Source organism: Pristiophorus japonicus, chromosome 9 (assembly GCF_044704955.1).
Source record: "Pristiophorus japonicus isolate sPriJap1 chromosome 9, sPriJap1.hap1, whole genome shotgun sequence".
Lineage (NCBI taxonomy): Eukaryota > Metazoa > Chordata > Chondrichthyes > Pristiophoridae > Pristiophorus > Pristiophorus japonicus.
In genome coordinates this window covers 61,202,717-61,779,432 of record NC_091985.1, presented here as the reverse complement: position 1 = coordinate 61,779,432, position 576,716 = coordinate 61,202,717, and the positions used below count along the sequence as shown (strand labels likewise).

Below are 576,716 nucleotides of genomic sequence, written 5' to 3'. Positions count from 1 at the left end.
CATTTGTAAAGATATGGGGGAAGAACAGGCAGGTGTACAGTGATATGATTTGGTGAATGAACCTTTATTTATTGAAAGCACTGGACTGTTGGTTTCACCCTCTTTTCTCTGGCTGCTGGTTGACCTGTCCCATGCCTTGTACTTCCTATGCACCCTACTCAAGATCCGCAAGATCCTACAAATCCCCTGGGAGGGCACTGCGGTGGGAGACCTGAGGGTCACCTGCATAGATGTGCAGGGCCCAGTATAAAAGGCTGCCCACCATGCTTGTGCCTCACTCTGGAGTTACAATAAATGGGACTAAGGTCATAACAGCGCAAGTACAATACTAGACCTCGCGGAGTCATTCATAAGAGTATTAAATACATAACAACAGGCGGCGAGATTACGAACTTTCATGCAAAAATGACTAACGTTGGTGCATGAGAAAAGTTCTCAGTAGGTGAAGATTGGGAAGCCTTTACGGAGTGGCTCAACCAATATTTCGTAGCAAACGACCTGCTAGGTGATGATCTGACCACGCTGGCAGGTAAACGCAGAGCTATTCTGTTGACCAGTTGTGGGCCCGCGGTCTATGGCCTCATCAGGGACTTGCTTGCACCAGAGAAAACAACGACCAAGTCATACGAGGAGCTGAAAGTGCTAATTCGGGACCAACTCAGACCGAAGGAGAGCATCCTCATGGCCAGGCATCGATTTTATACACACCACCGTCCTGAGGTCTAGGAAATTGCGAAGTGCGCTGCCGGCCTCAGGAGGCTGGCAGGACCGTGTGAATTCGACGCATCCCTCGCCGATGCGTTGCGGGACATCTTCATAATTGGCATCGGTCATGGAGCCCTTCTTCACAGACTACTGTCTGCCGAAACCACCGTCACTCTGCAGAAGGCCATCAGCAACAGCCAGGCATTCATGACCTCAAGCTGCAGCTCCAAGCAGATGATGACTCACTCTCAGGACTCAAACCCGGCAAGTATTGTAAATAGAATGGCACCTTTCGCAGGCAGAAATGTTGAACGTGAAAGACCATACAGGCCCCCGAGTCCTTCAACTCGGAGTCCACCGAGGGGTGCAAACGCAAGTCGAGTAGCACCATGCTGACGTTGCGGAGGTAATCACAGGGCTCATCAGTGTCGGTTTAGAGACTATGTGTGCAAAGGCTGCAGCACAAAGGGCCACCTCCAGCGAATGTGCAAAAGAGCTGTGACTCACCACGTGGAAGAGGAGTCAGCAGATGGCTGTGAATCCAGCGAGGATTACGAGGAGATGGATAGAGAGGCAGCTCAGTTCCAGGACGAAGTGTATACCTGCACCACAGATTGTCCTCCAGTGATAATGGAAGTCGAGATGAATGGCATTCCAGTCTTCATGGAAGTGGACATGGGGGCGAGTCAGTCAGTAATGAGCCAGGAAGCCTTTGAGAGACTATGGAACGATCAAGCTGAACGACCCAAACAGGTCCCGGTTCAGGCAAAGCTGCACACCTACACCAAGGAACTTATATCAGTTGTTGGTAGTGCGGATATAAGTGTATCCCATGATGGCACGGTGCACAATTTACCATTGTGAATTGTTTTAGGTGATGGACCAACGCTACTTGGAAGAAGATGGATGGGGAAGACTCATTGGAACTGGGAAGACTTCATCCCTCCAGCGATCGACGTCCCCCGTGCTCAGAAGCAGAGCAAACATAGAAACATAGAAACATAGAAAATAGGTGCAGGAGTAGGCCATTCGGCCCTTCTAGCCTGCACCACCATTCAATGAGTTCATGGCTGAACATTCAACTTCAGTACCCCATTCCTGCTTTCTCGCCATACCCCTTGATCCCCCTAGTAGTAAGGACCTCATCTAACTCCTTTTTGAATATATTTAGTGAATTGGCCTCAACAACTTTCTGTGGTAGAGAATTCCACAGGTTCACCACTCTCTGGGTGAAGAAGTTCCTCCGCATCTCGGTCCTAAATGGCTTACCCCTTATCCTTAGACTGTGATCTCTGGTTCTGGACTTCCCCAACATTGGGAACATTCTTCCTGCATCTAACCTGTCTAACCCCGTCAGAATTTTAAATGTTTCTATGAGGTCCCCTCTCATTCTTCTGAACTCCAGTGAATACAAGCCCAGTTGATCCAGTCTTTCTTGATAGGTCAGTCCTGCCATCCCGGGAATCAGTCTGGTGAACCTTCGCTGCACTCCCTCAATAGCAAGAATGTCCTTCCTCAGGTTAGGAGACCAAAACTGTACACAATACTCCAGGTGTGGCCTCACCAATGCCCTGTACAACTGTAGCAACACCTCCCTGCCCCTGTACTCAAATCCCCTTGCTATGAAGGCCAACCTTCAGTTGGACCAGGCACCGGAGAGCAGATCCGCGCAGCCCCTGAGGCACAGACCACTCATCACGACTGCTTGGCGATGATCTGGCCGAGACAACCCGAACACACCTTCCCGGTTTCAGTGGCAGGACTCCTGGGGAGGAAGATTGGATCCAAGGGCGCCTTCCCAGCTTCGTAGCAGAATCCCTGGGAAAGAAGATCGCGGCAGTCGACATTATGGACAGGGAAAAGATGACGTCCAAACCACGAGGTGCAGCGCTAATGGAGCAACGACACGTGGTTCCACGCAAGGAAGACGATTGGGGTAAAAGTAGTAAGGCCATTTTAAAGGAGGCCAGCAACCTGCCATTTTTGAATCAACTGCTTTAAATTGGTAACCAATGTAAAAGTCCAGTTGTAATGAGCAAAATGTTATTGAGCGATGTCGGGTGCAAACTGCAATCAGCCATTGTAGCGGGCGAACAGCTAACGGTCATATACAGGTCCAGTGGGCTACCCAATGCCGTAGCCTGCGTCCCCGGGACCAGAACGATGTATCATAAAGTGTCCCCACAGCTGACAGAAGCCGCAGAGTAAACGATCCCCGGAGAGCAGAGGCACCGGTAGCGATACCCTGCCTCAGATCGGTGTAACATTGCAGGCACCCGATGGCATGAACCGCCAAGGGCCAGAAACAGTAAACTGCGCCTATGCTCGCAGTCAGCTACCGTCGCCCACCACCCGGGTGGAAAAGGCGCAGCCCACAAACCCACTCACCACCACGGCAATGCCCAAGAGCGAAGGGTCATCCGCAACGGCTCCTCCGAACGGAACCTGGACCAGCCAGGATCCCAAACTAGAGAGTGCTCACAATGGTGCGCTCAAGGAAAGTGAGTCAGCAGTCCCCTGCGAACTGCTAGACAAGACGAGGCAGCCCCACCGTCGCTTAGACGAAATGTTCACTCGCTCAGACCGCTTCCCAGGGAGCAGCACTGTGCAAATGAAAAGGACAGGGAGGTCACAAACACATCAGCTGTCTTTGGGCCTGCCCAACACTGGGAGTAATGGCAAGAGCCCTGAGCTCTGGCAACTCGAGCAAAATGAGCTCACCTCGCCCACGGACCCACTAGCATGGGGCGCTACACCGTCAGCAGATGACCCGGATCTCATCCGGCCGTGCTGGAACTAGACGGCCCTTGTGTACCTGTACTGATATACCTGTACTGATCATGTAAATGTACCACACAAAAAGAAACGCAACTGTAATCCACCCAACAAATGTACCAAGATGTAAATGTAAAACCCATGTGATGAACTTGAATGCAACTTGCATGTAACGGGCCATTAGCCTGATCTCTGTGTCGGGGGGGAGGGGGGAGAATGGAGTAGTCAGGGACTCACAACCAGAAACCAGTGGAACCTCCACTAGCAACAAATCTCACTACCAACCCACCCAAGCTAGAAACGACCCTCCAATGGTCAACCAGGAAGAGCAAAGCCCAGGTCACCGTCAATGTATGAGTCAATTTGCATTAAAGACTTGGGGGGAAGTGATGTCATGTATGTAGACCATGTATACTGACTGTATAGTCACATAAGGTGTGCCACCAGAGGGCACTGTGGTGGGAGACCTGAGGGTCACCTGCATAAGTTTGCAGAGCCCAGTATAAAAGGCTACCCACCATGCTTGTGCCTCACTCTGGAGTTACAATAAATGGGACTAAGGTCACAACAGCTCAAGTACAATACTAGACCTCGTGGAGTCATTCATAAGAGTATTAAAGACATAACATCATCAGCCTGACTGTCGAGGATACATGGTTCTGAATCATGAGTTGGTGAGAGGGGAGCGACCTGTCAAAAGCCCAGCGGGAGATCGAGAGCCAGCGGCAGTTGGTGAGAGGGGAGCGACCTGTCAAAAGCCCAGCGGGAGATCGAGAGCCAGCGGCAGTTGGTGAGAGGGGAGCGACCTGTCAAAAGCCCAGCGGGAGATCGAGAGCCAGCGGCAGTTGGTGAGAGGGGAGCGACCTATCAAAGGCCCAGCGGGAGATCGAGAGCCAGCGGCAGTTGGTGAGAGGGGAGCGACCTATCAAAAGCCCAGCGGGAGATCGAGAGCCAGCAGCAGTTGGTGAGAGGGGAGCGACCTATCAAAAGCCCAGCGGGAGATCGAGAGCCAGCGGCAGTTGGTGAGAGGGGAGCGACCTATCAAAAGCCCAGCGGGAGATCGAGAGCCAGCGGCAGTTGGTGAGAGGGGAGCGACCTGTCAAAAGCCCAGCGGGAGATCAAGAGCCAGCAGCAGTTGGTGAGAGGGGAGCGACCTGTCAAAAGCCCAGCGGGAGATCGAGAGCCAGCGGCAGTTGGTGAGAGGGGAGCGACCTGTCAAAAGCCCAGCGGGAGATCGAGAGCCAGCGGCAGTTGGTGAGAGGGGAGCGACCTATCAAAGGCCCAGCGGGAGATCGAGAGCCAGCGGCAGTTGGTGAGAGGGGAGCGACCTATCAAAAGCCCAGCGGGAGATCGAGAGCCAGCGGCAGTTGGTGAGAGGGGAGCGACCTGTCAAAAGCATACCGGTGCAGCTACAGCGGGAGAGAAAGCAAAATAGAAGTAGAAAGTAATCAAAAAGTGACGTCACAGCCAATGGGGTAAGTGATTGGCTGGTGATTGGTGAGTAGCTTTTCTTTTCTTTTTTATATCAGTAAGTGAACTGCAACATTGTTATTACCAATTTAAGGGTATCTAAGGTTAAGACATGGCAGGAGAGCTCGGCCATGTGATATGCTCCTCCTGTACCATGTGGGAACTCGGGGACACTTCCGGTGTCCCTGGGCGCTACGTGTGTAGGAAGTGTATCCGCCTCGAGCTCTTGACGGTCCGCGTTGCAGAATTGGAGCTGAGGGTGGATTCACTCTGGAGCATCCACGATGCTGAGAATGACGTGAGTATCACGTGTAGTGAGTTAGTCTTACCGCAGGAGAAGGGTCCACAGCCAGATAGGGAATGGAAGACCAGCAGGAAGAGCAGTGCAAGAAAGATAGTGCAGGGGTCCCCTGTGGTCATCCCCCTGCAAAACAGATACACTGCTTTGAGTACTGTTGGGGAGGATGACTCATCAGGGGAGGGCAGCAGCAGCCAAGTTCATGGCACCGTAGGTGGCTCTGCTGCAAAGGAGAGCAGGAAAAAGAGTGGGAGCGCGATAGTGATAGGGGATTCGATGGTGAGGGGAATAGATAGGCGTTTCTGCGGACGCAACCGAGACTCCAGGATGGTATGTTGCCTCCCTGGTGCAAGGGTCAAGGATGTCTCGGAGCGGGTGCAGGACATTCTGAAATGGGAGGGAGAACAGCCAGTTGTCGTGGTGCACATTGGTACCAACGACATAGGTAAAAAAAGGGATGAGGTCCTACGAAAAGAAATTAAGGAGCTAGGAGCTAAATTAAAAAGTAGGACCTCAAAAGTAGTAATCTCGGGATTGCTACCAGTGCCACGTGCTAGTCAGAGTAGGAATCGCAGGATAGCGCAGATGAATACATGGCTTGAGCAGTGGTGCAGCAGGGAGGGATTCAAATTCTTGGGGCATTGGAACCGGTTCTGGGGGAGGTGGGACCAGTACAAACCGGACGGTCTGCACCTGGGCAGGTCCGGAACCAATGTCCTAGGGGGAGTGTTTGCTAGTGCTGTTGGGGAGGAGTTAAACTAATATTGCAGGGGGATGGGAACCTATACAGGGAGACAGAGGGAGACAAAAATGAGGCAAAAGCAAAAGACAGAAAGGAGATGAGGAAAAGTGGAGGGCAGAGAAACCCAAGGCAAAGAACAAAAAGGGCCACTGTACAGCAAAATTCTAAAAGGACAAAGGGTGTTAAAAAAGCAAGCCTGAAGGCTTTGTGTCTTAATGCAAGGAATATCCGCAATAAGGTGGATGAATTAACTGTGCAAATAGATGTTAACAAATATGATGTGATTGGGATTACGGAGACGTGGCTCCAGGATGATCAGGGCTGGGAACTCAACATCCAGGGGTATTCAACATTCAGGAAGGATAGAATAAAAGGAAAAGGAGGTGGGGTAGCATTGCTGGTTAAAGAGGAGATTAATGCAATAGTTAGGAAAGACATTAGCTTGGATGATGTGGAATCTATATGGGTAGAGCTGCAGAACACTAAAGGGCAAAAATCGTTAGTGGGAGTTGTGTACAGACCTCCAAACAGTAGAAGTGATGCTGGGGAGGGCATCAAACAGGAAGTTAGGAGTGCATGCAATAAAGGTGCAGCAGTTATAATGGGTGACTTTAATATGCACATAGATTGGGCTAGCCAAACTGGAAGCAATACGGTGGAGGAGGATTTCCTGGAATGCATAAGGGATGGTTTTCTAGACCAATATGTCGACGAACCAACTAGGGGGGAGGCCATCTTAGACTGGGTGTTGTGTAATGAGAGAGGATTAATTAGCAATCTCATTGTGCGAGGCCCCTTGGGGAAGAGTGACCATAATATGGTGGAATTCTGCATTAGGATGGAGAATGAAACAGTTAATTCAGAGACCATGGTCCAGAACTTAAAGAAGGGTAACTTTGAAGGTATGAGGCATGAATTGGCTAAGATAGATTAGCTATTGATACTTAAGGGGTTGACTGTGGATGGGCAATGGCAGACATTTAGAGACTGCATGGATGAATTACAACAATTGTACATTCCTGTCTGGCGTAAAAATAAAAAAGGGAAGATGGCTCAACCGTGGCTATCTAGGGAAATCAGGGATAGTATTAAAGCCAAGGAAATGGCATACAAATTGGCCAGAAATAGCAGCGAACCTGGGGACTGGGAGAAATTTAGAACTCAGCAGAGGAGGACAAAGGGTTTGATTAGGGCAGGGAAAATGGAGTACGAGAAGAAGCTTGCAGGGAACATTAAGGCGGATTGCAAAAGTTTCTATAGGTTTGTAAAGAGAAAAAGGTTAGTAAAGACAAACGTAGGTCCCCTGCAGTCAGAATCAGGGGAAGTCATAACGGGGAACAAAGAAATGGAAGACCAATTGAACGAGTACTTTGGTTCAGTATTCACTAAGGAGGACACAAACAACCTTCCGGATATAAAAGTGGTCAGAGGGTCTATTAAGGAGAAGGAACTGAGGGAAATCTTTATTAGTCGGGAAATTGTGTTGGGGAAATTGATGGGATTGAAGGCCGATAAATCCCCAGGGCCTGATGGACTGCATCCCAGAGTACTTAAGGAGGTGGCCTTGGAAATAGCGGATGCATTGACAGTCATTTTCCAACATTCCATTGACTCTGGATCAGTTCCTATCGAGTGGAGGGTAGCCAATGTAACCCCACTTTTTAAAAAAGGAGGGAGAGAGAAAGCAGGGAATTATAGACCGGTCAGCCTGACCTCAGTAGTGGGTAAAATGATGGAATCAATTATTAAGGATGTCATAGCAGCGCATTTGGAAAATGGTGACATGATAGGTCCAAGTCAGCATGGATTTGTGAAAGGGAGATCATGCTTGACAAATCTTCTGGAATTTTTTGAGGATGTTTGCAATAAAGTGGACAAAGGAGTACCAGTTGATGTGGTATATTTGGACTTTCAGAAGGCTTTCGACAAGGTCCCACACAGGAGATTAATGTGCAAAGTTAAAGCACATGGGATTGGGGGTAGTGTGCTGACATGGATTGAGAACTGGTTGTCAGACAGGAAGCAAAGAGTAGGAGTAAATGGGTACTTTTCGGAATGGCAGGCAGTGACTAGTGGGGTACCGCAGGGTTCTGTGCTGGGGCCCCAGCTGTTTACATTGTACATTAATGATTTAGACGAGGGGATTAAATGTAGTATCTCCAAATTTGCGGATGACACTAAGTTGGGTGGCAGTGTGAGCTGCGAGGAGGATGCTATGAGGCTACAGAGTGACTTGGATAGGTTAGGTGAGTGGGCAAATGCGTGGCAGATGAAGTATAATGTGGATAAATGTGAGGTTATCCACTTTGGTGGTAAAAACAGAGAGACAGACTATTATCTGAATGGTGACAGATTAGGAAAAGGGAAGGTGCAACGAGACCTGGGTGTCATGGTACATCAGTCATTGAAGGTTGGCATGCAGGTACAGCAGGCGGTTAAGAAAGCAAATGGCATGTTGGCCTTCATAGCGAGGGGATTTGAGTACAGGGGCAGGGAGGTGTTGCTACAGTTGTACAGGGCCTTGGTGAGGCCACACCTGGAGTATTGTGTACAGTTTTGCTCTCCTAACTTGAGGAAGGACATACTTGCTATTGAGGGAGTGCAGCGAAGATTCACCAGACTGATTCCCGGGATGGTGGGACTGACCTATCAAGAAAGACTGGATCAACTGGGCTTGTATTCACTGGAGTTCAGAAGAGTGAGAGGGGACCTCATAGAAACGTTTAAAATTCTGACGGGTTTGGACAGGTTGGATGCAGGAAGAATGTTCCCAATGTTGGGGAAGTCCAGAACCAGGGGTCACAGTCTAAGGATAAGGGGTAAGCCATTTAGGACCGAGATAAGGAGAAACTTCTTCACCCAGAGAATGGTGAACCTGTGGAATTCTCTACCACAGGAAGTAGTTGAGGCCAATTCACTAAATATATTCAAAAGGGAGTTAGATGAAGTCCTTACTACTCGGGGGATCAAGGGGTATGGCGTGAAAGCAGGAAGTGGGTACTGAAGTTTCATGTTCAGCCATGAACTCATTGAATGGCGGTGCAGGCTAGAAGGGTTGAATGGCCTGCTCCTGCACCTATTTTCTATGTTTCTATGTTTCTATGAGGGATGTTTGATAGATTGACACATGATGAAAGCATCTGTGTAGTTTCCTGGCTATCTGGCATCCACATGGTAAGGTGATTGACATCATACACTAGCTGCACATTAGTAGACCGAAAGTCTTTCCTATTCATACAATTGAGTCAGATTTTCAGATGGGACTTCAAGTGCCACATGCATTACATCAATTGGTCTTTGCATCTGTGAGAACCCTGCAGAGCTAAACAGCTCTTGTTGTTTGTCTGTTTCCATTGGAATGGTTATGAGTTGCTCGGTCCTCCTGAATAGGCCATCAGTGTTCTTCATGATGCAATAATGAGCAGCTATTTGATTAATTTGGCAATGATCGCCTGCTGTTGTCTGCAAAGACTCGGATGCAAAAAAAACTCCAGCCAGTGATGACCTTGACTGGTACAGACATTACTGCTTTCCTGGTGGAAGTGGGCTGCAGATCTTCAGCCAGCAGTTGACATATTTCCCCAATAATCTCTGAGGGGAGTACAGCCTTCTGAGGCAGTGCTGGTCAGAAGAATTGATGCATGATCATCTTGTCTGAAGGTCCTGGTGCACACAGAGGGGAAACTGCCTCTAGGATCCTGCAATCTAGCCTCTTCCATGTCCTCGTCCTCTTCTTCATTAAATCTTAAGAATAGAGAGATTCCCATTGGGAAATTCACGTTCCCAATGCAAAGCAGTACATTGAGCAGAGCTGAGCGAAACTAACAGCAAAGGCCCTGTCTGAACCTCCAAATTACTAAAGAGATCGATACGCTGGCAAAGTATCGCCAACCTTTAGTAACAGCACACAAAGTGGTGTCTTAAATGTGATATCCATCTCAGCGATACCTTCCTGCTACTTTGAATGTGACTTATGTGGTGGTATTAATTAATTGGGGTGGGTTTGTGGTGGAAGTGAGGAGAAAAGTATCAGAGGGGCTAGCCACACCCCATTAATTCTATTTACATGATTGAGCATCCAATGGGCCTTAAAGGGGACTGGCACTTTTTTGGAAGGATAATTCAGGTACAGACTTTTGTGTGGTAGATTTGAAGCGGTAAACTCTAAGAATCCATTTTACTCCATTTACCATCTAAATCTGTGCCTAAGTAGGTAGTAATTCAGGGGCAGGTCTCAATACATTACACATTATTCTATATTCCTGATTTTAAAAAGTTATGCTGGTTGTTGGTGCTGCATGTCAAGCATCAAACCTTTATCTTTCACTGCAATATTCTGATCCAAGAATTTCCTATGATATCCGTTATGATGTTTAATAATTCAAAATACCATTGTTTTATCTGATGTAAAAGTTACAAAGATCCATTCAGTTAGCACACAGCCAAAAAAATATTTCCTCAGATAATAACATAAAGGCATCAGGTTCCATCGGCATGTTATATGTAGGTGACAAAGTTAGGAACACACAGTAATTGGTGATATTCTCACCCATCTAGGCACAAAGCTTAACAACTTCTGTGCCTTGATTTCACAAGCATAAAGTAATTAATTCATCCACTCCTTTCCCCTCTGTAACCACCATCTCCACTTCAGAAGCACTGGTGCATAGTTTATAAAGTGGTTGATTAAACAATTAAGGGCTCAATTTTCCTCAATGCCGGTTTTTTGGCATATGCAAGAGTTACGCACGTTTTTTTGGCCGCGACTACTCCAAAAAAATAACTAGCAAATTTCCGCGTTCTACTTTTTCAAACTGGCACCGCACAGCCTGTCCTTTAGCTTCGGGGAGTGGAGCCTAATGTTTGCACCGAAAAAACGATGCCCGAACCCGTTCTGTGTATGCGCGAATAAAAAGGATGTTTTTTTACCTGACTGCTATAGGCGTGCATGCCCAGTACAGCTCCCAGTCTGCATTTGGCCATTTTTAAAGATCCAGTTGTGTGTGCAAACTTTAATTCTCATTGGAAAAATCAGAGCTGCAATACAATATGCAACGAGGCTCAAGGACAAAGAATTTCTCACAGGATGAAGTGGAGCAACTAGTTACTGTAATTGAGGCCAGATGGCACGAGATGGACACCAGCAGAGGTCACATAAAAGTTTCACCAATAGAAATGAAGAAACGATGAAACCAACTTGCAGAAGATTACTGTGCAATGGTGACCACCCCGAGGTCTGGAGGCCAGTGCAAAAAGAAGTGTCAGGACCTTGATCAAGTATTTAGTGAAAGTAATATTTTCATTTATTGGAATTGTAATTGTAAATGTGACCATCTGTATATGTCCCACCCAGCAGAAAGGCACCCTCTCTAAAAAGTTATATTTTCATCTTTGCAGAGGAAGGTGGCACACAACAAAAGGGAAAGAACTCGAACAGGAGAAGGCCCGGCAAACTGCATTCAGCGACACCCTTGGAAGATAGGGTCGCTGTTTGATGAGTCCTGCCTGGAGAAAAGCAACCACCACTGCACAAGCTGGGCCCACACTCGAGGGAGAGGGTAAGGCCTGCAAATTCCACAGTCTGGCTTTGCAAAATGTTAAGTACTGTGCGGGCTAGCCATGCTTCGGTTCCTGGGGATGTCTCCGTTAGCTACGCTTCGGTTGATGCAATGTTCTATCATTTATCATGGTCCTTCAAATGAGCCTGCTGCCTGCGCTGTGTGAGCCTACTCATGCCACCCTGCCCCTCCTCTGCTGCTCACCATTTGTCAGTTCTGTTATATTTTGCAGAACTTGAAGCTAACCCTTATGAGCTGAAACCGATGCAGAAGAAGATTCAGATGTGGACGATCCCACCTTCCAGACCAAGAACATGTTGGTGAGGAGGAGCTGGAGGGGGTTGTGATGGATGAAGCCCCCACTGTTGTACTCACTCTGGAGGAGGTGCAGGTGCCGCCCATTGAGGCACTTTTCCTGAGTGGTACGAGTGTTGGGGGGACATCCCATGATTTCCCACGGTCCAAGGCAGGGGATTTCAGTGGGATGCAACAAGGCACACCCAGCGCCCCACTGTCCGAGGCTGCGGGTCCCAGTGGGATACAGCAAGCCACACCCAGGGTAAGGAGGGGAAGGAGAGCTCGACAGCACTCTCCTGAGGTGCAGGATCTAACAGATGTGATTCAGATGATGGCAATGAGTGCAGAAACCATTGATCTTATGCAATCAATCCTGGACACCATCAGTGGGGTGGGTGATGAGGTATCGGGACTGTCGGGATGAGTAACAACATGCTCACCAGAAATGCGAACACTGTCCGGGAACATGAGGGAGGGAATGTCACAGGTAACTGAGACACTGTCAGGGAACATGAGGGAGAGAATGTCAGAGTGAGCTGCTGCAATAAGGGAACATGCCCAGACCCCACACCCATTGACAGAATCAACTGCCACTCCCACTCCAATCCCCAGACCAGCCTCTGAAGAGGCCCAAGCTGGGCCTTCCACATCTGCACCCCCCCCCCACCCCCCATCAAAAAGTGCACATTGCCCGAGTTGTTCGAAAGAATAAGCTTGGTACCAACCCAAGAAACCTGCGCCACAGCCTGCGGGCAGCGTTAGTGGAGTCTCCAAGACCAAGCGCAGCGGGAGGTCTTAGAATAAAGTGGAGGAGAGATGGGTGCAGCCTTTCTTTGCTGCTCTTTTTGTTGTTATTATTGTTGTTACTGTTGCAACTGTTCTCAAATTAAACGTTTTTTGTAAGTTATGTAAATTTATAAAACAACAGCTAACCCTAGCTGTATAACCACCAACACACGAGAGAATATACAAATCCACGGATGGATATTAACAATCATTCCCCAATCCCATACATGTTCCAACTGGGTTAAGTGTTCGGGGAATTTGGGGATTTCGAGTCCCTTGGGAATGAGGTATTCCTGCAGATTCCCTTTTATCCTCTCCGCGGCATTGAGAACGATCTGTTGTCTTTATATATTGCTATCAGATGTTGATGTCCGATGCTCGTTGGGGATTGTGGGCGGAAACATGCTCGCAGTGTTGGTCGGGCACACAAGGCGTCCGTGGGTATACTGTTTTTTACACGTAGTCACACAGTATTTCCCCTTACCCTGGTAGGCAGCATGAGTTGCCTCATATAGGGCCTGTGTCACTTCCACAGTGCAATTGGAGGTAATATTAAACCCGCATAGTGCCTGAGTACCAGTCCCTACTGGATGTGGACACATCACCGTGTTTCCATACTCCTTGCATCCAGTCTCACACCCCACTTCCCTCAACGATTGTCTGTCCCACCTGTGACAGAGTCTGTGGCTCTCGTATTGGAATGTTCAGCCACCAAAGAACTCACTTCAGGAGTGGGGAATTGGGACATGTGTACATGCATGCAGCACCATCGGAGCAGGCCGAGGAGTAGAAGGAGCAGCGTGGCGGCATGCCACTCCAGGGAGCAGCACGTGCTGGAGCAGGAGGGTGACGGCAGTGAAGAGTGACATCACCAAGATCCAGGTTGGTGATTGGAGCGTGGGCAGGTACTGCAGGAGCAGCGAGGCCGGGGCGAAGGAGTGGCGAGAGATTGTAGAGGGACGTGATCAGGGCCCAGGAGAGGCGAGGGCCCAGGGGCAGCACGGGCCAGCCCACACTGTGATATGTGTTCGCACTAGGTCCGTGCAGCAGAGCTGGTCTCCAGTTGTCTTGGGTAATCCTTGCCACTGGACCAAGATCTAGCTCTGTCGAGCCCATGTGGTGGCTGGTGTGTAACGGCCACCACACGTTTAAAAAAAACCACGCACAGGCATCTTCCACCCTTCAGGATGTAGTTCGGGATCTGGAATTGTAGGTCCTTCATTGAAACACCTGTGAACTTTTTGACATGGAAGCAAGTCATCCTCCATTCGAAGGACTGCCTATGGTGATGATTACATTTATAAGTTTAAAAGTTTGTAAGTGATCTTAAAGTTTGTAAGTTATCTTAACTGAAAACTTTAAAGTTTGATACAGGAATATTTTTTATTAAAGTTAAGTTAAATGCAAACAAGTGTTTGTTAAACTTTTAAATAAAATATATTTTAAATGATAACTGAATCATTTCCATTATTTGTTCCATTAACACAACACAACATTACGGAACAGCTCCAAACAGTAAACATGGTCCATTTGGAATAGTTGCCGCTGAACTTTCAGGCAGCAAAGCGTTCACGGATGAGCTGCTGGCGCAAGGCTCGAGCAATTGTTAAAGGGACATGACGGCCCGCCCTCCTCCGCCGTCATGCTCCGGGTTCAGGTAGTTGCATGGTTTCCTCATCCTCCTCCACCTCCTTATCGTCATCTGCATCTTCCTCCTCATCATCAGCCACTCTCACCTCCGGTGGGTCTTCTACTACCAGCTGCTGCTGCCTCATGATGGCTAAGTTATGCAACATGCAGCACACAACAGTGAACTGACCGACAATCTCAGGGGAGTATTGCAAGTAGCCTTTGGAATGGTCCAGGCATCGGAAACACTGTTTCAAGATGCCAATGGTCCTCTATTATGCTGTGCATTATAATGTGCGACATGTTGTATTCCCAGTCAGCTTCTGGGTTACGCGTAGGGGAGTCATGAGCCAGGTTGTGAGGCTGTACCCTTTATCTCCTAGTAGCCAGCTCTGCCCTTCTGGCTGCTGCTGAAACATGGCAGATATAGCGCTCCCATGTAGGATGAACACATCATGGGTGCTCCCAGGATAACTGACATGATGCGACGCATGTCGTCACACACGAGCTGCACATTAACAGAGTGCAAGCCTTTTCTCTTCCTGTACATCTTGGAATCCTCCAAAGGTGCTCGCAAGGCGATGTGGGTACAATCAATGCAGCCCTGTACCTTTGGGAAGCCAGCAATCCTGGAGAAGCCCACAGCCCTTTCATGCATTGCCTGGGTGATCATGGAGAACTTTATGTAGTCATTCCTCCAGGCATATAGTGTAGCAGTCACCTGCCGAATGCAAATATGTGTTGCATGTTGAGAAATAGCGCACAGATCACCAGTTGTGGCCTGGAGAGATCCAGATGCATAGAATGAAAGTGCAGCTGTAACCTTCACTTCAACTGACAAAGCAGTCCTCCTGACGCTTCTAGGTTGCAGGTCTGTTTTTACCAACTCACAGATCTCAGTTACAACTTCTTTGCGGAAATACAGCCTTCTCACACAATCTGCATCACTCAGATGCAGGTATGTACGCCTGTCTCGATATACCCGACGTGGGTAAGGCCTTCTGCCCATCATCCTACATGCTTTGAGGTTCCTCATGCGATGACATCAAATCAATTGTCTCCTCCACAGCACTATCATGCAGAAGGCTTGCACAAGGTATGGCATTGCCAGTATTGCTCCCATGATTAAAGTTTACCTTTGCAAGAAGCTCAAAACAGCAGGATAAGCTTCTTTGTTGTCTCTCTCCCCAAGGTCGATGCCCTAGTATGGACCACACCCAGGTCTGGGCATGCGCAATAGGCTTGCTTAGATCGGGAAACATCCTCCACCCCCTGCTGCATAGTGTAAGGGTTCTCATCCCTTCAGTTCGGCTTCCACCCCCACCCCCACCCTCACCCCACCCCTGGGCTTCTTTTGAAGCTGAGCCCTGAGCCCCTGTATCCGGATGAGGGATTGATTCTGCTGGCCGATGCTCCAACCCTGGAGCCCGGTTTGGAGACGTTCGGTGGTGGTGTGGCACTTTGAAAAAAATCCAAAATTAAAGAATTGCATTCAACTTCCATTTTCTGCATTTTAAGCTTGAAAAGTTTGAAAAAAATTAAGCTTCATGATGCATATTTAATGTGTTCTTGACTCCCTCCAAAACTTCTCATAAAAACAATGGCATCTTTCTGCGGCAATTTTTTGATGTGCGCTGGTTTTTCTTAAGTGCCCAGAAAGCTTTTTGGGAGTGGTCACATATGCCGTTCTAGGAGAAATGTGAATTGGTCAAACTTGCATAATTGTGTAAAACTGGCGCAGATATCAGGTTACGCAAAGGGGAAACATGGATTTTTAATTTATGCCAAAAAAACGGCGCATGCCAAAAAAATGGCGCAGATAACTGGGGAAAATTGAGCCCTGTGTCTCCTCAGGTCACTGTCAACTCTTGTTCGCAATTATTCACCTCCCAGATTCGAGCTATTCACTACGAGAAAATGAATGGACTTCCTCCTTCCAGTGTTGGAGAATGATTCTATGCTAAAGCCCAGTCGACAGTTCTAAGAAAATGTGACACAGCTGCATTCTTATGATGCAATTATCAGAACTGGCTCTTCCACATCTTAACAATATGATATAGACATTAATTCAATTATCTTTTGAGCTTGGGAAAGTGCCAAAGAAGTGTGCTATTTTTCATTCTACAGTTTCATAAACATCTCTTGCAAGGCTAGTCCATTTAGCTGCAACAGAGTCCAATGAGTTATGTGGATAACACTGTAATTCACTTCTTCTAAATTGCCTTTCATTGCTCAATTGATGGGTAGTTTCCATGTCGCACTTCCAGATCAGTTTAATACAAATTATTTTTAAAGAAATTATTTTTTTTTTAAACTGCAAAGTTGCATGTTACAGGGTATTGACAAAGACAATATTGTTCTAAAAGTATTGTCAATAAAGCAATTGCGGCATCCATTATTATTCTGCATTGCAGAACTCAAGACGTTTTATGCACGTTATCCAATATACATTGGACCAGAATTTTCTGTAGCTGGCAAGCAAATGGTGCCTACCATTCATTGAACTTGCCGTTGCCCAATTAATTTCTATGATCTTTTGTACTAGACGTTGCTATAAGTTAGAGATCCAAATGGCGTGGTGTCTTCTCCAGGGCAACTGAGACCTGTGTGAATAGATAAAGCAACTGTGTGTCTCCTTAACCAATCAAATTGAAGTATTGTTAATGAACAGCCCAGAATCTGAACCAAGAAGTGTAAGTTGGAATAGTAAATTCAATGTCAAATCAAATGCAGAAAGAGAAATAAAGAGAAGGAAAGAAAGATTGGATCAAGAAATAGGGAAAAAGAGGCAGAAATAAAAAGTTTAAAAAAAATGTAATTACTTTAAAAAAAATCTCCAACAATAATTAAAATCTGAAGGTATGAGATTCCACACTTATAATAGTTAATTGTCAGTGTCAGAGAGGTTGGTTGTAATTAAGACTTATTATGACATTTAAAAAAGTACACAGACTGAAATGGACAAGCCCTAACTTGTTGTGGTGAGTTTAGTCTATATCTACCATCCAAGTACAGGAACGTCACACTGTTCAATACATTTGAATAAGGAGCCAGATACCGAGCTACCCTTTTTGCGCAATTCAGATAGCAACTTCCAGAATTTCACATATAACTGCGCCTCTGTGCTCGCCTGAAGTTGCTGTATGATTTGCACGCAAATAACGGTCTGTGGCGTTAGCCTTACCATTATTTTTACAGTAAATTCTGGCCCTTGATGTTGTGTTCATTTATAAAATGCTGCCTTATGTAAAATAAGTACAGGTACAACTTCGGAATTCTTGGGACCGAGTCCATGCCGGTTTTTGAGTTCTCCCAGATTTCAAACAATAAAAACAATAGTCTGAAATCTGGAATCCTCGGTACCGAATCTGTGCCAGATTTAGAGTTTTGATGCATTTCGGACCTCACCGCAGCCCAAATCCGTAGCAGATTTTGGGTTTTGCTGGATTTCGGACCTCGCTGCCCACCGATCCTCCACTCCTCGCCGCGCGCCAAAATGTCCGGTTTTCAGACAATTCCGGCTTTCTGAGTTCCGGATTCAGGACATTGCATCTGTATTATCATAGTTCATTCAGTCTTCTTTAAAATGTATCCTGAGACAGACATGGGATAATCAGTGTTGTGATGTGGCTGTGGAGTCACCTGCCATAAGATGGCAGCAAAGCAACACCAGAGCAAACAGAGAGGCATCATGGAAGGAGTGGGCGTTCAAAATAGGGAGTTTGTTGGCTGAAAGATAATTGTTGTACTTGTGTATAGAAAATGGTAATGAATCATAATTGGGTTCTCTGACAGCAGTTAACTCTAAGCACTAATTCAGTTTGTCATTTTAATTAATTATAATTAGTAGTACACATTCACACACTGTATTTATGGGGAAGAATCATGACATCACTGGATCAGATGGACTACAATGGTCTTTATCAGTCTTGTACATTCCTATCAAAGAAATCTGTGAAAATACAACAAATACATTCAAAGTTCCCCTGTTTGGAATTTTAAACAGAATCAACTACAGCAAACATTTATCTCATGGAAGTCCAGTATAAATCCAACAGATTAGTATTAAGATACCCCAAGAAAACTGCTTCCTCCCTTAAGCAAAACCTTCCCCACATCTAATTGTTCCCATTAAGAATGAACAGTATAGACTGTGCAGGGTGTGAACTGATAGATTGCCCAGCTCCTGTTCTCACCAAATGAACATTCTCATTAACAGGATGCCCTTTATCACCAGGTGGATTTGAAGCTTTACATAGTTGAAAAGCAATACGTTTTCAGTGAATCAATTTGTTTCTACAATATACATAAATCCAAATAGTTGAAAACACTCCAAGAGGCTTATAGAACAATTTTACCTACCCTAAGATACAATAGTACTAGTAACCATTTGGGTTTCCACACATGTTCCTTAATACAGACATCTAAGCATTCACTATTTAAATGTGAGATCAGAAAGAATGCGATTGTGAGAATAAATCCGGTGCAATGTGGTGGTAGCAGATGCTGGGTATGTAAGGGCTGCATGTCTGCTCATGTGCTGCATAATGTGGTAAACAGAGAAACAAAAAATATTTTGGGAGTGGTGGCTTTTTTCAGATCAAAAACAAATCATTTCTGAGCAGACCTGAGTCAATAGTAGTATCATATGATATCTTCAGTTTCCCTACACATTCTTGTATTACAATGTTTCTTTCAAATTAACTCTGTCATGTCCAAATCAATGTGAGCAAAGGCCTTTGCTCCCTGCCCAGTGCCCCATGCCTCTCCAACCCCCCACTACAGGAAACATTGGTACACAAAGGAGAGTCAGTAGTTACTGGCTACAGCCCCAGTTCATCATGAGAAAAGTGTCCAGAGCACGTATCAATTATGCAAATGAGCTGATCTTGCCCATTCGAGCGCGTGTACATGTAGCGCCTGTGGAGCGGTGGAACCAGTAACACAGAGCTCGGGCCACATTATCCATCTCTGAGTGTCAGCAGGCAATTCCATCATTGGAAATATCATAGCAAACTCGATCCTTTTTGCCCTACGTCCATGTGTACTCACTTTCCAAGTAGTGTCACTGGATAGCAATCAAAAGTGAAAAGCCAAGATAACTTTTACCATCCCTAACCCAGACACATTTGGGGGTAATTGTAACTTTTGGTGATGGTGTAAAACGGGTGATATTGGATCGGTCGACCCCGGCCGATTTTCCTTTCCATTGACTTTAATCGTAAATAAAATTGGGCATCGTGCATAATCGGCGACTGATCCGATATCGGTCATTTCACACCATCACCACAAATTACAATTACCTCCATTGAAACCAAATAGGACATCTCAACTGCTGCTTCAATTGAGACCACCTAACTGAGCACAGTCTAGGAATCAAACCAGGGATTATCCTTGTCTATATGGTCCGGTTCCACAACATTGCGTCAATTTTGCCAGTAAGTGGGTGGAGAAGTCTTTAATCTATAATACAATGGTAAATAAATAAGATTGGCAAAATATCCATATTAGGAAAATTTTACAATCAAAGTGATTTTTGCTATTGATGACATGTCAGTTTGGTCATACCTTTTATGCTACATGCATCTAATTGGAAAATGCAAGTGCCCTAAACTAGAAAATTAAATTAGCACTACCCTGTTAGCCTCAAGTTATCAACATTTTACTCAAACTACTAAATTTCAAATCTTAGAATCCTGGTGGGTAACTTTAAAAAAATGTTGTTTTGTATAATATGAAGATTCTTGCTTTTATGTTGCATGTGCATGTAATCTCCAGAAGCAGACAATCTTCCCACATATTAGGTTGGTTCAAATAATCCCATCCATCACCTGGCTTCTAGCCACCCACCATGTTCCAACTTATCCAACCTCACGGATCAAATCCAATACAATAATTGGTTGAATGAGTAAATTACACCAATGTTTGCATATATTGAAGCAATTGTACATTTCTTTAACAAATTGTCATGAAAAATAACATAACGAAGGTTCACTATATTTTTTTCTCAAATGGCAAGTAATCTCAAGCCACAGTGGCTGCAATGTTTCGAATGGAAACTGAAACTCTATTCTGGAATGCCAAAAGAAGTGGAAAAAAAGTCAAGTTCAGTGAATTCCCATGAAAAGGAATTCTGATCTGGAAAGGAGAATGACGAAGAAAATCCTTCTCAGACTATCCACTCATTTCCTGTCTTCTCTTATGTAAAGCACTGGGGAATTAATCTATGTTGGAAGAACAATGAACAATTCAAACCAAAGAATGCAGACTGATATTTTTGGGGAAAAAAACTAATTAACTGTACACAAAAGAATGTCAAAGATTAACAAAAAAAGGGTCACAACAGGAATGTGGGATCAAAATGCCAGGTGTGGTGTTAAATTCTTTCAGACTAGTTCATGACATGACATGAATAAAGCCGGCCATTAAATGTTTAAACAGTTTCACAGTATGCTGTGCAGCCAGGTAAGATAGCAGAAATCTGGTACAAGATGCTAACCCAGTGAGTACTGAACTGCTCTTGCTCCTTGCCAAGCGAGCACATTTCCTACTCTGCAATTTTTGTGAATTTGCAAATGCAGCATTTTAGAAAATATAATTGGAGAAATGTAAGAAACCATTTTTCATTTGCAAAATTCCCCATATCATTTTAAAAACATATAGGAATAGAAACTGGACCTCATTGCACCATTCCATGTGCATAAAATGGGTTGAACAAGGTCCAATTATGCCGACAAACATCCTGTGCCCCAAGGACATCTGGTGTGGCCACCTAAAGCAGGCCTTGGGTCCCTTGCATGTGATAATGGATGGCCTAACAATGATGTTCGAATCCCTCTGGGAATTTGAACTGGTATGCTCAGGTTTTCTACATGTTGATACAGCCTAGCAAGCGGCCACCACTGAAAATGTAAGTTTAATCATCTATTTTTAAATTGATTTGGAGCCAAGAGGGTCCTCACCCCCACCCCACAAGACTTATCTGTGGGCCTCTGCCGACGAGGCAGGTGGTCTAATATTCGATTTTTCAGTCGGTCCAGTTGGCTGTAGAGGCATGCAGGCACCAGTAGCTTGCTGCCATTATTTAGATAAGGACAATTTTTCGCAATCTTTGGGTCTCCGTCCTCAGGCGCAGGGATCATTCACTTATAAATTGGCTTAAATTAATTTTTAGCCCTTCATTTTTGAGGTGGGTTGCAGAAGAGATAAATGAATAGATCTGCTACTGCAGCGCTGATAATGTTAAAAATGAGGAAAATTGAAGTTTCCTTACTCTATCCCTTTTGTGCACAAACACAGATTACGAGGTGGAACGATCAACTGTTCTGTTCTGATATACTCAGTAAATATATGCTTACACAGGATATTCTAGTTTAGCTTGAAATTTTGTTTACACTGGGTTGTTGCCCAAGGACAGATGACTCATGCAGTACAAGGGACAAAATATAATCAACAGCCATCAACATTTTAACAATATAACATTTTGAATTTTTCAGCTTAGTGGCTGGCATTTTATAATATTTAATCTTCTGTTTCTAATTCAGGAATCTGATTGCTAATTGCACAAGAATGTGAAGCAAATCATATATTATTTGTTCTCACTTTAAGGATGTACAGATTACTTCTCCTGACTGACATTTTCTATTTGGAAATGTGGAGCTCAATCGAGTTGGAAATCTCTACGTTATAATGGCAGTAGATACTACAGTGGAAGATTTTTGAGGTTGGCAAATATTATTTGCTTTGAGGTTCCAGGATTGTAAATTAATATAATCTACTTGTTTAGATTTACAGTATTTGCAGCAGCTGACTATGTTAAGATTATCTACAGATAATACTACATAATCAAAGTGAAGCATAAATGGTGCATTTTATACTATCATTATTGCCTTCTGTGTAAAGAAGGATCTGATTTGTTTACAGAAATGCAAACTTTGCTGCTATCAGGTCCGTCAGTTTGGTCCATGACGGTCCATGACGGTCCATGACGGTCCATGTGATCCGTGACGCTCAGTGTGTTGTCTAACTTTATTTAAGCATCCAACAGTTAGCTTTCTTCAGGATGAAGATATTTCTGTTGTTCGCCAAGTGATCTTTCCCAGAAAGTCATTGGAATAAGCTAAATAAATGTGATTTGATTTTGGTAATGCTTACAGTGACATGATTGTCAGCCAGCCTCTGAGAAACTCTAGTTGTATTCCCATTCATAACTTTTCCACAGTTTTAGCAGGTTCAAAAAAAGTATTTTTAGTTTGAGTGGTCCACATCATTGAACATCTGTCATTTAGATACAGGCTCCAATTTCCCTCCCTATGACTGCATCTCAAAAAAATCACAAGTATTGCAAATCAGTCAAATTTGCAAGCAATCCCAGGCAAGGAACGGCAATAGAATTGAAGAAAGCTGATCAGAAATGGCAGAATGATTTAAACAAAATGGCTCTAATTCTACCCAAAACAGCAGGAACCAGGCTGCACCGATTCTCAGATAATAGAGAGAAGATAGTTTATGAGAGTAAACTAGCAAGAAATATAAAAACAGACAGTAAGAGCTTCTACAGGTATACAAAAAGGAAGAGAGTAGCTAAAGTAAACGTTGGTCTCTCAGAGAATGAGACTGGGGAAGTAATAATGGGAAACAGGGAAATGGCATAGACATTGAACAAATATTTTGTATCGATCTTCACAATAGAAGACACTAAAAGCACCCCAATAATCAAGGGGCTATTGGGAGGCGGGAACTTAAAACAATCACTATCATGAGGCAAACTAATGGGATTAAAGGTGAACAGGTCCCCTGGATCTGATGGCCTGCAACCGAGGGTCTTAAAAGAAGTGACTGCAGAGATAGTGGATGCATTGGCTGTAATCTACCAAAATTCCCTGGATTCTGAAGCGGTCCCAGCAGATTGGAAAACTGCAAATATAACACCCATATTTAAGAAAGGAGGGAGACAGAAAGCAGGAAACTATAGACCAGTTAGCCTAATGTCTGGGAAAATGCTGGAGTCCATTATTAAGGAAGTAGTAGGAAATCATAATACAATCAGGCAGAGTCAGCATGGTTTTATGAAAGGGATGTCATGCTTGACAAATTTGCTGCAGTTCTTTGAGGATGTAATGAGCAGGGTGAATAAAGGGGAACCAGTAGATGTCATATATTTGGATTTCCAGAGGCATTCGATAAGGTGCCACATAAAAGGTTACTGCATAAGATAAGAGTTCACAAGGTTGAGGATAATATATTAGCTTGGATAGAGGATTGGTTAACTAACAGAAATCAGAGAGTTGGCATAAATGGGACATTTTCAGATCGGCAAACTGTAACTAATGGGGTGTCACAGGGATCAGTGCTGGGGCCTCAACTATTTACAATCTATATTAATGACTTGGATGAAGGGACCAAGTGTAATGTAACCAAATGTGCTGATGATACGAAAATCGGTGAAGTTGTGTGGAGGATGCAAAGAATCTGCAAAAGGATATAGATAGGCTAAGTGAGTGGGCAAATATTTGGCAGATGGAGTTTAATGTGGGAAAATGTGAGGTTATCCACTTTGGTAGGAAAAATAAAAAAGCAAATTATAATTTAAATGGAGAAAAATTGCAAAGTGCTGCAGTACAGAGAGACCTGGGGGTCCTCGTGCATGAAACACAAAAAGTTAGTATGCAGGTACAAGTAATCAGGAAGGCAAATTATTGCAAGGGGGATAGAGTATAAAAGCAGAGAAGTCCTGCTACAACTATACAGGGTGTTGGTGAGGCCACACCTGGAGTACTGCGTACAGTTTTGGTCTCCGTATTTAAGGACGGATATACTTGCATTGGAGGTCACTCAAAGAAGATTCACTAGGTTGATTCTGGAGATGAGGGGGCTGACTTATGAGGATAGGTTGAGTAGGTTGGGCCTATACTCATTGGAGTTCAGAAGAATGAGGGGTGATCTTATTGAAACTTATAAGATAAATATATTTGCAGAGATAGACAGATTTTTGAGTGATAAGGGAGTAAAGGGTTATGGGGAGTGGGCAGGGAGGTGGACCTGAGTTCATGATCAGATCAGCCATGATCTTATTGAATGGCGGAGCAGGGTCAAGGGGCCAAATGGCCTACTCCTGCTCCTATTTCTTATGTTCTTATGATTTTCGGTCAGCCTTGCAATGACGTCAGGAGGTGATGCCAAGGACGGAGCCGAGTGTGAATGCTTACCAGAGTCCCAGTGAGAAGAAGTGTATTGGCTTCAGTGAAAATTCTGAAATAATTTAAGAAACAATGGTGGGGGGTTGGAAGTGGTGATGGCAAGTTTCTAACCAACATCTTTTGGTGCCCCTATGCTTGGGTGCCTTTCCAATGTTCTTGGAGGCGCCTGAGGTGGCAATCCTTGTTTGGGTCCTCTACCTTGTTTCCATGACTGCCCCTTAAGCAGCATCCCCACCCCCACCCCCCTCCCTCTTGAGGGAGCTTCAGTAATCCTGGGCGTCCTGGGTCACCAAACTCTATTACTCCTTTGTACATTGGAACTGAGCATTCCCCAGGCACATTGGACAGGAAGTTCAGCCCAGTCACTCAGTAACTTCCACAATCTAATATTCACAGTCAGCAACTGTTTTAAGATGAGCTCAAAATGAAACACCGTTTTTATTTCTCTGAATCAAAGGCAAGCTGATCATCTTTACTAATTTTTCCCACTAAAGGAGTTCATATGATTTGGTTTCATTGATGTGAACGTCAAATGTTTTAGTGCGTAAGAGAAACAACAGGTGATATACAAGTAAATGAGGCCAGGGTGTATCAGATGAAGTGCAGACAACTACCGCACTGAAAAAAATGAAATACTCAGAAGTTACAGATCAGAGCCACAGCATTACAAAGCAAATGTTTGAACTAACTTTAATTAGAGTTCTAAGATGTTATGTTACAAGCCTAAGTATGCATATGGACACCATCTGTTCTGCTTTTTCATAAACAATAATAACTATAAAAGAACAGCTTTGTGCTACTCAGACCAGAATGAAGTAGTCTCCAACACCTTAGGGTATATTATCCAATCGGTAACATAAACTTCTGTCTGCAAGCTCTTAAAATTGACATCTGCTGAGAATTTCCTCAGGAGTTCGCCTGATCAGCCACCATAATGTTAGCGGAAAGTCATCAAGTCCGTTTATGTATTGTAGCCACGGTTTCTGATGATCTTCTGCCGAGTTATGCCAGCCGTCAGGAGACCTCCCCCAGTATCTTGTGGGAAAAAAGGCAGCACTGATCCTTTTATGGAAATTCCCGGTAATTGTCTCAAGTGGTATAAACACAAAGACCTATAAATTGGTTGATGCCATGCCCTTTTAACAGGTATAAAATGGGTGCCAAAGCATTCAATACAGCGGGCAATGTGTGCATGTTCTTGCCGTAGGAGTTAGGAGATGAGGAGAAATTCCTTTATGCAGTGAGTTGTTATGGTCTAGACTGCACTGCCATAAACAGTGGTGGAAGCAGATTCAGTTGTAGCCTTCAGAAGGGATTTGGATTTATACTTGAAAAGGAAACATTTGCAGGGCTTTGGGAAAGAGCAGGGAAGTAGGTCTAATTGGATAGCTATGCCAAAGAGATGGCACAGTTACGATGGGCCAAATTGCATCTCTCTGTGCTGTAAGATTCTATGGGCCCGAACTTGGTGGAAGCCAAGGCCCGCCCAAGTGCCACCCAAACGACAGCCGATGGCCGCCGAGAGACCTGGCGGTACTTTGCCAGGAAGATTCCTCTAAAAGTGATGGCAATACCGCCCGGCGGCCAAATAATGGCTTACGCCATCAATCTGGGCGGCAGCGGGCGGGAGCTCTCAATCTCGGTGGCAAATACGATCTTCGCCAAAGTGCCACCGAGGATTGCGTCGGGCCCAGGGAGGAGGAAACACTGAAAAATAAAAATATTCACAATATAAAAACACCATAACACCTTCAGGACACCCCATACAGGTAAAATGCTGAAAGAAATAAAATAAAAAATGATCACTAACCTTTTTTTGCAGGTCTTCTTACTTACCATCGGGGTTAGACCTGCCTCTACGCAGCGGTCCTTCCCCCTGCTGCCTCCGAATCCCGCTCACACCAATATGCCAGCACTGTGGGCAGGAGTCGCCGGTACTCCCCTCCCGCCGGATGTAGACCTGGAGGAATCTGTCACCCAGGGGCGAGCGGCGAAAAAAACTCGGCGGCAGCCGGCGGTAGTGGACGGTAAAGCCACCAAAAAACTTCGGCCCCTAAGATTCTAACATCTGCTTACCGGGCTGGCTACGTTCAGGCAAACATGAACTACATTCAACCTAACCAGCATTCCTTAAAGGGACCGCAAGAGGCTGACACCAAAAAAGTAAGGCGCCGAAATTCAGAAGCGCCCTGTTTGGGGCATTAACTTTTAACTTTTTGAAAAGTTAGCGCCCGGCGAAATGGCTTGCAAAATTGTGGGAAATTGGGCGTTTTTGCCCCAAGAGAGCAGGGGGGCAGTAAATGATGCGTGAATGGCCTCAGTGGAGTGCTGCAGAGGTGCTATTGCATTCAGCATTCAGCCTTCAATCCTTACCTTAAACTCATTCCAGGCCTTAAAGATGAGGTAATTTCAAACTGCTGCTGCTCTTTTTCAGCATCACTGCACTTGAGTCAGACATCTTAGCAACTGAGACACCTTTGTGCGATGGCTGATGCGAATCTTGCTTCAAGGGAAAGGGCCATGCGCTTTAACAATGTGGCATTGGAGACATTGGTGGGGGCAGTGGAGAGAAGGAGGAAGTCACTGTTCCCTCCATCTGTAAGGAGGCCATCGTCACAGGTATTCAGGGCCATGTGGCGAGAAGTGGGTCAAGGAGGTATCAGCCACCACTGTGGTTGACAGAACCCTCACACAGAGCTGTAAGAAATTCAACGACCTCAGTTGGGTGGTGAAGGTGAGTATATATTTCTACCTGAACCTCTGTCTGTGCAAACCACCACTTCGCCACCACTCAACCAACAAGCATCTGCAGCTATTCACACTCACATCTTCATCACACGCCTTCACAGCTCTTCAACCACGACAGGCATATCTTCCAAATACATAGCTGGACTCTTACTCACACAAGTTCCTTTCTTTTGCAGGCCAAGATGGCACATAACATGAGGGAGCAGCAGTGGAGTGGAGGAGAGGAAGCTGAACTGCATGAGCTCACTGACCTTGAGTGCTGTGGCTCATTGCCAGCAGGTTGTGGGCAACAACAGTATCTTTATCCCCCCTCCTTTTCTCATCACACATCACCATCAAAACAGAAGGTTTTATTATGTTCCAGCTCCTGATATTGTCTGCCTTCCTTGCTCCATTTCTGCTCCCCTGCCCTCACCGTAACATGAGTCTTGTGCCATTTATGCTTTCAGATAAGCAGCCACCAAATGTGTAGCCAGCACCTGAGACCGCCAGCAGTCAGAAGGGAGAGGAAGAGGAAGCTGAGAAGGAGGAGGAGCCAAGCACTGCATCATTGCTTTTCTCACCTGCAGGCAGCAGCTCAGATACTGGAACTACGCAGTTGTTAGAGGTTAGGTTAGCAGAGGGGTCTACACTGGGTGATGCGCCAAGGCCTAGCAGGCTGCAGCAAAGGCCAAGGGGAAAGGGAATCTCGGGAGCCATCTCCCCGGAGGGCAAATTTATGCATGAGTTCTGCTACACAGGACTCAGATGAGGACCTCGATGGGGAGGCGTTCACACAAAGGGTGATGGCCATGCACTCTAACATGATGGGTGCAATAGCAAGGGTTCCCGAGAGTCTCTCGGCAGTGGTAAGGAGCATGGAGGAGTCCGCCTTCAGCTTTGCACAGAGCTCTGCGCACACCATGGAGCCCATCATTGCCAGTGTGCAGACAATGATGGACCCCCAGAGAGACCGTGTGTCATGGGTGAAGTAGCAGCCTCCATTGTAGCATAGATGGAAGCAACGCAACATCTTGGCGCTGTAACACAGACAATGGTTGGCGGCATGTAAGCTCAGGCTGCTCTCATGCCCACCAGCCAGTCTGCCTATGTGTTACTGAGCTGCAAAGAGTAATGGCCGACAAAAATTGTTTGTAAAGATGGCGCTTTTAAATAGCGCTCCTCCAGCCGACTCCTGACTGCAACTCGACAGCTGATGCAGTCGTTGTCAGCGACAGGCGGTAAGTGAGGGGACACGGCTGGATTTCACTTTCGGGGTGGTCACAGTGCACTGCGCTGTCGTCATCGTTGCCGGGCGCAGCCGAGGGGGCCGCTACCGGCATGAGTGGGGTGCTACCTCTTAGCGCCTTTGCAAAACCGCTGTGCAATTTTGTGGTGGCCACTGTTCTTACCGCACCCAGGCGGAAACCCATTTGCGCCCGTTAGCGCCCCCCCAGAGGCACTAACAACAGGCACACAGGAGTCCAATTTCAGCCCCTAAATTTAAAAAAAAAGCTTACCTGAATCTGGAGTCAGAAGGAGCAGGAGTGCTCTTTCCAGCCCCCATCATCATTATAGGCAATCCCTCAGAATCGAGGAAGACTTGCTTCCACTCTTAAAATGAGTCCTTAGGTGGCTGAACAGTCCAATACGAGAGCCACAGTCCCTGTCACAGGTGAGACAGATAGTCATTGAGGGAAGGGGTAGGTGGGACTGGTTTGCCGCACGCTCTTTCCGCTGCCTGTGCTTGATTTCTGCATGCTCTCAGTGATGAGACTCGAGGTGCTCAGCGCCCTCCCGGATGCACTTCCTCCACTTAGGGCGGTCTATGGCCAGGGATTCCCAGGTGTCAGTGGGGATGTTGCACTTTATCACGGAGGCTTTGAGGATGTCCTGGTAAAGTTTCCTCTGCCCACCTTTGGCTCGTTTGCTGCGAAGGAGTTACAAGTAGAGTGCTTGCTTTGGGAGTCTCGTGTCTGACATACGACAATGTGGCCTGCCCAGCGGAGCTGATCAAGTGTGGTCAGTGCTTCAATGCTGGGGATGTTGGCCTGGTCGAGGACGCTAATGTTGGTGCGTCTGTCGTCCCAGGGGATTTGTAAGATCTTCCGGAGACATCGTTGGTGGTACTTCTCCAGCGACTTGAGGTGTCTATCGTACATGGTCCATGTCTCTGAGCCATACAGGAGGGCGGGTATTACTATAGCCCTGTAGATCATGAGCTTGGTGGCAGATTTGAGGGCCTGGTCTTTGAACACTCTTTTCCTCAGGCGGCCGAAGGCTGCACTGGCGCACTTAAGGCGATGTTGAATCTCGTCATCGATGTCTGCTCTTGTTGATAAGGGGCTCCTGAGCTATGGGAAATGGTCCACGTTGTCCAAGGCCGTACCGTGGATCTTGATGACTGGGGGGCAGTGCTGTGCGGCGAGGACAGGCTGGTGGAGGACCTTTGTCTTACGAATGTTTAGCGTAAGGCCCATGCTTTCGTATGCCTCAGTAAATACGTCGACTATGTCCTGAAGTTCAGCCTCTGTATGTGCGCAAACGCAGGCGTTGTCGACATACTGTAGCTCGATTACAGAGGTTGGGCTGGTCTTGGACCTGGCCTGGAGACGGCGAAGGTTGAACAGGTTCCCACTGGTTCTGTAGTTTAGTTCCACTTCAGCGGGGAGTTTGTTGACTGTGAGGTGGAAAAAAATAAAAAGGGAAGGTGGCTCAACCGTGGCTATCAAGGGAAATCAGGGATAGTATTAAAGCCAAGGAAGTGGCATACAAATTGGCCAGAAATAGCAGCGAACCCGGGGACTGGGAGAAATTTAGAACTCAGCAGAGGAGGACAAAGGGTTTGATTAGGGCAGGGAAAATGGAGTACGAGAAGAAGCTTGCAGGGAACATTAAGGCGGATTGCAAAAGTTTCTATAGATATGTAAAGAGAAAAAGGTTAGTAGGTCTCCTGCAGTCAGAATCAGGGGAAGTCATAACGGGGAACAAAGAAATGGCAGACCAACTGAACAAGTACTTTGGTTCGGTATTCACTAAGGAGAACACAAACAACCTTCCGGATATAAAAGGGGTCAGAGGGTCTAGTAAGGAGGAGGAACTGAGGGAAATCCTTATTAGTCGGGAAATTGTGTTGGGGAAATTGATGGGATTGAAGGCCGATAAATTCCCAGGGCCTGATGGACTGCATCCCAGAGTACTTAAGGAGGTGGCCTTGGAAATAGCGGATGCATTGACAGTCATTTTCCAACATTCCATTGACTTTAGATCAGTTCCTATCGAGTGGAGGGTAGCCAATGTAACCCCACTTTTTAAAAAAGGAGGGAGAGAGAAAACAGGGAATTATAGACCGGTCAGCCTGACCTCAGTAGTGGGTAAAATGATGGAATCAATTATTAAGGATGTCATAGCAGCGCATTTGGAAAAAGGTGACATGATAGGTCCAAGTCAGCATGGATTTGTGAAAGGGAAATCATGCTTGACAAATCTTCTGGAATTTTTTGAGGATGTTTCCAGTAGAGTGGACAAGGGAGAACCAGTTGATGTGGTATATTTGGACTTTCAGAAGGCTTTCGACAAGGTCCCACACAAGAGATTAATGTGCAAAGTTAAAGCACATGGGATTGGGGGTAGTGTGCTGACATGGATTGAGAACTGGTTGTCAGACAGGAAGCAAAGAGTAGGAGTAAATGGGTACTTTTCAGAATGGCAGGCAGTGACTAGTGGGGTACCGCAAGGTTCTGTGCTGGGGCCCCAGCTGTTGACATTGTACATTAATGATTTAGACGAGGGGATTAAATGTAGTATCTCCAAATTTGCGGATGACACTAAGTTGGGTGGCAGTGTGAGCTGCGAGGAGGATGCTATGAGGCTGCAGAGTGACTTAGATAGGTTAGGTGAGTGGAGTGAGCAAATGCATGGCAGATGAAGTATAATGTGGATAAATGTGAGGTTATCCACTTTGGTGGTAAAAACAGAGAGACAGACTATTATCTGAATGGTGACAGATTAGGAAAAGGGGAGGTGCAACGAGACCTGGGTGTCATGGTACATCAGTCATTGAAGGTTGGCATGCAGGTACAGCAGGCGGTTAAGAAAGCAAATGGCATGTTGGCCTTCATAGCGAGGAGATTTGAGTACAGGGGCAGGGAGGTGTTGCTACAGTTGTATAGGGCCTTGGTGAGACCACACCTGGAGTATTGTGTACAGTTTTGGTCTCCTAACTTGAGGAAGGACATTCTTGCTATTGAGGGAGTGCAGCGAAGATTCACCAGGCTGATTCCTGGGATGGTGGGACTGACCTATCAAGAAAGACTGGATCAACTGGGCTTGTATTCACTGGAGTTCAGAAGAATGAGAGGGGACCTCATAGAAACGTTTAAAATTTTGACAGGTTTAGACAGGTTAGATGCAGGAAGAATGTTCCCAATGTTGGGGAAGTCCAGAACCAGGGGTCACAGTCTAAGGATAAAGGATAAGCCATTTAGGACCGAGATGAGGAGAAACTTCTTCACCCAGAGAGTGGTGAACCTGTGGAATTCTCTACCACAGAAAGTAGTTGAGGCCAATTCACTAAATATATTCAAAAGGGAGTTAGATGAAGTCCTTGCTACTAGGGGGATCAAGGGGTATGGCGAGAAAGCAGGAAGGGGGTACTGAAGTTGCATGTTCAGCCATGAACTCATTGAATGGCGGTGCAGGCTAGAAGGGCTGAATGGCCTACTCCTGCACCTATTTTCTATGTTTCTATGGCAGTGAGGAAGATTGAGAAGAAGGTTGGGGCAATGACGCAGCCCTGTTTGACCCCGGTCCAGATGTGGATTGGGTCTGTAATGGACCCGTTGGTAAGGATCACAGCCTGCATGTCGTTTGCACTGCTGAAGACCATTGCCCGCTCCCAATTAACCCCCCCCGTTCTGATCACCACACCTCCCTCCCGGTCGCCTTGCCCCCTCCCAAGCTTTACTTGAGGGCTGCTGCTGGCAACACAGTAACCTGAATTACAATGCTGATTCACCAGCAAGCTGCCTGGAGATGCCCAGGATGTGTCCACAGCTTGCCAGTCTCATTTAAATGAGGTTCAAGGCTCAATATTGGGTGTGTCAAGGCCTACTGATTCCAGTGCAAGAATCACTCTGTAACAGAGTTCTGTAAACTTGACATGTTTGACATTTTAATAATTTTTTCTTCACACTTATAAATGGCGTCTTTTATTACAACGTGATTTTCCATAGGTTTGTTGGAGTGGATTTTCGGACATAGCAAAGCAGGATGGGGTAAGCCACCACTAAATGAACTTTGTACCAAGAAGCCTATCTGCTGTCCCTGATATGAACTCTGCAGCAACAAGTGACTCCTGGCCAGGTGCAGGCCACTGTTTCATAGAATGCTTTGCAACAGAATAACTAACCACAAAAGAAGATATAGAGGAAGGGCCCCCAAACTCGCGCCATGCTATCAGGTTTCACTAGGATTAAAAAGTTGTATGTAAATGAATTGCGTTGCCATATGGATTGATTAGTTGTATGTAAATAAATTTAAATGATTGTATTCCGCCCCCTGCAAACTGCTTATAACCCCGCGGCACAAGGCACTCGGGGAGAAGGTGTTTGCAGGTCCCGGGACCTCAACTCTTCTCCCAGAGCTCTGTTAGCAATAAAGTTGTCTCTCTTACTTTACTAGAGTCTATGTGAATTTATTTTCATTAACAAATTGGCGTCACGAACAGGATACCGCAGAGCTGGATAGTCGTATGACCCAGTAGAACGGGATAGTAGTCAATTTCTGACCACCCAGAAATTATACTGGGGGAAACGGCTGGCCGGCGAAGTGGTATCAAACGAATAAAATAGATTAAGTGAGGAAAGAGACATAACTTGATAGTATGTGATAAGAGTTAAGAAATTCAGACTGTAGTGGCGTACAACGCAGACTGAAAGTAAAGTAATTAGTGATGCGGGGGTTGATGACTTTAGTCCAATGTTCATAGAAGGTGATATAGAAATTGGTGCGGAAGGGAGCTGATCACTCCAACCAAGAGCCGGACTCCAGTGGTAAGGAAACACATTAATCCTCGCGAGCAAGACAAGAGGTCTCTGCGAGGTGAATCGTGGCCGTGAGTGTTTAAGTTCGGAAATTCCGTAAACTAAAGGGGAATACAGGAACATAGAATAAACATCTTAATGGCAGGTAAGAAAATGGATGTAAAATGTGGACCGCCCAGGTCCCTAATTAACTCTCACATGACCGATCGACAAGTCTTAATGAAAAAAATGCAGAAAGACGGATGGGATGTATCCCAGACATTAGAACAACAACGAAATTGGATGGCAAAACAAAAGAAAGATAAAACCAAAAAGGCCGGATTATTACTAGTACATCAGTTAGCAGGACTAATTGAGCAAGTAAAGGACGTTAGAGAGAAAAGGGAAGAGAAAAGTAAACAATTAAGTCAGGCACAAGGAAAATGTAGGGAATGGGAAAAGAAATGCCTGGCGTTAGAACAACAGATTCAGAACCGTTCCCAATGGGGGGGAGAAACAGCCTCACTGCCCCCTTACGAAGATTACCAAGGTGAGGCAACAGCCCCGGGTCAGGAAGATCTAGAAACCTTCCCGGCGGCGCCAGTCACCAGGGGAGGAACTGCAGCGAAATCCCACTGCAACCTATAAACCATTTACCCCCGGCAAGAGACAGCAGATAATGGCATCCCTGGGTAAATTACAACCCCGGTGTGCGAATACCAAATTTTGGGCAGAGCTGGATACAGTTTGGGTGGGCCACCAACCACACCTCAGAGATATCCACCAACTAGTCCGAGCGGCTTGCCCGGCAGATCGGTGGAGAGTAGTGGCCGGAGGAGCCGCGGTAGCAGCCAATACCGACTTTTCAGGGGGACGTTGGACACACGCAGTACCTTTAACCACCGAAGTAGATGGTCAACAGGCGGCCTTTGGCCCTTTTAAAACCGAGATCCAACGAGTTTTAGGTAATGCCCCTACTAATTGGAGTAAAATTACTACAACCAAACAACAAAAGGGAGAAGGAGCCTCAGAATATGGGGAACGATTATTCCAGATATATCAAGAATGCTCTGGAGAGGGAAACCCGGGCCGCGGCGACCGAGCATTTATCCAGGCATTTAAGGACGGACTATCCGCTGCACACCAGACCATTATAAAATGGGAGTAATTGTAACCCAGGATTATGATGAACTGGTCGAGTGGGCTAGTGGTGTCCAGGGAGGGGGCGATGAAAAATCCCAAACAAAGATAAAACAAGAAAGGGTTTTTGCAGCAGGGACGGGGGGAGATCAGAAAAAGGGGACATGCCATAACTGCGGGAAGGTGGGTCACTTTGCCAAAGAATGTAAGGGGAAACGCATGGAAAAACAATGCACATATTGCGGCAAAAAGGGACAGTTAGATGCGACCTGCTATAGTAAAAGTGGTTATCTTAATAAGGCAAGGACCCTGTCAAAACAGGAATACCAGCAGTAGTAGGAGTACAAAGCCACACTGTGATGCCCGGCGGCCCCTGTACAAAGTAAAAAGGAGGGAAGGACATATGTGTCTGCACTAGTAGGGGGCCGACAGTGTGGGATGCTTGTGGACACTGGAGCCTCAATATCCATTACCAATCTACCCCTTCCCGTAACTGACAAAAAGGCTTTAATAAACGGAATAGATGGACGGCCAACACCGGCCTACCTGAGCACCACCCAAGTGGTGGAAATTGATAATTTATGTATACCCATGAGATTTTACGCATGCAAGAATCGTGATGGAACAATATTGGGGAATGACGTAATGAAGGAATTTCAGGCCCTGATTGATTGTGGCAAGGGGAAATTAACATGGCCAAAGGCAGATGGCAGCAAGGGAGATTTGGGACAGATAGCTCACCATATGCAAAGTTTAGGTGTAGCAACAGCCACAAAAACCAACTGGCATACCGATACTGGAGGATATGGCAGCATTTGTGCCTCTGTGCCCGGGGTTTGGGCACAGACAAAATTGGATACCGGAAAGGTGGACATGGACCCTATTAAGGTCCCTGGACCATCTCATAAACCACACCGGCAATACCCTATAAGACCCAAAGCCAGAACAGCAGTTGTAGAAATAGTAAAGGGACTAGTGGAAAAAGGTTTAAGAGAAACTGTTAGCACCACTAACTCCCCAACATGGCCAGTAGGGAAGTCAGATGGGAGTTATAGACTAACCATTGACTAAACCGCCCTTAATAAGGTCACCCCCAAACTATACCCGATAGTGGCCAGTCCCTCCACAATCCTTAATGGATTATCCCCTGAACATAAAATCTTTACAGTCCTGGACATAGCCAATGGCTTCTGGGCACTTCCCCTCGACCCAGAATCACAAGAGAAATTCACCTTCACGGTGGAGGATAAACAATATACTTGGACCCGATTACCACAAGGGTTCCATAATAGTCCTGCCATATTCCACCGAGTCATGAGCGATATACTAAAACAAATAGAAGTACCGGCAGGAAATAATATTTTACAATATGTCGACGACATATTAATAGCTTCAGAAACCAAGGAGGGACATCAGGCAACCCTATACCTGGTGTTACGAGCTTTGGAGACGGCAGGCCTTAAGGTCAACCCCATGAAAGCCCAGGCAGGAAAAACCCAAGTCCTGTACCTAGGGTACTGCCTTTCAAAGGGGTTGAAAGAAATGCCCTCGGATAGGAAAAAGGCTGTCAAGGACATGCCTAGACCAGTAACGGTAAGGGGGATGAGGAAGGTACTGGGTCTCTTTAATTACAGCCGGAACTTTATCCCCGAGTTTGCAAAGATTGCCGAGCCTATACAAAGACTAGTAAAGGGAGGAAAACCGGCTCTAGACCTTATAGAGTCGGGCCCTGAACAAGAACAGGCGTATAGTAAACTCAAGTCAGAACTAGTCTCCGCACCTGGATTGGGACTGCCTGACATGGGTAAAGATTTCCACATCCACTGTACCAATGAAGATGGTTTTTATACGGCCGTGGTCACCCAAGATCACGGGGATAAAAGGAGACCTATAGCCTATTACTCCACCGCCGAAGGTCCGGTGGTGACCGGATTATCTAGCTGCACTAGACTGAGCAGCTTGGGCAGTAGAAATAAGCGAGCCCGTGGTAATGACCGGAAATATCATTCTCCACACCAAACACACGTTGGTAGAAATGTTAAACACAGGAAAACTGAGAACCGTTTCTAATATGAGACGGGCAAAGTGGGAAGCAGTCCTCTTGCCACCCAACAAAGCAGTAACTATAATTAGAGATGTAGGGGAAAACCCCGCGGAGGGCAGAGTGCAAGAGGAAGAGCCCCACGATTGCGGGGACGTGGATATGGACATGGAAGAGGATAGAATAAAAGACACGCCCCTTCAAACCGCAGAACAAACCTTGTTTGTGGACTGCTCGCGAAAATACATAGAGGGACTACCTCGTACCGGATGGGCCGTAGTTAACCAGGATCTAGAGACAGTCGAATCAGGGTGAATTAATGGGGGGTCATCAGCTCAGGTGGCAGAATTGGTAGCCCTCACCCGGACACTGGAACTATCAGAGGGTAAGATCATTAATATCTATACGGACAGTAGATATGCATTTGGGGTAGTACACGATTATATGACAGCTTGGGGGAAGAGGGGTTTTATCACAACCAGCGGACATCCCATAAAACGGCAGCTGAGAATAGAAGCTCTCTTAGCAGCCAGTAATAAACCAAAACAGATAGCGGTCATTAAAATTAAAGCCCACCAAAGGGAACCGGACCGAACCAGTCCAGATTGGCTGAGTCACCAGGGAAATCAAGCTGTGGACTTAGCTGCACAAGAGGCATTAGAACAAGAGGAGTGTGAGGAAGCCTCAGTCAGCGCCGCTGGGGTCCGAGATGAACAGATAAGTATCGAGAACCTACACCAGGACACTTCTGAGGAAGAAAGGGGTATGTGGACAAAGCAGGGCGCAACGCAAGGAAAGGATAACATTTGGAGACAAAATGACAAGGTAATGGCGCCTGAATGCATACAGAATACCTTATTGGAGTTGCACCATGGCCTGTCCCATTCGGGACGAGAGGCCATGACCGGGAGTCTTGGAAGAGATTGGTGGTGGAAGGGGATGGGGAGAAATATTGCCAAACATTGCCATCGATGCGTTACGTGTGCACAATATAATCCAGGCAGGACCATTAAAATTAAAATAGGACACCAGCCCCGTCCACGGGGGCCATGGGAACATTTACAAATTGATTTCACAGGTCCTTTGCCCAAATCCCATGGAAAAAGATATTGCCTAGTGATTATAGATCAATTTACCCGGTGGGTGGAAGCTTTCCCCACACGTGATTGCATTGCCTCAACAGTGGCAAGGATATTGACCGCGCAGGTGATTCCCCAATGGGGAGTGCCTCTTCGGATAGATTCTGACCAAGGCACCCACTTCACCGGGAAGATTGTAAAAACAGTATGCCAGCTAATGGGCATAAAACAAAAATTCCACATCCCCTACCACCCGCAGAGTTCTGTAATGGTAGAACGCATGAAGCGTACCCTTAAGAACGCCCTGGCCAAGGCCATGCAAACGTCAGGAAGAACGTGGACAGAAGTATTACCTTTTATATTAATGAAGTTAAGAGCCACGGTAAACCGGACAACCGGATTAACCCCTTATGAACAAATGACAGGAAGGGCGATGCAATTACCAGAAAGCATCATAACAGGTGGGGCTGACATAGGCCCATTAAAAGACAAAATTAAACAGTATGTTTTGGAACTAAGCACTCAACTCAAAGGGATGCGTAAATTAGTAAGAAACAATCAGGAAGAGAGAGACGCTCAGAAAGAGCTTGAAAGGCTCCCTGACGTCCCGATGGCGGGACGTCGCGTCATAGTAAAAACATTACCTGAAAAACCAGGGTTTGCACCAAAATGGAATGGCGCATATGAGGTCATAATCAGTGGAGACACCTGTGCCTGTCTGGACATAAGAGGGAAGAGTGTATGGAAACATTGGACCCAGTTGAAATTGTACAAAGAAACTAATGAGTAAACATAAGACATGTGATTCACGATAATGTAACCAGGATACTTGTTTATGCACCCCGAACAGGTGACGACTGCAAGCAAGTCCAAATTACGGCTACTGCTAATGTGTAAATATTGTATTGTTTGAGCGTAACAAACATGTCTAAGATAGCGTATATAATCGCGTTACTCTATGTTGTCACGGTTGTAAAGCTAATAGGATTAGAAGACAACTTGTTTTTCAAGACCCATATACATTTACACGGCAATCGAACCGTGTGTTACCCATTAGCCCAATCAGTAGAGGCCCTGTTCGTGGCCACCCCTGAGTGGACCCCCTGTGACTTCGGCCACGGGTTCCTCGGGGCTCTGTCCGTGGGGGGATCAGCGGGGGTAATCAGTGCCAAAAATAGGAACTATCTTATTTGTGGATTAACCATTTTGGGAAACAGCACATCTAAGGGATTGGATGCCATCAACCGGGAGCTGTCTGAATTAAGATTGTATACGCAGCAGACCCGTTATGCCGTAGATTATCAGTTAGCCCAACGGGGGGAGTATGCACAATAATAGGAGACAAATGTATAACGCATGTTACGGATGAATCATACAATATCACCCAAGCCATTGATGCCATAAGAAAGCAGCTTGACGAGTTCAGACAAGGCCCAAAAAGGGGGAATAGCTGGCTTGACTGGCTATTAGGGGGATCCTGGGGGTCCTATTTAACGCATGGAGTAGTTATTCTTGTTGTAATAATAATTACTTGTTGCTTGATTATCGGATGTTTTAATATCTGCTGTAAAGTCATGATGGCCCGAATAGTGCCAGTTGCCAGCGTGATCACCGGAAAAGAACATCTGATGGGAACACCCGGAGACACCGAGGAAGATGGAGCGGATGACGCAGGCACAGACCACTACCTATGAAGGGTAGGCTAGAGGTACAGGCAAAGCAGGGAAGTAACTTGCCTCGAAGGTAGGCACTGAGCCACCTTCATTGTGGTCATATGGATTTCATGAACATCCTCCAGGACCAACAGGGGGAACTGTTGGAGTGGATTTTCGGACATAGCAAAGCAGGATGGGGTAAGCCACCACTAAATGAACTTTGTACCAAGAAACCTATCTGCTGTCCTTGATATGAACTCTGCAGCAACAAGTGACTCCTGGCCAGGTGCAGGCCACTGTTTCATAGAAAGCTTTGCCACAGAATAACTAATCAAAAAAGAAGATACAGAGGAAGGGCCCCCAAACTCACGCCATGCTATCAGGTTTCACTAGGATTAAAAAGTTGTATGTAAATGAATTGCGTTGCCATATGGATTGATTTAAATGAATTTAAATGATTGTATTCCGCCCCCTGTAAACTGCTTATAACCCCGCGGCACAAGGCACTCGGGGAGAAGGTGTTCGCAGGTTGCGGGACCTCAACTCTTCTCCCAGAGCTCTGTTAGCAATAAAGTTGTCTCTCTTACTTTACTAGAGTCTATGTGAATTTATTTTCATTAACAGGTTTAAAATCAGTCACAGGCTGCAGACATTGAAGGTGTGTATTAAAGCTAGAAGAACCAGTTTGTGGAATGTTGCAGCTCACCACCTATGCCAGATGAAGATAGTGACAGTCATTTGTTTCATCCTGGACCCATTCAGCCACATTTGTCCAGATTTATTTTGAGATTAACAGGAGATGATTTCTTGAGACCCATAACCCAAGGCAGGAGGAGAGGAAATTGGTTCATTCACAGGCCTATTGGTGACTCACCAGTTGGGGAAAAGATCAAATGGATTGCAAAGACAAAAATGGGCAGTCAACCAACTAGATCGGGGGAGGAAGCCTGGCCTAACGAGGAGAAACTCTTTCTTCTTAGCCCAGATCCAGTCACGATCAAAGGCTGACCAGGAAAGGTTAAGCAACGCTACTAATAGGGATAATGTGACATCACTTTAGTACTTTTCTTGATCTTAGGGAAGCTTCTCTAGTTCATTGAATCAATTTGATTACTTCGATTGCACTGTACAATCACTTGCTGTCTGTAAAATAAAGTAACTTAACAATTTGTATCTGGCCACATTGTACTAGAGGGTTTGAACCTGTCTTCAGAAGGATTGGAGAAGTGCACAGGAGGGCATGTGCAAAGAATACAATATCCAGTTCAGATCACAAGGGAGTCCTATTGTTATAACCTTGGGTTACTATTATGTAGGGAGAAAGAGTCAGACTGAATACTGTGAGCTCAAAGTAAAGTGTGACGTTAGTCATTTATTGCAGGTCTCCAGCCTGTGAGCCCTCCTTAAATACCTGTGCTCCCAAGGTATTATGGGATCCCTTGGGACTCCAGGGGATGGGCCCTCTGGTGGCTGTACAGAGTAAATACAAGTATACTATATAACAACAATCCCCCTCCCCCCTCCGCCGCCAAAGTCAATAGTGTAACTATTTACAATGTGAGTCGATCTGGGGCCCTTCTTGCCCTGGTTGATCATCTCGGTGTGAAAGCTGGTGTTGTTGAATCATTTGTTGGGCCCTCGCTGGGCTGCTGTGCAGCTGGCCTTGCAGGGCTGCCTGGTGTGTTGGGTCCTGCTGGGCTGCTGTGGATGATGGGTTCTGCTTCGCGGTCAACCGTGGTGCTGGTTGCCACTGGTGTGTATGTTGGGGTATCAAAAAAGGTAGGGTCCAAGGTGGGTTGCTCAGGATAGTCTGTGAATCTGAGTTTGATTTGGTCCAAGTGTTTCCGGTGAATGAGTCCATTTGAAAGTTTGACCCGAAACACCCTGCTCCCCTCTTTGGCCACGACAGTGCCGGGAAGCCACTTGGGACCTTGTCCATAATTCAATACAAATACAGGATCATTGATTTCAATCTCGCGTGACACCTTTGCGCTATCATGATATGTACTTTGTTGAAGCCGCCTGCTCTCTACCTGTTCATGTAGATCAGGGTGAACGAACGAGAGCCTTATCTTAAGTACTATTTTCATGAGCAGTTCAGCAGGTGGGATCACAGTGAGCAAGTGGGGTCTCGTGTGGTAGCTAAGCAGGACTCGGGATAGGCGAGTCTGCAGTGAGCCTTCAGTTACCCTCTTCAAGCTTTGCTTGATGGTTTGCACTGCTCTCTCAGCCTGACCATTGGACGCTGGTTTAAACGGAGCAGATGTGACATGTTTGATCCCGTTACGGGTCATGAATTCTTTGAACTCAACACTGGTAAAACATGGCCCGTTATCGCTCACAAGGACATCGGGAAGGCCGTGTGTGGCAAACATGGCCCGCAGGTTTTCAGTTGTGGCAGCAGCTGTGCGAGCCGACATTATCTCACATTCAATCCACTTGAAGTAAGCATCTACAACCACAAGGAACATTTTACCCAAGAATGGGCCTGCATAATCGACGTGTACACTAGACCACAGTTAGGAGGGCCAAGACCATAAACTTAGCGTCGCTTCCCTGGGTACATTGCTTAACTGTGAGCATGTATTACATCTGTGAACACAGTACTCTAAGAGCGCATCGATAACAGTCCACCACACGTGGGATCTGGCTATCGCTTTCATCGTTACGATGCCAAGGTGGGTACTGTGGAGGTCATTGATGAAAGTGGCTCTGCCCTTCTTGGGATCCACTACACGATTGTCCCACAGAAGGCAGTCTGCCTGTATAGACATTTAATCTTTGCGCGCTGGAACGGCTTTATCTCTTCCTGCATTTCCACTGGGACACTGGACCAGCTCTCGTGAAGCACACAGCTTTTGACTAGAGATAATAAGGGGTCCTGGCTCATCCAGGTTTTGATCTGCCAGGCAGTGACGGATGATTGCTCCCTCTCAAATGCTTCCATAACCATAGCTAAATCTGTGGGCTGTGCCATTTCCACCCCCGTGGTGGGCAATGGCAGCCTACTGAGAGCATCGACGCAGTTTTCTGTGCCAGGCCTGTGGCGGATGGCGTAGTTGTATGCGGACAATGTGAGTGCCCATCTCTGGATGCGGGCTGATGCGTTTGTATTTATCCCTATTCTTGGAAAACAGGGATATGAGTGGCTTATGGTCAATTTCCAATTCGAATTTTAGCCCAAATAGGTATTGATGCATTTTCTTTACCCAATAGACACACGCTAACGCTTCTTTCTCAATCATGCTGTAGGCTCTCAGCCTGAGACAAACTCCTGGATACATAAGCAACCGGTTGCAGTTTCCCGAAATCATTAGCTTGTTGCAACACAGACCGACGCCATATGACGACGCATCACATGCTAGTACCAAACACTTACGTGGATCATACAACACAAGCAATTTGTTTCAGCATAATAATTTTCTCGCTTTTACAAAGGCATTTTCTTGGCTTTTGCCCCAAACCCATTCATCCCCTTTTCGTAGTAAGACATGCAGTGGTTCTAACAGTGTGCTGAGACCCGGTAAGAAGTTACCAAAGTAGTTCAGGAGTTCCAGAAACGACCGCAGCTCCGTCACATTCTGTGACCTCGGTGCCTTCTCGATTGCCTCCGTCTTCGCGTTGGTGGGCCTGATGCCGTCCGTCGCAATCCTCCTTTCCAAGAACTCCACTTAAGGCCCCAGGAAAATGCACTTCGAGCGTTTTAACCTGAGCCCCACGCGGTTGAGTCGACTAAGAACCTCCTCCAGGTTCTGCAGATGCTCGGCTATGTTCCGACCTGTGACCAAGATGTTGTCCTGAAAGACCACGGTGTGCAGGACCAACTTCAGTAAGCTTTCCATGTTTCTCTGGAATATCGCAGCCGCTGATCGAATTCCAAACGGGCATCTGTTATAAATAAAAAGACCTTTGTGCGTGTTGATGCAGGTAAGGCCCTTCGATGATTCCTCCAGTTCCTGCATCATGTAGGCTGAAGTCAGATCCAGCTTCGTGAACGTCTTTCCTCCTGCCAGCGTTGGAAAGAGGTCGTCGGCCTTTGGTAGTGGGTATTGGTCCTGCAAAGAGAAACGATTGATAGTTACTTGTAATCACCACAGATTCTGACGGTGCCGTCTCCCTTGAGGACAGGAACGATCAGGCTGGCCCACTTGTTGAACTCGATCGGTGAAATGATGCCCTCTCGTTGCAGCCGGTCTAGCTCGATCTACCCTTTTTCTCATCATGTACGGTACTGCTCTCGCCTTTTGATGGATGGGTCACGCCCCCGGAATTAGGTGGATCTTCTTTTTGCTCCTTGGAATTTCCCAATGCCTGGTTCGAACAACGAAGGGAACTTGTTTAAGACCTGGGTGCATGAAGTGTTGTCAGCAAGCGATAGCACTTGGACGTCGTCCTAGTCCCAGCGTATCTTTTCCAGCCAGCTCCTGCCGAGCAGTGCGGGGCCATCGCCCGGTACCACCCAGAGTGGTAGCTTGTGCACCGCTCCATCATAGGAGACCTTTACGGTAGTACTGCCAATTATGGGAATCAGTTCTTTCATGTAAGTTCTTAGTTTCGTACGAATTGGAGTTAAGACTGGCCTTGAGGCCTTGTTGCACCAGTCTTTCGAAAGTCTTTTTGCCCATGATGGATTGGCTCGTGCCCATGTCCAGTCTGATTGACACCGGGAGTCCATTTAGTTCAACATTCAGCATTATCGGGGGACAATTCGTGGTGAATGTGTGCATGCCATAAATCTCTGCCTGCTCGGTCTGAGGCTCTGGTTCGTCGTGATCCTCCGTGGATCTGTCCTCCTCTGCAACATGGTGGTTTGCAGGATTAACAGGATTAGAAGCTCGTCTGCACATACGTTGGAGGTGACCCATTGTTTCACAGCCATTGCAAACATACCCTTTGAATCGGCATGAATGGAAACGATGATCACTCCCGCAGCACCAACAAGGTGTTAATGGCCTTGCATTTATCATCCTTGATGGCGGACATGCAGCTGCATGAATGTGTGACCTGCCCTGTACGTTGCGATTTGAAAACAACATCACTTTGTTCAGAGTACTTATAGCAGCACTTATGTGCTGAGAAATTTGCTCAGTATTGTCACTGGTGGCAATGAACACCTGGGCTATCACTCTGGCCTTACTCAAGGTTGAGGTCTCTTTGGTCAAAAGTTTGCGAAGTATGGTTTCGTGACCCATGCCAAGTACGAAAAAGTCTCTGAGCATGTGCTCCAAATGTTCTTCAAATTCACAATGTCCTGCAAGGCCTCTAAGCTCGGCAACATAACTTGCCACTTCCTGGCCTTCATACATTTTGTAGGTGTAGAACCGGTACCTCACCATCAGGACGCTTTCCTTCGGGTTCAAATGCTCTCGGACCAGTGTGCACAAATCATCGTACGATTTCTCCGCGGGTTTCGCTGGAGTGAGCAGATTCTTTATGAGGCCATACGTTGGTGCCCCACAGACGGTGAGGAGGATCGCCCTTTGTTTGGCAGCATTCCACATAAGAACATAAGAACATAAGAATTAGGAACAGGAGTAGGCCATCTAGCCCCTCGAGCCTGCCCCGCCATTCAACAAGATCATGGCTGATCTGGCCGTGGACTCAGCTCCACTTACCCGCCCGCTCCCCGTAACCCTTAATTCCCTTATTGGTTAAAAATCTATCTATCTGTGACTTGAATACATTCAATGAGCTAGCCTCAACTGTTTCCTTGGGCAAAGAATTCCACAGATTCACAACCTTCTGGGAGAAGAAATTCCTTCTCAACTCGGTTTTAAATTGGCTCCCCCGTATTTTGAGGCTGTGCCCCCGAGTTCTAGTCTCCCCGACCAGTGCAAACAACCTCTCTGCCTCTATCTTGTCTATCCCTTTCATTATTTTAAATGTTTCTATAAGATCACCCCTCATCCTTCTGAACTCCAACGAATAAAGACCCAGTCTACTGAATCTATCATCATAAGGTAACCCCCTCATCTCCGGAATCAGCCTAGTGAATTGTCTCTGTACCCCCTCCAAAGCTAGTATATCCTTCCTTAAGTAAGGTGACAAAAACTGCCACAGTACTCCAGGTGCAGCCTCACCAATATCTTGTACAGTTGCAGCAGGACCTCCCTGCTTTTGTACTCCATCCCTCTCACAATGAAGGCCAACATTCCATTCGCCTTCCTGATTACCTGCTGCACCTGTAAACTAACTTTTTGGGATTCATGCACAAGGACCCCCAGGTCCCTCTGCACCACAGCATGTTGTAATTTCTCTCTATTCAAATAATATTCCCTTTACTGTTTTTTTTCCCCAAGGTGGATGACCTCACACTTTTCGACATTGTATTCCATCTGCCAAACCTTAGCCCATTCACTTAACCTATCTAAATCTCTTTGCAGCCTCTCTGTGTCCTCAACACAACCCATTTTCCCACTAATCTTTGTGTCATCTGCAAATTTTGTTACACTACACTCTGTCCCCTCTTCCAGGTCATCTATGTATATTGTAAACAGTTGTGGTCCCAGCACCGATCTCTGTGGCACACCACTAACCACCGATTTCCAACCCGAAAAGGACTCATTTATCCCGACTCTCTGCTTTCTGTTAGCCAACCAATTCTCGATCCATGCTAATACATTTCCTCTGACTCTGCGTACCTTTATCTTCTGCAGTAACCGTTTGTGTGGCACCTTATCGAATGCCTTTTGGAAATCTAAATATACCACATCCATCAGTACACCTCTATCTACCATGCTCATTATATCCTCAAAGAATTCCAGTAAATTAGTTAAACATGATTTCCCCTTCATGAATCTGCTTGATTGCACTACTCCTATCTAGATGTCCTGCTATTTCTTCCTTAACGATAGCTTCAAGCATTTTCCCCACTACAGATGTTAAACTAACCGGCCTACAGTTACCTGCCTTTTGTCTGCCCCCTTTTTTAAACAGAGGTGTTACATTAGCTGCTTTCCAATCCGCTGGTACCTCCCCAGAGTCCAGAGAATTTTGGTAGATTATAACGAATGCATCTGCTATAACTTCCGCCATCTCTTTTAATACCCTGGGATGCATTTCATCAGGACCAGGGGACTTGTCTACCTTGAGTCCCATTAGCCTGTCCAGAACTACCCCCCCTAGTGGTAGTGATTATCTCAAGGTCCTCCCTTCTCACATTCCTGTGACCATCAATTTTTGGCATGGTTTTTGTGTCTTCCACTGTGAAGACCGAAGCAAAATAATTGTTTAAGGTCTCAGCCATTTCCACATTTCCCATTATTAAATCCCCCTTCTCATCTTCTAAGGGACCAACATTTACTTTAGTCACTCTTTTCTGTTTTATATATCGGTAAAAGCTTGTACTACCTGTTTTTATGTTTTGAGCAAGTTTACTTTCGTAATCTATCTTTCCTTTCTTTATTGCTTTCTTAGTCATTCTTTGCTGTCGTTTAAAATTTTCCCAATCTTCTACTTTCCCACTAACCTTGGCCACCTTATATGCATTGGTTTTTAATTTGATACTCTCCTTTATTTCCTTGGTTATCCACGGCTGGTTATCCCTTCTCTTACCACCCTTCTTTTTCACTGGAATATATTTTTGTTGAGCACTATGAAAGAGCTCCTTAAAAGTCCTCCACTGTTCCTCAATTGTGCAACCGTTTAGTCTGTGTTCCCAGTCTACTTTAGCCAACTCTGCCCTCATCCCACTGTAGTCCCCTTTGTTTAAGCATAGTACGCTCGTTTGAGACACTACTTCCTCACCCTCAATCTATATTACAAATTCAACCATACTGTGATCACTCATTCCGAGAGGATCTTTTACTAGGAGATCGTTTATTATTCCTGTCTCATTACACAGGACCAGATCTAAGATAGCTTGCTCTCTTGTAGGTTCTGTAACATACTGTTCTAAGAAACAATCCCGTATGCATTCTATGAATTCCTCCTCAAGGCTACCCCGTGCGATTTGATTTGACCAATCGATATGTAGGATAAAATCCCCCATGATTACTGCCGTTCCTTTTTCACATGCCTCCATTATTCCCTTGATTATTGTCCGCCCCACCGTGAAGTTATTATTTGGGGGCCTATAAACTATGCCCACCAGTGACTTTTTCCCCTTACTATCTCTAATCTCCACCCACAATGATTCAACATTTTGTTCATTAGAGCCAATATCGTCTCTCACAACTGCCCTGATATCATCCTTTATTCACAGAGCTACCCCACCTCCTTTCCCTTCTTGTCTATCTTTCCGAATTTTCAGATACCCCTGTATGTTTAATTCCCAGTCTTGGCCACCCTGCAACCACATTTCTGTAATGGCCACCAAATCATACCCATTTGTAATGATTTGTGCCGTCAACTCATTTACTTTATTTCGAATGCTGCATGCGTTGAGGTAGAGTGTTTTAATACTAGTTTTTAAACCATGATTTTTAGTTTTGACCCCTCCTGCAGCCCCTTTATATTCATACATATTGTCCCTTCCAATCACCTTGTGGTTTACACTTACCCCAGTGCTACTCTGCTCTGTTGCCTTCTGCCTTTTGCATTCTTTCTTACACTCTTCTCTATCTAGCTCGTTGGCCACGAAGTATTGTTCGAGTCGCTCCACAAAGTTTCCCAATCACCTCCCTCCGAGAATTTCTCCAGGATGCCCACTGTTCTCTGCATCTTTGGGTTCGCTTATCTGTATCTCGTCGCCAGTTGTTATGTATGGAGAAAGAGTCAGACTGAACACTGTGAGCTTAAAGTAGAGTGTGACCCTAGTCTTTTATTGCAGGTCTCCAGAGTGCCTCTCTAACCTGTGAGGCCTCCTTAAATACCTGTGCTCCCAAGGGATTATGGGATCCCTTGGGACTCCAGGGGATGAGCCCTCTGGTGGCTATACAGAGTAAATACAAGTTTACATATATAACAACTATGCTATCAGATAATCAGATACTGAACATTACAGGCACTCTCCTGAATCTAAGATGCTCCAACCAGTTTCGGGAGTGGCTAATATTGATATAACCAAGAGAATATCTAATCCAGACCTGAAAATAAAGAGATAACAATGGTTACTTGACCTGACGGTTATAAATTGGACTCCTTTGATATTAAAAAAAACCCTTTGAAGACTGTCTTTAATAACTCTCACTTGAACATGCAAACCTCTGAGTAAACATCGTGTGAAGGCCCAGGAATGATGTTTCCTATGGTGATGTTTCCCCTTTTAAATTAGACTCCTTTTCAGCTCCCAACAACAGAAGAAACCACATTCTAGGACTATGAGCAAATTTTACCTTGGTTGTAGGTAAATGTGTACAATTGGGAACAACAGTGGTCCCAGCACTGATTCTTGTGGGACCCCACATCCCACCTTCTGCCACCCTGATTAGCTGCCCTTTACCCCTCTTTTCTGTCTTGTAGCCAATTAGCTCTCCATTCTGCTACTTGTCCCCTGATTCCACGTGCTCTGATCTTTGGTACCTTATCAAAGGCCTTTTGGAAGTCTAGATATATTACATCTATTGTATTACCCTTGTCTACTCCCTCTGTTACCGCTTCAAAGAATTCATTGAGGTTGTTCAATCAAGACTTTCCCTTTTGAAATCCATGCTGACTAATCATTATTATATTTTTGGTTTCTAGGTGTTTTTCTATTTTCTCCTTTAGCAGGGATTCCTTTATCTTTCCTACGATAAAGCTGACTAGTCTATAGTTCCATGGACATGTTCTATCTCTGTTCTTAAATCTAGGTATAATGTTAGATATCTATTTGTCCTCTGGCATTACACCTTTTTCCAATGAATTGTTAAATATGTGTAATAGTGTCTCTACTATCTCTTCCCTAGGTTCTTTTAAAATGCGTGGATGTAATCCATCCAGATCGGGGGGTTTATTCTCTTTCAGTTTGATTAGTTTATTTAATATTTCTGCTCTTTTTATTTAAAATGCATTTACAAGTTGTACCTCTCTAGTCCGGGACTCTTCCATCCGGAAACATCCGTGGTTCGGCATTAGAGGCCTGCGGGAGAGGACCGTTTATTTTTTTTTTGAGTTTCGATTGGCTGCAATGGCTGATCAGTCAATGTGTTCAGCAATCGGTTGGGAGAGTCTATCAGTCAGTAAGTGTGTGTGCAGGTGCTGAGGGAGCTGTCCATACTCACACATACAGGAGCCCAGGGGCTGTCCACCAGTACCGGTCGGCAAGACCTCCCGTTGTTCGGGAAATTCTCTGTTCCGGCACCAGACAGGTCCCGAGGGTGCCGGACTGGAGAGGTACAACTATATATCATTTCTAATCCAATCTTCTAATGTCCTGTCCACTTGATCCGTCTCCTTGGTAAATACTGAAGCAAAATAATTATTTAATATTTCTGCCATTTCGCTATTGCTGCCTGTAATTTTATCCTATCCATCTCTTAGTGGTCCTATTCCCATCCCAACTTCCCTTTTTTTATTTATATACCTGTAGAATATTTTACTATTTTGTTTTATGTTCCGTGATAATTTAATTTCCTCCTTGCCTTCATAATTTTTGTTGGCTTCTCTCCTAGGACCTGAAATTCCGTATCACCCTAGTTGGGCAAAATGTTGTAAGTTTAGCACCAGGCGCTAATCAATCTCCAAGCCCACAAAATTGAGTCGCTGTGATCAAAGAATGCGGGGAGCGATAAATCAGGTGCTAATGGCATTGGTGAGTGATGTTAGACTCCAAGCGGTAATGTGTAATCGGGCTGAGCATTGGCAAAGTTGCCTTCCAGCCGTTAAAGGTGAGGGTCACTGGAGTCTACACACCTGCCCCCAATGATTTGGGGAGTGCAGACTGGAGATATGCTGTGAGATAAAATGCAAAGGCCTTTGACGGCCCGCAACATTACGGGGACTAAGCAGCATTTATCTGACTACAAATACATCCTGCGCTCTCTGGCACACATAAATGACCTTTGGAACGGAAGTACTAGACCGCATCCCTTTAAGTAGCGCCCCGCCAGCCGGCTGGCTCACACCTCCGTGTCTTGCGCTGTCAGCACGAGGCGGTAAGGCGGGGGGGCGATACTGAAGTTTGCAGATCGGGCGCCATCGAGCGTTGCACGCTCGCTGACATCACGATCTGCATGGTGAAAGGTGCTGAAGCGTTAACTCTTATCGCCGGTGCTACGGGGCCGGTGAATGTGACGTGCGGCGCAGGATTCACCCCGCTACGGCCCAACTGCCTGAGTGCCCCATTAGCGCCCCCCCCCCCCCAGGGGCTAACGGGAGGCGCGAAGCAGCTGAATTTCTCCCCCTAATCTCTTCATATCCTCCCTTGTCATGCTCTCCCCTGCTGTCCATGTATTTAGTGTATGCCTCTTTCCTTCCCCTCAGTTTTTCCCTTGTGTCTTTATTCATCCATGGTGTCTCATTAGTTTGTTTTGTTTTTTTGCGGAATATATTTTTTCTGGACTATGTTGAACACCGTTTTAAATGTTTCTCATTGCGGTTCTACATCATTGTTTGCCCAAGTTTTATTCTCAGCCCCTCAAAATCAGCTTTTCTCAAATCTATTACCTTGGTCTTGGTCATGCTTATGTCCTTCTCAATTATTATCTTAATTTGTTTGTTATGAAAATTATGCCATACGATACCAACAGGAATGAAGCCACTTGGATAGAGGGATGGCCAAGACACAGAGACCAAAGATTAGGAGTAAATGGATGTTTTCAGATTGGCTGGATGTAAATAGTGGCTTGTCCCAGAGATTTGTGCTGAAAGCTCTTTTGTTTTCTATTTATAGAAATGATTTGGACATAGGCAAAGAAAGAATTAGATAGAATTTTGCTGATGATTCAAAATTAAGGAATATAACAAACTGTGAGGAACAATGCAGGAGATTGCAGGGAGACATAAGTTAGTGTAGTGTCAGAAAGCTATCATATGCAGCGAACTTGGATTTAATATAATTTGGGAAAAAGAATAGTAAAATAATGTACATCTTAACTAGTAAGATCCTTAACAGAGTGGAGTAATAACAAGATCTAGTGGTGCAGATACAAAGGAGATGAAATTGGTCTTGGGCATTTGAACGAAATGGGTGATAGTGATTTAGCAGCTTGTTTTACACCCCGCTCGATTTTTTTCCATATAAGTCGATAGAAAGGAAAATCGAGAAATGGACTGCCGATTCTCTATTAGCTGCTTTGTGCTCCTGCCTAAGATCAATTTTACCCATTAGATTTTTAAAGTATGGGAATGTACATAGAAAATGCCATAAAAAGCAAAATCGAATTCTGGGTTTTATATATGAGGCAGTGAATATAAAAGCAGAGTATTGTTCAATTTGTACAAGATATTGGCTTGGATTTTGCTGCAAGCGGCAATGGAACCGTCATTCACCTCGCGTACAGTTGCCCAGAGACTTTATATGGGCTTGTCAGTGGAGATTTCTCATTTTCTGTCATTTAATTCAATGTGACGTCATGTACAAGAGATTTGTGGCTTCTATGAGTAGGTCAAGCAGTAGGGAGGCTCTCCAACTAATAAGATTGAAGAATCCTCACTGAGACACGCAGGCTGCAAAGCAGGAAGTAAACAGCAAGAAATATAAATAACATTGAATTACTTTAATAGACTGTAAAGATTGGGACATACTTTGGGATTAAGGGAGAGACATAAAAGAGAAAATAGAAAAATTATATAATTTTTTAAAAATCTGCAATATTAATTTTCTTCTGAGAAAAGAGCAGGCATTGACGATGAGATCCAACACTGCCTCCAGTGCACTAGTGCAGCCTTCGGCCGCCTGAGAAAAAGATTAGTGAAGACAAATGTAGGTCCCTTACAGTCAGAATCAGGTGAATTTATAATGGGGAACAAAGAAATGGCAGACCAATTGAACAAATGCTTTGGTTCTGTCTTCACTAAAGAAGACACAAATAATCTTCTGGAAATACTAGGGGACCGAGTGTCTAGTGAGAAGGAGGAACTGAAGTAAATCCTTATTAGTCAGCAAATTGTTAGGAAAATTAATGGGATTGAAGACAGATAAATCCCCAGGGCCTGATAGTCTGCATCCCAGAGTCCTTAAGGAAATGGCCCTAGAAATAGTGGATGCATTGGTGGTCATTTTCCAACATTTTATTGACTCTGGATCAGTTCCTATGGACTGGAGGGTAGCTAATGTAATACCACTTTTTAAAAAAGGAGGGAGAGAGAAAACAGGTAATTATAGACCAGTTAGCCTGACATTGGTGGTGGGGAAAATGTTGGAATCAATTATTAAAGATGTAATAGCAGCACATTTGGAAAACAGTGACAGGATCAGTCCAAGTCAGCATGGATTTATGAAAGGGAAATCATGCTTGACAAATCTTCTAGAATTTTTTGAGGATGTAACTCGTAGAATGGACAAGGGGGAGCCAGTGGATGTGGTGTATTTAGACTTTCAAAAGGCTTTTGACAAGGTCCCACACAAGAGATTGGTGTGCAAAATTAAAGCACATGGTATTGGGGGTAATGTATTGACGTGGATAGAGAACTCGTTGACAGACAGGAAGCAAAGAGTAGGAATAAACAGGTCCTTTTCAGAATGGCAGGCAGTGACTAGTGGGGTACCGCAAGGTTCAGTGCTGGGACCCCAGCTATTTACAATATACATCAATGATTTAGACGAAGGAATTGAATGTAATATCTCCAAGTTTGCAGATGACACTAAGCTGGGTGGCAGTGTGAGCTGTGAGGAGGATGCTAAGAGGCTGCAGGGTGATTTGAACAGGTTAGGTGTGTGGGCAAATACATGGCAGATGAGATATAATGTAGATAAATGTGAGATTATCCACTTTGCTGGTAAAAACAGGAAGGCAGATTATTATCTGAATGGTGACAGATTAGTAAAAGGGGAAGTGCAACGAGACCTGGATGTCATGTTACATCAGTCATTAAAAGTTGGCATACAGGTACAACAGGCGGTGAAGAAAGCAAATAGCATGTTGGTCTTCATAGCGAGAGGATTTGAGTATAGGAGCAGGGCGGTCTTACTGCAGTTGTACAGGGCCTTGGTGAGGCCACACCTTGAATATTGTATACAGTTTCGGTTTCCTAATCTGAGGAAGGACATTCTTGCTATTGAGGGAGTGCAGCAAAGATTCACCAGACTGATGCCTGGGATGGCAGGACTGACATTTGAAGAAAGACTGGATTAACTAGGCTTATATTCAATGGAATTTAGAAGAATGAGAGGGGATCGCATCGAAACATATAAAATTCTGATGGGATTGGACAGGTTAGACGCAGGAAGAATGATCCCGATGTTGGGGAAGTTCAGAACCAGAGGTCACAGTCTAAGGATAAGAGGTAAGCCATTTAGGACCGAGATGAGGAGAAACTTCTTCACTCAGAGAGTTATGAGCATGTGAAATTCTCCAGCACAGAAAGTTGTTGAGGTCAGTTCATTAGATATATTCAAAAGGGAGTTAGATGTGGCCCTTACAGCTGAAGGGTCAAGGGGTATGGAGAGAAAGCAGGAATGGGGTAGTGAAGTGCATGATCAGCCATGATCATATTGAATGGTGGTGCAGGCTTGAAGGTCCGAATGGCCTACTCCTGCACCTATTTTCTATGTGTCTCAGAGTGTTTGAAGACCAGGCCCTCAAAACTGCCACCAAGCTCATGGTCTACAGGGTAGTAATACCCGCGCTCCTGTGTGGATTAGAAACATGGACCATGTACAGTAGACACCTCACGTCGCTGGAGAAATACCATCACCGATGTCTCCATAAGATCCTACAAATCCCCTGGGAGGACAGACGCACCAACGTTAGCGTCCTCGACCAGGCCAACATCCCCAGCATCGAAGCACAGACCGCACTTGATCAGCTCTGCTGGGCAGGCCACATAGCTCGCATGCCAGAGATGAGACTCCCAAAGCAAGTGCTCTACTAGGAACTCCTTCATGGCAAACGAGCCAAAAGTAGGCAGCGGAAATGTTACAAGGACACCCTCAAAGGCTCCCTGATAAAGTGCAACATCCCCACTGACACCTAGGAGACCCTGGCCAAAGACCGCCCTAAGTGGAGAAAGCGCCTCCAGGCGCTGAGCACCTCGACTCTCGTCACCAAGAGTGTGCAGAAATCAAGCGCAGGCAGCGGGAAGAGCATGCAGCAAATCAGTCCCACCCTCCCCTTCCCTCAACGACTATCTGACCCACCTGTGACAGAGACTGTGGTTCTCGTATTGGACTGTACAGCCACCTAAGGACTCATGTTAAGAGTGGAAGCAAGTCTTCCTCAATTCCGAAGGACTGTCTATGATGCTGATGACAGTGATTTCTGTGCAGATTCCAAGGGCAAAGACTGCAACAGCATCCCCTGTGGAGGAGTAGGGTATCGCTGACAGCAACTTCTGGATTTCCGTGTTCAACTACACATGTGCGGATGCCCGATGTTGCTGAAATAATTGTGAGCGCTGACAGCCTCACCATTATTATGTCAACATTTAACAATAGGTTAGAAAGGTGATTGAATAAAAAGGGAACAGAGGATAAATACCAACATGGGCTGATTGGGCCGAATAACCTGTATCCATGTTGTAATTACTATCTAATTATATCTAAAAAATACACTTGCATTAAATCGAAGAAGGCTAATGGCAGTGCATATCCATCCAGTGGCTGACTTTGCAACAGATGTAAAGTAAGCACATTTCATACAGATCCCAGGTATATATGGGCTCAATTTTCCCCAATGCCGTTTTTTGACGTTTTGCAAGAGTTACGCCCGGATTTTTGGCCAAGACTACTCCAAAAAAATAACTCGCAAGTTTCCCCGTTCTATTTTTTTTAATTTGCGCCACACAGCATTACCCAAGATGTTCAAAAGAATAAGCTTGGTACCAACTCGAGAAACGCTGCACCACCGCCTGCAGGCAGGGGTGAAGTCAGCACGACCAAGCGCAGCGGGCGGTCTTAGAATAAGGTGGAGGGGAGATGAGTGCAGCCTTTCTTTGCTGCTGTTGTTGTTCTTGTTGTTATTATTATTGTTGTTACTTTTGTAACTGTTCTCAAATTAAATGTTTTTTGTAAGTTATGTAAAGTTACAAGTTTAAAAGTTTGTAAGTGATCTTAAAGTTTGTAAGTGATCTTAATTGAAAACTTTTAAGTTTGATACAAGAATATTTTTATCAAAGTTAAGTACAAACAAGTGTTTGTAAACTTTTGAATAAAATATATTTTAAATTATAACTGAATCATTTCCAGTATTTGTTCCATTATTAACACAACTTTTTGAACTAAAGAAGAATCATTTCCATTATTTGTTCCATTAACATAACACAACACAACATTACGGAACAGCTCCAAACAGTAAACGTGGTCCATTTGGAATCGTTGCCGCTGAACCTTCAGACAGCCCACTGTCCTCCACCGTCGTGCTCTGGGTTCAGATAGTTGCATGGCTTCCTCGTCCTCCTCCTCCTCCTCGTCAACTGCTTCTTCCCCCTCATCATCAGCCACTCTCACCTCAGGTGGGCCTTCTCAAACCAGCTGCTGCTGCCTCATGATGGCTAAATTATGCAGCATAAAGCACACAACAGTGAACTGACCGACAATCTCAGGGGAGTATTGCAAGTAGCCTCCGGAATGGTCCAGGCATCAGAAACGCTGTTTCAAGATGCCAATGGTCCTCTCTAATAAACAGTGCGTCGCAAGGTGCAACATGTTATATTCCCAGTCAGCTTCCATCCGAGTTACGCGCAGGGGTGTCATGAGCCAGGTGGCGAGGCCATACCCTTTGTCTAACAACAGCCAGCCCTGCCCTTCTGACTGCTGCTAAAACATGGCAGATATAGCGCTCTCGCAGAGGATGAACGCATCATGGGTGCTCCTAGGGTATCTTGCATCAACTGACATGATGCGATGCATGTTGTCACACACGAGCTGCACATTAATGGAGTGGAAGCCTTTTCTGTTCCTGTACATCTCAGAATCCTCCAAAGGTGCTCGCAAGGCGATGTGGGTCCAATCAATGCAGCCCTGTACCTTTGGGAAGCCAGCGATCCTGGAGAAGCCCACAGACCTTTCACGCATTGCCCGGGCGGTCATGGGGACTTTTATCTAGTCATTCCTCCAGGCATATATAACATCAGCCACCTGCTGAATGCAGATATGTGTTGCATGTTGAGAAATGGTGCACACATCCCCAGTTGTGGCCTGGAATGTTCCAGATGCATAGAATGAAAGTGCAGCTGCAACCTTTACTTCAACTGACAAAGTAGTCCTCCTGACGCTTCTAGGTTGCAGGTCTGCTTTTGCTAGCTCATAGGCTAGACTTTCCACTTTTGTTAAGATCACCAAAAAATAGGCGTTATTTCCAGCGTTGGCAGTAAATAAGGATTTTGAGATCGCCGGATTATCACCCATTTTCAAAACCCCAAATTTTCATTTTATAAAATATGCATTACCGCGAGCAATCTGAAATGGGCATTGGGCGGTAATTTTTTTTTGAGTTTGTGCTGTAAAGTGTCGGTGTCCATAGCAACGGCATGGCAACGGTCGTTTCTCATGTTTCAGCAGGTCAGGGGTCACCATTACATGTGCAGAAGAGGAGAGCGAGAGGGAGCAGAGAGGAACTGAAAGCGTGTGTGGGTGTGTTGTGTGCTTGTTTGGCTGTTGTGGGAGGCAGAAGGGAGATTTACCAGCAACAAAAAGACTGTTGAGCACAAAGAACATTGTTGCCACCAAGTTTTTGCTGAAAAAATAATATTTAAAATGGAAGGGATGGAGGAGGCGATGCAGCACACTGTGGAGACTAAGGACGCTGGCGAAAGCAGTGAGGTGGGAGAGGAACAATTGGGAGGACGCAAACGAGTGAGGAGATTCTCCGACGAGGCAAATGTCTCCCTCCTACAGGAGGTGGAGTTACGCTGGAGTGAATTGACCCAGGGAGGATGTGGGAAGCCCACCCCAAAGGTCTATAAGAGGATATGGACTGAGATAGCTGAGGTGGTCTCGTCAGCGACCAACGAGGTGCATGAGGGCAACCGGATCCACCAGAGTAAGTATTATATTTATTTACATGTACTTATATATTTATATAATTTGATTTGTAAGTGCAATGATTGATTAAAATCAATCTTGCACTTATACCGGGAATGTTTTACTCAAAGCCTGCGTTTATGGTGTACGTCTTTAAGTAAAGAATGATAATTATCATCATAATCATGAGTACATCTGTCAGTTATGTGTTGTATCAGTCTCTGTGACAGTACCTAGCAATGATCTCACGCAATGCTCTCATATCTTGACGTGCTGGTGTTACCTTTTACAGAAGAAGTTTTCGAAGAACAGGGCCGAGCAGAGGCGAACGGGTGGTGGGTCACCAGTCACCATCGAGCTCACCCACATCGAGGAGCGGGTGCTGGCACTATTGGGGAGCCACCCCCGGTCGGCCACACATGCAGCTGCAGAACCTGATGAGATGTCACGTGAGTAAATTATACACCATTGTGTGATATAAAGTCAATAGATGCCGCACTCACTCATATCCGACCAATAATATATGATAGATAATTGATAAAAGTGTTAGATAAATAATGATGGCTTCATGAGAATCATTGCAATGCAGAATTTGGTCATGGTCATGAAATGTGATGTCTGTGATGATTTTGATAGCGGTGGTGTTTTTGTCTTGCATATACTGTGTGTACTTGTGAGCCTCGCACCCCCTTCTCCTCTAATATCTTAATTTATGTTTTGTAGCTCAGCCAGCAGCGTGGCCCCATGCAAGACCACAGAGGCCAGAAGCTGGGGGCACGGGGCTGGACTCGCCAGACAATTGGACAACATCTGGTGCTGCGGAGCACGGATTCTCGCCCATGGAGCTGCAGGGTGCCTTCTCCACGGATGAGAGTGCGGACTTCGTGGAGCCTGCATCGCCAAGCTCCATAATGCAGTCGACACCCATGACATCTAGTGCTCCTGCAGCCATTCCCTCCTCCACCGTGGAGGTACCGGGCCCAAGCGCCTTGCCGCAGGCCACCAGATGTGTCTCCAGGACGCGCCGATCACGCGGAGGTTGGTTTAACGCAGCAAGTCTGCTCCACGAGCGGCAGATCTGAGCGGGGACATGGTACACTTGTCCAGGAGGAGTGTTGACATAGGTGGGGGGCATATCCTAACAGCTGGCCAGCATGTCTGCCACCATGAGCGAGTACGTGCTGCGGATATTGTGTTCCTAACACAGATGAGACTGCACACAGGGAGGTTAAAGTAACAGTGACCTCAGTCCTTATTCAGACACTCCAAAGTGAGGAGCAGGCTTATATACAGTGCTCCCAAGGGATGCTGGGATCCCTTGGGACTTCAGGGGATGCACTCGCTGGCTGTGGAACATGGGAGTGCATGCTTTACTGATACACAACATCACTCCCCCGCAAAGTCAAAGTGAAAACTATTTACAAGGTGAGGCGGTCGGGAGCCTTTCTTTCCCTGGTGGACCGCCTCGATACAAATGTCTGCTCTGGTGTGTTGGCTGTTTCCTCGCTCGGCTGGCATGTTGTTGGCCCTGCAGAGCTGCTAGGTGAGCCTTGCCTTGCTGGGCTGTTGGGCATGATGGGTTCGATTTCCTGGTTTGGCGTGGTGTCGTTGATCCTTTGGGTGTGTGTTGTGTGCTCGAAAAAGTTGGTGTCTGCTGTGGGTTGTGCAGGGCAGTCTGTGAACCGCAGCCTCGTTTGGTCCAGGTGCTTTCTGCAAATTTGTACATTGTCTAGTTTGACTATAAACACCTTATTCCCTTCTTTAGCTATCACAGTGCCCATGATCCACTTGGGACCATGTCCATAGTTTAGCACATAAACAGGGTCATTCAGATCAATTTCCCGTGACACAGTGGCGCGACCATTTTGTTGCTGCTGCCTGCTCTCTACCTGATCATGCAGGTTGGGGTGAACCAGCGAGAGTCTGGTTTTAAGTGTCCTTTTGATGAGTAGCTTAGCCGGGGGCACACCTGTGAGCGAGTGGGGTCTTGTGCAGTAGCTGAGCAGTACTCAGGACAGGCGGGTTTGGAGTGAGCCTTCTGTGACTCGTTTAAGGCTCTGTTTGATTGTTTGAACTGCCCGCTTTGCCTGCCTATTGGAGGCTGGTTTAAACGGCGCCAAGGTGACATATTTGATCCCATTGCGGGTCATGAATTCTTTAAATTCGGCACTGGTGAAACATGGCCCGTTGTCACTGACCAGTATGTCAGGCAGGCCATGGGTGGCAAACATGGCCCTCAGGCTTTCAATGGTGGTGGTGGCGGTGCTTCCCGACATTATTTCACATTCAATCCATTTTGAAAAAGCATCTACCACCACCAGGAACATTTTACCGAGAAACGGGCCCGCATAGTCGACATGGATCCTCGACCATGGTCTGGAGGGCCAGGACCACAAACTTAGTGGTGCCTCTCTGGGCGCGTTGCTCAGTTGAGCATACACGCTGCATTGCTGTACCTAGGACTCTAAGTCAGAGTCGATACCGGGCCACCACACGTGGGATCTGGCTATCGCTTTCATCATTACTATTCCCGGGTATGTGCTGTGGAGATCCGAGATGAACGTCTCCCTGCCCTTTTTGGGTAGCACTACGCGGTTACCCCACAATAGGCAGTCTGCCTGAATGGATAGCTCATTCTTTCACTGCTGGAACGGCTTGATTAGCTCTTGCATTTCAACAGGGATGCTCCAGCTCCCTTGCAATACACAGTTTTTTACTAGGGACAGCAAAGGATCTTGGCTGGTCCAAGTCCTAATCTGGCGGGCAGTGACAGGTGATTTATCATTTTCAAACGCTTCCATGACCATCAACAAGTCTGCGGGCTGCGCCACCATCAACAAGTTTGCAGGCTGTGCCATTTCCAACCCAAGTGGTAGGCAATGGTAGCCGACTGAGAGCATCTGCACAGTTCTTGGTACCTGGCCTGTGGTGGATGGTATAGTTATAGGCTGATAGCACGAGTGCCCTCCTTTGTATGCGGGCTGAGGCATTAGTATTTATCCCCTTGTTTTCAGCGAACAGGGATATGAGGGGCTTGTGATCGGTTTCCAGTTCAAATTTGAGGCCAAACAGGTACTGATGCATTTTCTTTACCCCGAACACACACGCGAATGCTTCTTTCTCAATCATGCTGTAGGCCCTCTCGGCCTTAGACAAGCTCCTGGAAGCATAGGCGACAGGTTGCAACTTCCCCGCAATGTTAGCTTGTTGTAATACACACCCAACTCCGTACGACGACGCATCACATACTAGCACAAGTCTTTTACACAGCTTATGCAATACAAGCAGCTTGTTGGAGCATAAAATGTTTCTGGCTTTCTCAAAAGCAATTGCTTGATTTTTTTCCCCCCTACCCAATTCTCACCTTTATGCAATAACACATGTAGGGGCTCAAAGAGGGTGCTTACCCTGGTAGGAAGTTACCAAAATAGTTGAGGAGTCCCAGGAACGACCGCAGCTCCATGAACTTCTGTGGCCTGGGCGCGTTCCTGATAGCCTCTGTCTTGCTGTCTGCCGCGATCTTTCTCCCCAAAAACTCCACTTCTGTTGCCATGAAGACGCATTTCGACCTCTTCAGCCGTAGCCCTACGCGGTCCAGTCGCTGGAGGACCTCCTCCAGGTTTTGTAGGTGCTCGATGGTGTCCCGACCTGTGACCAATATGTCGTCCTGAAAAACCACCGTGCGTGGTACCGACTTGAATAGGCTCTCCATGTTTCTCTGGATGATCGCTGCAGCCGACCGAATTCCAAACGGGCACCTGTTGTAGATGAACAGTCCCTTGTGCGTGTTGATGCAGGTGAGGCCCTTCGAAGACACCTGCAGCTCATACGTCATGTAGGCCGAAGTCAGGTTTTGCCTCCTGCCAGCATCGCAAATAGGTCGTCTGCCTTAGGTAGCGGGTATTGGTGCTGTAGTGTGAAACGATTAATAATTACTTTATAATCGCTGCAAATCACTTTTGAGTACTGGAACAATTGGGCTGGCCCACTCGCTGAATTCCACTGGGGAGATGATACCTTCACGTTGAAGCCTGTCCAGCTCGATTTCCACTCTCTCCCTTATCATGTGAGGTACCGCTCGCACCTTGTGGTGAATGGGTCGTGTCTCTGGGACCAAGTGGATCCACACCTTCTACCCGGAAAAGTTTCCAATGCCAGGCTCAAAAAGGGAAGGAAATTTGTTAAGAACCTGGGTACATGAGGCCTTATCGACATGTGATAGTGCTCGGATGTCATCCCAGTTCTAGCAGATTTTGCCCAGCCAGCTCATTCCGAGCAGTGTGGGGCCATCGCCCGGGACAATCCAGAGTGGCAGTTCATGCACCGTGCCCTCGTAGGTGACCTTGATCATGGCGCTGCCCAGGACAGTGATGAGCTCTTTGGTGTACGTTCTCAGTTTTGTGTGGATAGGGCTCAGGGCTGGTTTGAGTGCCTTGTTGCACCACAGTCTCTCAAACATCTTTTTACTCATGATGGATTGGCTAGCGCCAGTGTCCAGTTCCATGGCTACGGGTAAGTCATTCAATTTTACATTTATCCTTATAGGTGGACATTTCGTCAAAAATGTGTGCATCCCATGTACTTCAGCATCTGCCTTCTCTCTCTGGGGCTCAAAATTGCTTTGATCCACCATGGACCGATCTTCCTCTGCCACATGGTGATTAGCAGGTTTTGCAGAGCTTGCAGCTCATCTGCAAACTCGTTGGAGGTGCCCCACTGTTCCACAGCTCTTGCAAACATATCCTTTGAAGCAGCATGAATAGGCTGAATGGGAGCCTCCACAACGCCAACAAGGTGTGAATTGCTTTGCATCCATCCTTTGTTGCGGACTCTGAGTCATCTCAGTCACCTGAGGCCTGCTGGCAGTTGCAGACTCGTGGTTTCTGCCCTGTGCATTTCTGCTCGCAAACACAGTTCCAGTTATTTTATGACCATTGCTAGCACTTGTGTGCTGAGAGATTTGTTTGGTGTTATCACTGGTGGACATAAACACCTGTGCTATTGCAATGGCTTTACTGATGGGCGTGTCGCTACAGTCAAAAGTTTTCGTAGGATGGTCTCGTGGCCAATGCCCAGTACAAAAAAGTCTCTGAGCAACTGCTCCAGGTAGCCATCAAACTCACATTGTCCTGGAAGTCGCCTTAGCTCGGCGACGTAGCTCGCCACTTCCTGACCTTAAGATCGCTGGCACGTGTAGAACTGATACCTCGCCATCAGCACGCTCTCCCTCAGGTTAAGATGCTCCCGAACCAGTGTTCACAGCTCCTCATACAACTTATCTGTGGGCTTCACCGGAGCCAGAAGATTCTTCATGAGACTGTAGGTCGGAGCCCCGCAGACCATGAGGAGGACCACTCTCTTTGCAGTGCTTCCTTCTTCGTCCAGCTCGTTGGCTACAACGTACTGGTCTAGCCATTGGACATGGGCTTCCCAGCCCTCACCCTCCGAGAACTTCTCCAGGATGCCCACAGTTTGCTGCATCTTTGCATTGGATTCGTATACTCGTCGCCAGTTATTGTGTTCCTAACACAGATGAGACTGCACACAGAGAGGTTAAAGTAACAGTGACCTCAGTCTTTATTAAGACACTTCAGAGTGAGGAACAGGCTTATATACAGTGCTCTCAAGGGATGCTGGGATCCCTTGGGACTACAGGGGATGCACTCCCTGGTGGCCGAACATGGGAGCGCATGCTTTACAGATACACAACATCTGCCATTTGTCATTCTACATCAGCATCCATGTGCCATATTAGGCACATATCCTTACAACAATAGCAGGTGTCAAACAACAGCAATGAGATCTTGACAAACATTTTTACTTGGCGAGGACATCTGTCCATGGTGGGCAAATTCTTTATTCAGACTTGCTCATGGATTTGCAACCCCTGACCTTAACCCCCCTCCCACGCATACTGCTCCTCCTTAATATTGCCTCAGTGCCTGCAGCAAGGCTGCTTGCCGACTGCTGTGTGTGTAAGGGAGACAGTACAGATGGTCTAGCAGGACACACTGGACCAACTCTGGGCCTCAGCATCGGCGGCAGCAGTCTCAGATAGCTTGGGTTTAAACCTCGGCAGATGCAAAGGCAGAGTGGCAGTGGTGGTAGCCGGAATGTTGTCATCTTGAGCAAGGACAGCATCTTCCATTTCCAGCGGTCCACTGTGTTATCTATGCAGACTATAGATATTCTCTCTGTATAGTCACTGTATAATTGCATAAGATGGAGACTTGTTTACTTGATGTACTATCAATAAGATTTTCACTGTGTATAAACTATGTTGGCACCACTAGAGGGTGCAACTGGTGGATACTGGGGTTTCCTGCCTTGGTGGCAGGGGCTGTATAAAAGGGTAGCCACCATGCAGCTGCCTCACTCTGGAGTTACAAATAAAGGACCAAGGTCACTACAGTTTGAGTACAACACATTGCCTAGTGGAGTCATTCATAAGTACATTAGAGACATAACAACTAGCGATGAGTATACGGGCTTTCACGCGATTATGGCTACCTTTGGCATACTAAAAGACTTCGCAGAGGGTGATGATTGGGATGCCTTTGCTGAGAGGCTTGAGCAATATTTCATGGCAAACGACCTGACAGGGGAGACGGACGCAAGGCTATACTTCTGAACAGTTGTGGGCCCGAGTTCTACCACCTCGTCAGGGACTTGCCGGTACCCATGAAGGCCAAGGACAAGACATACGATGAGCTGACTGAACTAATTTGCGACCAAATAAAACCAAAGGAGAGCATCCTCACGGCCAGGCACAGATTCTACACTTGCAGATCTGAGGGCCAGGAGATTGTAAAATATACTGACGACCTCAGGAGACTTGCGGCACCGTGTGATTTTGGCATGCACCTCAACGAAGCATTGCGAGACATTTTCGTTATGGGAATTGGCCACGAGGGCCTCCTTCACAAGCTATTATCTGCCGACACCACAGAAAACCTGCAGAAGGCCATCAGCATCAGTCAGGCGTTCATGACCTCGACCTGCAGCACCAAGCAAATTATTCTTCCTGTGGAATCAAACCCGGCAAGTACTGTACACAGAATAGTGCCTTTCACAGGCAAGACTGTAGAATGTGGCTCTGCCCAGGACAGAGAGCACAGACCTCAGGATTCCAGAACTCAGAGTCCACCAAGGGGTGCTAATCGAGTAGCACCATATTGGCGTTGCGGAGGAAACCATAGGGCTCACCATTGTCGGTTTGCTGAGTACGTCTGCAAAGCCTGTAACATGAAGGGCCACCTCCAGAGTAGGTGTAAAAGAAATACGACTCACCGTCTAGCAGAGGAGTCGGTAGATGACTTTGAATCCAGCGGGGAGTATGATGATTTGGCCAGAGAGGCAGCTCAGCCCCAAGAAGAAGTATATGGAGTATATATCTGCACCACCGATTTTCCTCCAGTGAAGTGGACATGGGAGCGAGCCAATCAGTGATGAGCCATGATGCCTTTGAGAGGCTTTGGAACAAAAAACAACCCGAGCTGGTTCCAGTGCAGGAAAAGTTGCGCACCTACACCAAGGAGCTGATCCCAGTCCTTGGTAGTGCGGATGTAAGTGTAATCCATAATGGCGTGGTGCACAAGTTACCTTTGTGGATTGTTGCAGGTGATGGTCCAACGCTACTCAGAAGAAGGTGGATGGGAAAGATCCAGTGGAAATGGGAAGACCTCTTCACTCCAGCAATCAGAGGCAGAGGAAAACCTCACCTTCGCTTGGGCCAGGCACCAGAGAACAGATCAGCTCAGCACCTGAGGCACAGACTGTCCATCATGACTGCGAGGCAATGATCCGACTGGAACGACCTGAAAGTACCTTCCCGGCTCCAGTGGCAGGACTCCTGGGGAGGAAGATCGAATTCACAGGCACTCTTCCAGCTTTTGTGGCAGAATCATGGGAGAGGAGGATCAAGGCAGTCGACCTCGAGGACAGAGGCAAGATGGCGTCCCTGCTGCAGCAAGGTACAGCGTGGCTGGAAAAAAAAATGGCCGCGGCCATACCACGAGATGCAACGCTGAGGGACCAACATGTGGTGTCTAACAAAGGATTTGACTGGGGTAAAGCCAGCAGGGTTCTCTTAAAGGAGACCTGCAACCAACTGAACTTAAAGAGACATTGTATGCATGGCAATCAATGTAATGAATCGATTAAGATTGTGAACAAAATGTTGTTGCGAGATGTCGGTACTATTCCTAATGTAAAGAACAAAATGTTGTTGCGAGATGTCGGGAATAGATGTCCCCAAAAGTAGCAAATGAGCGAATTCAGGAGAGTAAAGGCGCTGATCCTGATGCCATGCCCCAGGTGTCCCCACAAGTTATAGGCCAGCGACCTCAGGAGGGTGAAGGCACTGATCCTGATACCCTGCCCCAGGTCGATCCCACGCTGCAGGTACCCGATGGCACTAATCGCCACGGACCCAGAAACGAAAATGGCGCCCACACATGCAGTCGGCCGCCGTTGCCCACCACCCGGGTGGAGACGGTGCAGCCCCCAGACCCAGTCACTACCTCGGCCGTGTCCGGGAGTGAAAGGTCAGAACCAACGAGTTCCCCAAATGGGACCTGGAACAGCCAGGTTCCCAACACCGTTAGAGAGCAGGCAGACGATTCGGCAGCCCTCAAAAAGAGGACAGGGAGGCCACACACATCTGTGGCTCTGCCCACCACTAGGCAACAGCAAAGGCCCTGAGTCCTGGCTAGGTGAGCGAACCAAGCCCACCCCGCTAGCAAGGGGCGTAGCGCCGCCATCAGATGACTAGGACCCCATCCGGTTGCTCTGGAACTAGCGTCCTCGCATACCTGTACTGCTACCTCAGTACTGACCATGACTGAACCATGAATGCAATCTACCCAATCCTGGCGCACGACCATAAAACGCAACGAATGTAAGTCACTGAACCAAGGTGTAACAATACAAACTGTACTTTCTTTCTACTTGCACTGTGTCTGATCCTGTATGTTAATGTAATGGGCCAGCTGCATGATCTCGCTGTGGGTGGGGGGTGTGGGGGCGGGGGGAAGTGGATGTATGTAGCCATGGACACACACATGGATCACACCCAGAACCCATTGGAACTTCCACTGCATCATCGAACCATCCAAACTGGTATCCACTACCCAACGTTGTGGCAAAACAACTTGGGGGTTAACATGGAGCGAGCCAAGCCAAAGCACAGCCAAGGTGCAAGGGCTATAGGTCTGTTGAGAGCTAAGCCAGAGCACATAGTGCCAAGGTAATTGGCACAAAGGACTTGGGGGAAAGTGATGTTATATATGCAGACAATATTATTACTCTCTGTGTAGTCACTGTATAGTTGCATAAGATGGAGACTTGTTTACCTGATGTACTATCAATAAGGTTTACACTGTGTATATACTATGCTGGCACCACTAGAGGGTGCAACTGGTGGAGACCAGAGTTTCCTGCCCTGGTGGCAGGGGCTGTATAAAAGGGTAGCCACCATGCGGCTGCTCACTTTGGAGTTACGAATAAAGGATCAAGGTCACTACAGCTTGAGCACAACACATTGCCTCGTGGAGTCATTCATAAGTACATTACAGACATAACACACTGCCACTCCCCCGGGGCGGAGCCTCAGCATCCGGAGCAATGGCTGGGATTTCGTCAACAGAGGCGAGTTCGATGTGGGCGGCATTGGTGCAGTGTTGGAGACCCACTCCGAACTGCAGTTTGCCCTCTCCCTTCAATCTTCCGTGGCTGGAGCTTATTAAACCCGCCTTGCGGGTTTCCAGGCCAATTTACTGGAAGTGGGTCTGATGACGTCATCTGAAGACGTGTCATCAGCCGGTTTCCTTAAAGGGACCATTCCCAACTTTTTTTTACACTTGTTCTGTCAGTCTTTTGCAGCATTGAGTTACAGCAAACACTGACAAACACTGCACAAAGGTGCACAGCTGCACCCAGGCTCTCCCATGACTCCCTCCAGATGCTTATGGAGGGAGTCACAGCAAGCAGGAAGGTTCTCTTCCATTCCAATGGACGGAAGAGATCTCCCCAGGAGATCAATGCAGCCTGGTTGCACATTACAAATGAGGGTACGGTCGGGACGTTGTTTGGAGGAGCTGGCTGCAGTGGCACAAACCTTTCAATGATCTCAGTGGATCACAAAACATTACTGCAAAGCCACACTCAACCTCATCCTGCTGTGTCACTCATCATATCCCCATCACTCTACCTTCCCGACCCTACTCCTGCACATCCTTACTTACACCAACTTACCTTGCACCTCCACCCATCCCTCTCTCTCTTTCTCTCTATCTACATTATCAATTCCCCATTTCACTAGCCACCCCTCACACTCACCCTCATCCTTGTCCAATCATACCAACTAACAACACGCAAGGATCTTTGGTCCTTTAATGTTCAAGTATAGTTAATGTTGATGTGTTGTCAAACATTGAAATCTTTACTTTCAGGACTTTGCATTCTTGGACAGATTTGTGAGCACCTTTGGAGGTGGCTTAGTGAGTTGTAGTGAATGGTGAGACATAAAGGTGCCCTGCAATGGTGTTGAGTATGAAAGGAATGGGTTGGACATTGCAGGGATGCTTTATGGGACTGGTAGGGGGTGGTGCCAACCTGGTGCTTCATGTTGCAGTCAGGGTGTACAGCGTGAAGTGAAGTAAATGTGATCATGGTGAGTCCATCACTGGCCTCCCTGGCAGCAACGTGGTCGAGTGCTGATGCCATGCGTCCTGTGCAACATCAGGAGATTGAGGAGAATGTTGGTGTGTTGTTGGTAGTGAAGCTGGTGTGTTTAATGATGTTGGTGTTGGGGCTGATCGTGGTGGGATTCTAAGGACCAAGGTGAGATTTTTTAAGGGCACTGATGCTGCTGGAATAGATGGCAGATGAGGTTGAGATGGCTGAAGTGCTCTGTCAATGGTGAGAGAGGTTGCTCCAAGGAGGTGACAGTGAATAGAGAGTTCACTGCAAACACTTCCAAAGTGCATACGGCTCAAAAATCTCTTTCAAAACCTTAACGCTTGAGCTTCTGACATTGGAAAGTGAACAGTTGTGAAATGGTAGCTTTTATACCATTTCTGCAACTGTCAACTAGCAAAAGCAATGGAGAATCACTGAGAACCCGACTTCACTTACCTGATGTGAAACCCGAGGGACGGCAAGCCATCAAAAGTTTGGTACAATTGTAAGTGCCTGCTTTTAAGCCTTTTAACAAGCATTTAAGTTCCTTTTAATGATGTTAATTATCTGTACCGCCGCTTGCTGTCGGGTCTGCTATTCAAACGCCGACCTGACAGCTGAGAAACTGACACAGAGGCGGGTTCAGAACGGGATCCTGACTCGCTGTCAATCAAAGCCATTTCAACAGCGGGCCCGTCTCCAAATCCACACTCGTGGGGCTGGGAAGATTCCGGCCAATATGTGGGAGCACAGATTTCTAGCCAACTTCGGCTCTGTCACTTCCCTGTTGGACTGTGGGGAACACAGAGATGATGGCAGCAGTCAGTGTTTGCATGGCATCATTCTGAGACTGACTCAGAGTAGACTGAGTCTGAAATGCAGCAGTCTGAGAGTTGATCCCAGCAATCAGTGACTGCATCACATCACAAAGACCTTGCGTGGCTTGGGCTTATGATATGATAGCTGCTGCCACATCAACTATGGCACACGCCATCACCTCTGGGACTCCACTGTGGCTCGTTGAGTCCACCTCCCTCTGTAAGTGAGCAAGGAAGGGCTCGTTAGACTGCTGAGAGGCAACGAGCAATGCTTCAGGCCGCCTTCCCCAACCTCAGAGCAAGTGCATCCATGCTCTGTGGGACCTTTTCCAATGCACCTGTTAGTTTGTGGTGCATTTGCATGGACTCTCTGGATATAGCCTCCAAGTCCAGGTCCACATCTCACTGTCTCTGAGCAGGATTCATGGACTGACTCACCCTCCGGGGAGCTGGCCCCTGAGCTTCCCCTCTTGTTGGGCATTGCTGGGGCCAGGAGCCTCAGGATCCTCAAAACCCAGGAATACTGGCTCTTCCACTGAGGTGGTGTCTCCATTCGGTGCAACTAATGGAGGGTCTCACTCTATCCCCACACTTTCGTCACCTTCCTCCTCTTCTCCCCCGTCGTTCGATGTGGAGGGCTCACGGGCAGGCGGCCACACTTCTGGCTCATCATCTGTAAGCACAAAGCAACAGAACTGTGGTTAGCAGCAGGGGAGGGGGCAGGACGGGGCATTGGACATTTATATGTAAAGGGTGTAAGGCATGTGGTATCAAGGGTAAAGGGTCTCCCAGAAAACACAAAGGCCATTAACATACCGCCACTGCCCACAGGGGGCCCGGCTTCACTGACCGCAACCGTGCCAACTGGTAGGTCCATGAGGGTGGACACTCGCTCCTCCATCGCCATGAGCTTCTAAATGTCAGACTCCCCTCCTCTGGTGCGCTGCTGCTCTCGCCTGTTGTGTGCCAATTTCGGCTGCAACAACAAACTGAAGAAGGTGTGAGTGAGTCTGCAGCTCATCGTGTGCCCTTCAATAGTTGAATAGCCGCTACTGTCTGGAAGTGTGTATATCTCCATTTCAACCTGTGTGGCTGCGCAGAGTGGATATGTGTACGATGTGATTAGGGGACAAACCGCTAATATTAAGGATGAGGCTGAAGTTTTGTGACATATCAACAGTGAACCAATAGTGCTAGGAGGGCTCAGGCTGAGTAGGGATCAAGAAGGTGAGCGATGCTTGGATGGCTGCTGAGCCGAGACTGAACTTTTATGGTGGCTTCAGCAACGAAGACCGTGACCTGGTACACATAGAGAAGGAGCAGGTATTGCAAAAACTTTACATTGTGTGTGACAATGAGATTCACATGATCGCATTGCAACATGAATAGAAAGGCTACTCATCTTCCTGACTCTAGTGAGGTCATTGAACTTCTTGCGACTTTGTGTCGCAGTTCTCGCCATTGTGTTTCTTGCAGAAACGTGCTGGGCCACCTCCCTCCAAAGCCTTCTAAAGACTCTAGGCACTGGCCTCCTTCCACCTGGAGGTTGCAGCACGTTCCACCGCCTCGCCACAGCCTCGATGAAGGCGTCAACGGCCGTGAGCGAGAAGCGGTGAGCATGCTGGCGACCTTCTTGCTCCTCCATTTTCCCGCACTGAGCAGAGTGAAAAGATGAAACTGCGCATGCGCATGCTTATCTTGCCATGCCTTTAAGATTCGTCTGTCCTGAGGATCTCTAGCGGCCTTCGGAGGATGTGCATTGCTTTTCAAATTTATCACTGAGATTTTCCGTTCCACCACCCTGGGAGAATTGTGCAATGACTGATTTAGCGCTCCCTTTTCCTCTTGGTGCGATTACACCGAATTTCACAGTAGGCGGCGCAAACTTTTCGAGGGCGTTACAGTTGCTGCCCCAACAGGATTAACACCTCAAAATGTCAAGGATGTCTCAGAGCGGCTGCAGGACATTCTGGAGAGGGAGGGTGAACAGCCAGTTGTCGTGGTGCATATAGGTACCAACGATATAGGTAAAAAACGGGATGAGGTCCTACAAGCTGAATTTAGGGAGCTACGAGTTAAATTAAAAAGCAGGACCTCAAAGGTAGTAATCTCAGGATTGCTACCAGTGCCACATGCTAGTCAGAGTAGGAATTGCCGGATAGCTAAGATGAATATGTGGCTTCAGGAGTGGTGCAGGAGGAATTCAAACTCCTGGGACATTGGAACTGGTTCTGGGGGAGGTGGGACCAGTACAAACGGGACAGTCTGCACCTGGGCAGGACCAGAACCAATGTCCATGGGGAAGTATTTGCTAGTGCTGTTGGGAAGGAGTTAAACTAATATGGCAAGGGGATGGGAACCTATGCAGGGAGACAGAGGGAAGTAAAATGGGGGCAGAAGCAAAAGATAGAAAGAAGAAAAGTAAAAGTAGAGGGCAGAAAAACCCAAGGCAAAAATCAAAAAGGGCCACATTACAGCAAAAGTCTAAAGGGACAAAATGTGTTAAAAAGACAAGCCTGAAGGCTCTGTGCCTCAATGCGAGGAGTATTTGTAATAAGGTGGATGAACTAACTGCGCAGGCAGCTTTTAACGAATATGATATAATTGGGATTACGGAGACATGACTCCAGGGTGACCAAGGCTGGAAACTCAACATCCAGGGGTATTCAACATTCAGGAAGGATAGACAGAAAGGAAAAGGAGGTGGGGTAGCATTGCTGGTTAGAGAAGAAATTAACGCAATAGTAAGGAAGGACATTAGCTTAGATGATGTCGAATCTGTATGGGTAGAGCTGCAGAATACCAAAGGGCAAAAAACATTAGTGGGAGTTGTGTACAGACCACCAAACAGTAGTAGTGAGGTTGGGGACAGCATCAAACAAAGGTACAGCAGTTATCATGGGCGACTTTAATCGACATATAGATTGAGCTAACCAAACTGGTAGCAATGCGGTGGAGGAGGATTTTCTGGAGTGTATTAGGGATGGTTTTCTAGACCAATATGTCGAAAAACCAACTAGAGGGCTGGCCATCCTAGACTGGGTGATTGTAATGAGAAAGGACTAATTAGCAATCTTGGTGATGTGTAACGAGAAAGGACTAATTAGCAATCTTGGGGAAGAGTGACCATAATACGGTAGAATTCTTTATTAAGATGGAGAGTGACATAGTTAATTCAGAGACTAGGGTGCTGAACTTAAGGAAAGGTTACTTTGATGGTATGAGACGTGAATTGGCTAGAATAGACTGGCAAATGATACTTAAAGGGTTGACGGTGGATAGGCAATGGCAAACATTTAAAGATCACATGGATGAAATTCAACAATTGTACATCCCTATCTGGAGTAAAAATAAAATGGGGAAGGTGGCTCAACTGTGGCTAACAAGGGAAATTAGGAATAGAGTTAAATCTAAGGACGAGGCATATAAATTGGCCAGAAAAAGCAGTAAACCTGAGGGCTAGGAGAAATTTAGAATTCAGCAGAGGAGGACAAAGGGTTTAATTAGGAGGTGGATAATAGAGTATGAGAGGAAGCTTGCCGGGAACATAAAAACTGACTGCAAAAGCTTCTATAGATATGTGAAGAGAAAAAGATTAGTGAAGACAAACATAGGTCCCTTGCAGTCAGAATCAGATAAATTTATAATGGGGAACAAAGAAATGGCAGACCAATTGAACAAATACTTTGGTTCTGTCTTCACGAAGGAAGACACAAATAACCTTCCGGAAATAATAGAGGACCGAGGGTCTAGCGAGAAGGAGGAACTGAAGGAAATCCTTATTAGTCAGGAAATTGTGTTAGAGAAATTGATGGGATTGAAGGCCGATAAATCCCCAGGGCCTGATAGGCAGCATCCCAGAATACTTAAGGATGTGGCCTTAGAAATAGTAGATGCATTGGTGATCATTTTCCAACAGTCTATCGATTCTGGATCAGTTCCTATGGACTGGAAGGTAGCTAATGTAACACCACTTTTTAAAAAATGAGGGAGAGATAAAATGGGGAATTATAGATTGGTTAGCCTGACATCAGTAGTGGGGAAAATGTTGGAATCAATTATTAAAGATGAAATAGCAGCACATTTGGAAAGTACTGACAGGATCGGTCCAAGTCAGCATGGATTTCATGCTTGACAAATCTTCTAGAATTTTTTGAGGATGTAACTAGTAGAGTGGATAAGGGAGAACCAGTGGATGTGATGTATTTGGACTTTCACAAGGCTTTTGACAAGGTCCCACACAAGAGATTGGTGTGCAAAATTAAAGCACATGGTATTGGGGGTAATGTATTGACGTGGATAGAGAACGGGTTGGCAGACAGGAAGCAGAGAGTCGGGATAAACGGGTCCTTTTCAGAATGGCAGGCAGTGACTAGTGGGGTGCCGCAGGGCTCAGTGCTGGGACCCCAGCTTTTTTACAATATACATCAATGATTTAGATGAAGGAATTGAGAGTAATATCTCCAAGTTTGCAGATGACACTAAGCTGGGTGGCGGTGTGAGCTGTGAGGAGAATGCTAAGGGGCTGCAGGGTGACTTGGACAGGTTAGGTGAGTGGGCAAATGCATGGCAGATGCAGTATAATGTGGATAGATGTGAGGTTATTCACTTTGGTGGCAAAAACATGAAGGCAGAATATTATCTGAATGGCGGCAGATTAGGAAAAGGGGAGGTGCAATGAGACCATGGTGCATCAGTCATTGAAGGTTGGCATGCAGGTGCAGCAGGCGGTGAAAAAGGAAAATGGTATGTTGGCCTTCATAGCGAGGGGATTTGAGAATAGGAGCATGGAGGTCTTGTTGCAGCTGTACAGGGCCTTGGTGAGGCCTCACCTCGAATATTGTGTTCAGTTTTGGTCTCCTAATCTGAGGAAGGACGTTCTTGCTATTGAGGGAGTGCAGCGAAGGTTCAGCAGACTGATTCCTGGGATGGCAGGACTGACATATGAGGAGAGACTGGATCGACTGGACCTGCATTCACTGGAGTTTAGAAGAATGAGAGGGGATCTCATAGAAACATATAAAATTCTGACAGGACTGTACAGATTAGATACAGGAAGAATGTTCCCGATGTTGGGGAAATCCAGAACCAGGGGACACAGTCTAAGGATAAGGGTAAGCCATTTAGGACCGAGATGAGGAGAAAGTTTTTCACCCAGAGAGTTGTTAACCTGTGGAATTCTTTTCCGCAGAAAGTCGTTGATGCCAGTTCGTTAGAGATATTCAAGAGGGAGTTGGATATGGCCCTTACAGCTAAAGGGATCAAGGTGTACAGAGAGAAAGCAGAAAAGGTATACTGAGGTGAATGATCAGCCATGATCTTATTGAATGGTGGTGCAGGCTCGAAGGGCCGAATGGCCTACTCCTGCACCTATTTTCTATGTTTCTATGTTTCCAAATGGACGATACCTAATATCCAGCTCTATGGATTGAGAAAAGACTACTCAGCCCATCAAAATTCATCCTGCCACAGAACATATATAATGGACTCCACAGCACAGGCTAGAAAATCCTGCACTGGCCACTTGGTGGCTGATCTAGGGTGGGGTAGAACTCCAGCCCATTCCATGAATGAGCCCTTGTTCCCTTCCCAAGTCCCAGATTGGGGTATTAATGTATAGTACCGCATTTATGGCACACCTTGGACACCTGCTCCAGTGAGGTAGAAAAGGATTTCATTGGAGCACCTTGCCACAGTGTAAGTGGATCGACTCTGCAACCAAAGATTTGTTTATTAAATTTGAATTTTCTGTAAGAAACCCAACTATTAAAATGCAAAAGCAAAATACTGCGGACGCTGGAATCTGAAATAAAAACAGAGAATGCTGGAAATCTCAGCGGGTCAGGCAGCATCTGTGGAAAGAAACAGAGTTAACGTTTCTGGTCATCGACCTGAAATGTTAACTTTGTTTCTCTCCACAGATGCTGCCTGACCTGCTGCGATTTCCAGCATTTTCTGTTTTTATTTTAAAATGTCCATGTCCCCACATGTACCAGGATCAGGTCCTGGCATACATGCATGCCTGCTTCATGCAGGACACAATCTGTTGTGGATAACTGAAGCAGAACTGTAGGGAATTTTGACAGATGGGCCATTTCACCTGCCTTGTCTGTTTCCGTGACGTCCACATGGAGGTGGTGAGTACAAGATATGTCCTGCTCTACATCCGCCAGAATTTAAAAATACACAAAGGAAGTGATAGAGATCCAGAATAGTTGGGTCACGCTCCAGATTCCTCCCTCCTGTCACAGATTATTATGATTATTTTAGTCCAGAACAGATACATGTTGGTCCTGACAGAGTTAATCTCCTGACGGAATGTTCCGTATTAAGTAGGGCAGAGGGATTATGTTTTGGATTGCAAAGAGCTAGCACACATGATGGGCTGAATTAATTTCTTGCTATGCTATAAACTTCAATCGTTCTAAGTACTTCCTCCTGATCCCAAAAGATAATCGAGTAAAATTCCAGAATAACTATCCATCCCCAAATCTTTGCTAATTAATTCAATATTGAAGGGAACATTTTTAGCTGTGTCCAGATGTTCAGCTCATCAGTAGGTACATGGTTGAGCTTTGAACAGAGAAATACAGCTCGTAGATCAACTGTTCCAGCACGACCTGACCTTATGAGCAGGAACGGAATGCCGCTGGTTACTTGATGATCAGCTTGATAAAATGCAACATCCCCACCGACACCTGGGAGTCCCTGGCCAAAGACTGCCCTAAGTGAAGGAACATCCAGGAGAGCGCTGAGCACGTCGAGTCTCGTCACCGAGAGCATGCAGAAATCAAGCGCAGGCTGTGGAAGGAGCATGCAGCAAACCAGTCTTCCCACCACCCTTTCCTTCAATGACTGTCTGTCCCACCTGTGACAGAGACTGTAATTCCCGTTGCCACCGAAGAACTCACTTTTAGAGTAGAAGCAAGTCTTCCTCGATTTCAAGGGACTGCCTATGATGATGATGATGAGCAGCTAATTTCCACTATCTTCTGGTGGGGGCCAAGGGCGAGAGTGTGAGGCAGGGTCCCCTCCGTTATGGCAAATAATCGAAGTTCCACTGTAACCTTAATTACACTTCATTTTCAACAAGACAAAGTAGGTCAAGCATTCTTTTCTTCATATTCTGTAAAAGTAGAGATAGTACCTCACCAGCTAATACCCTTCACATCTGAAAATCCAATCGGTGATCTAGAAAGTCAATGATCACCCGGTGAGCATCAAAACATTCTTACTGTATTTTGCTTAAGATTTCAGATTATGTTTTGTGGAGTTGCTCCCCAACCTGACAAAGTGTGAACAGTACACAATGACAATTGAAGAAATGTTTATTGTGTGTTGAATCTTCAGAGGGATAAATCAAAAGCACTCCATTCCTTGTAATGCAGTGTGTTTTCCATCAAGCACATATTCAGCTTCAAGTGTGAAATTTGGCACAACACGTAGACCTAGGGCAAGACTTCACTTTTTCTTGGCAACACTTGAGTCATTGCTGGAGTTGATTGTTTTTTCAAACTGCCTGCAAGATTAGACAAAATATAACATGTTCAAATGTAAGTATAATAATCTCATCACATGTCTCTGTGCTATTAACCTTCAGACAGATGATCAGTTGTTAACTCTGATCTCAACCAGTTTTGTTTCTCTTCGTCTTATGCTCTGTGATGCTGAAAATAAAACAATTACAGTAAAAAAATGACTCAAATGTCAGTAGCTTATTATAATATTAAATATCAATTGCTAAAACAAAGACTAAAACACATTTTGATTTGAAAATTATAAACAATTTAAACATCATACTTTTTTCATGTTATTGGTCCAATTTTCCCATTCTCTCTTTTATCATGTTCTCTATCTGTCCTAGTTTTTTTTAACCTTAATTTTGCTTTTTTTGTACCAAATATAACCTGCTCCACCTCTCAATTCCTCCCTGAAACAAATCAGTTTAACAACTTCTCCTTACCTGTTTTTTCTTTTGTTCAACCTCATGCCATTAATTCTGGCGGTAGCCATTCATTGGCTCTTCGGGTTGTTTGTCCAGCCAATTATAAGCCTATACTTGGAAAATTGGCATGTTGCAGGTCAATCTTTGACTTGTTGGTAAAGGTTGTTAAATGATGAACTCACCTGTATTTCCGAGTTCAGGTCATTGCAATAGGCACATTTCACCAGCACAGAAACACTACTGTGTCTGTAAGCAAGAGAGGAAAGGAAATCATTGCTGCAGGCCTATGAGCTCTCCAGCTAGTCAAAAAGGAGGAAAAAATAAAGCTACCTGGACTTTGCTGCCATCTCCTTCTTAGATCCTCTGATTTGAGATGGCTGGGTACAAGCAGTAAGACCCAATATCTCTGGATGTCAAGCAGAAACACAGAAAAATGAGGTGGGAGGCGTTGTGGTCACTCCCACACATTCCTATATATTTTCAATTCCCTGGGAGTGAGCAAGCTTAATGTTGTCAAGGCACTAAGCCATTAATGATCAATTTGTCATCTTTTTTATGGGGCTACATACACCCTGGCCATCAGATATAGAGGAGACTTTGGACATCTGTTTGAGAGATTTTCATTTTCCTCTGAAGTTGATACGGAGATATTAAAGTCAGCTATTAATTACCATGGAAAAGGTAAGAGAAACTGTTGCATCTCCGCATATCTGCAAGGTTCCTGGTGCTGGTGACTCTCTAGTTGATTTGTACAAGAGCTGGCTTTTCTAACTCAATAATAGGCTCTTTCCCTCAACATATCCTTTAGCCATAGAGATCAAAAGCAGAATCAACACCATTTGTAAGTAAGGCATGGATAGTATAAAAGGAAGGGAAAATTGTGATCTATTTTTGTCTCTTCTCAAAGTTGAAAAAAATGATATATGGACCTGTTGTAAATAGAATGCAAAATACTTTTTAATTCACATATATCTGGAACAGTTCGGCAAAAATGTACATCAATAGGAACACTGAAACATTTCCTCTGATTTAAATAGTGTAACATCAGCCTACCTTAAGGCATTGATTGTATAACTACGTTTCTGCAGACATTAAGAGTCACTTAATCAATGTGTGATGTCACTGGAGCTTCAGGCTTGATGCCAAGTCTCTGGAATTATCAAGATAGAAACATAGAAACATAGAAAATAGGTGCAGGAGTAGGCCATTCGGCCTTTCGAGCCTGCACCGCCATTCAATGAGTTCATGGCTGAACATGCAACTTCAGTACCCCATTCCTGCTTTCTCGCCATACCCCTTGATCCTCCTAGTAGTAAGGACTTCATCTAACTCCTTTTTGAATATATTTAGTGAATTGGCCTCAACAACTTTCTGTGGTAGAGAATTCCACAGGTTCACCACTCTCTGGGTGAAGAAATTCCTCCTCATCTCGGTCCTAAATGGCTTACCCCTTATCCTTAGACTGTGTCCCCTGGTTCTGGACTTCCCCAACATTGGGAACATTCTTCCTGCATCTAACCTGTCTAACCCCGTCAGAATTTTAAACGTTTCTATGAGGTCCCCTCTCATTCTTCTGAACTCCAGTGAATACAAGCCCAGTTGATCCAGTCTTTCTTGATAGGTCAGTCCAGCCATCCCAGGAATCAGTCTGGTGAACATTCGCTGCACTCCCTCAATAGCAAGAATGTCCTTCCTCAGGTTAGGAGACCAAAACTGTACACAATACTCCAGGTGTGGCCTCACCAAGGCCCTGTACAACTGTAGCAACACCTCCCTGCCCCTGTACTCAAATCCCCTCGCTATGAAGGCCAACATGCCATTTGCTTTCTTAACCGCCTGCTGTACCTGCATGCCAACCTTCAATGATTGATGTACCATGACACCCAGATCTCGTTGCACCTCCCCTTTTCCTAATCTGTCACCATTCAGATAATAGTCTGTCTCTCTGTTTTTACCACCAAAGTAGATAACCTCACATTTATCCACATTATACTTCATCTGCCATGCATTTGCCCACTCACCTAACCTATCCAATTCGTTCTGCAGCCTCATAGCATCCTCCTTGCAGCTCACACTGCCACCCAACTTAGTGTCATCCGCAAATTTGGAGATACTACATTTAATCCCCTCGTCTAAATCATTAATGTACAGTGTAAACAGCTGGGGCCCCAGCACAGAACCTTGCGGTACCCCACTAGTCACTGCCTGCCATTCTGAAAAGTCCCCATTTACTCCTACTCTTTGCTTCCTGTCTGACAACCAGTTCTCAATCCACGTCAGCACACTACCCCCAATCCCATGTACTTTAACTTTGCACATTAATCTCTTGTGTGGGATCTTGTCGAAAGCCTTCTGAAAGTCCAAATATACCACATCAACTTGTTCTCCCTTGTCCACTCTACTGGAAACATCCTCAAAAAATTCCAGAAGATTTGTCAAGCATGATTTCCCTTTCACAAATCCATGCTGACTTGGACCTATCATGTCACCTCTTTCCAAATGTGCTGCTATGACATCCTTAATAATTGATTCCATCATTTTACCCACTACCGATGTCAGGCTGTTATCTCTCTCCCTCCTTTTTTAAAAAGTGGGGTTACATTGGCTACCCTCCACTCCATAGGAACTGATCCAGAGTCAATGAAATGTTGGAAAATGACTGTCAATGCATCCACTATTTCCAAGGCCACCTCCTTAAGTACTCTGGGATGCAGTCCATCAGGCCCTGGGGATTTATCGGCCTTCAATCCCATCAATTTCCCCAACACAATTTCCCGATTAATAAGGATTTCCCTCAGTTCCTCCTCCTTACTAGACCTTCCGACCCCTTTTATATCCGGAAGGTTGTTTGTGTCCTCCTTAGTGAATACTGAACCAAAGTACTTGTTCAATTGGTCCGCCATTTCTTTGTTCCACGTTATGACTTCCCCTGATTCTGACTGCAGGGGACCTACGTTTGTCTTTACTAACCTTTTTCTCTTTACATACCTATAGAAACTTTTGCAATCCGCCTTAATGTTCCCTGCAAGCTTCTTCTCGTACTCCATTTTCCCTGCCCTAATCAAAGCCTGTGTCCTTCTCTGCTGAGTTCTAAATTTCTCCCAGTCTCCAGGTTCGCTGCTATTTCTGGCCAATTTGTATGCCACTTCCTTGGCTTTAATACTATCCCTGATTTCCCTCGATAGCCACGGTTGAGCCACCTTCCCTTTTTTATTTTTACGCCAGACAGGAATGTACAATTGTTGTAGTTCATCCATGCGGTCTCTAAATGTCTGCCATTGCCCATCCACAGTCAACCCCTTAAGTATCATTCGCCAATCTATCCTAGCCAATTCACGCCTCATACCTTCAAAGTTAGCCTTCTTTAAGTTCTGCACCATGGTCTCTGAATTAACGGTTTCATTCTCCATCCTAATGCAGAATTCCACCATATTATGGTCACTCTTCCCCAAGGGGCCTCGCACAACGAGATTGCTAATTAATCCTCTCTCATTACACAACACCCAGTCTACGATGGCCTCCCCCCTAGTTGGTTCCTCGACATATTGGTCTAAAAAACCATCCCTTATGCACTCCAGGAAATCCTCCTCCACCGTATTGCTTCCAGTTTGGTTAACCCAATCTATGTGCATATTAAAGTCACTCATTATAACTGCTGCACCTTTATTGCATGCACTCCTAATTTCATGTTTCATGCCCTCCCCAACATCACTACTACTGTTTGGAGGTCTGTACACAACTCCCACTAACGTTTTTTGCCCTTTGGTGTTCTGCAGCTCTACCCATATAGATTCCACATCATCCAAGCTAATGTCCTTCCGAACTATTGCCTTAATTTCCTCCTTAACCAGCAATGCTACCCCACCTCCTTTTCCTTTTATTCTATCTTTCCTGAATGTTGAATACCCCTGGATGTTGAGTTCCCAGCCCTGATCATCCTGGAGCCACGTCTTTGTAATCCCAATCACATCATATTTGTTAACATCTATTTGCACAGTTAATTCATCCACCTTATTGCGGATACTCCTTGCATTAAGACACAAAGCCTTCAGGCTTGTTTTTTTAACACCCTTTGTCCTTTTAGAATTTTGCTGTACAATGGCCCTTTTTGTTCTTTGCCTTGGGTTTCTCTGCCCTCCACTTTTCCTTATCTCCTTTCTGTCTTTTGCTTTTGCCTGATTGACCAACAATCAAATTTGGAACAAGAAATCTCAATTTTTTGCATGTTAAAGCTTCAGGAGCATTGGAGATGGAAAGGCAATCCAAAGGCTTCTACTTTCTTCCTTCAGAGCCCTTCACAGGCTTCTGAGACTTTCTGCATGTTTTGATGTGTTTCCCTATAGTTTTTGTGGCTTCTGGTGTTTTCAGCCTGCCTCTAATCTTTGTTCTGTTTAGTTTCACGCTGGCAGAGTTTCCTAGGCATGAAAAAAAATTCCATCTGCTCTCCTTTCCCCCTGTGTGATTTGTGCTTCTTTCAGTTTGGCTGGTGCAAAATCTTCGGGTAAGATCTGTTTCCTGTATTGTTTGTTTGAATCATCCTTGCACAGATTTACTGCTGTCGAATGGATTATGGTGCAATGAAACTGGGAAAGTAAAAAAACATGCAACTAGAAATGCAGATCACGATTGAACTATGGCTTTAATGCCTCTGCTATTCCTATCACAGCAACTGTCAACATTTTTGCCTGTAGTGCAGCTCCAAGCTTCAATTGCACACATTGTAGAGCAGACAAAATACCTGCATGAACACACAATACATACTAAATTATATTGTTGAAATACATGTTAATATATAATAAATTCATCACTTGTCTGAGCTTCAAAACATTTGATTGTTAAATTGAAGCTGCAATGTTTGAAATTGAGACAAGATTAAATTTAGAATTTAAAATATTAATACTATTAATATTAATATCTCAAAAAAAATCCACATTACTTTCACAAAATCAGCATCCACGCCAGATGGATTGGAAAATCGGTCACTCAAACTCGCACATCTAATTTGTGATGCACCCAATTTTCCAAGTTGCAATTTTGACCAGATAAATCGGATTGCACTAAAGTCATGCATAGCCTCATTTCAATCGAATATTTATTATTAAATGAGGTTGGACTGATTTTCCCGAGTTCAACTGAGGTTCCATTTCCAGGTTGCACGACTGCTAAATGGGACTGGAATGCTTTGGAGGTCTCCTTAAAGCAAGGTAATTGTCGTTTCAAGTGCTTAGTTTAGGTTTTTGGCAGTGACAATTGTTCTACCTTTGCACTGAATACCTTGCACATTTTAATTTCCTTCTATATTTCTGCCATTTTTCTGAAGCCTTCTCTTCTACGCAACAGGATTCTTCCAGGCCACTGTATGGAACATATGCCAGATAATTTAGTGTGCAATTCATATCCGTATAAAGCAAGTAACTAGAATCATGTTTGCCAGTGAAAACACCAATTATCACTTTCCCAGTGGAATGGAGTCATCAGTTCAGAGAACAGAGAATCTTTACCGCCAGACAGGGTTGCTGAAAAGCCAAGACATTACAGATTAAACATTGTGGTCTGCAAGGTTCCACATACCAAACTGAATGCATAAAAGGAAAGGGGTACAATTCCATAAATCTTCAGGTGATTTCATACAACAGGACCATGATTTCATAAGTTAATTTATATTTCTCAATGGGCATTGTATGAAACAGTCCATGTTGCTTGCATTATTTGAAGTCCTGAGAGAATAAACAGATGGCTATTGAGAGACCAGGACTACTTTTTGCAGCCATGGCTGATGACTCCATTAGGCAGCAACATAACACATATACAATGCCACTGCCTGAAGTGGTATGGACCACAATATAGGAATGTTAAAGCATAAGATGCATTGCTTGGACTACTCTGGCAATCTAGCCAAAATCTCCAAAATCATCACTGCTGTACCCTGCACAATTTTGCCATCCAAAGAGGAGTGAGCAGTGAACAAGATGACAAAGAATCAGGTGGGGTTGCAGTCCATAGAACGAAGCTGAAGAAGAGGAAAAAGATTTACAATGAGCTCAAACCTTCAAATGGAGGTAAGATCATAAGACATTTCAGAGCCCAGTTTCCTTACTTGTTATATTACCTGAATCTGGAATACTGCGTGCAGTTTTGGTTTCCATATTTACGAAAGGAGGTAGTTCAGAGAAGGTTCACTAGGTTGATTCCGGAGATGAGGGGGTTGACTTGTGAGGAAAGGTTGAGTAGGTTGGGCTTCTACTCATTGGAATTCAGAAGATCGAGAGGTGATCTTATCGAAATGTATAAGATTATGAGGGGGCTTGACAAGGGGGATGCAGAGAGAATGTTTCCACTGATGGGGGAGACTAGAACTAGAGGGCACGATCTTAGAATAAGGGGCCATCCATTTAAAACAGAGGAGAAATTTCTTCTCTCAGGGGGTTGTAAATCTGTGGAATTTGCTGCCTCAGAGAACTGTGGAAGCTGGGACATTGAATAAATTTAAAACAGAAATAGTTTCTTAACCGATAAGGGAATAAGGGGTTATGGGGATTGGGCAGGGAAGTGAAGCCGAGCCCATGATCGGATCAGCCATGAATTTATTGAATGGCGGAGCAGGCTCAAGGGGCTGTATGGCCTACTCCTGCTCCTATTTCTTATGTTCTTATAAAAGGATGGGGAGCCACGCCGCCATCTCCCTGCCACCCAATGCCACTTCCATTACTTCCTACCCGATATTACATTGGGCATACAATACGTTCAATGAAATTTGAGCAGGCCTATTATAATAGGAAGCAAATGACAGGATGGCATATTTCCTTCATTTGCTCTTTAGCAATGCTGGGTGCAAGGAATGCTAGTGCAGTGTCCAACGCCGCAATGGGCTGCAGGTTTTATTTAAACATTAACGGGTTGCTTTGAAAATGAAATCAATCACAGAACAATTGATTGCCTTAGTCAAAGCAGCAATTTTAAGGGGCCGAATTGCTCTGCGGTCCGTCCGGGGGGCGGTAACCTTCCGGCCCTGGGGTGGAAGTCGCCCGATGTGGAATTGCCCTTTGCGCCCCTCCACCGAGGCAGAGCGCTGTCTCAGGTGCTCCACCTCGTTGGGCGAGGGCGGGTGGGGGTGGGGGGCGCGCCCGAGGCATCAGCATTGGGCTGAGGTCAGTGCGGAGCTTAACAGATCAGCGCTACGTGGCTGCTTTGCGTTTTGCTGATGCGCCACATCACCCCTCCCCTTCACTTAAAGGGGAGGGCCGCTGCAGACTCTGCCACCAGGGACAATCTTGACAGGGCCAGTGACCCAGCACACAAAGAAGAGTGCCAAGCTGCATGATGGTGGCCTGGTCAAGACAAGGGCCGCCATTGTCGGGCCGACGGAAAAGTCGTCCGACAAAATAAATGGCGGCCTGAGGCACGCGCGGCCTCCTCATTAATAGGTGCCCCGGGTGGATGTCAGCACCTCACATAGCGGGCGCAGACATCGGCCCACGCTGGCCTCGCAGACCACGGGGCAATTTCCCCCACGGGACACAAGAGGGGTCGGCGCACATGGTGATGACGTCATCACCTGTTGTGCGCCGGCTCGGGGTACTCGCCGCAGGGCACAGTGAAACTCCAAATCACTCCCAAAATCTCAGAGGAAATTCCACCCAAGGCGCCACCGCCGCCCATCGCTGGACGAAAAGGCAATTGTGCCCCATTAGCACCTACCGGCAGCACTAATGGGGTGCAAAAAAGGGGCAATTTCAGCCCCTAAAAGTCTTACCAAAACTTACCAAAAAAAAGTCTTCATCTTAAACCAGCACTGCTGCACCTGCAATTGCTTCCCTTGTACCTAAGGGGCACCCCAGCAGTCCTGTAAATTAATCCAATGCCTGCTCGCTGTAGGTAAATTATCCTGATCCCAGGAAATAGGCAAAGATAGTGGCGTAAGCAAGTGGAAGTCCTGTTCTGATGAAGATGCATGCCATTGAGGGTGAGGAGAAAAATTGGCCCATGAGTGCGTCATGCAACTACTTGGCAAGTGTAGCCCCAGGGGAAAAGATTAAGGAAGTGAGTTGGGAAGGATATTAACAAATGGAGAGCAAAGTCTCTAAGCAATCAATTATATTCAGTTGGAAAATTAACCAATTCATTTTATTTACTTATTGCAAATGTACAGTTCCCTTGTGGGAAAAAGGATTTTAAACATTAGAACATGGCATATACAGGAAGAGATCCAATCTGATTACAGTACAGGAAATATTAAGGTAGATGTTTTAAATTTGCATTTCCTGCAGGAGGTTTTGCACTAGCAGCACAAGTTCTACCATCAATTTATTCAATCAGGAATTTTTTTGAATTGTCACATAGATCTGAAGGATAAAGAAAGTACTGCTCAAAAACTGTTGGTAAAATAATTATTTGTATACAGTTTTTATTGCCTCATCAGGCAATAAATAACTACTGCAAAAATAGAGAGCAAAATCTCATAACTCATTTTTGAGTGGGATAACATTTATATTTCACTTTAAAAGTTTTATTTATACCATACATTTAATCGAAGGAATAGAGCCTGTGCCCTGACTCCGAAGGAAACAATAGAGCGAGGCACTGAGGCTGACACTAACAACCTCCATCTGCAGTGGAAAGCTCAAAATCCTCAACCAAAATAACCCACCGCACACAAACTCCAGAAATTCCATCAGGCAAGTGCTAGCTTCATAAGGATATTTTCAAACACAAATCCTGGCCCGGGCAGCGGTTCTGTAGACCACCCAAACTATGATCGGCTTTAAAGAATCCCACATAGACACAGCAATGCGGCTGCTTGGCCTAGACCCAGCAGGATAAGAAATCTCCTCCTCATTTGCAGGGTAGCTCAGATTGCATTTCAAGCAAGAAATGCAGGAAGGTACATTCCTCAACTCCGGTACAACGCACCACTCCTCCACAAAAATGTGGATAAAGAATCTGGGGGATATCTGTCAAGCAGAAAAAAGAATGGACTGACTGTACCTGGAACCAGGAGGTATGTCCTTCCCTCATGCAGTCACACCCTCTAATCTGTATTCCACTCCAACCTGAGAAATGGTGTAAAAATTGCTGTACAACTCAATAACAAAACAAAAAAAAATGGCAAGTATTTAACATTTTATTTTTGCACACAGACCTGCATTTTGAGTTCTTATTCTTACACCAATATACCGATAAAGGTTTTTTAAAAAATGCATATGATAGAACCGCAAAAAGTACATGTTCAAAATATTTAGTGACTTTCACTGTTATTTTACTCAGCTGAACTCATTGAACAGATTACACTCGAAAACCTTGTACTTAGTTACAGTTATGTGAGTAACACATGACTCTCTTAAATAATTAATCATGTAAATCATTGCATAGAGAACCAGGAAAAATATTCTATCATACAAAACAATTACACCACTTATTAACTTATGGAATATTGAATTCAGAACGACATTAAACAAAACCCTCTTCTTCTTCTTCTTAGGCAGTCCCTCGGAGTTGAGGATGACTTGCTTCCACTCAAAAAATGAGTTCTCTGGTGCCACGTGCTAGTCAGAGTAGGAATCGCAGGATAGCTCAGATGCATACGTGGCTTGAGGAATGGTGCAGAAGGGAGGGATTCAAATTCCTGGGGCATTGGAACCGGTTCTGGGGGAGGTGGGACCAGTACAAACCGGACGGTCTGCACCTGGGCAGGACCGGAACCAATATCCTAGGGAGAGTGTTTGCTAGTGCTGTTGGGGAGGGGTTAAACTAATATGGGAGGGGGATGGGAACCTATGCAGGGAGACAGAGGGAAGTAGAATGGTGGCAGAAGCAAAAGATAGAAAGAAGAAAAGTAAAAGTGGAGGGCAGAGAAACCCAAAGCAAAAATCAAAAAGGGCCACATTACAGCAAATTTCTAAAGGGGCAAAGTGTGTTCAAAAGACAAGCCTGAAGGCTCTGTGCCTCAATGCGAGGAGTATTCATAATAAGGTGGACGAATTAACTGCACAGGCAGCAATTAATGAATATGATATAATTGGCATCACGGAGACATGGCTCCAGGGTGACCAAGGCTGGGAACTCAACATCCAGGGATATTCAACATTCAAGAAGGATAGACAGAAAGGAAAAGGAGGTGGGGTAACGTTACTGGTTAAAGGGGAAATTAACGCAATAGTAAGGAAGGACATTAGCTTGGATGATGTGAAATCTGTATGGGTGGAGCTGCGGAATACCAAAGGGCAGAAAACGCTAGTGAGAGTTGTGTACAGACCACCAAACAGTAGTAGTGAGGTTGGGGACAGCATCAAACAAGGAATTAGGGATGCGTGCAATAAAGGTACACCAGTTATCATGGGCGACTTTAATCTACATATAGATTGAGCTAACCAAACTGGTAGCAATATGGTGGAGGAGGATTTCCTGGAGTGTATTAAGGATGGTTTTCAAGACCAATATGTCGAGGAACCAACTAGACGGGTGGCCATCCTAGACTGGCTGATGTGTCATGAGAAAGGACCAATTAGCAATCTTGTTGTGCAAAACCCCGTGGGGAAGAGTGACCATAATATGGTAGAATTCTTTATTAAGATGGAGAGTGACACAGTTAATTCAGAGACTAGGGTCCTGAACTTAAGAAAAGGTAACTTCGATGGTATGAGACGGAAATTGGCTAGAACAGACTGGCAAATGATACTTAAAGGGTTGACGATGGATAGGCAATAGCAAACATTTAAAGAGCACATGGATGAACTTCAACACTTGTACATCCCTGTCTGGAGTAAAAATAAAACGGGGAAGGTGGCTCAACCGTGACTAACAAGGGAAATTAAGGATAGTGTTAAATCCAAGGAAGAGGCATATAAATTGGCCAGAAAAAGCAGCAAACCTGAGGACTGGGAGAAATTTAGAATTCAGCAGAGGAGGACAAAGGGTTTAATTAGGAGGGGGAAAATAGAGTATGAGAGTAAGCTTGCTGGGAACATAAAAACTGACTGCAAAAGCTTCTATAGATGTGTGAAGAGAAAAAGATTAGTGAAGACAAACATAGGTCCCTTGCAGTCAGATTCAGGTGAATTTATAATGAGGAACAAAGAAATGGCAGACCAGTTGAACAAATACTTTGGTTCTGTCTTCACGAAGGAAGACACAAATAATCTTCTGGAAATACTTGGGGACCGAGAGTCTAGTGGGAAGGAGGAACTGAAGGAAATTATTATTAGGCGGGAAATTGTGTTAGGGAAATTGATGGGATTGAAGGCCAATAAATCCTCAGGGCCTGATAGGCTACATCCCAGAGTACTTAAGGAAATGGCCCTAGAAATAGTGGATGCATTGGTGATCATTTTCCAACAATCTATCGACCCTGGATCAGTTCCTATGGACTGGAGGGTAGTTATTGTAACACCACTTTTTAAAAAAGGAGGGAGAGAGAAAACGGGTAATTATAGACCAGTTAGCCTGACATCAGTAGTGGGGAAAATGTTGGAATCAATTATTAAAGATGAAATAGTGGCGCATTTGGAAAGCAGTGACAGGATCAGTCCAAGTCAGTATGGATTTATGAAAGGGAAATCATGCTTGACAAATCTTCTGGAATTTTTGAGGATGTAACTAGTAGAGTGGACAAGGGAGAACCAGTGGATGTGGCGTATTTGGACTTTCAAAAGGCTTTTGACAAGGTCCCACACAAGAGATTAGTGTGCAAAATCAAAGCACATGGTATTGGGAGTAATGTACTGACATGGATAGAGAACTGGTTGGCAAACAGGAAGCAGAGAGTCGGGATAAACGGGTCCTTTTCAGAATGGCAGGCAGTGACTAGTGGGGTGCCGCAGGGCTCAGTGCCGGAACCCCAGCTATTTACAATATCCATTAATGATTTAGATGAAGGAATTGAGTGTAATATCTCCAAGTTTGCAAATGACACTAAGCTGGTGGCGGTGTGAGCTGTGAGGAGGATTCTAAGAGGCTGCAGGGTGACTTGGACAGGTTAGGTGAGTGGGCAAATGCATGGCAGATGCAGTATAATGTGGATAAATGTGAGGTTATCCATTTTGGGGGCAAAAACACGAAGGCAGAATATTATCTGAATGGCGGCAGATTAGGAAAAGGGGAGGTGCAACGAGACCTAGGTGTCATGGTACATCAGTCATTGAAAGTTGGCATGCAGGTACAGCAGACGATGAAGAAGGCAAATGGTATGTTGGCCTTCATAGCTAGGGGATTTGAGTATAAGTGCAGGGTGGTCTTACTGCAGTTGTACAGGGCCTTGGTGAGGCCTCACCTGGAATATTGTGTTCAGTTTTGGTCTCCTAATCTGAGGAAGGACGTCCTTGCTATTGAGGGACTGCGGCAAATGTTCACCAGACTGATTCCCGGGATGGCATATGAGGAGAGACTGGATCGACTGGGTCTGTATTCACTAGAGTTTAGAAGGGTGAGAAGGGATCTCATAGAAACATACAAAATTCTGATGGGACTGGACAGGTTCGATGCAGGAAGAATGTTCCCGATGTTGGGGAAGTCCAGAACCAGAGGACACAGTCTTAGGATAAGTGGTAAGCCATTTAGGACTCAGAGAGTTGTTAACCTGTGGAATTCGCTACCGCAGAGAGTTGTTGATGACAGTTAATTAGATATATTCAAGAGAGAGTTAGATATGGCCCTTATGGCTAAAGGGATCAAGGGGTATCGAGAGAAAGCAGGAAAGGGGTAATGATCAGCCATGATCTTATTGAATGGTGGTGCAGGCTCGAAGGGCTGAATTGCCTACTTCAGCACTATTTTCTATGTTTTTATGTTTCTATGAAGAGTCCAATGCGGGACCTACAGTCTCTGTCACAGGTGGAGCAGACGATGGTTGAAGGAACAAATGGGTGGGGTGCCTGGGTTGCCACACGCTCCTTCCGCTTGGCTTTAGCTTGCTCTCGGCGAAGTGACTCAAAGTGTTCAGTGCCTTCCCGGATGCTTTTCCTGCATTTTGGGTGGGCCAGTGATTCTCAGGTGTCGACGGGGATGTTGCACTTTTTCAAGGAAGCTTTGAGGGTGTCCTTGAAGCGTTTCCTCTGCCCACCTGGGGCTCGCTTGGCGTGTCGGAACTATGAGCAGAGCGCTTGTTTTGGGAGCCTCATGTCAGGCATGCGGACGATGTGGCCTGTCCAGCAGAGCTAATTGAGCGTGGTCAATACTTCGAATCTGGGGAGGTTGGCCTGAGTGAGAACACTGATGTCGTCACCTATCCTGCCAATGGACTTGCAGGATCTTGCGGAGGTAGCGTTGGTGGTACATCTCCAGTGTTTTGAGGTGCCTGCTGTACATAGTCCATGTCTCTGAGCATATAGGAGGACGGGTAGCACTACTGCTATATAGATCATGAGCTTGGTGCCGAGTTTGAGGTCCTGGTCTTCAAACACTCTCTTCCTCAAGCGACCGAAGGCGGTGTGGGCCTCGTCATCGATGTCTGCCCTTGTTGACAGTAGGTTCCCAACGTATGGAAAATGATCCACGTTGTCAAATGTCTCGTCGTGGATTTTGATAACCAGGGGGCAGTGCAGTGTGGTGGGGGCAGGTTGGCAGAGGACCTTTGTCTTCCGGATGTTTAGTGTATGGCCCATGCTCTCGTATGCCTCGGTGAAGGTGTTGACGATGGCTTGGAGTTCAGCCTCCGAGTGTGCGCAGATGCAAGCATCGTCTGCGTACTGTAATTCGCTGACGGAGGATGGGACGACCTTGGATCTGGCCTGGAGGCGGCGGATGTTGAACAAATTCCTATTTATCCTGTAATTTAGCCCCACTCCAGTGGGGAGCTTGCGGAGGGTGAGATGGAGCATTGCAGCAAGGAAGATCGAGACGAGCACTGGTGCAATAACACAGTCTTGCTTGACCCCGGTCCGAACATGGAATGGGTCTGTGGTGGATTCGTTGGTCAGGATCATGGCTTGCACGTCATGCAGGCAGAGGATGATACCAAACTTTTGAGGGCAGCCGAATCTGAGGAGGACGCTCCATAATCCCTCATGGTTGACAGTATCGAATTCATTTGTGAGCTCAAAGAAGGCCATGTACAAGGATTGGTGCTGTTCCCTGTATTTCTCTTGTTCTGCTGCGTGGTGAAGATCATTTCCATTGTACCCCTGAGTGGGCGGAATCTGGATTGCAACCTTGGAAGGAGCTCTTCAGCCACAGGGCGAAGATGATTGAGGAGGATTTGTGCGATGACTTTCCCGGTGGTCGACAGCAGGGAGATTCCTCTGTAGTTACCGCAGTCGGACTTGTCACCTTTCTTGAAGATGGTCACAATTACAGCATTTGAGATCTCCTGGCATAATCTCATCCTTCCAGATAAGAGAGATGAGGTCATGAATCCGTGCTGGTAGTGCTTCTCTGCCATATTTAAGTGCTTCGGGGGGGATTTCATTTGCTCCTGATGCCTTGTTGTTCTTCAGTTGCCGGGTGGCCTTTTCAACCTTATACCGGGCAGGGGGTTGTGCTAAGATGGTGGTGGGTGGCATGCTGTGGGATGGAGTTGAGGACACTCACATTGAAGACAGAGTCTCAGTTAAGGAGATCCTCGAAGTGCTCCTTCCAGTGGGCACTGACTGCTTCTCTGTTCCTGTTGAGCACCTCTCCGTTCTTGGACAGCAGTGGGGTAGGGCCTTGGGTGCTTGGCCCGTAGGTTGCCTTGACCGCACGAAAGAATCCTCGCATATCATGGTAGTCGACTAGCTGCTGGATTTCTTGAGCTTTCTCCACCCACCATCTGTTCTTTCGGTCGCAGATTTTCTGTTGGACCTCAGCCTTCAGGAGTCTGTACAGTTGCTTTCTTGCCCTCGAGTTGTGATGCTGATTCCAGTCTAAGAATGTCTTGCGCTTGGTCATTCGCGTCGAAGCAGTCTCTTGGTGTTTCCTGGTCAAGTGACTGAGCGTCTCTTCACAGGTGCTAATTATGGAAGCCTCGACGGCAGGCGCTGTGGGCACTCTGCGTCTCTGGGTCACTGGGAGTCATTAGGTTGGTAGCGAGGCGCTGGCTGAATAAGGCTTTCTTAGCAGGATCTTTGAGTGCTACGCTGTTGATTTTACTGCGGCATTGTTTCGGTTGCTGTCGCTGTTTTGGGGCAATATTGATGATGATGACAGAGTGAATTAGGCGGTGGTCCATCCAGCAGTCATCAGCTCCTGTCATGGCGTGGATGATGCGCACGTCTTTGCAGTCCCTCGCTTGGACGATGATGTAGTCTAGCAGATGCCAATGCTTAGAGCGAGGGTGTTGCCATGAGGCTTTATATTTGTCCTTCTGATGGAACAAGGTATTGGTTATGATGAGGCCGTGTTCTGAGCATTTTGTCAGGAGGAGGGTACCATTGAAGTTGGTTTTCCCTACCCCCTCTCTGCCGATCACACCTCCCAAGAGGTCAGTGTCCTTTCCAACTCTGGCATTGAAGTCGTCAAGGAAGATCAGCTTGTCGCTCGTTGGGACTCGGGACAGGGATTGTTCGAGGCTGGAGTAGAATTCCTCTTTGGTCTCGTCTGTAGCTTCCAATGTTGGGGTGTACACGCTGAGTGACATTAAACAAAACCCTCTAAAACTGAAGAAAATAGCTAGCTAGATTTTATCAGAAGTGATATGAAAAATGCCTACTTCCACAGCATACACACTATAATATGCAATGAGCCACGATATATAAAGCTGTCAATGAGTTTTGCTTTCCTACTATTATACAGTGAGCACAGATAGAGTGGGCCATATGTTAGTGAAAAATTTAATTTATGTGAATAATACTATACTTATGATAAAAAAAGTGCTAATGGACTATTCATCGGTGTTTTGCGCTGCTCTGAAGATTACTGCTATCCAAGAATGGGTATACCACTAATTTACAAAAGTTAACAGAAAAAATAATATTGCTTTTGGGCTGAAGTTTGTGAATTTAGCAAAAATAATCTTATGCCATAAGTAAGTAATGCACCAGTGCCCAAAACAAACATAAAACATATATCACTGCAAGGGGTATAATTTACCAAGCAGCCAGCCATTACACATGTCCCCTCAAATGTCCTACTTAGGGATGACTGAAAAAGAATGCAGAAATCACAGTACAAAAATTGGTACTTACATTTATAATGCTGTTTAAGCCATCCATATCACTGCGACATTTGGTGAATTACTTTCCTGTTTCTGAAAACAATTTAATTAAAAGAAAGAAATCTACAGGTACTCACTTTTTAAAGTTTTGTTTTTGAAAGAAAGAACTTCATTGTTAGGAGAACAATTTCCATGTAAAATATTCTCCCAGATGTTCTTCTTTAGGCAGGGGAATCATGAAATATTTTTCCTACCTGTTAGGAAAAATCTTTGCTTTTCTCCTCATCAGTAGCCTTCTGGAAACCCGCCATAACAGATTTCTCCAAGCCTTTGCCAAGTATTAGCTAATACTCGGCAAAAATTTGGAAAAAAAATGCAAGGTTCATTCCTCATTGGTCTTTACTTGACTGGAAATAGAGTCCTCCTTTCTACGGAGCAGGCATACTGAAGGGAATCCCCTGCCTGATGTCATTTCAGCAAAACCGCACCATAGCTACTGCCCGAAATAGATATTTGCAGAGCTCCAAAGATTACGGTAAAATTGTGAAACCTAGGTGAATGACTAGGTCCTACAGTGCAGTAAGACACCAAGATTGAAAAGAGCACAGAAGACAAAAGATAGCAAGAAGTAGTGAGTAGCTGACCTCCCTGACTGCTTACTCAGGCTGAGTTGGGTAGTACATGGTCAGTGTTCTGTTCAAATCTGAGGTGATCTTCCTACCCCATATCTGATCTGGGTTGCTACCTGCCCCCACCCTTCAATTCCACCATTAGAGTTTGGTCTTTCAGACATTATGCCTCTGTCCTTTAGAACTCTTCCGAAACCATTTTATTTTGCCAAAACTCTCCCTGCTTATGTAAGCTTTTTGAAAAAAACAGGGTCCGGAAATCAATCACTCTTCCAGCGCACTCCCACTGTAAGTCTAACGGGAATGTGGTGGAAGGACAAGAAATTAGTCTGGAACTTGGCGTGTTTGGGTTTGGCCTTCTCTGCCAGTTTCTGCGGAGCCTTACTTGAGGTGGAGTCTCCGCCCACTCCAAACACACCTACCCATGTTGGGGGGTCAGTAGGAACGGACTTCCAGACTGGGAGGTTCCTCATCCATGGTCAGCCCAATGAAGACAGATGTATTGACTTGTCAGCTTGTATATATGGTGCCCACCCTGAAGGTCTAAGCCTGAGTTACAGTCAGAATTTCCAAAGTACTGTAAGGTCCCCTTATAAAGAGAGCTGATGGAGTACAATGGTCATGTTCTCGGGCATGGGAAAGTACTTCCCTGGAACAGGCAGCCATTACCACATTGTGTGGTCTCCCCCCACTGGCAGGTGTCTAAAATGCAACCCTACTGGCACAGACATGCACCGGGATTATTAAAATTACAGAACCTACCCCTAATTCCATATACTCTGGCAAGTAGTGCCAGAGGTTCCCAGCAAGTGCATCCCAGCACTGATGCTAGGATGTTGCCCAATGGCTTTCGGGGCAGTTGTCTTTTCAAACTTCCTGTTGGTCTTCTCTCCAAATGTTTTTATTTCATACGCTATGTTCATTTATCGCCTTATAAACCAATCTACAATACATATACCTTGCATTTCTACAGCAGTATTAACATTGAAAAACGTCCAAGGCGCTTCACAGGGGCATAATTGAAAAAGTTATTTTACATGAGGAGCGCTAATTAAATGCAAGCTGCTGTCATTTAAACATTTATATGACTTATTTCACATCCAAAACATTACCCACTTAAAAGGTCACAAAATAAATATGCATGGCAAAAGCCAGTCAGAAAAACTCTACAGTCCCCTTTTGTGGAATCCAATTGTTTTTAAATATAGCCCAAGCATAGGCTGTTGTCTGGTAGGGAGAATATTATGGACATCTGTGGTGCTCTCTATAGCAATGAGGCCAGAAAGTTCAGTGGAGCTGGTTTGGCTGGAAAGAATATGTCGTCCAGATGGGCCCCCTAACCCATGGTGGTTGGGGAGGTCTACCTGCTTTAACTAGTCATACCTCCACTGACCATAAAGCAGGCCCCTCTGGAGCACAGGAATTCCCGATGTATTAAATCCCCTTTCCTGGTTCTGCTCCTTCATCTTATGACAATTATTTTGTTAGGAGTGGGTGGAGGTTCTGCCCCACCAGGCCACATGGATAATTGGGTGTAAAGCCAGGACATGGCATAACTAAGTGCTAGCCCATTTTCTTGCCAAAGTGACAGTGGGAGTCCACAAGAACAGGCATGGACTTTTGGGACCTGGGGGGTAGAAATTCGGTTGTGCCTCAGTTGGGACGGTAACCCAGGCGGAGCGGTAATTTTAGCACCTCGAAAACGTTTGTGCCTCCCGGCGAGAAATGTATCGGATTAAGCGAAGAGATGAAGTTGGTGCTAAATCAGCTGTTACACACCAGTCCTGGGGGGGGGGGGGGGGGCGGTAACAAAAGTTTGGTCGTTAAATTTTGCGCATGCACCGCACTCCGACTCAGATCCCAGGAAAAGCTAAGTCTTAAAGGCATGGCATAGTAATGTATCCATTAAAGTTTTCAAAATCATTTGTTTTCAAACTGTATTGTTATGTCTGTCTGTCGCTGAAAACTCGGAGGCTCACGCACCGTGCTGTGTGTAATCATTGCACTGACTGTGACCTCCGAGAGAAGCGTTTCTTCATCCCTTTAAGTAGCCACTAGTTAACGATTCTGCAAACCTGTACCGACTGTTTTTCCAAACGTTGTTATTGGCGGGTACTAAATGAGACGCACGCACCTAATTTACCGACCGGGGCACAAGCGTTGGGCATTGCACCAGGACTGACATCATAATCAGAGTGATTGTCAGCAGCTAGGCGCTAGTGGTTTGAGCTCCCGCTAAACCGCTAACGAATTTTCCGGCGGGACGCTAAAAACTGCGTGCCCAGTCGCTAAATTCTAATGCTCGCATTACCACCCCTCTGGGCACTAACTGAGGCCAAAGACACCCGAAAGTCCAGCCCTAGGTCTTTAAAGATGTTTTATTTGCCCTCTGCTGAAGTGTTATTGAACAACCCCAGCCACAAGCAATTTGCTTCAGCTGTTCCTTCATTTCTTTGAAGTTAGCTCTTTTAAAATTCAATGTCTGACTGCATGTCTGCAGCCTGTCTGCATAATTGACTATACCAATGTATTCAATGAGAGATTACTGTCTATCCCTATGTTCAGAAGTTAAATCAAAATCAGAGTTGTTAGGTGGCTGGAGCAGCTTAAGTGGAATATTAATGTATGGAGACTGACAAAGACAGTAGAATGGACACATTTTGTTTTTCTGAGTGAGGAACCATGAATGGTGGATAGTTATAAGACAGTAATACAGAGAATTAATACCCAACTTAGGGTGTAACAGATTACTTCAAAGGTCAGACAGTACATGAAAAAATTGGGAGGAGGCTGATAGGGCAGTAAATCGGCAGGTTAGATATATCCTGCTGTTTGTGCATAGCAAATAACCGCACAATTTTATATGAACATATGAAAATAATGGACAGTAAAAAAAATATTGAGCCTGTCATATAGATGCCAGTGTCATAGTTACACTGGAAAAGATTTGTTGGAGGGAGAGCTAGTTTTGGATGTACAGATCTTCAGTACTACAGTGGGATGTTGTCAGGGCCTAGATCCTTTCTGTGCAATGTGCGCTCAACCATTTCTTAATGTCGGATGGTGCAAACAGAATTGGCTAGATATCGTGTTCTATGATGTTGGGGACTTCTGGAGGAGGCCAACAGCATCACCCACTTGGCATTTGTTGCTGATGATTAGGGTCAAAATAGGGTTGCTGCAGATTCAGATTCTCAGGATGCCATTTTAAAGTCCGTTGGTCTGTGATCAACTTGTCCATTTTTACTTAAGTCAACTTTCAATTTTTGATGTTTTCGACTGAATTCCATGCTGTTTACATTCAGAAATGTAAACTCGCAATCGGTGTCTTCGACCAAGTCTGTTGCCTCGGCACAGGTTTTAACAATTTCCTCTGCTTTGTGGGAGAAGTGTAACAACATAGAGTAAAGGATGATGGAAATGCTGAATAGTCAGTCGAGAGTTCCAGTCCTTCTCTCAGTTCACCCTGCGGAACTGCTGTAATTTGCAACGCTCCAATTTCTATTTCGCATTTTAAGATCGTGTTTGTAACTCCCACATTTGAGCTTTTCACTGAACATCTCATCAGCTCTAAGACAGCCCATTCCTACAGAAACTTTAAATGCTTCTGAACAAGCTTCTCCCATTGCTTTCATCTCTGACTGTTCAGTAACTGCTCCTCTTGCATCTGGGGTGATGGGGTACTGTCTCTGAAGAGGGGGATTCCCTTCCTCCAGGAGCACCTCAACCTTCATTTGTCCAGCAGACCCTGTGTTAATTACCCGCTGCCCTTCCACACATGCCTCGATAAGGCTATGGCCACCCCTATCCTGAAGTAAGAATCCGAAAGAAACGACATGTGTAGTTGAGGCGCGGCATCCCTATAGGAATCCTCCCTCACCTGCGGAATCTACCCCCGATCTCAGCAACTGAACCGAGGTATCATTCCTGTCTGTGACTCGAGCTTCTCTTTCCTGATTCTTCAACTTTTCTTTTAATTTTTCTAATTCTTTAGCCAGTCTATCCCTGTCCTCTATCAACTGATGGGTCAGGATCCAGGCACCACCTGGTCCTGCTCCTCTTATGCAACTCCTCGTGGGATTCATCCACTCAGGCCCTATTGCCTTCCATTGCTGTAACCCCTGTCTCACTTCCATGACTGAAATTCCTGCAGCTCTCTGATACAAGCTTTTTACCCTTTCCAACCATTTATCAAAACTATCGCCCCGCCCCAGGCATCTACTTTCAGAACCACTGAAGGGGGTAGGAAAGTCAAAATGATTTCTCTGTGTATCATCCCTGTAATGACTGATATCAATCCAATTACTTCACAAACTATTAAACAACTGGAATATACGTTCCCCCGCTTCCCTAGGTCCTTCCCCTGGTAATAAGGCAAGGCGCTTTGATTGCAGCTATTATTCTACCAAGTGGGGACCTGGAAGTTGTTTCAAAACCTATTACCTTTCCTCGGTGATACCCTAAAGCTCGCAGAATTGTGTGAACCCTCTGTTTTTCCAATATGTCCCCAGACTGCCACCATCCCAGAATATTACACCACCATTGGGCAAACTTATTAACATCCTGAAATGGTGCAGGTCCCACTTCACCAAGGATAGCTCTCATGTCCTGTAACTTCACCCCTCCTCGCTCATACCAGGAATCCCCAAAACCACTTAAGGTAGTGTTCCCTTCACGAGCTCCACAGGGAGCAGAGGAATTATGATACTGCTCACGCGTCATCCACCTGAACGTGCTTCCCCCACTCTCTGCATTACCGGAAGGTCATGTGTAATGTTGTGGAGTGTGAAGCGTCTGAGGAACAGAAGAAGCAACTAACTGCTCCACCTCCGTACCTAACGTTGCCACGCAAACCACATGGGTTCGAGGCTCCGAAGTCAGAGAAGACAAAGGAGTTGCGGATGAGAATGGTGGGCATTCTCCCTGTTGTGTATGCATGCCTGTTTACTGTGTGATGTCTGTAACACTGTTATGCAACACTAAATGTACCCTTACACTGTACACACCTTGCCTGTACACCAGAGGGTGCTGCTGCTGGAGACCTAAGGGTTATAACTTAGTATAAAAAGGAACACAGAGCTTGTTGTCGGCACTCAGGAGCTGCAAATAAAGGACTACAGGTCTACACAGTTTAAGTATCATACCCTGCCTCATGGAGTCATTACTAAAGGTGCCTACATACGCTACAACTGGCGACAGGGATACGAGGTCACGAATCACAAGCTCAGCATGTCGAATCTCAGCATCTTTCAGCAATTTACCGATGGGGAAGATTGGGACGCTTTTGTAGAAAGATTGGAACACTTAAGGAGACTGGCTGCACCGTGCGACTTTGGCGACCACCTAAATGAAGCACTAAGGGACTCCAAACCAACGAGAGCAGTGCACCGCATTGATACTTCTAAGGGCAGAAACACTGCCCCGAGTCCCGCAACCCTGAGTCCGCCACATGGGGCAAACCGGCTAGCCCCGTGCTGGCACTGTGGAGGAAACCACAGGATCCACCAGTGCCGCTACAAAGACTATGCATGCAAAGAGAAAAGACACCTTCAAAGGATGTGCAGAAAAAGCTTTACTCACCGTGTCTCTGATGAGTTGGATGATCACCGGGGCTCCGACACAGAGGAAGGTGAAGTTGCTCAACCCCTGGAAGAAGAGTATGGAACTCATACCTGCTCCACCGAAAGTTCTCCGTGGGCGATGAAAGTAGACGTCGACGGAGTCCCAGTTTCTATGGAGCGCGACACAGGGGCGAGCCAGTCTGTGATGAGCCAAGCGACCTTTGAAGAACTTTGGATGAATCCCGCCAATCAACCACAACGGCAGCCTGTCCAAGCGAAGCTGCTCCCAGGCCTCCGGGCTCCGGCAATCAACCTCGAACATGGATCCATCGCACCATCCAGAGACCCACTGTCCAGCTTGACTGCCCATAACTCCCCGGCAAAATCTCCGCGACCGAGGATCCAAACTCCACTTTCCGGGCCGGGGCAGCACTCCAAGAGGTGAACATCAACGAAAGAAATGGATTCCCAACATCCAGGATCGAACCTGTGGAAGAAAAGAACACCACAACCTACCTGCAGCAAGACCAGAAAATGGCTGCAGCACCACAAGTAGCAGATCCTGTAATCAAAATGGCCTCTGCCGTGCCACGAGTGAACATGGAGGAGCATCATGTGACATCGAGCGGCCAATCGGATTTTAAGACTCCCTTAAAGGAGAACGGTAACCAAAAAAATTTAAAGGGAAGTTTCAACTATTTGAGTACACGGACTTTAAAGCTAAAGATGCAATTAAAGGGTGCAAGTATGAAAATGTATGCAATGTAACCATGAATTGTGATGCTGGTTTAACTAATGTGACTAATGCGATGAATGCAGGTGTCAGTAAGGTTAAGAACAAGTTTATTATGTTTAACAATAATGATAAAGAATGTGAAATGCCTAATGTAACCATGTCTGTTGAAACCAGGACACCCAAAAGTAATGCAAATACTAGAATGTATAATGCAGGCTCGAATATGTGTGATCAGAGCCAAGGTGTCATATATACCGGTAGGACACTGCCAAAGGACATTGGGTCCTACAGGGACCATGCTGATGCCAATGGAATCCCCCTGTGGGAGACCCCCAGGTCCTGCAGGCTGTCTGACCATGTAGCCTGGACCTTTGGAACGAATGTGATGCCCCTTGCAGGAAACACACACAGGCAGTGGGAGCAGACCCACTACAGGGACAGTGGTCAAAGGGCAGCCCAGCCATCACCAATGGCAACCTGCACCAGACCAGCCCTACAACCCCTGGCCACCAGGGCCAACACCAGGAGCATGAGGCCAATACCCTCCAGCTTCCCTGGCAAACCCTGGGATGACCTGACCCTCATCCCAATTGGTGGACAAAGAGCCCACCCAGTCTTGTGGCCCTGCCCACCACCCCACAACAGTGACACCCACTTGGTTTGTGTGTGAGGGAGGGGAAACGTACGAGGCCAGCCTCAAGCACAGGGGTCACACCTGGTAACCACACAACCCTCACCACAATCTCCCATAGCCCACCACTGATCACCTCCCCTGGGCATGACAATAAGGATATGAAAAATGCTTAGGGGGGGAAGTGTTGTTGTGTATGCATGCCTGTTTACTGTGTGATGTCTGTAACACTGTTATGCAACACTGAATGTACCCTTACACTGTACACACCTTGCCTGTACACCAGAGGGTGCTGCTGCTGGAGACCTAAGGATTACCTGCACACTGCAGGTAACCCAGTATAAAAAGGAACACACAGCTTGTTGTCTGCACTCAGGAGCTGCAAATAAAGGACTACAGGTCTACACAATTTAAGTATCATATCCTGCCTCGTGGAATCATTACTAAAGGTGCCTACACACGCTACACTCCCTGTCCCTTAATCCCCTTTTCAACTCTCATACCTGGGGAATCCTCCGCATACCACCCGGCTTTATCAATTGCTGAGCAACCTAATACTACCATCTGCTGCAGCTTAGATATTCCTTTCTCTGGATCTTGATTGCAGTTCTGTTCATCAGCAAGATGCTGATCCAACGTCAGAACAGTCCTGGTTGCCCAGAATGCCTGAAATCACCAATTCTCTACTTCTTTACTGTTATGTATGCATGCCAATGATGTAATGATGTACTGTAACACTAGTCCTGAATGTACCTTCAGCCTGTATATACCTTACCTGTACACCAGAGGGTGCTGCTGCTGGAGATCTAAGGGTCACCTGTACACTGCTTAGCAGTTGTGAGCCCACTATCCATGGCCTCGTCGGGGACCGTGTGATTTAGGCGACCACCTCACCGAAGCACTAAGGGACATATTTGTTATCGGAATCGGCCACGAGGGCCTTCTACACAAACTGCTCTCTGCGGACAGTATAAAAGGGAGCTCACCTCTTGGTATCCTCACTCTAGGAACTGCAATAAAGGACTAGTGCCATACCCCTGCCTCGTGGAGTCATTTACAGAATGCCTACATCCACAATAACTGACGACTAGGTCACGAATCCCACGGACAACATGTCTAATCTCAGCAACTTCCAACAATTCACTGATGGGAAAGATTGGGACGCCTTTGTGGAAAGGTTAGAACACTTCTTCATTGCCAACGACCTGGATGGGGACTCACCGGCCACACTGACGAACAAGCGCAGGGCCATCCTGCTTAGCAGTTGTGAGCCCACTATCCATGGCCTCGTCGGGAACCTGCTAACCCCAGCGAAGACAACAACCAAGAGCTATGGGGAACTCATAACCCTAATACAAGAGCAACTGAAACCCAAAGAGAGCATCCGCACAGCCAGGCACCGGTTTTACACTCACCGGTGATCCAAAGGCCAAGAAATTGCTACGTATGCTGCAGATTTAAGAAGGTTGGCTGCACCGTGTGATTTAGGCGACCACCTCACCGAAGCACTAAGGGACATATTTGTTATCGGAATCGGCCACGAGGGCCTTCTACACAAACTGCTCTCTGCGGACATCACAGTTACCCTGCAGAAGGCAATTAAAGTGAGCCAGGCCTACATGATTTCGGTCGGCAACTCCAAACGAATGATGACCCACACCCAGGACTCTAAACCGACGAACGCAATGAACAGAATGGCGACTTTCAAAGAAATGCTGCCCCGAGCCCCTGAGTCCGCCACATGGGGCCAACTGGCTAGCCCCATGCTGGCGCTGTGGAGGAAACCACACGGCCCACCAGTGCCGCTACAAAGACTATACCTGCAAAGGCTGCAACGCAAAAGGTCACCTTCAGAGAATGTGCAGAAAAAGCTTTACTTACCGCGTTGTTGAAGAGTTGGCTGATCACCTGGGCTCCGACACAGATGAAGACTAAGCTGCTCAACGCCTGGAAGAAAAGTATGGAATTTATACCTGCTCCACCGAGAGTTCCCTGTGGAAGATGGAAGTGGACATCAACAGAGTTTCAATTTCGATGGAGATCGACACAGGGGCGAGCCAGTCTTTGATGAGCCAGATGACCTTTGAAAAACTTTGGATCAATCCCGCCGAACGACCAAAACTGTCTCCTATCCAGGCAAAGCTGCTCACCTACACCAAAGGCACCATCCCAGTCGTTGGCAGCGTGGACGTCCAGGTCTCCCAGGGCAGCGTGACGAAGAAGCTCCCCCTGTGGATTGTTGCCGGCGATGGTCCAACGCTGCTGGGAAGAAGCAGGTCCAAATTGATCGAAGCAACGACAGCCTCTGGGCCCGAGTGATCGACATCCCATGCAGCCCCGAACTTGGATCCATCGCTGCACCTAGAAATCCTACTGTCCAGCTCGACTGCGCGGTGACGACTGCACAACATCGTGGCGAGATCACCCAAACCGAACGTCCAGGCGTCACCTTCCAGGCCATGGCAGGACTCCGAGGGAAGAAGATCGACAAAAAAGGTGGATTCCCGACGTCTGTGGCCGAACCTGAGAGTCGAAGAACACAGAATCAAAATGGCCGTGACCAGACCACGAGGTGCAGCGTTGGAGGAGCGACACGTGGCACCGAGCGACGAACCGGATTGGAAGGCCCCCTTAAAGGAGAACGGTAACCCAAAGAAATTAAAGGGACAGTTTCACTCTAGGCATAGCGATGCCAAGGACTTTAAAGTTAAAAGTGCAGTAAGCGAATGCAGGTATGCAAATGTAACATTGAATTGTGATGCCAGAGTAACTGATGAAAAAAATGTAATGAATGCTTGTGAAAGTGATGTTAGCAACAAGTTTGTACTGTTAAATGATGATGATAGAAATTTTAATATGACACATGTAATCCTGTATGGAGACACCGATACACAAGAAAGTGTTGTAAGTGCTAAAAGTAATAATGTAAAAAGAGATAACAGTGTAGAATCAACTATTTGTGATTGGAGCCAAGGTGTCATGTATGCAGAAAGTAGACTGTTAAAGGACACCGGGTTCTACAGGTGCAATGTAAATGCCAGAGGAAACCCCCGTGGGAGACCCCCAGGTCCAGCGGGCTACCTGACCATGTAGCCTGGGTTTTTGGGACAAATGTGATGCCCCAGGAAGGTCTCACACACACCCAGTGGGAGCAGACCCACTGCAGGGACAGCAGGCACAGCCACCACCACTGGCAACCTGCCCCAGATCGGCCCTACACTCCCTGGCCACCAGGGCCAGCACCGGGAGCGAGAGGCCAGTACCCTCCAGCTTTCCTGGCGGACCCCGGGATGACCAGACTTCCACCACCAGTGGAGGACAAGGCCCACACAGTCCTGTGGCCCTGCCCACCACCAAACACCACCACTTACCCAGTCTATAGTGTATGTACCTTACCCATTGCATTGTCTCCACCACTGAGGAATCCTCCAACAGAGACACCCGCATGGTCTGTGTGTGAGGGGGGTGGGGGGGGGGGGAATGTATGAGGCCAGCCTCAAGAACAGGGATCACACCTGGCACCCTCACAACCCTCACCACAACCTCCCACAGCTCACTACTGATCACCTCCCCAGGTCATAGCAATAAGGACTTGGAAAAGGCTTAGGGGGGAGTGTTGTTATGTATGCATGCCAATGATGTAATGATGTATTGTAATACTAGACCTGAATGTACCTTCACCCTGTATATACTTTACCTGTACACCAGAGGGTGCTGCTGCTGGAGACCTAAGGATCACCTGTACATTGCAAGTAACCCAGTATAAAAGGGAGCTCACCTCTTAGTGTCCTCACTCTAGGAGCAGCAATAAAGGACTACAGTCTGTACAATTCAAGTGCCACACCCCTGCCTCGTTGAGTCATTTACAGAGTGCCTACATACACAATATTTACTCAACGTTACAATGTTAGCTGCTCTCTGAGTTCTGAGACTTCCCTATCTCAAGCCTCAGCCTCTTCTCCTAACTTTTGAAACCCCAGCATTAGACACTGCAACACTAATGCTTTTCTCTTTTTATCATTTTTTAACCTAAACACTTTAATCTTTTTTAACTGGACACTTTCCACTAAGGACTGCCGTGTCTCTCTCCATCCTCCTGTCATTGTTTCCTGCCTTATCCCATAAGGTCCCCCTTTCGACTCAATCCATTCATTAAGAAATGACCCGACCTCATCTGGAATATTCCCTGATCCTCCGATTACTAACTGGAGATCCCTTTAAGTCACGACAACAAAGTCACTAATGCTCATCCCTCGAACTGATATGTCGGAAACACTTCTTCGAACAACTCAGCCAACGAACTTTTGAAAATCACATCAGGGTCACCAATATGTTGTACTGTCTTGCTCGTTTCGCTCTGTTGCTATAAATGTTGAATTACACAAACACACAGTTGTAGTAAATGCAGGATCAGGGCTTTTATTCAGACATTCATACTATACCAACCAAGTATGAAAGTTACTGAGACACGTCACAAAGGCAGCTCTTCCAATTTCCATGGCTGCTTGTGACACACACCTTCCGAGATTCCAGTGTCTAGTGTCTAGTGTCAAACTCTCATCTTTATACCGAAAAAGCCTTTGCACTCTTATTTCTTTGCATAGTACATTTAGATAATTAACATGCAGACGTTGTAGAATCAAATGGCATTGTCCTGAAATCACGGCTCACTGCTTTCTGAATTGTTTAACATACAGACGATGTCATCAAATTATTATTCACATAGTAACAAGGTACACTCAAATACAGACAATGTCATGAATTACTAAACACAACTCAGATTATTATTCGCATAGTAAGTAACAAGTTACACTCAAACACGCAACATACAGACAAATAACCAGCCACTTATTATCCTGAAGTCAAGTCTCAGTGCCATAAATCGATTCCCACCATGAAGTACTGTAAACACACAGGTGATCAGATAGACACATTTGATTGGCTACATGGCTCCATCGTCTACCAGCCTGGTTTGATCGAAACATCCTGTTTTTAATTCAAACTTCAATCTTCAACTTTGAACCCTTTTGATTTCTCCAGACTGCGCCGAAGCAAAGAGTTTCAGAAATGCAGGCTTGTGCTCCCACACACTCCTCCCCTTTCTTTACTCCACCATTGGTGACCATGACTTCAGTCATTTAGGCCCATGATCTGGCATTCCTTCCATAATCCTTCTGCAATCCACCTCCCTTGCCTCCTTAAAGCTCACCTCTTTGATCAAGTTATTGGTCATCCCTCCTGATAAGTCCTTATTTGGCTCAGAGTCCATTAAGCACCTTTGGACATTTTTTGCATTACAGACATTGTATAATGCAAGTTGTTGTATGTCTGGTGCTAGTTGGGTGTTGCCTCAAAGGTAGTAATCTCCGGATTACTCTTGGTGCCACGAGCGAGTGAGTACAGAAATAGGAGGAAAGAGCAGATGAATGCGTGGCTGAAGAGATGGTGCAGGAGGGAGGGCTTTAGTTTCGTGAGGCATTGGGACCACTTCTGGGGGAAGTGTGACCTGTACAAGCCGGACGGGTTGCACCTGGGAGGGGTTGCTAGTGTTGTTGGGGAGGGTTTAAACTAGCTTGGCAGGGGGATGGGAACCTGAGAATAGATTCAGTAGGGAGAGGAATAAAGCTGGAATTAGAAAGCAAAAATGTAGAAAGTGAGTTTGAAGGACAGAGGAAACAAGCAGGAAAAAAGGGTAAAAAATACAAATTTAAAAGCTCTTTATCTAAATGCACGTAACAAAATAGATGAGTTGACGGCACAAATAGATACAAATGGGTATGGCCATTACAGAGACGTGTTTGCAAGGTGACCAGGTCTGGGTACTAAATATTCAGGGGTATTTGACAATTCGGAAGGACAGACAAAAAGGAAAAGGAGGTGGGGTAGCACTGTTAATAAAGGATGGGATCAGTGCGTTAGTGAGAAACGATATTGCCTCAGAGGATCAAGAGGTTGAATCAGTTTGGGTGGAGATAAGGAATAATAAAGGGAAAAAGTCCATAGGCCTCCTGGCAGTAGCTACATGGTTGGACTGAGTATAAATCAAGAAATTATGGAGGCTTGTAAAAAAGGATCGGCAATAGTCATGGGTGATTTTAAACTTCATATTGATTGGACAAAGCAAATTGACCAAGGTAGCCTTGAGGAGGAGTTCATAGAGTGTATTCAGGATAGTTTCCTTGAACAGTACGTTGTGGAACCAACCAGGAAGCAGGCTATCTTAGATCTAGTACTGTGTAATGAGGCAGGATTAATAAATGATCTCATAGTAAAAGATCCTCGAGAAATGAGTGACCATAATATGGTTGAATTTCAAATTCAATTGGAGGGAGAGAAAGGTGGTTCTCAAACCAGTGTCCTAAGCTTAAATAAAGGGGACTACAGAGGTATGAGGGCAGAGTTGGCTAAAGTAGACTGGGAAAATAGACTAAAGTATGGGACGGTTGATGAGCAGTGGCAGACATTTAAGGAAATATTTCATAACTCGCAACAAAAATATATCCCAATGAGAAGGAAAGACTGTAAGAGAAGGGATAACCATCCGTGGCTAACTAAGGAAGTAAAATATGGTATCAAATTGAAAACAAGGGCATATGATGTGGCCAAGACAAGTGGGAGGCCAGAGGATTGAGAAATTTTTAAAAGCCAGCAAAGAACGACTAAAAATATGATTAAAAGAGGGAAGATAGATTATGAAAGTAAACTAGCACGAAATATAAAAACAGATAGTAACAGTTTCTACAGGTACATAAAAGGGAAAAGAATGGCTAAAGTAAATGTTGGTGTCCTAGAGGATGAGACTGGGGAATTAGTAATAGAGAACAGGGAAATGGCAGAGACGTTGAACAAATATTTTGTATTGGTCTTCATGGTAGAAGACACTAAAAACATCCCAATAGTGGATAATCAAGAGGCTATAGGGAGGGAGGAACTTAATACTATCACTAATGAAGTAGTACTAGGTAAAATAATGGGACTAAAGGCAGACAAGTCCGCTGGACCTGATGGCTTACATCCTAGGGTCTTAAGAGAAGTGGCTGCAGAGATAGTGGATGCATTGGTTGTAATCTACCAAAATTCCCTGGATTCTGGGGCGGTCCCAGCGGATTGGAAAACCACAAATGTAACGGCCCTATTTAAAAAAGGAGGCAGACAAAAAGCAGGAAATTATAGACCAGTTAGCCTAACATCTGTCGTTGGGAAAATGCTGGAGTCCATTATTAAGGAAGCAGTAGCGGGACATTTGGAAAAAGCATGATTCAATCAAGCAGAATCAGCATAGTTTTATGAAAGGGAAATCATGTTTGACAAATTTGCTGGAGTTCTTTGAGGATATAATGAGCAGGGTGGATAAGGGGAAACCAGTGGATGTGGTGTGTTTGGATTTCCAGAAGGCATTCGATAAGGTGGCACATAAGAGGTTACTGCACAAGATTAAAGCTCACTGGGTTGGGGGTAATATATTAGCATGGGTAGAGGATTGGCTTATTAACAGAAAACAGAGAGTCATTTTCCGGTTGCCAAACAGTGACTAGTGGGGTGCCGCAGGGATCAGTGCTGGGTCCTCAACTATTTACAACCTATATTAATGACTTGGATGAAGCGACCAAGTGTAATGTAACCAAGTTTGCTGATGATACAGAGATGGGTGGGAAAGCAAATTGTGAGGAGGACACAAAAAATCTAAAAGGGATATAGACAGGCTAAGCGAGTGGGCAAAAATTTAGCAGATGGAGTATAATGTGGGAAAATGTGAGGTTATCTACTTTGGCAGAAAAAAATAGAAAAGCAAATTATAATTTAAATGGAGAAAAATTGCAAAGTGCTACTATATAGAGAGACCTAGGGGTCCTTGTGCAGGTACAACAAGTAACCAGGAAGGCAAATGGAATGTTGGCCTTTATTGCAAGGGGGATAGAGTATAAAAGCAGAGAAGTCCTGCTAGAACTGTACAGGGTAGTGGTGAGGCCACATCTGGAGTACTGCGTACAGTTTTGGTCACCGTATTTAAGGAAGGATATACTTGCATTGGAGGCTGTTCTGAGAAGGTTCACTAGGTTGATTCTGGAGATGAGGGGTTTGACTTATGATAGGTTGAGTAGTTTGGGCCTATACACATTGGAGTTCAGAAGAATGAGAGACGATCTTATTGAAACTTATAAAATAATGAGGGGGCTCGACAAGGTGGATGCAGATAGGATATTTCCACTCATAGGGGAAACTAAAACTAGTGGACTATGGGCTAGACTTTCCACTTTTGTGCAGATCGCCCAAAAATGGGTGTTATTTCCTGCATTGGCAGTAAATATGGGTTTTGAGATCGGCGGATTGTCGCCCATTTTCAAAATTCCAACTTTCCATTTTATAAAATGGACTTTACCGCGAGCGATCTGAAATTTTTTTTTCTGCCATAAAGTGTCGGCATCCATAACAACGGCATGGCAACGGTCGTTTTCCGCGTTTCAGGAGGTCAGGGGTCATCATTACATGCGCAGAAGAGGAGCGAGAGAGGGAGCAGAGAGGAATTGAAAGCGTGTATGGGTGTGTTGTGTGCTTGTTTGGCTGTTGTGGGAGGTAGGAGGGAGATTTGCCAGCAGCAAAAAGACTGTTGAGCACAAAGAACGTTGTTCTCACCGAGTTTTTGGTGAAAAAAAAATTAAAATGGAAGGGATGGAGGCGGCGACACGGCACGCTGTGGAGACTGAGGATACTGGCGAAAGCAGTGAGGTGGGAGAGGAACAATTGGGAGGACGCAAATGAGCGAGGAGATTCTCCGATGAGGCAAATGCCTCCCTCATGCAGGAGGTGGAGTCACGCTAGGGTCAATTGACCCAGGGTGGGCGTGGGAAGCCCACCCCAAAGGTTTACCAGAAGATATGGGCCGACATATCCGAGGTGGTCTCATCGGCAACCAACGAGGTGCGTGAGGGCAACCAGTGCCGCAAGCGCTGGATCGATCTTGTCGGATCCGCCAGAATAAGCATTACATTTCTTTACATCTACTTATATATTTACATAATTTGAATTGTAAATGTAATGATTGATTAAAATCAGATGTGATGTCTTGCACTTATACCGGGAATGTTTTACTCAAAGCCTCCGTTTACGGTGTACGTCTTTAGATAAAGAATGATAGTTATCATCATAATCATGATTACATCTGTCGGTTATGTATTGTATCAGTCTCTGTGACAGTACCTAGCAATGATCTCACGCAATGATCTCATACCATGTCGTGCTGGTGTTACCTTTTACAGAAGAAGCTTTTGAAGAATAGGGCCGAGCAGAGGCGAACGTGGCTGGTCACCAGTCATCATCGAGCTCACCAACATCGAGGAACGGGTGCTGGCACTATTGGGGAGCCACCCCCGGTCGGCCACGCATGCAGCTGCAGAACCTGATGAGATGCCACGTGAGTAAAGTATACACCATTGTGTGATATAAAGTCAATAGATGCCACACTCACTCATATCCGACCAATAATATATGATAGATGATTGATGAAAGTGTTATGTAAATAATGATGGCCTCATGAGAATCATTGCAATGCAGAATTTGGTCATGGTCATGAAATGTGATGTCTGTGATGATTTTGATAGCGGTGGTGCTTTTGTCGTGCATAAGCTGTGTGTAGCGTTGGAATCACCTTGTGACCCTAGCACCCCCTTCTTCTCTAATAACCTAATTTATGTTTTGTAGCTCAGCCAGCAGCGCGGCCCCATGTGACACCACCGAGTCCTGAAGCTGGGGGTGCGGGGCCGGACTCACCAGACGATCGTGCATCTGGTGCTGAGGAGCCCCGATTCTTGCCCGTGAAGCTGCTGGGTGCCTTCTCCACGGATGAGAGTGCAGACTTCGAGGAGCCTGCATCGCCAAGCTCCATAATGCAGTCAACATCCATGACATCTAGTGCTCCTGCGGCCATTCCATCCTCCACCGTGGAGGTACCGGGCCCAAGCACCTTGCTGCAGGCCACCAGATGTGTCTCCAGGATGGCGCCGACCACGCGGAGGTTGGTTCGATGCAGCAGGAGCACTCGGCAGATCTGAGTGGGGACATGGTATATTTGTCCAGCAGGAGTGTTGACATAGGTCAGCAGATCCTACAGACAATGTGGGGCATATCCCACCAGCTGGCCAGCATGTCCGCCACCATAAGCAAGTACATGCCGCGGATGACGGAGGCTCTGGAGGTGATAGCCAGGAACACTGGTGGCAGAGGCCTTCCAGGCAGCTTGGAGTCAGGGGAAGGGGAAGGGGTAGAGGTGGGGAGGAGAAGCGGGGGGAAAGGAAAGTGAGGTGCATGGCTGCAGGTGTTGTCTTGGTCACAGAATTTTTATGTTGTTGCTGCTATTTTGTTGTGATGTTTGGGGGAGGCGGGTACCTTGTTTTTTTTCATTTTTGTTCTATGTTTATGAAGTGTTGTTGGAAATGTTAAACATTTAATGAATGATATAAATGTTATATATTTGTTGTGGGGTGGGGTGGAGTGTTTTTTACAGTTATAATTATGATTTTATATAAATGTTCTCATTAAATGTTTTTTATTTAACATAACCTTGTTGCGCATTGTCTCAGATAGCTGCACCGATACACACTGGTGATTCCTTAACATGAAAGGGGAAATTCAACGTCACTTGAATCAACTTAAACTTTAACTGTCACAAAGGTAATGCACACTATTCATGTATGAGCTGCAAACACAGCAGTGTTGCAGCTTTGTAAATACGACCAACGTTATTTCAAGCAAAGCACTCAGTTATGATCTGCTGATGTAAGAGTCTTGCAGCTATGTAGCCACCACGGGCCCTTTCCTGCGGTCAAGAGGGGGGTGGGGGCATGGTTTCATCATCAGCCTAATTGTCTGGCCCGAGGTCTGCATCCACCTCCTCGTCCTCCACTTCCTCTCTCTCCTGAGGTGAACTGGCAGTCCCTTCTGGCAATTCTTGTCCCCTTCTCATCGCCGAGAGCATGCAAAAATCAAGCACAAGCAGCGGAAAGAGCGTGCGGCAAACCAGTCCCACCCATCATTTCCCTCAATGACTATCTGTCCCACCTGTGATAGGGACTGTGGTTCTCATATTGGACTGTTCAGCCACCTAAGGACTTATTTTTAGTGTGGATGCAAGTCTTCCTCGATTCCGAGGGACTGCCTTAGATGATGATGATCTTGTCCCCTCCTGATAGCCAAGTTGTGCAGCATGCAGCACACCACCATGAATTAAGCTACCTGCTCAGGGTAGTATTGCAACTCACCTCCTGAGTGGTCCAGGCATCTAAAGCGCTGCTTAAGCACGCCAGTGGTATTCTCGACGATATTGCGCGTGGTTCTGTGACTCTGGTATCGTTTCTCGGCTTCTGTGTGAGTGTTACGCAGGTGGGTCATCAGTTAGGTGACGAGGCCATATCCTTTGTCACCAAGCATCCAGTATTGACCTTGTGGCTGACTGGTAAACATGTGAGATACAGCGTTCTCACACAGGATGTGAGCATCATGGATGCTGCCCGGAAATTTTGCATTCACTGTCATTATAATTTGCTGATGGTTGACAGTGAGTTGCACATTCAAGGAATGGAATCCCTTTCGGTTCCAAAAAACCTCCGCATCCTGAAAAGATGCCCGCATGGCGATGTGCATACAGACTATTGCTCCCTGCATCTTGGGGAAGTTTGCATTTCTGGAGAATCCTAGAGCCCTCTCAGTCTGAGCCTCCCTGGTCATAGGGAAGCTGATAAAGTCCATCTTGCATGCGTAAAGGACTTCAGTGACCTGTTAAATATAGCAATGTGTGACATGCTGAGATACAGCGCAAATGTCGCCAGCTGAGGCCTGAAAGGAACCCAATGCGTAGAAGGCAAGGACCGCATTGACCTTGACCTCGATGGACAGTGGTGCTGGCAGGCTGCAGATCTCTCCTGATGAGCTGCCATATCTCACTGACAACCCCTTTCCGGAAGCGCAGTCTCCTAAGGCGTGTGTTATCGGACAAGTTCAGATAAGACCGCTTCTCCCTATAAGTGCGTGGGGTGTAAGGTCTCGTCTTCCTCAGCAGTCTGCCACCTCTTTGATTGGGCACATAATGCTGTTGAATATACCTTCTGCCATCTCTAGTCTGCAACATGTGCATAGTCATCAAGACAGGCTGAGAGATTACAGGCCCCATTACAATAAAGTATTATACCTATTCTTCACAAACTAAAACACCTACAATAAATTCCAAACGTCCACAGTATGATAAGATGTTTGTTCAGATGTTCAAATCACCTTAAAAGACATCTAGAGAACATCAAAGCTCCCCAGAAGTGAAGCAGCCTTTTATATGAACCGTTCTCTGATTTACAAAATGGCGTCTATACCGCTGGGTCCAGTTCAGGTAAGAGCAACTTTTTCTCAACGGGTATTTTGGCGAGCGATATTTTCGGCGATATGTGGGTGAGGTGCCGAAAGTAACGCACAGCGATATTATGGCCGTTAGTTTCACCCATTCTGATCTTCGCGGCAAAAAAAGTGGGCGGGCGGTATTATTATTTCTCGGTGTTAACTACATGCCGAAAGTAATGCTGGCCGATAAGTGAGCGATACATGGGCGTTAGTTTCCATTTTGTTGCTAAATGGGCGATATCTGGGTGTTATACCTCATCTCAGCGTTAAAATGGACATTAAGTGGGCGGTATCGATGCAAAAAAAGTGGAAAGTCTAGCCCATAGTCTTAGAATAAGGGACCGCCCATTTAAAACTGAGATGAGGAAAATTTCTTCTCTCAGAGGGTTGTAAATCTGTGGAATTCTCTGCACCATAGAGCTGTGGAGGCTGGGTCATTGAATATATTTAAGGCGGAGATAGAATGATTTTTGAGCGATAAGGGAGTAAAGGGTTATAGGGAGCGGGCAAGGAACTGGAACTGTCCATGATCAGATCAGCCATGATCTTATTGAATGGCAGAGTAGGCTCGAAGGGCCAAATAGCCTACTCCTGCTCCTATTTCTTATGTTCTTATGCCTGTATAGTTGATGCTGAATTCTCCTGGCTTCCATCCTTTCCTCCTCCAAATCCTTATTATCCTTCTTCTCAAAGTACAGGAACAATGGATTTCCAAAGAGAAATCTGTTATTTAATATGTACAACTCCCTTTAACTTCTCTTCAACTTTCACAACTTACAATTAAATGCTCAGATACTGTAGCTTCTAAGTATTGTAAGTGATTTTCAGCCAAGCCAGGTGGCAGAAGTATACTCCTTTGTCACCTTTCAACTTCCAGATTGCTTCCTGTCTGTAGGGAACCACACAGCCTCAGCATAATCAATTTAAATGAATCTCAGCCAAGACAATTGCAGAATTACACTCCTTTGTCACGACTCATCTTCCATATTGCTTCCCGTCTTTGGGACACCAGACAAGCTAGTGCCATCACATTATAACAGCTGTTATTTTCTGTGGTAATCTGCGGGCAGAAATGGAGAAATGCTCCAGGGAGAACTTTGCCACAATCTTCCTCTTTCATCTATACATAGGAGATGACTCAGGGTCATAGCAAGGTCACAGGAGGGAAATCACAACAGCCATTTTAGGGGCTGAATTTCAGTGGAAGGCCTTTCCACCCCATTTTATTTACCAGCATGCTTTTACACTGCCCAAATATAGACTGTTTTTCTGAGGAAAATCCGGACCTTTAAAGTCTCCTCTTTATCATGGGGCACCTTCTATTGTGTACTGTGGCACGCCCTCCATGCTAATGGCACAGACTAGGGACAGATCAAGCAGCCCAGAATTGGGCATCCATGAGGCACTCAGCACTTGATAATATGGATTACCTGTGCCTGATGCATATCAGAACTATAGACACTAAGCAGTGCATTTTCGGCCTCATTATCAGACCATTGGCTCCAAAGTGATTGTTTAGTTAATTCTGAAGACAAATTTTGACTATTGTGTGGTTTACCAGACACTGTTCGAGTGAAAGAAATCTGGAAAATTAAGCTTAATGTGTGCGCAAAAAAAAGTAAGTCAATATTAGTTTTGTCAGTTTAAAGATCAGGGGCTAGAACCTCCTCTTTTGTACTTATCGCCTTTGGCGTTATTTCCGGCGTGGGCGTTAAAAAAGGGTTTTCAGATCGCCGGTTTCTCGGCCATTCTCAAAACACCTAGATAACATTTTTGAAAATGGGCGTTACCGCGAGCGATATCAAATGGGTGGTAGCGTTAAATTTTTCTGACCTTCTGCCATAAAGTGTGGCCGTCCTTAGCAAAGGCATGGCAACGCTCGATTCCCGTGATTCAGGTCAAGCGTCATCATTACATGTGCAGAAGAGGAGACAGAGAGAGAGCTCAGAGGCACTGAAAGCGTGTGTGGTTGTGGTGTGTGCTTGTTTGGCTGTTGTGGGAGGAATGATGGAGATTCACCAGCAGCAAAAAGCCTACTAAGCACCAAGAACATAGTTGGCACCAAGTTTTTGTCCAACAAATAAGATATAACATGGAAGGGATGGAGGAGGCCCTGGAGCTGGTAGCCAGGAACACTGGTGGCAGAGGGCTCCCACTGGTCCCGGAATGCCGCACTGCACCTCAAGGTGCCACACCCCCATTGCCAACCACACATGAGAGCCAGCAGCAACATCTTGCTTATGGCTCGGAGCACGCTCCCACCTTGGGACTGTCCTCTCCCGCTCTCCCGTATCCGTTCAAGCAGCGATTCAGCCGTCATCCCCCCCTCCCCCAATGAAGCATCACCTGAGGACCTCCTCGGCCAGGCGGCTTGGCATCAGGAGGGTGAGGGGAAGGGCTAGAAGTGGGGAGGAGAAGCGGGTGGGGGAGGGGGGAAGGGAAGGGTTGGTTTGTACAGAAATACTGATGATTTCAGACTAATGTTCGATTTAAATGTTTTTTATTTAACAAAACCTTGTAGCACATTGGCTCAGATGGCTGCACCATTACAAGCTGGTGATTCCTTATCATAAGGGTATAATCACACTTAACTTCAATCAACTTAAACTTTAACTGTCACCAAGGTGATGCCCACCATTAATGTATTACCTGCATACCCAGCAGCGTGCCAGCCTTGTAAATAACACCAATGTTCTTTCAGACAAAACAATCATTGATGAGCTCCTGACGTAAGGCTCTTGCAGCTATCATGCCACCATGGGCCCTTTCTTGCGGTCTACAGGGGGGAAGGTGCATGGCTTCAGTGTCAGCCTGATTGTCTGGGCCAATGTCAGCGTCCGCCTCCTCGTCCTCCTCTTCCTCTCTCTGGTGAGGTGGACTGTCAGACTCTTCAGGCAATTTTTGTCCCCCCCTGATAGCCAAGTTGTGTAGCATGCAGCATACCACCATAAATTGAGCTACCTGCTCAGGGGTGGTATTGGAGCTCGCCTCCTGAGTGGTCCAGGCATCTAAAGCACAGCTTAAGCACTTCAATGGTTTTCTCCATGATATTGTGAGTTGCTCTGTGGCTCTCATTGTATCGCCTCTTGGCCTCGCTATGGGTGTCATGCAGGGGGGGTCATCAGCCAGGTGGCGAGGCCATATCCTTTGTCTCCAAGCATCCAGCATTGACCCTGTGGCTCATTGTTAAACAAGTCAGATACAGTGCTCTCACGCAGGATGTGCACATCATGGATGCTGCCCAGAAATTGAGCATTCACTGCCAGTATAATTTGCTGGTGGTCAACAACCAGCTGGACATTCAGGAAGTGGAATCCCTTGCGGTTCCTGAAAACCCTCAGCATCCTGAAAAGGTGCCCGCATCGCGATATGCGTGCAGTCTATTGCTCCTCTCACTCTGTGCCTCCCTGGTCATGGGGAAGCTGATCAAGTCCCTCCTGTGTGTGTTCAGGGCTTCAGTGACCTGTCTAATGCAGCGATGTGTGGCATGCTGAGAAAGTCCGCAAATGTCGCCAGCTGTGACCTGAAAAGAACCCGAAGCGTAGAACGACAGTGCCGCAGTGACTTTGACCTCGATGGACAGTGCAGTTCTGATGGTGCTGGCAGGCTGCAGATCTACCCTTATCAGCTGGCATACCTCAGTGATAACCTCTTTATGGAAGCGCAGTCTCCGAAGGCAGGTGGTGTTGGGCAAGTCGAGATAAGAATGCTTCTCCTTGTACTTGCGGGGGGGGGGGGGGGGGTACAACGTCTGGTCCTCCTCATCAGTTTGTCACTTCGTACATTGGGCCCATAATGCAGTGGAGCGTTCCTTCAGCGATGTAAGTCTGCTGCATGTGTTTGGTCACCAAGAGAGGGTGAGAAAGGAGAGGCCCCATTGCAGTAGCTCTCTGTTTTCCACCGATTGCTCACAAACAAGGAATGTCCCGATGAACACACCTCTTCAATTCCAATCAGTCACAGTGTGGTCAAGATGTTTTTAGAGATGTTCACTTCAACTCCAACGACCTGCAGAGTACATCCGAACTCCACCGAGGTTGAAGCACAGCAGCTTTTTAAAGGACGCGACATGTGATCTACAACATGGCGTCCATAACGCTGTGATTCGTTCCGGCTAGTTCCACTTTCTGTGGGCGGTTTTTTGGGCGAGCGATATTGTGGGCGATATGTGTGCGAGGTGGTGAAATTGAAGATGGGTGATCTCCATGGCCGCTAGTTTGGGTAAATATGCTCTTTACGACAAAAATTAGTGGGTGGGCGTTAATATTGAATCTCAGCGTTAATTCTGTGTGGAAAGTAACGCTGGGCGATATTATGGGCGTTGAATTCACCCATTCTGCTGATTCCGCCCAAAAAAGTGGGCGGGCAGTAATATTTTTTCTCGGTGTTAAGCACATGGGGAAGGTAACGCTCGGCGATAAGTTTCTGAAAAATGCCCGCCAGTTTCCATTCTGTGCCAAAATGGGTGATATATGGCCGTTATATGTCATTTCAGCGGTAAAATGGACATTAAGTGGACATTAAGCAGGCAAAAAAAGTGGATGTTCTAGCCCAAGAAATGTTAAATGTATCAGCTGCCATAATATACTCGTGCTATTTAAAAAAAATAAATTCTCAGTAATAAAGACCATTTGTTCATTTGGTTTGCTTTTATATACACAAAATGCCAAAAAATTTTATTAAGTACAGTGTAACTCTTACTTTATCTAAATTAAACATTTCATCAAGGTTCGTTTGGTTGCACACCTTGAATGTGTGGATTTTCCCTTCGTTGATCATTGATAAGTCTGCCTAAAGCTGTCATCGGTCAACTGTGCTTTTATGCATCTATTAGAAATGTTAATTCTTTCAACGTGTGTTGAAGCTAGAGTTATTGCACAACGAGTTGTTACTGAGTTTCAGATTTTAAAGATGCAATGACAGAATTCTCACTGCAGCATTTTAACACAGGTGTCAACTTCCTTGGAGCACCAGAAGATGATGATTTAGACTATGAGGCTGGAATAATCAACCTCATCATTATCATAGGCAGTCTCTCGGAATCGAGGAAGACTTGCTTCCACTCTAAAAGTGAGTCTCGTTACCGAGAGCATGCAGAAATCAAGCACAGACAGCGGAAGGCGCGTGCGGCAAACCAGGCTCCCCACTCACCCTTTCCTTCAACGACTGTCTGTCCCACCCATGTCCCACCTGTCCCTCGATTTCGAGGGACTACCTCTGATGACGATGATGATCTTGAATATTATCTAAACAGATTTCCTGCACAGTTTGAGCCTTGTTCAGGGAGTAGATGAAGGAGGCCTGGAGAATCGTGCAAGCATATAGCCTTTAAAGGACTGCTCCTCAAAACTAAAGCGTTGTGGCCACTTAAAGGTATGTAGCCATATATCGTAATATAAACCATTGTAGCCTTTTTAAAGGCTCAAAGATGCATCAATTTATGCTGTATGTGGGGAAAAAGTGATGGCTGAGAATGAAAGTATACTAAATCTAATGTGGAGACATGAATGGTATTTGTGGACAAGTGGTAGAGCAGTGCTGTTCCAGCTCCTGTTTTGCAGATGCCACATGAAGCAGATTCAAGGATGGTTGTCCTGTTTAGAACTTCAGGGCACCGTCTCCTGAGGATGCTCGGAGGCAACACCCAATTCAATCTGTCTATAGTAATGAACTTGGCTTCACATCATCATAGGCTGTCTATCGAAATCGAGGACAACTTTCTTCCATTCTAAAAGTGAGTTCCTAGTTGACTGAACAGTCCAGTACAGGAATTACAGTCTCTGTCTCAGGTGGGACAGTCGTTGCAGGAATGGGTGGGTGAGGAGTCTGGTTTTCCGCACGCTCCTTCCGCTGCCTGCACTTGTTTTCTGCATGCTCTCGGCGACAAGACTCGAGCTGCTCAGCACCCTCCCGGATGCTCTTCCTCCACTTCGGGTGGTCTTTGGCCAGGTACTCCCAGGTGTCGGTGGGGATGTTGCACTTTATCAAGGAGACTTTGAGGGTGTCCTTAAACGTTTCCTCTGCCCACCTGTGGCTCGCTTGCCATGTAGGAGTTCCGAGTAGAGCGCTTGCTTTGGGAGTCTTGTGTCAGGCATGCGAACAATGTGGCCCGCCCAATGGAGCTGGTCGAGTGTGGTCTGTGCTTCGATGCTGGGGATGTTGGCCTGATCGAGAACACTAACGTTGGTGCGTCTGTCTTCCCAGGGGATTTGCAGGATCTTGCAGAGACATCGTTGGTGGTATTTCTCTAGCGATTTGAGGTGTCTACTGTATATGGTCCACATCTCTGAGCCATACAGGAGGGCGGGTATCACTACAGCCCTGTAAACCATTAGCTTGGTGCCAGATTTGAGGTCCTGCTCTTCAAACACTCTCTTCCTCAGGTGACCGAAGGCTGCGCTGGCACACTGGAGGCGGTGTTGAACCTCGTCGATGATGTATGCCCTTGCTGATAATAGGCTCCCGAGGTATGGAAAGTGGTCTACATTGTCCAAGGCCGCGCAGTGGAGCTTGATGACGGGGGGGGGGGCAGTGCTATGTGGTGGGGTCAGTTTGGTGGAGGACCTTTGTCTGACGGATGTTTACTGTAAGGCCCAATGCTTTCGTACGCCTCAGTGAAGATGTTGATGATGACTTGGAGTTCACCCTCTGAATGTGCGCAGATGCAAGCGTCATCCGCGTACTGTAGCTCGATGACGCAGGATGAGACGGTCTTGGATCTGGCCTGGAGACGACGGAGGTTGAACAGGTTCCCACTGGTTCTGTAGTTTAGTTCCACTCCAGCGGGGAGCTTATTGAATGTGAGGTGGAGCATTGCAGCGAGGAAGATCGAGAAGAGGGTTGGCGCGATGACGCAGCCCTGCTTGACCCCGGTCCGGACGTGGATTGGATCTGTGGTGGATCCGTTGGTCAGGATCACGGCTTGCATGTCATCGTGGAGCAGGCGGAGGATGGTGACAAACTTTTGGGGGCAGCCGAAACAGAGAGGACTCTCCATAGTCCCTCATGGTTAACAGTGTCAAAGGACTTTGTAAGGTCAAAGAAGACCATGTACAAGGATTGGTGTTGTTCCCTGCATTTCTCTTGCAGTTGTCACGCCATAAAGATCATGTCCGTTGTACTCCGTAGTGGACAGAATCCACACAGTGACCCCGGGAGGAGCTCCTCAGCCACAGGGAGAAGACGGTTGAGGAGGATTCTAGCGCTGACCTTCCCAGTGGCTAATAACAGGGAGATTCCTCTGTAGTTGATGCAGGAGAAGACAGCTCACTTTAGGGAATCCAGCAAGGTAAGAGTACTGGTATGGGGTAAAAGAAATGATTGACAAAATCCAAGGGATGCTACATACATGTAGGGGTGAAAACTCCTGTTTGGTGGCTGGAAAAGTAGAGGTGCTGCTCATGAGGTGAATGTGAAGAAAGTTGTCCTGTTTGGCACTGAAGGGCATGCCTGGCAGGAGGTGGTGGTTGGGGCCTGTACCTGGGAACAGTTGCAGAGGAAGATGACACACCAAATGGAAGCCGCCAAGTTAACTACCATTTATCAAGTAGATGACACAAATATGCTGATTACAAAGTGCTGCCTACCAATCTATTTCACATTTACTGCTAGCCCATGCCAAGCCCTCACACAACCATACAGCTCTTTCACTGCTTATCATGAATCTTCATACTTCAGCAGGATGTACCTTCAAGCTGAAACTTACTCGTGATACCCTTGGCACACTGATATCTTCAGGGGACTTCACACATAAAATCATTTTAACACATTGCAGGAAGATGCATGGTTACTTAATGAATCACAAGACAGATAAAGGGAATTCAATAAATGTGGTACATATGAATTTTCAGAAGGCATTCAATAAGACGCCTCACAAGAGGCTTGTTACAAAACTCAGGCATATAAAAATTCAGGTACGAGAGGAAAGAACATAAGAACATAAGAATTAGGAACAGGAGTAGGCCATCTAGCCCCTCGAGCCTGCCCCGCCATTCAATAAGATCATGGCTGATCTGGTCGTGGACTCAGCTCCACTTACCCGCCCTCTCCCCTTAAGCCTTAATTCCCTTATTGATTAAAAATCGATCTATCTTTGACTTGAAAACATTCAATGAGCTAGCCTCAACTGCTTCCTTGGGCAGAGAATTCCACAGATTCACAACCCTCTGGCAGAAGAAATTTTTTCTCAACTCGGTTTTAAATTGGCTCCTCCGTATTTTGAGGCTGTGCCCCCTAGTTCTAGTCTCCCCCACCAATGGAAACAACCTCTCTGCCTCTATCTTGTCTATCCCTTTCATGATTTTAAATGTTTCTATAAGATCACCCCTCATCCTTCTGAACTCCAAGGAGTAAAGACCCAGTCTACTCAATCTATCATCATAAGATAACCCCCTCATTTCTGGAATCAGCCTAGTGAATCGTCTCTGTGCCCCTTCCAAAGCTAGTATATCCTTCCTTAAGTAAGGTGACCAAAACTGCACGCAGTACTCCAGGTGCGGCCTTACCAATACCTTATACAGTTGCAGCAAGACCTCCCTGCTTTTGTATTCCATCCCTTTCGCAATGAAGGCCAATATTCCATTTGCCTTCCTGATTACCTGCTGCACCTGCAAACTAACCTTTTGGGATTCATACACAAGGACGGGTCCCGAGGCGCGTTCGTGAGGTCGCGGATCTGGTTCCTGCGGGATCTGGACCGCGGCTCCCCCTTCTTCTACTCGCTGGAAAAAAGGCAGAGTGTCCGTAAGCAGCTCTTGACGCTGCTGGCCGACGACGGCTCTCTCGTCTCGGATCCGGAGGGCGTCAACAACAGGGCCCGTGAATATTACGGGGCTCTGTTCTCTCCGGATCCATCCAGCGAGGAAGCGCGTAGAGTTTTGTGGGAGGACCTGCCGAAGGTCAGCCCAGAGGGCGCCGAAAATCTGGAAGCTCCGCTAAGCCTGGCGGAGCTGACCGGTGCCCTCGACCGGCTCTCGAGGGGAAAATCCCCGGGGCTGGACGGGCTGACCGTGGAGTTCCACAGGGCGTTCTGGGACGTCCTGGGGGGCGACTACGCGCGGGTCCTGGGGGAAAGTCTGGCGACCGGGGAGATGCCCCTCTCTTGGCGCAGGGCAGTCATCGTCCTGCTGCCTAAGAAGGGCGATCTCCGCCTCCTTAAGAACTGGCACCCGGTCTCCCTCCTCAGCACGGACTACAAAATCTTCGCCAGGGCGATGTCTGCTCACCTTGGTGCCGTGCTGGACCACATGATCCACCCCGACCAGTCCTACACGGTCCCGGGCCGGACAATGCACGATAACATCCATCTGGTCCGGGACCTCATCCATTGCTCCCAGGAGGCTGGTCTGTCAGTCGCCTTCCTATCCCTCGACCAAGAGAAGGCGTTCGACAGGGTGGATCACGACTATCTGCTCGGAACTCTGCGCGCTTTCGGGTTCGGGACGCATTTCGTCGCCCGGATCCGACTTTTGTACGCCGCCGCGGAGTGTCTGATTAAGGTTAACGGGTTCTTGATGGCGCCCCTTCGCTTTAGGAGAGGGGTGCGCCAGGGATGCCCCATGTCCGGCCAGTTATACGCCGTTTGCGTGGAGCCTTTCCTGCGCCTCTTGCGGACGAGGTTGACGGGACTGGCTCTGCAAGGGCCGGGCGTGGAGGTCATCCTCTCGGCTTACGCCGATGACGTGCTCCTCGTGGTAGAGGATCCCGCTGACCTGCGGAGGATGCGTGAGTGCCAGGAGATTTACTGGCCGCGTCCTCCGCCAGGATCAACTGGGAGAAATGTTCCGGACTCCTGGTGGGTCAGTGGCGGGTGGACTCCCTGCCGGAGGAGCTCAGGCCTTTTGCCTGGAGCACGACCCATCTCCTCTATCTGGGAGTCTACCTTAGCCCCGACGAGCGAGCCTGGCCGGCGAACTGGCAGGAGCTGGAGGCCAAGGTCGCCGCTCGCCTAGGGCGCTGGACAGGACTGCTCCGAGTGCTGTCCTACAGGGGTCGAGCGCTAGTCATAAACCAGCTGGTGGCCGCAATGCTGTGGTACCGGCTGGTCACTTTGACCCCTCCCCCTGCGTTTGTCGCCAAGATACAGAAGAAGCTGGTGGACTTCTTCTGGAACAACAGGAAGCACTGGGTCTCTGCTGCGGTCTTGTGTCTCCCGCTTGAGGAGGGCGGTCAGTCGTTGGTGTGCGTCAGCGCCCAGCTCGCGACTTTCCGTCTTCAGACCCTGCAGAGATACCTTTACGTCGAGCCCCCCCCTACGTGGTGTGCTCTGGCGAGGTATTTCTTCCGCCAGCAGCGCGACCTCAATTATGACACGCAGCTCCTGTTTGTGAACTTGGGGGGTGTCAGGACCGCCCTCCGGGAGCTGCCTGTCTTTTACAGGGAACTCATCAGGGTCTGGAACAAAGTCTCCACCAAGCGCAGCTCTCCGCCGGCTGGAGTGGCGGCCGTCCTGCAGGAGCCGCTGCTCGGGAATCCGTACCTCCACGACCGAGGTTTTATGTGGCGGTCGGAAGAGAGGGCTGTGGCTGGTGAGGTGACCAGGGTCAGGGACCTGCTCGATGGCGGAGGAGCGGGCTGGATGGCGCCAGACACGCTGGCGCGGCGCCTAAATTCTGCCAACGTCCGCCACGCGGCCGATGCCATCGAGTCGCTAAAAACAGCTCTGGGCCCTGACTCCGTTAGGTGCATCGAGGAGGCTCAAGCACGTGGGGAGATCCCGTCCGAACTGACCCCCGTCCGGACGGAATTCCTCATCAGCGCCAAACCCCGGAACCTCCCTCGGGGGCCGGCACCTCACAACTTGAGCCGCCTCGGGGAAATCCCCTCCATGCCTTTCAGTTCCGCGCGGAAGGGTTTCCTGTACGGGCTGCTCCTGCACACTCTCAACTTTGCCATCCTCGCCGGCCGTCCGGACACGCCATGGCGTACCATCTTGCCGTCCGGAGGAGGCGGGGGTCCCCGATGGAGGGCACTCTACGCAGGGGTCCTCCCACTATTCATCGGGGACTTGGCCTGGAGGGTGGTGCACGGAGCAGTGCCGTGCAATAAATTTTTAAGCCGGTTCACGGACTCCCAGGCCGCCTGCAATTTCTGCGGTCTGGAGGAGTCCGTGTTCCATGTTTTTATTGAGTGCACAAGGTTGCAGCCCCTGTTCCATTATTTGAAGGGGCTGCTCCTGAAATTCTGGCTGCACTTCAGTCCCACTCTCCTGATCTTTGGGCACCCTGTGCGGAGGGGAGCGGGTAGGTCCGAAGGCCTCCTCGTAGGACTGCTCCTGGGCACGGCCAAGGGTGCCATCAGCCGGTCCAGGCAGCGGGCGGTCGAGGGGGTCGTTCAACCTGACTGCCTGCCTCTCTTCCGCTCTTACATCCGGTCCAGGGTGTCCTTGGAGATGGAGCACGCGATGTCCACCGGTACGCTCGCGGCCTTCCGCGAGAGGTGGGCACCGGAGGGACTGGAGTGCATCATCACGCCCGGCAACCAAATTTTAATTTGATTTTACGTTTTAAAGTTTAATTTGTTTTAATTGCCGGTGCTTTTAGTGTCCCCTTCCCTTTTATAGGGGGCACCGGAAAATTTTTTGATTTTAGCGCCCCAAAAAAAAAAGAAAAAAAAGGGGCCTTGTAAATGTCTGCTGTGTCATCCAGGGCGGGTGGCACGGTTTAATGTTTTATGTTTTACAGATAAACTCTAAAAGAGTTTCATACACAAGGACCCCCAGGTCCCTTTGCACCACAGCATGTTGTAATTTCTCCCCATTCAAATAATATTCCCTTTTACTGTTTTTTTTTCCCAAGGTGAATGACCTCACACTTTCCGACATTGTATTCCATCTGCCAAACCTTAGCCCATTCGCTTAACCTATCCAAATCTCCTTGCAGTCTCTCTGAGTCCTCTACACAACCCGCTTTCCCACTAATCTTAGTGTCATCTGCAAATTTTGTTGCACTACACTCTGTCCCCTCTTCTAGGTCATCTATGTATATTGTAAACATTTGTGGTCCCAGCACTGATCCCTGTGGCACACCACTAACCACTGATTTCCAACCGGAAAAGGACCCATTTATCCCAACTCTCTGCTTTCTGTTCGCCAGCCAATTCTCTATCCATGCTAATACATTTCCTCTGACTCCGCGTACCTTTATCTTCTGTAGTAACCTTTTGTGTGGCACCTTATCGAATGTCTTTTGGAAATCTAAATACACCACATCCATCGGTACACCTCTATCCACCATGCTCGTTATATCCTCAAAGAATTCCAGTAAATTAGTTAAACATGATTTCCCTTTCATGAATCCATGTTGCGTCTGCTTGATTGCACTATTCCTATCCAGATGTCCTGCTATTTCTTCCTTAATGATAGCTTCAAGCATTTTCCCCACTACAGATGTTAAACTAACCGGCCTATAGTTACCTGCCTTTTGCCTGCCCCCTTTTTTAAACAGAGGCGTTACATTAGCTGCTCTCCAATCCGCTGGTACCTCCCCAGAGTCCAGAGAATTTTGGTAGATTATAACGAATGCATCTGCTATAACTTCAGCCATCTCTTTTAATACCCTGGGATGTATTTCATCAGGACCAGGGGACTTGTCTACCTTCAGTCCCATTAGCCTGTCCAGCACTACTCCCCTAGTGATAGTGATTGTCTCAAGGTCCTCCCTTCCCACATTCCTGTGGCCTGCAAATTTTTGCATTGTTTTTGTGTCTTCCTCTGTGAAGACGGAAGCAAAATAATTGTTTAAGGTCTCAGCCATTTCCACATTTCCCTTCCCTTATTAAATCTCCCTTCTCATCTTCTAAGGGACCAACATTTACTTTAGTCACTCTCTTCCGTTTTATATATCGGTAAAAGCTTTTACTATCTGTTTTTATGTTTTGCGCCAGTTTACTTTCGTAATCTATCTTTCCTTTCTTTATTGCTTTCTTAGTCATTCTTTGCTGTCGTTTAAAATTTTCCCAATCTTCTAGTTTCCCACTAACCTTGGCCACCTTATATGCATTGGTTTTTAATTTGATACTCTCCTTTATTTCCTTGGTTATCCACGGCTGGTTATCATTTCTCTTGCCGCCCTTCTTTTTCACTGGAATAATTTTTTTTTGCGCACTATGAAAGAGCTCCTTAAAAGTCCTCCACTGTTCCTCAATTGTGCCACCGTTTAGTTCTTGTTTCCAGTCTACTTTAGCCAACTCTGCCCTCATCCCACTGTAGTCCCCTTTGTTTAAGCATAGTACCCTCGTTTCTGATACAACTTCCTCAACCTCAATCTGTATTACAAATTCAACCATATTGTGATCACTCATTCCGAGAGGATCTTTTACGAGGAGATTGTTTATTTTTCCTGTCTCATTACGCAGGACCAGATCCAAGATGGCTTGTTCCCTTGTCGGCTCTGTTACATACTGTTCTAAGAAACAGTCCCGTATGCATTCTATGAATTCCTCCTCTAGGCTACCCCCTGCGATTTGATTTGACCAATCGATATGTAGGTTAAAATCCACCATGATTACTGCCATTCCTTTTTCACATGCCTCCATTATTCCCTTGATTATTGCCCGCCCCACCGTGAAGTTATTATTTGGGGGCCTATAAACTACGCCGACCAGTGACTTTTTCCCCTTACTATCTCTAATCTCCACCCACAATGATTCAACATTTTGTTCATTGGAGCCAATATCATCCCTCACAACTGCCCTGAAATCATCCTTTATTAACAGAGCTACCCCACCTCCTTTCCCTTCTTGCCTATCTTTCTGAATCGTCAGATACCCCTGTATGTTTAATTCCCAGTCTTGGCCACCTTGCAACCATGTTTCTGTAATGGCCATCAAATCATACCCATTTGTAATGATTTGTGCTGTCAACTCATTTACTTTATTTTGAATGCTGCGTGCATTTAGGTAGAGTGTTTTCATCCTAGTTTTTAAACCATGATTTTTAGTTTTTACCCCTCCTGCAGCCCTTTTATATTCAGTGGCCCTTTTTGTTTCTTGCCTTTGGTTTCTCTGCCCTCCATTTTTACTCATCTCTTTTCTGTTTTTTGTTTTTGTCTCCTTTTTGTTTCCCTCTGTCTCCCTGCATTGGTTCCCATCCCCCTGCCATATTAGTTTAACTCCTCACCAACAGCACTAGCAAACACTTCCCCTAGGACATTGGTTCAGTTTCTGCCCAAGTGCAGACCGTCCAGTTTGTACTGGTCCCACCTCCCCCAGAACCTGTTCCAATGCCCCACGAATTTGAATCCCTCCCTGCTGCACCACTGCTTAAGCCACGTATTCATCTGTGCTATCCTGCGATTCCTACTCTGTCTAGCACGTGGCACTGGTAACAACCCCGAGATTATTACTTTTGAGGTCCTACTTTTTAATTTAACTCCGAGCTCCTTAAATTCGTCTCGTAGGATCTCATCCCTTTTTTTTTACCTATGTCGTTGGTACCAATGTGCACCATGACAACTGGCTGTTCTCCCTCCCTTTTTAGAATGTCCTGCACTCGCACGGAGACATCCTTAACCCTTGCACCAGGGAGGCAACCTACCATCCTGGAGTCTCGATTGCAGCCGCAGAAACGCCTATCTATTCCCCTTATGATTGAATCCCCTATCACTATCGCTCTCCCACTCTTTTTCATGCCCTCCTGTACAACAGAGCCAGCCACGGTGCCATGAACTTGGCTGCTGCTGCTCTCCCCTGATGAGTCATCTCCCTCAACAGCACTCAAAGCAGTGTATCTGTTTTGCAGGAGGATGACCAGGTGGGACCCTTGCACTACTTTCTTTGTACTACTCTTCCTGCTGGTCTTCCATTCCCTAGCTGGCTGTGGATCCTTCTCATGCGGTAAGACCAACTCACTAAACATGCCACTTATGTCATTCTCAGCATCGTGGATGCTCCAGAGTGAATCCACTCTCAGTTCCAATTCCGCAACGCGGTACGTCAGGAGATGGAGGCGGATACACTTCTCACACACTGGAAGCGTCCCTGAGTTCCCACATGGCACAGGAGGAGCATATCACGTGACCGAGCTCTCCTGCCATGCTTTAACCCTTGGATACCCTTAAATTGGTAATAACAATGTTACAGTTCACTTACTGATATAAAAAAGAAAAAGAAAAGCTACTCACCAATCACCTGCCAATCACTTACCCTATTGGCTGTGACGTCACCTTTTGATTCCTTTCTACTTCTATTTTGCTTTCTCTCCCACTGTAGCTGCACAAGCACGCCTTTTATAGGCCGCTCCCGCCTCTCACCAACTGCCGCTGGCTCTCGATCTCCCGCTGGGCCTTTTATAGGCCGCTCCCGCCTCTCACCAACTGCCGTTGGCTCTCGAGCTGCCGCTGGGCCTTTTATAGGCCGCTCCCGCCTCTCACCAACTGCCGCTGGCTCTCGATCACCCGCTGGGCCTTTTATAGGCCGCTCCCGCCTCTCACCAACTGCCGCTCAGCGATCTCACTCTCCGCCCCCCACCCCCCAACAGCGATCTCACTGGTAGCGATCTGAAAGGTAGCAGCATGGCTAGAAAGTTGGTTTATGGACAGAAAGGTCAATAACATTTAGGGTCTATAAACAGAGGCAGAAAGTACCAGTTTAAAGAGGTAATAACAAATCTGTATAAGGTAATGGTTAGAGAACTGTTACGACATCAACAACTTGTATTTATATAGCACCTTTAATATAGTGAAACGTCCTAAGGTGCTTCACAGGAGTATTATGAGATTTTTTTTTAAAATTGTGCGCAGTTTTGGTCACTCGATTATAGAAAGTCAATGGGAACATACTGTAAAGTCATGACCCTGCAGTACAGACTTACACGAGGCACATGCTGAAGTCAAGCTCACTTTGGACCTGCACCTTTATTTCACAGCTCTTGAGTGCCACACTTGCCTGAGATTGCCTTTATATACCTGTGTGGAACAGGTATGCAGTGTCTCCTGCAAGTGCACCCCTGGTGGTAAAGTATGCTTGTGGTTACAGGTCGTATCTAGTTACAGTCATGTATAGCATGGTAAGATACAGTTATATACAGTAGTGTGAGATACATGGCATCACCCTCCCCCAAGGTCTTATTGTCTTTATAGATTCAGTCTCTCAGGTGGTCTACGCTCTCGCGTGGAGCGTCTTAGTTGTGGTTCAGTTGTTTGCCTTGGTGCCTGTTCTTCTTTCGGTGTGATTGCTGGTATCTCGCCTGGGCTGTCTGTTTCGTTCAGTATGATTGCTGGTATCTCGCCTGGGCTGTCTGTTGAGACTGCCCTTTCCTCAGGTTGTTCCCTCTGTCTGGCCACCAGGTGTGGTGTGAGTTCCACATAGTAGTCTGCCTCTGGTTCTGCAGTGTTGTTGGTGAATCTACTTTTTACTTGGTCTACATGCCTCCGGCATGTTTGGCCATTGTCCGTTTGTACAACCAGTAGCCTGTTTCCTTCCTTGCCTGTTACTGTCCCTGCAAGCCATTTGGGACCCCGGCCATAGTTTAGCACAAACACTTTGTCCCCTATCTCATTCCACCTCCCCCTCGAATTTCGGTCATGGTACTCAGTTAGCTTCCGGCACTTTGCCTCAACAATTTCATACATGTCTGGGAGGATTAACAAGAGCCTAGTCTTTAAGGTCCGTTTCATCAATAGTTGCGCGGGGGGATCCCAGACAATGAATGCGGACGAGATCTGTATGCCAGTAGCAGTCGCGACAGGCGGCTCTGCAGCGTGGGACCTTGGATTTTTAGCATGCCTTGTTTAATGATATGCACTGCTCGCTCCGCCTGGCCATTGGAGGCCGGCTTGAATGGTGCCGTCTTAACGTGATTTATGCCGTGATCAACGATAAAATTTTGAAATTCTGCGCTGGTGAAGTACAGACCATCATCACTGACCAATATGTCAGGAATTCCGTGCGTTTCAAACATGGTTCTAAGGCTCTCCACAGTGGTGGAGGTGGTGCTCGAGTTTAAAATGGTACACTCGATCCATTTTGAAAATGTATCGACGACTACGAGGAACATTTTGCCCATGAATGGGCCCGCATAGTCTATATGCACCCGCGACCACGGTTTGGTGGGCCAGGGCCAGGGGCTTACGGGGGCCTCCCTGGGGGCATTACTGAGTTGGGCACAAATAGTGCACTGCCGGACGCAGAGCTCCAAGTCCGCGTCAATGCCAGGCCACCAGACTTGGGATCTGGCTATGGCCTTCATAAGGACGATCCCCGGGTGCTCGCGGTGGAGCTCCCGGACAAACGCCTCTCTGCCTCGCAAGGGCATAACTACTCGGCTGCCCCACATCAGGCAGTCTGCCTGTAGTGACAGCTCATGCATGCGCCTATGGAAGGGTTTGATCTCCTCGGGGAAGGCATCGCGAGCCTCTGCCCAGTCACCAGTTAAAACACATCTTTTGACTAAGGATAACATGGGGTCGCTGGTCGTCCAGGCTCTGATTTGGCGAGCCGTCATGGGCGAACCTGTGGACTCAAAGGCATTGATTGCCATGACCATCTCACAGTCCTGTTCATCGGACCCTTCCATGGTCGCCAGGGGTAGCCTGCTAAGCACGTCGGCACAGTTGTCTGTGCCTGGTCTGTGCCTTATTGTGTAGTCGTAAGACGCCAGCATGAGTGCCCACCGCTGAATGCGCGCCGAGGCATTGGCATTTATTGCCTTACACTCGGATAGCAGGGACGTGAGGGGTTTGTGGTCGGTTTCTAATGCGAACTTGGCCCCGAAAAGGTATTGGTGCATCTTTTTGACACTGTGCACGCATGCAAGCACCTCCTTCTCAACCATACTGTACCCGCGCTCCGCCCGCGAAAGTGACCTGGAGGCATAAGCAATGGGTTGTAATTTACCCGCATCATTTACATGCTGTAAAACGCACCCGACCCCGTTCGCTGATGCATCACATGTAAGAACTAGCTTTTTACCTGGGTTAAAAAAGGCTAAAACACTGTTGGAACATAGAAGGTTGTGAGCCTTATTGAAGGCGCGTTCTTGGGCGTCCCCCCAAAACCAATCGCACCCCTTTCTGAGTAGCACGTGGAGAGGCTCCAGCAGTGTGCTCAAATTCTGCATAAAGTTCCCAAAGTAATTGAGTAGCCCGAGAAAGGCGAGCAGTTCTGAGACATTCCGGGGCCTGGGTGCCAGGCGAATCCCTTCGGTTTTGGATTCTGTTGGGCGGATTCCATCAGCGGCAATCCTTCTGCCCAAAAATTCAACCTCGGGCGCAAGAAACAGGCACTTGGATTTCTTAACTCTTAGGCCTACCTGATCCAATCGACTTAATACTTCCTCCAAATTGCGGAGATGGGAGTCAGTGTCCCTGCCCGTGATGTGTATGTCATCTTGAAACACAACCGTCCCCGGGATGGACTTGAGCAGGCTCTCCATGTTGCGCTGGAATATAGCAGCTGCCGACCTGATGCCGAATGGGCATCGATTGTACATAAAAAGGCCTCGATGTGTGTTGATGGTGGCGAGTAGCTTAGACTCTTCGGTCAGTTCTTGCGTCATATACGCAGATGTGAGATCTAGTTTTGAGAAAAGTTTTCCTCCAGCCAACGTGGCAAATAGGTCCTCCGCCCTGGGCAGCGGGTATTGGTCCTGTAGGGAGACTCTGTTTATGGTAGATTTGTAATCCCCACAGATTCGTACGGATCCATCAGGCTTCATGACGGGGACGATGGGACTTGCCCAGTCGCTAAATTCCACGGGTGAGATAATGCCTTCCCGCAGAAGCCGGTCCAGTTCGTGTTCAATCTTTTCCCTCATCACATAAGGCACAGCTCTAGCCTTGTGATGGACCGGTCTGGCATCCTGTGTGATGTAGATTTTAACTTTAGCCCCTTTGAAGGTGCCCACACCTGGCTGAAAGAGATGTTCAAAATGACTTCGAACTGTTGAGCAGGAGGTCCGTTCCTCTGACGACATGGCGCGAACATCATCCCATTTACAATTTAGTTTTGCCAGCCAGCTTCTCCCCAACAGTGCTGTGAGATCTCTGGGGACAATCCACAGGGGAAGTCGGTTCACCGTCCCTTTGTGTGTGACTGAGAGCATGGCGCTGCCAAGGACTGGGACGATTTCTTTGGTATAGGTCCTTAGTTTGTAGTTTGGTGTTGATCCTTGTGAGTTTTGGTCTATTGCTTTTGTGCGGCCACAGCTGTTCAAATTGTTCCATGTTGACGGGTATTCCGTTGAGTAGGGCCCTCATCATTATTGTAGGTGTCTTGTTGTAAGAACAGTGGACATTGATCGTGTTGAGCCGCTGTATCTCGGCGTCCCGGGCACTGTCCCCACCATCTTCTGGTCCGCTTTCCGACCCTTCTGATTCGTATACCAGCCGAGCTGCTGTTTTTATGCACATGCGAGCCAGATGCCCTGGATAGTTGCCGTTTCTGAAAACAGCATGCTGAAACCGACACTCTCTTGTTGAGTGCCTTCCCCACATCTCCAGCACAGACCACTTCCATTGTTTCCGAAGGATGAGCTGCATCTGGCTGATCTCTCTTGAGCTTTTCTCAGTCTGCAGTTGATTGCTCGCATTGTTGGTTGATGAGGTGTGAACGGCCGTTCATGTGGCCCTTGATGGCTTTTGGCGCCACTGCCTGCTGTTGAAGGCCTGCTCTCCTGCCTTTGTCTGTGTGTGGGGGTAGCGGCTTGTTTCACGCTGTGAACCCCTTGTTCCGATGTTTTGTTAGTTGTCGTACCCGCAGTATAGATCGACCTCGTTTCTTCTTCTCCGGCCAAGAATATCTGTGCGACCAGTGCTGCTGCCTCTCGAGTCAAGTTCTTGGTCTCTATAAGCTTTCGGAATATGCCTCCGTGGCCTATTCCTTCAATAAAAAAGTCTCTCAGTACTTCTTTCCTTAGTTCATCAGAGAACTCACATAAACTAGCCAGCCTCTGAAGTTCCGCCACAAAATCGGGTATGCTCTGGCCCACACAGCGTCTGTAGTTGTAGAACCTGTGTCTGGCCATGTGTAGGCTGCTCGCTGGCTTCAGGTGGTCTCTTACCAGTGTGCTCAACTCCTCAAACGACTTGCTTGCTGGTTTCTCGGGTGCCAGCAGGTCCTTCATTAAGGCGTATGTTTTCGAGCCACAGCTGGTCAAGAGATGGGCTCTTCTCTTGTCTGCCTTATCGTCGCCCAGCCAGTCTTTGGTCACAAAGCTTTGCTGGAACCTTTCTATAAAGTCCTCCCAATTGTCTCCAGCATTGTATTTCTCATCTGAGCCGTTGGTAGCCATTCTGTGGATTCTGTGATCCCGTAACTCGTCGCCACTGTAAAGTCATGACCATGCCATACAGACTTACAAGAGGCACATGCTGAAGTCAAGGTCACTTTGGACCTGCACCTTTATTTCACAGCTCTCGAGCACCACACTTGCCTGAGACCTGCCTTTATATACCTGTGAGGAACAGGTATGCAGTATCTCCTGCAAGTGCACCCCTGGTGGTAAAGTATGCTTGTGGTTACAGGTCATATCTAATTACAGTCATGTATAGCATGGTAAGATACAGTTATATACAGTCGTGTGAGATACATGACACATACATCTTAGATTCACCAGGATGATATCAGGGATGAGAAGCTATAGTTATAATGAATGGCATAAAATAATGACCCAGATTATCCTGGGGACTTCGCAACTATGTTGCAGGGACCCATGAGTGATGCAAAGGAATGTGGAAATTATGGAGTAAGTGATTTACACCAGTAAATATGCCATTTCATATTTTCCTCACCCATGCCAAAAACAGTTAGAAGGGAATTATCTATGCCATGCGTCCAGAACCCACTCAATTTATGAGACTGTTTTTAGAATTTAAATGGCACCTTCTCTGGTTACTCACAGTGCTCAACCTCATTAAAGCCGCTAACACAACAAACATATATGTTCGAAAATTCTAATTTGATTATTAATCATTATTGTTTCAATCAGTGAGAAGTAAATTGATGTACATATATTTGAAAAAATGTTCAAACCATCTACTCATAAAAATGGAAGCATGTCATTATGTAAATTTTTGTTCTGCACACATCTTTGCGATCTTTAGTTTCATTCAAACAGAACTTTTCAATATTATAAATTAAACATTAGCTTGCTTAGCTCATTTTATGTCCTTATAGTCCAGAAAAACATCAATAATGATGTTATTTATTCCTAAATTATTCATCATTTATAATGTAGTGATTTGGATTCTGATCAAACAGTACTTGATGGACTGATTTGAGTTACAACTTGCAGTAATAAAGAAAGCTCTGCAGAATAATAAGTTTTGTATCCTTTAGAAGTCATCATATGCACTAAAGAGAAAATGAACAAGGGAGTTAACAGTAGTATATGCACATTGTTAATGCCTATGTTCTAAATGATTTGCTTGATTTTGTCACTGATGGCAAAAAAAAACATTGTCCATCATCTACATGAATGCAAAACAATAATTTGACAGCTATTCTTGGTTTAGAACATAAGAAATAGAAACAGGAGTAGGCCATATGGCCATTGAGCCTGCTCTGCCATTCAATAGGATCATGGCTGAACTTCGACATCAACTTCACTTTCCCACCCTATCCTCATATCCCTCGATTCCCTTAGTGCCCAAAAATGTATCAATCTCAGTTGTAATATGCTCATCAACTCACCATCCACAGCCCTCTGGGTTAGAGAATTCCAAAGATTCACAACCCTTTGAGTGAACAATGTCTCCTCATCTCAGTCCTATTATCCCCAGTTCTAGACTCTTCAGTCAGGGGAAACAACCTCTCAACATCTACCCTGTCAATCCCCCTCAGAATGATCATCATAGGCAGTCCCTTGGAATCGAGGAAGACTTGCTTTCACTCTTTAAATGAGTCCTTAGGTGGTTGAACAGTCCAATACGAGAGCCACAATCCCTGTCACAGGTGGGACAGATAGTCGTTGAGGGTAAGGGAGGGTGGGACAGGTTTGCCACACGCTCTTTCCGCTGCCTGCGCTTGATTTCTGCATTCTCTCGGCGACGAGACTCGAGGTGCTCAGCGCCCTCCCGGATGCACTTCCTAAACACAGGGCGGTCTTTGGCCAGGGACTCCCAGGTGTCGGTGGGAATGTTGCACTTTATTAGGGAGGCTTTGAGGGTGTCCTTGTAACATTTCCTCTGCCCATCTTTGGCTTGTTTGCCGTGAAGGAGTTCCGAGACTCAAAATGATGTTTCAATGAGATCGCACCTCATTCTTCTAAATTCCAGAGCTTTTATTTTAGTTTTAAAACAACGTGGCTTGGTGCAAATAATTTACCTGGTATGAGGCAGAAGAAAGATACTCACTGAAAACTATTGATTTAGCTTTTAAGAACGAAACTATTTGCTTCTTGCTGAAAAAATACAGCGACCAGGTTTACAACAATCTGGCTCACTATATGTATTTATTTTCATTTTTAAAATATCATAATTGGTGACATAAGGAAATATCTTAAGAACAGCATTACTTTTAAAACATGTTTAAGAAGTTTAACTTAAAAAGGCACCGTAAACATTTATATCTGAAAAAAATCAATTTTCTTGCAGAAAAAAGTGGCATCAAACGAAGGAAAAACGACGACTCCCAGTAGGCATTTGGCCGACGCAGTCCGCCCAGATGCGCATGCGTAGTAATTGGTCAGGGTGTACGGCGGCTGCCGAGGGGAACGGCGGGGCACGGAGCGCGTTTTTAACTCGCGTTTCGAAGGGGGAGGGAAGCGGGGGAAAAAGCGTGTGTGACTGATTGACGAACATCAGGCAGCAAATGAAGCTGAAACGGTGCGGGTTCCCCCGAGTGTGAAGCCTGAGCGCCGCGTCCGGGAACAGGAGGAGGAATTTAAAGAAGAAGAAGAAGAAGAAGAAAAAATAAGAAATAAACAAACCAAAAGACGGACGGACACAGGGCAATAGCAGGACGCAGATCCGAGACGCGCAGGACCGCTGCCCTCCCCGAGTCGCGAGATGGACGGTTTCGCCGGCAGTTTGGGTGAGTTATTTGAAAAAAACAGCACGCGAGGGAATGTCTGAGCTAAAGAGTGTCCGGGGGATCGAGAAACCACAACAAGCAACCCAGGGGCTGTGCTGGGAGGAGGACAGGCGCACGGGGGGAAGCCGGCACGGGCTCCTCCTGCTAACTTTGTGTTCGGTGTGGGTATATACAGCTGCTGGAGGAGGTGACACTTGGCGCTGGGTTTACATGGGGAGGGGGGGAGGGAAATGCCAGTATATATTGTGGCGAAGCTGGTCTCGGTGCAAAAGGTGTCGCTTCGGGATTACGCGCTGGTGGTTGATATACGGCCGCATTAGGTTTTGTGGATTGCGGCAGCGCCGGAGCCCAGAGCCATGTCGGAGCTGAACGCAGGGATTCAACGTAGCCATTGAGGGGGACAGCGGACCCCGGGTCCTAGCGCACGCTTAGTGGCAGTTCACTCGGGCGCTCCGACGCAAAGCAGGGCATTTAATCACCCCCCCTCAAAATCACTTTGTTTCACTGCCTTCCCTTCGCCTGAAAGGCTTTATTGCAGTTCCACAGGTGCACTCATTCTTGGCAAACCGGCCCTTATCAGCCAGTGGCTCAGTAGGTAATACTGTCGCCTCTGAGTCAGAAGGTTGTGGGTACAAGTCCCACTCCAGTGCACAAAAATCTAGGCTGACCCTCCGGTCCAGTACTGAAGGAGCGCTGCACTGTTGGAGGTACCGTCTTTCGGATGAGATGTTAAACCGACGAGGCCATGTCAGCGCTCTCGGGTGGACTTGAACGATAACAAGACACTATTTCGAAGAAGAGCAGGGGTGTTATCCCCGGTGTCCTGACCAATATTTATCCCCTCAAAATAACAAAAACAGATTATCTGGTCATTATCACATCGCTGTTTGTGGGAGCTTTCTGTGTGCAAATTGGCTGCTGCGTTTCCTACTTTGCAAAAGTGACCACTTCAAAAAGTACTTCATTGGCTGTAAAGTGCTTTGGGACATCCAGTAATTGTGAAAGGCGCTATATAAATGCAAGTCTTTTGTTGTGTGCGCCTTACTGGTGGATGTCAGTGGACTATTTTTGACTTCAGGGAGTGACCTATCCAAGCCTGGTCCTGTTGCTTGCCTCGGGTCCACAGAGGTGCACTGCCAGCAAAGGGTCTGGAACAGGAACCCTGGATGATTATTTTTCTTTTCCCTAAGTGGAGTGGTGCTGAGGCCAGTTACAGAGCCCATGCTGACACCCTGGCTGAAATCAGCTAGCTCACTGCAGACCAGGAATTTGATCTGGGCCCTTCCTGATCTATGTGACTCTAGCATTCTTTTGGATGAACTAGCTGAGCTGTGGAGGGAAATATAACATTACGTTTCTAGTCCGATCATAATATTACAACAGCTGTGGCAATAACAAATTATTCAGCCTGCTTCTGTCAAGGTCTACACCTTCTTAAGGCTAATCTTTTCCCCAGAGCCCATAATAATACATTTCTAACCAAACAGTGGTGCAACAGAAGTAGCAAATTGTGTACATTATTCTTTGTCTCCACAACCTGAGCAGGATTGGGAGCTAAATATTCCAGGCTATAGGTTCTTTAGAAAGGACAAGGATGTTGGGAAAGGAGGGGTGAGTGGCAATATTGATAAAAGACACAATTACCGCAGAAGGAAAAAGGCACTCCAGTAAGGGTGATCGATCAGTGGTAACATAATGGTTAGTTTATTAAGGAACAGCAAATAATGCAAAATTCTGGTAGGGCTTGTCTACACACCTCCCAATAGCAATACAGTGGGTGGATGTACAAATACAGAGATCAGGGAAACTTGTAGCAAAAACAGTGTGTTTATAAAGGGAACATTTAATTTTAACGTAGACTGGGAGAAGTAGAACAGTTCAAATAGTAAAGACAATGAATTTCTAGATTGTATTCTGGACAGATTTCTAGAGCAATACATTTTAGAACAGATCTGTGAATAGGCCATACTGGATTTAGTGATGAGGAACAAACCAGATTTAGTTAACAATCTGATGGTAACAAAGTATCTTGCAAACAGTAACCATAATGATTGAATTTGATATTAGGTTTGAGAGGGACAAGGGAGAGTCACATTTAAGTAAAGCAAACTTTGAATGGACAAAAAATGAATTGACCACAGTAAACTGGGCTGAACTGTAAATGGGTAAATCTACAGACAAACAGTGGGGAGTAGTCAAATAAGCATCTCGTATGATACAAAGCCAGTATATACCCCACAAAGGCACCGGCACCACTTGTGTACTTAAGCAACCAATGAGGTAAGGGACAGTATTAAGCTAAAAGAAGAGGCTTACACAAATGCAAGGAAAAGTAGAAGTCCAGCAGATCAAAAGAGCAATAAAAAAAATAAGGTACAAAAAGGAAAATGAAAGAAAACTTGGAAAGGATATAAAAGCTAACAGCAAAAGTATTTATAAAAAGATATATGGAGAAAGGAGAGTGACCTGGACAACATTCAGGCTTGGGCTGATGAGTGGCAAGTAACATTCATGCCAGGCAATGACCATCTCCAACAAAAGAGAGTCTAACCACCTCCCCATGACATTCAATGGCAGTACCATCATTGAATCTCCCACCATCAACATCCTGGGGGTCCTCATTGACCAGAAACTTAACTGGACCAGCCACACAAATACTGTGGTTACAAGAGCTGGGTATTCTGTGGTCAAAAGCTGGGTATTCTGTGGCGGTGACTCACCACCTGACTTCCCAAAGCCTCTCCACCATCTACAAAGCACAAGTCAGGAGTGTGATGGAATACTTTCCACTTGCCTGGATGAATGCAGCTTCAACAACACTCAAGAAGCTCGACGCCATCCAGGACAAAGCAGCCCGCTTGATTGGCACCCCATCCACCACCTCAAACATTCACTCCCTCCACCACCAGCGCACCATGGCTGCAGTGTGTATCATCTACAAGATGGACTGCAGCAACTCGCCAAGGCTTCTTTGACAGCACCTCCCAAACCTGAGAGGAGCCTCAGCCTTTGCCTTTATTCAACAGGGATGAAGTTTTTGCTGCCTGAGGGAAAAGCATGCAGGATGGATGAGCAGGCTGACCATGGTGCAGGAGGCCATTCAAGTGGGGGGAGTGAAAGGGAATGCAGTTGTGGTAGGGGACAGTATAGTCAGAGGGATAGATACTGTTCTCTGCAGCCGCGACTGGGATTTTCGAAGATTGGGTTACCTGCCAGGGTTAAAGACATCTCTTTGCAGCTGGAGAAGAACTTGGAGTGGGAAGGGCAGGATCCAGTTGTCGTGGTCCACATAGAAACCAATGACATGGGTAGAACTAGGATTGAGGTTCTGCTGAAAGAGTTTGAGGAGTTGGGTCCAAATTAAAAAGCAGAACCTCCAAAGATAATAATCTCTGGATTGTTACCTGAGCTACACGCCAATTGGTACAGAGATGAACAGATTAGAAAGTTAAATGCATGGCTTGGTGTGGGACACAGGGTTTTGCTTCAGGGAGCACTGGCACTAGTAATGGGGAAAAAGAGAGCTGTTCCACTTGAACCGAGCTTGAACCAGTGGGGTGGGAGGATTCAGGAAAGAGTAAATTTAAAAGCAGCAAGAGAAATGTCAAGGCTCCAGAGCAGAGCAGAGTTTTGGGTAAAAATAAGCAGAGTGGGTCAGGAAGGGACAGAGAGAGTAACAAGGGCAATAGGGCATTACTGACTAAGGTGACATCAGAGAAAAATAGAAAAAAGTCAAAGCTAAAGGCACTATATCTGAATGCGCGAAGCATTCACAACAAAATAGATGAATTAATAGCACAGATAGAAATGAATAGGTTTGATCTAATAGCCATTTCGGAGACGTGGTTGCAAAGTGAACCAAATATTCCAGGATACTTAACTTTTCGAAGAGATAGGCAAAATGGAAAAGGAGGAGGGGTAGCCCTGATAAAGAATGGGATAAAGACAGTAGAGAGAAAGGATCTTAGCTCATAAAATCAAGAAGTAGAATCTGTTTGGGTGGAGCTAAGAAACAGCAAGGGGCAGAAAACATTGGTGGGAGTTGTTTATAGGCCCTCAAACAGTAGTGGTAATGTAGGGCACAGTATAAATCAGGAAGTTAGAGGTGCATGTAACAATGGTAATACAGTAATCTACATATAATCTGGGAAAACCAAATTTGCAGTGATAGTGTGGAGGACAAATTCATGAAATGTATACAAGATGGTTTTCTAGATCACTATGTTGAGGAACCAACTAGAGAACAGGTTGTTTAGAATGAGAAAGTGTTAATTAATAACCTTATAGTAAAGGGGCCCTTAGGAAAGAATTACTATAATACGATAGAATTTTACATTAAGTTTGAAAGTAATTTAGTTAAATCCGAAACTAGGGTCTTAAATCTAAACAAAGGAAACTACGTAGGAATGAGGGAAGAATGAGGTAGATTGAGATTAAAAGGTATGATGGTAGACAAGCAATGGCTTGCATTTACAGATTTAATACATAATTTACAACAAACCTACATTCCTTTAAGGCACGAAAACCCCACAGGAAAAGTGGTCCAATGTGGCTAAAGAGAAGTTAAAGATAGTATTAGATCAAAGGAAGAGGCTTATATTGTTGCCAAAAAGAGCAGTAAGCCTGAGGATTGGGAAGATTTTGGAATTCAGCAGAGGAGGATCAAGAAATTGATAAAGAAAGGGAAAATAGAATATGAGAGTAAACTAGCGAGAGACATAAAACCAGACTGTAAAAGCTTCTGTAGGTATGTAAAAAGGAAAAGATTAGCAAAAGTAAATGTGGGTCCCTTACAGGCTGAGACAGGAGAAATTATAATGGGGAATAAGGAAATGGCAGAGAAATTAAGCAAATACTTTGTGTCTGTCTTCACAGAAGAAGATACGGAAAACCTCCTGGAAATAGTGGAGTACCAAGGGTTTAGTGCTAATGAGGAATTGAAAGAAATTAGTATTAGTAAAATAATAGCACTGGAAAAATTAATGCGACTGAAAGCCGATAAATCCCCTGGACCAGATGGTCTACATCCTAGGGTTTTGAAAGAGGTGGTTATAGAGATAGTGGATGCATTGGTTGTCATCTTCCAAAATTCTATAGATTCTAGAACGGTTTCCGCAGATTGGAAGGTAGCTAATGTAACCCCGCTATTTAAAAAAGGAGGGAGAGAAAACGGGTAACTACAGATCAGTTAGCTTGACATCAGTAGCAGGGAAAATACTAGAATATATTATTAAGGACGTGATAACAGGGCACTTAAAAAAAATAATAATAGAATTGGGCAGAGACAACCTTGGAACAGGGAAATCATGTTTGACAAATCTGTTAAGAGTTTTTTAAGTTGTATCTTGCACAATAAATAAGGGGGGACCAGTGGATGTGGTGTATTTGGATTTTTAGAAGGCATTCAATAAGTGCCACACAAGAGGTTATTGAACAAGATTAGGGCTCATAGGATTGGGGGTAATATACTAACATAGAGGACTCTAGTGACGACTTTCCCAGGGAGAATCCTCTGTAGTTGCCGCAGTCGGACTTGTCCCCTTTTTTAAAGATGGTCACGACCACTCTCAGATCTCCCGGCATGCTCTCCTCCCTCCTTCCATATGAGGTCATGTACTCGCGCCAACGGTGCCTCTCCGCCAGTGGGAACCCGTTCAACCTTTGCCGTCTCGAGGCCAGGTCCAAGACCACCCCAACCTCTGTCGTTTAGCTACATAGGCCGAACTCCAGAACATAGTCGATGTATTTACTGGGGCGTACGACAGCATGGGCCTTACGCTAAACATCTGTAAGACAAAGGTCCTCCAACAGCCTGTCCTTGCCGCACAGCACTGACCCCAGTCATCAAGATCCACGTCGCGGCCCTGGACAACGTGGACCATTTCCCATACCTCGGGAGCCTCTTATCAACAAGAGCAGACGTTGATGACGAGATTCAACACCACCTCCAGTGCGCCAGTGCAGCCTTTGGCTGCCTGAGGAAAAGTGTTTGAAGACCAGGCCCTCAAAACTGCCACCAAGCTTATGGTCTACGGGGCTGTAGTAATACCTCCTGTATGGCTCAGAGACATGGACCATGTACAGTAGACACCCAAGTCGCTGGAGAAATACCACCAACGATGTCTTCGCAGGATCCTACAAATCCCCTGGGAGAACAGACGCACCAACATTAGCGTCCTCGACCAGGCAAACATCCCCAGCATTGAAGCACTGACCACACTTGATCAGCTCCGCTGGGCAGGCCACATTGTTCGCATGCCAGACACGAGACACTCAAAGCAAGTGCTCTACTTGGAACTCCTTCACGGCAAGCGAGCCAAAGGTAGGTAGAGGAAATGTTACAAGGACACCCTCAAAGCCTCCCTGATAAAGTGCAACATCCCTATTGACACCTGGGAGTCCCTGGCCAAAGACCGCCCTAAGTGGAGGAAGTGCATCCGGGAGGGCGCTGAGCACCTCGAGTCTCACCGCCGAGAGCATGCGCAGACAGCGGAAAGAGTGCGGCAAACCTGTCCCACCCGCCCTTTCCCTCAACGGCTATCTGTCCCACCTGTGACAGGGACTGTGGTTCCCGTATTGGACTGTTCAGCCACCTAAGGACTCATTTTAGAGTGGAAGCAAGTCTTCCTCTATTCCGAGGGACTGCCTATGATGATGATGACTAGCATGGATTGAGGATTGGTTAACGGAGGGAAAACAGAGAGTAGGAATAAACTGATCATTTTCGGGTTGGCACGCTGTAACTAGTGGGGTGCCGCAAAGATCTGTACTGGGGCCCCAGCTATTCACAATCTATATCAATGATTTGGATGAGGGGACCAAATGTAATATATATAAGTTTGCTGATGATACAAACCTAGGTCAGAATGTAAGTTGTGAGGAGGGTGCAAATAGGCTTCAAGGGGATATAGACCGGCTAAGTGAGTGGACAAGAACATGGCAAATGGAATATAATGTGGAGAAATTTGAAGTTATCCACTTTGGTAGGAAAAATAGAAAAGCAGAGTATTTTTTAAATGGTGCGAGATTGGGAAATGTTGGTGTTCAGAGGGACCTGGGTGTCCTTTACACGAATCACTGAAAGTTAACATGCAGGTACAGCAAGCAATTAAGAAAGCAAATGATATGTTGGCCTTTATAACAAGAGGATTTGAGAATGAGTAAAGACATCTTGCTGCAATTATATAGGGCCCTGGTGAGACCACATCTAGAGCATTGTGTGCAGTTTTGGTTTCCTTGCCTAAGGAAGGATATACTTGCCATAGAGGGAGTGCAACAAAGGTTCACCAGACTGATTCCTGGGATGGGAGGATTGTCCTATGAAGAGCGATTGAGTAGACTAGGCCTATATTCTCTAGAGTTTAGAAGAATGAGAGGTGATCTCATTGAAACATACAACATTCTTACAGGGCTTGACAGGGTAGATGCAAGGAGGATCTTTCCCTGGCTGAGGAGTCTAGAACCAAGGGTCACAGGAGTCGGCCATTTAGGACTGAGATGAGGAGAAACTTCTTCATTCAGAGAGTGGTGAATCTTTGGAATTCTCTACCCCAGAGGGCTGTGGAGGCTCAGTCTTTGAGCATATTAAAGAAAGAGATTGATAGATTTTTGGATATTAAAGGATATGGAGATAGTGGAGTTGAGGTAGAAGATCTCCCATGATCTCATTGAATGGCGGAGCAGACTTGAGCGGCCGTATTTTCATCTAGCTTGGCTCTAAGCTCTGGAATTCCTTTCCTAAACCTTACAACCTCTCTGCCTCCCTCCTTTTAAAATGCTTCTTAAAACCTACCTCTTTGACCAAGGTTTTTGTCATCAATCGTGATATCTTCTGTGGCTCGGTGTCAAAAATATTTTTATTGATAATCTTGTTAAGTGCTTTGGTACATTTTGTTACGTTAAAGGCTCTGTAGAAAAGCAAGTTGTTGGTGGAATGTGACATGTTCACGGGGATCTATGGGCAAAATATGGAAGATGCAGTTCAATGTAGGGAAGTGGGAAGTTATCCACTTTGGTTCTGAGAAAGACATATTTGGAATATTTGGAATATTTTTGTAATGGTGAGAAGCTAGGAGCTGTGGAACAGCAAAGAGATTTAGGTGTTCATGTACACAAATCACTAAATACGAGTGCACAGTTACAAAAAGTAATCAAAAAGGCTAATGGAATGTTTGCCTTTATCTCAAGGGAATTGGAATTCAAAAGTGAGGAAGTGATGCTTCAGTCGTACAGAGTCTTGGTCAAACCACATCTGGAGTACTGTGTTCAGTTTTGGGCACTGAATCTCAGGAAAGCTATATTGGCCTTGGAAGGGGTACAGTGCTGATTCACCAGAATAATACCACGGCTTAAAGGATTAAATTATGAGGTCAGGTTGCATGAATTTGGCTTGTATTCTGAGAGTTTGAGGTTGAGGAGTATCTAATTGAGGTGTTTAAAATGATAAAGCGATTCGATAGGGTAGAAACAGAGAAATTATTTCCTCTGGCAGTCCAGAATAAGAGGAGGAGGCAGGGGGGAGATAGACAAGGTCACAAACTGATAACATTGATTTAAAGTAATTTCTTTCTGAATTTATATCTTCTTCATCTAGCCTTTCCCTTTGTCTCATCCCTCGCTCCAACTATTTAATCTAATGAAATACTGCAACAACAGTAGTTTAAGAAGTTCCTTTTGTCATTTAAGCGAATTTATGTCTTAATATATGTTTGTACTGGTACTGTTTTTTGGTATGGTGAGAGGGGACAACATGGAGTAAAGCTGCAGCTTCAGACAGCTCTTGTACTAATAAACTGTATTTTTGATTAAATCATAATACATAAACAGTAATGAATTATTTGTAACCTTTGTAATTCAGCTGTTATTGAAGTGTGCATTTTCTCAAACTTGGGCTGCTCGTCCCTCTTCCGCATAATGAAATAATAACATTGCAACATCATCATCATCATCATCATAGGCAGTCCCTCAGAATCGAGGAAGGCTTACTTCCATTCTAAAAATGAGTTCTTAGGTGACTGTACAGTCCGATACGAGAACCACAGTCCCTGTCACAGGTGGGATAGACAATTGTTGAGAGAAAGGGTGGGTGGGACTGGTTTGCCGCACACTCTGCTGCCTGTGCTTGGTTTCTGCATGCTCTTGGCGATGAGACTCGAGATACTCAGAACCCTCCCGGATGCACTTCCTCCACTTGGGGCAGTCTTTGGCCAGGGACTCCCAGGTGTCGGTGGGAATGTTGCATTTTATCAAGGAGGCTTTGAGGGTGTCCTTGAAACGCTTCCTCTGCCCATCTTTGGCTCGTTTGCCGTGAAGAAGTTCCGAGTAGAGTGCTTGCTTTGGGCAATGATAGTAACAAATCATTCACAAATTCTTATGTCATTTTCTACAGTGGTGCTGCCAGTACTGTCATTTTGATGTGTTCTAAATGGACAGTGCAGTTGTACTAACTGCTGCCATTCCTCCATTATTTTCCTGTCCTCCCCAACTAGTGCAAATATATTTCTAATCAAGACAATGTTATGACAGCAACAGTAACAATTATTTATAATGCTTGTTATTTAAATGATGCTATGCCTTAATCATACTGTTGGAACTGCTATAATTTTATTTTCCTGAATGACACCTTCTGAAAATCGGGTCTTCCAGTTGTCCTCTCCCAACACACCAATCATTTATATTTCTGATGAACTGTAATGTTGTATCTGCCGCAGAAGTTTGTAAACGTTTCTCTTAACTTTTGTTTGTTGTTTCAAATTTGATATTGATAGTTTTTCTTGAAGCAATGTGAATGCCTCTGTGTAGCTGTACAGTCTGCTTGCATTGCTCTTGATTTAGTCAAAATAGGCCTCCATGCTTTAAATATAATAGTGCACTGCTCACTAAATTCTAGTTGTTAAAATTTCAAATGAAAGAAAAGCTAATGGGTTAGTCGGTTCTTTTCAATCACTGAAAATCTAAGTTAATTCAGTGGGCCACCTGACTTTTTTTTAAGATGGTTTTGCATTTCTTGCAATTACACTGCAACCAAGATTTGCATCCTCGAAAAAGTGAAAAGATGGAAATTTGATAGTTATACTACACATTTTGCATCATTATTATGTGAAAAATGATAAGATATACATTAACTGCACATGAAACAGGGTTTAGGCAAGATATAACCAGATCATTCCATAATAAAACCTTATAGAAAGTTGAATTTTCTTAATATTTAGTAATATATTGAATTTAAGTCTGAGTTAAAGTTATAAAATAAAGCGGTTATTATTGGAAGAAATAATTGCACAGAATTTCTATCACAGGTTTGTCAGAGTAACTTCAGTACTGCTTTTGATTGTCATTAGGATTGTTTTAATTTTATTGAGTGTGGGGTATGTATTATGTATGGGTGGTGGTAAGGAGCAACGAGGCTACTAATTTAATGTTGGAGTTCAGATGACCTCTAATGCTCTTGAGCTTTGGTTTTCTGATTTATGATGTCACTTAAAACCAGAGAGTAAATTACAGAGCCAATAAATGTTGTCTGGGAGTATGTCGCAAGGCAGTAACACATTCAGAGGGCTCGGGAGACACCATAGTTGCAAAAACAAAGATTTTACAGTCATCTGAGCCCAGTTAGTGTGCTACAGTTTTGAATTTACTTAATTTAAAAAAAAAAGTCAAGTATGCAGCACAGCATTTTTTGGAGCGAACTTGTTTTAGATCCAGAGTTTGAGTTTGTATGTTCACTAACTGCCAACATTATAGCTACATTTTATTTTAGTATGGCTCCACATCAGTTTTTAGCTGCTTTATCTCTTGCTAGTCTAACCAAAAGCTACAATCTCTTACTTTTGATAACTGCGTCCTTGCTTCTTCATTTATTGACATTCTTGGCTTCAGTATTGTCTTTGACTTCAAGTGAAAAACTCATGGCCTTCATTGCTAAAGCTCCTGCCAAAAAAACAGAATTCCTCTTTTGTAGCACACCTTTTCTTCCTCCTCAGCAACTTCTAACTTCTAATACACATGAATACTGCTCTCGTATCTGGGGAGATTCTTGTAGCATACCATTTGTCCTCCTGGGCCGGCTACAGATGAAAGCTTGTCATCTGATTTGACAGTCTCTCTGTTACAATTGCACTTGTCTTTCCCTATTTTATTAATGCTACAATGGTCTGTGCTCATTTAGACATTCCTGTCCTCCTTCAATTGGATAAATACTTGAAGGGGACAAAATTGCACGGCTCTGGAGAAAGAGCAGGGGAGTGGGACTAATCGGATAGCTCTTTCAAAAAGCACGATAGGCCAAATAGCCGCCTCCTGTGCTGTAAGATTCTCTGATTCACAGTTCCAAATTCCCTGTTCTACATGCTTTTTTTCTTTCTTACATCCCCACTGTGTTGAACTATTGCCTCGTCAGTCTCCTACTGCATGTTGAACCTCCCTTATGCGGAATCCTCGGGACCGGCCCGTTCTGGATAAGGGATATTTCCAGACGAGGAGTGGTTATGTTAAATTGGATGGTACAGGTACTGAGCAAGGGGATATCGGGGCTGGGTGGCTTGGGGCTGGGAGTGCGGCAGAGAGATCAGGGGTGGGGGGGGTGGGGGTGGATCGCGGGGTCAGGCCAGCGATTGCGGGAGTCGGCAGCGAGGAAAAACTTCAATTTGTTCATGTTGGAGTTCTACGCATGCGCCACCCGGTGGCCGGGAATAGTTCTGGATAAGGGAGTTCTGGATAAGGGAGGTTCAACCTGTATAACTAACCTTGCCTTCCTCAGCCTTTCTTCCTATGATATTCAGCCTGTTGAAACCTAAATTTGGTGTCATTTAATTTATCCCTGATTTATCTAGTTAACTCTTATATTCAATTTTTGTGGTATCCTGGTTTAACTGATACTATTATACTTTAACCTGGAGTATAATAGCTTCAAGTATATAACCTATTAAAGTATTTAATAGGTTATATACTTTAACCTATTATACTCCAGGTTAAAGTATAATAGTATCAGTTAAAATGAAGTAAAGATCCTTTAAAAAATATTTTTGGTTTCTTTTCCTGTCCTTTTTACTTGGGGGCTGTTCAGATTTTACAGAAAAATGCTGCACAGTTTTTACAGTGAAAGACGCATCTGTATACACTACAGATTCTGCTGCTGACACAGAAGTTGACTAGATGTGAGCATGTTTTGGAGATAGGGCTAAACTTTATACACCTAAAACCATGCGCTGTGCTCTTGTCTAGTGAGGTCCTGCATATAGAAAGAAAAAGACTTTGATTTATATCGTGTCTTTCACAACTTCGGGACATCCCAAGGGGCTTTACGTATCCATGTGTCATAATTTCTGCCCTAATATGTAGTATAATACATAGACTTCTGTGTGTTTTTAAAATATAGAGTCATATATTAAGATGGTCAGATAAAGTCTTTTGGCTGCAACTGCACAGCTGGAGGAGGAGACCAATTGTATATGTTAAACTTGAGTTTATGTTGTGCACGGCATCGACTGGAGTCTGGGAATTTTTGTTTTGTGGAGGTGGTTAGTAGGGTGGACTGTGACAGGCAGCAGGCTCTTGCAGTCAATGTTGCAATTTGAATTGCAGCAACATCACATGCATTGCTGCATATTGCAGTGAACATATCTGGTACATATTGTAATTCATAACAATATATAATCTAAATGACAGAGATTCAGTTGATTTTATCAACCACAAGAACACAGGCCTTGATGAGGGATAATCTTCACACAAAAGGATTAATGATTTCTGATGCCATTACTGCAAGCTTAATAAAGAAACGGGGGGCCAGAAATGACAGCTTCTATATTTTCCTTTCTTTTGATATTTAAAAAAACCTATATAAACACATTGAGAACTGTTTAATTATAGGACTTTGTACTTTCGATCAATGTATTTCAATAATTATTTTGGATGCAGTATGGTTGATGTACAATGTCAGTTAAAATGTTTAATTGTGATCAGTTCAGTAACGAGAATAGGTAATGGTTCGCAGTGTGATGTAATAAATGAGGGAGTGAGAGAAAGACCTGGTAACTCTCAAATGTTTTATGGCTGGACTCAGCTGCGGTTATACTTAAGCTATCAGCCATTATGTATTCTATTTATAATACCTCTACGTGCCCATCTGAATACATTTATAATGTATATTCAGGGCACTCTAAATCTTATACATGATTTGTGAATACAAAAACCCTTTTATAGACAGTGTGGTGCTCCAAACAGCAGACTGTAGAAATGCATCACAACATAATGCTCTGTTCATCATATATGCATTGACACAAAGAAAAATAATGTAATTTAATGGAAATTTTCTGTTGGTGGTGATGTGTGTTAATTCACCCTATTCCAGTCACAATGTAAATGCTCTGGACAGCCAACCTGAGTATACGGGCTTTTAACTGCTTAATTATTTTTTGTTAAGGGCCAGGGAGCAATTATTAGGCTCTTCTGACAGAACCTGTAGTCCAAGAAAACTATTGAACGACTTTGGGATGCTGCTTTGTCACTGTAATATTGTTTAAATGGATGTTTTAATGTTTTTTGCCACTTGTATCTAAAGGTAGATGACCTGCGTGAATATGTAAGAATTGGATGAATTGTCTTAAGAATGTTAAGTCATTAACAACAACCAGTGGAGTGCTCCAGTAGTCAGTGTAAGGCCGCTACTGGACCTAATTTACTTTAATGACTTGGAATCATTAGCTTTGCAGATGATAGCAGATAGCATTTGATATGGGCAAATATAAAGTACTGCACATATGAAAAAAAAAATGGCAACATATGTGTTCCATAAATTGTTCGGGGTGAAATAGAGAGCAATGTAGGCTATTTAGCGACCTTGATGCTCAATCAATTATGTCCAATGACTGTGACAGTCAACAAAGTTACTAGACTGCTGAGCTATATAGCCCAAATATTGGGCACAAGCTGGAGGAAATTGTGGTTAAATTGTATATTGTAAGACCACAGCTGAGGTTAATGAGACACAAGGGAGACATTCATGCTTTGGAGGCGGTGCAGAGAACAGCCACAAGAATGGTCATTTGAATCAGAGAACTGGGTTATGAGGAAAAACAAGAGAAAATTGGGCTTTTCAGTTTTGGAAGGAGTTGTCTCAGGTGACATTATAATAAATTGTATGGAAAAGGCAAAAAGGAGGAAAAGATTAAATGAGTGAAAAGTAAATAATTTTCAGAATTATGTCAGGTAGTTCTTCACACAATGAGTGATCAACATGTGGAATGGACTTTCAGGTAATGTAGTGGAGATCCTAACCCTGGCATCATCAAAGAAATGGTTCCATGCTCTTTCGGGGGGGAAGGGTAAGTCAAGACTGGCTGAATGGCTTACCTCAACTGTGACTATCTTGAAAGTTAGGGAATGCTTTTATTAATATTTGTGACTCAACAAAAAGGAAATATGTCATAACTAGGTGTATAATTCAATATATATTTTGTTGCAATAGATTATCCAAAAATATTGTGAAATGATACTGCCTATTCTGTGAGTTTCTATGTCACTACTTAAATATCACAATATTGAGGACTGGGTAGCTAACACACCTCAAGCATCATAAGAACGTAAGAAATAGGAACAGGAGTAGGCCATACAGCCCCCTGAACCTGCTCCGCCATTCAATAAGATCATGAACTCAGTTCCACTTCCCTGCCCGCTCTCCATAAGCCCTTATCCCCTTATCGTTTAAGAAACTGTCTATTTCTGCCTTAAATTTATTCAATGATCCAGCTTCCACAGCTCGCTGAGGCAACGAATTCCACAGATTTACAACACACACAGAAGAAATTTCTACTCATCTTTGTTTTAAATGGGCGGCCCCTTATTCTAAGATCATGCCCTCTAGTTGTAGTCTCCCCCATCGGTGGAAACATCTTCTCTGCATCCACCTTATCAAGCCCTCTCATAATCTTATACGTTTCTATAAAATCACCTCTCCTTCTTCTGAGCTCCAATGAGTAGAGGCCCAACCTATTCAACCTTTCCTCATAAGTCAACCCCCTCGTCTCCGGAATCAACCTAGTGAACCTTCTCTGAACTGCCTCCAAAGGAAGTATATCCTTTTGTAAAAATAGAAACCAAAACTGCACGCAGTATTCAAGGTGTGGCCTCACCAATACCCTGTATAGCTGTAGCAAGACTTCCCTGCTTTTATATTCCATCCCCTTTGCAATAAAGGCCATTGCAATCATGGTTTGAATCCAACCTAGACTGAAAATTTCTTCTTACTCTGCTGGTTGTAAATGTCCTTTTTATAAATTAATTTTTTAAATCTAATCCAAGCTCTAATAAGTCAAGATCTATTGTACAAAATTCTGTATAATGTATCTGAGAGTAATGTCGCTCAAACATTAAGGATGGTTAGTGTGGAGAAATAGAAAATTTCATACTGGTCCAGGAGGTGGTGGTGGTCTGATGTTGAGATTAAAGGGAGAGAAAAGTCTAATGGGACTACTTTTGGGTCCTAAGTGCTATTCCCTTTTTATAGAAGGCAATAACTGTCTTAGCAGAATTTACTTGGACTTTTTAAGAAAAAAATCTTTTACCATTATGGCCACCCCCCACCCTCGCCTCTTAGTAGGCTTTGACTTTCTGCAAGGCTGATCCTATTCTGTCCATTATAGGGGCAATTCTGGAGCACCGCACCATTGCAAGCAGCAGAACCTGTGACTTCAAATTGATCTGTGGCTAGCTCCAGAGCAGTCTGATCCAAAGACACTACGGGCAGGCTTGGAATGCAATTTCTCAACCTACACCATGAATGCTCCAGTGTAGCTCTCTGACCTCTGACTGACTGGTTTGAAGTTGCGGCTATTGCTCTATGTAGTACAGCTGCTTTGTTTTTTTTTAAAAAGACTGGCTGAATGGCTTACCTCAACTATAACTATCTTGAAAGTAAGGGAATGCTTTTATTGTCCATCCCTATTGTCCTTTAGAAGATGGTGGTTAGCTGCCTTCTTGAACTGCTGCAGTCCGTGTGGTGAAGATACTCCCACCATGCTGTTAGGAAGGGAGTTCCAGGATTTTGACTCAGCGACGATGAAGGAATGGCGACATAATTCCAAGTTAGGATGGCGTGTGACTTGGAGAGGAACGTGGAGGTGGTGGTGTTCCCATGTGTCTGATGCCCTTGTCCTTCCAGGTGGTAGAGGTCGCGGGTTTGGGAGGTGTTGTCAAAGAAGCCTTGGTGAGTTGCTGCAGTGCATCTTGTAGATGATACACACTGCAGACATGATGTGCCAGTGATGGAGCGAGTGAATGTTTAAGGTGGTGAATGGGGTGCCAATCAAGCAGGCTGCTTTGTCCTGGATGGTGTTGAACTTCTTGAGTGTTGTTGGAGCTGCACTCATCCAGGCAAGTGGAGGGTATTCCATCACACTCCTGACTTGTACCTTGTAGATGGTGGAAAGGCTTTGGGGAGTCGGGAGGTGAGACACCCGCCACAGAATATCCAGAGGCTGACTTGCTCTTGTTGCCACAGTATTTATGTGGCTGGTCCAGCTAAGTTTCTGGTCAATGATGACTCCCAGGATGTTGATGATGGGGGATTTGGTCATAGTAATGCTGTTCAATGCCAAAGGGCGGTGGTTAGACTCTTGTTGGAGATGGTCATTGCCTGGCACTTGTGTGGCACAAAAGTTACTTGCCAGTTATCAGCCCAAGCCTGAATGTCGTCCAGGTCTTGCTGCATGTGGGCATGGACTGCTTCATTATTTGAGGAGTTGCGAATGGAATTGAACACTGTGCAGTCATCAGTGAACATCCCCATTTCTGACCTTGTGATGGTGGGAGATCATTGATGAAGCAGCTGAAGATGGTTGGGACACTGCCATGAGGAACTCTTGCAATGATGTGCTGGGCTGTGATGATTGACCTCTAACCGCCACAACCATCTTCCTTTGTGCTAGATATGACTCTAGTCTATGGAGAGTTTTTCCCCTGATTCCCATTGACTTCAGTTTTATCAGGGCTCCTTGGCACTACACTCGGTCAAATGCTGCCTTGATGTCCAGGGCAATCACACTCTCTCTGGAATTCAGCTCTTTTGCCCATGTTTGGGCCAAGGCTGTAATGAGGTCTGGAGCCGAGTGATCCTGGCAGAACCCAAACTGGGCATCGGTGAGCAGGTTATTGGTGAGTAAGTGCCGCTTGATAGCATTGTTGATGACACCTTCCATCACTTTGCTGATGATTGAGAGTAGACTGATGGGCCGGTAATTGGCCAGATTGGATTTGTCCTGCTTTTTGTGGACAGGCCATACCCCCCTGGGCAGTTTTCCACATTGTCTGATAGATGCCAGTTTTGTAGCTGTACTGGAACAGCTTGGCTAGAGGCGTGGCTCGTTCTGGAACAGAAGTCTTCAGCACAACTGCCAGAATGTTGCCGGGGCCCATTGCTTTTGTTGTATCCCGTGCGCTCAGCCTTTTTTTGAAATCACGTGGAGTGAATCGAATTGGCTGAAGACTGGCTTCTATGATGGTGGGAACTTCAGGAAGGGGCCGATATAGATTATTCACTCCGCACTTCTGGCAGAAGATGGTTGTAAATGCTTCAGCCTTGTCTTAAGCACTCGTGTGCTGGGCTCCGCCATCATTGAGGATAGGGATATTCATGGAGGCTCCTCCTCCCATTAGTTGTTTAATGGTCCACCACCATTCATGACTGGATGTGGCAGGACTGCAGAGCTTTAATCTGATCCATTGATTGTGGGATCACTTAGCCTTGTCTGTAGCATGCTGCTTCTGCTTTTTAGCATGCATGTTAGTCCTGTGTTGCAACTTGCCCAGGTTGGCACCTCATTTTTAGGTACGCCTGGTGCTGCTCCTGGCATGCTCTTCTACACTCCTCATGGATGCCCAGTTTTGAGCTGCTAGATCTGTTCTGAATCTATCCCATTTAGCATGGTGGTAGTGCCACGCAACACGATGGATGGTGTCCTCAGTGTGAAGACGGGTCTTCGGCTCCACAATAACTGTGCGGTAGTCACTGTTACCAATGCTGTCATGGACAGATAGATTGGTGAGGACGAGGTCAAGTAGGTTATTCCCCCGTGTTGATTCTCTCACCACCTGCTGCAGACCCAATCTGGCAGCTGTGTCCTTCAGGACTCGGCCAGCTTGGTCAGTAGTGGTGCTACCGAGCCACTCTTAATGGACATTGAAGTTCATCATCCAGAGTACACTCTGTGCCCTTGCTACTTTGTGCTTCTTCCAAGTGGTGTACAACATGGAGGAGTACTGATTCATCAGCTGTGGGAGCACTGGAGGTGGTAATCAGCAGGTTTCCTTGCCCATGCTTGACTTGAAGCCATGAAACTTCATGGAGTCCGGAGTCAATGTTGAGAACTCCCAAGGCCACTCCCTCCCGACTGTATACCACTGTGTCGCTACCCCTGGTGGGTCTGTCCTGCCGGTGGGACAGGACATACCCAGGGATGGTGATGATGGAGTCTGGGACATTGGCTGAAGGATATCATTTTGTGAGTACTGTATGGCTATGTCCGGCTGTTGCTTGACTAGGCTGTGGGACAGCTCTCCCAAAATCCCCAAAGGTTGGTGAGACGGACTTTGCAGAGTCGACTGGGCCGGGTGTCCGTAGCTGATGCCGAGGTCGATGCTGGGTGGTCCGTTAGGTTTTTTTTATTATCGTTTTTCGTAGCGGTTGTGTACAACTGAGTGGCTTGCTAGGCCATTTCAGAGGGCAGTTAAGAGTCAACCACCTTGCTGTGGGTCTGGAGTCACATATTGGACAGACTGGTAAGGACGGCAGATTTCCTTTCCTAAAGGACATTAGTGAACCAGGGTTACAAAGGGACATTCTCTCAATTTATTCCATCGTAGCAGGATAACCTACTTCCTACTCGAGAGCTTCAATGACAGTAATGAAATTGATTTTTTTTTTTAAAAGAAGGGATTCCTGATTAGATAGTTTATTTTATTTTACAAAAAGGGGATATTACATTGAACCAGAATTATCCTCAACTTTCCTTCTTCGAAACATAGAAACATAAAAAATAGGTGCAGGAGCAGGTAATTCGGCCCTTTGAGCCGGCACCTCCATTCAATAAGATCATGGCTGATCATTCACCTCAGTACCCCTTTCCTGCTTTCTCTCCATACCCCTTGATCCCTTTAGCCATAAGGGCCGTAACTAACTCTCTTGAATATGTCCAATGAACTGACATCAATAATTCTCTGCGGCAGGGAATTCCACAGGTTAACAACTCTCTGGGTGAAGAAGTTTCTCCTCATCTCAGGCCTAAATGGCTTACCCCTTATCATTAGACTGTGTCCCTTGGTTCTGGACTTCCCCAACATTGGGAACATTCTTCCTGCATCTAACCTGTCCAGTCCAGTCAGAATTTTATATGTTTCTATGAGATCCCCTCTCATTCTTTTAAACTCCAGTGAATACAGACCCAGTCGATCCAGTCTCTCCTCATATGTCAGTCCTGCCATCCTGGGAATCAGTCTGGTGAACCTTCGCTGCACTCCCTCAATAGCAAGAATGTCCTTCCTCAGATTAGGAGACCAAAACTGAACACAATATTCCAGCTGAGGCCTCACCAAGACCCTGTACAACTGCAGTAAGACCTCCCTGCTCCTATACTCCAATCCCCTAGCTATGAAGGCCAACATACCATTTGCCTTCTTTATCGCCTGCTGTACCTGCATGCCAACTTAGGCATGTTGGGGTGCAGTAGCTGCAGAACTGTACTCGACATCTGGTCTTAACCTGGCACCAGCACTTAATGGTAACATTAAATGCAAAAAGTAGAACACTTCTCCCATCTGCAGCTTTTGATTCTCAATGAGCATGAACATTTACAGCATCAATGGTCTCATCTGCTGTCATCACAACAAAAAAAAACAAATTATAGACACTCAAGGTTATTATGACACATTTTGAGTTATACTAGATAGCTGTCAGTAAGTTTGCAGAGATGTCAACCTTTAGGCAGCAGATAAACAATTTGATGTCTGAGCCCTGAAATTTGATTAAAGCCTAATACAGCAGCCGTTACAATATAAATCATACATCTCTGCAAAATTTTAGAACTTGGAAACCTACGAACAATGACGGATGGGAAACGACCATCTGGTCCATCCAGCCTGTCCCACACACTTGCGATACCTTGTGTGTCAAAACATATACATGTTCCCTCTAAGCTGCACAGCCGCGCAGCTGTCTGCTGGTCCTGCACAGTCCAGGACAGGCTTTCCAATTCGAAACTTTGAATGGGCCGCACACCCAAATTTAAAATTTTAGGGAAACATTGTTCCCAACTCCACCCATAAGCATACGATCTGCTGGGAGAGGGGAAAAATTAGATTAATAACCCTGACTAATTTGAGGAGGGGGGGGGGGGGAGGGGATTGAATTTGGTGAATGCAACTTTGACCCTTCCCCCTCATTTGTCATTGCCACCCCCCCCCCCCCCCCCCTGCCCCACACACCCCAGTGTTGATCGAAGCTAGTCCAGGAGATCACCCTGGCCCTGATAATTCTATGCAGTATCTACCTCTTGGAAGATACCTAAATTAGATCTCACCTCAACCGTCTAAATTCAAGTTTATGCAACCTGTCCTAATTTAATTTTAAAAATCCCGGTATCATCCTGGTGAATTTGTGCTGTACCTCCTTAAAGGCCAATATATTCTTCCTGGTGTCCAAAATTGTGAATGCAGCAATCCAGATGGGGTTTGACCATGGCGCTATACAACTGAATTATTACTTCCTCATTTTTGTATGCCAGTTCCCTTGAGAGAAAGATCAGCATTCCATTAGTCTTTTTGATTTAGTTTTATATCTGTCTACTAGCTTTTAATGATTTGTGTACTTGGACTCATAAGTCCCTTTGTTCCACTACAGATCCTAATTTTTTACTATTTAGAAAATACTCTGATTTATCTTCCAAATGGGATGATGTCACACTTGCCCGCATTGAACTCAATTTCCCATAGTTTTACGCGCTTATGTAATCTGTCTTGTCCTCTTGCAACTTCCTACTCCTATCTGCACTATTTACTGCCCCCTCATGTCATCAGCGAACTTGGAGATATAAATCTCTCTCCCTTCCAAGTCATTAGTAAATAGGGGAAAAGTTGACGCCTCAGAATCGATCCCTGGGGAATACCACGTGTCTTATCCCACCAATCAGCGTACGTGTACTTTATCCTCACTCTCTGTCTCCTACCTCCCAAGTCAAAAGGCTACCTCCGATTTCATGCACTCTCATTTTTGATAATCTCTTGTGTGGAACCTTATTAAATGCATTCTGGAAGTCCATATAGATAACATCATTAGACACTCCATTATCAGTGGACCTTATCAGTGTCCTCCTTGGAAATTTCAATAGATTAGTCAGATATGAGTTACCCTTAACAAGCCCGCTGGCTCTCTCTGATCAGCTCATATTTGTTCAAGTGCTCAGTCACTATCCCGAATGACCGATTCTTCTAGTAGCTTCCCCACAACTGTTGTTAAATAGCTAACTATGCATACAGTACAATAGGTAAATCATTGACTATATATGGGAAGACCTGAATGGAATAGACAGCTGCAGGAGGTGGAAAATGGGAGCACATGATGAAGTTTTGTGGCATCTCTAGTCAGCTGGTTATAATTGCTAATGAGCAATGACTGGAAGTATGACCAAGAGCCAGAAGAGGTCTTCTTATTGGATGTTTAGCAAGTGTGTAATGGAGAATGAAGCTTAATAAAAGAAGTCCTTAAAATTCATTTTTTTCTTTTCCCAATTGAAAACGGTCTACAAATATTATAAATAGACTGTGCCTCGGCCAACCATGTGATCTGATAAATCTGTCCACAAGCTGACCGGTCAGCTTCACTTGTGGACAGATTTATCATATCACATGCTTGGCCAGGGCATGGTCTATTTATAACACTTGTAGTGTGTTTTTAATTTCTTTGGGATCGGTGGTGGGTTGTGGGTAGGGGGGAATGGGTAGGAAATTCAGCTTTTTTTGTCGCTCAAGAAAATCTGGTGAAATGTTCTTGTGCTGCGCTAAATGTGGAGCTGAAATTTTAGTTCCATTGGTACTTTGTCATGCAAATGTTTTTTTTCAAAAACAAACGTGGTAGCCTTTTGTTTGTGAAGGAATAGTGATTGGTTGAGCTTCACGAGGATCTCCCTTAGGCCTTACTGTTCATTCTTCACTTCATAATTGATCTTGGTTGAATTATGTAACAAGTCTGAATTTGCTGATGCAAAATTTTACAGAGACAAATAGTGTTGCAGAGGCACATTTGGAAGGATCCAGAGAAACTTGGCACTAAGGCAGCTGATTGACAAATGACCTTTAATGCTGGTAAATACTAAGGTATTGCACTTTGGCATGCAGCACAAGTTGGGGCAGATGGTCTCATTTAAGAGCAGTGCAGTATTAAATATGACTACACATAAGAGATCAAATCTACTTAAAAGTGAGAGGTAAAAAAAAAATACATTTATGGTGTGTGGATCAGTAAATGAAACTGTCGCTAGTGCATTGGTTTTCGCAGTCATCAAATTTCAGTCCATTCAGGGCTGAACGAGCCATGTGCTTTGAACACTGTGTGTTGTGAATTCTGTGTTCTATGTTTTTTGTGTGTTTCCTGACTTGCTGGCATATTTTTTTATCGCTATATACTAATAAACATTGCTTAAATCATAGCATCGTTTTCCCTGTCTTTCAGAAATTATTACAGTGGATCCTCAGAATATATCAACATTTGCAGGATTCCCAGACACACACAAGTTTGAAAAGCACTGCTTTGTGGTCACATTAGTTAATGGGAATAGATGTTCAGCAAATGCTTTTTGTGCTCTGCCTAGAATGACTACATTTCAAGTAAAGATGTATGTGATTGAAGTTACACAGCGACCAATTTTAGTCTCCTTCCCTCCTCTGCTGCTTAAGTTATGAAGACGGAGTTGGTCCATTTACTGCAGGTAGCAGTTGGTACTTTGGATTGATTGGGGAGCTGAACCAGAGCTTCCTAACCTTGGAAGAACACACTTGACTTGTTGAAGATTCCAGCTTCTGTTGTGAATGGAGCCATTCTGGGATAGAGGCAGCCTGCCCGTTGAACTTGTCACCAGAACGGCTGGGGTTGGGGGGGTGGGAGGTGGCGGTGGCAGGGGGTGAATGTAGTCAAAAAGATAGAGTAACTCATGTTTAAACTGTACAGTACTCTGGTCAATAATATCTTGGCTAGAAAATCAACAATTTATATCTTTATTTAATCCTGGGAAATCACAAGATAGATATAGATGAAGACCACTATTTAGCCCACCCCAGTTTATCTGTGCAAAAAGCAGCTATAATTCCTTCTCCACCCTCTCCAGAATTCAGCTGTTTCTTGGTCACGTCCGTTCAAGGTTGAAAGGTTTCTCTCGTCTTTCATCATAACTGGGCCCTTGTGGCTCTGTAGTCCTTCGCCTCCAGGGCTTGAATGCCTGCTTGTGTGTTGGTGACCAGAATAGGACACACTGTGATCTAACGGAACGTTGTACAATTTGAGCTCAGCTTCCTCCCACTTGTGATCATCCCTTTTGGATACCTGTAAGCCAGAGATTGGGGGAGTCCTTTGAAAAGAAAGTACAGTACTTACTTAGGAATTGCCTATCCGATTTCAATATTAAAATCTCCTAAATTATATCCCATGGAAATACTTATCTCTCTGATTTCTCTACAAATTGCATCCTCAATTTCCTTTCCATTGTGCACTGTTTAGTAATGTGACCAGTTTCTTGCTATTTCTCAGCTCAATATCCGTTTACACCACTTCTTTAATTTCTGTGATATTGTCTTTAATAGGGCTATCTTCCTTTCCTTCCTTCCCTATCCTGATCCAGGTATAACCATGTTTTAGTCACTGCTATTATGTTATGATTTTTCTATCTTAATCAATGATTCTAGTTTCCCATGTTTGTTCCTTCTACTCTTGTATATTAATATACATAGATTTTTAGGTTTGGAGATTTTTTTTTACTTAGAGGATCCCATGTGCTAACAATCCTTTAACAGAAAAAGCAGTGGAAAATAACTTTTAAAAGGAAGTAGATAAATATTTGTAAAACATACATTTGAAAGGGTGGAGGAATAGGCCTAAGTGGATTGGTCTTTCAGAGAGCTGGCACATGCATGATGAGCCAAATGGCTTCCTTGTGTGCTGTAAAATTCTATGCTTCTTCCAGTATCAACTCTCCCACTACCATTGCACTCCTCCACATACCACATTCCCCTCCGGGAGGAGATTTATGTGAAGAAACTCCGTGAAGGGGCTGTGATTGCTCTTCCCCCAAGTCCTTGGATCAAGTATTCAGCACTGAAAGTTTATTTGCCAAGGAACTGCCCTCAGCACTCTTGGACTTCCTTCCTACTCCTCCTCCTAACCTAACAGATGATCACCCACTTCTGATCTTTATCCTCTTATTGCTGTGTCTACCTCTGAAGTGGCCACTTTTTAGAACTGGTGTTCCAGAAAGTGTTTCCTGTGTAATGGAATGTCTTGCTGTTCCTCAAGCTGTGTTTGAATCTGTGCAGTTGGGGACACCTTCTACAAGTGTGTTTACCTGGGTGCTCAAAGCATTCATGAATTTCAACATCAGCAAAATTTGCACACAATGAGTTGTAAATCTCTTGCCATTGTCAACCATACATATTTATCAAGAATAAGACGTGTGTAATGTACTTAATTTATATGTCTTGATTAATATTTTCATAATAAATCTTTGCAACAGACATTTCAGATTCCCTTTTTGAAAAATTCATCATGTCCTTGCTGTGCATGAGTGGATGCTGATAAATGAAATGGAGAATATAACCAGAAAGATTAGGAGTGTTATAAAATTAGCATTCAGTATTATCGTTGACATCAACTCTTTTTAGTGCATTGTTTTGGTACCATATTAATTTCAGAAGTGCATGGATGCAGAGAAGTACAGAAATAAAATTCTGAGAAAAGCACCTTCCTTGGAACATGATGACATTTATCTAGAAAAACATGATTACATAGAGCTTCATTTGAAAGGGCAGGGGAAATAGCTATAAAACAAATCTGGGAGGGGAAGTTTAGATGACGCTCAATCTCTTTGTTATTTGTACCAGAAGATTGAAATCACGCCGAGATGTTCTAGTTTTTATAATGTATTCTCGATGTTATAGGTGGATTTAATTCACAAATACAAATGAATCGACCTTTCCAGCTCTGCAATCTGGAGAAAACCTACAACCCCTGTCCCCAATCACAGCATTAAACTGCTTTTTAAATGATTCCATGTTTTTTTCCTCCACTACTTTAATCCAGAAGACCATTCCACATGTTATTCGATTTTTGTCTGAAGAACTTCCTGTTCTCAGTTTCAAGTTAGCCCTTTCCCAGTTTGAACCTGTGCTTGTCAGCATTACTGTTACAATTTAATTAGTAGTATTCCAGCTTTAACCTTTTTCTGTGCTGTTTACTATCTTTAATGCAGCAGTCTCTTATTTGCTGAAAAGTCTGACAAACCCACATTTCTACAGTATTTCCTCACAATCATAACCTGCTGCTGGCTCTAATGCCAGAAATCGGTTTCATGGCTTTTTTCTGCACCAGCAATTCACTTTTATGGCAACCACTGTGCTTCGTAATACTGATGCATGCTGACAATTCATACTGAAGAGTTGATATTGATCTCATCTTGAGATAATGGAAAATTGTGCAGCCATATATTTATATTATAAGTATTTAATTTAAGGGCATGGATTAAAAAGAAAGTAAAATTCTCAGAACTACATTTTAACCTTTAGCATTTTAAGGCAGTTTAAAAAAAATTGTACAGAGATGCAAAGCCAGTTGGATAGATGAGACTGAAAAAGACTAAGGTGTTCGAATTCTGAGTGGAACGTTGGGATGGAAATTATTGTTTGCGTCATTAATTAATCTAGAGGTCATCTGCAGGGAAGGATTATAATGGTGTGAGAAAGGAGGCTGCTATTCTTGGTCTTCCTTATCTGTCAAATGAACAGAAAAATAAATTACATCATTACTTATGAGTTTGTTTCTATAAATATAATAACTTCCATAGTTTTTTTTAAATAGTTTTTGTAGCAAATAGGTGTCAGCTTTCATTTAAAATCCAAGTTCTTTAAGTGAAAGGGTGAATACCTTTTAGTTGCTTATCAATGAGCTTTGTTTTTATAAATGTCTTTGCAGTTGGAACCTAACACTGTCTCTGATACTAGCTTTTTCACTGTCACACCATCCCTCTCCCTTCAAACTCTTTCCCCCACCCTGTGTTGTTTGTATTACAGTAAGTGTGAAGCATAAATTGCTGGGCTCTGATTTTAGTGGCAGAACATCAACATTCCCAGTACCTGTACCATTTTCTTTCCTCTTTCTGTGTCTCTTTTCAGTAGCAAAGACATTTTGTTGTGTATATTGCAACTTTTTATAACATCTTGATACCTGACACATTTCAACAATTGGGGAGGAAGATGTAATTTTGAATTTAGTCTTAATAGCTGAATGCATTATTTAAAAACAATACAGTTGTGCCATACTCTTGGTTCTCATTTCTTTCTTTTTATTAACTTAATATAATTTCTTCAAGATTATTGCTTCTTTCCAAAGAGCAGGCACTTCCATTTGTCATAATGTTGCAACATGTTTTAGACAGTGGGATAGACTTTATTGCTGAATATGTTGAACATTACTGTTGTAATAAAAATGTATTTGCAATATTTAGTAGATAAACTGAGCAGCCTGTTCGTTTTACAACTGTGATGACATGAGTTTTTTTTAAACTGTAGAAGATTGCTGATCACATTAATGAGAAATTATGCTATTTTAATAGTTTAATTGCTATTTTGTAAGAATTCCTGTTCTGTGTTTGTAAATACTCCTATTTGCTGATAATTACATCAACTGAATAGTATAATTTATTTTTCTCATTACAGTTGCTGTCATTCATCAGCCAATTTATTGGGTACAATTGCTGGCAATTTTCAATTTGTTAATGTTTTTCCTGCTGTGGTTATTCCCCTACAAGTGCAACTGTTGATCAAATAATATCTTGCAGTAACACTAGATGGCAGTGCCATAGGACATTTTTGGTTTGATCCACAAATAACTAAACAAAAATCTAACCACACAAATTAATTCCTCTTTTTGACATGCTGTTTGGTTGGCACTAAAGAATGATGCAATTTAGATGCACTTTACCTTTCGCCAAATCTTCTAAATGAAATATATTTTTGCTGATCTCTGCATAGTATGAAGGCTATTAAAGCCTATCGATTTGAGAAAAATTAATTAGTGCAATTTGATTATCTGTTGAATAATGTAAGCTAGTTCAGTGCCATGATACAGTCAGCTTAAACCTCAGACCACCAAATTTCCCATTTGACGACCTGCTGATAAAAGGAGCTTTGTCTGAAAAATTGTCATGTGGAGGCTAGGAACTTTCATGCAGGTAGGACAAATGATGAGATGCTTTTATACTTGATGGATTTTTTGATTCTGTTTCAGGAGCTGTCATACTCCATTGTATAGTACAGTGAAAATACAAAAGAATATATTTAAGTCCAGATTTTCCAGTGAATATTGTCTGATTTTTTGGAAGATATTCAGACAGATTGGGCATGAAATTAAGTGGGGATTTCTCATGCCAGCTGTGTGCTCTTTTTAAACCCTTCTAAATCTTGCAGTATAATTTCTGATGGACAGCAGAAGGGCCTATCGTACATTGGACTGGTATATTTCAATAAAGCGGGAATGATGTGGTAATATTGACATTCTATTTTCTGTCATTACTTTGTTTGACTTGTGTTCTGCGCCAATCATGCCCATATGAAATGGGCATCCAGCAAATGATACAGAAAAGGCAGAGTGGATTTAAAGGGCAATGAAGGATTCATGGCTTATGTCTTGGTCAATTTTGGTCATTTTGTTTTGTATTTTTTCCACTGCTGACAACTGTTTTACCATCCACCTTTGTATGTGTGCTGTAGAGCTTCCAAATCCTGTAATGCTCCCAATTCTAAAGTGGGCATATTAGGTTAGGTTTTCCATCAGCAGTGCACCTATATCTTTTTTTTTTGAAGGATGGAGAAGAAGTTGAGGTGCATACAGGCCATGGTGCCGGTCGATCTGCAGTTGACCCAGTAACAAGTACTTATGGAACTTCATAAAGGAAACCATCAATGACTAATGTCACATTTTTCAACCTAACCTTCAGCAATACACTACTGCTCACCCCCATATAGGCAGACCCCACCAAGAGGTGCTTGTAATGCCTGGCGCTCTCCCTCGGCCTCAATATTGTAATTAAACTTCCTCCAGAAACTTCAGTAGGACTAGCACTTGTATGATGGAAGGCCCATCCGCCACACTTCTGGCAGGGATTGCTTCCTGTCGGAAAATTTGAGCTATAGACTCAAAAATGTCTGCAGTATTTACAGCTGGCATTATTGTTTATTTTTCCAGTATGTAGGGGCATGACTGCAAGAAATTCTGGAATTCAAGAAATTTTCTAGCATTTTTGTAGAGTTGGACGGCTGTCAAGTTTCTGCTCGTGATTTTATGAGCAGCACAAAAATCCGTTCTGTTTCATTGTTGCTATAAACGAGAAGTTTGATCAGCTTAGAGCTTATGGCTGTGTCCAAACTCTTATCAAAAATAGTCTTACACTTCAAGATTTTTAAAAAAACTGAGTCTCCTCCCTAATACAGTACACTTCTCAAACTTTACTAAAATTTGTTTAGGTAATTTTTTTGGCTGTATGGTACAAAGATATATTACTTCTGCTTTAAAGTGAAGAGCGAAGAAGAAAAAGACTGGATGGCACTGATTGTATCAATGGCCTTTTTTCTGGGCTATGGTTCTGAATTGAATGCACATGATGCAATGAAAATCACTCTCTGTCAGTCATAAAGGTCTGAGTAAAATCTTGTTCCCAGTGGGTCCAAATGCATAATGTAGAGTTTCACATAATTTGACATGAAACTGGCAGTTACATTGAGAAACAAATTGATGTTTTTTTTTTCATTCATGGGATGTGGGCATTGCTAGTAAGGCCAGCATTTATTGCCAATCCCTAATTGCCCTTGAGAAGGTGGTGGTGCGCTGCTTTTCTGAACTGCTGCTGTCCTTCTGGTAAAGGTACTGCCACAGTGCTGTTGGGAAGGGAGTTCCCAGATTTTGACCCAGCAGTGAAGTGATGAAGGGACGGCGATATAAAGGTTGAGTGTCCGAAATTCAGAAAGTTCCGGAATCTGGACACTGGGCCGATCCGTGATGGGGTCATCCGGAATCCGTAAAATGTTCTGAAATCCAGACCTCCTCCCCTGCTGGGTCGCCGGACTCGCCTCTCCCGCTGGAGGAAGTGAATGTTTACGGTGGTGGTTGAGGTTCCAATCAAGCGTGGTGTGGTGAAATAGAGAGCACTACTCAGGCCCCACACTAAACATGGCAAAAAATTCACGGAATATGCAACGTAGGTGCTAGACAATTCCTGATGCGGAGCAGTTCTCACCTTCATTATCCTCTGTCTCCTTTTGGTTAATGAGGCCTATGACGAGCATATACAGGAGATTAAATATTAAGTAGATGAATCTGAAGAAGCAGAATGGGATAATTGCTGAACCCATGGTGGGATGTCAGCGGTAGATTACTTTCGTCAAAGGAGACGAATAATATTGTGGCCTGAAGGGAACTCCAATGATTGGGATTCTTTGACTTCACATCACTGTTCCTGAAAAAGAAGATGCACTGTTAATGTAATTTGAGTTCACCTCTGAGATTACTCGAGGGGGAAGAGCTAGTAAGTAGAAAAATACAATATATTTGAAAAGGTTGAAGGTGCTAGGGCAACTGCCATTCAATTGCCAAGGAATTGGTTATAATTGCACTATTCTACATAGATGTTTCTTCAATATTTTGCTGTTCCCTCAAGCTGGCACCTGTCTTGGGCTGAACCAGACTGTTCGCAAACTTGGTGTCTTATTTGATGCCAAGATGAGCTTCCAACCACGTATCCGCACCACCACAAAGACTGCCTATTTCCACCTCCACACCATCGCCCGACTCTCCTCCTGCCTCAACTCATCTGCTGCTGAAACACTCATCCATGCTTTTGTTAACTCTAGACTTGACTATTCCAATGCAAGCAATGTTAATGTTCTCGTTCAGGCCAACATCCCCAGCATTGAAGCACTGATCACACTCGATCAGCTATCCCGGACGGGACACATCATTCGCATGCCTGACACGAGACTCCCAAAACAAGTGCTCTACTTGGAGCTCTGTGACACGGCAAGCGATCCCCAGGTGGGCAAAGGAAACGCTTCAAGGACACCTTCAAATGTAACATCCCCGCCGAAATCTGGGAATCCCTGGCCCAAGACCGCCCAAAGTGGAGGAAAAGCATTCGGGAAGCTGCTGAACACCTCGAGTCTCTTCGCCGAGAGCAAGCTGAAGCCAAACGTCGACAGCAGAAGGAGCGCACGGCAACCCAGGCCCCCCACCCACCCCACCCACCAGTTCCTTCAACCACCGTCTGCCCCACCTGTGACAGAAACTGTAGGTCCCGCATTGGAGTCTTCAGTCACCTGAGAACTCATTTTTAGTGTAGAAGGAAGTCATCCTCGACTCACAGGGAATGCCTATGATGATGACTCCTGGCCAGCCTCCCACGTTCTACCCTCTGTAAACTTGAGGCCTTCCAAAACCCGTGTCCTAACTTGTACCAAGTCCCGTTCACCCATCACCCTTGTGCTTGCTGGCCTAAATTGGCTCCCGGTTATGCAATGCCTTGATTTAAAAATTCTTGTACTTGTTTTCAAATCTCTCCATAGCCGCGCCCTTTTCTATCTCTATCCTCCTCCAGCCCAAGATATCTGCGTTCGTCCAATTCTGCCATCTTGAGCATCCCGATTTTAATTACTTCACCATTGGTGGCTGTGCCTTCAGCTGTCAAGGCCCTAAGCTCTGGAATTCCCTCCCTAAACCTTCCACCTCTCTATTCTACTCTTTCCATTAAGACACTCCTTAAAACTTACCTCCATCTGCCCTAATATTTCCTTACGTGGCTCAGTATCTCATTTTGTTTGATAACACTCCTGTGAAACGTCTTGGGACATTTTACGATGTTAAAGGCACTATATAAATACAAGTTGTTGTTAAACCTGCCCATTGTTTTACCAGGATTGTTATGTGGGTATCTCTCCTCAAGTTGCTGGAGAAATATCACCAACGATGTCTCCACAAGATCCTACAAATCCCCTGGGAGAACAGGCGCACCAACATCAGCGTCCTCATTCAGGCTAACATCCCCAGCATTGAAGCACTGACTACACTCGGTCAGCTCCGCTGAACAGGCCACGTAGTCTGCATGCCAGATACGAGACTCCCAAAGCAAGTGCTCTACTCGGAGCTCCTTCACAGCAACCGAGCCAAAGGTGGGCAGCGGAAACGCTGCATACCCTCGAAGCCTCCGCACAGACACCTGGGAGCCCCTGGCCCAAGACCACCCTAAGTGGAGGAAGTGCATCCGAGAGGGCGCTGAGCACCTCGAGTCTCAATGCCGAGAGCATGCAGAAATCAAGCGCGGACAGCAGAAAGAGCGTGCGGCAAACCAGTCCCACCCACCCCTTCCCTCAATGACTATCTTTCCCACCTGTGACAGAGTCTGTGGCTTTTGTATTGGACTGTTCAGCCATCAAAGAACTCACTTCAGGAGTGGACGCAAGTCTTCCTCCATTCCGAGGGACTGCCTATGACGATGACATTAATGGGACACGAGACTGAGCAGGTGGGAGGGAGTGGGCGATTGAGGTAATGATCTTGAGGAACTAGGCTGTGGGAAAGTGTTATGGATCCTCCTGTCCCTGGGGAAGGAGAGAGGAGATTGACTATTCAAAGCAAAACCCAGAAAATTCTGTGAAGAGAGAGGCAGAAGGTCAAGTGCTGTTACAGTTGCTGACTAGTATCATTGATGCCAGCTATTAAACCAACTCTCTCTGCCTAGTTTCATACCTAAAGAATGTCTGCTTAAGGGGAGGAAACAGAAGGTATCAAGGAACAATAGAACTTACTGCAGCATACGTCAGCTTATTCAGGACAGCAGGGGAGAAAATTTGAAAGAGAACAAAAATAAAACCTTTCCAGGGCACTGTGCTTATGAAATGAAGGCACAACTGTGATCACTGCAAGCATTCATTTGTGAATCAAAATTCTAATAATTTTGTTTGTAAACACCATTTTTATGTAAATTCAATACCTGTATTGCGTTCAGTAAAAATAGTAGGTAGTTTCAAAATGAAGAATTGGTTACTGATCGTATATAAAATGTAACTTTTATACAATCTTTAGATAAAATATAAAGATAACGGCTCCAAATGATGTGAATCACCACAGTGAAATTCAAGTGATTTAGAGGTATCATTTTACCCAGAGTTGAGATTACTGCCTTGTAATCACTCCCAGGTATTTATTACCAGCACTGGGTGGATATAAACTGTCAGGAATCTCTGTGCAGTTGATGGGCGATGACTTCCCTTAACAACTGTGATGTAATGAATGCAAGTTGATTGAGTGCTAATCAGTTAATAATCAGTTGTCAATTATCAGAAAATAAACACTTTTTTGGTAAATTTTTGACTTTGTGTCAGTTACCTTGGGTAACTTTACATTTTTCAAAATCGCACCCAATTTCTATTCACAGCCACAAATGAAACCTCGAAGGCTGGCATGCAGAAAATGCAGTTATACTCTGCCAGCACAAAGTTATACTTTCAAGTTTTCTTTAATTTGGAAATGTGTACAACTTGATGCAGAATAAAAATGACTGTACAGTTATGGAAGTTTCAATTTCCCCATTTAATGTGCTATGGAACACCCCCAATGAAAAGGGAGGCCTCATTCTATTCTTGAGTCAGCTGTAAGAAAATCCAAATATGTTGGTGCAATGCTGGGTGACTTGGGAGCAGCCGGAAGACCTTCCTGCTCTGTGGTAATGAATAGCTGAGCCAATCATTATTGACAGAATCAGCTTCCACCACCGACTGGTTTGGACGTCACCAAGGTCCAGGTCGCTGATTGGAGCGTGGACAGGTACAGCAGGAGCGGCAAGTGATCGTGGAGCAACGTGATCGGGGCCCAGGAGAGGCGTGAATTCGGGATCCAGAAGAGGGCCCAGGGGCAGCATGGGCCAGCCCACACTGATATGTGTGCGCACTAGGTCCATGTAGCAGAGCTGGTCTCCAGTTGTCTTGTTTAATCCTTGCCACTGGACCAAGACCTAGCTCTGTCAAGCCCATGTGGTGGCTGGTGTGCAACAGCCACCACATGTTTAAAAAAAAATCCAGGCTCTGGCATCTTCCACCCTTCAAGATTTAGTTTGGGACCTGGAATATTAGGTCCTTCATTGAAACACCTGTGAACTCATCCCTTTTTGGCGTGGAAGCGAGTCAAACTCGATACAAGGGACTGCATATGATGATGATGGGTGACTTAGGTACTCCAATTTTACCTCCCTTTCCTCCATTCACTACACTCCCACAACCTTGGCATAGTGCCCTGCATAGATCTTTGCTAATAGGAATTAATTTAGCTGTGGTATCTTTAGAATCTTTCCTTACTTTCACCAAATCATCGATATTGGCTGTCTTCATTTGTTGTGATGATTCTTTTGAGTGGCAAGTGCCACAACTAAATAGTCCTTTGTTATCTTTCCTTTTGGAGAAATCAGCAAATACCATTTAGGAATATTTGTCCTTTTTGGATTGGGAAGGAACTCGCCAAACAAGTCCACCCCTAAGAATTACTATTGATTAGTGATGATGAACCCTGTTGCGATGTCTTTGAACTTGGCATGTATGGCAAGACTTTACATATGTCATGACATCTGCAAATTTTGACACCACTCCCTATGGACCCCTACAGTAATCAGAGGTGGTTCTAGAATGGAACCCTGAGGGACATTACTACCCATGCTCTGGTGTCAGTTGTGGCTCAGTTGGTCACGCACTCCCTTCTGAGTCAGAAGGTTGTGGCAATTAAATCATTTTTATCAATTTTTTTTCTGTGCAGCACATGGCTATGCCTGCATTTTTAGTCTTAATGAGTTTACCATGCTGTTCTTGCATGTTTTTTTCTGTTAATTAAGTGGAGAAAAATCTGATGGTCACTGGTGTCCAGTTATGGATGGGTGCCTGAGCTTATGATTCTGTTTAAGACTAATTTAGTCTCCATACAGATGACTGCTTCAGAAGATGCACCATTTAATTTGCAGAGCCACCTTGGTGTCCATATACACAAATCCTTAAAGGTGACAGGGCAAGTGGTTAAAAAGCATATGGGTTACTTGGATTTATAAATAGGGGAATAGAATATAAAAGCAGAGAGATGAGGCTAGAACATTATAAATCACTGGTTAGGCCACAGTTGGAGTATTGTGGATAAGAGCCAGCACAGGCACAATGGGCCGAATAGCCTTCTATACTGTAAGTATCCATGATTCTATGAAGTGAAATTAAATGAAACTATCAATCCATATAAATCTAATGGATGCATTTTAAAGTTGGAAAACTGAATATTGTGTTGTGTACCAAAGGGGCTAGTGCTGGACTTGGAATAATAATAAGGTTAATAAATGCAACATATGTCCTGGATCTCTTCAAGAAGCAACTTAATGCATTGTAAATATAAATCAGAATTTTGTAGACATCGGGGATCTTGTCTGGTGTTACTTATTAGTGGGACCATAAGTCCTCTCAGGCCTCACTGGCTCCTAGCCACTCAATTCCGCATCCCTAGCTAAAAGGGAACATTGCTTGCTCCCTACCTACCAGCATTATGGGATCACCTCCACCACATGGACTGCAGCCGTTCAAGGAGGCAGCTCGGCACCACCTTCTCAAAAGCATCTAGGAATGCACAATAAATGCCAGCGACATCCATATCCAAGGATTTGTCACTGCAGATCTTGGAACTCTCATGGAGTGAGGAGATACTTCCCCGAAGAACTGTGGTTATGTCTGCTCCTTTTAGAAAAACTGCAAATGTAACGCCCCTATTTATTTAAAAAAAAAATGAGGCAGACCAAAAGCAGGAAACTATAGACCAGTTAGCCTAACATCTGTGGTTGGGAAAATGTTGGAGTCCATTATTAAAGAAGCAGTAGCAGGACATTTGGAAAAGCAAAATTCGGCCAGGGAGAGTCAGCAGGGATTTATGATGGGCAAGTCATGTTTGACAAATTTGCTGGAATTCTTTAAGGATGTAACGAGTATGATGGATAAAGGGGAACCAGTGGATGTGGTGTATTTGGATTTCTAGAAGGCATTTGACAACGTGCCACATAAAAGGTTACTGCACAAGATAAAAGTTCATGGGGTTGGGGGTACATTAGCATGGATAGAGGATTGGCTAACAAACAGAAAACAGAGAGTCGGGATAAATGGTTAATTCTCGGCCTGGCAATCGGTAACTAGTGGGGTGCCGCAGGGATCAGTGCTGGAACCCCAACTATTTGCAATCTATATAAAGGAACTGAGTGTAGAAGGAACTGAGTGTAACGTAGCCAAGTTTTCTGACGATCCAAAGATGGGAGGAAAAGCAATGTGTGAGGAGGACACACAAAATCTGCAAAAGGACATAGACAGGCTAAGTGAGTGGGCAAAAATTTGGCAGATGGAGTATAATGTTGCAAAGTGTGAGGTCATGCACTTTGGCAGAAAAAAATCAAATAGCAAGTTATTGGGTCCAAGTTTCCACATGATTTGCGCCTGATTTTTAGGAGCAACTGGTGGAGAACGGACTATCTTAGAAATCGCAATTCTCCACATTTTTTTTTCTGCAGTTCTAGTCAGGTAAAACAGTTCTACTTTGGAACAGAATTTTTTCTTCAAAAGGGGGCATGTACGGCCACTGATGCCTGATTTCAAAGTTTCCACAGTGAAAACGTACTCCAAACTAAAGTAGAATGGAGCCAGTGAAGATTTTTGTAGAACTGAAAAAACCTGTTCTACACATTAAAAAATCAGGCGCAGGTTACAAATTAGGCGTCCAGAACGAGGTGGGGGGGAAAGGGAACTCATTAAATTCTACAATAAATCCTTATTTATACTTCTACAAATATTATACAAATAAATCCAACCTGAATAAACATTTATAAGCCAAGAAAAGATTAAATAAACCATCTTCCTACCTGTGTGAAAGTGCTTCAGCCAGGGAGAATTCTGCAGCCGTTCGTGCTGCTGAGCGGGAGGGGGGGGGGGGGGAAGAGAAAGCCATTTGTGCCGCTGAGGGAGAGGGGGGGAGGGAGAGAGGGGGAGGGAGGGAGGGGGAAGGGGGTGGGAGGGAGAGAGAGAGGGAGGGGGGGGGGTCGGTCGGATCGGATCCAGTCCGGGAGCGGGAGTCGGGTCCAGTGGCCGGGGGGGGGGGGGGGGGGGGGCGGGAGCGCGGGTTGGGTCCAGTCGGGGTGGGGGGGGGTGCGGGGAGCGGGTCTCGGGTCGGGGCGGAGGGGGGAAGCGGATGTCGGGTCTGGTCGGCGGGGGCGGGGGGGGGGGAAGCGGGTGTCGGGTCTGGTCCGGAGGCAGTGGGGGGGAGCGGGTGTCGGGTCTGATCGGAGCGGGTGTCGGGTCTGGTCCGGAGGCAGGGAGGAGCGGGTGTTGGGTCTGGTCGGGGGCGGGGAGCAGGAGCTGGCCGTGGGAGAAGCCTTATTCACGCAGCCCCAGTGAGGCCATTCAGCCAGGGCTAGGGGCTGCGTGCTTTGGGCCCCTCCCACACAGTTCGGCGCCTGGAGCTACTGCACTTGCGTGCCCACTGTAGCGCGCATGTGCAGAGGTCCCGACACTGTTTTCAGCGCAGGGACCTGGCTCCGCTCCCCCACAGCTCGTGCTGGCTGCGCCGAGGGCCTCGGAGGGGCGCCCGTTTTTTTTCTTGTGGAAACTTGGGCCCATTATTTAAATGGAGAAAGATTGCAAAGTGCTGCAGTACAGTGGGACCTGGGGGTACTTGTGCAAGGTTAGTATGCAGGTACAGCAAGTGATCAGGAAGGCCAATGGAATCTTGGCCTTTATTACAAAGGGGACGGAGTATAAAAGCAGGGAAGTCTTGCTACAGTTGTACAGTGTATTGGTGAGGCCACACCTGGAATACTGTTTGTAGTTTTGGTTTCCATATTTATGAAAGGATATACTTGCTTTGGAGGCAGTTCAGAGAAGGTTCACAAGGTTGATTCCAGAGATGAGGGGGTTGTCTTATGAGGAAAGGTTGAATAGGTTGGGCCTCTACTCATTGGAAGTCAGAAGAATGCGAGGTGATCTTACTGAAACATATAAGATCATGAGGGGGTTTGACAAGGTGGATGCAGAGAGGATGTTTCCACTGATGGGAGAAGACTAGAACTAGCGGGCAAAATCTTTGAATAAGGGGTCGCCTATTTAAAACTGAGATGAGGAGAAATTTCTTTGAGGATTGTAAATCTGTGGAATTTGCTGCCGCAGAGAGCTGTGGAAGCTGGGACATTGATTACATTTAAGACAGAAACGATAAGGGAATAAGGGGTTGGGGGAGCGGGCAGGGAACTGCACCTGAGTCCATGATCGTATTAAATGGTGGAGCAGGCTCAAGGAGCCACATGGCCTACTCCTGCTCCTATTTCTTATGTTCTTATTTTACAGCTTGTATATTTTGTAGCATCTTGCAATGTGACCTATTGAAATTCATTTCATCTGTTTAGGTCAGTGTTTTACCATTTGACAAGTTTCATGCGCTGTTGTGGATAAACCATGTGTTCTAATTCAAATGTCTCCAGATACTTCTTGTTGCAAAGTTAGTTCCATATACAAGCACAAATGTCTGAGAGCTAAAGCTTGACCTTGACCTTATGCAAAGTTTGTTTGATGGTGCTCCTGTGAAGCACCTTGGGATATTTTAGTGTGTTAAATGTGCTATGTAAATGCAAGTTGTTGTGCAATGGATAAAGAGCTTTTGTATGAACAGTGAACCATTTTACCATTGAAGCATCCATTGGAAATAACAATTTAATTCACTGCAACTGACAGAAAATGCCGCAAACTATTTAACTTGAACTAAAACTAATAATTCATGATTATTGAGAACTAAGATTAAACAGAAGCAAGAACAATAATAACCTACAGTATTTTTACTTGCAATATCTATTCCAAAACAGAAGTATTGAAATCCTATCCATTCTCTTTTAAAAATTCTTAGTGACAGATTTATCAAATAAGTCCGCTTTTCCCAAAGACTGCCTCTCAGACTTCCTGAATTAATTTTCACCATTGGAACAAAGCACAATTACAGTAATGATTGAGAGTCTCCTCCTGCCATCCCTCTGCTTTGTTGTGGCATATTTTTAAAAAGCAATGGATCGTAAGTATTGGTAGTGACAGCCCAGTGATCATTAGTTAATTATTTCTATTACTTGGGTGGGCTTTGAGTTTTAATACTTGCTAAGTTCAACAGAAACAGAGTCGAGTTGTCCGTCCTTTTGAAACATACATAGAAACGTAGAAAATAGGTGCAGGAGCAGGCCATTCGGCCCTTTGAGCCTGCACCGCCATTCAATATGATCACGGTTGATCATTCAACCTCAGTACCCACCCTAGCCTTCTCTCCATACCCTCTGATCCCTTTAGTCGTAAGGGCCACATCGAACTCCCTTTTGAATATGTCCAACGAACTGGACTCAACAACTTTCTGTGGCAGAGAATTCCACAGGTTCACAACTCTCTGGGTGAAAAGGTTTCTCCTCATCTCGATCCTATATGGCTTATCCCTTATCCTTAGACTGTGTCCCCTGGTTCTGGACTTCCCCAACATCGGGAACATTCTTCCTGCATCTAACCTGTCCAGTCCTGTCAGAATTTTATACATTTCTATGAGATCCCCTCTCATTCTTCTAAATTCCAGTGAGTATAAGCCTAACCGATCCAGTGTTTCCTCATATGTCAGTCCTGCCATCCTGGGAATCAGTCTGGTGAATCTTTGCTGCACTCCCTCAATAGCAAGCCTGTCCTTCCTCAGATTAGGAGACCAAAACTGCACACAGTACTCGAGGTGTAGTCTCACCAAGGCCCTGCACAACTGCAGTAAGACCTCCCTGCTTCTATACTTAAATCCCCTTGCTATGAAGGCTAGCATGCCATTTGCTTTCTTTACTGCCTGCTGTACCTGCATGCCTACCTTCAATGACTGATGTACCATGACACCCAGGTCTCGTTGCACCTCCCATTTTACTAATCTGTCACCATTCAGATAAGCTGTCTTCCTGTTTTTGCCACCAAAGTGGATAACCTCACAATTTATCCACATTATACTGCATCTGCCATGCATTTGCCCATTCACTTAACCTGTCCAAGTCCCCCTGCAGCCTCCTAGCATCCTCCTCGCTGCTTGCACTGCCACCCAGCTTAGTGTCATCTGCAAACTTGAAGATATTACATTCAATTCCTTCGTCTAAATCATTAATGTATATTGTGAATAGCTGGGGTCCCAGCACTGAATCCTGCGGCACCCCACTAGTCATTGCCTGCCATTCTGAAAAGGACCCGTTTATTCCCACTCTTTGCTTCCTGTCTGCCAACCATTTCTCTATCCACATCAGCACATTACCCCCACTACCATGTGCCTTAATTTTGCACACTAATCTCTTGTATGCGACCTTGTCAAAAGCCTTTTGAAAGTCCAAATACACCACATCTACTGGTTCTCCCTTATCCACTCTTCTAGTTACATCCTCAAAAAAACTCTCGAAGATTTGTCAAGCATGATTTCCCTTTCATAAATCCATGCTGACTTGGACTGATCCTGTCAATGCACTGCTGTTACATCTTTAATAATTGACTCCAGTAGTTTCCCCACCACCGATGTCACGCTAACCGGTCTATAATTCCCTGTTTTCTCTCTCCCTCTTTTAAAAAGTGGGATTACATTAGCTACCCTCCAATCCATAGGAACTGATCGAGAGTCAATGGAATGTTGGAAAATAACCCCCAATGCATCTACTATTTCTAGGGCCACTTCCTTAAGTACTCTGGGATGCAGACTATCGGGCCCTGGGGATTTATCGGCCTTCAGTCCCTTCAATTTCCCTGACACCATTTCCTGACTAATAAGGATTTCCCTCAGTTTCCCCTGCTCGCTAGACCCTCGGTCCCCTAGTATTTTAGGGAGGTTATTCGTGTCTTCCTTATGAATACAGAACCAAAGTATTTGTTCAATTGGTCTGCCATTTCCTTGTTCCCCATTATGAATTCACCTGATTCTGACTGCAAGGGACCTACATTAGTCTTCACTAATCTTTTTCTCTTCACATATCTATAGAAGCTTTTGCAGTCAGTTTTTATGTTCCCTGCAAGCTTACTCTCATACTCTATTTTTTCCCCTCCTAATTAAACCCTTAGTCCTCCTCTGCTGAATTCTAAATTTCTCCCAGTCCTCAGGTTTGCTGCTTTTTCTGGCCAATTTATATGCCTCTTCCTTGGATTTAACACTTTCCCTAATTTCCCACGGTTGAGCCACCTTCCCTTTTTTATTTTTACGCCACACAGGGATGTACAATTGTAGTTCATCCATGTGATCTTTAAATGTTTGCCATTGCCTATCCACTGCCAACATGTACCTACACACTAAAAAAAGATGTCGATTCGCTCCTAAAAAAACAATTAAAATTTTGTGCACAGCTACACATTCTTGTAAAAATATGTAATACCTGTACAGAGATTCTTATGCAAGAAGTACTCTAGGATTTTCTCTCAGTATTCCAGAGATGACTGACTAGATATTCCTTCCATATAATTTGAGAAACTAATCCGCATTCTCACCATTTAAAAAAAAAAAAAATTCCTTGGATATGGACATCGCTGGCATTTATTGCCCATTCCTAGATGCCTTGAGAAGGTGGTGTTGCATAAGAACATAAGAAATAGAAGCAGCAGTCGGCCATTTGGCTCCTTGAGCCTGCTCCGCCATTTGATATCATGGCTGATCGAATCATGGACTCAGTTCCAGTTCCCTGCCCGCTCCCCATAACCCTTTACTCCCTTATCACTTAAAAATCTGTCTATTTCTGCCTTAAATATATTCAATGACCCAGCCTCCACAGCTCTCTGGGGCAGAGATTTCCACAGATTTACAACCCTCTGAGAGAATAGATTCCTCCTCATCCCAGTTTTAAATGGGCAGCCCCTTATTCTATGCCCCCTCGTTTTAGTTTCCCCAATGAGTGGAAATATCCTCTCTGTACCCACCTTGTCAAGCCCCCTCATTATCTTATATGTTTCGATAAGATCACCCCTCATTCTTCTGAACTCCAAGGAGTACAGGCTCAACCTATCTTCATATGTACTCCCTCATCTCTGGAATTAACCTAGTGAACTTTCTCTGAACAGCCTCCAATGCAAGTATATCCTTAAATACAGAGACCAAAACTCTATGCAGCACAGGTACTCTAGTGTGGCCTCACCAATACCCTGTACAGTTGTAGCAGGACTTCTCTGCTTTTATACTTTATCCCCCTTGCAATAAAGGCCAACATTCCATTTGCCTTCCTGATTACTTGCTGTACCTGCATACTAACTTTTTGTGTTTCATGCACAAGGACCCCCAGCACACAAGGACCCCCAGATCCCTCTGTACTGCAGCACTTTGCAATTTTTCTCCAGTTAAATTATAAATTTTATTTTCTTTTTTTTTCTGCCAAAGTGGATAACCTCACATTTTTACACATTATACTCAATCGGACAAATGTTGGCCCACTCACTTAGCCTGTCTATACCACTTTGCAGATTTCTTGTGTCCTCTTCATAATTTGCTCTCGTACCCACCTTTGTATCATCAGCAAACTTGGCTACATTACACTCGGTCCCTTCATCCAAGTCATTAATATAGATTTTAAATAGTTAAGGCCCCAGCACTGATCCCTGCGGCACCCCACTATTTACTGTTTGCCAACCAGAAAATTACCCATTTATCCCGACTCTGTTTTTTGTTAGTTAGCCAATCCTCTATCCATGCTAATATATTACCCCCCCCAACCCCGTGAGCTTTTATCTTGAACAGTAACCTTTTATGTGCCACTTTATCAAATGCCTTCTGGAAATCCAAATATGCCACATCCACTGGTTCTCCCTTATCCACGCTGCATGTTACATCCTCAAAGAACTCCCAGCAAATTTGTCAACATGATTTCCCTTTTCAGAAAACCATGTTGACTCTGCTTAATTGAATCATGCTTTTCTAAATGTCCTGCTACTGCTTCCTTAAAATGGACTCTAGAATTTTCCCAACGACAGATGTTCGGCTAACTGGTTTACAGTTTCCTGCTTTCTGTCTGCCTCCTTTTTTAAATAGGGGCGTTACATTTGCGGTTTTCCAATCCCCTGGGACCTCCCCAGAATCCAGGGAATTTTGGTAGTTTTTAACCAATGCATCCACTATCTCTGCAGCCACTTATTTTAAGACGCTAGGATGCAAGCCATCAGGTCCAGGGTTGAGCTGCCTCCTTGAACCACTGCTGTCCATGTGGTGGAGATGATCCCACAGTGCTGGTAGGTAAGGAGCAATGTTCCCTTTAAGCTTAAAGGGGCCGTGCACCCAAAAAATATTAACGGGAACATTGGGGAGTTCCAGGATTTTGATCGAGTGACTGGGAAGACCGATTATATGTCCAAATCAGAATGGTGTGTAACTTACAAAGGAACTTGGAGGTGATGGTGTTCCCATGCACTTGCTGTCGATGTCCCTCTAGGTGATGGAGGTAGTGGGCTTGGGAAGTTCTGCCGAGGATGCCTTGGCATGTTGTTGCAGTGCATCCTGTAGATTGTAGACACTGCAACCCTGGTCCACTGATAGTGGAGGGAGTGGATCTTTTAAACCAGTGGATAGAATGCCGATCAAGTGGATTGCTTTATCCTAGATAGTGTCTAGCTTCTTGGGTGTTGTTGGAGCTGCATCCAAGGAAGTGGAAAGTGCTCCATCACACTCCTGACTTGTGCCTTGTATGTGGTAGAGAGGCTTGGGGGAATCAGGAGGTGAGCCAGGCACCACAGAAACCCAGCCTCTGACCACCTCTACTAGCCATGGCATTTATGTGGCTGGTCCAGTTTAGTTTCTGGTCAGTGGTGATCACCAGGATTTTGTTGGTGGGGGTCTTGGCAATGGTAATACCATGGGGAGGTGGTTATGGTCAGTCTTGTTGGAGATGGTTGTTGTTTGTGGATGTTGTCCAGGTTTTGATGTGTGCAACCATGTGTATACATATTAGAAATCCAACCATAGTGGTCTGCAACTAAGTTGATGTTTATATCAAAGCTACCACCAAGATATCTTGTTCAGGAATTCCATTCACTAGATTGCATTGATGAGTGCCTTTTGTCATTTTTATCAGATGTATTGGTTGAAGCATAGCAGCTTATTACTGTTGTGTGTGCTCTTGAATCATAAACAGTCTGTCATTGATTTTCATTTCTGAAGAACACTGACGACGATTCAGGTACAGGTTTTATCCATTGTCATAGTTATTTTGTTTTCGGAAAAAATAGTTTATTCAATCTGTATTAGTCTGACCTCCTCCAATCCATTTTGATCCCCTTGTTGTATATGGGGGTCTTGCATTATTGCATAAACATATGTAGCCCACTTGCCCGTTTTTAAGATGTGTATCTGGCTCCCAGGTTCACAAGGTTGCCCATGCCCATAGTAAAGTATTTTATGTTCTAATAACCTTCTGTGAAAATATTTATTTCAACTTCCTCCTTCGTTCTCCTGGTGATGATCCTGAGTCCATACTCCCTTGTTACCAATGTGTGAAGCAGCGGAAACCATTTTTCATAATTCCTTCTCTTAAAACTTTCCATAATTCTGATTTAGATTTCTCGCCCCTTTATCTTTCACTGTTGCAATGAAAAAAAAATCTAATAACAACTAACCTGTCATTGATGGCATAATTATAGTGACTCTTTATTGTACCTTTCTGTTGCTCTAATATCTTTACTACAATGCGACTCCTAAACCTCCTAAACACTAACTATGGACTAGGCAATGTCTTGTAAAAATTCAGTATCTCTCCCCTTACTTCATATTCAATATTGTGTATAACATCCAGAATCCCATTTGCCACCTTATGGCCTTTTCCATCCGCACTTTTCATCTTTAAAGATCTGTGTATATGCACCTCTAGATATTTCTTCCTCCAATATTAGGAGAGTATTGCCATTTAGGATGTGCATAGATTCATTCTACTTTTTGCCAAAATATGCTGCAACATACTCCTTTGCATTGAACTGCATCTGCCTCCTTCGTCTATCTGTCTCCGTTCTTCTGCACTGTCCCATTACTGGAGATAAGTATTCAAAAGGATACTGAATTCAGAAGTTAACTGGGAGGTGCAACCAGACCTGGGTCTCATGGTACATCAGTCATTGAAAGTTGGCCTGCAGGTACAGTAGGCGGCGAAGAAGGCAAATGGCATGTTGGCCTTCATAGCGAGAGGATTTGAGTATAGGAGCAGGGATGTCTAACTGCAGTTGTACAGGGCCTTGGTGAGACCACACCTTGAATATTGTATACAGTTTTGGTCTCCTAATCTGAGGAAGGACATTCTTGCTATTGAGGGAGTGCAGCGAAGGTTCACAAGAGTGATTCCTGCGATGGCAGGACTGACATATGAAAGACTGGATTGACTAGGCTTATATTCACTGGAATTTAGAAGAATGAGAGGGGATCTCATAGAAACATAAAATTCTGACGGGATTGGGCAGGTTAGATGCAGGAAGAATGTTCCCGATGTTGAAGTCCAGAACCAGGAGTCACAGTCTAAGGATAAGGGGTAAGCCATTTAGGACTGAGATAAGGAGAATTGTGAGCATGTGGAATACTCTACCACAGAAAGTTGTTGAGGCCAGTTCGTTCGATATATTCAAAAGGGAATTGGATGTGGCCCTTACAGTTAAAGGGATCAAGGGGTACGTGTTGAAATCTCGACCTCCGATAAACAACTCTGACACCTTCAGCTCTGGCGGAAGTTTCTTTAATTTACTTGCTAGCAAGGGAAAGGTCACACTCAGTCAATAGCTAAGTGAACACCTCCGCAATGGTACAATTTCACGAGATATTTATACAGTAAAACCCAAGTTATGGCCTCTCCCTGTGTATTGGCTCTGTCTCGCAGTCAGTGAATACAGATAAAGAGTTAATTACTAAATCCTTGTCCTGACATGGTTTCCAGATATTTCCTTTTGTCAGGGTTATTAGTTGGCCAGCCGGCCATTACTCAATGAGAGTGTGGTAATGAGCTATTACCTGCCTTGCATTGTGTCAGGATGGTCCAGTTTCCTGGTCAGTTATCTTTTTGCATCAAATGGATGAGGTCTCTACAAGAGATAATGGCTGGTGGTTTGAGTACTTTGAAAAGGGTGGGGTGGAGTGGAACTGGTGTCGTATAGACAATAGGGGAGCACCATGGGTGGTACTTGTCTTCAGCAGGACTTGTCTCCTAGCTGTCTGGTGGCTATCAGCCATTTCAAGCCAGGTTTAGCTGTTTATACAAGCCGACTGCTTTATGCAGAAATTTCTGGAAGGACCAGGATTCCATTTTGTTATATATTGCAAAGGGCACAAAAATACCGTGTGGTATCAGCTTAGATAAAAATATATTTCCACATTCCCCCATTTTTTCCTTCACAAGGACAACTTAACCCATTCTGATCTTGTACAGTCTCTCTATTTCCATTTCCACACAAGAGCCTTCAGTCGTTGTTGCTACCATAACTCTAGCCGTGGTCTCGGTAGGTAACACGGTTTTTCCCACCCTGGCACAGCAACACTTAACCAAGACAAATAATAGATATAGGGCGAAGACTATCAGCAGGAATATGATCAAACCCTGTACCACAGATCTCCCTAGGGATCCCAACCATCCCGATGCCCAACACCACAAGGTGATACCGTCCTGGCCAACTGTGTGTTTATACTCTCTTACCTTTTTCCTAATGTATTCAGCTGGACTGCCGATTTCTTCTGATTTATCTGGGATATACGTACAGCATTCGCCACCTATTAATGCGCATGTCCCTCCTTCCTTGGCTAGGAGATAATCTAAGGCCATACGATTTTGAAGAGCCACTGTTCGAATAGCTACCATTTCATCATTCATCCCTTTGAAGGCTTGGGAAGTTGCGTTGGCTACTGATTCGACTAAGTTAGCCAGTTCCCGTAACTGCCATTCAGTTGATGCTATTCCATAGGGTGGCACCATTACCTTGAATATTCCATTTAGCCATGTCAAATCCCGTTTAAATCTATGACTTCCATAGGCATCCCTTAGAGTCTTTATTGATCTGATAAAGAGTACCACATATCCTAAGTAACAGGACCCTGGTAACCATGGGTAGGCTTTATGGCCACAAATAAAGTAGGTGCAATTATAGGACATCAGCTCCTGGTCCTTTCGTGCCATCCTACTCGAGTGGACTCATCTTCCCACCCTTCACCTGGGGCTTTGTTATGGACCATTGTCCAGCTATCTTTCTCCCATCAGTGGGATTAGTTATGGCTTGCCATTTAGTCATTTGGGAACACTTGCTGCGTCCCATTTCTGGTCCTTTAGTCTCATTACTCACCAAGCACATTATACCTTCAGGATTTCCTATTCTGGGAGTAATGCTTAGGAAGGGAGGCTGAAGGTTATTATTATAATTGGGCTGGTACCATCCCTGGAAGGCTGTAAGTTTATACCCTGCTGACCTCCATTCTGTTTGCTCCTTCGTTTCTGACACCTTGGTTACGTTTGTCTTATTTTGCACTATCAACCATTCTACCATTTCTGATTCGTTAAAGGGGACAGATCCCAGGGGAATACTCCCTTCGGAGTGGACAGGTACATGGGAACATATCCAACAACTCGACAAGTTTCTTTCTTGAGCATACTTATGACTCAGTGCCATAAATACGTTTACTTGCAGTTCCCTTCGGTGGCGTGTCTGTACCCCTGGTATAATCAATAATGCAAAGTAAAACCCTGTCAAGCCCCAGCACCATCAGTCCCCATAGTCCATACAGTTCCTTAGTCAGTCTTCCTTTTTCTGTTCCTCTGGTTCCTTCTTCCCTTCCTCCTGATCGGGTGCTCTTTTGCAATGGGATGGATCCATGTTGGTCTTTCCTTTACCTTGATTGCAGTATTAGTCGCCAGCAAGACCTGGTATGGTCCTTCAAATCTTGGCTGTAGACTGCTTTTTCTTTTAAAGATTTTGATGTAAACGAATTCCCCAGGCTCCAGGTTATGACATTTCCCTTCCGCTGGCTTGACTTGAGCTTCCTTTACCTGTGAATAAAAGCTGGAAATACATTTGGTTAGTGCAATACAATAATTCAACATATTTTCCTCCATTTTGTGGATGTCCATTTGTTTTGCAGTAAATGGTGCTGTAAAAGGTAGTCGTTGGGGACATCCCATAACTATCTCATGCGGTGACAGGCATGTTGTTCTGTTCGTTGCAGATCGCATTACCATCAAAGCTAAGGGCAGCAGTTCTGTCCATTTCAGTCCAGTGTCATTGCATAATTTTGCCAGCTTATTTTTAAGCATTCCATTATATCTGTCAACAAGTCCAGCTGATTATGGATGATAACTGCAATGAAAACGTTGATTAATCTGTAAAGCTTTACACATTTCTCTTATAACAGTTCCCGTGAAATGTGACCCATTATCACTAGAAAGCTTAGCAGGGATTCCGAAGCGCGGTCCGATTTCTTTTAACAAACATTTAGCAACAGTAGTGGCATCGGCCTTTTTACATGGAAAGGCTTCAATCCATCTAGAGAACACATCTACAATAACCAATACATACTTGAATCCCATACACATAGGTAATTCAATAAAATCCATTTGTAAATGTACAAAAGGCCCCACTGGATTTGGGTGGGAGGCAGATTCTACTTTTTCCGTCTTACCCGGATTCATTGTCTGACAGGTAACACAATTTTCACAGATTTGTTTTGCAATTGCCGAAATACCTGGTGCATACCAAGTTGCCAAAATATAATCTGCCTTCTTCCCCCCCCCCCCCCCCCCCCCCTTTGCCTGCATGTGTGAATGTATGAACACATCGGGCAATCCATGGAAGTAAGGATTTGGGCGCCACCACGCTGCCGTCGTGGTGAACCCATACTCCTTCTGGATTTTTATAACATTGATCCTTCGTCCAGGTCACCACCTCCTCCATACTGGCCTGTGTCTGAAAGGCCAACATGTCATTAATAGTGGGTGGCGGGTCTGAGCAATTATTTTTCCTTCGTGGGAACAATGACACCTACATCCCCACTTTTGACAGAGCTGCTGACTTAGCTGCATTATCAGCTCTGGCGTTCCCAAGTGCCACCTCATTTGACTGGCCTGTATGTGCTTGGCATTTGATAATGGCAAGTTTCAAGGGGCATTGAATGGCTCACAGGAGATTTTCCACTTCTGCATTTTTGATAGTGGTCCCTGAAGAAGTCAGGTACCCGCGAATCTTCCAAATTTGTCCATAGTCATGCGTTACCCCAAAAGCATACCTGGAGTCACTGTAGATATTAACTGTTTGTCCTTCAGCTAGAATACAGGCTCGAGTTAACGCAAACAATTCGGCTTGTTGGGCTGAAAAGGAGTCTGGAAGAGAGGCTGTTTCGACAACATTAAACTGGGTTACAATTGCATAAGCTGCTCTAGGTTGGCCCCTATCATTTCGTAAGGCTGATCCGTCAACATAGTACACTAGATCAGGGTTACACATTGGTACATCTGTTAGATTGATACGTGGTTTAGTCACTAATTCGGTTACCATTTCACATGAATGGGGTTCGCCATCTTCTTCCGTGGGGAATAGAGTGGCTGGATTTAAGGTAGTACATCTTTTAATAAGGTTCGGATTTGATAACAGTTCAACTTCATATTTAGTGGTTTTTGCGATGGTTAGATGTTGGGTGGCACATTTAGTAGGTAAAATCTTGACCGAGTGTGGGATGTATAGAATGGTCTGATGATTTAGAGTTATTATCTGAGCCTGTTGTAAAGCATAATAAGCTGCTGCCAACGAAGGAAGACATTCTGGTCGTCCGCGTGCCACTGGGTCTAGTTGGGTCCTGAAATATGCTACCGGTTGCTGCCTGTCCCCATGTAACTGAGTCAAAACAGATTGTGCAAAACCCAACTTGTGATGAACAAATAAGTTGAATGGCTTAGTGTAATCTGGTAATCCCAAGGCTGGTGCTGAAGTGAGGGACTGCTTCAGATTCTGGAAAGCATTCCGGGATACTTCATTCCAAATCCTTCTTTAAGCATTGTGAGAATATAGTAGATTCATTCACAGCTCGTAGGTCTTGAACAAACCTCCATTTGTCACTATTGGGCTTCTGAACCGGAAGAATTGGTGTGTTACACGGACTTCGCATTTATGCTTAGTGATTCACAGATCACAGAATGCAAAGCATTTGTTTCACAATTTTATTAAAAGGCTTCCAAACCCAAGATTTTTCCAATACACCCAAAATGTTGATCAAGGAGATCACCTGAAATATCTCAAAATCCCAATTCAACTATTGTACTGCCACTCTTTATCCAAAAAACAAATCCTCTTACTGAGCTAGAAGCTTTCGCGTCAAGATTTTATACCAAGGACAATGGGAGCGTGCTCCCCCAGCCTGCACCTCGAGAGACCCACAAAGGCTTTTTTTTTTTAAAAAGGCATTACAACTTCCCTTCCCCGTTCTTTATCTCACTCCTAAACTAAATTTATGTCTTTCAACCCAATGTAATCAATGATTGCGTGTCTTCTTTCGACAAGTAAGTGAGCGTGTCAAATAAATTCTCTTTTTTTTAACCGGGACCATGTCTCAACAAACCTATCCTTTGTGCATTTCCTAGCTCTGTAACTTCTCATCCGAATAAATCCACACCTGCGTTTCTAACTTAAAATGTCTTAAACTTCCCACATACAGGACAACACTATGAAGGGTTTAAAAAAAAAACTTCACTCTGTTTGAAAAAGTGGGTGGAGCTAAAACAAACAGGCAGTTGCACCATCTTTCCAAACAGGTTTCCAGACACGAGAGAAAAAAAACACAGAAGCATTCTCATTCAAAGACAGACATTCACAAAAGTGTCTCTTCATTCAATAAAGCTTTTTTTCTGTTGGCCAGCTTTATTTTTTTTTGAATCCGTAAGTCACTATCAGGTTCTCCTTTTTTTTAACATAATGATTTACTTCCTCTGTTAATTTTACATGGGCTTGAAGAATTGGAACCCAGGCCTTTTCTATGACTTTCCTTTTTTTTTACCTCTTCTACCTGGATCTCTGTTTATAAGACACTCCTCTAGACATGTTGTTCTCTCGAAATTAAATGAACCATCGGGTGGAAATGGCCTGTTTTCACCCTTAGTCACTTTACCCATTTTTTTTTGTGGTCAATTGAAGACTGACCACAATTCTGGAGCATGACATAGGCTGGTGCGCCCTTTTATGGTGGTTTAACTCTGGATGATTAAGATTTTCCACAGTTTCTGATCTCTCAATCCTTTCGGCCAACTTCCTGGCCGTTACGTGGCCTGAAAAGGCTCTTAATTCGGGCTCAGTCTGGGTGTGTGAGAGTTGTTGGCACGAACCAAACGTAGTTGATCAATCAGTCACTGTTTCTTCTCTTAATCAATCCTTGTTTTCCCAAATCACAATTTTCCCTAGTGACTCTTCCCGTTTCTCTAATTGCAATGTTGCTCAAAGGTATTGAACACAACAGTATAACAAGGACAACTAGGACAAACAACATTCACGCGAGTATACAAATCATAACCTTAAACTCTAAACAAATAATCAATTCTCAGTCTGCGTTGTACGCCACTACAGACCGAGTCCTTAACTTATCCTAATGAAACTTATAAAACATAAAACTTATGGTCCCATTACCTTAACTCTTATCACATAAGACCCTTCGATCGATTAGCGCTTTTTTTTCCTACTCATCACATAAGAACCGTTTTCCTAATTAACTCATCACATAAGAACCTTCGCTCGATTAGTGCTTTTTTCCCCTAATCTTATCACATAAGAACCTTGGATTGACTAGCGCTGTTTTTTTACCTTACCTACTGAAACCTTCCCCAGGTTGTTTCAAGATATTTCCAGAACCAGATCTCTTCTGCCTGCGGGCTGAGAAAGAAATGATCATAAAAAATAATTTTAGCTTTTAAATGTCGAGTCTCGTAGATTGCAGTACCCGTGGACAACAGATTACATATGCGATTCCACAGTGAAGAAACCTCTTGTGAGCAAAAGGCTCACCTTGTTTTGGCCACTGAAGCCTTTCACTGGAGAGGCACTATGCCTGTATCCGTTTTACTCACAGGGCAGAATGTATGCATCTCGGTGGAACCTCCAAAAAGTAACTGTCGAAATCTCGACCTCCGATAAACAACTAAGACACCTTCAGCTCCGGCGGAAGTTTCTTTAATTTACTTGCTAGCAAGGGAAAGGTCACACTCAGTCAATGGCTAAGTGAACACCTCCGCAATGGTACAATTTCACGAGATATTTATACAGTAAAACCCAAGTTATGGCCTCTTCCTGTGTATTGGCTTTGTCTCGCAGTCAGTGAATACAGATAAAGAGTTAATTACTACATCCTTGTCCTGACATGGTTTCCAGATATTTCCTTTTGTCAGGGTTATTAGTTGGCCAGCCGGCCATTACTCGATGAGAGTGTGGTAATGAGCTATTACCTGCCTTGCATTGTGTCAGAATGGTCCAGTTTCCTGGTCAGTTATCTTTTTGCATCAAATGGATGAGGTCTCTACAAGAGATAATGGCTGGTGGTTTGAGTACTTTGAAAAGGGTGGGGTGGAGTGGAACTGGTGTCGTATAGATAATAGGGGAGCACCATGGGTGGTACTTGTCTCCAGCAGGACTTGTCTCCTAGCTGTCTGGTGGCTATCAGCCATTTCAAGCCAGGTTTAGCTGTAGCAAGCCGACTGCTTTATGCAGAAATTTTTGGAAGGACCAGGACTCCATTTTGTTATATATTGCAAAGGGCACAAAAATACCGTGTGGTATCAGCTTAGATAAAAATACATTTCCACATTTGGAGAGAAAGCAGGAATGGGGTACTAAAGTTCCATGATCAACCATGATTAGACTGAATGGTGGTGCAGGCTCAAAGGGCCGAATGGCCTACTCTTGCACCTATTTTCTATGTTTTCCCCCAACTTGAATATTGTCAGCAAACTTCAATACTATCCTCTTGTATCTATGTCCAAAACATTTATCAGAATAGGTCCCATGACATCCCTGAAACATGCCACTGTCCACATCCTGCCAATTCAAAAAAAAAATCATCCATTTACTGTTCTTTGCTTTCTATCCTCTATCCATGCAGCTAAATTCCCTTCAATATTGGACTTTCATTTTTGAATGGCACCTTTTATAAAAAGCTTTCTGAAAATTCAGATACAAAACATCCAATGCATTCCCTTTATCATGTGATTTTTCTCAAAAATCCAATTAAATTAGCCAAGCACGACTTGCGTATACAAATCTATGCTGACAGTTCCTGATTAACCCACGCCCTTCTAAGTGTTCACTAATTTCATCTTGTATTGTCAACCATGGAATTTTACCCAGAACCAAGGTAACAATTATTAATCTTTGTTTTCTTTCCTTTCTTGAATAGTGATGTAACATTTCCCACATTTCAGTCCTTTGGCACAATTCTTGTTCTCAAGAGAATTTTAGAAAATGACGGTTAGTGCCTCTGCTCTGTCCTCCCCAACCTTCCTCCGTATTCTCGGAGGAATACTACCTGGGCCTGGTGACAGTGATTTTTAGTCCAGTTAACTTTTGAATTCAGTATCCTTTTGAATACTTATCTCCAGTAATGACTGCCTGCAACCTACCGTTCTACTTTCACACCTTTTTTTAAAAAAGAATTGATGCGAAGTACTTAAACATCTCTACTATTTTCTCTCAAATACGGTATGGCTCCTCCATCTCCAAGTTGTCCCTCATCCCATCTTTGACTATAGTTTTACTTCTTATGTGCTTATAAAGTCCTTTGTATTTCACTTATGTTTGCCACTTCTTTCACACACCCATCCTAAACTTCCTACACCTTTTTATAATTCTCATATTTTCTTTTGTATTATCCCTCCTATATTTATCACATCCTTCTCTTTAAATCTCATTTTTGGTGTAATCTATTTAACTATGGAACCCCTGCCTTTGTTGTTGAAAGTTAATATGCAGGTACACCAAGCAATTAGGAAAGCAAATGGTATACTGGCCTTTATTATGAGTATAAGAGTAAAAACGTCTTACTGCAATTGTACAGGGCCTTGGTGAGACCACACCTGGAGTATTGTGTACAGTTTTGGTCTCCTTACCTAATGAAGGATATACTTGCCATAGAGGGAGTGCAATGAAGGTTCGCCAGTCTGATTCCTGGAATTGGGGGGTGGGGGGATTGTCCCATGAGGAGAGATTGAGTAGACTAGGCCTATATTCTCTCGAGAATAAAAGGTGATCTCATTGAAATATACAAAATTCTTACAGGGTAGATGCAGGAAGGATGTTTTCCCTGGCTAGGGAGTCTAGAACCAGGGGCCACAGTCTCCGATTAACGGATCGGCCCTTTTGGACTGAGATGAGGAGAAATTTCTTCACTCATAGGGTGGTGAATCTTTGGAATTCTTTACCCCAGTGGGCTGTGGAAGCTTAGTCATTGAGTATATTCGAGACAGAGATCGATAGATTTTTGGATATTAAGGGAATCCAGGGATAATAGGATCGTGCAGGAAAGTGGAATTAAGGTAGATGATCAGCCATGATCTTATTGAATGGTGGAGCAGGCTTGAAGGGCCGAATGGCTTACTCCTGTTCCTATTTGTTATGTTCTATATTATTATGTTCATTTGCAGCCAGAATATCCAGTTGATATTCTATTACAAGCCGTACGAGCTACTTTAATCTCGATGCTTCATATAACGTGCAAACACCCAAATCTCTCTGAACACCAACATTTAATAGTTTTTGACCATTTAAAAAAGATTCTGTTTTTCTATTCTTCCTAGCAAAGTGAATAACCTCACATTCCTCCAACTTATACACCATCTGCCACCTTATTTCCTGCTCACTTAACCAGTCTATATCCCTTTGCAGGCTCTTTGTGTCCTCCTCACAGCTTACTTTCCCACCTAGCTTTGTATTGTCAGCAAATTTGGATACATTGCACTTGGTCCGTTTATCTAAGTCATTAATATAGATTGTAAATTGTTGAAGCCCATGTACTAATCCTTGCGGCACCCCACTACCTCACACCAATCCTCCTCTTCCGTTTACCTGGCCTAAAGAAGCTAATAAAATGCCTCAATTTCTGTCTTAATAATGAAATGTATTCATGTAAACTGCCATATAATCCATAATGATGTCAGCCGTGGCCGTAGAACTCTTGTCTGAGCCAGCAAGTTGTGGGGCCACTCCAGAAAGCACAAATTTTAGGCCGACACTCCTGTGCGGTACTGAAGAATTGTCGGAGGAGTCGTCTTTTGGATAAGACATTAAACCGAGTCCCCATCTGCCTCCTCTGGTGGACGAAAAAGATCCATGGCACTATTTCAAAGAAGAGCAGGGTAAAGTTCTCCCTGGTGTCCTGGATAATATTTATTCTTTAACCAACACCTTTTATAAAACAAAAGCATTATCTTGTCGTTATCATGATCGTTTCTTTTTCTATTCTTTCTTTCATAAAGGGGATTCCTGTACACTTGCTGAGGCCTCTATCTTCATATATATTTTTGCTTTAAATATTGGTCCAAGGCAGTCTGGGAGAAGACATTTGTGACTTTGCATAAAAAGGAACTTCTCCATGATGTATATGAAGAGGTTGCTTCACAGCTGTCTCCATTCATAGGGCCCAAGTTTCCGCCCTCTGGAAAAACGGCGCATCTCGATAAGGTGCGCTGACTTTCTGGAAAAAAAAAGGGCGCCAAAAACTGACCTTGTGATTCTCCGGTCTCCTCAGGATGTCTTTGTGCTCGACGTGATGCAGCGCACGGGGTCGGGGGCGGAGCCAGATCCCGGCGCTGAAAACAGTGCCGGGACCTCTGCACATGCGCGCTAGAGTGTGTGCACATGTGCAGTAGATCCAGGCCCCCGAGGGGCCCGAAGCACGCCGCCCCTAGCCCTGGCGGATGGGCTCACTGGGGCGGCGAAGATTGGACTCTGGCTTTCCTCCTCTTCAGTTTCAGCTTCCCTCCCCCCGCCCCCCCAGTTTAGGTCCCGCTCTGGCTCTCTCTCTGCCCTCCCCCTCCCCCCCCTCTCCGCCCTCCCCCTCCCCCTCTCCTCTCTCTTCCCCTCCCCCTCTCCTCTCTCTCTCCCCCTCCCCCTCTCCTCTCTCTCTTCCCCTCCCCCTCTCCTCTCTCTCTTCCCCTCCCCCTCTCCTCTCTCTCTTCCCCTCCCCCTCTCCCCCTCTCCTCTCTCTCTTCCCCTCCCCCTCTGCTCTCTCTTCCCCTCCCCCTCTGCTCTCTCTTTCCCTCCCCCTCTGCTCTCTCTTCCCCTCCCCCTCTCCCCTCTCTCTTCCCCTCCCCCTCTCCCCTCTCTCTTCCCCTCCACCCGCTCCTCCCTCTCTTCTTTCTCTCCCCCCCCCCCCCCCCCCTCGCTGTCAGAGAGAGAGAGAGCGCACTGGGGGCTCTGTCCCAGCATGCTGTTGGAGGGCTCCCAGTGCTGCAGTCGGTGAGTAGAAACTTAGTTTAAAAATTTTTTTTTTTGTTGATTTACTGAATATATTATTAAATATATGAAAATTCGGATCCTACCACTGAGAAAGGTCCCTAAGATTAATTTAACTGCTTAGTGGCTGTTGCATCCACACAAAAATACAGGAACCTAATTTCATTAACTTTTTTAGAATTGTAACAATTTGGATGAATGCATTTTCTGTTAAGTGGTCAGTAAAATATGCATTTAAAAGAATGCCACATTATATCTAAAATTTGTTTACCAACTGCAGAGTTGTAGAATTAAGTAGCTTAATTGATCTGCGAGCATTTACAAAGTAGTTTTCCATCCATCTAGAAAGCATCAGAGTAGCGTATGAGCATGTTTATTTTTGTATTATTGATGAAATGTCAAGAAAGTTCAGTCTTGGAAAGAGCACTTTCTCTAGTTTTTTAAAAATGTGATAAAACTGAAGTTCAGTACATTGAGGTTATTGATAAAATGCTAAAGCCCAGCACTTTTAGGGCAGCTTGTCCTGCTTGCAGCAATAGTTTTAAATGCCGTTCTGTTTAATTGGACTGCTATGCCAATGGTGCAAATGTCCATATGTATTCTGTACCATTATGGTCAATCGAGGTGCAGCACTCCCTCAGCACCGCACTAGAGTGTCAGCCTAGATTTATGTGCTCAAGTTCCTGGAGTGGGACTTGAACCCACAACAGAGGCGAGTGTGCTACCCACTGAGCCACGGCTGAATAGTAAAAGAAGTGTGCCCAAAAATGATAGACTGGAGAAAAAAATACATAGATTTCTAAAGGTGAGAGTGCAGGTAGACATAGCTACAAACAGGTCAAATGGGATTCTGAGGTTTATATACAAGCACATTGAATGCAAAAAGAAAAAGTTTTGTTGAATTTGCACGACATTGGTTAGACCACAATCCAAGTATTGAATGCGGGATGTGGACACACACATGCTATTATAGGAACAATGGAAAAGATGCAAAGAAGACTCACTAAATTAATACCAAGAATGACAATGATTTGGCAGCACATGAGGTGGGAATTTAGGGTTTGGTGGGGGGCCTTGGAGGTAATGGTGCAGTGGACAAAAGTGGAGGGGCGGGGTACATGGGTTCAAAGAGATGCCCCTTGCGCTACTTAAATAGCCTGAGAGTCTTGTCCAGTTTTCCCATAACCTAGAAACATCATCCACACCTAGAAACCCGTCCCAAATTCTGAGATTTAAAAAAATTCATTTATGTGATGTGGACGTCGCAGCCAGTCCAGTATTTATTGCCCATCCCTAATTACCCTTGAGAAGGTGGTGGTGGTGAACCGCTGCAGTCCGTGTGGTGAAGGTACTCCCACAGTGCTGTTAGGGAGGGAGTTCCAGGATTTTGCCGCAGCAACAATGAATGAAAGGCAATATACTTCCAAGTCAGGATGTTGTGTATCTTGGAGGGGAACTTGCTGGTGATGGTGTTCTCATGTGCCTACTGCTCTTGTGTTTCGAGATGGTAAAGATAGTGGGTTTGGGAGATGCTGGCAAAGAAGCCTTGGCGAGGTGCTGCAGTGCATCTTGTAGATGGTACACACTGCAGCCATGGTGCGATGGTGGTGGAGGGAGTGAATGTTTAAGATGGTGGATGGGGTGCCAATCAAGCAGCCTGCTTTGTCCTGGATGGCATTGAGCTTCTTGAGTGTTGTTGGAGCTGCACTCATCCAGGCAAGTGGAGAGTATTCCATCACACTCCTGACTTGTGCCTTGGCCTTGTAGAGGATGGAAAGACTTTGGGGAGTCGGGAGGTGAGACACTTGCCACAAAACACCCAGCCTCTGACCTGCTCTTGTTGCCACCATATCTATCTGGCTGGTCCAGTTAAGTTTCTGTTCAATGGTGACCCCCAGGATGTTGATGGTAGGTGATTCAGCGATGGTAATGCCGTTGAATGTCATGGGGCGGTGGTTAGACTCTCTCTTGTTGGAGATAGTCATTGCCTGGCACTTGTGTGGCATGAATCAGCCCAAGCCTGAATGTTGTCCAGGTCTTGTTGCATGCAGGCATGGAATGCTACATTATCTGAGGAGTTGTGAATGGCACTAGACATCAGCGAAAATCCCCACTTCTGGCCTTATGATGAAGCAGCTGAAGATGGTTGGGCCTAGGGCACTGCCCTTAGCGACTCCTGCAGCAATGTTCTGGGGCTGTGATGATTGACCTCCAACCACCACAACCATCTTCCTTTGTGCAAGGTATGACTCCAACCAGTGGAGAGTTTTCCCCTGATTTCCATTGACGTCAGTTTTATTAGGGCTCCTCGATGCCATACTTGGTCAAATGCTGCCTTGATGTCAAGGTCAGACACTCCTCACCTCTGGAATTCAGCTCTTTGTTGATGTTTGGACCAAGGCTGTAATGATCTCTGGAGCCAAGTGGTCCTAGTAGAACCCAAACTGGGCATCGGTGAGCAGGTTATTGGTGAGTAAGTGCTGCTTGATAGCACTGTCGACGACACCGTCCATCACTTTGCTGATGATTGTGAGTAGACTGATGGGCTGGTAATTGTCCAGATTGGATTTGTCATGCTTTTTGTGGACAGGGCATACCTGGGCAGTTTTTCACATTGTTGAATAGATGCCAGTGTTGTAGCTGTACGGGAACATCTTGGCTAGACTCAGCTAGTTTTGGAACACAAGTCTTCAGCACGACAGCCAGGATGTTGTCTGGACCCATAGTCTTTGCTGTATCTACTGCGCTCAGCTGTTTGTTGAATCCTGTGGAGTGAATCAAATTAGCTGAAGACTGGCTTCTGTGATGGTGGGCACCTCGGGAGGAGGCTGATATGGATCATCCACTTGGCACTTCTGGCTGAACATGGTTGCAAACGCATCAGCCTTGTCTTTGGCACTCATGTGCTGGACTCCACCATCATTGAGGAGGGGGATATTCATAGAACCTCCTCTTCCCATTAGTTTTATTGTCCACCACCATTCACGACTGGATGTGGCAGGACAGCATAGCTTTGATCTGATCTGTTGATTGTGGGATTGCTTAGTCCTGTCAAAAGCATGCTGTTTTTGCTTTTTAGCATGCATGTAGTCCTATGTTGCAGCTTCCCCAGGTTGGCACCTCATTTTTAGGTATGCCTGGTGCTGCTCCTGGCATCCTCTTCTACACTCCTTATTGAACCAGAGTTAGTCCCCTGCCTTGATGATAACAATAGATTGAGGGATATGCTGAGCCATGAGGTTACAGATTATGTTGGAATACAATTCTGCTGCTGCTGATGGCCCACAGTGCCTAATGAATGCCCAGTCTTGAGCTGCTAGATCTATTCTAAATCTATCCAATTTAGCATAGTGATAGTGCCACACAACACAATGGAGGGTGTCCTCAGTGTGAAGACGGGACTTCATCTCCACAAGGACTATGGGGTGGTCACTGCTACCAATGCTGTAATGTACAGATGCATCTGCGGCAGGTAGATTGGTGAGGACGAGGTCAAGTAGGTTTTTCCCTCTTGCTTCTCGCGTCACCTGTTGCAGGCCCAGTCTGGCGGCTATGTCCTTCAGGACTTGGTCAGCTTGGTCTGTAGTGGTGCTGCCGAGCCACTCTTGGTGATGGACATTGAAGTTCCCCACCTAGAGTACATTCTGTGTCCTTGCTACTCTCAGTGCTTCTTCCAAGTGGTGTTCAACATGGAGGAGTACTGATTCATCAGCTGCGGGAGCGTGGGAGGTGGTAATCAGCAGGAGGTTTCCTTGCCCCTGCTTGACCTGAAGCCATGAGACTTCATGGTGTCCAGAGATTCCCACCCTATATGTATGCCTATTTTTGTTTTACTTTCCTCCATATTATTACCCTCACCATTGTCTTTTTCACCACCAGCCTAATTCAGAAGAATGAGAAATTATCTTATTGAAACATATAAGGTAATGAGGGGGCTCGACAAGGTGGATGCAGAGAGGATATTTCCGCTCCGGGGGTCGGAGGTGGGGGGGAAACTAAAACTAGGGGACATAGTCTCAGAATAAGGGGCTACCCATTTACAACTGAGACAAGGAGGAATTTCTTCTGAGGTTTGTAAATCTGTGGAATTCTCTGCCCGAGAGAGCTGTGGAGGCTGGGTCATTGAATATATTTAAGGTGGAGATAGTCAGATTTTTGAGTGATAAGGGAATAAAGGGTTATGGGGAGGGGACGGTGAACTGGAGCTGAGTCCATGATCAGATCAGCCATGATCTTATTAAATGGCGGAGCAGGCTCGAGGGCCAAATGGCCTACTCCTGCTCCTATTTCTTATGTTCTTCCTTCCTACTCACCTGAATCATTGCGTCAATCTATTGTGCATTTAGCACTAAATTGCCTGGAACTTTTTTTTCTGTTCCCTAACTTTTAACTGTGTTCTATCAATCAACTCGCAATCCCACTTTACCATCCACTCGCCGTCACCAGCCTTTTTCCCACTCGCTACAATCAACCTCTCTGCCACTGCATTCTTTCCTCCTGCTTCTCCCTAACGTTTTATATCTCATCACTGAATCCAAACTCTGCACCTTCCCCTTCCACATATGACACATCCAACATCAGATAACCAACTCCAAATTACCCATCCCGTTGAAAATTAATCTTCCACCTAAACACTAGCCCCCAGCTTCCTGCTTAATGACACAGCCAATGTCAGACACTCATGAACATAAACCAAATCTGCTGAACCATGCAAACTGATAGTTGCATAATTATAAAATTGTTTAAATATTTTATATACAAAATGGGTATTATGAATTATATTTACTATGCTGATGTTCCATGAACTAATTGAATTGTGGAACAGGCTCGAGGGACTGAATGGCTTACTCATGACATATGTGTTATACATCTTTCACCTCATGGAATTTGGGTTTAAATCCACTCCAGACTGATGGAATAAATGTTTCCCCAAAGCTTCTGGCTGTATTTGGTATATGTGACGTGAGTTTAGACAGTTTAATTCAATTCCCACTGACCCCAGTTTGGCTTTAAACTGGCAAACTCACTTACAAGACTACAGGATGACTGATGGGGGCGAGGCATATTGGTCGTGCAGTGCAGTAGCAGCTTTATTATGCATTTAACTATTTTATGCCTCATCTAGGAGAACGATATGCTGACATTGAGTCACTTGTGAAAGTTCTCGAGCACAGAAAAACCATAACTTAAGTGGATTTACTGAACTGTTTTCCACAAACGTACATTGTGTTCCTCAGAATAGAGATGGATATTATGATTTTATGTAATTTTTGAATATAAACAGAAACATGAGCCTGGACAATGAGAGTCAGTAAACTATTTGAGTGTGCGCACTACTGAAGCAAATCTAAATCCTTTCTTCACCAACATTCAGAAACAAATGCACCTGTAGTTTCAACTGGGAGTCACTAAGTAGTGAACAGGAACCCAAGCTGATTTTTCTAGTCCTTAGCCCAGGGGCATTGAGGACTGCCATACTGCTTTGCTGTTTGGAATCAGCAAATTCAGTGCGTACTAAAAGTTGAACCTGGGATTTTCCTGGTCTGCACATCTTAGTCTTGTATTGGGCATTGCATTTATCCATTAAAGTATTGGGGAGACGTAAATGATTATGTTTATTCTGAAATTTACCATACAGTAACATTGTTCGAGTCATGTGTACTGTGTAATGCTATGCGTTTAAACTTTGAACTCAGTGCAGTCTCCTTATCTGCAATTGCGTTTTCTATTTTTAAAGTTCAATATGAAAACGTCCCTCTTCACCAAATATCACATTGCAAACTCCGTCTGTTATAGAGATGATCTTAAATCTTCATAGAGGAGATCAAATTCCACAACCACATGCTTTGTATACCGTGGTGTTGACCTTCAATCCATGCTGCCACGTTTATACTCTGTGATGGGAGTGGGAAAGAGAACAGACTGTAAAAAAAAAAAGCCGAAACACATTTTGATCTCTGGCAAAAAAAAGCACACTTATAGAAGATGAGAAATTTGTGTAATGGAGTCATGAAAGTAGCGGGCTGTTTTAAACATGTCAACAAAGTGGGTGCTATTTTATTAATCTATTACAGCTGATTAAATTGTACTTGACAAACTGTCTTCATGACAAGACCTGACCCTACTGTCAGCCAGAAATGCTGGTTGCTCAGCTGCAAAATTAGCTGTTCCAGTACCAACTGACCTGGCTGGTATGAGCTTGTCCTGTTGGAGCACAGAACGTGGTGACTTTCAATGTTATAACTGTTGCCGGCATGATCAGTTGGTGTTGGAACAGCTGATCTGCGAGCATTTCTGTCTGACGGCAGGTGGTTGGGTTCTGCCTGAAAGGGTCAGCTTGAGTTTTGCCTGAACGCAGTTTTGGGTGTTACATCTTGTATTGGAAATAACCATCAACTGCCACAAAAGTGGGAATTCTGTGAAAACCCCATTAGCCACAGTCAGAAATGTTGGTCTTTATGCATGAATTAGATTTATTTGGGTTTTTTGGTTGCAAAATTGGGGTGAGGGTGAGGGTGAAGGATGTCTTATAACTTGGTTGCCTTATGTGCAGCGTTATAGGAGAAATGTTTAAACTACATCTTCAAATAGAAAATGAAATTGTGAATGCAATGGCTTTAAAATCTCATAATCCTGATTTGAATGTACGTTAACTCTAATGTAATATGAAAATAAATGGTTATCATTTCCATTTATTTATCACTAAGTATACTTTGTAATCTGGACATAGAGCCCTGCATGGTTCGCATATTGGTGGGTCTTCAGCAACTGGAGGTGAAATAGCAACCACAGAAAACTTAGTGCAAAAGCTATTGAAGAGAAGAAGGTCACATTTGACAATAAGAGGGGCTTTCATCTGAATATATGGTTGGCTGACGTTTGTAGCACCATACACTAGTCCATAGTGTCTAATATATTTCAAGCGTGCATATAGTATGTGACCTCTGTTCAACGTCTCATCTGAAAGCCAGCACCTCTGACAGTGCAGCACTCCCTCAGTACTGCACTGTGTCAGCTTAGATCTTGTGCTTAAGTCTCTGGAGTGGGAGGTGCAGATGCAAATTTAAAAAAAAAACCTTAACATGATTCTTAAGTTTTAGCTTTGTAACTTGAAATTAAATTAGTGGTAAAGTTAACTACTTCATGATTTACTCTGTTAAACTTGAACTCCAACTCGTGTCCCTTGTTCACAATTTGTTTTATGAAAATGTAAACAATAAGGGGCTGAAATTGATGACCTTACTGCCCACTGCCACCAACATTCCTCTGGTCAAACTGCCCAATGCCACTTTCATCGTGGCCTGGAGCGGGCCGGAGGGGAGAGCCGCAAGGAAGCGCCCACCGCCAGCGGATGGCCGATGCGCGTAAGTACACTCCCGCCCGCCGAGATGCCATATTCATGCGGGCGGGAGTCGGTGGCAGGACGGCGGTGGACCGCTGAGAGCAGGCAGCTCTGTCTTCAATGATAAGTTTTTTAAAAAAATTAGTGAAGTTTATTTAAATTATTTCTTTACAGGTACTTACCTGGATAGGGTCCCCTGAACGTCATCAGATGTTAATTTTTGTTTTTGATTCTTTTTATTTTTAGTTCTTTGACCCTCCCTGGGCCCGACTCCATCCTTGGCGGTACTTGGGCAACAGGCACCCTTGTCGCCGAGAATGAGAGCTCCCGCCGGCTGCTGCCCAGATTGGCAGCATACATCACAGATTTGCCGCCCGCCGATCTTCGAGGGACTTGGGTGATGATAACCCCGCCCAAAGAACCGCCTGGGACCTTAGCAGCCATCGGTGGTCCTTTGGGCGGGCGGAAGCCTTCATCAATTTCAGCCCCTATGAGTTTAAATGAAAGATTGGCACAAACACAGATGTCTAATGTCAAATAAAGCAGTTCATGCAGTCTTTATTTAATAAACGAACTGAGACAAGCAGATGGGGCATGATACCTGACAATGTGACTGGTGCTCGTCTGATGGTTCAACATGTTTATCCGGTGGGTTGTTGAGCCACACAGATCAGCAAGGTCCCAGATTTGATGCTCAATCTGTGCTGAACTTGCTGATCTTGCCTGGGGCAGCAGTAGAGGTATTACAATTGGCCTAGTGCAGCAGGGATAGGAATGCTAACTGCCACTATCCGTCCAAGTCTGGATGTGATCCGGATCCAGCTGTAGTTGTAAATTTAGCTGAATATTATAGAATAATCAGCAAGCAGCTGCATAGAAGGAAAGTCATTGATGAAGCAACTAGACATCGTTGGACCAAGGACACTGTTCCGAGGAACTCTGGAAATGTTGTGCAATGATTGGCCTCCAATAACTGGTCACTTTCCTATGTGTCAGTTATGCTTCACTAGAGTTTGCTCAGAAAACTGCTTGAAATGATTGACAGCAAAAGGGGTGAAACCTTGTAACATGTTACTCAGATTGGTCAGAAGCTTCTCTTTGAAGTTAAGGTATAAAATAGGGGGACCGAAAATGCCCACCGCCCAAAACGAGTTGCACCTACCGGTCTTGTTCGGTCCACCCCAATGCATGGGATGGACAATGCGGAGAAATTAGAAAGGGGCAATTTCGGTCCCAGGGTGTTTTGCATTCCTCCAGTCACTAAAAAAAGAAAGACTTGCATTTATATAGCATCTTTCATGATCATCGGACATCTCAAAGCACTTTACAGCCAATTAAGTACATTTGGAGTGTAGTCACTGTTGTAATGTGAGAAACGCGGCAACCAATTTGCGCACAGCAAGCTCCTACAAACAGCAATGTGATGATGACTAGATAATCTGTTTTTGTTATGTTGATTGAGGAATAAATATTGGCCAGGACACCAGAGATAACCGCTCTTCTTCGAAATAGTGCCATGGGATCTTTTACGAGCAGACAGGTCCTCAGTTTAACATCTCACCCGAAAGACGGCACCTCTGAGCACTGCACTGGAGGGTCAGCCTAGATTTATGTGCTCAAGTCCCTGGAGTGGAACTTGAACCCACAACCTTATGACTCGGAGGAGAGTGTGTTACTCACTGAGCCACAGCTGACACAACTAGTATAGACGCACAGCAGCTTTGCTTTGTATTTCCTAGATTATTTTAGCTTCTCTTTGTAGTTGGAAGATTCCCTTTGATGTCTTCTGCAGTAATCTTTACCTAGCAGATGTAGAAAATACCTTTACAAGTACCAAGTATCTTCACGAAAGAGAATTAAAGGTTATAGAAGTCATATTGTACAGCTGCATCAGCCAGTTATAGGCAGAGATCCTGTGTGTCACTTAACTGTACAAGTGTCTAAGAGCCGGTAAGGTGAGAGCTAAGTCAGTTATGATATTGTCGTTTTGTGTGAAGGTGGGCTTAACTGGAACCGATGATCCAAGTGTAACAGACACCAAAGGGTCTCATCGACTCAACACTTTAGAAGCTAACGCTTGCATTCCAGAGAATGAAGGAAGTCAGCTCAATTTATATTTATATAGCGCCTTTAACAAGGCGCTTCACAGGAGTTTTATCAGAAAAAAACCAAAATTTGATACCGAGCCATATGAGGAGATGTTCGGGCAGATGACCAAAAGCTTGGTTGAAAGGATAGGTTTTAAGTAGAGTCTTAAAGGAGGATAGAGAAGTAGAGAGGTGGAGAGATTTAAGGAAGGAGTTCTAGAGCTTAGAACCTAGGCAGCCAATAGTGGAGCATTTAAAATCAGGAATGTTCAAAAGTCCAGAATAGGTGGAGTGCACAGATATAGGGGGATTATAGGGCTGGAGGAAGATTAGAGATAGGGAGGGGCGAGGCCGTGGAGGGATTTGAAAACGGGGATGAGAATTTTTTTAATTGAGGTGTTGCTTAACTGGGAGCCAATGTAGGTTAGCAAGCACAGGGGATATGGGTGAGTGGGACTTGGTGTGAGTTAGCACCCAGGCGGCAGAGTCTTGGATGATCTCCGCTTTATGGAAGGTAGAACTAGGAAGGCTGACCAGGAATACATTGAAACAGTTAAGTCTAGAGGTGATAAAGGCATGGATGAGGGTTTCAGACAGGCGATATTACGTAGGTGGAAATGGACAGTCTTAGGAGGTGGGAAGCTCAATTCTTGATCAAGTATGACACCAAGGTTGCGAACAGACTTGCTCAGCCTTACAGTTTCCGGGGAGAGAGATCGAATCAGTGGAAAGGGAATGCAGTTCACGGCATGAACCGAAGACGATGACTTTGGTCTTCCTGATATTTAATTGGAGGAAATTTCTATTCATCCAGTGCTGGATGTCAGACAAGCATTCTGATAGTACCACACGGACTGCAGTGGTTCAAGAAGGTGGCTCACCACCACCGTCTCAAGGGCAATTAGGGATGGGTAATAAATGCTGGCCTTGCCAGCAATGCCCTCATCCCATGAATGAATTTAAAAAAGGTATAGAGATGGTGTACGTTTCAAGAGAGGTAGAGGAGAAGTGGAGCTGGATATCATTAGTCTTCATGTGAAAACTCATGTTGTGTTGCCGGATGATGTCACCGAGGGGCAGCGTATAGATGAGAAATAGGAGGGGGCCAAGGTTGATCCTTGGGGGACATCAGAGGTGAGGATCGGGATGAGAAGCTATTGCAGGTGATTCTATGGTTACGGTTGGAGAGATGGGAATTAAACCAGGCGAGTGTAGTCCCATCCAGCTTGACGACGGTGGAGAGGTGGTGGAGCAGAACTTTGTGGTCAACCACTCTTTCTTCCACTGCCCAACTATATTTAGTTTTTAATGAGGATTAATTATTTTCCTGGAGTATTGTGTACAGTTTTGGTCTCCTAACTTGAGGAAGGACATTCTTGTTATTGAGGGAGTGCAGCGAAGATTCACCAGACTGATTCCCGGGATGGCGGGACTGACACATCAAGAAAGACTGGATCAACTGGGCTTGTATTCACTGGAGTTCAGAAGAATGAGAGGGGACCTCATGGAAACGTTTAAAATTCTGACGGGTTTAGACAGGTTAGATGCAGGAAGAATGTTCCCAATGTTGGGGAAGTCCAGAACCAGGGGTCACAGTCTTAGGATAAGGGGTAAGCCATTTAGGACCGAGATGAGGAGAAACTTCTTCACCCAGAGAGTGGTGAACCTGTGGAATTCTCTACCACAGAAAGTAGTTGAGGCCAATTCACTAAATATATTCAAAAGGGAGTTGGATGAAGTCCTTACTACTCGGGGGATCAAGGGTTATGGCGAGAAAGCGTGAAGGGGGTACTGAAGTTTCATGTTCAGCCATGAACTCATTGAATGGCGGTGCAGGCTAGAAGGGCTGAATGGCCTGCTGCTGCACCTATTTTCTATGTTTCTATATGTAGCAACAGATATTAATTGTGTGGTATGCTAAATTAGATTGAGGTGTACCCTGCACAGTGAATGCCTTAGGCTGCATAAACATGTTTATCTTTATATTGAGTAGCTTCATGAAGCACATGATGATGATGCCTAGCAACCATAAATATTAAGTCTGCACATGGCAATATAACATTTTCCTCAGTAGTACCTGAGCTGCATGTCTGAGTTTGACGTAGTGAGTATTTTGTAACCTGATAAATCACTTGAAGGGAAAAAACACCAAGGTGATCCTTTATCACAGCATAGGAGCTGTTGGAATGTGTTGCTACATTGAGCTCTTGTGTTGCAATACAGTATCGCCTTGTTTTCTTTTCATACAGATTACCAGGTTACCAGGGGCCCGAAATTGATGAAGTACCGTCACTGCCCGCTTCTTGGCGGTATACCGGCGGTACGAGGTTTTTTTACCGCCCACATATTGCTAAGATCAAGGACCACTAATTTGGTAACTTTTTTTTTGGATGGTAGCGGGAGTGGTATGTAGCGGGCGGTGGCCGGCATTGTAGTCGATCGGGATAGACCTTTTTCTCGATTGTGAAAAGAAAGGACTTCTGCGCATGCACGATTTAATTTTTTTTTCCCGTGATTTTTTTATAGCTATCCGTCTCTATTCTGAGGACTCCCAACAATTAGATTCATGCCAGTTTTCCATGTTCAACATTGGGGTGAAGAACAAGAGCCCAACAGTCAGCAAAATGACTGCAGCAACAGAGTAAAAATAACGTGAAGGAAAAATGATCAGTGTGGAATCATTTTGTAAATTCAACATAGTGACAGGGGGAGTGGGGAGTGCAGGGTGGGGGGAAGGTTGTGGAGGGAGTTGTTTAATCATCGATTTGAGTGAAAGGGCCTTAAATGATCAACTTTAAACTGGATAAAACAAAATAGAAAAAAAATTCCAGTTTCTGAGGACGCTAGATACTAATCTTAAGCAGCGTTTCATCAAATGCTTCCGTTTCCAAAATGGTGTCCATACCGTTCGTGTAAGATCAGGTAAGACCTGCTTTTTCAGGGCAGGTATTTGGGTCCGGCGGTAAATGGATCTTAATTATGAAATTACCATTTTGGGCGGTATTTGGGCCTTAAACGATGGGCGGGCAGTATCGAATACCTCTGGCGGTAAATGACTGATTAATTTTCCGCCCGCAGTATTGTGGGTGGTATCTAGGCGTTAAATTATTTTTTTTGATGATATTCGCATTTATGGGTGGTAATATGATGAATTTCAGGCCCCAAACCTTTTAGTTGAAGTACCCCTTTTCAAATCGATTAGTAATTACAGACCCCAAAGGATCCATTTTCAAATTGATTAGTAATCACGGCTCTCCCCGCCCCATCTAAATTATAATAATGTACAATACATCTAATATGAAAGTGCTGCATTTAAAGAGTGTTTCATTAATGCTTTTAGGAAAATAGGATTACTGCCCACCTACTGCCCAGGAATGGGAATTTGATTAAAAAAAATCAATTACTGCCCACCTATCACCCACGTTCCCTCCAGCGGGAAATTCATCAGATATTTACCGCTGGCAGTAGTCGATACTGCCCGCCCATCGAAGAAGGCCAAAAAATGCAAATTTGATCACTAAGATCCATTTACTGCCCGCCCTAAGTACCAGCTTTGTCTGCCCACTGTATGGTACCCTCATGATTGTTACCCTTCATTTTCTAAAAGTTAGACACAGTACAAGAGTGGTTAAATTCAATAAAAAGATTGATATAAAATTGTAAAACATTCAAAACATTTAAAACTTGGAAAACTTTCAGAACTTTCAAAAATGTCAACAGTTTAAAACAAATTATTTTTAACAATTTACAATGAACACTAATAAATTTTAAATCAAACAACAATATATAAAACAATGAATCAGCACCACCGTGAGTGGCTGCACGGTTGTGCCCACCCACTAAGGCTAAGGCACGCTGCTCCAAGTCACTTATCTCCAGCATCTTTGGTGGGCCTCCTCCCGTGCGTCGCTGCTCGGAGGTGTTGGTGTTCGCATGCGCGCACACATAACCCCCCCCACACACACACACACACACACACACACATCCCCCCACACACTCGCGCACACTCCATCCCTTGTCCCCACTGCGGACTTGGCCTCCCCAATTTCCTTCCAGATCCGCTGGTACTGGACCGGGGATGGCTTCCCACGACCATCCCTGGTAAGGTCCCGATACTTTGCCTCCACCGCAGAGACAAGTGTGTCCAGCTCCGCGTCCGTCAATCATGGTGCCCTCAGCCTCTGCCTATCTTTGACTCTTTTCAGGGTCGTCTTCTCACTCATGATTTTATTTAAGATCATTAATAAATCTTACACAATTAATAATTTTTTTCTGACTTTCCTGCTTTGTCCTTTGTCTTTGGTACTTTCTATTTTCTTTCTCTCTCTCTCTCTCTCTCTCTCTCTCTCTCCCCCGCATATGTGCGGATGACCCCCAATCGCGCATGCGCAGAACTCGGCCTCCGATCTTTGCCAAGTCTAATGGCTTGCACCCCACTCTCGCTGTCACCCGCTACATTTCCATGAAATTCGCGCGAGAGGATCGCAGCAGCAGCGGGTTGTAAGAAATGAAGAGCCGTCTGAATACCACCGAGAATCGGGCGGTAGTGGGACATGATCAGTTTTGGGCCCCAGATATTTACTTACAGATATCAGTGAGATGGGTGTGCTTGCTTCTCACTGCAGAGTTTGTCTATCCTTGGTGTGATGTTTGACAATTTATTTAAAGATGTGCCTGCTGTTCACTTTCCTACTTGTTCGATTAATTTTAAGTACCGTCCTAAATACTACTGCTCAGCTCATCTACTAATTTTAATTACAAACCTTTAACAAAAAAAAATATATAACTTGACATTAGCAAAAGCCTCAATTTTAATTCAATGCTAAAGAAGTAAAATTAAAAAAGCTCTCAAGCAAAAAAAACCCTCCCAAACATACAGCAGCTTGAGTGATTGGGATTGTCTGCCTTACACCCGCCCGTTAACATCCACATCAAACAAACTTGTTTTTTTAACAGTCAAAACTTTCTAAGCAGGCCAGGAACAGCCCTTGCATTCCTAGCTCTGTCAGCCTGCTGTCTCCAACGGTGATGGGTGATGTGTAATGAGAAGGGACTAATTAGCAATCTTGTTGTGCGAGGCTCCTTAGGGAAGAGTGACCATAATATGGTAGAATTTTTTATTAAGATGGAGAGTGACACAGTTAATTTGGAAACTAGGGTCCTGAACTTAAGGAAAGGTAACTTCGACCATATGAGGCGTGAATTGGCTAGAATCGACTAGCCAAAGGATGCTTAAAGGGTTGACGGTGGATAAGCAATGGCAAACATTTAAAGATCACATGGATGAACTTCAGCAATTGTACATCCCTGTCTGGAGTAAAAATAAAATGGGGAAGGTGGCTCAACCGTGGCTAACAAGGGAAATTAAGGATAGTGTTAAAACCAAGGAAGAGGCATATAAATTGGCGAGAAAAAGCAACAAACCTGACGACTGGGAGAAATTTAGAATTCAGCAGAGGAGGACTAAGGGTTTAATTAAGAGGGGGAAAATAGAGTACGAGAGGAAGCTTGCAGGGAACATAAAAACTGACTGCAAAAGCTTCTATAGATATGAAGAGAAAAAGATTAGTGAAGACAAACATAGGTCCCTTGCAGTCGGATTCAGGTAAATTTATAATGGGGAACAAAGAAATGGCAGACCAATTGAACAAATACTTTGGTTCTGTCTTCACGGGGGAAGACACAAATAACCTTCTGAATGTACTAGGGGACAGTGGGCCTAGTGAGGAGGAGGAACTGAAGGATATCCTTTTTAGGCGGGAAATTGTGTTAGGGAAATTGATGGGATTGAAGGCCGATAAATCCCCGGGGCCTGATAGTCTGCATCCCAGAGTAATTAAGGAAGTGGCCCTAGAAATAGTGGATGCATTGGTGATCATTTTCCAACAGTCTATCGACTCTGGATCAGTTCCTATGAACTGGAGGGTAGCAAATGTAACACCACTTTTTAAAAAAGGAGGGAGAGAGAAAATGGGTAATTATGGACCGGTTAGCCTGACCTCAGTAGTGGGGAAAATGTTGGAATCAATCATTAAGGATGAAACAGTGCATTTGGAAAGCAGCGACAGGATCGGTCCAAGTCAGCATGGAATTATGAAAGGGAAATCATGCTTGACGAATCTTCTGGAATTTTTTGAGGATGTAACTAGTAGAGTGGACAAGGGAGAACCAGTGGATATGGTGTATTTGGACTGTCAAAAGGCTTTTGACAAGGTCCCGCACAAGAGATTGGTGTGCAAAATCAAAGCGCATGGTATTGGGGGTAATGTACTGACATGGATAGAGAACTGGTTGGCAGAGAGTCGGGATAAACGGGTCCTTTTCAGAATGGCAGGCAGTGACTAATGGAGTGGCGCAGGGCTCAGTGCTGGGATCCCAGCTCTTTACAATATACATTAACGATTTAGATGAAGGAATTGAGCGTAATATCTCCAAGTTTGCAGATGACACTAAGCTGGGTGGCGGTGTGAGCTGTGAGGAGGATGCTAAGAGGCTGCAGGGTGACTAGGACAGGTTAGGTGAGTGGACAAATGCATGGCAGATGCAGTATAATGTGGATAAATGTGAGGTTATCCATTTTGGGGGCAAAAACACGAAGGCAGAATATTATCTGATTGGCGGCAGATTAGGAAAATGGGAGGTGCAACGAGACCTAGGTGTCATGGTTCATCAGTCATTGAAAGTTGGCATGCAGGTACAGCAGGCGGTCAAGAAGGCAAATGGTATGTTGGCCTTCATAGCTAGGGGATTTGAGTATAGGAGCAGGGAGGTTTTACTGCAGTTGTACAGGGCCTTAGTGAGGCCTCACCTGGAATATTGTGCTTGGTCTCCTAATCTGAGGAAGGACATTCTTGCTATTGAGGGAGTGCAGCGAAGGTTCACCAGATTGATTCCAGGGATGGCTGGACTGTCATATGAGGAGAGACTGGATCAACTGGGCCTTTATTCACTGGAGTTTAGAAGGCTGAGAGGAGATCTCATAGAAACTTATAAGATTCTGACGGGACTGGACAGGTTAGATGCGGGAAGAATGTTCCCGATGTTGGGGAAGTCCAGAACCGGGGACATAGTCTTAGGATAATGGGTAGGCCATTTAGGACTGAGGTGAGGAGAAACTTCTTCACTCAGAGTTGTTAACCTGTGGAATTCCCTGCCGCAGAGAGTTGTTGATGCCAGTTCATTGGATATATTCTAGAGGGAGTGTTATATGGCCCTTACGGTTCAGGGGATCAAGGGGTATGGAGAGAAAGCAGGAAGGGGGTACTGAGGTGAATGATCAGCCATGATCTTATTGAATGGTGGTGTAGGATCAAACGGCCGAATTGCCTAGTCCTGCACTTATTTTCTATGTTTCTATGTGACGTGCGAACCCGAACTCACCTCTCCCTTCCCCCTAACAAAAACAACAGCCGGGCAAGCTGACCGGCCCTGGGTCTCCAACAGTCCCGCTCCCTCTACTGCGCAACTTTTCCAGCACATAAATCAGTATTGCCGTGGTAATGGGATTTCAGCTCGATTCAGCCCAGTGGCGGTATCAACTCGCCAACATTAATAACCCAAGATTATCCCGAGCAACTGGTTCAGGAGAAGTTTGGGCAATGAATAAAAACGCTCCAGCGGATCGCATGGAGCATGCAGGAGACCTGAACGATGGCGGCTCGCCCTTGGTTGAACTTTAAAACTTAGCGACTCCCAACTAAATGTTTCCATTTTTCAGTTACACGTTGCTGTATAAGCAGCCAGCCAACCTCCGCTCACCTCCCACAGACACCAATGAGGTTATTGGAAGGACCCTGAACATGAACACTCTGATCCCGCCTCCTCTCTGGTTCATTTTTACGGTCTGCAATTTTTCAGAGATCTTTTCCAACGGAATAATTCGTCAATGTTTCGCGGACCCCTGAGCACCTCTCCCTGGACTTCAGTTTGAGAACCACTGTTTTATCCCTATCATCTCTATTTCCCTTTAATATGCATCACAAATTTTTACCATGCTACACACACCACCTGCATAATGCTAATGTATAGAATCAACTTTCCAAGAAATGGACTAAATTGTGCAAGACATGTTTGAGTTCGTGAGCATAAGGTAATAGGAGTCTCTGTGTTCTTCTGACATTTATAAATCTCTCAAACTTTACTTTTGTAGCTTCAGCTCACAAGAATAACTTGAATGAATTAGCAGATGATAGTTCCCTGCCAACCATATATTTTTTATATGGAAAGCACATTTCCTGTGCAGTTGATCATGGTAAATCATAGAATGCTCTGTTTTATAAAAAATAGGGGTGTTTATGCCTTTGTAGGTGCTAACATCAGGCTTACAGATGTACAATATATTAAATCAAATTTTGTTTTTATTAAATGGTATTTTGGAATTTTCATGACTCATTGGGAATTGAATTCCACAGTTTTTTCAATTATTCTGCAAAAGAGTGGTCATGCATTCCTTCACCTATGTATTTACCTTTTATTCCATACCAGTTTTAAAGTTGAGAATATACAGGATGCTGGAGTTAATTTAACATTTGGTTTAACTACACTTCACTTGGATCAGGGCCTTGGGATGGTCCTGGGCTTTAATAGTATTGTGAGCAACCACGTGATTTGGTACAATTGAGAATGCTCTTGGGCTTAGTAGCGCTGAAGGATAGTTCTGGGCTTTGGCAGAACTGAGAACATAGGAACAGGAACAGGAATAAGCCATTCAGCACTTGAGCCTGATCCGCCATTCAATTAGATCACAGCTGATCTGTATCTTAACTCCATCTACCCGCCTTGGTTCGTAACCCTTAGGGGCTGAAATTGCCCTCTGCCTAAAATGGGGCGCACCTGCCGATTTTTAAGTGAACCTTCTGCCCAATGCATGGGGCGGACAATCTGGGGAAATTCAGCTCTCTGGTTTTTTTTGCAGTGGGGTGGGTCGGAATGGCCGTCATCAGAGGGGTGGAAGTGCAGATGGGTCAGAGCTGCTATCGCTCCGAGTCATCAGCGCCGCGCTGATGACATTGCGTACCTCATAACATCCCTTCAGTTAAAGGGGAGGGCCACTGCGAACTCTGCGGCCACTTTGGTGGCAAACACTGGGCCACCAGGGAGGGTTTCGGCCGGGCCAGTGGCCTGGTACCAGAGGGGGGGGGGGGGAGGGTGCCAGGCAGCCCGACCAAACCCGTGGCCGCCATTATCGGGCCGACCTGACAGTCGGCCGACAATTAAAATAAAATGGCGACCGCAGCAGTGCGCTCTCCCCTTTAAGCACCAAGCCACAAGATGGTTCCCGCCAGGAAAAGCTGTCAGTGGCACCGACCGGCAGCCAATCCAATCCCGCGAGCAATTTCACACGCGGGGCGAAAAGGGGGTCGCCACCGGTCGGTAAGCGGTTGACGGGGTGGCTGCACGGGCGCAGCGGAGACATTGTCCGCCGGGAAGATCCACGAGGGCAATTTTCAAAATGGCGGCCCCTCCGTGCCGACCGAGCGGTGAGTGCTCACCGACCCATGGCCGCCTGAAAGCGGTGCCCACAGCTCTTATTGAAGGGGCAATTTTGTTCCCTTAATATCTTTACCTCACAAAAATCTATCAATCTCAGTTTTGGAATTTTCAATTGGCCTAGCCTCAACAGCTTTTTGGGGGGATTTCCAAATTTCCACGAACCTTTGTGTGAAGAAGTGCTTTAGGGATCCTGATGTTTGGCAGCATTGTGGAGCCTGCTGGGTTTGAAAGCATGTGGTTTGCTTTGGTCTGGCATCATTGTGGGTTTTGGCAAAACTGTGGAGGGAAAATTGAAGAGGGTGCAGAAATATGGGATTTTGCTCATTGCTAGTATCTACCAATTGTGGTGGTGGGCATGGAGGGTATAGAACTGGGGGTGTGGAGAAATTCTTAGTTCTGGTGGTTTTCTCTTGTCTAATTTCTTTCATGCATCTTTCTCTTGTCTGTTGTAAAAAGCATCTCAGCCATCTGACAATCTCCTGTTTTATTGCTTTGTAACTTTGAGAAATTTATGCAAACATTCGATTTAGTGTATCTCTATCTTTCTTTTTTTCTGTGTCGCAGGTATCAGTAATGAACATTTAATTTTCTAACTATCTACAGAACACATACGATAATTTGAGGCTTTGTTTGCTTTCAAAATTCAAAATATTTGTGTTTGTAAACAGAATAACTCCGTATAATGAGGAAAGACTGTGCATTCATATCTCGTGCACACACCATTCAGTAACTAAAATGTTTATATTTTCTAATTCGCGAAATGCAGTTAATAATTTCAAAATTCATCTCGTATTTTTAATGATGAGCAAAGACATTTTCTCTGTCGGTCTATCTGGTTCTTTCTCATCTTCTCCCCCCCCCGTTTCCATTTCCCTGTCTGTCTTGCTCTCCCTTTGTCACTTCTAGAAGTTTATAAAATGTTAGTGGATCTACCATGGTGTTGTACGTGGTATGTCAAAAAATGTGGATTCTTTCTCCCCTGTCTTTGTTGTCTTTGTGTTGCTGTTTCTTTCTGTTTCATCTTCTAACAATTCACACATTCCTCGTTTCTCTCGTGTTTAATTTCTTTAACGCTTCTTTTCAATGTCTGATGTAAAGATCATCTCAGCCATCTAACAATAGGTAATTCCACTGATTCTTTCATGCTCATTTATTTTCCTTTCTCATTCCATTGCATCAACCCTCACTACTTCTGCAATCACTTTCAACCCTATACTGTACTTGTGTTTATGATCTCCTCTTCCACTTTTGTGTGCAGACCTCTTCAATCTTGCTTTCAGTCACTTAATCTAATCCCCCTTTCATTATTTCTCAATCTCCATCCACTTTCTTTGTGAAGCATTTTGGGGCATTTTATTATTTTAAAGGTGCTATTTAAGCATAACTTGTGATCCTGTGACTGATACCTTGAAGATTGAAGAATTGCAAAGCATTCAAAATGGTACATTCTCCTTGAGTCAATGCATTCTAAAATGTGTCATGTGATGTTGAAGGTGTTAAGTGATCATAGAATAGTACAGCACAGAAGGAGGCCATTCGGCCCATCGAGTCTGCACCGGCTCTTTCAAAGACCAATCCAGTTAATCCCACCCCGCCCCCTGGCTCTTTACCCATATCCCTGCAATTATTTCTCCTTCAAGTATTTCAAGTACTATTGAATTTGTATCCACGACCCTAACACACAGTGCATTCCAAATCCTGACCACTCGTTGTGTAAAAATATTTTGCCTCATGTCGTCTCTTGTTCTTTTGCCAATCACTTTAAATCTGTGCTCTGATTATCTGATTATCAAGCCTTCAGCCATTGGAAACAGTTTGTCTTTATTTACTTTTATCTGAACCCTTCATGATTTTAAATATCTCTATCAAATCTCCTCCTTGGCCTTAAGGCCGGTTACCACCACAAATCGGCGGCCATGCTGCGGAGTGGAGTGGCCGCCAACTTTTCGTGGAATGGCCATTGATAGCCCAATTGTCCATCCGAGGTTTCCCGGTGGTGCCCCGATTTCCCCCCCCCCCCCAGCTCCGCTGCTGCCGATCCATGTTAAGTGCATCACCTACCCCTCCCGACGGCGAAATTCCCCTCTGAAAATCTTCGGCCCGCTGGGCAGTGCTGAAACATGTTTTTTTTTCCCGGTGGTCCAGTGAGGCTGTAGCCTAAAAGTGGAGGATGCACTGCCGCCATGTTGTTTTTTTTTGTTGGCTGACTGCCATGTCGGCCCGACAACTATGCCCTCGGGTTTGGCTTGGGTGCCAAGTTGCTGGCCCAGCCGAAACCCTCCCTGGTGGCCCAGTGGGCCGAAGTTTTAAAATCGCGAAGGCTCTCCTCTTTAAGTGAAGGGGAGAGCCGTGGTGACGTCATCGCAGTGGTCACTCTGCCCCCCCCCCCCCCCCCCCCCAACTTCCACAAAGAGCGGAATTTTGCTTGAGGTGACCTCAACCACAGCTGCGGTTAAAACCAGTGAAACGGGATGCAATTTCTATCCCTAGGATTCTATTTATAAAGCCCAGGATCCCATATGCTTTATTAACTGCTTTGTTAACCTTTTCTACCACCTTCAAAGATTTGTACACAAACATCCTTGTGTTTCTTGGTTCCTGCACCTCCTTTAAAATTGTACCATTTAGCTTGTATTGTCTCTCCTCATTATATTGAACAGTTAATGGTTTTTACCTTGGATGCAGTTGATTAACACATTCCCAGCCTGTGGAGTTAACACAAATAGCTGCAGAAATAATGAAATATAGAACTATTTATGTACAAATCCATTTGAATCTGGATATTTTTGCTTGGCACAAGATGCATTCTCCAAGTTACAACTTCCATTTGGGAGTGTTGGCATTTGCAGAATAATTTATCCACATTGCACTACACCCAGTTAATTTTCCAATTTGCAATAAATTTTAAATAACTGCTTGTGAAAATTACCATGTTACATACAAAGTCAAAAATGTCTTCGTAGCAAAATAAGATTTGATTTTCAGGTCGGGCATGCTTCATCAATTTGCGTAATTATCATGTAATTGATCATAAGTAGGGCAAGATCCTCTGTAAGAGACAAAAACAAAAAATGCTGGAAACACTCAGCAAGCCAGGCAGCATCCATGGAGAGAGCAACAGACCCTTCGTCACAGACCTGAAACGTTAACTCTGTTTCTCTCTGCCTGGATTGCTTAGTGTTTCCAGCATTTTCTGCTTTTGTTTGGATTCCAGCATTTGCAATATTTTACTACTGCCCCGTGTAAGAGTTCTCTGGTGACCTCCTCCAGTGGAATTTGAGTGCGTGTAATTTCTAAGCCCTTTTCCAGTTCAGATCTGTTCCCTTGGGCCCAAGTTTCCACATGGCGCGCCTGATTTTTAGGAGCAACTGGTGGAGAACGGACTATTTTAGAAATCGCAATTCTCCACATTTTTTTTTCTGCAATTCTAGTCAGGTAGAAGAGTTCTAGTTTAGAACAGAATTTTTTCTTCAAAAGGGGGTGTGTCCGGCCACTGACGCCTGATTTGAAAGTTTCCACAGTGAAAATGTACTCCAAACTAAAGTAGAATGGCGCCAGTGAAGATTTTTGTAGAACTGAAAAAACCTGTTCTACACATTAAAAAATCAGGCGCTGGTTACAAATTAGGCGCCCAGAACGAGGTGGGGGGGAAGGGAACTCATTAAATTCGATAATAAATCCTTATTTATACTTCTACAAATATTATACAAATAAATCCAACCTGAATAAACATTTATAAGCCAAGAAAAGATTAAATAAACCATCTTCCTACCTGTGTGAAAGTGCTTCAGCCAGGGAGAATTCTGCAGCTATTCGTGCTGCTGAGCAAGAGAGGGAGGGAAGAGAGGGGGGGGGGGTCGGGGAACAGGCGGGGGGGGGGGTCGGGGAACAGGAACGGGGGGGAGCGGGTGTCGGGGGGGAGCGGGTGTTGGGTCGGGGCAGGTGTCGGTCGCGGCGGGGGGGGGGGAGCGGGTGTCGGGGGGGGGGGGGGAGTGGGAGCGGGTGTCGGGTCGGGGGGGGGAGCGGGTGTCGGGTCGGGGGGGAGCGGGTCTCGGGGCGGGGGGTGGGGGGGGAGAGCGGGTCTCGGGCGGGGGGGGGGAGAGCGGGTGTCGGGTCGGGGGGGGGGAGCGGGTGTCGGGTCGGGACGGGGGGTGGGGAGCGGGTGTCGGGTCTGGTCAGGCGGGGAGCAGGAGCTGGCCGTGGGAGGAGCCTCATTCACGCAGCCCCAGTGAGGCCATTGGGCCAGGGCTGGGGGCTGCGTGCTTCGGGCCCCTCCCACACAGTTCGGCGCCTGGAGCTACTGCACTTGCGTGCCGACTGTAGCGTGCATGTGCAGAGGCCCCGGCACTGTTTTCAGCGCAGGGACCTGGCTCCGCCCCCCCCACAGCTCGTGCCGGCTGCACCGAGTGCCACAGGACCTGTAAGTAGGTGGAGAATACCAAGGATTTTTTTAGGCGCTGTTTTAGGCGTGAAAAACGGGCGCCCAGCTCGGAGGGGCGCCCGTTTTTTTTCTTGTGGAAATTTGGGCCCATTATATTGGGTGCTATCTTGTGCAAGTGAAGGAGTTTTGATATCTTGTAATTTGAAGGAACATTGATATATGCGCTGAAAGCTGCTGTCCATCCTAAATGTCATTAAGTGACCCTGGATCTTGCAAGCATGCTGTGTTCCAGTGTTCTTTTTATGTCTGAAGCCCTTTGGAAGTATTGGTTACAGTTGTAATATGTTCCCATGGGTCTATACAGTCAACAGAGCTGTGTGAGGGCTTGGCATAGGCTGGCAATAAAATGCAAAAAGTTGTCCAGTTACACTCTGCATGCATTTTATGAGCCATGTACCCGGTAAATGATACAATTGGCAATTACCTTAACAACTTCCTTAAGATATGCCATCTTTTTCCTTGTCTTTCTCCAAGTTTAGTGGGTAGTGAGTGCAAACAGTGTTGAGACTTGCTTCTATCTCCTGCTAGTCATGTTTTCTTTCAATCTTCTGGGGAAGGTGTCCTGGAATGGCTAGCAGGGCAAGCCACCTCATGCAGCAACACCACCTTCACTGTTCTGGCAATTATGTGAATGGTTTCAGTGCTGTGTCACTTGATCACATGCTCACACACTCTGTTTATTGACTCTACATTTATAGTGCCAGCTATCTTTTTGCCTCAGTCTTTGGATAGACCAGAAGAAATTTGCCCCGACATAAATTGTGGCCAATTCTCTTATATTTTGCAAGTAACGTTCATCATGATGATCTCTAACATGATTTTTCATATCCCATCTCTCCAGGTGAGCATCTGGCACCAGCCCGAGCCTCAACTTCCACCTTTATCATAATTAGACTGACCTGGATGTTTTGGTGGGTCAGCCCATCTCCAGTTGAACAATTACAAAATTTGCAGTGGCCACGTCCCACCTGGTCCACACACTGACCAGAAAATTGACTCTGATACCATCTAAGTGTGCTTACACTAAAAGCATAACATAAAATAGCAATTTGCTTAAAAGGATAAACCCGCTGTCTCTTACCAAACTCTTCATTGTTAAAATGACAAAGTGATTGCTGCTAAACAGATATTCTCTGTTGTATTTCCAGTCTGTCGTCCTTATTACTATGATCAACTGCTGATAGAATATTAATGCACCTTTCCACACTTTGGGCCCAAATTTGGCTCACCCGTTTTTTCGGCGCACTCACGTGAGACATGCCAACTTTCTAGGATAAAAACGGCGGCAAAAAGTTGTCCCCGGATTCTAGTCGCTCTGTGGCCTCTCCCGTGGCGTGGCAATTTAATTAGGGGGCGGAGCTAGGGTCCTGCACTTAAGAGTGCCGACAGCTCAACGCATGCACACTGGAGGTTTTGCGTAAGCGCAGTAGCTCCTCTGCAGCGTGGGACCCGATGTCCCACCTGTATCCCAGGCCGAGTGGCCTCACGACGCGCGCCGGGCTGCTGCACGTCATAGAGAGAGTTCCGCACCTATCCCTGGCCAAGTGTCCTCCCGCACCGGCCGGCCTGCTGACTTCCCGGCTGAGTTAGGAAGGTAGGACTTAAGTTTTATTTTTTATTTATTATTGATGGTTGTGCTTTGTTTCGTGAGAAGAGACTTGATGGTGGGAGGGAGTGATAACTGTGTAGTTAGTAATTTTAATGAGCTTACTCAAGACTTTCCTTAACCCTGTTGATGAAAATACTTTCCTACATAAGAACATAAGAATTATGAGCAGGAGGTACTTCTATTTTTTTATTTGGATATTTTGAAAAAATTATGTAAATATGTTTTGTCTCTACTACTTTTATTTTTGTAGTTTAAGCTTCCATGAATGCTTCTGTTGTACAGTAAATTAACTTTGCAAAGTTTGTCATTTGTCCTGTATAGCTGTTTGATCCTATTCACATTCTTTAGTCAAGTCATTAAGTACCTATCTGCGCTGATTTCTTAACTCTCCAAGAGTTTTCTGTGCTGCCACGAGTGGCCACATACGCCAGCCTAAGTTAGGTTGGAGCAACTGTTAGCGCTGCAAAGCGGCTTAAATGGCCAAAATGAGCGTAGGTGGCTGGTAACGCCCCCTTTTGAATAAAACAAAATGAAACTAAAAAAAATCCTAACTAACTCACGTTTTAATATACTCCAGAAAAATCAAGTTGCTCCAAAAAAAACGGAGCAACTCCTGGACAAATTTGGGCCCAATATGTGAATTTTTCTTTTTAGTTATATAAAAACATAAGCATTTTAAAGAATGGGAAGGGTAATTAGGCAAAACAATCCCCTTTTTGATTTGATTTTGAAACCTAATGTACCTTTTCGCCAGATTCCTCTTTCCCTTCTTGCTCAAGTTATGAATCTAATTACTATTTAATTCATTTACATTGTTTTGCATTATTTTCCTAAATTTGGAAAGTATATTTGGAAAATAAGAAGCTTTTTTTCTGTAAATTTAAACCTGTTCTTCTTCCCTTCTTCTTCTTTGTAATTTTATGCACTTTTCTGTTTATGTTCCTCTTGTCTGCTGCTGCATTCCAACATCATTTTTTATTTACTGAAGCAATTCAATTGGTCACATCTGGATTCACAATTTGTCACATGAGGCTAACCTGTTGGACAACGGTATTCTAGTGCATGATTCATTGAAGATCTATGATCAGTGTCATGAGGCTATTGCAAAAGCAGAGTGTTTAGATGTATTGTTAGGATAATTAAATATTAAACAAGAAGTACCATCCTTTCCTTATATAGCGCCTCGGTCAGGCCACTTCTAAAATACTGTTTTGGTCTCTTTACATGATGGAGCTATTGAGGCCCTAGAAAAGGTTCATAATCGGACCTCCTAGATTGATGCCTAGCTTAAGTGCTTTTTGTTATCAGGACAGGCTTAGAGAGTTGGGGCCTTTTACTTTGATAAAGCATAGACTTTGAGTAGATATTGAGGTCTTCAAATAATGAAAGGGTTAGAAGATTCTGTCCATGTGGACAAATAATTTAACCTCTGGAATAAATTGCTGACATATGCAGTGAGTATAAATTTGCTGCAAGCATTCAAAAGGGAGCTGGACGAGTTCTTGCGAGTGGGAAACATCCCTACGTGTGGAAGGTTAGGTAGGCCATTGGGGACTAGTGTCGCCAGTCTTCGTGAACTCCTGGAACTTGCTTGATCGCCTTTGGGGTTGGACCAGATCTCTTTCGTAAGTTCATAATAACTTTTTAATTCTTGCTACTTTAATTAATGTTGACTGCTGAAATGGTGGCAGTTCTGTCCGCACTATTCTAATTAGCTGGCTTCATGGTTCCAGTTTGTGATGCTAAGCGTAAGTTGTCTTATGTGGAAATAGTTACAGGAGTCATTAACTTCAATTTTTAGTAATTAAGAGCACATTCTTTAACAGACATTAATTCACTATAATAGCTACTACAACTTGAACTGCAAATCTGTCCAGTGTAGAATGTGAAATAGAATAACATTTACAGCATGTGTATCACTAATATTTGAGTTAATTGAAATAAAAAATCTTACTGGATTTGGAATGAATGTTGCTTGGCAAAAAATGGTTTGTCAGGGGAACAAAGGTATGGTGTTAAGGCTTTTTATTATCTGTCAGCAAGAATGCTACAGCAGGAGAAGCTCATAAAAGTCATTGTAATTCACATTGAATGGTTCCTTTACTGTAGTGAAAGTATTTCTCATGCATTCTTGCATGTTCTCTCTTTGTAATATACATATTTTGTTTTTTTAATAGGGAATCAATAAGGTGGCTGGGAAAACTAAAAGCCACAGTCATGAATGAAGGTATGCTAACCTTGATATGAAGAATAACTTCTTACTGAGCTTTGCCTGATTTCTGGAATATACTGCCACCTAGTGCAATAATTACATTTGTTTCTAATTCAAGAGAGAATGGTGAGATGTGGTTTTTGATGTGAAATAGTTTGAAAATGGTTGAATAGTGGAACCTGGATGAGTTGTGTCGTTTTTTTTTTAATGTAAACAGTTTATTCATTTAACATCATCATCATAGGCAGTCCCTCGAATCGAGGATGACTTGCTTCCACGTCAAAAATTTCACAAGTGTTTCAATGAAGGACCTAAAATTCAAGGACCGAACTAAATCTTGAAGGGTGGAAGATGCCTGTGCTTGGATTTTTTTTTTTAAACGTGGGGTGACCGTTGCACACCAGCCACCACACGGGCTTGACAGAGCTAGGTCTTGGCCCAGTAGCAAGGATTAACCAAGACGACTGGAGGTCAGCTCTGCTGCATGGACCTAGTGCGCACACGTATCGCAGTGTGGGCTGGCCCGTGCTGCCTCTGGGCCCTCGCCTCTTCTGGGCTCTGAACTCTCGTCTCTCCTGGGCACCGATCATGTCCCTCTACAATCTCTCGCCGCTCCTTCGCCCCGCCCTCCCCGCTCCTGCAGTACCTGCCCACGCTCTAATCACCAAACCGGAAATTCCTCAGATACACTCGCGCTTTGCCACTGAAACTTTGTGAGTGTAAACCCCATTTGTGTATAACTGGGGTTCCTGCCCCACTTCTGGCAAAATAATGTCGGCAAATGTGGAGCAGATCTGAAGAATTTCCCAGTCAGTGAGTTTGAATGATCGGTACAGACTTTATATAAAATCCCAAAAGTGAAAGGGAGCACAAGTAATAAGTATCCTGGGTAACCAGCTGTATTTACACTAACACTAATTATGCAAAAATACTGTTTCTCAAAGAAATGGCATGCACAGGACATGAATCTCTGCGGGAGGGCTCACCAAAAAAGTTTGCGAATCTCTGACTTACAGTATGCAAGTAGAATTGGATCTTGTTTCGGCTACAATTGCAACTGGAAAACTCTTTCTAGCCCTACAAATTCCAAGTTGAAATTGTGAGATCTTGTGCTTTTTTCTTCTATTATGTCGAAAAAGGCTTTGGGGATTACAATAATTGATGGATGTGCTATCTGGAGCTCCAGTGGAACTGTCCAAAGTTCTTGAATATGTTATTTCCTCCCAATTTTATGTTCATTTCCCACATGTCTGAATCTCTCCAGTGAGGTTTTCACCGCTGGCCCATCTCTGAAATTTGGCAAGAACCAAATTCACAAATGACATCCCTGTGACAGTAACTGGGAGGCGATGACGACGACAGCAACAACAACCATCACCCCACGCTTCACAGGAGCATTATCAAACAAAATTTGACACCAAGCCACATAAGGAGATATTGGGGCAGCTTAGCCAATGAGTTAGGTTTTAAGGAAGAATGAGAGGCGGAGAGGTTTAGGAAGGGAATTCCAGAGCTTAGGGCCTTGGCAGCTGAAGGCATGACCACCATGGTGGAACAATTAAAATTGGGGGATGCTCAAGAGGCCAGAATTGGAGGAGTGCAGATATCGTGGAAGATTGTAGGGCCAGAGGAGATTAGAGATTGTGAGGGCCGAGGCCATAGAGAGATTTGAAATCAAGGATGAGAATTGTAAAATGGATGTGTTTCTTAACCGAGAGTCAGTATAGGTGAGCGGGCACAGTAAGCTCTTCCTCTCTGCAGCTTTTGACTCATTTGATCAAACCATCCTCTGATGCCTCTATTCCATTATTCTGGTCAGTGGGACTGCGCTTGTGTGTGTTGGCTATTACTTATCAACCATAGCCAGGTTAGCTCCAGTATTGGCTACTATTTCTGTCCCTGAATTGTTTACACCGGAATTTACCCAGGATCTATACATTGCTCCCTCCTCTTCCTCATCTACATCCTATCCCTTGGTGACATCATCTACAGACATGGGGACAGCTTCCAAATATATGCTGACAACACCCAGCTCTATCTCTCCACCTGATCTATATTGGGTGCTGGTTCCCCAGTGCCTCAAATTTAAAATTCTCGCCCTTGTGTTCAAACTCCTTCATGGCCTCTCTCTCTAACCCCCTTTCTGGCCTCTGGTGAATCAATGCCTCCCCCTCTACACCATTGGCAGCTGTGCCTTATGGACCATCTCGCTCCCCTTGCCCTTCCGCACCTCCCTATCCTCCTTTAAAACCATGCTTAAAACCCACCTCTTTGAGCAAGCTTTTGATCACTCCTGGTACTAACTCCTTTTTTGGCTTGGCACCATTATTTGTCAGGTTATGTTTTTGTGAAGCACCTTGGGATTTTTTTTTAATCTTAAAAGTGCTGTGTAAGTGCAAGTTGTATTTGTTGAGGATATGGGGGTGGTAGAATAGTAAACAAGAACTTTTCTAAATTCAAGTCTAGTGAGGTTAATGCATTTGTTTTTAGTAAAGATTAAATAATTTAAAAATGTGTAGGTTATCGGCAAGTTTTGCATATCTTTAGAAATGAAACATTCCCTCTGTTACGTTCCGTGACAACTTAGATATTCTTTCCCTGCCTAAATGTAATTGGGTTTGAAAGCGAAGCTCTGAAGCTGTATCTTGTAATTCACTAATGCAGGAAAATATGTGTGGTTGATCAAGTTTATAAAATTCTAAGTTACATAAACACTGAAAGCCGAGACATGCTGTTTTGGGCACATTGCTACACCAAGGTGAACATTCTTAATCACAGTAACTCATTTTGAGCCCTATGGGATGCTACGGCTTTAATTTTCTGTTTTATGCTTCATTCACTTCATACAATTTTCCAAGAGTCCAAAGAAAATAATTTCTCTCTTTCCTGCCAAGTACAATGCATTTTTTCAAATTGGGTGGGGAGAACAAGGCTGGAGAAATTGTTGCAGTAGTGCAAATAAAGCTATTCTAATCATGTCGTGGAACAAAATCATTTTTTAACCATTTGCTTAACTGTTAAATAATACTACTTCTAAAAGCTCAGAAATATTGATCTTTCAAATGTAAATCTTTACATTTGGACTTGCATGCCAGGTAAGTATACTGATGATGGCAAATGGATTCTAATTCATTCTAGATTCTAAGTAATATGCTGCCATGATTGTTGGGTTGGCTTCAGAATTTTGAATCAGACTGAACGAATTTTAACTTTTTTTGAATTGTGCTGGGATGGCGGATTGACTAACTTTCATGACTGTTGCAGTAATATTCGAAAGCCAAATCTAGCTATTCCCTCGTAGCTGCTCCAAGAAATATTAGACATGGAGTTGATATTTTGGGCTTAGTTATTTCAGTTTTATTCTACAGATAGATAAAATATTGACCTCTGGGTGGGTGGAGCTGGTGGGAAGAGAAACTGAAGAAATTAAAGCAAATACCTTTACTAAAAATGGAAAATATGTGATGAGGGTAAAGGGATTATTCAATCAGATCAGTTTACAATTAACAAGGGCTAGATAGTAGTCAACAAGGAGGTTTGGCTGTACTAAATGGTATATACCTCAATGCAAGGAGTATAGCGAATAAGGTAGATGAGCTGAGAGCACAGGTAGACACATGGGAGTACGATATTATAGCTATTACAGAGACATGGTTAAAAGAGAGGCAGGTATGGCAACTCAACATTCCTGGTTACAGAATTTTCAGACGGGATAGAGGGGAGGGTAAAAAGGGAGGAGTGGGGGGGTGGTTGCGGTATTGATTAAAGAATCTATTACAGCTGTGCGGAGGGATGTTAGAGGGATCATCAAACTAGGCCATATGGGTTGAACTGAAAAATAAAAAAGGGCGATCACACTGCTGGGAGTGTACTATAGACCCCCAAACAGTGAGAGGGAGACAGAAGAGCAAATATGTAGGCAAATTTCTGAGAAGTGCAAAAACTATCGGGCAGCAATGGTGGGGGATTTCAACTATCCTAATATTAACTGGGATAAAATTAGTGTGAAGGGTATAGAGGGTGCAGAATTCCTAAAATGCATTTAGGAGAACTTTTTTAGTCAGTATGTAGCAAGCCCACCATGAGAGGGGGCGGTTCTGGATTTAGTTTTAAGGAATGAAGCTGGGCAGGTGGAAGGGGTATCAGTGGGAGAGCATTTAGGTGCTAGTGACCATAATTTAGTTAAATTTAAGGTAGTTATGGAAAAGGACAAGGATAGACCAGGAATAAAAGTTCTAAATTGGGGAAAAGCCAACTTTGCTAAGCTGAGAGGTGATTTAGCCATACTGGACTGAAAACAGCTACTTGAAGGTAAATCAGTGTCAGAGCAGGAAGAGATCTGAAGGGTTCCGACCTTAAAGAAAAAGGGTGGGAATAACAAATCTCTAGCCCCCTGGATGTCTAGGAACCTACAGGATAGGATAAAGAAAAAAAGGAAAGCTTATGACAGATACCGAGGGCTAAATTCTGCAGAATCTCTGGAGGAGTATAGAAAGTGCAGGGGTGAAATTAAAAAGGATATTAGGAAAGCAAAGAGAGAGCATGAAAAATTCTTGGCAAGTAAAATCAAGGAAAACCCACAGATACTTTATAAATATATTAAGAGCAAGAGGATAACTAAAGAAAGGATAGGGTCTATTAGAGACCATGAGAGTAATCTGTGTGTGGAGGCAGGAGATGTGGGTATGGTTCTTAATTAATACTTTGCATCTGTTTTCACAAAGGAGAGGGGCGATGCAGACACTGCTATCTGGGAGAGGAGGAGTGTGAAATGTTAGATGAAATAAACATAGTGAGAGGAGGTATTAAGGGATTTAGCAGCTTTGAAAGTGGATAAGTCCTCAGGCCCAGATGAAATGTATCCGACCCGTGCTCCCGGACCCAACCTGACCTCCTGACCTCCTTCCCCCCCCCCACCCCCCGATCCGACCCGAACCGACCTGACCTCCCACCCCCGACCGGACCCAACCTGTGCTCCCGACCGCCCCCCTGGACCCGACCCGACACCGACCCCGACCCGCGCTTCCCCCCCGGACCCGACCTGACCTCCCTCCGCCGCCCCAACCCAACTCGCACTCCCCCCGACCGGACCGAAGCTCGCGACCCAGGTCCCGACCCGACGTCACCTACAAATCCGGTGCTGGGGACGGGCCCTGCCTGAAGTCTTGGGCCCGGCCGGGCCCGGCCCGTTCAGTCTCCCCCCGCCCCCCGCCCTTCTCCTCCTTTCCCTCCTCCCCCCCCCTTCTCCTCCTTTCCCCCCTCCTTTCTCCTCTTCTCCTCTTCCCCCCCCCCTTCTCCTCTCCCCCCCCCCCCTTCTCCGCTCCCCCCCCTTCTCCTCCTTTCCCCCCTCCTTTCTCCTCTTCTCCTCTCCCCCCCCCTTCTCCTCTCCACCCCCCTTCTCCTCTCCACCCCCCTTCTCCTCTCCACCCCCCTTCTCCTCTCCGCCCCCCTTCTCCTCTCCGCCCCCCTTCTCCTCTTCCTCCGCCCCCCTTCTCCTCTTCCTCCCCCCCCTTCTCCTCTTCCTCCCCCCCCTTCTCCTCTTCCTCCGCCCCCCTTCTCCTCTTCCTCCGCCCCCCTTCTCCGCTTCCTCCGCCCCCTTCTCCGCTTCCTCCGCCCCCCTTCTCCTCTTCCTCCGCCCCCCCTTCTCCTCTTCCTCCGCCCCCCTTCTCCGCTTCCTCCGCCCCCCTTCTCCTCTTCCTCCCCCCCTTCTCCTCTTCCTCCGCCCCCCTTCTCCTCTTCCTCCGCCCCCCCTTCTCCTCTTCCTCCCCCCCTTCTCCTCTTCCTCCGCCCCCCCTTCTCCTCTTCCTCCCCCCCTTCTCCTCTTCCTCCGCCCCCCCTTCTCCTCTTCCTCCGCCCCCCTTCTCCTCTTCCTCCGCCCCCCCTTCCTGTCCTCGCTCCCTCCCTTCCTCCCTTCCTCTCTCCCTCCCCTCCCCTCACTGTCAGAAACACAGACACTGACAGACAGAGAGTGAGAGACACACACAGAGAGATAGAGACACTGACGGAGACACACTGGGGGGGCTCCCGGTGCTGCAGTCGGTAAGTAGAAAATGTTTTATTTATTGATTTTTAAAAAAAGCTTTTATTCTTATTAATTTTTTTTTGATTGATTTATTGATGTATTTCATTTATTATTGATGATGGCTCTGTATTTGTAAAACTGAAGTGTTTAATGTTTGTAAATTACCCTTTAAACCCCCCCCCCACTCCATTCCCGACACCTGATTTGTAACCTGCGCCTGATTTTCTAAGTGTAGACAAGGTTTTTCTGAGCGTACAAAAATCTACACTTACTCCATTCTAAGTTAGTTTGGAGTAAGTTTTCACTGCCGAAACTTTCAAAACGGGCATAAGTGGCCGGACTCGCCCCCTTTTGGAAAAAAAAAATCTGTTCCAAACTGAAACTGTTCTAACTGACTAGAACTGGAGCAAACTAAAATGCCGAGAATGCAATTTCTAAGATACTCCATTCTAAACCAGTTGCTCCAAAAAAACGGGAGCAACTCAGGCCGAAACTTGGCCCCATCTATTGACAAAGTAAACGAGTTATGCTTGCTAGCTCAACGGGGGAAAAAAAGCTCATAAGGAAAATTTTATTGATGAGGGATGAGGCAATTAAATTATCCTTATAGGGAGTTGTATTGTAACTTTTAAATAATGATGTAATGCAGAATTGTGTGGATTGTCACATAGAGGGAGTCAGATAAATGTATAAAAACTGTTTATTTGTACTACGTTTTTTGGATTCATAAAAGCCCAAGGTACTGAGCTCAGAGCTAGATCACATTTATAACCCTCACCAATCAGCGTTGGGTGTGGTTTTAAGTGCTACCTTTTAAGTGTATGTTTAAATACTATTGCATGTGTTGAATGCTGAAGAAATCTATGACAAGTGATTTTCAATTGTTTAAGAAACTTATTGATTTGAGGAGTAATATAAATAAGAACCCTTCCTCTAAAATTCCAATCACCAATCTGTGCCGTCCTTTCTCTAACTCAAATGCAAATAGACCAGCGTACAATAATCATTTACACTTGGTTTTCTAATTGAGATTCAGTCACTTTAGGAGGCATGCATTCTGCATGGGTTGTTCCTTTTAACTAAAAGATAGCTTTTTTTGGATCTTGACTGTTTACAGTATACAGTACCCCCATGGTTGATGTTGGCGTGCATTACTGGACTAACAAAATTTGGTTAAATATCCTTTTTGTGCATGACGAGTACAACAGACATTAGCAATGTTAGATTACCTATGTATCCACACAGACAGGATTTCTTGTAGCTGTTTGAAATATAGAAGCTAATATAAAAAACAAGAGATGTAAATTTTGAACATACATTGAAAATTAAAACTAATTTAAATATCTCGTTTGTTTTTACTGCATTGATTTCTAATTTAGTGAAGAAGAATGAGCTGTTTCTAGTTTCAGAATGTATATTCTGTGAGATCAGCTTACAGTTTGTATCTTGGGACTTCTATCCTTGCCAGATTATTAGTATAAAAACTATTTTAAGTGTTGATGACTGACAACATTTGTAAATTGTTAGAGCTGGTGTTTACTGTGTGTATGTGTGTGTGTGTGTGTGTGTGTGTGTTAGCAGCTTGTGTTTGGGCATGATAAGCTCTGTCTATTTGCACTGGTGTGGCTGCATAGATGTGTAAAGAACAGTGTAGAATATTATGGTTCCCAGGCAAAAGCCAGCAATATGCCAATGAAAGCCACCAGCCTGACTCTCAAAACCTTTCTTTGACTGATGCAGAGTAAAAGACAATCAAGCTTTTGAAATTGCTGACACGGTTCAGTATTAAGGAGATGGAAGGGCGGCTGCATAGATCTTTAAAAATGAGCTGACGAGGTAGAATTTTGATTGTACATGTTTTTAAGCTTGTCTTTCAATTGAGTGCCTCAAAGGCAATTGGCAGTTTCATTTTTTCCCTTTTTAAATACGAGGATTGTTCAAAAGCTGTTGGGGTGGGAGAAGGAAAGGGAGAAAAGTAGAGGAAGAAACATGGCAAGTTTGAATTTTCATGCCTTGCTTCAGAAAGTGTTTCTTTTCAAAGAAGTTATTGCTATTGATTTTTTAGGTGTTTGATCTTAAAATTATAGGTATCAAATAATGTACAAAATTGTGCTATAGAAAATTTAGATCCAGGATTGTTGGTGGAGAAATAGCTGAGGATAAAGCTGAAAGAGACCTTGGGGTTTGAGTAGACTAAACATGTCCAACCTATACAAAGCAGCAATCAGCAGAGTCAAAATGATGTTGAACTACATAGCTAAACTGTAGATTATAAATGAGTGAATGTAATGATCAACCATTATAGTTCTGTGATTAGATCGCACCTTGAATACTGTGCCCATTTCTGGGCAACGGAAAGATTAAGAGGGACGTTCCAAGTGCTGGAAGTAGTACAGAGAAGAGCCAGGAGGTGGGTAGCTATCCAACTTCTGGACTTGCATCTCATGAACAAAATGTGTTCAGGGGGCCTATCAATTCGATGAATTAATAAAAGAAAATATTGTGTATTAACCACAAAACAATGAATTGCTTAGCAGCCTGACCAACCATGCACATTTTAAAACTTCTATTTAAAAACTTATAACAAAACTACAAGGGCTGAAAATCCACCCACCCTAATTAAAAATGTAAGTATAAAAAGTTGGACAATTTTTAATTCTTATTACCTACAGCTTATGAGACAAGTCATACAGTCAAATTACAATGCTGAATCAATCCTAACTAAACAGACCTGATTTCTTTGCCACCTGTTCAATTATAAAGGATGTAAATAAACTTATTAGGAGAAAAATGAGGCTCTTTACACTTTGTAGGTACTAGCTAATGATATTGTGACAGTAGAAATGCAATTAAATATTTAGTGTGAAGAGTTCATTCATTGTCTCCAAGTAGATAAGTGAGCAGATTAGGTGGTTAAGGAAGTGTGGTGCAATGTACAAGGGTTTGCTCATTATTTCATTGAGTTGTATGGTAGTCAGTGGCGCTTAATTATCTGAGCAATGAATGAACTATTGCCTCCTGCCAGCCAGTTGTGCTAGCCTCTCCAAGGTAAGTGAATGTCCTGCCCATGAGGATGGGGTTGTCTTCATATACTGTCATGGGGCAGCCAATTCAGTTTGCAGTAAAGACAGAACTTGCATTTATGTTGTACTTGTCATAACCTCAGGATGTCTCAAAATTCTTCAGTCATTGAAGTACTTTTGAAGTGTAGTCACTGTTGTAATGTAGAGAAACATAGCAGCCAATTTGTGCACAACAAGGTCCCACAAACAGCAATGAAATAAATTACCAGAATATCTGTATTATTGATGTTTTTTGAGTGATAAATATTGGTCAGGATACAAAGAGACTGCCCCTTCGAATAATGCCATGGGACCACCTGAGGGCATAAAGGACCTCCATTTAATGTCTCATTCGAAGGACGACCCCTTTGAAAATATGGCACTCACTTGGCACTGCACTGAAGTGACAGCCTAGATTAGGTTCCCAAATCCCTGGAGTGGGGCTTGAACACATAATTCAGAAAGCCAGAGTGGTTACTACACTGTCCCTAACTGCTTAAAATCATTTTTACTGCCTGCTCTAATTGTATAAGAATTACCTAAAAAGCCTCACTTTAGTCACTGCAAAGCTACATATTGGGATCAGGGCCCAGGGAAGGTGCAGCACAGACCAACAGCGAGGCCATGAGGCCCACAATGCGTCCTATGTAGGAGTATATGTGTGTACTAGGCCCGTGCTTTGTCTGGCCCGTATGGTGGCTGGTGTGCAACGGCCACCCCACATTAAAAGAATTAACGCACAGGAATCTTCCAACCTTTAAAATGAGGTTCGGGACCTGGAACATCAGGTCCCTCATGGAAACACCTACGAACTCATTTTTTGGTGTGGATGCAGGTCATCCACGACCCCAAGGGACTGCCTAATACTAATACTATAGCTTGCTTGGCAATCCCTGACCTAAAAGATGCATGAAGGTTTCAATTCATGAGTGACTGCTAATGCAAAGCTGCCACATGGAGCAGTCGTTGCAAATTAGTAAAACATTATTGTATAGAATTACCTGAAGCTTCTGGTTGATTTGTTGTGATAGCTGGTATTATGACCAGTACTCAAGACCCCTACTAAATTTGTAGTAATTGTGTGGAAAGAAAGACTTGCATTTATATAGCATTTTTCACAACTTCAGGATGTCTCAAAGCGCTTTACAGCCAATGAAGCACTTTTGAAGTGTAGCCACTGTAGTAATGTGAGAAACAAGGGAGCCAATTTGCGCACAGCAAGCTCCTACAAACAGCAGTGTGATAATGACCAGTTAATCTGTTTTTGTTATGTTGATGGAGGGATAAGTATTGGCCAGGACACTGGGGATAACTCCCCTGCTCTTCTTTGAAATAGTGCCATGCGATATTTTACGTCCACCTGAGAGAGCATTTGTCTCATCCGACCATGCAGCCCTCTCAGCACTGTCAGCCTAGATTTTTGTGCTCAAGTCCCTGAAGTGGGGCTTGAACCCACAACCTTCTGACGCCGAGCCGAGTGTGCTACCACTGGTGCAGAGGTTAGATTATTGGTAGAGTTTTTCTTGTTCTTTGATGTGCATTTTGTGCATGCTCTAATCCAATCCACCTATCCCCACAGGCCCTGCAGAATTTTAGTTTTGAAGAGGAGGAGGAGGAAGTTCATGCTAAGTGGCTTGTTTCTGTTTAGTTTGGGTCAAAATGTACAGTTGCAATGGTGCAGGTCCTGGGTTTTATATGATGCAGGTCGAAGAGATGACATACCTATGTACACTTAATGACACTTTCATGTGCATGCTGAGCCTGTGATTTCCCTACAACTTGTTGTGTCAAGGTATATTCCTGCAATATGTGAGGAGGTATATCATTCAAAGAATGAAAAAGAGATTTCCTCATTGGAAAGGTATCTTTCCTCCATTAGTCAAATAGAGCTGGGGTTTATTGGATTCTTGGATAATAGAATGGATAAAAATGTAACTAATTTAGCATCAATAATTTGAATGGATAAGAAATCCTTCAGTATTGTCGAAGATTTGCATGCTTTGGTTCATATGATCTCTGATATAAGATGCCCTATCCAGAACTTGTGTATCAACAAAAAATTGTTGCTTCTAAGCTGGCATTTTTGTAAGGGTTTTCATAGACCAAACGGTTTAGTTCTACAAGTTTTTCAGTTCATCTGCAGTTGGTGAGAGATTAAAAAATCCAGTTTAAGAGTTGATGATTACACCTACGGGCATGTGAAATGATAGCAATTGTCCCACTAATACAGTGGCCCTGACTGAAGGTTGTGATTGTGCTGGTTGGGTTACTGAGGGGCTAGAGAAAATTGGGAGGTTGGAAATGAATATAAATTTAGAACTCTTTTTTTTTTTTCATGTCCACAAAGGGGTAATGTGGAGCATACTTCATCAAAGCCAATTGGTAATTAAGACAAGATAAATTAATGAAGGATCCCGCCCAAAATGCTGGCCTGTCTTTTCTCAAATTAGATGATCATGTGTACTCTGATGTTTCCTGTTTTTAATCCAGATTTCCAGCATTTGTGGTTTTCTTTTTATCTTTGCTAATACAGACAAAAGGTAAAAGCTCTTAATTTTACGGAATCTCATGGCTGTAATAGTGGCCCGAGTTTGAACTGGTCATTAGAACAGCGCACCTCCGAGCTTGCACCTATTATTTAGAATTAAAAATGCGCCTAAAAAGTACCTCGCTATTCTGTAGTGTCTGCAGGCCTCCATTCCAGTCGGCGCAGCGCAGCTTGAGCTGCGGGGGGCGGAGCTATCGACGTGCTGTGTCTGCATAGCTGGCATGGGGATGGGGCTCGGGCCCAGCGTGTCTCAGTGCCGACAGCATTGCGCATGAGCAATGGCACAGAAACATTGGCTGGGTGAGCACTTTCTAGCCCCTGGCCAAATGGCCGAAGAAATGCTGCTGCATGCTTTAGTGAGCTTTGTTGCTGGGTGATCGATTTCCCGCCCCTAGCCCCTGGCCGAACGGCCGAAGATATGCTGCTGCGATCTTTAGTGAGCTTTGCTGCTGGGTGAACGATTTCCTGTCCCTGGCCGAAAGAATAGGCGCTGCGTGCTACAGTAGGTCAGGTAGGGGCTTTTATTTTTTTATTTATTGATTTATTGATTGATTGATTTATCATTTATTAATGATGGTTCTTTATTTTTAAAAGTGAAGGTGTTTAGTGCTCTCTCTTATCCCCCCCTCCCCCCAGGCTAGCTGCGCTGATTTCTTAATTCTACACTAGGTTTTTTCCTGGCGTACAAAAGTGGACACTTACTCCGTTCTAATTTAGTTTGGAGTAACTTTTCGCAGTTCAAACTTGCAAAACAGGCGTAAGTGGCTGGACACACCCCCTTTTGGAAAAAAAAGAACTAAAACGAAACTAAACTCACTAGAACTGGAGCAAACTAAATGTGGAGAATTGCAATTTCTAGGATATTCAAAAAAAACTAGTTGCTCCAAAAAAATAGGACCCTATAGAAATTTGTTTTTTTTTCACAGAAGCTTAGCAGCTATCTCCTTGTGAAAGTTTTTCTTCAATTTGCGTTAAAATTAAATGTATTTATCATTTTTCTTTTAAAATACTTTCATTTTTATTAAAGTGTATTATAGTGGCTATTTAAAAAGATGTTTTCCTTTTAACGTGCACATTCCATTGATTTGGTTCAGGTTTGTGGGCATTATATTACAGAAAGATTCAAAATTATTGCACAATACAGTGTGAAAATTCAATGTGAAAAATCCAGGTCATCTTAGTCGGGTCAGGGAGACAAAACTGTCTTCTCTCTCAAAGTTGAAATTTAAAAACATAGAAACTGATGTAGAATTTTTAAAAATTCACTTGAGAGCATGAGACCTGATAAATGTTAAGAATATTCATTTCAATTTTATGCGTTACTTTGTACAGAAACATTTCAGGAGAAGAACCCTCGTTTTCATTTACTCCTTTGTTCATGTGCTGATGGGGCCGAGGGGGAAGCACTCCTTCTCCTGGCCCACAAGCAGGGCCTGGAAAAAGCGCATGGCAGCTACATCCGGCAGTTCCTGCCTCTCTTTAGCTGCCTGCCGCTGATGGTCTCTCGCAGGTCAGGGCCATAAAAGGAGGTGAGCGGTGGCCATGGGCAGTGTGGCGGCATACCACTTCAAGGTACAGCGCGAGCTGGTGCAGGAGGACGACGGCAACAAAGAGGGATGTCACCATAATCCAGGTCGGTGATTGGAGCTTGGGCAGGAGCGGTGCGGTCGGGGCAAAGGAGCGGCGAGAGATTGCAGAGGAATGTGATTGGGACCCGGGAGAGGCGTGAGTTCGGGGCCAGAAGAGGTGAGGGCCCAGGGGCAGCACGGGCCAGTTCACACTGCAATATGTGTGCGCACTAGGTCCGTGCAGCAGAGCTGGTCTCCAGTCATCTTGGGTAATCCTTGCCACTGGACCAAGACCTAGTTCTGTCAAGCCCGTGTGGTGGCTGTTGTGCAACGACCACCACACTTTTTAAAAAAAATCCATGCACAGGCATCTTCCACCCTTCAATATGTAGTTCTGGATCTGGAATATTCGGTCCTTCATTGAAACACCTGTGAACTCATCCCTTTTTGGCGTGGAAGCAAAGTCATCCTCGTTTCAAGGGACTGCCTATGATGATGATGACCAATTATATGAATTGTTGCCTTTTTCTGAAATCTTATCCCTGTATTTCTTACATTACAACAGTGACTACACTTCTAAATTATTTCATTGGCTGTAAAGCACTTTGGGGCATCCTGAGACCGTGAAATGCCATATATAAATGCAAGCCTTTCTTTTCATGTGGGGTATCTAGGGTTTGAATCACTGAAACTTCTTTAGTGGAAGTAATTAGAACCTGAGTGACTTTAGTGTCTAATAAATCGAGACTTTGGACAAGTTGTTTATTTATTTGTGGTGTTAGGTTACAGTAAGATATGTTCTCATTAAGTTTTCTGAAATTACAATGATCCCTCTTAAATGATTAAGTAGATGTTTTTATCCAGCAGTAATAAAGTTAACCATACACAGCAGAAGACAGAATCTTGAGCCAACAGCAACTCCAGATGACGTTGCAGTGCTTTGTGCAAATATACTATTTCCTGTTACAGGAGATAATATTACAGCCTGACACACTGTAGTTCTATGTATCAGTTCAAAACAGGATTCCATGTGACCTGTTTAGCAAAACCTTTTTTAGGATTTGTGATATATAAATGAGAGAATTTTTGGTGCCAGTGAAAGAGAAGTATTAACCTATGAATGCTGAATTTTATAGATTGTACAAGATACCTAATTGAAATAGATGGGGAATTTGGTGCTAAAGCTACCTTTTATAGTCAGTTTTGTCATTGGATATTTAAGTAGTATAAAGTAGAATCAAGGCTCCTAGAATTACATTGGGCTTGAAGTATTTAAGACCGTGATAGCATATCAAAGAAGAATAAACTGCTTGAAAATTTAATTTTTAAACATAGTTGTAGCATTTAATGGTCTCTCTCTCTCTCTCTCTCTCTCTCTCTCTATATTTAAAAAAAAGTCAACTTGTCTTTCTGCAACCTTCAACATGTTGAGTTTAGTTTGCGATAGGGTTGTATTGTCGGTGCATGCTGCTTCTAGAACCATTTGCTAACTTTTTCCTTCATTTGATCCTTTAAATTCATATGTAAGTATTACACATTCAGCAGCCTATCCTTATGAGCTTCTCAATCACTTCTGCACATTCATTAATGGAAATACACGCAACATTTTGCGGGGGGGAAACTCAACTGTCTCCAGTTGCAAGTGCGTATTTATCTCTAAAGGTGATTAGTAGTTATTTTTTTCTTGATGTTGATTGACTAAAGGGTAATGTTAGTGTAATCTGAATAAACATGGCCAAAGTAGCTTGGGTTTGCTTAATATTAATTCTTACAATCCCATTAACTTCAGTTTTACAATAAACTATACTACTGTGATTTCCAGACATTTTTCAACCTCCTTCCCCTAGCCCCTATCCATATGTTTGCACTTGGAAATTCAAGGGAATGATTCTTGTAGTTTGGAAATTTTTTTGAGTAGATTTTCAACTTGCCATCTAAGCATTGTGGATTATCTGTCCATTATAGAAACTGCCTGATTTTCATTTCTATTAAATCAATAAATGGTCATAAAGATTGGGCGGTTCCAATAACTAGCTGATCAGCAACACCAGTTTTATGACTGAGTGGTAAGATGAAAAGCTAACTTGATATTTTAAGCATTTAAAGATTCGTTGTGTTAATGGCTAGCATGTTTTAAATAATTAAAAAAAATGTCTCCCTGGTTATTTCCTGCTGATTAAATTTAGAGCCAAGTGTGCTTTTCTACTTGTAATTCATCATCATCATCATAGGCGGCCCCTCAAATGACGATGTCTTGCTTCCGCATGAGTTCACAGATGATTTAATGTAAGACCCAATTTTCCAGTCCTGAACTCCAATTGATGGGGTGGAAGATGCCTGTATGTGGATTTTTTTAACGTGTGGTGACCATTGCACATCAGCCACTACACGGGCTTGACAGAGCTAGGCCTTTATCCAGTGGCAAAGTTAACCAAGATGACTGGAAACCTGCTCTGCTGCACCAACCTAGTGTGCACACATATCGCAGTGCTGCCCCTGGGCCCTCTGTTCTTCTGGGCCCCGAACCCTTATTCGCCGCACCTCTGCCACGATCTCTCGCCGCTCCTCCGCCACAAACATTCGTCGCACCTCCGGCATGATCTCTGTAGGTTCAGGTGAAGAAAGGTGAACTAGTCTATGTGCGCATTTTTGAACGAATCACCCAAACGCATTGACTTATTCCATGGGCATGGATTCCCTTAGAAACCTTAACCAATTCAACAACTGCTTCAAATACACGAGTCAGTTGGCTACCTATTTATTGTCCTAATATATCTCTATCTCAGTCTCAGACCATTCTCGACTGTGCATTGTCCAGACAGTGCATGTGAGCAAAATTGCAGAGATCGCAAATGATTTTTTTCTCATAGACCTGTCCAATGCGATATGATTGAAACTCCCTAAATTATTTGCATACAGTTTATTTCCAGGAGTGGGGACTATGGGCCCAAATTTCCCCAGGAGTTGCTGTTTTTTTTGGAGCAACTAGATTTTTTTTGGAGTAACTTAAAAATCGCAATTCTCCTCATTTATTCTGCTCCAGTGTAAGTGAGTTAGTTAGGTTTTTTTTTTAAGTTTAGTTTTTTTTCCAAAAGGAGGATTACCAGCCACTTACGCCTGTTTTGGCCATTTAAGCAAGTTTAGCCAACTAAAAGTTACTCTAAACTAACTTAGGCCAGCGTAAGTGGGCACTCTTGTACGTTCAGAAAAACCTTGCGGTGACTTAAGAAATCAGCGCAGGCAGCCAGAGATGGGGGGGGGGATGGGAAAGGGACCTTCACGACAACATTAAAGAAGCATAAATACATTTAAAGCACCAATCACTAAACAAAGCAGTACATTTGCACCAAGCACAAAAAGTAATAAGCAATTAATTTGCAAATTTAAAAATAGAAGGAACCCTGCACCTAAAGCACCAAGACCAAAGTAATAATCAATCAATCAATCAGTAAATAACAAATAAAAAAATAGAAGTACTACCTTAGGGAATGCAGCGGGCCGCCGATGAGGGAGCCCATTCGGTCAGGGCAAGGGATGGCGTGCTTCGGGACCCTCCCACACAGCCTGCAGCACGTACTCATAGATTTGGCCTGCCAGCAGCTACTGACCATGCGCACAGACTCTAGCGCGAATGTGCAGAGGTCCCGGCACTGTTTTCAGCGCCGGGTCCTGATCTGCCCCCAATCCACTGGGCCACGCTACGCCACCACCGAGGAGAGGCTGGGGAGTGGCCAGAATTGGGAGGAAGATTTTCGGCACGCTTGGAGACGGACAAAAGCAGTGCACCTCGGGGGAGGGCACCAGAAAAAGGGGTTGGGGAAATTTGAGCCCTATAGTTATCTCTTTCATGGCTTTATATGAATCCAGGTCACTGAAAGCAAGTAAACATGTAAAGCAAGTAGGACATGGGACTTTTAGCCTCTCCTCCTCCTCCTCCTCCTCCTCATTCTCTCTCTCATTCTCTCTCTCGCCTTCTCTCTCTCCTCCTCTCATTCTCTCTCCTCCTCTCATTCCTCCTCTCATTCTCTCTCCTCCTCTCATTCTCTCTCCTCCTCTCATTCTCTCTCTCTCCTCCTCTCATTCTCTCTCTCTCCTCCTCTCATTCTCTCTCTCTCCTCCTCTCATTCTCTCTCGCTCGCTCGCTCTCTCGCTCGCTCTCTCTCGTTCTCTTGCTCTCTCGCTCTCTCTCTCTCTCTCTCTCTCTCAACCTCCTCTCATTATCGCTCTCTCTCTCTCTCTCTCTCTCGCGCTCTCTTCCCCCCCCCCTCCCCCCCCCCGCTCTCCCTTCCTCCCCGCCCCCCCCCGCTCTCCCTTCCTCCCCCCCCCCCCGCTCTCCCTTCCTCCCCCCCCCCCCGCTCTCCCTTCCTCCCCCCCCCCCCGCTCTCCCTTCCTCCCCACCCCTCGCTCTCTCTCCCCCCCTCGCTCTCTCTCCCCCCCTCGCTCTCTCTCCCCCCCTCGCTCTCTCTCCCCCCTCGCTCTCTCTCCCCCCCTCGCTCTCTCTCCCCCCCTCGCTCTCTCTCCCCCCCCTCGCTCTCTCTCCCCCCCTCGCTCTCTCTCCCCCCCTCGCTCTCTCTCCCCTGCTCTCCCCCCCCCCTGCTCTCTTCCCCCCCCCCCCCTGCTCTCTTCCCCCCACCCCCCCCCCCTGCTCTCTTTTCCCCCCCCCCCCCCCGGCTCTCTCCCCCCCCCCGCGCTCTCCCCCCCCCCGCGCTCTTCCCCCCCCCCGCGCTCTTCCCCCCCCCGCGCTCTTCCCCCCCCCGCGCTCTTCCCCCCCCCGCGCTCTTCCCCCCCGCGCTCTTCCCCCCCCGCGCTCTTCCCCCCCCGCGCTCTTCCCCCCCCGCGCTCTTCCCCCCCCGCGCTCTTCCCCCCCCCGCGCTCTTCCCCCCCCCGCGCTCTTCCCCCCCCCGCGCTCTTCCCCCCCCGCGCTCTTCCCCCCCCGCGCTCTTCCCCCCCGCGCTCTTCCCCCCCGCGCTCTTCCCCCCCCGCGCTCTTCCCCCCCCGCGCTCTTCCCCCCCCGCGCTCTTCCCCCCCCGCGCTCTCCCCCCCCCCGCGCTCTCCCCCCCCGCGCTCTTCCCCCCCCCCGCGCTCTCCCCCCCCCGCGCTCTCCCCCCCCCGCGCTCTCTCTTTCCCCCCCGCTCTCTCTTTCCCCCCCCGCTCTCTCTTTCCCCCCCCGCTCTCTCTTTCCCCCCCCGCTCTCTCTTTCCCCCCCCGCTCTCTCTTTCCCCCCCCGCTCTCTCTTTCCCCCCCCGCTCTCTCTTTCCCCCCCCGCTCTCTCTTTCCCCCCCCGCTCTCTCTTTCCCCCCCCGCTCTCTCTTTCCCCCCCCGCTCTCTCTTTCCCCCCCCGCTCTCTCTTTCCCCCCCCGCTCTCTCTTTCCCCCCCCGCTCTCTCTTTCCCCCCCCGCTCTCTCTTTCCCCCCCCGCTCTCTCTTTCCCCCCCCGCTCTCTCTTTCCCCCCCCGCTCTCTCTTTCCCCCCCCGCTCTCTCTTTCCCCCCCCGCTCTCTCTTTCCCCCCCCGCTCTCTCTTTCCCCCCCCGCTCTCTCTTTCCCCCCCCGCTCTCTCTTTCCCCCCCCGCTCTCTCTTTCCCCCCCCGCTCTCTCTTTCCCCCCCCGCTCTCTCTTTCCCCCCCCGCTCTCTCTTTCCCCCCCCGCTCTCTCTTTCCCCCCCCGCTCTCTCTTTCCCCCCCCGCTCTCTCTTTCCCCCCCCGCTCTCTCTTTCCCCCCCCGCTCTCTCTTTCCCCCCCCGCTCTCTCTTTCCCCCCCCGCTCTCTCTTTCCCCCCCCGCTCTCTCTTTCCCCCCCCGCTCTCTCTTTCCCCCCCCGCTCTCTCTTTCCCCCCCCGCTCTCTCTTTCCCCCCCCGCTCTCTCTTTCCCCCCCCGCTCTCTCTTTCCCCCCCCGCTCTCTCTTTCCCCCCCCGCTCTCTCTTTCCCCCCCCGCTCTCTCTTTCCCCCCCCGCTCTCTCTTTCCCCCCCCGCTCTCTCTTTCCCCCCCCGCTCTCTCTTTCCCCCCCCGCTCTCTCTTTCCCCCCCCGCTCTCTCTTTCCCCCCCCGCTCTCTCTTTCCCCCCCCGCTCTCTCTTTCCCCCCCCGCTCTCTCTTTCCCCCCCCGCTCTCTCTTTCCCCCCCCGCTCTCTCTTTCCCCCCCCGCTCTCTCTTTCCCCCCCCGCTCTCTCTTTCCCCCCCCGCTCTCTCTTTCCCCCCCCGCTCTCTCTTTCCCCCCCCGCTCTCTCTTTCCCCCCCGCTCTCTCTTTCCCCCCCCGCTCTCTCTTTCCCCCCCCGCTCTCTCTTTCCCCCCCCGCTCTCTCTTTCCCCCCCGCTCTCTCTTTCCCCCCCCGCTCTCTCTTTCCCCCCCCGCTCTCTCTTTCCCCCCCCGCTCTCTCTTTCCCCCCCCGCTCTCTCTTTCCCCCCCCGCTCTCTCTTTCCCCCCCCGCTCTCTCTTTCCCCCCCCGCTCTCTCTTTCCCCCCCCGCTCTCTCTTTCCCCCCCCGCTCTCTCTTTCCCCCCCCGCTCTCTCTTTCCCCCCCCGCTCTCTCTTTCCCCCCCCGCTCTCTCTTTCCCCCCCCGCTCTCTCTTTCCCCCCCGCTCTCTCTTTCCCCCCCCGCTCTCTCTTTCCCCCCCCGCTCTCTCTTTCCCCCCCCGCTCTCTCTTTCCCCCCCCGCTCTCTCTTTCCCCCCCGGCTCTCTCTTTCCCCCCCCGCTCTCTCTTTCCCCCCCCGCTCTCTCTTTCCCCCCCCGCTCTCTCTTTCCCCCCCCGCTCTCTCTTTCCCCCCCCGCTCTCTCTTTCCCCCCCCGCTCTCTCTTTCCCCCCCCGCTCTCTCTTTCCCCCCCCGCTCTCTCTTTCCCCCCCCGCTCTCTCTTTCCCCCCCGCTCTCTCTTTCCCCCCCCGCTCTCTCTTTCCCCCCCCGCTCTCTCTTTCCCCCCCCGCTCTCTCTTTCCCCCCCCGCTCTCTCTTTCCCCCCCCGCTCTCTCTTTCCCCCCCCGCTCTCTCTTTCCCCCCCGCTCTCTCTTTCCCCCCCGCTCTCTCTTTCCCCCCCCGCTCTCTCTTTCCCCCCCCGCTCTCTCTTTCCCCCCCGCTCTCTCTTTCCCCCCCGCTCTCTCTTTCCCCCCCCGCTCTCTCTTTCCCCCCCCGCTCTCTCTTTCCCCCCCCGCTCTCTCTTTCCCCCCCCGCTCTCTCTTTCCCCCCCCGCTCTCTCTTTCCCCCCCCGCTCTCTCTTTCCCCCCCCGCTCTCTCTTTCCCCCCCCGCTCTCTCTTTCCCCCCCCGCTCTCTCTTTCCCCCCCCGCTCTCTCTTTCCCCCCCCGCTCTCTCTTTCCCCCCCGCTCTCTCTTTCCCCCCCCGCTCTCTCTTTCCCCCCCCGCTCTCTCTTTCCCCCCCGCTCTCTCTTTCCCCCCCCGCTCTCTCTTTCCCCCCCCGCTCTCTCTTTCCCCCCCCGCTCTCTCTTTCCCCCCCCGCTCTCTCTTTCCCCCCCCGCTCTCTCTTTCCCCCCCCGCTCTCTCTTTCCCCCCCCGCTCTCTCTTTCCCCCCCCGCTCTCTCTTTCCCCCCCCGCTCTCTCTTTCCCCCCCCGCTCTCTCTTTCCCCCCCCGCTCTCTCTTTCCCCCCCCGCTCTCTCTTTCCCCCCCCGCTCTCTCTTTCCCCCCCCGCCCTCTCTTTCCCCCCCCGCCCTCTCTTTCCCCCCCCGCCCTCTCTTTCCCCCCCCGCCCTCTCTTTCCCCCCCCGCCCTCTCTTTCCCCCCCCGCCCTCTCTTTCCCCCCCCGCCCTCTCTTTCCCCCCCCGCCCTCTCTTTCCCCCCCCGCTCTCTCTTTCCCCCCCCGCTCTCTCTTTCCCCCCCCACCCTTCTCTCTCTCTTTCCCCCCCCACCCTTCTCTCTCTCTCTTTCCCCCCCCACCCTTCTCTCTCTCTCTTTCTCCCGCACCCCTCTCTCTCTCTCTTTCTCCCGCACCCCTCTCTCTCTCTCTTCCACCCTTCTCTCTCTCTCTCTCCCGCCCCACCCTTCTCTCTCTCTCTCTCTCTCTCTCTCTCTTTTTCTCTCCCCCACCCAGACAGTTAATGCCATGTAAAAAGCGGTTGTAAATGGTTGGACGAGTTTGTTGTGCGCAGAATACACTCGCAGAAATATTCAGTGTGAATACGTGAATAATTACCTCACGTATATACAGACTGAATCAGATTTCTACCATATGTCTAAAAGTTTATAAGATGCCTAAGTTAGCTTGCCTGCTCCAACCAGTTCAAAGTATTTTAATAGTTATATTGAAACCAATCAACATGTAATTACAATGCAGTTAAAGGTGTTAATTCCTCCTAGTCAGACTCATCAAAGATGAGGCCAGGCACAGATGTTATACCTGTTGCAATATCTAATTTAATACTAAGAATATCATCGTAAGGTTGGGGATTTAATACGCACTTGGCTAAGGATTCCTTAGCAATCGTTTCAGACATAAATGCATTTGAAGCATATTGCAGTATCTTGACTGTAGCTGAATACTCTTGATAGTATAGAAAAGTTCTGTTTAATGTTATAAATTACTGTATAGCTTAGAAATCTTAGGTTTACAGCTTGTATTGGACTTTGCAGTCCAGTCTATTTAACCTCCTCTTGGAGCTTGCATTGAGTTGCCACCTGTGGCCGCTATCTTTGCTCTTCAGTCGCCATCATCTTGTCCTAACTTAGTAAATGTTGAATCTTTGCATTTCCCTGTATTGCTATACTTTGCATATGTTTACATGATGTGCTCAGAGACATGAGAAACTAAATAAAATGGTGATAGACTCACAAGTTTACTTCTATAAGGTTAGAAATAGAATTTCTACGGGGGTTCTCCCTATCTCCTGCCGTAGCTTCCGCAGAAACCCTGGAGAAATGTCATAAGCCTCCGGGGTTACGGTGGTAGATCTGTGGACACTTTATCCCTTGATCTCCCTTAATCTTGCATCTTTCACTCACTGCAGTTCCTCAGCTTAAAATCCCTGTGGTAGAAATAGGTTTTCGAACGCATAACCAACAGCACCGTAACCAAGAGGCTCAAGTCTCACCCGAAATTGGGCCTTGGGCCTCATTGCAATAATTTAGACGAGCTGCCAGCACCTATCATTGCCAGCGCATCATTTTTGAGCCTCGCTGGCAGCAACTGTTGGGTAATTTCCAGAGGAGTGGTAGAGCTCCTGCTCCTCTTGGCTCCACATAAAAATTAAATCAAGTATCCTTAGCTCTGCATGCAAGTAATATTCTGAAATTAAAATTGTGTGTAAGTTTTTGCGAAAACCCTGCAGCAGATATAAAAATTATTTTCCTGTTATATTATCTTCTGTATACTCTTATGGTACATAATACTACATTCAGTTAGCTGTACATCTAGCACATGGGTGTGCCTTCTTTACATTGTCCAAATCTCAAGTTGTCTGTTGTCGGTTGACTTTGTGTCATATACTTTGTGGTCGTTCACTTTGGTGGATTATGTTGGCACAGAACTCTGTTTACTCTGTCTCTCATCAATTTTGGCTCACGTGTCTGGAAGGGAATGTCTATACAGCCCATCTATGAGAGTTTGTGGCTGTGTTTGAACAAAGTAGCTCTTCAAAGAGTTGGAGTTTCCGTCTGAAACTTGGCAAATTCAAAGCAGTTATTGGCAGTGTTACGATGGACCAATTAATCTTTGGTTTCCTTTCCAAAAACTTTGAGGAAAAATTGAAGGAAAAGCAAAAAGCTCTTAAAGGAGCCACAAAGCACCCAGTGCACAGTGAGGTACTGTGAAGTCAGGGCTTCTTAAAAATTTACTGTATGCCATGCAGCTAGCCATTTGGGATATTTTGTGTAACTAGGTGGTAGTTCAGTTCGTTCAATGCGTGTATTTGATATCTTGCACAGCTCTGCAGGCTGACTTGTATTGAGCAATGTGATGACATCTGTCAACTTCCAATCTCCTCATATACTTGCTGGGAACAACTAAGTTGTGGCCTTAAACACCTATAAATCCTAGTATTGTTATAAAGTAACTACCATAGCATTGCCGTTATCCACTCAAGATGACCGTTCTCATTTTTCAACTTAGAACAGAAGTTATTTTTTTTTTTTAAAGTGTACGATACAATGTATAAAAAATGGATCAAAAATCAGTCATGCTGAACAGAAATAAAATGATGTGTTAAAAGTATTGGGAGGCCTGTAATGAAACTACATTTAACAGCTGGGGCAGGTTTAGGAGCCTAAATGAGAAGGAATAAACTGAGGTTATTGAGACAAGACACTGTCTAAATGTATGCTATTCAAACTGAATATTGTAACTGAATATCCGTCAAAACGTGATTTGCTAATTTGTACCAAACTTGGTTATAAATTCACTGACTTTGCGACCAGGGTTTTGGCGATATTTCATCCTCCGTGGCGCAAAAATGGTTAGCGGGAACTCCAGTGACCTTTTGTGGCGACGCTTTCCACGTACCGTCGGGGAGAGGAGTGCTGCCGTGCAACACTCTAAATAGGAAATTTGCCGCTCTCCGCACCCATAATCTGCGCCCAGAATACCGACATGGAAAAACCTGTGTTGCACCCCTGCCAGCAGCGGTAAGTATGAAAACCTGCAAAAAAATGTAAGTTAAAGTTTTTATTTTTTAATTATTCTTCAGCGATTTTGTAGGCAAAGATTTTGTGAATTTTTTTCCCCCCAATTTTTGTTGTTTTTCAACCCACCCAAGGCGCCTCTTGCAGCACTATTGGCCTCGTGCAATGTCGATTTTTACCGCTGCGCAACTGAAAGGCTGAAAATCAAGCTTACTAACGGTAGCGAAGCGAAAATGGTAATTTTGGCATAAAAATACCGTTTTCGTTAAAAAATTAATTTCTAGCCCGATGGCCCCAATTTTCCCCAAGCAAAAATAATGGCGTACACTTACCTGTACGTACGTTTCTCTGAGGACTGTCTGCGCTGGAGAAAAAAAATCCCTAGTTTCCGGCAGAGTAAATCTCCATGTCCCGCTGGCGCTACCCAAGTCGACCTCAGAGGGCGGTGCTAAGAGTGTCTGCCTAAAACGCACTGGGCATACGCAGAAGAAGAAAAAAATCACTGTGCGCATGCGTAAAAAAAAACTCTGCGCCTGGGATAGCAGCAGGCCGCGTGCGTGGAGGATCCTCGGCCGGGGATAGCAGCGGGTCGAGCCGACTGTGTGGAGAATTTGGAGAAGGCTGCCCTTGGTGTTTTTGGTGAGAAGACTCCTGTTAATCTGGTGATTTTGCCTGCCGCTTTAATTTCGAAGGCTTCCCCAGACTTCAGGATTATCTTTGAAAATTTTGGGCCACTTGGAACTTTGATGGAAAAGGCGAGTGTTGGAGTTATGTTTAATTTGCCTGCTTGCAGTTCTCTCAACGAAGGAGGAGCATTAATGGTAAGTTTTCTTTTATCTGATTTATTTTTAAAGTTCCATAAAGTTGATTTAAAATAGCCAGGGAGGCCCATCGGCCGGGGATAGGAGCGGGCCAGCGCAGATTTCTTGAATTGTAGGCAAGGCTTTTTCCTACAGTGTTGCTTGTGTTTGTCCGCGGATTTTAAAAAAAATCCTTACTGAATAAAGTTGGGCTTATGTCAAAAAAGGGCACGTGAGCTGCTTTTCAATGTACACCAGCACCAGAATAAGAACATAAGAATTAGGAACAAGAGTAGGCCATCTAGCCCCTCGAGCCTGCTCCGCCATTCAATAAGATCATGGCTGATCTGGCTGTGGACTCGGCTCCACTTACCTGCCCTCTCCCCGTAACCCTTAATTCCCTTATTGTTTAAAAATCTATCTATCTGTGACTTGAATACATTCAATGAACTAGCCTCAACTACTTCCTTGGGCAGAGAATTCCACAGATTCACAACCCTCTGGGAGAAGAAATTCCTTCTCAATGTATTGCGGCAAACATTCTGGCGCTGGTAGTAGACGTCGGCGCCCCAACATTGTGGAATCTTTAAACTAATCTTCAGCACCAGACAAATCGGCGCCCGATGCTGGGCAAAATTGAGGCCGATGTATGTAGTTAGTGTTTTTAAGCATTGTATGCAGTGTGAGATGCCTTGATGAGGTCAGGTGGGCCACGCAAGAGACTAAGGTTAGCCCGGCTTACTGCTGGGTCCCGTTACCATGGCATGGAGAAGATGACCAGCATGGTTCACATGTTTTTGCAGATTAACAGCCAGTTGTCTTGTTGGTTGATTGGCATATGAATATAAACAGTACCAGGTGAAACTACAAGTGTCAAAAGCCTTATTTATTTATCCTGAGTGTTAAATTCAATTTTTTTCAGATATGTGCAGAATTATAGCAATAAAGCAATTTTGGGGGATGTTCTTCAATATTTTACTATTATGTGAACAAAAGTGTGTAGTGAACCTTTTCAGATTGTCATTTCCATTCCATAAATTTTAAATAATTGAGTGGAGAGTTGAGAATTGCCACCTATTCAAGCATCTGTATTTCAGATTAATAGTGCTCACTTCTAAGTCTCCGTGTATATTCTGTTCTGTAACCCCGAAGAGAAATCCACTTGGCAGAATATTATTAACCTGCCAGCCCTGTAAAGACGAAAAACTTTAAACATCTCCACTCAGGGATATAACACAACCAAGTAATTGGAAACATTTGAAAGTTTAAAATATACTGTAGAAGTGGTGTTTTATACAATAGAATGGCTGCATGGAGAATCTTTCAGTGTGAACATTTGTAAATTTATAGGACAGTACAGTCAGATTGTAATAGAGTTTAAGAACATTTATGAGAGTGGGCAAGTTAATGGTTTTGAAAGCCTTGTGTGCAGTCAAGCCGCCTTGATGGCAAAATAAATCTGCAGAGCAAGAGAATTTAGTGCAAAATCGGTAGTTGTTTTATAGATATAGGTGGACAGTTTTACATGAGAGCTGCCAGTCCCCAAAATATAATGTTCCTGTTATTTTCTATTTAAATGTCTCAATGTCCTTACTGTAGGTGATGGGGCATTAGACGGTGGCAAATTCAAAGTGGCTTGGTGTTTGGAAAGAAATTGCACAATATTGAGTTTTCTTTCAGATTACCTTTTTATGTCCAAATTGTACACCACACAGACTTTAATATAATTTTATGGATATGCCTGTTTTTAAAAAAAAAAAGTTTTTCTTTGTTGCCTCTAGACTCAATTATTCCAATGCTCTCCTGTAGCCTCTCACCTCCCACCCTCCATTAACTTGAGCTTATCCAAAACTCTACTGCTCATATAGAACTCACACCAAGTCCCGTTTACCCATCGCCTATGCTTGCGAGACCTACGTTGGCTCACAGTCCATCAATTCCTCAAATTTAAAATTTTCATCCTTGTGTTAAATCCCTCCATGGTTAGTCCCTCCTTATCCTTAACCTCTTTCAGCGTGCAACCCTCGAAGAACTCTGCATTCCTCCAATTCTAGCTTCTTGTCTATCCCCAACTTCCTTCGCTCCACCATTAACAGACATACCTTCAGCTGTCTAGGCTCTAAGCTCTTGAATTTCCTCTCTGCCTCTCTACCCTCTTGCTCCTCCTTTAAGACGCTCCTTAAAACCTATCCATGACCAAGCTTTTGGTCACCTGTCCTAATGCCTCCTTTGGATCGTATTAATTGTTTTCTCTGATTACGCTCCCGCGAAGCACTTTACGACATTTTACAATATTAAAGGTGCTAAATAAATACAAGTTGTTCAAATTAAGAATGTTGATGAAACTATATGTAGAGCTGCCATGAATGACTTACTGAACTTATCCATGTGAGGAAGCTAAATTAACTTGTGAAGATTTGCCATAGTACAAAATGTAAGAAGTATGCAATCAGATATTTTTTTGGTCTGGCAAGCTTTTTCATTCCACAGACCATGCGTGAGTTCAGGGCCCAGGAGCAGCATGGACCAGCCCACACTGTAATATGTGCGCGCACTAGGTCCATGCAGCAGAGCTGGCCTCCAATCGTCTTGGTTAATCCTTGCCACTGCACCAAGACCTAGCTCTGTCAAGCACGTGTGGTGGCTGGTGTGCAACAGCCACCACACGTTTTTAAAAAAAAAAGATCCACGCGCAGGCATCTTCCACATGTAGTTCGGGACCTGGAATATTAGGTCCTTCATTGAAACACCTGTGAACTCATCCCATTTTGGCATGGAAGCAAGTCATCCTTGATACAAGGGACCGCCTATGATGATGATGAATGCATCATGGACTCAGTTAACCTCAGTTAACCTTCTGAGGGAAAGTGAAACGTTTCTTCAATTTCCAGAGTTAATTGTGAAACTCCAGGATATCCGTTTGTGTTTATACATCATTACTCAACCCCCTGCTTTCCATCTAAGGTATTTCCTCGATACCAGTAATGCAGTAACTATGGTGTATTTATTTATTTTTGTTCATGCCCATATGCATCCCTCTAACCTTCAATTCCATTCCTAATCCGATATTTATCTAACTCATATTTTTGAAGAAGTTGATACACTAGAAGCAGTTAATGTAGAGTGTATTGTTGGTTGGCCAACTATAGATCAACTGTGGTGTTGCAGAAGTACTATTCTTAAGTTTGTAGGTGATGAAAACCTGCATGAATTTGTGACTTGTGTACGATAGTCATTAGCCTTGTGTACTTTAGCTTCAACAATAAATTATTTAAGTTCCTCTGAATATGTACTGCCTGTGGTTCATACTCTTCCCCATATCAGATGCTTCAGAGAGAGAGGGAAAGGGAAAACTGAAGGATCAGTCATCTCAGGCTGCTATTTTGCATCTCTTGGTAGCTAGCTCTAGAATTACATTGACAGAGGCTTTGAAGTAGTTGAGAACTTAGGGGGAGATAAAGAAAATACATTACCAAAAACATATGTATAATGAAGTTTATGTGGCTCATTACTCTGGGTGTGGGATTATTAATCACTCCCATCCCTGTTAGAAGAGATTCACCTTGACGGAACATTCATCGTTGGGTGGAAACTGGCTATCATCGAGAGAGTGACAGAAAAGTTGTCTTTGCCATCACAATGATGTATAGCCATCTGAAGAACTAAGTGCTGGCTATATGGAACATTCTTCTTCTCTGTTCCAGGAGTGGTGTTGAATATTTCCACATGTAGCATAAGAACATAAGAATATAAGAATTAGGAACAGGAGTAGGTCATGCGGCCCCTCGAGCCTGCTCCGCCATTCAATAAGATCATGGTTGACGCGTGGCTTGGGTATAAACTGAGATTCCAGGATTTCTAACTGTTTAGGGATCACACTCTATGATTCCATCTTTCTGTGAAAACTGAATTCCTGAACAATAGCCCAGATTTTGCGGTCAGCGACAAATGAACGGGGCTCACCATTCATTTGCCCACAGAATTGCTGTGAACTTTTATACTATGATTTGCATTTATCAGGCAGTCAAAGCAGCACGGCACCCTCTATGGGGGATCTAGGACCTGTGTGAACAGGGAAAGTGACAAGGTGCCACCTTAACCAAACAGATTGATGAATCCTTATTGAGGCATACAGGGGGAAAAATTGGCCGCCTTTGCGCCTCCCGTTAGGGCCTCCAGGGGATGATAACGGGGCGCTACCGGCTCTGCGACCTAGCACCACAATCTACTGGAGATTGTGATGTCATCCGGCAGTGTAGTGCCTCAAATGTGAACTTTGCTTCCGCCTCCTGCAGCATCGCTAGGCATCAACACCGGCAGCTGCAGGAGGCATTGTAAGGAAGGCTGGTAGCTTGGGGTGCAATATTTAAAAGTAATGCCGTCTGGGTAAGCAAAAAGTTTGTTTTGACCCCTTGGGTAATTTAAAAAAAAATCATTTTGCTGTGCTGCAATTGTACAGCCCTGCACTATTATAGAGGTTGGGGCTGACCATCGCAGATCGTGGCTGTCATCGGCAAGGTAGGACATCGTTTCAATGTAAACGTTGGTCCCTTAGAAGATGAGAAGGGGGATTTAATAATGGGAAATGTGGAAATGGCTGAGACCTTAAACAATAATTTTTCTTCGGTCTTCATAGTGGAAGACACAAAAACCATGCTAAAAATTGCTGGTCATGGGAATGTGGGAAGGGAGAACCTTGAGACAATCACTATCACTAGGGGGGTTAGTGCTGGACAGGCTAATGGGACTCAAGGTAGACAAGTCCCCTGGTCCTAATGAAATGCATCCCAGGGTATTAAAAGAGATGGCGGAAGTTATAACAGATGCATTCGTTATAATCTACCAAAATTCTCTGGACTCTGGGGAGGTACCATCGGATTGGAAAGCAGCTAATGTAATGCCTCTGTTTAAAAAAAAGGGGGCAGACAAAAGGCAGGTAACTATAGGCCGGTTAATTTAACATCTGTAGTGGGGAAAATGCTTGAAGCTATCATTAAGGAAGAAATAGCGGGACATCTAGATAGGAATAGTGCAATCAAGCAGACGTGGAGTCATGAAGGGGAAATCATGTTTAACTAATTTACTGGAATTCTTTGAGGATATAACGAGCATGGTGGATAGGGGTGTACCGATGGATTGATGTGTTTAGATTTCCAAAAGACATTCGATGAGGTGCCACCTAAAAGGTTACTGCAGAAGATAAAGCTACGCGGAGTCAGAGGAAATGTATTAGCATGGATCGAGAATTGGCTGGCTAACAGAAAGCAGAGAGTCGGGATAAATGGGTCCTTTTCGAGTTGGAAATCGGTGGTTAGTAGTGTGCGACAGGGATCAGTGCTGGGACCACAACTGATTACAATATACATAGATGACCTGGAAGAGGGGACAGAGTGTAGTGTAACAAAATTTGCAGATGACACAAAGATTAGTGGGAAAGCGGGTTGTGTAGAGGACACAGAGAGGCTGCAAAGAGATTTAGATAGGTTAAGCGAATGGGCTCAGGTTTGGCAGATGGAATACAATGTCGGAAAATGTGAGGTCATCCACCTTGGGGGGGGGGGGAAACAGTAAAAGGGAATATTATTTGAATGGGGAGAAATTACAACATGCTGCGGTGCAGAGGGACCTGGGGGTCCTTGAGCATGAAACTCTTTTGAGTCCTGAATCCCAAAAAGTTAGTTTGCAGGTGCAGCAGGTAATCAGGAAGGCGAATGGAATGTTGGCCTTCATTGCGAGAGGGATGGAGTACAAAAGCAGGGAGAGGTCCAGCTGCAACTGTACAGGGTATTGGTGAAGCTGCACCTGGAGTACTGCGTGCAGTTTTGGTCACCTTACTTAAGGAAGGATATACTAGCCTTGGAGGGGGTGCAGAGACAATTCACTAGGCTGATTCCAGAGATGAGGGGGTTACCTTATGATGATAGATTGAGTAGACTGGGTCTTTACTCGTTGAAGTTCAGAAGGATGAGGGATCTTATAGAAACATTTAAAATAATGAAAGGGATAGACAAGATCGAGGCAGAGAGGTTGTTTCCACTGGTCGGGGAGACTAGAACTAGGGGGCACAGCCTCAAAATACGGGGGAGTCAATTTAAAACCGAGTTGAGAAGGAATTTCTTCTCCCAGAGGGTTGCGAATCTGTGGAATTCTCTGCCCAAGGAAGCAGTTGAGGCTGGCTCATTGAATGTATTCAAATCACAGATAGATAGATTTTTAACCAATAAGGGAATTAAGGATTATGGTAAGTGGAGCTGAGTCCACGGCCAGATCAGCCATGATCTTGTTGAATGGCGAAGCAGGCTCGAGGGGCTAGATGGCCTACTCCTGTTCCTACTTCTAATGTTCTTATTATAATGCAGAGCCTGCAGCAATGGCCCTTCCATTTAAGGAGCCTTGGATCCTGGCAGTGCTGCACTGGACATTGTGCAGCACTGCACCGCTACCGCCCCTCTTGCCGGCTTTAGCGCTCCAAGGGAAGTGGTAGTGCTTGATTTAGTGCTCCACTTCCTTCCTGGAGCGCTAAACGGGAAGTTTGCGTCGGCTTCACTTGCGTACCATCCGACAATACTTTTGGGCTACCGCAAAAATTATCACCTCAAATGGGGCGCAATGCAATTTCTAGCCCACAGAGTCTAAACCAGGAAGTGTAAATTAGAATATTTAATTCGGTGTAAAATCATGTACAGAAAGCTAAATAAAGAGAGGGAAAGAAAGATGGGATTAACAGAGAAAGCTAAGAGACAAAGAAAAAGCCATTAAAACTTTTTTTTAAAACTCCAACAATAATTAAAACTTGAAAAAATAAGACTCTATACTTGTAAAAGTGAATTTTCACAGCCAGGGAGGTTGTTTAGTCGTAATTAAAACTTATCATGCTGTTAAAAATTTATTTGTACTTGAATGGACAAGCTCTAACCTTTTCTGGCATGTTTAGTGGGTATCTAGTGGCTAAGTACCACAACTTCATGCCCTTAATGTGATTATGAAAGCTGAATCTCTTGGTGAGGTATCGGTGTAGCGAAGCTTGTAGCTAGCAGAGCAGGGCAAATCAGACAGCAACTTCTTGATTTCTGAGTTAACTGTGCATGTACGGCTGCTGGAAGTTGCTGTCCGATTTGTTCGTTAATAACGGTGAGCGCTGATAGCCTCACCATTATTCTTACTGCAAATTCCAGGCCTATATGATGTACAGTATTCATTATTAACCATTTCTGTGGGCAGTGTCAATAACCAACCCTGTCCTCACAGCAGAAGGAATGTTTAAGGAAGTGGAATTTGGAAAGGGGTGACAAAAGTTTCTGAAAACGAGGTTAGTGTTTTTATAAGAAAAGGAACTGCTGTACTTCTTTTGGTAAAGCTTCTGATTATTACAATGGCATACAAATTAAAGCTAAAAGCTTTAGTTTGCTAACCACTATAGTTTATTTAAGCAAACTTTGCTAGAGATTCTGAATGAAATTTAATCCCTCAAATACAAAATAGGCTATTCATTTTAAACATAGTAATTGTTATAAGTAAACATTGATTTTATTTTGCTTTGTGCTTTAAGAACTAGCACCTGACCCAGTGCAGATCACTGCAGTACTGTGTCTGATAAGACTGCAGCCACTGCTTTACAGTATGTAATATATTCATTTACTGTAAGTGGTTGTGGTACTGCCATCTCTTGCCAGCAGTGGCCTTTAGTATAAATCAATTTGATTGGCTCCTGCTGTAACAAAGGTTAAGTCTATCTGTAATTTTGAATACAGGAAACTTTGTTTGCCAAAGTCCTAATTGCATGACGTAGCCCAGTCAGGTTCCAGTTGCCACACCTCTGTTAGCCTACTTTTCACTCATTCATTTTAACCTTTGTTCCTTTTCTGTGCAACTCGTCCCAGTTACTCAACTGTCAAATGTTTCAGGGAGACTCTACCTTTATAATTGCTAAACAGTGAACTGGAGTTGAATAAACATAGGCAGCTGTTGTAAACGGCCAGAAGTTTCATTGGATTTTTTTCTTTGAAATTAGATAGTTTAAAAAAAAATCTGATTCAATGGCTACGCAGCTATATTTTCCCTCCAGCAATTGTGGTAAGGATATGTTTTATTTAATCTATTTGGAACCATTTTCAACTGAGTATCATGGTTGCGTCCGGTAGAGGGGTTGGGAGGAAGAGCTTTCTTATCTCAAAACCAATGGAAAATAGGGTAATGTAGCTTGTCGGTGTAATCTGGAAACCTGCATGTATGTTCTCTTGCAAATAAATTTGTCTGTGGCAAGTTTAGTCAGATTATTCATCCCTAATGATTGTGCATTGTAAGCAGATCCTCTAACCTCAGCTGAAGCCTGCTTGAAATGTTAGGCATTCTACTGAAGTGCACGTTTCCAATTAAAAATAAATCCTGTAGACAACTAGGGAAGTTTATTTATTCCACCTATTTTCTATCGTTTCCAAGTGTAGGAGTGTGCCTGAAGCCCAGCTTACTGCACTGTTGTACAAAATTAACAAAACAAGTGTTTTGTACTTACCCGGGCACTCATGGCAGTTTGTGAGAGGATTATTGTCCAACACAAACTTTAGCAGCTGGTGTAGTGAAAAAGCCTCTGTTAAAATAGCAATTTGATTATCAAAACATAACATCTGATGGCAACAGAATTTTTAATTGATGAAAAGTAGACAGCAGCTTAGAGCTTGTACACAAAAGTATTCGAATTGTTTTACGCTGTAGTACAACTTTGAACTCTACTGCCTCCATCTGAACTATGTAGTCTATGGATTAGGAAATCACTCTTGGATTTCATAGATGGTGAGATTTTTTAAAATATAATTTTTTAGGTAATAGCGCAAATTTCATGAGTTCATTATAATAATGTAGAGTGTCTCGTGCTCAGGGAAATCATGGCTCCAATTTTTTTTCAAAATCAAAATGTAACTTTTGTTTTTCCGAGGTAACTTCCTCCTTTTAATTTCTTTTTTACACTGTATGAAACTTGGTGATATTCTTTCGCTAATAGAAATAATTGTGCTAATTTGTAACTTATATACTGTACTCTAAATCCTTGTTGCTCAAATGTCCATAGTATTGCTGAGTTACTAAGTTTCTGTGCCTAAGAACTTTTAGAACATTGCATTATGAGGGTGTTGATAGGTTTGTTAATTGTAGTCAGCTCTAGCCACAAGCCTTTAAGCTCCACAAATCATCTGTGTTTGGAAGATGGTTTCAGTTTCCAAAAATAAAACGTGGACAGGATATCTTGCATAGGCTACTTGTCACATTTGATGAAGCCTTTTATGTACTCCATAGAAATTTCTATACAAGCGTGATTGAGTCTTTGTTGAAAAGAGTCGAAAACTAAGTCAGAGATACCATAAAGCAAAACTTAACCAAAAATCATTTTTCAGGAACAGTAAAGCATAATGTACAAGCTTCAAGATGGGAGTTGTGACTTTCCAAACACATTTGGACTGAAATTAAAGGATATTTCTAGGTGAATTAGTTTAAGTAGTGAACTATTGAATTGAAACTTGAAAGGTGCAATTTCATTTTAAGAGATTAGATTACTATATCTGAGCATAGATGTATTCTAAGGAGACCAGAGCATTTTATGTGGTTCCACTAGTAATGAGGGTGTTGTCAGACAGAAAGAACTGTTATCCAAAAGGCTGTCTTTAATTTCTCACTATAGCTATTTTTAATGCTTTTCTTACCTTTGTCGGTTCAATATACTGGCATTAAAGCACCTGAAGGTCATTGAATTTTGCATTATGGGACCTGCAATACCATCAGTTTATTATTTCATATATGAATTAATTACAAGAAAACCTTCTGTATTGTTGGAAAGGCAGTAGTCTTTGAGATGGAGTGGTCTCACTATAGGGAATGATGTTGGCTGGCTCTGTTGTTCAGATTATTCATTTTTAACCTTCAGGTAATAATGTTTAAAAAGGGGAAGATCTGAGATGACATAGAAGTGTGACATTATACTAGAGAGATGGAAAAGTAAATGGAGTTGAAGTTTATCCTCCAGTTCAGATTATAAAAGACACAGTAAAATAATATTGGAAAAACTGTTTATTAACTAAAGCAAGTAATTTTGGTACAAATAGAAAGAAAATACAACTGCAAATGCTAGAAAATCTGAAATGAAAACAGAAGTGCAGGAAATGTGGCAACCGGAACTGTACACCAGTATGGTCTAATCAAGGTTTGATACAAGTTTAGCCTAATTTCTTTACTTTTCAATTCGATCCTTCTAGAAATAAATCCTAGTGCTTGTTTTTTTTTTGGAGGCCTTATTTACCTGGTAGGTTAACCTGATGGGTGACGAGCATCTTAAAGGAGGAGAGCAAGGCGAAGAGGTTTAGGGAGGGAATTCCAGAGATAAGGGCCTAGGCAGCTGAAGGTACGGCCCAGACCACTTGCATTCCCTTTCATGTCCTCTGGATGTTCAAAGTATTTCACAACCAATTAATTTACATTTAAAGTGCATTAACTGCAGCCAACAAAGCTCGGAGCAAAGCCTCACTAAAAGCAAATTAATGACCAATTAATCCGGTTTTGGCAGTGTTGGTTGAGGGGTGAAAGTTGGCCAAGATACTGAGAGCTCCTTGCTTTCTTCAATTGGTATTAATGTTTCACCTGAATGACGGCAGATCCGACAGCGCAGCAATATTGCATGGAAGTGCCAGCTGAATTATAATGTCAAATCCTTGACTTGGGCTTGAACCCATAATCATCTGACTCGTCAGTGATATCAACTGAGCCAAGTGAGTCTCTGAGCAGTACTATAAGCTACAGTAAGCTGGAAATCTGAGAAAATATGTAAAATAGCAATCAACAGCTTTTACATAGCAATTGAGACATAACTGAGACATAACTAGCAAAGTTCACTAGTCTGATCCTAGCACCAACCCAAATGTAAAAGGAAACTAACACTAAAATAAGTAGAATGCCTTTGTCACTCAATTAAAGGATTAACTGCATACTCTCTTGCAATCTAATTAATTATAAGAAATAAGCATTCCAATCAAATTCTGTATTGTTAATTCTGAATTTAAAAAAAATGAGAATTTCAGGATGCTTTTACATTTAGTGAATGGGAATGTCTTAAAGTAACTGCACTTCAACACACGAGAGGTGGAAAAAGCTTCACATGACAAGATCTAGAATGAAATGTGGAAGCAATTTTTCACAAAAAGAGTAGTAGAAATTTGGAAAACTCTTCCTAAAAGGTTGTGGACGATGGTACATCATCATCATAGGCACTCCCTCGGATTCGAGGAAGACTTGCTTCCACTACTAAAGTGGGTTCTTTGGTGGCTGAACAGTTCAATACGAGAGCCACAGACCCTGTCACAAGTGGGACAGATATTTGTCGGGGGAAGGCGGGGGTGGGACTGATTTGCCGCCCGCTCCTTCCGCTGCCTGTGCCTGACCTTCACGCTCGCAGCGTTAAGATTCAAAGAGCTCAGTGCCCACCCGGATGCACTTTCTCCACCTAGGGCGGTCTTCGGCCAGAGTCTCCCAGGCGTCAGTGGGGATGTTGCACTTCACCAGGGAGGCTTTGAGGGTATCCTTTTAACTTTCCGCTGCCCACCTTTGGCTCGGTTGCTATGAAGGAGCTCCGCGTAGAGCAAATTGAGTGGGGAATCTCTTGTCTGGCATGCAAACTAAGTGGCCTGCCCAGCAAAGCTGATTGAGTGTGGTTCGTGCTTCAATGCTGGGGATGCTAACCTGGGTGAGGACACTGATGTTGGTGCATCTGTCCTCCCAGGGGATTTGCAGGATCTTGCAGAGACATTGTTGGTGATATATCTCCAGCAACTTGACGATGGTACAATTGAAGCTATCAAGATTGAGATAGATAGAACTTTGTTAGGTAAGGGTATCTATCAAAGGATGCCAAAAGCGGGTAATTGGAATTGAGGTGCAGATCAGACATGATCTAAATGAATGCCGGAGCAAACTTGAGGGGCTGAATGGCCGACTCCTGTTCCTGTGTTCCTCAGATGTGCTGCTGCAAAATGAACCCAAAGTGAATACACATCTGACCCTTCTCCACTTGCAAGTACCAAAATCTTCGAGTAGCAAACATTGAGTATTGGCCGCACAGCCATAGAATCGCCACTGTGCTTGTTGCAGTTTATTTCAATTAAAAATCAAGGACATTTTGGAGTAAGTTCGCAATGATGAGATTGTTGTGCAAAATGGAGACATTTATGCCGTAAGTTGCTGATCTTGCTATAGTAGTAAATTGTCGTTATAGTGTTGACATATCTGGTTTTAGCTGGGAAGCACCAGTAAACAGTTGTTAACAACAACAACTTTCATTTATATAGTGTCTTTAACATAGTAAAACATCCTAAGGCAGTTCATGAGCATTGTCAAACCGAGCCGCATGAGATATTACGACAGGTGACCAATAGCTTGGTCAAAGAGGTAAGTTTTAAGGAGGATCTTAAAGGAGGAGAGAGAGGTGCAGAGGTTGTAGGGAATTCCAGAGAATAGGGCCCTAGCCAGCTGAAAGCATGGTCGTCAATGGTGGAGCGATTAAATTCGGGGGTGCTCAAGAGACCAGAATGGGAGGAGTGCAGAGATCTCAAAGGGTTGTAGGGCTGGAGAGGATTACAGACATAGAGAGGGGTGAGGTCATAGAGGGATTTGAAAACAGCATAAAAAATAGGAGCAGGAGTAGGCCATTTGGCCCCTCGAGCCTGTTCCGCCATTCAATAAGATCATGGCTGATCTGATCTTGGCCTCAACTCCACTTCCCCGCCCGTTCCCCATAACCCTTATCTCCCTTATTGTTCAAAAATCTAACTCCACCGTAAATATATTCAATGACCCAGCCTCCACAGCTTTCTGGGGTAGAGAATTCCAAAGATTCACGACCCTCTGAGAGAAGAAATTTCTCCTCATTTCCGTTTTAAATGGGTGATTCCTTATTCTGAAACTATGCTCCCGAGTTCTAGATTCCCCCAAGATGGGAAACATTCTGCATCGACCCTGTCAAGCCCCCTCAGAATCTTATACGTTTCAATAAGATCACCTCTCATTCTTCTAAAGTCCAATGAGTATCAGCCCACCTGCTCAATCTTTCTTCATAAGACAACCCCTTCATCTCAGGAATCAACCTCGTGAACCTTCTCTAAACTGCCTCCAATGCAAGGAAATGTGAATTTTAAAATTGAGGCGTTGCTGGATCAGAAGCCAATGTAATTCAGCAAGCACAGGGGTGATAAATGAATGGGACTTGGTGTGAGTTAGGATACAGGCAGAGTTTTGGATGAGCTCAAGTTTATGGAGGGTGGAAGATGGGAGGCTGGCAAGGATGGCTTTGGAATAGTCAAGTCTAGATGTAACAAAGGCATGGGATGAGTATTTCAGCAGTACATGAGCTGAGGCAAGGGCAGAGTTGTAAGTCGGCAGTCTTGTTGATGGCGTGGATCTGTGGTCAGAATCTCATCTCTGGGTCATATATGACACCCAAGATTCTGAGCAGTCTGGTTCAGCTTCAGACAGCTGTCTGGGAGAGGGATGGAGTTTGTGGCAGGGACCGAAGACAATGTCAGTCTTCCCAATTTTTAAGTTGGAGGAAATTTCTGGAGATCCAGTACTGGATGTCTGACGAGCAATGTGACAAATTTGAGACAATGGAGGGATCGATAGAGGTGACAGTGAGGTAGTGCTGGGTGTCGTCATCGTGCATGTGGAACCTGACCTTGCGTTTTCGGATGATGTCGCTGAGGGTCAGCATGTAGATGAGAAATAGGAGAGGGCCAAGTATAGATCTTTGGGGGACTCGAGAGGTAATGTTGCGGGAGCGGCGAGAGAATCCATTGCAGGTGATTCTCTGGATGGATAAGAATGGAACCAGGCAAGTGTAGTCCCACCCAACCCAGCTGGATGATGGAGGAGAGGCGTTGGAGGAGGATGGTGTGGTCAGCGGTGTCAGAGGCTGCAGACAGTTCAAAAAACGCAAGGAGGGATAGTTTACCATAGTCACAGTCACATAGGATGTCACTTGTGACTTTGAGGGCTGTTTCAGTACTGTGGCAGAGGTGGAAACCTGATTGGAGGGATGGTGTTCTGGGAAAGATGGGCACGGATTTGGGAGGAGGCAATGCTTTCAAGGACTTTGGGGAGAAAAGGGAGGTTGGTGATGAAGTAGTATTTTGCAAGAACAGAGGGGTCAAGGGTGTTTTTTTGAGGAGAAGGGTGATGATGACAGATTTGAAGGGTGGGGGAGGGGGGAACACTAATTGAGGATAGAGAACCATTAACAATATCGGCTAACATGGGGGCCAGGAATGAAAGTTGGGTGGTCGTCAATTTGGTTGGAATAGGGTCGAGGGAGCAGGATGTGGGTCTCATGGACAAGATGAGCTTGTGGAGGGGGGAGGCAGGAAAGCTTGGAGGAAGTTTGGCACAGGGAAGGGAGGGGAAGCGACAGGCAGCTGAACGAATGGTCTCAATCATTGAACATTATTGAATACATTCTTAATCAAAGTAAGGCAGTGTTCTATATACTGCAACTGTGTGAGTTGCTTGTACAGGTAGAGCTTCCTAAATCCAAAAACTTAATCCTAAATCTTAAAAACTGGAATGTATCAAAAAACGGACATTGTCTAGATCGCACGAGTCGACCTCCGGAATTCGGAAATCTGTTCCAAAAACGGACTTTTTTTTTAACGCCGCCTCTCTGCATAATCAGATCACACCGGGCGGGCGATCCCTCTCTGTATAATCAGCTCACACCGGGCGATGCAGTCCCTCTCTGTATAATCAGCCCACACCGGACGATCCCTCTCTGCATAATCAGCCCACACCGGGCGATGCAGTCCCTCTCTGTATAATCAGCCCACACCGGGCGATGCAGTCCCTCTCTGTATCATCAGCCCACACTGGACGGACGATCCCTCTCTGTATAATCAGCCCACACCGGACGATCCCTCTCTGCATAATCAGCCCACACCGGGCGATGCAGTCCCTCTCTGTATAATCAGCCCACACCGGGCGGGCGATCCCTCTCTGTATAATCAGCCCACACCGGATGATCCCTCTCTGTATAATCAGCCCACACCGGGCGGGCGATCCCTCTCTGTATAATCAGCCCACACCGGGCGGGCGATCCCACTCTGTATAATCAGCCCACACCAGACAATCCTTCTCTGTATAATCAGCCCACACCGGACGATCCCTCTCTGTATAATCAGCCCACACCGGACGATCCCTCTCTGTATAATCAGCCCACACCGGACGATCCCTCTCTGTATAATCAGCCCACACCGGACGATCCCTCTCTGTATAATCAGCCCACACCGGGCGATCCCTCTCTGTATAATCAGCCCACACCGGGCGATCCCTCTCTGTATAATCAGCCCACACCGGACGATCCCTCTCTGTATAATCAGCCCACACCGGACGATCCCTCTCTGTATAATCAGCCCACACCGCGGAACGATCCCTCTCTGTATAATCAGCCCACACCGGGCGATCCCTCTCTGTATAATCAGCCCACACCGGGCGATCCCTCTCTGTATAATCAGCCCACACCGGACGATCCCTCTCTGTATAATCAGCCCACACCGGACGATCCCTCTCTGTATAATCAGCCCACACCGGGGAGCGATCCCTCTCTGTATAATCAGCCCACACCGGGCGGGTGATCCCTCTCTGTATAATCAGCCCACACCGGACGATCCTTCTCTGTATAATCAGCCCACACCGGACGATCCCTCTCTATAATCAGCCCACATCAATATAGCCAAATTCCTCTTGATCAAATTAAACTCACTTCAACTCAACTAGAACTCTTACATAACACTGTACAATTACTGTCGCCATTTCCCCCCACCACCCCAAATCTTTTCCTATCCTCCTGAAAAGAAAGAACGACTTGCATTTATATTGTGGCTTTCATGATTTAAAGACGTCCAAAAGTGCTGATCTTTTCTGAGGCTTGGTTCCAGAGGTGTTGAGGAGCTGGTTATTGGCCAGAAACCCGCGATACTGTCACTTGAAGTGAGACGGTAGTCCATCTATTTGTAACCTAATCTAGAGGTGTTTCAGCTTGTCAGTCGCCTACACAAAACTCGGTCCAGGGGTTTCCGGATTCGGGACTTCGGATTTTGTCTCTGAAATCCAGAAATACCCGAAACTTGGCCCAGCGGTTTCTGGATTCGGGACTTCTGTTCCGTAATCCGGAAAAAATAGAATGCTCCTCGGTCCTGAGCTTTCCGGACTGCGGAGGTTGTATCTGTATGTCAATTGTAGATTATAGTTTGATCGACATGTAGAATACAGTATTAAGTTTACTTACCGGATGTGAAGTTGAACTATAAATATTGTGGGATCATTCAAAATGCATGAGCAACTGACAAAATGGGGTAAAACTCCTTTGTGAGATATGAGAATGTTTTAGACAATTTCTGTGTAAATCCTGTATCCTGGCAGTGGTTCAGGAATCTAGTTTCTTGGTTTAAACTGTTGCATCATACAGATAGATTGATGCTACGGTGTTTACCATTTAAAAGATGGTTTCTGTGGCCAGGTCTTTGGGCCCAAGTTTCAGGCCGCGCCTAGAACGGCGCAGGCCCGACCTGGACGCCCGTTTTTCGCACCACAAAGTGCGCCTAAAAAAAACTTGCCTATTCTCCGGCTCCCTGCAGGCCCTCTGGAGCTGGGCGAGGTGCAGCACGAGCTGTGGGGGGCGGAGCCAGGTACCTGCGCTGAAAACAGTGCCAGGACCTCTGCACAGGTGCGCCTACAGTGGGCGCGCATGTGCAGTAGCTCCAGGCGCCCAAAACTGTGTGGGAGGGGCCTGAAGAACGCAGTCCCTAGCCCTGACCGAATGGCCTCACGGGCTGCGTCGACAAGGCTGCCTCCCACGCCCAGCTCCTGCTTCCTCCGTACCGGGATCCGACCCGACTTAACTCCTGCTCCCGACCCCCCGCTCCAGATCTTCGCTCCCGACTTCCCCCCCGACCAACCTCCGCTCCCGACCGTGCCCCCTCCCCCTCGACTGACCGACCCCCACCCCGCCCCCCCCGACCCCGATCTCTGCTCCCGACTTTCCCCCCGACCGACCTCCGCTCCCGACCCCGCGCCCCACGACCGACCTCCGCTCCCGACCCCCCCCCCCCACGACCGACCTGTGCCCCCGACCGCCCCCCCGACCGTCCGACCTCCGCTCCCGACCTCCCCCTGACCGACCAACACCCAAACCCACGCTCCTCCCAGACCCGACACCACCAACCTGTCAATCCAGTAAGTCTAAGCTCGAAGTCTTGGGCCCAGCCTGTTTAGCCTCCCTCTTCTCTCTTTCCCCCCACCTCCCTTCTCTTCCCCCCCCTCCCTTCTCTTCCCCCCCCTCCCTTCTCTTCCCCCCCCTCCCTTCTCTTCCCCCCCCTCCCTCTCTTCCCCCCCCCCTCCCTTCTCTTCCCCCCCCCTCCCTTCTCTTCCCCCCCCCTCCCTTCTCTTCCCCCCCCTCCCTTCTCTTCCCCCCACTCCCTTCTCTTCCCCCCACTCCCTTCTCTTCCACCCCTCCCTTCTCTTCCCCCCCCCCTTCTCTTCCCGCCCTTCTCTTCCCCCCCTCCCTTCTCTTCCCTCCCCTCCCTTCTCTTCCCGCCTCCTTCTCTTCCCCCCCTCCCTTCTCTTCCCCCCCCTCCCTTCTCTTCCCCCCCTCCCTTCTCTTCCCCCCCCTCCCTTCTCTTCCCCCCCCTCCCTTCTCTTCCCCCCCCTCCCTTCTCTTCCCCCCCCTCCCTTCTCTTCCCCCCCCTCCCTTCTCTTCCCCCCCCTCCCTTCTCTTCCCCCCCTCCCTTCTCTTCCCCCCCCTCCCTTCTCTTCCCCCCCTCCCTTCTCTTCCCCCCCCTCCCTTCTCTTCCCCCCCTCCCTTCTCTTCCCCCCCTCCCTTCTCTTCCCCCCTCCCTTCTCTTCCCCCCCCTCCCTTCTCTTCCCCCCCTCCCTTCTCTTCCCCCCCCTCCCTTCTCTTCCCCCCCTCCCTTCTCTTCCCCCCCCTCCCTTCTCTTCCCCCCCCTCCCTTCTCTTCCCCCCCTCCCTTCTCTTCCCCCCCCTCCCTTCTCTTCCCCCCCCTCCCTTCTCTTCCCCCCCCCTCCCTTCTCTTCCCCCCCCCTCCCTTCTCTTCCCCCCCCTCCCTTCTCTTCCCCCCCTCCCTTCTCTTCCCCCCCCTCCCTTCTCTTCCCCCCCCTCCCTTCTCTTCCCCCCCCTCCCTTTTCTTCCCCCCCTTCCTTCTCTTCCCTCCCTCCCTTCTCTTCCCTCCCTCCCTCATCTCTCCCTCCCTCCCTCATCTCTCCCTCCCTCCCTCATCTCTCCCTCCCTCCCTTCTCTCTCTCCCCCCTCTCCCCTTCTCTTCCTTTTCTCCCCCCCCTCCCCTCTCTCCCTTCTCTTTCCTCCCCCCTCCCCCTCCCCCCGCAACCCCTTCCCCCACCCTCTCCACCCCCTCCTCTCCACCCCCTCCTCTCCACACCCCCCCCTCCTCGCTGTCAGAAACACAGACACTGACAGACAGAGGTAGAGACACTGACAGAGCAGAGACATAGGGGGGGTGGTGGCGGCGGCGTCCCAGCACGCTGTTGGAGGGCTCCCGGTGCTGCAGTCAGTAAGTAGAAAATGTTTTATTTATTGATTTTTTAAAAAAAATTATTTTTTATTAATTTTTTTTGATTGATTTATTGGTTGATTTATTGTAGTTATCATTTATTATTGATGATGGTTCTTTTTGTAAAACTGAAGTGTTTAATGTTTGTAAACTTCCCTTTAAACCCCCCCCCCCCCCATTCCCTACGCCTGATTTGTAACCTACGCCTGATTTTCTAAGTGTAGACAAGGTTTTTCTGAGCGTACAAAAATCTACACTTACTCCATTCTAAGTTAGTTTGGAGTAAGTTTTCACTGCCTAAACTTTCAAAACGGGCGTAAGTGGCCGGACGCGCCCCCTTTTAAAAAAAAAAAATCTGTTCCAAACTGAAACTGTTCTAACTGACTAGAACTGGAGCAAACTAAATGCCGAGAATTGCAGTTTCTAAGATACTCCATTCTAAACCAGTTGCTCCAAAAAAGCAGGAGCAACTCGGGCCGAAACTTGGCCCCTTTGTAGTGTGATAGTAAAACAGCAGAGGGTGCTGCAATATCTCAATCCTGAATTATTTCTGAAAAAAACAATTCTCTTTTTGTACTTTTGTGAACAAATTGATTGGCATATTTTATTTTGGTTCTAGGTTCAGAGCAGAATTCATAATTGTGTATGATGTGAAAGTGTGTATATATGCACGTTTTCAGATATATATATTTCCTGACCATCACTGAAACTGTTGGAAGTACTGTATCCTTGCTGATCGACCCCTGGAACTTTTGAAGGATGGTAATACTCAGTTGGAAATCATTCCTTTGCTCCATGTAATACAAGCCAAAGCAGCCATTTTAAACCGATTAGCCTGCGCCCCGGGCTCTCCCCAGAGACCAAAATGAGGGCCTGATTCACCTCGGTGAAAGTGAAATGTGTGCCTGAATTGTTCAGAACCCCCGTGCTTGAATAGTGTTCCCCTGTTTTAAAAAAAAAAATCTGTGGGCACCACCTCGATCTTCCAGCCCCTGCCCAAGATTGAAATGCAATCCTGACCTGCTGTGACCCCTTAACCCACTGGGACTGAAACCTGCCCCCGGGCAGTTCCCCCACCTTTCCCCCCTCGTGAATTAACTTGTGCTTCCTACGATATGAATTTATTGATCCAGTGATGGCCCATCTTCTATTAATCTATTTATTCTCTGGTTTCTGCTCGATTGTGCTGTAATGTTGATTGGTATCCTTTTGTTGTCAGCAAATCATAATGTTTGTGGTTTTGGTGTGTTCAGTTTTGCTATGGTAATTGTACGACATCCTAAACAATTATAATGCATTTTCTTCTCATTTAAATTTACTAGTTTATTTTTTTTTAAATCATCTTCAGTTTTGTGATGATTTATAACTGAGCAATAATTTGTAACTGAGCAATGATTAGAAAATACTGCATTTTGGGTTATGTATGCATATTGTGTTACTGAACTATACAGCAGATGTTGAACAGGGACGCTCTAGTAAATCAGTTGAGCTACATTTAGATTCTCAAACTTCATTCCATATTAGGCTATAAGTGTATTTTATTTTATTGTTCAATTTTGAGATTCCTGGTGATTATTTGTGAAACATGTTCCAGATGATGAATAAGGATTTTGAATACCGATTGTTATTATAACTGTTCATGAGTACATAATGTTCAAAGTCTTAATTGTCAAAGTTAGAATGATATATTATCAAAAGAACTATTAATCTTACAAAAGAAAAATTTGTTGTTCAAGGAAAGAGTCTGGTAGCAGTTATAGTAGTGTATATACTCAGTGAAGGCTGGACATATTGTTGGATTGGGTCTCCAGTTACATCCATAGTTACTTTGGTGCAGATTAGTATGTAGGTGCTTGTTGAATTGGAGACTTGGGTTTCTTTATTCGTCAACAATATTGTTACAGATCTTTTTTAGCTGGTACAAAGATGCAATATCAAAAATTGCAGTTAAGCCAATATATTTAAAAAAAACAATACTCTTAATTCATGCTCTCAAAGTACTCCCACAAATGGACAGAACTGTAACTATTATTACTTCACCTTAGTATTACAGTCAATTGTTAATTTGAAGTTGCTTTGCTTAAAAAAAATCAATTATCCAATAGTTTGAATTATGCAATATTAATGAAAAGGCACAGCAAAACACTACAAGAACACTGAATCATTTTAATATATCAAAGCACATTGAAATGCATATGCTCCTGTCCATCACTAGGATTGCTTGGTTCCACCTCAGCGACGTTGCCTGTCACTGTCTTTACCTCAGCACCTCTGGTGCTGAAACCATGTTTTAGTCATTTTCAAACTCAATGGCCTAAAAATTCACCCCCTGCTCGTCCTTTTCTGGACGCATTCGAGTTTCTAAGCCGATTACTCCAATCCTCCCTTTGTAAACTTCAACTTGCCCAAAGCTCCAATGCTGTGTCCAGTCCGGCACTAATCATTCATCCATTGACCCTGTCCTTGCTGATCGACATTGGTGCTCTTTTTAGCATGTGTTAAATCTAAAATCCTTGTCCTTGTCCATCAAACTCACCAGACTTGGCCCATTCTATTACTGCAAGCCCGTCTAACCCTATAAATCCTCTTGAACACTCTACTCTTCCGATTCTGGCCTTCTATTCATCCCTCCCTCCCTTTACCTGACCATTGGTGGTATAGCCTTCAATTGCATTATTTCTGCTCTTTGGAGCTCCCTCTCTAGACCTCTCCACTTCTCCACCTCTCTACCTCTCTACCCAGCTTTAAAAATGTTCTTGATACCAATCAGTTCCGACAAGCTTTCCACCCCATTTTCTAATCTCTGTCTTTGTTCAACATTCATTCATAAGCATCAACTGTGTCGGAATGTTTTTATTCATTAAAGGCACCATATAAATTTGAGTTGTTCATTGAAACTTGAGTCCTATACAAGCTACACAACACAAAGTTCAGTTATTTCTCTAAATATTCAGTGATTATTCCAAGAACAAATTCGTCCATAAAGTTTGCTAATAAACCATGCTTAAAAAATACACGGTTTAGCTTTTTTCCCCACTTGAGAATGTTTTGTTGACACGGCTAGCATTCTTCTTGGGTGCCTCTTGTAAGAAACAACTGTTTCATCAGCATTAAGGATATCTTTGGGATTTTAACAAGATGAAAGTTAAGGGATTTCATCATGCACCCAGTTATCAATGTTTTCTTTGGAAATGCCAGTTGCCCTTATGTGGACCTGAACTTGAGTGTGTGGTGGTTTTTGAAGCAGCTGATCCACGAATTAGGAAAAGTGTCAGTTCCAAATTATTTGATGAATTAATTTGCTTTTTCTGGTAAGAGGAGGTCAGACCGTCCAGTTTTTTTGCAGTAGTCATGCTGGAACACTTAACAGAAAGGACCATGTAAAGGTTGTCATCTTCCTGTCCCAACGGAAGGAGGATGATGGCCCAATGTGCGACAGTGGAGAGGTTATTCAAACCATGGAGCATCTTGTGAACCTTGCTCATTAAGCATCTATTCACTCCATATCACCAGAGTCCATAGAGTAGATGACAAACTTGGATATCGATATTTCAAGCTGTCATACAAAAGAAGAATTCAAATTATCAAATCATTTGAATTGAGGAGTTTAAGTTGAAAGGAGTAGACTGTATGTAGCACAAAATGTGGACAAAACCCTTCTAAAGAACAAAATCTGTAACCTGATCACACTACTGTGCTTTACAGAAATGCCAGCAAAAAAAAATGACCAAGTGTACTTGCATAAAAAATTTCACACTTAAAACCGCAGTGAAAAAAAAGTGATATTTGTTAAACTTGTAAATATTGAACAAATTAGTATACTGTATTCACTACTCACGAGGTAGTCTCCTCTGCATTGGGGAGACCAAACGCAGATTGAGTAATCGCTTTGCTGAACACGTCCATCCAATCCACAAGTGTGACCCTGAGCTTCTGGTCATTTCCCATTTTAATTCTCTATCCGACTCCCATTCTGACCGTGGCCTCCTACATGGTACTAATGAAGCTCAACAGAAGCTCGATGAATAGCACCTCATCTTTTAATTAGGCAGTTTACAATCCTCCCAGACTCGCCATCGAGTTTAACAAATTCAGATCATAACCACTTCTCCCATTTTTTTCAGACATCAGGTGCTGGTAATGACTCTGTTCCCATTTACAGCTTCTCTAGACCCATCTTTTGTTTCTTTAATGTCCCATTATCATTCCCTATTGCCTTGCACCATCATCTCTTTTGTCATTTAATCATTTAATGCCTTCCACCCTATCACAAACCTTACCTTGTATTCATTCCTTCCCTCCTTCCTTTCACTGTCTCTGTCAAATCTAAGAAAAGTGTAGGGAGCAGCACCAACCTCTGTACATGGCCGCCTTTGACCTCACAAAGGTCTTTGACTCTGTTGACCGTGAGGGATTGAGTGTCCTTCTCAAATTCGGATGCCCTCAAAAATTTGTCACCATCCTCCGCCTGCTTCACGATGACATGCAGGCCGTGATCCTGACCAACAGATCCATCACAGACCCAATACATGTGCAGAATGGTATCAAGCAAGGCTGTGTCATCGCATCAACGCTCTTCTTAATCTTCCTCGCTGCAATGCTCCATCTCACCTTAAACAAGCTCCCTGCTGGAGTGGAGCTGAACTAAAGGACAGACTAGAAATTGTTCAACCTCTGTCGCCTCCAGTCCAGATCCAAGGTCGTTCCAACCTCTGTCATTAAATTACAGTATGCAGACGACGCTTGTATTTGTGCACACTTGGAGGTTGAAATCCAATCCATCGTTGACACCTTCAATGAAGCATATGAGATTCTGGGCCTTGCATTAAATATCCGTAAGACAAAGGTTCTCCACCAACCTGCCCCCACCATATACAGTACTACCCCCCAACTATCAAGATCCATGATGAGACCTTGGACAATGTGGCCCACTTTCCATACCTTGGGAGCCGACAGTCAACAAGGACAGACATCGATGACGAAGTCCAACACCGCCTTCAGTGTGCCAACAGCATCCCAACTCTCTGATTTCTGTTAGTTAGCCAATCCTCTAGCCATGCTAATATATTACCCCCAACCCCGTGAGCTCTTCTCTTGTGCAGTAATCTTTTATTGGCACCTTATCGAATGCCTTCTGGAAATCCAAATACACTACACCTACTGGTTGCCCCTTATCCACCCCGCTCGTTACATCCTCAAACAACTCCAGCAAATTTGTCAAATATGATTTCAATTTCATAAAACCATGTTGACTCTGCTTGACTATATTATGCTTTCCCAAATGTCCTACTGCTTCCTTAATAATGGACTCCAGCAATTTCCCAATGACCGATGTTAGACTAACTGGTCTAGAGTTTCCTCTTTTCGGTCTCCCTCCTTTTTTTAAAATAGAGGCGTTACATTTGTGGTTTTCCAATCCGCTGGGACCTCTCCAGAATCCAAGGAATTTTGGTAGATTACAACCAATGCATCCACTATCTCCTCAGCCACTTCTTTTAATTCCCTAGGATGCAGGCCATCATGTCCAGGGGATTTGAGGGCCGATAAATCTCCAGGGCCTGATGGTCTGCATCCCAGAGTACTTAAGGAGGTGGCCTTGGAAATAGCGGATGCATTGACAGTCATTTTCCAACATTCCATAGACTCTGGATCAGTTCCTATCGAGTGGAGGGTAGCCAATGTAACCCCACTTTTTTAAAAAAAAAGGAGGGAGAGAGAAAACAGGGAATTATAGACCGGTCAGCCTGACATCGGTGGGTAAAATGATGGAATCAATTATTAAAGATGTCATAGCAGCGCATTTGGAAAGCGGTGACATGATAGGTCCAAGTCAGCATGGATTTGTGAAAGGGAAATCATGCTTGACAAATCTTCTGGAATTTTTTGAGGATGTTTCCAGTAGGGAGAACCAGTTGATGTGGTATATTTGGACTTTCAGAAGGCTTTCGACAAGGTCCCACACAAGAGATTAATGTGCAAAGTTAAAGCACATGGGATTGGGGGTAGTGTGCTGACGTGGATTGAGAATTGGTTGTCAGATAGGAAGCAAAGAGTAGGAGTAAATGGGTATTTTTCAGAATGGCAGGCAGTGACTAGTGGGGTACCGCAAGGTTCTGTGCTGGGGCCCCAGCTGTTTACATTGTACATTAATGATTTAGATGAGGGGATTAAATGTAGTATCTATAAATTTGCGGATGACACTAAGTTGGGTGGCAGTGTGAGCTGCGAGGAGGATGCTATGAGGCTGCAGAGTGACTTGGATAGGTTAGGTGAGTGGGAAAATGCATGGCAGATGAATGATAATGTGGATAAATGTGAGGTTATCCACTTTGGTGGTAAAAACAGAGACAGACTCATACCTGAATGGTGACAGATTAGGAAAAGGGGAGGTGCAACGAGACCTGGGTGTCATGGTACATTAGTCATTGAAGGTTGGCATGCAGGTACAGCAGGCGGTTAAGAAAGCAAATGGCATGTTGGCCTTCATAGCGAGGGGATTTGAGTACAGGGGCAGGGAGGTGTTATTACAGTTGTACAGGACCTTGGTGAGGCCTGGAGTATTGTGTACAGTTTTGGTCTCCTAACTTGAGGAAGGACATTCTTGCTATTGAGGGAGTGCAGCGAAGGTTCACCAGACTGATTCCCGGGAAGGCGGGACTGACACATCAAGAAAGACTGGATCAACTGGGCTTGTATTCACTGGAGTTCAGAAGAATGAGAGGGGATCTCATAGAAACGTTTAAAATTCTGACGGGTTTAGACAGGTTAGATGCAGGAAGAATGTTCCCAATGTTGGGGAAGTCCAGAACCAGGGGTCACAGTCTAAGGATAAGGGGTAAGCCATTTAGGACCGAGATGAGAAGAAACTTCTTTACCCAGAGAGTGGTGAACCTGTGGAATTCTCTATCACAGAAAGCAGTTGAGGCCAATTCACTAAATATATTCAAAAAGGAGTTAGATGTAGTCCTTACTACTAGGGGGAATCAAAGGGTATGGCGAGAAAGCAGGAATGGGGTACTGAAGTTGCATGTTCAGCCATGAACTCATTGAATGGCGGTGCAGGCTCGAAGGACCAAACAGCCTACTCCTGCACCTATTTTCTATGTTTCTATGATTTGTCCACCTTTAGTCCCATTATTTTACCGAGTACTTTTTCTATAGTGATAGTGGTTGTTTTAAGTTTTCCCCCTCCCTATAACCCCTTGATTATCTATTATTGGAATGTTTTAGTGTCTTCTACCGTGAAGACCGATACAAAATAATCTTCAAAGTCGCTGCCATTTCCCTGTTCCCCATTATTAATTCCCCAGTCTCATCCTCTAAGGGACCAATGTTTACTTTAGCTATTCTCTTACTTTTTATGTACCAGTAGAAGCTGTTTTTATATTTCTTGCTACTTTACTCTCACAATCCATCATCATCATCATTTTTTTTATAGTCATCCTTTGCTGGTTTTTTAGAAATTTCCCAATCCTCTGACCTCCCACTAATCTTGGCAACATTGTATGACATTGTTTTCAATCTTATACCATCCTTTACTTCCCTAGTTAGCCACAAATGGTTCTCCCTTCTCTTAAAGCCTTTCCTTCTCACTGGAATATATTTTTGTTGAGAGTTACAAAATATCTCCTTAAATGTCTGCCGCTGCTTATCGAGCATCATACACTTTAATCTATGTTCCCAGTCCACTTTAGCCAACTCTGCCTTCATACCTTTGTAATCGCCTTTATTTATTTAAGATCAGGAGACTGGTTTGAGACCCAAATTTCTCACCCTCCAACTGAATTTGAAATTCTACCATGCCATGATCACTCTTTCCTAGAGGATCCTTTAATATGAGATCATTTATTAATCTTGTCTCATTACACAGTACCAGCTTTAAGATAGCCTGCTCCCTGGTTGGTTCCACAATGTAATGTTCAAGGAAACCATCCCGGATACACACCAGTGTTCTCACTCAGGTCAACATCCCCAGCATCGAAGCATTGACTTCGCTCGACCAGCTCCAATGGATGGACCACATTGTCCGCATGCCCGACACTAGATTCCAGAAACAAGTGCTCTACTCCAAGCTCCAACATGGCAAGCGAGTCCCAGGAGGGCAGAGAAAACCCTTCAAGGACACCCTCAAATCCTCCTCGAAAAAGTGTAACATCCCCATCGACACTTGGGAATCCCTGGCCCAAGACATCTCAAAGTGGAGGAGAAGCATCTGAAATGACGCAGAACACTTCGAGTCTCTTCGCTGGGAGCATGCGGAAACTAAGTACATACATCTGAAGGAGCGTACGACAAATCAAGCGCCCACCCTCCCGTCCCTTAAAGCACTACCTGCCCCACTGTGACAGAGACTGTAGATCCCGCATTGGTCTCGTCAGTCACCTTCGAACTCATTAGTGTGGAAGCAAATCATCCTCGACTCCGCGGGACTGCCTAAGAGAAGAAGAGACTTGCTGAAAACCTGTTACACCTCTAATTTTTGTCCGTTCTGATGAAAGGCCAACGACCTGAAACATCTATCTATCCAACCATCCTTCCATCCAGGAGGGACCTGTTCAGTTGGGACGGTCTCCACTTGAGTGTCCTGGTGAATCGAATAGATAGGGCTTTAACCTAAAAAGTGAGAGGGGTAGGGGGCATGTGAGGGGAAATTTGGTAATCTAAAATGAAAAGTCAAGGCAATGGAGCAGTGTAGTGAATTGGGTAAAGATAAGCAGTGCGTGACAGGAAAGGACAGAGATTTTAAAGGTAATAGTGCATCAGCGAATAAGGTGAAAGCAGGGAATAATGGTAAAAAGTTAAAACTAAAGTCTCTTTACCTGAATGTAGGAAGCATCCGTAATAAGATAGAATAAGTAGTGGTACAAATAGAGATAAATGGATACAATCTAATAGCCATCACAGAGATGTAGTTGCAAAGTGACCATGGTTGGGAACTAAATATTCCAGGGTACTTGACGTTTAGAGAAGACAGGCAGAGTGGAAAAGGGGGTGGTGGGTAGCCTTGAATAATAAAGGATGACGTGAGGACAGTAGGGAGAAATGATCTTGGCTCGGAAGATCAGTAAGTAAAATCGGTGTGGGAGGCGATAAGAAATAAAAAGGGGCAGAAAACACTGGTGGGAGTAGTTTCGAGGCCCCCATAAAAGTAGCTAAACCATTGGACAGAGTATTAATCAGAAAATAATAGGCATTTCTAACAAAGGTAATGCAATAATCGCGGAGTTCTTTAATCTTCATATCGATCGGGCAAATCAGATCAGCAAGGATAGTCTGGAGGTCAAGTTCATGGAATGCATTCGAGACAGTTTCCTAGAATAATGTGTTATGGAACCAACCAGTGAACAGGCTATTGTTGATCTTGTTTTGTGTAATGAGACACAGTTAACTAGTTATCTTAAAGGATTGTTTGGGAAAGAATGATCATAATATATCGAGTTTCACTTTGAGTGTGATATTCTGAAGTTCAAAACGTGTCTTAAACTTACACAAAGTCAATTACATAGGTACGAGGGACGAGCTGGCTAAGGTAGATTGGGAAATTAGATTAAAAGGTATGATGGTAGACAAACAGTGGCAAACACTTAAATATTCCAAAATTATCAACGAATATACATTTCATTGAGAAATAAAAGCTCCATGGGAAAAGGAATCCATCCGTGACTAACTAAAGAAGTTAAGGACAGTACTGGATTAGAAGAAATATAAAAACTGATTGTAACAACATTTACAAGTATGTAAATAGAGTTACAAAAGCAAGCATTGGTTCCTTAGAGGCTGAGATAGGAGAAATTATATTGGAGAACAGGGAAATGGCAGAGACTTTGAACCAATATTTTGTATCTGTCTTCACAGTAGAAGACACAAAAAGTATACCAAAAATAGTGGGAACCAAGGGGCTAATGAGAGTGAGAAACTTAAAGTAATTAATATCAGTACTTCAGAAATTAACAGGACGAAACGCTGACAAATCCTCTGGACCTGATGGCCTACATCCTAGGGTTCCAAAAGAGGTGGCTGCAGAGATAGTGGATTCTGGGGAGGTCCCAGCAGATTGGAAAACTGCAAATGTAACACCCCTATTTTTAAAAAAAAGGAGGCAGAAAAAAGCAGGAAACTATAGACCAGTTAGCCTAACATCTGTGGTTGGGAAAATGTTGGAGTCCATTATTAAAGAAGCAGTAAATGAGTTGACGGCACAAATCATTACAAATGGGTATAATTTGGTGGCCATTACAGAAACATGGTTGCAGGGTGGCCAAGACTGGGAATTAAACATACAGGGGTATCTGACGATTCGGAAAGATAGACTCGAAGGGAAAGGAGGTGGGGTAGCTCTGTTAATAAAGGATGATATCAGGGCAGTTGTGAGAGACGATATTGGCTCTAATGAACAAAATGTTGAATCATTGTGGGTGGAGATTAGAGATAGTAAGGGGAAAAAGTCACTGGTGGGCGTAGTTTATAGGCCCCCAAATAATAACTTCACGGTGGGGCGGACAATAATTAAGGGAATAATGGAGGCATGTGAAAAAGGAACGGCAGTAGTCATGGGGGATTTTAACCTACATATCGATTGGTCAACTCAAATCGCACGGGGTAGCCTGGAGGAGGAATTCATAGAATGCATACGGGATTGTTTCTTAGAACAGTATGTTACAGAACCTACAAGGGAGCAAGCTATCTTAGATCTGGTCCTGTGTAATGAGACAGGAAAAATAAACGATCTCCTAGTAAACGATCCTCTCGGAATGAGTGATCACAGTATGGTTGAATTTGTAATACAGATTGAGGGTGAGGAAGTTGTGTCAGAAACGAGCGTACTATGCTTAAACAAAGGGGACGACAGTGAGATGAGGGCAGAGTTGGTTAAAGTAGACTGGAAACACAGACTAAACGGTGGCACAATTGAGGAACAGTGGAGGACTTTTAAGGAGCTCTTTCATAGTGCGCAACAAAAATATATTCCAGTGAAAAAGAAGGGTGGTAAGAGAAGGGATAACCAGCCGTGGATAACCAAGGAAATAAAGGAGAGTATCAAATCAAAGACCAATGCGTATAAGGTGGCCAAGGTTAGTGGGAAACTAGAAGATTGGGAAAATTTTAAACAACAGCAAAGAATGACTAAAAAAGCAATAAAGAAAGGAAAGATAGATTACGAAGGTAAACTTGCGCAAAACATAAAAAACAGATAGTAAAAGCTTTTACAGATATATAAAACGGAAAAGAGTGACTAAAGTAAATGTTGGTCCCTTAGAAGATGAGAAGGGGGATTTAATAATGGGAAATGTGGAAATGGCTGAGACTTTAAACAATTATTTTGCTTCGGTCTTCACAGTGGAAGACACAAAAACCATGCCAAAAATTGCTGGTCATCGGAATGTGGGAAGGGAGGACCTTGAGACAATCACTATCACTAACGGGGTAGTGCTGGACAGGCTAATGGGACTCGAGGTAGACAAGTCCCCTGGTCCTGATGAAATGCATCCCAGGGTATTAAAAGAAATGGCGGAAGTTATAGCAGATGCATTCGTTATATTCTACCAAAATGATCTGGACTCTGGGGAGGTACCAGCGGATTGGAAAGCAACTAATGTAACGCCTCTGTTTAAAAAAGGGGGCAGACAAAAGGCAGGTTAGTTTAACATCTGTAGTGGGGAAAATGCTTGAAACTATGATTAAGGAAGAAATAGCGGGACATCTAGATAGGAATAGTGCAATCAAGCAGACGCAGCATGGATTCATGAAGGGGAAATCATGTTTAACTAATTTACTGGAATTCTTTGAGGATATAACGAGCATAGTGGATAGAGGTGTACCGATGGATGTGGTGTATTTAGATTTCCAAAAGGCATTCGATAAGGTGCCACACAAAAGGTTACTGCAGAAGATAGAGGTACGCGGAGTCAGATGAAATGTATTAGCATGGATAGAGAATTGGCTGGTGAACAGAAAGCAGAGAGTCGGGATAAATGGGTTCTTTTCGGGTTGGAAATCGGTGGTTAGTAGTGTGCCACAGGGATCGGTGCTGGGACCACAACTGTTTACAATATACATAGATGACCTGGAAGAGGGGACAGTGTGTAGTGTAACAAAATTTGCAGATGACACAAAGATTAGTGGGAAAGCGGTTGTGTAGAGGACACACAGAGGCTGCAAAGAGATTTAGATTGGTTAAGCGAATGGGCTAAGGTTTGGCAGATGGAATACAATGTCTGAAAGTGTGAGGTCATCCACCGTGGGAAAAAAAACAGTAAAAGGGAATATTATTTGAATGGGGAGAAATTACAACATGCTGAGGTGCAGAGGGACCTGGGGGTCCTTGTGCATGAATCCCAAAAAGTTAGTTTGCAGGTGCAGCAGGTAATCAGGAAGGCGAATGGAATGTTGGCCTTCATTGCGAGAGGGATGGAGTACAAATGCAGGGAGGTCCTGCTGCAACTGTATCGGGTATTGGTAAGACCGCACCTGGAGTACTGCGTGCGGTTTTGGTCACCTTACTTAAGGAAGGATATACTGGCTTTGGAGGGGGTACAGAGACGATTCACTCGGCTGATTCCGGAGATGAAGGGGTTCCCTTATGATGATAGATTGAGTAGACTGGATCTTTACTCGTTGGAGTTCAGAAGGATGAGGGGTGATCTTATCGAAACATTTAAAATAATGAAAGGGATAGATAAGATAGAGGCGGAGAGGTTGTTTCCACTGTTCGGGGAGACTAGAACTAGGGGGCACAGCCTCAACATACGGGGGAGCCAATTTAAAACCGAGTTGAGAAGGAATTTCTTCTCCTAGAGGGTTGTGAATCTGTGGAATTCTCTGCCCAGGGAAGCAGATGAGGCTAGCTCATTGAATGTATTCAAGTCACAGATAGATAGATTTTTAACCAATAAGGGAATTAAGGGTTATGGGGAGCGGGCGGGTAAGTGGAGCTGAGTCCACGGCCAGATCAGCCATGATCTTATTGAATGGTGGAGCAGACTCGAGGGGTTAGATGGCCTACTCCAGTTCCTAATTCTTATGTTCTTATGTTCTTATGTTCTTATGTTCAGTAGCAGGACATTTGGATAAGCAAAATTTGGTCAGGCAGAGTCAGCACAGATTTAGAAACATAGAAACATAGAAAATAGGTGCAGGAGTAGGCCATTCAGCCCTTCGAGCCTGCACTGTCATTCAATAAGATCATGGCTGACCATTCCCTCAGTACCCCTTTCCTGCTTTCTCACCATACCCCTTGATCCCTTCGCCGTAAGGGCCATATCTAACTCCCTCTTGAATATATCCAATCAACTGGCATCAACAAGTCTCTGCGGCAGGGAATTCCACAGGTTAACAACTCTGAGTGAAGAAGTTTCTCCTTATCGCAGCCCTAAATGGCCTACCCCTTATCCTAAGACTATGTCCCCTGGTTCTGGACTTCCCCAACATCGGGAACATTCTTCCCGCATCTAACCTGTCCAGTCCCATCAGAATCTTATACGTTTCTGAGATCCCCTCTCATCCTTCTAAACTCCAGTGAATAAGGGCCCAGTTGATCCAGCCTCTCCTCATATGACAGTCCAGCCATCCCTGGAATTAGTCTGGTGAACCTTCGCTGCACTCCCTCAATAGCAAGAACATCCTTCCTCAGATTAGGAGACCAAAACTGAACACAATATTCCAGGTGAGGCCTCACTAAGGCCTTGTACAACTGTAGTAAGACCTCTCTGCTCCTATACTCAAATCCCCTCGCTCTGAAGGCCAACATACCATTTGCCGCCTTTACCGCCTGCTGTACCTGCATGCCAACCTTCAATGACTGATGAACCATGACACCCAGGTCTCGTTGCACCTCCCCTTTTCCTAATCTGCCATTCAGATAATATTCTGCCTTCGTGTTTTTGCCCCCAAAATGGATAACCTCACATGCCATGCATTTGCCCACTCACCTAACCTGTCCAAGTCACCTTGCAGCCTCTTAGCGTCCCCCTCACAGCTCACACCGCCACCCAGTTTAGTGTCATCTGCAAACTTGGAGATATTACACTCAAATTCCTTCATCCAAATCATTAATGTGTATTGTAAAGAGCCGGGATCCCTGTGGCACTACACTAGTCTGCCATTCTGAAAAGGACCCTTTTATCCCGACTCTCTGCTTCCTGTCTGCCAACCAGTTCTCTATCCATATCAGTACATTACCTCCATTTTTTAAGGAGAAGTCATGTTTGACAAATTTGCTGGAGTTCTTTGAGGATATAACGAACAGGATGGATAAAGGGGGAACCAGTGGATGTGGTGTATTTGGACTTCCAGAAGGCACTTGACAAGGTGCCACATAAAAGGTTCCTGCACAAGATAAAAGTTCACTGGGTTGGGGGTAATATATTAGGATGAAAGAGGATTGGCTAACGAACAGAAAACAGAGAGTTGGGATAAATGGTTCATTCTCTGGTTGGTAACCAGTAACTAGTGGGGTGCCGCAGGGATCAGTGCTGGGACACCAACTATTTACAATCTATATTAACGACTTGGAAGAAGGGACCGAGTGTAATATAGCCAAGTTTGCTGACGATACAAAGATGGGAGGAAAAGCAATGTGTGAGGAGGACACACAATCTGCAAAAGGACATAGACAGGCGAAGTGAGTGGGCAAAAATTTGGCAGATTGAATATAATGTTGGAAAATGTGAGGTCATGCACTTTGGCAAAAGAAATCAAAGAGCAAGTTTTTATTTAAATGGCGAAAGATTGCAAAGTGCCGCAGTACAGCGGGACCTGGGGGTACTTGTGCATGAAACACAAAAGGATAGTATGCAGATACACTAAATGATCAGGAACGCCAATGGTATCTTGGCCTTTATTGCAAAGGGGATGGAGTATAAAAGCAGGGAAGTCTTGCTGCAGTTGTACAGGGTATTGGTGGGGCCACACCTGGAATACTGCGTGCAGTTTTGGTTTCCATATTTACGAAAGGATATACTTGCTTTGGAGACAGTTCAGAGAAGGTTCACTCGGTTGATTCTGGGAATGAGGCGGTTGATTTATGAGGAATGGTTGAGTAGGTTGGGCCTCTACTCATTGGAATTCAGAAGAATGAGAGGTGATCTTATCGAAACGTATAAGATTATGAGGGGGCTTGACAAGGTGGATGCAGAGAGGATGTTTCCACTGATGGGGGAGACTAGAACTAGAGGGCACAATCTTAGAATAAAGGGCCGCCTATTTAAAACAGAGATGAGGAGAAATTTCTTCTCAGAGGGTTGTAAATCTGTGGAATTTGCTGCCTCAGAGAGCTGTGGAAGCTGGGACATAGAATAAATTTAAGACAGAAATAGACAGTTTCTTAAACGATAAGGGGATAAGTGGTTATGGGGAGCGGGCGGGGAAGCGGAGTTGAGTCCATGATCAGATCAGCCATGATCTTATTGAATGGTGGAGCAGGCTCGAGGGGCCGTATGGCTTACTCCTGTTCCTATTTCTTATGTTATGTTCTTATGTGTGGTCCTAGATTCTTGAACAGTCCCCATGGATTGGAAGGTAGCAAATGTAACTCTGCTATTCAAGAAAGGAGGGAGAGAGGAAACAGGAATGTAACTAGCAGGCTAGATAAAAGGGAATCAGTGGATGTAGTATATTTGTCACAAAAAAGGTTGTTACGTAAGCTAAGAGCTCATGGGGTTGGGGATATTGTATTAGCATGAATAAAGGATTGGTTAACGGACCGAAAACAGAGAGTCGCGATAAACTGGTCATTTTCAGATTTGCAGGCTGTAACTCGTTGGATGCCGCAAGAATCAAGCTTGGGCCAAAGCTATTTACAATCTCTATCAATGATGTAGATGAAGGGACCAAGTGCAGTGTATCCAAGTTTGTTGACGATACAAAGTTAGGTGGAAAGTAAGCTGTGAGCAGGACACAAAGAACCTGCAAGACAGGTTAAGTGAGCAGACAATAAGGTGACAGATGGAGTATAATGTGGGGAAATGTGAGTTTATTCACTTTGATAGGAAGAATAGGAAAATAAAATATTTAAATGGTGGGAAACGATTAAATGTTAGTGTCAGAAAGATTTGGGTATTCTCGTGCAAGAAACACCGGGAGTTAGCATGCAGCTACAGCAAGCAATTAGGAAGAGAAATATCATGTTGGCCTTTATAGCAAGGGGTTTGGAGTTGAAACACCTGTGAACTCATCTTTTTTTGGCGTGGAAGCAAGTCATCCTCGTTTCGAGGGACTGCCTATGATGATGATGATGATGAAGGAGATCTTGCTCCAATTGTACAGGGCTTTGGTGTGACCACAGCTGAAGTACAATGTGCAGTTTTAGTCTGTTATCCAAGGGAAGAATATACTTGCCTTAGAGGCGTTGCAATGAAAGTTCACACATTGATTCCTGCGATGAGAGGGTTGTTTTATGAGAGATTGTGTCGAATGTGCCTATACTCTCTGGAGTTTAGAAGAATGAGAGGTGATCTCATTGAAACCTCTCATATTCTCATGGTGATTGACAGGATAGATATTAGCAGATTCTTTCCCCTTGCTGGAGAGTCTAGAACTAGGGGGCAGGTTAAGGGGTCAGCCTTTTAAGACCGAGATGAGGAGGAATTTCTTCACTCAGGGTTGTGAATCTTTAGAATTCTCTGCCCCAAACAGCTGTGGATGCTGAGTCTCTGAATATATTCAATGCTGAGATAGATAGATTTCTGAACTTTAGAGGAATCCAGGGATATGGAGATCGGGCAGGAAAGTGGAGTTGAGTTAGAAGATCAGCCATGATCTTATTGAATGAAGGAGCAGACTCGAGAGGCCGTATGGCCCTACCCCTACCCTGCTCCTGTTTCTTATGTTCTTGTGTTCTTTTTAGCTCAAGAGGGTGAAAAAATATAAAACATCCAGATTTAGGGTAAATGTATCAGGTCACTCTCATCTGGTGCATGTTACTTCATAATGCAACAAAGGACAATTACAAAACATTATAATGTTGGATTAAAAGTTGTATATTTTATTAAATGTACTGAGGGATTGAAAACTATAGTACAACTGGTAAAAAATAAATGTATTTCCCTCAAAGCAATACAATCCTCTGGCTTCCTCTTCCAATAAGGATTCTTCCAATGCTAGGAATCTAGACCATCTATAACCAAAAGATGCTGTAACTTTTTCACCAATTTTCTCCTTTCCCCTTCTGAAGGTGTTGACTCCTTGTAGAATCATTGTGCCATGAGCAGAGATCATCCTCTGGTACTTTGTTTAACTGTCCGTTATTCATCCATGAGGCTAAGGCAAGTTTGGAAGGCAATTGGACTAAAGGAAAATAACAGTTGAGTCCATTTCTGTAATTGCCTGATTTCCACAATGGAGAGCAATTTAGGCAGCGTTTGAATTCCCAGGATGCACTGACAGAAGCTGGGCATGCTCATTAGGAATTTTAAGATGTGAATTGACCAGTGTAAAGTGACAGTTGGCGAGAATGAATTGTGTTCTAGTTTGTAGCTATAAAATCGAGAACTGCTTGGTATATAAATACTAAATGTCATTACACTCCAGAAAGTGTGGGTTATCTCTCCCATCCCCATATCCTCACGTGATATCATGTCTGTCAAAATCTGTATATTTATAGGCTATTGGTACAGGTGCCGCGTCCAAAATCCGGAATCTGGACTCCGGACCAATTGGTGGCCGACTCGTCCGGAATCCGTAAAATGTTCCGGAATCTGGACCCTGCCGACCTTGAGGTGCCGCCGCTGCCTGACCTCGGGCCTCATCTCGCCGTTGCTGCCCTACCTCTGGCCTCGCCACACCACCCCTTGTCGCCACTGCCTGACCTCGGGCCGCGCCTCGCCGCCGCCCGACCTCTGGCCTCGCCGCACCACCCCTCGCCGCCACCGCCCGACCTCTGGCCTCGCCGCACCACCCCTTGTCGCCACTGCCTGACCTCGGGCCGCGCCTCGCCGCCGCCCGACCTCTGGCCTCGCCGCCGCCGCCCGACCTCTGGCCTCGCCGCACCACCCCTCGCCGCCGCCGCCCGACCTCTGGCCTCGCCGCACCACCCCTTGTCGCCGCTGCCTGACCTCTGGCCTCGCCGCACCACCCCTTGTCGCCACCGCCTGACCTCGGGCCGCGCCTCGCCGCCACCGCCCGACCTTTGGCCTCGCCGCACCACCCCTCGCCGCCGCCGCCCGACCTCTGGCCTCGCCGCACCACCACTTGTCGCCACTGCCTGACCTCGGGCCGCGCCTCGCCGCCGCCGCCCGACCTCTGGCCTCGCCGCACCACCCCTCGCCGCCGCCGCCCGACCTCTGGCCTCGCCGCACCACCCCTTGTCGCCACCGCCTGACCTCGGGCCGCGCCTCGCCGCCGCCGCCCGACCTCTGGCCTCGCCGCCGCCGCCCGACCTCTGGCCTCGCCGCCGCCGCCCGACCTCTGGCCTCGCTGCCGCCGCCCGACCTCTGGCCTCGCTGCCGCCGCCCGACCTCTGGCCTCGCCGCCGCCGCCCGACCTCTGGCCTCGCCGCCGCCGCCCGACCTCTGGCCTCGCCGCCGCCGCCGCCGCCCGACCTCTGGCCTTCATCGCCGGCCCGCCCGAACACCACCTCTGCGGCAGGGCTCCGCCCGATGACGTCATCACCCGAAGTGACCCGAACAGCTGTTCGGCGAGCATCCCCCCCCCCTTCTGATGTTCCGAAATCCGGAAATACCCGAACCTGGGCTCGGGTGTTTCCAGATTTGTGACAGTAGAAAGACGTTCCAAAGTCCGGCAAAACGCAAAATTCGGAACGACCTCGATCCCAAGGATTTCCAGATTCAGGACGCTGCAGCTCTACAGGCCTATTGCTGTGTGACTATAGTTCAAGGCCTATAGCGTTCTCTAGTTTCAGCATCCTGGATTCTATGAAAAGTGTATCTTTTGCAATCTGATATTCTAGCTTCACACTGCTATCTTTATTGGAATTGTAATAATGGAACAAACTGCATTGTGGTCATTATGAAATGCGGAGTCAATCCTAATAATTACAGTAATATTCCAAATACATTTATGTGACCAGGAACATTTTCTTGCTACACCTTGACTGGCTTTTGAATAGTCATAGTCATTACAGCACAGATTACAGCCATTTGGCCCATTGAGTCCATGTCGGCTCTCTGCAGAGCAATCCAGTCAGCCACTATTCCTTCGTGCCTATCCAATTTCCTTTTGAAATCATTGATCGTCTCCGCTTCCACCACCCCTGTAGGCAGCGAGTTCCAGGTCATTACCACTCGCTGTGCAAAAAGGTTCTTCCTCACATTCCCCTCTGTATTTCTTGCCCAAAATCTTACATCTGTGTCCCCTAGTCCTTGCACCATCAGTTAATGGGAACAGCTTTTCTTTGTCTGCTTTATCTAAACCTGTCATAATCTTGTATACCTCTATCAAATTTCCCCTCAACCTCCTTTGCTCCAAGGAGAACAACCCTAGCTTCTCCAACCTAACCTTGTAGCTAAAGTCCCTCATCCCTGGAATCATTCTGTTAAATCTCCTCTGCACCCTCTCGAGGACCTTCACATCTTTCCTAAAGTGCGGTGGCCAGAACTGGACACAATACCCCAGTTGTGGCCTAACAAAAGCTTTATATAGGTTCAGCATAACTTCCCTGCTTTTGTACTCAATACTTCTATTTATGAAGCCCAGGATCCCTTATGCTTTGCTAACCTCTCAATATCCTGCCATCTTACTTACTTGACTTCAGTCTGTCGAGGATGTTTTCTGTTCGACGTTTATTTTGTAGGACACATTTTAGAGTTCTGTCTTTTACTTGGGAATATAGACAACAGCAAACATAGGGTGGTAACATTCAAGGCAATGTGTCTGTGTGCCTGCAGGCATATATAATCATTTGCATCTATTTTGAGTAGTTATTGAAAAGGGTGGAAAACAAGAATATTTCCATATGTTCTTTGCAGAAGTGACACACCCATGTACTTTTAATTTGTTTTCTGTTGTGGCTTTCTCCAACTAGAGGACACAAAATGAATTTGCCTTTTAAATTGGTAGTTTTTTATTTGAAAGTGCTGCTTGTACATTCATGCTCCAAACATGAGGGACCCACACATGGAAATTTGTGGTGCTGTTCTTGGCAGTGTCCCGCTAAAGGAAAATGTTACGGTGACACAAACCATTTTGACTGAATGACTTCAATATATTTCCCAGCCTAACCATAAAAATAACCTGGATGCTGATGCTGCCGAGCACTGTGGCTTTCATTAATACGTGGATAAAATAATTCTGTATTTCAAATTAGTTCAAATAGAAGCTTGTTTTCAAGACATTGTGCTTGTCTGGAAGATTTCAGCAGGTACTCTGATTCTGTGATGTATTTCAGAATTCTGACATTGGCACAACACCACTGTCCGGTGTGGAACTCTGGTGGCCTTGAAACACAATGGCCCGAAAATTGTGGTTGGAGGTTTCTTGTGGGTGGAAGCCTCCAACTAAAATATTATTTCCGCAAGTATCTGGTGGTCCCGGAGGAACGTAGACTTGCGGTCCGAGGCCTAGATGCGCAGTCCAGTATATGGGCTCACGCATCCCAGGAGTGTGCGTGCAACTTGGGATCACGTGGGCCTGGACCACCAATCACAATGTAATATTCTCATTGATAATAAGGGGAGCTCTGTTTGTACAAGCTCCCATTACTACCAATGTGAATATCCCCCAAAACACAGAAACACAACACAACACAATAAATAAAAAACACACGTTACATATTTAAAATTAATTGAAATTACATTTTATTAAATGTTTTGGAAAAATAAATATTTTTTTGAAATTTTTAAAAATTATGTTTTAATAGGGTTAAAAATAAACTTGCCTTAATGGACAGGGTTTTTAATCTAAACATTAGTGAAAAAATTTAAGAGTTTGAAGGACATTCGCTGGACAAGAGTTGGGCAAATAGCCCAAATCTTTGCCCCGCAAATGTCCTTCTCCCGGGGATGCGTGTACTCTGTCAAATGACACTTTGACAGATCGCAAAAGCCAGTTTTCGGCACATGCACATCGCACACCAAGAACCAGCATTTGCGAGGCCTCTTCGGGTGCGTGCGCACGTCGTGTGCACCTGGAGAGGCCGCAATGTTTGGGCCATCGTGTTGTAAGGAACAAATGTAAATGTAGCTCAACTACAGTTATTTTGGCAGGTTTACATCATTGCACTTTAGCAAATACCAGAAGGAAGTTTAGAAAAGCAAATCAAAACACAACATCTGACAAATCTGTCAGCAGCTTGAGGCAGATTTAATGCTGAAACTTGGCTTACAAGAGCGAAATTTGATGTAAACTATGCTGTTGCATTGAACAGCAGACACCTGAAAATTTCCGCATTTAGATGGACATATTTAAATATGTGCTGAATTTTCTGTCTGCACAAAAAATAGCGCAAAAACAATGTGAAGAATATACCTAAAATGTTTAAGCTATAGGTAAGGAAGTATTTAAGCTTACAAGTTAATAGAACAATGTTGCTATTGTAAAGTTACAAACTTCTCTGATAATTTCTCATTTTATTCAGGCGTTACCCTGTAAATGCTTCACATGGCGGCAGATAATTCCTTTTTGATTGTGTTTTGCTTCTGACCATCTGGTTGATTGGATAATTTAGATTTGCGTTTATCCTCCCAGGGGATCTGCAGGATCTTGTGGAGACATTGTTAGTGGTATTTCTCCAGTGATTTGAGGTGTCTGCTGTATATGGTCCATGTCTCTGAGCCATACAGGAGGGCGGGTATCACTACAGCCCTGTAGACCATAAGCTTGGTGCCAAATTTGAAGGTCTGATCTTCGAAAACTCTTCAGTGTTCTTGGTCAGGCCAACATCCCCAGCATCGAAGCACTGACCACACTCTACCAGCTCCGTTGGGCAGTCCGCATGCCCGACACAAGACTCACAAAGCAAGCGCTCTACTTGGAACTCCTACACGGCAAGTGAGCCCCAGGTGGGCAGAAGAAACATTTTGAGGATACCCTCAAAGCCTCCTTGATAAAGTGCAACATCCCCACCGAAACCGGGGAATCCTTGGCTAAAGGCTGCCCTAAGTGGAGGAAGAGCATAGAAATTTACAGCGCAGAAGGAGGCCATTCTGGCCCATCGTGTCAGCGCTGGCCGGCAAAGAGCCACACGGCCCTTGGTCAGCAGCCCTAAAGGTCACACACAAACCTATGAACAATGACGGAAAGGCAAAGAGCACCCAGCCCAACCAATCCACCTCACCACAACTGGCGACACCCCTTATACTAAACATTTTACACTCCACCCTAACCAGATAAAAACCCAGGCCAATTTAGGTAGAGAAAATCTGGGAAAATTCTTCTCCGACCCATCCAGGCGATCAAAACTAGTCCAGGAGATCACCCTGGCTGTATTCTATTCCCTGCAGTACTTACCATTATATCTGCTCCGTCCAACAAAAGGTCATTCAGTCTAATCCCAATTACCAGCTCTAGGTCCGTAACTCTGCAGGTTACTGCACTTGAAGTGCCCATCCAACCATCTCTTAAAAGTGATGAGGGTTTCTGCATCCACCACTCTTCCAGGCAGCGAGTTCCAGATCCGCACAACCCTCTGCGTAAAGAAGCCTCCCCTCAAATCCCCTCTAAGCCTTCCACCAACCATCTTAAAACTATGCCCCCTCGTAATAGACTCCTCCACCAATGGAAATAGACCCTTACTATCCACTATGTCCAGGTCCCTCAATATTTCGTCCACCTCTCAACCCCCTCTGTTCCAATGAGAACAAACCCAGCCTATCCAATCTGTCCTCATAACCAAGATTCTCCATTCCTGGCAGCATCCTAGTAAATCTCCTCTACACCCTCTCGAGTGCTATCACGTCCTTCCTATAATACGGCGATACTCCAGCTGTGGCCTAACCAAAGTACTATACAATTTAGGCATAACCTCCCTGCTCTTATATTCTATGCCTCGGCCAATAAAGGCAAGCATTCCGTATGCCTCTTAATCACTTTATCTACCTGGCCTGCTACTTTCAGAGATCTGTGAACAAGCACTCCAAGGTCCCTTTGTTCATCTATACTATTAAGTGGCTGATTGCTTAATGTGTATACCCTTTCCTTATTAGCCCTCCCAAAGTGTATCACCTCACACTTCTCTCAATTAAATTCCATTTGCCACTGCTTTGCCCACCTGACCAGTAGATTGATATCCTCCTGCAGTCCATGACTTTCCTCTTCATTATCAACCACACAGCCAATTTTAGTGTCGTCTGCAAGCTTCTTAATCATACTCCCTATATTCAAATCTAAATCGTTGATATATACCACAAAAATCAAGGGTTCCAGGACCCCACTGGAAACATCCTTCCAGTAACAAAAACATCCATCAATCATTACCCTTTGCTTCCTACCTCCAAGCCAATTTTGGATCCAACTTGACACTTTGCTTTGTATCCCATGGGCTTTAACCTTCATGACCAGTCTACCATGTGGGAACTTATCAAAAGCTTTGCTAAAGCCCATATATACTACATCGTACGCACGACTCTCATCGATCCTCTTGGTTACCTCCTCAAAAAATTCAATCCGGTTAGTCAAACACGATCTTCCCTTAACAAATCCGTGCTGACTGTCCCTAATTAACACTTGCCTTTCCAAATGCAGATTTATCCTGTCTTTCAGGATTTTTTCCAATAATTTTCCCACCACTGAGGTTAGGCTGACAGGCCTGTAATCACTCGGCCTATCCCTTTCTCCCTTCTTAAACAAGGGTACTACATTAGCAGTCCTCCAATCCTCCGGCACCATGCCCAGATACAAAGAGGACTGGAAAATGATGGTCAAGGCCTCTGCTATTTCCTCTCTTATTTCACTCAACAGCCTGGGATGCATTTCATCCAGGCCTGGGGACTTATCTTATTTCAAAGCTGCTAAACCCCTTAATACTTCCTTTCTCACTATATTTATTTCATCTAGAAGATCACACTCCTCCTCGATAGCAGTATTTGCATTGCCCCTTTCCTTTGTGAAAACAGATGCAAAGTATTCGCCTCCACACAAAGATTACCCTCGTGGTCTCTAATAGGCCCTACCCTTTCTTTAGTTACCCTCTTACTCTTAATATATTTATCGAACATCTTAGGATTTTCCTTAATTTTACAGGCCAAGAATTTCTCGTGCTCTCCTGAGCATTCCTAATATCCTTTTTAATTTTGCCTCTTAACTTTCTATATTTCTCAAGATTCTATAGTATTTAGCTGCTGATATATGACATAAGCGTCCCTTTTTTCTTAATCCTCCCCTGTAAGTCCCTAGACATCCAGGGGGCTCTAGAATTATTTTTCCCAGCATTTTTCTTTAAGGGCACATGTTTGGCCTGAGCCTTCAGGATCTCCTCCTTAAATGCCTCCCACTATTCCGACCCTGATTTACCCACAAGTAGCTGTTTCCAGTCCACCATGGCCAAATGGTGGTTGAGGAGGTCCGTTGGTGAGGCCTATAAAAGGCACAGCAGGGAGTCCGGAGCCCAGCGTCGGCGGCAGTTGGGAGCAGCGTCGAGGAGGTCCGTTGGTGAGGCCTATAAAAAGCACAGCAGGGAGTCCGGGGCCCAGCGTCGGCGGCAGTCGGGAGCAGCGTCGAGGTCCGTTGGTGCGGCCTATAAAAGGCACAGCAGGAAGTCCGGGGCCCAGCGTCGGCGGCAGTCGGGAGCAGCGTCGAGGAGGTCCGTTGGTGAGGCCGATAAAAGGCACAGCAGGGAGTCCGGGGCCCAGCGTCGGCGGCAGTCGGGAGTTCGTTGGTGAGGCGTACTTGTGCAGCTACAGGGAGAAGGCAAAAAAGAAGTAGAATGAAACAGAAAGGTGACGTCACAGCCAAGGGAGTAAGTGATTGGCTGGATTGGTGAGTAGTTTTTCTTTTTTCTCTCCTATAACAGTAAGTAACTTGTTAACATTGTTGTTGCCAATTTAAGTGTATCTAAGGGTTAAGTCATGGCAGGAGAGCTCGGTCATGTGATATGCTCCTCCTGTTTTATGTGGGAACTCGGGGACACTTCCGGTGTCCCTGACGACTACGTGTGCGGGAAGTGTTTCCGCCTCCAGCTCCTGACGGTCCGCGTTGCGGAATTGGAGCTGAGGGTGGATTCACTCTGGAGCATCCACGATGCTGAGAATGACGTGAGTAGCACATGTAGCGAGCTGGTCTTACCACAGGTGAAGGGTCCATAAGGAATGGAAGACCAGCAGGAAAAGCAGTGCAAGGAAGGTAGTGCAGGGTTCCCCTGCGGTCATCCCCCTGCAAAACAGATACACCGTTTTGAATACTATTGAGGGGGATGACTCATCAGGGCAGGGCAGGAGCAGCCAAGTTCATGGCACCGTGGCTGGCTCTGCTGCACAGGAGGGCAGGAAAAAGAGTGGGAGAGCGATAGTGATTGGGGATTCGATTGTAAGGGGAATAGATAGGCGTTTCTGCGGCCGCAACCGAGACTCCAGGATGATATGTTGCCTCCCTGGTGCAAGGGTCAAGGATGTCTCCGAGCTGGTGCAGGACATTCTAAAAAGGAAGGGAGAACAGCCAGTTGTCGTGGTGCACATTGGTACCAACGACATAGGTAAAAAAAGGGATGAGGTCCTACGAGACGAATTTTAGAAATTAAAAAGTAGGACCTCAAAAGTAGTAATCTCGGGATTGCTACCAGTGCCACGTGCTAGTCAGAGTAGGAATCGCAGGATAGCGCAGATGAATACGTGGCTTGAGCAGTGGTGCAGCAGGGAGGGATTCAAATTTCTGGGGCATTGGAACATGTTCTGGGGGAGGTGAGACCAGTACAAACTGGACGAACTGCACCTGGGCAGGACCGGAACCAATGTCCTAGGGGGAGTGTTTGCTAGTGCTGTTGGGGAGGAGTTAAACTAATATCTAATATGGCAGGGGGATGGGAACCAATGCAGGGGGACAGAGGGAAACAAAAAGGAGACAAAAACAAAAGACAGAAAGGAGATGAGTAAAAGTGGAGGGCAAAGAAACCCAAGGCAAAAAACAAAAAGGGCCACTGGATATAAAGGGGCTGCAAGAGGGGTCAAAACTAAAAATCATGGTTTAAAAACTAGGATTAAAACACTCTACCTAAACGCACGCAGCATTCGAAATAAAGTAAATGAGTTGACGGCACAAATCATTACAAATTAGTATGATTTGGTGGCCATTACAGAAACATGGTTGCAGGGTGGCCAAGACTGGGAATTAAACATACAGGGGTATCTGACGATTCCGAAAGATAGACAAGAAGGGAAAGGAGGTGGGGTAGCTCTATTAATAAAGGATGATATCAGGGCAGTTGTGAGAGACGATATTGGCTCCAATAAACAAAATGTTGAATCATTGTGGGTGGAGATTAGAGATAGTAAGGGGAAAAAGTCACTGGTGGGCGTAGTTTATAGGCCCCCAAATAATAACTTCACGGTGGGGCTGGGCAATAATCAAGGGAATAATGGAGGCATGTGAAAAAGGAATGGCAGTATTCATGGGGGATTTTAACCTACATATCGATTGGTCAACTCAAATCGCACGGGGTAGCCTGGAGGAGGAATTCATAGAATGCATACGGGATTGTTTCTTAGAACAGTATGTTACAGAACCTACAAGGGAGCAAGCTATCTTAGATCTGGTCCTGTGTAATGAGACAGGAAAAATAAACGATCTCCTAGTAAACGATCCTCTCGGAATGAGTGTTCACAGTATGGTTGAATTTGTAATACAGATTGAGGGTGAGGAAGTTGTGTCAGAAACGAGCGTACTATGCTTAAACAAAGGGGACTACAGTGGGATGAGGGCAGAGTTGGCTAAAGTAGACTGGAAACACAGACTAAACGGTGGCACAATTGAGGAACAGTGGAGGACTTTTAAGGAGCTCTTTCATAGTGCGCAACAAAAATATATTCCAGTGAAAGAGAAGGGATAACCAGCCGTGGATAACCAAGGAAATAAAGGAGAGTATCAAATCAAAGACCAATGCGTATAAGGTGGCCAAGGTTAGTGGGAAACTAGAAGATTGGGAAAATTTTAAACAACAGCAAAGAATGACTAAAAAAGCAATAAAGAAAGGAAAGATAGATTACGAAGATAAACTTGCGCAAAACATAAAAACAGATAGTAAAAGCTTTTACAGATATATAAAACGGAAAAGAGTGACTAAAGTAAATGTTGGTCCCTTAGAAGATGAGAAGGGGGATTTAATAATGGGAAATGTGGAAATGGCTGAGACTTTAAACAATTATTTTGCTTCGGTCTTCACAGTGGAAGACACAAAAACCATGCCAAAAATTGCTGGTCACAGGAATGTGGGAAGGGAGGACCTTGAGACAATCACTATCACTAGGGGGGTAGTGCTGGACAGGCTAATGGGACTCAAGGTAGACAAGTCCCCTGGTCCTGATGAAATGCATCCCAGGGTATTAAAAGAGATGGCGGAAGTTATAGCAGATGCATTCGTTATAATCTACCAAAATTCTCTGGACTCTGGGGAGGTACCAGAGGATTGGAAAGCAGCTAATGTAATGCCTCTGTTTAAAAAAGGGGGCAGACAAAAGGTAGGTAACTATAGGCCGGTTAGTTTAACATCTGTAGTGGGGAAAATGCTTGAAACTATGATTAAGGAAGAAATAGCGGGACATCTAGATAGGAATAGTGCAATCAAGCAGACGCAGCATGGATTCATGAAGGGGAAATCATGTTTAACTAATTTACTGGAATTCTTTGAGGATATAACGAGCATGGTGGATAGAGGTGTACCGATGGATGTGGTGTATTTAGATTTCCAAAAGGCATTCGATAAGGTGCCACACAAAAGGTTACTGCAGAAGATAGAGGTACGCAGAGTCAGATGAAATGTATTAGCATGGATAGCGAATTGGCTGGCGAACAGAAAGCAGAGAGTCGGGATAAATGGGTCCTTTTCGGGTTGGAAATCGGTGGTTAGTGATGTGCCCGAGTTTTGCCTCAGCGGTGACCTGCAGGTAAGATCGAAAAAAACGCCCATGAAAAGCAGCTGGAACAGGGTGGCAGGTAAGTACTCCTGCAAAGAAAGGTAAGTTAAAGGTTTTTTATATTTATTTTTAAATTCTTTCACGACGATTAAATTAAAAAGGATCTTGAGAATGTTGTCCAAATTTTTATTTTTTGTTTCATTGAAAAAATATTTTGAGTTTTCCCCTCTCCCTAGGCCCGACCGCAGCCTCGGTCTAAATTTGAGTACTTACCGCCCATTTTGCCAAGGATGGCGTTTCAACGGCGAGAATCTGTGTGTACAATCCATTTTCTCGCCGGGCGATATTTTCTCCTTTTTTATGGAATTATTCGCCAGTGTTATTTGAAGAATCTTAGCGGTCTTTTTGGGCGGCAATCCGGCGGTGGGGTGCTCGTCTAGCACAAAGTGTGCAATAGCTCTTGGATTCAAACATGTGACCATATGGATGTGAAATTAATATTTTAATCACTACACTATATTGAAGCTGATTTCTATCCGATACTACATTCATTTTGTCTGAAATGGCTTTTGTGAAGCTCTTGTGATTTATTTTCTGCCGCTTACTTGGACTTGAACCATTTGGAAACTATTAGGATTATGATGTCTTTAGGTTAAAGGCTCAAAGGAGGAAGTCTTTGACAGTGAACACTTTCACACATTGCAACAGGAGCTGCAACAGCATTCCAGAAAATTTTAAAAATAGATTGTTTATTTTTCTATTTTACATACAGAGACAGTGTTGCGCCCATACTTGTAAGTACTATATTGCCTTAAACTACAAGCAAAACCATTGTCTTAAACATACTGGGCAATGCTTTGATGGCTTCAAGTTTTAATTTTAATAACATCAATAAGATAGAGAGGAACATCAGGAGGAAGATGGCGTATGATCCGCAGTTTCCTCACGCCCCAATTGTTTATTCTGCTTTCTGCTTGTTTTACTCCGAATTTTACGTTCCAACATATTCGAATGCAGGAAATTTTGGCATAAGTTACCATCAACAAGATCTGTATAAAAAAAAATGAGTGTAAATTTCAGCATCAGTGTATGCGATCCTGGAAATTCCAAGTGAGACAGACAAAGACATCACTAATGGCTTGTTACTTTGTTGGGACTATTATCAAAACATTCATGTAAGGAGTACACTATAATTACTTGCACTGCACAAGCGATCTCTGAATGTAGTCTGCATGCTTCAAATATGAAGAGTAAGCTGCTGCTTAGTTTTACATATGACTACAAGCAAAATGAAACAGCATTGTGGATATCTTTGCTCAATGGTATAAAAAACCCAGAAGGCCTTGCTTACTTGCAACCAATAAATAAAGTTCCAGTTGACGATCGATGTACATGACCTCCATAGATGCAAAAAAATCTGCCAGATGAACACGTCCCAGAATCTCAAAACCTTGTGCTTCATCAATACGTGCCCCTTATCACCTTGAGATTTCAAATAAGTGTTTCACACAATGACTAACTTTTGTGTAGGTACATATATAATATAGTAATGTTTTGTGCAGGAGAAGACCATTTAATCCATCTGGCTTCCCCTCCCATCAGCTTCTTCATCGTGATTCTGGAAGCAAATGCTCTATGTCCTCTTTCATAGAAACATAGAAAATAGTGCAGGAGTAGGCCCACCAATTCAATAAGATCATGGCTGATCATTCACCTCAGTACCCCTTTCTGGCTTTCTCTCCATACCACTTGATTCCCTTAGCTGTAAGAGCCATATCCAACTACCTGAATATATCCAATGAACTGGCATCAACAACTCTCTGCGGTAGAGAATTCCACAGGTTAACAACTCTGAGTGAAGAAGTTTCTCCTCATCTCAGTCCTAAATGGCTTACCCCTTATCCTTAGACTGTGTTCCCTGGTTCTGGACTTCCCCAACATCGGGAACATTGGGGTCAAGTTTCAGCCTGAGTTTCTCCAATTATTTTTGAGCAACTAGTTTAAAATGGAGTATCATAAGAATTGCAATTCTCAGCATTTAGTTTGCTTCAGTTCTAGTCAGTTAGAACAGTTTCATTTTGGAACAGATTTTTTTCAAAAGTGGGCGTGTCCGGCCACTTACACATGTTTTGCAAGTTTAGGCAGTAAAAACTTACTCCAGACTAACTTAGAATGGAGTAAGTGTAGGTTTTTGTACACTCAGAAAAACCTTGCCTACACTTTAGAAGTCAGGCACAGGTTACAAATCAGGCGTAGGGAACGGGAGGGGGGAAGGGAAGTAATTAAATTCTACAAGCATTCAACAGTCTCACTTATACAAATAAAGAGCCACCCTGAATAAAAAAATTATAAATAAAGCAAATAAAAAATATTGAATATTCCTACCTGTGTGAAGCAGCAGCAGCCTTCGAGCTGCGGTGCTTCAGGCAGGCCTTTGTAGGAGACAGGGGCGGTGTCAGTGGCTCGATGGCAGGCGAAGAGACAGCAAGCAACCTTCGAGCTGCGGAGGAGGCTGAGGCCATTCGGCCAGGGGACAGGGGAGGGATACGGTTGGGGCCACACACACAGGCAACACAGCAGCCTCCACAGCTGTGAATTTATTTTTATAGGCTGCAGGCCGTTCGGCCAGGAGACAGGGTAGGCGTGCAAAGCACCGGGAGGGAGAGCCAGCCAGCCAGTTTAAAAGTTACATTTGTAATTCAAGTATGGGTGCTGCATTATCAACACCACGGATTATGCAATGGTTCGGCAGCAATTCACTGCATAGGAGAGAATTGATTAGAGCTCACTGCACCAGGAATGTCATAGCCCGTAGGCTGATGGGCAGGAGACCTTACGCACGTCGGCAATATCGAGCCAGGCGCTCGTACTTGGACATGAGCGAGGCTGATTGTGTCAAACGGCTGCGTTTCCGCAGATAAGTTGTCGTTGAGATCTGTGATATGCTGAGAGCAGATTTGCAGCCCAGAAGCAGGACGCCAATTGCCTTGTCTGTTGAAGTGAAGGTAACAGCTGCACTTGCCTTCTATGCCTCGGGATCGTTTCAGGCTACAACTGTGCGCCATCTCTCAACGTGCAATACATGCCTGCGTTTACCAGGTCATGGCTGCACTGTATGCACGGAGGAATGACTTCATCAAGTTCCTAATGACCGCACAAGCAATCCATGACAGGGCTGTGGGCTTCTTCAGGTTTGCTGGCTTCCCAAAGCTATAGGGCTGCACGGATTGTACCCACATTGCCTTGCGAGCACCTGTGGAGGATTCCGAGCAGTACAGGAATAGAAAAGGTTTCCACTCCATCAATGTGCAGCTCGTGTGTGACGACAAGCAGCGCATCATGTCAGTAGATGCGAGATACCCTGGCAGCACTCATGATGCGTTCATCCTACGCGACAGCGTTATATCTGACATGTTTGAGCAGCCGCCAGAAGGGCAGAGCTGGCTACTGGGAGACAAAGGGTACGGCCTGACCACCTGGCTCATGATGCCCCTACGTGTGACACAGACGGAAGCTGACTGTCAATACAAAATGGCGCACATTGCGACGCGCAGCATCATTGAGGGGACCATTGGCATATTGAAACAGCGTTTCCGATGCCTGGACCATTCCGGAGGCCACTTGCTGTACTCTCCTCAGACTGTCGGTCACTTCACTGTTGTGTGCTGCATGCTGCATAACTTAGCCATCATGAGGCAGCAGGAGCTGGTCGTGGAACCACGTGAGGGACCAGTGCCTGATGATAGTAATTTGAAAGAGCAGAATGAGGATGATGACGATCAGGAAAGCATGCAAGTGCCTGATGCCGGTGCACGAGGTCGGAGGAGGGCGATCCATCGTGCTTCTTTAACGATTGATCAAGCCCTGCGTCAGCAGCTCATCCGTGAACGCTTCAATTACTGATGCCTGAGGGCTCTGCGACCATGGACATGTTTATTTTTTGGAGTTGTTCCTATGTTGTGTTGTGTTAATAGAACATGATTCAGTTTTAATGAAAAAATATTTTATTGAATAGTTAATGTCACTGTACTAAAATATTTGTTGTATCAGACTTTACTTTTTAATATGACTCTTGCAGATCACTTAAAAACTCTAAGATCACTTATAAGTTGTAAAGTTACAAAACTTACAAAACAAATTCAATTTGAAAAACGCTACTACAGCTACATCAAGAACAAAAGCAACAAAGAAAGGCTGCAACCATCTCTCATCCACATCTCAGTGAATGTTCACTTCTTCATGTGGGTGTCATTTGATTAACGGGGCGGTGTGCCGTTATTGCAACAGCTATCTTCATGAGGGCCTGTGCCGTCACTTGCATGCCTTCCCTGACGGCCTATGCCGTCGACCATTCCCTCCCTAATTTCCCGTGTCATTACTGCTATTTCTCCCGTCAGTACCGTCACCTCTTCACCCAGCGCACTGACGCTACCGATGAGTGATCGGGTAAGCTCATTGGTCTCCATACCCAATGCCACAACCTGAGCCGCATCTGTTGCACATGATTAATAAAGTGAACAGTTAATAGATAAGTTTAGGAGTTGTGGAGCAACCCTCACTCCCCTTGTGGGTAGCAGTCCAACAGTAGTTTATCACTAGCACAGCAGTACACCTGTGATTTCTTACACACTTGATTTCTGAACACATTTTTAAATAACTGTACTTATCACAGTTTGTGGTTCTAAACCTATTACTGTTTAATATGTTTGTTAACTTGCATTTCACCAGAGGGAGACTTCAAACTATTTTGTTAACTCTGAAATTGGTAATAATATCAGCAGTGACTTGGTCAAACCTTTATCTAAATCTTGCACATCAGTGGAACTTGGCTGTAGTCTGGTAAACTTTCCAAATCGGCACCTAATTACTATATTCCATAGAGATTTGGGTGGCATCTTCCCAACTGTCCAGAGATTTCTGAAGAATAAGAGCGAATTATGCTTAATTACAGATATGTTAGGAATTTGTATTTGTATGTTTGAGTATTATTGGATTATTTATATAGTATGTGTGGGTGTCCATATTTGCCTGATGTGTTACATGAGGTATTTTGGAAGACATGAGTTGTCAATTGAATGAAGCAATGTAAGTAACTTACACTGTGTAACATGTTTCAAATGTCTGCTTTGAGCTAATTTCTTGCAAAAGCTAAGGTTGCCATGAAAACAGCTGTGGTGGGTTGTTGAATCTTATATAAATGATGTATAGTAACTTCTTTAAATGTTTGTGTAGAATTGTCCAAGCATTATTGCCCTGACCTAACATCTTTCTCCAGTTTCTCTCCGATCTCCCCCCATGACCTTTCTGAGCTAACCCTGTCCATGAGACCCACTTCCTGCTCCCTTGATCCTATTCCCACCAAACTGCTGACCATACAACTTCCTTTTCTGGCTCCCATGTTAGCTGACATTGTTAACAATTCTCTTTCCTCGGGTACTATTTCCCTCTCCGTCAAATCTGCCGTCATCATCCCTCTTCTCAAAAAACCAACCCTTGACCCCTCCGTCCTTGCAAACTACCGCCCCATTTCCATACTCCCTTTCCTCTCCAAAGTGCTTGAACGTGTTGTTGCCTCCCAAATCCGTGCCATCTTTCCCGCAATTCCATGTTTGAGTCCTTCCAATCCAGTTTCCGCGCCTGCCATAGTACTGAAACGGCTCTCCACAAAGTCACAAATGACACAATTTGTGATTGTGACAAAAACAAACTATCCCTCCTCGTCCTTCTTGACTTGCCTGCAGCCTTTGACATGGTTGACCACTTTATCCTCTAACGCCTCTCTACCTTCATCCAGCTGATGGGACTCCACTTGCCTGGTTCCATTCTCATCTATCTAATTGTAGCCGGAGAATGACCTGCAACGGCTTCTTTTCCCACCACCGCATTGTTACCTCTGGTGTCCCCCAAGGATCTTTCCTTGGCCCCCTCCTATTTCTCATCTACATGTTGCCCTCTTGGTGACATCATGCGAAAACACAGCATTAGTTTCCCCATATACGCTGATCACACCCAGCTCTACCTCACGACCACTTCTCTCGATTCCTCCACGGTCTCTAAATTGTCCGACTGCTTGTCCGACATCCAGTTCTGGATGAGCAGAAATTTTCTCCAATTGAATATTGGGAAGACCGAAGCCATTGTTTTCGGTCTCCGCCACAAACTCTGTTCCCAAGCCACTGACTCCATCGCACTCCCCAACTTCTGTTTGAGGCTGATACGAATAACCTCCCGAAAATACTAGGGGATCGAGGGTCTAGCGAGAAGGGGGAACGGAGGGAAATCCTTATCAGTCAGGAAATGGTGTTTGGGAAATTGAAAGGACTGAAGGCCGATAAAATCCCCAGGGCCTGATAGTCTGCATCCCAGAGTACTTAAGGAAGTGGCCCTTGCAATAGTAGATGCATTGGTCATTTTCCAACATTCCATGGACTCTGGATCAGTTCCTATGGATTGGAGGGTAGCTAATGTAACACCACTTTTTAAAAAAAGGAGGGAGAGAAAACAGGGAATTATAGACTGGTTAGCCTGACATCGGTGGTGCGGAAAATGCTGGAATCAATTATTAAAGATGTAATAGCAGCGCATCTGGAAAGCAGTGACAGGATCGGTCCAAGTCAGCATGGATTTATAAAAGGGAAAATCATGCTTGACAAATCTTCGAGTTTTTTGAGGATGTAACTAGTAGAGTGGATCAGGGAGAACCAGTGGATGTGGTGTATTTGGACTTTCAAAAGGTTTTTGACAAGGTCCCACACAAGAGATTAGTGTACAAAATTAAGACATTGGGGGTAATGTATTGACGTGGATAGAGAACTGGTTGGCAGACAAGAAGCAAAAAGTAGGAATAAACTGGTCTTTTTCAGAATGGCAGGCAGTGACTAGTGGGGTGCCGCAGGGTTCAGTGCTGGGACCCCAGCTATTTACAATATACATTAATGATTTAGACGAAGGAATTGAATGAAATATTTCCAAGACTGCAGATGACAATAAGCTGGATGACAGTGCGAGCTGCGAGGAGGATGCTAAGAGGCTGCAGGGGGACTTGGACAGGTTAGGTGAATGGGCAACTGCATGGCAGGTGCAGTATAATGTGGATAAATGTGAGATTATCCACTTTGGTGGCAAAAACAGGAAGGCAGATTATTATCTGAATGGTGACATTATCTGAATGGTGACAGATTAGTAAAATGGGAGGTGCAAAGAGTCCTGGGTGTCATGGCATATCAGTCATTGAAGGTAGGCATGCAGGTATAGCAGGCAGTAAAGAAAGCAAATGGCATGCTGGCCGCCTTAGCGAGGGGATTTGAGTATAGGAGCAGGGAAACCTTACTGTAGTTGTACAGGGCCTTGGTGAGACTGCACCTTGAGTATTGTGTGCAGTTTTGATCTCCTAATCTGAGGAAGAACATGCTTGCTATTGAGGGAATGCAGCGAAGGTTTACCAGACTGATTCCTGGGATGGCGGGACTGACATATGAGGAAAGACTAGATCGGCTAGGCTTATACTCACTGGAATTTTGAAGCATGAGAGGGGATCTCATAGAAACTTATAAACTTCTGATGGGACTGGACAGGTTAGATGTAGGTAGAATGTTCCCGATGTTGGGGAAGTCCAGAACCAGGGATCACAGTCTAAAGATAAGGGGTAAGCCATATAGGACCGAGATGAGGAGAAAGTTTTTCACCCAGAGAGTTGTGAACCTGTGGAATTCTCTACCATAAAGTTGTTGATGCCAGCTTGTTGGACATATTCAATAGGGAGTTAGATGTGGCCCTTACGTCGAAAGGGATCAGGGGGTATGGAGAGAAGGCAGGGTACTGAGGTTGCATGATCAGCCATGATCATATTGAATGGCGGTGCAGGCTCGAAGGGCCGAATGGCCTACTCCTGCACCTATTTTCTATGTTTCTATGAACCACACTGTTTGCAACCTTGGTGTCATATTTGACCCTGAAATTAGCTTTTGACTACTTATCCATAGCATAACTAAGACCGCCTATTTCCACCTCCATAACATTGCCTGTTTCCGCCCTGTCCTAAGCTCACCCGCTGCTGAAGCCCTCATCCATGCCTTTGTTACCTCTAATATTGACTCTTACAACGTACTCCTGCCTGACCTCCTATATTCTACCCTACGTAAACTAGAGGAGATCCAAAACTCAGCTGCCTGTGCCCTAACTCTCTCCAAGTCCCGCTCACCCATCACCCCTGTGCTCGTTGACCTACATTGGCTTCTGGTTAAGTAATGCCTCAATTTCAAACTTCTCAGCCTTATTTTCAAATCTTTCCATGGCCTCACCCCTCCCTATCTCTAATCTCCTCCACCCCCCCTTCACCCCGAGATGTCGGCGCTCCTCTGATTCTGCCCTGATTATAATCGCTCAACCATTGGTGACCGTGCCTTCTGTTGCCTAGGCCCCAGGCTCTGGAACTCCCTGCCTAAACCTCTCCGCCTCTCTACCTCTCTTTACTCCTTCAAGACGCACCTTAAAACATACCTCTGTGACGAAATTTTTGGTCACCTGCGTTAATTTCTATTTAAGCGGCTCAGTGTCAAATTTTTAATTTCCTATGAAGCACGTTGAGATGTTTCTCTAAAGGTGCTGTATAAATACAAGTTGTTGTTGCTAAAATCACAACTGTGGAGGCTGAAAGATCTCAGAACTCAGTGATGTGTTGGAACTGGAAATAAAAGTAGCACATATCACATCAGATATACTCTTCTCCTCAACTTTTAATGAGATGAAAAACACCTGAGCAGTATTCACATATAAATGTTGCCAGCAAATATCAGTTTCTTCTAACTTTGCATATCTTTCATTTTAATTATATACACATTATTGAAAGCTGGGAAATGTTATGCTCATGGTAAAGCAAATGTTTTGCCCGAGGGGAGTTATAGTTATAGTACAATCCAATCTGTACTTGTGGACTGCTGTTTTTGATTGATTTAGGAAATAGTCCATTCCTTCTGTTGACATTATCAGTTCACTTGTTAGTTTATGCTGTGAAACACAAAGATGTGTATTGTCTGGAGCTAAATCATAAGATATGGGCCACAATATATAAATTATAATATTTTAAAAAATATCAGCTTAAAGGAAGAGATAAATAACCAAACTGGGCTCGAACTCAACTTGGGGATAAGAGTGATCTTAAATGGAGTGCTTCGAAACAGAGTGTTCAACTTAGGAATTTCGAGAGAGTGGGCATTTGGAGCAGAGTGGGGGAAGAAAGTGCTACTTTTTGTCTCCAATACTTGGAGTGTGGGAGTTTGTGGAGAGCATCGCAATCCCCGACAACCACGTCTGCAGTAGGTGTCTGCATCTCGAGGAACTTCAGCTCAGGTTGTTAAGTTGGAGTCTGAGGTGCAGGCACTGGGGCATCAGGGAGGGGGAGCGTTATCTGTACCTTTGATCCAGGAGGCAGTCACACCTCTTAGGTTAGGTAGTGGTACAGGTCTGCTTAAGTGGTCAGGGATAAGAGGGTGTGACAGCAACTCAGGTAGGTATGGGGACCCTTGGTGCAGTGCTGGTGGGAGCCTCAGCATTTGCCCTGTCCAATAGGTATGAGGTTCTTGCTGCCCTAATTTTGTTTGTTAACCTCTTGTGTGATACCTTATCAAATGCCTTCTGAAAATCCAAATGCACCACATCCACTAGTTCTCTCTTTGATGAAGTGCAACATCCCCACCAGCACCTGGGAATCTCTGGCCCAAGGCCACCCAAAGTGAAAGAAGAGCATCTGGGAGGGCGCTGAGCACCTTGAGTCTCGTTGCCGAGATCATGCAGAAATCAAGCGCAGACATCCAGAAGGAGTGTGCGGCAAACCTGGCTTCCCACCCACCCTTTCCTTCAACCACTGTCTGCCCCACCTTTTAGAGACTCTAATTCCTGCATTGGACTGTACAGCCACCATAGAACTCACTTTTGCAGTGGAAGCAGGTCTTCCTCGATTTCGAGGGACTGCCTATGATGATGATCTATTCTGCTAGTTACAACCTGAAAAAACTCTTAACAGATTTGTCAAACATGATTTCTCTTTCATAAATCTGTGTTGACTGCCCAATCCTCACATCCTTAATAATAGATCCTAGCATTTTCCCTGCTACTGATGTCAGACTAACTGGTCTGTAGTTCCCCGTTTTCTCTCTCCCTTCTTTCTTAAATAGCTGAGTTACATTTGCTAAAAAAAAACAACTACATAACCTCGCAGTTCTGGTATCATTCTTGTAACTCTCTTTTGCATCTCTCCATTGCCTCTATATCCTTTTTATAATACGGCAACCGGAACTGTACACATTACTCCAAGTGTGATGTAACCAAGGTTCGATAATAGCTATCCATTCTGCTACTTGTTCCCTGATTCTGCATGCTATGGCCTTATTCGTTAGTCTATTATGTGGTACCTTATCAAAGGGCTTTTGGGAAATCTAGATGTATTACATCTACTGCATTTCCCTTGTCTACTCTCTCCATTATCTCTTCAAAGAGTTCAATGAGGTTGGTCAATTCTATCTCTCTAGAAATGAACCCTAGTGCTTGGTTTGCCATTTTTATGGCCTTACTAACCTGCATCAATACTTTGTGATTTGTGTATTTACACTCCCAGATCCTTTTGCTGCTCTACCCCATTTAGATTCTTATTTCCCAAGTAATATGTGCCCTCCTTATTTTCTTGCCACAATGTAATACCTCGCACTTTTCTATGTTGAAGTTTATTTGCCATTTATATGCCCATTTTGTAAGTTTATTAACATCTGTTTGTAATTTGTTGCTGTCCACCTCAGTATTGACTCTTTCTTTCCCCCCACCCCCCTCCAAATTTGGTGTCGTCCGCATTAGGCTATTATGCGGCACCTTATCGAAAGCCTTTCTGGAAATCTAGATGTATTACATCTACTGCATTGCCCTTGTCTATTCTCTCCGTTACCTCTTCAAAGAATTCAGTGAGGTTGGTCAATCAAGACTTTCCCTTTTGAAATCCATGCTGACTAATTATATTTTTGGTTTCTAAGGGGGTGAAATTCCCCTGTGGGGCGGTAACCATCTGGGGCCTGGATTTTCAGGGTCTGGTGCAGAGGTCCCGACACTGAATTGGGCTTATCAACCTACAAAGAAAGTGGAGGGCAATCTCGCACGTTCCACTTCCTTTGGGGGCAGTTACTGGGGCGCTGAGGGAAGCGCTACACGAATGCTCTGTGTAACGCTGATGCGTTTCGACGCCCCTCCCCTTCGTTTAAAGAACAGAGCCGCTGCGCATTCTGCAAGGCCTCTGATGGCATCCACTAGGCCAGCAGGGCAGTGTGGGACCAGGCACGATGACGGCCCAGACCACGCTAGGGCTGCCATTGTAGAGCCGACCCAAAAATTAGCAGTCAAAAAAAATGGGGCACTGGCGCCCTCCCATTTAAGGAGCGCCCGAGAGCGGATGTTGGCTAGCTTTGCGACCTGCGAAGCTTGCGTTGACATCTGCTCGCGGCCCGTAGGGCAATTTCTCCCGTGGGGCGTTCAGGGGTCAGCCGAGGGCGCTAACTGTGCCTCCGCAAACTTCCGGGCAACTTCCCAGGAGGCGATAGCACGCGCCTCCCCCGGGAGAAAAGAATTTTCCGGAGATGCTGACTGGCTTTAAAAAGGGTCAATTTCGTCCCCTAAATGTTTTTCAGTGTTCTGCTTTAGTAGAGATTTGTCTAATGTTAAACTCACTGGTATATAGTTCCCTGGACATGTTCTATCTCCTTCTTAAATATAGGTGTAACTTTAGCTATCTGCCTTTTTCAAATGAATTCTTAAATATGTGTAATAGTGCCTCTGCTATCTCTTTTCTTTTAAAATGCGCGGATGCAATCCATCCAGACCAGGTTTCATTAGTTTATTTAATATTTCTTCACACTTTTAAAATTTAAAATGTGGTTATAATATTTCTGATCTCATCTTCCGATGACATGTCCACCTGATCCATCTCCCTGGTAAATACCCAAGTAAAATAATGATTTTTCTTAGTGACCAGCTACTTAATTTGTCTTAGACAGAAATTCATACAATCCAATGTATTTTAATATTTCATGCATTGATGCAGTTTTCAATTAAAAAAAAATGTTGGGCAGTAGTTGCAGAACTTTTTACAAGAGTCTTGCTTCTCTTTTTTTTTGCTTGGATCCTACTTATTTCTCTCGATGCCTGCAAGACTCTTGTATAAGCACTCTGCCTGGCTTCTTCCCAAAGTAGACACATCAAAATACTGTTTAGATTACATATGGAGTCACGTTTGCTCAGGCATGGTTTGCTGATGTGGAAGTTGACCCCTGTGCCCCTAGTTTTCATCTTCACTAGAATTTAGTGTCTGTTCCCTTCTAAATGTGGGATTTAACATGAATAATCATTTAGTCATACAACCTTTACAGTGCTTAATAAATGCACAGTGATTATATGGCAATATGCAGTAAGTAGAGAATCTGCAGGAAGTATTGTCTAGAGGTGCAGTATAAATTTTGAAATGAAGTACTTTTTCAGTTAAAGTATGTGAACATTGTGAGCTACTTAGTTGGTGAGTAATTATCTTCAAAAAGCAAGTGACAAGTCCTGAAAAAGACATGGTGTGTTGTCCTCTTCATAAAACCCTAAAGAAGCACAGGTTATTGCAAATTAGTTTAACTTTTAAATTAGGAATCCTTATTAATGGCCGGCATTAGGCCCTTGAAGCTTTGCTGCTTTGGCCAGATTTAAATCTGTGTTGACGTTATCCAGATGTGTTCTGCTGCACCAAATGTGCACATGCTCATTGAGACACCACATAATATCCAAATTGGGGGCCTCTCCATAATGTGATTGGAGCAATTCATCAGTGCAGCAATCACTAAATCCCCAGGTGGAGCTGCTGCTTTCAGTGAGAATAGAGGGCGAAGAATGGGTGAACATTTTGCTACTTGGTGGCTGAACCCTTAATATAGGGCCACCCTTAATTGTTGCCACTTTTTGTTTTACAACTTTAAATGGCCAGGTCCACCAAGGAGGCTGAAGATCCTCAGTGGCCACATGGCAAAAAAAATGTAGCAATATTTTGGCAGCCAGCAGTGCTTCACAGGCTCCCAATTCTGTGGCAAGTGCATTAGCTGCTAAGTTTCCGGGTGCCACTAAAATATTTATATCCAATTCTAACTGCTACATCTTTCATATCATCTAGCTGTGTAATTATATTTATATATTGTGCAGATAAACCCCACTCCCTCTGGTTTAGCTATATTGGGGACAGTCTTTAGTTTTAGGAGCACTGGGAGGTGGTTCTTTCCCCTGGCAGGAGGCATTGTTGTCTTTCGCAGAACCGAGTTGGGGACTCTGCAGTTTGGCAGCACCCTGGTGAGGCTCCTACAATTTAGCAGCAGACATGGTGGTAGATTTCTAGTGTCTGTCCTTAGTGAGAAACCTATGAGCTTGACAGCACTGGGGGAGGTCCCAATTAATCCCACTCCCCTGCTCTTTCCCCATAGCCCTGCAAATGTTTTCCCTTCAAGTATTATATCCAATTCTCTTCTGAATGTTACTATTGAATCTGCTTCTACCACCCTTTCAGACAGTGCCTTGGCTTGCTGCTACATTATCCACAAATGAAAGTTGCATCCTTGTCCTCAGTCTATATTTATTCCTGTGACCGACATTCCCATTCCTAATCAATTCCTTTTGCCGTTAAACCACATTTCCTGGAAATCTGTTTCACATATCCATGAAGTTAAAAAGCTTGCTTAAATCTATGCCTGCCAGCATTGAAAAAAAATCATGTCCCCACTTGCTCTTACTTTCTCAAATGAAAACTGATCCAGCTCTGCAAATGTCGTCTCATTATGTGCAGCTCAGAGTCATATAACGTCCTTATTGGTCCTTTGCAATCCATATAATGTTGTTTTCTTAGGGTGCATTGCACTAAACATTTTTGCAAAACGGTTTTGCTTTGCATCAGTGTAGTGTAAATCGGGTATTAATGCCTGAATGAACTGCAAAGCGACGCAAGACCTCTTCGGGGTATCTTCATTCCGCTTCACTCCAGTGTTAGATTGGGCACTGGCTCTAGGGACTCTGGCTGCATTTATAATATGGCTGCAGCATTGATGTAGTGTAAATGCATCCTTAAAGAATTTGGCTGTCTGCTGTCTCACTTGCCTCTTATGTTATTTTTTGTTTATTCGTTCATGGGATGTGAGCGTCGCTGCAAGGCTAGCATTTATTGCCCATCCCTAATTGCCCTCAAGAAGATGGTGGTGAACCGCCTTCTTGAACTGCTGCAGTTCATGTGGTGAAGGTACTCCCACAGTGCTATTAGAGAGAGTTACAGGATTTTTGGTCCAGCAACAATGAAGGAACAGCGATATACTTCCAAGTAAGGATGGTGTGTGCCTTGGAGTGGAACTTGGAGGTGGTGGTGTTCCCATGCGCCTGCTGCCTTTGTCCTTCTAGGTGATAGAATTCACGGGTTTGAGAGGTGCTGCTAAAGAATCCTTGGCGAGTTGATGCAGTGCACTGGTGGTGGAGGGAGTGAATGTTTAAGGTGGTGGATGGGGGTGGCAATCGAGCGGGCTACTTTGTTCTTGATGGTGTCGAGCTTCTTGAGTGTTGTTGGAGCTGCACTCATCCAGGCAAGTGGAGAGTATTCCATCACACTTCGACTTGTGCCTTGTAGATGGTGGAAAGGCTTTGGGGAGTCAGGAGGTGAGACACTTACCGCAAAATATCCAGCCTCCGACCTGCTCTTGTTGCCATAGTATTTATGTGGCTGGTTAGTTAAGTTTCTGCTCAATGGTGACCCCCCATTTATAGATTATAAATCTGTAGTCCTTTGCTGCGCTCTCTGTCGTGTTTTTGTTAATCCAGAGACTCCTGTACCTATGTGAAGCTAGTCTGATCTACTGTATTGTTGATGGTAAAGTCATTGAATGTCAAGGGGTGGTGTTTAGACACTCGCTTGTTGGAGATTGCCATTGCCTGGCACTTGTGTGGCGCGAATGTTACTTGCCACTTAGCCCAAGCCTGAATGTCGTCCAGGTCTTGCTGCATGTGGGCGTGGAGTTGCGAATGGCACTGAACACTCTGCAGTCATCAGCGAACATCCCCACCTCTGACCTTATGATGGAGGGAAGCTCATTGATGAAGCAGCTGAAGATGGTTGGGCTTTAAACTGGCTTTCAAAAGTTATATTTTTATCCGCTATCTTATTTTTATTTATTGCTGCTTCACATTTTACTTTTCTATTTTCTTCTTAATGTTATGTTTGTCTTGCCTTCATTGTATATCAGAATTATAAATCTGTAGTCCCTTGCTGCTCTCTCTTGTGTTTTTGTTAATCCAGAGTCTCCTGTATCTATGTGAAGCTAGTCTGATCTACTGTATTGTTTTGCCTTGCTGAAACTGATTGGACAGTCTATTACTTTTCAGCAATAACCATCCACAGTAGATTTTAGGATGATTGCAAAACAAAATTAACAAAGCAAGATTGAAATTGCATCTAAATCTTAGACCTCCAATTCCTAATTTCCCCAAATCGAAAGGTTTCATTTGGACCTGGTGTGTTGATAGTCTTCATTTCGCACCTATTTGTCTTGGATATTTTCCTGAAAATATGTTTCCCTTGCAAGCCTGAGTGTTGCATTGTGTACATGGAACTTATCTAACATGGCAACATGTTAATGTGGAACTGTTCTCGTATGCATGCAATTTTAATGAATCCTACCAGAATTGAACTTCGTCATCCTGGTATACAACTTGTCAGTATTTTTGGTATATGGGGGAGAAGTGAAGAAGACCACTTAAGTATTTATACATGCCTGTTGAGCGGCTGAAACTTCTGAGCAAGTTAGCTGGAGAAAAATGGGAAAGGGTAGAGGATTTTTTTGTTGTTAAAAGCCATTGGTAAGATGAGCAATCATATTCGAGGTATTGGTTTGTGCTCCTTTTGAAGTCTTAGACAGTATGCATCTTGGATAATGTTTTAGTATTGTATTTTTCAATGCACTGCAATAAATAAAAATGCGCCTGACTTTTGGAGGCATGTGCGCTGCCATGAGAATTTTGTGTTGGACTTCACTTACTTTCTGTTTTGCTAAAGGTTTAATAATTGAGTGGCAGTTTCCTAGGTTCGAAAGGATCTGTAAATCAGATCAAATTAGCTAGTTGCCTGAGTCCAGAAAGAATTTGAGAAAGTGAGGATGGAATTATATCCAAATCTTGAACCTCCAGTATTTGCAGGGACCAGGAAGAAGTGCTTTGGATCAAGTTCAAAATCAATTTTTGCGGTCTCCAGCCCACGGACATAAGGATCCAATCTACACTCTTTGATTTCGATATTGTACCACAAGGCACATGAAAACGAGCAAAGTACAGAATTAATTATTTGTCTTTTGCTAAGACAAATGTTAATTTGGATTTAAAATACATTTTAAACCAATGCACCAAAGACCATCTCCTTTGCATCCAAGATTCTTAGCATAGGTTGTATCCAAATACCTAATACAGGAAAATTGTCTGTTTTTCTAATCAGTTCTACCCCTGAAAATGCTTTATATACTGTAGGTCTGAATCTGTGGATGTTGAAAAACACTTACTTCTGTAAATCAACTACTTGACCTGATTAGTAACCATTAGAATTTAAAGCAGAGAGTGGTTTGAAATGAAAATTTCTTTTTTTTAAAACTTGTAGGCCTAAATCAGGTGTTTAAAACTGCGTGTACAGTAATTGTCTTTTTCTGGAGATTTGTGCCTTGAATTTTAGTTACTGAGATCAACAAATTATCTTTAATACAAACTGGTAGTTATGCATCAAACTTAAATAGTGCAGAATGTAATTAAACAATTCAGTTTGCCTAAGCTAAGCTGCTGGACCATTTAGATCACAGTTTTCATTTTCCCTTCATGTTCTTTAATGAAGAGAAGGAGCCAAGTACCAGGCAACCTTAATCCTGTGATGTTGAAGATGTTTGTTCACATTGAAACGGAGGGACAATCTTGTTGGTATTATTGCATCATTTATATGGGCAATACCTACTAAATTATCCCTATATATTAGAACATTACTATGTATCTTTCTTATGTCTGAAATTATGACACAAAAATCTTTAAAGAAAATACATGTTGTATAAGCTGGGTATAAAGATCCATTTGTAAACACTGCTGTCATAGTTGTCCTAATTTGGCCATTTCTATGTGGAAAGAGATCATTTGTATTTGTGTAGGACCTTTCATGTCCTCAGGATATCCCAAAATGCTTCACAACCAATGAATTACTTTTGGAGTACAGTTACTGATGTTATGTAGGCATATATGGCAACTAATTTGTGCATAGAAAGATTAAAATCAAAGTAAAGATAAATGACCAGTTAATCTGCTTTGACTTAGTTGAGGGATAAATTGTTCGTTAGAAAAGTGGGAGAACTCTCTGCTTTTCTACTAATAGTGCCATGGGATCTTTGACTTCCACCTGAACAGGCAAACAAGACTTCAGTTTTACATCTGATCCAAAAGATGGCATTCATCACATTTAAATAACTCACAGTACTGCACTGAAGTGTCAGCATAGATTGTGTGCTCAAGTCCCAGAGTGGAGCTTGAACCACTGTGCAACTATCTGGCAGATTTAAAATTGGGTAGCTTTTGTTATTTGATCTCCACTGATCAGTTGGTCAAATCTTATTGAACACAGAACTCTCATTAAAATGAAGAATGTTCATGGTTGCCAAGTTGTGCAGCATATCGAATACCAAAGAAGGGTATGTGACTTGGATTGGGGACCTAAGGAGGACATGAAAAGCTAATAGAAATTGTTTCCACAATTAGAATATATAATAATGCTCTTTTTAAAAACATTAATATTAACTTATCTTTAAAAAAAAATCTCATTCAAACTGATTTTAAAATAATGTATTGCATATGTCTAGCTTCCAAAGCACAGTTGCTATATTGTGCCATTTCCAAAATATAGTAAGATTGAAAGTGCTGAAGCTTGACTTGTCTGTACCTAGCCTGTTGTTCCAAGCATCTTCCGACCAGTATATTCAGCTGAAAATTGATCAGCTGCTTACAGCTTTCTTAAACTGTTTCATTCCTGGGATGAGGGGATTGTCCGATGAGGAGAGATTGAGTAGACGAGGCCTATATTCTCTAGAGTGTAGAAGAATGAGAGGTGATCTCATTGAAACAAACAACATTCTTACAGGGCTTGACCGGGTAGATGCAGGGAGGATGTTTCGCCTGGCTGTGGAGTATAGAACCAGGGGTCACAGTCTCAGAATAAGGAGTCGGCCATTTAACATAGAAACATAGAAAATGGGTGCAGGAGTAGGCCATTCGGCCCTTCGAGCCTGCACCACCATTCAGTAAGATCATGGCTGATTATTCACCTCAGTACCCCTTTCCTGCTTTCTCTCCATACCCCTTGATCCCTTTAGCCGTAAGGGCCATAGGCCATATCTAACTCCCTCTTGAATATATACAATGAACTAGCATCAACAACTGTCTGCGGTAGGGAATTCCACAGGCTAACAACACTCTGAGTGAAGAAGTTTCTCCTTATCTCAGTCCTAAATGGCTTACCCCTTATCCTTAGACTATGTCCCCTGGTTCTGGACTTCCCCAACATCGGGAACGTTCTTCCCGCATATAACCTGTCCAGTCCCATCAGAATCTTATACGTTTCTGAGATCCCCTCTCATCCTTCTAAACTCCAGTGAATAAAGGCCCAGTTGATCCAGTCTCTCCTCATCTGTCAGTCCTGCCATCCTGGGAATCAGTCTGGTGAACCTTCACTGCACTCCCTCAATAGCAAGAACGTCCTTCCTTAGATTAGGAGACCAAAACTGAACACACTATTCCAGGTGAGGCCTCACTAAGGCCCTGTACAACTGCAGTAAGACTTCCCTGCTCCTATACTCAAATCCCCTAGCCAACATACCATTTGCCGCCTTCACCGCCTGCTGTACCTGCATGCCAACTTTCAATGACTGATGTATCATGACTGAGATGAGAAATTTCTTCACTGAATCTTTGGAATTCTCTACCCGAGAGAACTGTGGATGTTGAGTCTCTGAATATATTCAAGGCTGAGATAAATAGATTTTTGAATATTAAGGGAATCAAGGAATATGGGGATAGTGCAGGAAAGTGGAGTTGAGGTAGATGATCAGCCAGGCTCGAGGGGCCGAATGGCTTACTCCCACTCCTAGTTCTTATGTTCTTATGTGTAAAGTCATGAATTTTATATTTATATTGTACAATTTCCATCCACAATTGTGCGTTTTAAACAAAAAAAATTGGCTTGTATGTTCTTTCCATTGGAAATTAGTACTTCCAATTAGCTATCTTCTGATCTAACATGAAAGCCAGCCATATGGTTTTTTAATTTTATTGGATGTTTGAGGGAAATATGAAAATGTAATTGGTGGTTGTTGTAAGAGACAGGCCATCTTATTGTGGAATATTCCCGTATCGTGAAACTGTTGGATTTAAATGCCAGAACACTATATAATCGAAGGCAATTGTACTGCACACTTATCCTAAAACATATAGCAGAAACTGTGTGTAGCAACATTATATTTGTCGGGAGTCATAGAGTGATGTACTATGCATCATATACTTAAGTTAGATTCTGGGAGGCAGACCATTTTTACACCCTGTACACAAGCTGCATCAGGTGTTCCCTGGTTAGGTATTACTGAGCTGTCCGAATGGCTCAAGAAGTTCATCCAGTAAGTAGCTAAGCCATACAGACCAGGAGGATCCCATATTTGATTCACGGTGAATTAGCTGATCTCGGCTATTGTGGTTGATACTCTAAAGTTAGCCTCAGTTCCACACTCCTCCTCTTGGTTTAAGAACCGGGGAATGCAGGGCGGCAGGGCAATTGCTAGGATTTCCTAATTGCGAGCCAATAACCTTCGCTGGAAGTGCACATGTACATCAGATGAGGACCGGATTGGATTCAGTTTCGATGCCCTCTTCCTCATGCTCGCAGAGGCTGCTGAAACTAATTTTCACAAATGGGTACTGGTCACTTGGGGCAAGGTATCAGAGGGGTTCCCATGGAACCATACAACAGCTTGCATTTGTATAGCACCAATAGCATAGAAAGTCATCCCAAGGTGCTTCAGAGGTGTGAAGGAAAACAAAATGGATGGCGAGTCAAAGAAGGAGAAATGGAGGGGTTGACAAAAACTTAACCAATGATGGGAGTTTCAAGATTGATCTTGAGAGGAAAGTGAAGAGGTCTAAGCGACTGAAGACATGGAAAAGAGGTTAGAGATAGGGAGTAGCAAGGACATGAAGGGATTTAAATAAAAGGATGAGAACTCAAAATTTGAAGTGTTGGTGATGGTTATAAGGCTGAAGATTTTCACAGAAATCAGATGGAGTAAGGCCATAGAGGGATTTGAAGATGAAGAGCTTTAGGGACCAGGAACCAATGTTACAGCAAAATTCTAAAGGGGCAAGGTGTGCCTCAATGCGAGGAGTATTCGGAATAAGGTGGACGAATTAACTGCGCAGATAGCAGTTAATCGATACGATGTAATTGGCATCACACAGACATGGCTCCAGGGTGACCAAGGCTGGGAACTCAACATCCAGGGGTATTCAACATTTAGGAAGGATAGACAGAAAGGAAAAGGAGGCGGGGTTACATTGCTGGTCAAAGAAGAAATTAATACCATACTGGTAGCAATGCGGTAGAGGAGGATTTCCTGGAGTGTATTAGGGAATTGACCAATATGTGGAGGAAACGACTAGAGAGCTGGCCATCCTAGACTGGGTGATGTGTAATGAGAAGGGACTAATTAGCAATCTTGTGCGAGGCCCCTTGGGGAAGAGTGACCATAATATGGTAGAATTCTTTATTAAGATGGAGAGTGACACAGTTAATTCTGAAACTAGGGTCCTAAACTTAAGGAAAGCTAACTTCGAAGGCATGAGACGTGAATTGGCTAGAATAGACCGGCAAATGATACTTAAAGGGTTGATGGTGGATAGGCAATGGCAAACATTTATAGATCACATGGATGAACTTCAACAGTTGTACATCCCTGCCTGGAGTAAAAATAAAACGGGGAAGGTGGTTCAACCGTGACTAACAAGGGAAATTAAGGATAGTGTTAGATCCAAGGAAGAGCCATATAAATTAGCCAGAAAAAGTAGCAAACCTGAAGACTGGGAGAAATTTAGAATTCAGCAGAGGAGGACAACGGGTTTAATTAGGAGGGGGAAAATAGATTGAGAGAGGAAGCTTGCCAGGAACATAAAAACTGACTGCTAAAACTTCTATGGATATGTGAAGAGAAAAAGATTGGTGAAAACAAACGTAGGTCCCTTGCAGTCAGACTCAGGTGAATTTATAATGGGGAACAAAGAAATGGCAGACCAATTGAACAAATACTTTGGTTCTGTCTTCATGAAGGAAGACACAAATGACCTTCTGGATGTACTAGGGGACTGAGGGTCTAGTGAGAAGGAGGAACTGAAGGATATCCTTATTAGGCGGGAAATTGTGTTGGGGAAATTGATGGGATTGAAGGCTGATAAATTCCCAGGGCCTGATAGTCTGCATCCCAGAGTACTTAAGGAGGTGGCCCTAGAAATAGTGGATGCATTGGTAATCATTTTCCAACAGTCTATCGACTCTGGATCAGTTTCTATGGACTGGAGGGTAGCTAATGTAACGCCACTTTTTAAAAAAGGAGGGAGAGAGAAAACGGGTAATTATAGACTGGTTAGCCTGACATCAGTAGTGGGGAAAATGTTGGAATCTATTATTAAGGATGAAATAGCAGCGCATTTGGAACGCGGTGACAGGATCGGTCCAAGTCAGCATGGATTTATGAAAGGGAAATCATGCTTGACCAATTTTCTGGAATTTTTTGAGGATGTAACTAGTAGAGTGGACAAGGGAGAACCAGTGGATGTGGTGTATTTGGACTTTCAAAAGGCCTTTGACAAGGTACCACATAAGAGATCGGTGTACAAGATCAAGGCACATGGTATGAGGGGTAATGTACTGACGTGGATAGAGCAGGAAGCACAGAGTCGGGATAAATGGGTCCTTTTCAGAATGGGAGGCAGTAACTAGTGGAGTAGGGCTCCGTGCTGGGACCCCAGTTCTTCACAATATACATTAATGATTTGGATGAAGGAATTGAGCGTAATATCTCTCAAGTTTGCAGATGACACTAAACTGGGTGGCGGTGTGAGCTGTGAGGAGGATGCTAAGAGGCTGCAGGGTGACTTGGACAGGTTAGGAGAATGGGCAAATGCATGGCAGATGCAGTATAATGTGGATAAATGTGAGGTTATCCATTTTGGTGGCAAAAACATGAAGGCAGAATATTATCTGAATGGCAGCAGATTAGGCAAAGGGGAGGTGCAACGAGACCTGGGTGTCATGGTTCATCAGTCATTGAAAGTTGGCATGCAGGTACATCAGGCGGTGAAGAAGGCAAATGGCATGTTGGCCTTCATAGCTAGGTGATTTGAGTATTGGAGCAGGGAGGTTTTACTGCAGTTGTACAGGGCCTTGGTGAGGTCTCACCTGGAATAGTGTGTTCAGTTTTGGTCTCCTAATCTGAGGAAGGATGCTTTTGCTATTGAGGGAGTGCAGCGAAGGTTCACCAGACTGATTCCAGGGATGGCTGGACTGACATATGAGGAGAGACTGGATCAACTGGGCCTTTATACATTGGAGTTTAGAAGGATGAGAGGGGATCGCATAGAAACGTATAAGATTCTGACGGGACGGGACAGGTTAGATGCGGGAAGAAAGTTTCCGATGTTGGGGAAGTCCAGAACCAGGGGACACAGTCTTGGGATAAGGGGTAGGCCATTTAGGACTGAGATAAGGAGAAACTTCTTCACTGAGAGTTGTTAACCTGTGGAATTCCCTGTCGCAGAGATTCGTTGATGCCAGTTCATTGGATATATTCAAGAGGGAGTTAGATGTAGCCCTTATTGCTAAAGGGATCAAGGGGTATGGAGAGAAAGTGGGAAAGGGGTACTGAGGTGAATGATCAGCTGTGATCATATTGAATGGTGGTGCAGGCTCGAAGGGCTGAATGGCCTACTCTTGCACCTATTTTCTATGTTTCTATGTAAGTCAGCAAGGATAGCGATGCTGGGCAAGATGGATTTTGGCGGTTGTGCTTTGGATTAGTTGGAGTTTATGGAGGGTATAGGTTGGGAGGCCTGTGAGGAGAGCTGTTAAAAGATTTAGGTCAGCCTCTTAATCTCTTGGATACAGCACTGTTCGTCACTTCCATAAGTAGTTTGATCATCTTGCATTCAGGAGTGCGCCCGTACTGCCCAATATCTTATGCAATGTTGTAAGCCATTAAGCTAACAATAGGATGATTTTGTGATCTGAACCGGGTATTATCTTTGGAATTTTTATCAAGATGATGATGATGATGATTGATCACTTTGTTTAATTCCTAAGATAGTAGACTGAAATGTCCTTTTAATAAATCAAAGTCTCACACCAAAAGGAATGTTCATTATACAGAGGAAGTTCCTGAGTTTATTTAATAAGATAAACATACAACTCCTAATCCAACATCAAATACTTTTGTATTAATCCTTTTTGCATTATGAGATAGATGTTACTCATTTGTTTCAATTCTTGCTCTCTGCAAAGCTAACTGATTTTAGCTAGGGTGACAGAGGACATACTACATACAGTCAGTCTCTGCTGTCTAGTTAGAGGTGACAATTGACCAGGATGTAAGCTCCTTTCTGCAATCACTCTTGCTTTAGCTGCCAACTTTTCAACCCATGTATTAGGTTATTGGCAATTCACAAGAAGAATTTGCTTTTTTTCTTTTAGAGTGGAGATTGTCAGCATTAAACTTACAGATCAACTGAAAGATGGAAATCATTTTCAACAACAGCGACCACCGTCTCTGCCACCACCACCACCATCGGCCACTGCCGCCACCAGGATTTTGGCAGCTAAAGGCACAGCCACCAATGGTTGAGCGATTTAAATCGGGAATGAGGCCATAATTAGAGGAGCGCAGATATCATGGAGGGTTGTGGGGCTGAAGGAGATTAGAGATATGGAGGGATTTCAAAACAAGGTGAATTTTTAAATTGAGGCAATGCTTATCCGGGAGTCAATGTCGGTCAGTGAGCACAGGGGTTATAGGTGAACGGGACTTGGTGCGAGTTAGGACACGTGTAGCAGATTTTGGATGATCTCAAGTTTACGTGTTCAGTGCTGGTTGCACAAAAACTTCAGGCAGAAAAGTTTTAGGATGAACTAATGTTTTCTGAGAGTTGCAAATAAATACACATTTATTCATTTTGTGTATGCATCTAAATAGGTTAGTTATAACATTGCTAAAATGTAGCTTTTAAAGATGAAAGAAATCCTCAGAACAACATTCTGGGGTTACCCAGTTGTTGCCTTTTTTTCCCCCTAAAACTGGTTGCTGACATGTTTTGGAGATGAGAATGCCCTCTGCTGTAAATGCACTAGCTTTCTTTAATTGAACATTCCTGCTAAGATTTGGAAATAAAATGGGGAGTGCGTTTCAAGGGTGATAAGATTTACTTAATTAAAAAAAACACTGAGGCTCCCATATTGAGGACAGTATTACAGTCTATATGATGTGTGGTACAGACTGTTGGTCTGTGTGTGTAAAATGCAGCACAGATTGTTTTGTAACCTTGAATTAATAAGTGTTTTAGTTCTACTAAGAGGAAAAGAATAACAAAATGATGGAGTGGGACCATTCAACAATTGACAACTCATGCTACACAGGGTGTCGGTAAAATTATGGAAATTCTTATTAAAGATAAGATCATTGAGCATCTGGATAGAAATTAAATCATAAAAGATAGCCAATATGGATTCATGAAAGGAAAGTCTTGCCAATCTAATTTATTGGTTTTCTTGAGGGTGTGACAAAATAGCTCGATAGGGATAATGCAGTGGATGTGGTGTACTTGGATTTCAGTAAGTTCCTCTGTAAAGGTTGGTACTGAAGAAAGGGAGATTAAATGGAAATATTTTACAATTGATGCGTAATTGGATGAGCAGTGGAGCCAGAGGGTGGTGTTATGGGGATTATCATCAGCCTAGAAGAATATTACTGGGGAGGTCCCACAGGGGTCTATTTTGGGAACGCTTTTATTTAATATCTTAAATTATCTGTAGCTAGGAGTCATGAGCACAATGGCCAAATTTGCAGATGCTACTAAACTCCAAAGCTGAAATGGATAAGCAACAGTATTTTTGAATATACTTGGGAATTCGGCAGATAGATGGCAGATAAAATTCAATGCAGCGTAATGCAGTAGAGTAATGCAAAGTGCTTCATATGGGGACAAACAGAAGGTGCTATTACTTGAATGGAAAGAAAATAATGTGAAAATTAAAGTGATCTGGGGAGAGGTCCTGGTTGACAATAACTTGAAGCTATCATAACAATGCTCAATGGCAGTGAGTAAAGCAAGTCAGATGTTGGGATGTATTAAAAAGTCAATATTGAATTGAAATATTGGTGCAACCGCACTTGGAATACTGTCTACAGTTTTAGCCACCTCAGTACAAAAAGGATATTGAAGCTATTGAAAGGGTTCAGATGAGAGCAACCAGATTGCTTGAGGGGATGGAGGGATTGGATTATTAGAAGTGATTTATATAAATTGGGTATGTTCTCACTGGAAAACAGAAGGTTGAGAGATGATGCAATTGCTACCTTCAGGATTGTAATAACAATCTCTTTCACTTTGTCCAGAACCAAAGGACACGGCCTGTGCTTGATTGGTGGTGAATTCAAATCTAATGTGTGGAAACATTCTTTCAGTGAATGAGTGGTCAATGTATAAAATATGCACCTCCGGGAGATGGTGGAAACAAATGATATTGATTCATTCAAATGCAAATTAGATAGATTTCTTTCAGAAAATAATATTTTTGGAGTTCTTACATAATTTGAGACAAGACATATGGTAAATGCAGCGAGCTTGGGAGGTTAGGCTATTTTGGACCTATTGCTCGCAAAGCTTTCCACCACGGGTTTTCATTGACTCGCGTCTTAGTCAACAACTCCATTACCGTTGTAACATGTGCCCACCTGGATGATAGAAGACGAACTAGATCGACCGTGGTCATTTTTAGTCTAGCAATTCCTATGATTCTATGTAAAGTGGTGTGTTTATTACAACCAGGAACAATTTCTAGCTTCGTCTTTTATAGTTTTAAAAACAAAAGAGCCAATTTTAACCCTCGCTAATCAGTAGAAAGCAGGCGATCAGGTAGTTAAAATGGCCCATGGAACTTGCCCACTGAGGCTCCGCTATCTTCCTAGGTATTCTGATTTTAATCTCTTATAGCAGGTGAATAGGACGCCTCTCGGAAGCCAACAGGGTTTTTCTTTCAATATGCAGGTCTGGCTTTGTTTACAACATTGGGGCCTGACTATAATTTTAATTGGGGGCCTTTGCAGGAAAGCCATTGTGGCTTCCCTGCTAGGCCAACCTAGAGGAGCTGAGGCCACTAGAGACCCTGAAAGATAAGTGGTTTACCTTTTTTCGCCTTTCCTTGTGAGCAGGAATGTTCCTCTGCCCCCCCAGATCACGAGGTCGTCCCCCGAAAACTGCTCTCCGTGACTTATCTTAGTGCTAGGGAATGTTCCTCCAGTCTCCATGGTGGCTGCTTGGCACCTGACATTGTGCTGTTGCCCACTTGTTAGAAACTGCTTCAGCCCGTTTGGTTTACTACCTGTCGGAATGAGACTTGACAGTTTAAATTGTTCCCTTTCTGGGCCAGAGTTTTGAATGGCATTGCAGGAACATAAATCTCGTCATTAAAAAGAAAGTACGTGCTCTGTTAACTTTGTGGTGCGTTTAATTCGCAGTTAATGTGCAAATGCAGCAATTTCTTGAAACTCATGCAGAGATTAAGGGCGAGCTGACATTTTCGCGAGGCTAAAGGTGGAGCAGCACAAATCGTCCAGCAACTTGTGGTGATTCACAGGTTATCTCTTCCTCGCCACAAATTGCTGGATTATTTACATGTTAATAACGACGTGCACATTAAACTCGCCGTTATTTTGGCAGCAAAATCTAGGCCAATGTTTGGATGTGACCTTTCATCAAAACAAAACTTTTTTTTTGTGATATGATCATCCCTACTGAAGTTACTTTAAAAAAAAATTGTTTATTTAAAATGGTTAAATCAACATGCCCTCAAATTCAGGTAATCTGCTGCCTGATGCTTGCCTGTCATGGGGTCTGCAACAGCAAAAAATCTGATAGTCAGCCAGTTTTGTCTTGAGTGCAGGATGCACTATCAATTGATATTATTGTTGATATATTTTGTAAAAAGCTTCAAATCACAATTAACATGATTTATTTGGAGTTAGATTCCCAGTAAAAAGAACTGGACGATTTAAAGTTTATGAAAGTCTCTACAACTATTTTTTGTTTTCCTATTTAAAATATTTGTAACTGTTCCAAGAAAAAATAATTTTGGCTTGACAGGCAGAGTTACACAAGACTCCAAAAATGTCAAAGGGGCATGCCCCCAGAACCTGCAGAAAAGTAAATCTCATGCCGTCAGCAATTGCAACCCCCTAAATCAGCCACTGCTGGAAACCACGCTTTTGTATCCTTAAGGTTTTTCCTTTTTGAAATAAAAGTAATTGGATATAACTGCGGTTTGTAATGCAAGCCTGTGCTCCACTGCAATTTTGTGTCATAAATCTCAAATTCAGGGCTTTTTTTTTTTAAGCGGTTGGTTTGTTTTGAAGCTGTTGCACAGCTTTTATTAGTTCTCTAGGATAATATGCATGAAGTTATATATGGATGTCCGATGAGGACATGATCAGGCTCAGCTTTGCTGCCTCCTGCAGTCGAATATTATACAGGGGGTCACCATCCAGGTTCAACATAGAAAATAATAATTTGGGTGAGGTGCCAAGGGGTGCCTTGCAGCTATGGAACCATGTCTAGGAATTGAGTTGGAAGTTCTTTTGCATATTAGGCCAGCTCTTGAGAGAGTAGCCTAAGAGAGCCACTCTTCAAAACTTACTGTAGTCTCCTTGTGCGCTGGCAGCAAATGGAACATGCGTCCACAGACTGGCTGTGATATTTTGGCTAGTGTGCATGCATGTAATATTGGACATCACAACTTCAATAAGGAGATTATGCATGATGACATTATGACTCAACACCATGATATTACCACTGAAATGTACTGCCCCAGCAGCATATCTCTTTGACTGATTGCATCGTGTATGCTTAGACCTTCTGAGATTGCTGAATTAGTACCAGTTGAATTAATGAGCAGTTTTTATGAAGAGGTCATAGTCCCATGGAACTGGATCCAAACTGTCGAAACACAGCTTAGAATCATTAGTTATCTAGGGACTTTCAGTCCATGCACTTGGGTTGAGTTTAACCCCAGGTTCCAGGGTGAAACAGGGTTCTAGTGTGCTTGCATGTCTCAATAAAGTTACATTTTATCTGCATTGTTTCAGATGTTAACAAACAAAATGTTCGTCTTATTCAAAGTTCATTTTAATAACTGGCTTTAGGCTAATATGCCCACTTTAAAAAAAAATTACTCTTTCCCCCCCCCCCCCCCCCCATTTAATTTGTTTCCTACCCCACACACAATTCTCTGATCAAAGGAGCAGTAATTCTTCATTCTCCCTGCCTCACCTTTACAAAGCAAGAGCTCCATGTGCAGTGGCTCTATGTTCTGTCTCTCAGTAGCACATCTCTTAATGAGCACCACTTTCCAGCAAATGTTTAAGAATTCAGTTCTAACATGTTTCTGAATGTTCTTTTGAAATGAGTAATTAAACCTTTCAGAGAGAAATTATGGCCTTGGAACCAAAAATGTAACTTAAAAAAAAAATCAAAGGACGCTATGAATTGAAATGTTTTATGGTTCTGTACATTTTTCATTGTACTTGAGGAAAAATGTAGAGATTCTATAGTTATTTACAGAAAAGATATGTCCATTTTAGAAGCAGAGTGTTTTCAGAGCTCCAACAATTAAATGAACCTATTAGTTATTTTTGTTCTTTTCTCTTAGTTTTGATTTTTAACTCAACGTGGCTGAGGAAATACAGCTAAGAGTTAATTTCCGACGCTTACATAGTTCCTCTCTCTCTAATAGTTCCTAAAGGTCTAACACATTAAGTAATTCTTTGCCCAGATTGTTCGGCAATAGCTTTGGAATTGCCTTGACATTTCCCTAACTGAAGGCACACTCAGTTGGCTTGGGAGGCTGCTACTAAAAGAATGAACACATGTTGCATTCATTAGATCTCCTTTGGCCCATGCAGTTTGTTCTGAAGATAAAATCCTCTCGTACTGAGAAAGTTGTGGAGTGTTTGCAATTCCAAGTGGATTGTCCCAGAGGAACGCTGGCGTAGCAGAGGATTGTTGTATTTAGCTAGGGCAGAAATGCTCCGAAGTAGTTCGAAGCTTGTGACTGAAGCTCCCAGGTAGCAAGTGCTGTTGTTTGTGTTTGGGACTTTCTTGTCGTCGGGGCCTCGCCACTCCGCAGAGTGCCCAGGACGCTGTCTGATCCCCTCCCCCTTGCTCTTCAGTGCTTGGTGTGCTCAGACAGGCAGAAGGAGCTGGTGGGTGTCTTGTGGAGTTTTTATTTGTGCCAACACAGAAGTGCTTTGTCACCAGCCATCTGGACTGGGAGGATTTCCTTAGAATTTAAAGTATGCTGGAGCTGTACTTGTTGTGAAATCATTGGAAAGGAGGAGAAAAACAGACCAAACTGGTTTGCTCTTTATAGGAAGGCAAGCATGGAAGACGATTTGCCCAATGTACCCTCAGTGTATGATGCCTCAACATTGCTCAACTTTTGCACTGGTAATTCATCAATTATTTAACAAACTCAAGTTCTTGTACGTTCTCAAATAAATCTGCTTGATTAATTTTAGGCACTGTTGTCTTTTGTCTTCAAAATAACATTGTGCTTAGTGTATTATGCAATTTAGAAAGGGAAAGTAAGACATTAATTGGTTTACAGTATTACTTAGACTGTTGTATTATTTCATTTAAGAAGCTGGGGACAGAAATAGAAAAGAAAATTGAAATCTAGTGATGAGGGAATGTCTAATTTATCATTACTGTTTTTAATGTTAAACCTGTGTGAATTTATCCAGAGTTCTCACTTGCTTTTGTTAACTTTTTAAAAAGTTCCTCTCTCCCCTCCTTCCCCCCAAAATACTTGATAAATCCAGGTACCTATACTTGATTTAAAACTTGGGCTTTTTTTCTGCTGGTTGCGTATAAATAGCATTTAATTAAATATGAATACTCACCATTTTATCCTAATCGCAATCGGTTTCTTAAATCTGCAGTGCAAGTATTTCTATATATTATGGTTTTCAAATTTGTTTGAGTAAATGGACTAAATCATATAGCCAATAGGATTTAGGGAATCTTGAAATTCAAAGTTTTTGAAAAGGAAACTTTAAAAAAAAATTATAGTCATGTTTTTAAAACTAATTCTTACCTGAAAGTAATTTGTTTTATTGAGAACAGGGAATGCTGTATTTTTTTGCCATCCATAATAATCACAATTTGGGGAAATGGCATAGATACTTAATGTTGGAATGCCGTTGTGTGGACCTCAAACAAACAACAATCATGTTGTAAAACGGCTAAGGGTATGCATTTATTTCCCTCTTACCTGCTCAATTTAATTTGAAGGTTGAATTCAAATGTGTCTGTTGGATGCTTTTTTTTAAAAAAAGTTGCAGAAAAATCCTTGCATGTCTCCAGGAGTATTGCTGCTATTCCAAGGTGAGCAGCTATTGCTGGTTCGTAACTGTCATACTATTATTCTGATTCTTGAGGTGCTGCCCAGGTGTGTAATGACACTGTTTGGGAATTCACTACTTCCTAATTATACCTCGATGTGTCTATTGAGGAGTTTGCTATATTAATTGAGTCAAAGCAGAGTGTTAAAGCAATCATTGGCCTGGTTTTAAAATTACAGGCCTTGGACTATATTGCCAATTGCCATTAAATTGTGTTTTCTTTAAGTATATAAAAGCAGATATCAAAAAGAAAAAATGGAAATACTGGAAATCTAAAATAGAAATAGCAAATGCTGGAAATACACAAAAAGATGCGTCTATTTGTACTACCTGTAACGGAATTGCAGCTAGTTCTCTGATTGGCTCTCCATTATCACATGACCTATTGCTGATTGGTCCCCTTGGAGGATAAGCCACACTCTGAAGTTTCTCTGGAATGTGTAACTGGAACCTCCCAGCCTAACTTTGCACATTGTAACATGATCGATTTTGACCAGAAGTCATAAAGGACACATCCCTCCCTCAGCCAAAGTGCCTTACCCCAGCGCAAGTGCATCCCTCCCCAGCTGAAGTCCCTTAACCCCAGCGCAAGTGCATCCCTCCCCCACCAAAGTGTAATACCCCAGAACAAGTGCATGACCGCATCACCCCCCCCAACCATAGATGGGGCATTGTGTACAGATTGTTAGCAGGTTTATTGGGTATGAAGTGAATACTGACAGTCGTGACTTCTGGATTTCATCCGCTCCAACGATGTCCCTTGCTGTAAGAATGTGATCCATCTTCACTGAGTTTCCCCCTCTCCCCTCCTAATTCCCCCCACCCGGGTCTCTCTTTCCCCCGCCCCTCGCCAACCTCTCTCTCTCTCTCTCTCTCTCTCTCTCTCTCTCTCTCTCTCTCTCTCTCTCTCTCTCTCTCTCTCTCTCTCCCTCTCCCTCTCTCTCTCCCTCCCCCCCTCCCCCCCCAGTGTCTCTTTTTTTTTTTCCCCCCATCTCTCTTGTCCCCTCAACCCCCCCCACCAAAAGACTCTCTACCCCTCCCTCCCCCCCCACCCCCCCCACCCCCACCCAGAGTCTATCTATGTCTCTCTCTACTCTCTCCCACTCTCTCTCTCCCTCTCTCTGTCTGTCTCACTCTCTCTTTCTCTCTCTCTCTCTCTCTCTCTCTCTCTCTCTCTCTCTCTCTCTCTCTCTCTCTCTCCCCTTTTCCACCCCCCTCTGTCTCATTCTCTTCGTCCCCCCCCCCAGTCTCTCTTCCCCCCCCCCCAGTCTCTCTTCCCCCCCCCCAGTCTCTCTTCCCCCCCCCCCACAGTCTCTCTTCCCCCCCCCCAGTCTCTCTTTCCCCCCCCCCAGTCTCTCTTTCCCCCCCCCCAGTCTCTCTTCCCCCCCCCCAGTCTCTCTTCCCCCCCCCCCAGTCTCTCTTTCACCCCCCCCAGTCTCTCTTCCCCCCCCAGTCTCTCTTTCCCCCCCCCCAGTCTCTTCCCCCCCCCCAGTCTCTCTCTTCCCCCCCCCCCAGTCTCTCTCTTCCCCCCCCCCCCAGTCTCTCTCTTCCCCCCCCCCCCAGTCTCTCTCTTCCCCCCCCCCAGTCTCTCTCTTCCCCCCCCCCCCAGTCTCTCTCTTCCCCCCCCCAGTCTCTCTCTTCCCCCCCCCCCCAGTCTCTCTCTTCCCCCCCCCCCCAGTCTCTCTCTTCCCCCCCCCCCAGTCTCTCTCTTCCCCCCCCCCCCCGTCTCTCTCTTCCCCACACCCCCAGTCTCTCTCTTCTTCCCCCCCAGTCTCTCTCTTCCCCCCCCCAGTCTCTCTCTTTCCCCCCCCCCCACGTCCCTACTCTCTCTCTCTCTTCCCCCACTCTCTCTTTCCTCCCACCCCCCTGTCTCTCTTTCCTCCCCCCCCTCTCTTCCCCCACTCTCTCTTTCCTCCCACCCCCTCCGTCTCTCTCTTTCCTCCCCCCCCCCCCCCCCATCTCTCTTTTCCCCCCCACCACACACTCTCTTCTTGGATTGAGATTTGCACCATTAGCAGGATGCAGAGAATTTAGTTTAACCTAAAATTTACATTCTGATGATACTGGAGATTTTAACCAATCCCAGTATTGATCTTGATTCTACAGTGACTTAATGTCCTGCTGCCTTTCTTGATGTGTTGAATAATTTTTGATACAAATGATCAAGAAAGAAAACAGCATTTCTATTGTAATTTTCACATCCTCACAATGTCCAAAGTACTTTATATCAAATGAAGATGGCTTAATGTCTCAGTGGAAGGTGGCATCACCGACACCACAGCAGTCCAATACCACACTGAAGTGTGAACCCAGATTTTGTGCTCAGATGCATAGAGAGGGGCTTGAACTCACCGGCTTCTGACTCAGATGAGATTGCTGCTTCTGAGCCAAGCTCCTCCAGGCGTTGCATTAAGTAGTAAGGTCTACATGGCTTGTAGTCAAGGTTGGATAAAGGTAACATGTGAGATGCTATTTCTGTCTGATAAAATGTTGAAAGTTAACCTACTTATCACGATAACAGCAAATTGCATTTATATAGCACCTTTAGCGCAGAAAAATGTCCCAAGGTGCTTCAATTGCACTGTATCATTAATTGTTTGTGCGTTTTGAACCTGTGAATACAGATTTCATGAGTGTATGCATATTCTTGTAGCGAGAATTTACACAGGATCTAAAGGCTCATGAATTTGGGGTAGTTATAGTAATATTTGAAATTTATTACAAGATTTTGGTCGAAAGACCCCACACCAATAAAATATTTGGAAATAAAAAATTAAAACACTTTTTGGTAATCTAAACTCTCACTCTCAATTTGTGCCCTCAAAAATTTGTGTAATAGGATTGGGAGGTGACTGGTTCTGTTATATTAGCTTTCACGAGCACCAGAGCTCAAACTGGCACACTATGGGGGAAAAAAGGTTTGGAAATATTTTAATTTGGTAATTGTAAACCCTGCCTAGTATTGAAATACATACATGTAAATCTGCAAGCAGCTATAATTTTGTTCAGTTCCCTAAAGCAAACTGGCAAGGTTATTCTCTTTCACAGGTATGTAACTAAACATAGAAAATAGGTGCAGGAGCAGGCCATTCAGCCCTTCTAGCCTGCACCGCCATTCAATGAGTTCATGGCTGAACATGAAACTTCAGTACCCCCTTCCTGCTTTCTCACCATACCAAAGTTGTGGGATAACTTGATTATAATGACATTGAAGAAAAGAATATATCATGTTCCCATACAAAGCTGTTGTGTTTGTATATCAGCGGCTTTAATCACACCAGGACATATTCTGACTTGATCCACACTTGATGGGCTAGATAACCTGTTTCTTTGCTGTAATATTCTATTTATTTCAATTTGTGTGTTTTTTTTTAAATTTTGTTTAAAAACAAAATTTTATGCGTGCATGAAGTTTATTACTAAAACGAGGCCTCCAGGTTCCTGCTGAATGTTTCACAGGTTTTTTAAAAGTAGCATTATATTAATCTTTTACATCCATCGAGAACAGACAGACTGGTGGGTGGGGAGAAGTGCATTGGAGTATACTTGAAAAGATCTTTTAAGTGGGTAGGTAGGAAGGATCCTGATTAAGAAGAATGGTTGGTGCAATAGAGAAGGACAACACTTGACATGCAAACACTTCTTTGCCTCAGGCAGACATCTTATAATGTAGTACAGTCATGTTTGTGGTATACCCTGTATTGGCGTACAGAATCAGCTTTCAGCTAAAATGACTGCACTGTCCCTTGTACATTATGTATGTTGCAATACATGTAAACAGTCAGTTAATTTGCAAAGTGAGGTATTTTGCCTGAAGTGTTGACTATATGGGCATTTGGACTACATATTTCAAGGTTCAAAATATTTTTGAAAACCTCATCGTCTATAGTGAATGTCTGATTAAGGGCAGAAAAAGTGCTATACATGTTCACATTTAGTACAGTATATGGGCATCTGCCCTGAGATGTTGGCTTACATTATGTGATCAAGGCCTGGCATGCTTAAGGTGAGGTAGAGGTAAATTAAAGTATTATGGTCAATTATAAACACACCAGAGTTACAACAACATCATATCCAATTAACTGTGTATGGGGATAATAAGACTCTTGGTGTAATGCAGAGGAGAATACAGCTGTCGTTACACTGTTCCTTCTCCCACTTAATTATCTGTTAAAAGTAATTTTTGATAAAGGTAATAACTTTCTAACAGCTAAACACTTTATCTGCTTGTCTTGATTTTATCACAGATTATTGCTTTGTCAGAAACATGGCAGATAAAATTTAATAATGCAGAGAAGTGTGAAGTGATGCATTTTGGAAGGAAGAATAAGGCATTATAAACTAAATGGTACAATTTTAAGAGAAGTGCAGGAAAAGAGAGACTTGAAGCTGGCAGGACAAATTGAGATGTTGGTTGAGGGATAAATATTAGCCAAGACACTGGGGATAACTCCCCTGCTCATCTTCGAAATAGTGCCATGGGATCATTTATGTCCACCTGAGAGGGCAAATGGGGCCTCTGTTTAATGCCTCATCCGAAAGAAGGCACCTCCGACAGTGCATCACTCCCTCAGTCTCTGGAGTCGAGACTTGAACCCATGACCTTCTGACTCAGAAGCGAGAGTGCTACCACTAAGAGAGTTTTGATGAGTTAGATTGGCTGGGAACACACCTCACCATCTAATTGTACCAAATAGAAAGAGTCACTTGCATTACATATAAGCTGGGACCACTCCAGCTCGGAGCCATGCGATGTAGCACTTGTCTCACTGGACAGTTGGCCATGGATTCAGTATTCCACCATCCGCTGCTCTCCCAATATTCCAGTTTATAATGTTAGTGGCTGAAAACTTGGGGGAGCCACAGATCGGGCATACTAACTTCCAGGTTTCACTTGCTGATCTGCCCTCCTTATTGAGCGAGGCCCTGCAATAAGAAGCTAACTGGTAAAACTTATCTCACTGCATCTGCTTTAATGCTTGCAAAGCTTGTAATTATCTATCCAATTGTGGGAAGGGTTGTCACACATCAGGGTACCCAACAGCTTTAAGAGGCTTGACCTCCAAAATCAAAACTAAGTAATAGTTACAAATTGTTTGCATAAGTAGCTAAAACATAAATGATGAGAGTGGGTGCACATTACTTAAGAATTAAAAGAATAAAATTGATCCATGCTAACCTTTCTCTTAGTTAATGGGGGAGTCGAGAACAAGAGGGTATGACCTTAAAGTTAGAGTTCTGCCGTTCAGGGGTGAAGTCAGGACGGGCTTCTTCACACAAAGGGTAGAGGAAATCTGGAACTCCCCCCAAAAAAGCTGTTGAGGCTGGGGGTCAATTGAAAATATCAAACCTGAGATTGATAGATTTTTGTTGTGTAAGGGTATTAAGGGATATGGAACCAAGGCGGGTAGATGGAGTTGAGATACAGATCAGTCAAAATTTAATTGAATGGCGGAACTCTGTATCCCAGAGTACTTAAGGAAGTGGCTTTGGAAATAGCGGATGCATTGACAGTCATTTTCCAACATTCCATAGACTGGATCAATTCCTATGGACTGGAGGGTAGCCAATGTAACACCACTTTTTTAAAAAAGGAGGGAGAGAGAAAGCAGGGAATTATAGACCGGTCAGCCTGACATCAGTAGTGGGGAAATTGATGGAATCAGTTATTAAGGATGTCATAGCAGCGCATTTGGAAAGAGGTGACATGATAGGTCCAAGTCAGCATGGATTTGTGAAAGGGAAATCATGTTTGACAAATCTTCTGGAATTTTTTGAGGATGTTTCCAGTAGAGTGGACAAGGGAGAACCAGTTGATGTGGTGTATTTGGCCTTTCAGAAAGCTTTTGACAAAGTCCCACACTAGTTAAAGCACATGGGATTGGGGGTAGTGTGCTGACGTGGATTGAAAACTAGTTGTCAGACAGGAAGCAAAGAGTAGGAGTAAATGGGTACTTTTCAGAATGGCAGGCAGTGACTAGTGGGGTACCGCAAGGTTCTGTGCTGGGGTCCCAGCTGTTTACATTGTACATTAATGATTTAGACGAGGGGATTAAATGTAGTATCTCCAAATTTGCGGATGACACTAAGTTGGGTGGCAGTGTGAGCTGCGAGGAGGATGCTATGAGGCTGCAGAGTGACTTGGATAGGTTAGGTGAGTGGGCAAATGCATGGCAGATGAAGTATAATGTGGATAAATGTGAGGTTGTCCACTTTGGTGGTAAAAACAGAGAGACAGACTATTATCTGAATGGTGACAGATTAGGAAAAAGGGAGGTGCAACGAGACCTGGGTGTCATGGTACATCAGTCATTGAAGGTTGGCATGCAGGTACAGCAGGCGGTTAAGAAAGCAAATGGCATGTTGGCCTTCATAGCGAGGGGATTTGAGTACAAGGGCAGAGAGGTGTTACTACAGTTGTACAGGGCCTTGGTGAGGCCACACCTGGAGTATTGTGTACAGTTTTGGTTTCCTAACTTGAGGAAGGACATTCTTGCTATTGAGGGAGTGCAGCGAAGGTTCACCAGACTGGTTTCCGGGATGGCGGGACTGACATATCAAGAAAGACTGGATCAACTGGGCTTGTATTCACTGGAGTTCAGAAGAATGAGAGGAGACCTCATAGAAACATTTAAAATTCTGACGGGTTTAGACAGGTTAGATGCAGGAAGAATGTTCCCAATGTTGGGGAAATCCAGAACCAGGGGTCACAGTCTAAGGATAAGGGGTAAGCCATTTAGGACCGAGATGAGGAGAAACTTCTTCACCCAGAGAGTGGTGAACCTGTGGAATTCTCTACCACAGAAAGTTGTTGAGGCCAATTCACTAAATATATTCAAAAAGGAGTTAGATGTAGTCCTTACTACAAGGGGGATCAAGGGATATGGCGAGAAAGCAGGAATGGGGTATTGAAGTTGCAGGTTCAGCCATGAACTCATTGAATGGCGGTGCAGGCTCGAAGGGCCGAATGGCCTACTCCTGCACCTATTTTCTATGTTTCTATGTAGAAGGCTGTGTAAAAAAACATATAGGATATTTGGCTTTATAAATAGAGGCATAGAGTACAAAAGTAAGGCAGTTATGCTAAACCTTTATAAAAATCTGGTTGAGCCTTAGCTGGAGTATTATGTCCAATTCTAAGGACCATGCTTTAAGAAGGAAGTCAAGGCCTTGGAGAGGGTGCAGCGGAGATTCATTAGAATGGTAGCAGGGATTCAGTTATGTGGAGAGAAGCTGGGGTTGTTCTCCTTAGAAGAGATAAGAACATAAGAAATAGGAATAGGCCATTTGGCCCCACGAGCCTGTTCCACCATTCAATAAGAGCATGGCTGATCTGCTTTTGGCCTCAACTCCACTTCCCTGTCCGCTCCCCATAACCCTTGACTCCCTTATTGTTCAAAAATCTGTCCATCTCCACCTTAAATATATTCAATGGATCAGCCTCCACAGATCTCTGGGGTAGAGCCAAAGATTCACGACCCTCTGAGAGAAGAAATTCCTCCTCATTTTCATTTTAAATGGGCGATCACTTATTTTGAAACTATGCCCCCTGGTTCTAGATTCCCCCACGAGGGGAAGCATCCTCTCTGCATCTACCCTGTCAAGCCCCCTCAGAATCTTATATGTTTCAATAAGATCACCTCTCATTCTTATAAATTCCAATGCATATAGGACCAACCTGCTCAAACTTTCTTCATAAGTCAATCCCTTCATCTCAGGAATCAACCTTGTGAACCTTCTCCGAACAGCCTCCAATTCAAGTATATCCCTCCTTAAATAAGGAGACCAAAACTGTACGCAGTACTCCAATGCCCTGTGCAGTTGTAGCAGGACTTCCCTACTTTTATACTCCATCCCCCTTGCAATAAAGGCCAACATTCCATTTGCCTTACTAATTACATGCTGTACCTACATACTAACTTTTTGTGTTTCATGTACAAGGACCCCCAAATCTCTCTCCACACAGCATTTTGTAATCTCTCCCCATTTAAATAGTAATTAGATTTTTTATTTTTCCTACCCAAGTGGCTAACCTCACATTTTCCCACATTATACTTAATTTGCCAAATTTTTGCCCACTCATTTAGCCTATCTATATCCCTTTGCAGAATCTTTGCGTCCTCCTCTCGACTTGCTTTCCCACCTATCTTTGTATCATCAGCAAATTTGGCTACATTATACTTGGTCCCTTCATCCAAGTCATTAATATAGATTGTAAATAGTTGAGGCCCAGTACTGATCCCTGTGGCACCCCACTAGTTACAATTTGCCAACCTGAAAATGACCCATTTATCCTGACTCTCTGTTTTCTGTTAGTTGGCCAATCTTCTATTCATGCTAATAATATATTACCCCCAGCCCCTTGAGCTCCTATCTTGTGCAGTAACCTTCTATGTAGCACTTTATCGAATGCCTTTCTGGAAATCCAAATACACCACATCTACTGGTTCCCCTTTATCCCCAGCCTGCTTGTTACATTCTCAAAGAACTCCAGCAAATTTGTCAGACATGATTTCCCTTTCATAAAACCATGCTGACTTTGCTTGGCTGTATTATGATTTTCTAAACGTCCTGCCAATACTTCCTGAATAATGGATTCCAGCATTTTCCCAATGACAGTTGTTAGGCTAACTGGTCTATAGTTTCCTCCTTTCTGTTTCCTTCCTTTCTTAAATAGGGGCGTTACATTTGCGGTTTTCCAATCCGCTGGGACCTCTCCAGAATCCAGGGAATTTTGGTAGATTGCAACCAATGCATCCACTATCTCTGCAGCCACTTCTTTTAAGACCCTAGGATGCAGGTCATCAGGTCCAGGGGATTTGTCCACCTTCATCCCATTAGTTTGCCCAGTACTTTTTCCTTAGTGATGGTGATTGTTTTAAGTTGCCTCCTCCCAATAGCCTTTGATTATCAATTATTGGGATGCTTTTAGTGTCTTCTATCGTGAAGACCAATGCAAAATATTTATTCAAAGTCTCTGTCATTTCGCTGTTTCCCATTATTAATTCCCCAGTCTCATCCTCTTAAGGGACTAACATTTACTTTTGCTACTCTCTCATTTTATATATCTGTGGAAGCTCGTATTGTGTTTTTATATTTCTGGCTACTTTACTCTCAAACTATCTTCTCTTTTTTCTGATTTCCAAAAATTTCCCAATCCTCTGACCTTCCGCTATTCTTTACAACATTGTATGCCTTTGTTTTCAAAATGATACCATCCTTTACTTACTTAGTTAGCCACGGATGGTGCATCCTTCTCTTAAGGGTCTTTCTTTCTCACTGGAATATACCTTTGCTGAGAGTTATGAAATATCTCCTTAAATGTTTGCCACTGCTTATCTACCATTTAATCTATTTCCCAGTCCACTTAGCCAACTCTGCCTTCACACCTTTGTAGTTGCCTTTATTTAAGTTCAGAACACTAGTTTGAGATCTGGCTTTCTCACCCTCAAACTGAATTTCAAATTCTACAATGCTGTGATCACTCTTCCTAAGAGAATTCTTTATTATGAGATCATTAATTAATCCAGTCTCATTACACATTACTAGATCTAAAATTGTCTGCTCCCTGGTTTGTTCCACAATGTATTGTTCTAAGAAACCATCCCAAATACACTCCATGAACTCTTCCTCAAGGTTACCTTTGCCAATTTGATTTGTTCAATCAATATGAAGATTAAAATTGCCCATGATTATTTCCGTACCATTCTTATGGCATTATTTCTTCATTTGTCCATTATTTCTTGATTTATACCCTGTCCTACAGTGTAGCTCCTGTTAGGGGGCCTATAGACTACTCCCACCAGTAACTTCTTTCCCTTATTATTTCTTATCTCCACCCAAACTTATTCTACATCTTGATCTTCTGAACCAATATCATTTCTCACTACAGCACTGAATCTCATCCTTTATTAACAGAGCCTTTCTGCCTATCCTTCCGAAATGGCAAATACCCTCTGAATATTCAGTTCTCAGCCTTGGTTACCTTGCAATCACATCTCTGTAATGCTATCAGATCATTTATTTCTATTTGTGCCGTCAACTCATCTATCTTGTTACGGGTGCTGCGTGCATTCAGATAAAGAGCTTTTAATTTTGTCTTTTTACCATTTTCCCCTACTCTGACCCCACTTTCTGATGCACTCTTATGTTTATACACACTGTCCCTTCCTGTCACACTCTGGATATCATTACCCCTATCGCTACCCTGCACTATTACCTTCTCCTTTCTCTTTGACTTTTTAAATTTCCGCTCACATGATCCCTCCACCCCACTATTTAGTTTAAAGCCCTATCTACAGCCCAAGTTATTTGATTCGCTAGGACACTGGTCCCAGCCTGGTTCAAATGTAGCCCACCCTGACTGAACAGCTCCCTCTTTCCCCAGTACTGGTGCTAGTGCTCCATGAATCGAAACCCATTTCTCCCACACCAATCTTTGAGTCATGCGTTTATCTCTCTGATCTTATTTACCCTATGCAAATTTGCTCATGGCTCAGGTAGTAATCCAGAGATTATTTCCTTTGTGGTTCTGCTTTTTAATTTAGCCCCTAGCTGCTCCTACTCCCTCAGCAGAGCCTCCTACCTATATCGTTGGTACCTACATGGACCATGACAACTGGATCTTTCTCCTCCTTTTCCAAGTTCCTCTCCAGCCCAGAGGAGATGTCTTTAACCCTGGCACCTACAGGCAACACAGCCTTCGGGACTTGCACTCTCGGCTGCAGAGAATAGTATCTATCCCCTAACTATACTGTCCCCTACCACTACCACATTTATTTTTACTCCCCCAACTTGAATGACCCCTGTACCACGATGCTATGGTCAGTTTGCTCATCCTCCCTGCAGTCCCTGCTCTCGTCCACCCAGAAGGTTAAGGAGAGATTTAATATGGGGTTTTGATTGAATAAATAGGGATAAACTATTTCCACTGGCAGGGGGATCGGTAACGAGAGGGCACAGATTTAAGGTAATCGACAAAAGAACCAGAGTGGAGATTTATTTTCATGTAGTGAGTTCTTATGATCAGGAATGCACTGGCTGAAAGGGTGGTGGAAGCAGATTAAATACTAACTTTCAAAAGGGAATTGGATAAATATTTGAGGGTGAAAAAAAAAAGGACTGTGGGGGAAAAAGCAGGGGAGTGGGACTAATTGGATAATGCTTTCAAGGAGTTGGCACCAGGTACAATAGGCCGAATAGCCTCCTTTTGTGCTGTATGATTCTATAATTGTCACAATATTGATTTTGGTGAAAATGGCTGTTGATATTCATTTTGCTAGCAGAGCATTAAGCATTTCTTTCAAAAATTCTCCCCTGCTGGGATGGGTACTTCTGCTGCTCTCACTCGAGTTATCGTGTTGGTCCCAGAGCAATGCTCTTCAGAAAATGTATAAAGGAGCCTTTTATTAGTACAGTACAAAGTTTTCAAAATCTGCCAGGTACCCTCCTCTTTGTACAATGAATCTATTTGAAGTACAACATAGAATCTTAGAAAATTATGACACAGACGGAGGCCATTCGGCCCATCATGTCTCTGCCAGTACATATCCCAGTTGGATAATTTTAATATACTGTTTCTTTTAGTCTAATGTGAAATGAGATACGTTATCGCTTGCTATTCAGTTGCATAATTTACTTTGAATTCTGGATGAAAAGGAAAATTAGCAGAGAGTCATAATGTTCTTCTGTGATAATCACACTGGATTCGTGAAAATTTCAACCTTATACGAAACCTGTGGTGAAAATTTATGTTTTTGTGATTTAAGGCTATTAATTCTTAATGATTGTAACATTAACCTTCTGACTGTTGCTAACAAGATTACTTATCCAGGTACTGCCTGATTGTATGCAATTCTGTGTGCTTGATGTGACCATGCCAATCTTCAAAATCTGGACTTTTAATGGCTGCAAGATTGACCTTCAACTTGAATTTCAACCAGTGATCATTTTTTTAAAATGTTGCTCCCTTCTCAACAAAGAATGTTGAAAGCAAGGAAAAGAATTTCAGGTGGATGACAGTTTTCAAACATAAATAGAAGAGTTAAAATAGAATTTTAGTAAAACTGTAAAATTAAAGCTAACCTAAAAAAGGACACCCCAGGGAAGGATCAGTTTAAACATGAAAAAGGGACAAGAGGGTGTGCACATTTGTTTTAGTAGTTTATGTCCAATGGCAACATATATTTGTATAGCACATCTCATGTAAGTGACCGTCTCAGAACACATAACAAAGGAAAAAGAATATATCATGCAAGGGTGAGAGAAATTGGGGCAGGGGGACTGAAACACAATTGAAGAGATAAGATTAGGATGAGTGGGTTAGGGAGAACATTTCAAAGAGATGGGATTAATAAGGTAAAAGCCATACCTGATCTAGTAACTTAAGGCAATATTAATATTTCAGATTGTGAGCTGAAAAACTGGTCAGCTCGGGGAAATAGAGATTTACTGAACTTGTAAACAGTTTAAGGATTAATAGTGTTTGTGCGTTGGTCTGCCTAATGTGTTTCAGAAGGAAGAATCTTTATTGTATTTTAATGGACATGATTTGTAAGTAGAGTATTTCGTTTCCTTACCTTTTTAAATTTGCTCCTGGGATATGGATTTCGCTGGCAAGGCTAGCATTTATTGCCCATCCCGAATTACCCTCACTCCGTAGTGGTGAGCCATCGCTTTGAACCGCTGCAATCCATGTGGTGCTGTTAGGGAGAGAGTTCCAGGATTTTGACCTAGTGACAATGAAGGAACATCAATATATTTCCAAGTCAGGATGGCATGTGACTTGGAGGGGAACTTGCAGGTGATGGTGTTTCCATGCGCCTACTGCCCTTATCCTTCTAGCTAAGGTTGCGAGTTTGGGAGATGCTGCCGAAGAAGCCTTGCAAGTTGCTGCAGTGCATCCTGTAGATGGTGCACACTGCAGCCATCGTGTGCCGGTGATGGAGGGAGTGAATGTTTAAGGTGGTGGATGGGGTGCCAATCAAGCGGGCTGCTATGTTCTGGATAATGTAGAGCTTCTTGAGTGCTGTTGGAGCTGCACTCATCCAGGCAACTGGAGAATATTACATCACACTCCTGGTGGAGATGGTGGAAAGGCTTTGGTGAGTCATGAGGAGTGACACTTGCTGCAGAATACCCAGCCTCTGAACTGCTCATAGCCACAGTTATGTGGCTGGTCCAGTTAAGTTTCTGGTCAATGGTGACCCCCCCCCAGGATGTTGATGGTGGGGGATTCGGCGGTGGTAATGTCATTGAATGTCGCGGGGAGGTGGTTAGACATTCGCTTGTGGAGATAGCCATTGCCTGGCACTTGTGTGGCGCAAATGTTACTTGCCACTTATCAGCCCAAGCCTGAATGTCATCTAGGTCTTAATGAATACAGGCATGGACTGCTTCATTATCTGAGGAGATGCGAATGAAACTGAACACTATGCAGTCATCAGCCAACAATCCCCACTTCTGACCTTATGATGGAGGGAAGGTCATTGATGAAGCAGCAGTTGGGCCTACGACACTGCCCTGAGGAACACCTGCAGCAATATTCTGGGGCTGAGATGATTGACCTCCCAACAACTACAACCATATTCCTTTGTGCAAGGTATGACTCCAGCCAGTGGAGAGTGTTTCCCCCTAATTCCCATAGACATCAATTTTACTGGAGCTCCTTGATGCCACACTCAGTCAGATGCTGCTTTGATACTTCCACCTCACCTCTGGAATTTAGCTCTTTTGTCCAAGACTGTAATGAGTTCTGGAGTCTGGCGGAACCCAACCTGAGCATCGGTGAGCAGGTTATTGGTAAGTGCTGCTTGATAGCACTGTCGACGACACTTTCCATCACTTTGCTAATGATTGAGAGTAGACTTTGGGGGGTGGTAATTGGCCGGATGGGATTTGTCCTTTTTGTGGACGGGACATACCTCTGCAGTTTGTCACATTGTTGGGTAAATACCAGTGTTGTAGCTGTACTGGAACAGCTTGGCTAGGGACGCAGCTAGTTCTGGAGCACAAGTCTTCAGCACGGCAGCCGGGATGTTGTTGGGGCCCATAGCCTTTGCTGTAGCCAGTGCGCTCAGCCGTTTCTTGATATTACATCGTTTGTCAGTAACTCCTCCAAACCCATTTCTCTGACGAGGACAACAGTAAGCCTGGTTTTAAACAAAGCTACTACAAAATCCATGTAAATAGCTAACTAAATTCTTAGCTTTGTGATTATTGTGTCTTTCCTCAGAGTACAGAATTGGATAGAGATGTTGTGCACAGAATTTAGCAAAATCAGATCTGAACAGCAAGCATTGGCATACAAGCTTCAAACTTGCAAAAATCCGTCCAGTACCTTTTAGAAACTAAGCACCTGCACTGCATTATTGCTCTACAAATAATAAGGCATATTTACATTGAAAAATTAACATCAATTACAGGTGTGCAGTATTTCTGCCATTGTCGGCACTCTGACATGGAGTATGACATGTCAGTCCTGCACTCTCCCAGGACTTGAACAATCACATAGAAGCGTCTGTACATCAAGTTGTGAGTGTGTGATGCATTTTATACATTTCCTTAAACTAGTGTACTAAATCATCATTTAAAACAATGCTTCAGGACAATAAGATCTACAGTATTATAACTTGTGGATGTTAAAAAAGAAAAGACCTGAATTACTGAGTGCAACGTGCCAGGCAGTGAACAGCAGCTGAAATCCTCTAAGCATAGCATGAACTTTTTCACGCTTTGTAAGTGATCAGTTCGTTATGCTGTAGAGGATATCACTTCTTGTCTGAAAAATAAAAGGGAGAAGCAATTCAATTCATTTTAAATCATTGCCAATAAACAGTTGATTAAGATGAAGTTTAATCAGCTTTAAATGTGCAGGTTTTTTTTTGCCTTGTTTAGTGAAAATTTTTCAGTTACTAGTTGAAACTTGTAGCTAATTTAGAATCCTTTCATTTATTATATGCAGCAGTTCTGTAATAGGCTGTTGAATACTTCCCATTTCTTCATTTCAAGAGTATACTACAGGTTGAATCTCCCTTATCCAGAACTCCCTTAACCGGAACCGCCCCTTGTTCAGAACCATTCCCGGCCACCGGGTGGCACATGCGCAGAACTGAGACATGAACAAATTGAAGTCCTTCCTCGCTGTCGACTCCCGCAATCGCTGGCCTGACCCCGCGATCCACCGCCCCGCCCCCCCCCCCCAATGATATCTCTGCTGCAATCCCAGCCCCATGCCAGCCAGCCCCGATATCCCCTTGCTCAGTACCTGTACCATCCAATTTAATGTGACCACTCCTCGTCCAGAAAAATCCCTTATCCAGAACAGGCCAAGTCCTGAGGGTTCCGGATAAGGGAGGTTCAACCTGTAGTATCAACATTGTTTTTGCCAAATTTTGTTACAAGGGAAGTGTGATCATTAAGTTGCTACATACTAGTATATTAGCAACCAGGTAATGCTGTACATTTCAGGACTGGCGTCAATCAGATCACTTTTGTCTCCAATGGTAAAAGGATATCATTAAATGAATTTGCATCTTCGCAGAAAAATCGTTACTAAAAACATAAATTTGCTTTAGTGATGCCGTTTATTATTGGCCAGTATTGCTGTTTGTTTTCAATTTTTATTTTATAATTTAAACATTTTTGCAAATGCACCATCCATCAACCAAACATTAGGATCAAGAACATTTTGGAGTTCTTAACATTATAATTGGTTATCTGGAAAACTTAAAGCTTGCAACAACCCTCTGGTGAATGCACTAGTGGGATTGAGGAACAAGTGGCAACATTGAACACAAGTCTCACTGAATCAAGAATCCATAAGATCAACTCTTCCTCTGACTGTCAGTACCCTAAGCAGCCCTCCAAATTTGTCTATAATTAGTAATATTGCATGAAAAGATCTAACTCTCTGAAAGGAGCAGAAATGGGCCAACGTGTACTTGCAAGATACCGTTTCAGTGTTATTGTATCCATTCCACTGTGCAGGTGCCTTTCCATCTTTTTTGAGTCTCAGTATAATTCATTTAGCAAGAAAGGTAATGTCAATGGGCTTTGTCCTCACACTAAGGTGTTGCTGTATAGAATTGATAGCATGCAGTTGGAACAAAATGTTGGATCATCCACTCCATTATGTCTTCACATAGCAATAAGGCACCACTCCCAAAACCAGCACCATTTGTGTATTCAGCCAGTATAGAAAGTTCCCTTTCTTTGTTGGCATATTAAAAGGGCAGTTTTGTAGTGCCTTGTGTTAGAGCTAACATGCAGCTCAAATTGGCCGGTTGCAGTGTATTAACTGTACTTGATGCAGTTTCTACCTAGTAACTCACTACCACTTAGCCCTTGTATATAATGTATTCATCATTTCTCAGTAATTGACAGAAGAAAGGAAAATGTATGATTTGATGCCATATTAATTTGTGTCATCGTTACTGTGATCTTTATCACCCTCATCAATATCCAAACTTAAAAAAAACTATACACTGGTTGCTGCCAACACACACTGCCTAAACACACTGTTTTGCATAATATGGTTGGAGTTATAAAGCACCATTCAGTGCTGAAAAATATATTAACGATCCTATTTTCTTGTGTACTTCAGTTGTCACTATGATAGATAGCAGGTGGAAGAAGTGACCTTGTATAGTGCAACACAAACATTGAGGTGATTTCCGTTAGATTAGAAATTGACTTAACTTTTCAGGTGTTTTTGTAAAGCTTTTTTAAAATTTTGATTTCTATTAACAGTACCTCATGATTTTGAATGCAGTTAACGACTATGGCTATAATGGCTTGGCTAATTCATGCCATCTTGAGCATCTTCTTCAGCATGTCTTACAAGAGTAGAGGCAAAAGGAGTTGCCTACAGAATATGTCTATTTTATAATAAATGACAAATAACTGGCAGTTAATACTAATTTAAATTTTGAGTTTTGCTGACAACCATAAACTGCTCGAGTATTCCTTTTGGAATTCAATTCACCAAAACTACTGTTAAAATACTGTGTCGGAGCTTCCTGTGACACAGTAAATCTTGGGCCAGAAATTGTTGAAATGGCAGGTTTGGAAGCAAACAGCATTATTTTATGCTCATCATTGACATGGCACTATATTTATGCTGCAAATTGTTGGAATGTCGATCCGATAGTGGTGTAGCAATGTTGGTATCCCATCTGGAACCTCATGAACATCGTGCCCAATGGCTTATCTCCTTGACCAAGAAAAGAAAAGGGTAGACAAAGAAACAGTGTGAAAGACAGAGAAGGAAATGGGGTGAATTAGTCGAATGAAATATAGATGAAAAGAAGAATAAACAGAGTAGATTAAGAGAGAGAAAACAAAAGACAGAAAAGAAAAATAAGAAAAAAAATTAAGAGAATAAGCAGAAGACAACATTGTTAGCCAGTTCTGTTTGGGAATTGATGTATTGGTTCTTGAGAAGTTAATGAATGAATGGGAAGGTAGGTGTGTGAAATGTACAAACAGTCTTTTATCGAATCAGCAGCCCATCCAGCAGGACCAGTGGAACTGGATCCAGTGAGTATGCCATTGTACTGCTTTCATAGGAACATAGTATTTGCGAGACAAAAGAGACCAAGGTCCATCTAATTTGCCTTCTGCCATTCTGGTAGTCGCATGATACAATGATAGTAGAGTTGTTGACTGATCATAGCAATCAATCTTTTATTAATTAGTCCACAACAGAACCAGAAATGACTGGGTGGGTGAAGTTTCGGGCCACGCCTAGAACGGCGCAGCCCCGCGAGCCACGCTTGATGTCCGTGCTCAAAACCGCGCCTAAAACTTACCTTGGTATTCTCCCTGCTGCTGGAACATTCCAGGCCCTCGGCGCAGCGCAGCATAAACTGTGGGGGGCGGAGCCAGGTCCTGGCGCTGAAAAAAGTGCCGGGACTTCTGCACATGCGCGCTAGAGTGTGCGCGCATGTGCAGTAGCTCCAGGCGTCCGAGGCTGTGGGAGGGGCCAGAAGCACGCCGAATGGGCTCACTGGGGTGGCGAAGATCGGACTGGACCTCCCTCCTCTTCAGCTCCTGCTCCGGCTAACACCACTCCCCCACGCCCCCAGCTCCCGCTCCCGGTCCGGCTCTCTCCTGCACACACCGCCCATCCAGCTCCAGCTCCCGCTCCGCTCCGGCTCCCCCCCCTCCCTTCAGGTCCAGTCTGGTCAGCTCCCTCCCCCCACCCCCCCACGTCTTCAGCGGGGCCCGCCCACCCGGTATCTTGCTCTGGGCGGGCCCCGTCCACAGCAGTCTTCGGCCCGGCCCGTTCAGCCTCACCCCCTGCCCGCCCCCCCCTCCCTCCCTCTCCTTTCCCCCCCCCCGCCCTCCCTCTCCTTTCCCTCCCTCTCCTTTCCCCCCTTCCCGTCCCCCCCTCCCCCCTTCCGTCCCCCCTCTCCTCCCTTTCCCCTCCTTTCCCCTCCTCCCCTCCTCCCCTCCTTTCCCCTCCTCCCCTCCTCCTCCCCCCTCCTCCTCCCCCCCCTTCTCCCCCCTTCCTCTTCCCCGCCCCAACTCTTCCCACCCCCCTCCCTCTCTTCCCACCCCCCTCCCTCTCTTCCCACCCCCCTCCCTCTCTTCCCACCCCCCTCCCTCTCTTCCCACCCCCCTCCCTCTCTTCCCACCCCCCTCCCTCTCTTCCCACCCCCCTCCCTCTCTTCCCACCCCCCTCCCTCTCTTCCCACCCCCCTCCCTCTCTTCCCACCCCCCTCCCTCTCTTCCCACCCCCCTCCCTCTCTTCCCACCCCCCTCCCTCTCTTCCCACCCCCCTCCCTCTCTTTCCACCCCCCTCCCTCTCTTTCTCTCCACCCCCCATCCCTCCCTCTCTTTACCCCCCCGCTCCCTTTCTTTCTTCCCTCCCCTCCCTTTCTTTCTTCCCTCCCCTCCCATCCCTCTCCTCTCCCCCTCCTCCCTCTCCTCTCCCCCTCCTCCCTCTCCTCTCCCCCTCCTCCCTCTCCTCTCCCCCTCCTCCCTCTCCTCTCCCCCTCCTCCCTCTCCTCTCCCCCTCCTCCCTCTCCTCTCCCCCTCCTCCCTCTCCTCTCCCCTCCTCCCTCTCCTCTCCCCCTCCTCCCTCTCCTCTCCCCCTCCTCCCTCTCCTCTCCCCCTCCTCCCTCTCTTCTCCCCCTCCTCCCTCTCTTCTCCCCCTCCTCCCTCTCTTCTCCCCCTCCTCCCTCTCTTCTCCCCCTCCTCCCTCTCTTCTCCCCCTCCTCCCTCTCTTCTCCCCCTCCTCCCTCTCTTCTCCCCCTCCTCCCTCTCTTCTCCCCCTCCTCCCTCTCCTCCTTCCCCCTCCTCTCCCTTCCCCCCACCCCCCTCCACCCCTCGCTATCAGAAACACAGTGACACTGACAGACAGAGAGACAGACACAGACAGAGAGAGACACACACTGGGGGGGCCCCGTCCCAGCAAACTGTTGGAGGGCTCCCGGTGCTGCAGTCGGCGAGTAGAAATTTAATTTTTTATTTATTGATTTTTTTTTTAATTAAAATTTTTTTTGGTTGATTTATTGATTTATTTATCATGGATGATGGCTCTTTATTTGTAAAAGTGAAGTGTTTAATGTTTGTAAACCTCCCATCTCTCTTCCTTACGCCTGATTTCTAAGTGTAGGCAAGGTTTTCCTGAGCGTACAAAAATATACACTTACTCCATTCTAAGTTAGTTTGGAGTAAGTTTTCGCTGCCTAAACTTGCAAAACAGGCGTAAGTGACTGGATACGCCCCCTTTTGGAAAAAAAAATCTGTTCTAAAATGAAACTGTTCTAACTCACTAGAACTGGAGCAAACTAAATGCCGAGAATTGCAATTTCTAAGATGCTCCATTCTAAACTAGTTGCTCCAAAAAAATAGGAGCAACTCAGGCCGAAACTTGACCCCAACATGAGGAAAAAAACAATGGTGGGGAGCTTTGGGAGCAAAGTTACCATTTTCCTCACAAGTATGCTACACTTACCACATGTTCTGTTTAAAATTACTCATATACTGTATCCCACAATGTTATTTTCTAAAAGAAATCGATCTGATTTTTGTTTGAAGGAGTGACTCTTTACTGTGTTGCGTCCTGAAAAAAGTTGCTTTCCGATACTAACATGATTGGTATAAAAAGACTACCAAGACAGAAAAAAAGATTACAAAACCTCTAGGAACAATTCACTACTTGCTGGAGTGAGATTCGCCCTACTAACCTCCACACTCAACGGATCATCTCTGCCATTTCCGCCACCTTCAACGTGATCCCAACACCAAACACATCTTCCCCTCCCCTCCCCTTTCAGCATTCCGAAGGAGCCGCCCCTTCACGACACTCTGGTCCACTTCTCAATCACCCCAACAGCCCTACCCCTCCCCACGGCATCTTCTCGTGCAAAAGCAGGAGATGCAACCCCTGCCCTTTAACCTCCTCCCTTCCTACCATCCAGGGCCCCAAACACGCCTCCCAGGTGAAACAGCAATTTACTTGTACTCCTTGCAATTTAGTATACTGTGTTCGCTGCTCATGATGTGGTCTCCTCTACATTGGGGAGACCAAACGCAGATTGGATGACCGCTGTGCGGAAAACCTCCGATCAGTCTGTAAGGGTGCCCCTGAGTTTCCGGTCGCCTGTTACTTTAATTCTCCACTCCACTCCCACACTGATCTCTCCGTCCGTGGCCTCCTGCACTGTTCCAACGAAACTCAACTGAAGATCAAGGAACAGCACCTCATCTTTCGATTAGGTACTTTACAGTCTTCTGGACTCAACATTGAGTTCAACAATTTCAGACCGGAACTTCTGCCCCTATTTTTTCACGCGGCAGCTATTTATGATTCTGCCATCCCCATTTGCCTTCCATCCCATCACAGACCATCCCTTTTGTTCTTTCCTCCCCACCCCCTTTTTCCTGTCTCTGCACCTGTTTAAAATCTGTTACATCTCTAACTTTTCCAGCTCTGGCGAAGGGTCTCAGACCTGAAATGTTAACTATTTCCCGCCACGGATGCTGCCTGGCCTGCTGAGTGTTTCCAGCATTTTCTGTTTTTGTTTCGGATTGCAGCATCCGTAGTATTTTGCCATTGTTTATTTGTCCCTTTTTAGGCCTCCAAGGTTGAGTGTCATGTCAGAACTGTCAATCACGTCATTAACAGGACATTAATTACCAGCCCTAGATGACTGCAGCGTGAATAATTTGACTCAGCAATTTCACGATCGTTATTGAGTTCAGTGGGGAGCCTCATAGTGAGAAGGGACTTTTATTGGCTTTGGTGAGGCTAACAGCGGAGTGGTGCAAATTGTCCAGCAATTGTGGAGAATCTGAACTCATGCCCTATGTAAATTTCTGGAATTTTTAACAAATAAATAATGGTGAGCACCATTAATGAGTCATTGTAATGAGCGACTTCCCAACAATTTCTGGCCCATTGTATTATAGTACAATTATAGTTCAATGTTAGTGTATTTCTGTTCCTGATTTCCTGATGCCTTTTTCTGAGCTTTTTAAATTGGCTACTGTGGACAGCCCCTAGATCTGGTTCTCGGGCTCACAGGTTGTTTACCTTTCTTGCAGAGGAGTGTAACACAAGTCCTGAATAACAACTGTTTACTTCTAGTAATCAGTCCAACATCTTAAAATATTTCACAGATTTTTACAGCACAGAAGGAGGCCATTTGACCAATAAATCAATAAATCAACCAATAAATCAATCAAAAAAATAATAAAAAATCACAATAAATAAAAAATTATTTCTACTCAGCTACTGCAACACCGGGGAAAAGAGGGTGGGGAGAAGGGGAGAGAAGAACAACGGGGGGAAGGGTAGGGAGGAGGGAGAAGAACAATGGCGGGGGAGAGGGAGAAGAATTGGATGGGGGAGGGCGGAGTGAGAAGACGACGAAGCCGGGTCCCGCCGAGGACTTCGGGCAGAGCCTGCACGCAGCAGATGCTGACGCTTCGGGCGGGCCCCGCCCCCAGCGAGAGGCCGTGGGCCCCGCCGACACCACCGCCAGGCTCCCAGGAGGACTTCGGACAGGGCCGCCCCCAGCGAGAGGCCGGGCGAGCAGGCTCTGCCACCACGGTAAGATGTGTCAGGCCACTTGGCCCGGGATGGGGCAATGCCCCTTCAGCCTGGGATAGGGCCGTCGCCCCGGAGACAGGATGAGCTGGGAGGGCCGGGAGCTACTGCACACGTGCGCAGCTGCCGGCACTGTTTTTGGCGCAGGGCTGTAGCTCTGCCCCCAGCAGCTCCTGCTACACCGCGCCAAGGTGGAAATGGGCCTACAGCTATCGGGAGAATTGCAAGGTTAATATTTGGCGCAATTTTTGTTCTATAAATTAGGCGGACCTCTCCGATGTGCGCCGTTCTAGCGGGCGTCCGAAACTTGAGCCCCATGATGCAGTGCATTGGTGTGCCACTATCAGAGTTGAAATAGTGGCCATGCTTCTCCAAAGGTGAATGAGAATTCTTCCCCAAACCCTTTCACTAAGTTACTCTGCCGCAAGGGGATGTGCACAAGAGTAACTAAGTCTGACGTAATTCTGATTTAATAGCTGAATGCCCCTCTGCTAGCAACATATTTAATTATTGTCTATCTTAATAAAAGACTGCTGCTAAATCTGCTGTCAAAAACCTGTAAAAGGATTCTGGTTGGTAATATTTGTTTCAACTCGTATTTTGAGAAAATCAATACCTCAGTTCTTAAATAAATCCTTTCTTAGTGTGTGATGTGGAAAGAATGACATTCTAATCCTTAGATAGAACCCAGATGGTTAGTAATACTTTGCTTTTGTCGAAAAAGAATTTTAAAACATTCTGAGAGCATTGGAGCACTCAAAATACAGGTTTCAGTCAGAATTATGCCTGTACTTATTAAGTGCTGTGTTTGTACAGCATAACACTGATGGTACTGCAGTGTTGTCGATTATTGTTTAACTGGACATGAAATAAGCTTATGAGCATTGTTAAGTAGCTTAATACTTACTAATACGAAGGAGCATAAACCAGTTTGTGCAACTGTCCAGATCTGAAACTTTACCAGGAAGATGGGATATCCTGAGACAGTCTGTTTAATGTACAGTGCAGCAGAGCTTACTGATTTGACACCAGAATCCGTTCTACTGGTACTGTAAAATTGCTCCTGATCTGAAACTGAACATTTTAATAAGAAACTACGGAGTAGAGTTTCCGCTTTGCACGCAGTCGGGAAATTGGATGCAAATTGCAGTGGTTAGGTTACGGTTCACGTTTCCACAAAGTTAATATGCATAATCTCAAACATAAAATCTTCCATGACCCAGCACAATTGGTCAGTATAATAGAACATAATCATTTATTTATTTTTCTTGCGATAAAAAATATTCCATGATGAATTAAGAATAGTGATCTGGTGCAGTTTTATTAATACAACTGAAACAGGGTTTATCACAAAAAATAAGCATTTTTAATCAGTGTCTAGTCTTCTCCCTGTAAGTAACCTGGATTTAAATCAGTAAAAGTGATATACAAAAAATATACTGAACCATAAATACTTTAAAACATACCTACCAGTGCATGTACGCCTTAGAAAATGAGCTCAATTTGAAGACCCTCCTTGAACGGGCGCAATTGGCAGAAACTTACCACCATCATTATTTTGATGTGGAGGCCGGTCCTATTTTGTAGGTGAGGCTGGCTTCGGCGCAATGATTTTTAAACCAGCGTTAAAGGTCACGGAAACTTTATTTACGTTTGAGGAAACTTACGCTTTGAGTTTCCACAATCTTTTGCATTGGCCTGACCGATTGTGCCCGGATTGCACTGATAAAACTAGCGCAAACTCTTAGCCTAGGAGGGTAGAGGGAGTAATCCACTTCATAGATGTTGATGTTTTCTTTTTCAGTTTGATATGGTCAGCATTCCAAAGATATTTTGGACTCCATAAACTGAGAGCTCCCAATCATCATAGCATAAAATATCCTTGTGCTCGCTGTCCAACATTGGCTTCTAGTCCGACAACAGCTCGATTTTATAAAATCCTCATTCTTGTATTCCGATTACTCCAGGACCTCGCCTTTCCCTATCACTGTAACTTCCTCCAGTCCTACAACCCTTCAAGATCACTGTGCTCCTCCAATTCTGGCCTCTTGCGCATTCCTGATTTTTATCGCTCCGCTATTGGCAGCTGTGCCTTCAGCTGCCTAGGCCCTAAACCTCTCAGCCTCTCTAACTCTTCTTTAAGACGCTCCTTAAAACCTACCTTTTTGACCAAGGTTTTGATCACCCGTCCCAATACCTCCTTGAGTAGCTTAGCGTTAAATTTAGCTTGATGACATTCCTGTGAAGCACCTTGTTTTACCAAGTTGTTGTTGATCATGGTGAGGAAGGAGAACCTACTCTGCAGATCCATTCTGTGGATGTGGGAGGTGATTAAAGATCAGATTTATTTATTGATTTTTGGCTTAATCCTGCATGTTCCATTGCATATTTCACATGTGAATTTTTCCCTGTCCTAAGTCAATTGAGAAATGTTCACTTTAAATTTCCTTTAATGTTTTTTTTTTAGCCGTTTCTATTTATGTAGTGCAGTACAAAGTACATTAATGAATATCTGCTGACCATATGTTATTTGCCATTATATGCTTTTGGAGCCAGGACATTGAGCTGAAAAATGGGCAAAAGATTGGTGTACACAGCTTCCCGTCAATATCAAGCTGTCAAAAAGCGGCCTCTTGCCTCCAAAAATAAAAAGTGGGTATACCCACCACTACTCCCATTGAACTAGAGATAGAGGCAATTTATTTTATATCACATTAACCGGGTAGGTGTAGCATGCACTTTACCTACCTGAAAGAATCGGGAATTTGCTCCTTAAAGGCAGCTTGCCAATCTAAGAGCGGGAAATTGAGCGGGGCGCCATATTTTGAAAGGCTTGCAGCAAATCTTTAAAGAGAAGGGGCAATAGGAAATTCAACGGAGGAGTTCCTAGCAAAAGGCAGAATTTTTGAAACATCTACAGCAGCAAGGTTAAACATGGTAGCCTTTAAGGCTGTTCTTATGTTCTTATAAGGCTCAAAATCCACAAGCAACTCCAGTAAAAATGTGTGCCAAACTAGCTTCCAGTTGTCCCTGATTGCCGCTAAGGCTCCCTTTAATGTGTTCTCAAAATGGCTGCCTTCTGACTTCTACGGCCTATGTTTGATGGGTGGGATCAATAATTCATGATAGCAATGCAGACAGACAAAACTTAGAATCCTTAAACTACAGCTGTACCAAAGTTTTGTGCCCGTATCCTATCCCGCACCAAGCCCCATGCACCCATCACCTCTGTGCTCGTTGACCTACATTGAATCTCGGTCTCCCTATACCTCTTTAAAAAAAAAAGTAGAGGAAATAGAATCTCTGTCTATTTAAAGATATTTGAATTTTTAAAAAGGTGACTGACTATTTTAGGTCATTCGCAGCTGGAATTTCAAGACAGAAAGGTCCTCGTGCCCTGGTGTCCTCTGGGAACATGTCTCATTTAAGATTGCCTTTGTTTCCAGTAGCTATGTCCAATAGTCATGATTGAAGCACTAATAGCCAATTTCCATCACACACAAGTCCTATTCCACAATTCAATAATAACCATGTTCAAAGTTAATTGAAAGTTAGGTTCTGGAATTCCCTTGCCTTTCCAGCTCCCGCTACTCCTTTAAGAACCTCCTTAAAACCTCTGACAAAGCTGTGGGTCACCCTGTTTAAATCTCCTCCTAAACTCAGTTTTAACTTTTAATCTGATTATGCTTCTGCAAAAGCACCTAGGGATTGCTACGTTTGTTACAGTTTTTCCTGTTGAAGTGTTTGATAAACAGAAGCCTGCTTCTTTGCTTCTGTGATCTGGTAACTTGAATTTAGGGTAAGTTTTCTATTAGAGAAACTGCATCTTCAACACAGAAAAGTCACCAAAATACATATTAACACATACAGTTCATTTGTGCTTTGTTGTAGTAAACCTTTTCACACTGTGTAACATACATTTTCTGTAAGCAGCTGAAGTGTCAATAACTGCTGTTAAGTGTACAATTTTTGTATTTTGTTCAGGAAGAGCAAATGGATATTGTGTGATGGATATTGTGTGATAGATACTTTCCTCCTCCATATAACGTTTTGTTTTAAAATGCAGAATAACTATTTCAATTAACTTTGACCATGGTTAATATTGAATTGTGGAATATAACTTGTGTGTGATGGAAACTGGCTATTAGTGCTTCAATCACAACTATTGGACATAGTTACTGGAAACAAAGACAATCTTAAATGAGTCCATTGACTAGACATGTTCCCAGAGGACACCAGGGCACCAGGACCTCTTTGTCTTGAAATTCCAGCTGCGAATTATCTAAAATACAGTCACCTTTTTAAAAATTAAAATGTCTTTAAATAGACAGATTCTTTTTCCTCTACTTTTTTTTAATGTTCTTGTACCAATTGATTTTGTGAAAATAGAGTTGACCACAATCTGTCACTGGTGTACAGCTGTGTAAATAAAGCCCAGCCCAGCCAAAGACATTCCATTCATAGCAGGATAAAACGGTCACTTACAATCCAGAATGTGGATGTTTTCCAACCCGTTCATGTATACTGGGGTTTTCTTCCATTGTGAAATTACAGTTTAGTAAACTGAACTGTTGAGATTGTGAAAAAGTGGCAGAACTGATTTACTAATGGCATAGATTTCTAATCTTTTATTTTGACAGATTAATTTATGAATGGATTTTTATGGGTTACTGAGCTCTGTTTAAAATGGGCTTCTCAGCAGGGGATGTTTGCAATCCTGTTAGCTTCTGCTTTACTGTGATAACACACGAATGCACTGTTCATTTGTTAGAAAAAAATTGCCCTGATCATGGACAAATTTCTTGTGCTCTTCTGATGATCTGAGAAAAAAATATACTGACCTGGAGAATTATCTCTCCAAAGGGACTAATGGAAAATGTTGGAATTACTATTCTAGTGCACAGGTATGGGAGTAAGTTTCTGCCTATCAAGAGGAGGAATGTTGCACTCGGACATAGAATACTTTTCTACTTTGTCAGTCAAGTCCATGATGACTAAAGTGATGGAAGATGAGGACAGTTCCATCTCTTTCCCTATTACAAATGGTGTGAAGCAAGGATGTATCATTCAGGACTGATGGGCAGCTCTTCAGCTTTGGAAGACTACAAGCTAAAACAAAGATGCTGGAAGAACTCAATTGTCAGCTCCTACTTCCTGATGGCAGTGCTGCTATGGCCAACTCCCAGGATCATATGTAAAGAATCATGAACCACCTTGCAACAGCTTGCCTGCAATTTGGTATGACTATTGGCCTTAAAAAGAAGGTGGTACTCTTTAACCGATACACCTAACTGGGTAGCACCCTATCTAGTGAAGTCTTATCAATACAGAGGCATCTTAAAGAATCGCCAAAGCGAGGTTAGCTTTTTGCAAACTCTTGACACCTCTGAGACAAACAAAGCATCACCCTGCAGACCAAGCTCAAAATCTACATGGCTGCTTTTCTGACGACACTGCTTAATGCCTGTGAAGCTTTAACAACATATTCACGCCACATTAAGAAACTGAATCACTTTCACCGAAGGTGCCAGATACAACTAATGAAGATCAGATGGCAAGACAAGATCCCTGACACCAAAGTTCTTTTTTTAAAAAAAGTTGAACTGGCAAGCATGGATGCTCTGATCATGAAGACATGAATATAATAGTCAAATCATGTGGTGCAAACGTCTGATGAAGGAATCCTGAAGATTACCTTTTATTGACAAATGGGAAGTGATTTTTTTTTGGTGGTCTATAAAAGACATATAAGGACTGCTTAAAAGTGACTCAACCTGTGCAAAATAAGAAAGCATGGCGAAAAACCATCTATGAAGGCACCTCCTACTATGAGGCCTGTCTCATTACTTTAAACTAAAAGGAGGGGTGATGGGTCAGGTGAGGGGAAATTTTGAAATCTAAATAGAAAAGTCAAGGCTATGGAACAGTGTAGCGATGTGGGTAAAAGTGAGCAGAGTGTGGCAGGAAGGGATAGAGGTAATGCATCAGCGAATAAGGTTCCCAGCAAAAGCAGGGAATAATGGTTAAAAAGTTAAAATTAAAGGCTCTTTATCTGAATGCACAGAGCATTTGTGATAAGATAGACAAATTAGTGGTACAGTAAAGAAAATGGATTTGATCTAATAGCCATTACAGAGATGTGGTTGCAAGTTAATCAAGGCTGGGACCTAAATATTCCAGGGTACTTGACATTTTGAAAAGACAGGTAGAATAGAAAAGGAGGGGTGGGGTAGGCCTGATGATAAACAATGACAAGGGCAGTAGTGAGAAAGGATCTTGGTTCAGAAGATCAGGTAGTAGAATCAGTCTGGGTGGAGATAAGAAATAATATGGGATAGAAAACAGTGGTGGGAGTAGTTTATAGGCCCCCAAATAGTAGCTATACCATTGGACAGAGTATTAATCAATAAATAATAGGAGCTTGTAACAAAAGTAATGCAATAATCGTGGGGGACTTTACTCTTATAGGGCCCAAGTTTCCACATGATTTGTGCCTGATTTTTAGGAGCAACTGGTGGAGAATGGACTATCTTAGAAATCGCAATTCTCCACATTTTTTTTTCTGCAGTTCTAGTCAGTTAGAACAGTTCCACTTTGGAACAGAATTTTTTCTTCAAAAGGGGGCGTGTCCGGCCACTGACGCCTGATTTCAAAGTTTCCACAGTGAAAACGTACTCCAAACTAACTTAGAATGGAGCAAGTGAAGATTTTTGTCGAACTGAAAAAACCTGTTCTACACATTAAAAAATCAGGCGCAGGTTACAAATTAGACGTGGGGGGGAGGGGGGAGGGAAGAGAAGTCATTAAATTCTACAATAAATCCTTAGTTATACTTATACAAATATTATACAAATAAATCCAACCTGAATAAAAATTTATAAGCAAAGAAAAGATTAAATAAACCATATTCATACCGTGTGAAAGTTCTTCAGGCAGGCCTTTAGGAAGCGGTTTGCCGTCGGGACCGAAGGCTGAACGGGCCCGGCCTGAGATTTCGGGCAGGACCCGTTCCCAGCACCAGAGGTAGATGGCGTTGGGTCGGGTCGGGGAGAGAGGTTTGGTTCGGGTCGGCGGGGGGGGAAAGGGAGAGAGAGGGAGGTCAGGTCGGGGAGCGGGGGGGGGGAGGTCAGGTCGGATCCAGTCCGGGGGTGGGGGCGGGAGTAGAGTCGGGTGGGAGCGGCAGACGCACACGAGTCGGGTCGAGTCGGGTCCGGTCGGGGAGGGTGGAGCAGGAGCGGCAGACGGGTCGGGTCCGGGGGGGAGGGGAAGCAGGAGCGGCAGCGGCAGACGGGTCGGGTCCGGAGGGGGGAAGCAGGAGCGGCAGCGACAGGCGGGTCGGGTCCGGTCCAGTGGGGGGGGGAAGCAGGAGCGGCAGCGACAGGCGGGTCGGGTCCGGTCCAGTGGGGGGGGGAAGCAGGAGCGGCAGCGACAGGCGGGTCCGGTCCGGTCCGGAGGGGGTAGATGGGGGGGAAAGCAGGAGCAGGAGCGGCAGACGGGTCGGGTCGGGTCCGGGGGTGGGGGGGGGGGGGGGGGGGGGGAAGCAGGAGCGGGAGTCGGCAGGAAGCAGGAGCTGGGCGTGGGAGGAGCCTTATTCACGCAGCCCCAGTGAGGCCATTCGGCCAGGGCTAGGGGCTGCGTGCTTCGGGCCCCTCCCACACAGTTTCAGGCGCCTGGAGCTACTGCACTTGCGTGCCCACTGTAGTGCACATGTGCAGAGGTCCCAGCACTGTTTTCAGCGCAGGGACCTGGCTCCACCCCCCTACAGCTCCTGCTGCGCCGCGCCGAGGGCCAGAGGACCTGCAGGGAGGTGGAGAATACGGAAGGTTTTTTTAGGCGCACTTTGTGGCGCAAAAAACGGGCGCCCATTGAGTGGGCAAGTCAAATTGGCAAACTTAGTCTGGAGGACAAGTTCATGGAATGCATTCAAGAGTTTCCTGGAACAATATGTCAAGGAACCAACCAGGGAACAGGTTATTTTACAGCTAGTATTGTGTAATGAGACAGGGTCAATTAGTAATCTTATAATAAAGGATCCTCTGGGGAAGAGTGATCATAATATAATACAATTTCACATCGAGTTTGAGAATGAAATACTTCAGTCAGAAACTAGAGTCTTAAACTTAAATAAAACCATTTACATAGATTTGAAGGGCAAGTTGGCTAAGGCAGATTGGGGAATTAGATTAAAAGGTATGACGGTAGATAAGCAGTGAGTTCTTCTATGAACTGGGAAGGTGGGAAGTTCTATGCAGGAGAATTACTTTTAAGGTAACTTTTGGAGAAGTCATATCACTGCTTTTAATATTTTTGATTAAAGATTTATTAACTATTAATAGGATTAACCAGAGTGCCACATTTTAGCGTGAAATGACAGATTTGTTTTACGGGAACATGCCATCAGACTTTACCAGAAATTCACCACCAATTTTAGACCACCAACATTTGGATTTTCCCTCCAGGTTTTCGAGTACTTATGTTTTTTCTTCCTCTGATAACAATGAAGGAATGTTGGCACACCTACAGCCTAAGTTGCAAAGCCTGTGTAACTATTAGTTTTCTCATGTCAGAGGCTTAGAAATAAGAGTTATTACTTTCTTGGGGCTGTCTGCTTCTGCTGCTTTTCTAGGTTAACACATATGAAGGTTGTATACAGTACATATTAGATACAGAGTAAAGGTCCCTCGATGTGTTTCAGCCCCAACCAAACAGTAATGATACGATGATTTTGTGTGTTTCTCACAGCATCTTTCCTTCCAACGTTTAGTGCTGCATTATGGCAGTTTTGTGATAACAGGAACCTGGTTGAGACTACCTAAACTCATTTCATAGAGGGCAATTTACTAATCTGCTATTTCACCTAGTTGATCAACCAGTCTAGAATTTATCGGGTTTTTTTTTGGTAAAAGTAGCTGAAAAGGGAATATATTACAGGTTTGAGTGTCCGAAATCCCGAGTTCCGAAATTCGGAATGTTCCAGAATCTGGACACCGGGACGATCCGTGGCGGGGTCGCCCGGAATCCAGAAATTCGGACCCGTCGCCTCAGGCCGCCGCCGCCCTCACCCCCCCCTGCCTCGGGCCGCCACCCCTCCCCGGCCCTCCAAGACATTCCAAAATCTTAGAAATACCCAAAATCCGGAACGGCGTCAGTTCCCGAGGTTTCCGGATTGTACTGTATAATCTCTACTTTTTACTCGATATATTTACATATTGCTGGATATAGTACTGATATCTTTACTGTAGAGTTCTACAGTAATACAGTCTTTGTAATTGCTTCTGTATTTTCTCCTTTTTGTATGTACATTTCCAAAACAGTTACTTAAAATGTAAAAAATTAAAAGATGGGGAGAAACTCCCTGCAGTTTGGCAAAACATACCAACCTGATAGTGTGGTACCCTCTAAACTTTGGCCAATTATTTAACTTCTGTGAGGTGAGGTAAGCTGCATATACAACAAAGCTGGAAAGATCAAGGGATCAAGGCATTTAAAATTAGACAACGCAGAAATATTTTAGCAAATAAGCATTGGAACAATCACTCATTTGGAATTTTATCATATTTTTTGTTTTGAAAATTGCTTATATCCACTGCTGCTGCTGCCACACCATGGGCCCAAATTTTGCCAGGAGTTGCTCCGTTTTTTTTTGAGCAACTTGATTTTTCTGGAGTATTTTAAAAATCCCCATAGTGCACATTTAATTTGTGCCAGTGTAAGTGAGTTAGTTAGGATTTTTTTAGTTTCGTTTTTTTTCCACCTGCACCCGTTTTGGCCATTTAAGCCAGTTTGGACAGCTAATAGTTGCTCCAAACTAACTTAGGCCAGTGTATGGTGGTCACTTGTGGCCGCACAGAAAACCCTTGCGGAGAGTTAAGAAATCAATGCAGGTAAGTACTTTTAAAGCACCAAGCACTAAACAAAGCACAAAAATAAGCATTCAACAACAAATAAAAAATATAAGGAAGCTGAGAGGACCTGCAACTAGCACCAAGACTTACAAAGCACTAAACAAAGCACAAAAAGTAATAAGCAATTAATTAACAAATAAAAAATAGAAGAAAACCAGCACCTAAAGCACCAAGACCAAAGCAATCAATCAATCACTCAATCAATCAATCAATCAATAACAAGTTAAAAAAAATAGAAGTCCTAGCAAAACACGGCCCGGGAAGGCAGCGGGCCGCTGATGAGGGGGTCCATTCGGCCAGGGATAGGGGCGGCACGCTTCGGCCCCTCTCTCACAGCTTGTAGCGCACACTCACAGATTCTGGGGCCGATGAGCTACTGCGCATGCACGCACACTCTAGCGCACATGTGCAGAGGTCCCAGCACTGTTTTCAGCGCCAGGACCTGGCTCCGCTCCCGAATCCAGTTGCCACACTGCGCCACCATCGAGGAGAGGCTGGGGAGCGGCCAAACTCGACCCGAAGATTTTTGGCGCTCTTGGAGTTCTATAAAAGCGGCGCACCTCTGGTGAGTGCGCCAGAAATTTGTACTGGCCAAATTTGGGCCCCATGTAACTTTTTCTGACTTCAGCGAATCTGATCTGTTCCTTTTCAGCCAACACAACTAAGCTCATATTTTGACTGTAACCTGTAATATGTACAATGCGTTAACTCAGGGCAGCTCTATGAAACAATGTTCCATTTACTTCGATTTATGAATTTTGACCAATAATCCAACAATTATCGGTAAGTATGGAAAGATAACTCCTCTTTTGTCTTGTAGGACAATAAATTACTGGCTGTGTACAGTATAACGTGTGGCCGTGACAGCACCTTTCCCCATAATTATTGATTACTATCTGCCTGCATACAAAATGCCATTTTCCTACATTCAAAGCCACTCCACTTTTTTTAAACATTGGGATTTAAAAATATATTTTGGCAGCTAAATTGCTCAGGCCAGAGAGATATAGTTAATTGTTGTTCAAGGCCAATTTATGCAGCGTTTTCATTGTTTTATTGGTCTTTTCCAAGCACTGGCATCCTTTTAGTATGCATGAACTATGTATGTTTCGAGACTGTTGAGGAAGTGAAGTTAAATTATTTTGTCACATTGAAATACCTGTAATAACCTCAATTTTAAGCTTTTAAACAAAATTGTGTTCATACTTATCAATTTTAGTATTTCAGTACTCCTTATTGAAGTTCTTCAAATCGCATTTTAATTTAATCTGGCCCCAAAATCCATCTTAATTTGAAAACCCTATTTGTTAATTACTCTGTTAACTATGTGTTATCAAAAATGGTAAGTTGTTCCAACATTTTAATATATTGCACCGGAAGATGATACTGATAACGTTTCCGCTGCCCACCTTTGGCTCGTTTACCATGAAGGAGCTCCGCATAAAGCATTTGCTTAGGGAGTCTCGTATCTGCATGCGAATTATGTGGTCTGCCCAGCGAAGCTGATCGAGTGTGGTCAGTGCTTTAATACTGGTGATGTTAGCCTGGACGAGGACACTGTCCTCCCAGGGGATTTGCAGGATCTTGCGGAGACATCTGTGATATATCTCCAGCGACTTGAGGTGCCTTCTATACATCGTCCATGCCTCAGATCCATACAGGAGGGCGGGTTATAAGGACACCCTTAAAGCCTCCCTGGTAAAGTGCGACATCACCATTGACACCTGGGAGACCCTGGCCGAAGACCGCCCAAGGTGGAGAAAGTGCATCCGGGAGGGCGTTGAGCTCTTCGAATCTCAATGCAAAGAGCGTGTAAAGGTCAAGCGCAGGCAGCGGAAGGAGCGTGCGGCAAACCAGCCCCACCTTCCCCTTCCCTCGACGAATGTTGTCCCACCTGTAACAGGGTTTGTGGCTCTTGTATCGGACTGTTCAGCCATCAAAGAACTCAATTTTGGAGTGGAAGCAAGTCCTCCTCAATTCCGAGAGACTGCCGATGATGATGGTACTGATAGAATAATGTGGCGAGGCTCATTATATACAGTGGAGCTCAATTAATGTTATCACAAAGTGCCACATAATAGGCTTGGCAGCAGAGTTGAAGCCCATGGAATAAAAGGGACAGTGGCAGCATGGATATGAAATTGGTACGTGGCAGGAAACAGAAATGGTTGTTTTTCAGACTGGAGGAAAGTATACAGTAGTGTTCCCTAGGTGTCGGTACTCAGACCACTGCTTTTTTTGATGTATATTAATGACTTGGACTTGGCAGGGCACAATTTCAAAATTTGCAGATGACACAAAACTTGGAAGTATAGTGATAGACTTCAAGAAGACCTACATCGGCTGGTGAAATGGGCGGACATGTGGCAGATGAAATTTAACGCAGAAGAGGGTGCATGAACAGAGAGACCTGGTGGGTATATGTGCACAAATTGTTGAAGGTGGCAGGGCAGGTTGAGAAAGCAGTTAAAGCATACGGGATCGTGGGCTTCATAAATAGAAGCATAGAGTACAAAAGCAAGGAAATTATGATGATCCTTTATAAACCACCGGTTCGGACTCAACTGGAGTATTGTGTCCTATTCTGGGCACCACACTTTAGGAAGGATGTGAAGACCTTACAGTGGGTGCAGAAAGGATTTACAAGAATGGTTCCAGGAATGAGAGACTTCAGTTACATGGATAGACTCGAGAAGCTGGGTTTGTTCTCCTTGGAGCAGAGAAGGTTGAGAGGTGATTTGATAGAGGCATTCAAAATCATGATGTGTTTAGACAGAGTAGATAGAGAGAAACTATTCCCATTGGTGGAAGGGTGAAGACTCAGAGGACACAGATTTAAGGTAATTGGCAAAAGTACCAAAGGCGACAAGAGGGTAAACATTGTTATGCAGCGAGTGGTTAGGAACTGGAATGTACTGCCTGAGAGGGTGGAGGCCGATTCAATCGTGTCTTTCAAAAGGGAAAATTGGATTAAGTACCCGAAGAAAAAACAATTGCAGTGCTACGGGGAAAGGGCACGGGAATGGGACTAGCTGAAGTGCACTTGCAGAGAACTGGCATGGGCTCACCGGGCCAAATGGCCTCCTTCTGTGCTGTAACCATTCTATGATTCTATGACACTCACTGTACTGACCCAATAGACTGTTTTGTAATCTGTGACTTCCTATCTAATTGTTGCTGTATGTTAATCGCACATTTCTTGCAATATGCAGGCCAATGATTGTCTAATCCGCAGTCTATTGTCGGGCTTTTGGTTCCTGCCATTACTTCTCTCAAATTATAATCAACTTACCCACACTGTAATTTTTGGCAGAAAAGACACAATAGGGACATAAAAAGACAAACATATTGAGGTTATAGCCGGCATTAAGGGACAGAGATTGACTGATATTGAGATTACAGACAGAAAGAGATGAGGGGAAAAAAGATGCAGAGATTGGGTGACTGTTGGGTGGATGTAGGTACACAAACAAATACTGGGAGAACAGAAAAACAGTAATTGGGTCAGTAAAAGTTGAAATCGAAATTTGAAGTAGAAAGAGAGAGATTTGGAAATAGAGAGACTGATTGAAGACAAAGAGACAAAGATTTAGGGACTGAGATGGAGATTGGGAAGACGTGGCTAGAGAGATAGATACACCCAAGGAGAAAAAGAGATGACTGCATATGAAAAGGCATTCAGAAGACAAACACAATAAGAAATTGTAGTGAAAGACAGACAAATCAACAGACAAAGGTCAAGCCACAAACAGAAAAGCTACAGGGAACACGTCAGAAAAATTAGGGACACATAAACATCCAGAAAGTATGGATGGAGACATCTCTGGCTAATGTAGATAGATTATTCTAGCACAATAACACAAGAATCTATAGACACTCAGACAAAGATCAAGCCATAGTAGAAAATTGCTTCCCAAATTGCTCTAAGTTTTGCTATTTAACTATAAATGATTGTATAAAATTAAAGTATTATACAAAATAGGGACAGAATGTATAACGTGGGATATTTGTATCAGCTCAGGTCAAGCTTTAGCCCTGTTGTGCTGCCCTCTGCTAATACCCAGTCTAAATGCACATGAATAATCATCACTTGGGTGCGCACCACCCAGCAGTACCACATCCATGAAGCTGTACCCCAGCAAGAGTGAAAGGATTGAAGAAAATTGTTAAATAAGTAAACTTGATAACTCATCTTCGATTATGAATAAACAAAAGTTATCAATTAGATTTGCCTTTAGGAAAGTTTGTGCAGACCAATACACTCCCTCTCTTTGATACTGTGTTCCACTCTCTTTTGCGGCTGTTCCCTGGCTCTTAATAGGAACTTTGTAACTGCACTCCTGTGAGCAATGCAACAGGAGATTAGCTGGTGTGTGTGAGTGAGAAAGAGAGAGATATTAATCTCTCTCAAATCCGTAGTTAAGGCATTTTGTTACAGCAGTTTAGTCCTTTTCTGCTGAATACTGTCTGGGAACCTTGAGACACAGATTGCACTCTTGAGAATGATGCATATAACTTAACTTGTATTACTGTGTTTCTTGTCTTTTTGGTATTCTGTGTATTTTTTTTCTCAAAGTATCGTCCCCATCCAATATTCTCTTGCAGAATTAGTTAATGTGTTCACATAGTGAAGTACACACTCATCATTGGTTTACACAATTGCAATGTGCAAGATTTGTTCCTATTGATTTTTCAATATGATAACTGTTTACTGTTCTATAATTAATCTGCTGAAATGTTTTTAACAGTAAAATTATTTGAGTGTTAGTGTAAAAGTCTAAACAAAATGTGCTATTTACTGTCCAAGTCAATCAATAGCGTCTAGCGTTTAGTCACCTGTCAGTGTTGAGTTAGCAGGTGTAGCAGTGGCGTACCAGTGGCTCAAGTTAGGGAGCCAAGATTCTCACTCCTGATTGCTATCCAATGACCTATGTGAAAAATGTATCCATAGCTGAGAACAAGAATGGGCTTAGCTGTGAAGTTACAAGACAATTATGGTTTATTTTTTATTCATTCTTGGGATGTGGGCACTGCTGGCAAGGCCAGCATTTATTGCCCTTGCCAAGGTGGTGAGCCACCTTCTTGAACCGCTGCAGTCCTTGTGGTGAAACTACTCTCTCAGTGCTGTCAGGGAGTGAGTTCTAGGATTTTGACCCAGTGACAATGAAGAATGGTGTGTGACTTGGAGTTGGTGGTGTTCCCATGTGTCAGCTGCCCTTGATGAGGAAGGCCATTAGGCCCGTCTTAGTTTAGAACATAAATAGGAGCAGGGGTAGGCCATACGGCCCCTCGAGCCTGCTCCACTTTGTCCTTACCGAATTACCCTAAAGTCCTCCATTGCAGCATCCAATTGGTCCTTAAATTATTCCAAGTTTTTCACTTCCACTGGTCGAGGAGTGCATTCCATGTATTGATCACTTTTTCTGTGAAGAACTGCATCCTAACATCAGTTCCCTCTTTCTGTTGGATAGCTTGCTGACAAGTGAATTATCAACAACAATAACTTGTATTTATCTGGGTCTTTAACATAGGAAAAGGTGCCAAAGTGCTTCACAGGAGCATAATCAGACAACAATTTATACCGATCCAAAGAAAGAGATATTAGGATGAGTGACCTAAAAGTTTGGTTAAAGAGGTAGGTTTTAACAAGCGCCTTTAAAGGAGGCGGTGGAGAGGTGGAGAGGTTTAGGGAGGGAATTCCAGAGTTTATGCCCTATAAAGCTGAAAGCATGGTGGGGTGAAGTGAGTGGGGGGTTTGTAATGCCAGAGTTGGAGGAGTTCTTGTAGGGTTAGAAAAGATTACAGAGATACAGAAGGATGGAGGGATTTGAATGCAAGTATAATATTTTCTTTTAAAATTACTGGCATAGGAATTAAATGTAAAATATGGAGGGTTATTATTGATTTCTTGCTGTCAGCATAGAAACTAAAACGTCACAAAAATTAATATTTTGAAAGATGCTCTGTGAATGTGCAGCAACAAAGATGCTTTTTTTGTACAGGCCTTTTGTGGTGACCTGTAATGTGTGCCTCAATATGGTGGTTTAGCTCTCTAAATTGTTTGTCTAGAAATTGATGTTTATGTAACTAGGATGAAACTTAAGAGGGGTAGAGTACAATACAGTACACATTTTAATCTTTGGAATGTTAGATGACATTCATCTATTGGGCCTTTGTCTTAATACACTCTAAATTGTCTAGGCTTTCCATCTTAAATTTCTCATCATGTTTTACCATTCTAACTAAAAACTATTCAGAATGAAATGAGCACAAAATTAGTATTGCTGCTGATGTAATGAAATAACAGAGTAAAATAGCTGTTTTTTAAATAAAAATCTGTCTTGGCACTCAGCTCATTGCAACAGTGGTCCATGGTTTAATTCCAGTATTTTCACGAGGTCAGTTTGCTATAAAATGCATTTTAATAGGTGGTTGGAAGTGGATAATTTTACTTGGACTCTAGGAGGGTGTATTGCATTTCTGCTTTGTGTAGAAATGTCTGTTTACAGGAATCTTAGTCTGGGTTCAAGTGTTTTGAATTAACTGCTTGGAGGAGGAATGTGGGTATTTAATTCCATGCAGTAAACTGCCTTGAACAGAGCCTGCTCTTATTTACTTTCTGAGACATGGTGTTGAAAACCTGATAAAAGTGCATACAGTACAGTACCATGTTCAGAAATATGTGCTTAAAAAAATGTATTGTACGAAACATTGGGCATGTGCACACCCACCAAGGTACTATATCAGATTACACAAATTAAATTTCTACATCCATGTGATCACTGTTTAATATAGTAGTTTAGAACTACTTGGTCTCTCATGTTTCAGTTATTGGAATCCTTCTTGGATTGGGGGAGGGGGGCTGACACTTTACATTCAGTTGACCATGTTTAACTAAATGATGTAACTCGGTATAAACTTGACCCTTTTTTAGTGCTGGACATATCCCAAAGTGAATTCGTCAGCGAAGGGTTAGAACCATAAAATATAGAAATGGGCTCAAAATTGAGACCTGCACAGAATAGTAAATACTCTAAATAATTACTTTTTTCAAGTATTCACCAAGAAAGGCATGAGCAACATGCACTTCCCTGAATAAACAGTCAAGATTAGTGAATTTAAAGTTAATGGAATAGAAGTTCTGGACAGGTTAAAAGGGCTCAAAATAAATAAATCCATGGGAATAGTTGGTATTTATCCCAGAATGCTGAGCGACACTAGGGAGGAAATTTGTGATGCATTGACTAGCATGAGGGAGTCACCAGACACTGCAGAAGTACCTGCAGCAGATTGCAAACTGTTTAATATGGTGATCCATATTCAGAAAAGGTGACTTCAGTTCAGTGTAAAATAATAACATTAATTATCAGGAGGAAACCTGATTATTTGACAATAATAACTGCTTCCTATATCAGCATAATTCTAGTCTGGAAAGAAAAGAAACATGCCTTTAGTTCCAGGAAATATAGTGAGGCAAATAATTGAAGTGACAGTCGGAGAACAATTGAGAAATAATGATTACAATATAGTTAAGTTCAGTGTCAAAACAGAATAAGATAATGAAGAGTTAAAGGGTGCTGGACTGAAAAGGAATATTTATGTTAAATGAAACGGATCGAGCACAAATTAACTGGGCAGAAAAGTTAGCAAACCGACTGACAGATCAACAGTGGAAAATCTTCAAATATGAGAATGTTAGAGTACAAAATAAGTATATTTCTATTTGTTGAGAAGACATCTATCCAAGAATCCACTTCTGTGGGTAAATTGGGAGATTAAATCTAAACTGAAATTTAATATGGGCACATGATATAGAGCAAACAAAACTAAAGATAATCATGAGAAATATAGAAATAGAAAGTGTAAAGTTTTTTTCTGAAGAAGTGACTGGATAGATGAAGGGAATTCAGTAGATGTCGAGATGGACTTTCAGAAGGTGTTCAATAAGATGCCTCAAGAGGCTTGGTGGACAAATTCAGGCATATGATACAAGAAATGTAGCAGCATGAATAGAAAGTTGGTTGATAGATAGACATGGTTTAGATGGAGATAAGGATTAATTCTGTGCCCACAATGTTCTCGATCTATTTAGATTATTTGGACTTTGGGTATTTGCTGGCGACATGAAAGTATGAGCTTTGGCAAACAGTGAGATGGGGTATAAAAGACTTGAAGACAGAGTAAGGCTAGGAGAATGGGCAGACAATTGGCAGATGCAATATGGATAAGTTAATGCATTTTGGAAGAAAAAACAAGGGATGAAAGTACACACTCAATGGAAAGCCACTGAATGTGTGGATGGAGGGTGATCCAAGGGTTCAAATACATAATACCCTGAAAGTGCAAGTGCCATTTATAAAACCATTTAGTGCCTTTAATGTAGTGAAACATCCAAGGCGCTTTACAGGAGCGTTATCAAACAAAACTTGATATCGAGCCACAAAGAGATATTAGGACAGGCGAACAAAAGCTTGGTCAAAGAGATAGATTATAAGGAGCATCTTAAGGGAGGAAAAAGTGGTAGAGAGGCGAGGGTCTTGGGGAGAGAATTCCAAAGCTTAGGGCCCAGGTAACTGAATGCAAGGCTGCCAATGCTGGAGTGATAAAATCAGGTATGCACAAGAGGCCAGAATTGGAGGAATGTAGAAATCTCAGAGGGTTATAAGACTGGAGGAGGTTACAGAGATGGGGAGGGGCAAGGCAATGGAGGAATTTAAAAACCAGGATAAAAGTGTTTTTAAACAAGGATGAGAATGTTTTTAAACTCTTTGCCGGACTGGGAACCAGTGTAGGTCTGTGAGCCCAGGGGTGATGGGTGAATTGGACTTGGTGCAAGTTAGGATATGGGCAGCAGAGTTTAAGATGAGTTCAAATTTATGGAGGGTGGAGGTCGGTTGGGAAGCATTGAAATAGTCAAGTCTAGAGGTAACAAAGACATGGATGAGGGTTTCACTAGCAGATGAGCTGAGGCAGGGGCAGAGATGGGCGATGTTATGGAGTTGGAAGTCGGCGGTCTCGGTGATGGAGCGGATAAGTGGGTGAAAGCTCATCTCGGGGCCAAATAGAATGCCAAGGTTGTAAACAGTGTGGTTCAGCCTCAGACAGTAGGGATCAGGGAGAGAGATGGAATTAGTGTCCAGGAAATGGAGTTGGTAGTAACTTTGGCCTTCCCAATATTAACTTGGAGAACATTTCTGCTCATTCAGTACTGGATGTCAGACAAGCAATGTGGCAAATTGGAGACAGTGGAGGGGTCGAGAGAGGTAGTGGTGAGGTACAGCTGGGGTCATCAGCGTACATGTGAAACCTGATGTGTTTTTGGATGGTGTTGCATGTAGATGAAAAATGGGGGGGGCAGGGAGGGGGAGAAGGATAGATCCTTGGGGAACACCAGAGTTAATGGAGTGGGAAGAGAAGACATTGTAGGTGATTCTCTGACAATCTGAGGTTGTCAAAGGCTGTATATAAATGCAAATGTAAAGCACTTTATCATTTTTGTTTACCTCTTTTGTAGGAGGGGAATGGAAAAATTTAAAAGTTTCTTACTGTTTCATGAGAACAAGGAAATATATTTGGCTCAACAAATGTTCTTTTATTGATAAGTTCACCTATCCATATAATACTCTATCCAGAAGTGCATCTTTTTGTCTTTGAAATAACTTGCACTATTTCCTTCCATGACATCCCTTGGTAACTTATTCCATATGTCTAAAACCCTTTCTGAGAAATAATCTGACCACAGTCTCTTTTTTAAAAATTATAGCTCCAAGTTTTGAAACTCTTTCAGTTTGTCTATCTGGATCAATGAATTTTATATTTTTCAGAACTTCAGTTGGCTCATCTGGAAGCCTGTTTTCTAATAAGTCCAACTTTCTTAACCTTCCTTCATTACTTAGTGGACATTCATTTTTGAACTATTTTTATGCAGTTCATTTTAGTAAATTTTCATAAGATTTTTAGCTCAAAGAAAACCACTTTCTTAAACTCAATCTACAAAATAATTTTTCTCTTTTTTTTTAGATGATAGCATCTCTGGTGCAAGCACATCTGATGTCCAAGATCGGCTTTCATCCCTTGAGTTAAGGGTCCAACAGCAGGAGGATGAGATTACAGTGCTGAAAGCAGCCTTGGCTGATGTACTGAGACGCTTAGCCCTCTCTGAAGATCAGACTGCCTCCATGAGGAAAACATCACCTGGTAAAGGTGAGGCTCATTCTAGAACGAATGAACACACACACACACACACACACACACACACACACAACTTGAAATGCTGGAGCTGCAGATAATAGCAAAAGAAAATGATAATTTTTATATTGATTTAGCAGTGTCAAAAAAAGTTAGTTTAAAACTGTTTTATAGCACTGGACATTGTTTTTTCTTAGAATGCTGACTTGAGATTTTCTGCATATTTTTATCCCAAAATGTTGGTTGCATATATTTCTGTGACCTGAAAAGTGTATCCACAATGAAGTATTCATTTACTGCACACAGATGTTTGACTCCTCTCCAGACAACGCCACAGTTTAGCCTTTAATCAAAAGTTTCTTAGGATTATAATGTGAAAATGTTAGTGTTTTTCTTTTCACTATAATGGCATCATTTTATACTGATCTTTTTTTAACAAGACTAATTAAATGGGCTTTAAATTTACTGTCCTTATGTTAATTCTGAATAACAAGAAAAATCTGTAAAAACTGCAGTGTGGCTGGTGTGCAACAGCCACCACACATTAAAAAATCCACACTTCAGCATGCAGTTCGAGACCTGGAATGTTAGATACGTCATTGCAACACCTGTGAACTCATCCCTTTTTGGTGTGGAAGCAAGTCATCCTCGAGATGAGGAACCGCCTAAGAAGAAGAAAGCAAAAGCAGAAACTGCTGACCAGGCACAGCAGGTTAATCAGCATATGACAAAGGGCCTATTTTGTCTTTTTACAGGTGCTGACAAATCTGTTGTGTATTTCCAACATTTTGTTGATTGTAAATGCATTTTTTTGGAGAGTTTAATTCCGAAACAAGATAATAATACTTAAGTTGCATTCTTCTTTGTAGTTGAAGTAACCATTTCTATACCTTTTCTAACAGAAGGTGAATTAATATTTGATGACCTGAATAAGATACTTGCAAAGTAACTCCTGTTACAACATACTGAATGATACTTAAGATACGTTAAATTGGTTGCTTTCTCCACAGTTAATGTCAACCAAACTTCTTGCATTGTTTCCAATTTTTGGAATGGATTCAGTCGAGAAATGTAGGAAGGAGATGTAGGAGGCTTTGCTTAAAAAAAATCAGATTCCAATCTAGCACAAACATTGTCCTACAAGAAAATATTTAGTTTATTCTGTGCTGTTAGGTCATTTAACTACCCACAGATTGCTATTTTACATACATGGAATAATGGTCAATTGTGGTGCAGGGTGGTTTTTTTTGCCGAATTTATTTGAAGGCTTACAGTTTCATTTAGAATCATTTGCCGGTGCGATAGTCATCAGTGAGAGTGTAGAGTGTATTCCAGGCATTAGACAACAGCATTGGGCAAACATAGAAACATAGAAAATAGATGCAGGAGTAGGCTATTCGACCCTTCGAGCCTTCACCACCATTCGATAAGATCATGGCTGACCATTCTCTCAGTACCCCTTTCCTGCTTTCTCTCCATTGCCCTTGATCCCCTTAGCTGGAAGGGCCATATCTAACTCCCTCTTGAATATATCCAATGAACTGGCATCAACAACTCTCTTCGGCAGGGAATTCCACAGGTTAACAACTCTCTGAATGAAGAAGTTTCTCCTCATCTCAGTCCTAAATGACCTACCCCTTATCCTAAGACTGTCCCCTGGTTCTGGACTTCCCCAACATCGGGAACAATCTACCCGCATCTAACCTGTCCTGCCCTGTTAGAATCTTGTATGTTTCTATGAGATCCCCTCTCGTCCTTCTAAACTCCAAAGTATAAAGGCCCAGTTGATCCAGTCCCTCCTCATATGTCAGTCCAGCCATCCCGGGAATCAGTCTGGTGAACCTTCGCTGCACTCCCTCAATAGCAAGAACACCCTTCCTCAGATTAGGAGACCAAAACTGAACACAATGTTCCAGGTGAAACCTCACCAAGGCCCTGTACAACTGCAGTAATACCTCCCTGCTCCTATACTCAAATCCCCTAGCTATGAAGGTCAATATACCATTTGCCTTCTTTACCACCTGCTGTACCTATATGCCAACTTTCAATGACTGATGAACCATTGCACCTTCCCTTTTCTTAATCTGCCACCGTTCAGATAATATTCTGTGTTTGCATTTTTGCCCCCAAAGTGGATAACCTCACATTTATCCACATTATACTGCATCTGCCATGCATTTGCCTATCCACCTAACCTAAGTCACCCTGCAGCCTCTTAACGTCCCCCTCACAGCTCACACCGCCACCCAGTTTAGTGTCATCTGCAAACTTGGAGATATTACGCTCAATTCCTTCATCTAAATCATTGATGTATATTGTAAATAGCTGGGGTCCCAGCACTGAGCCCTGCAGCACTCCACTAGTCACTGCCTGCCATTCTGAAAAGGACCCGTTTATCCCGACTCTGTGCTTCCTGTCTGCCAACCAGTTCTCTATCCACGTCAGTATATTACCCCCAATACCATGTGCTTTGATTTTGCACACCAATCTCTTGTGTGGGACCTTGTCAAAAGCCTTTTGAAAGTCCAAACGCACCACATCCACTGGTTCTCCCTTGTCCACTCTACTAGTTACATCCTCAAAAAATTCCAGAAGATTTGTCAAGCATGATTTCCCCTTCATAAATCCATGCTGACTTGGACCGATCCTGTCACTGCTTTCCAAATGCGCTGCTATTTCATCCTTAATAATTGATTCCAACATTTTCCCCACCACTGATGTCCGGCTAACCGATCTATAATTACCCGCTTTCTCTCTCCCTCCCTTTTTAAAAAGTGGTGTTACATTAGCTACCCTCCAGTTCATAGGAACTGATCCAGAGTCAATAGACTGTTGGAAAATGATTGCCAATGCATCCACTATTTCTAGGGCCACCTCCTTAAGTACTCTGGGATGCAGACAATAAGTCCCTGGGAATTTATCGGCCTTCAATCCCATCAATTTCCCTAACACAATTTCCCGCCTAATAAGGGTATCCTTCAGTTCCTCCTTCTCACTAGATCCTCGGTCCCCTAGTACTTCCGGAAGGTTATTTGTGTCTTCCTTCGTGAAGACAAAACTAAAGTATTTGTTCAATTGGTCTGCCATTTCTTTGTTCCCCATTATAAATTCACCATATAACTCTCAGCACTCAGGTATTCCCTCTCAAGAAATATTGTATTGGAACTCACTGCCTGTGTTCACTGAGGCAAAGTTATAAAGATCAGGTTTATCCTCATGGGGTGAGAGATGGCAAAATCTCAGGTATGTTTGCTTTTCGGAAACTTTGTTTAGCTACATTGAGAAGATCAAATACGTTTTCCCCATATGATTACATTTATCTTAGGGGCGAAGTAATGCAATGGGGCAGAATTTCCGATGTTCTGGGCCCGTACGAAGTTTCTACGGACCTGGGAAGGCATCGGAAAAGCCGGTTTTCAGCGCACAATGCGCATGCGCTGAAAACTGGCTTTTCCAATCTGTCAAGCTGGAGCTTGAGCTTGACAGATCGTAGTCAGATCGGGAGCGAGGACATTTGTACAGGCAGGATTGGGCTATTTAACCATATCTTGTTGGCAAATGTCCTCAAAAATCTTGCGCCTGACAAAGCAGAAGCATAGCCTACTTTTACAGGCGCAAGTGTTTTAAAACACACACAGAATTGTAAAATAAAATTAAAAACACATAGTTTATTGCTTAAAAACACTCCCCACTATGGTAAGTTTATTTTTAACCATAATTAAAAAAACTTTTTTAAAAATCTGGAAAATACTTTATTTTTATAAGACATAGGCCCAAGTTTCAACCGACCCGTAGAACGGCACACCTCCGAGAGGTCCGCCGACTTTCTGGAATGAAAAGCGCGCCTAATATTTACCTCTGTATTCTCCACCATGATCGGGCCTGCTTTGGACGCGGCGCAGCACAGCAGAAGCAGCGGGGGGGGGCGGAGCTACAGCCCTGCGCCGAAAAGAGTGCCGGCAGTTGCGTGCATGCACAGTGGAGTCTGCGAGCGTGCACAGTAGCTCCTGGCCCTCCCAGCACGTCCTGTCTCCAGGCGACCCTATCCCTGGCCGAAGGGACGACGCGATGTTCGCAGCCCCTATCCCGGGCCGAGTGGCCTGCCGCAGAGGCCGGCCGCTGCCTTCCCACGCTCCCTGAACAGTTCCCATGGCGACATGGCAGTATGGAGTGTGTACAAGGGGAGATTTAGGCAACTTTGTTTGCAGTGCTAAGGAAATAATGTTGGCAGTCTATATAATATACTCCAGTACATAAACTTAATTACTTTGAGCATGCATATTTGACATATTTACCTAGCACTCTTTTTAGGAGGCAGAAGCCTTTGTTCTTGGATTAGCAGCCCTGCCAGAACTTACCCCTTTGATGTCTATGTATCTCAAATAGTATCAGCATTTTACATGATGACTAAGTATGCTGCAGTAGGTGAGGTAGGAACTTTTAATTTTTAGTTTTTTATTTATTGATTTATTTATTGATTTTATTTATCATTTATTATTGATGGTTCTTTATTTTTAAAAGTGAAGTGTTTAATGCTTTGGAAAGTCTTCTAACTTCCCTCCCCCCACCACCCCCCCCACATCTCTGGCTACCTGCGCCTGATTTCTAAAGTGTCCACAAGGTTTTTCATAACGTACAAAAGTGGACACTTACTCTGGCCAAATTAGTTTGGAACAACTATTTGCTTAAATGGCCAAAACAGGCGTAAGTGGCTGGGAACGCCCCCTTTTGGAAAAAAAAACGAAACTTAAAAAAAAACCTAACTAACTCACTTACACTGGCGCAAATAAAATGGCCAGAATTGCCATTAAAAGGTACTCCAGAAAAATCAAGTTGCTCCAAAAAAACGGAGCAACTCCTGGGGAAATTTGGGCCCATAATAACTTTAACTTCAATTAATATTTTGTGTGATTGCTTTTGTTCTCATTAATAGCACTGAGAACTCGTAGTTACGTGAGTCTCAGTGCTATTAATGGAAATCTATGAAATACTTACCTGATTGGCTGAGCAGTCACACTTGATTGCATCTTCTGCATCGGAACCCTCTGCACGGGAGCGCGCTTATCAGCGCGGGAGGAGAAATCAGAGCACCTTCTAGACCACCAGGTAAATTCGTAAAAAATATCCAGCGAGGAGGCAATTGCCAGCGGGAAGACTCCCAGAGGAATTTCTGGGCCATTATTTCTTCTAACTGGAATTAATTTTAACTACTCAGGATTGCAGCAGACACTGTCACGTACCATTTAAAAGGCACCCCATTATTTTTAATGTATTGTGTTAATGTTATGTTTACGGTGCCACCTACTGGTACATTGCCGTTACAATCTGAAGAACACTCACGGGTGATTTTAACCCTGTCTGCCCGACAGAAACCTAGGCAGGTGGGCATTTAAAATCACCTTTGGGATTTACTCGCCGAGCTCCTACTGTCTTCCCTTGGGCTCCGAACTTAACCTGTTGTCTGAACAGCTGAGAGGGGCATGAACTGGAAGCCAGTGGAGTGGTCCTTTAAATATGAAGATCGAGTTCCGATGAAGTCACTGGGGCCTGACTGCTGTTTAACCAGAGGCATGCTGGGTAGCTGTTATGACTTTCTTGCCAGACCAAACCAGTGGGAACAGGGGCCAAGGCCAGAAGAGGCCCTAAAAGTAAGCAGTTTTCCTGTTTTAACCTTTCTTTGTAAAGCAAGAAGGAGCAGAAATGCTCTTCCAGGTCCCACAAGAAAGTGTAAGCTTTTCCTTCCTTGGATTTCCCTCCCTCCGCTGACCATGCACCTCTCCCAAACCCCCTCCTAAACACTTGCCTCAGTGCCAGGGATTGTTCTCTCAATCCCCGGCTGCAGCTTCCTGCTGCTTGACATTCTACTCCCGCCAGTATGCAAGCTGCTGTTTCCCGCCAGTTTCGGCCAGGAGACTGATGGGGCCTATGCAGCTGAGGCCTGGATGTTAAAATCTCAGGCACCTCATGCTGCCAAGGTCAAGGCAGTTTGCTGCCCATCTCGGCCCTCGGCCATAAGCTGCCGCCCAGAGTTAAAATCGGGGCTAATGTTTTTAATATATAATCGAGTGCAAAAATCTCTATTTAAAGCAAATGTTACCGACAGAGCTGAGGGGAAGCAAAATGGTCATTGTATTGAAGGCTGACAGTGGCCATGTTTCCACTCTTGTTTCTACAACCATCTGTGATAGTAACAGCAGATAGTTTGTATCTAAAATTCATATTCTGGATATGAACTTAAAGATATCACATTGTATACTTTTATTTTTTGTGTTCTTCTCCTTTGCAACAAAACAAAAAGTAAAAGTTAAAGAAATTTAATTTTGGAAATGTAATTCAATCAAGTATGAGGAATCACATAGTTTAAGCAATTAGTTATGTATTTTTCATTATTCTACCACTAAAAACAGTAGACACTTTTGGAACTGTTACCAATTGATGCCAATATAATATATTTTTAATGGGCTGAGATAATCCTCCCTGGTCTGACTAAATTAAATCTGCTTTCAATCCTCAAGGTTCTCATGCCTCATCGAGTTTCAGAAGAATTTGGCTCTCCTCTAACACAAACAAAGCTCCTACATGAATTTACAATTTCTACAGTTGGCTTATTGTTGCATTTATTTTTTTTGCTTGTGTTAAGGTTTGCAGCATGTAGTGAACAAATTAACCTACGGCCACTAAACAGCTGGGTGTAGTAACTTAACTCAAGATTGGCTCAAGGGGTCTAATGCTAAAGCAACGCTAGAAAGAGATTCCCATGTCACTGATAGCTCAGCAGGTTTCATGCCTGCCTGCTCTTGTGTATGGTCCTCACTTTAGATTTCAAATCTAAGTTTTACTAACTTCTTAAAACAATTCATCCCAGTAATGAATTCCCTTTGCAGTTCATGAATTCCCCTTGAGTAGTTATCATCAATGAATGAACAAGAGTCTGGATTCAGAAGCCATATTCCCCAACTAAATTCAGAATAAACTTGCAGGAATTGTGAGTAATTAAATTAAGATGGCCTTTATTGGAATCTTTCTTCCATTCTTTCTTTCCCCCCTTCTACAGTCACTTTGTTCTAAGTGACATTCTATATAATAGTCTAACCAGGGGTATTTCAGGAAAATACAAATGGGATGGACTGTTCAAATAAAAATTCAAATGACACCCTACTTCATTCGGAGAACCTCAATAACCCATCGTCTGTAAATGGTGCTCCTGGACCTTAGTTACCAACCCCCTGCAAGTTGCATTGCTAAAACCTGTTCACAATAATAACTCACTGTGGCACACAACGTTTTGTCTCTGGGACAATTTTGATGGAACAGTCTCATCAATATCACTGTATTCGAGGAATTTGACAATGGGATTGGGTAAAAGCCTATTATAATTCATGTAAAAGAAGCGCCGTTAATTTCTTGCACTCTCTTTATCCATACTTCATAAAATGGGGAGAGCTGCAATTTTTATGCTTTTTGAACACTTTTTAAGGAAATGCATTTTAATAGCCTGAATTAAAAGACTTTCATAAATAACATATATCAAGAGTGAGGCAGTAAAATGTCCAATATTCTATGCTGTGAAGTTTTCTTGATGTATTTTGTTGATTCCAACAGTATATTTGTTGATTATTAATATTTAAAGATTTCTGTCAGTGTAGTTAGAAATATTTTAATATATAACATAAGCAAATGCTGTTCAAGGGGGTTCTATTAAAAAGCTACTGTGCTTACTTCAACCATACATATATTAAAAATGGAATAATACAGAAAAGAGTAGCATGGGGAAAATTACTATTTTTGTGTTTTTTTGGGGGGGGGGGGGGGTGGGGGAACGCATTTTATTAAATCATCAAGTTTAATTATTTGAATACTGCTTCTGGATCCATTTATCTATACACCAGTATATAGGATCATTGAAAGTTACAACATAGACACTGGCCATTTGGCCAGTTAAGTTTGTGCAGACGTTTATCTTCACATGAGCCACCTAGTCTAATTGCAGTCTCCGGCTCTCTCCCTACACAGTTTAATAATCCTTTTTCAAGCAACCATCTGATTAAAAAAATATATTTTTTGGCCTCTTCAATAAGTTTGCCATGGAGGATTCTATATTCTATCCACCATATACCATATGTACAATTGTTTTTCTAACTTTCCCTTTTATTCTTTTTTTAATCTTACATTTATGCCCTCTTGTTACTGTTTCACTTACAAGTGGAAGCAATCGATCACTTACCAGTACCATAATCTTTCATAAACTTGAAAACCTTAATCGGGTCACTGTTGCAACTTCTCAGCTATTGTTATAAAAGCCCCAATTTATCCAGACTTTTTTCATAACTGTGATCCCTTATCCCTGGTAGCATCCCAATTAATCTATATTGCACATTTTCAATTGCTTTTATATCCTTTCTATAATGAGATGGCCAAAACTGTACACAATTCTCCAAGTGCAGCCTCATAAAAGTCAGTACAAGTTTAAGATTACCACCTTGTTTTTGTAGTCTTTATGTCTAGATACAACACTAAGGATTTATGGCCTCAAATGCTTGAGCATGCCCCTTTTTAAATGACTTCTGTATCTGCACACACACAGATCCCTCTGCTCTTCTACTCTTTGAAATCTCTATCTAATGTTTATTTCCTTTGCCTATTTTTACTTTTGATCCTTAATATTCTTCTCATTGGCATTTTTCCCAGAGTGCTTTTTTTTTAAGGTTTTTAAAAAAAAAATATGTAGGTAGTCTGTGATTTCTATCAAGTCTGCCTTCTGAGAGTTATCATTCTCAAAATGGCCGTCTGACATGCCAGTACACCTCAATTGCTTCCCTGCCAAATTAAATCATGGAAGTGATTGCAAGGCAAATTGACACATCATTATATAGCCATTTCAGCACAATAATCCAGAGTACCTAATGGTAGTTGCCAATGTAAGCTCATGCCTACCAGTTTGGTGCTTTAAAAAACATTTTATTTTGAAGTTCAACAAACTTTTAAAAATTTGTCACTTTTAATATGCAGTATGGAACATTCCTGTATTTGCTGTAAAGTGATACCAATACCTGTGGTTAAAACATCAATTTTGCTGCAGCATTTTAATACTAACACGCAGACCTTCACAGTGCCATGAGAGTAGTGAGTGAATATTACTGTTGCCAGATAATGTCATTTACGCAAGACTGCTGGCCACAGTACTGGACTCCAAGGATAATAGTCAAAATGTTGTCTTGAGACCATTTTTCACCCAGATTTGTTGAAATTTCTAACCCAGATGTCTAGTACATTATTCATGACAATTTATAGTTTGGCTCATAATTATAATTTATATTAAACTCAAAAACGAATAAAAAAAATAACTACTTTGTCCCCACTATACTTTTTACACTGGGGCTTTTTAGCTCTCAGAAAAAAAAAACATTGTATAATTCGGGAGATCATGTTTCACTTAAAATAAGCAATTTATAAATATTGCCAATATAAAGGGAAACCAGAATTTTGGAGGCATCTAGCCCTTCGTTATGGGGAGAACTTAGATCTGCTGCAAATTCAGAAGAAAAACGCTCCTGAAAAGAATGCCATAATATTTCTAGTAGCATTCACATCAACCAACAATGACTCATTGCTTTGATTTGCCCCATCTTTAGCAGACCTAGCAATTTTAGTTTCTTAATCCAAAGGCCCACCTATTTTTTCCAGTATTATCTGTTTTTATTCTTTGTCCTATTTTCTATAGCTCATAGCTCACTTGTTCCCTCCTCTGCTTTCCACTTACCCCCCTCCCCTCATTTCTTCTCCCCCTCTCTCTCTCTTCCTCGCTCGCTCTCTCTTCCTCGCTCTCCCTCTCTTCCTCGCTCTCTCTCTCTTCCTCGCTCTCTCTCTCTTCCTCGCTCTCTCTCTCTTCCTCGCGCTCTCTCTCTTCCTCGCTCTCTCTCTCTTCCTCGCTCTCTCTCTCTTCCTCGCTCTCTCTCTCTTCCTCGCGCTCTCTCTCTCTTCCTCGCTCTCTCTCGCTCTCTTCCTCGCTCTCTCTCGCTCTCTTCCTCGCTCTCTCTCGCTCTCTTCCTCGCTCTCTCTCGCTCTCGCTCCCTCTCTACCTCGCTCTCTCTCCCTGTCGCCCTGTCTTCCCCCACCCGCCTCCCCTCCCCCCCGGTCTCTTCCTCCCCCCCCCCCCCCGGTCTCTTCCTCCCGCCCCCCCCCCCCCAGCCTCTTCCTCCTCCCCCCCCCGCCTCTTCCTCCTCCCCCCCCCGCCTCTTCCTCCACCCCCCCCCCCCGCCTCTTCCTCCACCCCCCGCCTCTTCCTCCACCCCCCCCCCCCGCCTCTTCCTCCACCCCCCCCTGCCTCTTCCTCCACCCCCCCCCGCCTCTTCCTCCACCCCCCGCCTCTTCCTCCACCCCCCCCCCCCCCCGCCTCTTCCTCCACCCCCCGCCTCTTCCTCCACCCCCCGCCTCTTCCTCCACCCCCCCCCCCGCCTCTTCCTCCACCCCCCCCTGCCTCTTCCTCCACCCCCCCCGCCTCTTCCTCCACCCCCCCGCCTCTTCCTCCACCCCCCCCCCCCGCCTCTTCCTCCACCCCACCGCCTCTTCCTCCACCCCCCCCGCCTCTTCCTCCACCCCCCCCGCCTCTTCCTCCACCCCCCCGCCTCTTCCTCCACCCCCCCGCCTCTTCCTCCACCCCCCCGCCTCTTCCTCCACCCCCCGCCTCTTCCTCCACCCCCCCCCCCCCCCGCCTCTTCCTCCACCCCCCCGCCTCTTCCTCCACCCCCCCCCCCGCCTCTTCCTCCACCCCCCCCCCCCGCCTCTTCCTCCACCCCCCCCTGCCTCTTCCTCCACCCCCCCGCCTCTTCCTCCACCCCCCCCGCCTCTTCCTCCCCCCCCGCCTCTTCCTCCACCCCCCCGCCTCTTCCTCCACCCCCCCCGCCTCTTCCTCCACCCCCCCCCGCCTCTTCCTCCACCCCCCCCCCGCCTCTTCCTCCACCCCCCTGCCTCTTCCTCCACCCCCCCGCCTCTTCCTCCACCTCCCCCGCCTCTTCCTCCACCCCCCCGCCTCTTCCTCCACCCCCCCGCCTCTTCCTCCACCCCCCCTGCCTCTTCCTCCACCCCCCCCGCCTCTTCCTCCACCCCCCCCGCCTCTTCCTCCATCCCCCCGCCTCTTCCTCCACCCCCCCCGCCTCTTCCTCCACCCCCCCCGCCTCTTCCTCCACCCCCCCCGCCTCTTCCTCCACCCCCCCCGCCTCTTCCTCCACCCCCCCGCCTCTTCCTCCACCCCCCCCCGCCTCTTCCTCCACCCCCCCCGCCTCTTCCTCCACCCCCCCCGCCTCTTCCTCCACCCCCCCCGCCTCTTCCTCCACCCCCCCCCGCCTCTTCCTCCACCCCCCCCCCCCGCCTCTTCCTCCACCCCCCCCGCCTCTTCCTCCACCCCCCCGCCTCTTCCTCCACCCCCCCGCCTCTTCCTCCCCCCCCCGCCTCTTCCTCACCCCCCCGCCTCTTCCTCCACCCCCCCGCCTCTTCCTCCACCCCCCCCGCCTCTTCCTCCCCCCCCGCCTCTTCCTCCACCCCCCCGCCTCTTCCTCCACCCCCCCCGCCTCTTCCTCCACCCCCCCGCCTCTTCCTCCACCCCCCCGCCTCTTCCTCCACCCCCCGCCTCTTCCTCCCCGCCCCCCGCCTCTTCCTCCCGCCTCTTCCTCCCCGCCCTCCCGCCTCTTCCTCCCCACCCCCCGCCTCTTCCTCCCCGCCTCTTCCTCCCCGTCCCCCGCCTCTTCCTCCCCGCCTCTTCCTCCCCGCCCCACGCCTCTTCCTCCCCGCCCCCCGCCTCTTCCTCCCCGCCTCTTCCTCCCCGCCCCCCGCCTCTTCCTCCCCGCCTCTTCCTCCCCGCCCCCCGCCTCTTCCTCCCCGCCCCCCGCCTCTTCCTCCCCGCCTCTTCCTCCTGCCCCCCGCCTCTTCCTCCCCGCCTCTTCCTCCCCGCCTCTTCCTCCCCGCCCCACGCCTCTTCCTCCCCGCCCCCCGCCTCTTCCTCCCCGCCTCTTCCTCCCCGCCCCCCGCCTCTTCCTCCCCGCCCCCGCCTCTTCCTCCCCGCCCCCCGCCTCTTCCTCCCCGCCCCCGCCTCTTCCTCCCCGCCTCTTCCTCCCCGCCCCCCGCCTCTTCCTCCCCGCCTCTTCCTCCCCGCCCCCCGCCTCTTCCTCCCCGCCTCTTCCTCCCCGCCCCCGCCTCTTCCTCCCCGCCCCCCGCCTCTTCCTCCCCGCCCCCCGCCTCTTCCTCCCCGCCCCCGCCTCTTCCTCTTCTCCCCCCACCCCCCCCCGCCTCTTCCTCCCCGCCCCCCGCCTCTTCCTCTTCTCCCCCACCCCCCCCCCCCCGCCTCTTCCTCTCCACCCCCCGGCAGCCTCTTCCTCTTCTTCCCTCCCCCCCGTCCCCCCACCTCTTCCTCTTCTCCCCCGACCCCCCGCCTCTTCCTCTTCTCTCCCCCCCCACGCCTCTTTCTCTTCTCCCCCCCCCGCCTCTTTCTCTTCCCCCCCCCCCCCCCCCCCGTGTCTTCAAACAACAAAAACTTGTATTTATATAGCGCCTTTAACATAGTAAAACACCCCAAGGCGTTTCACGGGTTTGTTATAAGACAAAAATTTGACACTGAGCCACTTAAGGAGAAATTAGGCCAGTATACCAAAAGGTTGGTCAAAGAGGTAGGTTTTAAGCAGTGTCTTAAAGAAGGAAAGAGAGGCAGAGAAGTTTAGGGAGGCAATTCCAGAGCTCAGGGCCTAAGCAACTGAATGCATGCCCACCAATAGTTGAGCGATTATAATCAGGATGCTCAAGGGGGCAGAATTAGAGGAGCACAGATATCTCGGAGTGGCGGCGGGAGGGGGGTGTGGTGCTGGAGGAGATTACAGAGATAGAAAGAAGCCAGACAACGCTGGGATTTAAAAACACTGATGAGAATTTTGAAATTGATGTGTTGCTTAACCGAGAGCCAGTGCAGGTCAGCGAGCACAGGGGTGATGGGTGAAAGAGACTTGATGTAAGTTAGGATACGGGCAGCCAATTTTTGGATGACCTCAAGTTATGTAGGTTGGAATGTGGGAGGCCAGCCAGGAGTGCATTGGAATAGTCAAATCTAGAGGTAACAAAGACATGGAAGAGGGTTTCAGCCGCAGATGAACTGAGGCAGGGGCGGAGATGGGCGATGTTGGAGGTGGAAATAGGCAGTCTTAGTTATGCCGCGGATGTGTGGCCAGAAGCTCATTTCAGGGTCAAATATGATACCAGGGTTGCTGACAGTATGATTCAGACTCAGACAGATGTTAAGGAGAGGGATGGAGTCAGTGGCTAGGGAACGGAGGGGACTGAAAATAACAGCTTCGGTCTTCCCAATATTTAATTGGAAAAAATATCTACTCATCCAGTACTGGATGCCGGACAAGCAGTCTGACAATTTAGAGACCGTGGAGAGGTCGAGAGAAGTGGTCGTGAGGTAGAGCTGGGTGTCGTCGGCGTACATGTGGAAACTGATGTCATGTTTTTGATGTTGCTAAGAGGCAGCATGTTGATAAGAAATAGGAGGGGCAAGGATGCAGCAGCGGGAAGCGAAGCCATTGCAGGTGATTCTCTAGTTACGATTAGATAGATAAGAGTGGAACCAGGTGAGTGCAGTCCCACCCAGCTGGACAACAGTGGAGAGATGTTGGAGGAGGATGGAGTGGTCAAGCCTGTCGAAGGCTGCAGTAGTCGAAAAGGACTAGGCGAGATAGTTTACCTTTGTCGCAGTTTGTTGTGACTTTGATGACAGTCGTTTCGGTACTGTGGCAGGGGCGCAAACCTGATTGGAGGGATTCGGACATGGAGTTGCCGGAAAGATGGGCACGGATTTGGGAGGCGACGACACGTTCAAGGTCTTTGGACAGGAAAGGAGGTTGGAGATGGGGCGGTAGTTTACAAGGACGGTAAAGGTCAAGAGTTGTTTTTTTTTAAGGAGAGGAGTGATGACGGTAGTTTGAAGGAGAGGGGAACGGTACCTGAGAGAACAGTTAACAATGTCAGCTACCATGGAAGCCAGAAAAGGAAGTTGGGTGGTTCGCAATTTGGTGAGAGTAGGGTCGAGGTGGCAGGAAGTGGGTCTCATGGACAAGGTGATCTCGGAGAGGTCATGAGGGCAGATTGGAGAGAAATTGGAGAAAGATGCGAGATGAGGGCTAGGGCACTGGGGGGAACCTTAGCAGAAGATTGCCCCAGTGGGCTAAGGGAAGGAAAGGAAGGCAGAGGCAGCTGATCAGATGTTCTCAATCTTGGAGGAAAAGACGTCCATGAGCTCCTCACATTTGTTGGAGGAGTCATGGGAGAGGGGTTTAAGAAGATAGTTTATCTCTCTTACATACTCTCCTCCCCCCCTTTCTCCCCCTCGCGTCCCCCTTTCTCCCCCTCGCGTCCCCCTTTCTCCCCCTCGCCTCCCCGTTTCTCCCCCTCGCCTCCCCCTCGCCTCCCCCTTTCTCCCCCTCGCCTCCCCCTTTCTCCCCCTCGCCTCCCCCGTTCTCCCCCTCGCCTCCCCCGTTCTCCCCCTCGCCTCCTCCGTTCTCCCCCTCGCCTCCCCCTTTCTCCCCCTTTCTCCCCCTCGCCTCCCCCTTTCTCCCCCTCGTCTCCCCCTCGCCTCCCCCTTTCTCCCCCTCGCCTCCCCCTTTCTCCCCCTCGCCTCCCCCTTTCTCCCCCTCGCCTCCCCCTTTCTCCCCCTCGCCGCCCCCTTTCTCCCCCTCGCCTCCCCCTTTCTCCCCCTCGCCCCCCCCTCTCCTCCCCCTTTCTCCCCCTTTCCTCCCCCTGTCTCCCCCTTTCTCCCCCTCGCCTCCCCCTTTCTCCCCCTCGTCTCCTCGCCTCCCCCTTTCTCCCCCTCGCCTCCCCCTTTCTCCCCCTCGCCTCCCCCTTTCTCCCCCTCGCCTCCCCCTTTCTCCCCCTCGCCTCCCCCTTTCTCCCCCTCGCCTCCCCCGTTCTCCCCCTCGCCTCCTCCGTTCTCCCCCTCGCCTCCCCCTTTCTCCCCCTTTCTCCCCCTCGCCTCCCCCTTTCTCCCCCTCGCCTCCCCCTTTCTCCCCCTCGCCGCCCCCTTTCTCCCCCTCGCCTCCCCCTTTCTCCCCCTCGCCTCCCCCTCTCCTCCCCCTTTCTCCCCCTTTCCTCCCCCTCGCCTCCCCCTTTCTCCCCCTCGCCTCCCCCTTTCTCCCCCTCGTCTCCCCCTTTCTCCCCCTCGCCTCCCCCTTTCTCCCCCTCGCCTCCCCCTTTCTCCCCCTCGCCTCCCCCTTTCTCCCCCTCGCCGCCCCCTTTCTCCCCCTCGCCTCCCCCTTTCTCCCCCTCGCCTCCCCCTCTCCTCCCCCTTTCTCCCCCTTTCCTCCCCCTGTCTCCCCCTTTCCTCCCCCTCGCCTCCCCCTTTCTCCCCCTTTCTCCCCCTCGCCTCCCCCTTTCTCCCCCTCGCCTCCCCCTTTCTCCCCCTCGCCTCCCCCTTTCTCCCCCTCGCCTCCCCCTTTCTCCCCCTCGCCTCCCCCTTTCTCCCCCTCGCCTCCTCCCCCTTTCTCCCCCTCGCCTCCCCCTTTCTCCCCCTCGCCTCCCCCTTTCTCCCCCTCGCCTCCCCCTTTCTCCCCCTCGCCTCCCCTTTTCTCCCCCTCGCCTCCCCCTTTCTCCCCTTTCCTCCCCCTGTCTCCCCCTCGCCTCCCCCTTTCTCCCCCTCGCCTCCCCCTTTCTCCCCCTCGCCTCCCCCTTTCTCCCCCTCGCCTCCCCCTTTCTCCCCCTCGCCTCACCTCTCTCTGTCTTTCCCCCCCTCTCTCCTCTGACACTGCACTGTTTAAACCAAAGGAATGTGATAAAGCAACAAAATGGGAGAGAAAATAGACTAAGTAGAAAAGAGAATGATTTCAATGGAGTTGGAGTGAAGGTGATCAAAAAAAAAAATTCAATTTTCTGGGCTGGTGGAATGGAATGAAGAAAGCGGGAAAATAAAACAAAAATTCAAGAAGGCTAATACAAAAGCTGTATTCTCAGCTCAGGGCTTATTTTTGTTGGACATTTCTTCTCCCTGTTCGAATTGCATCCTGATTTTAAGATTTGCTACTAGAGAGAAGAATTTTCAAATGCATCATATTTGAATTTTGGCTGTCTGTTCAGAAATGTCCAATTTAAATTAACTTTTTTTCTGTGTGTAGCACTAGCTAAATGTAAAGAAAATGTGTCCATACTTTAAAATGTTAATAGTGTTTTATGGTAGTTGTACTTTTAGTTTTATAAACATCTGATTGATGGGAGCAATTGGTGAAAGAAAGTGCCTGTCCTAAAAATGGCACACATGATTTGATTTCAAAACCACCTCCATTCCTATAAATGTTGAAATATTTGATAAAGCTTTAAAAATTGTAGACTTTATAATTCACTGGAACTTTTCATGTTATGTCTAGCAACTGTTGGTTTAGCAAGAGCGATTCCATTTTGTTGGGCATAGGTACCAGATCTGGGACAGATGGGAGCTATTCAGTAAGGATGGGCTACATCTGAACAGGCAGGATATTAATGAACTGGCAAATCAGTTAAATAGGGAAGTGACGAGGTTGTTATACTAGTAAAAGGGCGGGCAGGGAAAACAAAAACAACCAGTTAGTAACTGGATTAAACCAGTTAAACCGCCTTAAAAAATTCAGCTAGGTTAGTTAGACATAACTTGCCCTTTGCAAATCCATACTAGCTGTCTCTAATTAGTTCATAAACTCTTTATTGTGAAAGCTTTTATCTACTTTGCATTTTAATAATTCTATGTAAATCCAGAGAAAAGAACATTGGGCTTCAATATTTTGCACAGATTTCAACATTTCGGTAAAAAGTTAAGTTTTTCAACCATTATTCCAACATCCACTTCATCTCGGAAGTCCATTTGAATCCAATGAACCAGAATGTCAATGTTTTTTTTTCCTGAGCCCCTTAGAACATAAGAACATAAGAATTAGGAACAGGAGTAGGCCATCTAGCCCCTCAAACCTGCTCCGCCATTCAACAAGATCATGGCAGATCTGGCCGTGGACTCAGCTCCACTTACCCGCCTGCTCCCCGTAACCCTTAATTCCCTTATTGGTTAAAAATCTATCTATCTGTGATTTGAATACATTCAATGAGCTAGCCTCAACTGCTTCCTTGGGCAGAGAATTGCCTTGCTTAACCTTCTTTCAGCCTACACATTTGGCCTCAGTATTTATCATTCCAATTTAAAATAAAGATTCCCATTTAACCATTGCAGTCACAATTCTCTCACAATTATCAGGATGGTGATGGAATCCAGAACAGAATTCACTTATGTTTTTGCTTCTTTGAACTTTGACAACTTGGCTTGTATCTTGGTCACCAGATACTGAAGTTTATTTTACTTTTAACTTTGAAACTGATTGCTGTCTTTTGCTAAAAGATAAAGCTAAGTGCTTGTTTGCCTGATGTTTCTCAGGTGATTTGCAGTATTAGTTGACATGGTATGGCTTGTTGGTTTGTATGAAAAATATAAACCATTTGGAACAAAGGTTTTCTAATTGATCTGTGTCATTTCATCTAGCTGGTCTTAACTTGCCAAACTTTGGCAACATGTAATTTGTCGTTTTTCGTTCAGATATTTCATAGTAGATTTTCTACATTTTATTTTCTGTATTGGGCATGTTTGCTGGAAGCAGTAAGAAGTATCAAGTAATTTTGTTTATTCTGATTAATTTTTAAATGGAGAACTGATATTAGAAATAAAAAAATTGAAAGAAAGCTTTAGTTTTAAAGGGCCCAAGTTTCGGCTCGAGTTGCTCCTATTTGTTTCAGTTCTAGTTCTAGTGAGTTAGTTTAGTTTAGTTTCAGTTCAGTTTTTTTTTTCAAAAGGGGTTGTTACCAGCCACTTACGCCTGTTTTGCAAGTTTAGGCAGCAAAAAGTTACTCCAAACTAACTTAGAACATAGTAAGTGTCGATTTTTGGACGCTCAGAAAAATCTTGCCTACAGTTTAGAAATTAGGCGCAGGTAGCGAGAGATAGGGAAGTGAAGTTCGGGGATTTTACAAAGCATTAAACACTTCACTTTTACCAATAAAGAGCCATCACTTTTACCAATAATAAATGATAAATAAATCAATAAATAAAAAATTTAATTTTCCTACCTCACCATCGAAGCAGTGGCAGCAGGCATTGAGCTGCGATCTTTCGGCCGTTTGGCTAGGGGATAGAGGCGGCCTGCAAAACACCAGGAGGGAGGGAGGGAGAGCCAGCCAGCACGCACCTTTGAAAGTTTAAGCTTTACTTCAAGTATGGGTGCTGCATTATCAACGCCACGGATTATGCAATGGTTCTCCATCAATTCGCTACATAGGAGAGAATTGATTAGAGCTCACCACACCAGGAACGTCATAGTCCGTAGGCTGATGGGCAGGAGGCCTTACCCACCTCTGCGTTCATACCTGGACATGAGTGAGGCTGATTGTGTCAAAAGGCTGCGTTTCCGCAGAGAAGTTGTCATTGAGATCCGTGATAAGCTGAGAGCAGATTTACAGCCGAGAAGTAGAACGCCGACTACCTTGTCTGTTGAAGTGAAGGTTACAGCTGCAGTTTCCTTCTATGCCTCGAGATCGTTTCAAACTACAACTGGAGATGTGTGTGCCATCTCTCAATGTGCAATACATGCCTACGTTCACCAGGTCACATGGCTGCACTGTATGCATGGAGGAATGACTTCATCAAGTTCCCGATGACCGGCCAAGCAATGCATGACAGGACTCTGGGAAACCAGCAATCTTTGAGAACCCCAAAGGTACAGGGCTACATTGATTGTATCCACATCGCCTTGCGAGCACCTGTGGAGGATGCCGAGCAGTTCAGAAATAGAAAAGGTTTCCACTCCATTAATGTGCAGCTCGTGTGTGACAACATGCAGCGCATCATGTCAGTCAATGCAAGATACCCTGGCAGCACCCACGATGCGTTCATCCTATACGACAGCGTTATATCTGACAATTTTGAGGAGCAGCCGCCAGAAGGGCCGAGCTGGCTACTGGGAGACAAAGGGTACGGCTTCGCCACCTGGCTCATGACGCCTCTACGAGTAACACGGTCGGAAGCTGACTATCAATACATCATGGCGCACATTGCGATGCTCAGCATCATAGAGAGGACCATTGGCATCTGGAAACAGTGTTTCTGTTGCCTGGACCATTCCGAAGGCCACTTGAAATACTCCCGAGATTGTCGGTCACTTCACTGTTGTGTGCTGCATGCTGCATAACTTAGCCATCGTGAGGCAGCAGGAGCTGGTAGTGGAAGATGATCCATATGAGGTGAGAGTGCCTGATGAAAGTAATTTGGAAGAGCAGGATGAGGATAATGACGGTGATCAGGAAAGCATGCAAGTGCCTGATGCCGGAGCACGACGTCGGAGGAGGGCAGTCCATCGTGCTCCTTTAACAATTGCTTGAGCCCTGCGCCAGCAGCTCAACCGTGAACGCTTCAATTACTGATGCCTGAGGACTCAGTGACAACTGTTCTGCATGGACATGTTTATTCTTTGGAGTTATTCCTATGTTGTGTTAATGGAACATGATTCAGTTTTAATGTAAATATATTTTATTGAAAAGTTCACAATGTACTGCACGTTAGTGTAAAAAAATAATTGTCGTATCAAACTTTACTTTAATATGACTCTTTAAGATCACTTAAAACCTTTAAGATCACTTATAAACTTGTAAAGTTATTGAAATTACAAAACAATTTCAATGTGAAAAATCTTATACTCTAAGATCACAAACTTTAAGATCACTTTTTAGGTGCGAAATTAAATAACTTACAAAATGTGAGAACGTTTACACTCTCAAATCATGTAAAAACCCTAAGATCACAAGTTGTAAAGTTTCAAAACTTATAAAACAATTTCAATTTGAAAAAAGTTATTACAGTTACATCAAGAACAAGAACAAAAGCAGCAAAGAAAGGCTGCAACCATCTCTCATCCACATCTCGGTGAATGTTCACTTCTTCATGGGGGTGTCATTTGATTTGCTCTTATTGCAGCAATTACCTCCATGAGGGCCTGTGCTGTCACTTGCACTCCCTCTGACATTCCCTCCCTCATTTTCCGTGTCATTACTGCTATTTCTCCCGTTAGTACCGTTGCCTCTTCACCCACCGCACTGATGCTGCCAACGAGTGATCGGGTAAGGTCCTTAGTCTCCACACGCAATGCCACAACCTGAGCCACATCTGTTGCACGCTGCATCTCAGGAGAGCGTGTTTCGATTCTCCTTCTCCTCGGCCTGGGTCTGCCTCACGGCACCACTCTAGCGGGAGGCGCAGACTGGGACGGTGGAGCCTGGGTCTTGCAGGCGGCACCACTCTAGTGGGAGGAGCAGGCTGGGATGGTGGGGCCCTGGGTGTTGCAGGCGGCACCACTCCAGTGGGAGGAGCAGGCTGGGACGTTGGGGCACTCGGTGTTGCAGGCGGCACCACTCCAGTGGGAGGCGCATGCGGGGACGGTGGAGCACTGGGTGTTGCAGGCGGCACCACTCCAGTGGGAGGAGCAGGCTGGGACGGTGGAGCACTGGGTGTTGCAGACGGCACCACTCCAGTGGGAGGAGCAGGCTGGGACGGTGGGGCACTCGGTGTTGCAGGCGGCACCACTCCAGTGGGAGGCGCATGCGGGGACGGTGGAGCACTGGGTGTTGCAGACAGCACCACTCCAGTGGGAGGAGCAGGCTGGGACGGTGGGGCACTCGGTGTTGCAGGCGGCACCACTCCAGTGGGAGGCGCATGCAGGGACGGTGGAGCATTGGGTGTTGCAGACGGCACCACTCCAGTGGGAGGAGCAGGCTGGGATGGTGGGGCACTCGGTGTTGCAGGCGGCACCACTCCAGTGGGAGGCGCACTCTGGGACAGTGGGGCCCTGGGTGTAAAATGCTGCATTACACCAACACCACCACCACCACTGGGACCCGCAACCTTGGAATCTGTGAAACCATGGAATGTTGGACCAGAACCTATGCAAGTGTTTGAAATATTAAGTTCAAAAGTCTCCCCTGAAGACATTTCAGTCAACCCCTGCCCCCACCCTTGGTCTGGATCATCTGCATCTGGTTCTTCTTCTGTATCTTCAGGATTGGCATCATCTTCTGCAAAATATAACCGAACAGTCAAATGGTTAGCAGCACAGGAGGGGGCAGGATGGGTGTCATGGGTAATCTCACACATAGCAGGCGAGCCAGCAGGTTGATGTGAAGGGCCACGATGCATTTTCAGGACTTACCCTCTCCATCGCATGTGGGTCCAGCTTGTGCTGTACTGATTGCTTTTCTCCATGTACGACTCATCAAAGCAGCGACCCTCTGTTCCAAGGGTGTCAGTGGATGCAGATTTGGCGGGCCACGTCCTGTTTGAGTTCTTTCCCTTTTGTTGTGGGACAATTTCTTCTGCAAAGATTAAAATATAACTTTTTACAGAGTGCGTCTTTCTGCAGGGTGGGACATATACAGATGGTCACATTTACAATTGAGATTCTGTTGAAAAATGAAAATAATACTTGCACTAACTACTTGACCAAGGTCGTGCCATTTCTTTTTACGCTGGCTTCCAGATCTCCTGGTATACACCACTATGCAGTAATCTTCTGCAACTAGGTTGCAGCGTTTCTTCATTATTTTGGAAAAGTGCCACCTCTCTTGCTGGTATCCAGCTCCTGCTATCTCTGCTTAATCACATTAACTAGTGCTTACACTTCCTCATGCAAGAAATTCTTCGTTCTTCGTGGGCTTTGTTCCATTGCTGTATTGAATTGACACTAATTTTTCAAAACACACGGTCCTTATTTTGCATGCACCTATGCAGCACTCTTGGAAGTTTAGCAGCAACAAACAGCACTCACTGATTTCAGCAGCTGATTTATTCCACAGTACTGCTAACAGCACTCATTGAGGCACAAAAAATCACTCTGCTCCACACGCCCAAAAAATCAATTTTCTGCATGTCCCTTTAAAGATGGCCGCTTGCCAATGTCTGTGTGCCATTGCGCATGCGCGCACGCTCCAACGCGCATACGCAACGCTGCTGGCACTCAAACTGTCGCTGGGCCCTAGCCCCGCCCCCCTGCTGGCAGTGCTTGCTCAGAACAGCGTTTGCTCCGCCCCCAGCAGCTCTTGCTGCGCCGCGCTGAGCTGGAAACGGGCCTACAGATATCGGAGAATCGCGATATAAGTTTTAGCCGCTTTTTGAGTTCTAAAAAATAGGCGGGCCTCTCGGAGGTGTGCCGTTCTAGCGGATATCGGAAACTTGGGCCCAAAAAAAGCATCTTTTTAAAAGAAACTCAAAGAACATGCTGAAAAGTGCCTACAACTAAACACGGCCTGCAAAAAGATGTGCCATGAATTTCTCTGCACACAATATACCCTGCAAGTAATCTCACACTGAAGGTTACCTGGAATAAACATTTAAAACTCCTAACTGCCTGAAGAGACCACAGAATTCAGAAACATGGTAAACGTGAAAAAGAGGATATTAAGAAATTGATCGTTGACCTATCTATGTGGAAACACTTTGCCAAAGGTGTGAAAATCAGACTTAATGCCTGCACTGTCAATGGAGTGAATAAGCAATCAAAACTATCAGACAAGACACACAAACATTGGACACTGACCACCTCCCACCAAACTGAAGTAAAAATCGGATAACAAGATCTTGTACCCCTCTTCAATCGCTGAGGTTAAAATTCACAGTGAAACCAATCCCCATCCCTTTCAAAGAAAACAAATGCACCCCAGTGGCCGCCTCCTCCCCTTCTCTCTCTCTCTCTATCCCTGCTTCTCGCCTTCCCCCTCATCCCTCTGATATCTTCTCCTTCTCCCTTCCTCGCCTGTCCTTTTCCTTTTATTTCTCCCTCTTCCTTCTCCCCATCCTCTCAATTCCTCCCCCTTTCTCTTTCCTCTTCTATCCTCCCTTTCTTCTCTCTTCTCTGGCCTCAAACTCTCCTTCCCTTCTGACTCCATTTCCTCCTTCCGCCTTCCATCTGCTTCCTCTCCCCTTGCCCCATCTTTTGGTTCCATTATGTTCCCCACCCTCTAGCCATGCTTGACCTGGAATGTTCCCTTGGTCTTGACTCGGTCTATAACGCCATAAACACTACAAGGCATTTTGGTAAAAAAACAAAATTGAAATCATAAAAATAAAAGAAAATTTAGGGAATAAGAGTAATAATTAAGAGTGAGAAGAGATGACTGAGCAAGAATAGCTGAAGTGTTTTAAATTTATTATGTAATTTTTAAAAAAATCTTATAATTTGGTGTCAGACTTGGCTCAGTGGTAGCATTCTCGCCTCTGAATCAGAAGGTTGTGAGTTTAAGCCCCACTCCAAAGACAGAAGCACATAATCTAGGCTAATATTCAGTGTAATACTGAATTAGTGCTGCTCTGTTAAAGATCTTTCGGGTGAGACATTAAACTAAACCCTATCTGTCCTCTCTGAGCCGTAAATAATCCCAATTCAAAGAGAGCAGAAGAGTTTTCTGGATTGGACAACATTGATTTCAAATCCAATACCACTGAAACAGATTATCTGATCATTTATTTAATTGCTGTTTAAGGGATCTCGCTGGGTTCAAATTGGCTGCCTCGTTTTTCTACATTACAGCAGTACTTCATTGGGTGTGAAGCGCTTTGTGACATCATGAGGTCTTCAAAGGCACAATAAATGCAAGTTACCTGTATTTAGTTTTTTTTAATAGAATACTGAAGTTATTCCTGATGTTTGATGCAGTACGAAGCTATACAGTCCCAAAGGTCTTGTTAGGTTCCCAGTCTACTTCTCACATTTCTAGTGCAATAAACAATTATTAATTATAATATTCTAATAATTAAGCAATGTAAATAACACTAGGGCCCCAAGTTTCCACATGATTTGCTCCTGATTTTTAGGAGCAACTGGTGTAGAACGGAGTATCTTAGAAATCGGAATTCTCGTCATTTAGTTTGCTCCAGTTCTAGTCAGTTAGGACAGTTTCACTTCGGAACAGAAGTTTTTTTTCAAAAGGGGGCGTGTCCGGCCACTTACGCCTGATTTCAAAGTTTCGTGAGCGAAAACCTACTCCAAACTAACTTAGAATGGAGTAAGTGAAGATTTTTGTATGCTCGAAAAAAACCTTGTCTACACTTTAGAAAATCAGGCGTAGGTTACAAATCAGGTGTAGGGAATGGTGGGGGGGGGGGTTTAAAGGGAAGTTTACAAATATTCAACACTTCAGTTTTACAAATAAAGAGCCATCATCAATAATAAATGATAAATACATCAATAAATCAACCAATAATCAATCAAAAAAAATTAATAAATTTTTTTTAAAAATCAATAAATAAAACATTTTCTACTTACCGACTGCAGCACCGGGAGCCCTCCAACAGCGTGCTGGGATGCCCCCGCCCCCCCCCCCCCCCAGTGTGTCTCTGTCAGTGTCTCTATCTCTCTGTCTATCTGTGTGTGTCTCTCATTCTCTGTCTGTCAGTGTCTGTGTTTCTGACAGCGAGAGGAGGGGGGTAGGGGGGTAGAGGGGGAGAGGGGGAGCAGAGGGAGGAAAGGGAGAGGGATGGGGGAGAAGGGGTAAAAGGGGGGAGGGGTGAGAAAGGAGATGGGGGTGTGGAGGAGATTTGGGGGGGGGAAGGAGATTTGGGGGGGTGGGAAGGAGATTGGGGGTGGGGGCGGGGAAGGAGATTGGGGAGGGAGGCTGAACGGGCCGGGCCCGAGACTTCGGTCAGGGCCCGTTCCCCAGCACCAGATTTACAGGTAGGTGACGTTGGGTCGGGTCGGGGGGAACGCAGGTCGGGGGGGTGGTGGGAGGGAGGTCGTTTCGGTTCGGGTCGGTGGGAGGGAGGGAGAGGGAGGTCAGGTCGGGGGGAGGGAGGTCAGGTCAGATCCAGTCCGGGGGGGGGGAGCGGGAGTCGGGTCGGGGTCCGGTCCGGAGGTGGGGGGGGAGAGCGGGAGTCCGGTCGGTGTCGGGTCCGGTCCGGGGGCGCTGGGGAGTGGGAGTCGGGTCCGGGGGCGGGGGAGAAGCGGGAGTCAGGTCGGTGTCTGGTCCGGGGCGGGGGTGGGGGGGGGAGCGGGAGTCGGTGTCGGGTCCGGTCCGGAGGCGGGAAGCGGGAGTCGAGTCAGGTCGGGAGGAAGCAGGAGCTGGCCGTGGGAGGAGCCTTATGCACACAGCCCCAGTGAGCCCATTCGGCCAGGGCTAGGGGCTGCGTGCTTCGGGCCCCTCCCACACAGTTTTGGGCGCCTGGAGCTACTGCACTTGCGCGCCCACTGTAGCGCGCATGTGCAGAGGTCCCGGCACTGTTTTCAGCGCAGGGATCTGGCTCCGCCCCCTACAGCTCCTGCTGCTCTGCGTCGAGGGCCAGAGGACCTGCAGGAGGTGGAGAATCTGGAGGATTTTTTTAGGCGCACTTTGTGGCGCGAAAAACGGGCGTCCAGGTCGGGACTGCGCCGTTCTAGGCGCGGCTCGAAACTTGGGCCCTATGTAAGTAGGAAACTGATGCTAAAAAATGAAGTATTAGGTCATTTGGATTGTCACTTTGAATTAAGAGTAGTACACTGTATATTGTGTTAGCTGAACGCAACTGGGCAGTAATTGGGTGCTGTAGTTGGCCTCAGTATCCCTGCATTTGGGAAAAGAAAAAAAATCAAGAATCCTGCTCTTCATTACTATCCATTCAAACTGCATATGTGTGCACATTGAGTGAGGTCAGGATCAGGTTCATTTGTGGTCTACCCATAGTCAAATAACCTGCCAACAGTCACATTTGAAAAATGACTGTGAGTAATTATTTTTTCATAGAATTATACTCCAGCATAAATCAGCACCTTCAAGAGAGGATGGGAGAAAATTAGAGAAATGCATCCCGATTTTTGTTTAATTTTTCAAATTGAGAATATAAGCACACTTGTTTGCAGCAAACTCTTTCAAATGTAAGCATGTAAAAACAGGTCAAAATTGGCACAAGTAGGTCAATCTTCTAAGTATGGGCTTTCAATTGGCTGGAAATCTGGAATTTAAAGATATTAGAAGACTATTTTTTAAAATTATTCCTACATCTCCAAAATGAAAAGTAAGAAATAACAGCACTGGTAAATAGAAGGTTTTAAACTCATTTTTTCTTAGCTGGAAATGGTGTCCAGTCTGGAAAAATAGGATAGTTGCATTAAGAAAGAAAGAAAGACTTGCATTTATATAGCACCTTTCATAACTTCACAACATCCCAAAACACTTTACAGCCAATAAAGATTTTATTTTTGAAATGTAGGAGTTACCAAAAATGAGAAGAATAAATATGGGAGGGAAAGGGTTAACAGTACAAGCATAGGTTTGATTTTTTAAAATTATGTATAATGTTTTAGTATTTTATAGTTTATGGTTAATGTTACAGTGCCGAAGCTGTTCTGTAACAGCATCATTTTCAGCATGTCATTACATGAGCTGAAAACTGACTATCTGATCAGCCGAGGGAGATGGTGGTTGGGGCTGCGGGGCTGTCTTAGGTTAGGTTTTGCACCTACTGCACCTTGGCACCTCAGCATTGGAACTACATACATTTCTGTTGCAGTATTTGCATAACCTATAACTAGAATATGGAACTGTGCCGGTTTTTAATTTGTATATTATATTACACTGCACAGAGCTGACTTTCAGAGTATCATTATTGCTGTTATTTTCATTCAAACCTGATCTCACATTTACTGACATTGAATTCCATCTGCTACTTTTTAGCTCAGTTTCCTATCTTATTGATATCCTTTTACAGGTTTGTTTGGTCTTGTAAAAGAATTCACTATACTTCCTATTTTTGGTATCCTCTGCAAGGTTCAACTCTACTCCCTCTGTGCCAATATGCATCATCATCATAGGCAGTCCCTCGAAGTGAGGATGACTTGCTTCCACGCCAAAAAGGGATGAGTTCACAGGTGTTTCAATGAAGGACCTAATATTCCAGATCCCGAACTACATCGTGAAGGGTGGAAGATGCCTGTGCTTAGATTTTTTTAAAGTGTGGCAGCTGTTGCATACCAGCCACCACGCGGGCTTGATAGAGCTAGGTCTTGATCCGGTGGCAAGGATTACCCAAGACTAACTGGAGACCGGCTCTGCTGCACAGACCGAGTGCGCACACATACCACAGTGTGGGCTGGCCCGTGCTGCCTCTGGGCCCTCGCCTCTTCTGAGCCCCAAACTTACACCTCTCCTGGGCCCTGGTCACTTCCCTCTACGGACTCTTGCTGCTCCTTCGCCCCTCCTGCAGTACCTGCCCGCACTGCAATCAGCTGTCGCCATCCTGCAGCAGCACGCGCTGCTCCCTGCAGTGGTGTGCCATTGCACGCTGCTCCCTCCAATGGCCCCTATGTGCAAATCACTGGTATACACACTGAATAGAAGTGGCCCCAGAACTGAATACTGAAGGATACCACTATTCATTTATAACCACTCTGAAAACTTTGTCCTACGCTGTTTTCTCCCTTCGAACAAATTTAAACTTTAGTTTTCTATTCCTCTCCAATTCCATACCCCATATGAGGCTTTCCTCAAGTCCACGTACACTACATCCACTGCACTTCTTCCATCTACCATGTCTGTCACTTTCTCAAAGAATTTTGAGGTTTGTCGAGCATGATTCATGTCCTGGCGGCTTCTAACTATTTTCTCTTTATCTAGATAATTGGTCATTTTATCCTTGATTAAAGACTAAAATTTTTCCTACTCCACTTGTTAAACGAACTCGCCTGTAGTTACACACATTGGCTGGCTGTTTCCCTTTTTATATGCTGTATAAATAAATAAAAAATAAAACTGCAAATGCTGGAAATACACAGGGGGTCAGTCGGTCAGCATTTCTAAAGAGAAAAACAGGTTAATGTTTTGGGTTTAACCTTCTGTCAAGAGTTGCAGCAGATATAGAGTTATATCCAAAATGTTACCTTGACTTTTCTCTGAAGGAACCTGCTGTTAATTTCTAATATTTTTAAACATCTCTAGGATCACCGTTTATTTATATTATATCTATATTGTTTTGAGAAAGAGAATATGAAGTTACTTCATCTTTTCTGTACAGATCTTGTTAGATCATGCAACACATGAAACCAAGAGCCCAGGCAACTCGCTCTCGGGCCTCTGCAGTGTTGGTCTTCATTTGACCCGCAGGGTTGCTTATGAAAGTGGCCTAGTGGGAGAAAAGTGAAAAACAGACTAGATCTGGTGCTCAGGCATCAGATTTGCATCTCTCCATGACTTTATTAAAAAAAAAAGTATTTTTGCAGTAAGCATTTACTTCACAAATCAAGCATTGCACATATTTGGGTCTCTAAATTCCCAGGCACCAAGCTATCATCACCCTTTAATTTGGAAGTTCATAGATCGTGAGGGTCTATGGAGCATCCTCCTCCAATTCGGATGCCCCCAAAAGTTCGGCAATATCCTCCGCCTGCTCCACGACGACATGCAGGCCATGATCCTTACCAACGGATCCATTACAGACCCAGCCTACTTCCGGACTGGGGTCAAACAGGGCTGCGTCATTGCCCCAACCCCCTCTTCTCAATCTTCCTCGCTGCCATGCTTCACCTCACAGTCAACAAGCTCCCCGCTGGAGTGGAACTAAACTACAGAACCAGTGGGAACCTGTTCAACCTTCGCCGTCTCCAGGCCAGGTCCAAGACCACCCCAACCTCTGTCGTCGAGCTACAGTACACGGACGACGCCTGCGACTGCACACACACAGGCTGAAGTTCAGGACATAGTCGACGTATTTACTGAGGCGTACGAAAGCATGAGCCTTACGCTAAGCATCCGTAAGACAAACGTCATCCACCAGCCTGTCGTCGCCGCACAGCACTGCCCCCCCAGTCATCAAGATCCACGGCGCCGCCCTGGACAACGTGGACCATTTCCCATACCTCGGAAGCCTCTTATCAGCAAGAGCAGACGTTGATGACGAGATTCAACACCGCCTCCAGTGCAGCCCTCAGCTGCCTGAGGAAAAGAGTGTTCGAAGACCAGGCCTTCAAATCTGCCATCAAGCTCATGGTCTACAGGGCTGTAGTAATACCCACCCTCCTGTATGGCTCAGAAACATGACCATGTACGGTAGACAGACATCTCAAGTCACTAGAGAAATACCACCAACGATGTCTCCGCAAGATCCTACAAATCCCCTGGGAGGACAAATGCACCAACATTAGCGTACTCGACCAGGCCAACATCCCCAGCATTGAAGCACTGACCACACTTGATCAGCTTCATTGGGCAGGCCACATTGTCCACATGCCAGACACGAGACTCCCAAAGCAAGCACTCTACTCAGAACTCCTTCATGGTAAACGAGCCAAAGGTGGGCAGCGGAAACATTACAAGGACACCCTCAAAGCCTCCCTGATAAAGTGTACCATCCCTACTGATACCTGGGAGTCCTTGGCCCAAAGACCACCCTAAGTGGAGGAAGTGCATCCGGGAGGGCGCTGAGCACCTTGAGTCTCATCGCCGAGAGCATGCAGAAATCAAGCGCAGGCAGCGGAAAGATCGTGCGTCAAACCTGTCCCGTCCTCCCTTACTCTCAACGACTATCTGTCTCACCTGTGACAGGGACTGTGGTTCTCATATTGGACTGTTAAGCCACCAAGGACTCATATTTTAAGAGTGGAAGCAAGTCTTCCTCGATTCCAAGCGATTGCCTATTATGATCATCATGTTTAGTCTGTTAGACGGCATGAACAGAGGCTGTCCATTTTCTTTTCCTCCTGTTGACTGATCACCAAAGAGCTTTGGTGGAATTCTTGGAGAACACCTTGGTGTGGAGTATCTTCTCATCCTACCGAACGAAAGCTACTTGAGGATAATTATAGAGCATAGAATGGATGGATGGAATTTTTGTTGAAATTTAAAGATACGGTTCTTGTTTACATCACCAAAAATCTTTATTTTCTGTAAGTATGAACCTTTTCACTTTTAATGGCATGTTCTGAGCCTCTGCTGGCTTTCATTTAAATTGTTCCCTGATTTTTTTTGCATCTCGGCTTCACTCTACAGCTTTACTTGCCAACACAGTTGAGATGGGGAACTTGGTATGTGGGAAATTGAATCAAGTCCTTCCTCTTCATAGTGTGGAACATTAATACATCAATACCTTGTGCTTCCTAATATTCTGTACAAGTAATTAAAAACTTTAGAAAGTGGAATTACAACAGAACTTAACAATTAAAGCTATATTAGTGTCTAAGAGCTTGAAGTCACAAAAGCATTCAATGGTTTGTTTGTGAAGTAAGCATTCTTACTGCTATGCTACTTTGGGGGAAGAAATAAAACTGTTGTGTATTGTGGTCTTATTTGCTTTCTGTTTGTTTGAAGTACTTTAAATTGATTCATTTTCAGATTTAAAATGTTTTGTGTTTTGAGATCAGAATATTTAATATTTGTTGCGTTATAATAAATGTTCATGTTGATCAATCTCTTTATGCAGCTAGCCAATAAAGTGATCTAACCTTCCACGAATACTTCTGTATATTTTCTGACCGTGATTTGTTTTAGGGTATAGTAGTAGCAATTCTAACCCTACCTCCCCCAGGACACTTACCCACCGACTTCCTGCTCTCTTCCAGCAGGCTTCGATTTTAACCTCTTCTGAGCAGCAGAGAAGGACATATGGCAGAAACTGGTGGGGTCCTTCTTTAAATATGCAGATCAGGATCCGATGACAACATCATCATTACTGCGGCAAATGCTGGAAATCTGAAATAAAAACGGAAAATGCTAGAAACACCCAGCAGGTCAGGCAGTATCTGTGGAGAGGCAAACAGAGTTAAAATTTCTGGTCAGTGACCTATCATCAGATCTCTCTCCATAAATGCTGCCTAACCTGCTGAGTATTTCCAGCATTTTCTGTTTTTATTTCATCAATGCTGCGCCCCTATTGTCGACCTGCTTTTATCTTGTCCTGGACCACTAGAGCCGACTCCACTTTGCCAGTTTTTCGTGCTTCTAATTCTACCTACCTAATTACCCCCCCGCCCCCCCCCCCCTCCATTCACACAGTCTCTGTCTTATAAATGTCTTTCATTTCTTTGATTTCTTTCATTATTCCTCCTGTTTAACGATTTCTTGTGTTCCACATAAGAACTTTGCAGTTCATTATATTTCCAGTATATGTGTGTGTGTGAGTGTTTGCTTCCACTTCTCCTCTGTTCTTTTTAACATCTGTTCAACTGTAATATCCTTTGCCATCTCCAGGCTATAGATCCATGGCCGTCCCACCCTCTGTCCAAACTACAGTACACAGGTGATGCTTGCGTCTGCGCACATTCAAAGGCCGAACTCTAAGCCATTGTCAACAACTTCGCCGAGGCGTACAAAAGCATGGGCCTTACGCTAAACATCCGTAAGACAAATGTCCTCCACCAACCTGACCCTGCCACACAGCACTGTCCCCCGCTCATCAAAATCCACGCCACGGCCTGGGACAATGTGGTACATTTTCCATACCTCGGGAGCCTACTATCAGCAAGGGCAGACATCAATGACAAGGTCCAACACTGCCTCCAGTGTGCCAGCGCAGCCTTCGGTCGCCTGAGGAAGAGTGTGTTTGAAGACCAGGACCTCAAATCTGGTACGAAGTTTATGGTCTACAGGGCAGTAGTGATATCCGCCCTCCAATATGTCTCTGAGACGTGGACCATATTCAGCAGAGCACGGGAGAAGTACCACCAACGCTGCCTCCGCAAGATCCTGCAAATCCCCTGGGAGGATAGACGCACCAACGTCCGTGTTCTCGCTCAGGCCAACATCCCCAGTATCGAAGCACTGACCAAGCTCGACCAGCTCCGTTGGGCAGGCCACATCGTCTGCATGCCCAACACGAGACTTCCTAAGCAAGCGCTCTACTCGGAATTCCTACACGGCAAGCGAGCCCCAGGTGGGCAGAGGAAACGTTTCAAAGACACCCTCAAAACCTCCTTGATAAAGTGCAACATCCCCACCGGCACCTGGGAATCTCTGGCTCAAGACCGCCCAAAATGGAAGAAGAGCATCTGGGTGGGCGCTGAGCATCTTGAGTCTCGTCGCCGAGAGCATGCAGAAAACAAGTGCGGGCAGCAGAAGGAGCATGCGGCAAACCTGTCCCACCCACCCTTTCCTTCAACCACGAATCTGCCCCACCTGTAACCGAGACTGTAATTCCCGCATTGGACTGTACAGCTACCCGAGAACTCATTCTAGAGTGGAAGCAAATCTTACTCGATTTCAAGGGACTGCCTATGATGATAATATTTCCAGTGTGTGTTTACTTCCATTTCTCCTCTGTCTTTATCATCTGTACTATCCTCCAGTTTTGAGGAAGCATCCACATCTAAAATATTAACTCATGGGTTTTCTCCAAAGATGCTTCCTGACCTACTTAATGTTTTCCAGCATTTTCTGTGTTTTTTGTAACTAATAGTTTATGGCCTATATGCTATTTAAAAGTAAAAGTTGAAAATGTGATTATAATGCATGGATGTTTCAGCAAATGCTACAGTAAAGCTCCATTTGTTTTAGCATGTAAAATTTACAGTTTAAGGATTAATGCTAACAAAACACAAGTTAACCCTTAACCTGCAGAACAAACAGGAACTGCATGCAGTTTTGTAAGATAGGCTGTAAAATGATAATCTTGTCTCATTTGATTTCAGGACAGCCAGCCTTGCGTGAAGCTTATTCCCTGTCGTGTATAACCAATGGGAGTCCGATGACCAGGAAACCAATGCATAGCTCAGCGCTGTCCGTTGCCAGGAAGGAAACACTCTCTTCTGCTGCTAAAAGGTACAAACATTTTTTTAATATAAGAGGAAGTTTCAAAAAGAAGTGCTCATAGAAATCTGTAATTTTTGTTTTGGGATTTTTAAGATATAGGGCTCCACATTGTTGAAGAATAACATTTTTGCACTTGAATTTATTCATTAACATGTGTTTTACACTGTAGACGAGCCTTGTGTTTGGTTTACAGAGATATTAATATTGGTGAAAATGTTGTTGGGGAGGGCATGCATCTGGACTAGATACAAATATATAATGTATGCTAGATGGTAACAACCATACAATGGCCCCAAGTTTCCACATGATTTGCTCCTGATTTTTAGGAGCAACTGGTGGAGAACGGAGTATCTTAGAAATTGCAATTCTCCACATTTATGTTTTCTGCAGTTCTAGTCATGTAGAACAGTTTCACTTTGGAACAGAATTTTTTTTTCAAAAGGGGGCATGTCCGGCCACTGACGCCTGATTTGAAAGTTTCCACAGTGAAAACGTACTCCAAACTAACTTAGAATGGAGCAAGTGAAGATTTTTGTGAAGGTTTCTGAAAAAACCTTGTCTACACATTAAAAAATCAGGCGCAGGTTACAAATTAGACATCCGGAACGAGGTTGGGGGGCGGGGTGGGGGGAGGGAAGTCATTACATTCTACAATAAATCCTTAGTTATACTTATACAAATATTATACAAATAATTCCAACCTGAATAAAAATTTATAAGCAAAGAAAAGATTAAATAAACCATGTTCCTACCTGTGTGAAAGTGCTTCAGGCAGGGAGAAGGCTGCAGGAAGCCTCACAAGTTGAGGCAGCCGTTCCCGACGGCGGGGGGGGTGGGGGGGTGGGGAGGCAGTGAGGGCCCGACCGACGGCAGCTGGGGGGAGGCAGTGAGAAGGCTGCAGGAAGCCTCAGAAGTTGAGGCAGCCATTCCCGACGGCAGAGGGGGTCGGGCCCGTCGGGAAACGGCTGCCTCAACTTCTGAGGCTTCCTGCAGCCTCCTCACTGCTGCAAGAAGCCTCAGTGCTGATCATGGAAGGGCAATGTGGTTTTATTAAAAAATGTTAAAAATTAAACAGCTACAAAGAACTACAAAAATGGCCGAATGCCAATGTTTCCTTCACAAGGCGCGTGCACCAACGCTCCAACGCGCACGCGCAGGGTTGCCGGCACGAAAAAAACTCATTTAAATGGTAGCCGCCCCCTCCTACTTAAAATCGGCGCGAGTGGTAGGCTCCGCCCCCTGGGCGCCGCGCCAAGCTGACATCGAGCTGCAAAGCGCTCGAGAATAGCGCGTTTTATTTCAGGCTCCGTTTTCGGCGCGAAAAACGGGTGCCCAGCTCAGAGGGGCGCCTGTTTTGCCGCGTGTGGAAACTTGGGGCCCTTGTACTAAAAGGTAGACAAGCTTCCATTGGTAGGGATGCATGAGTTTCATCTTAAGTTCTTGCACTGGATAACCTTATTTGCAAATAATGCCTCATTATAATCTTTAAATTGATGTCCCGCCCCCTGGCAGCGGGTTGGCTGCCCGCCTCCGTTAAAACTGGAAGTAGGTGGGTTCAGGTCGGGATTCCGATTTTTAAAAATGTGCCTATCCCCACTCTCCCAACCCATCCTTTTTTAGGTTAAAATTCCCCCCTTTAAAACCATCCAACTTTCCAAAACCTTCTAGTTTGGATGTCAAAACTATGATCTTTATTGCGCTTATTTCCCAAAATAAAATCTTTTTTTCTGCCTATTTTGCTTTTATACCAACCAAGGTGATTCATTTTATTACATAGTTTCACATATAGGTGTCATTCATTTTAAACAGACATAAGACAGGGACTTGGCACCAGATATTAATTAGTCGATAAAGACCAGGGGCTAGAGTCTCCGCAAAGCCCGCCAGCGCCCGATTGCCGCTCCAAAAAAACCTCTACGGCTAGGAAGATTATCGCCAGCGAAAACTTTCCGAAAATTTTTTTTAAATCCACGCAGTGAAAAATTTCAGCTGGATTGGGTGGCGCCTGAAGAAAATGGCCGATAAATTTAAAAAATCTATTAAAAAATTTACCCCGAGGCTGCGGGTTAGGCCTAACACGAGAAAAAGAATAAAAATATTTTTTTTTCAATCATAACTAAAAAAAATCCAAAAACATTCCCAACACACTTTTAAATTAAATCACCCCACTCACTTATCTTTTTCTTGCAGACCTACTTACCTACCGCCCAGCTCCTTTGATCCTCGGCGTTTAAAACAATTTTTTTTAATACTTACCTACGGATCCCCGCTCAGCCAAAGATCGTGCCAGGGCGATCTGTGGACTTTGCATGCTGGCGGTCTGCTCCCCAGCGGTACTTCGAAACCGCCGGCATGCCTCAGCTGGGGAATTTTTCGCCAACCCGGTTCTCACCCAAAATGGCCAATACCGCCGAGAAACCGGGCGGTGAACCACTGCAAATTCTCGCTCCAGATATTTTTATTAACTGCCCTTTTTCCAGCCTTAATGACAGCAAGGTTGATTCAACCTTTCCCAAGAGTATAGTGAGGTTTCTCACTGTGCTGTATAAACCTATCTTTGCAGCATCAGCTGGCGATTCCATCCACTCCAACCCACAAATGTTCCTTGCAATGTATTATGTCTGCAATGAAGTTTGTTACTGGTTGTACATCATGTGTAGATTGCCTATTGAGGATTTGTCACTCATAGGGCCCAAGTTTCCACAGGATAAAAAACGGGCGCCCCTCCGAGCTGGGCGCCCGTTTTTCGCGCCTAAAACGGCGCCAGAAAAAAAACGTGCTATTCTCGAGCGCTTTGCAGCTCCTTGTCTGTTTGGCGCGGCGCCCAGGGGGCGGAGCCTACACTCGCACCGATTTTGTAAGTGGGAGGGGGCGGGTACTATTTAAATTAGTTTTTTTCCTGCCGGCAACGCTGCGCATGCGCGTTGGAGCGTTCGCGCACGCACAGTGTGAAAAAAACATTGGCACTCAGCCATTTTTGTAGTTCTTTGTAGCTGTTTAATTTTTGAACATTTTTTAATAAAAGCACATTGCCATCAGCACATCAGCACTGAGGCTACCCTTCTCACTGTCTCCTTCCCCTCCCCACCCTCCACGGCAACAAACCGCTGTCTCCTTCCCCTCCCTCCCCTCCGCGGCGGCAGCAAACCGCTGTCTCCTTCCCCTCCCGCCCCTCCACGGCAACAAACCGCTGTCTCCTTCCCCTCCCTCCCCTCCACGGCAACAAACGGCGGTTTCCTCCCGCGGGAACGAACGATGGCTGAAGCCCTTTCACACAGGTAGGAAGATGGTTTATTTAATCTTTTCTTTGCTTATAAATGTTTATTCAGGTTGGATTTATTTGTATAATATTTGTAGAAGTATAAATAAGGATTGATTGTAGAATTTAATGACTTCCCTTCCCCCCCCCCCCCCAACCTCGTTCTGGACGCCTAATTTGTAACCTGCGCCTGATTTTTTAATGTGTAGAACAGGTTTTTTCAGTTCTACAAAAATATTCACTTGCTCCGTTCTACTTTAGTTTGGAGTACGTTTTCACTGTGGAAACTTTGAAATCAGGCATCAGTGGCCGGACACGCCCCCTTTTGAAGAAAAAATTCTGTTCCAAAATAGAACTGTTCTACCTGACTAGAACTGCAGAAAAAAAATGTGGAGAATTGCGATTTCTAAGATAGTCCGTTCTCCACCAGTTGCTCCTAAAAATCAGACGCAAATCATGTGGAAATTTGGGCCCATAGTATCTACCAATTGATTTTTAAAATGCTGCCTAGTCCTGTTTTATACAGAGCCAATCTAACCATCTACTTCGATGTTAAAGTATTGATGATAAAAAAAAGACTGAAGACCAGATAAAAAGGCCTTTCTAGGGCCTCTTCTGAGTGTTCTTTATGTACACGGACTGTGTGACCTGTCTGGGCTTACCCAGCACTAGCTACTAATTAGAAACAGCTGCCTGCTACACCAATCATTTGTTGACTCCTTTTTTCAGTCTTTACTCAGTCACCCCGAATTCCAGTAGTTGCCTTTTTGATATTCCCAGAATAGTGTAAAAGACTGCTTATGGGTCATTTTTTCTATAGTGCCATCTGTCTCTTCTCCCCATAGTCCAAGACATAGAAACATAGAAACATAGAAAATAGGTGCAGGAGTAGGCCATTCAGCCCTTCTAGCCTGCACCGCCATTCAATGAGTTCATGGCTGAACATGCACTTCAGTGCTCCCTTCCTGCTTTCTCGCCATACCCCTTGATCCACCGAGTAGTAAGGACTTCATCTAACTCCCTTTTGAATATATTTAGTGAATTGGTCTCAACTACTTTCTGTGGTAGAGAATTCTACAGGTTCACCACTCTCTGGGTGAAGAAGTTTCTCCTCATCTCGGTCCTAAATGGCTTACCCCTTATCCTTAGACTGTGACCCCTGGTTCTGGACTTCCTCAACATTAGGAACATTCTTCCTGCATCCAACCTGTCTAAACCCGTCAGAATTTTAAACGTTTCTATGAGATCCCCTCTCATTCTTCTGAACTCCAGTGAATACAAGCCCAGTTGATCCAGTCTTTCTTGATAGGTCAGTCCCACCATCCCGGGAATCAGTCTGGTGAATCTTCGCTGCACTCCCTCAATAGCAAGAATGTCCTTCCTCAAGTTAGGAGACCAAAACTGTACACAATACTCCAGGTGTGGCCTCACCAAGGCCCTGTACAACTGTAGCAACACCTCCCTGCCCCTGTACTCAAATCCCCTCGCTATGAAGGCCAACATGCCATTTGCTTTCTTAACCACCTGCTGTACCTGCATGCCAACCTTCAATGACTGATGTACCATGACACCCAGGTCTCGTTGCACCTCCCCTTTTCCGAATCTGTCACCATTCAGATAATAGTCTGTCTCTCTGTTTTTACCACCAAAGTGGATAGCCTCACATTTATCCACATTATACTTCATCTGCCATGCATTTGCCCACTCACCTAACCTATCCAAGTCACTCTGCAGCCTCATAGCATCATCCTCGCAGCTCACACTGCCACCCAACTTAGTGTCATCCGCAAATTTGGAGATACTACATTTAATCCCCTCGTCTAAATCATTAATGTACAATGTAAACAGCTGGGGCCCCAGCACAGAACCTTGCGGTACCCCACTAGTCACTGCTTGCCATTCTGAAAAGTACCCATTTACTCCTACTCTTTGCTTCCTGTCTGACAACCAGTTCTCAATCCACGTCAGCACACTACCCCCAATCCCATGCGCTTTAACTTTGCACATTAATCTCTTGTGTGGGACCTTGTCGAAAGCCTTCTGAAAGTCCAAATATACCACATCAACTGGTTCTCCCTTGTCCACTTTACTGGAAACATCCTCAAAAAATTCCAGAACGTTTGTCAATCATGATTTCCCTTTCACAAATCCATGCTGACTTGGACCTATCATGTCACCATTTTCCAAATGCACTGCTATGACATCCTTAATAATTGATTCCATCATTTTACCCACTACTGAGGTCAGGCTGTATCCAGGTTGAACTTGACATCCAGCAGGACAATAGGTACTTAAAAGAAACAATATTTGGGACAGACTCATCTTCCAATCGATATCTTCAAGCTCCCCTCTAGCACCATGCAAAGCAATAATACATACGTGGGGATACACACCACCATAATCCCAGTAATTAGCCCATTGTTCAAAATTTTGAGTGGAGCATACTAGGTCCTAATGAGTCCACCAACAAAACAATATTATTTGCAACAAAGCAGCAGCACAATCCTTCCAGACGTGCCTTGAACAAGCAATTAAGCTCATTTGGCATAGTTTATCACGGTCCCTCTAACAGGTTAATGCCAATGCTCACTGTCCATGCTCATGTGAAGAACATCCATGCTTTGTACGTGAAGAAGAAAAAACTGGTAATGGCAATAAAAAGTGTCAGCATGAACTTAGAAAATGTGTACTACTGTGTACACCTTTTGGCCTATGAATATCAGTGCTTCAGTATAGTTTCTATATTTCTGTGGAATGATTTCAATAACAAGAGGCCATTCCAGCACTTCTGGAAGGATTGTGTTGCTGCTATGTTGCAAATAATCATCCTGTAAATTACCATTTCCACATATACAGACAATATTTGAAATCTGCAGGCCATGGTGATAATTTAATACTCTGCTACACTTATGTATTTCATGAATTGGGAAATCTCTTGGTCATACTATACAAAGCAAGAGTAACTCTCAGGTCCCTTTTTATCGGTTTGTGTATTTTTTATTCATTTATTTAGAATGTCTATGCTAATAGTCTCTAAGTGTATTCCATAGGCTGGAAGCAGGCTATATTATGCCATAATTAATAATTGTTTGGAATAAAGACAGTATGAGGGCATTTTTAATGAATATGGTTAAACAGTGCAAGAGTTTGGGGCGGAGCTCCCATTTCTCCGTCAATTGAAGTCAGTTTAACTTTCTTTGAACCCATGTTATGTCTTAAGTAACATGATTTAACATGAATTGAAATATGATCTGGTTAGCATGTGAATGGAGAGCTGCACAATGATCCAAATAAGTCATTGGATTGTGATTAAGCAATCACTGGTGTTAATACCGTTCATATTTTTAAAGTTACACATTTTAGGGATTTGGATAATGTACGTAATCCAGTCGAGCTTGCCCTTATGATGTATGATGTCAATTAAACCTATTAATTGTCTCCTGTGTACTCATTATCCTACATGCCCATATTTTCAAGACAATTTGCCTTCGAGGATTAGGCTGATGTAAAAAAAAATGATCCAGATATACTGAAAGTAATCATGTTCTGATGTTAAATTCAATCAAATTGCTTTTCCAGCTGTTAACGAAGAGAGCCACACTGCAATGTTTACTCTCCCCAATAGGATATTTATTCTGTTGAGGTTTTCAGCATTTGGTGGTTTATTTAACTTAAATGAACAGAATCAAAACAAACACTTTTAATTGTCTGGAGACTCTTGGGAAATGAGTTTTAGTATAATTCTTAGGAAAGCAAACAATCAGACTAATTTGTAACTTTGATTAGTTGGTAGATGCTATGAAAAATTAAAAATGAAATCCAATTCTTTTGATTGACATTCGTAAACTCTTTCTAATCCACTTACTCAAGCTTCCTTTTTGTTTGATTTCATTTAACGTGCCTGAAGTAAAACAAGGAGGTTAGTTGTTTTTTTTTAATGTTGAAATCTGGATGAGGTACCATTTAAGAAAGGATATAGAGCCGAGAATTCCGGCCTCGCCGGGTCCATACAAAGTGCGCACGAACCCGGCAAGGCCTCACAAAAGCCAGTTTTCGGGGTGCGATGCGCATGTGCCAAAAACCAGCTTTTCCGATCTGTCAAGATTTCTAAAGACTGATCCTCTGCATCCCTGGGAGAAGGACATCCGTGTGGGAGGGATTGAACTATTTGCCCAACCTTTAAACTTTTACGCCTGGTAAAAGCAGGTGCATAGTTTACTTTTACCAGCATAAGTTTTAAAACATATAAAAATTAACTTTAAACACATTTTTATGTTGAAAACCTTGTCCATTAAGGTAAGTATATTTGTAACACTATTAAAACACTTTTTAAAAAAATTCCAAAACAATTTTTTTTTCTAAAACATTTAATTACATTTAATTTCAATTAATTTTAAATATGTAAGGTGTTTTATTTATTTATTATGCTGTGTTTCGATGTTTTAGGGGGTTATTCTCATTGATAGTAATGGGAACTCATACAAACGGAGTTCCCTTTTTATCAATGAGAATACTGCAAAGTGATTGGTGGTCCAGGCCCATGTGACTCCAGCATGTACAAACGTAACCTGAAATCATCTCCCCATGAGCTGCGAGCGAATTTAGGCCTCCAACCGGGATCCTATGTTCCTCCGGGACCACCATGTACTTTCGTAGACTTTTTTCGGGTCGGAGGCATTCGTACGAAGGAAGCCTCAGACCACAATTTTCCACTCGGTGTCCTTTGTATTTAGATTGGCTTTACAACTTGACAGATCATGATTATACATTGTGGTGTTTGCATAAATTCTACTTTTGAGAGAAGAATCCATATATTTTGATGTCTCAAGCACAGAATATCCATTAGAACTTTTAGAATACTAAAACTCTAGTAGTTTATTTCCAGAATGGCTTTTTCTTGAGTTTCTACTTGTGTTACTTTCTAAAAGAGAATTAAATATACATGCACAACCACAGAATGACTTCTTTTTTAATTCACAGTTATGGTCTGAAAGAGCAAAAAAAGTAAGTTGTGTTTTGTGTCTTTTCATTTGGGAAAATTGGCTTGATATCAATGGGATAAAAAAAATAATAGAATTGCATTATGTGTCTGTGTGGCGGTGAGGTTACATTACGATTTAATTTTCAATTCCTTAATTTCAGAACAATATACTTAACCCTTTGAGTACTGAATATAATCTGTAGTTTCAACTTACTGTCTTTTTAAAAAAAAAACTTAACTGTAGAATAATTTCCTATAATTTTATAACTATTACCTAGAACTTGAGTAATGTGAAAACCGATAACTTATCCTGTGTAAATTGAACTATTATAATCTGGCTAAGTTGAAAAGTGACATTCCGTTCCCAAAGGGTTTAAATTACCAGTGTAACTGGTTTTATAAATTGCAAAGACATTGCTGCATGCCAGTGCATGTTAATAATTACTTTTTGAGCTGATAGTGACTTCACATGCAACCAAATTGAAAGCTAGAATTTCTGTTCTGTAATTTATTTTTCCCTTCATAGAATCTCTTCATGCTGTGCATTTTGACTGAAGATCTGTTCCCAAGCCCCCATCAGTATTGCTGTATAGTCAGCAGCTAGGACATGCAGAAATGATGCACAGTGACTTCCCTCTGATTTCCCCCTCCCCTGGTGACAAAAGTCTGAGTTATGCTCAAGATCTCGAAGTGGGTGAGATCAGAAACTCACTTGCAACCCATATTTTTCAGCGAAGATGTATCTTCAGATAGTTCTGCATTGTGAATGTTTTACCAATCTTTCATTTATAAAATAATTTGTTAGTGTTACGCCTGAAATGTAACACATTAAATGCAATTATAGATTTCACCCAGAGTTAAAGATTACATTTAGAAAGAAATCATTGTCCTTAGAATTTGTCTCTTTTTAATAAACTAATTTGAAGAAGTATATTTTCTGCAGTAAAAATGCAGCAATGGATCGGTTCTGGAATTTTTACCATGGGTCTCAAATCAGCTTGGACCTGATGCACTATACATTCGTTACTACTTAGTTTTGTTTTTGATTTGGGCTCTGACAAGAGATTTCTTTCGTTTTGGGTTTGCAAAATTTCAAAACTCTTACTTTGAAGCTCCTGTTCTGGCATACTTTTACTTCTCCTGGCCCAGAATGTACCTCCCTTGAGTGTAATTTAGATTCCCTGTTGCCTCCCTCTTCCCCCAGTATTCCAGCCCACTGGCCAATATTTTGGCCTGAAATTGTGGCCAAAACAGCTGAAGCTTTGAAGTTTTTTAAAATCCCGTCTTTGTTGGAACTCCCACATCCTTCCCTTGTCATTTTATTAACAACAGTTTCTCAGCAGGAAGCTGAAGATTTGAATTTCATGAAACGTTAGCTGGAAAATGAAAAACAAGTTTATCTTCGGAATATCAAACATATTCTCTTTAATATATTGTTAATAGCATTTCATTACCTCTAACTGTGTTTGTGTAGTGGTATGTAATCATGTGAAACATTACAATCCACTGTATAAATAACTAGTGCATTTAAGTTTACAAATCTGAGTGTAAGAATTCAGATTTTATCCTTGAAAAGGTATCTTTTATATTACTTGCTTTTGCTTTGTTTCTGACAAAGCATCCTTCATCAGAAGAAAAGTACTTTTTAAACTTAAAATGAAAAATTAATCTGACCTGCCAGAATCCTGCAATAGTTTAACTGCTAATACATGTTTACATCATTTTGCTTTTAGTGCATTTGTGCTAACCAATCAATATGATTTTTCTTCGTACTTTTGTCATCTGATGCATTTTTCCAGCAATCCGGAGAAAAATGAAAAACCCCAGGAAAAAGAGACAGATGGCGAGACTCAATCTAATCATCAAACTCATCAAAATCAAGCACAAACTTCTCAATCCTCACAATCTCCCCAATCGCAAAGACACACTCAAGAGAACAAGAACCCTGCTTCAGCCAAAAGGTTTCCAGGATACAGTAATACAAAGTGCAATAGGGTTGTAACGATATGAGAATTATCATTAGTAATACAAAATCATATAGAAATTAAAATTATTTAATTTTGTTGAAGGAAATTTATTTTTTTGTTTTTAAGAACTAAGCCCAGTGATGAAGTTGCAGTATTCCTTCTGTTGCAGTTCTTCCTCTTTACTGTAACTGTTTCTCAGCTATTTATTATAGTTGTGGTTAGAACTCCGTCAGATCACCTGAGTTTTAATACGAATTCACTTTTTATGCTATGCGTTGTGGGTAATGTAATTGAAGGCTGCTAGTATCTGTTTAAATATAGAAAATAGGTGCAGGAGCAGGCCATTCGGCCCTTCGAGCCTGCACCAACATTCAATATGATCATGGTTGATCATGCAACTTCAGTACCCCATTCCTGCTTTCTCTCCATACCCCATGATCCCTTTAGCCGTAAGGGCCACATCTAACTCCCTTTTGAATATATCTAACGAACTGGCCTCAACTACTTTCTGTGATAGAGAATTCCACAGGTTCACATGAGTGAAGAAGTTTCTCCTTATCTCGGTCCTAAATGGCTTGCCTCTTATCCTTAGACTGTGTTCCCTGGTTCTGGACTTCCCCAACATCTGGAACATTCTTCCTGCATCTAACCTGTCCAATCCCGTCAGAATTTTATATGTTTCTATGAGATCCCCTCCCACTCTTCTAAATTCCAGTGAATATAAGCCGAGTCGATCCAGTCTTTCTTCATATGTCAGTCCTGCCATCCCAGGAATCAGTCTGGTGAACCTTCGCTGCACTCCTTCAATAGCAAGAATATCCTTCCTCAGATTAGGAGACCAAAACTGTACACAATATTCAAGGTGTGGTCTCACCAAGGCCCTGTACAACTGCAGTAAGACCTCCTTGCTCCTATACTCAAATCCTCTCGCTATGAAGGCCAACATGCCATTTGCCGCCTTCCCCCTCCCTCAAAATGCAATACAGGTTGAACCTCCCTTATTTGGAACCCTTGGGACCTGGCCTGTTCTGGATAAGGGATTTTTCTGGATGGTACAGGTACTGAGCAAGGGGATATCGGGCTGGCTGGCTTGGGGCTAGGAGTGCGATAGAGAGATCATTGGGTGGGGGGGGAGATCATTGGGTGGGGGGCGGTGGATCGCAGGGTCAGGCCAGCGATTGCGGGAGTTGGCAGCGAGGAAGGACTTCAATTTGTTCACGTTGGAGTTCTGCGCATGTGCCACCCAGTGGCCGGGAATGGTTCTGAACAAGGGGTGGTTCTGGATAAGGGAGTTCTGGATAAAGGAAGTTCAACCTGTACTAAAAAATGATTAATTTGAGTCATTTGATGGGGAGAAGCTTTGTACAGCAATTGAGATTCCAGATAACTTTCCTACAGTTCATATTGGGAGCAAAGAAGTCTTGCTAACTCAGGTTGTTTAAATATGGTTACATTCACCCTTACAATTTAGTGCTGATGTGAAGAAATCTGAGCTTCACACTGATTCCAAAGTGGGAGTGTAAATCCAGATTCGGGGACCCACCTGAATCTGGAGAAAAATGAAGCAAGACTCCTCAGATAGTGTCCATTTGACACTACATGGTGTGTAAATCCAGTGCGGTATTAAAGCTGGTGTACACAGCTGGACCCCTAGGCACTTGTAAGCCCACCTAACATCAGTTGAAATGTTTGGAGAGCACAGATTTCCCCGCCCCTTCCCACTTTCTAAATATTCAGTTTCTTAATTGTTGGGAGAGAGCTCTGCTGATGCCTGTATCCAGGCATGGGCACAGATCTGTCCCAGGCAAGATTAATACAGTTCAAACCAGATAAGAGCCAGGGATGTGAGCGTAGTTCTGTCTGGAACCTCAACTGCAGCTACTGGATCCAGACCAGTAGCTATGGTGTCAGTGCACCCTAAGTGAGGACACAATGCTGTAACAAGAGGAATAAGGCACACCTGAAAAATACACATACCATAATGAAATGAAGAATAAGGTAAGGAAGACTTGATCACTGGGTTAGTTCCTCCTTCCATTTAAATGTTAAAATAATCTTATCATCACATCTTAACATTTCACATAATGGATCAAAATTCCTTTAAAAGAGTTGCAGGATTATCTGTACATTCTTGCATGACAGTGATTACTTTCTCATTTAATCTTGAGAGACTTGCTAAAGGTTGCAGTTTAGGTTGGTGGATTTATTTGTGCACTTAAGGTATTTGGAAAACTGAACCATTTGAAATAACTCTCTGCCGGTTGGAATTCAGTTTGAGATGAGAGATTAGAATTCATACAGTGATAAGAAGTGGGGTCATGCCTACAGTTGTCTGCATGGTGAGTTTCTGAATTCAGCTTTACCATCCATCATGGGAATTTACAGCTGGTGCCAAACTCTTGCACGCAGGAACAGAAAGTTGGGAGGAGAGTCAGTTGCACCATTCAAGCTATTCATTATAGCTGGCTTTGGAGCAGCTTTGCCAGAAGTCCAGGGTTAAGTTGTCTCTGCTTTTTCAGATGGGGACTGGCAAGTTGCTGGGAGACTAAAGAGAGAAAATTAATCAGGATGGCGGGTACAGAAATAATGTTTAGAATCTGTTATATTTTTCAAGTGCAAGTAAAACACATACATTTAAATTCACGATCACAATGTACATTTATGTACATAGATTCACATTAGTACATACAATGTCCACAATGGGGCATTTTATTATAGGGGGAGAGGAAAAAGTAAAACCACAACTAATTTCATGTGGCACCTTTCTGCAAAGCTGAAGAAGTCCAATTGGGCTGTTCCTTTTCCTGGTTGACCACAAATGCAGGGCGGTAAGAAGTATTGCAGTGCTGTAAGCATTTGTTAACAAAGAACTGAACATCTTTTAATAGTGCATAGTCATAGTACTCCTCGTCTTTATATGAAGTATATTCTGTTTGACCGAGTTGATTAGAATTAGCAGCCTTTTGTTATTGATTGGTCATTTAATACAACATAATTATTGTGCCTGATTATCGTTACAACCCTACGTTCTTAAATTCTTTACTGTACCAAACTACTAAGAACTGACTTTAGCCCAGTGGTCTGGATCATCACCTAACAATATAGTTTTAACAAACATGATTTGGAAGAAAAAAGCGTGCCCTCTGTAACCTTGGGTTGCAGATACTATTCGGTTGAAAAGAGTTAGAAATCAAAATCTGCTGTAGGTTCAACATAAATTAATTTCCATTATTTGAAAACTAGGTCAATTTAGCAAATAAGATATGAATGAGTTTTTCAAATTGATAACTGTTGTATAAAATAATTGTTTTAAAATGCTGAAGGCTTTTAGCATAGAAATTATATTCTATAATATCAGACAAATGTTAATTTATTTGTATTGCATTTGTCTGCTATTTTAAACAGAAATAAATAGGCTAACTTTCCATTAGAATAGCAGAGTGAGGGATTTCATACTATGTTTGCACAATAATACCATGCAGCATAGTTTCCAGACTTTCATGTCAATTTTTTTTTTTTTGCATTGAATCATGTTTTTTAGTAACTCATATTTTCAGCAATACAGGTTGGACCTACCTTATCCAGCACCACCCCTCGTCCGGCATGATTCCGGTGGTCAGATCGCATGCGCAGAACGCGACCAACCTCCACCCCGACTTTGGGCCCGCGCCGACACCCACTGGGGCTGCGCCAACACTCGGCCTGCTGCGGGCCCACCAACACTTCCTTCGCGGCCCGCTGATGTTTCCTTCGCGGCCCGCTAAGGGCCCGCCGACACTTTGGGCCCACCCGGGGCGCCAACCTCCTTCCCCCCCCCCCCCCCCCTTGACCTCGGGCCGCCGACCTCCCCTCATCCGGCAAAATTCCTTATTCGACACAGGCCAGGTCCCGAGGGTGCCGAATAAGGGAGGTTCAACCTGTACTAGTTTATGCTCTGTACTGAGGGTTAGTAGTTGTAAAAATGAAAATAATTGTCATCCTCAGTTAGATTAGTAGGATTATCCAGTCTATGACTATCTGCTCATGCCTCCTTTTTTCCTCCCAACCAAAGACTGTCAAAACTGTTAAAAATTCTTAAACTAAAGGACCCCAAAATGCCAATTGTCCATTAAGGCTAGGATTTAAACTTGAGTCTCATAGTCAAGACTTTGGCATTGTAGTTACTAGATCTCCCTGAATATTTTTTTATGAGGATATACAGTTAATATATATTGAGATTAAAATCTTAACTGTATAAAATAATCTATAGTGGTTGTATAATCGTTAAGAGTTGATCCAAACTATTGGCAGTTTTTAAGTTCTTGTTGGACATTAACATACTACTCAGGGCCTTGTTTGCATACAGTGTGCATGAAACCCTGAATTTACCTTTGCTGGGCTTCAACTCTAAAGCAGACTATGCATGTTGCTGCAATTTTCAAACTGGTAATTTGCTGCTCTTTGCCATAACTTTCAAATATGTGCTTATAAATTGTCGAGCACAATCCAGGTTATGCATTCCATGCACCTTTTATATTTTTTGACTTGTTTAACTTGCATGACTCTACCTTTTTTTACAGTATCTTTGTGACCTTAACAAAAACAGAAACATGGGGAGGGGAGCTTTCTTTTCACTACTCCAGTGTTCAGTTATCTTCATAATAATGCTATTAGAATGGTTGAGTGCAAGGTAAAGTCACAGCAGGAAGTGCAACCAATCTAAATTGAGTCCATTTACCAAGTTGGGCCTACATACCTTTTATTCACTACAAAGCTAATGCCAACTTTTATTGTGAAAAGAGAGAAACTGGAATCAAAATCCAGTATAAGAAACTATTCAAGGTTATTGTACAAGAGAAGTGACATTGATATCAAGAGGAAATATTTATTCTAATGATTCTCCTTAAAAGATTATTTCTTGATACATCAACTGCATTATCTATAGACCTATTTTTTTCCTCTTTAAATCAAGTGGTATAATTCAATATTATGAAAAAAAGAAAATCAAATTATAGTACCTAACTCTAATTCTAAAGAGATGTGTTTTAAATATTTTGCAAGACCTTCCGTGCATATTATAAGTTTATTTGGTGCAACTAGTGGTACAGGTAATGTAGCACACTTCTGATTTATCAAGTTGCTTTAAGAGACTTCAAATTACAAGAGGGATTCAGACGATCAGACACCACTTTAACAGCCATATTGCTCAGGTATAAACTAAAATCTTCAAAAATATAATGACCTGTAATTTGCGGTCAGCAGTGAAGCAAAGGCGCTCACCACTGGCCTCGAAGAAAGCTGATGACGATCTCTGTGGCGAGATCTTGGCATGCAATTGATTGTAGCACTATGTAATGGGAATCCCCTTCAGAGCTACAGTGACATCAACAAGCTGACTAAGAAGCCAATTGTGTTGAAGAATTCTCAAGACAGTAAAGCAGGAAATAAAAAGCACTGATTATCTGAACTTTTAAAAAATGTTAGAGAGCAAAATAAAGATTGGGACAGACACATGAGGTTAAGGTAGAAGCTGAAATATCATTAAAAAATAAAAAACATTTTTAAATATTTTTAATATCTAGTAATTTTTATCATAACGGAGAAGTTTGACATTCCACCAATATAAAATTAGTTTTTCAGGGCCAAAACGGTTGTTTCAGTCAATACGCTGTTAAAACCCCAGTTACACCAATTCCAACAAGGCTTAATATTTAATGGGGTATTTAACAGTGATAGCGCAGAAAAGCTCAAGTTTTCGTCAGTTCCACGGATTTCACGGATTGCCTGCTATTGTCCGGGGAGGGGAGGGGAGGCTAGGTGGGTTGGCGTTCCACAGTGCCGCCTGTGTTGGAGCAGTGAATGACTGATCGCAACTTCAGGATTTCCACATTTGGATGCGCATGGGTTAAATCCAGAAGTTGTGATCCGTTTCAGAGGTGTAATGGCGACATACGCTGACAGTTCACTATCATTGTGCAAAATCTGGGCCAATAGCTTATTATAGTGTTAATTAGAAGTTTAGGATAACAATCAAACCTTTTTCTCGACTCTGTCTTCAATGGATCACCAAAACAAGTAAGTTCACCTAAAAAATCTTTATCGAAAGTGATGATCTCAACTCAGCACCGTTGCAAATAAACATTGACTGTCCTTTGTGTTAGTATCATTTCATTCAATTTACAGCTTAACTGAAACAAAAACAGATTTTAGTGGCTTGTTTATAAATCCAGTTAGAAGTTTCCTTCAGAATTCCCTCTATTTAAAAGTCTGACAATTCTACTTCCTTTTCAGATTTCCCCATTCCTCATTATATAGTAAAAATAAATTAATGCTAAATATTACAATGATAGGAGTTGTATGGCATTAGCTTTCTACTGTAGTGTTCAAAAGTGTTGTCTTCAGAGGTTACATAAAATACCACATGTAATGGATGAATGGAACCTTACCATACTCTTATTAAAGTTTCTAAATCTTGTGTAAATTATTTCTATCACTTAAGTGTGGTCTATAATGCTTGAAACTGTACATCTTTAGGTTTCAATTAATTTTTATTCAGTTCATAAACTTTATAATTTATCCTGTCTTGGTTACTACTTGTTGCAGCATTACTGTTGTGACTTGCACTGCTTTTTTTGGCACTTAACTCAAAATGAGATGCTAGATTAATCTAACTTTTCCCTTTGTCTAGCTTTGAAGATTTGCTTCCACTGCTTCCCTTCTGGTGCTTGGTATTTCAATTACTTATTTGAAGGATAATGTAATCTTTCTTCACACATTCTGATAACAATCTCATTTTGCTTTTTACAGTGTAAAACGGGGTTCAACAATTGAAAGGTCACAGAGCAGCAGCTGGGAAGGTTCAGATGAGAATCGTAACAAAATGTTGAGAGCACATTCAGCGTCTAAGTTATTATCAAAACACAGAAGTACAGATAAGTAAGCACTAAATTTTGTGTAAAAATGATGTTTTTGGCATTTAGTTAATAAGGAATTGGAAATGTAAAATCTGTATTTTAGAAAGTTTTGCGATATGGCGGGGTGAGACGAGACGCAGGATGTGTAGGCTACTGTCAAATGTAAGAAGGTTGGATGAAAAAAGCCATTCAGTCAGTCATCCAGGATCACTTTGAAAACCAATCTGATCACTCACTTTATAAAAAAAAATTTCTTACTCTACTTAATCTCTGTTAAATTGGGGTTTGATCCATATCCTTTTTGAACGTATCAGTGGTGTCGGTAATTATTGAACTAGGTGGCTATCTTTTCAATAGTTTGACCTTGTGTGCGTAAATTTTCCTTTCCTGTTTGCGTCTTCATTTAAATTTTTTTTCCATTATTGAAAAAAGAAAGGTTGGCGGGGAGAGGTGTTTGCATTATTGTGCAAAGTAATTCAACAACAACAAGTTATATTTATATGGTGCCTTTAACACAGTAAAACATCCCAGGGCATTTAACAGGAGTATTATCAAACAAAATTTGACATCGAGCCACATAAGGAGATATTGGGGCAGTTGAGGTAGGTTTTAAGGAGTGTCTTAAAGGAGGAAAGAGGTAAATTCCCAGTCATCGATTAAATTGCTTAAAAAAAACTAATGATGTGTATATACCAGTCAAATGTCCTTGATTGTACAGTATTGTGAGGGGAATAGATAGGCGTTTCTGCGGCCGCAACCGAGACTCCAGGATGGTATGTTGCCTCCCTGGTGCAAGGGTCAAGGATGTCTCGGAGCGGGTGCAGGACATTCTGAAATGGGAGGGAGAACAGCCAGTTGTCGTGGTGCACATTGGTACCAACGACATAGGCAAAAAAAGGGATGAGGTCCTACGAAACGAATTTAAGGAGCTAGGAGCTAAATTAAAAAGTAGGACCTCAAAAGTAGTAATCTCGGGATTGCTACCAGTGCCACGTGATAGTCAGAGTAGGAATCGCAGGATAGCGCAGATGAATACGTGGCTTGAGCAGTGGTGCAACAGGGAGGGATTCAAATTCCTGGGGCATTGGGACCGGTTCTGGGGGAGGTGGGACCAGTACAAACCGGACGGTCTGCACCTGGGCAGGACTGGAACCAATGTCCTAGGGGGAGTGTTTGCTAGTGCTGTTGGGGAGGATTTAAACTAATATGGCAGGGGGATGGGAACCAATGCAGGGAGACAGAGGGAAACAAAAAGGAGCCAAAAGCAAAAGACAGAAAGGAGATGAGGAAAAGTGGAGGGCAGAGAAACCCAAGGCAAAGAACAAAAAGGGCCACTGTACAGCAAAATTCTAAAAGGACAAAGGGTGTTAATAAAACAAGCCTGAAGGCTTTGTGTCTTAATGCAAGGAGTATCCGCAATAAGGTGGATGAATTAATTGTGCAAATAGATGTTAACAAATATGATGTGATTGGGATTACGGAGACGTGGCTCCAGGATGATCAGGGCTGGGAACTCAACATTCAGGGGTATTCAACATTCAGGAAGGATAGAATAAAAGGAAAAGGAGGTGGGGTAGCATTGCTGGTTAAAGAGGAGATTAATGCAATAGTTAGGAAAGACATTAGCTTGGATGATGTGGAATCTATATGGGTAGAGCTGCAGAACACCAAAGGGCAAAAAACGTTAGTAGGAGTTGTGTACAGACCTCCAAACAGTAATAGGGATGTTGGGGAGGGCATCAAACAGGAAATTAGGGGTGCATGCAATAAAGGTGCAGCAGTTATAATGGGTGACTTTAATATGCACATAGATTGGGCTAGCCAAACTGGAAGCAATACGGTGGAGGAGGATTTCCTGGAGTGCATAAGGGATGGTTTTCTAGACCAATATGTTGAGGAACCAACTAGGGGGGAGGCCATCTTAGACTGGGTGTTGTGTAATGAGAGAGGATTAATTAGCAATCTCATTGTGCGAGGCCCCTTGGGGAAGAGTGACCATAATATGGTGGAATTCTGCATTAGGATGGAGAATGAAACAGTAATTTCAGAGACCATGGTCCAGAACTTAAAGAAGGGTAACTTTGAAGGTATGAGGCGTGAATTGGCTAGGATAGATTGGCGAATGATACTTAGGGGGTTGACTGTGGATGGGCAATGGCAGACATTTAGAGACCGCATGGATGAAGTACAACAATTGTACATTCCTGTCTGGCGTAAAAATAAAAAGGGGAAGGTGGCTCAACCGTGGCTATCTAGGGAAATCAGGGATAGTATTAAAGCCAAGGAAGTGGCATACAAATTGGCCAGAAATAGCAGCGAACCTGGGGACTGGGAGAAATTTAGAACTCAGCAGAGGAGGACAAAGGGTTTGATTAGGACAGGGAAAATGGAGTACGAGAAGAAGCTTGCAGGGAACATTAAGGCGGATTGCAAAAGTTTCTATAGGTATGTAAAGAGAAAAAGGTTGGTGAAGACAAACGTAGGTCCCCTGCAGTCAGAATCAGGGGAAGTCATAACGGGGAGCAAAGAAATGGCGGATCAATTGAACAAGTACTTTGGTTCGGTATTCACTAAGGAGGATACAAACAACCTTCCGGATATAAAAGGGGTCAGAGGGTCTAGTAAAGAAGAGGAACTGAGGGAAATCTTTATTAGTCGGGAAATTGTGTTGGGGAAATTGATGGGATTGAAGGCCGATAAATCCCCAGGGCCTGATGGACTGCATCCTAGAGTACTTAAGGAGGTGGCCTTGGAAATAGCGGATGCATTGACAGTCATTTTCCAACATTCCATTGACTCTGGATCAGTTCCTATGGAGTGGAGGGTAGCCAATGTAACCCCACTTTTTAAAAAAGGAGGGAGAGAGAAAACAGGGAATTATAGACCGGTCAGCCTGACCTCAGTAGTGGGTAAAGTGATGGAATCAATTATTAAGGATGTCATAGCAGTGCATCTGGAAAATGGTGACATGATAGGTCCAAGTCAGCATGGATTTGTGAAAGGGAAATCATGCTTGACAAATCTTCTGGAATTTTTTGAGGATGTTTCCAGTAAAGTGGACAAGGGAGAACCAGTTGATGTGGTATATTTGGACTTTCAGAAGGCTTTCGACAAGGTCCCACACAAGAGATTAATGTGCAAAGTTAAAGCACATGGGATTGGGGGTAGTGTGCTGACGTGGATTGAGAACTGGTTGTCAGACAGGAAGCAAAGAGTAGGAGTAAACGGGTACTTTTCAGAATGGCAGGCAGTGACTAGTGGGGTGCCGCAAGGTTCTGTGCTGGGGCCCCAGCTGTTTACATTGTACATTAATGATTTAGACGAGGGGATTAAATGCAGTATCTCCAAATTTGCGGATGATACTAAGTTGGGTGGCAGTGTGAGCTGCGAGGAGGATGCTATTAGGCTGCAGAGTGACTTGGATAGGTTAGGTGAGTGGGCAAATGCATGGCAGATGAAGTATAATGTGGATAAATGTGAGGTTATCCACTTTGGTGGTAAAAACAGAGAGACAGACTATTATCTGAATGGTGACAGATTAGGAAAAGGGAAGGTGCAACGAGACCTGGGTGTCATGGTACATCAGTCATTGAAGGTTGGCATGCAGGTACAGCAGGCGGTTAAGAAAGCAAATGGCATGTTGGCCTTCATAGCGAGGGGATTTGAATACAGGGGCAGGGAGGTGTTGCTACAGTTGTACAGGGCCTTGGTGAGGCCACACCTGGAGTATTGTGTACAGTTTTGGTCTCCTAACTTGAGGAAGGACATTCTTGCTATTGAGGGAGTGCAGCGAAGGTTCACCAGACTGATTCCCGGGATGGCGGGACTGACCTATCAAGAAAGATTGGATCAATTGGGATTGTATTCACTGGAGTTCAGAAGAATGAGAGGGGACCTCATAGAAACGTTTAAAATTCTGACGGGTTTAGACAGGTTAGATGCAGAATGAATGTTCCCAATGTTGGGGAAGTCCAGAACCAGGGGTCACAGTCTGAGGATAAGGGGTAAGCCATTTAGGACCGAGATGAGGAGAAACTTCTTCACCCAGAGAGTGGTGAACCTGTGGAATTCTCTACCACAGAAAGTAGTTGAGGCCAATTCACTAAATATATTCAAAAGGGAGTTAGATGAAGTCCTTACTACTCGGGGGATCAAGGGTTATGGCGAGAAAGCAGGAAGGGGGTACTGAAGTTTCATGTTCAGCCATGAACTCATTGAATGGCGGTGCAGGCTAGAAGGGCTGAATGGCCTGCTCCTGCACCTATTTTCTATGTTTCTATGTTTCTAAATACTGCAACTGCTACATGTACTATTTTCAACTTGTTCCTTTAGTCAGATACATTTCCTCTTTTGTTTCTTGCTAGAAAATGAGAGGAAAAGGCATTGAATAGCCAGACAAATTTGGCAGACAAGCAGGCTTTCAAAAGAGAGAGATGGGAAGGAAGAAATATATTAATGCCAGTTTTGTACTGCACTGTAGTGGCTTTATGCTCCCAGTGATCTAAGTCGGGAACCACAATTTAATTTACTCCTCCCATTGTTGTGAAGTTGGGGCATACTCAATGTTGCTATAATTTTACATTGACGCCCTGGATCTGTGCCTTACAGCACCACAGCCAGGTGGGATGAGACTAACAACTTGTCAGGCCTGACATGAGAATACAGATTCTTATAAAGAAATTGGCAGTTTAGTTGCACTAACATCTTGTTGATGTTTAGTTGACACCAGTCCTATCAGTGAGTGTCAGTCACACCTGCTATATACTGCATATAAATGTGAAACAGATGTTATGGAATTACTGTGTCACATGGTTAGCTGCCAGTTTACTAACCAGTTATTTCATAAAGCTGTAACCTGTAAACTTAGATCTGCAAACATGAACTTTTCAGGCTATATTTGAAATAAATTATTTTTGTTCAAAAATGAACTCTTGCAGGCAACTTTGTTGCAGTGCAAATTCACTGTTGAAAAGCTGGTACAGATATTATGATGAACAGTTTGGGGCGGGAGTTGAAGGAAAATAAAGCTGTTGCCAAATTTAGACTGATAACTACTAATTTAGACAAGTTGCAAAGACTAGAACTCCATTTTATTCCTTCTCTTTAAAAGTTCTCAGTGGATACATTCACAGTTCAAAGTGAAGTTCAAGTAATTACTACTTTTTAACCGTTTCCTTGTGGGCCAGGAGGAGCAGGAATGGCTCCCTTCAGTCGCCTAAAATATTGCTCTCACCCACCAGACTTCATGTCATCCTCGCCAGTTTCAGATGGGAGGCAGTCTTGAAAAATTTAAATGAGTCCTGGGTGTTAAAACAGCTTCACAGTGACGCCGTCATTACCGCTTCCCTTCTGTCCTGCATGCTGCATCCTCCCCTCTGGTTAAAATCAGGGCTATTGTTTCTGGTAGCTGTATTCTTACTAATGGGGGGAGAAGGTGTATATGGTCCAGTGAGTGAATAATTGCATCAATTACCAGCAAAAGTAGTTTGAACCACTCAATCTGTTAGTAGCCTCTCATGATAATGGGGAATGTGGATGGGCCTCTGGAGGTGATGGTGAAACCCATGTGTTCCATAGAATCGTAGAAATTTACAGCATAGAAGGAGGCCATTTGTCCCACCGTGCCTGTGCTGGCCGACAAAGAGCTATCCAGCCTAATCCCACTTTCCAGCTCTTGGTCCGTAGCCTTGTAGGTTATGTCACTTCAAGTGCATATCACGTACTTTTGTGGTGAGGCAGTGAATTCCAGATCTCCACCACCCTCTGGGTGAAAAAAATTCCCCTCTGCAAAGGGGAATAGGTCCTTCCGATCCGTTCTATCTAGGCCCCTCATAATTTTATACACCTCAATTAGGTCTCCACTCAGCCTCCTTTGTTCCAAAGAAAACAACCCCAGCCTATCCAATTTTTCCTCATAGCTAAAATTCTCCAGTCCAGGCAACATTCTCGTAAATCTCCTCTGTACCCTCTCCAGTGCAATCACATATTTCTTGTAATGTGGTGACCAGAACTGTACACAGTACTCTAGCTGTGGTCTAACTAGTGTTTTATACAGTTAAGCATAACCTACCTGCTCTTATATTCTATGTCTCGGCTAATAAAGGCAAGTATCCCATATGACTTCTTAACCACCTTATCTGGCCTGCTACCTTCAGGGATCTGTGGACATGCACTCCAAGGTCCCTCTGTTCCTCTACACTTCTCAATGTCCTACCATTTAATGTGTATTCCTTGTTGGCCCTCCCCAAATGCATTACCTCACACTTCTCTTGATTGAATTCCATTTGCCACTGTTCTGCCCTCCTGAACAGTCCATTGATATCTTCCTGCAGTCTACAGCTTCTTCATTGTCAACCACACAGCCTATTTTAGTATCATCTGCAAACTTCTTAATTATACCCACTAGTCCAAATTATTGTTATATACCACAAAAAGCAAGGGACTGAGCCCTGCGGAACCCCACTGGAAACAGCCTTCCACTCACAAAAACACCTGTCGATCATTACCCTTTGCTTAGGATGGTTAGAGCTTCTCCAGAGGCAACTGCGCTGTCTGATTTTCCTTGTGTTTACATTTGCTACAAAGTTTACCAAAAGATGTTACTAGTTTTTATAATGAAACCTTTTGCCTTTTATTATGTAAAATAAGTTCAACTATCAAATGAAAATGGAAAACTGCTTGTGCAGAATATGTTTTCATTTGCAATCTTCATCCAGTTTCTTGTGGCGATAGCAATAGAAACATAGAAAATAGGTGCCGAGTAGGCCATTCGGCCCTTCGAACCTGCACCACCATTCAGTAAGATCATGGCTGATCATTCCCTCAGTACCCCTTTCCTACTTTCTCTCCATACCCCTCCAGAATAATGTCATTATTCTTAAAAGCTGCTTGTGATTCATATCTGTACCAAGCTTCCAACCAGCTAAATTTAAAAAAAATCAGAAGTCAATATTAATCAGCAATAATTTATTGCATACAGGATTTCAATAGCCATCATTGTTCATTATTAAGTTTCATCTAGTGACATCATGGCAATTGTATCTTTCATTGTTTATTGCATGTTTAATCTTTCATGTGTAGAATATCTAAAACAAAATCTCTTTCCTAAAGCTGTGCAGATAACCATTTTCTAACATGCTAGCCAACATATTTCTATCCTTGACCTTGATTTCAGATTGCAGGCAATCTTTTTTTGTACTTCTCTTTATCGTGCTTAGATGCGCATCATCACGATAATCTGTTGCATGTACCATTCTGAATCGGTCTGCCTATAATAATATAGTATTGTGAAGGTAACCATTACTTAAAGCTGACCTTGAATTCTGGAATTTGAGAGGATTGTTCTTTTACTTCATAGTCACTGTTCATAACCAATACATCAAGAAAGATCAACTTCTGTTTGAATTTAGTCAAAATCCACATATTTCAGCTGAAGTCTGAAGTTTCACAGATTTTCTTGTAAGCAGCAGTCTCATGGACTCGCAAGTCACTTGTGGGGCATACATCTCGCTGTCTTGCGCCATGATGTCAAGTATACAGCTTTTCCATAATTATTTGCTGATAAGAAATTATGTGACTGATACATGTATGTTCTTCGCCATCATTTGATTAGTAGGCTAATGCTGGATCTATAATGTTTGTACTGATTTTATAGTGATGCAAGTAGACATTAGTGAGCATTTGTACTTTATGCTTTTACCAGTTGCAGGAAGGGATCAAGATCATGGGTCAATCTTAATATTTTTGTTCTCTTGCTGTTTGTGTATTAATATTGGATTCCTGCTATTTACAAGCAGTTAGTCAGGATTGGGCTCTGAGCATTCCTTTTTCCTTTGGTTACTTTTGTGTGCACTTGAACATGCTTACCAAAAGTGTGTGTAATGTGCTGGGTTTGGTGGCACACCTGTTGCATTTATACTGCAGTCTATTTACAGTATTGCATAAATTGACAGCTTCACTCAAAAGCCATAATGGCTGATGTGGGAAATAGAAAATGTCATCTCAGTCCAGCAAGAGATACATCTTTGGAAGGAGTATATGGAACTCTATTCTGCATCAGGTTTTGCAGTACCTGCGTTGACAGTGCTTGGTGCTCACAATGGGTGTCAAAAGTGAAATTGAATTTCTCAGCACTGTTGATTTTACCTTGATGAGAACATAAGATCCTCCAATTCCTCCCACCTCATATACATGTAGATCTGTGCTTGATGTGGTGTGCATAGTATATTGCCCCATATAAACGGACTGTAGTTGTTGAATATTTTGCTGAAGGCTAACACTTTTGCATTTCATATTCAATTTCTGTAAAATAATTTCAGTTTCAATGCCAGATGTTTTTTTGTGACTTTCAGCCAGTGTTCAGTGGGTAGCACTCTCCCCTCGTGAGTCAGAAGGTTGTGGGTTCACGTCTCACTCCAGAGACTTGTGCAGAAAAATCTGGGCTGACACTCCAGTGCTGCACTGTCTGATGTGCTGTCTTTCAGATGAGGCGTTAACCCAAGTCTGCTTTCTCGAGTGGACATAAAAGATCCCATGGCACTATTTAGAAGAGGGGTAGGGGAGTTACCCCGGTGTCCTGGCTAATATTTATTCCTCAATCAACATCACTGAAACAGATTATCTGGTCATGATCACATTGCTGTTTGTGGCAGCTTGCTGTGTGCAAATTGGCTGCCACAAGAGTGACTACACTTCAAAAAGTACTTAATTGGCTATAAAACACTTTGTAACATTTGGTGGTTGGGAAAGGTGCTATATAAATGCAAGTCTTTTCTCTGAAACTGAACAATATAATGTGGGCAGAATTAAATGTGCAAGGGGGAATGAGGAGGCCTTGGTTTTCCTTCTATAGGTCCCAAGTTTCCACATGATTTGCTCCTGATTTTTAGGAGCAATTGGTGGAGAACGGAGTATCTTAGAAATCGGAATTCTCCACATTTAAGTTTTCTGCAGTTCTAGTCAGGTAGAACGGTTTCACTTTTGAACAGAATTTTTTTTTCAAAAGGGGGCGTGTCCGGCCACTGACGCCTGATTTGAAAGTTTCCACAGTGAAAACGTACTCCAAACTAACTTAGAATGGAGCAAGTGAAGATTTTTGTAGGCCTGAAAAAACCTTGTCTACACATTAAAAAATCAGGCGCAGGTTACAAATTAGGCATCCAGAACGAGGGGGGAGCGAAGGGAAGTCATTACATTCTACAATAAATCCTTAGTTATACTTATACAAATATTATACAAATAATTCCAACCGGAATAAAAATTTATAAGCAAAGAAAAGATTAAATAAACCATGATCCTACCTGTGTGAAAGTGCTTCAGGCAGGCCTTTCAGGCAGGGAGAAGGCTGCAGGAAGCCTCACTATTTGAGGCAGCCGTTCCCGACGGCAGTGGGGAGGGAGGCAGTGAGGGCCCAACCGACGGCAGCGGGGGGGAGGCAGTGAGGGCCCGACCGACGGCAGCGGGGGGGGAGGCAGTGAGGGCCCGACCGACGGCAGCGGGGGGGAGGCAGTGAGGGCCCGACTGCCGGCAGTGGGGGGGAGGCAGTGAGGGCCCAACCGACGACAGCGGGGGGGAGGCAGTGAGGGCCCGACTGCCGGCAGTGGGGGGGAGGCAGTGAGGGCCCGACCGACGGCAGCGGGGGGGAGGCAGTGAGAGCCCGAGCGACGGCAGCGGGGGGGGAGGCAGGGAGAAGGCTGCAGGAAGCCTCAGAAGTTGAGGCAGCCATTCCCGACGGCGGAGGGGGGGGAGGCCCCCTGTCGTCGGTCGGGCCCGTTGGGAAACGGCTGCCTCAACTTCTGAGGCTTCCTGCAGCCTTCTCCCTGCTGCAAGAAGCCTCAGTGCTGATCATGGAAGGGCAATGTGGTTTTATTAAAAAATGTTAAAAATTGAACAGCTACAAAGAACTACAAAAATGGCCGAGTGCCAATGTTTCCTTCACACTGCGCGTGCGCGAATGCTCCAACGCGCACGCGCAGGGTTGCCGGCACGAAAAAAACTAATTTAAATGGTACCCGCCCCCTCCTACTTACAAAATCGGCGCGAGTGGTAGGCTCCGCCCCCTGGACGCCGCGCCGCGCCGACATCGAGCTGCAAAGCGCTCGAGAATAGCGCTTTTTTTTTTCAGGCGCCGTTTTCGGCGCGAAAAACGGGTGCCCAGCTCAGAGGGGTGCCTGTTTTGCCGCGTGTGGAAACTTGGGGCCATAAAACCTACAATACCCTGTCAAAGCATCTCCTACCTTTTAAATGATTGCAGAGTTTTTGCCTCCACTAGCCTACCCAGAAGACTATTTCTCATATTGATAACTCCTTGTAAGGAAGTAATGACTCCTTACTCCAACCCTGACCGTACCTTTCACCAGTTTATACTGCAGTTGAGGTTTAACTTGAAATAGTGTTCCAGATTAACTTTTTTCTATATTACATCTCCATAAGGTCGCCACTCATTTAATCCTTCCAAGGCTGAGTTTTTCTAACCCTTCCTAATAGCTCAGTTCTTTGACATTGGGAATCATGTATGATCTATGTTTAATAAAAAATATTAGTCTTTAGCTTGAATTTTTGTTTGAAAATTCGATTTGTCTAATAGCTGGTTAGTTGAATTTCACTTAAATCCTTTATTCCTTTTTTTTGCCAGATCTAAGGAACCAGCTATCAGTCAAGGTAAAAAAAAATGTTTCTTTTAAACTTAACTAATGCTTGCAACTTTCCGGAGTGTGGTGTACAGACAGATTTCCTGATTTTTAAACTTAAAAATAATTTAATTGTTTTTTCTTGAGTAATTTATAATGCATTATATTCATTTAAACACATAATAAAAAATTTGAAAATAAATTCAAAAGTGAAATTCATAGTGAGTTTTAATACAATATTGTGCTAAAATGTGAGTGAAGACACAAGGATCGGACTGTTGAAAAGAGAGCTCAAAGCAGAGATGCACATTTTAGGTTTCATGAAATTCTGTTTATTTGAATCCATTGCTGTTCATCAGGTATGTAAATTTCAATGTTTTGGAGACCTTTTTACCTTGATATAGTTATAAAATAACTGCTTAAGTGAGGTTTGTCCTGTACTATTCAATAAAATGACCAATATATTCAATAAGTATGTATATTGCTCATTCTGGAATATTACAATGAGTTTAAAGGTGAACAATATTCTGCAGTATCACGTGATGAAGCCAGGTATTGCTTTCTTCTGTTTTTAAAGTCAGTTGGCAAAATAATTTGATAAATCAGGAAGGACTTAATAGTAATAAATGCCGTGGGTCAGATGGTATATATCCTAGAATGTTAAAGGAAATTTATGGAGCTGTGGCTTAATGGCAGGGAAGAATCGGTGAGCACTGATGATGTTGCTTAGGACTGGATGCAGACTATTTAAAAAGGGCATCAAAAATAACTCAACAATGACAGGGCCATTAGCTAATCATCAATAACAAGAAAGGAAGGGGTAGAAGCTTTGTAACGATACTTTTATAAAAAGCAGCCAGTATGTACTTAGAAGGGAGGATCCTACCTGAAAAACCTCCTGGACACCTTTGATGATAAAGTGGAGAGTGACACCATCCAAATACAGTTGTTACTTTTATGAAAACTTTTGTGAAAGTTCCACATGAAAGACTGCTGCTTAAACTAAAAGCTTCTGGAATTCGGGTTCAAAAATAGGATTGGATATAAAATAGGAAACTGAATACTTGTGAGATATATAGTATCAGACTGGGGAGTTATTAAGTGAAGTCCCATAGGGCTTGGACTCCATTTGTTTCAAATACATGAATATCTGACACATTTACACTGAGTGGGGAAAAAAGAGAAACAAATGTACTTAAGAACTTAGATTGCTTATGCAATTAGATAAATAGTAAATTAAATTTAGCACTGATACTGCACATAGGTTGAAATATGTATATAAGTATGCAATTAATTAAATTGATTTAGTACAGGAGGATTTAGAAATTGATCTGGGTAGCAATAATTGGCACTTTCTATAACCAGATTGGTAAAATAAAAGTTTACAGAAGTCAAGCTGAAGCTTTACAATCTACTGATTGAATCACACAAATACTACATTTTTTATTAGTTGCCACACCGCAAAAAATATATATGTTCACTGGAAAGAGCAACAAGAATCATTTCAAATCTAAAACGAATAAGTGATCAGGAAATATTAGAAAAGTATCTGCTTTACATTCTACAATGAAGGCGGCTAAGATGGGACCTCATCAAGGTATATAAAGTATTAAATGGTATAAATAAGGTAAATAAATCCAGGATGTTATTTCGGGGCAAGGTAGGATCCAAGAATATAAATTGAAATGGTTGAAAAATTAATTCAGAAGATATTAGGAAGAACATCTTTACTCAAGTCATAATTTTTGGAAAAATCTGTTTCATCAGGTTTAACAAAGCTCAAAATGCAGTTAGACACTATGATGGGAAAGTACTTGAATTTGAGCTTAATGCGATAAATAGGCTTTTCTCATATCTGATTTTTCTTATTAACTAATAAACGGATTGAACATGCTGTCATTTCATTCATCATTTTATTTTTAAATTTAATTTGATTTTTCATTTTTCAGTTTGACGGTAGGTAGTGATTTTGCTTACATTATGATTTGTTTTAAGTTTTTTTATCTCTGTCTTATGGTCAGCCCAAAGTTCACGCCGTGGAGCGTACAGCCAAGGTAAGTACCAGCCAAACAGCATCCAATGAGCTGCTTTCTGACTTTAGCTTCCACAGTCTACTTTTGTGTTCTGGTTTGCTGGGACCACCCAATTCATTCTAAAGCATTCACTGTATAGGAATTAAACAACCAGTTCACTGTTCCATGGGATGATCATTCTCACATGTACATATATATATACTTTAAAAAAAATTGGACAAATTATCACCTAAAAGTCCAGATACCATGTGTAGAATTAAAGGGTATTGTATTAAAATTCAGGAATTAATGCTACAAAGGAAAAAGAAGTAATATCGGGGTCTTTTTTTCTAAAATTGGGTCTTCTGTACCTGGAATGAAAAACACCCCATGAACTCTGTCATATTTGCCTAACTAATAAAATTCTGTAAGGTATTTAGGTATATTTTGTTGACTTTGAGATTCATATTGGAGGTGCCTTTTTTGAGCTTGTTTAGTGCTTCAATGTTTAGTTCGGTGTTGTCTAAATTTAGATGAAGTTAGCACCACTTAAATCTCAGTGCTTCTAACCATTTTAGACTTTTGACACACATTTTATTGAGTAGCCTCTTTTGTTTAATAACATCAATTAAAAAACCGCAGGAATTACCATAAAAAACAACACAGAACAGTAACTGTAAAATGCATCTCTTCAAAAGAAACAAGCTCTCTTCATTTTAGAGGCAAAGAGGCAAGATTCAGCTGCATGGATTTTTAAGAGTTATGCATCAATAATTTAAACATTTTTTGAACCTGTGCATCCATAAATCTGTAACACTGCAGACTGCTAGTGCAATTTGAGGATATGGGTAATTAGTAGTATACTAGCTCACTCACTAGGGTGAGAGATATTTTTGATTCCCTAGGCTCTAATAATTGTTGATCTATAATACAACAGAAGTAACAAGCAAATGGATTAATCTCTTATATTTGGAAGAACGGTGTTGGGTGCGAGTAGCCTGGAAAATTAAAAATATAAGTGCAAAAATATTGACAGTTAACTTGATACACACAAACTTGCAATCACTTCACAACATTTCATCTTGAGTGCACTTTTGTTATTGCTGGTGTTATACAATGTGTGATACCAGAAAATACCATAACTCCCAAGTACTGGGTTACAGTTTGTGTTTTGGCGATCTACGGAACTGGAATAAGAATTGGAGTTGTTTGAAGTGGATCAGATATTTTTCTTAGTGTATTTTGGACGGTGGCCATAACATTCTTACTCCTGTCTTAGCTGAGCTGCTTATCAGATGTTTGTGTAAAGGTCACACCAGCTATGAGCGTCTGTTCTATGGACCCTGGTTTGCGCACTTGATAAGGAATAGCTGTTTGGAGTTAATTTGCGTTTTAATGGGGCAACTCCATTGCTGTAGTTAGTTTAACCTTTTTGCCAAATTTTGCAGCATGGTTCTTGTTTTTATTTTATATTTTGGCAGAGCCAACATGTCTTCACGTAAAGAACTTGAAGAACTTTATGAAAATAGAAAGTAGTGTTTGTTTCTCTTTTTTGCTCCCTTTTGTTCTTGTCTTAAACTTAAGAAAATGACTGAAGTGTCCCATTTTAAATACAATCAGTGTAAAGGGGAATGGGCATTGTATAATGCAGATATGAAGTTTAAGGGGAAAGGCAGAGAAGATGATGCTCATCAGTTTAACCTTTCTTTCCTTTCCATTTTATTTGAATTTCTTCCCCTTGTTAGGGCCCCACCCTCAAGCCATATCACAGTTCCCAACTGAAAGATAGGGCGCAGGCATCGTCTCGACCAGTGGTGCTCTTTAGGTGTACATGACAGCAGTATGAACTATCTGCCCTCTGATTTAATGCATATAAATGCTTGATTTTCCCCTCTGTCAGAAAGAGCCTTCCCCTGACGATGTGTTTAGTTACTTGTCATGTTGGAATTATAGTTGAGAACACATATCCTACTCTTGTGTAATGCAGGTGTGAGTATATGAATACACTTGCTCACCTATGTTTGTGCCTTCATGGAGCTACAAGAGCAAAGCCATCAACAATTTGAATCTGCATTTAATAAACTTGATAAAAATACCTTTTGAATTATCACTAATTTTGTGTATGGCACATACCTGTCAGGATTTTTTTAGTAATGCTTCATGTCAACATTTATAATGGGAATTACTATGTAAACGATTACTTGTCATGGTGTAATTACAAGCTATTACATGATGCTGTTTCATGAGTCTTCACCTCCAGCCATTATTTTCATTTTCAACCCATTTTACCCCTCTCTACAGCAAAGCTTGTAAGTTTTATTTTTAATGTTATCTTTTTAATTTCAATTTTATCTATCCTGGACTGCTCTGTTTCATCCAGCCCCCACTGCCCCCTCTTCATTTTTGCTGCCACTCCGGCCCTAGCCTGCTTCAGTCGGGTGTCCTGCTGCTCTTTAGAAACATTGAACATAGAAACATAGAAAATAATTGCAGGAGCAGGCCATTCGGCCCTTCGAGCCTATGCCACCATTCAATATGATCATGGCTGATCATGCACTTCAGTACTCCATTTCTGCTTTCTCTCCATACCCCTTGATCCCTTTAGCTGTAAGAGCCACATCTAACTCCCTTTTGAATATATCCGACGAACTGGCCTCAACAACTTTCTGTTGTAGAGAATTTCACATGCTCACAACTCTCTGAATGAAGAAGTTTCTCCTCATCTCGGTCCTAAATGGCTTACCCCTTATCCTTAGACTGTGACTCCTGGTTCTGGATTTCCCCAACATCTGGAACATTCTTCCAGCATCTAACCTGTCCAATCCCGTCAGAATTTTATATGTTTCTAGAATGAGATCCCCTCTCATTCTTCTAAATTCCAGTGAATCCAGTCGATCCAGTCTTTCTTCATATGTCAGTCCTGTCATCCCAGGCATCAGTCTGGTGAACCTTCGTTGCACTCCCTCAATAGCAAGAATGTCCTTCCTCAGATTAGGAGACCAAAACTGTACTCAATATTCAAGGTGTGGCCTCACCAAGGCCCTGTACAACTGTAGTAAGACCTCCCTGCTCCTCTACTCAAATCCTCTCGCTATGAAGGCCAACATGTCATTTGCCTTCTTCACTGCCTGCTGTACCTGTATGCCAACTTTCAATGACTGATGTACCATGACACCCAGGTCTCGTTGCACCTCCCCTTTTACTAATCTGTCACCATTCAGATAATCTGCCTTCCTATTTTTACCACCAAAGTGGATAACCACATATTTATCTACATTATATCGCATCTGCCATGCATTTGCCCACGCACCTAACCTGTCCAAGTCACCCTGCAGCCTCTTAGCATCCTCCTCACAGCTCACACTGCCACCCAGCTTAGTGTCATCTGCAAACTTGGAGATATTACATTCAATTCCTTCGTCTAAATCATTAATGTATATTGTAAATAGCTGGGGTCCTAGCACTGAACCTTGCGGTACCCCACTAGTCACTGCCTGCCATTCTGAAAAGGACCTGTTTATTCCTACTCTTTGCTTCCTGTCTGCCAACCAGTTCTCTATCCACGTCAATACATTACCCCCAATACCATGTGCACACTAATCTCTTGTGTGGGACCTTGTCAAAAGCCTTTTGAAAGTCTAAATACACCACATCCACTGGTTCTCCCTTGTCCACTCTACTAGTTACATTCTCAAAAATTCTAGAAGATTTGTGGTCCCTCCGGGTCTCCTGCAGTTTTTGTGCTTCCGAAAGCAATGTTGTCACTTTGTTTACAGCGGTTTTGTGCTCTGCTGTAAGTGGACAAGAATGCTGTAAAATAGACAGAGTGACTCCAATAAATGAAGTATCAAAACAACCTTACAATAGGGAATCTAGTGTATACAGGGTTACATTTTTATTTCAACCCATAGAGTGGCCCAAATTAGATGTAGCACCTCATTTTGCACTCTCTTTTTGATACATGGGCATAGAAATTTAATTGTGCCCGAAAACAGACAGCAGGGGGGTTGGTATATGCCTGCTCACATGGGCGAAGGGTACACGGAAAATTTGCATTGGGATCTCATTACTTATGTGTCAGGCGTGCAACTATCGCTATTCGTGCTGCTTATTGGTTGCGCGTCTGTTTGGGGAGCCGGGAAATAAAGGAAGTACCAGCTCAGAAACCGGCACTCTGTGGAAACAATTCGCAGGCTTCATTGAGAAAATCCATTTGAGGTTGGGGCAGTACTGAGACCTGAGTTGGGCAGAGGGCTAAGAGAAGTGAAGTGTGGGACGAGGACGCAGTGCTGAGCAAATGCCTCAATTTTGTTTACAAAATACAATTTTGCAAGGTCTGGGATTGTAGCAATGAGGATTGATTGAATGTGTAAAACTGTATATTCGCTATCTAACTTGTAAAGTTAATCTAAAATAGTGGTTCACCATTTACAAATCACTTTAAATTATTCTTGGTGAGAATTTTGATGAACCGGTGTAAAGCACTTGGTTGAAGAGGACTACATGTAATATGAGCATTGCCAAATATCCAGGAATCTTACCCTTTGCTTTGTAGATTATCCAAAAGCTTAGAGCAAATTTAAAGCATTTAGGATACAAACATTTTTGAACACTTTTTTTTCTAATTCAAAATGTAAAGACAAAGAATTCCCCACGGCAGGGTGTTGCTAGATCATTGCAGCAGGATATCATTTTTCAGTAAGTTCCTTCCTGTTTCCTCTCGTCCCAGGTCTGGTTTTGTTTAGATGATTTCAGCAAGTTTTGAACCAGATTGTATCACTGCTAGTGGACCAACAAGTTTTTCAAAGATTAATTAATCCCCCAAGTGCTGAATTTCCTCAAGATATGCACCCACACGCACCCTGCACGCCCGCGCGCACACACACACCCCGCGCACCACACCACACACCCACACACTTAATAAAGCAGCTAATTAAGGATGCTAATAATCTGTGCGTGCCTCATTATATATCTCTTGCATGTCCAATGGCGTAAGCAGCTTTGATTGCAGTAGAAAGCCTTGGTCCCTGGCAGCCATCCATTTAATTTTTCTGACTTTTCTAATAATCGTGGTACTGTGCATTGGTATAACATGAATCAAGGAAATTGCCACGGTAGTACTGCTGGCTCTGTTCCTTTGGTTACAGATCAGCTGTATATTCATAGAGTGGGACTTCTTTCTGCTCATGAGGGAACAGCATTGGCGGTAGAGCCCTGTATGGCCACATGAATGCCAACAATAATGTCTATGCTTTTAGGAAATCCAGCCAGATGATAGAAGTGCAGGATTCTCTCGTTTGTCTCATTTTGCTCAGTTATCCATGCAGACATAAACCTCAGAAACTATGTACTACAGGTTGAAAGATTGGCAAATAGCTCCTATTTCTTGAAAGGACTCTGGCACAAACGTCTAAAGCAGTTGTCACCTTGACGACTACTGACAAGAGCCGTCCTTGTCTTGAAATTGTTTTCTAGGCCTAACTGCATAAGTGCACACAGTTTTATGATCTCCTTTAGGAATCATGAGCCTTAATTTTAGCCCCTCTCCCAACAAGGAAACTTGGATCCCAGCATCCATTCCTGACCACGATAGCCTACCCTATCCCTCCACCACTGACCTGACTGCCGGAGACAATTCCCACAGGTCCCCGGCTGTGGCTTCTTGCCCCGCAAATGCAACTTCCGCTCAATGGCCTGATGTTATTGATGCCAGGTGAAGGCAGGAGTGAGGCTCGGTCTATTTGAATGAGGCCAAGAAGTTAAAATGGCTCAGGCCTCACTTTGATGAGGCAAGGCAAGCTTGACGCTCACAATGTCGCCTCACATTAAAATCCGGGCTATAATGTCTGCCTGCAAGTGTTTTTAGGCATGTTTAGGTATGATTATCAAGCACTGTAAACACAGATGGGCCATAAGGATGAGCCCTAATTGAGTGTTTAAATGCAAATATACTTGATAAAATGATGTCCAGTGTTTGTTTAGGCTTCAACTCTCAATCCCCTTTTATTTCACTAGAATGGCTTCCATACCAGCAATGTTTGTGGTTTCCGAAATCCGCTTAGTGCTGAACTGTGGTAGTTTTATGTTGTGCATTTTTATTTATTAGGCACAGATAATGTCTGTTCTAACATTGGTACAAATGCCTTTGGACTTTGAAGTAATCTCTGGAGATATTTAGTGTGACAGGACCTTTTATGGGATGCTTCAAAGTCCAACTTTCAAGGTGCTTCTCTTTATGAAAAGAAAATCTCTGCAGGTGTGCTTCGAACATTCTCTTTTATTAGCAAGTTACTTGTATAATTGAGAATTTTTGTCCAGCAGAAATCTCCACTTACTTGCACAAAACATTTTTATGGTTGATATGTCCATATCTGAAGTTAAAAGTGCAGATTCAAAACTATTATTACAGAATAGGACTGATGTTAGACTCAAAGCAACATTGCACTAGTGCAGGGATGTCTCAACCTGCAAATGCATAGTGCTGATCCAAGTTTTAGAAGAACGCAATGTCCAGTGTCACCTGACAATATATGCATTATATCTAACTACAGGAATATGATCTACTAGTCAGAAGGCTCAAACTTGAGTTCCCCTGATGGTTCAGTGGATAAATGTACTATGTGGTGCAGTACTGAGCCATACAGACTAGAAAGTTTCCTGATATAGTTCTTATTTTGTGCTGAATTAATGGACCTCAGCCAGTGCTGAATTAGTTGATCTCAGCTAGTGGGTAGGTAAGGGTAGGGCAATTGCCCTTGGTGTTACAAGGTTAGTGAGGGAAAATTAGCTGTGCTGTGTTGAAAAGTGCATAAGTGGGGGTGCAGGGTTGCTGAGTGGCGCAGTGGGTTAAGTACTGGTCTTCCATCTGCAAGGACACCCTCAAAGCCTCCCTGATGAAGTGCGACATCACCACTGACACCTGGGAGTCCCTGGCCAAAGACTGCCCTAGGTGGAGAAAGTGCATCCGGGATGGCGTTGATCTCTTCGAATCTCAACGCCACGAGCGTGAAGAGGTCAGGCGCAGGCAGCAGAAGGAGCAATGTGGTAAATCAGTCCCACCCTCCCCCCCCCCCCCACCCCCTTCCCCCGACGAATATCTGTCCCACCTGTGACGGTCTATGGCTCTTGTATTGGATTGTTCAGCCATCAAAGAACTCACTTTAGGAATGGAAGCAAGTCTTCCTCGATTCTGAGGGATTGCATATGATGATGGCTCTTCCATCTGCAGGACCTGCATTCAAATTGGACCCAGGGTGATTGGATGCAAATCTCCTTTGCTGGTTGTAAAGATCCAGAGGCGGAGGAATTTTCAACTGTCAGTCACCCCATTTATGAAATGTGCGGCAGTTGAAAATAAAAGGGGAATAGCAGCCGCCCCTTCAGCCCCAACGCCGGCCTGATGCAATTTTCAGGCTGGCCTGTAAATGGGTATCCAATACTCTCACCCGAAACAAACGGGAAGCTATTTACATGTGCAAATAGGGGTCCTATGCAAGTTGTAGTATCCTGTTTGCAGTTTTCAAGTACAAATGCCAGAGCGTAAAGGGCAATCCAAAAACAATCAAACAACTGGGAGAATTTTTGGGGCCAGGAGAAGATGGAATGCTCTTCCTGGCCCGACGAAAAACTGCGATGTGCTGCCATCTGCTAGGCAGGCCAGGCCTCCCCCTGCTACGACTGACTGCCAACTCTGATTGCTTATAGTCATCAGACTTTCTGCCTGGGTTGTTAATAGTTTGTTTTGTATGATGTAATGTAGTCATTTTTTTACTTTATTTTCTGGCAGGTGCCATGTCAATAGAATTTTAAATTTGAAGCACATAGTTTGGCCTGAATTCAATATCGATTTACATCAGCACTTCACGGTTGATTTTGGCACATTGCAATGAGGCGTGCGATAACAATTCATGACATTTTAAATAATTAGTAATGTATTGGACGAGATAATGGTTGTGTTGGTGGTTTTCCAGTTATTCTAGATCATTCTTGCTTCTAGCCTTCCTAAGATTCCAACCTTTACCTGTAATAGAATTAGTTTGATATCTACTAGTTTTGTACAAGTTAATTAGCACGGTTACTAATGGCAATGTTTGAAATAGGCGGCACTAAGTTTGTTGCCCTGTTTCTTTATATAATTTCTATGTGACAATCTAACTTGCTGTTAAAGTAGTGATTCAACAATATTGCATTCAAAAAATGTGATGAAATGCTGTAAAATGATTTGTGGAGTACACATGCACACCCTTTGGATACAAGGGAGTTCTTATCCACTGAACTGTAAAGGAAATACCTTTCATACAACACTGAAATTAGTTATCCGCATCCCAAACCAGTTCAGCATCCAGAACACATTAAAACTCGAGCTGTTTTTAAAAATGAATTTGCATTGATTCCAAATAGTTTAGAATTTTAAACATTTTTTCTTCCGTCAAAGAGAATTGTTTTTATTTTAAATCAACAATATGAATTTAATTAATGTTCAAATTTGACAGTTCACAATTCAGTAAGGAAATTCTCCTAATTTGTTTTGATCAAATTCAGCTAATATTGATATTTTCTAAACTTTTCCCATACAATTCGATATGATATACCAAATTTCCATTTGTCTTCTATAAACAGTACTCATTTATTCCCCTCCAATTCTCTCTTCAACCTCTGTTTGGATGCTACATTTTACAAATGTTCTAAACCTATTAAATGCAAGGTTTCCCAATGAATGCATTGGAAGAAAAAGATTAGCAGGTTTAGGGCAGGGTGGAGGCATCTTTTTTCTGACTGCGTTTCCCTCATTTCACTTCCTAATTTGCATGGTGCTTGCCTAATTTAATGTTGGCATAAATAACCAAATAGCTTGGCTGATTACTTGCAGGGGCGTGAAATGGAGACCTCCTTGGGTCATGACATGTTAAAGGGTAGGTTTATGTAATCCAAATTAAATTAATAAATATGGAACAAAGTTTGAAAGCCTTAATTTAGCTCAAAACAGCAGGGTTGTCATTCTTTTTATGTTTTTGAGGAGTTATTCTGTTTATAAAGTATAGAGATGGATTTCTGTGACGGTATATTTCTAATTCAGTTAGTGATTAATGATATGGGCTTGCTGCCAGTGCAAAGGGAAGATGGTATAGTCAGAACAGGCCCTGTGCATAGACCAAAATCAAAGAGCAAATACATGTGCTTAATAGCTCTTTTTTGGTATCTTTATGTTCCTTATTACACTCCTATTTCTTATCTACATGCTGCCCCTCATCCAAACACACGACATCAGATTCCACATTTACGCTGAGGACACGCAGCTCTTACTTCATCACTACTTCTCTCGATCCTTCCACTGCTATGTTTTCAGACTATGCTAGTCCAACATTCAGTTCTAGATGAGCTGAAATTTTGTCCATTTAAAAATTGGGAAGACGAAAGCCATTGTCTTCAACCCCACCACAAGCTCTGTGCCCTAGCCACGAATCCATGCCCCTCCCTGTCCACTGTCTCAGGCTGAACAAGACTGTTCGCAATCTCGGCGTCCAACTTGATCTTGAGATGAGCTTCCGACCCAATATCCTCTTCATCACAAAGACAGCCTACTGCCACCTCAGTACCAATACCTGTCTCCATATGCTAATCTGCAGCAAGTCCCATTCACTCATCATCCCTGTGTTCGCTGACATACATTGGCTCTCGGTCCACCAACATGTCGATTTTTAAAATTCTCATCCTCATGTTCAAATCCCTCCATATCTTCATCCTTCCCTATCTCTGTAACCTGCTCCAACACTACAACCATTTGAGAACTCTGCATTCCTCCAACTGTGGCCTCTTGTACATCACCCACTTCCATCTCCCAACCATTCATGCCATGCCTTCAGCCCTAAGCTCTGGACTTCCCTTTTTGCATTAGTGATCTATTCCCTGCATTTAGCTAGTCTGTATGCGATGTAAATGTGATTTTGGCATATATTCTATTTTACACATCTTGCCCATTTTAAATCAATAGCCCAGAAATTTCTGTGTGTATGCTTAACCCATTCATATAATATTACTTTGTTCACTAATTCAGTGGAGTTATTACCCATTTTTTTGTGCCTAGTTTTAGAGCTTAAGGATTAGGGTAGTACTCCTGAAATAACCTGAGGGGATTGCAGCTTTAATTTTCAAAAGAAGAAATTAGGTAGGTAACCAGAAAGGCATCTGTGACGTTGCCAGAAATCAAGCTATAGAAGATCATACTCTGGTATAAATTAATGTTACAGTTTCTCACTTGTATGTTAATAGCTCAAAGTCATTTGCTTTAGAGAAAGCACTTCAAGGTTTCAATCTAAACAAAATGACCAACTTATGTGATCTATAGTTTAACACACAGTTCAATTTTTTCAAATGTCATGACCCAAGACTTAGCTTTGTTGAAATAAAAAAGTTAAGCGCCTAACTGCTTTTTTTCCTTAAAGAATAGCCACATACTATGCATTGCTTGTCGCATGAAAAATTGTCTTGTCCAATTACAAAGTAATTAAATAGTTTTAAAGCTAACTAGAGTTTGTTTTTATTTTGAACAGAGGGAGATATGATCAAGATGTTCATGCGTGGACGTCCGATCACAATGTACATTCCTTCTGATGTAACAAATTATGACGAGATCAAGTCAGAACTGCCTTCTGAGAAGCTGAAGCTGGAGTGGGTGTATCCTTGCTCATTTGAAAATCATTTTTGAAGTAAATGAATGTGGAGGATTCATAATGGGTACCTGATAGATATGTCATTGTGTATCCTTGTATGCCAGACTAGAAATTTAGTTACCTGTTTGGGGGTATAAATTGGTGTCATATTCATAAATCATTGTGGTGGTACCTTAGCTTACTCAAGGAAGTAAAGTCACCTGTTCAAGACCTTATTCTGTTCTTCTGTTTAATATGGACTCTCCAGTGCTGCCGGGCTTTCTTCTACTTTCAGGCGCCTGCTCTCTATTAGGCCCCCAGTCCCCACTTCCTCAGTTGTGCACAGCCATTGCAGCACATGGAATAGTCAGTATGCATTAAAATCAATTCTCCACTCTGGGCAATTGTTATAGCTGATGAGATATCTTACACATATATTTTTTTCCAGTTTTTTAGCTGCAAACTTGGGGTTACGAGGGGTTGCTCATCTTTTATCTGGATACACTTATACGTCTGAATTGAGGATGTTCTTTAAAGAGCATACCAAACTGTGCAACATGAATAATGAACGCACTCGTATTTTATGGTGTGGGGTCTGCCTATTGGATAAATATTACATCCTGGCTGCTACATTTTCTGGTTTTGTACCATTGGCATAATAAATAAATAAATTTATATGATGCAATGCCACTGCCTTTGCTTTTACTGGTAGCTGTGGGATTGTCAAGTTTACTTTTCTGCAGTTTGTGAATGACTTACTAACAACAACTTGCACTTATATAGTGTCTTTAATATATATATCAAGTCCCAAGGTTCTTCACAAATAAAGATAAATAAGGGAAACTAACCCAAGAAGGAAGAGATTAGGAAGGGTGACCAAAGTCTGTGGCAAAAAGATGGGTCTTGAGAAGGTTTATAAAAGTGAGAGGAAAATAGGACAGGTTAAGAGATTTGGGAACAGGATTCCAGGGAGAAGGGCAGAGGCAGCTGAGGGCTCTGCTACCAATGCTATGACAAAGGATGGATGAAGCCCACAAGACTGGAGTTAGAGGAATGGAGCGTGTGGGATGGGATATTAGGCTGGAGGATATGGCAGCGATTGGATGGAAGAAAGCACTGGAGGAATTTGCAATTGAGAATTGAAGATTTTGCATTTAATATGTTGGGGGACAGAAAGCTAATGTTGGCCAGCAAGTCTGGTGGTAATATGTTTATGCCTTTGTTAAAAGTTTTCCTGTATTACTGGCAACAATAATTTTTAGCATTTATTGCTGTTTTGACCGTCAAAGTTTCTTTTACTGAAAATGAGTTATTACTTTTATAATTTTTTAAAAACTGAAATATATGAAAATATGGAATATACATGGGGAACTGAATTTTGTGTTATCAGGCAGACCTGAATAAATATCTTCAGCCCGGGGCTCGAGATCTATTATGCTCTCACTGATTATTAATGACACTCATGTTAACTGCTCTAATATGGATGTCCTGAGCTATTTCCCTGCATACTACTTGGTAATAAATAAATCTCCACCACAGGCAAACTGAAAACACTGCAAAATTATAGAGCATTATTACATGCTCCAACGACCTACAAACAGAGCAATGGTCTGCAACACACATCAGCAGTGCATGGTAGTAAAATTCTAATTATGGAAATCTTGGTACATTTTTAAGCGTAAAACATATTCACCACTGCAATGCCACTCCCTATTTTATTTCCAACCCATGGTCATTCTATAAATATAGTCACAAGAATGTTTAATAATAGTCAATTATTCAGAAAACATCTTCCTTGTCTCAAAAAATGTCTACAACTAGTCTTGTAGAAAATAACCCTTCTCATAAGATAACAATGCTGCCACCAAATATCCTTTTGAGGAAAATAAGGTTTTAAAAGCTACATTTTAGCAGTTAATATGCTGTGTATAACTTCTTTGGGGACAAACATTAAATAAAAGCACCTGTAACTGACTTGTAGAAACTATCGGTCAATCTTAATGTTTTCCTGGCAAAGCTTTAAGCGCACCAAAGACTAGGAGAAAGTAACAACTGATTGGTTCTGACAGGCTCCAATCCTGCCCTACGATTGGTTTCATTAGTTCTGACAGCCACTATTTCCAGCATCCAGCTGATTTAATGGTTGATGCTGGCAAACTCCAATCCCAGTGATAAAAGCTATTTTTTCTTATGAACCCTAACAAGCTGACACAGCAATTTAAAATGCTGATGGTTGTCATGTGCAAAATTATTACATTCTTATTACAGGTAATGCAATGAAATATATTATTTTCTGAATTCGTCTTTATCCTTTCAAATCTTTTTCTCTTCCCTCCTGAAGATATTAATTTCTTACTGAGATATGGTTTCACCCTTTCATGCCTTCAAAAATATGCATTATTCATGTACGAGACTTCACAATGAGTGGCTTCAGCTATTAAACTTCAGGAAGCATTTCAGTTGAAACCAATCTTTACCTCGCCTAATGTACTCACAAGCTCACTCTCTTCCAGGAAGATTTGCTGGATGTGGTTAGGAGGAGGAATCCTTGCTGATTTTTCTCTCCCTGACCTGCAGCTACTAAGGCCATTGTCTAGATTTGAATCAGGCTGTGAATCAGAATGGCACCTTCCAGGTCTGTATGACTCGGCTATTCACTGGATAAACTTGCAGAGCCATTAGGCATGAAATAAAATGTGCAAGGAATATATTTTAGTTGAATATGTCCTTGACTAACAGAAAATAGATATGGCTATCGAGGAAGGGACTGTCGTTCCAATATCTACCTCCTCCCAACTGGAGAAATTGTCTATTTCATAGCATCTGTTGTGGTGCTGTACAATGTTGAGGAGAGGACTCAAAGGCACTATCTGGGGCACACAGATTGTGTTAAATGGTAAGCATTTTCAGATTTTAATTGTTGGAGATTTTTTTTTAATTAAAATTCAAAAAATTTATTTTTTAGCTTTTACTTTGTCCACTTTTATCTCTCTTAATTCTATCATTCTTTCCCTTTTTGTTTTGCTTTCAATACATGATTTTACATTGAATTAAGTATTCTAACATGCACTACTTGGTTAAGACTCAGCATTGCTTCACTTATAATTGTTCAATCTGATTGGTAGAAGAGACACACTATTGCTTGCCCCGTTCACACAGGTCAGAGATTCCCTGTAGAGGACGCCGTGCTGTTGGTTGATGATCTGATAACCACAAATTGCAGTGTAAAAGTCTATGGGCATGTCATCATCATCATCATAGGCAGTCCCTCGAAATCGTGGAAGACTTGCTTCCACTCCTGAAGTGAGTTCTTTGGTGGCTGAACAGTCCAATGCGAGAGCCACAGACTCTGTCACAGGTGGGACAGATGGTTGTTGAGTGGGGTACGTGGGACTGGTTTGCCGCACGCTCTTTCCGCTGTCTGCGCTTGATTTCTGCGTGCTCTTGGCGTTGAGACTCGAGGTACTCAGCGCCCTCTTGGATGCACTTCCCCCACTTAGGGCGGTCTTGGACCAGGGACTCCCAGGTGTCAGTGGGAATGTCGCACTTTATCAAGGAGGCTCTGAGGGTGTCCTTGTAGCGTTTCCGCTGCCCACCCTTTGGCTCGTTTGCCGTGAAGGAGCTCCAAGTAGAGCACTTGCTTTGGGAGTCTCGTGTCTGGCATGCGAACGATGTGACCTGCCCAGCGGAGCTGATCGACTGTGGTCAGTGCTTCAATGCTGGGGATGTTAGCCTGGACCGAGGACGCTGATGTTGTTGCGCCTGTCCTCCCAGGGGATTTGCAGGATCTTGCGGAGACATCGTTGGTGATATTTCTCCAGTAACTTGAGGTATCTGCTGTACATGATCCATGTCTCTGAGCCATAAAGGAGGGTAAGTATTACTACATAAGCATATGTGTAAGCATAATGAATGGCGAGCACCACTCATTCATTGCTGACCCCAAAGTCCAGGCCATTCTTTATTTGGTAGATTATTTTTGTATGGTATTTATCATTTAGTTATTAAAAACTCCATAAAATAAATGCAAATCCTCCCATACAGTATTGAATAGTGGGAGAAGAACAATTGTTATGCATCATGGAGTTGCACTTCCAGTCATTTGCACATCTTCCAACTGATTGTAGCTTTCAGTAGAGTTCTGATTTTTTTTTAATATAATGTATATGAATATATATCTTTTAAAAAATCTTGTGCATGTATGCACTTCCTGTCTGCAGAACCTGAGTTAGTGTCGTCTCATTTTGTCACACTTTCTGTGTCAACCATTTCCCATTATAAATTACTATGTCCACATTTATAATGGGTTGTGACTTTGTAAACTTTTCATTCTGATTGTGCAGTCTGGCCACCATTTTCCCATAAATTGCTAAGTATTTTCAGCAGCTATTTTTTCCTCTCATTCGGTTAGGAAACAATGCTACTAAGTTAAATTCCAGCCCGCCCACAGCAGAATGAAACCTGGCTAATTTAAATCTCACCAGACGCCTTTTCGCCTGTTCTATTCAGGAAGCGGCAGAAAATTGCATGGTTTGAAGGCTGTGCCCCAACACTAGATATGTGGCATAATCAGTTGCCAGGGCTGTCCCACGGATCAGCGGTAATAGAGGCCTAAGCTTTCCTTGTGCACCTGGACAACATCGGGATCTGACGTTTATGTGTCGGCCTTGGGCGGGTGTCCTTACCAATTGCTCAATTGAGAAGGTTACAATTCCAACTGGTCAGCTTCCACTGGCTCCAGGGTAGATAAGTAATCTGGGCAATTTTAACTGCCCACCTACCCAGTTTCTGCTTGACAGGGAGGGTTAAAATCACCCCCACAGTATATCTTTCCTCATTTAATTTGTCTTTGCAAATAAAAACAAATAAGTATGTCTGTGATAGTATATATAATCATCATCATTCTTTCCGTACATGGTTTCTATGGGCCCAAGTTTCCGATATCCACTAGAATGGCGCATCTCCGAGAAGCCCGCCTATTTTGTAGAATCAAAAGCGCGCCAAAAACTTACCTTGCGATTCTCCGAGTGCAGCAGGCCTGTTCAGCAGTCAGTGCGACGCAGCACGGGGGGGGTGGGTGGGGGTGGAGGCGGAGCTACAGCCACAGCCCTGGGCCAGAAAGAGTGCTGGCAGCTGCGCGCGTGCACAGTAGTTCCTGGCCCCCAGATTCTGTGTGCGTGTGCTGCTGGCTGTGTGGAAGGGCCCGCAGCACGCAGTCCCTAACCCTGGCCGAATGGGCTCCTGGAGCAGGCAGAGTGCTGATTTCCAGCCTGCAGCACGCAGCCCCTAGCCCTGGCCGGGCTCCTGATGCTCCCGAATGGGTAGATGAGGTAGGAACATTTTATTTTTTATTGATTGATTTATTGAATGATTTTAAAAAAAAATTATTTATTTTTTATTTATTGATTTATTTATCATTTATTATTGATGATGGTTCTTTATTTTTTAAAGTGAAGTGTTTAATGCTTTGGAAAATTCCCTAACTTCCCTCTAACTTCCCTTCTCTGCCGCCCCCCCCCCCCCCCACCATCTCTGGCTACTTGCGCCTAAATCTAAAGTGTACGCAAGGTTTTTCTGAGCAAGGTTTTTCTGAGCGTACAAAAGCCAATACTTATTCTGTTCTAAGTTAGTTTGGAGTAACTTTTCGGTGCCTAAACTTGCAAAACAGGCATAAGTGGCTGGTAATGCCCCCTTTTGGGGAAAAAAAAACTGAACTAAAACGAAAGTAAACTAACTCACTAGAACTGGAGCAAACTAAATGCCGAGAATTGCGATTTCTAAGATACTCCAAACTAAACTAGTTGCTCCAAAAAAATAGGAGCAACTCCACCCGAAACTTGGGTCCTATGAGCTCAAGTTTCGGCTCGAGTTGCTCCTATTTTTTTTGGAGCAATTAGTTTAGAATGGAGTATCTCAGAAATTGCAATTCTCGGCATTTAGTTTGCTCCAGTTCTCGTGAATTAGAATAGTTTCGTTTTAGAACAGTTTTTTTTCCAAAAAGAGGCGTTACTAGCCACTTATGCCTGTTTTGCAAGTTTAGGTAGCGAAAACTTACTCCAAACTAACTTTGAATGGAGTAAGTGTAGATTTTTGTACGCTCAGAAAACTTTGCCTATACTTAGTAATCAGGCGTAAGGAACGAGAGATATTGTGGGGGGGGGGCGTGGGGGGATGGTGGGAGGGAAGTTTACAAGCATTTAAACACTTCACTTTTCAAATAAAGAGCCATCCATCATCAATAGTAAATGATAAATAAATCAATAAATCAATCAAAAAAATAAAAAAATGTTAAAAAAATTTAAAAATCAAACAAAATTAAAATAAAAAATAATAAAATCAATCAATAAATAAAAAATTAAGTTTCTACTCATCTATTGCAGCACCGGGGGCCCTCCAACAGCGTGCTGAGATGGGGCCCCCCCCAGGAGATGCCAGTTAGATGGGCCCCGCCACCGACCAGCACTTCGGGTGGGCCTCGCCACCGACGCCGAAGCCACTTCGGGCGGGGCCCACACCCAGCAGATGATCACCACCCAGAACATTGGACGAGCCCCGTCGCCGCCCAGGACTTCGGGCAGGGCCCTCCGCCAGTGAGATGGGCAGGCAGACCCCGCTGCTGACGAGGAGTTCGGGCGGGGCCTGCCCCCAGGAGATGCCGGGCGGGTGCCGCAGAAGAGGTTAAGGGCTGTTAGGCCACTCGGCCCGAGATAGGGGCGACGTCCCTCCGGCTAGGGATAGGGTCGTCGCCCGGAGACACGACGCGCTGGGAGGGCCAGGAGCTACTGTGCATGTGTGCGCACGCGCGCAGCTGCCGGCACTGTTTTTGGTGCAGGCCTGTAGCTCTGCCCCCAGCAGCTCCTGCTGCGCTGCGCCGAGCTGAAAACGGGCCGACAGATATTGGAGAATCACGAGGTAAGTATTCGGCGCAATTTCTGTTCTACAAATTAGGCAGGCCTCTCCGATGTGCGCCATTCTAGCGGGGGTCCGAAACTTGAGCCCTCAGTGTGTGCATATATGTATGTGTATGTGTGTCTGAGTGAGAGCTTGAGAAAATGCCCCACACAAGTTGACACAAGTTCATGTGCTTCATGAAGTTCATACTTGGGCAAATCTAAAATAATGGCACCATTCTTTTAGGTGTTATGTAATAGACAAATTGAAGCATGATTCCAGCTGATAAGTTAGTGCTCCACAACAGCAAGACATTTAATTTTGATTCAATCACACATGAGTGCTTCTAAAAATGAGTTCCTGTGAAAAGCTTCAAATTTTTTGCCATTTTAGTAAACATTTAACATCACTCTTAATCGCATGCATTTGCACAGTGGGTGCTATTGGTTCATCATGCTAGTTTTTCTTGTGGCAACTACAAACAAATTAATTTTTTAGCTGATCTGTGGAGCAGTGATTTTGCAGTGATGTTCTGCAACAACAGTCTAAAAGGGGAAGGTAATTCTGGGGAGGGAGTGTACTTTAAGTACAAAGAAAAAACATCTTAATAATTTACCTTGTAAGTAACGGGTTCATCTTAATATAGTTTTCACACTTTGGGGAGACCAGACATTTCAGGCCTATAGACTCATCAGGAAGTTGCTCAACTGGCAGTGAGAGGATATGCTTTCCAGCCAGCGCAAACATTTTTAAGCATAGACTCCTTCCGATCTGGTACAGCAGAGAAAAGGATTTTGCTCAGTGTGGTGAGAACAATAAAAGCAAGGAGTGACATCACAGGATTGCAGGTAGATGATTGGTGGGGTGAGTATTAGTGTTTTATTTTCTCTAACGTAATTAGATAAACAAATTAATATAACTATTGATAATTGTGTGAATAAAGACTTTAACTAAGAGAGTGAGAAAAGCAGCCGGAGATAAAGGTAGGCCCGACTTTTAAGACTCTTAGGGGCAAAAATTCGGTAACACCCCATTTTGTTTTTCTCCAACTGGGGTCCGCAGAGATGTTCCGGGGGTCACGTTCCAATTATTCATTAGAGAAGATCTCTGAAATATTGCAGATTGTAAAAATCAACCAGTGAGGATTGAGAATAGAGTTCCTTCCAATGAACTCATTGGTGTCTGTGGGAGGGGAACGGAGGTTGGCTGGTTGGTGATGTGGTGAAGGGCGACCAGAAAAATAGAAAAGTTCCGTCGGGAGTTGATAAGTTTTAATACTCCACCAAGGGCGAATCACCATCGTTCACCAAGAGTCTCCTGCTGACTTCGTGCCGGAAGGTTTTTATTGGCGCAAATTTTTCCCAAACCAATTGCATGGAATAATCTTGGATCATGAATGTCAGTGAGTTGAAGCTGTTGCTGGGCTGGATCGAGTCAAAATCCTGTTACCACTGCAGCACTGATTTACGTGCCGGAAAGTTGTGGAAAAGCTGCGCAGTGGAGGGAGCGGGACTGTTGGAGACCCGGGACCGGTCAGCTTGCCCCGGGTCTTCAACAGTTTTTTTTAGGGGGAGGGGTGGGGTGAGTTCGGGTTCGCACGTCACTGGCTGGAGACAGCAGGGTGTAGACTGACTGAGAGCCGAGAATGCAAGGAATGTTCCTGACCCGCTGACAATACCCTGACCACAAAAAGAACCGGTTTGTTTGATTTGGGTGACAGCAGACACGTGTGAAAAGGACGATTCCAATCACTCAAACAGCTGTATGTTTTGGGAGTTTTTTCATCCCGAGATCTTTTTAATTTCACTTCTTTAGCATTGAATTAACATTGAAGCCTTTGTTCATTTTAAATTTTTTTTTTTTTAAAAAGGTCTATAATTAAAATTCGTAGATGCGCAGTAGTTTTTAGGATGGCATTTAAAATTAATGTAACAAGTAGGAAGGCGAACAGCTTTAAATAAATTGCCAAACATCACACTAAGGATAGACAGACTCTGCAGTGAGAAACAGCCACTCCCATCTCACTAATATCTAAGTAAATACCTGTTTTCTTAAAAGCATTAATAAAACACTCTTTACATGCAGCACTTTCGTATTATAATTTAGATGCGAGGTCCGTGATTACTAATCTATTTGAAAAGGGGTTCCTGGGGGTCCGTGGTTACTAAACGATTTTAAAAGGGGTCCTTCTACCAAAAAAGTTTTAGAACCACTAATTTAAGCCATTCAATGATACATTCATATAGTACCGATACATCAGGGATTAGCTGATCTTTTCTAATCTTAAATGAACATGTCTCAAAACGTGCTGACTTCTATTTTTCACTTATTGCAAAGTTATTTTGCAGGTACCGTGTAAAGTCCTTTGGAATGCCCATGCTGAGCACTGTGCATGTAGCTCCAATTGGCAACTGGTGGTAGCAAGAATGCTGTTGCTGAAAGTGTGCACCAAATGAATGTGAGATTGTAGAAAAACAGTCCACATAGCAGAACATTACAGCTAGAAACACTGGGGTCAAGTTTCGGCCTGAGTTGTCCCTATTTTTTGGGAACAACTGGTTTAGAATGGAGTATCTTAGAAATTGCAATTCTCGGCATTTAGTTTGCTCCAGTTCTAGTCAGTTAGAACAGTTTCATTTTGGAACAGATTTTTTCAAAAGAGGGCGTGTCCGGCCACTTACGCCTGTTTTGAAAGTTTAGGCAGTGAAAACTTACTCCAAACTAACTTAGAATGGAGTAAGTCTAGATTTTTGTACGCTCAGAAAAACCTTGCCTACACTTTAGAAATCAGGCGTAAGGAACGGGGTGAGGGGAGAGGGGGGAAGGGAAGTAATTAAATTCTACAAGCATTCAACAGTCTCACTTATACAAATAAAGAGCCATCCTGAATAAAAAATTATAAACAAAGCAAATACAAAATATTGAATATTCCGACCTGTGTAAAGCAGCAGCAGCCTTCGAGCTGCGGTGCTTCAGGCAGGCCTTCCATGTAGGAGACAGGGGCGGCGTCAGTGACTCGCCGGCAGCCCAACAACAACGGCAGCAAGCAGCCTTCGAACTTCGGTGCTTCAGGCAGGCCTTCCTTCCATGTAGGAGATGGGCAGCGTCAGTGGCTCGACAGCAGCCGAAGACACAGCAATCAGCCTTCGAGCTGCGAGGGTAACAGGCCATTCGGCCACGGGATAGAGTCGGCGGCAGTGGCTGACGGCGGCCGAAGACACAGCAAGCAGCCTTTGAGCTGCGAGGGAGGCTGAGGCCATTCCGCCAGGGACAGGGAGAGGCAGCCAGATAGCTAGTTTGAAACTTAAATTTGTAATTGCAGAATGGATGCTGCATTGTCAACACCACGGATTATGCAATGATTCGGCAGCAATTCACTGCATAGGAGAGAATTGATTCGAGCTCACCGCACCAGGAACGTCATAGCCCGTAGGCTGATGGGCAGGAGACCTTACCCACGTCGGCAATATCGAGCCAGGCGCACGTACCTGGACATGAGCGAGGCTGATTGTGTCAAAAGGCTGCATTTCCACAGAGAAGTAGTCGTTGAGATCTGTGATCTGCTGAGAGCAGATTTGCAGCCCAGACACAGAACTCCAACTGTTGAAGTGAAGGTAACAGCTGCACTTGCCTTCTATGCCTCGGGATCGTTTCAGGCTACAACTGGAGATGTGTGCGCCGTCTCTCAACGTGCAATACATGCCTGCGTTTACCAGGTCATGGCTGCACTGTATGCGCGGAGGAATGACTTCATCTGTGGGCTTCTTCAGGATTGCTGGCTTCCCAAAGGTACAGGGCTGCGTGGATTGTACCCACATAGCCTTGCGAGCACCTGCGGAGGATTCCGAGCAGTACAGGAATAGAAAAGGTTTCCACTCCATCAATGTGCAGCTCGTGTGTGACGACAAGCAGCGCATCATGTCAGTCGATGCGAGATACCCTGGCAGCACCCATGATGCATTCCTCCTACGCGACATCGTTATATCTGACATGTTTGAACAGCAGTCAGAAGGGCAGAGCTGGCTACTGGGAGACAAAGGGTACGGCCTGATCACCTGGCTCATGACGTGACACGGACGAAAGCTGACCGTCAACACAACATGGCGCACATTGCAACGCGCAGCATCATTGAGAGGACCATTGGCATATTGAAACATATGCCTGGACCATTCCGGAGGCCACTTGCAATACTCCCCTCAGACTGTCAGTCACTTCACTGTTGTGTGCTGCATGCTGCATAACTTAGCCATCGTGAGGCAGCAGGAGCTGGTAGTGGAACCAGAAGACCCACGTGAGGGTCCAGTGCCTGATAGTATTTTGGAAGAGCAGGATGAGGATGATGACGACGATCAGGAAAGCATGCAAGTGCCTGATGCCGGAGCACGAGGTCGGAGGAGGGCGATCCATCGTGCTCCTTTAACGATTGCTCAAGCCCTGCGTCAGCAGCTCATCCGTGAACGCTTCAATTACTGATGCCTGAGGGCTCTGCGACCACTGTTGCGCATGGACATGTTTATTCTTTGGAGTTGTTCCTACATTGTGTTGTGTTAATGGAAGATGATTCAGTTTTAATTAAAAAATATTTTATTGAAAAGTTAACGTCACGAATAAAATATTTGTTGCATCAAACTTTACTTTGTAATATGGCTCTTGAAGATCACTTAAAAACTTGTAAAGGTACAAAACAATTTCAATGTGAAAAATCTTACACTCAAGATCACTTAAACTTCAGGATCACTTTTTTGGTGCAAAATTAAATAAGATACAAAATGAGAGAGCATTTACACTATAAGATCACTTAAAACCCTAAGATCACTTCTAAGTTGTAAAGTTACAAAACTTACAAAACAATTTCAATTTGAAAAACGCAACTACAGCTACATCAAGAACAAGAACAAAAGCAGCAAAGAAAGGCTGCAACCATCTCTCATCCACATCTCAGTGAAGGTTCACTTCATGGGGGTGTCATTTGATTGGCGGGGATGTGTGCCCTTATTGCAGCAGCTATCTCCATGAGGGCCTGTGCCGTCGCTTGCACTCCCTCGGACATTCCCTCCCTAAGTTCCCGTGTCATTACTGTTATTTCTCCTGTCAGGACCGTCACCTCTTCACCCACTGCACTGATGCTACCGATGAGTGATCGGCTAAGCTCATTGGTCTCCATACCCAATGCCACAACCTGAGCCGCATCTGTTGCACGTTGCATCTCAGGAGAGCATGTCTCCAATAATCTTCTCCTCTGCCTGGGTCTGCCTCGCGGCACCACTGCACTGGGAGGCACGGGCTGGGACGGTGGGACGCTCTGTGTTCCAGATGGCAGCACTAGAGAGAGAGGTGCGGGCTGGGATGGTGGGGCACTCGGTGTTCCAGACAGCAGCACTTGAGTACGAGCCGTGGGCTGGGATGGTGGGTGAATGGGTGTAAACTGCTCCATGATATCACCAGCACCACTGGGACCCGCAACGTCTGAATCAAAACCATGGAAGGTGGAACCAGAACCTATGCGAGTGGGAGGCACAGGCTCGAACGGTGGTGCACTGGCTGTAAACTGCTGCATTACACCAGCAGCGTCACTGGGACGCGCAACATCAGAATCAAAACCATGGAAGGTGGAACCAGAACCTATGCAAGGGGTTGAAACTCTGATGCCCCTTAATGGGAGCTCATAAACATTAATTTGGAAGCTCTCCCCTGTAGACATTTCAGTCATCGGCGCCATCATCCAGTCTGGATCGTCTGCATCTGGTTCTTGTTCTGTAACTTCAGGGTTGACAGCATCATCATGTTCTGCAAAATACATCAGAACAGTCAAATGTCAAATGAGGGGCAGGATGGGTGGCATGAGTACTCTCACACATAGCAGGCCAGGCAGCAGGTTGATTTGAAGGGCCACGATGCATTTTCAGGACTTGCCCTCTTCCTCGCGTGCGGGCCCAGCTTGTGCTGTACTGATTGCTTTTCTCCATGTACGACTCATCATAGCAGCTATCCTCTGTTCCAAGGGTGTCAGCTGATGCAGATTGGGTGTGCCTCCTCCTGTTGGAGTTGCTTCCCTTTTGTTGTGGGCCAATTTCTTCTGCAAAGAGTAAAATCTAACTTTTTACAGAGTGTGTCTTTCTGCAGGGTGCGACATACAGATAGGCACGTTACAATTACGATTACACTAAAAAATGAAAATATTACTTACACTAACTACTTGACCAAGGCCGTGCCATTTCTTTTTACACTGACTTCCAGATCTCATGGTATGCACCACTGCGCAGTAATCTTCTGCAACTTGGTTCCAGCGTTTCTTCATTTCTTTAGGTGGCACTTTTATGCGACCTCTGTTGCTGGTGTTCAGCTCCTGCCATCTCTGCTCAATGACGTTGACTAATATCTCCACTTTCTCATGCAAGAAATTCTTTGTTCTTGGTGGACTTTGTTGCATTGCTGTATTGAATTGACACTCTTATTTTTCAAAACACACAAGTCCTTATTTTGCATGCACCTTCAGCACCTGTTCTGGAAATTTAGCAGTGAAAAGCAGCACTCACTGATTTCAGCAGGTGATTTCTTCAACAGTGCTGTTAAAAGCACTCCTTCAGACACCAAAAAAAATCACCAATATTCAATCCCAAGCCTTTCCAGAGGTCCACGAGACAAATCAGCACTTTTCTTTAAGTTCCTTTAAAAATGGCCGAGTGCCAATGTTTATGGGCTACTGCGTGGGCTCCAACGCGCACGTGCAGGGCTGTCGGCACGACGTTCTCTCATTTGACTTGGCCCCGCTCCCCTGGATTTGCACGCCGTGCCGAGCTCTGAGGGACCTGCAGGGAGCCCGAGAATTATGAGGTACATTTTTGTCGTGCTTTTAGGCGCAAAAAACGGGTGTCCATGTCGGGGCTGCGCCGTTCTAGGCACAGCCCGAAACTTGACCCCACTGTTGCTGTTGAATCACAATGATCCTCTCACTGCGATTGACTTGCAAGTAAATTAGTATTTTCCAACGGATCAGCACAAACCTGTGAAATGGTTTTGGTTCCAACTGAAATGGAGCTTTGCTTCAGGCATTTTGTTTTATTGACTTCGATACATTCAGGATCGTCAGTTTCTCCTCGAAATAAGATTTCAGCTGGAGCCAAAATTCGCAATTGCATCCACCTAGAAAAGACTAAACCTCTGCATATTATATGATATGTATGCAGAATATGTTAAAATATTTAACACTGTTTTTACCAATTTGTTGCAGCCTTGCAGTTCATCCAGACAAAATCAAGATTGCTACAGGACAGATAGCTGGAGTAGATAAAGATGGAAGAGTAAGTACTGGTATACTTGAAAAATATATTGTGCAGAATGTGGTACAGTCAAACTGCTAGGCATCACCAGAATTTCCATGACCTGCTCGGTTTTAAAGGATAACCTCCATTATCTGCCATAATGGAGATGATCCTCTGGTGGATAATCGAGTCCTCACATTGTGGTTTTGCATATATGGTTTAGCCTTACTCTGGCACAGGCATGAAAACAAGTACAATACAATGGCAAATTGAATTTAACCTTTCTTGAACTGTAAGGTTTTCTTGGACTTAAATTAATTTATGTCAGAAAGGAGGAGGCTGGTGGAGCTGTTCAGTGAGGCATTGTCATTCTCAAAGCTTTGTCCATGAATATTCTGAACAATTGTGAAAAAGGGTAATTGTATAGTGAAGAAATCGCTGAAGAACTTACTGCTGAAGAAACCCTCCTCTTCCCCATTTGTTCAGTTTCTGCATACAAATAAGAATTGTGATTATCCTGTGGGGAGCAGGAAGGATTGGAATAAAAGTAGTCCTCCAGCTGGGTCCGTGCACTAGGTCCGTGCAGCAGAGCTGGTTTCCAGTCATCTTGGTTAATCCTTGCCACTGGACCAAGACCTAGCTCTGTCAAGCCTGTGTGGTGGCTGGTGTGCAGTGGCCACCACATGTTTAAAAAAAAATCCATGCACAGGCATCTTCCATCCTTCAACATGTAGTTCGGGACCTGGATTATTAGGTCCTTCATTAAAACACCTGTGGGACTCATCCCTTTTTGGCGCGGAAGCAAGTCATCCTCGCTTCGAAGGACTGCATAAGAGAAGTATCCATTAATTATTGTGTTCCCTCCCCACTGTTCTATTGTAAATAATCTAGGAATGTAATAATTCTCCCTGCTCAACATTGCCACCTATGCCCTTACTCCAGCCCCTCCAACACTGAAACTCTTATCCATACTTTAGTCAATTGGTTCTGATTTCCTCCTTTCTGGCCTCACATTTTGCTACAAACTCCAACATGTGCAAAACGCAGCATTCCTTATGCTGTCTCACTCGCCCATTATCCCTGTCCTCACTAACCTATACTACCTGTCTGTCTCCCACCATTTAAAATGTAATCTCCTCACACTTGCTTTCAAATCGCTCCATGCAATGACCCACTCTAACTCTACAAACTCCTCCAGCCCCATATTCCCAGTGTGTAAATTAGTTTGAAATTATTTCTGCCTATGCTGAAATACTGAACTGTCTAATTGATTTGTCTTTCAAATATAATCTTCTTATGTGCATGTAACTCTCTGAAAAAGAACTGCAGTTCTCTGTTTAATAAGGTTTCTAATGTTGCCCATTCTTTTGATCATGAATCTCATTTTCTTAAGTTACATTTTCTTGCTAATTTTCTTCTCTCAATCGCAACTCCTCTCCTACTGCTCCCGTCAGAGTCTCATGCCTTCCCCTCCCAATCTTCTATGATTCATGTTTGAAACTTGATTGTGAGTGTTGGTGTGCTGTTCAATTGCAGTGGGCATGCAGCTGCCAAGCTTGATTGTATTCTTGCTTGTGTGCACTTCCAGCAGTGTTGCTGCAGAGCAGTTGGGAGCAGGAATCCTCCCTAACTCAAAGATTTTGAAGTTAATTGTAGTGCCCCTTAGCTGTCATGCCCAAGATCAGCTAACTCAGCACAGATTTGGTATCACGCTGGGATCATCTTGGTTTATGATTCAGCTACTCACTGGATAAACTTGCTGAGCTATTAGGGCAGCGATGTGATATTTTAAAATGAAGGTTAAAAACAAAATGACTTACCTTTTCAAGAGATCATGAGTACAGGATATATTTCATGAAGCCATTATACATTTTGCTTAAACAGCTTAGTAGTAAAATGTCATTTGATTGTGAAAATGTATTTCCATTAAATAAGCAATGGCTCATATAAAGCTCTTGGTCAAAACACAAGCTTTGTAATTATTTCAATTCAGCCCCTGCAGCCTCATGTGCGAGTGTGGGATTCGGTTAGCCTAGCAACACTACAGATAATTGGCCTTGGAACTTTTGAACGAGGAGTTGGTTCATTGGCCTTCTCAAAAGCTGTAAGTATGAAAGCAATATTGCACTTAATTTATTGCAGTATCCTTGATATTTGTAATACCAGTGCCAATTGCTTCTGGGGTTGAACTGCTTTTGCTTTGAATATTTGCTGATTGGAAAAGAAAACTTGACAGTGCACTCAGTTTCTCCCATGAACCCCAACTCAAACTTCAAAAGCTTGTGCTGGGTAATTTATTGTTACAGAAACTGTCACTTCATATAGTACTGATGAATGCACATACCTTTGCCTGTGTTTGAAGGTATTAATTACTTTGACTCTGAAATTATGTAACACAGAAAGTTTGAAACCATGCATTCTGCTAGTGATTCATTCTTACCAATGTTTGTTCTGCATATCCAGACATGTACAGTAAAAGTTGTAAGTTGAAAACTGATCCAATTTTTTTAGTTCACCCAGACTGTTGCTAACTTGTTTATGCTGTATAGCCAGATTGGAAAATTCCTCCATACATTCATAGACAGAAATTCCCTCAGTACTGCACTGGAGTGTCAGCTTAGATTTTGTGCACAAATCTCTGGAGTGGGACTTGAATCCACAACCTTCTGACTCAGACGTGAGAGTGCTACCCGTTGAGCCTCGGCTGACACCGCATGTAGTCAGAAGGGAGATTGCCAAAAAATTCCCATAGTGATTCAGTGGGCACTGAGCCATACAGAGCAGGAAGATCCAGGCTTTCGATTCCGATCTTGGGAATAGAGGTACCAAAATCGGCTCTTGGGTTAGTGAAGGGAAAAATCAGCCAAGGTTCTTCCTCCTGATAGTGACCCAATGACTCCTGCTGAATATTCACACACTTGTGATGTCAAATATCCTGACAGCAAATTTAAATTAAATAAAATTGGGTAAGCTAAATCAGAGGGTTTTGAAATTGACAATAAGAAATATTGTAGCCGTGTAATTTACAGGCATACAAAATGGTTAATTCCGTTTCATCGCTGATTGTTGTGTATTTTGCAAATGATCCAGAAATTCTACAAACCATGCACTACAATTGGAAAATTATATGAAAAACTGGTCTCCAAAGAGTTAAAGGAGGTCTAACGGCGCCATCTAAATAGGCCCTGTGAGAATTGATTGGCAGTAACATCACTTGGCACTAAGAAGTAGTAAACTATTGTGATTTGAATTTCCACATTGCATTTCCTCATAACAACAATAACTTGCATTTATATAGCATCTTTAACCTAGTTAAACTTCCCATGGTGCTTCACAGGAGCGTATTCAAACAAAATTTGTTACCGAGCCACATAAGGGGATATTAGGATGAGTGACCAAAAGCTTGATCAAAGACCAAAAGGCTGGTTGTGTATGTTTGTGAACAATGGAATATGTGACTTAAAGGTGAAATACAACACAATGTAGCACTAATTTCATATTTGAATGAGCTGGATGTTAAGACCAGTAATATCAAACCTGTTACTCTGTACTGAATGTATCTGTATATTCAATTTGTCTTTTATTGTTACAAGCTTTTGTAAGTATAAAGTTAAATGTATTCATGTCTTTTTCGTTAAACACCTTAGGATTCAGGTACGCATTTATGTGTAGTGGATGACTCCAATGAGCACATGCTAACTGTATGGGAGTGGCAGAAAAAATCCAAAATTGCTGAAATAAAGGTATGTGTGCTAGCTACACAGAAATAAACATACTTCAGCTTGCTTGTTTTACAGTGCAAATCACAAAAGTTGCCAATTTAAGTGAATGAAATATTCACATAGTTGCAGTTTAATATATCTGTGAAAGTTCAGGAAACTAGTGCTGAAATACTGCATAATACAGAAAAGAATTAAAAGTGGAAGTACCTTCAAGATCCAAAAGTTGCAAAATTTGTACTCTGTCCTACTTCACAGAATGTGCTAATCAGTAACTGTCTAGGCTGTTGGACTAGAGAACCACTACAGTGGTAAAGTTTTGAAAACTGTGCTCATGCTATTTTATCTCCAATTTAAGAAACAGAAGAATCTTGCAACTCGTAACTGAATTGTGTAAATCCACACGGCGGCCACAGGACATAACTGTTCACAAACTAAATTGAGCAGCTCTTTCAAAAAGCCGGCACGATGGCTGAATGGCTTCCTTCTGTGCTGTAAGATTCTATGATTCTATGACACAAAATTCTGAGTCTCAGTGAGAATTGGAAATGGAAAAATTCACTGATACAATAAGGCATGCTCTGAGGTGGGGCAAGATAGAGCTTCCATTTCCTAGAACTTGACATTCTTCACCTTCAGTTTAAAAAAAAAAAATAAACCGTTGTAAATAATGCTCATTATTTCTCCTGTTGTACAATATGTTGTTGAGAAGAGTTAAAACAAGAAGTAAAACAATACCTGCTGTGGAGAAGTATTTTCAAATTAATATGGTCCCCATTGTGTAATCAGTGAGGAAAAATTGGAACTTTAGAAATTATATGCTTAGAGGATACTTGCAGCAAGTACTACTTTAGGTGGCTGATACTGTGTTGAATAGGAACTGACTTTCAGCATCAGGAAAGATGTTGATCTGCAATCAACACCATAGCTCACCAAAAATGTATCCTTTTTAACTGGGAGACATCAGGTTGATTTTTACTCTTTTTAAAAAAAAAAGGACAGAATATTTGTCACAATTATTTTGAAAATTAGAACTTGTAAGGGAGCACTAGATTTTTTTTTTTCCCCACATAAGACACTGTTTATGCGACTAAGAAGAGAAAGTACATTTTATTTTTATTTGCCAATCCATATGGTTAATGCAATGCTTTTGTGTTTTTTTTGGACAGAGTACCAATGAGTCAGTGCTTGCTGCTGATTTTCACCCTACAGACCCCAACACAATTGTAACTTGTGGCAAATCACATGTTTTTTTCTGGACATGGAATGGAAACTCACTTGCCAGAAAACAGGGAATTTTTGGGGTAAGTTTTGATATGATCAAACTAAGCACCAATAGAATACTGTGTTCCATGCTATCTTATTTCGAAGTTTAGAAACACACTAATCCTGCAAGTGAAAACATAATTGTGTAAATCCCCCAACAGGGGCCACAGGACATAACTGTTCACAAACTGACACAAATTCAGAATTTTGGTGAGGATGGGAAATAGATTGATTCACATTGATATAATAAGGTATGCTCTTCTGAGGTGGAGTGAAGTAGGGGAGGGCCCTCCGTGTAGCTGGAGTCCTTGCTGTTCACGGTACGTGGAAAAAGCTATTCCATTTCCTAGAACTTGACATCCTTCACCTTCAATTTAAAAAAGCCGAAATAAACCGCTGTAAATAAGTTATTATTCCTCTGCTATACAATAAATTGTTAAGAAGAGTTAAAACTTGAATCAGCAACCCTTCGGAATTTGGATGTAATTTTCCCATCACAGTTTGACTGGATATGTCAATTTTCAGAAACTGGGCTTCTGATTGACTGAAAAACTTAATCTGCAACTGATTTTTAGCCACTGAAAACCCTTTGGGGAAATAAGTTGATATTTGATAACTTGATCAAGATAACTTGAATTAACCTCCAAAATGACAATGGGAGCAAAAAGGCAGAATATGAGGGGTTAAAGCTTTTAATATAAAAATAGGACAGAGAATGTTGAAAGCAGCATAGGAGGGAAATGGGACAATAGACAAGCACACAGGTAAAGTGATGAGATCTTTTGTTTTGTTTTTAATGGTCAGGCCAGGAAGACAGAAGTTTCCTTGTTTAGTAAATCTCAATCACTGAATATTATAAAGCAAGATTAGAAAAATGTACAAAATGCAAAAAGTTCTTTATTACACTTTAAGAAGAATTATTTTTACAAACTCAAAATGCTACAATAATCTTGAACATATTCAACTCTAGTTTAACCACTTTCCCAACATCAGACAAACACATTCTGTTATGGGTATCCAAAATATTTAAAGCCAGTCTTGAGTTTCAAAATAAAATTCTGAAAACACCCATTCTAGGCACCAAAGTTTCATGCAATGTTATTATTAAAAGCTGGTTGTCCTTGCACTCATTGAAGTAATTAACCTCGACACAGTCTGTTAGGATTCAAACACAAGGGACTAGACTTTCCACTTCACATCGACCATATAATGCCCATATATCGCCCAAAACCAATCTCTATCACTCATTTTGAACAAAAAGTGGAAATTAGGCCAGAAAGATCGCTGGAAAAATAAGCCCCCAAGTTTCGGCTCACTTCACCAAGCTGATCGCCCGCACATCGCCTATCCCAACTTTCGGCACTTCGCCGGGCTGAGCGCTCACCGAGAAAATCGCTGGATAATAGTTGCTTTTCCCGGGCTTTGCTGAAGGAAATGGGCACTATGGACCATTTTGAAGATGGAAGGAAAGGTGGAGACAGCTAAAAAATCATGTTTGGATAGTTGAGTTATTTAAGGATCCTGTATAGATAGATCTACTCAGATTATTAATTATATTTAATTTTACTAATAGTAGCCTAGTGAATTAGACATTTTTTAGTGAAAAGTGCATTTATACCAAGTGAAAATAATTATTGAAAGTGATGGGGCCTTATTGTTAGACTGGGGCTGGAATAGAGAGCGTAGATTGGTATACAGTGTTAGGCTGGGGCTTCTATAGAGAGAGTAGTTTAATAGATTGACATTCTTTAGTGAAAAGTTCATTTATAGCAAGTGAAAATAATTATTGCTAGTGATGGAGCTTATGCTTTCTGCACCATTACTCGTAACTGCTCACAAGCTGGTTTCTGAAAGGATCAATCGAAGAGGTGGCAGAGAAATGCGTAAACAGAGTCAGAGGAGGCGAGCGTACAGCCAACGAAGGTACAAAGAAACGCAATCTTACCTCAACTTGTCTGAAAACGCGTGTCTTAGGAGGCTGTGCTTCTGCAAGGAGGTTATCGATGAGATTTGCCAGCTCATCAAGGGGAATCTTCAGCCTTCCAGCACTATTAGAACCACCGCACTGTCCATTGAGGTGAAAGTTACTGCAGCACTAGCCTTCTATCCTTCGGGATCTTTTCAAGCTTCAGCTGGCGACATCTGTCATATCTCTCAGCACGCCACACACTGCTGTATTCGGCAGGTGACTAAAGCCCTTTACGCTCGCAGGATGGACTTTATAAGCTTCCCTATGACTAGAGAGGCACAGACCGCGAGGGTTTATTGGTTTGTCCAGAAAAGCAGACTTCCCCAAGGTGCAGAGAGCAATAGACTTGCACGCACATTGCCCTGAAAGCCCCCTTAAAGAACGCGGAGGTGTTTCATAACAGAAAGGGATTCCACTCCCTAAATGTGCAGCTTGTTGTCGACCACAAACAAATAATCATGATAGTAAATGCTACATTTCCTGGCAGCATCGAATGTTGCGCACATCCTGCGTGAGGGTGCTATGCCTGACCTGTTTCTCAATCAGCCAGAAGGTCACGGTTGGATGCTGGGGGATAAGGGATATGGACTTGCCAGTTGGCTGATGACCCCACTGCGTAATCCCATCACTGAAGCAGAGAAATGTTCCAATGAAAGCCACATAGCGACACGCAACATCGTCGAAAAGACAATTGGAGTCCTAAAGCAGCGCTTCAGATGTCTGGACCATTCTGGTGGCAGCCTACAGTACCACCCTGACCGGATCGGTGAGTTTACTGTGGTGTGTTGCTTGCTGCATAACCTAGCTGGTTACCTAGTAGAGGATGTGAATCCGAGAGGGCGCTGAGCACCTCGAGTCTCAACGCCGAGAGCTTACAGAAATCGCGCAGACAGCGGAAAGAGCGTGCGGCAAACCAGTCCCACCCACCCCTTCCCTCAATGACTGTCTGTCCCACCTGTGACAGAGTCTGCAGCTCTCGTATTGGACTGTTCAGCTACCAAATAACTCACTTCAGGAGTGGAAGAAAGTCTTCCTCGATTCCGAGGGACTGCCTATGATGAGGAGAGGACAACTAATGCCAGATGGGGCTGCAGTCCACCTCCAGAAGAAGGGGAGACGGAAGAGCCAGCCGGCACGGAAGAAGAGGCTGGTGAGGACCTAGCGGGGGACAATCAGCCTGGCGATCTAGCCCGGGTACCACCAGCCCCCCATCCCCCCGAAGACCAGTACCGAATGGCAATTACGCTGCTGCTAAGCTGTTGCGTCAGCAGCTCATTTATGAACGCTTTTCATGATCTTTCATTGTGGATAGTCACATTTACATTTACTGTTAAGCAAAAGTTGCAGTTGCGTAGAGTTACGTTTCTGCCTTGCCTGCAGTGGCCTGGCATTTTCATTGATGCTTAAATTAAGTAAACTTTTGTTGCAATAATACAATGCTCAACTAATGCAGAACAATTGTTAAAATGTTATGCTCAACGTAACTATGAGAAACAATTGTTAAACTCAATAAAAAAATGTATTTAACAGAACGAATTATTAAAAATATTTTATCAACACCCTCCCCATCCCCCCCACCCGCCCCCCCCCCCCAACCCCAAACAACAATGAACACACAAACTTTAAAAAAAAAAATGAACAATTATTATGAAAAAACAACCCCCCTCCCTAACGGCGGCCACATTTCCCTTCAGGTCCTTTCCCACCCCGTGCTTTAACACCACCCGCCCGTTTTGGTCCCCGCAGACTGAGACGAAGCTGGCGTGCAGTGGGCAACGACAAGACTTCCTGCCGTGGTGGTGGTGTGGGACTGGAAAACAAAGCATGGCGATGTTTGTCTTCCTAGTCAGGAGGAACTGTATCCTCCGTACACGCTTGTGTGCTTGGGGTTGCACTGGGACCCAACACGATACCTTGGGGTGCAGCCAGCAATTCATGCCGAAGGACATTGGTTGTGGCGGTCTGCTCTCTGATCCCCTCCAAGGTCTGTCGTGCTAACTCAGTTTGCATGACAGACCAGTTGGAGAAGTTCGTGGAGAACTGATGGAACCCCTGAATAAGCTTGCGACCTATCCTGACCATCTCCCTGCACTCGGTCTGCCCTTCCGAGATAAGCGATTGCTCACCTCGCTGACCCGGCCTCCGTGGGGTCGGCGTGTGCAGTATGTCGCGCCTTGGCATCGCCAGCTGCACACCGCTTGGTCCCGTTGCCTCATCACTCTCAATTGAGATGACCGCAGGCTCATCCCCGCCACCCCGCCCCCCCCCCCCCCCCCCCCCCGCACACATCAACAGCCGTTTCGTGCAGCTCTTCTTCCTCCTCCTGCTCCTCCTCCTCGAGGCGACAAAAGAGATTGGGTTCCTCCAGCTCCAGCTCCTTTAGTTCCTCCTGCTCCACTGATGGAGAAGGCAAAGGTCCTGGTGCCGGTGCCAACTGCACCCGTACCAGTGTATCAGGTTTACCTTAAAAATACATGTTCTAATAAGCTGTGTAAATATGTCATCATAACGGTGAACATTACTAAGAGTCATTACATAGCAATACTTTTCACTACCCCAGAAAGCTGTAGCTGCTGCAATCCCTGCTCCTTATGCCCTGCTTCTTACGCATGCATGAAATGACATGACATCATTAGTACATCATAAGCACATTACAAGTATATTGCATTTTGCATTATAATTACACGACAATAGATCAGTTACATACTTACGTTTTTAACACTGTTTTTAATCCAGTTCGACAAATTGCAAAGTACTCACGAGACGCATGGCTGGGTGCGGCCAGACCACGGGTGGTGGCCGAACGGCTATCACGGCCAACCAGTGCAATCGCACGCTCTTCGATTTCAGATAATGGCTGCGGCTGAACAATGCTGCCCCCCCCGTCCACCGTTGCTCGGCATGATTGATAGATATCTTCTCCTGCAAACGAGAACATGGCATGGCATGAGCTTAATGGACTAGGTAGTATCTTGAGGTCACAACAGTTTAAAATGCTGCTGGTTCAGATCACTGTCTGGATCGTAACATGGTTTACGTAACACATTTAAGAATGACAAACTTAAATTCAATGCAGGAGATTCATTGTTATAATAAAAATTTGCATACATGCATCAGTAAAATATTAAATATAAAATTTGAAATAGAAAATGCAACTTGCTGTTAACATGGTTTCATTAATACAATAAAGAATGTCCAACTTGAATTAAATGCAAGACATTCATTGCTCTAATAAAAATTTCCATGCAAAAGTAGAACATTACATATAAATTATAAAATATTAAGTGCAAATTACTGTTAACGTGGTTTAACTAATACATTGAAGAATTAGATTCAATGCAGGAGATTAATATTTCTAATAAAAATTTGCATGCATCAGTAAAATATAAAATGCAACTTAGTCTTGCTGCAGCCACCAAGCTCTTCCAGCACTGGTCAGCCCCCCTCGCCTCATGGGATGCAGACAAAACCACAGCTGCAATCTCCGCCCAAATTTTTCGGTAGACACTGGGTGGCGGTTTCCCATGCACACCCCATGTCAAATTGGCCCACCTGGCATGCACCTCGTCAATCAGGGCCTCGTTTTCCTCATCACTAAAGGGTTTAGCCCTTTTCCTCATTCAGTCTCCGAAGTCATTTTCAAAATGGATATACAATTATTTAGATTTAAATTTGATTTTTCAATTGGAATCGCTGCAAATATATAGAGTCTAACCTTCCTGCTTCCTCCTCTATCAATCTCCTCCCTCTCTCTCTCTCTCTCTCTCTCTCTCTACCCCTCCCTCTACTTCTGAGCATGTGCGATGACCCCTGACCTCCCGAAACGCGGTAAAACCAGTCGGCCGGGGGGGGAGGGGGGAAATCTCTCATACGCAGAAGGCCGTTGCTAGGGAAGCGTTTGACTTCCTCGTTCGGTGGGTGAACGCGACATCGCCGAAAAATCAGATTGCCCATTCCACATTGCCGGCCTACGGCCAAATGGAAAACCACAAAATAAAATGGGCCATGTAACAGTGATCAGTAAGGCTGAGACATCCTACATCACTGGAACAAGGCCCATTTTTTGGGGCAATGACAAGGGAGAGTCAAGCCTGAAGTCAGCCCTCTACTCGCTCTCGCGAACAAAGAATATACAGGATTTTTATACAGTTACTCAGCCTATCACGGCCAGACATTCAATATATGTGACGTACATACATTGGTTCAAATGGTCAAAAGTCCTTGTCACTCAAAGCAAAGATGATTTCTATCCCGCCTATTCCTGGTACTTTTCCATTTTACGGTGTCTCAAGATCTTATCACTTATGTGCCTGACTCCAATTTGACCTTTGCTTGTGCTGGGTACTGTTTTCGCTGATGTGTCGGTTTGCGTCATACCATCCCCCATTTATATCTCCTGTTAGGACATGATAAACTGAAAGGCAACCTTCAAACAAAGTACAGATGTACAGTTCTCAACTTAATCCTTGTCTTTACTTGTTTAGTTAGTAATGGCTGCCCTGGTTTCTGCATGTACACACTTTAACCCTCTATCCATGTCTGATTATATGTCCAGTGTGACCTATTGTCCCACTTCACTCATCAAGGCAGTATTGGCAAAAAACTGTTTAAAGAGAAAATGAATACAACACTGGTCTAGCCATTAGCCTTTCATTTGCCAGGATACTTCTAAAACTATCAATATGCTCAAACACTCCCTTGCCTCCACTTTTTATGCTCTTATCCCCAGCAAAACCCTTACGTTCGCCACCCTAGTTATTCCCTATGGTACGGCCACCATTCAGTCCAAATGGCACAGACTTGACTGTATCTGGCTGGGCAACATCAAGTACAATGGGCCTTGTTGTCCTATGCCAAAACTACTCAGTACTCCAGGATTATCCTGGAGAACAAAGGTAGCCCCCTGCGTCTTTTCTCCACCACAAACCATGTCCTTACACCCCTCTCCCTGGTCCCCTCTACCCTATTGCTCAATAACTAGTATGAGGAGCTCACGGACTTCTTTGTCACTAATATCAAGATCATCTGTTAGCTGTCTCTTGCCGCATTCTCCCCTTCCCGTTACTTACCAAGCTAAGCCTTCCCCAAGGCTCTTCCTAACCTAGCACTGAACTCTCATCTTTAGTTTTTCTCCAATCTCCTCTCATGCCCTCTCTGAGCTCATCTTGTCAATGAACCCCACCTCACACTCCCTTGACTCCATTCTCACTAATCTGCTGACCATCCAACTTCCCTTCCTGCTCGCTGACATTGTAAATATTTCTCTCACCTCAGGTACTGTCTCTCTGCCTTTCAAAACCAACATCATCACCCTCTTGAAAACAAAACACCCTCAACCTCTATCCTTCCAAACGACTGCCCAATATCTGACCTTTTCCTGTTCAAAGTCTGCCTCCTAAATCCGTGCCCATCTCTCCAATTCCGGCAACGACATGAAGGGCTGAATGGCCTCCTGTGCTGTAAATTTCTATGATTATATGTATCCATCCCTCCTACAGCATTGAAACAACCCTGACCAAAGTCACAAATTACATCTTCTGTGACTGACCATGGTGCTCTCTCCCTCTTCGTCCTTCTCTAGAAAACTTCTCAACCTCTCAGCAGTCTTTGAGATGGTCAAGCACACCATCCTCCTCCAATGAATTTCTTTCATTGTCCAGCTCAGTGGTATTCACCTCACATGGTTTCACTCTTGCCTATCTAATCATAGCCAAAGCATCTCCATAAATGGCTTCTCATCATTACCTCTGTAATCGCCTGGTTCATTCTTGTCTAGCGAGTCATAGCCGGAGAATCACCTACAATGGCTTCTCTTCCCGCTCCCGTACCATTACCTCTGGTGTCCCCCAAGGATCTATCTTTGGCCCCCTCCTATTTCTCATCTACATGCTTCCCCTCGGTGACATCATCAGACAACGCAGTGTCAGTTTCCATAAGTACGCTGACAATATCCAGCTCTACCTCACCGCCTGTCTCAACCCTTCCACTGTCTCTAAATTGTCAGACTGCTTGTCCAGCATCCAGTACTGGATGAGCAGAAATTTCCTCCAACTAAATCTTGGGAAGACCAAAGCCATTGTCTTCGGTCCCTTTCACAAACTCTGTTCCCTAGCCACCGACTCCATCCACTCCCTGTCCTAACTCGCACCAAGTCCTGCTCACCCATCACCCCTGTGCTCGCTGACCTACATTGAGTCCCGGTTAAGCAACGCCTCAATTAAAAATTCTCATCCTTGTTTTCAAATCCCTCCACAGCCTCGTCCCTCCCTAACTCTGTAATCTCCTCAAGCCCTACAAAAACATCAACAATCCCCCAAAATTTCTGTACTCCGCCAATTCTTTAGCTGCCTAGGTCCTAAGCTCTGGAATTCCCTCCCTAAACCTCTGTGCCTCTCAAAGACACTCCTTGAAACCTACCTCCTCATCTGCCCTTATATTTCTTTGCGTAGCTTAGTGTCAAATTTTGTTTGATAACGCTCCTGTGAAGTGCCTTGAGATGTTTTATTATGTTAAAGGTGCTATATAAATGCAAGTTGTTGTTATGGTCCCCTTAGCTTTCTTCTTCCTCATTTACATGCAGCTCCTTAGCGACGTCATTTGAAGACATGAAGTCAGGTTCCACTTACACACAGCTGACTCTCGGCTCTACCTTTCCACCACCTGTCCTGACCCCTCCATTGCCTCTGTGTGTCAAACTGCTTGTCTGACATGCAGTCCTGGATGAGCCACAATTTCCTCCAGTTAATCACTGGGAAGAATTACGCCATTGTCTTCAGCCCATATTACATATTTCATAGCCTTGCCACTCTATCCCCATCCCTGATCAGTGTCTCTGATCGAACCCAAACCAGATCCAAAACCTACTCCCCATCACCCCAGTCCTCACTAATCTATATTGGCTCTTAAAACCCACCTCCTCAAATTTAAAATTCTCATTATTATGTTTTAATCTCTTCATGGCCTTGCCCCTCCCTATCTCTGTAACTTTCTCCAGCTCTACAATTCTCTGAGAACTGTGTTCCTTGAATTCTGGTCTCTTGTGCATCCACCACCCCCTCCCCCCCACCATTGGCAGCTGTTGCCTACAGCCGTTTGGGGCATAAGCTCTGGAGTTTCTTACCTAAAGCAATTTACAGTTAACCCATAATAGCATTCAACTTTGGCAGGAAGAATAGAAAAACAGAATAATTTTTAAAAGGTGCAAAACTTTTAAATGTTGGTGTTCAGAGAGATTTAGATATCCTCGTACAGAAAGTTAGCATGCAGGTACAGCAAGCAATTAGGAAGGCAAATAGCATGTTGGCCTTTATTGCAAAGGGACTGGAGTACAAAAGTAAAGAAGTCTTACTACAAGTATATAGGGCTTTGGTGAGACCACGCCTGGAGTACTGTACACAGTTTTGGTCTCCTAATCTGAGGAAGGGTTTACTTGCCTCCGAGGCGGTGAAATGAAGGTTCGCTAGATTGATCTCTGGAATGTGAGGGTTGTCCTATGAGGAGTGATTGAATAGATTGGGCCTATATTCTCTGGAGTTTAGAAGAATGAGAGGTGATTTCATTGAAACATACAAGGTTCAGGGGAATTGACAGAGTAAATGGTAAGAGATTGTTTCCCCTGGCTGGAGAGTCTAGAACTAGGGGTCATAGTCTCAGGATAAGGGTCAACCTTTTAAGACTGAGATGAGGAGGAATTTCTTCACTCATAGGGTTGTGAATTTTTGAATTCTTTTCCCCAAAGGGTTGTGGATGCTGAGTCATTGAGTATATTCAAGGCTGAAATAGATAAATTTTTGGACTCTAGGGGAATCAAGGAATATAAGGATCGGGAAGAAAGATGAAGTTGATGTCAAAGATCAGCCATGATCTTATTGAATGGCAGAGCAGGCTCAATGGGCTGTATCACCTACTCCTGCTCCTAATTCTTATGTTCTTGCGTTCTCAACAGCTGCTTGAACAATTCAAGGTTTTCCCTTGGGAAGTACTACTTTGTCCAAACAATGAATAATACCTGTAATGGTCTTCCAAGTAGGATAATAGAGGCAAAGGGCTAGCCTTTCCACTTCATATCGCCCATCTATGGCTCATCTATCGCCCAAAACGGACCCCTCTCACCCATTTTGAGCAAAAAATGGAAACTAGGCCCAAAACATCGCCGGAAAAACAGGTGCCTAAGTTTCCACTTTGATCGCCCAAATGATCGCCCACACAAGGCCCATCCCAAGTTTCGGCACCTAGCATGCACTTCGCTGGGCCGATGCAGGGCCCAAAAGAGTGCTGAGAAATAGTTGCTTTTACTGGGCCTAAGAGAAGGAAATGGACATGACAGATGCCATTTTGAACTTCAGAGGAAGGGTGGAGGATTAGTTGTGAATTATTTAGAGAGTTAATTTAAAGATAATTGTACTCAGAATATTGGGACAGGGAATATAAATAGGTATTATCAAGTTATTTTTGGTAAATAGCTTTTATATATTGAAATTATTTTGTAAATAGCTTTTACATAGTGAAGTTATTTACTGATATTGTTGAGGTCTATCAAACTGACTGGTATACAGCGTAGAGAATGCAGAGCACAGTGATTAGAGAGTATAGAGTAGAGAGATTATTAAAGTTAGTGAAAGTAATTATTGATAGTGATGGGGCCCATGCTTTCCCTGCCTTTAATTGCAACTGCTCACACACTGGTTACTGAAAGGATCAATCGAAGAGGTGGCAGAGAAATGCGTAGATGGAGACAGAGGAGGAGACCGTACAGCCAACGAAGGTACTTGGAAAAGCAATCTTGCTTGTCTGAAAATGCTTGTCTTAGGAAGCTGCGAATCCGAAAGGAGGTCATCGATGAGATATGTCAACTCGTCAAGGGTGATCTGCAGCCTTCCAGCACCATCAGAACTGCACTGTCCGTTGAGGTGAAGATTACTGCTGCCCTAGCCTTCTACGCATTGGGATCTTTTCAGGCTTCAGCTGGCGACATCTGCCATATCTTTCAGCATGCTAGACACTGCTGCATTCGACAGGTGACTGAAGCCTTTATGCTCGCAGGATGGTTTTGGGTTTCTCGAGAATAGCAGACTTTCCCAAGGTGCAGGGAGCAACAGTCTGCACGCACATTGCCCTGAAAGCACCCTTAAAGAATGCGGAGGTGTTTCGTAACAGAAAGGGGTTCCACTCACTAAATGTGCAGCTTGTTGTCGACCACAATCGAACAATTTTAACAGTGAATGCTACATTTCCTGGCAGCATCCCTGATGCGCACATCTTAGGTGAAAGTGCTATCCCTGACCTGTTTGTCAATCAGCCAGAAGGTCACGGTTGGATGCTGGGGGATAAAGGATATGGCGTTGCCAGTTGGCTGATGACCCCACTGCGTAATCCCGTCACTGAAGCACAGAAACGGTATAATGAAAGTCACAGAACAACTCGCAACATCGTTGAAAAGACAATTGGAGTCCTAAAGCAGCGCTTCAGATGCCTGGATCATTCTGGAGGCAGCCTGCAGTACCATTCTGACCAGGTTGCTGAGTTTATTGTAGTGTGTTGCATGCTGCATAACCTAGCTACAAAGTGAGGACAAATACTGCCAGATCATGCTGCAGGTCCACCTCCAGAAGGAGATGAGACAGAAGAGCCAGCCGGCGAGAATGAAGAGGAGGAACAGGCGGGAGAGGACGCGGGCGAGGACATAGGAGAGCTTAATCAGCCTGGCGATCTAGCACCGGTATCACCACACCTCTCCCGAAGACCAGTAGCCAGTGTCAGTTACACGGCTGCTAAGCTTTTGCGTCAGCAGCTCATTAATGAACGCTTTGCATGAACTATTAATTATGGATATTCAAATGTTCAATTACAGTTAGGGTTAATCAAAAGTTTCATTTGCGTGGGGTTTCCTTGTTGTCTTTCCTGCACTGGCCTATCATCTGAATTAGTTTAAGTAAAGTTTAAAGTACTGGCAAAGTAAAAATACTGGTATAATAACAGAATAAACAAACAAATATGCATGAAAAACTGTACGTTTGAAAACTAATGTAACTAAGAGAGAAGGCACAAAAGTTGTTGAATACATTTTTTTTATTAACAAAGATAGAATTTGTTTTATAAACTAATGAACAACACCCTCCCTCCAACCCGCCCCCCGCACCAATCCACCCTTCCCTCAAATCCCCAAAACGTTATAACATGAAGAAATTGAACATTTAAGTAATAATAACATTTATGGAACTATTGAAAAACACTCCACCCTCCCTACCTGCGGCCACGTTTCCCTCCAGATCCTGTCCCATACCATGGTCGCACCCCACCCGCCCGTTTTGGTCTACGCAGACCGACACGAATGCGTTCTGTAGTTTGTGACGGCAAGACTTCCTGCGTGGTGGAGGTGACTGGGAGCGGAAGCAGAAGCCTCTGGCTCCACTTCCGAGTCAGGAGGAACTGTGTCCTCCATACTCGCTTGCGTGCTTGGGGTCTCGCTGCGAGTGGACACGACACCTTGTGGTGCAGCGCCGTGTCCAGCCAGCAACGCATGCCGTAGGGCATTTGTTGCGGCTATCTGCTCCCTAATCGCCTCCAACGTCTCCCGAGCAGTCTGTGACTGCTCCGAAGACCAGCTGGAGAAGCGTGTGCAGAACTCGCTCCAGGTTGTGAAGAACTGGCTCCAATTTGATGAGAAACCCGTGAACCCCTAGATAAGGTCGCGACCGATCGCGACCGTCTCCCTGCACAGGGATAGTAAACTTTCCGTCTGGTCCTCCGTGGTAGGCGATTGCATATCACGCAGACCGGACCTCCGTGGGGTCGGCGTGTGCAATGTCACGCGCCTTGGCGTTACCACCTGCACACCGCTTGGTCCCGGTGCCTCATCCATCTCAAAAGAGATGGCCGTAGGTTGTTCCCCCCTGCCCCCCCGCCCACAAAAAAAATCTCCCTCCTCCGCCTCCACCTCTTCCTCTGCCTCTTCCTCTTCTGCCTCTTCCTCTTCTGCCTCTGCCTCCTCTTCCTCCTCTGCCTCCTCTTCCTCTGCCTCCTCTTCCTCTGCCGCCTCTGCCGCCGCCTCTTCCTCTTCCTCTGTCTCCTCTTCCTCTGTCTCCTCTTCCTCTGTCTCCTCTGCCTCTGTCTCCTCTGCCTCCTCTTCCTCTTCTGCCGCCTCTGCCTCCTCCACCGCCTCTTCCTCCTGCGACGTTCCTGAAGGTTGACTCCACGGACACATGTTGATCTTTGAAAGACAAATGAAATTTATAAACCACGTTTAACAATTCAAATCAATACATCTCAATTTTTCAAGAACTCAAAACATTACAATGCTTTCCATTACCCCATATGCACAAAGGTCACCAGGCCTAACATGACCTAATTCGAAGATCAATAGTACATCACAATTACATATCAAATTACATTATAATTGCATAACATTACATGCGTAACTAAGATATATGTAGTATTTACTATTGATTTGCACAATGCACAGTTCTCATTACTCGCGTGACTCAAGGGTGGGTTCGGCCAAACCACAAGTTGTGACCGAACGGCTTTCTGGCCCCACCAAGGCTACCACAAGCTCCTCGTAAGCACTTAAAGACTGGAGCATGGCAGAGCCCTCACCCGTCCTGCGTTGCTCGCGGTGTTTGATAGATATCTTCTTCTGTAAATGATAAGATAACATTGCACGGCATAAGCAAATGGATTTGGCAATAAACATTTAAGACAGACAGATTTAAATGTTCAATTACAAATTTGCATTACATTGCACAGGAATAAAATATTTCATACTATAACATTCAACTTTATGCTGGGGTGCATAAATTTATTCATAATTTAATTATGTTTAAAAATTACGAAATAACATTGCAGATTCTAGTTACAATTTCCATACATCATTAAATAATACATATGGATGATTTCAAAAATAAATTTCAACTTACTCTGGCAGCCACCAGTTGGCTGTTCCATCTTTTGCGGCACTGGTCCGGTGTCCACGTTCATTTGATGCCGACATGACCACGGGATGGAGGTTTCCCATGCCCACCCCGTGTCAGATCCTCCCATCTCGTGCTGACTATATTCACGAGGGCCTCCTCGCTGAAGGGCTTGGCCCTTCGCCTTTACATTGATCCCTCCATTTTCAAAGAATAAAATGCTGCTGATAAATGTTTTAATTAAATTCTAAGTAGTATTATCACTGTACTTAACAGTATTTAAAATTTGTTAAAATGCAAAAATAATTCAAAATATGTGTAATATTATCAGATAAATTCAAACAATCCAGAAACTCCTTTCTCCTTTCTCTTTTCTCCTTTCTCCTCTCTCTCTCTCCCCGACCCTCGCAGAGCTTCTGAGCATGTGTGATGACCCCTGGCCTCTCAAAACGCGGCATAGAAACTCAACCTAAAAAAACCCTCAAGCTACACATGCGCAGTATTGCGTTGCTAGGGAAGCTTTTTTACCTTCTTTGACTTCCGTTTTCTTTGGGCGATCGTGAGATCGCTGAAAAATTAGATTGTCCATTTGACATCGCCGGGGTAAGGCCGAGTGGAAAATCACAAAAAAAAATGGGCCTTGTGCCGGCGATCAGCACGAGCGATACGCCCCACATTGCTGGAACTAGGCCCATTTTTTGGGGCCTTAGCCACCTAGTGGAAAGTCTAGCCCAAAGACTCTGGAATCATTCAATATGCAATTGAACGCATGTGACCATTGGTTTCTTGGAAAGATGAGCCAAAGGGGATGAATTACATTACTCACCTGTACTCATCTTTATGAACTACAAATAAATCTGATTCCATGTGTTTTTAAATTACTTTTTCTCTTCCCAGTCATTCCATCATCAATACTGTTTTGTAGCCTGTTTATTTGGAGGTCTGCATTAGTCAGCCTTCAACTTCCAACTTTGCAAACTCTATAGTGTCTTGGCTGAGAACTTCAAATCTTGACTAATGAAAGAAGACAAGTTTTGAAGTCAGTCCAGGTTGGGATTTGCGATTTAATTTTTTTAATGTTACATTATTTTGCAGGTGATAGCATTTGGTTTTTAACTCCTGGTTATTGGTTTAGGAGTCCAGTGTTGCTGATACTTTCTAGTTTGTATATTTTCAAGTTTCCCACTGTTGGTATTTCCTCCCATATTAAAGAGCCTCAAGTAGTGTTTTCATGTAAATTCTTTTTTTCGAAGAATAACTGGTAAACATATTGGAAATGAAATTGTAGAAAATTTATGTATTTCCCTAAATACTATCAGGATGGCACACCAACATGATATACTAGCACAGTGTTGTGCAGGTTCATCCACCAAGCTTTCTGGTCTCTGCTAGGCTGTTTGGGAGAGACAGCAAGCAGATGTTGAAATGCTACCACAGGGTGAGGGAACATTGTAATATGAGTCAATTATCTATGTTCTTGAACAACGACTAACTTTCAAGAGGAGCTGTAGAACTAAATGTGGCATCGGACAATAAGTCAAAGCACAACCAGACAGAATGAAAATAATTTCCACTATGGATATAAAAAATAAAGTTATATTAAAAAATCATGGGAGTGAAATTCCCCTCTGGGGTGTTTTTGCCCGGGGGGTTGGGGGGGGGGGGGGGGGGGCGGCGAGGCGCTACCGGCTCTCGTGAAATTGCGCAGGATTTAGCGGAGGCGCAAAACCAGTAGCGTGCACCCCCACTGGTAGCGCCCCGGGCCTTGGGTTGCGCCCCGTGAGGCTGCCGCGGGCGATGTCAGTGCCAGCCTCGTGGGTCACGAACTGACCTCCAACTTACCGTCCGACCTCTGTCGATTTTGGTGGGGTCTGTGCCGCGATGGTGCAGCCCGGCACTCAGTTCCAGTAACAGGCTACGGCCACGGTACACCGCATCCCTGGTGGCCTAGTGTAGGCCCCTGAAAACCCTGCAGAACTCTCAGCGTGCCCGCCCCTTTAACGGAAGGGGAGGGCCCTTGGAACGCGTCAACGCTAAGCAAAGAGTCTGTGTTAAGCGCTCCAACATTCGCCCGGGTAGCTCCTCCGAGCCAGTTTCCTTGTGAAGGTTACCGCCCCCAAACAGGGCACTCCCGAATTTCTCCCCCATATGTCGAAAACCACTTAATTTTTTTATCTTTCAGAAATATGAAAAACCAAAATTTGTACAGTGTTTAGCATTTTTGGAGAATGGCGATGTTCTAACTGGAGATTCTGGAGGGATTATGCTAATTTGGACTAGAACTACTGTGGAATCTGCACAGGGGAAAGGACCCAAAGGTAAATGTTTTTTTTAAATCTCGATTTCAAAACAGTGCAAGTATATCTGTCATGGAATAACTATTGTACTTGGTTATATTTACCTTTAGGCATAGCATGTCTAATGGTTTAAAACAAAACACTTTCAAAGAAAGACTTATAATAAACCATAGCTTGTTTAGTAAACAGTTTGGTTTGTGCAGATCTTCAACAGTTAAAATAAGGTTTATTAAATATTTTTAAAATCTACATTTTAATGGTGAATTACATGCACAATCATGGGCTTCATCACTAAAGATTTCACTCTGATACAGTTTGACAATACATACACACAATTATTTGTATTACACATACTTTCTGTAAGAAATTTTACAGTTCTCCCTCCAGAAGAGATTTATTAGCATGGTTCCAGGAATTACGATTAAAATAATGAAAGGGTTTAGATAGAATAAATAAAGAGAAACTGTTTCCAGTGGCTGAAGGGTCGATAATCAAAGGCACAGAGTTAAGATGATTGAATTAGATGCGACATGAGGAAAAACTTGAAGCAATGGGTGGTTAGGATTTGGAATGCACTGCCTGATAGGATAGTGGATACTGGTTCACTAGTAACCATGAAAATTGAATTGGATAAATACTTGAAGGAGAACAAATTGCAGGAATATAGAGAAAGAACGGGGGAGTGGGACTAAATGGATTGCTCTTCAAAAGAGCCACCGCAGATTCGATGGGCCGAATGGCCTCCTGTGCTGCACTATTTTATGACTGCTAAAAGTATAACAAGTATTCCATTCCCCAGGCCTAGTATCTGTTACCTTTCATGGGCACAAATGTGATCTTTCTACTATAGTCCTCTCTTGCTTGTGCTTTTTTTGTAAAACTGTACAATGAAGATATTTATTACGAAATATACATATTAAAGAAGCAATATGTTGAATTTAGCAGCACCATTACTGTTCGCTAGATTAAATATTGCCTAAAAACATTGTATAATTATATTTTGGTTCTTTCCATTGTTTAGGGGTGTATCAGATCAGCAGACAAATTAAAGCACACGATGGCAGTGTATTTACTCTCTGCCAGATGAGAAATGGAATGCTGCTTACAGGAGGCGGTAAAGATCGCAAAATCATTCTGTGGGATCACGACCTCGTTGTAGAAAGGGAAATTGAGGTAAGCCTATTGCTGTACCTTAATAAGATTGATGTGTTTCCCCGTTCTTGGCCAGGAGTGGGGTGGGGCCTTGCGAGTTTGGACTGTAGGTGACCTTGACTGCAATGAAGAATCCTCGCATATCGTGGCTGTCGGCCAGATGAAAGCATGGGCCTTACGCTTAAGATCTGTAAGACAAAGGTCCTCTATCAGCCTGTCCTCGCCGCACAGCATTGCCCCCCAGTCTTCAGGATTCACGGCGCGGTTCTCGACACCGTGGACCACTTTCCATACCTCGGGAGCCTTTTATCAACAAAGGCAGACATTGATACGGAGATTCAACATCACCTCCAGTGCTCCAGTGCAGCCTTTGGCCGCCTGAGGAAAAGAGTGTTCGAAGACCAGGCCCTCAAATCTACCACCAAGCTCATGGTCTACAGGGCTGTAGTAATGCCCTCCTGTATGGTTCAGAGGCGTGGACGATGTACAGAAGACACCAAGTCGCTGGAGATATATCACCAACAACGTCTCTGCAAGATCCTGCAAATCCCCTGGGAGGACAGTGTCCTCGCCCAGGTTAACATCCCCAGCATTGGAGCACTGACAACACTCAATCAGCTTCACTGGGCAGGCCACATAGTTCGCATGCCAGACATGAGGCCCCCTAAGCAATTTCTCTTTGCAGCGCTCCTTCACAGCAAACGAGCCAAAGGTGGGCAGCAGAAACATTACAAGGATGTCCTCCCTGGTAAGGTGCGACATCGCCACTGACACCTGGGAGTCCCTGGCCGAATACTGCCCTAGGTGGAGAAAGTGCATCCGGGAGGGTGTTGAGCTCTTCGAATCTCAACGCCGCGAGCGTGAAGAGGACAGGCGCAGGCAGCGGAAGGAGCAATGTGGTAAATCAGTCCCACCCCACCACCCCCCCCCCACCCTTCCCCCGACAAATGTCTGTCCTACCTGTGACAGGGTCTGTGGCTCTCTCATTGGACTGTTCAGCCACCAAAGGACTCACTTTAAGAATGGAAGCAAGTCTTCCTCAATTCTGAGGGATTGCCTATGATAAGATTGTGGAAACATTTAGTCATCAATTACAAGGTTTTTAAAAATTAACTACACTACAACGATGGCTGCTCAACAAGATTTACAAGTTCTTATTTAACTTGTTTAATTACAGGCCAGTCTGCCTAACCTCAGTAATGGGAACATTTTTGGAAAATATCCTGAAGGACAGAAATAAATCTACATTTCGAAAGACACGGATTAATCAGGGACAGTCAGCACAGATTTGTTGAGGAAAGGTCGTGTCTGACTAACTTGATTGAAATTTTTTGAGGAGGTAACCGGGGCAGTGCGTATAATGTAGTGTATATGGATTTTAGAAAAGCTTTTGATAAGGTCTCACATGGCAGACTGGTCACGAAAGTAAAAGCCCATGGGATCCAGGACAAAGTGACAAGTTGGATCCAAAATTGGCTCCGAGGCGGGAAGCAGAGGGTAATGGTTGATGGGTGTAAAAGTAAATTGGCATTAGGGGTATAAGCGAAATAAGGTTTAAAGTGCCGGCTTCTACATTGGCTCAGCAAAAGGGGCAGAAGGTCTGTGGCTGACCTCACATTCTAACATATTCCAGCACCAAGGACCTAGAGGTCTCTGATTCAACATTGATGTACCAAAACACTAGATAACATTAAGGTCCGACAAGATAAGACTCTGTGAAAAGACTCTACGTACAATCAGCAAATTCTAACCCAATGAGGTCATCTCAGTTAAGGTCTAAAGGTTGCCTTGAGATCTTGGTCTGTCAATCCAAAATATTACTAACAAGGTAACCCAATTAGAGATCGAGGGAGATTGTGCGGGGGGTGGGAGGGGGGCGGGCGGTGCGAAGGGATCGATGAAATGGATAAATGATGTGCAATTTTGCTATTCAGGGAACATCTCCATTCACAGGCGGCTGTGATGAGAAGTGTTCCAGGACATCCGCAATTAAAGATCGTTATACCTTGCCATCCGTCTCTGTCTAATACTTCGAGGGCTGCTACGCGGATCAGGACGAGCATCGACCCTTTATATCAAAGGGCCCACTCGTGGAAAGAAAAGCCTTCCCATTTTTCCCTTCAATAGGTGTTTTTGTGATTGGAAGGATGTTTCCAGTGGGGTTCCGCAGGGCTCAGTACTAGGTCCCTTGCTTTTTGTGGTATATATCAATGATCTAGACTTGAATAGAGGGGGTATGATTAAGAAGTTTGTAGATGATACAAAATAGGCTGAGTGGTTGATAATGAAGAAATGGCAAACATTTAAGGATCACATGGATGAACTTCCCGGTCTGGAGTAAAAATAAAACTGGGAAGGTGACTCAACCGTGGCTAACAAGGGAAATTAAGGATAGTGTAAAATCCAAGGAAGAGGCATATCAATTGGCCAGAAAAAGCAGCAAACCTGAGGACTGGGAGAAATTTAGAATTCAGCAGAGGAGGACAAAGAGTCTAATTAGGAGGGGGAAAATAGAGTATGAGAGGAAGCTTGCTGGGTACATAAAAACGGACTGCAAAAGCTTCTATAGATATGTGAAGAGAAAAAGATTAGTGAAGACAAACTTAGGTCCCTTGCAGCCAGAATCAGGTGAATTTATAATGGGGAACAAAGAAATGGCAGACCAATTGAACAAATACTTTGGTTCTGTTCACGAAGGAAGACACAAATAACCTTCCGGAAATACTAGGGAACAGAGGGTCTAGGGAGAAGGAGGAACTGAAGGAAATCCTTATTAGTCAGAAAATTGTTCGGAAATTGATGGGATTGAAGGCCGATAAATCCCCAGGGCCTGATAGGCTGCATTCCAGAGTACTTAAGGAAGTGGCCCTAGAAGTAGTGGATGCATTGGTGATCATTTTCCAGCAGTCTATCAACTCTGGATCAGTTCCTATGGACTGGAGGGGAGCTAATGTAACACCACTTTTTAAGAAAGGAGGTAGAGACAAAATGGAAAATTATAGACCGGTTAGCCTGACATCAGTGGTGGGGAAAATGTTCGAATCAATTATTAAAGATGAAATAGCAGCGCATTTGGAAAGCAGTGACAGAATCGGTCCAAGTCAGCATAGATTCATGCTTGACAAATCTTCTAGATTTTTTTGAGGATATAACTAGTAGAGTGGACAGGGGAGAACCAGTGGATGTGATATATTTGGACTTTCAAAAAGCTTTTGACAAGGTCCCACACAAGAGATTGGTGTGCAAAATTAAAGCACATGGTATTGGGGGTAATGTATTGACATGGATAGAGAACTGGTTGGCAGACAGGAAGCAGAGAGTCGGGATAAAGGGGTCCCTTTCAGAATGGCAGGCAGTGACTAGTGGGGTGCCGCAGGGCTCAGTGCTGGGACCCCAGCTATTTACAATATACATCAATGATTTAGATGAAGGAATTGAGTGTAATATCTCCAAGTTTGCAGATGACATTAAGCTGGGTGCCGGTGTGAGCTGTGAGGAGGACGCTAAGAGGCTGCAGGGTGACTTGGATAGGTTAGGTGATGGTCAAATGCATGGCAGATGCAGTATAATGTGGATAAATGTGAGGTTATCCACTTGGGTAGCAAAACACGAAGGCAGAATATTATCTGAATGGCGGCAGATTAGGAAAAGGGGAGGTGCAACGAGACCTGGGTGTCATGGTACATCAGTCATTGAAAGTTGGCATGTAGGTACAGCAGGCGGTGAAGAAGGCAAATGGTATGTTGGCCTTCATAGCTAGGGGATTTGAGTGTAGGAGCAGGGAGGTCTTACTGCAGTTGTACAGGGCCTTGGTGAGACCTCATCTGGAATATTGTGTTCAGTTTTGGTCTCCTAATCTGAGGAAAGACGTGTTTGTTATTGAGGGAGCACAGCGAAGGTTCACCAGACTGATTCCCGGGATGGCAGGACTGACATATGAGATTGGATCGACTGGGCCTGTATTCACTGGAGTTTAGAAGAATGAGAGGGGATCTCATAGAAATATATAAAATACTGACTGGACTGGACAGGTTCGATGCAGGAAGAATGTTCCCGATGTTGGGGAAGTTCAGAACCAGGGGACACAGTCTTAGGATAAGGGGTAAGCCATAAGGGAGAAACTTCTTCATTGAGAGTTGTTAACCTGTGGAATTCTCTGCCACAGAGAATTGTTGATGCCAGTTCGTTGGATATATTCAAGAGGGAGTTAGATATGGCCCTTACGGCTAAAGGGATCAAGGGGTATGGAGAGAAAGCAGGGAAGGGGTACTGAGGTGATCAGTCATGATCTTATTGAATGGTGGTGCAGGCTCAAAGAGCCGAGTTACCTATTTTCTATGTTTCTGAAGCTGTGGACTGCAGGAAGATATCCATCAACTGGTCAGGTGAACAAAACAGTGGCAAATGGAATTTAATGCAGAGAACTGTGAGATAATGAATTTGGGGAGGGCTAACACGGAAAGGGAAGACACATTAAATGGTAGGACACTGAGAAGTGTAGAGGAACAAAGGAACCTTGGAGTGCATGTCCATAGATCCCTGAAGATAGCAGGCCAGGTAGAAAAGGTGGTTAAAATGGCATACAGAATGCTTGCCTTTATTAGCCAAGGCATAGAATATAAGAGCAGGGGGGTTATGTTTGAACTGTATAAAACACTGGTTAGGCCACAGCTGGAGTACTGCGTGCAGTTCTGGTCACCGCATTACAGGAAGTACATGATTGCACTGGAGAGGGTACAGAGGAGATTTACGAGGATCTTGCCAGGAGTGGAGAATCTTGGTTATGAGGAGAGATTGGATAGGCTGGGTTTGTTTTCCTTGGAACAGAGGAACGGGATAGCCTGGAGGAGGAATTCATAGAATGCATACGGGATTGTTTCTTAGAACAGTATGTTACAGAACCTACAAGGGAGCAAGCTATCTTAGATCTGGTCCTCTGTAATGAGACAGGAATAATAAACGATCTCCTAGTAAAAGATCCTCTCGGAATGAGTGATCACAGTATGGTTGAATTTGTAATACAAATTGAGGGTGAGGAAGTAGTGTCTCAAACGAGCATACTATGCTTAAACAAAGGGGACTACATTGGGATGAGGGCAGAGTTGGCTAAAGTAGACTGGAAACACAGACTAAACAGTGGCACAATTGAGGAACAGTGGAGGACTTTTAAGGAGCTCTTTCATAGTGCTCAACAAAAATATATTCCAATGAAAAAGAAGGGCGGTAAGAGAAGGGATAACCAGCCGTGGATAACCAAGGAAATTAAGGAGAGTATCAAATTAAAAACCAATGCGTATAAGGTGGCCAAGGTTAGTGGGAAAATAGAAGATTGGGAAAATTTTAAACGACAGCAAAGAATGACTAAGAAAGCAATAAAGAAAGGAAAGATAGATTACGAAGGTAAACTTGCGCAAAACATAAAAACGGATAGTAAAAGCTTTTACAGATATATAAAACGGAAAAGAGTGACTAAAGTAAATGTTGGTCCCTTAGAAGATGAGAAGGGGGATTTAATAATGGGAAATGTGGAAATGGCTGAGACCTGAAACAATTATTTTGCTTCGGTCTTCACAGTGGAAGACACAGAAACCATGCCAGAAATTGCTGGTAACAGAAATGTGGGAAGGGAGGACCTGGAGACAATCACTATCACTAGCGGGGTAGTGCTGGACAGGCTAATGGGACTCGAGGTAGACAAGTCCCCTGGTCCTGATGAAATGCATCCCAGGGTATTAAAAGAGATGGCGGAAGTTATAGCAGATGCATTCGTTACAATCTACCAAAATTCTCTGGACTCTGGGGAGGTACCAGAGGATTGGAAAGCAGCTAATGTAACGCCTCTGTTTAAAAAAGGGAGCAGACAAAAGGCAGGTAACTATAGGCCGGTTAGTTTAACATCTGTAGTGGGGAAAATGCTTGAAACATAGAAACATAGAAAATAGGTGCAGGAGCAGGCCATTCAGCCCTTCTAGCCTGCACCGCCATTCAATGAGTTCATGGCTGAACATGAAACTTCAGTACCCCCTTCCTGCTTTCTCGCCATAACCCTTGATCCCCCGAGTAGTAAGGACTTCATCTAACTCCCTTTTGAATATATTTAGTAAATTGGCCTCAACTACTTTCTGTGGTAGAGAATTCCACAGGTTCACCACTCTCTGGGTGAAGAAGTTTCTCCTCATCTCTTATCCCTTATCCTCAGACTGTGACCCCTGGTTCTGGACTGCCCCAACATTGGGAACATTCTTCCTGCATCTAACCTGTCTAAACCCGTCAGAATTTTAAACGTTTCTATGAGGTCCCCTCTCATTCTTCTGAACTCCAGTGAATACAAGCCCAGTTGATCCAGTCTTTCTTGATAGGTCAGTCCCGCCATCCCGGGAATCAGTCTGGTGAATCTTCGCTGCACTCCCTCAATAGCAAGAATGTCCTTCCTCAAGTTAGGAGACCAAAACTGTACACAATACTCCAGGTGTGGCCTCACCAAGGCCCTGTACAACTGTAGCAACACCTCCCTGCCCCTGTATTCAAATCCCCTCGCTATGAAGGCCAACATGCCATTTGCTTTCTTAACCGCCTGCTGTACCTGCATGCTAACCTTCAATGACTGATGTACCATGACACCCAGGTCTCGTTGCACCTTCCCTTTTCCTAATCTGTCACCATTCAGATAATAGTCTGTCTCTCTGTTTTTACCACCAAAGTGGATAACCTCACATTTATCCACATTATACTTCATCTGCCATGCATTTGCCCACTCACCTAACCTATCCAAGTCACTCTGCAGCCTAATAGCATCCTCCTCGCAGCTCACACTGCCACCCAACTTAGTGTCATCCGCAAATTTGGAGATACTGCATTTAATCCCCTCGTCTAAATCATTAATGTACAGTGTAAACAGCTGGGGCCCCAGCACAGAACCTTGCGGCACCCCACTAGTCACTGCCTGCCATCATTAAGGAAGAAATAGCGGGACATCTAGGTAGGAATAGTGCAATCAAGCAGACGCAGCATGGATTCATGAAGGGGAAATCATGTTTAACTAATTTACTGGAATTCTTTGAGGATATAACGAGTATAGTGGATAGAGGTGTACCGATGGATGTGGTGTATTTAGATTTTCAAAAGGCATTCGATAAGGTGCCATACAAAAGGTTACTGCAGAAATTAAAGGTACGTGGGGTCAGTGGAAATGTATTAGCATGGATAGAGAATTGGCTGGCTAACAGAAAGCAGAGAGTCGGGATAAATGGGTCTTTTTCGGGTTGGAAATCGGTGGTTAGTGGTGCTGGGACCACAACTGTTTACAATATACATAGATGACCTGGAAGAGGGGACAGAGTGTAGTGTAACAAAATTTGCAGATGACACAAAGATTAGTGGGAAAGCAGGTTGTGTAGAGGGCACAGAGAGGCTGCAAAGAGATTTAGATAGGTTAAGCGAATGGGCTAAGGTTTGGCAGATGGAATACAATGTCGGAAAGTGTGAGGTCATCCACCTTGGGGAAAAAAAAACAAGAAAAGGGAATACTATTTGAATGGGGAGAAATTACAACATGCTGCGGTGCAGAGGGACCTGGGGGTCCTTGTGCATGAATCCCAAAAAGTTAGTTTGCAGGTGCAGCAGGTAATCAGGAAGGCGAATGGAATGTTGGCCTTCATTGCAAGAGGGATGGAGTACAAAAGCAGGGAGGTCCTTCTGCAACTGTACAGGGTATTGGTGAGGCCGCACCTGGAGTACTGCATGCAGTTTTGGTCGCCTTACTTAAGGAAAGATATACTGGCTTTGGAGTGGGTACAAAGACGATTCACTAGGCTGATTCCGGAGATGAGGGGGTTACCTTATGATGATAGATTGAGTAGACTGGGTCTTTACTCGTTGGAGTTCAGAAGGATGAGGGGTGATCTTATAGAAACATTTAAAATAATGAAAGGGATAGACAAGATAGAGGCAGAGAGGTTGTTTCCACTGGTCGGGGAGACTAGAACGAGGGGGCACAGCCTCAAAATACGGGGGAGCCAATTTAAAACCGAGTTGAGAAGGAATTTCTTCTCCCAGAGGGTTGTGAATCTGTGGAATTCTCTGCCCAAGGAAGCAGTTGAGGCTAGCTCATTGAATGTATTCAAGTCACAGATAGATAGATTTTTAACCAATAAGGGAATTAAGGGTTACGGGGAGCGGGCGGGTAAGTGGAGCTGAGTCCACGGGCAGATCAGCCATGATCTTGTTGAATGGCGGAGCAGGCTCGAGGGACTAGATGGCCTACTCCTGTTCCTAATTCTTATGTTCTTATGTTCTTATGAGGAGGCTGATGGGAGACCTCATTGAGGTGTACAAAATTATGAGGGGCCTCGATATAGTGGATAAAAAGGGCCTATTTCTCTTAGCAGAGGGGTCAACAACCAGGGGGCATAAATTTAAAGTAAGTGGTAGAAGGTTAAGAGGGGATTTGAGGGGAAATTACTTCACACAGAGTGTTGTGGGGGTCTGTAACTCACTGCCTGAAAGTGTTGTACAGGCAGAAACCCTCACCACATTTAAAAAGTACTTGGATCCGCACTTGAAGTACCGTGACCTGCAGGGTTATGGACCTAGAGCTGGAAAGTGGGATTAGGCTGGATCGCCTCTTGTTGGCCGGCATGGACATGATGGGCCAAAATGGCTTTTTTCCGTGCTGTAAACTTCTATGATTCTATGAATGTCGAGCAGCTTCACGTGCAAAGTTGGATTGTCGGCACTATGAATTGAAAGACCTGGAGTGACCCATTGAAGAAAGGAAAAACCTAGTATATCAAGAATACGAGGGTTTAAAGATGTTGCTGAATGGCTTCAGGGATTATTTAACAACCCTCTGTAGAAATAAATTTCTCCTAGCCACTCTCCTCACTTTCTTTGTGCCAATATCAAACTTGCTTTGACAGTGCTTCCCAGTTCTGCAACCTCAACCACTGAAACACAAGAGCAGCAATGTCATGGAAACATCATCACCTCTAGGTGACATGCCATCCTAACATGGGCATATTATCACTGTATCTTCATTGTCAATATCCTGGAATTTTCTAGGGAACACCACTCTAAGGAACATCATCACCAGAAGGATTGCAGGGATTAATTGAGAAGGCCCATCACCACCTTCTCAAGGTAACTAGGAATGGGCAACAAATACATCACCCACACCCAGTAAACAACTACATTTAACACTTATTTGCCTCTGAGTCAGAAGGTTAAAGTTCATAGACTTGTGCACATAATCTAGGCCAACATTCCCAATGCAGTACTAAGGGAGTATTGTACTGCCAGAGATGCTTTAACTAAGGCAATGTCTTTGCGAGTGGGTGGAGAAGCTCCCATAGCACCATTCAAAGAGCAGGACAACATTCCACACTCAACCAGCTTTATAAAACAGATTTTTTGTTTTATTATCCCATTGCTGTTTCTGAGACTTTGCTATATGCAGTTTGGCTGTTGTTTCTCCATTTGAAGAATTATTTACTCCCTGATCATCATTTCCTACAGTGTGCTCTATTCCCAAGTAAGTGGATGTACAAATGACTTGTTTCCAGAAAACTCAATCCCACTCTATGCTTGAGAAAGGTGTGGGTAGATTAATATGTAGGAGGGTGCCTTCTGAGAGCGCACATCTGGCTGAGATGGGGAACTGTGTCTATAAGGAATTTTGAAGGGCACCAGTGTCCTACCATATTCTAACATGCCACTTTGGCAGATAATTTGCAGAAAAACATAAAAAATTGTCTTTACTATTTTCTGCTACAATAGTCTGTATATAGATATAATTTCTATAAATAGAATTTCTGGCCAAGATGCTTTGAAAGAACAGGTATTTATACTTCAAAAATTATTTTTGTTTTGAATATCACCAACGAATGAAATGATATAGCATTAGTATATGGGTTTTGTTTGCCCATTCGAGAAGGCGGAAATGGAAAATGTATCCGTGTTCTTCAAAAGTTTGAGAATTTAGTTAACATGTGGTTCAAAATGTTACTGTAGTAGTGTTGTATAGCGAGAGATACAGCTCAGCATCTGTTATTTTTTTTTGTGTTGGTACAGGTTCCTGATCAGTTTGGAGCCATTCGAGCAGTAGCAGAGGGGAAGGGGGATCAGTTTCTGATTGGCACATCACGCAACTTCATTTTAAGAGGAACATTCAATGATGGCTTCCAGATAGAAGTACAGGTGAGTGACATTTGACTAAGTGCTGTTTTGCCATGAAGAAGTGAAGTTTTCTGGAACAAGCTTGACTGCTAAAGAGGGATTTGTCACATTAATGCTCAATAAAAATGCAAATTGTTCACATTTTTGAACTTGCAGCAGGTTTATTTTATTTAGAATGTAGTTTGTGTATTTTACTTACTGTTGCATAAAATTACAGTAAACTGTACTTAACAAATTTATTTCAAAAGTTCTCACTTTAAATTATTTATGTATCTTATAAAACATCATCTTATGGCGTGCACTTCTGGACATTAACCTTACTTTTTGTGTTTTGTTTTTATAATAGAAAACCCACATGTCAACATGTCACATTTGGAAAAATCTTATCAAAACATGTCAACATTTCCCTGTCACCGGTTCTTGATGAACTAATCAAATCATTCAAAATGCTTTTTGAAAAACAAATTTTGAATTTTTTCTCAGTATCTTGAATTTCTAATGTCCACAAACAAGTTTTAAACAATTGAAACAATTTTTTTAAATATACAAATTTCACAATAATTAAATATATTATTGAATTTTTGACTTAATATTTTCATATTGCAAACATCGAAATTAGGTGCAGCAGCAGGCCATTCGGCCCTTCGAGCCTGCACCGCCATTCAATAAGATCGTGGCTGATCATTCAACCTCAGTATCCCTTTCCTGCTTTCTCTCCATACCCCTTGATCCCCTTAGCCGTAAGGGCCATATCTAACTTCCTTTTGAATATATCTAATGAACTGGCTTCAACAACCTTCTGCGGTAGAGAATTCCACAGGTTAACCACTCTCTGAGTGAAAAAGTTTCTCCTCATCTTGATCCTAAATGGCTTACCCCTTATTCTTCTCCTGTGACCCCTGGTTCTGGAACTCCCCAGCAACGGGAACATTCTTCCTGCCTCTAACCTGTCCAATCCTGTCAGAATTTTATATATTTCTATGAGATCCCCTCTCATTCTTCTAAACTCCAGTGGTTACAAGCCCAGTTGATCAAGTCTCTCCTCATATGTCAGTCCTGCCATCCCGGGAATCAATCTGATGAACCTTTGCTGTACTCCTTCAATAGCAAGAACGTCCTTCCTCAGATTAGGAGACCAAAACTGAAACTAATATTCCAGGTGTGGCCTCACCAAGGCCCTGTACAACTGCAGTAAGATTTCCCTGCTCCTATACTCAAATCCTATATCTATGAAGGCCAACATGCCATTTGTCGCCTTCTCTGCCTGCTGTATCTGCATGCCAAACTTCAATGACTGATGTACCATGACACCCAGGTCTCGTCGCACCTTCCTTTTTCCTAATCTGTTACCATTCACAGATAATATTCTGTCTTCCTGTTTTTGCCACCAAAGTGGATAACCTCACATTTATCCACATTATACTGCATCTGCCCACTCACCTAACCTGTCCAAGTCACCCTGCAGCCTCTTAGCATCCTCCTCACAGCACACACCGCCACCCAGCTTAGTGTCATCTGCAAACTTGGAGATATTACATTCAATTCCTTCATCTAAATCATTGATGTATATTGTAAATAGCTGGTGTCCCAGCACTGAACCCTGCGGCACCCCACTGGTCACTGCCTGCCATTCTGAAAAGGACCCGTTTATTCCAACACTCTACTTCCTGTCTGCCAACCAGTTCTCTATCCACGTCAATACATTACCCCCAATACCATGTGCTTTGATTTTGCACACCAATCTCTTGTGTCGGACCTTGTCAAAAGCCTTTTGAAAGTCCAAATACACCACAATCTACTGGTTCTCCCTTGTCCACTCTACTAGTTACATCCTCAAAGAATTCTAGAAGAGGTGTCAAGCATGATTTCCCTTTCATAAATCCATGCTGACTTGGACCGATCCTGTCACTGCTTTCCAAATGCGCTGCTATTTCATCTTTAATAATTGATTCCAACATTTTCCCCACCACTGATGTCAGGCTAATCCCTGTTTTCTCTCTCCCTCCTTTTTTTTTAAAAAAGTGGTGTTACATGAGCTACCCTCCAGTCCATAGTAACTGATCCAGAGTCAATATAATGTTGGAAAATGATCACCAATGCATCCACTATTTCTAGGGCCACTTCGTTAAGTACTCTGGGATACAGACTATCAGGCCCTGAGGATTTATCGGCCTTCAATCCCATCAATTTCCCTAACACAATTTTCTGACTATTAAGGATTTCCTTCAGTTCCTCCTTTTCGCTAGACCCTCGAACCCCTAGTATTTTCGGAAGGTTATTTGTGTCTTCCTTAGTGAAGACAGATCCAAAGTATTTGTTCAATTGGTCTGCCAGTTCTTTGTTCCCCATTATAAATTCACCTGATTCTGACTACAAAGGACCTACGTTGGTCTTCACTAATCTTTTTCTCTTCACATATCTATAAAAGCTTTTGCAATCAGTTTTTATGTTCCCTGCAAGCTTCCTCTTATACTCTATTTTCCCCCTCCTAATTAGACTCTTTGTCCTCCTCTGCTGAATTCTAAATTTCTCCCAGTCCTCAGGTTTGCTGCTTTTTCTGGCCAAAATTCTTTTAAAGTGCAGTTATGCAAACAGCGTCCATTATTCAAAATACAGACAAAGGGAGAACACATTTTCTGTGTTTGGTTCTCTGAATTGAAAATAATTTTATGCAATGAATATACCTATGTTTACTGGTCAGAAACTATAAGGGACCTCTTCTATATTATTGTATCATGCATATTATTTTTTAACGTTAATAGTTTAAGGGGCAAACATTTGTATAGAATTTTGACTAGATCACATAAGTTCAATAGCTTTATTTGATTCTTAAGCTTGCTGTTTTAATTGTGACAGGGTCATACAGATGAACTCTGGGGTCTAGCTACACACCCTTTCAAGGACCTTTTCCTGAGCTGTGCCCAGGATCGCCAGGTTTGCTTGTGGAACTCTGTGGACCACACACTTGAATGGAGCAAAATCTTGGATGTAATTATTTTCTGCCTTTTTTAATTATTTTTGAAAAGTCATGAGATTGTACATTCACTTTAAATGGAGAGGGGCAGATTTTTTTGTTAAATGTGAACCTTCCAAAAGTCCCTTGGAATGATAATTCTCCTCTGTGAGTGACTCTAACTAGCTGCCTGTTCGAAATGATTCTATGAAACAATATTGGAACAAATATGGCATGCAATGATTTTTGATTTATTACTGTAGTCTTTATTTTAATTAGGGTTACTGTAAGCCTATTGGGAGCTCTGATGTCTTTGTGAAGTGACTTTCAACTCTTTCAAGAAAAAAAATCAGCCATCTTGAAACACCATCAGCAGGAATTAAAATGAGAAATTATGAATAGAGTATAACCCCCACAACAATGTGGACAGTTTTCACCCAGATGTCAGTCTACCAATATTCTGAAAAGGCAATACAAGTGTGTGACATTACTCAAGCAATATGAACACCAGTTTCTGTTTTTCAACATGAGTTTATAGCTATAATGATTTTCTGGTGGTGGCTCAAAAGCAGCAATTATGGAATGGATTTATTGTAACCATATTGCATTTCAGAATAATTCTATTGCTTGTACAAATGGAAGGTATAAGTTTCATAAGAAGTAAACCCAACGATAAAATCAGAGACACAAGAAGAGGCATTCAAAAGAAGATGCCTATTTAAAAAAAAACCCTGTATAACTGCAAACTCTTTAGTCTTGGATCAATAACTGGAAATATAACGGAAAATAACATAAAGAGCAAGCTTAATGATTGCATATATGAAAATAACCGAATAAATGGCAGCCAATGTGTTTTCAGAAGATTGAAGTCTTGCCTGGCCAATCTTCTTGAATTTTTTGAGGAAGTGGCATCCAACATTGATGTTGGAATGTCCTATGATACAGTGTTCCTGGCCTTCCAGGAATTTATTGTGAGTTGGACAAACATGTGGATGATAGTAAGTAGGGAGGGGCAACTGAATTTGGATAAACAAAACTACAGAAGGACTTGGACAGAATTTGCAAGACACAGAATAAGTGAAAGTTTAGCATATTAGGTGTAATGTATGCACCGGAAGTGTGCTCACAGGTTCGTAGAGCTGTTACATTATGAGTGGCTTAGCCAGTCACATGATGTTCACAAGACTCAATAAAACCTTAGTCAGTTGAGTCGAGGTCATCCACTATGAGGTATGCAGTTGTGAGCCGGAGTGGTAATGTGTAGTGTGATTGTTAAAACTTTGTTAATAAACTTTGTTAATAGCAATGTGTTGCTATGAATTCTTAAGCAAAGAACCCATGAAGCAAATACATTATATTAGGAGAAGTGGGGGACATACATAGTGAGTGGTGTTAACTGATTAAGGAAGAAGCTGAAAGGTCTGGACAGTGATAGTGGACTATCGCTCGGTTTTCCCTTCATTAGTAGTTCTTCTGCTTTGAATAAGACATCCATGTGTAGGCAAAGGAATTATTCAATAAATGTAGCATGGCTAGAATTATTCCTGCTGCGCCCCCTTCCCCCGCCCCCCCCCTCCATACTATAAATAACTCATACCAACAACTTCTTCCCTCTCTCTCTCCACCATTCCCCCCCCCCCCCCCCCCGTCCTCTCTCTCTCCACCATTTCCCTCCCCCCACCCTGCAACAGTGTAGCAAAACGGGTGCCCTGGGCCAGTGCCATACAACCCTTCAATGTCTTCCATTGCTTCCTATCTTCCAAACCCTCCTCTTTCCCTATTCCATCTCCATACATCCTGTCCTTCCATCCCTCCTCCACAGTGCCCTGTCCCCCCTCTCCTTTGCCCTGTCCCCCCCTCTCCTTTGCCCTGTCCCCCCCTCTCCTTTGCCCTGTCCCCCCCTCTCCTTTGCCCTGTCCCCCCCCTCTCCTTTGCCCTGTCCCCCCCTCTCCTTTGCCCTGTCCCCCCCTCTCCTTTGCCCTGTCCCCCCCTCTCCTTTGCCCTGTCCCCCCCTCTCCTTTGCCCTGTCCCCCCCTCTCCTTTGCCCTGTCCCCCCCTCTCCTTTGCCCTGTCCCCCCCTCTCCTTTGCCCTGTCCCCCCCTCTCCTTTGCCCTGTCCCCCCCTCTCCTTTGCCCTGTCCCCCCCTCTCCTTTTCCCTGTCCCCCCCTCTCCTTTGCCCTGTCCCCCCCTCTCCTTTGCCCTGTCCCCCCCTCTCCTTTGCCCTGCCCCCCCCTCTCCTTTGCCCTGCCCCCCCCTCTCCTTTGCCCTGCCCCCCCCTCTCCTTTGCCCTGCCCCCTCCTCTCCTTTGCCCTGCCCCTCCTCGCCTTTGCCCTGCCCCCCCTCGCCTTTGCCCTGCCCCCCCCCACCCTCGTCTTTGCCCTGCCCCCCCCCCCCCCTCGCCTTTGCTCCGTCCCCTCCATTCCCTCCTATTCTACTCCCATCCTTTCCCTGTTAATATTTGGACAAGAACCTTCACCAGTTCGGAAACTACTAAGACAATCTGATGTATTTGGGTAGGAGAGACTCTTCATCAGATCTGGGGAAGCGTCCCACATAAAACATTAACCTATATTCTCATTCAGATGCTGTGCTTGTCTTACTGTGCATTTCTAGTCTTTTTATTTTTATAATTTCAGATTTCAAATATTTACATATTTTATATTTAATGGTCAATCTATCTCAAGCAATAGAAAAGTTAAATAAGTATTACAAGCTAGCATAAGTTATTTCATCATAAAGCCTAATGATAAACACTAAAGGAATCCTTCTTTTATACTTGCAACCACAGCAGAGGACCATTTGTGTCTTGACTCCCTCCATCAATCTGCTGTTTATGAGCATTAAATCTTAACTTAGCTTATGTTATCAAACACTGGGTTCTTGTTAGAAATGACTATGCTCAGAATGATCTATCTGACCAGTTTCTTTGGTGTCATCTCAATAACTTAAAAGCAAAGTTCTAGATTTTTATAAAAGTTGACTGATTTGTTCTTATCATCCTCTGAATTGTTTCCAAAAAACAGGCCCGTCACAAACAAATGAAGAATTGGGACTAAAGCATCTGCAAATATTCAGTGCTTGAAAACAAGTATTACTGTACATCTTAAAAACTGTAAATCTAAGGCGGCTCGGTGGGAGGATAAAATGGTTTCCATGATGAATGTTCCCACCCAAACATGTTTCTTTTCCATGTTGACAAACATGTCATGTATTGGTACTTTTTAAAGAAAATTCTTAGGTTATGGGCAGTATCACCAAGGCAACATTAATTACCCTTCTCTAGTTGCCGGATGAGGGTGACGGTGGGGTTCCTTGAACCACTACAGTCCTTATGCTGATGGTGTTTCTGTGATGGTGTTTGGGAGAGTATTTCAGAATATTGACCCCAGTCATGATGAAGGAGCACCAATACATATCCAAGCCAACATTGTATCTGTCTTGGGAGGTGATGGTGATCCCATCATCTTGCCCCTCTTGTCCTTCTCAGTAGTTGAGGTAAGCTTGGTGAATTGTTGTAGTGCATCCTGTAAATAGTACATCTTGCAGCACAAGCTGTGGAGGCATGGATGTTGAGTTCTGTGAACAGGTGCTTTCTCCTGGATGATGTCAAATATCTTGACTGAAGTTATAGCTGCACCCATTCAAGTAAGTATTGCACCAAACTTTTAACTTGAGCTTTGCAAATGGTGGATAAGCTTTGATAGGTCAGGAAGTGAACCACTTGTTTCAAAGTATGTAGCTTTTACCATGCTGTGAGTGAAAGAAAAAATGATGCATTAACTGCCACCAGTTTTGCACACCCAAATGATGCTTCTGGAGACTTTGGGAAGAGAGGCAAGGAAGACGAGAAGGAAACATGATGAGCTTTCTCCCAACAGAATTCCTAGGGCTTGATTTTCGGTTCTGCTCATTTCGGGGCGGTAAAGTTTGCACTTCAGAACAGTTTGCGCCTCAGTCAGCAAAATTCATCAACTGGGCCCTGAGTGTGGGGCAAAGCGCTAAGGGAAGCGTTACACACCACTTTTAGGGCGCTAGGCTGGCTGAGCAAGTGAAAATCCCGAGGTAAACAGCCGGCCTCAGGGCGCTCCAAGAAATGTCATGGGGGAAGAAAGTAAAACCTGAAAGTAAACCACAAAAAATAGTCCCAATAAATAACTCTCGCCACCACAACATAAATCATTAAAAAAAAACAATCACACTTACCTGAGGTCAACATTACTTACCTCACGGCAGCCGCTACAGCTCAGACCACCAGCTTTCACAGGCGGTCCCAACAGGACGCTCTACGACGCACTACAGATCGGGAGGCAGCCAAAATTCGAGCCGGTGTCGCAGCCAAGGGCGTTGCACATCGGCTCGCCACTTCCGGGTGGTAAAGCTCCGCGCCCCGTCAAAACCGGCACCAAATGTCCCAGTGGGGCGCTGAAAGCTGGCCGCCCGCCCAAAAGTGCCCACCACAACAATGTACCCCTGACCAATGCTCCTGTTGCTGTGCAGGGCCGCGCAGCCAGCTCCATGGTATTCAAATGGCTAAAACCGTGCATGTGTGGTAATTTGGGCCATGCACCCAAAATAAAATTACAGGGAACATTGCCCCTGGCCTTGACTGGTTTTCTAGCATCGGGATGATTGACATAAGTTTGATGGGTTCATTACCTCTGCCAAAGCGGGTGTGTAAATTGGCTGTGGTAACTCTTGGAGACCTGCTACAAAGTACTATTGCCAGCAGTGTTGTACTGCCAGTAAAAGTTAATTAAAAAATGTTTCAATTTGGTTTCATAGCTAGGAAATTTGAAAAATTGAGAGAATACATTAAAATAGTTTAAAAAATAAAATACAGTGACATTTTCTTTGGTCTCTCTTTAGGAACCAGGTCATTGTGCTGAATTCCATCCCAGCGGTGTAGTGGTTGCTATAGGAACACATTCGGGACGGTAAATCTGATCATATCTCTTTAATATCTTGGGTGTCTAACTGATGGTTGTAGTTGTGTGTGTATGTGTTTTTGGGATGGTATGTTGAAAAGGTAGCTGCCATACTCCCAAGCCTCCATTCATGCTGCAAATGGGCTAGCTGGTATGAGGTGCACAACAGCAGTCTAGTGATCTGATGGTTTTTGTCATTCCTCATAGCAACATAACTTAGATGGGGAACATTAAGAAGTGGGAAGATCAAATATGTGATGGCTTCTTAGAGTGAGTTATGTACTTTAAGAGCTTAAGTTACTAGCCTGACTCATACTCATTTTGTTCCAAATTCCAGAATGGGAGTAAACAAACTCTACTGTTTATACTGAGCCAGAAAAATTTGTAATTGGAAATTAGCTGCATAAGTATGAATGTTATACCACCCTATAGCCAGTGTTGGGAAATATAAAAATTAATGCATTGTTATAATAGCACAAGTTCAACTTGCTCGCAGTAGTTAATTAGCTAGAATACAAACTCCCTGTACTGTTACTGATGCAAGTTGTATAGAATCGCAATCAAGATAGATGTGAGGAGGGATATGTTAGAAGGATCATCAAATGAGGCCATATGGGTTGAACTGGTAATCACACTGTTGGCAGTGTAATATAGACCCTTAAACATTCAGAGGGAGCTAGAAGAGCAAATACGTAGGCAAATTTCTGTGAAGTGCAAAACCAATAGGGCAAATAGTAGATGATTTCAACTATCCTAATATTAACTAGGGTAGAATCAGTGTAAAAGGTTAGAGGGTGTAGAATTCTTAAAATGCATTCAGGAGAACATTTTTAGGCAGTACGTAGCAAGCCCAACAAGAGAGGGAACGGTTCTGGATTTTAAGGAATGAAGCTGGGCAGGTGGAAGGGGTATCAGTGGGAGACCATTTTGGTGGTAGTGATCACAATTCAGTTCGATTTAGCGTAGGTATGGAAAAGGACAAAGATAAACCAGAAGTAAAGGTTCTCAATTGGGGAAAGGCCAATTTTACTAAACTAAAATGTGATTTACCAAAACTGAATTGGAAGTAGCTACTGGAAGGTAAATCAGTGTCAGGGCAGAGGGAGGCATTCAAGGAGGAGATAGTGAGGGTTCAGAGCAAATGTTCCCACAAAGAAAAAGGGTGAAACTCCCAAATCTAGAGCCTCCTGGATACCAAGGGGTATATGGGGTAAGATGAGGCAAACAAGGGAAGCTTATGTCATATACCGAGAGCTAAATACTGCAGAAAGCTTGGAGGAGTGCAGAAAGTCTAGAGGAGTATAGAAAGTGCAGAGCTGAAATTAAAAAGGAAATTAGGAAAGCAAGGCGAGGACATGAAAAAAAATTGGCAAGTAACATCAAGGAAAACCAAAGATATTTTATGAATACATTAGAGACCAAAAAAGGTAACCAGTGTGTGGAGGCGGAAGTCGTGGTTTTGGTTCTTAATGAATACTTTGCATCTATCCTCACAAGAGAGGGACGATGCAGACATTGTAATTAAGGAGGAGGAATGTGAAATATTAGATGAGATAAACATAGTGAAAGAGGAAGTATTAAAGGGTTTAGCATCTATGAAAGTCGATAACTAGGCCCATATGAATTGTATCTCAGACTTTTAAGAGAAGCAAGGGAGGAATTAGCATAGGCTCTGACCATCATTTTCCAATCCTCTCTGGCTAGAGGTGTGGTGCAGGAGGACTAGAAGATCACTAACATTGTTTAAAAATGGGGAAAGGAATAGACTGAGTAATTACAGACCAGTCAGCCTAATCTTGGTGATGGACAAATTATTGGAAAGAATTCTAAGGGACAGTATTAATCACCATTTAGAAAGGCACGGATTAATCGAGGACAGTCAGCTTGGATTTGTTAAGGGAAGGTCGTGTCTGACTAACTTGATTACATTTTTTCAGGAGTTAACAAGGAGTTCAATGAGAGTGGTGTGTTTGATGTAGTCTACATGGATTTTAGCAAGGATTTTGACAAGGTCCCACATGGCAGACTGGTCAGATAGGTAAAAGCCCATGGGGTCCAAGGGAAAGTGGCAAGTTGGATGCAAAATTGGCTCAGTGACAGGAAGCAAAGGGTAATGGTCGACGGGTATTTTTGTGAGTGGAAGGCTGCTTCCAGTGGTGTTCTGCAGAGCTCAGTACTAGGTCCCTTGCTTTAGACTTGAATGTCGGGGGCATGGTTAAGAAGTTTGCAGATGGTACAAAACTTGGCCGAGTAGTTGATAGTGAGGGAGAAAGCTGTAGACTGCAGGAAGATAGCAGTGGACTGGTCAGATGCATAAAAGTGGCAAATGGAATTCAATCTGGAAAAGTGTGAGAGTGCATTTGGGGAAAGCTAACAAGACAAGGAAATATACAATAACTGGTAGGATACGGATAAGTACAGAGGGACCTTGGAGTACATGTCCTCGGAGCCCTGAAGGTAGCAGGGCAGGTAGATAAGGTGGTTAAGAAGGCAGATGGGATACTTATCTTTATTATCCAAGGCATAAAATATAAGAGCAGGGGAGGTTATGCTTGGACTAATTATGCCAATATTATCCCTCAATCAACATAACAAAAACAGATTATCTGGTCATTATCACATTGCTGTTTGTGAGAGCAAATTGGCTACCGCGTTTCCAACATTAAAATCGTGACTACAGTCCAAAAGTACTTCATTGGCTGTAAAGCGCTTTGAGACATCCATTGGTCGTGAAAGGCGCTATATAAATGCAAGTCTTTCTTTAACTGTATCAAGCACTAGTTAGGCTGCAACTAGAGTACCGTGTATAGTTCCGGTCACATTACAGGGAGGATGTGATTGCACTAGAGAGGGTACAGAGGAGATTTAAGAGGTTGTTGCCTGGACTGGAGAATTTTAGTTATGAGGAAAGATTGGATAAACTGGAATTGTTTTCTTTGGAGCAAAGGAGGCCAAGGGGAGACTTAATTTGAGATGTATAAAATTGAGGGGCCTAGATAGAGTGGATAGGAAGGACCTATTTCCCTTAGCAGAGAGGTCAATAACCAGGGGGCATAGATTTAAAGTCATTGATAGAATGATTAGAGGAGAATTGAGGAGAAATTATTTCACCCAGAGGGTGGTGGAGGTCTCGAACTCACTGCCTGAAAGGGTGGTAGAGGCAGAAGCCCTCATCACATGTAAAAAGTATTTGGATATACACTTGAAGTGCTGTAACCTACAAGGCTGTAAAGTGGGATTTCGCTGGATAGCTCTTTTTCAGCCGGCACAAACATGATGGGCTGACTGACTTCCTTCTGTGCTATAAATTTCTATGATTTTCTGAAGATACTTCTAGCTGCTTTTGGCAAAACTGTCCTGTTTATGATCTATCACCATTGTACAAGCAGAAAGGTAATGTTATTGTTTCAACTGGAGTACCCTTGCTACCCTCCCATTTTGTATATGTGTAGGTTGATCAGAATGTAATTCTGCATTGTTGCCAATCTGCAGCCTGATCCATTTTCCAGGCTGCTTGTGGTACAGTGATCGTCTCCACTATTCCATCTGTTGCTTCAGCTTGACCTACAGGCAGCAAGAATAAAGGCATCATTGACTGGATTTAAGATTAAAGATTAAAGTGTGAAAACCAGTACCCTTGTAAAATTTTACCTTTTTTAAAAAAAAAAGCACCTTTTTAATAGGCTAAAATTTTGAAAGCTTTCAATAACTCACTGATGGGAAAGCTATTACTCAGATCATTTACTTATTCTAACCCTTCAACAGGAATAGGAAGGAAGGGTAAATCTTTTCACAGAGAAAACCAATTTTGGACCATTTTCTGTGTAATAAATTGTGACATCTGGGAAACCATGACTAGTTTTTAGTCTCGTCAGAAAGCCACAGAAGACTTCAAGTGCATGGTAGTGCAGCTACATGGATTTTATGTGGTTTGGCATTTGTGCTTCTGACAATATAGATTAAAGAATATCTGTATAACGATGAATGATTCAGTTTGTGGTCTGGTTAGGGTACAAAAACACTGAATAAAAGCTTGTCGTTTCCTGAATTTCAGCAGTGTTATTTCAATGCAGAGTAAAATAACTCCCTGGTTATTGTATTGGTGTTGAGAATTTAGAGATGGGTGAAATCTGTTGAAGTATTGAACCTTGGCCAAAAACAAAAAATTAATGTTGAGGTATCTCAAACTCTTTTTCAATGCTATTATCATTTGAAACCTGTGACTTGTTATGGGCTAGAATTTTGGCTACATTCCGCCCATTTACCACCCATATCACCGCCCATTTACCGTTAAGGAAGCCATTACCGCCCATTTCATGCATAAACTAAACTAATGCCCAGTTACCGCCCATATATCGTCGGCGGTTAATTTGGCAGTCTATTATCGGCGGTGGTAAACTGAACCGTCCGCCCATTTGTTTTTGTTGATTTTTCCAGCACTTCAACATGCACCGCCCAAATTATCACTGGGTGCTAAATTCGGCAATTCGCCCAAATTACCGTCATAATAAAGTACCGCCCTGAAAAAGCTGCACTCACCTGACCTTAACCCAACGGTATGGACGCCATGTTTTAAAATGGATGAACTTGAAGAAAAGGCTGCTTCAAGTTGATGGGAGCATTAAAGTAATTCGTGAGTGGATTTTAAGGGTGTTTGAAATCAATGCTCATAACCTGAGGGTATTGTAGTCTATCTGGATTAAGATTTTGGCTGTTTAAGGAATATTGAATAATTTATATGACAGTTTAGAAGACTTATAAAGGAATGGGGCCTGCAATTTCTCTGCCATTATTGCTGACTAATTACATGCTGCGGAATAGAGCTGGAAGAAGGTTCACTGAAGAGCATTATTTGCCCAAAGAGGTGGCAGACTGCTAAGGAGGAAGAGACCTTACCCCCAACGCATTTACAGGTATAAGCAGTCATACTTGGATGTGTCCAATACAGCGTGCGTTAGAAGGCTGCGCTCCCGAAAGGAGGTCATCAGTGAGATATGCCAGCTCATTAAGAGAAACCTGCAGCCTACCAGCGCCATCAGGACAGCACTGCCCGTTGAGGTTAAGGTGACTGCGGCACTTTCATTCTATGCATCGGGCTCCTTTCAGGCATCAGCTGGCGACATTTGCTGCATCGCTCAGCATGCCACACATTGCTGCATTCGGCAGGTGACAGAAGTGCTTTACGGACGAAGGTTTGACTTTATAAACTTCCAATGACCAGGGAGACACAAAGTGAGAGGGCTTTAAGTTTTTTGAGAATAACAAATTTCCTTAAGGTTCAGGGTGCAATAGACTGTGTACGCACATTGCCCTACGAGCAGCTTTAGAGGATGCAGAGATGTTTCGGAACCGAAAGGGATTCCACTCCCTGAACGTGCAGCTCGTTGTCGACCACAAGCAAATAATCATGGCAGTAAATACCAATTTTCCAGGGAGCATTCATGATGCGCACATCATGTGTGAGAGCACTGTCTCCAACCTCTAAGAGTCAGCCACAAGGTCAATGCTGGATGCTTGGTGACAAAGGATACGGCCTCGCCACCTGGCTCTTGACCCCCTCCATAAACCGCAGACAGATGCCAAGCATCGGTACAATAACAGCCACATAGCTACACGCAATATCGTCGAAAAGACAATCAGAGTGCTGAAGCAGCGCTTCAGATGCCTGGACCTGTCTGGAGGCAGCCTACAGTATCACCCTGAGCAGGTCACGGAGTTCATTGTGGTGTGTTGCATGTTGCACAACTTAGCAATCAGAAGGGGACAGGAATTGCCTCAGGATAGATGGTACGAGGCAGAGGAAGAAGGGGAGGAAGAGGCGGTCGAGGAGGAGTCTGGCAATGAACCCATGACAACCCCCCCGCCCACACTGCAGGAGAAGCCCTGTGGTAGTTACGCAGCTGCAACACTGTTATGTCAGCAGCTCATAAATGAACTTTTTGCTTGAATGGTGAGAGTTAAGCCTGGCCATTGTTTGCAAACCTTTTATTGATCGTTAACCCCTCATTTTGTAAAAGTGAGTGAGACACTGCACAATAATTAAGTTGAATAAAATATTTTATAAATTTAAAAAAATGATTCTTTTGAAATAAATTAATAAATATTTTTTTTCAAGTAAATGTGCAATAAAATATAAACAAAGAAACACGATTGAAAACATTAAACCCACAATGCCCCCCCCCCGCAAACAGTCAACAATTTTTCATTAAAAAAAACACCCACAACGCACCCCTCCACCCCCACAACAGTCAACAAAATTTGAATAAATACCCCTCCTCCACCCTCCTCCCCCCCCCCCCCCCCAACACACCCCCCGCAACCTGCCAAAAAATCTACCTGCGGCCACCATTCCCACCACCTTTCTCCCCCCCTCCACCTTACCGCCAATTGTTGTTTTGCCATTACGCCTACCCCTGCCCGAGTTGGGACCAGTGCGTTGTGGGACAGGACACCTCAAGTGCTGCTGCTGTGGGGGGGTGATGGGGGCAGCGCCACGTGTGGGGAATCTGGCGAAGAGGAAGGGACTAATGACCCATCTACGGAGTCAGAACTATTACTATGCTCCTGATTCTCAGGTGCTGTTGGCATTGGTGATATGACACCTTGGGGTCAGTGCCATAGACCGATTCCAGTGTCTGCCACATGGCATCAATGGAATCGGCGGTTCGCCGCATGACTGCAATCAGCGCCGCCATGTCCTCCGATTGGCGTGCTGACTGCGTGGCAATGTTTCCGGCTAGGCCACCAATAGCCTGGAGGAGCTCTAGACCAATGTCGACGCTCGCCCTAGACAGCGCAACCATGTCCAGGTCAATGTCTGCCTGTTTTTGAGCACGGCTTCCCTGCTGAATCAGCCTTCACTGATTCGGCACACGAGCTGTAACACTCTGTGTGCCCTGCTGCATATCGCTTGTTCTCGCTACTTCCTTGGAGCCAATTCGGGTGAGGAAGAGGGAAGAGGTGATCGCAGGTATAATGAACCCTTCAGTTCTCCCCCCCCCCCCCCCCCCCCCCCCCCCGCCGCAACATCCAACGGCACATCTTGAGGGGGATCGGAAAGTTGAACGGTGCCATCATCATCATCATCTTCCTCGGTGTCCTCTCCAGTCAAGACGAGTTGTACATGAATTGGTGCTCCAAGGGAATCTGCATGTTCATGCGCTTGGGCAGCTAGAAAACATAACAGAAGAGGTAAGCAAAGGGGAAGGGAGGGAGGGTGGGTCAGGATGACATTTTAACACTTACATTGCGCAGACATATGTAGAGGAGCAACACTACTGCATTATATATCACCGAGAGGCGCCACATGCAATGAACAGAATTTACAGAGACTGCATGGCATTATAATAAGATTTCATGGTCCCAGCATTACATTACATCACGCAGCCACTGGGAAAGTTGTTGCTAGAGTCCTCCACAACCGTCTTCTCCCTGTGGCCGTGGAGCTCCTCCCGGAGTCGCAGTGCAGATTTCGGCCTCTACGGGGCACAACGGATGTGATTTTTGCAGCGTAACAGTTGCAGGAAAAATGCAGGGAACAGCGCCAGCCCTTATACATGGCCTTCTTCGACCTTACAAAGGCCTTTGACACTGTCAACCGCGAGGGTTTATGCAGCGTCCTCCTCCGTTTCGGATGCCCCCAAAAGTTAATCACCATCCTCCACCTGCTCCACGACGACATGCAGGCCGTGATGCTTACCAACGGATCCATTACAGACCCAATCTACGTCCAGACCAGGGTCAAACAGAGCTGCGTCATCGCCCCAACTCTCTTAATCTTCCTCGCTGCCATGGTCCACCTCACAGTTAACCCGCTGGAGTGGAACTAAACTATAGAACCAGTGGGAACCTGTTCAACCTTCGCCGTCTCCAGGCCAGGTCCAATACCACCCCAACCTCTGTCATCAAGCTACAGTATGCAGACGACGCCTGCATCTGCGCACATACAGAAACTGAACTCCAGGACATAGTCAACGTATTTACTCAGGCGTACGAAAGTATGGGCTTTATGCTAAACATCCGTAAGACAAAGGTCCTTCACCAGCCTGTCCTTGCCACACAGCACTGCCCCCAGTCATCAAGATCCACGGAGCGGCCCTGGACAACGGGGACCACTTCCCATACCTCAGGAACCTTATCAACAAAAGCAGGCATTGACGATGAGATTCAACACCGCCTCCAGTGCAACCTTCGACTGCCTGAGGGAAAGAGTGTTTGAAGACCAGGCCCTCAAAACTGCCACCAAGCTCATGGTCTGCAGGGCTGTAGTAATACCCGCCCTCCTGTATGGCTCAGAGACATGGACCATGTACAGTAGACACCTCAAGTCGCTGGAGAAATACCACCAACGATGTCTCCACAAGATCCTACAAATCCCCTGGGAGGACAAACACACCAACATTAGCATCCTCGACCAGTCAACATCCCCAGCATTGAAGCACTGACCACACTCGATCAGCTCCGCTGGGCAGGCCACATCGTTCGCATGCCAGACACGAGACTCCCAAAGCAAGCGCTCTACTCTGAACTCTTTCACAACAAACGAGCCAGAGGTGGGCAGCGGAAACGTTACAAGGACACCCTCAAAGCCTCCCTGATAAAGTGCGACATCCCCACTGACACCTGCGAATCCCTGGCCAAAGACTGCCCTAAGTGGTGGAAGTGCATCCGGGAGGGCGCTGAGCACCTCGAGTCTCATTGCCGAGAGCATGCAGAAATCAAATGCCGGCAGCAGAAAGAGCGTGCAGCAAACTAGTCCCACCCACCCCTTCCCTCAACAATTATCTGTCCCACCTGTGACAGAGACTGTAGTTCTCGTATTGGACTATTCAGCCACCTAGGAACTCATTTTAAGAGTGGAAGCAAGTCTTCCTCGATTCCGAGGGACTGCCTGTGGTGATGATGATGACATCACTTAGCATCATTTATACATTATGTTCACATGATTATATTACATGAACGCTGCACGGCCCAGGAATTATGCGTGACTTACGTGGCGCCAACTCCGGATCTGCACTCCCACGGGTGGCCGAGCGATTGTGCCCCTGTGAGAGCTGCGGCCCGCTCCTCAAGATCCATGAGCTCTGCGGCCCCCCCTCCGGTGCGCCGATGCTCATTGCGATTGAAAGCAATTTTTTTCTGAAAAGGTGACAATAGCATGGTATAAGATAATTGCCCAGGTACTAGTACACAGCACACAGATAGACATCCACAATTACCCACCCCCAATGCCTTTCAACAATGTCCCATTAATACACCGTTAGCATGCAAGTGATGCATGAACACATCTTAGTACAGGAAAACAATATAATAACATCGTTAATAGTAAATAATGCGTGACACCAAGCTTATCAAGATTAACAACATCACAATGTGGCAGATTTACATTTTAAATAATGAGTCAGTGCATGATTAAAGTTATTACTTACTCTCGCAGCCGAAACAAGGTCATTCTAGCGCTTGCGGCACTGGACTGGCCCGTGACGGACCTGGGCCACCGAAGACACCTCGGCAATCTCTGCCCCTATTCGCTGTTTCGTAGCCGGGCTGGGTTTCTCACAGCCTCTCCTGGTCAATTGGTTCCACCATGCCTCCACTTCGTGGACCAAGGCAGCTTGGGCATCCATCGTAAAACATTTTGCCCTCTTCCTTCCTCCTACCTTGGTCTCCACTATTAATTGATCGTCACTACTATCCATTATATATAATAATCTCTCTTTTTATGAATCAGAAAAAAAATCCCAAAAAATCACAAACAGAGATGAGTACAGAACAGGCAGGCAGTCTCTCTTTTCTCTCTCTCTCTCTCTCTCTCTCACTCTCTCTCTCTCTCCCTCCCCCTCCCTTCCACATCAGCGCATGCGTGGGCTGACCCTCGAATCGTGGGGAAAAAGAAGGGGGAAAAAACGCATGCGCAGTAAGTCTGTTCCTTACACGAGGAAAAATACCGCTCCCGCCTGACCGCTACCGCAGGGGGGGAAAAAAAGCCGAAACTAGCGGCTTTGGATCTTACCGGTATCCGGCGGTATTGAAAAGTCGAGAAATGTATACCACCGAGATATGGGCGGCAGCGGTAAAAATGGAAAGTCTCGCCCTCTGATAGGTTGAAGTCTGCAAACAAGACTATATAAAAATATTCATGGTTTCACGCCTGCCCAGAGTGTGTCATACAGTATTCAGTATTATTTACTGCTGCATCTTATTCAGGATACACTAGGGAAAATAGTTCACAGAGACATAGGGCCCAAGTTTCCGCATGATTCGCGCCTGATTTTTAGGAGCAACTGGTGGAGAACGGACTATTTTAGAAATCTCAATTCTCCACATTTTTTTTTCTGCAGTTCTAGTCAGGTAGAACAGTTCTAGTTTAGAACAGAATTTTTTCTTCAAAAGGGGGCGTGTCCGGCCACTGACGCCTGATTTGAAAGTTTCCACAGTGAAAATGTACTCCAAACTAAAGTAGAATGGAGCCAGTGAAGATTTTTGTAGAACTGAAAAAACCTGTTCTACACATTAAAAAATCAGGCGCAGGTTACAAATTAGGCGCCCAGAACGAGGTGGGGGGGGGGGGAAGGGAACTCATTAAATTCGACAATAAATCCTTATTTATACTTCTACAAATATTATACAAATAAATCCAACCTGAATAAACATTTATAAGCCAAGAAAAGATTAAATAAACCATCTTCCTACCTGTGTGAAAGTGCTTCAGCCAGGGAGAATTCTGCAGTTGTTTGTGCCGCTGAGGGAGAGAGAGGGAGAGAGGGGAGAGAGAGGGGAGAGAGAGAGAAGGAGGGAGGGAGGAGAGGGAGGGAGGGAGGGAGAGGAGAGGGAGAGAGGGAGGGAGGGGAGGGAAGAGAGGAGGGAAGAGAGGGGGGGTCGGGTCGGGGGCGGGGGAGCAGGTGTCGGGTCGGGGGAGCGGGTGTCGGGTCGGGGGGGGGAGCGGGTGTCGGGTCGGGGGGGGGAGCGGGTGTCGGGTCGGGGGGGGGGCGGGTGTCGGTGGGGGGGGGAGCGGGTGTCGGGTCGGGGGGGGGAGCGAACCTCGGGGCGGGGCGGGGAGCGGGTCGCGGAGGGGGTGGGAGCGGGCCTCGGGTCGGGGCGGGGAGCGGGTCCCGGTTGGGGCGGGGGGGAGCGGGTCTCGGGTGTCGGGGCGGGGCGGGGGAGAGCGGGTCTCGGGTCTCGGTCGGGGCGGGGGGGGAGAGAGCGGGTCTCGGGTCGGGGCGTGCGGGGGGAGCGGGTCTCGGGTCTCGGTCGGGGCGGGGGGGAGCGGGTCTCTGGTCTCGGTCGGGGCGGGGGGGGGAGAGAGCGGGTCTCGGGTCGGGGCGTGCGGGGGGGAGCGGGTCTCGGGTCTCGGTCGGGGCGGGGGGGAGCGGGTGTCGGGGCGGGGCGGGGGGGGGGAGAGCGGGTCTCGGGTCTCGGTCGGGGCGGGGGGGAGCGGGTCTCGGGTCGGGGCGTGCGGGGGGGAGCGGGTCTCGGGTCTCGGTCGGGGCGGGGGGGAGCGGGTGTCGGGGCGGGGCGGGGGGGGGGGAGAGCGGGTCTCGGGTCTCGGTCGGGGCGGGGGGGGAGAGAGCGGGTGTCGGGTCGGGGCGGGCGGGGGGGAGCGGGTCTCGGGTCTCGGTCGGGGTGGGGGGAGCGGGTGTCGGGTCTGGTCGGCGGGGGCGGGGGGGGGGCGAGTGTCGGGTTTGGTCGGGCGGGGAGCAGGAGCTGGCCGTGGGAGGAGCCTCATTCACGCAGCCCCAGTGAGGCCATTGGGCCAGGGCTAGGGGCTGCGTGCTTCGGGCCCCTCCCACACAGTTCGGCGCCTGGAGCTACTGCACTTGCGTGCCGACTGTAGCGCGCATGTGCAGAGGTCCCGGCACTTTTCAGCGCAGGGACCTGGCTCCGCCCCCCCCACAGCTCGTGCCGGCTGCGCCGAGTGCCACGGGACCTGTCGGCGGCAGTCGGGAGCAGCGTCGAGGAGTTGCGTGGAGAGGCCTATAAAAGGCGTACTTGTGCAGCTACAGGGAGAAGGCAAGAAAGAAATCAAAAGGTGACGTCACAGCCAAGAGGGTAAGTGATTGGCTGGTGATTGGTGAGTAGTTTTTCTTTTTTCTCTTCTATATCAGTGAGTAACTTTTAACATTGTTGTTGCCAATTTAAGTGTAAGGGTTAAGTCATGGTAGGAGAGCTCGGTCGGGTGTTATGCTCCTCCTGTACCATGTGGGAACTCGGACGACACCAGTGTCCCTGACGACTACATGTGCGGGAAGTGTATCCACCTCAAGCTCCTGACGGTCCGCGTTGCGGAGTTGGAGCTGAGGGTGGATTCACTCTGGAGCATCCACGTTGCTGAGAATGACGTGAGTATCACGTGTAGCGAGTTGGTCGTACCGCAGGGAAAGGGTCCACAGCCAGATAGGGAATGGAAGACCAACAGGAAGAGCAGTGCAAGGAAGGTAGTGCAGGAGTCCCCTGCGGTCATCCCCCTGCAAAACAGATACACTGCTTTGGGTACTGTTGAGGGGGATGACTCATCAGGGGAGGGCAGCAGCAGCCAAGTTCATGGCACCATGGCTGGCTCTGCTGCACAGGAGGGCAGGAAAAAGAGTGGGAGAGCGATAGTGATTGGGGATTCAATGGTGAGGGGAATAGATAGGCGTTTCTGCGGCCGCAACCGAGACTCCAGGATGGTATGTTGCCTCCCTGGTGCAAGGGTCAAGGATGTCTCGGAGCGGGTGCAGGACATTCTAAAAACGGAGGGAGAACAGCCAGTTGTCGTGGTGCACATTGGTACCAACGACATAGGTAAAAAAAGGGATGAGGTCCTACGAAACGAATTTAAGGAGCTAGGAGCTAAATTAAAAAGTAGGACCTCAAAAGTAGTAATCTCGGGATTGCTACCAGTGCCACGTGATAGTCAGAGTAGGAATCGCACGATAGCGCAGATGAATAAGTGGCTTGAGCAGTGGTGCAGCAGGGAGGGATTCAAATTCCTGGGACATTGGAACCGGTTCTGGGGGAGGTGGGACCAGTACAAACCGGACGGTCTGCACCTGGGCAGGACCGGAACCAATGTCCTAGGGGGAGTGTTTGCTAGTGCTGTTGGGGAGGATTTAAACTGATATGGCAGGGGGATGGGAACCAATGCAGGGAGGCAGAGGGAAACAAAAAGGAGGCAAAAGCAAAAGACAGAAAGGAGATGAGGAAAAGTGGAGGGCAGAGAAACCCAAGGCAAAGAACAAAAAGGGCCACTGTACAGCAAAATTCTAAAAGGACAAAGGGTGTTAAAAGAACAGGCCTGAAGGCTTTGTGTCTTAATGCAAGGAGTATCCGCAATAAAGTGGATGAATTAACTGTGCAAATAGATGTTAACAAATATGATGTGATTGGGATTACGGAGACGTGGCTCCAGGATGATCAGGGCTGGGAACTCAACATCCAGGGGTATTCAACATTCAGGAAAGATAGAATAAAAGGAAAAGGAGGTGGGGTAGCATTGCTGGTTAAGGAGCAAATTAAGGCAATAGTTCGGAAGGACATTAGCTTGGATGATGTGGAATCTATATGGGTAGAGCTGCAGAATACCAAAGGACAAAAAACGTTAGTGGGAGTTGTGTACAGACCTCCAAACAGTAGTAGTGATGTTGGGGAGGGCATCAAACATGAAATTAGGGGTGCGTGCAATAAAGGTGCAGCAGTTATAATGGGTGACTTTAATATGCACATAGATTGGGTTAACCAAACTGGAAGCAATACGGTAGAGGAGGATTTCCTGGAGTGCATAAGGGATGGTTTTTTAGACCAATATGTCGAGGAACCAACTAGGGGGGAGGCCATCTTAGACTGGGTGTTGTGTAATGAGAGAGGATTAATTAGCAATCTCGTTGTGCGAGGCCCCTTGGGGAAGAGTGACCATAATATGGTGGAATTCTGCATTAGGATGGAGAATGAAATAGTTAATTCAGAGACCATGGTCCAGAACTTAAAGAAGGGTAACTTTGAAGGTATGAGGCATGAATTGGCTAGGATAGATTGGCGAATGATACTGAAGGGGTTGACTGTGGATGGGCAATGGCAGACATTTAGAGACCGCATGGATGAACTACAACAATTGTACATTCCTGTCTGTCGTAAAAATAAAAAAGGGAAGGTGGCTCAACCGTGGCTATCAAGGGAAATCAGGGATAGCATTAAAGCCAAGGAAGTGGCATACAAATTGGCCAGAAATAGCAGCGAACCCGGGGACTGGGAGAAATTTAGAACTCAGCAGAGGAGGACAAAGGGTTTGATTAGGGCAGGGAAAATGGAATACGAGAAGAAACTTGCAGGGAACATTAAGACGGATTGCAAAAGTTTCTATAGATATGTAAAGAGAAAAAGGTTAGTAAAGACAAACGTAGGTCCCCTGCAGTCAGAATCAGGGGAAGTCATAACGGGGAACAAAGAAATGGCGGACCAATTGAACAAGTACTTTGGTTCGGTATTCACTGAGGAGGACACAAACAACCTTCCGGATATAAAAGGGGTCGGAGGGTCTAGTAAGGAGGAGGAACTGAGGGAAATCCTTATTAGTCGGGAAATTGTGTTGGGGAAATTGATGGGATTGAAGGCCGATAAATCCCCAGGGCCTGATGGACTGCATCCCAGAGTACTTAAGGAGGTGGCCTTGGAAATAGTGGATGCATTGACAGTCATTTTCCAACATTCCATTGACTCTGGATCAGTTCCTATGGAGTGGAGGGTAGCCAATGTAACCCCACTTTTTAAAAAAGGAGGGAGAGAGAAAACAGGGAATTACAGACCGGTCAGCCTGACATCGGTAGTGGGTAAAATGATGGAATCAATTATTAAGGATGTCATAGCAGTGCATTTGGAAAGAGGCAATATGATAGGTCCAAGTCAGCATGGATTTGTGAAAGGGAAATCATGCTTGACAAATCTTCTGGAATTTTTTGAGGATGTTTCCAGTAGAGTGGACAAGGGAGAACCAGTTGATGTGGTATATTTGGACTTTCAGAAGGCTTTCGACAAGGTCCCACACAAGAGATTAATGTGCAAAGTTAAAGCACATGGGATTGGGTGTAGTGTGCTGACATGGATTGAGAACTGGTTGTCCGACAGGAAGCAAAGAGTAGGAGTAAATGGGGACTTTTCAGAATGGCAGGCAGTGACTAGTGGGGTACCGCAAGGTTCTATGCTGGGGCCCCAGCTGTTTACACTGTACATTAATGATTTAGACGAGGGGATTAAATGTAGTATCTCCAAATTTGCGGATGACACTAAGTTGGGTGGCAGTGTGAGCTGCAAGGAGGATTCTATGAGGCTGCAGAGCGACTTGGATAGGTTAGGTGAGTGGGCAAATGCATGGCAGATGAAGTATAATGTGGATAAATGTGAGGTTATCCACTTTGGTGGTAAAAACAGAGAGACAGACTATTATCTGAATGGTGACAGATTAGGAAAAGGGGAGGTGCAAAGAGACCTGGGTGTCATGGTACATCAGTCATTGAAGGTTGGCATGCAGGTACAGCAGGCGGTTCAGAAAGCAAATGGCATGTTGGCCTTCATAGCGAGGGGGTTTGAGTACAAGGGCCGGGAGGTGTTGCTACAATTGTACAGGGCCTTGGTGAGGCCACACCTAGAGTATTGTGTACAGTTTTGGTCTCCTAACCTGAGGAAGGACATTCTTGCTATTGAGGGAGTGCAGCGAAGGTTCACCAGACTGATTCCCGGGATGGCGGGACTGACCTATCAAGAAAGACTGGATCAACTGGGCTTGTATTCACTGGAGTTCAGAAGAATGAGAGGGGACCTCATAGAAACGTTTAAAACTCTGACGGGGTTAGACAGGTTAGATGCAGGAAGAATGTTCCCAATGTTGGGGAAGTCCAGAACCAGGGGACACAGTCTAAGGATAAGGGGGAAGCCATTTAGGACCGAGATGAGGAGGAATTTCTTCACCCAGAGAGTGGTGAACCTGTGGAATTCTCTACCACAGAAAGTTGTTGAGGCCAATTCACTAAATATATTCAAAAAGGAGTTAGATGAAGTCCTTACTACTAGGGGAATCAAGGGGTATGGTGAGAAAGCAGGAATGGGGTACTGAAGTTGCATGTTCAGCCATGAACTCATTGAATGGCGGTGCAGGCTAGAAGGGCCGAATGGCCTACTCCTGCACCTATTTTCTATGTTTCTATGTAAGTCGGTGGAGAATACCGAGGATTTTTTTAGGCACCGTTTTAGGCGCGAAAAACGGGCGCCCAGCTCGGAGAGGCGCCCGTTTTTTTTCTTGTGGAAACTTGGGCCCTTAAACCTATTCTGGTCTGGAATGTTTGTAATATAAAGATCTTTTGGTCCAGACTGTCATCTGTTTAGAATATATTTTGCCTCGTTTTTCTGATCCTTCTAAAGTGAATCAGAACAATGGTATTTCTAATATAACTAATGTTTTGCCAGACATTGCTGGAAAGTTTGTAATATTTGTGGTCTCATTCACTTTTAATGCTATATTTTGCTGTTTTGACAAAATGTCAAAAGATGTCCGAGAAAGGGCAGGTGAAGAGGATTGAGACAGGACAATTGAAGTGTCATTACACACTAAACTTTCTGAGCAACAGAAAGCTTTATTGTACTTCTCATCAGTAATTATAGGCTTGTCCTTAAGGCTCCATTATATATATGTCGTTTTAAAACCAGTATGCTCTGCCAATCATACCTCCAGGATGTTGCAAGGAGTGAGGAATATGCAATAAAATGATTACTTGCAAAATAGTATTCTGTCCAGTCCCATTTTAATGCTATCACTTTTACGGCGTGTTTGTGTTGCAGCTAACCATCTGAGAAACATAGCTGCAGAACCAGTTCATCTGTGCAATACTTTATTTATACTACCTGGCTCTTTTCTAAACTCCCACAGCTAGGAGAGAAGTGTGAAGAAGCATGTGTTGTGTGTATGTGCAGAGATACACTTGTGATATTTTAAATGGTTTGAGAGGGAGAGCACCTACTTTCTCAAGGCATTTAAAACAATTCTATGTAAGTTTATGAAGTACCTGGGTAATCCAAAGGATCCACTAGTTATTTTTAAACCTGGTTTGATTCTGCATTGGAGATGTATTCTATGAAATATCGAGCCCAAGTGTGCAAGATGCCTCGTCGAAGATGTCTTGCATGTCTTCCCTCCAGTCAGGTTGGAACACGCCTTTGGTGGTGTTCTGTTGGTTTTACATGGCTAAACTGAAACCACATATCAAGGTGCAAAAAAATCAAAATGTCCTTACACACTACTATAAATTCACACGGGGCACATTCTGCAGACAAGGTCACTCTGTGACCTGAACCTTTATTCACAGGACCAAGAAGCGATGACCCTGCATGGGACCTCCCTTTATATACCAGGTGAGGAGTGTCTCCCACAAGTTCACCCCCTGTGGTCAAGGTGTGCATTTCTTCGGTGTATACAGTATGCAGTGTTGTTATGAAGGTTACAGTTACATGAAGGTTACATACATGACATCACCTGCCCCCCCCCAACATCTTATGGGGTCAAAGATTAAGTCTTTCAGGCGGTCGACACTCTCTCTTGGAGCGCCGCAGTTGGGGCTCTGGTTGTTGAGCCTTGGCATGCGTCTCTGTCACCTGTGGTGATTCCGGCTTGTCCGGGCTGGCCGCAGGGATTGTGCTTGCTGCTGAATGTTCTTGTTGCTCGTTCACTGGCGGTGGAGTGGGCAACATCTCATGATCTTCCTCAGTGTCCATGCTGAACCTTTTATTTTTACTTGGCCAGATGCTTGCGGCATATCTGTCCATTGTTAAGTCTGACCACTATGTCCCTATTCCCCTCAAGCCACTTGGGCCCCAAAGCGTGATTAAGAACAAATACAGGGTCATCGATTTCTATACATCTCCCCTTTGAGTTACGGTCATGGCACTCATTTTGGGACTGGCGCTTGCCCTCAACAATGTTTGACAGGACAGGATGAATGAGGGACAGCCGAGTTTTAAGTGTACGTTTCATGAGTAGTTCCCCGGGCGGGACTCCCGTGAGCGAATGCGGTCGGGACCTATAGGCCAGCAGGAGACATGATAGGCGGCATTGAAGGGAGGGTCGTTGAATCCGGAGCATGCCCTGTTTTATGATTTGGACCGCACGTTCCGCCTGGCCATTGGAAGCCGGCTTGAACGGTGTCGTCCTGACATGTTTGATGCCATTACCCGACATGAACTTCCGGAATTCATAGCTAGTGAAACACGGGCTGTTGTCACTAACCAGGATGTCCAGCAAGCCGTGGGTCACAAAGACCGCACGCAGACTCTCCACAGTGGTGGATGTCCTGCACGAATTCAAAATGAGGCACTCGATCCATTTCGAGTTCGTATCAACAACAATGAGGAACATTTTTCCCATGAACGGACCCGCGTAGTCTACGTGAATACGTGACCATGGCCTGGTGGACCAGGGCCACGGGCTGAGTGGGGCCTCCCTGGGGGCATTGCCCAGCTGGGCACATGTCATGCACCTGCAAACACAGTGTTCCAGGTCTGAGTCAATTCCTGGCCACCATACATGTGACCGGGCAATGGCCTTCATTAGCACGATGCCTGGGTGCTCGCTGTGGAGTTCCCTGATGAATGCTTCCCTTCCCTTCTGGGGCATATCTACCCGGCTGCCCCATAGTAGAGAGTCGGCTTGGATGGAGAGCTCATCCATCTGTCTGTGAAACGGTCTGACCTCCGTGGGGCATGCTCGGTGAGCGGGCGCCCAATCCCTAGTCAGGACACATTTCTTAATCAAGAATAGGAGGGGATCTCTGTTGGTCCAGATTTTGATCTGGCGGGCTGTGATGGGGGAGCCTGCGCTGTCAAAGGCTTCAACGGACGTGACCATCTCAGCACTTTGCTCCGCTGCCCCCTCAGTGGTGGCCAGTGGAAGCCTGCTGAGCGCGCGGCACAATTTTCGGTGCCTGGTCGGTGCCGTATGGTGTAGTCATATGTAGCCAGCGTGAGAGCCCATCGCTGTATGCGAGCTAACGCATTGGCATTGACAGCTTTGCTGTCTGACAACAGGGATGTTAACGGCTTGCAGTCCGTTTCTAACTCAAACCCTCTGCCAAAAAGGTACTGGTGCATCTTTTTCACCCCGTAGACACATGCGAGTGCTTCCTTTTCAACCATCCCATATCCCCGTTCTGCTTGGGAGAGCGACCTGAAGGCATAAGCTACAGGTTGGAGTTGGCCCTCAGCATTACTCTGCTGCAACACGCACCCAACCCAACATAGGATGATGCATCACATGTCAAAACCAATTTCTTACAGGGGTTGTACAGAGTCAACAGCTTATTAGAACAAAGCAGGTTCCGCACCCGATTGAAAGCCTGTTCCTGACAATCCCCCCAAAACCAATTGCAACCCTTACACAGGAGCATGTGTAACGGCTCCAACAATGTGCTTAAGTTCGGCAGAAAGTTCCTGAAATAGTTCAAGAGTCCCAGAAATGAACGCAACTCCGATGTGTTGCCAGACCTGGGCGCACGGTGAATCGCCTCCGTTTTGGCTTCGGTGGGCCGGATCCCTTCTGCGGCAACCCTCCTGTCCAAAAACTCGACCTCTGGGGCCAAAAACACACACTTGGACAACTTTAGTCGCAGGTCTACCCGGTCCAGACGGCATAGCATCTCCTCCAGGTTGTGGAGGTGTTTCTCGGTGTCTCAACCTGTGATAAGGATGTCGTCCTGAAATACGATTGTTCCAGGGAGGGATTTGAGCAGGCTTTCCATGTTCCTTTGAAAGATAGCGGTCGCTGATCGAATGCCAAACAGACACCTGTTGTAGACAAACAGCCACTTGTGCGTGGTGATGGTGGTCAGTAGCTTGGATTCTTCGGCCAGTTCCTGGGTCATGTAGGCTGAAGTGAGGTCCAGCTTGGTGAACAGCTTGCCGCTTGCCAGCGTATCAAAAAGATCCTCCGCTCTCAGAAGCGGGTATGGTCTTGTAGTGACACTCGCTTGATGGTGGCCTTGTAGTCGCCATAGATCCTGACCGAGCCATCCGTTTTTAGGATAGGGACGATGGGGCTTGCCCAGTCGCTGAATTCAATGGGCAAAATATGCCCTCTCTTAGCAACCTGTCCAACTCACTCTCAATTCTCTCACGCATCACATACGGCACAGCTCTGGCTTTGTGGTGCACTGGTCTGGCATCCGGGGTGATGCGTATCATTACTTTGGTACCTTTGAAAGTCCCGACACCAGGTTGAAATAGTGACTCAAATTTCTGTAGGACCTATGAGCATGAACTTCGCTCCACAGATGAAATGGCGTGCACATCCCCCCCATTTCCAGTTCATCTCGGCTAGCCAGCTCCTCCCCAAAAGCGCGGGACCATTTCCCGGGACAATCCAGAGTGGCAGCCGGTTCTCTGATTCATTATGTGTGACCATCAACATTGCACTGCCTAGCACTCGGATGATTTCTTTGGTGTACGTCTGTAGTTGCGTGTCAATGTGTTCCAGTTTGGGTCTGCTAGCTCTGAGTGGCCATAGTTTCTCGAATTATTGGACACTCATAAGTGACTGGCTGGCCCCTGTGTCCAGCTCCTTGCGTACCGGGATGCCGTTTAATAGGACTTCCATCATCATAGGTGGCGTTTTGGTATATGAGCTGTGGATGTTTGCTAAATGAACCCGCTGAACTTCAGCATCCATTGCTTTGTCCCAAGCATCAACCTGCCTTGCAGACCCCTCTTCTGGTTCATCTGCCTCATAAATTAGCCTCGCTGCAGGCTTCCTGCATATTCTGGCTAAATGTCCACTGAAGTTACAATTTCTACAGATAAATTGTTGAAACCTACAGGTTTTTGCAGCATGTCTGCCCCCGCACCTCCAGGATGAGCTGAGATCGTTGTGAACAAAAGGGCTGTTACCAGGCATTCCTCTCTGATTACTCTTGAGCACTCTGTTAATGGGTGTCAATGGCCCCATCCCGGGACGCATTGTCCACCGTGATGGCGTAAATGTCCGTTCAACCTGCCATTGTCTCTGTTGAGGACCCACTCTAGAATCTGTTGCTGCCTGGGTGGTGTTGAATTGCCCTTGCCTGCCTGCGGGGTTCTGAGTCGCGTTTACAATGTTAACTCCCTGATTCATCGCCACGTTGGAAACAGAGTTGCGCGCGTATATTATCTTGGTTTCCTCCTCCTCCGCCATGAAGGTCTGAGCCATTAACGGCGCCGCTTCCAAGGTCAAGTCCTTGGTCTCAATTAGCTTTCTGAAAATCCCGGCATGACCAATGCCCTCAATAAAGAAATCCCTTAACATCTCCCCCCTGCAGGCGTCTGTCAAATTACAGAGGCTGGCCAAGTGCCGAAGGTCCGCAACGAAGTCCGGGTATGCTCTGTCCTTCCCGACATCGGTGTGTATAGAATCGGTGTCGGGCCATGTGTATACTGCTTGCCGGTTTGAGGTGCTCACCGATCAGTTTGCTGAGTTCTTCAAAGTTTTTGTCCGCCGGCTTCTCGGGTGTGAGCAGGTCTTTTATCAGCGTGTACATCTTAGGTCCACAGCTGGTCAGTAGATGTGCCCTTTGCTTGTCAGCCGCTGCATCTCCCAGCCAGTCCTTCGTGACAAAGCTCTGCTGGAGCCTCTCAACGAAATCGTCCCAGCCCTCACCAACACAGTACTGTTCCTCTGTGCCACCGGTGGCCATTCTCATGAGTCGTTGATTCCCGTTTCTCGTCGCCAAATGTAATGTCCTTACACACTACTATAAATTCACACGAGGCACATTCTGCAGACAAGGTCACTCTGTGACCTGAACCTTTATTCACAGGACCAAGAAGTGATGACCCTGCGTGGGACCTCCCTTTATATACCTGGATGACCAGGTGAGGAGTGTCTCCCACAAGTTCACCCCCTGTGGTTAAGGTGTGCATTTCTTCGGTGTATACAGTATGCAGTGTTGTTATGAAGGTTACAGTTACATGAAGGTTACATACATGACAATGAAGTGCCTGGGTAATCCAAAGGATCCGCTGGTTATTTTTAAACCTGGTTTGATTCTGCATTAGAGATGTATTCTATGAAATATCGAGCCCGAGCTGTGCAAGATGCCTCGTCGAGGATATCTTGCATGTCTTCCCTCCAGTCAGGTTGGAACACGCCTTTGGTGGTGTTCTGTTGGTTTTACATGGCTAAACTGAAACTACTTATCGAGGTGCAAAAAAATCAATGTAACTGCACCTTTAGAGTTGCCTTGAATTTAAAAACAACATTCAGTTTGACATTTTTTTAAAAAAGTCTCTTTATGGCATTCCGCATTTGCAAGTCCTCATCCATGATTTTAATCCTGCTGTTTTATTTCAAAGGTTGCACATGGAGCTGGTGGGGGGGGAGCAGGGATGCTGGGAATCAGAAATTAATATCTGGTGAACTATTGGGAATTTTTTCCAGGCATCCAATTTTGAGACACTTCTTTTATTGTTTCCTCTATCATTTAAATAAAGGTTGAGAGTTTCACAGTCATAGCCAAGAAAAACATTGAAATCTGTTACGCTGATGCAGATCTTTGCAATGCAATTAATGGGAAAGTAGTGATTGTCAAAAATATGCCTTCACACAGCTGGCCCATTCTAAGGAATCTCTTAAACTATGCATCTCGTTATAATACAATTTTTGGCTTGCACTCAAGTAGTGCATTCTGTACTTATAAAACTAATTTTATTCATAGTTAAAAGCATGAGGTAGGCATCTCTCTTCACTTTCAGCCGAGCCCTATGTAATACAAATAGAATTTTAACACAGCACAGCTAAGTGTGGGAAAATGTTAATTGGGATGTATTTATCTGGTTCAAAGGCAACATTTTGGATGATTAATGGACTGAAAAAAATGTTTCCAAATAAATGTAATTATATTTATTGATGCATACTACAGTGTAGTAAGAGAATTGCTTAAGTAGCAATGAATTTGACTTATTTGTTAATATTCCTTATGTGACAGGTGGTTTGTTCTAGATGCTGAGACAAAAGACCTAGTTTCAATACACACTGATGGAAATGAACAACTGTCAGTGATGCGGTATTCTCCAGGTAATTCGATTTGTTTTATCTTTGTTCCAATCATTGTAATGTAACATAATTTAAAACACTATGCTACAATCAGCAGCAAAAGTGGTGAATGGAATTTATATGTTGGTGAAAAGTTTCCAATATCCTTTTTTTTCCCAGGCTTTACTGACGATCAGGTCTGATTTGGCTCTGGCAAATTTATTTCTAACCAGAGGAACAAATCCTAGCCTTGATTGACATTCACACTTGCCTTTCTCAGTTGAGCATTTGGCCAGGTCTTCGCAAGTGGATAATTGTGTGATTTTGGCAGTGATATGTCCTTACTATACAGTATAAATGCACACGAGGCCCATACTTGAGAGAAGGTCACTCTGTGACCAGTTACCTTTATTACCAAGACCTCAAGTGATGAAGGTGGGTGGAGCTTCCCCTTTTATACCTGAAAGTCCAGGTTAGGAGTGTCTCCCACAAATTCGCCCCTTGTGGTCAATGTTCTCAAGGTGTACAACTTAGGTCAGCTTATACATGGGTTACAATGATAGTTAAATACATGACATCACATTCCCCCCCCCCCCCCCCCCCCCCCAAAGTCTTATTGGGATCACAGGTTAAGTCTCTCTGGTGGTTTAAGCTCCCTTGTAGAGCGCCTTAGTTGGGGCTCCAGTTGTTGGGCGCTGGCCTGAGTGTCTGCTGTTTGCGGTGCCTCAGGCCTGTCCGGACTGCCCACAGTGACTGGGCTCTCCTCCACTTGGTCGGTCACCTCTGGTGGAGTAAACTCTACGTCGTGTTCTTCCTCTGCTTCTATGGGGTTGCTGAACCTCCTTTTAGTTTGATCCACGTGTTTGCAGCAGATTTGTCCATTGGTAAGTTTAACTACCAAAACCCTATTCCCCTCTTTGGCAATCACAGTGTCTGCAAGCCATTTGGGTCCTGCAGCGTAATTAAGGACAAAAACAGGGTCATTGACATCAATACATCGCGCCCTCGCATTCCTGTCATGGTACTTACATTGTGACTGACGCCTGCTCTCAACAATTTCTTTCATAGTAGGGTGTACAAGGGATAACCTGGTTTTGAGCGTCCTTTTCATTAGCAGCTCTGCGGGTGGAACCCCTGTGAGCGAGTGTGGTCGGGATCTATTGGTCAACAGGAGGCATGATAAGCGGCTTTGTAGGGAACCCCCTTTGATTCTGAGCATCCCGTTTGATTATCTGCACTGCTCGTTCCGCCTGGTCGTTTGAGGCCGGCTTGAATGGTGGCGTTCTGACATGGTTGATACGATTGCCTGCCATGAATCCTGGAATTCAGTGCTCGTGAAGCACGGGCCATTGTCGCTGACCAAGACATCCGGTAGACCATGGGCGGTGAACATTGCCCGTAGACTTTCTACCGTGGCAGAGGATGTACTTGAATTTAAAATGGCACACTGAATCCATTTGGAGTAGGCGTCTACGACAACCAAAAACATTTTCCCCATGAAAGGACCTGCGTAGTCCACATGGATGCGTGACCACGGCTTGGCAGGCCAGGGGCTAAGGGGGGCTTCCCTGGGTGCGTTGCCCAGCTGAGCACACGTGTTGCACCTGCGAACACAAAGTTCCAGGTCTGTATCTATCCCTGGCTACCAAACGTGTGACCTGGCAATTGCCTTCATCATGACAATGCCCGGGTGCTCATTGTGAAGTTCTCTGATAAACACCTCTCTGCCCATCTGGGGCATGACTACTCTGTTTCCCCACAGTAGGCAATCGGCCTGAATCGAGAGTTCATCCTTGCGTCTATGAAACTGTTTAAATTCCTCAGGGCATGCCCCGTACGTGGCTGCCCAGTCCCCTTTCAGGACACATTTCTAAACTAAAGACAGTAGCGGGTCTTTATTTGTCCAGACTTTAATCTGACGGGCTGTCACAGGTGAGCCTTCGCTTTCGAAAGCTTCAACAGCCATAACCATCTCAGCATCATGCTCAGTTGCCTCCTCAATGGTGGCTAGTGGGAGCCTGCTGAGTACATCGGCGCAGTTTTCAGTGCCCGGTCTGTGCCGAATTGTGTAGTCATAGACGGCTAACGTGAGTGCCCACCTCTGTATGCGGGCCGATACATTCGCATTTATGGCCTTGTCGGCCAAAAGGGATGTTAGGGGTTTGTGATCTTGTCTCCAGCTCTAATTTCCTGCCAAACAGGTACTGGTGCATTTTTTTACCGCATATACACATGCTAGCGCTTCCTTTTCTACCATCCGTAGCCCCTTTCTGTCTGGTACATACTTCTGGAGGCATAAGCTACCGGCTGTAACTGACCATTGGCATTCACATGCTGCAACACACACCTGACCCCATAGGACAATGCATCGCACGTTAAAACAAGTTTCTTACAAGGGTCATATAACATTAACAGTTAGAGCACGCAATTTGTTATGCTCCATCAAAAGCCCTTTCCTGGCTCTCCTCCCAGACCCAATCGCGACCTTTGCGTAGGAGCACGTGTAGCGGCTCTAACAGCGTGCTCAATTTGGGAAGAAAGTTACCAAAATAGTTCAGGAGCCCCAGGAACGAATGCAGCTCAATCGTGTTACGGGGTCTGTGTGCTCTCTGGATCGCTTCCATTTTGGACGCAGTAGGTCTGATCCCGTCTGCTGCTACCCTCCTCCCCAGGAATTCTAACTCTCGAGCTAAGAAGACACACGTCGCCTTTTTCAGTCGCAGCCCTACCCGGTCCAGTCTGTGTAGCACCTCCTCCAGGTTGTGGAGGTGTTCTTCAGTATCGCGACCCATGATGAGGATGTTGTCTTGAAAAACCACCATCCTTGGAAACGACTTGAGGCGGCTTTCCATATTTCGCTGAAAGATCACGGCGGCCGAACAAATCCCGAACAAACATCTGTTATACTCAAACAACCCTTTGTGTGTCGTGATGGTGGTCAGCTTCTTCGACTCACTCGCCAGCTCCTGGGTCATGTAAGCTGAGGTCAGGTCCAATTTTGAAAAAGGTTTGCCACTGGATAGCGTCGCAAAGAGGTTCTCCGCTCTCGGTAGCGGGTACTGGTTTTGGAGTGACACGCGATTGATGGTGGCCTTGTAATCGCCACATATCCTGACCGACCCATCCGCCTTGAGCAGCAGCACGATTGGGCTCGCCCAGTCACTGAATTCGACTGGCGAGATGATGCCTTCTCTCAGCAGGCGGTCCAATTCGCATTCTATCTTTTCCCACATCACGTACGGCACCGCTTTGGCCTTGTGGTGTACTGGCCTGGCGTCCGGGTTTATGTGAATCACTACCTTGGCCCCCATGAAAGTGCTGATGCCGGGTTGAAATAATGAGTCAAATTTGTCCAGGACCTGTGAGCATGATACTTGCTCCACAGAAGAAATTGTATTGACATCGCCCCATTTCCAGTTCATGACAGCAAGCCAACTCCTCCCCAGTAGTGCGGGACCGTCCCCCGGGACAATCCAGAGTGACAACCTGTTCCATGAATCTTTGTGGGTCACGACTACCGTGGCGCTGCCTAGCACCAGATTGATCTCCTTCGTATATGTCCATAGCTGTGCGTCAATCGGCAATAATTTTGGCCTCCTGGCCTTGGACACCCACAACCTTTCGAACTGTTTGATACTGATCAGGGACTGGCTGCCCCCGTGTCTTGCTCCATTAATACTGGGATGCCATTGAGGAGCACTTTCATCATTATCGGTGGCGTCCTGATATATGAACTGTGTATATGCTCCACATGAACTCGCTGAACTTCAGCTTCCAGCGATTTCCCCCAGTATTCATTTGGCCTCATAGGGCTTACATCGGGCCCGTCCTCCTCGTACATCAACCTGGCTGCAGGCTTCCTGCACATACGCACCAAGTGACCGCTGATGTTGCAGTTTCTACAGGTATATTGCTGATATCTGCAAGCTCTGGCTGGGTGTTTGCCTCCACACCTCCAGCATGAGCTGGAGGCCCCGTTGTTGGAAACAAAAGGTCCATTACCAGTCGATCGTCTCTGACTATCTCTGTAACTGTCCTTAAGCGCACCATTAACAGGTGTTGATGGCCCCATTATTGGCCGCATTGTCCATTGCTATGGCATGAATTGCCGTTCAGCTAGCCATTGTCTCTGTTGAATTCCCCCTTTGGGTTCGACTACATGCTGGGGCATGTCCAATTGCCCTTGTCTACCTAGAGAACTGTGTGCCACGTTAACAATGTTGACTCCCTGGTCGTTTGCCGCATTTGAGCCAAGATTTTTGTCATACATCATTCTGGTCTCTTCCTCCCCTGGTATAAATGTCTGGGCTATCAGAACCGCCGCTTCCAAGGTCAAGTCTTTGGTCTCAATCAGTTTCCTGAAAACCCCAGCGTGCCCGATGCCCTCAATAAAAAAAAGTCTTGCAGCATCTCCGCTCTGCATGCATCTGGGAACTTACATAGGCTCGCCAGTCGCCGGAAATCTGCCATGAAGTCTGGAACGCTTTGCCCTTCTCGCCGCCGGTGCATGTAAAACCGGTGTTTCGCCATGTGCATGCTGCTCGCCAGTTTAAGGTGTTCCTTGATCAACTTCCTGAGCTCTGCGAACGTCTTGCCCGCCAGCTTCTCTGGTGCTAGAAGGTCCTTCATCAGGGAGTACGTTCTGGATCCACAAATCGTCAGGAGATGAGCCCTGCGTTTGTCGGCCGACTCATGTCCCAACCATTCCTTAGTAACAAAACTTTGCTGTAGTCTCTCACTAAAGTCGTCCCACCATCACCAACACAGTACCTCTCTTCTGTGCTGCTAGTGGCCATGCTCATGTGGTTTAAATCCCAGTTTCTCATCGCCAATGATATGTCTTTACTATACAGTATAAATGCACATGAGGCCCATACTTGAGAAAAGGTCACTCTGTGACCAGTTACCTTTATTACCAAGACCTCACGTGATGAAGGTGGGTGGAGCTTCCCCTTTTATACCTGAAAGTCCAAGTTAGGAGCGTCTCCCACAAGTTCGCCCCTTGTGGTCAATGTTCTCAAGGTGTACAACTTAGGTCAGCTTATACATGGGTTACAATGATAGTTGAATACATAACAGGCAGGACCTAGGTACAGCAGAGGTGCGACAAGAGATCGTGGCGGAGGTGCGGCGAATGACCGGGGCAGAGGAGTGGAGAGAGATCGGGACCCAGGAGAGGCGAGAGTTCGGGGCCCAGAAGAAACGAGGGCCAGGGGCAGCACAGGCCAGCCCACACTGCGATATAAGCGCGCACTAGGCCCGTGCAGCAGAGCTGGTCTCCAGTCGTCTTGGTTATTCCTCGGCACTGGACCAAGACCTAGCTCTGTCAAGCCCGTGTGGTGGCTGGCATGCAACGGCCACCACATGTTAAAAAAAATTAACGCACAGGCATCTTCCACCCTTCTATGTAGTTTGCGACTGAAATATCAGGTCCTTCATCAAAACACCTGTGAACTCATCCCTTTTTAGTGTGAAAGCAAGTCATCCTCGATACGAGGCACGGCCTAAGAAGAGAAGGATTATGTAACAATGCATTGCTTCTCACGAGGAAAGTAAAATTGGCAGGATCAGCCTTGCCTCAACTTATCACAAAATGTCTGTGATTGCAAATATGGTAACATCAGCAGACCAAATCATCTTGCACTCCCAAATTAAATGCTATTATAGAAGGAAGCCAACATGGAAGGGAAAATATTAATAAATGAGAAGGTAACTTATTGGGTAATTTTCACTTTTTAAATGCAACACTTGTTAAACCTATTGAGGGAGTGCAGCGAAGGTTCACCAGACTGATTTCCGGGATGGCGGGACTGACATATGAGGAAAGACTGGATCAACTGGGCCTTTATACACTGGAGTTTAGAAGGATGAGAGGGGATCTCATAGAAACTTACAAGATTCTGACAGGACTGGACTGGTCAGATGCGGGAAGAATGTTCCCAATGATGGAGTGAGTCCAGAACCAGGGGACACGGTCTTAGGATAAAAAGTAGGCCATTTAGGACTGAGATGAGGAGAAACTTCTTCACTGAGAGTTGTTAGCCTGTGGAATTCCCTGCAGCAGAGAGTTGTTGATGCCAGTTCATTGGATATATTCAAGAGGGAGTTAGATATGGCCCTTACGGCTAAAGAGATCAAGGGGTATGGAGAGAAAGCAGGAAAGGGGTACTGAGGGAATGATCAGCCATGATCTTATTGAATGGTGGTGTAAGCTCGAAGGGCCGAATGGCCTAATCCTGCACCTATTTTCTCTGTTTCTATGGCCCCAAGTTTCCACATGATTTGCTCCTGATTTTTAGGAGCAACTGGTGTAGAACGGAGTATCTTAGAAATCGGAATTCTCCACATTTAGTTTTCTGCAGTTCTAGTCAGGTAGAACAGAACACTTTTGAAAAAAAAATTCTGTTCCAAAGGGGGCGTGTCCGGCCACTGACGCCTGATTTGAAAGTTTCCACAGTGAAAACGTACTCCAAACTAACTTAGAATGGAGCAAGTGAAGATTCTTGTACGCTTGAAAAAACCTTGTCTACACTTTAAAAAATCAGACGCAGGTTACAAATTAGGCGTCGGGAACGAGGTGGGGTGGTGGGGGGGTGGGAGGGAAGTCATAAAATTCATCAATCAATCCTTAGTTATACTTATACAAATATTATATAAATAAATCCAACCTGAATAAAAATTTATAAGCAAAGAAAAGATTAAATAAACCATGTTCCTACCTGTGTGAAAGTGCTTCAGGCAGGCCTTTCAGGCAGCGGTGTGGCGTCAGTGTCTCAACGGCAGGGGCAGGCAGCAAGCAGCCTTCGAGCTGAGCTGCAGTGCTTGAGGCAGCGGTGTGGCATCTGTGTCTCAACGGCAGGGGCAGGCAGCAAGCAGCTGAGCTGCGGTGCTTGAGACAGGCCTTCATTCCCTGCGAAGATGCAGCACCCGGACGGACTTGAGGCCATTCGGCCATGGGATTGCAGCGGCGTCAGTGGCTGGTCGGGAGCAGCAGCAGCCTTCGAGCTGTGAGGGGGACTGACTGAGGCCATTTGGACAGGGAGAGGCAGCCACATCGACATCTTTATATTTAAATTTGCAGAATGGGTGCACCACTTATTATGCAATGGTTTGCTTCCTCATGCAAGAAATTCTTTGTTCTTGGTGGAAGTTGATCCATTGCAAAGTTGAATTGGCACTTTTATTTCTCCAAACACACAGTCTTTAATTTGCAGGCACCAGTTCTGCAAGTTTAGCAGTGAAAAGCTGAACTCACTGATTTCAGCAGGTGATTTATTCAGAAGTGCTGCTAAAAGCACTCCCTCACACACAGAAATATCAAGAAAATTAAAATACAAGCCTTTGCAGGGGTCCAAGAAACAAATCTTCACTTTTTCTGCAGCACTTTTAAAAATGGCCGAGTGCCAATGTTTACTTCAGACTGCGCGTGCGCGAACGCTCCAACGTGCACGCGCAGGGTTGCTGGCACCAAGAAGCCTCATTTAAATTGTACTCGCCCCCTCCTACTTACAAAATTGGCGCAAAGCCCCCTGTGCGCCGCGCCAAGCAGACATCGAGCTCCAAGGAGCTCGAGAATACCGCATTTTTTTTCAGGCGCCGTTTTCGGCGCGAAAAACAGGCGCCCAGCTCTGAGGTGCGCCTTTTTCGCCGCGTGTGGAAACTTGGGGCCAATGTTTCTATGTGAAACTTTAGTAAATGTACTTTTATATACTTGTAACCAATTTTGTGGTACATTTGTCTACAGACTGACTTTCTCAAAAGCCAATTATAAAGGTGTGTTCAGCAGTATTACATTAATACTAAATGGTGGTGTTGGAAAGGTTTCTGTGACATGCTAGCCCTAACAATGAAGAATTACATTCTGATGATTTTTATTTCAAAAATATCTCTTCAAATTACCAGAACAAGAGTTTATCTGACAGATATTTTGGAACCAGGACTGCTTCTACACCTGCTAATGGGTTATAGTGCAGAATATTTTGGGCAGTGGGCTTCTTAATTACATGTTCGTCCTTTAATTGTATAGCAAGTAATGTACCGAGTTACCATGGTTGAACTAGTATCAATAGATTTTCTTTTCAATAAGTAAAACCGTGAAACAAATTACAATCCTATTGTAATAAGTCGGACTATTTTTTCAGTGAAAGATAGAAATATAGAATACTTTTATAATCTATTGCCTGCTTGGCTAAGAACTAGCTAAACTTATTTAATTAAGCAAAGTGCATTGACAAAGAACACTGTTGGCTCGCCTCAGGACTGCACTTACCACCTTCTTGTTGGAGCATGTCTAATATTTAGTTGTAGCTGCTTCATAGGATTTATTGAAAACTTAAATCTTCTCAGCTTCTTAACACAACATACATGCCAACTGTCAGTCCTTTAACCCATCTGTCTGCATTTTTCACTAATATTGGTGGTTTTACAGTATCGAGCAATTAGATCAGTTGGAAAGTCAGCCTTGGGGACTGCCTGAACTAATCAAATTAGTTCTACAACATGACTGAAAGCTGTCAAACAATTAGGCTGTGTGAAGGGCAGGACTGGAGACTGTTGGAACCAATTAATCTGATGTACTCTCCCACTTAGTTACACATGAATTTCAGGCAGTAAATATTATGAGCTAATGATTTGAGTGTTTATTTGCTATATATCTGCAACGGTGAAGGTTTATTTTCTTCCAGACTAATTGTCGCATTTTCTTTAGAGAGATATCTGACTGCATGAACTGGATTTATTTAAGCATTCCTGGTGGAATTGCCAGGGTTTAGAATTAAAATATGTAGTGGTGATAGAGTGGTGAATTTTACTACATTTAATAAGTTATACTGAGATACCAATACAGTATATAAATTTTACTACAGTTTATTATTTTGATGCATAATGTAAAATTTTAGCCTGTTTGTCGGCCAATTGTAGCACCCATTTTATATTCTAAAACTTTGAAGGCTGTTTTCACTTTGTTTACACTTTAATAGTGGAGGTTTCTTTGTTACCTTGCAGTAATCAAGAAAGGGCCCACATCATCCATATTAGAGTGACATTAATAATCAATGACTAATAAATTGCAAACCCCAGACTGGTGGCAGTCAGTCATGACTACCTGAGAGCACAAAATTCAGCTTCCTGTGCTTGCAAACCATGTTTTTATGTACGTTATAGCATTTTATTAATAATGATTGGTGTAATGATTTTTATTTCCAGAACAAGAAAATGAACCATTCTGATAGGATCAAAACAGCAATGCATGCAAGAAATAAACTTGTTTATATGAAATAGATGAATGTCTCTATCAAAATAACAGTTGTAGGAATGTCATTTAAACACATCAACATTTGTCTATTATTATCAGCAATAATAATTCTAGCCTTATTTGTTACAGTTTTAAAAACAATGTTTACAATGCACAACAGATTTATCAGCATCTAAATGAATAAAAGACATGTTAATATTGAGTGGCCTTTTGGCGGAACTTGGTTTTATGGATTTATTTTGATACTTGCCCATTCTTATCCCTTTTGAAACTATTTAAAATAAAATATTTGAAACAGTTAAATCAGCACACCCTCAGTCCAAGTAATTCCATGCCTGCCTCTGGTCATTCACAGTTGTGATAGTGGGTTTGTTTTAGCTAATGAATGCAGAAAGTACTCCTAGTTGGGATTATTGTAGGTGCATGTTATAACACATTTTGTTCACACCGTTTTGGTGTATTTGGGGTTGTACTTCTAATAAAAGAAACTGAACCCTATGCAATTGCATTGAAGTCTTACAACTATTGAAAATATCTGCAATTCATCCAGGAGAAATCATTTTCACTTTAGATGCAGAATTATAGTAGGCTCTAAAACATCAGAAAACACACAAAGGTGTTGAAGATCAAACATTTCTTTGGAGGGGGAGGCAATTTCCCAGATCCTACAAGAAAATAAACTCTGTATTTAATATTTGTCTTTCCTTGAAGAATTTTCTAAATTCAGCACTGCTGCACACTGATTTTTTTTCATCCCTGTAATAATGTAATAGTACCAGTGATATCACTGGAGCTCTGATTCCTGTTTATCTCTGGCCATTGATGGCAGAGCCCTGCACATATGTGCAAAAGACAAGGCTGAAGCATTTGCAACCATCTTCAGCCAAAAGTGCCGAGTCGATGATCCATCTTGGCATCCTCCTGAGGTCCATCACAGAAGTTAGTCTTCAGCCAATTCGATTCACTCGACGTGATATCAAAAAGCGGCTGAGCACACTGGATACAGGAAACGCTATGGGCCACGACAACATCCTGGCTGTCGTGCTGAAGACTTTTGCTCCAGAACTAGCCGCATCTCTAGCCAAGCTGTTCCAATACAACTACAACACTGGCGTCTATTCGATAATATGGAAAACTGCCCAGCTATATCCTGTCCACAAAAAGCAGATATATTCAAAAAGGAGTTAGATGAGGTCCTTACTACTAGGGGGATCAAGGGGTATGGCGAGAAAGCAGGAATGGGGTACTGAAGTTGAATGTTCAGCCATGAACTCATTGAATGGCGGTGCAGGCTAGAAGGGCCGAATGGCCTACTCCTGCACCTATTTTCTATGTTTCTATGTTTCTATAAAATCATATCTGGCCAATTACAGCCCTATCAGTCTACTCTCAATCATCAGCATAGTGATGGAAGGTGTCGTCGACAGTGCTATCAAGCGGCACTTACTCATCAATAACCTGCTCACCGATGCCCAGTTTGGGTTCCACCAGCTCCAGACCTCATTACAGCCTTGGTCCAAACATGGACAAAAGAGCTGAATTCCAAAGGTGAGGTGAGAGTGATTGCCCTTGGCATCAAAGCAGCATTTGACCCAAAGGCTGGGTATTCTGTGGCAAGTGTCTCAAATCATGACTCCCCAAAGCCTTTCCACCATCTACAAGCCAGGAGTATGAAGGAATACTCTCCACTCGCCTGGGTGAGTGGAGCTTCAACCACACACAAGAAGCTCAGCACCATCCAGGACAAAGCAGCCCACTTGATTAGCACCCCATCTACCACTGTAAACATTCATTTCCTCCACCACAGGCGTATTGTGGCTGCAGTGTGTACCATGTATAAGATGCACTGCAACAACTCTCCAAGGCTTCTTCGCCAGCACCTCCCAAACCCACAACCTCCACCACGAAGAAGAACAAGGGCAGCGGGCACATGGGAACACCACCACCCCACGTTCCTCTCCATGTCTCTCAACTTTCTGACTTGGAAGTATATCGCCGCTCCTTCATCGTCACTGAGGCAGGGAGTTCCAGGATTTTGACCAACAGCACAGTGGGAGTAACTTCACCACCATCTTCTTGAGGACTGTTAGGGATGGACAATAAATGCTGTCGTTGTTAGCGACACCCACATCCCATGAATGAATAAAATATAAAAAGTAATAAATTTGCTGAGTTTGTCAAAGTCAGAACAGCATTATCCAGTCTGGTGCCCTAGACCTATAAGGCTGGCTCATCCAGTGACCGCAATAATCTGCTCTGGCCTGAAATAAAAACAGAAAATGCTGGAAATACTCAGCAGGTCAGGCAACATCTGTGGAGTGAAAAACCGAGTTAACGTTTCAGGTTGATGACCTTTCGTTAGAACGTGAAAAGTGTTGAGATTTAACACATTTTAAGCAAGTTTAGAGGCGGGGAAAGGGAGGAAAGAACAAAAGGGAAGATCTGTGATAGGGTGAAGGCAGGAGAGATTAAATGACAAAAGGGATGATGGTACAAGGTAAAAGGAGATGGTAACAGGACAAGTAAAGAAATAAAAGATGGGTCTAGAAGTGTAAATGGGAATAGCAGAATCATCAACATCAAAAGATGGGGGTAGAGGTAATGATCTGAAATTGTTGCATTCACTGTTGAGTCCAGAAGGCTGTAAAGTGCCGAATCGAAAGATTAGGTGCTGTTCCTCAAACCTGTATATGCTTCTTTGGAATAGTGTAGGAGGCCGAAGACAGTGAGGTCAGAGTGGAGCGGAGAATTAAAGTGACAGGTGACCAGAAGCTCGGGATCACACTTCCAGACTGAACGGAGGTGTTCCACAAAGCGGTCACCCAATCTGCGTTTGATCTTCCCAGTGTAGAGGAGACCACATCATGAGCAGTGAATGCAGTATACTAAATTTTAAAAGTACAAGTAAATCGCTGTTTCACCTGGAAAGTGTGTTTGGGGCCCTGCATGGTGAGAAGGAAGTATGTAAAAGGGCAGGTTATGCATCTCCTGCACTTGCACAGGAAGGTGCCATGGGAAGGGGAGGGGGTGTTGGTGTTAGAGGAGTGTCATGGAGGGAACAGTTCAATGGCAGAGGAAGATCCGTTGAATATGGAAGATGGTGGGGTGGGAGGTGAGGACAAAGGGAACCCTATTGTGGTCTGGGAGGGAGGGGAAGGGGTGAGAAATGGAACAAACACAGTCGAGGGCCCTGTCAACCACGATGGAGAGGAATCCTCGATTGAGGAAAAAGAAAGATATTATGTGCACTGGCATGGAAGGTGGCATCGTCAGAATAAATGCGACGGAGAAACTGGGGGAATGCAATAGAGTCCTTACAGGAAGCGGAGTAGGAGGAAGTGTAGTTAAGGTAGCTGTGGGAATTAGTGGGCTTATTGTGGATATTGACTTGAAATTTGGTTCCATCTCTTTTCAGGCATGCTGCAATGCTGATTGATATGGGTAGCACAGAGGGCAATTCTTTTTGCAACCACCTCATGCAGCACCAGCTCCCTTCTGTAGTCATCAAACAGAATCTGGTATTGTGCTGCTCTATCACTGACCTACAGACTCATACCTATACAAAAGCAAAATACAGCTGATGCTGGAAATCTGAAATAGAAACAGAAAATGCTGTTAATATTCAGCATCTATGGAGAGAGAAACAGTTAACATTTCATCAGTATCTACACCTTGTGTTTCTTTTCATTTTTTGCTTGTTTCTTCAACTTTGGGAAAGATGCCTTTCAAAGCTCTCCAGAGACTTTCAGGATTTTTGTTCCACTGTTCTGACATTCCCACAATTATCACCATCCCATTAAATTTGACTTGCAGTCACTTTTCCACTCTTTGCACTGTTGTACTCCCCAGACCCATCCAAATCTGCACACACGGGTATGCCAGTGAGCTGCTCTTGAAGTTCAGTTTGAAACAGCACAATTCCATTTGAGTCTGCTTAAAACCTGCCAATTGTTATTTTGCTGTAAATAATAGCAGTATCGGAAAATTAGAATTTTAGCATCTATTGAGAAATCAAAGGCTACCTTTAGGAACCTTAAATGTCCTTGGAGCTCCCACTCCATCATGGCTTGCAGTGTTTTTGTACCATTCTTCAATATACTATGCATGCTGTTAATAGATTCCTCCACATTACAATAGTGACTACGGCCCCAAGTTTCCACACGCGGCGAAAAAGGCGCACCTCAGAGCTGGGCGCCTGTTTTTCGAGCCGAAAACGGCGGCGGAAAAAAAGTGCGGTATTCTCGAGCTCCTTGGAACTCGATGTCTGCTTGGCGCGGCGCACAGGGGCGGAGCCTACCACTCGCGCCAATTTTGTAAGTAGGAGGGGGCGGGTACAATTGAAATGAGGCTTCTTGGTGCCGGCAACCCTGCGCGTGCGCGTTGGAGCGTTCGCGCATGCGCAGTCTGAAGTAAACATTGGCACTCGGCCATTTTTTAAAGTACTGCAGAAAAAGTGAAGATTTGTTTCTTGGACCCCTGCAAAGGCTTGTATTTTAATTTTCTTGATATTTCTGTGTGTGAGGGAGTGCTTTTAGCAGCACTGCTGAATAAATCACCTGCTGAAATCAGTGAGTTCAGCTTTTCACTGCTAAACTTGCAGAACCGGTACCTGCAAATTAAGGACTGTGTGTTTGGAGAAATAAAAGTGCCAATTCAACTTTGCAATGGATCAACGTCCACCAAGAACAAAGAATTTCTTGCATGAGGAAGCAAACCATTGCATAATATGTGGTGTTGACAATGCAGCACCCATTCTGCAAATTTAAATATAAAGATGTCGATGTGGCTGCCTCTTCCTGTCCAAATGGCCTCAGTCAGTCCCCCTCACAGCTCGAAGGCTGCTGCTGTTCTTTCTTCAGCTCCCGGCCAGCCACTGACGCCGCTGCAATCCCATGGCCGAATGGCCTCAGTCAGTCCCCCTCACAGCTCGAAGGCTGCTGCTGTTCTTTCTTCAGCTCCCGGCCAGCCACTGACGCTGCTGAAATCCCATGGCCGAATGGCCTCACGTCCGCTCCTGATTCTTCGGCTGCCTTCGAGCCACTGACGCCGCCCCATAAGCGTGGCCGAACGGCCTAAAGAATTTTAAATCTGCAGCTGCGTGTGTCCTGTGTTCATTCTTTGGCTCCCGGCCAGCCACTGACGCCGCTGCAATCCCATGGCCGAATGGCCTCAAGTCCGTCCGGGTCCTGCATCTTCGCGGGGAATGAAGGCATGCCTCAAGCACCGCAGCTCAGCTCGAAGGCTGCTTGCTGCCTGCCGTGCCATCGAGATACTGACGCCACACCCCTGCCTCAAGCACTGCAGCTCAGCTCGAAGGCTGCTTGCTTCTTGCCCCTGCCGTCGAGACACTGACGCCACACCGCTGCCTGAAAGGCCTGCCTGAAGCACTTTCACACAGGTAGGAACATGGTTTATTTAATCTTTTCTTTGCTTATAAATTTTTATTCAGGTTGGATTTATTTGTATAAGTATAACTAAGGATTGATTGATGAATTTAATGACTTCCCTTCCCCCCCCCCCCAATCCCCCCCCACCTCGTTCCCTACGCCTAATTTGTAACCTGCGTCTGATTTTTTAAAGTGTAGATAAGGTTTTTTCAAGCGTACAAAAATCTTCACTTGCTCCATTCTAAGTTAGTTTGGAGTACGTTTTCACTGTGGAAACTTTCAAATCAGGCGTCAGTGGCCGGACACGCCCCCTTTTGAAAAAAAATTCTGTTCCAAAGTGAAACTGTTCTACCTGACTAGAACTGCAGAAAACTAAATGTGGAGAATTCCGATTTCTAAGATACTCCGTTCTACACCAGTTGCTCCTAAAAATCAGGAGCAAATCATGTGGAAACTTGGGGCCTACATTCCAAAGGTACTTAATTGGCTGTAAAGCCCTTTGAGACGTCCGATGGTCATGACAGGTGCTATAGAAATAAATGCAAGTCTTTTTTTCTTTCACATGAACCCATCTGCAGCACACTGTCTGATATGATTCCCAGTGACTACACCACAGCTTGATGCTCTGCCAGCAACATTCTTTCAACGCAGGAACAGTGAGCTCCAGATTTCTGAGCTCTTCAGCCAAGAGGCGACACATCCTGACCTCCTAATCAGCAATGTCTCCCATTTCACGAACCATTACCAGCTGCTCCTGCTCACTTGTGCTCTCTGTGTTATCGAGTGCACTCCCTCTGACTCATTCTCTAACTGCTCTTGGGTGGATGTGCCTGAACTGATGCTTGGGCATAATAGAGTTAGCGACATTGTATGCTGTGAAATACTTCGAGGTTAAAGAGCCTCTGTCTTTTGATGCACACTATCTAGAGGTTAGGAATGTTTTTCTGAAGAGTTTGAGTTGATATGTCACTGTATAAAGAATGACACGAGGGTACTGTGATATGGTTTCTGACAATTAATGCGGGGTACAATAAAAAGAGAATCATGACAAATCCTCAGTTGGCATATGGCCTCAGTCCTCCCTCCTCATAAGGTGTTAGAAGTCTGAAATTCGGGGAGCCTCCTCCTGTCACACTTATCTCAACTATTATGTGCTCTCGAAAAAGAATGCAAAAAGTAAGAACTACCTTTTGTTTTATAACATGCAGTAAAACACCGATATGAGTACATAGCCCATAATGGGTATGATGATAGATGAATGCAGCTAGTAATTGCATTCCTTGCAATGCATTTGTGGAGTAAATGCATATAAAAGCTTGAGTAAAGAAACACTTTCAAGTGAAAGCTGGGGCAGTAAGGTAACCAATTCACACATTTGAACACTGTGGGAGGTAAGTAAATAAGTGGCTGGCATGCTTGATATAGTGCATTATTGGAAGGTGTGGATGAATCTTCTTGCCTGGTTTAGTTTGGTCATTAAACTTTTTCTTGCACTGAATATCATGCATAGGGTTTTGGTGTTGGTATTAACTGCTGAGCCCAAGTAAATCTCTTTGGGGGCCTTGCATGTTTCTGTTCTCAAGAGGCCTCCTCTACTAACCTGCTGCAGCTTTTCTACAGTAGAATTGATGGTGTGGGCTCACTACCAATATTCCCTGTAAGCTGCACGGCCGCACAGCACTCCAGGGAACCCGTGCAACCAACTTGCCGGCTTTTCAATGCAGAAACTGCGCATGAGCAGTATTTTGAATGGCCCGCGCAGCCACTGGCGGCAAACAAAATCAGAGGAAACATTGCTTGCTACTCTGGAGCAAGAGAGTTTTAGATTAGGAAATTTCTTTGGTGCAGCGAAAGCTACTAAGATATTGCCTGGCATTTTAAGATATTGCAAACCTTTAATTCCTGTAGCAACATCCTATTTCCCAATCCCCAGTCTCCATAGGCAAACTCTCAATCGGAGGCTCTCCTAATGCTTGGACCTCACCCAACTTAGTAAAATGAGAAAAAAGCAAAATACTGCGGATGCTGGAAATCTGAAATAAAAACAAAATGTCATTGACCTGAAACGTTAACTTGTTTCTCTCTCTCAATAGATGCTGCTTGACCAGCTGAGTGTTTCCAGTATTTTCTATTTTTATTTCTTAAAATGAAGCTGACCCCAGAAATTATGGCTTGGTCAACCCTTATAACATAGGGCAGGCATGAATTGTGCTCTGCCCCAGTTCAGTTGTGCTTGAGCCCAACTGGATAATTCAGGTTTCAATTTTCTGAGTGGGCATGTTTAGCTTAAATTGTAACTCTCGCTAGCTGATCTCAGCAACGCTGATGCCAATCATAGCATAGTTTGTGCCCCAGAAGCTACCCACAATAGAAGAGAAGTGTGTGAATATCTGGTGGAAAAATTCACTTATTCATTTCAGTAGATTGCTTAATGTTGCTGTTCAAACCACTGCTAACCAATTCAACTGGAATGCTCAACAACAGCGCTTCAGTTTTGCATATTCCCAGGAAGTTTGATGTGCTGAAAATGTATGTTTTTCATTTCCTAATGGATGTATAATTAGATACATTTCATTTCTTTTACAGATGGTAATTACTTGGCAGTGGGGTCCCATGACAATTTTGTTTACATCTACACAGTAGCCGAAAATGGCAGAAAATACAGCAGACAAGGAAAATGTACTGTAAGTGACTAATAAAAAATATTTAATCTGAAGAGGCATGAATGAAAAAAGTTTGTATATTTATTGATTTCTTAGTAAGCATGCATGTGTGGACACATTCTGAGGCATGCTCTGCAAATGCATAGACTTTCAAAACATGCTCTGTTTCAATTTTTTTTACTTCCCCTTCAACTGCTGAGTTGCAGAACTATCATTCCAGAATATCTGAATATATTTTTACCCAAATGATACAATTGATTCAGGAAAACAAATTTAATTCTTAGATTAAAGCAAGTGCAGAAACATGAATGCCTCCCTGTGCTGGGCCTGATGGACTGCATCCCAGAGTACTTAAGGAGGTGGCCTTGGAAATAGTGGATGCATTGACAGTCATTTTCCAACATTCCATTGACTCTGGATCAGTTCCTATAGAGTGGAGGGTAGCCAATGTAACCCCACTTTTTAAAAAAGGAGGGAGAGAGAAAACAGGGAATTATAGACCGGTCAGCCTGACATCGGTAGTGGGTAAAATGATGGAATCAATTATTAAGGATGCCATAGCAGTGCATTTGGAAAGAGGTGACATGATAGGTCCAAGTCAGCATGGATTTGTGAAAGGGAAATCATGCTTGACAAATCTTCTGGAATTTTTTGAGGATGTTTCCAGTAGAGTGGACAAGGGAGAACCAGTTGATGTGGTATATTTGGACTTTCAGAAGGCGTTCGACAAGGTCCCACACAAGAGATTGATGTGCAAAGTTAAAGCACATGGGATTGGGGGTAGTGTGCTGACGTGGATTGAGAACTGGTTGTCAGACAGGAAGCAAAGAGTAGGAGTAAATGGGTACTTTTCAGAATGGCAGGCAGTGACTAGTGGGGTACCGCAAGGTTCTGTGCTGGGGCCCCAGCTGTTTACACTGTACATTAATGATTTAGATGAGGGGATTAAATGTAGTATCTCCAAATTTGCGGATGACACTAAGTTGGGTGGCAGTGTGAGCTGCGAGGAGGATGCTGTGAGGCTGCAGAGCGACTTGGATAGGTTAGGTGAGTGGGCAAATGCATGGCAGATGAAGTATAATGTGGATAAATGTGAGGTTATCCACTTTGGTGGTAAAAACAGAGAGACAGACTATTATCTGAATGGTGACAGATTAGGAAAAGGGGAGGTGCAAAGAGACCTGGGTGTCATGGTACATCAGTCATTGAAGGTTGGCATGCAGGTGCAGCAGGCGGTTAAGAAAGCAAATGGCATGTTGGCCTTCATAGCAAGGGGATTTGAGTACAGGGGCAGGGAGGTGTTGCTACAGTTGTACAGGGCCTTGGTGAGGCCACACCTGGAGTATTGTGTACAGTTTTGGTCTCCTAACCTGAGGAAGGACATTCTTGCTATTGAGGAAGTGCAGCGAAGGTTCACCAGACTGAATCCCGGGATGGCGGGACTGACCTATCAAGAAAGACTGGATCAACTGGGCTTGTATTCACTGGAGTTCAGAAGAATGAGAGGGGACCTCATAGAAACATTTAAAATTCTGACGGGGTTAGACAGGTTAGATGCAGGAAGAATGTTCCCAATGTTGGGGAAGTCCAGAACCAGAGGTCACAGTCTAAGGATAAGGGGTAAGCCATTTAGGACCGAGATGCGGAGGAACTTCTTCACCCAGAGAGTGGTGAACCTGTGGAATTCTCTACCACAGAAAGTTGTTGAGGGCAATTCACTAAATATATTCAAAAAGGAGTTAGATGAGGTCCTTACTACTAGAGGGTTAGAAGGGGTATGGCGAGAAAGCAGGAATGGGGTACTGAAGTTGAATGTTCAGCCATGAATTCATTAAATGGCGGTGCAGGCTAGAAGGGCCGAATGGCCTACTCCTGCACCTATTTTCTATGTTTACACTTTCAGCTTGCAAACTGTTGACGTTGAAAGAAATGCTAATATTGTAAAAAGCTGCTGAAATATCCAAAATAGCTTTATTACTGTAACTTTAACCATAAGCTACAAAATGATGAACTAATTGTCCCTGTTAAGAAGTCAATTAAATTTGCAATTAATAGTCAAATGTAATGTGTAATATACATCATATGATAGAATAAGAACATGTCGGCCACCATGATCGGTGATCCCTTAGAAGAATATTTACAGTTGGATCCAGACACTGGGCTATTATCAAGGGTGAAAGCTGTGAAAATCTGTTCAGAAAAAAAATTAAATTGATGCTTTTCTGATGCATCTTTTCAATGCTGATTCATTGCTTTGTGAGGTGCTATAAACATAACAAGTTGATTTTTTGACAGAAAAATTGATTGTTGATTTTCAAATCTAAGTCAAAAGTCAAGTCTGAGCAACAGAAGCCAGAAAATGTCAAATACTATGTTTACTTAGACACAGCAATAAAGATCCTCAGTCATTTGGCAGTGTTGTGCACCTCCTGTGATACATAATGCATTTATGAATATTTTTCCAACTGCATGGGTATTTGCTGAATGCTAAAATGTTCATTACGGTTTTCAGTCAACCTTAGCAGTGGAGATGGTATGGGAGTTGCACATGAGATAATAAAGAATGCGAGGTCAAGATTGTTGAAACATGAAGGAGGATGGAGCCAAAGTTAGGATATAGTAGCTGTTTGGTAGAATGTTCCTCCTGGTCCCACTAAAATCTTTAAATAAAATTTACCTTTTTCCACTCAGCCGCCAGTGGTCCCTTTAAAAACTGCTCGTTAGGCCACTCTATGCCCGGAACAACTATGACTAGCATGCACAGCATATGCTTTCCCAATTTGTAAAATTGCAATCGAGCTCCTACAAACAGCGTACGATCCTGATTTGCATATTTTTGGGTAAGCGTACTGAACACCCATATAAAGTGCTGCCTGAATCAGACATGCAATTGAACATCTAAGGTGCCTACCAGATTTTCCTCTGCTGGCCTCCTGTTTTGTAAGCAAAAAAATCAGGCGGCCTGCAGTTGAAAATTGACCCTACACAGATGAGGATGGCCACACAGTCCTATTTCGTTCATCCATATAGCCCCTGCTTTATCAATTATTCCAGAGTTTTGGCATCCTCTACTCGGAGGTTTATCATTGTGTCAATCACTCGTTATGGAAACAACCTCTTGACATCAGTGCTAAATTTACTTTTCACTACTTTGAAGCTGTAGCCCCTTATCTTCCTGTCACATTTAATTTGAAATAATGCTCCAGATTCACCTTTTCAGACTATTACTATTTTGTGTATCTCTACACCAAGCCTGTACAGTATTTCCATGCAACTCAGTCCACTAACATTATGAATCAGTCTTCTGGCATGAACGTTTCCCTTGTCTACATTATCGGAACTGGTCATTCAAGTTGTGATCTGACCAGAGCACTGTACAATTTAAACATGTCTTCCTCAAATTTGTACTCTACTGGTTTGGCTGTATAGTTCAGTGCTCTATTTATTTTGTTGATTGGGCATGGTCATTGCAGTGTCTGAAACGCTTAGATCTTTTTTAGGAAAATCTGATGTTTGCGCTTTTATGTGTAATACAAAAATCTGGATTTCTCATCAGTAAAGCTCACTAAACATAAATTGGTGATTTGCTTTCTTTTCGATAAGAATGATTAATCACAAAGCTCTGTTTTTTTTAAGCAAGAATCCACCCCTCTCCCAAAGCTCAATTTTCATCCAAAGGAATTTCATACAGCTGCCAAATGTCTGGCAGAATGGCAATAAGCTGCTTGTGATGGTATAAAAACATTTAACTTTTGGAATTCAGCTTCTAGATTACAGGGAAATTATACTGAATGTAAGATGATCTGTGGTCTGATTAACTGAGGAATTTTGGCATAATTCTTATTGACAGTTCAACAATTGATCTTTGTGAATATTAAATTGATAAGATAACTGTAGTATATGGCATTTTTGTAATAACCTGCTCATACATTTGTATTGGGGCTGTCAATTAATCATAGTTAACTTCTGCGATTAATGAGTTAATTATTTTGGTGTTTCCTTTTTTTACGTAACAATCGTGGAAGTTACCACACCAAGCCTATGATTGACATGCGACTCTATAGCGAGTAAAGCATGAAGCAAAGAGGTGCAATGATGCCATGCGGATGACACACACAGTAAAGCTGTGTGCATGTTTGATTTGTCCCTGGTGAAGTGTCGAGCGGAGAAAAGACACCCTGACTCGTGCGTTGAGTGTCTTTCGCACCGTCTGCATCACCGAGGGGCTCGAACTTGTTGTCTGCACCTCCGGAGCAGTCATCTACAAAGTAGCCTGAGGCCTCGCTCGCTTTGATGAATCTGGTACTGGGCAGGGGCGGGGGGCACAAGGTATGGGGTACATTGAAGCCACTATAATGACACTGGTAATCATGCTGAAGGGCAGGCACAGCTGTGGGAGGCTTCTTTCCCTTCCAGGTTTTTTTCCTTCACTTCCTTAATTAACATGCCTTTCCCTTTCTTAAAAGCCTTTCTCTGTCTGCTTTATTTTTCCCTTGGTCTTGACCCACATTGTCGCCTTCTGGTTGCAATGAGAACGCTGCTGTGCACCAAGGAGTCACCGACATTTGTGGGCTGGGGGTTAGAGGAAAATCTCTCTAGATTTAACTGGCACCTTATTACCTCTCCAGATCCCGTACCGATGGACATGCTCTTTTATAGAACTTCTAAACTGCAATTTCAGTTGTGCATATATCTGGTTCTCATGTAGCAAAAGTTGCCAAATCTTTGGATATTAAGGTGTGGAGGAGCTGCCAGAGCTGGGAAGATACCTGGAATATCTTGTGTTGTAGAGATGGTTCTTCTTGGTTTTCTCGCTGTGCTTCTGGTCTCGTCTAATAACCTAGTAGCTTGCACTTTAAGAGATTGCAAGTTAAGACTTGCATCTGAAGCTTCTAATTATAATTTTTATTTCTACTATGCCAAGATTTGAAAATATTGTTTGCTGATATGATCGAATCATTAATATGTCCAGAAGTATCTTTTGGTCTACTCCATGGATGGGGATGTGTTTTTCTCCTGATTGATCAAGTTCCCAGAATACTTCTTTTAACAGAAATATGAGATTTGGTATCTTGAAGACCAAGCAATTGATCGATGCCTGTATGGACTTTTTAAACTTACTGTACAGAAGAGTCTTGTGGTGTTAAAAAATTATTCTGGTAGATTTATTTCTCCATCCACTTAAAAAAAAACACAATTTTACTGAATTTAGGCTGCAAGAACCCCATCTTGTGCGAAGAATCACATTGGGCATCAACAATAGCACAAACTTGAATGAGATGGATGCAGTAATTGTATCAATTAAATATGGGATCAAAACCAAGTGTAACTTAGATTAAAAATTTTAATTGCAGCATTAATTGTGCTAATTTTTTTTCCATCGCTTGACAGCCCTAATCTTCCTTGTGTATGATTTTCGGTGGATTCTGTCCTCATGGTTTAAACCTGTTTATTGTTGCACTGATTATCCTTTTACAGCTAAGGAAAAATCAGATTACCCCAAAAATACAACACATGGTCAATTTAACATTAATAGTATATCCCTTTACTGGCCAGCATAGGTTGTACTTTGATTAAATTGCTGTTTGAAGAGATTGGAGATTGATGTATTTCAGTCATTTTATGCAATAAATTTATTTTAAGGCATGTGAGAGATTTTCTCAAAAGAATAGTTAGCATTTTACAGCGGTCTATAAAAAGAACACAGCAAGGCTATAAAGATTTAGCAACTGAAGTCTATTTACCCCCCAAAGAACAAATTTATTAAATGTCTCGTATTTTATTTTATGTTATATTCTTTAAATTGTGTACAGACATATTTTAAAAAGGAGGTGAAATTTCTGTCCCCTGTTAAATCAGTTAGGATAAATTCTGCCTATGCTCATTCTGATGGACTCTCCTTACAAAGCCAGTGTTTGGGGAATCACAGGCTTGTAGGGGCATGTTTTTCTTATGGTCTCAATGGTACAGCAGCTGTCCCTCTTCTCATGAAAAATCAGAGTGCAGCTACCTTTTTGGAGAATTGGATTTTGAAAAAAATCCAAGTTTCTGTTATGGATGCAGTTTAGACCCAAATGGCTAATGGGAGGTTTTAGATAGACCCAAATCATACTGTGCAGTTTGGACCCAATTTTCCACGGTTAGATCATGTGCATTATTTCAGATGAAGATTTGGAGGGGTCCATAAAGCACACTTGTAATGAGAGCAGATAATTGCATGCAACTGAAATTTAAAGGAAAAATAATAAGAGTGAATGTTACAATAAGGAAACAACAATTATTCATGCCTTTGGAAAGGCTCAGAAGGTAATTTATTTCCATCGATTGCCTTTGCCGAAGTTGAAAAAGGAAGGGAGAACTAAAATCTGACTGAAATAATTAAAGGAAAGGAAACCCTAACAAGCCTCCAGGCAAGTCACAAAGTAGCTCAGCACACGATACCCTACTTGATAGCTGGAGGTAGTGCTGTATTAGATGATTAAAAACAAAGTAGCCCACTGTGCCATTGTAATGACACCCTCGCAATAGTCAGCATTGCAGCATGCCAGCGACCAGGTAGAGTCAAACTTCAGGCCACAGCTGACTGATACTGTCACTGGATGTGCTGGTCCTTTCTTGCATGGTAGTTGGAGGTGTCCTTCAAGCAGATGGCACATCTCTGCATCTGGATCCTATAAAAGCAGTTCCCCATGGCCACTGCCAGGGTAGAATTGCCAGGAGGACCTGCAAAGATTGGTGGCATCATGGCAGGTGTGGCTAACCAGGGTACGCTGCCTGCTGATCACCCGGGCATGCCTTTCCTGCCTTGCTACTGAACACATGACATACAAACATCATGGTTAATCATGCAGTCATATTTGAGGAGTGCTGACCTAGCTTCCTTTGCGAAGAGGAACCACTGCATGCACTAATTGTCTGCCAAAACAAGTTTTCCCACCTCCACCTGGTGAGGGGCCATAAAGTACTTCTCGTACAGCCTAATCTGTCTGGCATCTCTCTGCAGGGCTTCCTCCTCTTCCAAGCATTTCAAATAGGTGAAACTCAATGCGAGCAGCAAAAGGAAATTCGAACAATTGGCACAACATATGAAAACTAGCCAGCAGGAAAAAAAGTCAGAAAATGACTAAACATTGCAGATTAAATGTACTTACCTGTGCCCTTTAAGCCAGCTACATATGACTCCCTAGCAATCCAGGATACATATTTGGCATGGGCATCTTTTAGAAGTGTGATCCTGCATTCCCAAATATCAGGATATAGAGTGCAGGGTGTCATGAAGTTCAGGGTGGGTGCTTCCTATACTGCTGGCCCCCACCCCAAGAAATTATGCCACCTTGCAAAGTGGGCAGAGTTCTGTCAAGACTCCCACCCATTTTCTACTGCCAGATATTCAGTTAACGTCACTACAACGGGCAGATGGCAATGGAAAATGAGCTCAACTGTATTATACAATCAGCACTTTGAAACTTGGGTTGATCGTTGTTGTTGCATTCCTACTTTTTTCCAATTTAAAAAAAAGTGTCATTGGCATACGATCTATAAATTGGTTTTATGATTTCTTTCCATCTCTTTTTAGGGGCATTCCAGTTATATTACACACCTTGACTGGTCACCAGATACCAATTTCATAATGTCTAACTCAGGAGACTATGAAATCCTATATTGTAAGTATTCTGATATTCCCTCCTACAAGTGAAAAGAATGTGTTTTAATGTAACTTATGGTGCTCACATTGTGTTGGTTTCTTTGATGTTGTTTGGAACAATATGTTTCATTTTGGCCTACAATAAAATTAAACTGAAAATTTAGTATCTTAATGACTGATTGTCTTTCTACCTCAGATTTTATAAATCACAATTTGTGCTCTCTACACTATTTAGTCACCTATGCACAGAACCAATTCAATATAAATTACCACTGAGCTGGATTATTGCCAGTCTGTAGTAAGGCTGCTACAACCTCTCATGCTCTGGGGAATGCTAAATTCCACAGACAGTGTATGTACAGTCTGTATTTAAACTCTGCCAACATAGTGGCAGCTAACATAATTCAGTGGCATAAGTTTTGTTTTCCTTTCTCATCACCCCAAGCTCCAGACTTCCATATGGTCTCGAATACACATCAAATAAATTTGAATGCATTTCAAATGTTTCACAAATGTCATCTGTCTCCATTACAGATATTCTATACATAGGCAGATGCATTGGAATCATGAGTCCTTCAGTATAATAATCTGAAATGATGTGTAGCAACAGACTACAGATCGCACAGCTTTGCCTGAATGTTTGCTTCTTAGGTTGCTGTCACTCTTGACAATTACTGCTTACATTTATGTAGTCCCTTTTATGCAGCAAAAATGTCCCAATGTGTGTTACGGAGCAGTGATAGAACCGAGCAGGAATTGGAAGAGACATTAAGGGAATTGATTTAAATACATAGAAATACATGGAAACAAGCCATTTGGTTCAATTAGTCTGCATTAGCATTTACCCTTCACGCAAGCAAATAGTCTGAATCACATTTACCCATCCTGTTCCCATATCCCTTCATCTCCCTTGCATTCAACATTCTATACAATCTAAGCTTGAAGGTTTAAATAGTTTCAGCCTTCAACACTAACCCTAGAAATTCATTCTATATCCTTACAATTCTACGTAAACCAGTTTCATTTGCTCGCTTGTTCTAAATCTCGTACATTAAATCTTGTATCTATGGCCATTCATTCTAGATCCGTCAACTACTGAAAATAGTCTGCCTCTATCTACCCTGTCCTATTCTTTCAGGATTTAAAACATTTATATTATATCACCCCAAATCTGCATTGTTCTAACAAAAAAATACCAAATTTTTCAAGTCTTCATATTTGTGTTTCCTCATACCAGGCAGCATTCTTGTGAATCTGCACTATACTATCTCTAAAGCCTCAATACCCTTCCTGTAGTATGGAATTCAATACTGAACAGTACTCTAATAGGGCTCATATTAAGATTTTATATAGGCTCATCAATACCTCTTGAGATAAAACATAACTTTTTTAACAGCCTTGGGTTGATGCTCCCTTAGTGTCCTGTGAAGCTGTACCTCCAAGTCACTCCTCTTCTACATCACCAAACTTCCACTGCGGTCCATTGAAGTAAACAAGGGAATTATAGTCTTGAGGTGACAAAGTTATGTTGGTAAGGGTTTCAATGACTATGAGAGAGGATGTGATCAGATAATTGCTCAGAATACAGTTAGAAAACTCTACTACTTGGGCAATAATTTATATTAGCTATTCTACTTGGAGACTCCACCTGTGCAATTTTCAGTGTCATATTTAAGTTCTATTAAAATTCAGGAAAAAAAATAGTGAATTTGAGAGTTTTAATACCAAAAAAAAGTGGGTCTTTATGTAATGCCATTAGAAACTTGGATAGCTGATGACATTCATACTGTGGCTTCCCTTCAGAAGAATGTTGGCCAGTCACCAGGTGTAAGGGTGGAAAAAGAAGGGCATCTTTGAATTTTACAGTGAAGTTCATTTTGGACCATCGTTCCATTGGTGTAACTGATGAGGGAAAATGGATGCAAGAAAAAACATTTTAGAGAGAAAAACACAAAGTAAAGATGCTCACTTCATGTTGGTGAATAACTCAACTGTTCTGATCCAGATTTTTTAGATGGGAGTGTTCCAAAAAGGAGGTAGAGTAACTCACCATTTCTGTCTTATCTTGAAAATGGCTGCTAAGGATGAAAGAGGTGGAATCTAAAATAAAATGCATCATTTTAAAAAGACTATCTGGAAGTTTTGACTAATCTAAGGGTATTGTGTTTTTTTAGGGGATATTAAAAATGGCTGCAAGCTGATAAGAAATCGCTCTGAATGCAGGGATATGGAATGGTATACATATACATGTGTTCTAGGCTTTCATGTTTTTGGTAGGTGGTTGCATTATTATATATCATTTGATATACTACTACTGCATCAGTATTTAAAGTTATAAATTTTTTATTAATATATAACCCATACAGATTACAGTGTAAGATGTAGTAATAGGTGGTGTGATAGTTCACCTTTAATTGAAGTGCCAGCATATTGTGCCAAAGGGATGTGATTCCTCACAGCAAAATTCTTGTCTCAAGCGTGTTATTATGGAAAAGCATTGGAAGAGGTCTCTGAGTCATAGTTTAATATATAGTTCTGAGTAGCTTGGGCAGGGAAAACAGTTTCCCAGAGAAAATTACAGAAACTATGGGCCCAAGTTTCCACAGGATAAAAAACGGGCGCCCCTCCGAGTTGGGCGCCCGTTTTTCGCGCCTAAAACGGCGCCAGATAAAAAACGCGCTATTCTCGAGCGCTTTGCAGCTCCTTGTCTGTTTGGCGCGGCGCCCAGGGGGGCGGAGCCTACACTCGCACCGATTTTGTAAGTGGGAGGGGGCGGGTACTATTTAAATTAGTTTTTTCCTGCCGGCAACGCTGCGCGTGCGCATTGGAGCGTTTGCGCATGCTCAGTGTGAAAAAAAACATTGGCACTCGGCCATTTTTGTAGTTCTTTATAGCTGTTTAATTTTTGAACATTTTTTAATAAAAGCACATTGCCATCAGCACTGAGGCTACCCTTCTCACTGTCTCCTTCCCCTCCCTCCCCTCCACGGCAACAAACGGCGGTTTCCTCCCCCTCCCTCCCCTCCACGGCAACAAACCGCTGTCTCCTTCCCCTCCCTCCCCTCCGCGGCAACAACCCGCTGCCTCCTTCCCCTCCCTCCCCTCCACGGCAACAAACGGCTGTCTCCTTCCCCTCCGTCCTCTCCGCGGCAACAAACCGATGTCTCCTTCCCCTCCCTCCCCTCTGCGGCAACAAACGGCTGTCTCCTTCCCCTCCCTCCCCTCCACAACAACAACCCGCTGCCTCTTTCCCCTCCCTCCTCCACAACAACAAACCGCTTTCTCCTCCCCCCCCCCCGCTCAGCGGCACGAATGGCTTTCTCTTCTTCCCCCTCCCCCCCTCCTCCCGCTCAGCGGCACGAGCGGCTTTCTCCCCCCCCCCCCCCTCCCGCTCAGCGGCACGAACGGCTTTCTCCCCCCCCCTCCCGCTCAGCGGCACGAACGGCTGCAGAATTCTCCCTGGCTGAAGCACTTTCACACAGGTAGGAAAATGGTTTATTTAATCTTTTCTTTGCTTATAAATGTTTATTCAGGTTGGATTTATTTGTATAATATTTGTAGAAGTATAAATAAGGATTTATTGTAGAATTTAATGACTTCCCTTTCCCCCCCCCCCCCCCCCCCCCACCTCGTTCTGGACGCCTAATTTGTAACCTGCGCCTGATTTTTTAATGTGTAGAACAGGTTTTTTCAGTTCTACAAAAATCTTCACTTGCTCCATTCTAAGTTAGTTTGGAGTACGTTTTCACTGTGGAAACTTTCAAATCAGGCGTCAGTGGCCGGACACGCCCCCTTTTGAAGAAAAAATTCTGTTCCAAAGTAGAACTGTTCTACCTGACTAGAACTGCAGAAAAAAAAATGTGGAGAATTGCGATTTCTAAGATAGTCCGTTCTCCACCAGTTGCTCCTAAAAATCAGGCGCAAATCATGTGGAAACTTGGGCCCTATGAATCAACAAAATAATTAATGAGGAGTAAAGGTGGAAAAGGTTCAATATAAAATTATTTCTAATATTTTATTAATGTTGACAAATTATAAAATTGTGACTTTTACTTCAATTGAAGTCTTACTTGAAGCATTAATGTATGACTTTACATTTTAAATAGTCAGTTAATAACTCAGTAATTTAAGTTATGCAGTTTTGAACAAAATAATTACTAACAAAAATGATGCTCAACTATTGCCACCTTCTGGGCTCAAAGTAGCATTACTGCTTTTTAGCATTAGTAAATGCTATGAAGTACCATCTAATCTAAGCGCATTGATAAATTTATCATAACTAGGGTATAAATTATATGGCGATGAAAGAGAATTTGTCCACTTAGCATCCTCAATCAATAGCTAATCAGAGATTAGGTAGAAATCTGAATGTACAACTTTTGAATGTGCAATGTCAGTAGAATTCACTTTTATATACAATAGAAATTAAATAATACAGGAATGATTAGTGATCCTGGTTTGATCATCTTCAGTGGCAGTGTTCTTGTTTTGAGTAAATGGCCTTGGGATTGGTCTTTGTACAACTGAAGCCTTGTTAGACTTGAGAATAAATTCTTTCCTCAAATAATTTATTTTCTTTAAAAACTACATCATGCAGTGGTTGAGAACAGAGCAAATGACTGATCTCCATGTAAGCTAAAGGCCTGCTAAGGAGTAATGGATAGGGTAGTGCAATTTTGCTGAAGAATTATGTGGAATGGTTTATATTTGCCTGTTCTGGTGAAGCATATGGGTCCCAAAAGACTTACTAGTTGACATGTTTTAAATTTATCATAACATTAATTTAAGACTTTTTTCAACGATTATGTGTGGAAGGGTGATGTGATATAACTTTTTTATAAATGTCTCTGAGGCACTACTTGCATATCTTGTATAATTCAAGCCTACTTTCAATCCGTTTGAATCTCAAAACTGCTGTAGTTCCCTGCTCTTGTATGTATTAACGTTTGACAGAATCAATGTTTTCTTAATTGCAGAGAATGGAGTCACTTTGATAAATGGCATTTTCTTTTAAAGAAAGTAGTTTTATTAAGTCAAATACATTTTTTGTTTTTTAATCCCAAAGATTTTTCGTACAACCAAAAATGTTTAACTGCTATTTTTTAAAATGTTGAATGAACAACTTGCTAGTTATTGAAATGCTTGGGCACACAAAAAACATTTTTCTTGTTAGTGAAGTGTAAAAATCCCAAACAGAGAGAATATAATTCTAGATGGCTTGCAGTTCTGTCACCTTGCAAGAAAAAACTGATGAAAACATCTGGTCAAATATTCAGCTCTAATACATACTGTAAATTTGGAACAAACATTACTGTTATCCCACTGACCTTGACCAATATTGCTGCTGTTAATATTGTTCTTGGCTTAAATCTGCTTCTTGATGGGGAAAATGCTTAAAATTTACTTCTGTAAACAGAGACCAAATATTATCTCTATAAATCATTAACTTTTAAATATGGATTCCATTTTAAATTTGTAACTTTTTAATATAGATACTAATCAGCCAATGGTAAAGTCTGGCAGTGAAGCAACTGCAAACAGCAAGGAACATTACATTAGTATTTGTAGATATTTGCAGAAGAGAGCATGTCCACAGGAATGTGGAATCATGTAAAATGACACTAAGGGAACATTTTCAGAACACTGATATTCTACAGTAAAAAAAAATGATAAACACTTTGCAATACAAAAAAAAGAAAAATTGCAAGTACTGAAAATCTGAAATAAGAACAAGAACTACTGCAAAAGCACAGTAGCTCTGTCAGCATCTAAAGAGAAAACATAAGCTATGACATTCTGATCTAGGGTACACACCCAAAACATCGTAAGCTATCTTCTCTCTTTACAGCATTTCTTGTTTTATCAGCATGTTGTCAAATGGTTGGCTAATAGCATCAAGGGCCTAGGACAAGATGAAATGCTATGAAACTTATTAGTGGCTTTTATATCATGTGAGATTCGTGCCAGGTCCCAACACACAGGTCTTGTGCAGCTGGCTGCAACCTGAACGTAAATCGGCCGTGATTGACTCAGGATGACAACATGGTATGGGTAGATCTGGCATACACCCAGTATTTCACCCAATTGGTCATTCTTCATGTGTGAACCAAGGTTCTGTGACTGTGGAGGCATCACAGCTAAGCCTGATCTGTCATCACTTGATATTCACAAATGGGTGCACTATGCAACAAGGATAACTTGGTATTAGGGAAGAGTTCTGGCTGCATTTTTCCTCGCTCCCGCCTCAGCCTAATGACACTTGGTCAATTGTTTTGCCTTATCTGCCAACCCAGCTCAGAGCAGCTGGATCAGTATAGACCAGCGACTAAATGTGGGCCCTTTCTGGTCTGTCACTAAATACCATACCGTAAGAGTGAATTTTCACCGGGCTTCTCCTGTTTGTCGCCATAATTTCAGTGGATGAGACGTGGGAACCCTGGAAAAAAGTCATAAATACCGATTTTCTGAGTTTCTGTGACTCTTCCACCAAAGTTATGGCGGATGAGAGGCAGAATCTCTGTAGAAATTCAGTGTTCGTTTGTGGTTAGCCACCAGTGAAGTTAAGTATTATTTCTTTACCCTGGATGGATATCCCAATAATCCATTACACATTAGTTCTTGATAAACCGGCAATGGTTAACCCCTTTGTCAGTATGGAATTAGAAACATAGAAATCCACAGCACAGAAGGAAGCCATTCCGGCCCATCGTGTCCGCACCGGCCGAAAAATAGCCACACGGCCCTCGGTCAGCAGCCCCGAAGGTTACATACAAACCTATGAACAATGGCGGAAAGGTAAAGAGCATCCGGCCCAACCAGTCTGCTCTACACAACTGCGATACCCCATGCATCGCAACATTTTACATTCCACCACAACCGGAGCCATGCGATCTCCTGGGAGAGGCAAAAAAACAGATTAAAAACCCAGACCAATTGAGGAAAAATATCTGGGAAAATTCCTCTCCGACCCATCCAGACGATCGAAACTAGTCTAGGAGATCACCCTGGCCGTATTCGATTCCCTGCAGTACTTACTATCGTTTCTGCGCCAGCCAACAAGAGGTTATCCAGTCTAATCCCACTTACCAGCTCTAGGTCTGTAACCCTGCAGGTTACAGCACTTCAAGTGCACATCCAAGCACCTTTTAAATGTGGTGAGGGTTTCTGCTTCCATCACCCTTCCAGGCAATGAGTTCCAGACACCCAACCCTATGCGTGAAGAATCCTCCCCTCAAATCCCCTCTGGACCTTCTACCAACCACCTTAAAATTATGCCCTCTCGTAATTGACCCCTCCACGAAGGGAAATAGGCCCTTGCTATCCACTATATCCAAGCCCCTCAAAATTTTGTATACCTCAATGAGGTCTCCTCTCAGCCTCCTCTGTTCCAATGAGAACAAACCCAGCCTATCCAATCTGTCCTCATAGCTAAGATTTTCCATTCTCGGCAGCATCCTAGTAAATCTCCTCTGCACCCTCTCTAGTGCAATCACGTCCTTCCTGTAATACGGCGAGCAGAACTGCACGCAGTACTCCAACAATGGCCTAACCAAAGTATTATACAATTTAAGCATAACCTCCCTGCTCTTCTTTTCTATGCCTCGGCCAATAAAGGCAAGCATTCCGAATGCCTTCTTAACCACCTTATCCACCTGGCCTGCTACTTTCAGGGATCTGTGGACAAGTAATCCAAGGTCCCTTTGTTCTTCTACACCTTTAAGTGGCCTACCGCTTAATGTGTATACCCTTTTCTTATTGGCCCTCCCAAAGTGCATTATCTCACACTTCTCCGAATTAAATTCCATTTGCCACTGCTCTACCCACCTGACCAGTAGATTGATATCCTCCTGCAGTCCCCATGACTTTCCTCTTCATTATCAACCACACAGCCAATTTTAGTGTCATCTGCAAATTTCTTAATCATACCCACTACATTCAAATCTCGATCATTGATGTATACCACAAAAAGCAAGGGATCCAGTACTGAGCCCTGCGGAACACCACTGGAAACATCCTTCCAGTCACAAAAACATCCATCAACCATTACCCTTTGCTTCCTACCTCTAAGCCAATTTTGGATCCAACTTGATACTTTGCCCTGGATCCCATGGGCTTTAATCGAGTGTCGGCGCCGAGTGTTGGTGGGCCCCCAGCGGGCCGAGTGTCGGTGGGCCCCAAGGTCGGCCGTGTTCTGCCACTCCCTCCCCTCTCTCCCACTCTCTCTTACCTCTCCGCTGCTGCTGTCCGGGCAACTGCTGCGCTGATTTCCTTACCTGCACCGATTTTCTTAACTCACCAGGTTTTTCTACAGAGACCACATATGTCGGCCTAAGAAGAACTGAAATAACTCTGAGCTGGCCAAACTTGTCTAACTGTCCAGAATTGGTGCAGATGGCAGGTTACGCCTCCTTTGACTCAAAAAAGTAGTTTCTGTGCTGTAATATTCTATAAATTTATGGGCTCAATTTTCCCCAGTGATTTGTGCCCTTTTTTTGGCCTAAGTTTAAAAAATACAAGTTTCCTAATCTATTTGTACCAACTCTATTAGCTACAATTTTTTTAGGTTAGTTTTTTTTTTGAGTCAAAGTCTGTACCTGTGTTTTCCTCCATGAGCTACCTGGTCCAATCTCATTTTTTGCTCACTTCCTATGCCCTTTATTATTTCTCCTTTGGAACCAAGTGTCTTATTCCCTTTTAAAATAATGTATTTATGGGCTCTGCTTCAACAATGCTTTGTGGTGGAAAATTACAAATACCAACCACCCAAGCTTTGTTTTCTTTCAGATTGATGTTGTTTGAACCCACAATTAGACTTATTGCCTTGTAATCACTCCCCAGTATTCATCTCTCTTTAATTAGTACATGAAAAAATTGCCACAGAAATTAACTTTAGACCATTCAGTCAGTTGTCAGTTAGCCATAAAGAAAGTAATTAGCAGCACTTATTGATTTATTTAAACAGTACTATATATGTTTGAATTAAGCTGTTAATCTCTCTTCAAATCACACTGTAAAATTTACATGGCTTGACTATGACCTACACCATTACATTTATAAGCAATATTTATTACTGCTTATAAAAATGAATTGATAATTACCTAAAATTGATCCAGTTCGGTTTTCAAACCTTAATTACTTCAACTGTTCAAGAAACTGAATTATGAAGGAACCACTCATAAAATAATTGGTATTATATAAACAGTGGATATTGGAAAGTTATAAAAGTGGCAGATTTCTTTTGCCACATTCAAAAAGCATAAGTTTGTAATTTTTTTTACCTTTTTATTTCAAAGATGAATGAGATGGTATATGTCACAATATATTTGTGGTAGCAGCAATACAAAATACACTTGAGACCTGCAGCATTTCCCCTCCTCCCAGCCTTATAATTAACATTTTTGTTAATACAGAAATTGATAATTTATGAAAGACATCCTTCGAAAAACTAATCCTTCTTTGTGACTCAAGAATTCTTGTTTATTTTCTATATGTCAAACACGCCAGTCAGAATTCTTTTATCCGCTTTTTAAAAGAATATTCATTTGTTACTCGGAAACTGAAGGAGAATATTTATGGTGCATAATTTTCATTCCTTGCAGGAGTTTGGCCCGAAGGCTCGGATGGAACAGATATTAATGCACTTTGCAGATCACACAACAAAAAAGTGGTGGCTGTTGCTGACGATTTCTGCAAAGTTCACATCTTTCAATACCCCATATCTAAGCCTAAGGTGAATAAGATTTTATTTCCTATGTATTCTTACTAAGCTAAAGATTACAGTGCCATAGTAGTATCAGAGCTTGAATCCAGTGACCAAATTTGGTTCAGTACATCTGGGCCACAACCTGAACAGCACCACTGCACCAAAACAAATATTGCACATATTTTTGTTTTTATGTTTAAAAAGAAATGTAAATGTACTTTGACCAGTTTCCTGATTGTAGGTTGTATTTTGTTACAAGTTTTGGGGTCGTTGGAGGCTATGAACACTGAGGTATACCATTTCAAAGCTCCAGTTTCACTGGCTCAGTATATCAACATTCAACTTGAAAAGTAATTTTGAAGAATTACAATTTTGGCCAAAACAGGTGGGATGTGGGGTCCCACAAGGATCAGTGCTGGGACCACGGTTGTTCACAGTTTATATTAATAACTTGGACTGTGGAATCACAAACACGATCTCTAAATTTGCAGAAGATGCCAAATTGGGAGGGATAGTCAACACTGAGGTGGACTGCACAAATTACAAAAAGACATTAATAAACTTTTAGAATGGTCATATAATTTGCAAATGAATTTCAACATAAAAGTGTGAGTTATTGATATTTGGTAAGAAAAATAAGGAGGTCACTTATTACTTGGAAACTGAGAATCTAAATGGGGTAGAGGAGTAAAGAGATCTGGGAGTACAAATACACAAATCATTAAAAGTTGTGATGGTGGTCACTAAGGCCATTAAATAACAAAAGCATTGGGGTTTATTTCTAGAGGGGAGAGAATTGAAAAGTAGAAACGCTATGCTAAACTTGTATTGAACCTAGGTTAGACCACACTTTGAGTACTGTAACAGTTCTGATCGCATATTACAAAAAGGATATAGAGGCACTGGAGAGGGTACAAAAAAGATTTACAAGGATGATACCAGAACTGTGTGGTTATACCTATACGGGAAAGATGAACAGGCTGGGTCTTTTTTCTCTTGAAAAAAGAAGGCTGAGGGGTGACCTAATAGAGGTCTTTAAAATTATGAAAGGTTCGGTAGAGTAGACACAGAGTGAATGTTTCCACTTCTGGGAAAGAGCAAAACTAGAGACCATCAATATAGGAGAGTCACCAAGAAATCAAATAGGGAATTCAAAAGAAATAAGGAAATCAAAATACTGAAGCTTGAAAGCAAAGCTGGCCTGCTGCAAAAATCAAAATGGTAGTCCCAGTTCTGAATTTATTCAGAGAAAGTTATAAATGTGTTTATAAACTGAACACAATACCACCAAATCATAGAAATTTACAGCACGGAAGTAGGCCGTTTCAGCCCATCGTGTCCGCACCGGCCAACCAAGAGCTATCCAGCCTAATCCCACTTTCCATCTCTTGGTCCGTAGCCTGTAGGTTACAGCACTTTAAGTGCACATCCAAGCATTTTTAAAATGTGGTGCAGGTTTCTACCTCTACCACCCTTTCAGGCAGAGAGTTCCAGACCCCCACCACCTATTCGGTAAAGAAACTTCCCCTCATATCTCCTCTTAAACATCCTCCCAATAACTTTAAACCTATGCCCCCTGGTTGTTGAGCCCTCTGCCAAGGGAAACAGGTCCTTCCTATCCACTCTATCCAGGCCCGTCATAATTTTATACATCTCAATCAGGTCTCCCCTCAGCCTCCTCTGTTCCAAAGAAAACAGACCCAGCATCTCCAATCTTTCCTCATAGCCAAAATTCTCCAGTCCAGGCAACATTCTTGTAAATCTCCTCTGCACCCTTTCTAGTGCAATCACATCTTTCCTGTAATGTGGTGATCAGAACTGCACACAGTACTCCAGCCGCGGCCTAACCAATGTATAATACAGTTTAAGTATAACCTCCTTGCTCTTGTATTCCATGCCTCGGCTAATAAAGGCAAGTATTCCATATGCCTTCTTAACCACCTTATCTACCTGGCCTACCTTCAGGGATCTGTGGACCTGCACGCCAAAGTCCCTTTGTTCCTCTACACTTCAGTGTCGCACATTTAATGTGTATTCCCTTGTCTTGTTAGACCATCCCAGATGCATTACCTCACACTTATCCGGATTGAATTCCATTTGCCACTGTTCTGTCCACCTGACAAGTACATTGATATCTTCCTGCAGTCCACAGCTTTCTTCTTCATTATCAACCACATAGCCTACTTTAGTGTCATCTACAAACTTTTTAATCATACCCGCAACATTCAAGTCCAAGTCATTGATGTATACCACAAAAAGCAAAGGACCCAGCACTGAGCCTTGTGGAACCCCCCACTGAATACAACTTTCCAGTCACAAAAACACCCATCAACCATTACCCTTTGCTTCCTGCCTCTGAGCCAATTTTGGATCCAACTTTGCCCTGGATCCCATGGGCTATTACTTTCATGACCAGTGTACCATGTAGGGTCTTATCAAAAGCTTTGCTAAAATCCATATGCATTACATCATACGCACTGCCCTCATCGACTCTCCTGATTACCTCCTCGAAAAATTAAATCAAGTTAGTCAGACACAACCTTCCCTTAACAAATCCATGCTGACTGTCCTTGATTAATCCATGTATTTCCAAATGAAGATTTATCCTGTCCTTCGCTGAGGTTAGGCTGACTGACCTGTAATTACTCGGTCCATCCCTTTCTCCCTTTTTAAACAAAGGTACAACATTAGTAGTCCTCTGGCACCACACCTATAGCCAGAGAGGACTGGAAAATGATGGTCAGAGCCTCTGCTATTTCCTCTTTTGCTTATCTGGGATACATTTGATCCGGGCCTGGGGATTTATCCACTTTCAAACCTGCTAAGCCCCTTAATACTTCCTCTCTCACTATGTGTATCTCATCTAATATTTCACACTCCTCCTCCCTCATTGCAAAGTCTGCATCGCCCCTCTCTTTTGTGAAAACAGATGCAAAGTATTCATTAAGAATCATACCCACGTCTTCTGCCTCCACACACTTCTTTTGTGGTCTCTTTGGCCATATTGTATAATTAAAACATGAATTATGTGGGCTCAGCATATCTTTGCTTAACAAAACTTGGACATCTGAAAGTAATGTTCTTAATATTGTTGTTCTGGCTTTTCCACCACCTCAAACAGAAAAGGAATGTTTACCAATGCCTTTTCATGAAGACAGTTTTAAGAGACCATTTGCAGAAGTGAAAATGTCTCCGATCACCTCAATAACTGACCATGCAGTCCTTTGGGATAATTTTAACTCGACAGAATAGGCACACACTTTCTTTTATTTAACAATGTTTATTTCCCTAATATTATCACCTATGTTCCTAAATGGTTAGGAAACTGCTATAAAGCAGTTTCATGTATGCTAGAGTATGGTAACATCGATCTTCATTTAGACATGCATATTACAATCTCCCAACAGCTGAGGCAAAATTGGAGTGTTGACATTCCTATGATACAGCCTAGCCATCTGTAACTATTCCTATGGATTGTCCGATTATTTTAGCATTTCTTCAGCCCCTGCTCCTGGACACCACACCAGATCCATATACACCGGAATCCCACACTCACAATTAGAAATGACAAGTTAGTTATCGTTATGAGGAATAATATGCATAGTTACATTATTTACTTGAAAGCAATAAATAAACAAGCAAGCCCCATGATAGTGATAGATAAATATTAGTAAATAAATATTAATTTCCCATTATAGTTATTTCCTCATCCTTTAGTTACAATCTGTCTGTACATCTGTTTTAAAAAAAAAACAGATCTAAACTTTACATTTAACGGATCTTTCTCTTGTGATGTGTTTCCAGGCTCCAAGCCATGTTTACAGTGCACACAGCAGTCACGTGACCAACGTCAGCTTTACCTACAATGATGGTCACTTGATTTCGACAGGAGGAAAGGACACCAGCATTATACAGTGGAGAGTGGCTGAGAAAGCACCAATTCCATCAAATGAAAGCAGCCTCGAGCAGAATGCTCCACCTTCTCCAGCTGCTGGTCCAACAGAAAACTCGCCAGTGTCTTAACATTTCAAAAGATTTAGAAGATTCTTGGCTTATTTGATGAGGAATAGTGGCTGGGCATAGTGAATAGGGCTGCTGGGTTTGTTTAATTCTGGTCTAATCTTCCATTGAAAGGATGGAAAGATTCCCAAGGGCTTCACTTGCAAGTATCAAGTGACTTTAATGACTGGCCAAAGTTCTTCTTGGGAAGAAATTGTAACAGTTAAAGTAGATTTTAGTAAAGCAATTAATTAAATCAAGTCAGAAGTTACAGACTGTAAATACTGGAAAAAAACACTTCTGTGGTTGGGATATGCTGAAATGAGTCCGCTTTGTATTATAAAGCATTTTTTTTTCAAGTTGAACTTAAATGATTGCATAACAAACAACACTAACTGTTAACTTCAGTCAAAATTAACTGTCATTTTATCAGGCCTTTGTGGCCAAGACTTGTGACTGAAATTGACTCACAGAGTCTTCTGGTAAACCATGACTGCCATGAGCATGGCACTGCCTTCTTGAATATTAAATATGCAATGTCTGCATCACTAGTGTCTGGTGATCAAGTAGACATTTATGTGATCTCTTATTTGAAGTAGGCTTACTTGCATTTGTTTCTCAGATGAATTAAAATTATACCTCGTAAAGTGATCTCAAGTCTACACATATCTTATTGTATTTTTAATTTAAAATTAATTTCCAGTAGCAGGCATGTATTAGGAGCAGGCACACCATCTAAAAGAAAATCAGCCATTTAAAATAACTCTTAAGATTTGGTAAAATTTAAACTGCCTGGTTGTTTATTTTTTCCTAATCTGGTGAAGTTCGACAAGTTGATACCATATTTGTATTTTATGCTGCATCGTGGACTGTGCACAGTTGCTATGTACTAACTGTGGTCGTGGTCAGTCATGGAATAACATGACACTTACAGTACACTATCGGGATATCAAAGTATAGATTGGTTTTGTGTTTTCTGGGGGTTTTTTTTCCTATTTTTTTCAGACCCGGGAAATTGTTTAAAATGTAGATTCACTTTGTACTTGCTATACAAGAGGGGGAACACTCACTGACACTATGCAAGGGGAAGTGTTCAAATGAACTTATTTATACTTTGATTTGCATAGAGTAAACTAAATCTTTTATTTGATATGTTGATCCAATGCTTTAGGTTTAACGAGAAGTTATGGTTAGTAATTCTAGATGTTGTCAAGTGTGCTTAAGTCTTAAGTGTGAAATCAAGTGTTTACCAGATCGTGCCATTCCAAAGTGGATCAGAACTGTCATTCCCTTTGAATCTGTACTCAGGATTAACTAATTACCAGGCATCCAGCAACTGCTGATCTAGAGAAAGTGCCTGGACGGGCTCTAAAAATATGTAGAACTCCTTTAGTGTATAATAGGTGCTATCTGGGGATGCTATTGACATACAAAAGCCTTACAGCTACCAACTAACAGTATAACAACCATTGAATTGATGCATCAGTCTGCAATAACTTATGGAATTTAAGGTGGGAAATATGTTGCTGTATAAAAATAAAATAAACTCAATGATTGTAAGGGAAATATGATTGACCAAGGGTTTTCCAATGTGTTGATGTTAGAACTATGTGTTTTCATGCATTCCTGACAAATGGCATAAGAATTGATGAAAAAATAAATAAAAGTGATCAGAGTGAAAATTCAACTGTTGGTGACTTGGCCATGCTCTACTGTCTAATTTTGCTCTTCAATTTTAAAAAGTTGTTCTTGGGATATAAACAACATTGGTAAGGCAACATTTATTGCCCGCCCCTAGTAGTCCTGATAAGGTGGTGATGGATCTGCTCCTTTAACCACTGTAGTCCATGTGGTAATGGTGCCCCTATGATGGTATTATGGTGCTATATATCCAGGATGGTGTGTGACTTGGCGCTGAACTTGGAGGTGATGGCGTACCCACAACATTGCTGCTGTAGTAGAGATCGAAGAGGAGGGAGGTGCTAACCTTGGTGTGTTACTGCACTTCCTCTTGTCGATCATATGTGCTGCAGACATGTTGATAATGGAGGAGATGGATAATGAGTCCAATGGCAGGGTGCCAATCACGTAACCTGTTCTGTCGTACATGATGTCGAACTTTTTGTGGCTGTGCCCACTCGGTTGAGTGAATGCTTTATCACACTACTGAATTGTAGATGGTGGCAACACTGAGAGCTCACGAGTAGACTCATCGCAAAATGCCTAGCTTCTGACCTACTCTTGTAGCCACGCTGTTGATAGATATGTTAGTATAGCTAAGAATTGGCTGGACACTAGAGTCTATGGTGGTGGGAATCTCTGGAGGAGGTATTGTAGGATCATGCACTTAATAGTTTTGGCTGAAGATGCCCGCAAATACCTTAGCCTTGTCTCTTGACTCATGCTGAGCTTCACCATAGTTGAGGATGGCAATGTTCATGAAGCCTCCATCTCCTGTTGCCAGGTTGTCCACTACCATTCTCAACTGCATGTGCCGGGGTTGCGGAGCTCTCCTCTGGAACCATTGGTAGGACAACTTGGCTCTGTCTATAACCTGCTTTTGGTGTTCAGCATGCAGGTTAGCCTTGTGCTGTAACTTCACTAGGTTGGTACCTCATTCTAAAGTATGTCTGTTGCTGCTCCACATTCCCAATTGAACCAGGATTAGTTCCCAGCTTGATGCCGATCGAGAGATGTGCTGGGCCACAAGGCTGCAGATTTTGTGCTATGCTACACAATGGAGGGTGGCCTTACTGTTCAATGACATCAATTCTTAATAAAATACATGTTTTAGATGTTTGGAGAAGTTAAGCAATCCTGAGCATGATAATTCCAAAAAGTGATAATGTGCTCTTTCATATTATAAATGTAACCTTTTGAGAAAGGAAAATATGTTTGTATCAAAAGTGCACAATATAGGTTGTATTTAAAACCATATTTTAATTCTCTCTTATCCTGGAGACACTTGGGTGGGTTGGGGGGGCGGGGGGAAGAGAGAGAGAATTAGTCCCATCATTCCTGTTTTTTGGGTGAAAACTTAGAGTTGGGAGACCAATTTCAGGGCATGATCGCTTGTGCCTAATCTCCCCAGGAAGTGTCCAATGCGCCCACTTGAAACAGGCGTTCGATGCCTTGAATATGCTAATTGGAGTTCTAGCACCTGTTTTAGACCATGCTCAAAATTAATCAGAAATTGGGTAAAGCATACTCTGCTCAGTTCGTCTGCGTCTACAGTGGTCCTTAAAGAAGCCACTGGAAACCGGTGACTAAATGGTGATTGTAAGGCCTATTGTAAAATATGATTGACTATGCATGATTGATGCATGCATTTATGTGAACCCAGATGAAGCAGGAGTGATTTTTCTGGCTCCACACCACTACTATGGGCCGCTCCTGACATGGCATCACCCCCCCCTCCTCATTCTGCTTTGCCTCTTCCCCCGCCTCCACCAAGGACCTACCTGTGGGGCAGCTCAGTGGCAAATCCAGATGATTTTCCTAAAGCTCGATTGAAGTTCACCAGTTTTATGCAGATGAGGCCCAAGGACAAATTTCAGTGACACTTGGGCCAGCAGCTTTGGATGGGTGCTCCAGTCACATTACCATTTCACGCCGGTTTCTGGCGCTACACAAATTTCCTGGTCACTATCACGTACAGGAGTTAGGCTTTCCACAGATCCAAACATTAACGCACATCCACTTTCCAGAATGGATCACTAGATAACAATATGGCACAAGAACTCTGGCTAAGTTTTTTTACTTCCTCCTTCTAATCCCTATCCCAAGGATAATTTTTATTCTTAAATCTTCTACCAGTTTAACAAAATGACATACACAGATAGCATACACTACTGAAATGTACTTATAGCCAGAAATGCATTGCAAGGTTAAGTTCTTTATTCATTAGTGCATAGTTTGTAATCAGAATTGTACTTTGGTTTGTTTTTTACATTTCTGTTTAAAATTATCATTCGGATGTTTAATTTTTCCTCTCTTGCACCTTATATTCCCAGCCATAAAGGGCAGGCAGCAAGGGAGTATGTTGCAATGCCTCTTTCTATACTCTTTATCCTGTCAAACGAGATGAATGACAGCAGCCTCTAAATACACTTCAACTGATTTTTCTGTTCCTGTGGGAATGTACGAGCCACCACTTGTTTCCTATCATAATGGCATAGTTGAGATTAGTAACTTGCCATTTAGGGAATTGGGAGTACAAACTCAATTTCTATTAGTCTGCAGCATGTGTTGGACCTACTTGAGTGCTGAGGCCAATTATAGCTCTCCAACTGCACTTCCTCTAAGATCAGATAATTCAACACAGACAGGGAATCAAGCTTTTTGTATGAGTTATTCACTGTCTTTTTAAAATGTTTGTGTATTTGCAATATTCAATAATATCACCTGCTATGTAAACCACTAATGTTAAATATCTGAAATAGTATATAGAAAATATCTTCAACTTTGCTTTTAAAACTGTTTATAAACATGCTCTGTGTTATTTTTCATACAGACAGGAGTGCAGAAAAGTTTTTGCTGGAGAGAGTATACTGCACTGCATTTGAGTCAATAATTACAAGTCCAAATCATTTCAAAATTTATTTTTGTAAATTATTATTGCGGGGGGTGGGCAGAAAATGCTTCATTGTAGGAATAGTTAATTTTCACCATTCACTTAAAATACCTTCTCGTTCGCACTGAAAATTGGGGTGATCAGCATGCATTTTTTTTTAAATTTCCTGCCCAAGGTCCACCCAACTCTGTTTTCACGCAGGTTTCAAAATGGGAAGCCAGCTATCTGAAACAAGCAGGAGCCTTTTTCAATCAAATCAATGCCTGACCCTCTGCCAGCATTGCATCTGCCACCTGTTTCATCTTCTGTACCAGCTGAGCTCAATGATGGAGCCACTGTATGGGAAATGAGGCTGCCGCTGCCCTCCCCCCCCCCCCCCAATACCAGTGAATTGGTTAAGTGAAAATTGCCCCTGTTTAAATCATCTTTGCACAATAAACTGAAACCATGGTTGATTTTTTTTCCTTCCTCAGTCCAAGAGTGCTGAGGCCAATTTTGTATCTCCTCCTGAGATCAGCTAATTCAACATTGACCAAGAATTGAACCTACAACTTATCTGTATGACTGTCAGTGAATTTATTTAGCAGTCAGGGGAGACTCTTGTATGTCTTCTTCTGAGGACAGTCTGGACTAGATAACCTGTCCACTCTGGCAGTGAGCTAAAGGATATGGTAAGAGCTGATACCTCTGCCATTTATGTTTTGAATTGGATGTATGTTCAGTTACTGTACACCAATCGGTGGAATTGGACTGCAGGAAGAGGAGAGTGGGTTTACACTTTTTGACAAAGCCTTATTGTATAAAGAGATATGGAAGGAGATTATTAGATATGGCTGACTTCAGAGTGAATGATCATGTTTGCCTGGTATTGAAGTTCACAAGTCTCTAGCCACTTCTTAGAAGCTCAGATTGAAAGCCTACTCTTCCTAGTTGCCTCATATGTCACAAATACTGTCAACTTGTCATGAAACCAGAAGATGAAACAACTTTCAAGCGTACAGGAGCAAATTAATCTCTTGATTTGAACTGCTTTGAATTGATAGACATTCCACAATTTATGACCGAAACTGATCGTGTTTGAATTTAGAGTATCTAAAATCACAAGTTCCTAATGAATCATATATTTTTCACTTCTGAAAACAAATACACTGATAAATATAAGCTGTTACTATCTGCCAATAGAACTTTTCACCTGTACATTTGGATTTTCCATTGGAATGCAATCCCTGCCAGAAGTATAGCAGTACACGAATGACATCCACCTGACAGCACTGGCACGGAGTTACTTGTACATTATCAGGTCATAATCAAAATTCTTTGGGTAAGCTCCAGTTAGGGTAAATACCTTTCATTGGTAGGAAATAGTGTGCTACTGTGGTATTTAAAGGGTTGTAGCAGCTCAAAGGGTCCAGCATCTTCAATTTTGTTTTGGCAGCAGCAAAATTTATGATTGCTGTTCAAGTGTCTGTGAGATCAGCTGCAGGGCACAAAACCTCTGTGCAGATTCCTACTATTCGCGAAATTAGGATGAGGAGGGAACCTGTAAAAAGGGGACACCCAAGGAAAGTTGCAGCAGATCAGTGGGAAGGGATAGGTAGGAAAGTCAATGTCCATTCAATTACTTCATGCACAGCTACTCTGCTGGAAACAAGTTTAATAACCTTACTAGACAGGTCATGGTAAGAGTCAGTCATAGCTTTCAAAACTACTGTATTAAGCATATCTGTTACTTGCAATGGCCTCGCCCCTCATACTATTAAAAGTGCTTTTGTTACTTACTTACCATCACCGCCCATGAATTAGTGTGTTATTCTTTACATCCCAGCTTTCACCTGAAAGTGTTCCTTCACTCATTTAAATGCATTCACTCCACAAAAACTACATGTGAAATGTAATTGCTTGTTGCATTCAGGTGTTATTCCACCCATTGTAGCCTACAACTGACACCTGGGTTTTGCTACATGTGATGCCTCTTACTGCATTCTTTCAAGTAAAAGACGGCCCTTAATAGGCAGGAGAAATTGACAAAAAGTAGCAGCCCCCAATACTTGAAACTTCTTACCCCCTAAAAGTTATGAAGGCAAAGGGAAAGTATATAAGTAAATAGCAACTAATTTGTTACGGCATTCTGATACTTTTCCTGATTGTCAATAAGCCATTGGCAGCAGCATTTTGCAGCATGCAGTATCACTTGCTCTATACTTCCCAAGCATGAACTGAAAAATGTCAACTCTGAGGGAGTTAATGTTGGGGAGGGGAATGTTCTGAATGATGCACATAGTGAGTGAACAAGAACAGTGTTGGTGACACACAGACATTCCCTGAATGGAGGGTCAGGATATGTTGCCTCAGCTGAAGAGCATGGAAATCTGCTTATGGCTACTGTAAAAATAATGATGCTAGTGAAGCATCATGCACTGTTGCAGGCATTGGGAATATATTGGACAGCATGCTGCAAATGGTGGAAAGGTGGAGAAGGAATATGCACAGGGCGATGAAGGAGAAGTGTGTCATTTGGCTTCAATAAACATAGACAATGGTACCATTAGACTTGCTCTCCCACAGATCCATGCAGAGAGATGGAGTGGAGAAGGGGGGAATGGTCAAAAGACAAATGGGAAGGTAGTTAGTAACAGCATAAACAAGGAAATGAAAACCCAATCCAGTCAGAAATAAAGATTCAGAAATTACTATCAATCTGGCTGTTGGACTCTTTAAATTCACTCCCATATGGAATGGATTCCTAATAGAGGACCCCACAGTCCAACCTGAAGGATCAAACCTTCCTCGCAAACAGTGGATAACCATCAACTGCCTCAGAATTGGTCATGGTAGATGCTGCCATCATGTGACTGTGGAGCACCTAATCAGACCCTGGAGCACATCATTGAGCACTGCCCTCATAGGAATTTTTCAGGCAGCCTACAAGATATCCATGCTGTTGCACCGGAAGTTTTTGCTTGGATATTAATATTTGATTTGCTTTGCTACTACCATATGAAAGAAGAAGGCTCCCATCTTTTCTCTGCTGTCTAGCAACCTTGGGCAATTGAGGTGGAAATTACAAAAATGGATTATGTGATGTCATCATATTAATTTGTATTTAATCATTCTATATGAGCAGGCATTGACAGAAAGTACATTGGGGTGGGTGCAAAAGCAGAAAGAAATTCCTGCCTCAGGTCACCTGATTTACAATGCTACAACGGATGGCTGGGATTGCAAAATCCAGGCATAGTTCTCTTTCGAGACTATACAATCACATCCAGCTAGAAATTGACCATCTTTGGAAAATCAGCAACATCATTCTAAACAATATTCTCATTCAGATCAAAAAAGTTGATGCCATCCACCTGGGTATGTTCAGGATTGAATTTATGGCAAGTTTGTGTTAAAACGTGCACTAATATGCATAAGATAAAAAGGAAAAACTGAACGCTGGAAATTTGTGATTAAAAACAAAAAATGTTGGAAATTCACAACAGGTCGGTCAATATCTGCAAAGAGAGAATACATGCTTCAACATTTTGGATGTGTAGTCCTTTATCAGAGCTGAAAACTAAAAGCTGAATACATAGTAAAATCACAAAAGGAAAAATGGCCCAACTGTGGCTCACAAAAGAAATTAAGGATAGTATTAGATCCAAAGAGGAGTTATACAAAATTGCCAGAAAGAGTAGCAAGCCTGAGGATTGGGAGCAGTTTAGAATTCAACAACAAAGGACCAAGAGATTGATTAAGAGGGGAAAAATGCAGTATGAGAGTAAACTTGCAAAGAACATAAAAATGGACTGCAAAAGTTTCTACAAGTACATAAAAAGAAAAAGATTAGTGAAGACGAATGTAGATCCTTTACAGACAGAAACGGGATAATTTGTAATGGGGAACAAGAAAATGGCAGAACAATTAAATAAATACTTCAGTTCTGTCTTCACTAGCTCCAGCTCCTGACGGACCGCATTGCGGAATTGGAGCTGAGGGTGGATTCACTCTGGAGCATCCACAGTGCTGAGAATGACGTGAGTAGCACATGTAGCGAGTTGGTCTTACCGCAGGTGAAACGTCCACAGCCAGATAGGGAATGGAAAACCAGCAGGAAGAGCAGTGCAAGGAAGGTAGTGCAGGGGTTCCCTGCGGTCATCCCCCTGCAAAACAGATACACCGGTTTGAGTACTGTTGAGGGGGATGACTCATTAGGGGAGGGCAGCAGCAGCCAAGTTCATGGCACCGTGGCTGGCTCTGCTGCACAGGAGGGCAGGAAAAAGAGTGCGAGAGCGATAGTGATAGGGGATTCAATTGTAAGGCGAATAGATAGGCGTTTCTGCGGCCGCAACCGAGACTCCAGGATGGTATGTTGCCTCCCTGGTGCAAGGGTCAAGGATGTCTCGGAGCGGGTGCAGGACATTCTGAAAATGGAGGGTGAACAGCCAGTTGTCGTGGTGCACATTGGTACCAACTATATAGGTTAAAAAAGGGATGAGGTCCTACGAGACGAATTTAAGGAGCTAGGAGCTAAATTAAAAAGTAGGACCTCAAAAGTAGTAATCTCCGGATTGCTACCAGTGCCACGTGTTAGTCAGAGTAGGAATCACAGGATAACTCTGATGAATACGTGGCTTGAGCAGTGGTGCAGCAGGGAGGGATTCAAATTCCTGGGGCATTGGAACCGGTTCTGGGGGAGATGGGACCAGTACAAACAGGACAGTCTGCACCTAGGCAGTGTTTGCTTGTGCTGTTGGGAAGGAGTTAAACTAATATGGCAGGGGGATGGGAACCAATGCAGGGAGACAGAGGGAAACAAAATGGAGACAGAAGCAAAAGACAGAAAGGAGATGAGGTAAAGTGGAGGGCAGAGAAACCCAAGGCAAAAAACAAAAAGGGCCACTGTACAGCAAAATTCTAAAGGGTCAAAGCGTAATAAAAAGGCAAGCCTGAAAGCTCAGTGCCTCAATGCGAGGAGTATTCGGTACCCAGGAGAGGGCTCTGAGCTAGTTAGAGTGGGTGAGAGCTCAGATAAACAGGACCCCAAGAAAGAATGCAAAAGGCAGGAGGCAACAGAGCAGAGTAGCACTGGGGTAAGTGCAAACCACAAGGTGATAGGAAGGGATCATATGTATGAATATAAAGGGGCTGCAGGAGGGGGTCAAAATTAAAAATCAGGGTTTAAAAACTAGGATTAAAACACTCTACCTTAACGCACGCAGCATTCGAAATAAAGTAAATGAGTTGACGGCACAAATCATTACAAATGGGTATGATTTGGTGGCCATTACAGAAACATGGTTGCAGGGTGGCCAAGACTGGGAATTAAACATATGACAACTCGGAAAGATAGACTCGAAGGGAAAGGAGGTGGGATAGCTCTGTTAATAAAGGATGATATCAGGGCAGTTGTGAGAGATGATATTGGCTCTAATGAACAAAATGTTGAATCATTGTCGGTGGAGATTAGAGATAGTAAGGGGGAAAAGTCACTGGTGGGCGTAGTTTATAGGCCCCCAAATAATAACTTAACGGTGGGGCGGACAATAATCAAGGGAATAATGGAGGCATGTGAAAAAGGAACGGCAGTAATCATGGGGGATTTTAACATACATATCGATTGGTCAAATCAAATCGCACGGGGTAGCCTTGAGGAGGAATTCATAGAATGCATATGAGATTGTTTCTTAGAACAGTATGTTACAGAACCTACAAGGGAGAAAGCTATCTTAGATCTGGTCCTGTGTAATGAGACAGGAATAATAAATGATCTCCTAGTAAAAGATCCTCTCGGAATGAGTGATCACAGTATGGTTGAATTTGTAATACAGATTGAGGGTGAGGAAGTAGTGTCTCAAACGAGCATACTATGCTTAAACAAAGGGGACTATAGTGGGATGAGGGCAGAGTTGGCTAAAGTAGACTGGGAACACAGACTAAACAGTGGCACAATTGAGGAACAGTGGAGGACTTTTAAGGAGCTCTTTCATAGTGCTCAACAAAAATATATTCCAGTGAAAAAGAAGGGCGGTAAGAGAAGCGATAACCAGCTGTGGATAAGTAAGAAAGTAAAGGAGAGTATCAAATTAAAAACCAATGCTTATAACGTGGCCAAGGTTAGTGGGAAACTCGAAGATTGGGAACATTTTAAACGACAGCAAAGAATGATTAAGAAAGCAATAAAGAAAGGAAAGATAGATTACGAAAGTAAACTTGCGCAAAACATAAAAACAGATAGTAAAAGCTTTTACCGATATATAAAACGGAAGAGAGTGACCAAAATAAATGTTGGTCCCTTAGAAGATGAGGAGGGGGATTTAATAATGGGAAATGTGGAAATAGCTGAGACTTTAAACAATTATTTTGCTTTGGTCTTCACAGTGGAAGACACAAACACCATGCCAAAAATTGCTGGTCACGGGAATGTGGGAAGAGAGGACCTTGAGATAATCACTATCACTAGGCGGGTAGTGCTGGACAGGCTAATGGGACTCAAGGTAGACAAGTCCCCTGGTCCTGATGAAATGCATCCCAGGGTATTAAAAGAGATGGCGGAAGTTATAGCAGATGCATTTGTTATAATCTACCAAAATTCTCTGGACTCTGGGGAGGTACCAGCAGATTGGAAAGCAGCTAATGTAATGCCTCTGTTTAAAAAAGAGGGCAGACAAAAGGCAGGTAACTATAGGCCAGTTAGTTTAACATTGTGGTGGGGAAAATGCTTGAAGCTATCATTAAGGAAGAAATAGCGGGACATCTAGATAGGAATAGTACACTCATACAGACGCAACATGGATTCATGAAGGGGAAATCACATTGAACTAATTTACTGGAATTCTTTGAGGATATAACGCGCATGGTGGATAGAGGTGTACCGATGCATGTGGTGTATTTAGATTTCCAAAAGGCATTCGATAAGGTGCCACACAAAAGGTTACTGCAGAAGATAAAGGTATGCAGAGTCAGAGGAAATGTATAAGCATGGAGCGAGAATTGGCTGGCGAACAGAAAGCAGAGAGTCGGGATAAATTGGTCCTTTTCGGGTTAGAAATCGGTGGTTAGTGGTGTGCCACAGGGATCGGTGCTGGGACCACAACTGTTTACACTATACATAGATGACCTGGAAGAGGGAACAGAGTGTAGTGTAACAGAATTTGCAGATGACACAAAGATTAGTGGGAAAGCGGGTTGTGTAGAGGACACAGAGAGGCTGCAAAGAGATTTAGATAGGTTAAGCGAATGGGCTAAGGTTTGGCAGATGGAATACAATGTCGGAAAATGTGAGGTCATCCACCTGGGAAAAAAACACAGTAAAAGGGAATATTATTTCAATGGGGAGAAATTACAACATGCTGCGGTGCAGAGGGACCTGGGGGTCCTTGTGCATGAATCCCAAAAAGTTAGTTTGCAGGTGCAGCAGGTGATCAGGAAGGCGAATGGAATGTTGGCCTTCATTGCGAGAAGATGGAGTACAAAAGCAGGGAGGTCCTGCTGCAAATTTACAGGGTATTGGTGAGGCCGCACCTGGAGTACTGTGTGCAGTTTTGGTCAGCTTACTTAAGGAAGGATATACTAGCTTTGGAGGGGGTACAGAGACGATTCACGAGGCTGATTCCGGAGATGAGGGGGTTACCTTATAATGATAGATTGAGTAGACTGGGTGTTTACTCGTTGGAATTCAGAAGGATGAGGGGTGATCTTATAGAAACATTTAAAATAATGAAAGGGATAGACAAGATAGAGGCAGAGAGGTTGTTTCCACTGGTCGGGGAGACTAGAACTAGGGGGCACAGCCTCAAAATACGGGGGAGCCAATTTAAAACCGAGTTGAGAAGGAATTTCTTCTCCCAGAGGGTTGTGAATCTGTGGAATTCTCTGCCCAAGGAAGCAGTTGAGGCTAGCTCATTGAATGTATAGATAGATAGATAGATTTTTAACCAATAAGGGAATTAAGGGTTATGGGGAGCGGACGGGTAAGTGGAGCTGAGTCCACGGCCAGATCAGCCATGATCTTGTTGAATGGCGGAGCAGGCTCGAGGGGCTAGATGGCCTACTCCTGTTCCTAATTCTTATGTTCTTATGTTGTTATGTTCACGGAAGAGGACACAAATAACGTCCCAGAAATGCTAGGGAACCAAGGGCCTAGTGAGCAAGAAGGAATTAAAGGAAACGATTATTAGTAAGAAAATAGTGTTGGAGAAACTAATGGGACTGCAGGCCAATAAATCCTCTCGGCCTGATGATCTGCATCACAAAGTACTAAAAGAGATAGCCATGGAAATAGTAGATGCATTGGTTGTCATCTTCCAAAATTCTATAGATTATGGAACAGTTCCTGCAGATTGGAGAGTGGCAAATGTAACCTCACCATTTAAAAAAGGAGGGAGAGAGAAAACAGGGAACTGCAGACCGGTTAGCCTAACATCAATAGTAGGGAAAATGCTAGAGTCTATTATAAAGGATGTGTTAACGGCATACTTAAATAATATCAACGGGATTAAACAAAGTCAGCAGGGATTTATGAAAGGAAAATCATGTTTGACAAACCTACTGGAGTTTTGAGAGGATGTAACTAATAGAATAGATAAGGGAGAACCAGTGGATGTAGTGTATTTAGATTTTCAGAAGGCCTTTGATAAAGTCCCACATAAGAGGTTAGTGTGCAAAATTAAAGCACATGGGATTAGGGGGGGTAATGCATTGGCATGGATTGAAAATTGGTTAACTGACAGGAAACAGAGAGTAGGAATAAACGGGTCTTTTTCGGGGTAGCGGGCAGTGACTAGTGGGGTATCATAGGGATCAGTGCTTGGGCCCCAGCTATTCACAATATATATAAATGATTTGGATGAGGGAACCAAATGTAATATTTCCAAGTTTGCTGACGACACAAAACTAGGTGGGATTGTGAGTTGTGAGGAGGATGCAAAGACACTACAAGGCGATTTAGATAGGTTGAGTGAGTAGGCAAACATATGGCAGATGCAGTATAACGTGGATAAATGTGAAGTTATTCACATTGGTAGGAAAAACATAAGGACAAGGTGTTATTTAAATGGTGATGGCTTGGGAAGTGTCGATGTACAGGGGGACCTGGGTATCTTTGTACACCAGTCATTAAAAGCAAACATAGAAAAAAATATATAGAAAATAGGTGCAGGAGTAGACCATTCGGCCCTTCGAGCCTGCACCACCATTCAATAAGATCATGGCTGATCATTCCCTCAGTATCCCTTTCCTGCTTTCTCTCCATACCCCTTGATCCCCTTAGCCGTAAGGGCCATATCTAACTTCCTCTTGAATATATCCAATGAACTGGCATCAACAACTCTCTGCGACAGGGAATTCCACAGGTTAACAACTCTCTGAGTGAAGAAGTTTCTCCTCATCTCAGTCCTAAATGGCCTACCCCTTATCCTAAGACTGTGTTCCCTGGTTCTGGACTTCCCCAACATTGGGAACAATCTACCCGCATCTAACCTGTCCCGTCCCGTCAGAATCTTGTATGTTTCTATGAGATCCCCTCTCATCCTTCTAAACTCCAATGTATAAAGACCCAGTTGACCCAGTCTCTCCTCATATGACAGTCCAGCCATCCCAGGAATCAGTCTGGTGAACCTTTGCTGCACTCCCTCAATAGCAAGAACGTCCTTCCTCAGCTTAGGAGACCAAAACTGATCACAATATTCCAGGTGAGGCCTCACCAAGGCCCTGTACAACTGCAGTAAGACCTCCCTGCTCCTATACTCAAATCCCCTAGCTATGAAGGCCAACATACCATTTGCCTTCTTTACCGCCTGTTGTACCTGTATGTCAACTTTCAATGCCTGATGACCATGACACCCAGGTCTCGTTGCACCTCCCCTTTTCCTAATCTGCCACCATTCAGATAATATTTTGTCTTCGTGTTTTTGCCCCCAAAGTGGATAACCTCATATTTATCCACATTATACTGTATCTGCCATGCATTTTCCCACTCACCTAACCTGTCCAAGTCACCCTGCAGCCTCTAAGCGTCCCCCTCACCGCTCACACAACCACCCAGTTTAGTGTCATTTGCAAACTTGGAGATATTACACTCAATTCCTTCATCCAAATCATTGACGTATATTGTAAAGAGCTGGGGTCCCAGCACTGAGCCCTGCGGCACTCCACTAGTCACTGCCTGCTATTCTGAAAAGGACCCATTTATCCCGACTCTCTGCTTCCTGTCTGCCAACCAGTTCTCTATCCACGTCAGTATATTACCCCCAATACCATGTGCTTTGATTTTGCACATCAATCTCTTGTGTGGGACCTTGTCAAAAGCCTTTTGAAAGTCCAAATACACCACATCCACTGGTTCTCCCTTGTCCACTCTACTAGTTACATCCTCAAAAAATTCCAAAAGATTTGTCAAGCATGATTTCCCCTTCATAAATCCATACTGACTGGACCGATACTGTCACTGCTTTTGAAATGCACTGCTATTTCATCCATAATAATTGATTCCAACATTTTCCCCACTACTGATATCAGGCTAACCGATCTATAATTACCCGCTTTCTCTTTCCCTCCCTTTTTAAAAAGTGGTGTTACATTAGCTACCCTCCAGTCCATAGGAACCGATCCAGAGTTGATAGACTGTTGGAAAATGATCACCAATGCATCCACTATTTCTAGGGCCACTTCCTTACGTACTCTTGGATGCAGACTGTCAGGCCCCAGGGATTTATCGGCCTTCAATCCCATCAATTTCCCTAACACAATTTCCTCCTTCTCACTCGACCCTCGGTCCCCTCGTACTTCTGGAAGGTTATTTGTGTCTTCGTTCAGGTGCAGCAAGCAGTTAGGAAGGCAAAAGGTATGTTGGCCTTCAGTGCAAGAGGATTTGAGTACAGGAGCAAGGATGTCTTACTACAGTTATACAGGGCCTTGGTGAGACTGCACCTGGAGTATTGTGTGCAGTTTTGGTCTCCTTACCTAAGAAAGGATATACTTGCCATAGAGGGAGTGCAGCAAATGTTCACCAGACTGATTCCTGGGATGGCAGGACTGTCGTATGAGGAGAGATTGGGTCGACTAGGACTGTATTCACTAGAGTTTAGAAGAATGAGAGGGGATCTCATTGAAACGTATAAAATTCTGACTGGGTTGGATAGACTGGATGCGGGGAGGATGGTTCCCCTGGCTGGGAAGTCTAGAACAAGGGGTCACAGTCTCACGATACGGGGTAGGAAATTTAGGACCGAAATGAGGAGACATTTTTTCACTCAGAGGGTGGTGAACCTGTGGAATTCTCTACCACAGAAGGCTGTGGAGGCCAAGTCACTGAATATATTTAAGAGGGAGATAGATAGATTTCTAGAAACAGAAGGCATTAAGGGGTATGGAGGAAAATGGGAATATGGTGTTGAGATGGAGGATCAGCCATGATTATATTAAATGGCGGTGCAGGATCGAAGGGCCGAATGGCCTACTACTGCTCCTATTTTCTATGTTTCTAGTATAGTGGAAAAAAAATGATGAGAGAATTAAAGGGGGAGAGGGAAAGAATTAACACACACACCAATCTTTGAAATGGAGAAATTGCTTAATAGAAAACTGTTAAATGATGTAAAAAAAAAACAAAATAATGGATACATTCAAAGATGCAAATAGCTTAAGGCGAATAGATACTGGAAGTCCACACAAACAAAAATGCAAGAAAATAGGAAAAACAAAAAGAAAGATATAAAGCGGTGAAAGGCAGGCTGCAAATGAGCAAACCGAAATTCAAATAGAAAATGTTAGCAAAATACTGGGGCCAGCAATAATCACTTTACTCGTAATAACATTGGCTTACAGGCTTATCTAGTGCACAGTGGAAATACTCACAGCTCCTTAGTGATAGCTCTAGTTTCCAGATCCCATTAATGAGCCACACTGGTTCGTTAATCAGCAAACGTTATCCTGGTGTACTATGGGAGATAAATTGAACCTTATCACTCCCGTTTTCTGGGTGATAAATGACCGTTGGGAGGCCAAAGTTTGGGTCGGGATCTCCCTGGAAGTACGTGTCAGCCAATAAATTGCAAACTGGTGATTTCCAACTGTGAAAGGCATTCACCTGAAACAGGCATTAGGTGCTTTGAATTTGCACATTTGAGTCATAATGGCAGTTTTAGGACCCCAATCAAAATTTGTCATCAACTGAGTCATCAGTGGACTAACCAGCACCCCCCTTAAGATTGGAGGCCACCGACATAAAGGTAAGTGAACTTTTAGTTTTATTTCTGTTGAGTCAGGAAGAGCAGGATTCTAGGATATTGACCCAGCAACAATGTTCCCACGACAGTGCTGCACTTGTCCTGCACTGTGGATGAGATCACAGAGGAGGGAGTTCCTCCCATTATTTTATTTTTTTAAACTGAAATCTTTGAAGTTGGCAAAAAAAGTTGATAAAGCTGTTCAAAAAACATATGGGATCCTTGATTTTATAAATAGAAGCACAGAATACAAAAGCAAGGAAGTTATGCTAAACCTTTATAAAACACTGGTTAGGCCTCAGCTGGAGTATTGTGTCCAATTCTGGGCAGCACACTTTAGGAAGGATGTCATGGTCTTGGAGAGAGGAGATTTACCTGAATGGTACCAGGGTTGAGGGACTTTAGTTATGTGGAGAGATTAGAGAATCTAGGATTGTTCTCCTCAGAGCATTATGAGAGGTTTTGATAAAGGAAATAAGGATAAACTGTTTCCCTATTAGGTGGGTCGGTAACCAAAGGACACAGATTTAAGGGAGTTGGGTAAAGAATCAGAGGGGAGATGAGAATACTTTTTACACAGCCGAGTTGTTATGATCTGGCATACTATGCCTGAAAAGGTGGTGGCAGCAGATTCAATAGTAACTTTCAAAAAGGAATTAGATATATAAAGTAAAGAAAGAAAGACTTGCATTTATATAGCACCTTTCATGACCACCGGATGTCTCAAAGCGCTTTACAGCCAATTAAGTACTTTTGGAGTGTAGTCACTGTTGTACTGTGGAAACGCTGCATAGCAAACTCTCACAAACAGCAATGTGATAATGACCAGATAATCTGTTTTTATGTTATGTTGATTAAGGGATAAATATTGGCCAGGACACCGGGGATAACTCCCCTGCTCTTCTTCAAAATAGTGCCATGGGATCTTTTACATCCACCTGAGAGAGCAGACAGGGTCTCGGTTTAACGTCTCATCCGAAAGACACCAACTCTGACAGTGCTGCACTCCCTTAGCACTGCACTGGAGTGTAGCGCTCCCTCAGTACTGCACTAGAGTGGCAGCCTGTAGTGGGACTTGAAAAGGAAAAATTTGCAGGGCTATTGGAAAAAAGCAGGAGACTGGGACTAATCAGATAGCTCTTTCAAAGAGCTGTCACAGACACGATGGCCGAATGGCCTACTTCTGTGCTATAAGATTCTATGAAAGCTCTTTGCTCCCTCATTGTTAAATAGCAGTACGTGTTTGGACAGAAACAGCTGTCATTTCAAAGTCTTGTTAAGATCTAACACTTCCACATCAATTAGAGGCTATTGAAAATCTTTGGGCCTGTTGCCCAGATATATAAGAGTCTTTCAGCTAACAGAAGCCCATTGAAAAGTCATTAAAAAAATCTTTGGGCCTGGAGCCTAAACATAATGCTCCACTGTCCTGCTCCAGCTTTCTTCATAAGGACAACTTTGTTGTGATGATTCCAGCAATGGCATTGACTCTGGATGCTGGATGCCATCCAATATGGTATTAAATAACTGATCTCTACATCGGAAAATTCACCAAATCTCATGTTAAAAATTAATTCTGTGGAATAATAAAAATAGTTTATTGGGGAGGAGGACATGTGATGCCATTCCTGATAATTTACACAGCTCTCTGACAGCTGCCACATGTGATTCATGGGTTCATTGCATCTGTGATCTAAAAGAGTTTCATTGCATCTGTGAATTTGAACATCTATGTTGCAATTCTCTGCTTTTCCACCACCTCCACCTGCCAGCTTTTACTTCTAATCACAGATATAATTGAAGTTTCAAAGTATAGTACAACTATTTTAGTTCATCAAAGTATAGTACAAACCGGATCAGAAGTGCACCAATTAACAGCTCAGTTCAAACTTGTTTGATTTCTTAATTTTATGATTGAAGGTTACAGCAAAGTGATGATGATTTAATTGACAAGGCAAATAATTTAGTTGCGTGCATTTATTTTGCAAGATGGTTGTTCCAACACAACGCCTACATTATTAAAGTTGAATATTATGTTACACTCCATGATCTTGAGTTAACTGTGAAATGCCGTGGGCTATAAATGTTATTTACACACCCAGCATCTGGGAAGCAATAAGCAATAGGCTATAATTTATATTTTTCTGCAGGCGTTATACATTTTTTTAAATATTTGTTTTTGGCATCACTGGCAAGGTCAGCATTTATTGCTCATTCCTAATTGCCCTTGACATGATGGTACTGAACCATCTTCTTGAACTGTTGCAGTCTGTGTGGTGAAGGTACTCCCACAGTGTCCTTAGGTTGGGAGTTCCAGGATTTTGACCCAGCGATGATGAAGGAACATCAATATATTTCCAAGTCAGGATGGTGTGTAACTTGGCGTGTAACTTGCAGGTGATGGTGTTCCCATGCCCCTGCTGCCCTTGTCCTTCTAGGTGGTAGAGGTTGTGGGTTTAGGAGGTTCTGATGAAGAAGCCTTGGTGAATTGCTGCAGTGCATCTTGTAGATGGTATGCACTGCAGCCACTGTGCATCAGTGGTGGAGGGAGTGAATGTTCAAGGTGATGGATGGGGTGCCAGTTAAACGGATTGCTTTGTCCTGGATCGTGTCAAGCTACTTGAGTGTTTTTGGAGCTGCACTTGTCTAGCCAAGTGGAGAGTATTCCATCACACTCCTGCCTTGTGCCTTGTAGATGATGAAAAGGCTTTGGGGAGTCAGAAGGTGAGACACTCATCACAGAATACCCAGTCTCTAACCTGCTCTTTTAGCCATAGTATTTATGTGGCTGGTCCAGTTAAATTTCTGGTCAATGGTAACCCCCAGGATGTTGATGGTGGGGGATTCGGTGATGGTAATGCCGTTGAATGTCAAGGGGAGGTGGTTAGATTCTCGCTTGTTGGAGATCGTCATTGCCTGGCATTTGTGTGGCACGAATGTTACTTGTCACTTATCAACCCAAGCCTGAATGTCATCCAGGTCTCGTCGCATGTGGACATAAAATCATAGAAAATTTATGACACAGAAGGAGGCCATTTGGCCCATCGTGTCCGTGCTGGTCGAGAAAGAGCTACCCAGCCTAATCCCATCTTCCAATACTAGGTCGGTAGCCCTGTAGGTCATGGCTATCTAAGTGTACATCCGAGTACTTTTTAAATGTGATGAAGGTTTCTGCCTCTACCCCCTTTTCAGGCAGTGAGTTCCAGACATGGACTGCTTCATTATCTGGGGAGTTGTGAATGGAACTGAACATTGTGTAATCATCAGCGAACATTCCCACTTCTGACCTTATGATGGAGGAAAGGTCATTGATGAAGCAGCTGAAGATGGTTGGGCCCAATACACTGCCCTGAGGAACTCCTGCAGCGATGACCTGGGGCTGGGATGATTGACCTCCAACAATCTCAACCATCTTCCTTTGTGCGAGATATGACTTCAGCCAGAGGAGAGTTTTCCCCCTGATTTCCATTGACTTCAGTTTTACTAGGGCTCCTTGATGCCACACTCAGTCAAATGCTGCCTTGATGTCAAGGGCAGTCATTCTCACCTCACCTCTGGAATTCAGCTCTTTTGTCCATGTTTGGACCAAGGCTGTAATGAGGTCTGGAGCTGGTAAGTCCTGGCAAAACCCAAATTGAGCATCGGTGAGCAGGTTATTGGTGTGTAAGTGCCACTTGATAGTTATGTTGATGACACCTTCCATCATCTTGCTGATGATTGAAAACAGACTGATGGGCCGGTAATTGGCCAGATTGGATTTGTCCTGTTTTTTTGTGGACAGGAAATATCTCGGCAGTTTTCCACAATGTCGGGTAGATGCCAGGTTTACTGGAGCAGCTTGGCTAGAGGCGCGGCTAGTTCTGGAGCTGAAGTCTACAGAACTGCAGCCGGAGTGTAATCGGGGCCCATAGCCTCTGCTGTATCCAGTGCGCTCAGCTGCTTCTTGATATCACATGGAGTGAATCGAATTGGCTGAAGACTGGCTTCTGTGATGGTGGGGACTTCAGGAGGAGGCCGATATGGATCATCCACTCGGCACTTCTGGCTGAAGGTGGTTGAAAACCCTTCAGACTTGTTTTTACACTTGCATGCTGTGCTCTGCATCATTGAGGATAGGGATACTCATGGAGCCTTCTCCTCCGTTAGTTGCTTAATGGTCCACCACCATTCATGACTGGATGTGGCAGGACTGCAGAGCTTTGATCTGATCCGTTGATTGTTAGATCGCTTGCTGGAGTAAAGGCAACACTCCTACAGTGTTTTAGTCTGCCGGAGGATCCTGTAAGTTAACTTAGCACAAGCTTGTAAAGATCTATTTTCATAGAACAATACCTCGGCAAGCATTTCCATCTAATATTATGGTGTGATCACGGATCATGTAGTTACAGCAAGTATCTTTCATACATCTTAGGCCTGCATGTGTTGACTCTTAAGATTCAAGTGTTTTGAATCAGGGCCAAGTTTTGACTTCTTTACTCTGCCAGAAAGGAATTCACTGGAAACATTACATCGAATTTACAGTATCGAAAAAGGCTATTTGCCCATTGGACCACATGAGCCTCCTCCCACCTTACTTCATCTAACCCTATCAACATATCCTTCTATTCCTTTCTCCCTTATGCAATTATCTAGCTTCCCCTTAACTGCATCTGTGCTATTTGACTCAACTAGTCTATGCAGGTTCCATATTCTAACAGCTCTCTGAGTAATGAAGTTTCTCCTGAATTTCATATTACATTTATTGGTGACTATCTTATATTTATGACCCCTAGTCTTGGACTCTTCTGCAAGTGGAAACTTCTCTACATCTACTGTATCAAACTACATAACATTAAAGCCCTCTATCTGGTCACCTCTCAGCCTTCTCTTTTCTAAAGAAAAGAGCTCTAACCTGTTCAGTCTTTCCTGGTAGTTATAACCTCTCAGTTCTGGAATTATCCTTGTAAATCTTTTTTGCACTTTCTCCAGTTCTACACTCGGGGCTAAAAATGTGTTTGCTTAGCACCGCCTGTTGGAGCCCGAGAGTGATGCTAACGGGCTGCTAAGCTCTTACCGACTGAGCGGCGTGCTGGCAGAGCCTCCCATGACCTTCAGTGGAGGTTTACTGGTGGCACTAAGAGTTAGCGCTGCACACTCTAGCGCTATCCACTTGGCAACGCCCCCTTAGGGCACGGTCGCAAAATTGAATGCTTCCGCCTACCGTAGCGCCTGCCGCTAATTCTAACAGGGAAAGCAGGCATCCTGAAAAAGCTGCCGGGGCGATATTTCTGTGGGTGAGCACGTGGGTGGTTAAAATGGAATTTATTTGTACTAATGTATCTCTCTTAGGTGTTCAACACCGTTGCTAATCTGCCTTGCATTTTCTTTCAGTTTTTGGGGGTCCAGCTGACCTTCCCTTTAGGCAGGAGAATGCCGATTTCCTAGCGCCACAACCTCAGCAGTGGTCCGTGATAGCATCCCAAAAATCAGGGTTAACATCCTAAGAGGAGTGTAGATTGCTTCCTTTAGCGCTCCATTCCCCTCTTGGGGCACGACAAACCAATATCCCAGTTGGAGGCAGTAAACATCGTCCAGCGCTAAAATTAGCGACCAGGCGGTGTCACCGCCTTAAACCGGGCTATAACGAATTTTTAGCCCTTAGTAAATATAAGTTCTTTCTTTAAGTGTAATATACCCCACTTCTTACAGTAACCAACATTTAAAGCAACTACCTGTTTCCTATGCCTAGTTATTCAAAAATATAGACTTAAGATTGCAATTGTGACTGAAATCTCCATTAACACAACTGCAATGACTTTTATATTCATGTTTAAAATATCTGTCACCATTCCAGGAGAAATGATTTCTGGCCTGAAGAGCAGTGGGCTCCAAAATGCAATCAAATGCACCATGTCAAAAATCTACATTTTCTTGGGGGGGGGACAGACTCAGCTAGAAAAGAAATCTGATGCCAACAATAAAAGTGCTTGAATGTTGAATATAACCGCAACTTAAGTTATGACAGGCCCATGTCCAGCTGCACTTTCAATGCAGCTCCTTGGTTTAAGGCCTAAATTCCGGGCTGGTTTTGAGTTCAGCTTTTTTGGGGCCTTGTCTGTTTTGCTAGTTCTTCTAGGTAGGCATATATGTGTTAAAAATCCCATGGCTCTATTTTTGAAAAAAGAGTAATGAATTCCCAGTGTCCAAGCCAATATTCCTCCCTCAACCAATCAGATTAACTGGTCATTCACCTCATTGCTATTTCTGTACTCTTGCTGTGTGCAAACAACAGTCACTCCATGTCAAAGACATTTATTGCATGTGAAGTGATTTGAGATGGTTCTGAGAAATGACAAATTGAAACCCTTTCCTTTTCCTCCCTCTATTAATCCAGGTTAGATCAGAAGCTGCTTTTAACTTGAGTTTTATAAAATAGAAATATAAAAGATTTGGATTTTTTTTGGATGAATAAAGTTGAAATTATTGCATGTGATTTCTAGCTGAGATCTCAGATTTCTTTCAGAAGGCAAGTACGAGCAAAGAGTGTCCAGAGATGGTAAAACACCAACATCAGCAGCAGTCCCCAACAGAATGGAAGTAGACAGCCCAGCTCAGTCTCCGTGCAGGTGAACTGTTGCTAGTTTGTGTTATGTATGTTAGCTGGGTTTTACCTGCCACCAGAGGGCGCGACTGTTGGAGTCCTAATGGTCACTGGCAGGCACTTGCAAGCCGTGTATATAATGTTGGCAGCCATGTTGAATTCTCACTTTGAGAGTAACTAAACTGGAGTAAGGTCATGCCTGAACTAGCTCACCGTACTTAGCCTCGTGGAGTTATTCGATACTTTACAATTGGCGATGAGTTAAAAATACGAACTTTCACGCAACCATATCTGTTGGAATTTTGGAGAGATTTGTGGAAGGGGAAGACTGGGAAGATTTCACTGATTGCCTCGACCAGTACTTCGTAGCCAACGGATTGGAAAGAACTGATAACGCAATTAAGTGTAGGGCGGTTCTCCTCACTGTTTGTGGGTCAAATATTTATGGCCTTATCAAGAATCTACTCTCACCGACTCGACCAATGGATAAAACTTACGATGAATTGTGTACGCTGGTTCGGAACCACTTTAAATCGAAGGAAAGCATCATCATGGCGAGGTATTGTTTCTATACACACAATCACTCCGAGAGCCAGGAAGTGGCGGAATTTGTCCCCGACCTGAGACGTCTCGCTGGGCCGTGCAACTTCGGAGCTGCATTGGAGGAAATGCTGCGGGACGTTTTCGTGCTTGGCATTGGCCACGAAGTCATCCTTCGAAAGCTGCTGGCTGCTGAATCTCTAGACCTGAGCAGAGTCATCACAATCGCCCAGGCATGCATGTCCACGGACGAAAACTCGAAACAGATATCTTCCCAGCATTGAAACTCATCGACAAGTATGGTGCATAAAATAATATCATTGGCAGGCAGAGCTGCACATGGCAGGGCCTACTCTTCTGCGTTCGTACGACCTGTAACTGCCCAAAGTCTGCCATCGGGGGTGAATCAAATCTCGCCTTGTTGGCATTGCGGGGGCTATCATCGGGCCCATCAATGCCGATTCAAGCAATACATGTGTAAAGGCTGTGCAACAATGGGGCACCTTCACCGAATGTGTCCGCAACCGAGCAAGCGTGCTGCGACACACCACGTGGCTGAGGATGATCGATCCAGCGTGGATCAAGCGGCACAGGCAACTCAACCCGAGGTACAGAACGAAGAAGTGTATGGGGTACATTCTTTTTCCAAAAGTCCTCCGATAATGCTGGAAGTTAACTTAAATGGGGTTCCAGTATCCATGGAATTGGACATGGGTGCGAGTCAGTCAATAATGAGCCAGACGGCTTTCGAAAAGCTGTGGGACACTAAGGTAAAAAGACCCAAACTGAGCCCAATCAATGCGAAGCTGCATACCTGCACCAAAGAGCTCATACCAGTCATTGGCAGCATGGCAGTAAAGGTATCATATGATGGAGCTGTGCATGATTT

At 44.3% G+C, this 576,716-nt stretch overlaps 1 protein-coding gene across 6 annotated transcripts; it reads left to right on the top strand.

The window, feature by feature from the left end:
* Positions 1 to 135,220: 135,220 nt before the first annotated feature.
* On the top strand, positions 135,221 to 552,576 carry LOC139273066 (echinoderm microtubule-associated protein-like 4). Of its 6 annotated transcripts, XM_070889383.1 has the most exons (26): positions 135,221 to 135,519; positions 218,450 to 218,499; positions 362,396 to 362,578; positions 395,233 to 395,362; positions 403,593 to 403,616; positions 405,393 to 405,554; positions 412,347 to 412,475; positions 423,087 to 423,112; positions 425,103 to 425,135; positions 435,644 to 435,767; positions 438,489 to 438,638; positions 449,865 to 449,934; positions 451,889 to 451,999; positions 453,543 to 453,638; positions 454,784 to 454,918; positions 470,941 to 471,076; positions 472,077 to 472,228; positions 482,276 to 482,401; positions 485,237 to 485,368; positions 490,200 to 490,267; positions 513,229 to 513,317; positions 530,502 to 530,599; positions 538,155 to 538,242; positions 540,398 to 540,496; positions 547,823 to 547,953; positions 551,731 to 552,576. In XM_070889383.1, exons 2-26 carry the CDS (start codon positions 218,490 to 218,492, stop codon positions 551,947 to 551,949), a joined length of 2,721 nt encoding a protein of 906 aa, XP_070745484.1. In that variant the 5' UTR covers positions 135,221 to 135,519; positions 218,450 to 218,489; the 3' UTR covers positions 551,950 to 552,576. The 6 variants fall into 6 exon arrangements, with proteins under 6 accessions (XP_070745484.1, XP_070745483.1, XP_070745481.1 ...); XM_070889382.1 differs by lacking the exon at positions 218,450 to 218,499; XM_070889380.1 differs by lacking the exons at positions 135,221 to 135,519; positions 218,450 to 218,499 and adding an exon at positions 250,925 to 251,108.
* Positions 552,577 to 576,716: the final 24,140 nt, after the last annotated feature.

Coding starts and splice junctions, on each gene's coding strand:
- LOC139273066 (XM_070889379.1), top strand. CDS start 319,388: ATGGAAGACGATTTGCCCAATGTACCCTCAGTGTATGATGCCTCAACA. Junction 438,639..449,864: donor CACACAGATTGTGTTAAATG/GTAAGCATTTTC, acceptor AATTTGTTGCAG/CCTTGCAGTTCATCCAGACA. Junction 453,639..454,783: donor CCAAAATTGCTGAAATAAAG/GTATGTGTGCTA, acceptor TTTTTTGGACAG/AGTACCAATGAGTCAGTGCT.